Here is a 491,470-nt window from a genome sequence, read left to right on the forward strand (position 1 = left end):
GAAAGTGGAGAGTGAAAAAGTTGGCTTAAAGCTCAACACTCAGAAAACGAAGATTATGGCATCCGGTCCCACCACTTCATGGGAAATAGATGGGGAAACAGTGGAAACAGTGTCAGACTTTATTTTGGGGGGCTCCAAAATCACTGCAGATGGTGACTGCAGCCATGAAATTAAAAGACACTTACTCCTTGGAAGGAAAGTTAAGACCAACCTAGATAACATATTCAAAAGCAGAGAGATTACTTTGCCAACAAAGGTTTGTCTAGTCAAGGCTATGGTTTTTCCAATGGTCATGTGTGGATGTGAGAGTTGGTCTATAAAGAAAGCTGAGTGCCAAAGAATTGATGCTTTTAAACTGTGGTGTTGGAGAAGACTCTTGAGAGTCCCTTGGACTGCAAGGAGATCCAACCAGTCCATTCTGAAGGAGATCAGCCCTGGGATTTCTTTGGAGGGAATGAGCCTGAAGCTGAAACTCCAGTACTTTGGCCACCTCATGTGAAGAGTTGACTCATTGGAAAAGACTCTGATGCTGGGAGGGATTTGGGGCAGGAGGAGAAGGGGACGACAGAGGATGAGATGGCTGGAAGGCATCATTGACTCAATGGACGTGAGTCTGAATGAAGTCCGGGAGTTGGTGATGGACAGGGAGGCCTGGCGTGCTGCGATTCATGGGGTTGGGAAGAGTCGGACATGACAGAGTGACTGAACTGAACTGAACTGATACATAACATATATACACACATGCACAACTTGTATAGGAAAATTGTTGTCAGTCTTGACTCTTATTTTTTCCATGTCAAATAAATTCAGTGTCCTTCGTTATATTCTTTAATCATTTTTGTCAATCAGTAATTCACTAAAATTTGTATTTGGAAATACTTAATTCTGATAAAAAATTTTTTTCAGAGAAATTTATTTCATAGATGAGTTGAAATTTGACCCTAGCTCAATGTTATGAAAACTACATCTGCTTCATCTTCAACATATCTTAATTTTTCTACCTTTTAAATTTTGCTTAATATTGCTAGCACTTCCATTCCATCTGCTACTGAAAATTGATACTTTCAGGTTTTCAAAATGGTGCTTTGGTTTTATCTTCCCTTCTTTCTATTTTCCCCAACCTTCCATCTGTATCTCATTATTGTTCAGTCACTCAGTCATGTCTGACTCTTTGCAACCCCATGGACTTCATCCAACATGCCAGACTTCTCTGTCCTTCACCATCTCCCAGCGCTTGCTCAAATTCATGTCCATGGAGTTGGTGATACCAGCGAACCATCTCATCCTCTGTCATCCCCTTCTCCTCCTGCCTTCAATCTTTCCCAGCATCAGGGTCTTTTCAAATGAGTCAGCTCTTGGGATCAGGTGGCTAAAGTATTGGCACTTCAGCATCAGTCCTTCCAGTGAATATTCAGGATTGACTTCTTTTAGGATTGACTGGTTTGATCTCCTTGCAGTCCAAGGGACTCTCAATAGTCTTCTCCAACATCACAGTTCAAAAAGCATCAATTCTTCCATGCTCAGCCTTCTTTATGGTCCAATTCTCATATCCATATGTGACTACTGGAAAAACCATAGCATAGCTTTGACTAGATGGACAGTTGTCAGCAAAGTAATCTCTCTGCTTTTTAGTATGCTGTCTAGGTTGGTCATAACTTTCCTTCCAAGGAGCAAGCGACTTTTAATTTCATGGCTGCAGTCACCATCTGCAGTGATTTTGGAGCCCAAGAAGAGAAAGTCTCTCACTGTTTCTATTGTTTTCCCATCTATTTTCCATGAAGTAATGGGACCAGATGCCATGATCTTTGTTTCTTAAATGTTGAGTTTTAAGCCAGCTTTTTCACTCTCCTCTTTCACCTTCATCAAGAGGCTTTTTAGTTCCTCTTCACTTTCTGCCAGAAGGGTGGTGTCATCTGCATATCTGAGGTTATTGATATTTCTCCTGGCCATCTTGACTCCAGCTTGTGGTTCATCCAGCCTGGCATTTCACATGATGTATTCTGCATATAAGTTATATAAGCAGGGTGACAGTATACAGCCTTGACATACTCCTTTCCCAATTTGGAACCAGTCAATTGTTCCATGTCAGGTTCTAACTGTTGCTTTTGACCAGCATACAGATTTCTCAGGAGGCAGGTCAGGTGGTCTGGTATTCCTGTCTCTTTAATAATTTCCCACAGTTTGTTGTGATCCACACAGTCAAAGGTTTCAGAGTAGTCAATGAAGCAGAAGTAGATATTTTTCTGGAATCTTCTTGTATCTCATTATTAAATCTTAAATGAAATCTTCCCTCTCTCTAAATTCCTTCCCAAGCTTCATCCTGAGCCCAGTTTCCTGCATTTCTGTAATGTAATTTACATTCTTGCTCATTCTCTAGTCTCTGGGATTGCTTATCTCTGAGGTGGGATTGCTTATCTCTGAGGTGGGATTTAGTCCTTTAATCCAATCTGTTTATCCCTTTTGTTAGCAAAATTCCTAGTCAATCCCTATGTGGTTTGCATCTCAAAGATAGCTTTCAGATCCTCTGATTCTTAGGAATTAAGCATGAGGCATTTGACTTGACTCTCAGTTGACATAACAAAGTGGCACCAGCCTCAGCTCCTTAATGTTAAGCCTGTTCCACAGAGCCCTGCCTTCAATGGTTATATCTACCCCAAATCCCTGGTGTGAGCTAAGTGCCTCTCTTATAGCTCTTTAAGCACTGGGACCAAGATACCTGGGTTGGAAATCTTGGATTTGGAATCCTGGATCCACTACTCACTAGACACTCACTAGGCGTGGAACCCTAGGCAAGATTAGCACCTCCTGATATGAAATTGCTGTGAAGTCTCCTTAGCATGAAGTTCTTAGAACAGTGCCTGGCATTTGAAGACACTAATCAAATATTAGCTATCATTGCATTTGAAGGATAGATGAATTAGAAACACCTCAGTATTTTATTTCAGTTGCATCCTCCAGTTTTTCTTTAGAGCACCCTCATGCCTCTCCTTCAACTCTGATACGATTAAACTCATGTCTGTTGTCACCTTAATATATTGTAACACATCTGCTCATAGAAATCTCGCTATGTATACCACTCTTCCTCTTATCACTTTCTTAGTCCTCATTTAAAAATATATTTGTATGTGTGTATATATGTGTATGTATATCATTGCATTATTTTTAACATACTACTCTCCTAAAATCATTTTATCTTTGGTCTTTTGTCTCCTCAGTTAGATTTTAAGCTCTCTATCCACTCATCTGTCCTGTACAGTACAGGACTCTATCCCAAATAATAGCATAAGAATCCATTTTTAAAACTCTTCCTTGCTCTGTGCCATGTATTACTACATGGAATACAACAATCTTTATGTTGGCCCATAAGATGAACATTATTACCCCCGCATTGATGAATAAACTGAAGCACAGAGACATTAAGTAATTTTCTCAAGAAGGATTTGTATCTGAGATTCTCATGCCGGCAGTCATTTCTTTTCCTCTAGAGGATTCAACCAAGGTACTTAGAAAGCATTCCTAGACTAAAAGAGTAATTAATCTGAATGCTTTCAATGAAGTAGCATGATTTTCTTTGATATGAAGTCTGGAGAATTTAATTTTAAAAGTTTATGTACTAATAGAAATATGAGTTTTAGAGTCTGAATGTCTTAAGGTGAATTCCTGGCTCCAGTACTTTCTGATTCATAAGCTTAAGATAGTAATCTAATCTCAGCAAGTCACAGTTAATTTCTACAACAAGGTACTATTAATATCATAGTATTTTTAATTTATCTTATTGAGGTATGATTGATTTATAATGTTATCTTAATTTCTGCTGTAAAATAAAATGTTTCAGCTATATAAAGTATATGTATATACATGCATATAGTTTTCCATATTCTTTCCCATTATGGTTTATAACAGGCAGTTGAATATAGTACCCTGTGCTCTACAATAGAATCTTGCTGTCTTTATAATGCTTTGTGGGGAATAAATGGACCAATGTTTTAAAACACAAAGCATGGTGCTTAGTTCTTTAAGTCCCAAGTCATGTGTGAAAAAACAGAAAAAAAAAAAACCTCCATGAAGAATTTACAGGATTGATGTTTGAAATGAATACTAAAATATAAATAAGTAGTACTTGGAGGGCCAGGATGGTAGGATGTGGGAAGCAGAGATAGGATAGAGGTCAGGGGATGGGGCAGAAGCTTGGGGAGAATTTAACAAAATTGATTCTACTTCAGAAACCTAGCTTTGTTTCTGTATTAAAAAAAATTAACATACTTTATCATTTGTTTAAATATTCTCCAGGAAACCTAGTGATTCATTTATAATTTTGGTTATAGAAATACTCTGTTTGGTTTATATTATTTATTTTACTCAGTAAACATGAATCATTCATCTCAAAGAGGCAACCAGTTTCACTATTCAGACAAGTTCTTCCACTTCCTGAAAGTACATATTATTGAGTTTTGATTTCAATAAAATGGGTCATACTGAAGAAAAAGAGATGAAAATAGCAAATTAAAAGTCATGGGGAAGCAAAGAAGCAAGACCAGGAATGACTGTGGCTCAGATCATGAACTCCTTATTGCCAAATTCAGCCTTAAATTGAAGAAAGTAGGAAAAAGCACTAGACCATTCAGTTCAGTTCAATTCAGTTGGTCAGTCATGTCCGACTCTTTGCGACCCCATGAATCGCAGCACACCAGGCCTCCCTGTCCCTCACCAACTCCTGGAGTTCACTGAGACTCACGTCCATCGAGTTAGTGATGCCATCCAGCCATCTCATCCTCTGTCATCTCCTTCTCCTCCTGCCCCCAATCCCTCCCAGCATCAGAGTCTTTTCCAACGAGTCAACTCTTCACATGACCATTCAGGTATCACCTAAAGCAAGTCCCTTATGACTATACAGTGGAAGTGACAAGTAGATTCAAGGGATTAGATCTGATAGAGTGTCTGAAGAACTATGGACAAAGGTTCATGACATTGCACAGGAGGCAGTGATCAAGACCATCCTCAAGAAAAAGAAATGCAAAAAAGGCAAAATGGTTTCTGAGGATGCCTTACAAACAGCTATGAAAAGAAGAGAAGTGAAAGGCAAAGGAAAAAAGGAAGGATATACCCATTTGAATGCAGAGGTCCAAAGAATAGCAAGGAGAGATAAGAAAGATTTCCTCAGAGATCAATGCAAAGAAATCAAGGAAAACAATAGAATGGGAAAGACTAGAGATCTCTTCAAGAAAATTAGAGATACCAAGAGAACATTTCAAACAAAGATGGACACAATAGAGGACAGAAATGGTATGAAACTAACAGAAGCAGAAGATATTAAGAAAAGGTAGCAAGAATACACAGAAGAACTATACAAAAAAAGATCTTCATGACCCAGATAATGACAATGGTATGATCACTCAGCTAGAGCCAGACATCCTGGAATTCGAAGTCAAGTGGGCCTTAGGAAGCATCACTATGAAAAAGCTAGTGGAGGTGATGGAATTCCAGTCGAGCTATTTCAAATTCTAAAATGCTAAAAGATGATGCTGTGAAAGTGCAAGCAAATTGGGAAAACTCAGCAGTGGCCACAGGACTGGGAAAGGTCAGTTTTCATTCCAATCACAAAGAAAGGCAATGCCAAAGAATGCTCAAACTACTGCACAATTGTACTCATTGCACACACTAGTAAAGTAACACTTAAAATTCTCCAAGCCAGGCTTCATCAGTACATGAACCATGAACTTCCAGATGTTCAGGCTGAATTTAGAAAAGGCAGAGAAACAAGAGATAAAATTGCCAACATCTATTGGATCATTGAAAAATCAAGAGAGTTCCAGAAAAACATCTACTTCTGCTTCATTAACTACCCCCAAGCCTTTGACTGTGTGGATCACCACAAACTGTGGAAACTTCTTAAACAGATAAGAATACCAGACCACCTGACCTGCCTCCTGAGAAATCTGTATGCAGGTCAGGAAGCAACAGTTAGTATGGACATGGAAAAACAGACTGGTTCCAAATTGGGAAAGGAGTATGTCAAGGATGTATATTGTTAACCTGCTTATTTAGCTTATATACAGAGTATATCATGAGAAATGCTGGGCTGGAAGAAGCACAAGCTGGAATCAAGATTGCTGGGAGAAATATCAATAACCTCAGATATGCAGATGACACCACCCTTATGGCAGAAAGTGAAGAGGAACTAAAAAGCCTCTTGATGAAAGTGAAAGTGGAGAGTGAAAAAGTTGGCTTAAAGCTCAACATTCAGAAAACGAAGATCATGGCATCCGGTCCCACCACTTCATGGGAAATAGATGGGGAAACAGTGAAAACAGTGTCAGACTTTATTTTGGGGGGCTCCAAAATCACTGCAGATGGTGACTGCAGCCATGAAATTAAAAGACGCTTACTCCTTGGAAGCAAAGTTATGACCAACCTAGATAGCTTATTCAAAAGCAGAGACATAACTTTGCCAACAAAGATCCGTCTAGTCAAGGCTATGGTTTTTCCTGTGGTCATGTATGGATGCGAGAGCTGGACTGTGAAGAAGGCTGAGTGCCAAAGAATTGATGCTTTTGAACTGTGGTGTTGGAGAAGACTCTTGAGAGTCCCTTGGACTGCAAGGAGATCCAACCAGTCCATTCTGAAGGAGATCAGCCCTGGGATTTCTTTGGAAGGAATGATGCTAAAGCTGAAACTCCAGTACTTTGGCCACCTCATGTGAAGAGTTGACTCATTGGAAAAGACTCTGATGCTGGGAGGGATTGGGGGCAGGAGGAGAAGGGGACGACAGAGCATGAGATGGCTGGATGGCATCATTGACTCAATGGACATGAGTCTGAGTGAAGTCCGGGAGTTGGTGATGGACAGGGAGGCCTGGCGTGCTGCGACTCATGGGGTCGCAAAGAGTTGGACACGACTGAGCGACTGATCTGATCTGATCTAAAATCACTGCAGATGGTGACAGCAGCCATGAAATTAAAAGATGCTTGCTCCTTGGACAAAGACCTGTGACCAACCTAGATAGCATATGAAAAAGCAGAGACATTACTTTGCAAACAAAGATCCATCTAGTCAAGGCTATGCTTTTTCCAATAGTCATGTATGAATGTGAGAGTTGAACTATAAAGAAAACTGAGCAGTGAAGAATTGATGCTTTTGAACCATGATTTTGGAGACTATTGAGAGTCCCTTGTACAGCAACAAGATCCAACGAGTTCATCCTAAAGGATATCAGTCCTAAATATTCGTTGGAAAGACTGATGCTGAAGCTGAAACTCCAATACTTTGTCCACCTGATGTGAAGAGCTGACTCATTTGAAAAGACCCTGATGCTGGAAAAGATCCAAGGCAGGAGGAGAATGGGACAACAGAGGATGAGATGGTTGGATGACATCACTGACTCAATGGATGTGAGTTTGAATAAACTCAGGAAATTGGTGATGGACATGGAGGCCTGGTGTGCTGCAGTCCGTGGGGTCACAAAGGGTAGGACACGACTGAGTGACTGAACTGAACTGATCTGAAGCAAATATAAACGTACTTCTAGATATTTTCCTATGACGTTTTTCTTACTAAATTCATCCTAATGTTATGAGTCACTAACGTTGTAAAATACTAGAAAACAAATTTCAAAAACATGTAATCTCATAATTTTTTTCCTCTTATTTAGTTTCTTGCTTTTTTCTAAGAATAATACACATTGGAGAAGGATGGCATGATTAGATAATCAAAAAAAAAAAAAACCAGTATCACTGCAGTGTCTTCCTCTGCAGTGAGGCAAATGAACTTTTGCATGTTTGCAGTTAAAAAGACTTTGTATATGAGTAAAGTGCATAATAAACTGACTGATACAGAAACGTTTAACATGTGTTTTATTTCACTCAATAGCAAGATTATTACTTACATATCTTTCACAACATAGAACTTTGGCTTCACAGATTTGTGTCATCATATCCTGCATCCTCACTTTTCTAAGAGTCCTGAGCATTTACAAATAGAAAAAAGAAATTACTTTTGATAAGTGCAATATGCTGCTCAAAAAACCACAATGTTTGACACATGTTGTGGGTCATATAAAGTTACTATTAAATCTTGCTCTTATCAAAATATTGATACTGCCTCACCAAACAAACATGAACTTATTACCAATGAAGGGAAATTTCTTTTTTTTTTTTTAACCCAAAGTAGCAACACATTATTCTTAAAGATTGCACTAAAGGTTTTAGTATTTTTATCTCCTTTCATCATAGTGCAATATATTTTTTCATGTGGATAAGACTGATAAGAATGTACTATCTCTTTGTTGTAATACTCAGGAAAAGGGTATTTTGATAGTTTGCAATATTCTGAAAGTATAGTACAGATGTCAATTTACATTAAAATGTGTACTGATAAAAGTTGTAGAAAACCAATCTGAATGTATATTGATCTAATGTATATTAGAAATGTTCTTTTTATTTTAAAATAGGGATGCTTAAAATCTAATTTTCTAATATCTACTTGTTTTCCTTTGATTCTCTCCTTAAAATTCAATATGGATAACAATCTGATCAACTGAGTGTGCCTTCATTGAATGCATTCATGTGTATATGTATGTATATATATATATATATATATATGTATATATATGTATGCATGCTTGCGTGGATCTATGAATTTGACAAATGTCATATAAATGTTAGTACAGTGCCTGACATATAGGAATGGTATGATAGTTTTAAACAGCTAAATTTTGATCTTTTTGATGTGTGGAACGGCATCTAATAATGTTTATATAAAGTAAAAATCATTCAATAGGAAAATTGTCATTTTAAAAGGTCCGAAAATTTCTAATTGGTTGACAACATTACTTAAAGTAGAAATACTGAGGACAAAAATTCTAGCCTAAACAATGAAATATAGCCTAATAGATATTTCATATGAAACATAATGCAATATATTTTTATTCTATTTTTTTCTTTTATTTTTTGTGTTGCTTGCTAATCTACCTCATACATATACTCAGTTCAGTTCAGTCGCTCAGTTGTATCCGAGTCTTTGTGACCCCATGGACCACAGCATGCCAGGCCTCTCTGCCCATCACCAACTCTTGGAGTTTACCCAAATGCATGTCAATTGAGTCGGTGATGCCATCCAACCATCTCATCCTCTGTCATCCCCTTCTTCTCCTGCCTTCAATCATTCCCAGCATCAGGGTCTTTTCAAATGAATCAGCTGTTCGCATCAGGTGGCCGAAGTATAGGACTTTCAGCTTCAATATCAGTCCTTCCAATGAACACCCAAGACTGATCTCCTTAAGAATGGACTGGTTGGATCTCCTTGCAGTCCAAGGGACTCTCAAGAGTCTTCTCCAATACCACAGTTCAAAAGCATCCGTTCTTCTGTGCTCAGCTTTCTTTATATTCCAACTCTCAGATCCATACATGAATACTGGAAAAACCATAGCCTTGACTAGATGGACCTTTGTTTGCAAAGTAATGTCTCTGCTTTTTTATATGCTGTCTAGGTTGGTCATAACTTTCCGTCCAAGGAGTAAGTGTCTTTTAATTTCATGGCTGCATTTACCATCTGCAGTGATTTTGGAGCCCCAAAATAATAAAGTCAGCAACTGTTTCCACTGTTTCCCCATCTATTTTCCATGAAGTGATGGGACCAGATGCCATGATCTTAGTTTTCTGAATGTTGAGATTTAAGCCAACTTTTCACTCTGTTTCACTTTCATTGAGGGGCTCTTTAGTTCTTCTTCACTTTCTGCCATAAGAGTCATGTCATATGCATATCTGAGTTTATGGATATTTCTCCCCTCAATCTTGATCTCAGCTTGTGCTTCATCCAGCCCAGCGTTTCTCATGATGTACTCTGCGTAGAAGTTAAATAAGCAGGGTGACAATATACAGCCTTGACGTACTCCTTTTCCTATGTGGAACCAGTCTGTTGTTCCATGTCCATACTAACTGTTGTTTCCTGACCTGCATACAGATTTCTCAGGAGACAGGTCAGGTGGTCTGGTATCCCTATCTCTTTAAGAAGTTTCCACAGTTTGTGGTGATCCACACAGTCAAAGGCTTAGGGGTAGTCAATGAAGCAGAAGTAAATGTTTTTCTGGAACTCTCTTGCTTTTTCAATGATCCAATAGATGTTGGCAATTTTATCTCTGGTTCCTCTTTTAAACCCAGCTTGAACATCTGGAAGTTCATAGTTCACATATTGCTGAAGCCTGGCTTGGAGAATTTTGAGCATTACTTTACTAGGGTGTGCAATGAGTGCAATTGTGCAATAGTTTGAGCATTCTTTGACATTGCCTTTCTTTGGGATAGGAATGAACACTGACCTTTTCCAATCCTGTGGCCACTGCTAAGTTTTCCAAATTTGCTGGCATATTGAGTGCAGCACTTTCACAGCATCATCTTTTAGGATTTGAAATAGCTCGACTGGAATTCCATCACCTCCACTAGCTTTGTTCGTAGTGATGCTTTCTAAGGCCCTCTTGACTTCACATTCCAGGATATCTGGCTCTAGGTCAGTGATCACACCATCGTGATTATCTGGGTCATGAAGATATTTTTTGTATAGTTCTTCTGTGTATTCTTGCCACCTCTTCTTAATATCTTCTGCTTCTGTTAGGTCCATACCATTTCTGTCCTTTTTTTGTAGCCATCTTTGCATGAAATGTTCCCTTGGTATCTCTAATTTTCTTGAAGAGATCTCTAGTCTTTCCCATTCTATTGTTTTCCTCGATTTCTTTGCACTGATCACCAAGGAAGGCTTTCTTATCTCTCCTTGCTTTTCTTTGGACCTCTGCATTCAAATGGGTATATCTTTCCTTTTCTCCTTTGTTTTCCACTTTTCTTTTCACAGCTGTTTGTAAGGTGTCCTCAGACAGCCATTTTGCTTTTTTTGCATTTTTTTTTCTTGAGGATGGTCTTGATCCTTGTCTCCTGTACAGTGTCAGGAACCTCCATCCGTATTTCATCAGGCACTCTGTTTATCAGATCTAGTCCCTTAAATCTACTTCTCACTTCCACTGTATAATCATAAGGGATTTGATTTAGGTCATACCTGAATAGTCTAGTGCTTTTCCTTATTTTCTTCAATTTAAGCCTGAATTTGGCAATAAAGAGTTCATGATCTGAGCCACAGTCAGGTTCCAGTCTGGTGTTTGCTAACTGCAAACACAAATCTGCAAAGAACATAATCTGATTGGCTGCAAAGAACATAATCTGATTTCAGTTTTGGCCATCTGGTGATGTCCATGTGTAGAGTCTTCTCTTGTGTTGTTGGAATAGGATGTTTGCTATGACCAGTGCCTTCTCTTTGCAAAACTCTATTAGCCTTTGCCCTGCTTCATTCTGTACTCCAAGGCCAAATTTGTCTGTTACTCCAGGTGTTTCTTGACTTCCTACTTTTGCATTCCAGTACTCAAAAATGAAAAGGACATCTTTTGGGGGTGTTAGTTTTAGAAGGTCTTGTAGCACTTCATTGAACCTACATTCAACTTCTTCAGCACTACTGGTTGGGGCATAGACTTGGATCACGGTGATATTAAATGGTTTGCCTTGGAAATGAACAGAGATCATTCTGTCATTTTTGAGATTGCAATCAAATACTGCATTTTGGACTCTTTTGTGGACTATGATGACTACTCCATTCCTTCTAAGGGATTCCTTTAGTAGATATAATGGTTATCAGAGTTAAATTCACCCATTCCAGTCCATTTTAGTTTGCTGATTCCTAAAATGTCAATGTTTACTCTTGTCATCTCCTGTTTGACCACTTCCCATTTACCTTGATTCATGGACCTAACATTCCATATTCCAATATAATATTTCTCTTTACAGCATCAGACCTTGCTTCTATCACCAGTCACATCCACAACTGGGTGCTATTTTTGCTTTGGCTCCATCCCTTCATTCTTTCTGGAGATATTTCTCTACTGATCTCCAGTAGCATATTGGGCATCTACCGACCTGGGGAGTTCATCTTTCAGTGTTCTATCTTTTTGCCTTTTCATACTGTTCATGGGGTTCTTAAGGCAAGAATACTGAAGTGGTTTACCATTCCCTTCTCCAGTGGACCATATTTTGTCAGAACTCTCCATCATGACCTGTCCATCTTGGGTGGCCCTATATGACATGGCTTATTTTCATTGAGTTAGACAATGCTGTGGTCCATGTGATTGGTTAGTTTTTTGTGATTTTGATTTTAATCTGTCTGCCCTCTGATGCCCTTTCTCAGTGCCTACCATCTTACTGGGGTTTCTCTTACCTTGGACATGGAGTATCTCTTCACGGCTGCTCTAGCAAAGAGCAGCTGCTCCTCCTTACCTTGGACGTGTGGTATCTCCTCTTGGTCGCTTTCCGCTCCAGCACCACACAGCCACCATTCGCCATACGTGTACTAGATAAACATAAAATTGTCTGTTGTGAATAGAGAGACTTTATAAAGCCTAACATTCAGATAATAGATGCCTTATTCTTTAGGCACTTTGGTATTATTTAAAGATGAATTTAATGGTCAAGGCAAACAAAATATGCATTTATCTAGCATATGATTTCCTCTCACAGATTAATGCTATTTAGGCATTCATCTATCTTAACCCCTGTATTACTATAAGTCAGATTTATAACTCATAGTACCTTTCAACCCATAAACCTCTCTTATTACTGCCACTTCATTGTCTTATCCCTTGTCCTATGCCCTATTTCACAAAGGGCCAAAAATTGTTAGGAATGAAGTACTTCAAATCAATGTTTCCAATTTCATAAAGGCACCTGCTTCAAGTCTTTTACATTCCCTTTTTTTGTTAAGTCAACCATGATATTTTATTTAATTGACACTTTTGTACAGTCAGTGACATTCTTAAAAATACTTTTATTGTTTGATGCATATTTTTGACTTTTTTTTTTTTTTTTGCATTTTAAGTCGTAACTCTTGACTTCTTTTCTTTTCATGGAGTCATTGGAACAGGAACGAAACTCACAGTATTTGATATATTGGTTCACTGGAGATTTAATTTTCTATGGGTCTCTGCTTTTACATTTGGTTAAGGTTTGAGAGCTCAAAGTATTATTCCTGACAACATGCTAAATGTTTGAGGTGTGGATGTATAATGAAATAAAGCAATAAATGTCTTGTGCCCATATTTATTTTGTAGATGAATCTGCTTTGAAAAATCTGGCACCCAGTAGTCCAATATCATTTAACTGGTAACCTTTTATTTTTTAAAAGAGTGTGGCATCTCTATAGCCAGGTATAAGCCCCAGCAGAATCTTGGTGACAGAAGGAGAGTTGTTCCTTATCCTCTCATGCTATAAGGTCATTTCAAGGAATCTGGCTCTCAAGAGCCACACTTCTAAGAAAGCTAGGCAGTACCAATGAGCAGAAACAGGATCTGATATTTTCTACAATATCTGTTTTTATTTTCAAGAAGAAGTGTTCCTCAAGAATTAAGGAAATACTGTGGCATGTGGCTTTAAGATGTGATGAATAGGAAGCAAGAGTTCATGCCCTGGCCTTAGACTTATTCATATGCAGTTTTTGATGATATCCTGACATCCCGGAGAGATGTGGGTAAACTTGATGTAACCAATGAAAGGAATCTCTGTTCAATGAAGGTTAACTTAAGAACCACGGAAATGTGGAGAATCAAGGAATGTATTCACCTTGCACCATAGGTACTTCAGAATTACTGTAAAAGTGTAATAGGAGAGCCATATTGTGAAGGGAATGAGCAAATCAAGGAAGGTAGGGGAATTTCAGAGTTCTCTTTATTTCCAAAACCCTATACTTTCCTGGCCCAAATCTTTAGCATCTGTTAAAGTGGATAGATTTCCAAAAAGTGATTTAAGCCTGTCCAACTCTCAAAGCAGGTGTTTGAATATTTTATAAGACTTCTGTTTGCCTGGCATTCAATAGGGAGGAAGGAAAGAAAGAATAAAGGAAGAAAGAGAGGGAGGGAAGGAGGAAGGAAGGAGGGAATGAAGAAAGGGTAAACTAAGGAATAAAAACGGTCTTCAGTGAGATCCTCTAATGAAAGAATTAAATCCAGACACCATGTTTCGCTATAGTTTTGCTGTGGACCCACCATCTTTTTATCTCTGTCTTCTCTTGATCATTTTTCCTATCAAGGTAAAGTTTTCCAAAAAAGAAAAATAACAAAAAACAATGGTGGTTTCCTTTAAGCATTTCCTTTTATCTGCTCCTACATTGAGGATACATAAGGGATATTAAGTTCATCTTTAGAGCACTTTTATTTTTTTTACTTGCTCTTCCCTACAGAACTGATGTTAGAAATTAGGGGAATTATAACATCTTCTAGTTATGTTATATGATCAGTTTGGCAAAACTCTACTTTAATCGTTCTGAACTCAATTATTCATATCTATACCATTTTTATCCATTCATACCTACTCAGACTGCTTCATATTCAGAATCATATCTTGCTTTCCTGTGTTCATTTTCTCATTAGGAGTTTTATCTATATATTCAACAAAAATGTCTTGAGGGTTTAAAGTTTTATTGTGTGACCACACTTGTCCAGCTCCTGGGACTACAGCAATGAGCCAGATACCCCTGCTGTGGGATACTGAATAGATTGATCCAGTGGAACAGAGTGATTCAAGACGTAAATATTCAATTGCTATGAAATCTTTTCAATAACTCACCTAAATCATTAGACAGTTAATCACATGTGCTGTGCTTTCTTTAGAGCACCATAAGTAGGCAATTCAGAGAAATAATCCTAAGCCATTTTCCTGAAATAGAAAAAAAAAAAAAGATTTTTATAAACTTCTAAACTTTGCTTCTAATACAAATGAATTTTAGTCTGTTTGCGTTTCATTTTTCAACTAAGTAAAATGTCTGCAATGTTAATTGGGCCATTTTTCAGTTGTCAGCCTGTTAGTTTTTTCAAATTTGAATTCTGTTCTCAGCATTCATTTTTCATATCATTTAATATTACAGAGTGCACCCTTTTAAACTGTGTGCCCTACATACAAAAGCACCTAGCATAAATAATACCTGAAACCAGGAGTGATGCTAAATTCTTTAACTAACAGGACTGAACCCTATGAAAGCAATATGTAAGCCAATGAAAACAAGTTTGTTTTGGCTACTACTGAATTAAAGAAACAACTTTTTAAAGTATAAACATTATCCATATCATCAGCAGTAGAAACAGATAACAATTTTTAAATTAATGTGTCCCCTTGGCCTGAATTTTACTGGATTAAGTGGCATTTAAGAAAAAAAAGATACATTTAGTATCCCTTTAACACTATTTCACAACGGCTAACAGATTTTAAACTATCAAGCAACCCAAAGAAAAAGCATTACAACTATGAAGGACTCAAAAGCAATTTGGTGAAATGTTATTTGAAGTCTCTGAGGCTGCTAAAGGCCAAACATGGAAGTTTATTTTCCATTTTTACTGACTGTAGTTTTATCCAGACCAATGGTCCTTTCATTTCATGATATTTTCTCAATCCATTGCTCTAAGTTCTCAGCTCTCACCACAATCAGGATGAGATGGGGAAAAGCAGAGCTACAGCTATCACCATGAGATCCTATCAGCCGTGGCCTCGATTGACACCACTACTTTCCAAGCTGCTATAAATGTGTTAAGCTCCCTTTGACCTTTTTCCTCATCTCAGTGAGCTACAAAGGAGAAACTTTCACTAAACTGTTATTTTTCTCCTAAGATCCATAACTTGTAAAGCCTTGAAACTGAGATACCCTTATCATAAGAGAATACAGTCACAGCCTAGTGCCTCCAGAAGCTTCCAGGAGATTCCAAGTTGCTGCTTCTACATGTTTTTGGAGTAACACTGCTCTCCTTAGCAATTATTTCTTACCAGAAATTACATTCTGGCTAGTGAATTTTATCTAACATAAATTCATGGCTCCACTGCCTTTATCTCTCTGAATACGGAGTATATTGAAAGTAATTGGGGTGAGGAGAGTTTCTTTCTTTTCTTCTTTTATGTTCAGTTTTTTTTTTACTATACTTTGTTGTACTTTGTGGATATACTACCTCATATTGTTTCATTTATGTTGTCTCTCTAGGTGAACTATACATTCCTCAAACCAGTCAAGAGGTTTCCTAGTTTGTAAAACCTCCTTCCATGCTCAATACTGAACAAAATGTGGTAAATGTCAGCTACCTAAAATAGGCAGTTAATTAATTAATGACCACTTGCTTCAAAGGAAGTAAAATTTATAATCATTATCTATAAATTTAATTTCCCAAATAGTAAGATAATTTTTAATAAATCCATTAATACTTTCAAGGTAAAAATTTAGTTTACATCCTTCTGTGGTATATAATCTACTTATGGTGTCATACATAATATATGTATGCACTATACTTATTAATGTATATACATAAAAATATATGTCCAAATACACACTTATATTTTAGTGTGCTACCACAAAGTTGTGAAATCATAAGGCATGAAATGAGCCATGTAGTCTCTAAATTGTAAATGTAGAGTAGTGTGTGTTTTGTCATAGGGCCATTTTTTATATAGGCTTCTATCCAATCTTACATTTCAAAGAATTATTAGAAACCTTAACCCTGAAAAAGTCTGTGGGAATACAGTTGCAAAGCCAATGAAATTAACAATTTGATCTAAGCATCTAGGTCATGGTTTAACTTTCTAAGCATAGTATAAACTAGCAGGAATCTTTGTTTATTTTCCCTCGAGGGCAAGTCTCTTTGACCTGTTTTGTTTGCTCCTGTAATCCAAACAATTAGAATAATGCTTGGTGCATATTAGAAGCTTAATAAATATTTGTTGAGCAAATGACTGAGTGACTTATGATTGTGTACAAGAGGGCAAAATGTGAGTTTATATTGGTGAAATTAACTAGATGAAGGGGGAAGGGATGTAGAGCTTAGCAAAAAGAGAGAACTGTATGTTCAAAGGCCCTGATGCAGAAGATAATGGCCCATTACTGAAAATCCTCAGAGTAGCTGGAATATAGAACATGGGAAAAGTGGTTTGAGATAGCCATGGAGATAGAAATGGACTATATATTTTTTAAACTTTTTATTTTTCATTGGGATATAGCTGATTAATAATGTTGTCATAATTCCAGGTTAACAGCTAAGGGACTCAGTCATACATATACATGTAACCATTCTCCCCTAAATTCCTCTCCCATCCAGGCTGCCTCATAACATTAAACAGAGTTCCATGTGCTATACAGCAAGTCCTTGTTAGTTACATATTCTAAATAAAGTGGTGTGTAAATAGACTATATTATAAAAATCATTTTAGGCCATGATAAGAATGGTGGGTTTTTTCTTTTTTTTTAATTGTTTATTTTAATTGGAGGCTAATTACTTTACAATATTGTGGTGATTTTTGCTGTATATCGACATGACTCAGCCATAGGTGTACATGTATTCCACCATCCTGAAACCTCCTCCCACCACCCTCCCCACCCCATCCCTCTGGGTTGTCCCAGAATACCAGCTTTGAGTACCCTGCTTCATGCTTCAAACTTGCACTGGTCATCTATTTTACATATGGTAATATACATGTTTCAGTGCTATTCTCTCATATTTTCCCACCCTCTAGCATTGCTGGATTTAAGGCAGGGTGGAGTTATGATTTGCATTTTGAGGAAATTATGCTTGTGGAGTTGAGAAAGGTTAAGAGTTCGGCATGAGTGAAAACAGGGAGCCCATTTTTAGTAGGCTGTGTAGTACTCCAGGTAAGAGATGATGAGGGCTGCCCTAGATGGTAATGATGTAAAGGAAAGAAACTTCTCTTACTTGCATAAGGTCACAAAGTGTGTGCATGCATGCTCAGTCACTTCAGTCATGTTCAATTCTTTGAGACCCTATGGACTGTAGACTGCTAGGCTCCTCTGTCTGTGGGGTTCTCCAGGCAAGAATACTGGAGTGGGTTGCCATGCACTCCTCCAGAGGATTTTCCCAACCCAAGGATCGAACCCAGGTCTCTCCCATTGTAGGCGGATTCTTTATCATCTGTGCTACCAGGGAAGTCCAAGAATACTGGAGTGGGTAGACTATCCCTTCTCCAGGGGATCTTCCTGACCCAGGGATCAAACCAGGGTCTCCTATATTGCAGATGGATTCTTTACCAACTGAGCTACCGGGGAAGCCCAACTTCACAGAGTACTGTGCACTTTCTCCATACCATTTATCAATGATTGTAATTGCCCATTTGTTTGTGTGACTATTGAGTAATATCTGCCCATACAGTCTCTGATCTCTATGTCTAGTTTGATTCTCCATCCTACACTAGCTTTTAACTCAACACCTGGCATGTAGTAACTGCTCAAAAAATATTTATTGACTGAATGAATGAAAGCACATTCAAAATTAAAACTGTCTTTTCACCATATATCAAAGTAAAGAGAAACTTGTTAAACAATCTGTGTGAAACAACTTTGGAATTTTTAAAGAAATCTCTAAGTACCATAAAAAACTTAAAATGTATGGGAATTCTAGGGCTTATTGTGGTTTTTTTTTAGCGTTTCTAAAAGATGATTGGCTGAGATAGTTCCACTTTGAGTAGCCCCCTAGCTTATGAGGCAATTTATTCCATTGCCAAAGAACTGCACTTTGAAGTAATTCTTATGATAAAACAAAAACCTATATTCTTTTCACTCCCATTATTAATCCTAGTTCTGAATTCTGGAACATCATAGGAAAATCTAGTCCTTTTATTATTTTAGGAATTCTTTAAGTATTTAAATCCTGGAGAAGGCAATGGCACCCCACTCCAGTACTCTTGCCTGGAAAATCCCATGGATGGAGGAGCCTGGTAGGTTGCAGTCCATGGGGTCGCGAAGAGTCGGACACGACTGAGCGACTTCACTTTCACTTTTCACTTTCATGAATTGGAGAAGGAAATGGCAACCCACTCCAGTGTTCTTGCCTGGAGAATCCCAGGGACGGGTGATGCTGGTGGGCTGCCATCTATGCGGTCGCACAGAGTCGGACACGACTGAAGTGACTTAGCAGCAGCAGTAACTTCTCCCCTGGAGAAGGAAATGGCAACCCACTCCAGTATCCTTACCTGGAGAATCCCATGGGCGGAGGAGCCTGATAGGCTATAGTCCACAGGGTCGCAAAGAGTCGGACACGACTGAATGACTTTTTACTTTACTTTTACTTTAAGTATTTAAAGGTAGCTCTGTTGAGTCTACTCTTTCAAGGTTAAACAATCTCAGTTGCTGGTGGCTCAGCAGTAAAGAATCCACCTGTGATGTAGGAGCCGTAGGAGATATGGTTTCAACCCCTGGTTCTGGAAGATCCCCTGGAGGAGGGCATGGCAACCCACCCCAGCATTCTTGCCTAGAGAATCCTATGAGCAGAAGAGCCTGGCGTGCTACCATCCATAGGGTCGCAAAGAGTTGGATGAAGCGGAAACAACTGAGCAAGCATGCATGTACAGCATGCTTTCTAGACTTTTTATAATCCTAAATGCCTCCTTTTGGAGGCATTCTAGTTTGCTACTGATCCTAAAATGCATGCCTTCACTTGGAGAGTACTACATCATGTACCTGCGTATGTATGTAGTTTTTAAATTTATGAGGCTAAGAGTCAACACAATACTGCAATTTTGATATCACCAGCCCAGCATGTAGTGGGTTTACAGCTTTCTATGATATGAACATTGTCTTTAAATTATTTTAAAAACTTAATTGACTGAGGAAAAGTCACATGCCTAAGCTGAGTTCTCCTCATTCAGATCTCATGCTTCTGCCTACATGATTATTTCCCATTACATGTGAACCTTGAGATTTTCATAGTAAAAACATTATGATCAAAAATATAAATGATCCTTGCCATAATACACTTACATTGATTACAAAACAATAATTATCAGCATGTTCTAATTTCAAGCAGAATTCAAAGCAATTATTTAAACTCAAACACTTTTTAATAAAAGGCTGGTTTTCACATAGAAGCATAGATAATGCTGCACATGGAAGTCAAGTGCTCTTTGTATAAAATGTGGCTCATCCAAGGAATGCACATGTTTTCTAAAAGATAGTTCCAAACTGTGAAACTTTTCCAATTTTAATTAGGATAATAATACCTACCACATTAATATGGCTATTTTCTCACATCTAATAAGTCTGTCAGTAAAAATCTAAAAATATATTTAAGCACATGAAACAAAATCATGTCCAATTATTAAGGGCAGCTATAATTTTAATCTGTTTGTTCAATCTAGATCAAATAATATTTTAGCCATTATAGCTGATAAACTGAAGTCTAAATACTACAGGATTATTGAGTAAGCTATTAATTATGGAGTCTAGCTGAATCAGAATCCATTATAAGCTATAGTAGCTTTTATTAAATGTAATCACTGCTATAAATATTAACACTGTCATTATAATTATAATGGAAAATGTCAAGAAATTTCTAATTTTGAAATGTATTGTTTTGCATCTTGTCTTATTGGATCTTCTAATAATAGATAAAATAGGACCTGTAAGAATTTTTTAAAAGAAATTGTATGGATATAAACAGAAAAATTGAATGTGCATAAGAAAAATGTATATCATAATATATCAAAAACTAACAGCTATTTTACAATCATTTTTCTATATGTAAGTAATATATTATCTTAACAAGAAATTTGACATCTATGGTATATATTATATAATATAATAATTATTAATGATTACTATTACATCTATATGCTATTTAATAATAGTATGCAATAATCACATGCTGTATATAAACACACATACACACACATATACATATGTTTTCATAAGTACGTAGATTTTTGAACTGGATCACATTTAGATAACAATAGTCTCCCCTTATTCTTGGGGAATAAGTGTCAAGACCCCCAGTGGATGCCTGAAACCACAGAAAGTATTAAACCCTATGTATGCTACTTTTTCCTAGACACATATACCTATAATAAAGTTTAATTTACAAATTAGGCACAGTAGGAGATTAACAATATTAATGAAATAGAATAATTATAACAATATACTGTAATAAAAGTTATATGACTGTAGTCTCTCTCTCAAAATACCTTATGATACAGATTTTAAGATTTTTTTTCATGTGAACCATTTTTTAAAATAATTTTTATTTATTTAATTTTGCTTGTGCTGGGTCTTTGTTGCTGTGCGGGCTTTTCTCCAATTGCAGAGAGTGGGGGCTACTCTTGGTTGCGGTGAGCAGGCTTCTCATTGCAGTGGCTTCTCTTGTGGAGCCACACGGGCGTCAGTAGTTGCGGTACCTGGGCTCAGTGGTTGCAGCACAACCCAGGAGGTGTGATTTCTGGGTTCTAGAGCACAGCCTCAGTGGTTATGGTTCATTGGGCTTTGTTGCTCCACGGCGTGTGGGATTTTCCTGGACCAGTGATCGAACCTGTGTCTCCTACATTGGCAGACCAATTCTTTACCTCTGAGCCACAAGGAAAGCCACTTGTGGTACAAATTTAATGCCTTTTATTACCTTTGCTAAGCACTTACCACACACTGTGGCTATAACTTGTGCAGTTTGAGACGCAACAACAAAACTGGCACAGAGTTCTTTTTACTTCTCTGCAATTTCATGGATAGAAGATTCCTTCTTACCATAGATTTTAGCAACCTCAGCAAGCTTCCTTTCCTTACTAAGTTGACAACTTTCACCTTTTCACTTACAGGCTTATGGCTTCACTTACGGCTTCTCTGACACATCTGAACTGCCAGTATCATTACTCTTGCACTCTGGGAGCATTATTAAGTAAACTAACAGTTACTTGAACACAAGCACTGTGATACCAAGACTGTCCATCTGATGACCACGATGGCTGCTAAGTGAGTTATAGACAGAATACACAGGACAAACAGGGTTCATGTCATGAGATTTCATTGTGCTACTCAGAAAAACATGCAAGGTAAAACATATGAATTGCTTATTTCTGGAAACCTCCATTTAATATTTTTCTGGTGGGTTGACTGCAGGTGAATGAAACCTCAGAAAGTGACACTGTGAATAAGAAGGAAATACTGTAACTGTACTTAGTTATTTTTCTATAGGCTGAGCAGTTATCAGATTTTTAGTAAATAAATGCTAATTGTAACTAAGTTCAGATTCATATTCACAACAGATTCTTTTTACAAAACAAGTTTGTTTGGTAGAGCAATTGTTAGTTTGTACAATAAATAAATCTCAGCTCAAAAAATTAAATAATACCATCTGGACAGTTACCTAAAAGCTGGACCAGATGGTCACTTCAGGTTTTATTCATTTGTATTAACCTTTATTTTTTATTGTAATTTCTGTTAGTTGAATAAATTTCCTTTTATTACAGATAAGAAGCATCCTATAAATAAATCAGAACCAGTCCAATGATCTTTGAACTTTTGCTTCAATATTTAGATACTATGAATTCTGAAAGACTGTATTATTCCTTCACACAATTTTACAATTTTTCAGTTCAGCTCAGTTCAGTCGCTCAGTCGTGTCCAACTTTTTGCGACCCCATGAATCGCAGCACGCCAGGCTTCCTTGTGCATCACCATCTCCCGGAGTTCACCCAGACTCATGTCCATCGAGTCGGTGATGCCATCCAGCCATCTCACCCTCTGTCGTCCCCGTCTCCTCCTGCCCCCAATCCCTCCCAGCATCAGAGTCTTTTCCAATGAGTCAGCTCTTCACATGAGGTGGCCAAAGTACTGGAGTTTCAGCTTTAGCATCATTCCTTCCAAGAACACCCAGGGCTTTAAGTAGTTGTAATTTATATTTTCTAACATGTTGTAATTATTGATGCATTTTTTTAAAAGTCTTGTTTCATTTTAAAATGTAACAAGTGGGTTTTGCACAGCAAAGGAAACCACAAACAAAACCAAAAAACCCTCAGAATAGGAGAAAATAGTTGCAGATGAAGCAACCAACAAGGAATTAATCTCCAAAATAAACTAACATCTCATGCAGCTCAATATAAAAAATAATAAATAAATAACCCAATCACAAAATGACTCCTCTGCTGTGGAATTCTCCAGCCAAGTATATTGGAGTGGGTAACCATTTCCTTCTCCAGGGGATCTTCTCAACCCAGGGATTGAACCTAGGTCTCCAGCATTGCAAGCAGATTCTTTACTGCCTAAGCTACCAGAGGAGCCCATTCAAACATGGGGGAAGAGCTAAATAGATATCTCTTCAAAGATGATGTAGAGATGGCCAACAAGCACATGAAAAGATGCTCAACATCACTCATTACCAGAGAAATACAAATCAAAATTACAATGAGGTATCACCTCACATCAGTCAGAATGGCCATCGTCCAAAAATCTACAAACAATAAATGCTGGAGAGGGTGCGGAGAAGAAGGAACCCTCCTACACTGTGATTGGAATGTAAAGAGATACAACCACTATGGAAAACAGTATGGAGGTTCCTCCAAAAACTCAACAGAGAACTAACACAGGCCCTAGTAATCCCACTCCTGAGTATATACTCAAAGAAAGCCATAATTCAAAAATATACATGCACCCCAGTGTTCATTGCAACACTATTTACAAAAGCCAGGACATGTATGTAACCTGAATGTCCATCAACAGAGGAATGGATAAAGAAGATGTGGTACATGTATACCGTGGAATATTACTCAGCCATAAAAAGCAACAAAATAGAACCATTTGCAGACACATGGGTGGACCTAGAAACTATCATGAAGAGTGAAGTGAGTCAGAAAGACAAAAGCAAATACCATATAATACTGCTTTTATGTGGAATCTAGAAAAATTGTACAGATGAACTTATTTGCAAAGGCAAAACAGAGACACAGGTGTAAACACATAGGCATACGAACAGGGGATGAGGGATGGGATGAATTGAGATTGAGACTGACATATATACACCACTACACGTCAAATAGACAACTAATGAGAACCTACTGTATAGCACAGGGAATGCTACTAAATGTTCTGTGGTGACCTAAATGGAAAGAAAATTCAAGAGAGGATAACCGATTCACCTTGCTGAACAGCAGAAACTAACACAACACTGTAAAGCAGCTGTATTCCAATAAAAAATGAATAAAAAATAAGATGTAACAAGTGGAATCTAAATATCATAGCAACCTTATCCTTGCTATCATTCATATTTTAAAAATACATACACAATTTTCAACAGTCAGAAATTTAACATCATGAACTTTCTCTTGAACTCATATATCCATTCTAATTACCCAGACAACTTTATTAATATGTAATATTATTAAGTTTTGTCTTTTATAGATCCTCTATCATAATTTTCAATTAGGAAATACTTATGTAAATTGAAATATAATTTTAAAAAATTTCTTTTGACTGCAAGGTTCTCAAGTCCTAAAAATTTCTTTTGGATTGAGTTAGAACTATTTGTAATACAAACTTGAGTAATACAACTTGAATATATTACATGTTTTATGATAGTTACTATAAATAGAGAGCAAAATTTTATTAGAATGAATCTCTTAATGAGATGAATGTAGTTTTATTCCCCCAATTAATTTGCATATCTAGGGATGAATATTATTTATGGCTATAATAAGATAGAGTTCACGACTAGTTTTATTCTATTTGATCTATCATTGAATAGCAATCAGTTAGGTACTTTTGAATTTTGTTGAAAGCAGAGGATTAGAAACCATGTGATTTGCTAATGAATTTCCTGCAGTTAATAGATTAGTTTACTTCATCAGGACAAATACCAAAATTTGTAATGGTCATTTGACTTAGTGCTAAAAGTGGGCCTTCTACACTAAATTCCACAGTGGCTGCAACACAGGATGAAAGAGAAGTGGGATTTTCTTTTCTGAAGTAAGAGAAGGACAGTTGTGAAGGGGGATATGCAGCCAAGTTAGATACACTGTGTATGCTTAATCAAGCTAATTTTCTCTGTGTGTGTGCGTGTTATTGTTTTCTAACTGAATATGCCAAAGCCTTTGACTGTGTGGGTCACAATAAACTGTGGAAAATTCTGAAAGAGATGGGATACCAGACCACCTGACCTGTGGTGGTCTGGTAATCTGTATGCAGAAATCTGTATGCAGGTCAGGAAGCAACGGTTAGGACTGGACATGGAACAACAGACTGGTTCCAAATAGGAAAAGGAGTACGTCAAGGCTGTATATTGTCAAGGCTGCTTATTTAACTTATATGCAGAGTACATCATGAGAAACGCTGAGCTGGATGAAGCACAAGCTGGGATCAAGATTTCTGGGAGAAATATCAATAACCTCAGATACGCAGATGACACCACCCTTATAGCAGAAAGAGAAGAAGAACTAAAGAGCCTCTTGATGAAAGTGAAAGTGGAGAGTCAAAAGCTCAACATTCAGAAAACTAAGATCATGGCATCTGGTCCCATCACTTCATGGCAAATAGATGGGGAAACAGTGACAGACTTTATTTTTTGGGCTCTAAAATCACTGCAAATGGTGACTACAGCCATGAAATAAAAAGACGCTTACTCTTTGGAAGAAAAGTTATGACCAACCTAGACAGCTTATTAAAAAGCAGAGACATTACTTTGCCAACAAAGGTCCATCTAGTCAAGCCTATGGTTTTTCCAGTATTCATGTATGGATGTGAGAGTTGGTCTATAAAGAAAGCTGAGCACCAAAGAATTGATGCTTTTGAACTGTGGTGTTGGAGAAGACTCTTGAGAGTCCCTTGGACTGCAAGGAGATCCAACCAGTCCATCCTAACGGAGATCAGTCCTGAATATTCATTGGAAGGACTGATGTTAAAGCTGAAACTCCAATACTCTGGCCATCTGATGTGAAGAGCTGACTCATTTGAAAAGACCCTGATGCTGGGAAAGATTGAGGCCAGGAAGAGAAGGGGATGACAGAGGATGACGTGGTTGGATGGTATCACCAACTCAATGGACATGAGTTTGAGTGAACTCTGGGAATTAGTGATGGACACAGAGGCCTGGCATGCTGCAGTCCATGGGGTCGCAAAGAGTAGGACACAAGTGTGAACTGAACTAAACTGAAGGAAGTTTGAAGACCTCTGATCTAGTCCAGTGTTCCACTAGCAAAATAGTCCATTTTAAGATGACCTTGAGAGGTATTAATAGCCATTGGTAGCCTTCCATGTCCTCATTACCTCAATTCAACTTTAAATGTCCAAGATACCCTCAGGTTGGGGAAGAGGAAAGAGTATGGAGAAGGTGATTTTATTCCAGTCACTGATGCCAAACTTTTAATCCAACTGTGCTGAATTTCTAATTCCTCTTAATTGTTCTGGACCATAAGTGGGTCCAAGCACAATATCACACCGTCTTAAGGATTCCCTGCCTCAAATGATTTTAATCAGAATTAGCATCCTGGAAAAGCAGTCTGTACTTTTATGAGGAAACTCTTCAAATATACTCAGCACTCAGTATCAGAAGGATCCATTTCTGCAGTCACTGAAGGTTCAACAACATTTGTTGGCTTGACTTTGTTTTACAAATAACACCAATCATAATTTCTCCCTTTAGTTATTGCATAGCTCACATTTTATCATCTTGTCTAAACATATATCAGAAAAAAACTGACCTTCTATCTGTGTCACTCCCTTGAGATAATCTAGACAATTATCCTAAAATAAAATGGTGTTACTTTTAAATATAAAGTTTTCTTAAGATTCATGCTGAACACTAGTGAATTTTAACTTGCAAACATATAAGCTCACAACTCATTGAATCTACAATTTTTCCATGGATTGATACAGGCTTACCAAATGAAATATATAGGATTTACATATCTCATTTTTTTTTTTAGAAAATACTATAACCTTTGCCAGTTTTTCAGCCTTATGTCATCTTTGCCACTTATACTGATTTACCAGCTATCATGAGAGTTATATATGAGAGTTTTTATATAAATATATATATATGTACATGTGTATACATGAATTCTCTGCTCTAGGGTTTGTCTTTACATAAACAATGCTAATGTAAGATATCTATGTATTTATCTTCTGTCTTGGTTTTAATTTCTTTTAAAATAAATAATACTCACTTTATTTCATTGACTTCCCTGGTGGCTCAGATGACAAAGCGTCTGTCTACAATGTGGGAGACCTGGGTTCAATCCCTGGGTCGGGAAGTTCCCTGGAGAAGGAAATGGCAACCCACTCCAGTACTCTTGCCTAGAAAATCCCATGGATGGAGGAGCTTGGTGTCCATGGGGTTGCAAAGAGTCAGACATGACTGAACAACTTCACTTCACTTTATTTCATTTGACAGGAAATGAGGAAGCAAAATAATAATTTTATTAAGTGCTGCATCTCTACACTAATGATAATGCTATAATTTTTGTTTTAATCAATTTGAGCAAAAGTATATTTCAATATGGCATTTTAAGTATTGGGCATCATCCACTTAAGCTGACATTCAAGCATGGATTATTAATGTGTGGGCTGTAACACCCCATTCATATGAGCATTGAAGCCACTGGTGTGTATTCTGTTCAATGTACTCTAGTGAGGTTGTTATTGTCTGAGTACATAATTTCCCTGAGGGTAGTTCTCACATTCTAATATAGTCATTATCATAACAAGTGCACCAGGATTTTTTTGTCCCTCTCTTAGCTTGTAGATTGGTTGTCAAAGCACTACTCTAAAATGTTCTTCTCCAAATGACATGTTTCTTTAATAATGTTTACAAAATGAAGCAAGAATTTAACTTTAGTAGTTGTTTGAAATGAATGGAAATATCGAATCATTGTCAATGTCCCAATATTTAATAATTATAAATATTTAATGATTCAGGAAAGACTGAGTGAATGGAGAATTTCAAATTCCAGGTTCTTTAAAAGTAACACTTTTCCATTTAGTCATTCAGATAGTAACTGGGTGCCTAGTGCATGTCAGGGATTGTAAGAGGCACTATGGAATCTGTAGGGTGTAAGAAAGATTCATGACTTTAAGACACTTTCATTTAGTTGGAGAACAGAGAGAGGTCTGGTGGTGGTGATGAAAGAAATAAACAGGAAAATGTGAAGAGTGAAGATGGAGGTGGGCACCCTCTTTAGTATTTGATTACCGGTGACCTCAGACACTGGAGGGTAGGAAGTTGCAGTAATGAAATGGGTGTTCCCTGACAAGCCTGAAACATCTTTGATCTACAAGATTGTCACCCTTGGAACTGACTCAGTCTAATTTTAGAATCTGTCCTGCCCTGTACTTTAAAACTATTGTTGTTGGTCAGTTGCTAAGTCATCCAGCTCTTTGAGACCCAATGAACTGCAGCACACCAAGCTTCCCTGTCCTTCACCATCTCCTGGAGTTTGCTCAAATTCATGTCTGTTGAGTCAATGATGCCATTCAACCACCTCATCCTCTTTTATGCCCTTCTCCTAGTGCCTTCAATCTTCCCCAGCATCAGGGTCTTTTCCAAAATGAGTCAATTCTTCATATCAGGTGACCAAAGTACTAAAGTTTCAATTTCAGCATCGTCTTTCCAATGAATAGTCAGGATTGATTTCCATTAGGATTGACTGATTTAATCTCCTTGCAGTCCAAGGGACTCTCAGGAGTCTTCTCCAGCACCACATTTCAAAAGCATCAATTCTTTGGTGCTCAGCTTTCTTTTGGTCCAACTCTCACATCCATACACGACTACTGGAAAAACTATAGCTTTGACTAGATGGATCTTGGAGAAGGCAATGGCACCCCTCTCCAGTACTCCTGCCTGGAAGATCCCATGGATGGAGGAGCCTGGTAGGCTGCAGTCCATGGGGTCGCTGAGGGTCGGACACGACTGAGCGACTTCACTTTGACTTTTCACTTTCATGCATTGGAGAAGGAAATGGCAACCCACTCCAGTGTTCTTGCCTGGAGAATCCCAGGGATGGCGGAGCCTGGTGGGCTGCTGTCTATGGGGTCACACAGAGTCGGACACGACTGAAGTGACTTAGCAGCAGCAGCAGATGGATCTTTATCAGCAAAGTAATGTCTCTGATTTTTAATATGATGTCTAGGTTTGTCATAGCTTTTCTTCCAGGGAGCAAGCATCTTTTAATTTCATGGCTGCAGTCACCATCCACAGTGATTTTGGAGCCTAAGAAAATAAAGTCTGTCACTGTTTCCATTTTTTTCCCCATCTATTTGTCATGAAGTGATAGGACTGGATGCCATGATATTAGTTTTTTTCTTTTTGAATATTTAGGGTTATTTTATTTATTTTTTTATTGAAGGATAATTGCTTTACCGAATTTTGTTGTTTTCTGTCAAAGCTCAACCTGAATAAGCCATAAGTATACATCTATTCCCTCCCTTTTGAATTTCCCTCCCATCTCCTTCCCCATCCCACCCCTCTAGGTTAATACAGAGCCCCTGTTTGAGTTTCTTAGCCATTAGGCAAATTCCCATTGGCTATCTATTTTACATATGGTAATATAAGTTTCCATGTTACTCTTTCCATACATCTCACCCTCCCTTCCCCTCTCCCCATGTCCACAACTCTATTTTCTATGTCTGTTTCTCCATTGCTGCCCTGTAAGTAAATTCTTCAGTACTGTTTTTCTAGATTCTGTATATATGCATTAAAATATGATATTTATCTTTCTCTTTACAACTTACTTTGTATAATAGATTCTAGGTTCATCCATCTCATTAGAACTGACTCAAAGGCATTCTTTTTTATGGCTCAGTAATATTCCATTGTGTACATGTACCACTACTTCTTTATCCATTCATCTGTTGATGGACGTCTAGGTTGCTTCCATGTTCTAGCTATTCTAAATAGTGCTGCAATGAACAATGGGATACATGTCTCTTTTTCAATTTTGGTTTCCTCAGAATATATGCTTAGGAGTGGGACTGCTGGGTCATATGGTGGTTTTATTCCTAGTTTTTTAATGAATCTCCATACCGTCTTCCATAGTGGCTGTATCAGTTTACATTCCCACCAACAGTGCAAGAGTGTTCCCTTTTCTCCACCCCCTCTCCAGCATTTATTGTTTGTAGACATTTTGATGATGGCCATTCTGACCAGTGTGAAGTGATATCTCATTGTAGTTTTGATTTGCATTTCTCTAATAATGAGTGACGCTGAGCATCTTCTCATGTGTTTTCTAGCCATCTATATGTCTTCTTTGGAGAAATGTCTGTTTAGATCTTTTCCCCATATTTTGATTGGGTTTTTTGTTTTTCTGGTATTGAGTTGTGTGAGCTGCTTGTGTATTTTGGAAATTAACCCTTTGTCAGTTATTTCATTTGCTATTATTTTCTCCCATTCTGAGGGTCGTCTTTTCACCTTGCCTATAGTTTCCTTTGTTGTGCAAGTTTTTAAGTTTAATCAGGTCCCACTTATTTACTTTTGTTTTTATTTCCATTACTCTAGGAGGTGGGTCATAGAGGATCTTGCTTTGACTTATGTCATCAAGTGTTCTGCCTTTCTTTTCCTCAAAGAATTTTATAGTTTCTGGTCTTATATTTAGGTCTTTAATCCATTTTGAGTTTATCTTTGTGTATGGTGGAAGTGTTCTAATTTCATTCTTTTACATGTAGCTGTCCAGTTTTCCCAACACCATTATTGAAGAGGCTGTCTTTGCCCCATTGTATATTCTGGCCTCCTTTGTCAAATAGATGGTACCCATAGGTGCATGGGTTTAATTCTGGGCTTTTTATCTTGTTCCATTGGTCTATGTTTCTTTTTTTGTGCCAGTACCATACTGTCTTGATGACTGTAGCTTTGTAGTATAATCTGAAGTCAGGAAGGTTGATTCCTCCAGCTCCACTCTTCTTTCTCAAGACTGCTTTGGCTATTTCAGGTCTTTTGTGTTTCCATATGAATTGTGGGATTAATTCCTTAATTTCTCTTTCTGATTTTTCATTGTTAGCACATAGAAATGCAAGTGATCTCTATGTATTGATTTTGTATCCTTAGCAACAATGCTAAATTCACTGATTAGCTCTAGTAATTTCCTGATACTAGTCTTTAGGGTTTTCTATGTACAGTATCATGTCATCTGCAAACAGTGAGAGCTTTACTCCTTCTTTTCTGATATGGATTCCTTTTATTTCTTTGTCTTCTTTGATTGCTGTAGCTACGATTTCCAGAACTATGTTGAATAATAATGGGGAAATTGGACACCCTTATCTTGTTCCTGATCTTAGGGGGAATGCTTTCAGTTTTTCACCATTGAGAATAATGTTTGCTGTAGGTTTATCATATATGACCTTTACTATGTTGAGATAGGTTCCTTCTATGCCCATTTTTTTCAAGAGTTTCATCATAAATGGATGCTGCATTTTGTCAAAGGCTTTTTCTGCATCTATTGAGATTATCATATGGTTTTCATCTTTCAGTTTGTTACTATGGTGTATCACATTGATTGATTTGCATATATTGAAAAATGCTTGTGTCCCTGGAAAAAAATCCAACTTGATCATGGTGTATGGGCTTTTTAATGTGTTGTGAATTCTGTTTGCTTAAATTTTGTTGAGGATTTTTGCATCTATGTTCATCAGTGATATTAGCCTGTAGCTTTCTTTTTTTGTGTTGTCTTCGTGTGGTTTTGATATCTGGGTGATGGTGGCCTCACAGAATGAGTTTGGAAATGTTCCTTCCTCTGCAACGTTTTGAAAACATTTTAGAAGGGTAGGCATTAGCTCTTCTCTAAATGTTTAATAGACTTCTCCTGTGAAGCTATCTCGTCCTGGGCTTTTGTTTTTTGGGAGATTTTTGATCACAGTCAATTTCAGTGCTTGTAATGGGGTTGTTCATAATTTCTACTTCTTCCTGGTTCAGTCTTGGAAGATTGAATTTTTCTAAGAATCTGTACATTTCATCCATGTTATCCGTTTATTGGACTTCCCTGGTGGCTCAGACAGTAAAGCGTCTGTCTACAATGCGGGAGACCTGGGTTCAATCCCTGGGTTGGGAAAATTCCCTGGAGAAGGAAACGGCAACCAACTCCAGTTCTCTTGCTTAGAAAATCCCATGGACGGAGGAGCCTGGTGTCCATGGGGTTGCAAAGAGTCTTATTGCCATGTAGTTGTTAATAATAGTCTCTTATAATCCTTTGTATTTCTTCATTGTCTGTTGTAACCTCTCCTTTTTCATTTCTAATTTTGTTAATTTGATTCTTCTCTCTTTTATTCTTGATGTGTCTGGCTAAAGGTTTGTCAATTTTGTTTCTCTTCTCAAAGAACCAGCTTTTAGTTTTATTAATCTTTACTATTGTTTCTTTCATTTCTTTTTCATTTATTTCTGCTTGTATCTTTATGATTTCTTTCCTTCTACTAATCTGGAGATTTTTTGTTGTTGTTGTTGTTCTTCTTATTCCAGTTGTTTTAGGTGTAAAGTTAGGTTGTCTATTCGATGTTTTCCTTGTTTCTTGAGGTAGGATTGTATTGCTATAAACTTCCACTTAGAATTGCTTTTGCTGCTTTCCATAGGTTTTGAGTTGTCGTGTTTTCATTGTCATTTGTTTCTAGAAATTTTTTATTTCCCTCTTGATTTCTTCAGTACCCTGTTGGTTATTTAGAAACGTGTTGTTTAATCTCCATGTGTTTGTGTTTCTTACAGTTTTTTTTTCTTGTAATTGATATCTAGTCTTATAGCATTGTGGTTGGAGAAGATGCTTGACATGATTTCAATTTTCTTAAATTTACTGAGCTTTGATTCGTGACCCAAGATGTGGTCTATCCTGGAGAATGTTCCAGTTGCACCTGAGAAGTTGTATTCATCTGCATTTGGATGGAATATCCTGAAGATATCAATGAGATCCATCTCATCTGATGTATCATTTAAGACTTGTGTTTCCTTATTAATTTTCTGTTTTGGTGATCTGTCCATTGATGTGAGTAGGGTGTTAAAGTCTCCTACTATTATTGTCAGTTTCTCCTTTTATGTCTCTTAATGTTTGCCTTATGTATTGAGGTGCTCCTATGTTTGGTGCATAAATATTTACAATTGTTATGTCTTCCTCTTGGATTGATCCCTTGATCATTATGTAGTGTCCTTTCTTATCTCTTGTAATATTCTTTATTTTAAGGTCTATTTTGTCTGATATGAGGAGTGCTACTCCAGCTTTCTTGTGCTTCCCATCTGCATGGAATATATTTTTTCATCCTCTCACTTTCAGTCTAAATGTGTCTTTAGATCTGAAGTGGGTTTCTTGTAGACAGCATATATATGGGTCTTGTTTTTGTATCCATTCAGCCAGTCTGTGGCTTTTGCTCAGAGCATTTAATTTGTTTATATTTAAAGTAATTATTGATATATTTGTTCCTATTGCCATTTTCTTAATTGTTTAGGGTTGATTTTGTAGATCTTTTTCCTTCTCTTGTATTTCTTGACTATATAAGTCCCTTTAACATTTGTTGTGAAGTTGGTTTGGTGGTACTGAATTCTCCTAAATTTTGCTTGTCAGAAAAGCTTTTTATTTCTCCATCAATTTTGAATGAGATCCTTGCTGGATACAGTAATTTTTGTTGTAGATATTTCCCTTTCATTACTTTGAATATATCCTGCCATTCCCTTCAGGCCTGCAGGGTTTCTGCTGAAAGATCAGTTGTTAAACATATGGGGTTTCCCTTGTATGTTACTTGTTGCTTTTCCCTTGCTGCTTTTATATTCTTTCTTTGTGTTTAGTCTCTATTAGTTTGATTGGTATGTGTCTTGGTGTGTTTCTCCTTGGGTTTATCCTGTGTGGGACTTTTTGTGCCTCTTGGACTTGCTTGACTAGTTGCTTTTCCATGTTGGGGAAATTTTCAACTATAATCTCTTCAAAATTTTTCTCATACCCTTTTTTTTGTCTTCTTCTTCTGGGACCCCTATAATTCGAATGTTGGTGCATTTGATATTGTCCCAGAGGTCCCTAAGACTTTGAGTCCCTAAGACTCAGTTCTTTTCATTCTTTTTACTTTATTCTGCTCTTCAGAAGTTATTTCCACCATTTTATCTTCCAGGTCACTGAGTCGATCTGTTTCGGATATTCTGCTGTTGGTTCCTTCCAGAGTGTTTTTAGTTTCAGTAATTGTGTTGTTTGTCTCTTTACATTTATTCTTTAATTCTTCTAGATCTTTGTTAATTGATTATTGCATGTTCTCCATTTCGTTTTCAAGATTTTTGATAAAGTTTACTATCTTTATTCTGAATTTTCTTTTTCAGGTAGTTGGCCTATTTCCTTTGCATTTGTTTGGGCTCCTGTGTTTCTAATTTGTTCCTTCATTTGTGTTGTATTTCCCTGCATTTTCATTATATATTTTTTTAAACTTGTTTTGTTTGAGGTCTTTTCCCATGTGTTAAGGTTGAATTCTTTCTTCCTTTTGCTTTCTGCCCTCCTAAGGTCGGTCCAATAGTTTGTGTAAGTTTTGTATAGGGTGAGATTTGTGCTGGGTTGCTTGCTTGTTTGTTTTTCCTCTGATAGGCAAGGCTGATTGAGGTGGTAATCCGGTCTGCTGATGATTGGGTTTGTAATTTTGTTTTGTTTGTTGTTTAGGTGAGGTGTCCAGCACACAGTGCTACTGGTGGTTGGGTGATGCTGGTGCATTCAAGTGGTTTCCTTAGGGTGAGTTCTTACTATCTGATACTCCCTAGGGTCAGTTCTCTGGTAGTCTAGGTCATGGAGTCAGTGATCCTGCTCCAAAGGCTCAGGGCTTGATCTCTGTTTAGAAACAAAGATTCCACAAGTGGTTTGTTATGGCATTAAATGAGATTAAAACAAATACCCCAAAACAAGAAACCAAAGATGAACTCCAGACAAATGACTGTTACAAAATCAGGCCAATAATAATTACAATAATGGAATATACACATAACATATACGTATACACCCATAAGCAAAGTCAAAACAGTCCAAATAAAATAAAGTACAGTAGATTCACCCAGGAAACAAAGGAAGTCAAAAATTATATTTACCAGTTAAGAACAAAACCAACTAAAACACAAACTGGAAAACAAAACTAAAGCAAGGTGCCAAGTGGGGAATAAAGCAATGAAAACAAAATCAACAAATATGCTGAGAGGAAAGGAAAGAAAGAAAAGAAAGAAAAAATAGATATGCAAAGTTAAATAGAGGTAAATGAAGAAGATTTACATACATTAAAGATTAACTGCAAGGGGAAAAGAACAGTAGAAAAGGCAAACAAAGGAATAAATATACAAATATATATAATAGGTTTAAAAAATTAAAAACTAAAATTATAAAAAAAGAGAAAAGAAAAAAAAGGAGGAAGAAAGGAAAAATAAAAAAGGAAAACTCCACAAAACTGCAAGAGCCCAATGTAAAGGCAGAGGTTTATAATAACAATAAAAAGTTTGACTGAATATACACATATACATATATACACATAAGCAAAATAAAAACAGTCGAGCAAAAATAAAGTACAATAGATTGATCCAGCAAACAAAGGAAACCAAAAATTGTATCTACCAGTTAAGATCAAAACTAACTAAAGTACAAACTGGAAAACAAAACTAAAGCAAGGTGCCAACTGGGGAAGAAAGCAATGAAAACAAAACTAACAAATATGTTGAGAGTAAAGGAAAGAAAGTAAAGAAAGAATAGATATGCAAAGTTAAATAGAGGTAGATAAAGAAGATTTATATATTAAAGTTTAATTGCAAGGGGGAAAGAACTGTGGGGAAAGCAAACAAGGGAATAAATATAGAAAAAATAATAATAGGTTTAAAAATTAAAATTAAAGAAAAAAAGAAAACTCCACAGAACTGTAAAAGCCCAGAAGCCCAATGTAGAGGCACAGGTTTATAACAGCAATAAAAATGTGACTGAGGAAAAAAAAAAAGCTCAAAAACTTAATTAGATTTAATAGTGCCAATTAAATCATCAACTACAACAGAGCAGGGAAATAAAGGAAAAAAAAAGAATCTATCAGTATAGTTAGTACAGTCGCTCAGTCATGTCCGACTCTTTGTGACCCCATGAATCGCAGCATGCCAGGCCTCCCTGTGATCACTAGCTCCTGGAGTTCACTCAAACTCATGTCCATTGAGTCGTTGATGCCATCTAACCATCTCATCCTCTGTCGTCCCATTCTCCTCCTGCCCAGCATCAGGGTCTTTTCAGTGAGTCAACTCTTCGTATGAGGTTGCCAAAGTATTGGAGTTTCAACTTCAGCATCAGTTCTTCCAATGAACACCCAGGACTGATCTCCTTTAGGATGGACTGGTTGGATCTCCTTGCAGTCCAAGGGACTCTCGAAAGTCTTCTCCAACACCACAGTTCAAAAGCATCAGTTCTTCTGCACTCAGCTTTCTTCACAGTCCAACTCTGACATCCATACATGACCACAGGAAAAACCAGAGCTTTGACTAGACAGACCTTTGTTGGCAAAGTAATGTCTCTGCTTTTTAATATGCTGTCTAGGTTGGTCATAACTTTCCTTCCAAGGAGTGTCTTTTAATTTCATGGCCGCAGTCACCATCTGCAGGGATTTTGGAGCCCCCCAAAATAAAGTCTGACACTGTTTCCACTGTTTCCCCATCTATTTCCCATGAAGTGATGGGACCGGATGCCATGATCTTCGTTTTCTGAATGTTGAGCTTTAAGCCAACTTTTTCACTCTCCTCTTTAACTTTCATCAAAAGGCTTTTTAGTTCCTCTTCACTTTCTACCATAAGGGTGGTGTCATCTGCATATCTGAGGTTATTGGTATTTCTCCCGGCAATCTTGATTCCAGCTTGTGCTTCCTCCCAGCCCAGCATTTCTCATGATGTACTCTGCATATAAGTTAAATAAGCAAGGTGACAATATACAGCCTTGACGTACTCCTTTTCCTATTTGGAACCAGTCTGTTGTTCCATGTCCAGTTCTAACTGATGCTTCCTGACCTTCATATAGATTTCTCAAGAGGCAGATCAGGTGGTCTGGTATTCCCATCTCTTTCAGAATTTTCCACAGTTTATTTTGATCCACACAGTCAAAGGCTTTGACATAGTCAATAAAGCAGAAATAGATGTTTTTCTGGAACTCTCTTGCTTTTTCCATGATTCAGCAGATGTTGGCAATTTGATCTCTGGTTCCTCTGCCTTTTCTAAAACCATCTTGAACATCTGGAAGTTCATAATTCACGTATTGCTGAAGCCTGGCTTGGAGAATTTTGAGCATTACTTTACTAGCATGTGCTGCTGCTGCTGCTGCTAAGTCGCTTCAGTCGTGTCTGACTCTGTGCTACCCCATAGATCTACCAGGCTCCCCCGTCCTGGGAATCTCCAGGCAAGAACGCTGGAGTGGGTTGCCATTTCCTTCTCCAATGCATGAAAGTGAAAAGTGAAAGTGAAGTCACCCAGTCATGTCCTACTCTTAGCGACCCCATGGACTGCAGCCCACCTGGCTCCTCCATCCATGGGATTTTCCAGGAATGTGAAGCCAAGTGGGCCTTAGAAAGCATCACTATGAACAAAGAGTACTGGAGTGGGGTGCCATTTCCTTCAATGAGTGCAATTATGTGGTAGTCTGAGCATTCTTTGGCATTACCTTTCTTTGGGATTGGAATGAAAACTGACCTTTTCCAGTCCAGTGGCCACTGCTGAGTTTTCCAAATTTGCTGGCATATTGAGTGCAGCACTTTCACAGCATCATCTTTCAGGATTTGAAATAGCTCAACTGGAATTCCATCACCTCCACTAGCTTTGTTCGTAGTGATGCTTTCTAAGGCCCACTTGGCTTCACATTCCAGATGTCTGGCTCTACGTGAGTGATCACACCATCGTGATTATCTTGGTCGTGAAGATCTTTTTTGTACAGTTCTTCTGCGTATTCTTGCCACCTCTTCTTAATATCTTCTGCTTCTGTTAGGTTCATACCATTTCTGTCCTTTATCGAGCCCATCTTTGCATGAAATGTTCCCTTGGTATCTCTGATTTTCTTGAGGAGATCTCTAGTCTTTCCCATTCTGTTATTTTCCTCTATTTCTTTGCACTGATCGCTGAGGAAGGCTTTCTTATCTCTCCTTGCTATTCTTTGGAACTCTGCATTCAAATGGGAGTAGCCATCATGGTCAACAAAAGAGTCTGAAATGCAGTACTTGGATGCAATCTCAAAAACGACAGAATGATCTCTGTTCATTTCCAAGGCAAACCATTCAATATTACAGTAATCCATGCCTATGCCCCAACCAGTAACGCTGAAGAAGCTGAAGTTGAATGGTTCTATAAAGACCTACAAGACCTTTTAGAACTAACACCCAAAAAAGATGTCCTTTTCATTATAGGAGACTGGAATGCAAAAGTAAGAAGACAAGAAACACCTGGAATAACAAGCAAATTTGGTCTTGGAGTATGGAATGAAACAGGGCAAAGGCTAATAGAGTTTTGCCAAGAGTACGCACTAGTCATAGCAATCACCCTCTTGCAACAACACAAGAGAAGACTCTACACATGGACATCACCAGATGGTCAACAGCAAAATCAGTTTGATTATATTCTTTGCAGCCAAAGATGGAGAAGCTCTATACAGTCAGCAAAAACAAGACTGGGAGCTGACTGTGGTTCAAATCAGGCTTAAATTGAAGAAAGTAGTGAAAACCATTAGACCATTCAGGTATGACCTAAATCAAATCCCTTATGATTATACAGTGGAAGTGAGAAATAGATTTAAGGGACTAGATCTGATAGAGTGCCTGATGAACTATGGAATGAGGTTCGTGACATTGTACAGGAGACAGGGATGAAGACAATCCCCATGGAAAAGAATCTATAGAACAAGTCAAAACATAAGAATAATAAATGCTTTTCTTGAGTCACTGCTGTCAGAGTCCTTGCCCTCGCTGGGAGTCAGAGTCCACCTCGCCTCCCTAGGATGACCTCCAACACTGTGCTGATCTATGGACCAGCTGTTGGGGCAGCTCAGATTCTAATCTGGTCCTACTCCTGTGTGTTCTTGCCTCCAATGTCCACAGCTATCAGAACTAGTGTGTTTTCTTTTGTGGGACCTCTCAATGTCCTTTTATGTATTCCATAGAGAGTCTACCGAGTTGATCATGTGGACTTAATCTGCAGCTTTTACAGCTGGTGGGAAGGTTTTGAGTTTTCTTCCTTAGCCACACTGTCCCTGGGTTTCAATTGTGGTTTTATTTCCACCTCTACATGTGGGCCGTCCACTGAGGATTCCTTCTTAGGCTGCCCTGGAGGACTTGGGTTTGCCCCTGTGAGGGCCAGATGTGGAGGTGGTGCAGCTGATTGGATTGCAGGGGTTCTGGCTGCACCAGGTACTCAGGGGAGTTGTCAGCTAAGGCAGCAGGAAATATAGTGTTCTAGGAGGGTATGGCAACCAGTATTGGCCAATACGCTCCAGTATTCTTGCCTGGAGAAACCCCCTGACAGAGAAGCCTGGCAGGCCACAGTCTACAGGGCTGCAAATAGTTGGACACGACTGAAGTGAACCCTGCATGTATAGACGTGAGATTCTTTTTTGCCTGTGGCAGCTCTGCCCCAGTGAGAGTTGAGCATGAAGGTGGCATAGCTGCTTGGCTTGCGGGGACCCTGGCGGTGCAAAGTGTGCAGGGACACAGATTGCCTCCATCCCAGGAGTTATGGCCCCATCAGAGTCTTTTTTCAAGCCTCTTATAACTGGCAATCAGAAGGCCTCTGGTCAGTCTTTCTCTGTAGCTCTGCCCATTCAGGCACTTGGAGGGCTCCCTTGCCTGGGGTCCTTCTCTGTTGTTTTGGTGCATCAGGCACATAGAGGGGCCCCTCTGGCTGGGGTCCTACTCTGTAGATCGGTGCATTAGGCACTTAAAGGGGCACCCTGGGTGGGGTCCTTGTCTATTATTCAGTGTGTCAGGGGTTTGATAGGCCAGCCTCTCTCTTGTTTTGCTGCCAATGCTAGCGTGTGGGAAGAGAGAGGCTGTGGTGATGGCTCCACCCCTACATGTGACTCAGCAGTATGGCCTTGCTTCCGTGGCTGCCCAGCTTTCCTCCACAGGCATTTCCCACCACAGTCTCCTTCTTCACATCCCCTTGATCTGCCTCTCCATAGTCTACAGCAGCCCTCACTCTGGGATTGCTCCACAATCCCTAAACTCCAGCTCCCAGCTTCTGTGCCTTCCAAGGGACCTGCATCCCTGCCCGGGGTATGTATGGCTATGGCAAGGACTGTTTGATTCTCATTCAATTTAGGCTGCCATAGATCAGCTGTTTCACTCTCAGCCTTAAATGTTTCTCCTCTGACTCAGTTGCCCAAATGTGGGGATTGGACCCCTGCTTCAGTTCCCCCACCCACTGAGGGCAGGTCCAGTCCTACTAACACTCCTGTTTTTCCCCCTAGTCCCTTCATTGTACTGAATTTTGTGTAGTTCTGTATATTCTTTTCTGCTGGTCAAGTATTCCTGTCTGCTCTCAACTGCTGCTCTGCATGCACTTGTGTGTCTGAATGTGTATTCCTAATGTATCCATGGAGAGAGGTGTACTCTACATCCACCTTCTCCTCTGCCATCTTGTTTTCCCCTGAATGTTGAATTTTAAGCCAGCTTTTTCACTAGCTCCTCTTCACTTTATGCTATTAGGCTGGTATCATTTGCATACGTGAGGCTGTTGATATCTTGATTCCAGCTTGCAATTCATCCAGCATGGCATTTCACATGGTGTACTCTGCATATAAGTTAACTATATCTTCTCCATTTCTTTCTATGTTTCCTTCTGTCCCTTTTTTTCTGCCAAATTCTCATTTTTATTTTATTCCTCAGTTATATGAGAAACATAGAAGTCCTATAACTCCAGTTTTATTTTGGGAGATTATGAAAATGGGAAGATTAGCAAAAGTCAGAATGTACAATCCAGCTAGCCCTGGCTAGTATGATATGGAAAATCTCCATGGGCAAGGAAGGAGCCCCACACCAGAACTGTAGTTTTTATACGGAAGAGGCAGGAGAGTAGAAAGGATAGAGTTAGTACCAATCCAGATCTGATCTGATAAAGCAGATGACACAAATAAACTGGGTGAGCTGGAGCACATGATCCCACTGTTACTATGTGTGCAGGACTCAAATGCATGGATGTTGAGGTTAGTATATTTCTAAGCTAGCATACAAATCAAGTGCTGTAGTATTTGGGGGCGGGGGGCAGACTCTGCTCTGCTGTGCTGGCATCTGGTGATACAAAGTTCAAAACCATGGAAGCCTCAATGTCTTCACACTAAAAACATAGGCATAGATATGCAAACAAAGAATATGCCCAGGGAAGGGAGAAATTCCCCACCCTACCCTCCCTCTTTTGAATGAGTCAGTGATTATTTCAGAAACAACAAATAAGCTGATGTGGCAGATGAGCAGTAACTTGATGGGAAACTGAATAATGAGTGGACATTAACCAGTTCTGTTCATGTGAGTTAAGGACTTCCCTGGTGGCACTAGTGGTAAAGACCCTGCTTGCTAATGCAGGAGACTTAAGAGATGTGGGTTTGAGCCCTTGGTGGGTAAGATCCCCTGGAGAAGGAAATGGCAACCCACTCCAGTATTCTTGCGTGGAGAATCCCGTGGATAGAGGAGCCTGGTGGGCTACAGTCCATAGCATTGCAAAGAGTCAGGCACAACTGAAGTGATTTTGCATGCATGCGTGCATGTGAGTTTGAGAAAGTGCCTTAGGAAGTAAATCAGGAAATTATGCAGCATTGAGCTAAATAGATATTCTGAAGGAGACTGAGATCACACATTTCTTAAAACTCCACAGCATGGCCACTGCCTGAGGAAAGCATAATTTGGGATGGAGTTTTGTACTGATTTAGCGGGTATAAAGAAATTGAAGTGAAGCTTTGACCTTGAATTGAAAGAGATGTCCAAGTGTCCCAGCGCAGGTCAGGAGAAAAGATGTTGTCCAGTGAAACCACCTACAACCCAGGGAAGCATGAAGTTAAAGGAGATGGTTACAAAGATGAAGTCTCACCACCCGGAAGGGATAGAAAACTACAATTTTGAAACATGAGTGTTTATCTACTCTTTGTATTATATTTTGTACTGTCTTTTAATATAACAGAAGTACTATTGAAAATATCATATTGTCTTAACTTTTTTGAGGGAGATAGGTTGCTGTTCAGGCTCAGGTCAAAATGTAAGTGAGAGTTAAGATGGCAGCATAAGCAAACACTTTGTAATGAAATAGACTCTAGCTATATGTGAGAGCTGGGAGTCGGGGGAGTGAAAGATTCAGCAGCAGGTGTTCAGAAATGTCCCCAAAACATCACTCGGACTTCAGCTCTTGAATTTGACAGTGTCTTTATAGAGGACTGGTTAAACTTGGGTATCTTTACCCTTCTGTGAGGTTAGACATATCAGGGGGTTGGAGAGGCAGCTGGTTCTAAGATGTTAGGAGAGGCTGCTGTTTCATCAACTCCTACCCAGATGGGCCCACAAGTAAATTACCAACTGGAGGATGCTGATTCCAGTATAAAGACATTTCCTCCCCACCCTGCTTAGTGAGACAAGCAAGGACTTCTATATTTATGCAATCATTTATTCCTTTATGCATTTCATAAATATTTATCGACTACCTGCTAAGCTCTGTGTTTTCTGCCAATGGCCAGAGAAAGGCAGTGCCCCTGTGATGGTGCTATAGGCAAAAGTCAAGTCCTGCAGAGAGTTCAGACTCCAAACAATTGCAGGAGGAGGAGCTGCTGCAGCTCTGGGCTACTTCAGCATGCAGACGAACAGAGTGCCCTGCAAGACCTGTTGCTGTATGCTTCTGCATCTGCTCAACTTCAGACAAGCCTGCAGATAGGAAATGGCTCCATCATTCAAGACGTCACTAAGAGATGTGGAAAAGATTTCGCCAGCCTCTGAAGTCTGGGCAGGGACACTGAAGGAGAAAAAAGACAGTAAAATAATAAGGAAAAGAAAAAGAGTAACTTTCCAGAAGAGAAAAGAGTAAACTAAAAGAGAGAGAGCAAAGTGATATGACCTAAAAGAAAAGGCATTGAACTTAGTACAAAAATTTCTCGTGTCCTTACTATATTCCATGCATCATATTAGGTCATTTGATATCCATGCACAATGTGAAGCTTGATGGCAACTTTATTTATTCATGCCCTATTTAAAGATAAATAAGCCAAAGTTTATTTTGTTGGGTTAAGTAACACATCAAATCATATCAAAAGTGGAACTGATAACAGTAATTTCCTATTCTAGGATCTTTCCAAGATGACCAGAAAACAGAAGACATGGTTAATTGGTGCTGATTTTATTATTAAAATATCTTGATTTGGATAAGTAAATTTGACATTTTGAAGCTCAGTTTCCTTGTCTAGAAAATTATCTTCCCTAGGGTCAAATTCTAATCATGATAGAAAAATAAGTCATCCTTTGGCTCTTTATATAATAGGAGATAGATGGAGAGAAAAAGGGGGGGGGCACATGAAAAGAGAAAGGCTAAGAGAGCAGAAAAATAGGTGGTGGAAGGACCCAGCATAAAAATTAAAAATTCTAGAAGGAAATTGGGAGTTGTCGATTGCAGGAGTAAAATGGTGAATATATAATGGTGTGTGTGAGAGAGAGATCTACTGAAGCATTACCTGTAAATAATGGGAAATTGGTGATAGAGTGGTATTTAGCCTGGGTCTCAAGAGAAAGAACTGGTTGACTAGCCCCAATATATACATGCACACACACTCCCCCACCACCACCACCACATATTATTAACACAACAATTATTAACCTTGAAAATCAGGACAAGTTGCCTCACAAGGCAAACACAAAATGCAGAGACCACGTTAGCCCCATGTGGCTCAGCTGGTAAAGAATCCGCCTGCAATGCAGGAGAGCTGGGTTCGATCCCTGGGTTGGGAAGATCCCCTGGAGAAGGGAAAGGCTACCCAATCCAGTATTCTGGCCTGGAAAATTCCATGGACTGTATAGTCCATAGGGTCAGGAAGAGTCGGACACGACGAATGACTTTCACTTTCACTTTCATTGTTAGCCAAGTGGCATTTGGCCTGGAGGACAGACGTACCCTGAGCGACTAACACTTTCACTTTCAAGGGAACACAGGCAACTCCTTTTGTGTGTATGACAAGTTAGATTTTCTATATCCCAGCACTGTCACGAACTCTGGATTCAATCTTTTCTCTCTTTACATACACAGTCCCCTCCAGGAAACAGGTGAGCCCAGAACTGGGCTAGAAGGGCTCTTGCATCCACTGCTTCATCAAACAAGAATTTCAAACACAATCTTTCCCATTGCCTACTCAACCAATTCTGTCAGTCTCTTCTCTTTAGATATTCCACATTCATCTGATTACAACACTGTCTAGATAAAGAAAGAACATTATCCTCCCACCCTCCCACAAACTGGAAACGTTGATGCTTCCAAGGGAATACAGTGTCTTCCCTGGTAGCTCAGCTGGTAAAGAATTCATCTGCAATGCAGGAGACCCTGGTTTAATTCCTGGGTTGGGAAGATTGCCTGGAGAAGGGATAGACTACCCACTATTGTATTCCTGGGCTTCCCTGATGGCTCAGATAGTAAAAAAATCTGCCTGCAATGTGGGAGACCTAGGTTCGATCCCTGGATTGGGAAGATCCCCTGGAGGAGGGGATGGCAACCTACTCCAGTATTCTTACCTGGAGAATCCCCATGGACAGAGGAGCCTGGCAGGCTAACAGTTCATGGGGTAGCAAAGAATCAGACATGACTCAACAACTAAGCACAGCACAGCACAAGGGAACACAATCAACTCCTTTTGTGTGTAGCAAAGGTTGTTTACCCTCTGACAGAAACCAGGGTAACCTTCTGGGACTTCTACCTTGCATCTTGCACTTCTCTGCTGCTGCTGCTGCTAAGTCACTTCAGTCATGTCCGACTCTGTGTGACCCCATAGATGGCAGCCCACCAGGCTCCCCCGTCCCTGGAATTCTCCAGGCAAGAACACTGGAGTGGGTTGCCATTTCCTTCTCCAACGCATGAAAGTGAAAAGTGAAAGTGAAGTTGCTCAGTCTTGTCCGACTCTTCTCGACCCCACGGACTGCAGCCTACCAGGCTCCTCCATCCATGGGATTTTCCAGGCAAGAGTACTGGAGTGGGGTGCCAGTGCCTTCTCCACTTCTCTGGATTCAATAATTACCTGAAAGTCATAATGGTTTAAATGCTCAGACATCTGCATAGACTTTTTCTTCTTTTCTTTAGTTTAACAAGATCTTAGATTTTAGCATGCATACGAAATACTGGGTAAATTTGTACACACAAAACCTTTACCACACTTTGTAATTTGATATAAAGGATTTTTCAGAGGTCAATTTAGTAATTACCAAAAGGGAATTATTTTAACTGGGCTTCCCAGGTGTCATAGTGGTAAAGAATCTGCCTGCCAGTGGAGGAGATGCGAGAGACTTGGGTTTGATCCCTGGGTCAGGAAGTTGCCCTGGAGTAGGAAGTGGAAACTTGCTCCAGTATTCCTACCAGGAAAATTCCATAGACAGAGGAGCCTGGCAAGCTAGAGTCAATGGGGTCACAAAGAATTAGACACGACTGAGCACACAAGCACAATTATTTTAATTACTCTGAATCTCAAATCTTACTTCAATGGCTCCACGAATAAGACTTGTAGATGTGGTTACTGACATTATAAAGTTATATATGTTTGACCCATTTTATTGTGACCTATATATATGGAAAACTATCCAAAATAATAATGATTATCTTTGAATAACCATGTGGGACCTGCCATTTAATGCCACCATGAGGCATGAAGAGTCTGACAAGCTGCACTCCATGGGGCCACCGAGAGTCAGACATGACTGAACCACTGAACACACACACACAGCGTTAATGTAATATTTGAACTAATCAGAAGTTTTAAAATGAGTCAATTTTAGGATATTGTTGGGAGGTTCAGGCTTTAAAAATTATGACATAAAATGCAAAGAAATGCAACCAGACAGGTTTCTACTTGAGCAAGTGTTCATTTTTCACTCTGCAGTTCAAATCAGTGTCTACCTGACATTTATGTATCTTTAAGCTTCAAATCAGTGCTGCACAGTGAGGGCTAGGTGGGAGGCTATCAGAATCACCCAGGAAGCCTTTTCAAACTCCACCAGCCCTCCTCCTCCTGCAGTCCCTCCTTCCCCTGAGATTCTGCCTAAGATGTGTCTCTGAACTTGAGAAAAACCATCTGTTCACTTACAAATAGACATTTTTATCTCCAAAAGGGCAGGTTTCTGCGCATGAGCTTCTAACATGTATCTGGTGGGGGTAGGGGGTGCTGAAACATACATCAATGACAACATCTTTCAGTTGAATGCTGACATGTTAAAAAATGGACACGTCTATGTTTTCTGAGTGATATATTCAGTTGGTGAGCCCCTGGTACTAATGAGATGAAAATTGCTACTTTAAATTCTCATATAGGTCAGTAAGCTTCATTCTGGGAATGTTTCATGAATTCAGGTTTCATTCTGTGAGATTTTGTTTCATAAATGCAAGCATTTGTGGAATGAAGTAAGAGTGTGGCAGACTCAGCTCAAATTAACCACTACTATTAGAAAGGCATGGTGAGTGAGAAACATCAACTTTATATCATAAGCAGTGTTAAAAGCCATTTTTATTACACACACATTTCCCATAGCTTAAATTCCTTAAAATGTGACAACCGTGTCACAATCCCTGGAGTGAATTTTTTTTTTCCCTTTAAAAAACATGGTGAGGCTTGGGTAGATATTGTTCTATTCTCCACAGAACTGACCTTTGAGGCCTCCTTTGCTGCAAGCGTTATCTTGACTTTGTGAACATAAGGTACCAAGATAAACACATACGCTGCTCACATTTTTATGTTGTAATCACATAATTGAATCATTTTATTCTAGCATGCTTTTGCCAAAATTTTGAAATATGGAATGTGTTGAGTTTTTTAAACTAAATATTCATAAATTATGTTTTTAATTTTCATATTTGGAAGTAAAATTATTCATATGAATGGAGATAACATTAGAGTACTTATGGAATCAAAACATTCAAAATATTACAATACATTTGATATAACATATTTTATATTGGTGAAATGACTAAAAGATTGTGAAACCTCTTCAACAAATTGTAAGTCTTTACTAAAATTTCAGTGATAGTATTTAAAATATATGTGTGTGTGTGCTCAATTGTGTCCAATTCTTTGCGACCCTAGGGACTATAGCCCACCAGGATTTTCTGTCCATGGGATTTTTCAAGCAGGAATATTGGAGTGGGTTGCCATTTCCTCCTCCAGGGGATCTTCCCAACCCAGGGATTGAAATTGCAGCTCCTGTGTCTCCTGCATTACAGACAGGTTCTTTACTGTTGAGCCATTTCGGAAGTCCATTTTAAATATAGCTAACACTTAATGTTTATTCAAATGTTTATTCAAACCCATGTATGGTTAGCAGTTTTTATGTGAATTAATGTATTCAACCCTTATAACAGTACTATAAAGTAGATACTTTTAGTATCCCAATTTACCAACAAGAATGCTGATGAAAAACAGGAATTTTTCTAATGTCACAAGGTTAGTGAGGGGCAGAACAGGGATTGGAACTCAGACACTTTCACTGCAGAGCCTATTCTCTGAAACACTTGATGACTATCAAGTCTCCTGGTTCTCTGGGACTCATCCTTGGGTTAAGTCCTACTAGCTCTGCAAAATACAATGATTTGCACCTATGCCCATGGCCTCTCACAGTGGTTATTGTAGAAGTTACCATGGCTTTCAAATCATTGCTACCCTATGTGTCTTTTTTCATTAAGGACATTCTAGATGCCTCTCTGACACAAAATTGTCTTTGAAATACTAAATAGTAATAGTTTCTCTTTTTTCCCATTGAGGTACAACATGTTGATATAAGATGATCTTGCCGTCTCCTCTTCTTAATCCATAGGGTTTCTATCTTCTTCTCCTTCATATGTAGACACCATGAAAAAAAAAGACACAAGAAGAAAGACCTGACATCCTGGCTCTTCCTTACTCTTTTTGCTATATGATCTGAAAATAGACTAGGTAAGATTTGAATTTCTAGTTTTGTTTTTTTTTTTACTTCCCCATATTATATCCTCTAAATAAACCAGCAAGTTTGATAGCCTCAATCTTATATAGTAGTAGCATCTTCTCTACACTACAGAAGCTGATTTAAAAATCAATTGTTTGGTTACAGACATAGAAATGTCTCGGTGTTCAGGTGCTCAGAAACTAAATATGAATTGTTTCCCATATGAATTTCTGCTCTATCCAAAGGTATGCCTATTTCCTGCACCTTCCTCCTCTTCCTCAGATTAATGAGTGCCTTGAGATGACAGGAAGGACTATTCTGTTCATGAAAAGGCAAAACAGAAGAGTTCTTTAACATATAAATAAAACTATTAGCCTTTATTATACGTAAACCAACAAGTTAGCTGTTGTTAAAGAGTCCAAAGGTGTTTGAGACCCAAACTTGAATCATACAGGCCATGTAAATTAGTGAAAGAAAACTATATGTTTGTTGGGATATCAGTAGAAGGTAATACAAATACATGTGGACATCAGAGAAGGGCTGGGTACTTCCAACTGTAGCGCTTGGGGGAAGCTTGATGCTTGCAGTAGCATCTGAGCTAGAATTTGAACAGTTGGTCTCTTTGTGAGGAAGGAAATTTCAAGTAGTGGAAGGTCATCAGAAAATGCAGACTTGAATTTGCCAGCTTATGGGCTGTGACCAGACAAGAGGCTCAATTCCTAGGGTAATGAAAGTTGGCCACAGCAAGGCTATGGAGGCAGAAGTACGGTTACCATACCAGGCTCCAGATGCTAACACCCATCCTCAAATATTTTTCAATATTTTGAAATTTTTCTTCATTGAAATATTCTTCAAATTCAATTGAAATCTTCTAAATATTCCTGAGAAATTTTAGTGTTCTCAGATATTTAAATGGATTTTATTCAAGTTACTTGGCCTATCTCCTATAATCACAAATTTGCTCAATAGATTCCTCCTAATTTATAAATGGGTCTCCCCAGGTGGCACTAGTGGTAAAGAACCTGCCTGCCAGTGCAGGAGACATAAGAGATGTGGGTTCGATCTCTGGGTCAGGAAGATCCCCTGGATCCCTGGAGGAGGACATGGCAACCCATTCCAGTATTCTTGCCTGGAGAATCCCATGGACAGAGGAGCCTAGCAGGCTATGGTCCAGAGCGTCACAAAGAGTCGGACACAACTGAAGTGACTTAGCACGCATGCAATCTATAACCAGCACACTTTGTAGCCTTCAGTTGGAGTGGTCAATAAAATGAAAAGTAAGTCATTGCCTGTAAAATGCCTCCTTGTATTTTGAAGACTTTTCCACAGACAAAAGAAAATCTATAAAGAACGAGGTCCCTTTTGATCTCACTATTATAAAAAATGTAAGGAGTAATTTACCTTTGGGAATAATAATCATCAAAAGATCTTTCTTGTCCAAACAAGAAATAAAATAGCAAATACAAAAAAAAAAAGCATATATTAAATTAAAATGCACACAAATTATTCTATAATTTATGCATTGTTAGATTTTTCTTTCATTATGTAATCCCTCTTAGGGTCTTCTGATAGGCATTGGGTAGATGATGATGATTCAAATATTATTACATTGGGAAAAATTCTTCTTGAGAAGTTCAGAATCTAGAGAAGGACTGCATGTAAATAAACAAGCAAATAATTGCAAGACCTTTATTCTTAAGAGTGCTTCATTTATAATATTCTCATAAATCTTAATGCTGGCTTGCCCACTGAATTCTAGTTTACACCACCAGGCTGGTCTCGGCCAGCGGGGCCATCTGGTGGCCCACGTGGGTAATCACATGGTCTGAATGGTCTGAATCTTGGTTGCTTCCTCACTATTCATCTCAGTCTTGTAAATTTCTGTTTCACATAGTTCTGTTTAAAATGCTTCTGGAAAATTCTTACTTGAATTATTTTAGTGCTTATTTCTTTCCCTGAATTTCTTTTTGTCCTCAATTTATCAGAAAAAAAGTATTCCTTCTTTACTCCTTGTAATATAATCTGTTAGCCAAAAAACGATGATCAGCATGAGGCTAGTTAGAACTAATGCAACTACTTAAAGAATATGAAATGCTCCTATCTCCAATTGAAACTAAACATGAAGTTCAACGAGTAGCTTCATTGAAGACTGTGGTTGGAAATGGCACGAAATGAACTTAGAAATTTCTTTTTGTCCTCATTTTCTTTATTTATACCATGAAAACAAGGATCAAATGTTTTGCTTTTTGTCTGATTTAATCAGAAATGATTAAAAAAAAAATTTGGTAGAGAGATTTCCCTGGTGGCCCAGTGGTTAAGAATCCACCTGCCAATGCTAGGGTCAGAGGTTTGATCCCTGGTCCAGGAACTAAGATCCCACATGCCATGGGGCAACTCAGCCTGCACCATGACTAACGAAGCCCACATGCTCTGGAGTCCACGATCCACAACAAGAGGGGTGAGGGCCATGAGCAACTAGAGGAGCCCTGCTCACCACAACTAGAGAAAGCCTGTGTGCAGCCTGAAGGACCCAAGTACTGCAACAAAGACCCAGGGCAGCCAAAAGTAATGTAAAATATTTTTAAAAGATTAAAAAAAAATTTTGGTAGAATTACACATGCTGTAATATCATTGTTTTCCATATATGAAGCATGATGAACATGATTTTGATTTTGTGGGCTGAATTCTAGACCACAATTTATAGTATGTTTCTATAAAATAAAGCACAAGAAATTTATATCAATGAAACCATAAATAAATTCAGGAAAAAACTGACAGTAAAAATCTCTAGTACATAATAACTGATTTAGGTTGTATATTTTTAAAGTTTTTTTATAATTGTTATTCATTTATTCTTTAAATGTCTACTGACTACTTTTTATGTGCCAGGCTCAGTATTAGGGACTATGAATAAAATCTTGTTATATAATCAAAATGTTAGTGAATCATTACAATATTTCTTGAACAAACCACCTCAAGCCCCAATGAGCACAAGTAGTCTTAAGAAATTAATGTGTCCCTCTCACCCTTTAAATCTTATTTCTAATTCTTTAATGCCTTTAATTAAATTGAGGATAGTTTACTATTGCAAGTGGCTTTTGGGGATTACATAGTTTATTCTTAATTATACCATGAATATTTAATGATACAAAGTTGTCATCCTGTGTTCTGGAATTAGTAACCCACCATCCCAACTGAACATCCCCTCTTCTGTCTGTTACTTGTTATGTTCAGGCTTTCACTGCTTTCCATTTTAATGACTGGAAAAGACTCCATGACTCTTCCCACTTAAATTCATTTTGCACATTAATGCAAGATGTGATCATGCTAGCATCTCATCAGTGCCCAAAGCCCTTTAAAAGATCTTTTAAAATAAAAATCAATTCTGATTGGTTTATAGAAAATTTAGGTGTTTACATAAATATAATATTCCTAGAATCCCACATACAAAGGAGCAGACTTCTAATACTTTAGCTGTGCTATTAAGAGAAAAATGATCCTTCCACAGCAACTTTTTCTATTAAAACTGTTCATGTAATCAAGGTAATTTTTTTTTTGATAAATCAGACTGCTTTGGTAATTTTGGTTTAAGAATGCTTCTGGGTTCTCTGTTTTATAAATGTGGAATATAATGCATAATGTAATTTTTAAATATGTCTTATATGTGCTTTCTTATGAAGAGACCAGTTGACCTGAACTTCCTAAAGTTTTCCCATCAGTTTACTGATCAGATAAGGTAGTATTATTTGCACAGTGTTCAAGATGATGGAAAATATAAAATTGTATTTAACTAATCCTGACTCTTTGCGACCCCATGGACTGTAGTTCCAGACTCCTTGGTCCATGGAATTTTTCCAGACAAGAATACTGGTGTGGGTTGTCATTTCCTACTCCAAGAGATCTTTACAACCCAGGGATCAAACTCATATCTCTTATGTCTCCTGCATTGGCAAGTGGGATCTTTACTACTAGCGCCACCTAGGAAGCCCTGTAATGGCATAGGCATAATGTGGAATAGACCACCTAGCAATCTACAAAAATCAGTCCTACCTTACTGTTCAAATTTACCTTGCTGTATTTGCCTGCCTCCAGACAAGAGGCTCAGCTGGTAAAGAATCCACCTGCAGTTTGGGAGACCTGGGTTCAATCAATCCCTGGGTTGGGAAGATCCCCTGGAGAAGAGAAAGGCTACACACTGCAGTATTCTGGCCCCGAGAATTCCATGGACTACAGTTCACGGGGTTACAAAGAGTCAGACACAAATGAATGACTTTCTCTTTCTTTCAGACAAACTAAAGTTCAGATCCCAATTTAAGTACACCAGTTACTTGCCTCCTCTAATCCTTGACTTCTTTAACCACGCTTATAGCAATGGCAACCCACTCCAGTACTCTTGCCTGGAAAATCCCATGGATGGAGGAGCCTGGAAGGCTGTAGTCCATGGGGTCGCTGAGGGTCGGGCACGACTGAGCGACTTCACTTTCACTTTTCACTTTCATGCATTGGAGAAGGAAATGGCAACCCACTCCAGTGTTCTTGCCTGGAGAATCCCAGGGACGGGGGAGCCTGGTGGGCTGCTGTCTATGGGGTTGCACAGAGTCAGACACGACTGAAGTGACTTAGCAGCAGCATAGTAAAGATATTAATAATACCTACTTCATATTGTAATTTGTAACAAAATATATAACAAAATATGTAACAAAATATAAAAGATTTCATATTGTAATTTGTAACAAAATATATAAGATGTCAGACTAATGTGTTCAAAAATGTTAAGTGTAAGAATTTTTAAAATTATAATTAGTAAAATAAATAAATAAATAATTAAAAAATTTAAAAAAGTAAAATAAAATTATAATTAGTAATTATATTAAGCACAATGCTTTCTGGACTCCAAACAAAGCTGGTCCATATTTGACATCCATGCTGTACTCTTCTTTCCTCTTCTTGCCCCAGCTGTTTCTTCTGCCTGAGATGCTATCCTTTCCAACTTCACAAACATAAATGCTATTTATCCTTCAAGGCCCAGGCCCAATGTGCTCTCATTTAATGCACTAGTCATTTCAATCTGAAGTCCTCTTTCCTCTCACCTATCATAGCTATGTTTCTGTACCTCTTCCGCTGTACTTCTTAGAGTCACCCTATTTTGTTCTCTATTCTGTCTTATTTTCTACTAGCTTATTAGCCCAACAGAGGGGATTACCATCTGATTTATCTTTAACTTAATGTGAGGACATGATTTCTCCCACTATGTTTATCAGGCACCTCTTGCTGTGATAATGCTGCATAAAAAAATCACTTGAGAAGTTGGGGTGAAATCTACAAGCTTTTGATTTTTTTTTTTTTAAAGTCTTGCTTATGGGTGATTGGGCCTGCCACATGTTAGGTAAACTAGGCTGGACTCAGGTCCCGAGCTGCAGGTCCCGAGCTGCAGGCTATAGCTCACTTCATGGGTCTCTCATTCACTTTGAGTGGTGGCTACCTGGGGAATGTTCTTCCCATGACTCGTGGCAGGAGTGCATCAAAATGAGTAGAAGTATGCAATAGAAGGAACTGGCACTCTGTAGCACCTGCCCACATTCATTGGGAAAAGCCAGTCCCGTGGCTAAGCTGCCACCAGTGAGGTAGAGAAGTCCATCCCACTGTGGTGGGTGGGACTTCAAAGGCAAAAGCAAGCCTGTTAATAGACAAGGAGCAAAAATCTGAACAGTGCAGTCTAGCACACTATCTTTACTCCAGAACTCCTTTTTAAAGAACAGGAGTTCCTTGTAATGGACTTTGGGAAAGGGGGCCTAAGATAATGAGGAATGAACAAGTTTTTAGGACAGTAAAAGTATGGATTTGCATTTTACAAGGTCATTCTGGAGTGTCTGGAGAGCTGGGTTGGAATATGAGAACAGACTAGCTACTAAGGAAATAACTAGGAGAGACCATTAGGAACATGCCTGTGGGATTGGAGATAATTAGGTGGGTCTCCAGGAGGTATCAGTAGCAGATTTGGGTGGATTTTAGTAATGGGATGTGTGATGTGGCAAAAGTGAGGATGCTACTGAGAACAGCTCCAGGGTTTCACTGAGAAGGTGCGGCTCATGTATGGAGAGCCACATCACTGATGCCATTCCTTAGATGATTATTCAAATTAAGTACTATGGACAATACAGAATATATCATAATAATGTCCTAAGTACAGACACATTGCAAAGCACTTTCATACACGTTTCATCTTCGGGGCACTTTATGTGTTCATATTGTTTCTATTTTTTATAACAAAGAAATTCAAGTCCAAAGAAATTGCAGGAAATCTGAACAAATAACTTGGATAAATGGAGACTTAAATCTATACTTCCTGGTTCAGAATCTTGCCACCACTCCATAAAGTATCCTATTTCTCACTTTCTTTTCTCTCTTCTCAATCTTTTATGTTATGGTTCCTTTTTTTTTAATTTGCTTTGTTTCTTCTTTTTTTCAAAATATTATCTCTGTGCCCCAACTATAAAGCCCTTGAGGAGAAGATGTTATCTCAGGACTACCTGCTTTCCAAATTTTCAATAAATACTCTCTAGTGGGGACTGAAGAATGCAGTCTGTCCCATCCTTTTATTTACCAGTATGATAGAAAACACTTCCTCTCTTTTACTCAACTATAGACAGAAGAGTGCCTTTCCATGTACTCACAATTCTCTAGATACACTGTCATCTTCTGTCTTCACGTATTTCTCTGTGTCTTCCTCTCATCCCTCCTCTTCAATAGAATTGTGACCTACATAGATGATCCAGCCAACATGCACAACACCCCTTTCTTTGTCCCCTACATATGACTGCTTTAGGAGCGCCATTGAGAAAATGAAAACTCATTGAGCTGAGCACTTCCAGGAATGTGATTTAGAAGGCGACTATGCCGGCTGCATCCACTAAGGCCTGCCGTTCCTTCTTCTTCCTGCCTGGAAAGTGCACCATGATGGCTGGAGGTGGACAGCCCATCGAGAAACTGTGAGCATGCACAGCACATATTATGAAACATGAAGCCAAGTCATGAAAAGGACATAACTAAGCAGCTTTTAGTCCAAAGTGACCCTGATGGCCCACTCCCAGATTTCTTATTGTTCAAGATAAATAAACCATTGGTGTTCAGGTTAGCAGTGTTGATACACAAGTGCTTAAGTTGTCCCTCTGGTTAATTTTCTTCTCAGATTCCTTAAGATTTTCTCATATCTTTATATTTCCACCACATTTCGGTATTTATTGTGAAATCCTTTTGTTACTCATCTATATTACCTGTTAGACTGTAAACCCTTGGTACACAAGGATCATTACTTATGAATTTTTTTTTATCAGAGATCCTGGAATCATGGTGCCTCAGTATAGCAGGGGCTGAGTGAAAGTTTTCTGAATTAAATTGAGTTGAACTTTAATTGGATTGCATTGAGCTGAATGGAACTGAATTGAATAGTACTCAATTCTCCCAGTCAATTAATGCAAAAAGCAATCTACTAGAAGCTGTTCTTCAGCCCCCCTTAATTAATGCTCTTCATTTGGTACAATGATGTGTCATGGCACAAAACTCAAGCCTGGAGAAGAACTCGTTCTCCCCTTCCACACCACAGAATAGGCAGGGCAATTTTGTCTGTCCTACATCCATTCTCTTGGCACATTCTCTTTCATATTAATATTCCTTCTCAGTACATTGATTTTCCTCTTGGGGAACCCCTTCTCCCCACTGTCATTCCAAGTTCCCAGGTCCTAGAAATTAGCACATGATCTAGATCTTGCCATTAAGTATGTTCTAATCACTTGGCCATAATGATTAGCTCAGGTTTGGCTATATGTCCCAAAATAGGCCAGGGTCATGATTCTGGGAGTTTGTCAGCTAGATGGGAATGAGAGTGCTCTTTGTGTTGAGACTGATAATGTTAAAGACAATATAGACCTGGGACTGCCACCTCCCAGTATGGACACTGTGGGCTTTTGAATGAAGCTAAAACAGAGGAGAGCAGAACCAAGAGACTGGGGGATGCTAGGGAAGGTCTAAGTCCTGTGAGTGGTGGTGTTTAAATTATTCGATGCAGAACATGATCCCTGAAATCAGATTTGGAAAAATTACTTAACTCCTCTGTTTCCTCCTGTATAAAATGGAGATAATAACAGTACTTTAACTGAACCCTCATTTTGAGGATTCAATGAGATAGATTATGTAAAGAACTTAGAACAGTGACTGGCACACTGTGTGTGACAAATGTTAGCCATTGTTAATGTAGATATTTTCTTCTATGTCTTGTAAGTTATGTTAAGCAATAAATTATCTTTTTTGCTTAAGGTGGTTTCAGTTGGGTTTCTATCACTTGCAGCCTAAAAGGTCTTGTCTAATACAATTAGTATAAAGCATAAACCCCCAGAGTGTATGGGCTTACAGTAGGTCAAATTCTCTTCGATGGCTGAGGCAGAGAGGGGCACTGAACCAATTGAATCTGGACCACCTGTCTCACCTCAATGGATGTCTATCAGTGGTGTTTCCTGAGGCCTACGAACTCCCAATTCACAGTGAGTTTCCTCCTCACTATCCTATTGATGAGCTCACTAAAATCCTCCTTCTTCTGTGTTTGCGTTAATATCTCTGATATGATTCATTTTAAAAAACATATAAAAATACAAAAAACAGAGACCCAAACATATAAGGTGAAATGAAAGAGAATATTTTTGTAATTAAAATACATTTTCACTGTTTTTTATGTCATAAGCCTTAAGCTGGAAGCTTTCTCCATACTAGTTTACAGTAAATAATATTATAACTAAGCAGCCTACATGCTAAATAGCATACTTTTCTCGGTGTAGATTTCTGGAGGGATATGCGGGGGATTTGCATGCTTAATTCCCATTAGCACCTGTCACTGGGATTTATTATCCCAGAGTTAATTCTCCACTCACTGCAGCCAAGAAAAAGGAAGCCCTTGTACATGGATTTAAATGACGCTTTTTATTTTTCAAAATGAGATGAATTTCATGTCTGTTCCTTAAACACCTGTGGTATTCCAATCCTGAAAAACTCATATTTAAATTCATTTTTGTGAGAATTTGCCCCAGTTTGATTTATTCAACAGCTGGAAAACCCTATTAATAATTTGAAAATTTGTCTTGGGGTAAAAAAAAAAAGTTTTAATCGAGGACATAGTTTTAAGATCCATTAGCTCTCATTCATCCACTCAATATTCAAGAAATGTTTATTGACCACCTATTATGTACTAGGCAGTTTTCTAGGCACGGGGTATAGATCAGTGAAAGTGTTAAGAAAAAATTCCTCCCCTTGAGGAGCATATATTCTATTGGAGACTACCCAACAGACACACATATGTAATACATATATATCTATGTATACTTAAACACAGGCATATATGTTTTATAAAATAAGTATATGGAAAATCAAAACAGGTAAATAAATCAAGGGTGATGTGGTAGGTGCTATTTTAGGTAAGTTGGTCAAAGAAGGAATCTCTAAGTGGTGTCATTTGAGCCCAGATCTAAGTAAATGAGTAGTTAGCAGTCTAGCCCAGATGCCTACATGCAACACTTGCATCATCTTTTCCATGAAGAAAAAACTAGGCAGGATGTTGATACACAAGGCAAGTTCCTTGGGCAATTATAGATTATAGGAAAGTCACCTGCTTGGAAAAGCTGACAGATTTACTGGTACGTTTCCTGTCCTTGTCCTTGTGCACCAGCTCTTCCTTCTCCTTCTCACCTCACCTCTATGTACCATTTCTCAAACAATTCTCCTGCTCTCTGTAGATTTAATTTCAGTATTGAACTACTTTTCCCCTTCTTACCTCTTACACTTTCTTTCAAATAATTAATTTTATGCAGAGTCTGTCACTGGGCACTTCAGTGACCCGAATATAATTATGTGACAGTTTAATTCTATTTAACCAACTAGACTTGGGAATTCTCCCTTATTGAGCCCTTTTTGGCAATCAATCAATCAAGACTGATTGAGCATCAACTATATATTGGGTTCTATATTAGGAGCGAGGGATGAAATGGTGAACAAGGCAAAGTATCCACCTTACAAAGAGTTAAATTATAGTTAGAAAAGATAGACAATAAAATTGCAAATGAATAAATACACTTTGAAAGTGAAGTCACTCAGTCGTGTCTGACTCTTTGCGACCCCGTGGACTGTAGCCCACCAGGCTCTTCCATCCAATGGGATTCTCCAGGCAAGAATACTGGAATGGGTTGCCATTTCCTTCTCCAGGGGATCTTCCCAACCCAGGGATCAAACCCAGGTCTCCTGCATTGCAGACAGAGGCTTTAACCTCTGAGGATTGTTAATATAATAAGGATATATGGGGGCTTCTTAGTATTTAAGCTGCTGTTCTTCTTGGAAAAATTATAGACAAATATGAAATATAATCATAACCCTTTCTGTTGATGACATCCCCAAAATACAGTTTGTGAGTGGCCTATCTGAACTTTCCAACATGGTAGCCCCTAGTCATGTGGCAATTAAAAAAATTCCCACTAGTTACCTTGCAAGTTCTCACCAGCCACATGTGTCTAATGACTACCATTTTGAAAAGCACAGACATAAACACATTTCTCATTGCAGAATGTTCTGTTGGACAGCACTGGTCTAGATAACATGCAGCTGATGAGAATCGTTCCTCAAAGGTAAGAACAATAGCTAACAATTTTATGTGTCAGGCACTTCACAGATGTTTAACTCATTTATCTCTCACAAGATCCTAGAAGATAGTTACTGCTAATAGACCCATTTTGCAGATTAAAAAACTGAGGCATTAGGCTTTATTTTTCAATATCTTCTGGCTAGTAAATAAGAAACGGTAAGAATTAAACTCAGGCAGTCTGACACAGGCACCTCTGATCTTCTTACCAAAATATCTTGGTAAGAGGAAGCTGAAGAGAGTAAAGAGGTGGTTTTAATATGGCAGTCTGTGCCTCCACAGAAATAAGAAATGACCAATTTGTCAATGTCTTTGCCAAGAATGACCTTTTCAGACCTACCAGACTTATCCAAGACAGGCCTTATGGGCTAGAGGTTTAGATGGGGGTTAACTCTGAAACCATCTAAATGAAATATTTCACAGATGAAGAAACTGAGACATGCAGTTTACCTGACCTGTCCAGGATAACAGAATGAGTTAGGACCACAGCCAGATCAGACCACAAGCTTTCTGCTTGTGTGTGTGTTTTCACATTGACCCCTTGGCAACAAGAGCTTAAAATTTGCCCAACGTATTATTTAGTATTAGAAATGTAATAATCTTGGGAAGTGGTTTTCTTCTTCCTGGAAGGTCAGTTTGCCAATGTGTATTGAACTTTTAATCCATCCACTTTCCTTTTATCCAGCCTTTCCTTATTTTATCCACCCGTTCTTATATTTCCCCTTCATCATTACAACAGGGATCCACGACCTAGCTACCCAGGCAGTTCTTTCCTGAGTAAAAACTTAACAAAAATTCATTGCAGTTTGAGTCCTTACACACACCGTTAGGAATATGGAAGACATGTCACAGGTTCCACCATCACTTTAAGTGAGTATCTACAAATTCTCTTGGGCACTGATTCTGGGAGTTTTTCCGGTATCATCTCACCACGCTTTACATACTCAACCTTGCCAGCGCCCAAGCCGCACGAAAATAAATCTCTGCTGAAGAAGGAGTTTTCCTTGAGCTTTTAGTTACTGTTCCACTACAGAGAAGCCCAGAGCATAACGCAGTCTGAGTTGCCTTGGCGTTGACGACCCCAAGCGAACTGGGGCACTGCAAAAGCTTCCTGCCTTCTTCCCCGGCACGCAGGACTTCAGCTCTGGCTCGAACCCGGCTTACTCAGTTTCGAGACCTGAAGTGGTACGGCGAGTCCAGCCCGGGGTAGTAGGGCTCCGGCGGCGGCCCCGCGGTGTAGCTGGCAGGCGGCAGGCTGGGCTCCACTGGACGCGGCCGAGCGGCTGGTGCGCGCCCGCGGCGCTGTCGGAGTCCAGGTCTGGCGCACCGCGGGAGGCAGGCGCGCTCCCACTTTCCTGAGCCGCGGCTTTCCTCAGGTCCCTCTCTTCTCAGCTTCCGCAGATTAACCCACCGCCGCTCTCCACCTCCGGCTTTGGGCGCGCTGTTCCCTCACTCCCCGCTTACATAACGCGAGCGGGCGCGCTCCCGCCGCCTCTTACCCCTCAATCGACTTGGGTTGGGCCCTCCTCGCCTCCGCGGCCAGCGCCTCCGCGCCCCTGTGCGCCCCGCGCTAGGAGGTGACCCTCTCTGGCCACCCAGCAGCAGCGGCAGCGGCGGCAGCCGGGAAGTCTCTCCGCCCGCAGGAGAACCTTGCAATTGGAGCCGCGAGCGCCTCACTGTGCGCAACTCCCTCCCTCCGCTGCCCCCTCCTCTCGCTGTTTCTTCCTCTCCCTCCGCCCCCCCCCCCCCGCCCCCCGCGTGCCTGTGTGTGTTCGGCACAGGCGAGGGGACCCAGGGAGCAGTCCAGGCTCGGCGCGCGGCGGAGCTGCGGCTGCTCCTGCTGCCGAGGGAAGCGACGAGGTGGCCGCCTTGCGCCTCCGCGGACTTCCCAAGTGGGGGCAGAGCAGCCTCTCGCGAAGCCGCTGGTTTGGAAGGCGCTGGGAAAGAGGGACCTGCAAACTCCTCCTCGGCGTCTTCTCCCCACCCTCTTTTGGCCCCTGCCCTAGGAGAAAGTGGAGTGTGGAGCTCGGTGATCATTATTTCTTCAGACAGCTTCGCGGTGCCCCGACTCGGCGCAGCCCAGTGGGGCTCTCGGCTGTTGGCGCGCCTCTGTGTGTGTGGTTCCCCCCGGCACACTTCGGTCGACGATGAGGAAAGGTCTGCGGGCGACAGCGGCCCGCTGCGGACTGGGACTGGGATACGTGCTGCAGATGCTCGTGCTACCTGCCCTGGCGCTGCTCAGCGCCAGCGGCACCGGCTCGGCCGCCCAAGGTAAGGGGGTCCGCCGGCTCCGCGGCCGCCTCTCTTCGGTTCTCGGGCTTCCCTCCTCCTTTCTCTCCTTCTCCCCAGTTCTCCTGACTTCCTTACTTCGCCTCGTTTCCCTCAACTGGAAATCACTTTAAATTCTACTTTTCCAACTAATCAGGAAGCTTTGGTCATGATTATTTTTAATCTGTCATCCGAGATGGGCACAGCGGGGCCAGGGACGCACGGAGTGTGGACACGCATCTACCCCTGGGCATGTGGGAGCCTGGGGTGTCTTTTGCACTTTCTGTCCGACACTCACACGTCGTCGTACATTGCGCACACCGAGGTTTGGAGGGACTCTGGGTGCGGGCGGCGGCGTGGCCTGCCGCGGATGCTCTCTGATGCGCAGAGGCTCCCCGCGCTGTGCCACGTCTGGGTTTGCGGGATCTTCAGTGAGTCTCTGAAGACGCCAGATCCAAGGGCACTCAGCTAAGATAACGTGTCCCTTGCGGCCGGAGACCCTCCGACGCCGGTGCCCCTCGGCGGCTGCCCTGGGCGCAGTAGAGATTCGCGGGGCACCAGGACGGCGTCCCAGCCCCCGACAGGCCCGGGGTGTGCACGCCTCCCCGCTCTCGTACCCTCTCCGGGTCGCCCTGCTTGTCGGCGACGGAGAAACTTAAAACCTCTCAGCTCTGAGGAAACGGACTGGTCGTTCAAACTAAATCCGAAACTCCCCGGGGGTAACCCGGCCACTTTATAACTGACATTTTAATGCGTCTGAGCTTTAAAAAATAAGTGCCGGGGTCCTGGGCACACCCGGGATCTAGAGGAGCTCAGCCAGGAGTTAAGGGTGGGTAAGGGCGGAGGGGAGGCACAGAGGCTGACCGCCGTTTTCTTCTTGCGCTCGGAGTTTGAGGTGATGGAGGCAAATCCCTGCCTTCCGAGCCCTTCCAAGCGGAGTGGAAGAGACTGAAAGGAGAAAGCCAAGACTCCCCTCTCCGGGGTCTCTCTCGGGTCCTCTGACCCCCCCTCCACCTCCTGGCCTAGCCGAGCGCCCCCCTGGGTCTTGCCGCCCAGTTTTGTGGTGGTCGGTGGCTCCGCGCTGGCAGCTCAGCTTTTCTCTGGGATGAGGGTGGGGGTGGAGGAAGCTTCCGCAGCGTTCGGAGGTAATCCAGGCATCCTATCATCTCGGTTACACTCTTTCCAAATTTGGAAAGCAGAGGAGGTGCGGCGAGAGCCTCAACTCCCTGGGAGATGCTCAGACACTCCGGAGGTTAGCGACAGCATTCCCGCAGATCTGCGGAGGAGCTGGGGGCGAGGGCGTGGGAGGTGGAGGCGGGCGCCCGGCGCAGGCTGGTGTGGCCCGGGTGGGGCGCTAAGTGATTAGTTAGGCTTTGTGAATTAGCCATAGCTACTTCGGGGAGTAAATTTTCCTGCTGCCTAGCTAAGTAGCCACGCTCATAAATCCTTCTCTTCTAGCCAGATGCCTACCATCCCCGAGGTTTTGCTCTGGTTTTCTTATTCATATTTCTAAAGCTCGTCTGTCTGTCTATTTTACAAAGGAATCCCCATTGAGAATCATAAACTTATTGTAGGTTTCTTGAAATTGGAAGAAGTTCTCAGGACGGCAGCTGAGGGTACTTAGAGGGGGCGTTTGCAAGTTGAAGTGAGCAACCTGATGAATTGTTGTGGAATCAGCCTCGTGACTCCCTGTGGAATTCGCCTGCTGTTATTGGGCGCACAAAGGACTAAGCTATAGGGTGGGGGTGGAGGTGGGGACGGAAGGGGGACCAGGCAGTGAGAGAACTGTTTGGGAAAAGGACAAGTTAAAGTCCCCAAAGATGCCAAATGGGAGATATAGGATCCCTGCCGAGAGCTTACTACAGCCAAATTAAAAAGACTGGGTAGGAAAAAAGATCAATAAAGATAATCAAACAGAAGATTGTAAGTGGATTAATATTGAAAGAAGAGGGGAGAAGCGATTAAAAGAAAAGATGCCCAGGATAGACTGAGCGTTTGCCTCTTACACTTTTTTTCATTTCATAGACCAGGCAAGCCAAAGATTGGGGATTTAACAAACTCTTCTGATCTTAAGTGGAACAATTAAATGTATTCTTTTGGGTTTGTGCATTTCACTGCTGTTTTTCTCTGTTTATTATTTTTCTTTCAGTTCCTGGTGGACAGACTGAATCTTGTCTTTGAGAGACACACTATTCCACCCTTTTAATCTTTGGCTTCCTCTGTATTTCAGGATACCAGATATTCCTGTTAGGTGTCAGAAATGTAGAAAGCACCAAACTCTACTTTCTGTTACCATCACTATCACTCTAATCCATTCTTCCAGCCTGTTTTCTGTTGAACTACTATTAAATACACTTTCTTCTCAGAAACACACTCCTATAATGGTTTGATAAGGAAGTCAGACCTTTCTTTCCTTCTAATTTTTTTCTATTTTTTCTCCTCTCTCTTTGGACTAGATCACTAGGGAAATAAAAGATGCTGTTGCTCCCTCAAGGTATGATTTCCTTATGCTGAGGGCTTAAAGATGGAGATAAACGACTTTTTATGAATGGAACTATGTATGCAATTAAGATGAGAAAGTTAATATAAGCACTTTACAATGTGGATAAGATTTTTTATTCTGTTGTTAGAAAGATACTAGAATATTGGAAGTTTTGGGAAATACGTGTCTTCAGAGACAGCCAAGAAAATAACAGATGTTTAAGATAAAAAGGCAGAATGGATATTATTTGTGAGTGTACTCATTTTGTAACTGTGGTTTGAAAAAAGGCAGCAGTCATTTTAAACAGGTCCTTGGGAGAGTCTTTAGGCTTTAAGCAACAACTTTCTCCTTTCTGGCTATGTTCTAATTGTTTCATTCAAGATTTCTGGGAACTCCTAGCTCCAGGGAATTTGTGGTGTTTCTGACTTTCAAGAATGAAAGATTTCACCAGGAAAAGGCTGTGTGTGTGTGTGTGTGTGTGTGTGGTTTGCCTCAAAATTAGTGTCCTCTTGAAATGCATTTTATTCCTGGATTACACAGCATTGATATTCTGCTTATCTAGCACCAACTAGTGTTATGAGTGTTAACACCACCAAAGTCAGAACAAAAAATTACTGGACTCTAATTATATTGGGATAATTCTGTATTATTGTAAGATAACTTGTAATGCTTTTAAACAATATACTTCTTCTAAGAAAAAGAGGAAAAATTACTTTCATGCATTTATGCATATTGATGTGGTACAAACAGACAACTGGCATGGAAGACTGACTTTCATGACATGTATACTATATAGTTTTTCTGTTTCAGGAGCAGAGTAAATTCTTAAGTTTGCATTTGGAATTTGTAGTAAGGAAAAGTAAGCAAGTTTACCTTTGTTTAGAACAATAATTTCATGTCTTCTAGCTTAGGGGATTCTTAAAAGGCTTCAGAGAGCAAACTTTTCAAGTACTTGCAAAGCTTGAGGAGCCATTAAATTGTTAACATTTACTGACTTCCTGGCCTTCTGTGTTCTGGATCCCGGGGATTCCATGTTCAACAAGAAAGGGCCGTAGAGCGTCTCCTGTTGTAGTCTGGTTGTCACAATCAGAATTCATACTAGATCCTTGTTAAGCAACCCTCCTAAGGACATGGAAGAGGCATCCAGGTCTCCTAGCCAACCCTTTTAGCATATTTAGAATTATTGTTGAGACTTAAAAATAACTGTTCTCTAATATATGCTAGGTTCTCCAATTAGTGCAAACAGCCACAGGGCCCTAACTGCCTTTAGCACTTTTCTGATTTAGGTCATGGCTTTGCTGGAGCAGCAGAGGGAGTCACTCTCAGAAGAAACATTAAAACTACGGGAGGCAGCCACTTCAAGACGATGATGGGGAAGCATGCGGGGATGGGGCTTGAGCCAGAATTCTTGCCTTGCTCTTTTAGCCTATGTCTTCTTTTTTAGTTTGACTTTTGCATCTGTGGCAGTTAGGAACAAACCTGTTAACATCGCCTCAAATTAGAAATCCATGAGCTGTTTGCATAGTGTATGGTAGTAGAAGTACAGTTCTGAACAATTATTATGTCCCATACTGTGTGCTGTTTGTTAGGGAGTTGAGAAGACAGTTTCACCCTTCGAGGAAGACAGAACCATAGAATTATGATTTGCATTCTGAAATATAACAGTGGACATAGGTATAGTACTTTCTGGATTCATGTATCCTGTGTTAGTAGTAAACAGGACAAGCTAGGGTTGCAGTGTTAAGCGCAGGAGTTTGGTTGGAAGTGGTTTGGTCTTAAAGCTATTTGCATTGCAACTGTCTTATTAGATCTTACTTAGGTTTAACATATCATTGGTCTGGCTTTGGGGAGGCACAGGTTAGAGGCTGTGAGTGGTGTGTGCCCATTCTGCCTATTAGTTTAGTGGTTACAACTGCCTCATAATACTGCCGCCTCCACCTCCTAGCTGTGTGGCTGCTGGTGAGTTATTTAGATTCTCTGTGCCTCAGTTTCCTCAGATGTAAAATGGGGATAAGGTAAACTATAACTCAGATGAGGGCTGTATGAATTAACACATCAAAAGTATGAGCAACAATATTCTTTGGTTTCTAACTCTGTAAACCACAGACAAAGAAATCTAGAAGTTAAAGAAATTAAAGTTCAATAATTTTGAACCGAGAGTAGGGTTTGCTGCGTGCGGACACTGCTTCCCCCAAAGTCACGAATGGAGTTGTCTAAGGAAATGCTCCAAAATGTCCCGCTGCAGAGTCCTGAGCATGGCACGGTTCTTTGAACAGCCTGTGGGAAGCTGTCTCTTTTCATAGCCACATTTATTCCTTTCCACACAATCCGGGAAATTAACCTAATACCAGTTCTAAAAATGCCATGTTAAGTCACAGCCTGTTGAGCCCTGGCTCCACTCTTTGACTTTCTATCTTTACAATGAATATTGAAAAATAACCTTGCATATAAATCTATTAACACTTTTATTTAATAAATACTTTTATTTAAAAAATTACATGTAAGTTCCAGATTTTCAGATAACTGTTTTGAGAAAACCAGCCTGTTGAGTAAATGTGGATAGTTTTTTTTTAAAAAAAAAAATGGACACAAGTGTATATCTAAAAATCATAATGGAATACATGATAAAACAACACAAATATACAGAAAAACAAGGGAAAGCAAATCACCAAGACTTTAATACATTCAAGTTGTATTTGCAATAGAAAGTTTCAGCATCATAATGTAGAACAACATGGGTAATCTAGATAATACGTATTTTGAAAGTGCTACACTTAATTACTTCTATTTGTTTAATGGTTAATGCCATTTTTTCATGTTTAGTTTTTTTTTTCCCCCATGTCATGTGGATTGAGGGATCAGTTCTCCAGCCAGCAATCAAACCTAAGGGCCCAGCAGTGAGAGCTCCAAGTCCTAACCACTGGACAGCCAGGGAATTCCCTCATGCTTGTAGTAAATGCTGTTTTCTGGCAAAAGTTTAAGATAAAACTAGACATTTTTGGGAGTTTTGTGTTATTTAGAGTTAAATCTTTCTCTTAAAGTATTTTCATTGCGCTTTTACTTTTGGATTGCCTGGTCTGCAGTTAGAGAGTCCTAAATTTCTCACTCTTTTTCTCTTTTAACCTAACTCCTTAAAGCTATGTATGGGCTCTTCTTTGACAGAGATGGCTTATGGATTTGTAGAAGAGAGCTCCATGAATATGAGACCTTGGGTATTGTTCCAGTATCACTTAGTTCAAGGATGTTTAAAATAGAAGCTATGAGAAACTCAACGCTATTCTTTATGTGACATTTTTTAAGTATAGTAAGTTTGCCTTGAGCAATATTTAAAAAACTGTTTCTTTTTTTCTAGTTTTTAAAAAGGAATCCAATAATTGCATAATTTATAGTTTCTCTTATTTTAAATATTTATGACCTCCAAATTTGTAGAGATTTTAATAACAAAAATTGTATAGTATTCATGAGCTAACAAGCTCAAAAACAGTAAACTTTTTTACATTCTCTACCTGATTAGAACTCTTAGAAGAATTTCTGCCTTTTCATGAAAACCTAATACATATACTATGTTGTAAATATTTGGACTCTTTATGAACATAATATTAAAAATATTATCATAATTTTACAATTGAAATGAGTTCAGGTTTAAAGTTGTAATGTGGTTTCTCATTTTGAGAGTTCCTGCCCCCTAAAAGTTGCTCCCTTAGGATTATATAATGAGGTTTTGAAAGCCACAGAAGAATGTCTCCAGATCTGATACTTAAAACATATCTAGTCATTCACACATAGTGTTAAAGTTACTGTGACATTAATTAAATTGAAGTTATAATTTGAAAAGTGAGCTGAAGCTTTCAAAGTGCCAAATATGCTGGTATTTGTCCTTATGTCAGTATACCTTTTTATTAGCAATGGGTAGTGGTTCAAAAGTGCTTTAAGTAGTGAAAGTATAAGCTTAACATCTGAAAACTCCAGTGTTCGGGGAATACCCTTTTCTAATTAAATAAGCATGTCTCATCGTAGTGTGGTAGTGGAATGAGAGAGAGAGGAGACAGGTGAGACTTCATTTTATTGATGTGCTTCTTAGAGTTCTTACTTAAAATATGAGGGCTCCAAATAATCATCTGTTAACAGATGATATTGATTAATCAAATTTCATTTCAGAGTTACCAGTCTTATTTATTTTAAAATGTTGTGAGGATAAGGGTTTTGTCTTCATTAATCATTGTCATTTGGATCCTGTGGCTAGATTCATTTCTTGGCAATTATGAGAGCCATAAAAATGCCTCATGTAGATGAACGTGTATTATCTATTCTTCTAACTAAGAATGTGAAACAACAGAAACTCCCTCAGCACATTAAACAAGTTTATTTAAGAATGCTAACATTTTTCAATTTTAGTCAATGTCTTAATTGATTATTTAATCATGGACTGACTGAACTCAAATGTTATTGTTTTTTTTCCTCTGTTCAGAATAAAAATCTTGTATATGAATATTCATTTCCAGTAAAAACACATTAATGCTTGCCCACTAAAATACATCTGTAGCCCAGTTATAAGGGTAAACATGTCCTTAAGTGGAAATGTGGGTGTTTTCAAAATTCATGAAAATTAGTGTGCATAATAATATAAAATATGAAAGAGCAATGTAGAAGTAAAGTAGACCATTTGTACAGAAAATAACTATTTTAAGATAATCCATAATGTACATTCTCTTAGACAATAGTATAGTGCACTATGATAGGCATGTGGTATAATAATATCCACTTATAAATTACAAGCATAGTGAAATACATCCAGGTATCAGGCAAAAGTGAAGGGGAGCAGTTTGGGACTATTCTAGTCTCTGAATTTGCAAGTTTGTTTTTTGCACTCAAATTGAGTATTTTAGATGATTCCGTTACCTTTTTGGAATTTCAAAAACCTTAAAAAAAATCTTTCAAAATCTGAATCAGAGACTACTCTTAAACAAATGGTATTCTCTGACATTTTCAGGAACTAAAAGTGACGGTCAGTGAAGAAAGCATTGTTGTTGTTTTATCATATGTGATTATCACAAACCTGTGTTGTCTCTAATCCAAACCAAATAGCCAGATTACTACCACAATAAAAACTTTGATTGGAAAGACAGAGTAAATGATGGCAATTTCACTTTGAGCGTGATGTCTGTGTGAAATATGTTGACATTTGAATTCAGCTTTTGCTAAGGGAAAATGATTCATTTTATCTTCCATTGAATAAAGAGTTTGATAAATATACACATTGTAGCCACCCAATGGAAGTAGGCAAGTTTGGCAAATCTTGGAGTCATTCTAGAGAAAACAGTAATTACCTTACCTGTCATTTTCTTTAGCAACTTTCCTTCTTTCTTCTGTATCTCCATAAGATCATGAGAGAGCACAAACTTTTAAATGTGTTGGGGATCAAATTCAAGGATTGAAAGAGCCTAAGACATTTTCCTCCTAGCCTGTTACAAACGTCACCCACAGAGCATGCAGCTTGGTGGAAAACAGAAGCCTGTTTCAGAAACTGCTCTCAGAAGCTGAGGAAAAACAGGCATGCTCAAATGATTTATTGTTTGTGCTATCCGGAATAGAGACCTAAGATCAGTATTTCATTATAATATTATTCAATGGCACTCTGACTTGAAACCTTTATATAAATAGAGTCTTGATACACATCTATTTCAATGAGCATAGCAAAAGAGTTTATAAAGTATTTAAAAGATGTATTTTTTTATACATCACATTTGGATTTTACTTAGACTTGTTTGAGCAGGATGTACTTGTTTGAGAAATCTAGACTTAAATCAAAGTGATATATTGATACATGGAATCCTTCAAAGTTCTCTATAAAATGCATTTATATTTCCTCAGCTACTCTGTTAAATAGTATCATTAATAATACCAACATTGTATGTTAAATCTCACCTGTACATCAGAAATTGAATATCATTCTTAGGATATATAGGAGTTATTAGGGACAATTGTCTCAGAAAAGAATTTGCTTAAATGAAGTTTTATCTTTAATATAAATAACAGCACATTTATAGAAAATGTTACCAATATCTTTCTCTTATATATTAATCAAAATATATATTTATTTTTGTTTATGTTTACATATAAACAAAAATTAACTACATACATGTTTTAACTATATATATTGTGTATATATATAAATTATATATATATATATATATATTTAAAAGGCATACTGGAGAAAATTAGAGTTTACATACTATAACCTGGTGAAAAAATGTAGAAGAAGGATGACTAGAAAAAATTTTAACAATAGATTTGTTTTCCAAGTAGGGATGGGGTTAATCAGTTTATTAACTTTATTAAAGACAATGATCACATGAAAGATACACATGTCATTTTTTATAGAATGAAATATCTATGGAATTATTTCCCAGGAGGGCATTTCCTGGAAGACTCTAAGTGGTATGAAGAGTTATCTGTGAGCGCATGCACGCGCGCACACACACACACACACACACACACACTTATGTTTGCACAATTTGTGTGTGTAACTCTTTGTTTTAGGAGAATTCATTGTCACATAATCTTGGCAATATCCCCCCAAAGCAAACAAAACCTATCAAATAAATGAAAACAAACTTACTAAAAAAGAAATGATATGTAGTCATTGAATAGGGGTTTCATCCCTGGTTTCTAACTGAAAAATTACATTCTTTTCTGCAAAAAGTGCCTCGTTGTCGACTAGTAGTTAAGTTGTCTATGGCAGTGCACAGTAGAGCTGCCTCTGCTTCATTTGTGCAGTGGCTTATCTGATAGAAGCAGTTTTCTCTTGTCCGGCAAGTGACAGAAACTGGGGGATCTCCACGTGCACTGGCTTGTTTAAAACATGTGGAGAAGAAATACCATATTTTCCTACACATGTGAATGCCAAGTCACTTTAGTCATGTCCAACTCTTTGCGACCCTCTGGCCTGTAGCCTGCAAGCTCCTCTGTCCATGAGGATTCTCCAGGCAAGAATACTGGAGTGGGTCACCATGCCCTCCTCCAGGGGATCTTCCCCACCCAGGAATCAAACTGTGTTCCTTACATCTCCTGCATTGGCAGGTAGGTCTTCACCACTGGTGCCACCTGGGAAGCCCATTTTCCTATACAGTAGACTATAATTTTTAGACCAAAAGAGAAGGCCAACTCTCCTCTGTGCATGAGTAAAATGTTTCATTCACATGTGGGATCCCCTCTTCAACAGAGACAATGTTTGCCTGGTAAGCACCTTGCCTGAGGTGACCTCTTATGATTGGGCAGATTGAAGGCAGTCAGTTGTGTTGTTTTTCAACTGGTGATATGTTTCAACTTCTTAATAAAATGGAATTATGTTTCCAGGCGGGATGTTTATAATTTTCTTGGACTCCATCAGATGCCATACAGGTGTTTTTATTTCCATATTTCTCCATTATATCCACTGATACATTTATTTAAATGAACAAAGATAAAATTAGTTGAGGGGGAAAGAGTTGTTACTACTGAAAGAATATAAAAAATTTAATTCTACATAGAGGGATAATATGATTTCCTGCTTGTTTTTAATATTATATTAAATGCAGGTTAATACATATTTACATGACACATCAATATGTAAATATATGTTAATTATTGCCATATGTTTCCACATCACTTGGCATTTCTGAACTAGGATTTTAAAAGATGCAAATAAATTCTAGCACACAGGGAATTGTTTCCTATGTTCTCTATCTTACATATCATATGTTCATGGATGACATAGTGTTTTCATAAGAAAAATATGTAATATTCTGTTATGAACAGCAAAGTAATAATAATAATGTCCCACAAAGTTTTGCGATTGCACGTCTAAATGCTAATGAGCGGTTGCCTGTTTAATGCTGAATTGCAAGGTTAAAAAGAGGGTCTTAAAGATAACAGCAGATTCCACAGTCCTTGAGTTTGTTTTGCATTCAGTGACAGTCACTAAATTAGGGAAAGGAATGTTCAAACAACACACTTGAGGAAAAGTGATTTTTATAGAAAGGAGCCATTTCTGCTAATAGCCAGTAACTGCACGTAACCCTGCTGACATTAAAAGTCCATTAGCTAAGCTCAGTTTAAATAGCAGCTGATGCAGTGTCAGCTAAATGTACACTGGAATTTTTTCATATAATGCAGTAATAGCAGTTCTGTAATTTTTTTCTAAAACTACATACATTAAGTAAAACAAATGTCATCTGATAGTAGTTGCAGGGCTGCTAATAAGCAGGCAGAGATTTGTGATGAAACAAAAGTAACAGTCTATATAACAAGAAGATAATAAATGGTAGTGATGGTTTTAAAAGGAAGCCTTTGAGAAAAATCATATGGAGAAGCTTAAGCTGACATCCAGAAAGAGTTGTTTCCATAGAACCACGTATTAATGTGCACTACTTTGAGATATTCATTTAAAGTGGAGTGATTTTTTTACCATTAGCCTCAGTGTTTAGTATTTCAGTGTATTTTGAAACAACAGGAAGCCCCCTCCTTGGACACTGTTATATGAATAAATAGCAAGGGAGTCGGGGGAGGGGGTAAAAGGGGATTGAAAAAAGAACACAAGTGAAAAAAGAGATGTACCTTCAGATGTGTTAATATCTTTAAGGAGATTACTATGGTAATATTTTTAAGCAATCTGATTTATTAATGCTGTCTACAATGAAATCAAAGGTTGAAATATTTATATTATCCCCCCTCTCCTGTTTTTCCATTTTTTGAATATTTTCCAATCTCCATTTTAATCATCTGAAAGACAGGAAGTTTTACTGGAAATTTTTAATAGGATCCAAAGATTTTTAACAAGTTATCTTAAAGAATTCTCTAGGACAGTGTTCTGTAACTGTGAGGCCATTGTGGAAACAGTGAGGGTCACTTTGTAATCTAATGGGTGAGTTGGGAACAGGGCAGTAATTAATCAGGGGCTGTCGTGCTCACACCACTGTAAAGTATTACGAGAACCTTCATGCTGACCACCCCTCCCATTATCAGACCATTAGTAAAAAACCCTATACAGGCAACAATGGGGAGGCCTGCCTAAGCTTATGACCCTAATCACTTGGGTATAAGCTTTGTGCATATTTTCAGAATGGTCACTAGAATTCTCATCACATTTCTGAGTACTCAGAATTATTTATCTTTGTAATCTAAGAATTTATTTATGTCTAACCTGAGATATCTTACACACACATAACCTGAGATATTACATCTTTTGTTTATTTTTGTTTTAAAGTTAACTCAGTTTTCTTTATATGATTAAAAAATACCTCACATAACTCTGCGTGGCTTGAAAGGGGGAAAAAGAAAAGAAAAGGAAGAAAAAGAAGAAAGGACTACTATTTAACCATAATGGGGTGACAGAGATCTCCCTTTTATGTTCACAGCTTTTCATATAAGCGTTTCATAATAAAATCAAGAAGTTCTCTTTGGTGCTGGTAACTGTTTTAATTCAGTTCAGGCCACCGTAAAGACTTATTTTGAATGAATTGGAAGCTTCTATGTATAGAGTTTATGCAATTAAATTCCTAACCAAAATCCCACTTACTAACATATTGCATGAGGGACTTGATGAATAATCTCATCTTTAGTATGTAACTCAAACATTAATAACAGATGGAAATATGCCTAAGTTCAACCAGTAGGCTTTGATTTTTAATTCTAAGCTGACTTGAGTTTTTTCAGACTAAAACATCTGTTAAAAGTGACTGTTTTCTGTATTTTTTTCTTTTCTGTTGCATAAATCTATCGCAAGATGAAAAGAGAATGTCAGAGTATTTGGCCACATGATAAATTTGTACATATCTATAAACTAGTATTATGAAATTGAATTATGTTGAGAATTATAAGATGATGCTCAACTGAATGAAATAGGACAGTTATTACATTAGAGTTTGGAATAGTTTTTAGAAAAAAAATTACCCTGCAATGTTAATATACTGTTGCTTTCTTGGAAGTTTTACAATGTGTGTGTTTTTTATTGATGAAGAATTACATTTTGAAAAATTTTGAGTGAACATAATGTATAGTATGGCTTGGGTTAAGTTGAATTTGTTCATTTACACTTGGAAAACTTTTCTTAAAATAATATTTAATAATGTCTATTGTTTAGTGTGATTATCATGTCTGTGTTTAGAATAGTGAATGGTTTCGATCACTGCTTTTTTGCTTTTTAATATTTCTTTCTTTTGACACTTAAGGAATTAAAACATATTAGATATATGCATGTACATGTTGGTCTGATAATTTCCTGGTATAGGAAGTTAATCAAAATTCATTGAAAAAAAATAATGTTTACAATCAAGAGTGTTCTTGGCAACTATGCTAGGGAAATACTAAATACTTATGCAGTCTTTATATAAATAAGTCTCTTGGTAAAAGTGAATAAACTGAGCTTAGCTCTAAGCCTGAATATTGCATACAAATCTAAGATACCTTAGCTTCATCCCACATTTGTAAGAAGAATGTAAGAGTCAGAATAGTATTTACATCACAGAATTACGAAGATTAACAGGGTTGTAAAAAGGGAAGAATTGAGGACACAGTGCCTGGCACATGTTACATGCTTGATGCACATTAGAGATTGTTGTTGCTGTTGTATCATCATTACGTACGTCTTGGCACTAGTATGAGGATCATTGAATATATCACAGGAATGAAAAGATTGCACTCAATTGGGGGTACTACCAGGTGGAAAAATATCATTTAAACCAACAAAAGTATGTTGTCGAAGATGAAATCCTTAAAAAGAATTTGGTAGATTTAAAAATCACATTTTAAAATATCCTAAGTTGTCAGATTTTAATTGTACATTAAAACTCTTTGGAAACTCAACACATGTGTGTTTGGGTTTTATGGACATGTTTTAGTTGATTTTTCTTCCTATGCTAGATTCTGAATGTAGAATATATTCCACTAAAACTAGTATCTATTAAATGTTAATGAAATAATCAGTTTATATTTTTCTCTTCTATACATTAGCTATACTTGTAAAGACAAGTATAAGTAAAAAGACTGGAAAAAACAATTGGAAAAATCTTTAGTTTTTGCTAACATTTAAATTCTTTGAGAAGGAAATGGCACCCCACTCCAGTACTCTTGCCTGGAAAATCCCATTGACAGAAGAGCCTGGCAGGCTGCAGTCCATGGAATCACAAAGGAGTTGAACATGACTTAGCAACTAAACAACAAAATTCTTTCTAGAAGACTAGAAACAGCCTTCTTCACTTATAGCAGAAATTTACTGATACAAAGCAAAGCATTTACTGATCCTAGGGTAGAAGCAAAATTTATTAAACTGAAGTTTCCAAGCAAGGCCAAAGTTCTTTTATGTGTGAGGGGCATGTTATAATATAGGCAAAAAGGTAAATTAAGATACATAAACTGTTATGTATTTTATAATTGACACTTGCATGTAATAAAGTATTTTTTTCTAATGGATTAGTTCATGAACAAACTATAGCTGAAGTCTTATAGTTTCTCAGACATATATGTTAATTATGTATATATGATGGGAAAAGGAAAAAAGTACAGATCATAATTTTACTTGAAAAAAGTTTTCTAGTGTACATTTATAAAATGGAAGTACTGTTGCTTAAGTTATAACTTTATTTTGAAAAAATGGACATAAAAATGCTTTTAACTATAAACAACATTCAGTACTATATTTTTTAATTCACTGTAATATTAAATAATCTGTTCAATCTTTAATTTGCTGCTGCTAAGTCGCTTCAGTCGTGTCCGAATCTGTGCGACCCCATAGACGGCAGCCCACCAGGCTCCCCCATCCCTGGGATTCTCCAGGCAAGAACACTGGAGTGGGTTGCCATTGCCTTCTCCATTGTGTGAAAGTAAAAAGTGAAAGTGAAGTCGCTCAGTTGCATCCGACTTGTAGCGACCCCATGGACTGCAGCCCACCAGGCTCCTCCATCCATGGGATTTTCTAGGCAAGAGTACTGGAGTGGCTTGCCTACTGTGACATTAAATAATCTTGTTTGTTCTTTTTAAAAATATCCTTTTAAATGTGTTATTGTAAAATTAAAAGAAAGCATAAAAAGCTTTTTCCTCAAAATGTGTCAACTTGACAGGAAGGCTGTAACCCAAAGCACTTATGACCAAAAATAATGCAATTATGGATATTTAGCAAACAATGTAATAGATGCGTTGACCAAGTAAATAAGGATAACACCACTAAAATGATACTCACATAGGAAACACTTTGTAAAGCCCACTGAACACTGATTCTGTTGCCATTTTATTTGTCTAAAAGGCAAAGTTTAAGGCACGTAGTTTTTACTCCAACCCTCCCCGACCACAGCCCCCTCACTTCCCAAGTCCAGCATCGTAGGAAACATCCCACTTTTAAAAGAGAAAATTAATAAGAAGCCTAGAATCAACAGCGTGGTTTAGTTCCTACATGATTATGAAAACTTATCTTTATAGCATCTTATTCCACTTAAAAAACCCAACAGAAGCAGCCTAGACTGTTTTAATGATTGATTAAACTGCTCATTTGGGTTTTTCTGTTGTATATAACATTTGGTTTGCAGTGGGTTTTCTTTGAAGATTTCCAGGGGGAAAACCACAACCATTAAAAAGATGAGACTGTATTTATAACCCCTTCTTCTAGGGTATTCCTGTATTTTTGTTTGGTTACTTTTTAAATAAAGACAAGCTTCTCAGAACTTTAATTTTCTGAACATGAAATGGTCTTAGGCAGTTCTAGTGTGTTATTACTTAGGTCTTGTTTTTTAAAATTGATATGAAAAATATTTATTTTGTGCCAGAATGCATTTTTATGTATTATTTTGTCAGGAAGTAGGGGCAGTTTAGAAAGCCAAATTGTTGAAGCAAACAAAAAATTAATTTATTTCAGAGTCTCATATATGTTAGATGTTTGTAAGCACTTACATTCAATCTCTTAATGATGTTAAATCATGAAAGATGACATGTATTACTGAAACATTTTGAATATGTCTGTTTCTCCCAACTGGATCACTAAAGAAGTTTTTTCCTGCTTCCCATCCTGCCTCACTCTCCTTTATTCTCCACACAGAAGCTAGGCATATCCTACATACATCATCAGTAAAGCTCTTTTTCCTAAAACCTTTGATGGCTTTACATTGCTTCTATAATCAGACCTAAACTTAGCATGGTTGACATAGATATTTGTTCTTAAACCTCTAATTCCATTCCTGGTATTCCTCTGTGGTTATGGTTTCCTCTGAGCATGCACCTTTCCCAAAGCTGGCACTAGTGTTCCAGTGCAGCCCTAGAAGGGGACATCCTTCAGATATGTTTAACAAGCTGGCATTGAGTGCGTATGGCAGCTTGTACTCTTCCCTTTGCTGTGAATGAGTGTTCGCTCCTCAGGTTTCATCCCATTCTTCTAGCTGACTTCTGTTCCATTTTGATATCTTAGTTTAGATCTTCATTTCTCTATCAGTTCAGTTCAGTTCAGTTGCTCAGTTGTGTCCAACTCTGCGACCCCATGAATTGCAGCACGCCAGGCCTCCCTGTCCATCACCAACTCCCGGAGTTCACTCAAACTCACATCCATCGAGTCGGTGATGCCATCCAGCCATCTCATCCTCTGTCGTCCCCTTCTCCTCCTGCCCCCAATCCCTCCCAGCATCAGAGTCTTTTCAATGAATCAACTCTTTGCATGAAGTAGCCAACGTACTGGAGTTTCAGCTTTAACATCATTCCTTCCAGAGAAATCCCAGGGCTGATCTCCTTCAGAATGGACTGGTTGGATCTCCTTGCAGTCCAAGGGACTCTCAAGAGTCTTATCCAACACCACAGTTCAAAAGCATCAATTCTTTGGCACTCAGCCTTCTTCACAGGCCAACTCTCATATCCATACATGACCACTGGAAAAATGATAGCCTTGACTAGATGGACCTTTGTTGGCAAAGCAATGTCTCTGCTTTTCAATACGCTGTCTAGGTTGGGCGTAACTTTCCTTCCAAGGAGTAAGCGTCTTTTAATTTCATGGCTGCAGTCACCATCTGCAGTGATTTGGGAGTGATTCTGGAATAAAGTCTGACACTGTTTCCACTGTTTCCCCATCTATTTCCCATGAAGTGATAGGACCAGATGCCATGATCTTAGTTTTCTGAATGTTGAGTCAACTTTTTCACTCTCCTCTTTCACTTTCATCAAGAGGCTTTTTAGTTCCTCATCACTTTCTGCCATAGAGCTGCCTTTTACACCCAACTGTAACACTCTTTCCTTTTCACTGTGTCCCCAGCTAGCATGTCAGCAGGAAGAGGGCAGGAAGCATGTTCACTGTGGTATCTCTAGCATGTAAACAGGAGCTTCATATATGCAGTGGGCATACAATATAGATCTTTTGAATGATGTTGGGTTTGAATGTTGGATTTGAATCTTTTGAATGATGAATCTTTTGAATGATGCATTTATCCAAATGCGTAACACATCTTAGATGGGCTTTTGGTGAGTACTTACTATGGTGGAGTTAACAGGAACTTTCCTTATTCCCTTTGTCACCGACCTGGAGGCTCCTGTACACAGTAAGATGAATATGAAGTTGAAGGTAGAAAGGACAGTCTCAGGAGTGAAGATTCACCCTCTCTCAGATTCTGCCTAAAAGGCCAATCTCCTTATCCTTACTTCAGAAATCCATTCCTGACTTCAGATAGTCCGCCCTTTAATTTGGTGCTATTAAGTAATGAAGAATTTGGATTCTCATATAGTCAAAGGAAATAAACCTGACAATTGATGGGTAAGCAATGTGAGCACAGCTAGACTCTTGGCCAGTTTGGTCAATTTGCCTAAACATAGCATGGGGAGTTAAAGAGACCTGCAAATGGAACCAGCACTCTAACAACCCTCAGAGAACCTGATTATTCAATTATAGAATTCTACCATATGGAATATTATTAAAATAGATTTTCTACTGGGTGATGAAATTGTTTTATATTAGGATTATTGTTGGGTCACAAATTGCTCTATAGATTATTTCTTCTTATTTCTGTCTACTACAAAGTAAATAAGGCTCTTGCAGGGTATGTGTCTTAGTCTGTTAGGGCTACTATAACAAAATAACACAAACTGGATGACTTATGAACATCAGAAATTTGTCTCTCACAGCTCTGGAGGCTGGGAGTCCAAGACCAAGACACCAGCATGGTTATGTATGTAAGGATCCACTTTTCTGATTCCCAGAGAGCAATCTTCTGTCTGTGTCCTCACCTGGCAGTATGGCAAAGGATCTGTGCAGGTCTTCTTTATAAGAACACTAACCCCATTCATGAAAGCTCCACCCTCACAACCCAAGTATCACCCAAAGGCCTCACCTCCTAATACTATCGTCTTTGGGGGTTAGGACTCAAAGTATGTATTTGTGTAAGAACAAACATTCAACTTGATGGTATGATCCCATGAGTATGAGGTGAGAGGGTGAGGAAAGAGGGCAGAGTAGTCCAGAGTCAAGAAAATTAAATCTGTTTGGGAGTGCATATTCAACCAGTTATCTTCCTGTAATTGACTACTGTTTGAAAGTTCTTTTGCTAGGACCACAGTCTATTTTCTTTGGGCAGGATATTTTGTTTTTTAGACTAGGAAATCATATAGTGAAATGTATCATTATAAAGCATTATTGAACCAGATATTCTCACAGGCACTTTTAAGGTGACCAAAATATGTTATGGATTATGCTACACTGCCGGCAAAGAGGAAATTATAACAAGTAACTACTTCTTTTTTGTTAAGACTTCAGTAAACACAGACCCAACTTGCCCTGAGTAATTACCACAGAGAGCTATGCAATGGTCTTTAACTGGTAGTTGTTTGTAATCAAGCAGCTTGAATCTTGCCTTGACATAAAGCAGAGGAAGTGGTTAGGAGACAGACCTGTAATTATCAGCAGCAGGTGCCCATAATGGAATGCCAGAGAGATGTTTAGAGAGGCAAATATTACTTTAGGAAAGCTTTCAGGACTGTCAATTTAGACCAAAAGATGTCTAAATAAAAACTGGCTTGAGAGCAATATTAAAAGAATGTGTCTTTGGAAACAAAAGAAAGTGTAATAAATTCCTTTTATGCAAATTAACCTCTTCTTCCATATGCCTAAGTATTATCAAGATATGAAGCCTGAAAGATTGGGCTCCGTGTTCAGAAAAGGAGTAATTTAACAACTTTAGACACTTTTGGTTATTAAAAGGTTTATGGTTTAAACAAAAGCTCTGCTCTTTATTTTAATAAGTATCACATGAATAAATCAAATGAAAAATTAGCTTTTCTAAAATGAATTTTCATGGCTTCAAATGACACTGGATCATAGATTCCATAATCATACATGACCAAAATTTTTAATTTTATAAGTTAATAATCTTCTCAATTTAAAGAATCTTCTAATTTGAAGAATAAAAACAAAAGAAACTCTGTATTAAATGAGAACCAAACCTTTAATATAGGAGTTCTTGGTGGCTCAGATGGTAGAGTCTGCCTGCAGTGCAGGAGACACAGGTTCGATCCCTGGGTTGGGAGGATCCCCTGGAGAAGGAAATGGCAACCCATTCCAGTACTCTTGCTTGGAGAATCCCATGGACGGAGGAGCCTGGCAGTCTACAGTCCATGGGGTCACAAAGAGTCGGACATGACTCAGAGACTTCACTAAACCTTTAATATACATTTTACTAGTTTACTATATATTAATTTATTAGACATTTGTCAATTGTACAGAATTTCACCCTTCAGTGATAACATTTTTCAATTTTTACTCTTTTCTAAAAGAAATAAAATATTATCATCCTTTCTGAGTGGTACTCAGAAGGAATAATTATCCATATAATAAACTATATACAATAAAAATGTAATCAAGTTATAAAAGAAATATTAAATGCAGATTTATAATGCCAGTTCCTCTTTAAGAAGTGCACCTAGCTAAGTTGTTTTGATAGTGTCCTATTATTTCAATATTTTTCTTTCATCTTAAACTGTAAAGACTGTGGTTTATATTAACTTACAGGAAATTCTATTAATACTGTATGAGGCATTGACAGACTAAAGAAAACCAACAAAACATAACTGCCTGAGTAGTTTTTTATGTTTTTAAATAGGGAATTTTCTTTTCCTTTCTTCTTTTTCAAGTAAACATTCATTTTGGTTGTCTTTATGTTGTGGGAGTGAATGAACCACATGGGCTTGAACACCTTCTAAAGGAGGGAGGAGTCGTGATATGTCTGTAAGACCTCATTCATTCTCAGATGTGCTTAGCTTGTGTTTTGGGGAATAGTTGTTTTCCTGCCTAAAGCTAGCCATATATTTATCACTGTGAAAACAAGGGAGAAATCAGTCATATATTTATCACTATGAAAATAAGTGGAGAAGTCAGTCATCCACTGCTCTTGCCAAAAATGCCTTTAGCTCCCACAGTAGTTGTATGTCAAGATCTTGCCCTACTTAAAAGAAAGACATAAGATTTATTCTGGAAATTTACCAGGACAGACTAGCCCTCGAAATGTGGAGGAAAAGATCTCTGTAGCTAAATTAAAATAAACTTAAGTCACACTTGATACATTATGCTTAAGATAGCTCCATCTAAAAATATATATGTAAGTTGTAGAGGGCCTTAGTCTTTTGTTCAAAGTGGACCCAAATATGGGAGATTCAAGAATTACCTAAAAACGGATAGATAAAACCAAGGAGAATAATAGTTTTATGATTTGAAGTTTATCTGCATATTTTGACTTATTTGGAGTTCTTTTCCTTCAGATTGTGGAGTAAATTAAACCAAGCTGGACACAGGGCTCATAGTTTATATGGAGATAACGAAGCATCCAAGTATTATACTTAACTGCATTCTCACTAATTAAATTTAGAATTGACATGGAGGAGAAAGATGTGGTTAGAGCTGGTGAAACATAGAATATATTTCTGTTTTAACATGTAGTATATTCTCTCAAGTGATAGTCTCATTTAACCTTTTTTTAAAGGTTAACCTTTTTTTCTAGTACAGCTGAGATCAATTTAATTTAGGAAGTATTAATTGCAGTATCCCATAGAGATAAATGAGATAGACTAGAATAAGATGCCGTACCCATCATTAAGAAACTTAAAAATCTTGTTTGGAAGATAAAATAATTGCAGGTAAAACATACAAAACTACAAGGTGGCAAATTGACAGAATAAATAAAACTATTTTGAAGGAGATAAAAGGAGAGATAAACATGATTTGGTGCTAGGACTTTCTGCTGGGAGAAACTCTCAGCCCATTTTGAGAAAGGAATAAGGCAACAAATCTCATTCCCTTTTACAAGTACTGCTTCCACTTAACTTGGCAGCGGCTGGAAATGTTTTGTTATAGTTGTGCAAGGTTGTGTTCTCTCTTCATCTCTTCCCATTTTCTCCCCCTTTCGATTCTGAGAGCAAGTCTTCCCTCAGGCTTTCTCCTATTAACAGCACTCGTCTCTGCCTGAAAGTGAGAAGTTACAGAGACCTGGTTTCTGATTTCTTGAGTCCTGAGTCGCTGTTGCCTTTGCTGTCGCAGGTTCATTTCTTCAGTGCAAATCGAGTCTCCAATCCAAATTTAGCTGTTTTATTACATACTCTGTAGCTAAGGTACTGTAGGCCAGACGTGACTGCATCCACAGCAACAGAGTTTGAGTGTGTCAAGTTGTGCAGGTTTGTTGTCTCTTTGTAAATAGAGTTGTACATGTTTTAAAACTTGTTTGGATATTGAGTAATGGTCTCCTTGGTGCTCCGATGTTTATAAAACGATGTCAGTGCTTGAAGGTAGAGGATTGCTATCGTAGATACTTGCCCTTCTCTATAAAGGATATACAAAAGGGAGGAAGACCATTTGCATGAATCTCAAGGGTGAGCAAATGGATAAAGTTAAGCATATGCAACCTGTAGAACTACTTCAAAGTCAATCGTAGCACTTTCTATACTTAACTAAAATTCTTCAGGTAAATTTAAATTGAAAGGGCCAGAGGGGTCTATGTGAACAGTTATGAAATTTAGACTTAACGTTTTATTTTATTTTTATTTTTTTAGACTTAACGTTTTAAATGTAAGAATGGTTTGCCTAACATCTTCCACAAATGTTTGGAAATATAGGTAGATGGATGGTTAGATAGATAAATTGATAGATATTAATCTTAGATAGTATAATAACTTTTAGAACTCTAATAATGTTCTTACTCTTTAGATCTCCACTTTTACTTTTCTTATGCTTTTTTTCTTGTCATTTGGAGAAACTAAGAATGTTGCTAGGGTAAACAGTATATGGGATGCCAATGAATATTTCTGAAGCTCTGGTATTTTCCAGTTTTAGAATTTTGAAAATGAAAATGTGGGAAGAATGTAGGAGAAGAGTGTAAAGTGACTTTTCAGTTTGGTGTTGCAATCAAGCATGAGGTAGGGCTTTATTAAGTTTCTGAAATAACTGCATTAAAAATACATATAAAGAAATTTTGTTTTAGACTAATAAGAAAAGCACCTCATATCCTTTCAAATGAAGGCCTCATAATTCTTAATGAATGCTATTTTTCTCATCTGACCCACTAATTATAAGACTGTGAAACAGGCAATTCATTTTTCCTAAAACATATGATAATAACAATCATAAAACCAATTACAAATGCTTTCCTATGTTAAATGATGTATATATAAATATATACTGATAGCTCTATAGAATACCGACTTCAGGACTATAAACAAAGATACAGAGGATAAGAGCTACTCCAATATTTCAAAAGTCCTAGGGTTGCAGAGCTCACCAAACAAGAAGCTGGAGTTTTTCACTACTTTAACAATATTAATTCAATTTGGTAACACTGATCAGAAGCCCTAATTTGTAGTATATTTCTGTGATTGAAAGTGAGTTAATCTATTATTTTTCAATAAACATAATTTATTAAGTAGTAAGTACAAAACAATGCCAAAATCAGGGGAAAATATGAAGAGTCATAAGTAGTGTAAAATTTGAAAAATTTTGTTTTTAATATGTGTGTTTATCCTTAGTTGCTAAAATATTTGGAATTGAAATTGACCTCATTACATGAGTTCAGTCTGTTTTGTCATAAAAATTTATTTGAACTTATTCGTAGAGTTTTTATACTGAATTTTAAATATTGTCATCTGACTTGAAACTTTATCCTAAAAAGCTATGATGCCAGATGTGCATTAAAGACATGTTTTGATTCCTATTATTTTTTTCTTCAGTGCTACAATTTCTTTTAATAAAACTACAATTGAATTCTCAGCTACTTTCATTTGCAAGGGAATTAATGCAAATACTTTTTTCTTCAGGATCTTTATTGTTAATCTGTAATGTTGGTAGTATATAACTATATGTAGGATCATTTTCCAATCCAGATGATTAGTTTCAGAGACCCCAACACATGACAAAATTGACTTGTGAGAATATTTTTTAAACTTTGGAAAATGAGAGGCCCATTTAGGGTCCAGATTCAACTTTTAAAAAAACTTGACTTAATTATACAATTTTTGGAATATAGTTATTTTGTGGAGATTACTTAACTTGTTTGGGCTTTAATTTTGACTTTAAGATACAAATTTAAGAAACTTCATAGATATTGCAAGAAATGCATTTGTTCTTGTATTACATGCTAATTTAGTTTTTTTGAGCTATTTCTGACCATTCTTCATGAAAAACTTTTATTTTCATTATTGAACTAACCTAAATGTAAGTATATCTTAACTAAAATTTGTATAGAAGTATATTCACTTATATTTTATATTATAAACTCTTTTAGTGAGCATTTTCTTAATCAGGTATAATTTTATCATTGAACCTATATGTCTGTTAATCTATAGCATGTTGAATAGAAGACTAGATTCATTACAATGACACAGAGGTAGGGAGACCACATAATTATTGACTAAATTAGGTCATTTCTGTGAATGAATGGGAAAGCTATTAAGTGTTATTTCTGGAAGCATAAACTGGAATTGTCCTGGTTTAGCAGGATGAATAATCAACTTACCAGGACACTGCAAGATCCTGAAATACCTTCTAAATTGCTAGGTTAGAAAGTTAGTTTATATTTATAGTGGTTTTAGAATTAAATATAGTTTACTTCAAATTTTTGAACTGATTTCCCCTTTTTGATGTTGAAGAGAATAATTGATTAATCAGACTAGCTACTTTCTTGTCTGTCTCAGATGATTGAGTGTGCTTTACCTGTGCACCTTCACTCTCTCAGGAAACCTATTTGAATGACTTACTAAATGTATTATCAGGGATAAAACAACTTGTTTTCAGTAGCAGATTGTATTTTAAAAAGTGTTAAAATCAAGATTTGTTTCAAAAGACCTAGAATATTCAGACTTAGAATATTCTCGGCCAGGGTTGGTCTTGCCCCTTTTTCTCATTCTTATTAGTTGTCATTCTACTGCTTAGAATTGTCATTAAATGGGCATATGATTTGAGAGGCTCTGTCAGCACATGAGGCCTCCTAGGTGGTGCAGTGGGTGAAGAACCCACCTGCCAATGCAGGAAGTGCAAGAGATCTGGGTTCCCCCTGGAGGAGGAAATGGCAGTGCTCTCCAGTAGTCTTGCATGGAGAATTCCATGGATAGAGGAGCTTGACAAGCTACATTCCATAGGGCCCAAAGAGTCCTAAATGACTGAACATGCATGCATGGCATGAGCACATTCAGTTTGGGCAGCTCCATAGATACTCAGCAACAGAACATAAAGCAGAGAAAACTCTAACAGTAACCTCCTCTAAGTTGGTTTATTTCCCTTTGTTAATGTCTACTTCAGAGTATATTGAAATTCAACTGAAAGAACCAAAATGGATTTTTGAACTGAAAAGAAGAAATATTTCCAAACAACTATCTTGGACAGAGGCGTGATATATTTGCCATGTATTGTGCCTGTTTTAGAAAGAAATAGTCTTAGTTCATTAACATGAGAATTGCATAAGGTTGTTTTTTTGTTTTTTTTTTTAACAGTACTTATCTTGAATGAAAATTTTGGTGAAACATATTTGAGCTACATGGGGTTCACATCTTTTTATTTTGTGAAATTTACCAAAGTCATTTTATTAAAATTTTCTGGAATGAAAAATGCATACAAATAATAATTAAGTATTCAACCATCAAGTTTCAAAGGTAGCTCTGCAAAGTTTTAAGAGGATGAAGTTGGAATTTCACCCAAGAAAAATTATAAAACTGATGTAATTACTTTAGTACTTGAGCATTCACTGGTATTTGAGGAAGAAGAATAAATGTGGGGAAACAATTAGTTATATTTACTCAGTTAGAACTAATGCATGAGGCCAACAACACAAGGGAGGGCATTCTCAAAATTGCTACTATTACATGTATTATACTTCCTTTTGGCATTTGAGCTTCCACATGTATTCCATCAAGTCTGTGTGCAATGCATCTTCTTTTGACAGGGGCATGTGGAGGGGGAGGGCTTTCCTCTAATTCAGCCAGGCTTCAGTGACCCACTAATTTGACATCATTTAAAAAAAAAAGAACACTTGAGAAGCTGAAATGCAGATGGGGAACTGACTTGCCTTGTGTTCGGAAGCTTGACCTACCCAGAACAGTTATTTTACAGATGAGGAAACAGAAGCCCATAGAGCTCAGAGTTCACACAGGTGTTAATGCAGACGGAAGGTACAACACCTGTCCACCAGTTCTTGCTTCCAGCTGCTTTCTACTGTGCATCACTGCACCTGCAGCTGCCCCCACGAAGATTTATATTTCATGCCTCTGAGTCTTATTCTTCCTTGGCTAATCCAGCGGTCACAAGCTCCAGTGCCTACTGGGACCAGTGAGGTTCTGTGAGTAAGTGCGCTGAGTGGAGGATGACAGATACTGCTGGGGACCATGGCAAATCAAGAGAGCACAGGTCCTGCCCAACATGGAAGGCTCCAGTCCTTACCGCAGGAGTGTGGGCCTGCTATGGCCTCCAGATTTTCAAGAAAAGCCAGAAATGTCCATTTTTATTTGAAACTTCTCAGGCAAACTTGCAATCCCTTGGACATCTGCCTTCTGCTTGAAGGTTGCAGCCTCCACTTTAGTGCATGCTTCTCATCTCCCTGAAGCAGCAATCATAATTGGTGCCGTTGTTTTAAACATCCAAGGTGCCATTTGTGCATTATGTCTTGGTACCCTCTCACCATCCCAGGAAAATATTGAAGATGAGGAAACTGAGGCTCCAGCTAAAGACAAGGCTAGCCTACCCTTGTCTGATTCACAGCTGTAATTTTACTCTCACACTCTACAGCCAAACTTATGGTTCACCACCACTGGTTGAATTAAACCTACTGGTGAATCTGTAGGGTTTTCCAAAGTCTTATTTCAATTCAGCTTTTCAGACATGTTTTGAATTTTGTTGTTCAGTTACTCAGTCATGTCCGACTGTTTGCAATCCAATGGACTGCAGCATGCTGGGCTTCCCTGTCCTTCACTATCTCCCAGAGTGTGCTCAAACTCATGTCCATTGAGTCGATGATGCCATCCAACCATCTCATCCTCTGTCGCTCCCTGCCCTTCTCCTTGTGCCCTCAATATTTCCCAGCATCAGAGTCTTTGTTTTGAATTATTCCTATCTAAAAAGCATTTTGTACCCTGAAGATGAAGAATAACGTTGCATAAAACATGACATTTGGCCTGGTAAACAAGCTACATTTCTATACTAATAATTATTTTAAACATAGAAAGTGATATTAAATCACATCTATGGTGTAATGTTTCTAGCTGGCTATTCTGTTGAGTCCTAGATGGGATGACATATATTTCTTATTTTTCTTTTGAAAAAAATAAATTATTTGTATACATGCAATAGAGATGAAATTCAGGCTTTAAAAAATCTTATTAGGTTATTGATACTTTTGACATTTATTCCTAAAGGTAACATTGTTTCAATTTGATTTACTATGTATTTGGAACTGGAACTCTAATTGACTCTAAGTTCAATTTGATTTTTTTATTGACATCATTTTAAAAGCAATTACAAAAATTATTTTGCTTTTAATTATTTTGATCTTTCAACTTTGAGTACAGTACTGTCACTGTCAATTTAGTGGAACTAGTAGAATCATTTAACAATTAGTGTCTAATATTTGTATTATTATTTTCTTTCTCCCTCTCTCTTTCTCTCTCTCTGTCTCAGTATGGCCATGCATTCTTTCACAATGTATATCCCTAATTAATTGCACAGCCACATTTCATTTCAACTACAGTCAAAACTTTTTATCTGTCCTGACATCTGTTTCTGCTACATGCAGAGATAATCAGTTATATCAGAAGAGAGGTGACAGGAGGTCTCTAAGGAATGGGCACTGCAGTGGATGCTGTTGGTTCCTCGTCCTGATCTTCTTTACTGGCCCAGTGCACGCATCCCTCAGCTGCTGTGATCTTGGCGGCCAAAGGCTCACAGCTGTCCCTTTTCTCTGAAGAATTGCCATTGGCTGATCCAGGACCTGCCTGGCCTTCTAGGTTTTTTCAAGGTGGGAAAAACACTGTGGGCAGTTTATGCTCCCTGTCCATGAGGCTGAAGCCTGGCTGTAGCTGAGAGCGGATTTTTTTGCTTAGCTCTTCCTCTACCCTATTCTTCGCCCTCACTCCATGACTCCCTCGAGTGTCCTTCAGTGAATCAAAGGCACAGGAAACTCTGCATCAGACTCTTCTTTGAGGGAACTCAGGTAAAGAAGACATGAGAGTACCCATTAAGTGTTGTTGAAATACACTGTCATTTGCTAGAAAATGTGCCTACAAGTGAGAGACACTTTAATTTCTTGTGCTTTCTTCTTGTCCCTTGTGTTGCTCAAAATCAGAAAGTATACAAGACTTTGGGGTATTTGAATAGAACAACAATGAGAACGCATGGTTTGAAACACAAGCTCTTCTGTCCTGCAGTCTCTAATGTAGATACAGATCCACTATCAGGAGAAAAAGAAAGAAAACGTTAACATGGAAATAGTGAAGTGATTTTAACAATTCTGCTGGGGATTTCAAGAGCCCTTTGTTTTGAAGGTTAATGGTGATAACAGAATCCGCTGTGATTTGGGAGGTTGACTCTCAACTCTGAACCTTAAGTGATTAACTGAAAATGCAGTCTCCAAAAGCAAAAAAAAAAAAAAAAAAAAGATTTACAGTTGCTTTTTTTATTTTGGTAGGTAGTCTTTCATGTTAAAAACTTACTAGTAATGATGAAGTTGTAAAAATCTTAATATCTTTCTCTCACTCATTCTATTTCCCCTTATTTCTACCCCATTCTACCACTCTCACCCACCCCCATCTCTTATACACATCTTTCTCTCTTTCATGCCTTCTTTCAGAATGCCTTTCATCTAGCTTAGCCTTTGCCTTCTTGTGTGTGTGCTCAGATGCTCAGGCATGTCTGATTCTTTTCGACCCCGTGGACTGTAGCCCACCAGGCTCCTCTGTACGTGGGGTTTTCCAGCAAGAATACTGAAGTGTGTTGCCATTTCCTATTCCAGGGGATCTTCCTGACCTAAGGATAAAACCTGCATCTCTTATGTCTCCTGCATCAGCAGGCGGATTCTTTACCACTAGCGTCACTTGGGAAGACCTAGATTTGCCTGCTGCTGCTGCTGCTGCTAAGTAGCTTCAGTCGTGTCCGACTCTGTGCGACCCCATAGACGGCAGCCCACCAGGCTCCCCCATCCCTGGGATTCTCTAGGCAAGAATACTGGGGTGGGTTGCCATTTCCTTCTCCAATGCATGGAAGTGAAAAGTGAAAGTGAAGTCACTCAGTCGAGTCCAACTCTTAGCGACCCCGTGGACTGCAGCCTACCAGGCTCCTCCATCCTCCATCTTGCCTGGGATTTTCCAGGCAAGAGTACTGGAGTAGGGTGCCATTGCCTTCTCCAAGATTTGCCTATTTGGTAACTTAAAAAAAATGTTACCATGGCACTTTTTAAATGATTATTTAAGTCTCTGGTCATTTGTAAGGTACCAACATATGAATAACTGAGGGGTTTTAGTTTTTCTTTCTTTTATAAAAAAGGTATTTTCCAAACATTGTTTTACATGTAATTTAATATCTGAAAATCAAATATTGTAACTATACCTTAATAAAATGCTTAAATAATATCTTTGTTCACATGCATTTGTTCAGCCAGAGACCATTTGTAGCTTATCTGGGAAAATTGAATATGATTTAGTATGTAATATTAAATTATTTCAGAAATAAATTACTGGAAGAAATTTGGTCATTTTTTCCCTAGGAAAAAATGCACATTTCTGACATTTATTTTCAGTTTGATATTCATTAAGTTGAATTACATAATTTGTAACTGCCAGTTTTCTCATTCACCATGCCAAGACCAAATTGAATGATAAAATTAAAAAGAAAATTATGTTTACTTCTACATGATTTTACTCATTTTGGTTTCCCTTGCATTCTATGATATATAAAGATGGGTAGGAACTTTTAAAACAATTATTTCTCTCTAGAGTTTGCATTTTTAATCAAGTTTTTTGGGGAAATTTATGAAGATCTATGTACCTTTCTCACATTTTTCCCATGGATATTTCTACTTAGGATACCAAAACAAAAAGGGGAATCATTGCTAAAAAATTACCAAAAAAGGTGATTTACTTTTTAAATTTTTTCTGAATATAGTTTTTTAAATGTAGCTTCCTCAGTGAGCCAAAAAACATCAGCTTCCTATTGTTCTATTTTTAGTCATTTATCCAGAAATATTGAATATCTCTTTAGATCAAGCTATTCCTATCAGAGTTCAGGTATAAACTTCTATCATGTTTTCACTACTCTAGATTTTGGAGTTTGGTATAGTAACTATTTGGTTGGTGCAAAAGTAATTACTGTTTCAGATTGAATTTTAAATCATCATCAGATCAGATCAGATCAGATCAGTCGCTCAGTCGTGTCCGACTCTTTGCGACCCCATGAATTGCAGCACACCAGGCCTCCCTGTCCATCACCAACTCCCAGAGTTCACTCAGACTCACGTCCATCGAGTCAGTGATGCCATCCAGCCATCTCATCCTCTGTTGTCCCCTTCTCCTCTTGCCCCCAATCCCTCCCAGCATCAGAGTCTTTTCCAATGAGTCAACTCTTCGCATGAGGTGGCCAAAGTACTGGAGTTTCAGCTTTAGCATCATTCCTTCCAAAGAAATCCCAGGGCTGATGATGTCCTTCAGAATGGACTGGTTGGATCTCCTTGCAGTCCAAGGGACTCTCAAGAGTCTTCTCCAACACCACAGTTAAAAAGCATCAATTCTTCGGCTCTCAGCCTTCTTCACAGTCCAACCCTCACATCCATATGTGACCACAGGAAAAACCATAGCCTTGACTAGACGGACCTTTGTTGGCAAAGTAATTTCTCTGCTTTCATAACTAGGCTCAAACACATCTTTATTTATCAAAATAGGAATCATTACAATCAACACATTTTTGCCAATGAAAAATATATTTGTTTATTCCTGTAGCATAAACATCTGTGCTTCGGAATTCGATGAACTCTTGGAAAGCATTTTCTGCCTCTTGCTGGTTGTGGCAGCTTTGTCCCTGCAGAAAGTTGTCGAGATACTTGAAGTGGTAGTCGGTTTGGCAAGAGGGCAGGTGAATATGGCAGATGAACAGCCCGATCTGTTCAACTTCTGAAGCACTGGTTGTGCTACGTGCAGTTGGGTGTGTCGCAGAGAGGAATTGGGCCCTCTTCTGTTGGTTGACCAGGGCTGGCTGTCGGAGTCTCAGTTTTTATGGGCAGCTCATCGATTTGCTGAGCATATTTCTCAAATATGATGGTCTCACTGGGATCCAGAAAGCTATAGTGGATCAGTCTGGCAGCAAACCACCAAACAGTGACCAAGACCCTTTTCTTGGTGCAAGTTTGGCTTTGGGAAGTGAGCTTCTTCTCAGTTGAACCACTGAGCTGGTCATCGCCGATTGTCCTATTCAATCCACTTTTTAATCTCACATCACAATCCAATTGAAAAATGGTTCATTTTTGTTGCATAGAATAAGAGAAGATGACACTTCAGAATGACAACTCTTTAATTTGTCAGCTCATGAGGCACCCACTTGTTGAGCTTATTCACCTTTCCAATTTGCTTCAAATGCCAAAGGAGCATAGAATGGTGGACACTGAGTTCTTGGGCAACTTCTTGTGTTGTTGTAAGAGGATCAGCTTCGATAATGGCCCTCAATTGGTTGTTGTCAACTTCCAATGCAATTGGTTGTTTCAACTTCCAATGACCAGCCTCCAGGCTGGTCAAGGCTCTGTCTCAAGGTTCATCCTCAAGGCTCTGTCTCCTTTGCAAAAATTCTCAAACCACAATTAACGACCGCACTGTACATTCATTAGCAGTTCCTTGGCCAAATGTGTCGTTAATGTTGTGATTACCTCTGCTGTTTTACAACAAAATTTGAACTCGAAAAGAAAATCACTCAAATTTGCTTTTTGTCTAATATCATTTCTACAGTCTAAAATACTATCTAAAATACATAATCTAAAATAAATAGCAAGTAATAATTCATTAACCAAAAAAACATAAAGCAAGAAATGTGCATTAAAATTATGTATAACCACATTTATTTAAGAATATATTCCAATATCAAGGTTCAGTAATACAAAACTGTAATAACTTTTGCACCAATATAATAACACATCCAGAACAAATACAGTGAATCAATTAATTATAAAAATGAAAAAGATAAATGTTGAATTAGGTTTAAACCTTTCTCGAAATAACAACGATCTTTTTTCTTGAGTTAATTGTAGTATCTTAAAACAATGATACAACAAAGTATCAATACACCTACAAATGTATTTCATATCCTATATGTAGAAATGGTGCCATCTCTGAAGAGATCTAGATCTCTTTCTAGGTTCAGTATCTAGAGACTTGGGAAGCTCTGTGACTTTGGGCAAGTCATTTTACCTTTCTGGAGGCATCAGTTTCTTTATTTCAGTGTTTGGGGGGATTGATAGAGATCCCTATATACTTCAGCATGTCTGAAAGGCTAAGAATCCATCTTGGCATTGATAATAGAATAGTTTTTAATGATTCCTAGTGGTTCAGGCTGAGTCAGGCATAACTGAGCGACTTCTCTTTCACTTTTCACTTTCATGCATTGGAGAAGGAAATGGCAACCCACTCCAGTGTTCTTGCCTGGAGAATCCCAGGGACGGGGGAGCCTGGTGGGCTGCCGTCTATGGGGTCACACAGAGTCGGACACGACTGAAGTGACTTAGCAGCAGCAGCAGCAGTGGTTCAGGCACTAGTGATGCCTAGGTTAATGACTCTGCTGGGAGTAGCGCTCCTTCATTATGAAGTCAGCACCTTCCAAAGCTCTTTATAAGTAAGTTATATTAAAGATGCAGATATTAGGAGCTATTCAAGGCAAAAACACCTTCAGTTATGTTTGCAATTTAGGTTTGAAGGTAAAGTAGGACAGACAGTGAAAGAAGTGGGAAATTCATAAAAGTCTCCTCTTTCTGTTTCCTTATGCATTCTGAAAAATTAAGACACTTATTGAATGATCCCTCAATTAATTCCATCACTTGTATTGATATAGGAAAATGTTTGCTGTGAGACGATTAGGCAGGTAGGTTGATTGTGTCAATACTTTACTCCATGGAGAAGGAAATGGCAACCCACTCCAGTACTCTTGCCTGGAGAATCCCTTGGACAGAGGAGCCTGGCGGGCTACAGTCCATGGGGTTGCAGAGTCGGATACGACTGAGCAACTGACACACACACAAAATTGAAGAGATATCTGATGGTACACTTTATCCACTCTTCCAGCTCCTGCAGGAAGCAGGATGGGGCAGGCAGCGCCTGAGACGCAGAATGGCTCGCCAACCCCCATCCCTTCTGGAAGTCGTGGGGTCTCAGTGCCTGCAACAGCTGGCCTTGGGCAAATAAAAGACTAAGTTGTTTACTAAAAAAAAAAACACAAAAACCTTTACTCCAGTGAATTCCAGTCAAAATATTGCCTCAATCAGCATTTGGTGAAGAAAAGGATTAAAAAAGAAACAAAATGTATGTGTGTGGGTGTGGGTGTATATGTTTAAGGGGGTTTGTATTTATGTTTGCTTTTCTGAAGTTTTCTGAACTAGTAAGTGAAGCAGCGCTTTGGGTCATTGTGTGTAAGTAATGGTGATAGTACCAGTGATGAAATAATCTTAAGTCTATTTTATGGTCTATAAAAGAGAGAAATCATTTAATAACTCTGGAATGACAGGGTGGTATGGTGGCCTGAAGGGAGATCTCTAGTTTCTCCCTCCAAATGGACTCTTACTTCTCTAGGGGATACAAACCATGCTGGCCTTGCTCTAAAGCCAAGCACCAGTCCCACATCTCCATGGGTTCGGGTGTCAATTACTGCTCTCCTAGAATGGTTTTTTTTTTTTTTTTTTGGTTAACTAGCTGCTTGCAGCTTAACAGTGTACCCAAGCATCATCATAAAATTCTCTTTAACTCCTGTTTCTCTGCATCTTTGAAGCCACATTTCCCAAATGTTGATTTAACCTTGAAGCTACATTTCCCAAAGTGTGTAACCCTTAGAAACAGGAGTTAATTCTCTAGCCAGATTTCTCTCTTTCTTTCTTTCTCTTTCACTCTTGTTCAGCTTCAAAATGATTTCAAATGAGATACTTTGGGAGATAATACTCTAAACCAGTCTCTCTAATTCTCTATTACTAACACACCCAAGTCAATATATTTTGTTTGTTGCAAATATATATTTAAATATTACATTATATTTCTCATTAGAGCCTCATCTATGCCTCCTTTAAAAATTACATAAGTTTGTTTATAAGGTCTTATACCTTACGAAAAACAACTTCATAAAAAGGATTGTCATATTTTAATCCGCTTAATTATTCTTTGAATTCAGTCACTAAGTAAACTCTACACAAAATAGATGTTATTTAATTGCTTTCTTATAAATGAAATAAAAATATAATCCTTATAGATTAAATGGCTGGAAAGCAGTTTTTAAAGTGAGATGGTTCTTCTGCATACTGAAAATGACAAGAGTGTTTTCAAGGTGAGCTACTACAGCTGTAGCTATTTTCTAGGCCTTCTTCCATATTTATATACATGCCATAAAACTTCATATGCTTTTCCCTATAAATGTCCATATTTCAGGTCAATATTTTAAAATATTTTAACTATATTTTGTAGCATAATTACTAAATAGGTTTTTCTGTGTATGTTATAGTTTAAAGAGCTTCAGTCTTATCATTGTATACTGAGTCTGCAGTGACTGCTTCTTTAGGTTAGTCAGTTAACAGATGAATGAAGTGTTGCTGGAAGAAAGAGAACAAAGTTCATCTTCTTGTTCAGTGTAAATATGGGATGCTGGGTAGTCGGTGATTTATTTGCAGTGAGAAAATGGGCCTTGCTTTTTCAGACACCATCACCAGTGACACGTAGGCCAAACATAAAGGAGCTTGTGTGGCCGTGGTTCTGGAGTGGGGCAAGGCCGTCTCCAGTGCTTTATCAGTTCTTGGACAAGGACTTCAGAGTTATGTTGAGTAACACATTCACTATCTCAGTCTCTTCTCCTCATTAAGGAAAAAAAAAAAAAAACCTCTGCCATAATGTGATCCATGATTAGAGTTAATGCAGTCTCTAACATCTCCCAGATGTTTCAACGTCACTCACATCACTTGCAGAGTTTATAAATGTGATTTGTCTATGAGGTTTTTCTTTTTTGGACCAAACATTATCTTTCTGCTTGAGAGGGAAAAAGCTAAATTAGGGACAATGAGTTACTTAACATCATTTACAGTATGTTTAGAAACAGTGCTAAAATGCTGAGTATGTAATCAATGGCACATTCTCATAAAGAATGTATTTGCACTCCCTAACAGCGATGTGATCACGCTGAAATGACCAGATGTCTCTTCTTAATGGTATACCTTTTTCTATACTGTGCCTCAATGCCAACTTTCTATGACTATGAATGACCATAATATACTTTTCTAGTATAGGGATAGAAATAGCAGAATCCCAACCTGGGAGAATATATCTTTGTGATATTGAGTTAGTAGTTTAATGTTTAAAATTGTTGTCTTGGTCATGGTATTTTTAGGAACACTTTACCACAGTTATTCTTTTTCATTTTGTTTCAAGTTTCTGTGTTTTTCAGTTTCATTGTGTGTGTGTGTGTGTGTATGGGTGCATGCCCACATGTGTGTTTATAATACAGATGGAACACCTTCTTTTGCCTTTTTATTGTGTGAGCTACGCATCCTATATCAGGTAGTCATATATTTATATGTAGTGAGTATGACTCAAACATAAGATCATTGGAGCTTAGAAACCCCCTAATTCGTAGATTAAAGCATACATCAGCAACAAATGAGGAAGGTGCAACTTTCAAAGAAGTAAGAATTATATTTGGAGAAAGCAAAAATTTTCTGAGTTAGAATAAGATACTAGTATCTTCATTTGAATAACACCTTAATATTTTTTATCATTATTAGTTGTTTTATCTAACTTTTCAATTTATAAAACAATGTCTATATGTTATTACATTTAACCTTCATAATTAATCTTTGAGTCAGGAAAAAATAGGTATTACCCCCCAATTTACAGAAGAGGAAACTGATTAGTGAGTGACTGAGCCATGTACATATCCTTTCCCTTCTTAACCCTCTTTCATTGCTTCGTGGGGCCTATAAACCTCCCTGCTGGGAACTTCAGTCCTCTTTTCGTAGTGCTCTCCATGTGGGTGTGCCATGGGAAACACAGTACCTTGGCACTCACTCTGGGTCCTCTAGGGCATATAGGAAGTGTCATTTCAAGAAGAGATTTTAAAATGCATGGTTGAAATGAAGCCTTCTGTTGCTTGGCTCTCCAAGAGATAAACACCAGATGCAGACATTGATGTAGCAATGATTATCCAGGCTGATGAGCATGTTATTTTGATTGCAAGGACAGTGGACTTAGAGGCAGTGCTTGGGAAGGCTTTGGGAGCAGTAGGAGATTTTGCAAATCCATCACTCCTTCCACTCCAAAGGGTCATGTGCCCACTTCTGACAAGGCAACTGACCACGACTGCATGTTCACACAGACTTGTCCCCAAGTTTTCACTGTCCACCAACTTGCCAAAAAGGCACTTGATCTTCGTAATCAGAAAATTTGGCCCAACTTACAGAAGTTTAGTTTACTAAAAGTATGACCATGTGTGTTTTTACTCTTCAGCACATATTCAGTGTTGACTGTTTTGGTTGAAAGAGTAAATGCTGTTCCAAACCATGAAATATTCTGTCCTTATCAGTACTGTTTTCACTTGCTCAAGAGTTAGAACCTCCAGTCCAGAATTTACATTCAAGAATATTCCATGAGGAGCTAGATTTTGGGGTCAGTTTGAGATATCACACTTTATTCAAGTATCAAATATTTCTTATTTGAATTATATTTTATTCTAATCCAAATAAAGTGATTGACTATAGCAATAATTTTTAAGGGCTAGGATTGAATAGATAAACATTATTACTATGGTATTGAGAAAAAATAATGAAGATTTTTCTGCATAGGTGATCCAGACCAAAATCACAGTTAGAGTTACTTAATTTGTTATTTAAGTCATCCTGTGTAGGCACAGTTTATAAGTTATAATAAACATTTAATTTGTGCACACATGTATACACTTCTAGAATTAATATATGTATACATGCATAGTGCCACATCATTTAAAAATTGTTTGGTTACATTTTGCATCTATATACACTCAAACTGCCCAGTTTTACTTGCCTGAAGCCACCATATGGCCCTAGAATAGGAAAACGTGACCTCCAAAAGTATAAAATTTGGTGAAATTTACTATTTTTTGGTAAAAATTGCTGTTTTTGGAGATGCGCTGTTTTTTGTAAAATCCTGTTAGACATGTAAGGTGTTTTTTCCCTTAGATCTATGTTGAACATCTGTTGACTATTGGTTATGCATAGTAGATGATTAGAGTTACTTAACTGCATTATTCATGGTTCACATTTATTTCTTTCTCTATCATAAAGGAAAATTTTTGATGTTTTTAATTATCCATTTTATTCAGCTAACTAAAACTTTGGCTCACGGAGGAAAACCTAAGAGGCTAAGCACAAATACCTTATTCTAAGGGCAAACTATGGAATCCTCTTCAAATTCTGTCATTGGGATTTCAATCAGAATATAGGCTATGCGGTTTCATTGTGTCATTGTCACTTACCAGCTATTTAAATTTGGGCAGATCCTTAATATTCTGATATTGTTTGTCCATCTGTAAAATAGAAACCATAATACGCTAAGACCCTTGTGATAACTTATTGAGAAGACATTTATTAAAGGAGCATGTTCCACGAATGTACTATAATCAGGAATTGGATTACAATCAGTAAAGTAATTCCATGTATACCGGTAAATATATATTGCATAAGAGAGATATTCTTGATGCTTGAACTATTCTTAATTTCCCATGTTACTTCTATAGAGTAGTTGACTTCTTTCTTTCATCTGTATAGAAATAGTCCTCTTAGTCTTTCCATACAAATTGAGAAATGCCTCAAGAAGTTGTTTGAGCAATATTGTCTATATGTAAGAATTATTTGCTTCAGAAACAAGAAATGGGATACATTTAAAAGAGCATGTAATTAGAATTGGAGAAATATAAAAAACTAATTGTGTGTTCATATAGTTACTCATTTGGTAAGTATTTACTGAATCTGCTGTTGTCTGGCACTTTTCTCTTATCTAAAGTTTCCGTGTAAATAATGCTGATCTGTGGTTTCTGCCTCATGGTAATGTAAGGGATAAACAGTAAAGAATGATACATAAAATTGTTTAATTGCAATTGTGATAAATGCCTTGAAGGAAAATGTACAGTGAATTAATGAAACATGATAACTGTGGAGACTGCCTAGGAAGACTTTTGAGAAGAGGTCTTTTGACCCCTGGAAGAGTCCTAAGAATTAACCCAGCATGAAGGGAATTCCAGTTCACTGCAAGGACCAGTAGAACTACTCTAAAGTTCTAGAAATTAGTCAAAACATACTAAGGTCACATAGTTTTTAAAGCCTGAATTTATTTTATGTTTGTGCTTAATTCAGATAATATATTTTTTAGAAAATTTAGGTGCACAAACTGCATATAGCTGTTTAAATATGAACGCACATTTTGTTAGTTGAGTTACTCCTTAACTAATCAGGCTAATCTAAAACAGATTTGATCTTGAGTTATTACATGCTATCCGTAATTTTTGAATGATTTTTCCTGTCTACATAACTTCTGGTGAACGAGACTGTGGAAAAATGAGAAAAGGGGTACTGAGACTGGCAAAACTGGTTAATCTCAGAAAGCTGCTTGGAGAAACAAGAGGTTTGTCATGATGATTGGCAGTACCTGAGCGTCCAAGAAAAACATACTGAGGTTTGGATTTTCAAACTCCCAGAATATTCAAAGGGGATTTGCCAAGTTGTTCTAAAGTCATGGCCTTATTCAGCCTCCCACATTGCCTGTTACTCTTTTAAATTTGGTATGATCTATTTAATGTATTCAGCTGTAGAAAAAAGATAATTGAGATGAACATTTCAATACCATTTGGTTCATCTGTCTTGATAAACACATGATTAACTTTTTGAAGAAATTAATATGAATTAATATTAACATTTCAGTATGATGAGCCTGCTTCAAAGGAGAAGGATAAGTAGGACTGAAGAATAGTAAGGCTGGCAGATCTTTATGTTTCTAAAAGATTTCAGCCTATATCCTGAGATGCTATTATAGAAAGGGAAGTTTGTGAGAGAAAATTGCTCCCTGATGCACTTGGATCATAATGTATTTGTTTCTCTAACCATTACTTCTTATCACATTATGAATGGAGCCACCACTTAGCACACCAGGTCTGTGTGTGCCTGGCATTCTGAACCTTAATCTGACTAATGCCCCCATTGTAAGATGTAAATAGATTACAAAAAAAATTCAATATTTTCGCCTTTCTCCCACCAGCGCAGCCCACATTAGTTGTTTCCTGCCACATAATTGCATTACGTGCCGGGATGTGATCCATGGTTAATGGCAGTCACAGTCAACTGTCACTTTGCTTTTAGCCTTGGCCATTCAGTGTGATTTACTTATTTAGCACCATGACAAGAACTAGGTTTGTCAAACCAGTTGTGGTGGCATGACACCAACCTCTACCAAGAAAATAGATTTTTTATGTTTTCCAGAGGGACACCTTTGCCGGTGAGTAAAACACATATACATACGGCCTCTATAAGGTAGATTAATTAATTTGTGAAGGCTTTTTATGTCCTTGAAAATACTGACTAGTTTTCTTGGTCAACACTTCCGAGAAATGATTTTTATTGCCTGAAAAGTTAATTTGTGTTTTAATCTAATTTATAAGAACAAAAACAAAATTGCTTTTAGGTAGTAGTGATAGATACCTGAGCAGTCGCCTATGCAGCTGGCATGAAAAAGTTAAAAGTCTAGTGTATATAGATAGTCATTAGCAAGTATAATTTCAGGTAGAGAAACTTTAAACACTATTGAAATGTGAAAAATGATTAATTTTAGGAGATTTTATTTTTATGTATAAGCAAATGTCAATTTAAATGTACTTGAATCATCAGGTTATTTATATGAAAATTTCCTCCCTGAGGTGACTCGAATACTGGAAGATTTTTGAGGAGGAAAAGTGATGTTCTCTTATTGCTTTATTTTATGTCTGGACTGTTCATGCCCAGTTTCCCTCACTGTGTTGTCAAGGGGAAGAGGATTAGACAGTTGCTAGCTGTGAATGAGAAATTCTCCATGCTTGGTTGAAAATTGTCCATCCAATTTCTCTGTCAAAAGCTTAGGAAGAACTTCCTGATTCCAATACGGTTTTCATACTTTCATCATGATATTTTTTTGTGCATGTGAAAAGCAAAACTAATGATTTTTCATACTTTAGTCTTATTTTTCACATTTTCCTTCATCAAGCTCAAGCTTGACTCTCTACTTTAAATCTTAAAATGGTCCTTTCTCACCAATTAATGAAGACACAATTCCTTGTAGTCATGGAACATGCTAGGTCCTTCATATTCTGGTCCTGCCTCCTGCCCTCTTTTCCAGCCCCATTTGTATTTCAATATTCTATTGGATCGCTACGCTCTTTAACCACTTGGTGCCAATTCCTGGCATCTTCCTTCCTTATTGTCTAACGAATATTCGTCACTTATCTGTCAAGTTTCTTCCCAAACAGGAAGAACTTGACAAAGCAATCTCATTCCCTCACATCTTCCAGACAATGCTCAGAATGTTACCTCCAGCCATCCCTGCCCAGCTACTCAGAAGAAAACTCCCATTATTTCCCTTCCACAGTCATAGTACCTATTCCTGTTTTTCTCGATTTTTCCATTGCATGGTTCTGAATCCCTGTCTTTCTTTCACACTTGACAAAAAACCCTTCAAAGGGAGGGACCAGGTACCATTTGATCAGTTTATGTCTTGTGCATCTAATGAAGACAATACAGGTTCTCTCTCTAGAATGTAGACAAGAGAACAGATCTGCTGTACGTGGAGCTTACCTAGGAGTTCTGTACATATCTTGTGAAGGAATGAACCAGTGAAAATATTAAGAGAGGAAACCACTTGCTAAACAAATGTAGATCGTTGTCTGAAGTAAAAGTGTTAGTTGCTCAGTCATGTCCCATTCTTTGCGACCCCGTGGTCTGTAGCCCGCCAGGCTTCTCCATCCATGGGATTCTCCAGGTAAGAATACTGGAGTGGGTTTCCATTTCCTTCTCCAAGGGATCTTCCCAAACCAGGGATCGAACCCAGGTCTCCCGCATTACAGGCAGATTGTTGTCTAGTGGTTAAATATTTCTCAATCAGCTTTTACATTTTGGGCTTTTTTCTCCCAGGATAATTCAATTAAGTTGAATATCTAACACATCACCAGCTCTGTGTGCCATGTTTTTGTCATGTGGAGAGAGGCAGATTCCATTTTCCTTAGTTATTTGGCAAAGCTTGTCTGAAATTCTAGCATGCCATGAAAGTGCTGAGGTTTGAAAACACTCTGAACCTGAGATGAACAAGAATTAATAGCAATCTCTTGTTAGAGAAAACACACATATGTGAACACAATTGAAAAAAAAAGATATTATATTACTAACCTCTCCTTTGTGGTTCTTGGGTTTGGCTTCTTCCCTGGAACTCAGCTCCTGCTAATTAAACAAGGTCATCAGTGACTATCTGCCTTCAATTATCAAGAGTTGTGAGGAGTTTCTCTTGGATGAACCACAAAATTATTAGCTTTTATATCATTCAAAGAGTTTCCCAGATATTCTTTCTGTCTTTCTGAACCAGTATCCCCAGGGTATCAGTGTTCTTTTATATTCAACAGAAATTATGAAATCATTCCTCCCATTTCTTGGGACGTTGGACTTGAATTGTCTCTGACAACAGCTCAATCTCTTTTCTCTCTGTATATCTGTTTTTTTTTTTTTCCTGACTACCTAATAAAATAAGGGACAAACTTAGGAAAATGCTGAGGCAGACTTTGTATAGGGTTGTACAACATTCTATGCTCTATAAGTAAGCTTAATACCAAAAGCTGCTCTCTTCAGTTTTGGCGATGTCCACATTGCTCTACTAGTAACATTCCTCTACTAATACTAATAATTCTACTAATAAGGGCTTCCCAGGTGGTGCTAGAGGTAAAGAACCTACTAGTCAGTGTAGGAGAAGCAAGAGACCTGGGTTTGACCCCTAAGTCAGGAAGATCCCCTGGAGGAAGGCATGGCAACCTGCTCCAGTCTTCTTGCCTGGAGAGTCCCATGGAAAGAGGAGCCTGGTGGGCTGTGGTCCATAGGATTGCAAATAATTGGACATGACCTAAGTGACTTAGGTGGCATGACCTAGCACACACACATGCACACGTTACTCAACTTATCTGCTAAATCTGAATTTTCATTTTGCTATAACACACTCTATATATATGATACAATTTTAAAAGTAAGATATTGTGAAGGGATAAAAAACACTGAATGTATTAAAACTATTTTTCAAATATATGTGCATATGTATATATGAAGAGAGAGAGATGCAAAGATAGAGAGAGCCATACTTGATTGCTTTAATTCTGGATTCCCAGTGTCTGGCACACAGTAAGCACTGAAAAAATAATTGTTGAATGAAAGAACAAAGAAATAAGGAAAAAAGAATGAGCATTAGTTATAACTAGTTATTTTAAAGAGCTGTTTCAATTTGCTTATTTATAACTGAGATCAGAGTGTTGCTTGCCCTCTAGTGGTCTGTTTTAATGCATTAAGAAAATAAAACTAACTTGGCCTTTAAAGATAAACATTTACTTGATAATATAAAATATTTATAGATGGATAGTAAGATAATTTTAATTTTTAATAAGTATATGTCTAATAAAATTGCCTTTTGATTGTTAAAATTTTTTGCAGTGAAACATGTCAGGGAGAATTTGGGAAACCCAAAGAAAAGACTTTTCCATTTAGAAAGTTGCAGATATTTTATGTGAGAGATTGATGTCTTAAACCTGATACTATTATATTTTAGCTATTTTCCCCAAATTTTTTGTGCCCCCCAAAATACAGATGGAATTCAAATTGTGTTTCTTGTCTTGCAAGAATCAAGTATTGCCCAGGTGGAAAACAAAATCTAGCAGAGTATTGTAATTATAGACATGAAATGCAAACAGACTCTTCTTGTGGAATATTTTGATACAGACAGTTAGGAAACTACTGGCAATTTAGACACAAGTGTGGCTGATTAATATTTACTTAGTTTTTAAAATGTTATTTCCATTGTTCATGTTTGGTTGCTGCTGCTGCTGCTGCTGCGAAGTTACTTCAGTCGTGTCTGACTCTGTGCGACCCCATAGACGGCAACCCACCAGGCTCCCCCGTCCCTGAGATTCTCCAGGCAAGAACACTGGAGTGGGTTGCCATTTCCTTCTCCAATGCATGAAAGTGAAAAGTGAAAGTGAAGTCGCTCAGTCGTGTCCAACTCTTAGCGACCCCATGGACTGCAGCCTACCAGGCTCCTCCGTCCATGGGATTTTCCAGGCAAGAGTACTGGAGTGGGGTGCCATTGCCTTCTCCGCATGTTTGGTTACTGTTACACAAATAATTACTTGGATAAAAATGGCCTTCTATTCAACATCAAGTATAATTAATGAGAATAAAATTAAATGAAAATTCATAAAAACTTAAGAATATTTTTCTCTTAACAGCTCTAATTGTCTAATAATTGTATTTACATGATTGCAGTTATTTTTAATTGAATTAATAACAAGGTATATACATTTTTAGTGAGCAGCAATGTTTGAATCAGTTATTTAAAAGAGAATATCAATCCAGATTTCATTAAACCTCTTTCTTCTCTTTGCTTCAGTTTATAGCTTATATAATGGAAATAAAGATGGATTTTTTTTCTAGATACAAGGCAGGACCTGGAAATTAGGGTGAAGGCTAATGTCTCCAAAAAGCATAGAATTATCGACTAAGAGTCTGTATGAAATCAATCCATGAATAAGGAAGCTTAAAATAAAACTTTAATAAATATCGGATTATATTTCTTTGACTGCCATCAGATACAGCAAAATAATTACACTGAAAATTGTGGTCAGGTATTTTTATGGTTACTAAAAGAAAGTTTAAAAAATTTTTTTTCTGGACTTCCCAAATTTTTAACTGATATAGTAACACAAGTCAGTAGTATACTTCATTAAATGTTATTAAACATATTTTAGTGCACCATATGTTATGTTGAAGCTTTTACTTGATCGAAAATTATGTTTCACATTCTCAATTCTCTAGGATTTACCTGAACTCACTTTTTTTTTATGAACTCACTTTTGAAGTTTAGAATTATAGTGAGAAATTATGAATTCAACACATTTCAAAAATTTAAAGATTTACAGTTCATTTCTTTACTCTGGAATGTTCATGTCCTGAGATCTAATTGTTTTTAGAAGGAAAAACTGTTTCATCTTCAAATAAAATTTTTGATACTGTGTTTAATAAAAGCTGTTTACTGTAGGACTTCACAGATTGTTATTAGCACAGTAATATTAAGTAATGTGCATTATTAAACTCCAAGATGGGTTACACAGCTCTGTTCAGGTATGAGGAACCCCCTTTTTAACAAATTTTGGGCCGCAAGAAATGCTTACCTGATGCACTCTCTTTGGAAACAAACAAGACTTAAGTAGGACATTAAAGAAAGAGCAATAAAGATGGACACAAAAACAAACATTAAGTGAAATGAGAAACATCAGTGAGTAACAGCAAGAATGAAAACATAATTTGCAAGTGTATTTTTTATTACTTCACTCTGGACAAGAGGATTCTTATTAGCAAATACTGTTCATTGAATCTGGGCCACTAACAGGGCCCGGACTGTCCAGGTCTTGATGCCAGCTTAAGGGATTTGGGCTTTATCACATTGTGTACAGGAAAATGTTAAAAGTTTTAATGACGAAATTGATAATAGTAACAGTGTGTGCATGTATGCTCAGCTGCTCAGCTCACTAGGCTCCTCTGTCCATGGGATTCTCCAGGCAAGAATACTGGAGTTGGTGATGGACAGGGAAGCCTGGTGTGCCGCAGTCCACAGGGTTGCAAAGAGTCAGACACGACTGAGCGAATGAACTGAATTAAACTGAACTTCAGGGAATCTTCCCAACCCAGGAATGGAACCCAAGTCTCCTGGCATTGGCTGCTGCTGCTGCTGCTAAGTCGCTTCAGTCATGTCCAACTCTGTGCAACCCCGGAGACGGCAGCCCACCAGGCTCCCCTGTACCTGGGATTCTCCAGGCAAGAACACTGGAGTGGGTTGCCATTTCCTTCTCCAACGCATGAAAGCGAAAAGTGAAAGCGAAGTCGCCCAGTCATGTCTGACTCTAGCGACCCCATGGACTAGAGCCTACCAGGCTCCTCCGTCCATGGATTTTCCAGGCAAGAGTACTGGAGTGGTGTGCCATTGGCAGGCAGATTCTTTATCCTCGTGCCACCTGGGAAGCCCCAGTAATAACAGTAGACATCATCTATTGAACAGTTGTCTTAAGAACTTTTCTAATTGCTTTGCTTGTATTAACCCATCTATTTCTCCCAACAACCTTAAGTAGTAGGTAGGAAATAAGGCAACAAAGTATCAGGTAACTTTTACAAGATTAATAAAAGTGTGAAAGCTGAAGCTGGCATGCATGCATTCCCAAGCAGTGTGCTTTCAGAATCTTTGCCTTTAAACTCTATTCCATGTGTAAATATGTACAATTACACTGTATAAGGAGTGTAAAGCACTGTATAAGGAGATAAACAGAAATCATATGTAGGATAGATCCAAGTGGAAGTAGACTGACAGAAAAATTCTTTGGTCAGGAGATTCTTGCAGTAAACCCAGTGAAAGATCCTAGTGTTTTTCACTAATGTGATAAGGCATGCGTGCGTGCGTGCTAAGTTGCTTCAGTCATGGTACTGGGAATGAAAAAGGAGTGAACTTTAGAGATTCTAAGAAGAAATCATTAATGCTGAACATCTTGACTTAATTGATGGCTTCACATTGATCCAGGGAAATAGAGGAGCTCCCTCCATCAGTTATAGCTGACTGTGGCCTTTTGAGCAAAACTGAGGAATTTATGCAGTAGAAATCATCATAGGGGAAAATGATGCATCTGAATTTTAAAGCTCTTTAGTTGGAGATGATGTCAGCGAACTAGAATCATGTGACTGTATATCAGGAGGGGGAAATGGCTATACACAGAGAACTGGAGTCATCAGTACCATTTTGAGGAGTGAGATCAGGAGGTATGAGGATTTTTTTAAGGCCAAGTATGAGATAAGAGCTGAGTTTAGAAAAAGGGCTCTTGGGATCTACTCAGTGTGACAAGTCTGTGGAAGAAGAAAAATCAGAGAAAGAAACTAAGAATGTGTAGTAAACAATGGTTAACATCACTAAAAAGATAAAGTGATGACTTCCACCATTGTTAAAGAGGAAAGAGAGAGAAAGAGAGACAGAGAGAGCTGGAATGAGGAAAGAAGGTTTATCAGATCAGATCAGATCAGTCGCTCAGTCGTGTCTGACTCTTTGTGACCCCATGAATAGCAGCATGCCAGGCCTCCCTGTCCATCGCCAACTCCCAGAGTTCACTCAAACTCATGTCCATCGAGTCAGTGATGCCATCCAGCCATCCCACCCTCTGTCATCCCCTTCTCCTTCTGCCCCCAATCCCTCCCAGCATCAGAGTCTTTTCCAATGAGTCAACTCTTCACATGAGGTGGCCAAAGTATGGGAGTTTCAGCTTTAGCATCATTCCTTCCAAAGAACATCCAGGACTGGTCTCCTTTAGGATGGACTGGTTGGATCTCCTTGCAGTCCAAGGGACTCTCAAGAGTCTTCTCCAACAACACAGTTCAAAAACATCAATTCTTCGGCGCTCAGCTTTCTTCACAGTCCAACTCTCACATCCATACATGACCACTGGAAAAACCATAACCTTGACTAGACAGACCTTTGTTGGCAAAGTAATGTCTCTGCTTTTCAATATGCTATCTAGGTTGGTCATAACTTTTCTTCCAAGGAGTAAGTGTCTTTTAATTTCATGGCTGCAGTCACCATCTGCAGTGATGATTATAGGGTTAAGCTATTTCATTGATTGGTCTGTTTGGCTGTCATTAGAAAGAACTTAGTCACTCCAGAGTTACCAGCTGTCAGTTACCTATCCTAATTATCTAATGGTGTATCATTAGCTCATTTTCTTCAGTCATAAACAGATCATCACTTTCCTTCTATCTGTCAGTTAATTTATTCAGTATGATATTATATTAGAGAAGAAATGAAATGTGTTCTGTCTTTTTGGTATATTCGGTAGTCTCAAATTCATGAGAGTTAAAAAAGCTGAAAACTGAAAAACGCAGCACATTTGTTGGCTTCTTACATTGCTATTGAATTCCTAATCTGTACCTCAAAATAAAATTGGTTAGAATGCAATTTCTAGTCATTTAGTGTATATGTGTGTGTTGTGTATTGTTGTTTTTCAGTCACTAGGTTGTGTCCAACTCTTTTGCAACCGTATGAACTGTAGCCCTCAAGACTTCTCTGCCCATGGGATTTCCCAGGTAGGCATACTGGAGTGGGTTGCCATTTCCTTCTCCAGGGGATCTTCCTGGCTCAGGGATGAAACCTGCATCTCCTGAATTGCAGGCGGATTTTCTTACCACTGAGCCACGCTGTGTTGTATATACACCTATGTAAAAGACCATTTATTGTTTATGTCACTCACACCTTGCTTGGATTATGTTTAGTAAACACATTGAAATCTTGTACTCAAAATCCAGGAATGAAGGCATTAGAGGTGGCTCAGCTGGTAAAGAATCCACTTGCCAATGCAAGAGACGCAAGAGACCGCAGGTTTGATCTCTGGGTTGGAAAGATCCCCTGGAGAAGGAAATGGCAACCTGCTTCAGTATTTTTACTTGGAAAATTCCATGAAGAGAGGAGCCTGGTGGGCTACAGTCCATGGGGTCCCAAATAGTTGGATGACTGAGCACGCATGAACACATTGAATATGTATACTCAGAATCCAAAAATAAAGGTATTAGAATAGTAATAATAGTAATAATGAAAGAAATTGAGATGTATCCTGGATATTACCACTACTATATATGTAAACAATAATTTTACTCTATTTCATTCTTCTTGTTGATACAGTGCAAATATTTAAAAAAACAAGTTGATAATGTAGTTTCTGATTAATTTTTCCCAGATTTACCATCTGGGCAAGTCAACTGCATAGTCATTTTGCTAGGTCTTCTTTCCAATTAGCCTTTACTCAACATGCTGGATTTTTCTTTTTTAGAGGAAAGTAACACGTAATGTTTTATTACATCAAAGACCACTCAAAATAGCAACTTTAAAATGTGTGAATGACAGGTTAAATTACTACTGAGTATTATGGTTAACATGACTATCACCTAGAGGCAAAACGCATCATGCAATGTTGGTGGTTTGGTGACATATTTTGAGTGGAATGTGCTATACTATTGGGCATTAGAAAATGTAGTAATTTATGATCATTGCTGAATCTGAGGCAGATAAAAGCGACAACTAAGGACAAATACTTTCATGGCACTATTGCTCTGAACTTACTGCTCCAGAGTTGAGTATGCTGCAACTAGCTAATGATTTTGCTTCTAAATTATTTTTGGTTATTTGTAGATAACAGAATGTTTTCTACTCTGTCTACATTTCTTGGGAAGACCATAAAATTAATTTAGCGAATTTTTAAGATTAAGATGCATTTATAATGAAAATAAAAATTAGATGAGTGAAGTGAATAAATGAAGCACAATTTTCATCCTCTTCTTTTCGCCAGATATTAAGAGAAGGGATCCAGGTCACCACATATCCTAGTCTTCTGGTAGTACTCTGAAGAAAAAAGCACTTTAGAGTGACTCTTCAGCCTTGAAATGAGTTCAGTCCTGTGTTCTTTGAATCTGTTTTTAGCCTCCCTCAGAGACAGAGATAAAATCAAAGTTGTGACCTTAACGCTTCCTCTTTTCAGAAGACTTCTTACACTTTTCTCACTTCTTACAGAAACTATGGCATTGCTTTTTCAACATCCCCTATATTTCAAATAGAGGAGCAGCAATTTTGCCATTAGATATAAGGTCATATGGACACATACCTTTTTCCTCAGGAATATAGTAAGTAATAAATTCATTTGGATATCATGAAAGTTTCTAGAACACAAACACAATGTATTCCCATAACATAAATTTGACATGTGTTGAGGAAGAACTTTTCATAATAATGATCAAACCAATTTGCTTTACTTGCTCAAAATATTATGTCACCTAATGACAGAACAAAAAAAGTGTTTATAGGACATACTGCATAATTAGGAAGTGAATTCCTAAGATATATGGCTAATACAGCAGGATTTGAATAGCACCGATTCTAAAGCTGAATCATGGTCTTTGATGAGAGTGGCCTGAAACAATGCAGGCTTTGAGAGCCTTGCAAAATCTCAATTAAGTTGCTGAAATGTTTCCACAGTTTATTTTTCTAGGATCTTTTCCATGACTGCTTGCTCATAAAGACCTGGTTGTGGAAGGAAATTGGGCAGGAACTCTTGAATTGGCCTCTTGTTTGCCTAGTTCTATTGACCTGTACCAGGGTGGTAACACTTTGGGGGCCTTAAGTTGTTCATTTGCTACTGTTCTTAATCGATAAATTACAATAAGTTGTTCTTTGTTAATGAATAATTAAAATCAAGTTCTAATAATGGACCTACTGAAGCAGGGGAGCAAAATTCTGAAATCAAGAAGTGAATATTTGTCGATTTTTCTCTGTGAGTCCCTGCCTTATTTAGCATAGTTATTTTCATTTTTTTTTTTTGAAAAGAGGCTATCAGGAATATTTGAATAAGCTAATACTCTGAGCTCTATACTGTTGAGTTTGAATAATTCATAAATAATAAAAATCTTTTACTGAAAGTAATTGTGAAAAATTGAAAATTAAATAATATTGTAAGAAAAGATCATCAAAATTATAAAATGGACCCCCAAACTTAAACTGAAATATATGACATCATGAAGCAAAGATATTAGTCAATGACTCACGTAAGTGAGGGTATCACGCATATATATGCCTATATAATATCTTTGCAAAATATATTTTTTTAAATTTTGGCACAAAGGTTAACTTTTCATTCACTGTTCTATTATGTTAGCATCTGTTTTGAAACCACAGCTGGATTTTGTTACTCTGTGTGTAGACATGAATTAATGTGTGTTTTTCTCCCATTAAAAACTTTTTTCTACTCATCTTCAAATAATAGATGAAATCAGTAATGAAATACTCCTAAATTTTTCAGCACTCTGGTCATGATTATGATTCCTGTTATTTTTTTTGAGGGTACTATTAAAGAAGTTAGGTCCACAAAGATGTGATTCATGGAACATATGTATACGTCCTTTATATATATTTGCCACAGACATGGGGTCAGGAGGAAGTGAGAGGTGCCCAAAAGGAACAACTGGGAATTTAAAGACAGAAGGTTAAAGAAATGCTTAAAGTTTTCAGTTTATTTTGTGCTATATTTAGAACTGAATAGTGGGGAAATGTGCTCAGAGAGGAATTGTGTTTGCAGTAAGAAAGGGGAAGAAGCCCTAGTGTAGAAAGGCACAGTGTAGACCCTACTGTAGAAGAAAGAATGGTGAACCTTTTCCAGGATCTGACAACTGGGGAGTGGCTTCTTATATTATCATACACTGAATGTTTATTATTGTATAGAAATTTTCAGTGGGATTTCAAGAACAGAAGTCTTGGCTTTACCATTAATCTTGCGAATGGATTTAAGATAAAATTGTATATTATAAAACCTGTAGGAAATAAAATTTCAGGATTCTTAGTGATATTAGATAGTGGTGATTGATTAATGACATTAATTTGAAGTTCCTGTTAGGTTGATATGAAGTGATAATTAGGGGCTGAGGTGAAAGAGAAGAAAATGCCATAGGTTTGAAATTCAAATTGCTTTGTTATGTTAAGGATCAGTTCAGTTCAGTTCAGTCGCTCTTTCGTGTCTGATTCTTTGCGACCCCATGAATCGCAGCACGCCAGGCCTCCCTGTCCATCACCAACTCTCGGAGTTCACTCAGATTCACATCCATTGAGTCAGTGATGCCATCCAGCCATCTCATCCTCTGTCATCCCCTTCTCCTCCTGCCCCCTAAGGATACTAGTGAAAAATTTCCACTGAATATAAGCAAAATGAAATTGGATAGGATGGAAGCAGTGTTCAGTGTCAAACTATAATAAAGAATTTAGAGGAGTAGGGGCTGCTGCTGCTGCTAAGTCACTTCAGTCGTGTCCGACTCTGCGACCCCATAGACGGCAGCCCACCAGGCTCCCCCGTCCCTGGGATTCTCTGGGCAAGAATACTGGAGTGGGTTGCCATTTCCTTCTCCAGGGGCAGGCATGCTATTTTATGCTTTTTTAAAGAGTCAGCTAGGTGGTTTTGCATATTCTTCAAGTAAAAAGAGCAGAAATAAAATAAAAACATGTAAATAATATGGTTTCTATTCTATTAGTGTTTCTTAATACATTTTCTGAAGTTTTTATTTCATTTCACTTTTGTTTTTCAGTAACTTTCAGAAGGTTTGTGTCCTGATGGCAGCCAACCAATATTAGAAAAATAAACTGAATTTATTGCATTGAGAGAAGAGTTATGTCAAGTGACTCTAACAGACAATGCATTATAATGAGAATCTAAGTGAATGCCAACCTGTTAATGTTCAGAAAGAGAAAAGTTAGATGTATTATCCAATAATTACAGATTTGAAGATAATGGAAGACATATGACTTAAACTTTTTTTCCACAATAGGAAGTTAAGATGTGGAATACATTTGGGGAATATTAATAAAGGTCAAAAGAATTTTTTATGAAGAAAGAATGTAAAACCAGTTAGAATCCAGCAAAACATCACTTGAAAAACCAGGAATAGGAGATGTGTGGAGTCTTGGCAAGCTGGAAGTTTTAATGATTTGGTAATATTTTATAACTCTATAATATATAAAATAATCTGGGCTGAAATTTATGCTTTACCCTAAAAGAAAGTTATGGAGGGATGATTTTATTAAGCATTTAATATAATGAAAATATCTACTTTCATTGTTAATAATGGTAAAAATGCTGATGCCTGTATACTGAAGGTTGTTCACAGGCAGCCAAGACTGTGGTGAACTTTAGGGGCTGTCATGTAATTATGTCATATAACTGTTTGCAATTATGTATAAGTCAAAAACATTTTTATGTGAAAATTATTTTTGTTAAATGTCTAACAAAGTTTCTGATCCCAAGTTTTTAGTAGGTGACCAGGGTTGAATCAAATCCACTGTAATATAACAACCAACCAAGCTAGGAAATATTACATGTCAGTAGAAGATCAAGCATAAATGCTCATTAACTTGTGTCAAAATTAGTGATGAAGTTTGAATACACCACCATGGTAAGAATTTGAAAATATGATTATACTTCAACCTAATGAACCACAGTTTTTGAATTAAAAAAAAAAAAAGACCAGTTCTTAGGAACCCTAATTTGCCAACAGAGGAGTAGGATTCATTTGTAGTTTTTTTTGTTTTTTTTTTACTTTTTTTTTTAACTGAAGGAAATAGATTTCCTATTTCCTCTTACTGTAACGTTTATCTGTGGCTGCATCACCACAGGCTTCCAATCAAGAAATAAACATTTCAACATTTCCAACATAAGAGGAAAGGAGCTTTGTTAAACATACATATATTTCAAAAACTGGTTTATGTGGAAGAGGTCATTCATCACTGTGAGAATATTTTCAAAGGCGGTATCAGATGTGAAATTCAAAACTGCCTCAAAGCTGAATCCTGAAAAGGGAATTGTAATAGACAAAAGAGTCCTTGGTTTTAATCATGTTCCTAGGATTCTGATTTTCCTTTTTAATATTTGTACAAGTTATAGGTTGGTGTTTTAGAAGCTATTGCTCCTCAAAATTATTTTATTTCAGATATATATGTATGTATTAACAAGAGTCAAAGAAGTTATTAATTTAACAACAGTGATTGAGATTTCTATAATCTTTAGTATGTATTGATATTAATATTTGATTGGCTGGAAATAACCATTCAGCTATGAAAGAGTTCATTAAGATAACCAGGAACAAAAAGTATGTTGCAAGTGGGGATAGTTAGACTAGATAGATAGATAGATAGAAAGCAAACTCCTTTCGACTTGTCTAAAATAGTAAAATTATATGTAAACACTGTATTTATAGAATGGTTGCTGACAATAAAAGCCCTATATAATGATCTGGTTCTAACAATCCTGAACCAATGAAGTTTGCCTCAAGCTAGTTCTTTTAAAGGACACAGGCACATATAGAATAGAGAACTAGCTACATATATACCTTTAAGAAGTAAAATTTAATTGTACTGTCATCTATTTCAGTATTTCAAACACAAAGCACTTTCCAAGAACTAAACTAAGTAGGTTAATTTGTCCCTCTGTGTCAAGCAGAATTAAAATCACATCTCTTTTAATGTCCATGAATAAGGTGTTTCATCTCTAACACAAATTACCCAAATTCTACAAGTAATCATTAACATATAGGAAACACCATTATCCTGGGAGTTTATTTGCTAATAGTCATTCAGTTCTATTTGTAATAGCTATTAATATTAAACAGCTGGAAAATTTATGTTTGCATGTTACAGCACTTAGCTTGCCCAAGGAAAAGAATATACCATACTTGTATGTAAACCCATTCAAGGTGATATCAGTGGGACTGAATTTTCCATCCTTAAATAACCAATACATGAAAACTACTCTCTGATATTTCAAAGCAGAAAGTGCTAAATACTATTAGTGAAAAGAACTTTCTGCCTGACTGCATTAATTTCCTATTCATTTCATTAAAGGGAAAGTTTTGATAGGGCTTATAAATTACATGTTCCTAGCAGACTAATAGCTTGAGGAAAAACATATAATGGCTCTCCTTAATCAAAATAAGAGCAACTTGTTGTTTATCCAGCTGAGGAACCTAGGATCAAGGGTACTCATTTTATTATTTCTGTGGCAAATCAAAACTAATCCATAGAAACATGAACCAAGGAAACAAGTGTAGAAAATTAGGAAAAAACACTAAGGTGGCTATGAAAGACATAGTTTCTTGGGAACTCAACTATTCATTAACCAACTTATTTATTTAGGACTTGCTGTGAGCCAGTTATTGGCCTATAAGTACTAGGGCTATCATAGTGAGCAAAACATTTATAGTCCCTGTCCTTATGAAATCTATTGTCTGGGAGGACACTGAATGGATAGGAAGAGGATTGTAGAGGCTCTTGACTCCTTTGAAACTGGAGAGCCTCTCAATAATATTCCGTGTGGCATAACAAAGTGCTAAGAATGAAACCATAATGGAAATTAAATTTATTTTCTATTAAAAAGAAAATATTACTGCACTTTTGTAAACTAGGAGTTAAGGGATTAGTTGCTCCAAAAGCAAACTAAACCTCCAAATTTTATATCATTTATATTGTCTCCAGGTCAATTGGCTTCACAGCCTAAACTCTAAAGTGTTCCAGTTACTAATGAGTCAGACACTAAAGGTGTATTAAATATTCGAAAGATGGAGGGATTCATCCTCATGTGCATTCTGTTTTCTGACATCCAGGGCTGCACTTAATGGCCTGGGAGGTAGCCAGTTAACCTTTCTGAAACACAGCCCTGTCTGGTCATGTTAATCACAGTGAACGACTGTCCTTTCAGTCCTGCTTTTTCCTCCCTAGCGTCTTCAACTTCCATATGTGCACATAAATCCCAGCTTCTAACTGGACATCACTGTAAACTCACTTTAACGGCTTAGGCAAAGTTGTCTGTGAGTGAGGACACGGAGTGTGTGGAATGTGTTTAGTCTCTTTACACTTGAAGGAGTTTAGGCTTCCTGTGATTGACTGCTGCGCTCGTCTCTCCATCTGTCCACCTCTTCACTCCTCTGGCTCAGATCAATGTCAGTAGTTAAATGAATCTGTTGTATGAATGCGTCTGTTGACCTGGCCTTCCTCATTGATTGCATAAACTAGTGCACAGGAGTAAGGTTTCTAGAGAAGAGAACTGGCCTGCCACCTGCCCTTGCCACCACTCCCTGAGATCATGGGGGTTTCCCACAGAGGTTACTTGTGCAGAAGCAGGACCTGGGAACACTCAATTAACCACAAGGAAGCTGAAAACCACATCCAGCCTTTATCCATACCAGTGAGATTCATTTATTAATATAAAGGGAAGACAACAGTCGAGGGGTTTGTTGGCCTTCAAAACATTCCTATAAGGGACACTGACCAGATCCTCAGTTGCCTAATGGTATCAATCTGACTTTTTAATCTACATCCATTATATCCAGATAAGATGGTTGGATGGGATGGCTGATTCAATGGACATGACTTTGGGCAAACTCTGGGAGATGGTGAGGGACAGGGAGACCTGGCATGCAACAGTCCATGGGATCACAGAGTTGGACACGACTTGGCAACTGAACAACAACAAATTATATCCAGAATATACCTCCCACCTTGAACTCTGAGATTCACTGGAATTTGTGTTTTTTTACAAGTTGAGATATGCAGATGACACCACCCTTATGGCAGAAAGTGAAGAAGAACTAAACAGCCTCTTGATGAAAGTGAAAGAGGAGAGTGAAAAAGTTGGCTTAAAGCTCAACATTCAGAAAACTAAGATCATGGCTTCCGGTCCCATAGCTTCATGGCAAATAGATGGAGAAACAGTGTCAGACTTTATTTTTCTGGGCTCCAAAATCACTGCAGACGGTGATTGCAGCCATGAAATTAAAAGACACTTACTCCTTGGAAGGAAAGTTATGACGAACCTAGACAGCGTATTAAAAAGCAGAGACATTACTTTGCCATTTGTTGTTTGTCTAGTCAAGGCTATGGTTTTTCCAGTGGTCATGTATGGATGTGAGAGTTGGACTATAAAGAAAGCTGAGGGCCGAAGAATTGATGCTTTTGAACTGTGGTGTTGGAGAAGACTCTTGAGAGTCCCTTGGACTGCAAGGAGATCCAGCCAGTCCATCCTAACGGAGATCAGTCCTGGGTGTTCATTAGAAGGACTGATGTTGATGCTGAAACTCCAATACTTTGGCCACCTGATACAAAGAGCTGACTCATTGGAAAAGACCCTGATGCTGGGAAAGATTGAGGGCAGGAGGAGAAGGGGACAACAGAGGATGAGGTGGTTGGATGGGATCACTGACTCGATGGACATGGGTTTGGGTGGACTTTGGGAGTTGGTGATGGACAGGGAGGCCTGGTGTGCTGCAGTTCATGGGGTTGTGAAGAGTCGGACACGACTGAGCGACTGAACTGGACTGAACTGAAAAGTTGAAAATAACATAGTGAATGGGATTTGACCTAGAATAAGAAGTATGTTTTGAAACTGTATGTTTGAAAATATTTTCCTCACTTAAGCTCATTTCACCTCATTTCATCCTTGATAAACTTATTTCTTCCTCTGTTTCCATCAGGGGAATGAGATTTTGTTAGCAAAGCACTCTACCAATAAAGAATGCTGTAAACTTGCATTTTTCCTTCTCTAAGCATAGAGAAGTGCTTATTTTTATTTGAAAAAAAAAATAGATTTATGTCAGTAAAATAACAGTATCAGCAATTAAAGTAGCATTTCTCTGTGTTTTGCCCTACCTGAGTTTTCATGAAGTTTTACATTTCACTTCATATAAATAAACTCCAAAATAAAGTATTTAAATGTAAAATCTGAACTTGATAATAATACGTGATCCCCCAAAAAGATATATTTCCCAATAAGAAAATACTGTGGAAGAAATAAAGCATTGTAACAGGGATTTTCCACAGATTTTTTTTTTAATTGTGAATATGTAGAGACTGGCTCAAAGTTTGAGCTACAACCAATCTTTGGAGAAAAAAAATCCTACAATAAGTGATAGTATTAGCTCACACCTATATACACATTTAAATTTTTAGAGCATTTTGACAAATAACATCTCATTTGATAGCTTTAGAGAAAACAGAATGCTTTTCTTCTTATGTAATACTTGTCAAGAGTCAGCAGAAACTGTGTTTTAAATGCAGCTACTCTTGTCCTTGTGGGCTATAGTCCATGGGATCACAAAGAGTTGAACACAACTGACTGGACACCTGCACCCACTCTTGTCCTTATGACTCCCTGAATGATCTTTCTTTCTGCCAAAATAACTACTGTAATATATTTCTGATTTGAGGTTAGAAAATAAGAAATTTGAGATTATAATAAATAGTAGGAAAAAATGTGCATCAGTTCACTTCAGTCACTCAGTCGTGTCCGACTCTTTGCGACCCCATGAATCGCAGCACGCCAGGCCTCCCTGTCCATCACCAGCTCCTGGAGTTCACTCACACTCACGTCTATCGAGTCAGTGATGCCATCCATGGGATTATCTGAAAATGCTTATGAGGGAGTATATAAAAATGTAAGTCACAATAAAATACATATCTTTAGAAAGACTGGGGCAAAACATGTAAGATGAAAGTAGTTTCTGTATTATGATTTCTTTCCTTTGGTATACTTTCTAAACTTTCCTTAATATTGTTATAATTATATTGTTCATAGGTTTTAGTCTTTAAATAGTAAGTGAATCAAATGGTTGAGGGAGTAATGAGTGTGTGGAGAATATTAACTATTATTTGTGTCACCTGTGTGCCTTTTGTACCTTGAGTTTACATTTACTACATTAAGCCTTACAATTTGTTTACACCCCTAGGAAACCATTAGTGATTTCCACATGAGTGTAGCCTCCAGGATCCAGCATGGCTCAGAGTGTTCATTAAATATACCCCAGATGAATGACTGTTGAATAAACAAGGGTCTTTCTTAAAGCTCATTAATAATACAAAGTTAGTGGAATAAGCATAGAATTAATGAATATAATCTCTCATAAATGCCTTATATTACATATGTCAATATGTGTTTATATTTCAAAATAAGTATAAATATATATTTCTTATTGTCCTTGTTCTCAATACTGTTGTCATCTAGTGCCCAATATTTATGTCATTTGATCAAATTAAGGTTATCCTATATATGAATAATGTCTCTATTTTAAACCTGTGCTGTGTTATGATTAGTCATTCAGTCATGTCTGATTCTTTGTGACCCCATGGACTGTAGCCCACCAGGCTCCTCTGTCAATGGAGATTCTACAGACAAGACTACTGGAGTGGGTTGCCATGCCCTCCTCCAGAGGATCTTCCCAACCCAGGGTTCAAACCCAGGTGTCCCACATTACAGGTGGATTTTTTTTTTTTTTGAATTTGAATTGGAGGCTAATTAATTGTAGTGGTTTTTGCCATACACTGACATGAATCAGCCATGGGTGTACATGTGTTCTCCATCCTGAACCCCCCTCCCACCACCCTCCCCATTCCATCAATCAGGGTCATCCCAGTGCACCAGCCCTGAGGGCCCAGTCTCATGCATCAAACCTGCACTGGCGATCTATTTCACATATGGTAATATAGATGACCAACCTAGATAGCATATTAAAAAGCAGAGACATTACAAAGGTTCGTCTAGTGAAGGCTATGGTTTTTCCATTGGTCATGTATGGATGTGAGAGTTGGACTATAAAGAAAGCTGAGTGCCAAAGAATTGATGCTTTTGAACTGTGGTGCTGGAGAAGACTCTTGAGAGTCCCTTGGACTGCAAGGAAATCCAACCAGTCCATCCTAAAGGAGATCAGTCCTGGGTGATCATTGGAAGAACTGATGCTGGAGCTGAAACTCCAATACTTTGGCCACCTCATGCGAAGAGTTGACTCATTGGAAAAGACCCTGATGCTGGGAGGGATTGGGGGCAGGAGGAGAAGGGGACGACAGAGGATGAGATGGCTGGATGGCATCACCGACTCACTGGACATCAGTTTGGGTTAACTCCGGGAGTTGGTGATGGACAGGGAGGACTGGCGTGCTGTGATTCATGGGGTCGCAAAGAGTCGGACATGACTGAGCAACTGAACTGAACTTAATATATATGTTTCAATGGTATATGTTTCAAATCATATGTTTCATATTCATATATGTTTCAAATCATCCCACCCTCACCTTCTCCCACAGAGTCCAAAAGTCTGTTCTTTACATCTGTGTCTCTTTTGCTTTCTCCCATATAGGTTCATCGTTACCATCTTTTTAAATTTCATATATATGTATTAATATACTGTATTGTTGTTTTTCTTTCTGACTTTCTTCACTCTGTATAATAGGCTCCAGTTTCATCCACCTCATTAGAACTGATTTAAATGCATTCTTTTTAATAGCTGAGTAATATTCCATTGTGTATATGTACCATAGCTTTCTTATCCATTTGTCTGCCGATGGACATCTAGGTTGCTTCCATGTCCTAACTATTGTAAACAGTGCTGCAATGAAGATTGGGGTACACGTGTCTCTTTCAATTCTGGTTTCCTCTGTGTATATGCCCAGCAATGGGATTGCTGGGTCATATGGGAGTTCTATTTCCAGTTTTTTAACAATCTCCACACTGTTCTCCATAGTGGCTGTATTAGTTTGCATTTGCACCAACAGTGTAAGAGGGTTTCCTTTTCTCTGCACCCTCTCCAGCATTTATTGTTTGTAGATTTTTGATAGCCACCATTCTGACCAGCGTGAGATGGTACCTCATTGTGCTTTTAATTTGCATTTCTCTGATAATGAATGATGTTGAGCATCTTTTTATGTGTTTGTTAGCCATCTGTATGTCTTCTTTGTAGAAATGTCTATTTAGTTCTTTGGCCCATTTTTTTCATTGGGTCGTTTATTTTTCTGGAATTGAGATGCAAGAGCTGCTTGTATATTTTTGAGATTAATTCTTTGTCAGTTGCTTTGTTTGCTATTATTTCTCCCATTCTGAAGGCTGTCTTTTATCTTGCTTATAGTTTCCTTCATTGTGCAAAAGCTTTTAAGTCTAATTAGGTCCCATTTGTTTATTTTTGCTTTTATTTCCATTACTCTGGGAGGTGGGTCATAGAGGATCCTGCTGTGATTTATGTCGAAGAGTGTTTTGCCTGTGTTCTCCTCTAGGAGTTTTATAGTTTCTGATCTTACATTTAGATCTTTAATCCATTTTGAGTTTATTTTTGCATATGGTGTTAAAAAGTGTTCTAGTTTCGTTCTTTTACAAGTGGTTGACCAGTTTTCCCAGCACCACTTGTTAAAGTAATTGTCTTATCTCCATTGTATATTCTTGCCTCCTTTGTCAAAGATAAGGTGTCCATAGGTGCATGGATTTATCTGTGGTCTTTCAATTTTGTTCCATTGATCAATATTTCTGTCTTTGTGCCAGTACCATACTGTCTTAATGACTGTAGCTTTGTATAGTCTGAATTCAGGCACGTTGATTCCTCCAGTTCCATTCTTCTTTCTCAAGATTGCTTTGGCTATTTGACGTTTTTTGTATTTCCATGCAAATTGTGAAATTATTTGTTCTAGTACTCTGAAAAATACCATTGGTAGCTTGATAGGGATTGCATTGAATCTAAAGATTGCTTTGGGTAATATACTCATTTTCACTATATTGATTCTTCCAATCCATGAACATGGTATATTTCTCCATCTTTTTGTGTCATCTTTGATTTCTTTCCTCAGTGTTGTATAGTTTTCTATACAAAGATCTTTTGTTTCTTTAGGTAGATTTATTCCTAAGTATTTTATTCTTTTCATTGCAATGGTGAATGAAATTGTTTCCTTAATTTCTGTTTTCTCATTGTTAGTGTATAGGAATGCAAGGGATTTCTGTGTGTTAATTTTATATCCTGCAACTTTACTATATTACATTTGATTAGCTCTAGTAATTTTCTGGTGGTGTCTTTAGGGTTTTCTATGTAGAGGATCATGTCATCTGCAAACAGTGAGAGTTTTACTTCTTCTTTTCCAATCTGGATTCCTTTTATTTCTTTTTCTTCTCTGATTGCTGTGGCTAAAACTTCCAAAACTATGTTGAATAGTAGTGGTGAGAGTTGGTACCCTTGTCTTGTTCCTGACTTTAGGAGAAATGCTTTCAATTTTTCACCATTGAGGAGAATGTTTCCTGTGGTTTTATCACATATGGCTTTTATTATGTTGAGGTATATTCCTTCTATGCCTGCTTTCTGGAGGGATTTTATCATAAATGGATGTTGAATTTTGTCAAAGGCTTTCTCTGCATCTATTGAGATAGTCATATGGTTTCTATCTTCCAATTTGTTAATGTGGTGTACCACTTTGATTGATATGCAAATATTGAAGAATCCTTGCATCCCTGGGATAAAGCCCACTTGGTCATAATGTATGATCTTTTTAATATGTTGTTGGATCCGTTTGCCAGAATTTTGTTAAGGATTTTTGCATCTATGTTCATCAGTGATATTGGCCTGTAGTTTTCTTTTTTTGTGGCTTCTTTGTCTGGTTTTGGTATTAGGGTGATGATGGCCTCATAGAATGAGTTTGGAAGTTTACCTTCCTCTGCAATTTTCTGGAAGAGTTTTATTAGGATAGGTGTTAGTTCTTCTCTAAATTTTTGGTAGAATTCATCTGTGAAGCCATCTGGTCCTGGGCTTTTGTTTGTTGGAAGATTTTGATTACAGTTTCGATTTTCATGCTTGTGATGGGTCTGTTAAGATTTTCTGTTTCTTCCTGGTTCAGTTTTGGAAGATTATACTTTTCTAAGAATTTGTCCATTTTTTCCAAGTTGTCCATTTTACAGGCATATCGTTGGTGATAGTAGTCTCTTATGATCCTTTGTATTTCTGTGTTTTCTGTTGTGATTTCTCCATTTTCATTTCTAATTTTGTTGATTTGATTATTCTCCCTTTTTTTCTTGATGAATCCAGCTAATGGTTTGTCTATTTTATTTATCTTCGCAAAAAACCACCCTTTAGTTTTGTTGATTTTTGCTATAGTCTCCTTTGTTTCTTTTTCATTTATTTCTGCCCTAATTTTTATGATTTCTTCCCTTCTACTAGCCCTGGGGTTCTTCATTTCTTTTTCTAGTTGCTTTAGGTGTAAAGTTATTTGATTTTTCTCTTGTTTTTTGAGGTAAGCTTGTGTTGCTATGAACCTTCCCCTTAGCACTGCTTTTACTGACTCCCATAGGTTTTGGGGTGTCGTGTTTTCATTTTCATTCATTTCTATGCATATTTTGATTTATTTTTTGATTTCTTCTGTAATTTGTTGGTTATTCAGAAGCGTGTGGTTTAGCCTCCATATGTTTGCATTTTTAATAGTTTTATTCCTGTAGTTGACATCTAACCTTACCACATTATGATCAGAAAAGATCCTTGAAATTATTTCAAGTTTTTTAATTTACCAAGGCTAGATTTATGACCCAGGATGTGATTTATCCTGGAGAATGTTCCATGTGCACTTGAGAAAAAGGTGAAATTCATTGTTTGGGGGTGAAATGTTGCAGGTGGATTTTTTACCAGCTTAGCTACCAGGGAAACCTAGGGTGAGCTAAAAGTGATTCTTTGTTAGTAGCACACTTGAAAATATTTTAGGTTAAAACTTACAAGTGGGCTGAAACTGTAGAGTGTATAGTTTCCTAATTAAAGTAAAAAACAACCTATAATTATTTCTAGTTCTGTATTCTTCAATATTTAACATACCACAATATCAGATGTGGTATAGTTCAAAATGCAGTCAGTACTTTCATTTTCTTATCAGATATTATTATACCTTTTCTTGGCCCATCTGGGTCATTCACTAGCTTGAAAGAGAAAAGAGAAAAGTGAATAGACACATTTGGTTAAATCCTAATTTTTGAGGCTCACTAAATGTCTCCTTTGAAAACCAGGAAATGCTAATGCATGGAAGCAGTGTGCAGACACAGTCAACAAAAGAAACCACTCTGCTAAGTTGATAAATAAGGATTTATGCAAACTAATTTGTATATAAAATGGCCAATGTTTTTTTCCTCCAGAATGGTATAATATCTGAGGCCTTGGATTTTCAGTTTTCTTGTGGTAGTTTTCCATTAAAAAGTTTTATTCAAGTAACTTTTATTGAGTTGCTCCTATGTGCAAGATGAATGGGATAGTGTACGTAAGATACCTTGGAAAGTGCAAAGTCTATACAAATAAAAAGTGTTGCTATTAATATTATGTCCCTGAGTAATTTCTAATTTCTCCATGTGAGAAGAGGGTTGCCTACAATCTTGATTCTTTGTCATCCATTTGAACTTCGATGGTCCTTACATTTGGGCTTCCCTGATAGCTCATTTGGTAAAGAATCCACCTGCAATGGAGGAGACCCAGATTCGATTCCTCTGTCAGGAAGATCCCCTGGAAAAGGGATAGGCTACCCACTCCAGTGTTCCTGGGCTTCCCTTGTGGCTCAGCTGGTAAAGAATCTGCCTGCAATGCTGGAGACCTGGGCTCAATCCCTGGGTTGGTAAGATCCCCTGGAGAAGGGAAAGGCTACCCACTCCAGTATTCTGTCCTAGAGAATTCCATGAACTGTATGTAGTTCAAGGGGTCACAAAGAGTCAGACACGATTGAGCAGCTTTCACTTTTAATCCTGACTTTTAAGCTTGTTATTTTTGGCCCGTTATGTTGTTTCTACCATAACCGACAGATTCCCACTAGACTCATAATTTAAAAATGAAGATGACTGATTTGGTCACAAAAGAATATGAGCTTTAAGGTCAGAACTCTAGATTTTAAGTCTTGGATGTGCAATTTAATAACTGTTCGGATGTGGGCATCCATTTTATTTGCTGGATTCTTAGTTCCCTGTCCATAAAATATGATTTATAACCTACATCTTAATTTGTGTGTGCTTCTGTGTTAAGTCACTTTAGTCGTGTCTGACTCTTTGCGACCTTATGGACTGGAATGCACCACGCTCCTCTGTACATAGGATTCTCCTGGCAAGAACTCTGTAGTGGATTGCCATGCCCTCCTCCAGGGGATATTCCAGATCCAGGGATTGAAAACACATCTCTTATGTCTCTAATTTGCTTATTGATATTGTTGTGAAAGTATATATAGTGAGTACAATATCTTATGGAAAAACCCAAATGAACTCTCTGGCCAACCTGATATATGTGAAGCTAATGTGATCTTGATGATAAGTACATATCAATTATTATCTTTTTTATTATAAATATGTGACTCTCAACTCCATATAATATCCACCCTTTTCCTCAGAGATACTTTCAATGCAAAAAAAAAAAAAAGTCAGTGCTTAATTTGATCTTGAAATGAGAAACTCTTTCCTTCTGGTGTTAGAGACAACAGTTTTTGTCAATTTCAGAGCAACCTCTATACATCAGCAGAACTTGACACCTATACTGATAAAATTCGTCTGTCTTGAAACTGACCAAAGCTGCAGGTAATATCCAAAAGGACTATCCTATTGTTAAGAACATTTGCAATAGAGGGGATGGGAAATGTGTTAGAGTCTTCATTTCATTTGGGGTTGGAAAATACACATTATGTTGAAAGAGAAAACTAGACAGCAATTATTTTTTCTTTTCAGTTTAATGACTAGTTGATTTCCATTAGAAATAATTAGAAATGTCCCTATAAATGATATGAACAAGTTTATGTAAGTGGGTCACTTTTGTTCCATGTGGAGAAATATCCTGTACAAATCTAAGTTCCAAATATCTCTGTACATGGTAACCATATGTGTTAATATAAAATATTCTAATTTATAATGAAATCAACTTCTCCTTAATCTTTTTCAAATTTAAAGAAAGGTAATAGTTACTTCTGGATACAAAGATTAGTAAAGACAGTTATAATAGGTACTGACTTAAAAATTGTGTCAGTTCTGCACTTTAAGAGCTTGTGAATACACTTTATGAACATCTTTATTTTAAAATTGGATTTCAAAATGTTTTAACTTTAGCTAAGATTTAGTTTAATGAGTTTTCATTTTAACATTATCTTTTTGAAACAGAAGATGCCACTCTTTCATTCATCAAATTTGCTTTTTCTCATCTAAATTTTTACATTTACAACTTTGAGAATTCCACCTAATGCGGGAAAGCATTCTAAACAGAGATACATTCCATGCACTTTATTTGATAAAAGCATTGAATTCACTTAACTACAAAGTTGGAGGTATGGGAAATAGCAACAAGATATGGAAAAGATCTCTAAGGCCCAAAGCAAAGTATGGGACCTTTTTGGTCTAATTTTTAACAGCTGATCAATAGTAACTTTTTTTTTTTTTCAGTTTCTGAAATCTCTGAATGAATTATGAATTCCTATTATTATTATTATGCCAGTTGAATATCTGAACATGCAGACCCACCTTGACACTACTATTAAATTATAAATGATTTACTCTTTTATAAATGTGAATGGATTTAAATAACGTTTGATTTGTGCTTGTACATTCTCCAAATAGTACCACTCTTTAAGCCTGTATGGTCATTTAAGCTCTATTCAGTCAATCATATTTTTTTTTAGTTTTTATTCACTGATCATATGAGTGATTTTTATTTCTTGCACTTTTCAATCTTGGGAACATTTTTTTAAGAACCTTAGAGTAAGTCAAGATAACTGACTCCTACAGTTTCAATATCTCCTTACTGAATTTTGATATCATAGTTTTGGTTTAATCATAAAATACACCATATATTTGGCATCTTTGGCAGATTCCATTCTTTAAAACTTAAAAAAGTAGCATTGTCATTGAAATAAAATATTAATTGGGAATGGTATGCATTGGAGAAGGAAATGGCAACCCACTTCAGTGTTCTTGCCTGGAGAATCCCAGGGACAGGGGAGCCTGTGGGCTGCCGTCTATGGGGTCGCACAGAGTCGGATATGACTGGAGTGACTTAGCAGCAGCAGCAGTGGAGATTTTCTGTCATTTGCTTTTAGATTGTTTATTAATAAGATTAGCCTTTAGGTTGGAATATTGTTGATTAGCCAGACATCTTTGAGTTAAAAAATGAATGGTTTGCAAGATCTCTGAAACAAGCAGGAATATGCAGTGTTTTGTCAAAATTTTAAAAATTCCTAACCCAGCTACTAGATGCCTTAAAAATATGTACAACTTTTGCATATAGTACAAGATTGGAAATGAGTATCTTAGCACAACTGAAAGAGTTCAAAGAAAGATTTATTGAAAATAAAATAGCGTGTTTATTATTTTAACCATTTGGTAAAAACAGTTTTTTTCACAGATTAAAAAAATTGTTCAAGTTTAATAAAATTCACCATCTATTGTTTTCTTCCACTGACTAAACAGGACATTGTTGGGTATGTATAGCAAAACCAATACAATATTGTAAAGTAATTAACCTCCAATTAAAATAAATGAATTTATATTTAGAAAAATAAAATAAAGCTATACTTCATCAGAAAAAAAAGACATTTAAAAAACCCTTTTTATGTTTTTTAAATTTTTATTGGAGAAGCTGATTTACAATGTTGTATTAATTTCAGGTGCACAGCAAAGTGAATCCCTCTTTTTTAAAAAAAGTATACACACTAGAACCTTAATTTGAAATGTAGTATTTAAGTTTGTCTCTAACTTACATTTCCTGCTACCTTTCCAATCATGAAGTTCTGTATAGTTACTAGATTGTTGTACTCAGTTTTCCAAAGAGGTTTGCAAATTCCATCTTCGAAGCTCTATCCTTACTCTTGGTTTGGAATTATTTGCACCTTCTTTACATTCCACTATGGTCTCAGATTCTAGCTCTGGGAACAACTCCTCACTGCAAATCCCAGCCCATGGTCACTTCACATTTATCTGAACTTATATTACACTTATTATCTTTGTTCTAGTTTGAGATTAAGATTATAGTACCATATATTAAGGGCTTCCCAGGTGGCACTAATGGTAAAGAACCTGGCTGTCAGTGCAGGAGACGTAACAGACTCAAGTTTGATCCTTGGGTTGGGAAGATCCTCTGGAGGAGGACAGGGCAACCCACTCCAGTATTCTTGCCTAGAGAATCCCTATGGACAGAGGAACCTGGAGGGCTCTTTGTAGCCCATAGGGTCGCAAAAATTTGGACATGACTGAAGTGACTGAACACACATCATATATTACTGCAGGTTACCTCTAAAGTTGATCCCAAGTATATCATCATCAGTTCAGTTCAGTTCAGTCGTTCAGCCGTGTCCGACTCTTTGCAACCCCATGAATCGCAGCACGCCAGGCTTCCCTTCCATCACCAACTCCCGGAGTTCACTCAGACTCACGTCCATCGAGTCAGTGATGCTATCCAGCCATCTCATCCTCTGTCATCCCCTTCTCCTCCTGCCCCCAATCCCTCCCAGCATCAGAGTCTTTTCCAATGAGTTAACTCTTTACATGAGGTGGCCAAAGTACTGAAGTTTCAGCTTTAGCATAATTTCTTCCAAAGAACACCCAGGACTGATCTCCTTCAGAATGGACTGGTTGGATCTCCTTGCAGTCTATGGGAATCTCAAGAGTCTTCTCTAACACCGCAGTTCAAAAGCATCAATTCTTTGGTGCTCAGCTTCCTTCACAGTCCAACTCTCACATCCATACATGACTACTAGAAAAACCATAGCCTTGACTAGACGGACTTTTGTTGGCAAAATAATGTCTCTGCTTTTCAATATGCTATCTAGGTTGGACATAACTTTCCTTCCAAGGAGTAAGCGTCTTTTAATTTCATGGCTGCAGTCACCATCTGCAGTGATTTGGGAGCCCCCCAAAATAAAGTCTGACACTGCTTCCACTGTTTCCCCATCTATTTCCCATGAAGTGATGGGACTGGATGCCATGATCTTCGTTTTCTGAATGTTGAGCTTTAAGCCAACTTTTTCACTCTCCTCTTTCACTTCCATCAAGAGGCTTTTGAGTTCCTCTTCACTTTCTGCCATAAGGGTGGTGTCATCTGCATGTCTGAGGTTATTGATATTTCTCCCGGCAATCTTGATTCCAGCTTGTGCTTCTTCCAGTCCAGCGTTTCTGATGATGTACTCTGCATAGAAGTTAAATAAGCAGGGTGACAATGTACAGCCTTGATGTACTCATTTTCCTATTTGGAACCAGTCTGTTGTTCCATGTCCAGTTCTAACTGTTGCTTCCTGACCTGCATATAGGTTTCTTAAGAGGAATGCAAAGGCTAATAAATATCATCATATGTACTTGTAAATTCTCTCCAACATATATCCCAACATATAAAAGCAGTTTAATATTTGTGAGCTATTCTCTAGCTGAAAAGAGTACTATCAATCAGTCAAAATCAGAATTATTTATCAATGTAAAAGAAATTAAGCTGTTTACTATTAAATATATGTCTAGCTATTGGAATATTACCTATTGGAATCCTTGGACAGTTATTTTAATATGGAAATGAGAATGAGGTAAAATAAACCTAAAAATCTTATCCAAGTTAGTTGAAAAGTTTGTTCTAAGTTAAACATTGCATTTGTAGAAGTTGACTCCACTAATTTCATTAGGTGGTGAATTTTTCTTAGAACAATAGTAAACCTCACTGCAGGCCTTCCACTAGTAAATTCAACTCCATTAATGATGAAGTTGAGTGTGTGTGTGTGTGTGTGATAACATGGATGAAAGATTAAATTTGTTTTTCCTACCTTGAATAAAATATACTTTTGAATCTTAAACAGGGTTAAAAATGTTGAATGTGCAAGGTTGTCTAAAGACAAAATCTTTAAGCTATCTGGTATGCATTTTGAGAGTGAGTATCAAAAAAAAAAAAAAAAAGCAGATAATTCAGGTTTCTAATATTGGAAGAGGAAGGCTCAGTAACTATGGATTTTTTCTCCTAAATTGATTACCTATTATTTTTAACAAGAAGCAGAAACCAATTTTTAAATTTTACAACAGTTTCAGTCTTTAAAAAAAAATTAACAATAAATGGTAGAAGCATGATAGAAGCAAACATACATAAAGGTGTGTTCAGTGGTATTTCTGTATCACAACTTGACAATAAACAGAATAAAAGGTCTCAGAAATAGAATTAATTTTTCCTGAGTTGCTCAGTTTTTCACATGTAAGTCTTCAAAAGGGCTACCTTGATAGCTCAGTTGGTAAAGAATCTGCCTGCAAAGCAGGAGACCCTGGTTTGATTCCTGGGTCAGGAAGGTCTGCTGGAGAAGGGATAGGCTACCCACTTCAGTATTCCTGCCTCCCTTGTGCTCAGCCAGTAAAGAATCTGCCTGCAATGCAGGAGACCTGGGTAGATCCCTGGGTTGGGAAGATCCCCTGGAGAAGGGAAAGGCTACCCACTCTAGTACTCTGGCCTGGAGAATTCCATGTAGTGTATATTCCATGGGGTCACAAAGAGTCAGACACAACTGAGTGACTTTCACTTTTAAGCCATTCAAAATGGTCATTAAATTCATTAAATCTTTGGCCTTTCTGCTGAAACTCTGAATAATTTTTCCTTACCTGTGTGGAACTATGACCACTTCTGTTAAACACTGATCCTTTTCATGTTTAAAATGGCAATGCAATACTAAACTGCATTTGTGCCTGTGATTATTTTGTCAGTCTCCGGGTGGCTCAGTAGTAAAGAATATGCCTACAGTGTGGGAGCTGCAGGAGACGTGGGTTCTATCCCTGGGTCGGGAAGATCCCCTGGAGGAGGGCACAGCAACCCACTCCAGTATTCTTGCCTGGAGAATACCATGGACAGAGGACCCCGGCAGGGCATGGTCCAAAGGGTCACAAAGAGACAGACACTCCTGAAGCTACTTAGCACGGCACCAGTTAAATATTACTAAAGTCATGTTTTTCCTTGTTTCATGCAAAAAAAAAAAAATACACACACACACTGTTTTGGGTAGTCATTGAAAACTTTTATTTGCCAATATTATAACCTTAGAAAGGTAGCAATGTGTGCATTCACTCTTATTTTTGTGTTACTACCTGCCTGTTTATTTGTTCATTTGGCAGCTATGTATTAAGTTCCTACACTATCCCATTAACTAAGCATTGGGGATTTAGATAAACCTAGTCACTGCCATAAGGATCCTTTTATTTAGTGGGAAAAACAGGAAATAAATAATAATTACAAAAATAAAGTATATTCTATAATTGATCTAGCATGTGAAATGATACCTGTCTGGGTATATAATAATTCAATAGTTGTATGATTTAAAGCATTTTATATTTATAGAATATTTTATCTTTTAAAGTGTTTTGTTGTTTATCCTTTAGCACAAATTAAAAACATCTGAGACTGCCTCTCAGCTGTTCTTTTAATCAATATGACTAATGGATACATGTATTCAGAAACAAAATTTTCCCTTTAGCAGAAGATTATTGAGAGATAACTACTGAATGGTAATTTTCTTTTCCATTTATATTTGTGGTTATGCTGACATTTCAGTAAGGTTTTATTGAAGCAATAAGGTCACTCAGTAAAATGCAGATGATGAATCTAATAATAGTGTTAATTATGCTTTATTTCATACATATAGACATGCAGAATCTGAGTCATAGCTAGAATGTTAATTACTTTATAAGGATTAGAATAAATTAAGGTAGGGGCTCCATCTATGTATTAAAAGTTCACAATGGGATCAGCAATTCAGATAAGGAATAAAATGTGGTTGAATGCTTATTTCGCTATGAACTTTAGGCTGTTTATTGGCAGAAATATCTTGAAAAGTTCAAAACATTAGTATTGTCACATTTTAACAGCTTTTTCCCTCTGAGTTACTTCTGTAAAGACTTGTGGTAAATTTGACCATTGCAAACCCCTTCCATCTTCTTGAAATACTACTTTTGACTACTGTAAAATCATATTTTCCTTCCATGTTTCCCTCCACCTCCCAGATCTATCTTTTTCAGTCTCCTTTTCTGACTGTCATCAGTGTTGAAGTCTCAGAGCTCCATCCTGAGTCCCTCTCAAGCCTCTATGTATTAGGGCTTCATCATGTATTGTTTCAATTGTGTGCCATGATTTTGATGACCTTTTTTAGTTAATCTCATTTATTCCCATGGATTGAAATTTCAACTTCATCATGATGTCTCCTAAATTCAAAATTTCAGTCCTGACCTTCCTCCTGAAATCCAGAATCGTATAGTCAACACCATATTTGACATCTCCACCTAGAATATCAATGGGCTTCCCTAGTGGCTCAGACAGTAAAGAGTCTGCCTGCATTTTGGGAGACCTGGGTTCAATCCCTGGGTTGGGAAGATCCCCTGGAGAAGGGAACAGCTACCCACTCCAGTATTCTGGCCTGGAGAATTCCATGGACAGGAGCCTGGCAGGCTATAGTTCATGCAGTCTCAAAGAGTCAGACATGACTGAGCGACTTTCACTTTCACCTGAATACCCTGTCCATGACAGAATTCTTGCTTTCTTTCCCTTTACTCCTTACCCCAGAACTCATTTTCTGCATCCCGTCTCCACTCCTCATTTTCTCACCATGTACTTCACCTTCTCTCACTGAGCTCCATTGCCTTCATTCTGTTCCTACAAATGCTACTGTACTTCCCACATAGGGCCTTTGGTTCTGCTTGCAATGGCCTGTCTCCAGAAATCGACCTCTGCTTTCGTAACAGGCATCACTATCACATCACTCTAGTGTAACTTCTTAGATCTTGAAAAGTGTATTTCTTATTTATTCCCTTTCTCCTTCCCTTCCTTCCTCCCTTTCTCCCTCACTCCATTACCTTATTCCTTTCTTGAATTCTCTCATTTTTATAACATTGTTCTACCCTCATCCCCTTTGTGCATAACACAGTTTAATGTAGCAAAGAATAAATAAATACCTGCCAAATGGCATGGTTTAGTCAAATTCTCATTTTTCTAACTGATCTTCTGAGGATACCTCAGAATGGTGGAGGGCATGCATGGCCATGTGAGAGTGAGCTGCTACTTCACCTAATGTTATCATTATCTAAAGTTATCTAAATATTTGAAATATTCTGTGCTAACAACTCTTGCTTCCTCTTGAGACTGTGAATAGAATTATTTCCAGATGGTCCAGAAGTTTCAGCATATTGCTACAGTTAACAAAAAGCTTTTGTAAATGTTATATTAACCACTAAGGGGCATGTGCTACCATTAATTTGTGTTATGAATTCCTGTTAATGGCAGAATTTGCCTGTACATGCATTTTTCTCCTAAAATCGTGTATAATGATTAGAGTACTGGTTGCAGAAAATTATAGATAACAAAAGACTGACACCACAGTACTTAAAAACATGTTAGATGTGCCTTTTAGTAAAGAACTAAATTTTCAGATGTTATGGAAGTACTTCACTGTTTGAGTTTAAGAAAAATTTCTTTTAAAAATCTGCTAAAATAAAGCTAAGGAGACTTTGGTTATTGTTGTTAAGTGAAAGAAAGAGTCGCTCAGTCATATCTGACTCTGTGACCCCATGGACTGTAGCCCACCAGGCTCCTCTATTCATAGAGTTCTGTAGGCAACAATACTGGAGTGGGTAGCCATTCCCTTCTCCAGGGGACTCTGTGACCCCATGGACTATAGTCTGCCAGGCTCCTCTGTACATGGAATTCTCCAGGCGAGAATGCTAAAGTGGGTAGCCATTCTCTTCTTCAGGGTATTTTCCTGACCGAGGGATTGAACCCAGGTCTCCTGCATTGCAGGTATTTTTGGTACCATTGGAGCCACATGCTAAGGTGATACCTGGGTTATTGTTGTTAAGGAGTGTATAAAATGTATTCATTTATCTTTTTCTTTTCTTGTGTTTATATCAAGTAAATCAATGGAAAATTCTCTTTGGAACATTATATTTCTCTTTGTTACTATGAATAAATTAGCAGTATATTGCATTCAATAGTACAGTGTTTTTTTGAAGTTCCTTAATGTGAATATAAATAAAGAAATAAGCTTAACATCAATATCCCTGCCCTTTACTTAGTTATTTCCAGAACATTTCCAGGATAGAACATTTAAAAAGTCATTTGGGCTCACTGTAGTTTGACTGAAGTAAGCTAAAGATTGCTTTATTGACTGGACCAGTGTATTAATCGAAGAAGGAAGAAAGGTTATCACACAGTATCTGGAAAATTTTTAAAAAGTGGAGTGGGATTTCCTAAAATTTTCTTCTACCTACTTATAAATAGTTGATTTAAATGAAAAAGACAACTCTAAAATTATTAGGAAGAAAGAGAACCAATAATGAATTCAAGGTCATAAAGTAAACTTCTTATTTCTTTACAAGAACCTAGGGCTATAGCTTCTTTTGCTGCTTGCCAGCTTATATATGGTTACCAGGGAAACTTCCTGTTCTAAATTATGCTGCGTGAAACTTACATGTATTCTCTTAATTTAGATCCCATATTTAGATTCCATTTAAAATAACTAGGATGTGGTAGGAGGGAATTCTCTAATATATCATTTAACATTTGTAGTTTCTTTTTTAAAATGAAAAACTAAGATGGCACATATTTATAATAGTATAAATCAATACATAGCACTTTTAAACATCTCATAAATCAGGCCTGTCTGGTTTCTTTGTCTAAATAGAATAAATTAGGCAAAAAGCAATGTTTTACTTAGAGTGATTTTATGTATGAATATTAAAAAGTATACCACAGAGTGTAGTATTCATAAGGCATTTCCGTTTTGTATTTCTTGTGGCAAAATATGTGCTAGAGATTAGTGGGTGTACTTTCAAATGGGAATAAATACTTGTAGAGTTTTAGAGAATCTAGTACTTCAGTCTTTCATGGAAACCTTGTATTCAGGTATCTCTGTTCATTGACTTCTTTGTTCATTCAACAAGCACATACCTGTTAACTATCAGGTACATTGCAATGTGCTAAGCACAGAGGATTCCAAATCAAATATTTTACCTACTCTCAACAAGACTAGAGAAAAAGGTGGCAATAAGTCAGTCATCTTGGTGTGCTGTGATAAATTCTGTAAACGGGAAATGCACTGGGGGCAGAGTCAGGGTGGAGGAACATTCAGACCAGTTCTTCTGGACCTGGGAGGAGACATAGATTAAAGACTTCTTAAATCAAGGAGTAACTCAGATGATCTGATTTGCATTTGAGAATAACTCTGATGGCAATGTGAAGGCTGATGGGGATTCATCCAGATTAGAGATAAGAACACAGTATGCTGGGAGACCACCTTGTTATTCAAGTTTGGAAAGATAAGAACCTGAATGAAGGCATTTGCAGTAGGAATATCAAGAAGGGATGCCAAAGAGTGTTGATGTGGCAATGATTTGGAGTCAAAGGATGTTAGAGAGGAAAAAAAAAATACATTATTTTATATAGGTATTGTATAGGTTAGGAAAAGATGGCCTAGAAAATGATGCTTACATGTAGTCTAAAACTTAGATGAAACAGCTATTGTCACTGTTGAACATGCTCTATTTTCAGGAACATTTTTTACACTGGGTTAAAATAATAAAAACTTTCTGTAATGGTTATAAATTGTGAAATTATATATTTAATTTTCCTTCATGTATATGTGACATTTTGAACTTGAACAAATAAAAAACTAAAAAGATAAAAACTGATTTTTTTTTTAAAAATCAAAGCTGATTAAATCAGATAAAAATATTTCAGCAAAAGGTTGCCCCTTAAGAAACCTGGTATTTTTCAGAGAAATATATTTTAGAGTTCATTTCTGACATAAATTTATAAAATCAGTTAATGTCATCTAACATTTCCTTAACTATAATGATATTGTTAATGGAAAAGATATTAGAAGGTTGTATAATTAAATGCATATTTGAACCTGTGGTTATTCTGTTCCTAGTATTACTCATAAAAGCATAAAAGTGACCATCTGGGTAAAGCAGGAATGTAGTTTTGGAACCCTACCTGATAGCCTTGACCCTTTAAACTCATAGCTGAGATTTAATGTCAAAATAAGTTATAGAAAAACATGACAACAAAACATCTCCTTTTCTATTCCCCTTTTAAAAATGACTAAAACTCAAGATGTATTGCATATCTAACCGCTATTAATTTAGGAACATTTCATAATCATCAATATGATAACCAGTTCATATCAGTTCACAAGTACTTAAAAACTGTAGTTTTTTAGTACTTATGAAATACACAGAGAAAACATGCGTATTCCACTGACTTGTGGAGGAAGGAATCTATATTATATAGTGTTATGGCTGTTAATTTGCTTTGGGACCACATGTGAAGTTCATTTTATACTGGTTTCTTACTTACTGTGTTTTTCAAAATACTATAAAATGGATATTTAGGGCTATAGGCATTGATATTAGAAAGTTCCATAATTTATTTGATGACGATTTAGAAAATCTCATGGACGGAGGAGCCTGGTAGGCTGCAGTCCATGGGGTCGCTAAGAGTCTGATATGACTGAGCAACTTCACTTTCACTTTTCACTTTTGTGCACTGGAGAAGGAAATGAAAACCCACTCCAGTGTTCTTGCCTGGAGAATCCCAGGGACGGGGGAGCCTCGTGTGCTGCTGTCTATGGAGTCACACAGAGTCGGACACGACTGAAGTGACTTGGCAGTAGCAGTAAGTAACTAACATAGATTTTCACATATCTTTTTTTTTTTTTTTAACATTTTTGCTAAATATTTTGTAAAGTAGCTTGTGCTATTTTACCTTTAGGCACAATTTTGAACATAATTCACTTAGTATCACTATAATAGACATTGTCATATTCTGTCTCAGCATAAGATACGTAGTGATTCCTAAGACAGTTTAGTGCAATGAATTTTTTGAAATTATGTCTTTTTATAAATAATTGTTATCAGAACATGTAATTAATAACATACTATGTTCCATTAAATGGAAATTTATGTAATTTTTTCGAAATATATGCTTATATTAGAGAAAGGAAGGCAGAATATAAATGTCAGCTATTCTTCACTGCATTTATTTTGAGACCACTGCAAGGAGATCCAACCAGTCCATCCTAAAGGAAATCAGTCCTGAATATTCATTGGAAGGACTGATGTTGAAGCTGAAACTCCAGTACTTCAGCCACCTGATGTGAAGAGCTGACTTATTTGAAAAGATCCTGTTGCTGGGAAAGATTGGAGGCAGGAGAAGGGGATGATAGAGGATGAGATGGTTGGATGGCATCACTAACTCAATGGAGATGAGTTTGAGTAGACTCCAGGAGTTGGTGATGGACAGGGAGGCCTGGCGTGTTGCAGTCCATGGGGTCGAAAAGAGTCGGACACGACTGAGTGACTGAACTGAGCTGAACTGAATAGGAAATTATGTTCTATCAGCTGAAAGAGATTATATATGCTTGGATGAATTATATCTGTCATTCACGAAGTAGTTTATAACTACAGACAAAAGTTTAGGAAGTGTTTTCAGGTTTAAAAATAATTTCTTATTAAGATAACATGAATTTGTCAAACGGTTTGGGTTTACCTTCAAAGTTTATCTAGAATCTCACCTCCAATCCTTTCACCTTGATCTAAGCTATTATCATGAGAATGAGTCATTGTATTGGCCTCCTAACTAATTAGTTGATTGCAGCAGAACAGACCAGGCTTTTGCAGGCACTGATTCTTAACTCTCCAAACCTCAGTGGCTTAACACCAAAAGTAATTCATATATCTTACTGACAAAGGTCTGCTTTATTTTGACAAGATGAAGATGCTAGAGGCGACTTCTCACAGTCACTCAAGGATCCAGGCTGAGGGAAGCTGTGCCATTCCATGTGGCCAGCTGAAACAGTAGGGGAAAAGACTAGATAATTCTGGAGTCACAGCATAAAAGTGACACAGGTCACTACTGCTCATCTGGACATCAGTCCTGTTGCCCCACTAACTACAGAGAGGCTGAGAAACACACTTTTTATATGCCCAAGCAGCAAAAGGGGACCGGGAACTCTCAAGCACTCTTAATGTCTTCCACACTAGTTTAGATGATCAAACCCTCCTTGCTACAAGATAATTTCAATAGAATAGTAAAGTCATCATTTTAATTATCAGATCATGTCACTCTTCTCTTTGAAATCATATTGAATGGCTCCCTATTTAACTCAGAAGGAAAACCAATGTCCTTACTATGAACCACAAAGTCTAACATAGACCCTCCTGAGTGGCTCACTCCCTTCCTTCTTTTAAGTCTCCTTGTTGAGGGGCCCTTCTTTATTACCCTGCTTTATTTTTCTCCATGGCATTTACCACTCTTTGACAAACTGTGGTTATTGGTTTTGCCTGTTTATTGTTTGTCTCTTCCTACTAGAATGCAAGCTACAGAGGGCAAGGACTTTCTTTAATTCACCCTTTTAACACCAATGCCGGGTGGTGCCTGACATGTTAGAACATGAATGAATGGAGGAATGAATGAATAGGATGTCCCTAAGAACTGTGTTGAAAATCTCCTTGCCTCTGTATAGTTAACTTGTTTGTCATATATTATTCTTTAAGAAACATGTTTTATTTTTCCCTTACTTCCTTTTTTCCCCTTATTTCTGAAGGTATCACTAAAATTTATCATACAAAGACATGTACCATGCTAAATGGGATCCAGGTTGAAAACAGTAAAAATGAGAGATTAAAGGCAAACCTGGGGTACCTGTATAGAAAGATTATATCAAAGGGAGAGAATCTGCAGGTCAAGGGAGGTCTGATTTGGTGTGATTTTTTTAATGTAGCTTCTGAACCATGTAGGATTAGTAATAGAATATAAGAACCATAAATGAATCTTTTTCTTAGTTTTATTTAATTTATATTAGAATGAGACTGTATCTGATTGTTGAAGTGAGAAGAGCTTATCACTGCCATTTTTATAGTAAAATCATAATCTACCAAATTAAATAATTGTTTAAGATTTTAAGTAAGCAGATGCTTACTAATGTAACAAGCAGAGAAAAATATACTTTCCTATACACATACACATTTACATAGGTAGAATTAAGGAATGGGTATTTATAAGATAAAGAGTTTAGAGGTAATAGGAAAAGTGCTGATTTAACGTTGACAGTTGCAAAATGAAAAATGTTAATATCCTTTTTAGTTCACTTGACAGGAGATGACCTGTCAAAGAAGGGAAGAAGAAGGGAGTTTGGGTGAATTATTTACTAGTGTGAGACTGATGATGTATTATGCCTGAATGGAATTTGAGTTCTTTGCCAGTGGACAGTCTAATATACCAGAACCAAACCCAGGCGTTGACTATTAGCAGGAGGTCTTGAAAACAGGGTAGTGATGGGCTGGTGCTTATAAAGGGCTGGCTTTGGGAACTGCTGGAACCCCCTGCTGCTATTCCTGTGAATTCCATTGTGGTCATCTTAAAATGCTTTTATTTTTTCCTCCATCTGAAGCATGACAAGCAGGCTGTGTGCAATGGCAGAAAAATGACAAGAGGTGATCCGTGAGAAAATTCTGTCAGATTCCATCATATATACATGTAAATGGCAGCATTTATTGCCTATTTCTGAGGACATGGCAACTAGTAGTTGCTACTTTGTTTCCTAAAATAACAAGTGTCTCAGAAATAGTAAACTGATATCCCATTGTGTGTCAGAGTTCTCCAGAGAAACAACCAATATTTTTTTTTTAAGATTTTTTAATAAGGAATTGGATCACATGATTATGGAGGTGGAGAAGTCCCCAGACCCGCAGCCAGCAAGACTCAGGGGAGCTGATAGTAAGGTCCCAGTCTAAATGTGAAAGCTTGAGAAGCAGGAGAGTCATTGGTAAATGTTCCAATTCAAGTCTGAGGGTAAAGGCAGGAGAAGACTGATATCCTCAGCTCCAAGGTAGGCAGAGAGAGCTGATTATTCCTTACTCAGCCTTTCTGTTCTCTTCCGCCTTCAAAGCACTGGCTAAGGCCCACTGACACTGGGAAGGCAATCTGCTTTACTCAGTCTGTCTCTGCTATGCATGCTAAGTTGCTTCCGTCTTGTCTGACTCCGTGTGAACCTATGGACTGCAGCCTGCCAGGCTCTTCTGTCCATGGGATTCTCCAGGCAAGAATACTGGAGTGGGTTGCCAGTTCCTCCTCCAGGGGATCTTCTCTTGTGTCTCCTGAATTGGCAGGTGGGTTCTTTACCACCAGCACCACCTGGGAAGCTACCTCCACTGACTCAGGTGTTAATTTCATCCAGAAACACCTTCACAGACACACCCAGAATAACATTTAGCCAAATATCTGGGCGCTCTTTCTCCCAGTCTGTTAACACATAAAATTAACCATCACATCTATGAAAAGTAAATTACTTTTTGGCAGGAAAGGAAGATTTCTGGGTGGAAAATACATTCACATTCTTGGATCTCTTATTAACTAAGCTATTCCTTAGAATAAGAGAACTATTACCTCAGTTAAATACAGTTCATCAATAACCATTGGTTACTGTAGTTGTTACATTCTGAACCTCCATATTGTTTCAAATATACCTTTAGGTAACTAAGTGGGGAAATACTATCAACTCAAATGGTAACATAGGTTTTATCCTCTGCTGTGGTTTAACTACAAGATCTCAATCCTGGCTGCATATTAGTACTCTCTGGAGGAGCTTTGCAATCCCACAGACTGTAGCCCAGGAGGCTTTTCTGTCCATGGAATTCTCCAGGCAAGAATACTGGAGTGGATTGCCATTCCCTTCTCCAGAGGAACTTCCCAACCCAGGGACTGAACCCTAGTCTCCTGCCTCACAGGCAGATTCTTTACCATTTGGGCTACAGGGAAGTCTTAACACAAAGGAGCTTTTAGGACTTCCCTGGTGGCTCAGAAGGTAAACAATCTGCCTCCAATACAGGAGACCAGGGTTCAATTCCTGGGTCAGGAAGATCCCCTGGAGAAGGGAATGACAACCCATTCCAGTATTCTTGCCTGGAGAATTTCATGGACAGAGGAGACTGGTGGGCTACAGTCCACGGGATCACAAAGAGCTGGACACTACTGAGCAACTAACGCTTTCACAGGAGAGCTGTAGGGCTTCCCAGGTGGCACTAGTGTTAAGAACCTGCCTGCCTGCCAATGCTAGAGATTCAAGAGATGTGAGTTCTATCCCTGGGTCGGGAAGATCCTCTGGATGAGGGAGGGCATGGCCACCCACTCCAGTATTCTTGCCTGGAGAACTCCATGGACAGAGGAGCCTAGCGGGCTAGAGTCCACGACATCACAAAAGGGTTGCACATGACTTAGCAACTAAAGAACAACATCCATGGGAGCCTTTTGAAATACTCAGCCTTGGTCTGCCATCCTGTTTTGCCGAAAGTTTTCATTTTCATCTCAGGTTCAAAGGATTTGTTAACAAAATAAGCCACTCATTATATACAAATAAATAATATAGATATTTATTAGAGAATTGTCTAGCTTACTTTCAACATACTAACATTAAAAGAAAAGAGAAATAGAGCAGAGAATACATCACCAAATTGGGTTTTGACCAACACCCAGACTTAAACAATGGCAAGCCACTCCAGTACTCTTGCCTAGAAAATCCTATGGATGCAGGAGCCTGGTAGGCTGCATTCCATGGGGTCCGAGTCGGTTGCGACTGAGTGACTTCACTTTCACTTTTCACTTTCATGCAATGGAGAAGGAAATGGCAACCCACTCCAGTGTTCTCGCCTGAAGAATCCCAGGGACGGCAGAGCCTGGTGGGCTGCTGTCTATGGGGTCGCACAGAGTTGGACATGACTGAAGGGACTTAGCAGCAGCAGCAGCAGGGAAGTCCTGTGGCACAGCATATCTGGAGTCCCAATTGGGAAAAGGGTCCCAGGAAGTGAGTGTGCTCTGTGGGTGAGACTTCAAAGATTGGAGTTCCAGGTTCCTGTTTATAATCCCAGGATGGATGCAAACTGATAGCATCATCAATCTGTGACCAAATTGCAGGCCTGGTTTCATGTTAATGCTGTTTGTTTTGTCTTGTAAAACTTGGAATGTTGCTAAGCCTGGGGCTTGGTTGGCCAGGCCCCCTTCAAGGGCTCAACAATCACAAGATTTCTCCCCCATCTTATCTGTAGTGCTGAAAGATTTGCACTCACAGCAGGCAGTCACTCACAGTCAGGGCAGTGTCCAGGAAGGTTAGAAGCAATGTCAGAGGCCTGCCTGCTCTATCCTGCTCTGTTAATTTCCCTAACACATCCAGACATCCAGAACAATTGGATTCATTGAGGTAGGGCCTGGCATCAGTGTTTCCTAAAAGTCCCCCAGGTGATTCCAGTGGGCAGCCAGACTTGAAATCCTGATTCCATAAACCAAAGTTGATGATGTAGCTCTTTCTTATGAATCCCCTCCTGCTTAAAAAGTGTCCTGTGCTGTGTGTGTCCGGTAGTCTAGAGTTCCTTCTTCACCTCCTTAGATTCTATCTGCTCTTTGTCAAATAAATGCCAGTTCCTGGGCCCTCAGCTAGCTATGTTGGCAAATACTTCAAAGTTTCTCACCTCTATTTTTGTTTCATAAAGTCTGTCAGTGGCTGATTATTTTCTAAACCCTCCCCAGGCCATGATGGTTAGACAATCCAGGGAACCTCTAAATTTAGCATCTTCAAGTCCAAATTGGGCTTGTGTTTCGTCCCTGCTGAAAGAAGATTAAAATTCTAGTGTTCCAATATTAGGAAGCAGAGAATAGTTTCCTTGTGGAGTTTGCTCCAGCCCCGTGGAACTGCATTTGAAAAACAAGCCTGAGGAGTACCACTGTAAAAACCTGAATTTCTCCATCCCATGCCTTTCCCATATTACAGAATGCAAAACATATCTCTTGCTTCTGGTATGATCTTTCATCATACACTCAGGAATCTATCCTGTAGTCTAGAATTCCATATCACATAAACTCACAGAGGAGCAGTGACAAGTTTTTTAACCAAAAGACAGAGACACATGACATGAAAGAATATACTTATATAGATGATGGCAGAGACTATGTGAAATCAAGAATGACCTGGAAAACTGCATTAATGTAAGTAGGCATACGAATAGACATAAGAATAAAGCTGCTACTTATTTGCGTTACTCTGATGAAATACCACAGACTGGGTAGTGGGAAAACAGCAGAAATTTATTTCTCATGGTTCTGGAGCCCAGAAGTGTCAAGGCACCAGTGCAGTCAAGTAAGCGCCATCTTCCTGGCTCATAGCCAGCACCTCTCACTGTGTCCTTCTTGGTAGAAGCAGCTTGGGGTCTCTCTGGATCCTCTTTTGTAAGGTATTAGTCCCATTCATGAGGGTTCCAGCACCTTCCGAATGCTCCACCTACTAATACTGTCACCTGGGGCATTAAGATTTCAGGAAGGGGACACACAGTCAGAATGTAGCAAGCATAAGACAGTTCCTAAAGGTAGATGTTCAAATATAATCCTAGATTCAGGACTTAATGGACCATTGTGTCTGTTACTGATAGAACTAAATAATAAAACAATAAAATAACAGATGAATTAAAGAAAAGGCACTTGTGCCAGTTTAAATGAACTGAGCTGCTTGTGGGAGCATATACATCAGTTTAATTTACAATAAGGGTGTGGAATAGAAACAACCACCCAGACAGTGGAAGGATCATTAGTGTCAACAATATTGTCAGTAAAGATGATGGGAGGGATATATAGTGAAATGTGAAACAGTCCTAAACCACTGAAATACATGCATATCATTCACTGATGATGGAAAACAAACGTCAGGTTGTTGGGTAGTCGCTAAGTCACGTCCAGCTCTTTTATGACCCCATGAACTGTAACCTGCTAAGCTCCTCTGTCAATGAAATTTCCCAAACAAGAATACTGGAGTGGATAGCCATTGCCTTTCCCAGAGGTCTCCCAACTCAGGAATTGAACCTATGTCTCCTGCCTTGGCAGATTATTAAAAGAGGAGAGGTTAGTGAGTGAGTGATCTTGGGGAAAGTGATAGGGACAAACAAAAAGAATGACAATCTCTAAGTCTTGTTCTGTGTGTCAGGAAGACTGGTGACAAAGGCACAGGGAAGGCCCAGCCTTGGGCAAGAGTTGGCAAAGGGTATTACAGAAAAGAAGAAACACTAATTGAGAAAAAACGCCAGGGTGGAAGGAGCTTTGGGAGCAAAAACCAAAAGGTAGAGGAGAGTGAAGTATGAAGAGGGAATGGTATAAGGACTGTAGAAATATTTGAAGTTGAGTACTGGGTTTGGAAATTGACAATAGTTACCAGTTTGGGAAACTCAGCAGTGGCCACAGGGCTGGAAAAGGTCAGTTTTCACTCCAAACCCAAAGAAAGGCAATGCCAAAGAATGCTCAAACTACCGCACAATTGCACTCATCTCACACACTGGTAAAGTAATGCTCAAAATTCTCCAAGCCAGGCTTCAGCAATACATGAACCATGAACTTCCAGATGTTCAAGCTGGTTTTAGAAAAGGCAAAGGAGCCAGAGATCAAATTGCCAACATCTGCTGGATCATGGAAAAAGCAAGAGAGTTCCAGAAAAACATCTATTTCTGCTTTATTGACTATGCCAAAGCCTTTGACTGTGTGGATCACAATACTGTGGAAAATTCTGAAAGAGATGGGAATACCAGACCACCTGACCTGCCTCTTGAGAAACCGATATGCGGGTGAGGAAGCAACAGTTAGAACTGGACATGGAACAACAGACTGGATCCAAATAGGAAAAGGAGTACGTCAAGGCTGTATATTGTCACCCTGCTTATTTAACTTATATGCAGAGTACATCATGAGAAACGCTGGGCTGGAGGAAGCATAGGCTGGAATCAAGATTGCCAGGAGAAACTTCGGATATGCAGATAACACCACCTATGGCAGAAAGTGAAGAGGAACTCAAAAGCCTCTTGATGAAAGTGAAAGAGGAGAGTGAAAAAGTTGGCTTAAAGCTCAACATTCAGAAAACGAAGATCATGGCATCTGGTCCCATCACTTCATGGGAAATAGATGGGGAAACAGTGGAAACAGTGTCAGACTTTATTTTTATGGGCTCCAAAATCACTGCAGATGGTGATTGCAGCCATGAAATTAAAAGACACTTACTCCTTGGAAGGAAAGTTATGACCAACCTAGACAGCATATTAAAAAGCAGAGACATTATTTTGCCCACAAAGGTCCATCTAGTCAAGGCTGTGATTTTTCCAGAGGTCATGTATGGATGTGAAAGTTGGACTATGAAGAAAGCTAAGTGCCAAAGAATTGATGCTTTTGAACTGTGGTGTTGGAGAAGACTCTTGAGAGTCTCTTGGACTGCAAGCAGATCCAATTAGTCCATGCTAAAGGAGATCAGTGCTGGGTGTTCATTGGAAGAACTGATGCTGAAGCTGAAACTCCAATACTTTGGCCACCTCATGCGACGAGTTGACTCATTGGAAAAGACCCTGATGCTGGGAGGGATTAGGGGCAGGAGGAGAAGGGGATGACAGAGGATGAGTAGGCTGGGTGGCATCACCAACTCAATGCACATGAGTTTGGGTGGACTCCAGGAGTCGGTGATGGACAGGGAGGCCTGGTGTGCTGGGATTCCTGGGGTTGCAAAGAGTCGGACATGACTGAGCGACTGAACTGAACTGAACTGAACTGTGTTTGGACAGTGGTAGAACTTAAAAATCTAGTCTAGTAACCATAACATCAACATCAACAATAATAACAGTTAAAATGTATTGAGCACTATGTGCCATGCACCATTCTCAGCCTTTCACACATATTAACTCATTTAAATGGGGGCTTCCCTTGTAGCTCAGTCAGTAAAGAATCAGCCTGCAATTCAGGAATCTGCCTGCAATGCAGGAGACCTGGGATGGATTCCTGGGTGAGGGTTTTAAATAGCGTATCAGCATATAAACAAGGTACTGTTATTGGTGCAGGTTGCATAATTTGTGCAAGGTCACGTGACTAGTGAACACAAGAGCTGCAATTCCAGCTCCAAAGCCTGTGCTCTGAAGCTGGAGAATGTGTGCTGAAATATAACAGCTGAAGGCAGTTGTGTCTGGATGGCAGTTTTTTCACAAAAATCATGCTGCTCACAAAGACAGCATTATTCTAAATTTAGGAACATTCTAATGTAACATATGCTTGATGAAAAAAAGGCTGGATTGTGGTCTGCCCTCTGGGGAGGTTGTCTGATGAATGTGGAAGGACCAGGGCAGCAGCATCCAAAGGAGTTTTGGTTAGAAGGTGGTGAGCCCTGCCAGCGGAGACTCTGTCTCTCTTGGGGACACACCTCAGACAATGCTCTTAGCTTGGCTCCACCAGCTTCAGTTTCTCAGACATTTTGCCTTTTTTCATTCCACATTAATCCCTCCTTACACTGACATATTCTTTTCTGGGTTATGTTAATATCACCACTTAAGTCTTTGACCTGGGGATCAGGAGTCTCTTTAATTTTGCAATTTTCTTTCTTGTGATCTATTTTGTATTGATCATGATAGTTTTAACTCTCACAGTGCAATCTTATTTCCAAATTAGTAGTCTGCCTGTGTAGGTAACATAAAAAGGATAACAAACTCACTGGGCTAAAAAGGCTTCTCCAGAGGGTGCCTAATCTATATCACAGCCAGTTGGCAAAATTGTTCTCCAATGTCTTAGAAATATGGCTCTCTGTATCCTTATATATACATCTGTTCCTTCCCCAAATCTATGAGCAGTCTGATTTAATCATCCTAATGGTTAGCTTTAGACATTTTTATGCAAGTTAAAATTCATATTCCTTTTTACTTGCTTTCTCTCTTATACCTTATGTGTGCACAGGCACACTGACACACAGGGTCACAAACTAGTAATCTCACAGACTGTTGTAATTCGGTCTTTGTTGTTGTTGCTGTTCAGCAGCTGTGTCCGACTCTTTGCAACTCCATGGATTGCATCACGCCAGACTTCTCTGTCCTTGACTATCTTCCAGAGTTTGCTCAAACTCATGTCCATTGAGTCAGTAATAGCACCCAATCATCTCATCCTCTGTCGCCCCCTTCTCCTACCTGAGATCTTTCCCAGCATCAAGGTCTTTTCTAATGAGTTGACTCTTTGCATCAGGTGGCCAGAGTTTTGGAGCTTCAGTTTCAGCATCAGTCCTTCCAATGAATATTCAGAGTTGATTTCCTTTAGGATTGACTGGTGTGATCTCCTTGCTGTCTGGATGTATCCAAATAAATGAATTTGATGTTAGATTGCTTTTTCTCATACAGGCTACAGAAACGAGCACAGTCTCTGGAGGCAGGTAGACGAGGATAAAGAGACTCTGTGTGACTCTGTAGAGTTACTTCATTGCTTCCAGACTTGATTTCTTTCCTGTAAACTAGGGATAAGAGTAGTATACACATCAGAGGGTTACGGTGATTTTTTTTTAAGTATGGGAAAATTCTTATTGCTATAATATGCATTATTTAATATTAACCAACTATATTTTTCACATATCATTTCCACCATTTAATATGTGATCTTAGACATATGACAACATTTAAGATCTTCAGTTCTACAACTTTTTTTTCTTTGGAGTATAATTGACTAGTTGATTTACAATGTTGTGTTAGTTTCAAATGTACAGCAAAATGATTCAGTTATACAAACACACATATTCATTCTTTTTAAAATTCTTTTCTCATATGTGTGCTGTGCTGTGCTTAATTGCTCAGTTGTGTCCAACTGTCTGCGACTCCATGGACTGTAGCCTGCCAGACTCCTCTATCCATGGGAATTCTCCAGGCAAGAATACTGGAGTGGGTTGCCATGCCCTTCTCCAGGGTATCTTCCCAACCCAGGAATTGAACCCAGGTCTTCTGCATTACAGGTGGATTCTTTACCATCTGTGCCACCAGGGAAGTTCCTTTTCTTATATAGGTTATCACAGAATATTGAGTAGAGTTCCCTGTGCTATACGGTAGGTCCTTATTGGTTATCTGTCTTATATATAGTGTAATTTTTACTAGTAGAGTCATATGTCTTTTCTTTTCTTGAAAACAATACTATTAAAAAAAAAAAAAAAGTGGGCAGGGGGACTCTTCCCAAACAGTATTAACCATATAGGTGATCACATTGGTTTGATCTGATCTGAACAAAATACCACCCCAAACCAATACGTATTGGGATTTTTTTTTTCCATATACACACACATAAATGTTTTAAGCTCCCAGATTAGTAACAAATGATAGTTTGCTTTCACTGGACATTCAATCTTGTCATGAGACACAAGTTAATATAGGTAAAACAATGAATAAGTAAACCATTAATAAATCTTAATGACAAATTGCAATTCAAGTCTCACTCTTATTTTATGAAGGAGGACAAGAGATACTTGCCCAAATTTCCACATCTAGGAAGGGCCATGCACTTGGCATTTGGTCCTGGTTCTGAATTCCAGGATCTTCCCATTACATCAGCTGTTTTTCAGCCTGTGCAATTTTTATGTCACGAAGGACTTTTTGGTGTATTTTTGTTTTGTTTTGTATTGTTTTGATTAATGTGAGATGTATGGCCTTTCGTAGCATGACTAAATTATAGGATTTTAGAAACTATATCCAAATGTGAATTTTTAAAATTTAGGAAAGGGTGTAGAGGTTAGGGCTATGTTCTCTGACAAAACTAATGGACACCCAAACTCTAAAAAGTTATATTATTTTTCATTTGGTTATGTGAGATTTTATGTAATTTGTGCAATGTTTTATCTGTAAGCTACCATCATTTTCTGGGGCAAAGAAAATAACTCACTGTCTGTCATCTCCAAACCACCATTCCTTTTACAACTGCAAAATACCCTGTGGAGATGGTATATGCCAGGCCTTTTTAAGACTTTACAAAGACTGGAGACCAACTGCTTTCAAACAGAAATATTTACTGAGAAGCTAATCCGTATATCAGAGATCTGAAGAAAGAGAGCATGACTAACAGCTGAAAATAGGGCTCATTACTGGAGAAACTGCAATGAGCCCAGGGGGAAGTTCTCTAATTCTAGAAAGGATGTGTTTAAAAGGAAAGGCCAAGAAATGGAGTGAAATTGAATGATATATTTGAAGTAGGAAGTTGGACAAACTGACTTCGGTTAGTGAATATTAATAGAATTGAATAAAATAGCCCTGTTAGGTTATTACAATGCATCACTGCATCATAGAGTCTTTTAATCAGAAGTATTTGTTTATCTGACTGGGAATCTTGGCCTATCCTCAGTAGTGTGCAGGGGAACAGAGTATGTGCTTGGCATAATTACATGAACTTAGAAAACTACTTTATTCCTCTGAGAAATTTAGTGGGGACCTTCTTGTTATCATTAGTGATCATGGTGTCTATTCAAGGAATGAATAAGCTGGTAATAGTTTTTATTCAGGGTCAAGCAGGGGGAGAATTAAAACAATTAATGAAAATTAATCATATGAAAAATTAATGCTCGTCATAGAGGTTTCCTAGGAGCAAGTTGTACTTGCTGCTTTTGTTTTTGAATATTCTGAATGTGATAGAAAGAAAGTGAAGAGAAAGGGCCCAGCATGTAAGCTTTCATACAGCCGTAGGATTTTTAATATATGCCATCGTTTTGTTCTCTCTGCAGCTCTCCAAATTAAGTGTCATTATTACTTCCTCTGTATAGACTGGGAGATGGAGCAAAGAAGGAATGGCTAAAGCAAGACCCAGAATGGGTCTCTGATTCATATTCCATGTTCTCACATATTCTCTTCAATTATGGATTTTTCACAGGGTCCCTGGAGTTTCTTAAGTCAGTTTTCAGAGCACAGAGTATAAAGACACCTCCTAATTTAAAATTAGATTTTGCCTTTATCTTCAGGAAAACAGAGACATTTGACCTCAGCTACGAGTGAACAGAGCAGGAGGTAGAACCCTAGGATGACTCCCAGATGGAGCTGCTTATTAGAGTACAGAGCAGGCTGTGGTGAAGACAAAGAGGTGGAAACGCCTTTACCAGGAATGTGCTGCGTGATAGAGATAAACCAACATTTATTAAAGCAAGGCACTGTAAAACAAACACAAAACATTCAAAAACAGAGAAAACGAAATCTGTGGTGTTGGTGTTTAGAACAGCGATTAGTTGGACACATAGAACTTGAAGACAGCAGGAGGGCAACTTCTGGGATTCTGGTAAAATCCTTTTTCTTGCTCTGGTGCTAGGTGGGCAAGTAGGTTCATTTTATAACATTTAATGAGCTCTACATTATAATCCATGTATTTTCCTAAGTGTTTTAAAATTATTCATTATTTTTATTTTATGCTTTTGTTTGTATGTAATTATGTATTGTCTGGGCTTGCCTGGTGGCTCAGATGGTAAAGAATCTGCCTGCAATGCGGGAGACCTGGGTTCGATCCCTGGGTTGGGAAGATCCCCTGGAGGAGGGCATGGCAACCCACTCCAGTATTTTTGCTTGGAGAATCCCCATGGACAGAGGAGTCTGGCAGCCTGGCAGGCTACAGTCCATGGGGTCACAAAGAGCTGGACAAGACTGAGCAAATAAGCACAGCACAGCATGTATTGTCTGGTTCTTAAGGTGTTGGTTTCTATCCAGTTGTTACGTGTCTTTTTAAACTATATATATAACCAAAAAAGAAGTGTGAGCATATATAGATGTGTACATATGTGAAGCCCAGTTTAACTGCATCTCAACTGTGTGACAGAGGGCCAGTCACAGAAGGTATATCAACTCTGAGGAATGGAAACAGATTTTTTTTTTTTTTGCACAATATAAACATAAGGGGAAAAATAATAACACTAATGCTTTCTGAGTGAAAGGTAAACATTAATTATAGAACCATTGAAGGAAGAATTTATCACTGAAGGTTTAGGTGATATAAGTAAGCAATTTGATTATATGAGATATCAGTGTCTTCAACACAGAAAACATTGAAGGCTGAGGAAAAAAATGTGTTCTGTGATTGCAGCCTATCAAGGTTGAAAACCCCTGTGATCTTTGTGAGGGAGCTAGACCTTGAAAAGAAACAGATTCTCAGTTGGGAGCTATTATTCTAACAAATGTTTCCCTTCCAGAATTCTGTCCTTCTGAAACACTGTATTGACCTCACCCTCTCACAATTTAAATCATTAATGGCTACTGTCTCCCCCATGTAGACGTCTACAATGCAACTGATACTAGATTTGGAATATGCCACAGAAGAGTGGAGGTCTTAATATTTCTGGAGTAACTTCAGCAGAGGTCACTAAGTTTGAAAATCTGCCTGTATGTGACCATCTCTAAGACTTCGTCTTTTGATAAATTTCTTCAAAATGAATACTTAAGAACAGGTCACCTCAATTTAACATAAATTTGTACCTGAATCAGAAGAAAATGAAAGAAAATTAAACCATTGTTAAAGACATGAATTCTAAATGAAATGTGCTTTTATCATGAAATCTAAAGATAAATGCAAGGACATACCCCAGCAAAAAAAAAAAGGGAAGGACACAACACATATTTAATAAAGCACAAAGAAGCAGCAAGCTCTCAAGAGAGAAAAAGGGAATATTTTGCTCAGCTCTTCAGTGAGAACTTGAATATTCACTGGTGAACTTCCCGTTCATAGATGTTAAAATGAAACAGGACCCCGGCTACCAGGGATGAGGATAGGGCAGAAGTCTCAGGCAAGCGTGTCATTCTTACAAACATGTTTCAGATATACGCAGTACTGTAGGTCCCTGATCACAAGTTTCAAGGAGAAATTTTAAGGCAAAGTATAAGGAGAAAGTCAAAACCAAAAAAAGAGGCTTCATCGTTAATTACCGGATGAGTCTATCATCCTCTATATTTTGAGGAACATAATAGGAGTTAACTTCCAAATGCTCTGTACCATTGGCAGCAAAATATAAGATATTTGAGTAACAGTCTGGTTATTAACCAATTTATGATCCTTTTATTTCAGTGAAGCATAAGGGACATGATAAGAACTTGCTATAAATAAACGGCTTTGTTGAATAGGAGCATTTTTTTTTTTTTTAGATTTTAAAAGAATAGAATGGGCCAAATATCCTTGTAAATTACATTAATGAGATAAATTGCTACTTTTAATAGAGGCTCTGTGCTCTATGCTGTGCCTTATGCAGATTTGCCAGTTAATAAGCCTGAACGGTGTTTCTGTTGGTGGAAAAGGAATCTGTAACGATTGTCAGATTATCTGTTTGGCGTGCCTGGCTGCTGTCTGGAATGGCACTTTGCTAATGTGCTATTACTCAGTGTCATTAACCCACACAATGATTGAAAGGTGGATTTACATGTGTACCATGGGGCTCGGCACAGGAACATGCTGCAGTGAAATGATCCTACAAAGGATATGATGAACCATTCATTCTGGATTTCCATTCTTTAGTCTTCATATCCTCGCTTCAGAAACATATGATATTGAAATACGTGGAGAATAACGAGACCAAACTCCTACCTAAAAGACACCACTTTTCCTTGCCTCAATGTCTGAAAAGTTACATAGTTGAAGAATGAGTAGTCATCTATCTCTCATGATTTCCATTTAGAAGAATCTTGGCAAAAAAGTCAGATAAATACTGTGGAACTTTTGGAGTTTATTTCATACAAAAATATTTTGGAAAAAAAAAAAGACTATTTTTGAAATCTTAGACAGAAAAGTAGAACTTGTGATGAAAATGTGAAATGAGCAACCTCTTACTCCTTTATCACTGGAATTTAACTTACACTTCTGTGGATTAATTAAAATATTTTAGAATGGAAAATATTCTTCTTTAAATAACATCTGTGATACACTATTACAGCAAAGCCATAAAATGGAAGCTACCAAATATTTTCCATTTCCATCTTCTTAATGAGTTTTGTTTGATATTCCTTCAGCAGGTATTTTAATTTACACCAATGCTTTTAATTGCTGTAAATTTTGAATAGATTTGTAAATAGGTTGTGCCCTTATTAAGGAAATAAACAGAAACTATACAAAATATGCTCTGACTGTAATAACCATTATCTGCTGGGCTAGATTTTGTTTAGATTTAATAGTGATGCTTGAGGCTTTTACTTACTTATGTTTATAACATAATATATTTATATTATTTTTATCAATTCAAGTTCAAACCAAAATCAACACTCTCAAGGAAAAATCCCCCTTTTCTGCTTTTAATTCCAGCCTCTTCACCTCTGGCTTACTGTGTCCCTCTCTCATTCTTGGCCTTCAGAAATAGAGTTTTAAGTTTCAGCCATTTTTCCTATGTTTAAATTTGAGAAGTTGTATGAAAACTATATCTAAATTTCCCAAGTTGACTTCATTTTGCTTGGATAATTGTTTCCATCTTTATATCTTTCTTTGACAAGGATAAAAAAATTTAAGTGTTTACTTACATTCACCATACATAGCAAGAACTTTTTCAGCACCATTAATCTATCTTGCTGGGAGATGAAATATTTCATACTTTTTTCTTTTTTAAAAAATCAAGGCAGCTTTTACAATTTAAAAAGAATAATTAGTAATTTCTGCTTAGCTAAGCAAGTAGACCATAAGGGTTATTTGGTCTTGCTAGAAATGGGTTTTCTCTATCACCTCCTTAAAATATTTATCAAACCAGAATGTTGCTTGTTTTCCTGCTCTGGTTATAGATGTTTGTTAAATATAAAATTTGATAAATATCTGACCCATCTCAAAACCTATTATGAAATAGCCTCACTTCGTTTTGAGAACTCACTTTGTTCATGTCTATAATTTATTGCCATCACATAAGCTGCAGTTTTTTTCCTGGCCCTTCTCTCTGCCCTTTATCATCCACCGTCTTTTTCTCACACTCACACTAGAGCTACTCAAGGAGAGTTCCCCCTTCCAGGGCAGCATCTAAGTCAAAGGTGCAGTCCCCATCGTTTGTGATGTTGTGATGTCCTTATGGTGTGTTCCGTCCTCTGCTGACCAAATAGTCCAAGTTACACTTTAATGGATCCATGTTAAATTGCCCTTTTATCCCCCCCTTTAAAATACTGACCCTTCCTCAGAGGCCTTCGTAGGAAATACTTTATAAACAATACTTTATAGAGGGAATATTTGGACACAGGACTTCATTTAACTGTCGCATAATTTTGTGGCTTTTTCAGACTTAGCTTTAGGATCTATGCAGCGTTATTTGTCAACTATGGGATATGTTGTTACAGAATAATGAATGTAATGAACATTGGGGTACATGTGTCTTTTACAACTGTGATTTTTCTCAAGACATGAAAGCAACCTAGATGTCCATCAACAATGAATGGATAAAGTTGTTCATATATAAAATGGAATATTACTCTGCCATAAAAGGAACAAATTCAAGTCCGTTCTAGTGAAGTGGATGAACCTAGAGCCTGTTATATGGCCTGACAGGATCTGTCATGAGGCAGTAGTCAAGCTTGTTGGCAGGGGCCAGGGTCCTCTGAAAGCCTGACTATGACTGGAGGGTCTTCCTCCAAGTTGGCTCACTTATGTGGCTGATGGCAGGAGGCTTCAGTTGCTCATCATGGTTTGAATATCCTCATGACATGCCAGCTGGCTTCCACTGAGCAAGTGATCTAACAGAGAGCAAGAGGACAAGCAGGAAGCACCATGCCTCCCATGACCGACTCTCTAGAATTGTTCTTGTTCACATCCACATCCTTCCCTCCGTTACAAGGGAGTCACTAGACCCAATTCCCACCCAACTGGAATGCAGATAGGCTCTAACCCATGAAGGGAATAGCATCAAAGAAATTGTGGACATATCTTAAAATCATCATGTTTATTAAGAAAGAAAATATCTCTAGTTGCTGAAATTATCACTATAATTAGATTTATGAATGGCTTTTAAAAATACAATAGTATGAATTTCCTTTGAGATGGGATTATTTTTACCTTATTCACCCTTGTATCCATAGTTCAACTCAAGCATAGAAGCTGGTAGATAGTACTAGGTGCTAAATATATGTTTCCTAAACATCTAAATTTTTACTGCCTACATTGGGTTCTTCTTGCTCAGCTTTCAATAATGTTACATAAGGGAAAATGGAATTAAATTCTGAAGATGAATTTTAAAAGTTACAAATATCTAAATTTATCTCTTTATTATCATCCCACATATGTGAAGTTTATTGTAGCGTATATATTGGATGTCTGTTATTAGATATCTTATCTATTGCCTGATACCTTTATGAAATTTTAAGCTTCATAAATACCAAGATGTTTGCTTATTTTAAGGCAGTATTCCCAGCACTAAAACATTGTTCTGTATATTAGCATGTGTGCGTTCTTGTGTGCTCAGTCACTCAGTCATTTCTGACTCTGCAACCCAATGGACTGTAGCCCACCAGGCTCCTCTGTCCATGGGAATTCTCCAGGCAAGAATACTGGAGTGGGTTGCCATTTCCTAAAGGCGATCTTCCTGACCCAGGGATCGAAACTGAGTCTCTTGCATCTCCTGCATTAGCAGGCAGATTCTTTACCTCTGCACCATCTAGGAATGTTTATTAAGTGATTTAATTAAAACATTCACTAAGTTAAGGATGTCAGAAAGTTAAATTTTAATTTTCGTGGATTCAGTTTAGATATAGGCTTAAAGCTCAACATTCAGAAAATGAAGATCATGGCATCTGGTCCCATTACTTCATGGGAAATAGATGGGGAAACAGTGGAAACAGTGTCAGACTTTATTTTGGGGGGCTCCAAAATCACTGCAGATGGTGATTGCAGCCATGAAATTAAAAGACGCTTACTCCTTGGAAGAAAAGTTATGACCAACCTAGATAGCATATTCAAAAGCAGAGACATTACTTTGCCAACAAAAGTCCGTCTAGTCAAGGCTATGGTTTTTCCAGTGGTCATGTATGGATGCGAGAGTTGGACTGTGAAGAAAGCTGAGCGCCGAAGAATTGATGCTTTTGAACTGTGGTGTTGGAGAAGACTCTTGAGAGTCCCTTGGACTGCAAGGAGATCCAACCAGTCCATAAGGAGATCAGCCCTGGGATTTCTTTGGAAGGAATGATGCTAAAGCTGAAACTCCAGTACTTTGGCCACCTCATGCGAAGAGTTGATTCCCTGAAAATACTCTGATGCTGGGAGGGATTGGGGGCAGGAGGAGAAGGGGACAACAGAGGATGAGATGGCTGGATGGCATCACTGACTCGATGATCATGAGTCTGAGTGAACTCTGGGAGTTTGTGATGGACAGGGAGGCCTGGCGTGCTGCGATTCATGGGGTCGCAAAGAGTCAGACACGACTGAGTGACTGATCTGATCTGATCTGATGCTTATTTGAAGATCTTCAAAATATCTCTTCTCTCTGGGCTTAAGTTTTCAGTGTTCAAGAGTAGTTCATACCTAAAACTTTATTGTTGAAACACACTTATAGCTATTGTCCAGGTATGAGCCTTTGGGGATGACTCAGTTTATTTGATTAAGTTGCTGGCACTTTGGAAACTACAGGGTGAGATATGGGGAAGTCAAGTTTTAAGGTCAAGGTATGGTAAAGACAGGGGCCTCCCAGGTAAAGAACCTGCCTGCCAATATAGGCAGGAGATATAAGAGACGGGTTCGATCCCTGGGTTGGGAAGATCCCCTGTAGAAGAGAATGGCAACCCATTCTAGTATTCTTGCCTGTAGAATTCCATAGACAGGGGAGCCTGGTAGGCTACAGTCTATAGGCTTGCAGAGTCTGACATGACTGAAATGACTTAGCATGTTGGGTAAAGAGAAACCCTGAAAACTGGTGAAGACTAAATACACATTCAGGTCCTGAGCAAGGGTGAAGAGAAGAGGAAGCTCATGGGGGAAACTGTTCATCTGTAGTTCTGGCCCTGAAATTAGAAAGAAAATAAAATGTACTGGGTGTTTTCTACTAATTTTCACCCATCCCACATGTTACCGAAAATAATGGCTCAAATTAACTTCAAAGAACCACCAAGACTGTTCAGAAAGGATGAGAGTGAGAAAAAGACTATTTGGCTTCCTTTGACATGGATGAAAAGACAAATACCTAAAAAGGAGCTAGAACTTTTTTTGTGCACCTCACAGTATAGCATAGTGTACCACAAAATTCCATACTTTCAGAGGGACTTTATTGACTGTGTATTCTTTTTTTGTCTACGTATTGTAATCTCATTTTATTACGTTAGAGAATTCGGATAATTGTCTATTTTAAAGTGTATTAGTGTAACAGTTTCCACAGTTAAACCTCTTCATGCCTTCATTTTCAGGGAGATGGAAGTTAGAGGCTGCAATATGGCTTGAAAATCTATCCCCCGACAGGGATGGATAATATAGGGAGTCTATTTAAAGTAATTCACCCTCTGCCCCTCATGGGTATTCCTGTCTTTGTGGCCATTTGTTTTAAATTTTTTATTCTTTACTTAACATGGCCTGCAACTGACCTGTACAGTTTCATTTGGGACTCTGGGCCCTGATAGTAGCATGTCAGGCAGTCATGTGGTTCTCACCATCACTGGGGATGCATGTTCAGCCTGGATCATCTCTCTGTGAAAAGCTCCAAAAGGATTTCTATTTCATTATTTAACACTTGATTATGCTTTTTCACTTGTACATCAAAACTCTTCATTTATTTTGCCCAAAGTTATAACATAGTGCTTAGCACCATTCAGAACACTAGTAAATGTTCTAAGTTCTGAAAATTATTCATTCATTTTTAAATTGTTATTATTATTTTAGTTTCACAATTTATAAGAATAGGTGGGAAGGTACTCCTTAGTAGGTTTAGGTTGAAGCAAAAGTCTTATTTGGAATTTTCTTCATGATCATGATAAGAAAATAAAGACTGATTTGTAAGAGAAATTCAAACAAATAATTCACATGTCATTTCAATTACAAAATGATATGAATTTATTTACATTTAAGAAATGCATCTATGACATTTGAAAGTATTATTTATGAAATTATACCCCATATTAATTTATACTTTCTGTGGATTATGGGCTTCCCCAGTGGCTCAGCTGGTAAAGAACCCGCCTGCTAATGCAGGAGACACAAAAGACACAGGTTTGATCCCTGGGTCTGGAAGATCCCCCAGAGGAGGAAATGGCAACCCACTCCAGTGTCTGTGCCAGGAAAACTCCATGGACAGAGGAGCCTGTGGGCTACAGTCCATGGAGTTGCAAAGAGTTGGACATGATACACATGTGATTATGTTCATAAGTTTAAGAATTTAAAACAGCACTATTTTAGATCCTCTTACTTTTTTAGCTTAAAAAATGCCTTTCATATACCACACAGGGTACTGTCAAAAAGCAATTCCTATGACCTGAAAAGAAACTTTGCTAATCAGACTCTCCTTAATGATGCTCGATACTTGTCTTTTAACTGTCTTTGACTAATTCTCATGTCTTAAAGAAAGATGGAATGGCTCACGAATGCTAAGATTAAAATGCCAGATACAGCACATGAATCAATTGTAAATGACAAAAACGAACAGTAACAATTTCATTTCCGTAGGAACCAATTCATTACTCTGCAGCCTGCCAATGATGTTCTAACTCCTCCCAGCAGGCCAACTTAGACTTCACCAAGTATTTTCCTTAAAAGCAAGCCCAAACAGAGCTTTTTAGATGAGCCTTATGCTACAGTTCACTACCAATAGTTTCCACACCCAATAAAATGGGTCAATAAAATGAGATGTTTCTTTTCATGTGGTAAAAATGAAACTTGCGAATAATAAAGGATGTTGTTCTCTATGTAAGCTCATATTTTCAGCTTATATAAAAGTATTTACATGGATCAGATCAGATCAGATCAGATCAGTCGCTCAGTCATGTCCTACTCTTTGCGACCCCATGAATCGCAGCACGCCAGGCCTCCCTGTCCATCACCAACTCCTGGAGTTCACTCAGACTCATGTCCATCGAGTCAGTGATGCCATCCAGCCATCTCATCTCTGTCGTCCCCTTCTCCTCTTGCCCCAGTCCCTCCCAGCATCAGAGTCTTTTCCAATTAGTCAACTCTTCGCATGAGGTGGCCAAGTACTGGAGTTTCAGCCTCAGCATCATTCCCTCCAAAGAAATCCCAGGGCTGATCTCCTTCAGAATGGACTGGTTGGATCTCCTTGCAGTCCAAGGGACTCTCAAGAGTCTTCTCCAACACCACAGTTCAAAAGCATCAATTCTTCAGCGCTCAGCCTTCTTCACAATCCAACTCTCACATCCATACATGACCACAGGAAAAACCATTGCCTTGACTAGACGAACAACAAATGGCAAAGTAATGTCTCTGCTTTTGAATATGCTATCTAGGTTGGTCATAACTTTCCTTCCAAGGAGTAAGCGTCTTTTAATTTCATGGCTGCAGTCACCATCTGCAGTGATTTTGGAGCCCAGAAAAATAAAGTCTGACACTGTTTCCACTGTTTCCCCATCTATTTCCCATGAAGTGATGGGACCGGATGCCATGATCTTCGTTTTCTGAATGTTGAGCTTTAAGCCAACTTTTTCACTCTCCTCTTTCACTTTCATCAAGAGGCTTTTGAGTTCCTCTTCACTTTCTGCCATAAGGGTGGTGTCATCTGCATATCTGAGGTGATTGATATTTCTCCTGGCAATCTTGATTCCAGCTTGTGTTTCTTTCAGTCCAGCGTTTCTCATGATGTACTCTGCATAGAAGTTAAATAAGCAGGGTGACAATATACAGCCTTGACATACTCCTTTTCCTATTTGGAATCAGTCTATTGTTCCATGTCCAGTTCTAACTGTTGCTTCCTGACCTGCATACAGATTTCTCAAGAGGCAGGTCAGGTGGTCTGGTATTCCCATCTCTTTCAGAATTTTCCAGTTTATTTTGATCCACACAGTCAAAGGCTTTGGCATAGTCAATAAAGCAGAAATGGATGTTTTTCTGGAATTCTCTTGCTTTTTCCATGATCCAGCAGATGTTGGCAATTTGATCTCTGGTTCCTCTGCCTTTTCTAAAACCAGCTTGAACATCAGGAAGTTCACGGTTCACTTATTGTTGAAGCCTGGCTTGGAGAATTTTAAGCATTACATACTTCCTGAGAGTGCTTGTCTATAGTAATCATCAGCAATCATTTTATTGAATGCTTCTTTATTTAACTGGATATAAATAATTTAATAATGTAGTTGTAGAATTTAAAAATACTTAGGAGAGAAACCTCCAGTTTATTTACATATTTCTTTCCCTTCCTAGACTGTCCCAAGAGGGCAGGACCTGCTTCCTATTCATCTTTATACAGGAAGTACCCAACACTGTGGTTTGAAAATAAGGAGTCAGTGTAGGCCTGTTGATTAAATGATTGAATGGTTAATGGATGTAAATGTTGTTATAAGGCATATGCTGAAACTTATATTTGTAGTGATAGGAGAATTCTAAAATCACACGTTTTCTTAAACCCCATCACCCTTTATCTCTGTCTCACAAGTCGTGTAAGTCACATGGAATATTCATAGTTTTGACTTGGAGGATTTTGCAGTACTAGGGTTCCCTAGGCTTCCAGCCCTGTCCTCTGCTCCATTTTCCATTTTCCTGTTTTCCATTCGAATGGGTTTGGGCTTCCCAGGTGGGGCTAATGGTAAAGAGCATGCCTGCCAAAGCAGGAGACTTAAGAGATGAAGGTTGAATCCCTTGGTTGGAAAGATCCCTTCGAGGAGGGCATGGCAATCCATTCTTACCTGGAGAATCCCACGGACAGAGGAGACTGGCAGGCTACAGTCCACAGGGTTGTAAAGAGTTGGACTCGACTGAAACGACTTAGCATGCATGCCTGCTTGTGCATCCTTCTGTCCATGGTTTATTACCTGAATTTCAGCCTCCGCTCATACCTCATCCTGTGTCCACCACGCGTTGCACAGTTGGACTTCTTGCCCTTTGAATTAGAAGAGGCTTGTGTCTTCCTAAGCTGAGACCTCTCCTGCCTCTACTACTTCCTGAGAATCCTTTCTTTTAGCAGCAGCAGCTTCTTGTCCTCCCTAGTAACCACTGCTGTTATACATTTAGCTGCTTCACTATCCCATGACCACTTGTCCTGGGACAGAGGTTGCAGTTGAATCCTGCAGCCTGGTTGCCACTCCAATCATTGACTATTCATCAGCCCTTTATTTAACCCTCTGTGTTACTGGAAGCCTGGTTTTTCACCAACATAAAAGCCTAGGGTTTAGCAGGTGGGGAGCCACAGCATGTTGGAGGGTGGCGGCTGGAGGTCTACCTGCCCAGACAGAAACAAATCAAATGATCATTGGAGATATTCCCAAGTTTCCTTGTTTAAAAGGCAGACAGATCGAAAACACTGTCACCCTCTAAGATTTGAAGACTAGCAGAGCAGCCTCAAGGCCGTCACCCCTTTATGACCCCTAAATGTTCACCGACTGTGTGTTATTTCACGTTCAAGTGCTTGAATGCATGTGGTGATTTTCTAGTATGTGTTTGACTATCTACCTTAATCAAGTAATCTGGAGAATCAAAGAGCACACTTACATATACATTTAAATTTCTCGAATACATTTATCAATAAGAGAAAGGTTATTCATTAATTATTTGAATACATTTGAAGAAAATCAGCTACATAGGTCATTTTTAAATTTGTCACCTAAACCCAGGATATTTGTTAGTAATTTTTTTTTTTTTGGAAAGATCTAAAACATTACAGACTTACTTACTTACTTAATCTAGAAAGCTTTATTTGACTTTCCCTTAAGATAGGTATTTCCTGTATGTTTCCGTATTACAAGAACTTATCTTTGACTAGGAATTACTCCTGAGGATTTCATTTTAATGTTTAAAGCTAACTTGACTATATTATCCACTAAAATGCTTTTAGGCTGATAAGGGCCTTTATAGGGAAAGAGAGGGTCCTGTTTATGTTTTAATTCCTGATACCTAATCTAGTACCAAGAACATATTTATCACTCAAATATTTCTTGAATTTATAAGTAAATCCATAGTGTACATTATGCCATTATCTTGTGACTGGTTTGAGTTTTAATTTTTTGGTATCTAAATTTATTTGTAACTATTTACTGTGTATCCACTTAGGTATAATCTGTTTACATATGCATATGTCAAACAGAATGTATTTATATAGAGAGAGGGAGGGAAATGAGCAAGTATTAAGGAAATATTTTGCTCATTCAATAACAGTTAAAAAGCAGCATTAGCTCTTTTTTAATGTGGTTGTATTTTATGGTAATACAGCATATCATTTTCTTTCTACTTCCTCACCTAAAAACCTCCAAGGATCTATCATGTTGATTGAGGAAAGGATTGTGGGAATCAGTAAACAAGTAAAAAGTCAATAAGTAATTCCAAGTTCCAATCATACAACCGCAGGATAAAAATGAGAAAATCAAAAGGGGTAAAGAAATGTTTCCTCTTATTTGGTTAAATACCCACACATAAGAGAATATCTTGGGTGGGGAAGCAGCCTGACTTTGCCGGCAGTATTAGGAGCACCATCAGTAATATCACCTGCATCAACTCTGTTGGAGTTCCTCCTGTGTGGTCAGCGCTGGGTCTGACAGAGGATTAGAGAAACACCTGGTTTGAGCTGTGCAACTGCATGCTCAAGGTGGACTTGCCAATGAAAGTCCCAGAGTTGTTGTTGTTGTTTTCACTAGAAAAATCCTAAATGACTTGGCTGACCAGGAAATAATGAGGATGTATCATTTTTTATACTACCATTAATCTCATTTTATCACCTTGAGATATTTCTAAGGTAAAACCAAAATTTTATTTATGTGAATACTTGATTCTCTTCTGGATGTTATTTTGCATGAGCCAACAATAATTTATAATTTTACTTAGGAGAGTATTTTCATACTGACATTTGATTATAATGTGTTCATAATACAGTATTTTAATCACCAAGACCACAACAATTTATTTCCCTGATTTTCTCTTCTGACATGTATTTGACTCATTCCTGCCCTCTGCTCCATATTGGAAAAGGACTATGTCACATCTTAATTTCACAGGAAGATCAGTCTAATAATATGTAAGTTATTATAAAATTCATGCCTTACATTGTCTTTGGAGGAAAAGGTATTTTGCTTTAAGAAGTCTTCTCTTCAAGTCTATGTGAAAAACTAAACAGAGGACCAGTTTACATCTTCAGAGTACTTAACGAAATAGAATAGTTGTCATTGTCAATAATTTAAAATTAATACTAAGGAATATTTTCTATAATAAGAAAATGTGATTTTTCAGAATGTTATATGCTGAAATATCAGAAAGTATCTGAAATATTTTAAACCATCTTGTGTGCCTATGTAGAAATTATTACTCTGTTTATAATTTTTGTAAATAATAAGATTTTTGTATACATGTAGTGGGAGAAGGCACTGGCACCCCACTCCAGTACTCTTGCCTGGAAAATCCATGGACAGAGGAGCCTGGTAGGCTGCAGTCCATGGGGTCGCTAAGAGTCGGACACGACTGAACAACTTCACTTTCACTTTTCACTTTCATGCATTGGAGAAAGAAATGGCAATCCACTCCAATGTTCTTGCCTGGAGAATCCCAGGGATGGGGGAGCCTGGTGGGCTGCCATCTATGGGGTCGCACAGAGTCAGACACGACTGAAGCGACTTAGCAGCAGCAGCAGCAGCAGCATACATATAGTAGATAGAATTCTAAGATGGCCTACAAGATTTCCTCCCTCTATTATACACACCCTTGTAGAAACCGCTCTCACTGAGTGTGGACAGACCTATGAAAATGATGGGATGTCTCTTCCATGATTATGTCATATTGTTTGGCAAAAGGGATTTTGTGTCTGTAATTAAGATCTGTAAACAGTTGGCATTGGCTTAGATAAAAGAGAAATAAGCAGATTGCTAACTATCTAGGTTATTCCTAGAAAATAAGGAAGAAAAGTTATTATTATGTTATTTAAATTGATATATAAAATATATTTAGATATGTTTACAAATTATATTTATATACTATATATAAAGTATGATAGTATAATATATAAATAATTAAAATTATTTTAAATTTAATATATGCATGTGTGTAAATGAATAGAACTGTTCAAAGAGCAAGTTTATTACAAGGAAATATGAAAAACACACTTTATTCTTCATTTCCTCCCAGAAGAGTTATAGTTTTGATTCCATGTATCCAAACAATTTCAGAAGCAGGCTTGTAAGATGGTAGTTTCCCACAGAGAGTCCTCCTGGGGGCCTTTGTGGTTACTTGTTACTCTTACCCCTTTTAAAAAATGCAGTTTTCTTGTATTTGATCCAAAGAAAAATTCATTTTCACAAAGAAAAAGGAATCTTAATCTAGTACCTGTGAGTATATATTTTGACTCATTGGCTATTCTGAAAAATAACCCGTTACTCTTTAAAATAATTGCCAAGTTGTTTAATGTTATTTGAATTATATTTCATACAAATGCCTAATCCATGAGTAAGTAATTAGAATGTTACACATGTAGAAAATTGTTGAAAAATACTTAGATATTTCTAAGATTGCTAGTTGCTCACAAAGTTGAGAGCAATGCTGTTACCAACTCACCACACTATATTGCAATAAATGTGTGCTCAGTCATGTCCAACTCTTTGTGTACTCCTGCCAGTCCCCTCTGCCCCTGCAATTTTTCAGGCAAGAATATTGGAGCGGAGTGCCATTTCCTTCTCCAGGGATCTTCCCAACCCAGGTGTCTAAACCGCATATCTTACCTCTCCTGCATTGTCAGCAGATCCTTTCCTGGTGCCACCTGGGTATCACAGTAAATGATTGCTGTTCTACAGAAGCAGTTTTTTAGGGGAGTTCTTTTAGACCATCCTGGGATCACATGATCCACCACTGTTGCAATGTGATGTGAGTTAATGCCACATTAAGGTCCCTTCGTTTATTTCTGAAGGAATCGGAGCCCACATTAACTGCTCTGCCTCTAATTCTGTTATCCTTGATGACTCTGTGGGCAGAGTCATTCACAAGGTTGTTAGAATATTTTCATCTTGTAAAGAACTATATCAAATCCATTGTATTGAACTAAGTTGTAATTATAGTCTATTTGTATACATTTATTGTATTCTGTCCATTTACAATGTGACTTATGGGTCTGATATATTCTTAGTCAATGATATGTGCATAGTCATTATTGAACCAGAGCAGACAGTGGCAGGTCTGGAGCCAGCATAGTCTGATACCTTAATGGGCCTTTAGGGAGTTTTAATACACTGATTACTGGAATGATACGGCATCAGTCTACTGAATGACTTTGTACATTTTGATGTTTTTTTTAATATTCAAGGTACACACCAAAGTCAGTTCTTAGAAGGAACATAAAGTAACTATTACAATGCCATATGAAAGGATTAAAGTGAATTCTAGGTGTATTTACTAAATATAGGAACTAGGGATTTGAGAGTTGGAAGGAAAAGGAAAAACACTGCACAATTGTAGTATCTTTGTCTCTAGTGGAAGATACTTTTCGAATGGAACACAGGGTTCCTTTTAACCGTATGTTTTTTCTTAAAGTAGACGTAGCGAGTAAATAACCTAGAAAAAATCTTAGGTGACTAGCTGAGCTTAAATGAAAAGATTGCTAGGAATGTCCACATACCTTTTCTGGAATTATGAGATAAGAGAAGTGGGAAATCTTTTTAGAGCAAGCCAAAGAAAATTATAATTTTAGAGTTCATTCATTCTTTTATTTATATATTAGTGAATAAAGACTTGTAGTAAAAGTCAAACTGATGGTTATAAATTTTTGCCATACCATTTAAATTTGGGGACCACTGTGAACTTCAGTGTTCTATTAAATAATAGTAATAATAGTACTCATTGAGTCATTATGAGAATTAAAGATTAACATGTATAAAGCTAGAGTAAGTACTCAATAAAATTTAATCAGTATTATTTATTGAAACCAAATATTTTGTGAGTACTAATTACCTGTGTGACAGTGAAAGTGAAACTGAAATTGCCCAGTCATGTCCAACTCTTTGCCACCCCATGGACTGTAGGCTACCAGGATCCTCCATCCATGGGATTTTCCAGGCAAGAGTACTGAAGTGGGTTGCCATTTCCTTCTCCAGGGGATCTTCCTGACCCAGGAATGGAACCTGGGTCTCCTGCATTGTAGGCAGACACTTTACTGTCTGAGCCACCAGGGAAGTCCAAGAAGATCTATTTTCATAATCAACCTACTCTGAAAAAATAAGGGTAATTTTGAAATGCTTTAGAAGAGATCTCATTGAAGTCTTTTCCTTCAGTTTTCTCTGGAAGAGGGCTTGAGAGGGAAAAAAGGAAAGAAAATTTTTATAAGTTTAGTAAAAAAAAGAAAAAGATGGAAAAAGCAAATTAAAATTACATGCTAGCTTTTGTGAAAAACAAACAAACAGATGTATAAGGAAGATGATAAAAATTCTATTCTTTGTTTTTCACCTGACTGAAAAAACATTCAGCAAAAAGCTGTTGGTAAAAAGATATGATACAGACAGTTTTTAACCAATCTTTTTTAATCTCAGTGATCCCTGTTTCATGGCTAACATAGAGGTAAAAATATAGTATTTAATGTAATAATTTCTATTTAAATATTATTGTAATGTTTAGTTTAACACTACAAAGAAAGCTGTTCGCATTTCTGGGTTGAGCAGGACAGACCTCTGGGAATGGGCTGGCAGGGTTCTTGGTACAGAGTCTCCTCAGGCAGAAATTAAGGTGTCAGCCTGGCCTGTTCTGCAGTCCCTTCTAGGGTGTAAATCCTTGTGGTTGTTGGCAGAATTCAGTTCTGTAAGACTGATGTCCCTGTCTTCTTGCTGACAGTTAGTTCTTAAAAAATGAATCTCTCTTTTTCTCTCTCCCCTTCTCACTCACTGTCAGTCTCAATCTCTTTCTCTCCAAAGTCTGTGACTGAGGATTCAGAATTAAATAGATAAAAGTTTCAGTTTGACCCTAGTACCACAGTTGCTGAAATATTAACAGCATTAAGTGTGCAAATAGAAAATGTGAATGCAGACCAGGAGTCTTTAGCTGGGTACTCTTGTCATGTTGGTTCCTTGGGGTTCCTTTCCCAGACAAATGAAAAGTGACAAAGATGGGAAGAGTATTTGATATGGTCACTACAATTCTTTGACAGCACAATTTGGCAAAGGGACAAAGAGGGCAAAGCAAGTCACTTTCTTTTCACGTTTGTTTATTTCAGGAAACAAATTTTTAAAAGAGTATCACACAAAGCAGTGTTCTATATGGAATATGATTCCCTTCTGTACTTTTTAAAACATATTTGTTTACAATCAATGAAATGAATAGGTGTGAAAATAGGAAATAGCAAAAAGGAGTGCATTCCTAATGTTTCTGAATTCAAGTTTAATGAACTTAAGAACAGTACTGAACAGTGTGACATAGAGTATTTTTTAAATATGTGCATACACATGTAGGTGAAGAGATTTACTTGAGCAGATTTTCTCTTCTTGATTTTGTGATTTTAACCTCTCTTTGATAGTTGGTGGTCTGTTCCATTTGTCAATAGTATACTCTAATGTTTCATTGCCGTATTATAATTGTGATCATCATATGTACAGCAATTGAAATTGAGGAAAAAGGACATCTCTATATAAGGGAGGCTATGTGTTGTGAAGTGAAGTGAAAGTCACTCAGTAGTGTCTGACTCTTTGTGACCCCATGGACTATACAGTCCATGGAATTCTCCAGGCCAGAATACTGGAGTGGGTAGCCTCTCCCTTCTCCAGGGTATCTTCTCAACCCAGGGATCGAATCCAGGTCTCCCACAATGCAAGCGGATTCTTTACCAGCTGAGCCACAAGAGAAGCCCAAGAATACTGGAGTGGGTAGCCTATCCCTTCTGCAGTGGATCTTCCTGACCCAGGAATCAAACCAGGGTCTCCTGCATTGCAGGCAGATTCTTTACCAAATGAGCTATGAGGGAAGCTCCCCTGTATGTTGTTAACCTGGGACAAATCCTCTAACTTTCACCTACAAGCCTCATGGGACAGTCGTTATTTTAGCAAATAAATTAGCATCTAGAGCCTCGCTCTCACACTTATGGTTTCAGACACAGGTGGATTTAGCCCTCTCCCCTGGGTACACTGAGGTATCAAACCAAAATTCCAATTTAAAATGGAAAACATAACCATTATATGGAATGGAATACTCCCATGAACCATGGTAGTGCATTCTCTCCCTGTAGTCTAGACACAAGGATATTTAAATGAAAGTCCAGATATTCCAATCTAGTAAGAACTAACATCTCAAGGACAAGATTATCAACGTCTGTATGACAAAAGCATTTTCTCTCTGTAGGCAAAAGAACATGAAGAAGTAAGTAATAAAGGTTGTTTGCAATCAGGTCAAGGAGAATTAGACGAATCATACAATTCTGGGCCATTGTGGATGGCTACCAAATGCAGTAGAGAAGGTCCTGCTAGTGGGAACGGAGCAATACAGCCCCTCATCTATCTTCAGCTTAGACATGACTTTGCTAATGGGAAGAAATTCTTGAAGTTTATTGCCTAAAGGTCATATTCTCCTGAACAGAGTTTGAAAGATACTTTGAATACTAACCTTGGTGACTCCCCTTTTATTATGATCCCATGGATGATTAATGATCCTCTGCCTCCTCCAGGGATTAAAACACTATTTTTAATACATATGTACATTTTGCATAGCCCTTTCTTGTTCCATTATGTTTCCACTTTATAGTTTAACTTTAAGGGCAATATAATTTCTTATTATTTTCAAGTTTGGGGAGATATCTCATTCTGGTCTGCAAACATTAGCAAATATAATATTTCTTAACGTCCTTTCCATGGTCTTGTGAAATTAGGAATGTCCAGCAGATATCTGGATACTAATATATTCAAACCATTAGAAAAATGAGTTTTACAGATATGGAAAATATATGTGTATAATATATGTGTATAGTATATGTGTGTGTGTGTGTGTGTATATATATATATATATACCACAACTTCAATCAGAAAATGATTGATTTTAAGTCCACTGCTATGTTCAAGAACACCTAGATAATGTTCTACTAGGTTAGAAAGTGAATAGGCTATGTCTGCAGCTAATTATATATTACTTCTAATTCACCTCTTCCTCAGTACACCATTTTCCCTCCTCCACAAATCCCACTTGCTTGTTTTCTTGCAAAGCTGCCAAGAAACTGTGAACAAATTTAACGTCTGAATAACTGCTTGCTCTCTCAATGACCTTGAAAAATTACTTGCATCATTAAAAATTCATAGAAGAGAAAGTTTTTGAGAAGACTGACATATGTAATCATCATACCTCCTGTTATGCTCCTGTACTATTATAGTCTTATGAACTTTAAAATTATCTCAAAGAAATTAACTTTGCTCTAGTTACCCAATTATATCAAAGCTTTCTGATTTTTTTTTTCAAAGAGCATAGCACTATTTCCTGCTAGAGTGTAAGAAATGAAAAACAGAAGATTGATGCATCCTGTAAATTTTTGTGATATTTCACAATGACTGTTTCAAACAGTGCCACAAAATTGCAAAGGAAGTATTTTGATTGTCTTTTTCATTGAGGTGAGACTCACATAGAAGAAATTTAACCATTTTAAACTGTATAATTCAGTGGCACTTAGTACATTCGTAGTGTGTTTTCTTCAGTTTCAGGACTTTTTCATAGCTCTAGAAGAAGCCCTTGTAATCACTCTCTAGGACTCCCATCTCCCTTCTGCTGGCAACCACTAGCGTGCTGTCTCTGTGAATTTGCCTATTCTGGATTTCAGTGGTTCTAATTGTAAATAAGTATACATTTTAGATTCTGTTAATGCATTGATTTTATTCCCGTTTTCCTTGAGGAAAGAGATATGGAGGGTGAGGATATAAAATCCTAAGAATAAGTTATGAAAACTCTGACAGGATGGTAAAATGTCATCAGCAGCATTCCGATACTCCTCCCATAGCAAGTACCACACTGTATTGTAAGAATCTCCTGACTTGTCTATTTCTCTTCAAGACTAAAATCATCGGACTTTTTTCTCTAAGCCCTACTGCTTGATATAGTGCTTTCACACATGTAAGTGCTTGCTGTTCAGTGAAGGGAATGGGAGGCAAGAAGATGTGGAGCTATTGACAATATTGTGGCCTAAATAAATATCCCGAATCCTTCTTTTTTCTTTTCTTTGCTCTTCTTTTCTTCTCTTTCCTTTCTTTTTTTCTTTTTTTTTTAATTCTTTTTCCTCTGTGGGTGTGTTGTTTTGTTTTTGAGATCCGACTTTCCTGATGTTACTTTGAAGAATATTGACTTGGTCCCAAAATGTATTTATAGAATTAAAATCGGCCTTACCTTCACTTATCCAACATTTGGCTTTATTAGCATATCGGTCATAATTATGATCATGCGTATTATGTAAAAGAGCTACATTTAATTATCTGAGCAACATGATCTGATTTCGTTCTCTTTCCTTTCTCTTGGAGTTCTTTCCTTTTGGCACAACCTTTGTCTTCCAACTCCAGTCCCACCCCCTTGCCCAAGGCATCAGTACTCAGTCCAGTGGGGTCGATCAATCAACACTCAACTCAGTACTAGAGTGAGAGACTTACAGTTAGGACAGTGCCTATGGAAAAGGGAGAGAACCTAGATCTAAATCACTTCCTCCTATATACTCTCCATAACATATGGTTTTTATTTTGCATGGGACAATGGAAACATGATCATTTAAAAACCCAGTGTCAATCCCGTTCGTTTCCTACAAGGCAGCTAGTCTTAAGTAGAGAAACTGCCACCACAGAGAGTGGTGGGTATCATTTCAGCGGTGGCTAAGATAAATGTGTTCTTTTACCTTACCTTTTTTCTCACTTTGTGTTTGAGGATAACTCCGCTAATGCTAGCAGATCTGTTCATTGTGTCTGAAGAAAGTCAGTGGGGAATAATAGCCTTTGCCATAACTCTTTCAACATCAGTGTCTATGAGCTCTTATTCTGTGTTGGTGTAGACAAACTGCTCCTTCACAGGCAGGGTATCAGGAATATATTTTAATCTTCTGCTTCCAAGGTTCTATGAAGACAGTGCTGTACATCTGATTTATGAGCAAGCATAGGTTGTTGTTGATTTCACTGAATTCCTAAGGAAATTGTTTTCTGCTCATTTTGTCTTTCCTCTGGGTAACACATCACATTATCTTGTTTGGGGGTGTCTGCTTCTCACTGCTCAGCACCATTAGCATACATCTGGGCCACCTTTGTGTGGAACTGTCCCCTGGTGAAACCCTCAGTGTTCTGGGATGGAGAAAGACTGCAATTTACGGAGTCCATTATCACCTCTGGACGTGTAGAATGATAATGGAAGTGACAGAGGTGCAGCTGAAAATTGGCTCTTAATATTTTATGTGCTCAAGCAAAGGATTGGAAATCTCATGCTGCTCTTGAGGGAAAATGAAGTATGTGGGATTTTTTTTTTTTTTTTTTTTCCTATTAGAAAGTTATATGCAAAGGGTTGACTACAGGGTTTCGAGAAAAGTATTACAACACATTTGTTTTGTGTTAACCAACACTTCTCACTGGAAGTTTAGAGAGAAAAAAATACTTCTTCATGAAAAATTAAAATATGGAAACAAAGTATATGCAGCAAAGTTTTAGAACTGATAATTCTAAAATAATGTACCATGTACAGTATCACTTTGTTTTAAATGATGGGATATGTCTAAGAATTAACAAATGTTTGCCTAAAAAGGTTATGTTTAAATTTTTGGATTCTTATTTCACATTTCTCCCCTAACATATTTTTCTTCTGACTTACAATTTAGAATAATGTTTCAAGAGCTATCATTGGCACAATGAGTTTGAAAACAGAAATTCTATCAGAATTTTTAAGTGTTTTAAGACAAATAAGATGGAAAATAAATACAGCTTTTGAAATAGTCATATTAATAATTTGACATGTATCTTAGTATATTACAGTGCTTATAATAACACTAAAGAGATGCTTGTTGAAATCATTTTTATTGAAAAATATAGTTTCTGGCTTGACTAAGATGAGATACAATAGAGTGCCCTTTTCATAAGTATTTTATTACATGTCATTCATCTTATTTCAGACAAAACAAAAGTAGCACAGTAATATATTTTCTTAATAATGAAAGACTGAATGTTATTGAAATATAGCCAATGTTAAGTCCTGTCTGTATTTCCTGGATGTATATTTATCATATCAAGAATTTCTAATTTTTCTACTTTACCACTAGAGTACACATTAGTGGCATTACTATATTGCTGTTGCCTGATGATTAATATGTCCAGATCTTAGTTGTTAAGGCATTTGCAGATGATGGAATAAGCCTGGTGGAGTTTTTCTTCAGTTGCTTTTCAGAAACAACAATTTACTTTCTCCTGTATGTTTCTGTCATTGTTTCTTTTCTGGATATGAATATCACTTTTAACTGAGAGTAGGGAAAGTTTCAAGTTGCTGTGGTGGATTTCAAGCATCATTTAAATCAGCAACGTCTGCCTTTTGAATAAGATTGCTTAGATCTGATTATTTAGGTGTGTCTTTTGATTTAGTGGCCACTGACAAGATCAAAGTAACAAGACTCAATATTGAGACTTGAGGAGAATTCTAAATACTGCAAACACCCTGTCAGTGATGCTCAACAAACTACTTGAATTATAAATTTCTCATATTTTTGACACAAAACCCTCATAATATTATAAAGTAATTATTCTCCAATTAAAATAATTTTTAAAGTCTTTATATTTTATAGAATCATTATTAGTTAATATCAATAAGTTTTATCACTGCAAATTTATTGAGCATATATGCCAAGCAAAACTTTAGGCACTTTTATATATATTCTGTATATGACATTTGTCTTTTGGGGCTTCCAAGTTTATGAGGGAAAAGATGATTGCCTTGTTCACTGTTGCTGCTGCTGCTGCTAAGTCGCTTCAGCCGTGTCCGACTCTGTGCGACCCCAGAGACAGCAGCCCACCAGGCTCCCCTGTCCCTGGGATTCTCCAGGCAAGAACACTGGAGTGGGTTGCCATTTCCTTCTCCAATGCATGAAAGTGAAAAGTGAAAGTGAAGTCACTTAGTCGTGTCCAACTCTTCGTGATCCAATGCACTGCAGCCCACCAGCCTCCTCCATCCATGGGATTTTCCAGGCAAGAGTACTGGAGTGGGGTGCCATTGCCTTCTCCATGTTCACTGTTAGCCCTGGAGATAATTTAGTTCCTGGAAATTAACAGAAACTCAACAAATATTTGTTGAATGAGAAAAAGCATTACTTTTAAAAATTCTAGCCATGATAAAAAGATAGCTGTGTAAATATTTTAAGGGGTGTGCCATGCTATGCTTAGTTGCTCATTCGTGCCTGACTCTTTTCGACCCCACAGACTGTAGTCAGCCAGGCTCCTCTGTCCCTGGGGATTCTCCAGGCCAGAATACTGGAATGATTGCTATGCCCTCCTCCAGGGCATCTTCCCAACCCAGAGATATAACCCAGGTCTCCCACATTACAGGCGGATTCTTTACCATCTGAGTCAACAGGGAAGCCATTTTAAGGGATGGCTTTGTTAAAAATCTGGAGTTCTGATATTGATGACTGAGCATTGGTCCTCTCTTTGCTTTTGGGCACCTAGAATGTAAACAAGTAGAATTCCAGAGATTAAAACTTCTTCATAGAATTGGGGCTCAGTTTGTTTGTTTTTCAGCAAAGAGCCAGATAGCTGAGAAAATAAGAGAAGCGAAGGGCAAAGGAAAAAAGGAAAGATATACCCATCTGAATGCAGAGTTTCAAAGAATAGCAAGGAGAGATAAGAAAGCCTTTCTAAGTGATCAATGCAAAAAAAAACGAGGAAGACAATAGAATGGGAAAGATTAGAGGTCTCTTCAAGAAAATTAGAGATACCAAGGGAACATTTCATGCAAAGATAGGCACAATAAAGGACAGAAATGGTATGGACCTAACAAAAGAAAAGGTATTAAGAAGACGTGGCAAGAATACACAGAAGAACTATACAAAGCAGATCTTCATGACCCAGAGAACCATGATGGTGTGATCACTCACCTAGTGCCAGACATCCTGGCCTGTGAAGTCAAGTGGGCCTCAGGAAGCATCGCTACGAACAAAGCTAGTGCAGGTGATGGAATTATAGCTGAGCTATTTCAGATCCTAAAAGATGATGCTGTGAAAGTGCTGCACTCAATATGCCAGCAAATTTGGAAAACTCAGCAGTGGCCACAGGACTGGAAAAGGTCAGTTTTCATTCCAATCTCAAAGAAAGGCAATTCCAAAGAATGCTCAAATTACTGCACAATTACACATCTCACACGCTAGCAAAGTAATGCTCAAAATTCTCCAAGTCCGGCTTCAACAGTACATGAACCGTGAACTTCCAGATGTTCAAGCTGGATTTAGAAAAGGTAGAAGAACCAGAGATCAAATTGCCAACATCCATTGGATCATTGAAAAAGCAAGAGAGTTCCAGAAGAACGTATACTTCTGCTTTATTCACTACGCCAAAACCTTTGACTGTGTGGATCACAACAAACTATGGAAACTTGTTAAAGAGATGGAAATACCAGACCACCTGACCTGCCTCTTGAGAAATCTGTATGTAGGTCAAGAAGCAACAGTTAGAACTGAACATGGAATAACGGACATGGAACAATTGGTAAAGGAGTATGTCAAGGCTGTATATTGTCACCCTGCTTATTTAACTTATATGCAGAGTACATTATGTGAAATGCCAGGCTGGATGAAGCATAAGCTGGAATCAAGATTGCCTGGAGAAATATCGATAACCTCGAAGAGCAGATGATACCACACTTATGGCACAAAGCTAAGAGGAACTGAAGAGCCTCTTGATGAAAGTGAAAGAGGAGAGTGAAAAAGCACTCTTAAAACTCCACATTCAGAAAAACTAAGATCATGGCATCCAATCCCATCACTTCATGGCAAATAGAAGAGAAAACAATGGAAACAGTGAGTGACTTTATTTTCTTGGGCTCCCAAATCACTGCAGATGGTGACTGCAGCCAAGAAATTAAAAGATGCTTGCTCCCTGGAAGAAAAGCTATGACAAAGCTAGACAGCATATTAAAAGGCAGAGATGTTACTTTGCCAACAACTGTCCATCTAGTCAAAGCTACGGTTTTTCCAGTAGTCATGTATGGATGTGAGAGTTGGATCATAAAGAAAGCTGAGTGCCGAAGAATTGATGCTTTTGAACTGTGATGTTGGAGAAGACTCTTGAGAGTCCCTTGCACTGCAGGGAGATCAAACCAGTTAATCCTAAAGGAAATCAATCCTGAATATTCACTTGAAGGACTGATGTGGAAGCTGAAACTCCAATAATTTGGCCACCTGATGCGAAGAACTGACTCATTGGAAAAGACCCTGATGCTGGGAAAGATTGAAAGTGGGAGGAGAAGGGGATGACAGAGGATGGGATGGTTGGATGGCATCACAAACTCATGTTTGAGCAACTGCGGCAGTTGGTGATAGACAGGGTAGCCTGGTGTACTGCAGTCCAGGGTTGCAAAGAGTTGACCAGGACTTAGCAAGTGAACTGAACTGAGTGAGCCAGGTTGGGCTTCCTTGGTGGCTCAGTGGTAAAGAATCTGCCTGCCAATTCAGAAGATGCTGGTTCGATCCCTGGGTCGGGAAGATCCTCTGAGGAAGGAAATGGCAACCCACTCTAGTATTCTTGCCTGGGAAATCCCATGGACAGAGGAGCCTGGTAGTTCACGGGGTCACAAAAGAATCCAACACAACTTAGTGACTAAACAAGAACAAATAAGCCAAGTAGCAGTGGTCTTAAAAAAAAAAAGAGAGAAACAAAATCCGATTTACTTATGTCTCTGTGACTATGCTGGGTCTTTGTTGTTGTATGCATGGTTTCTCTAGTTGCATTGAGCAGGGTCTACTCTGCAGCTGTGGTGCACAGGCTCTCATTGCGGTGGCTTCTCTTGTGGAGCACAGATTCCAGCCACATGAGCTTCAGTAGTTGTGGCTCATGGGCTCTAGAGTGCAAGATCAATAGTTGTGGTGCACCGGCTTAGTTGCCCCAAGGCATGTGAAATCTTCCTGAACCAGGAATCAAACCTATGTCTCCTGCATTGGCAGGTGGATTCGTAACCACTGGACCACCAGGGTAGTCCTCAGTGGTCTTTCTTAAACCAGATATAGTTGTTCCCTCTTCGTCTTGCAAGGTGTCAAACAAAATGTCAATATTTAAAGTGTCTTTTTTTACTTTTTTAAATAATTGAATCATATGATGATAAAATATTCATCTCAGAGGAGTGTTATCTGTTGCTGACAGCTTTTCTATGTAAAAATGTATTTCCCAGGTATTATTATATTACCATACCTCTGTGTTAAAAGTCTGCAGGCATTATTGTAGTAGTTGTGATTTAATTTATCAAATGAATATATATATATATATATATAAAATTCCACTACTTCACACTTTCTCACACTGCTGAACATTATGAACAGTTGTAACAAGAACACAACCATTGCCACAATTTTCTCTCAGCCCCACCCTGAGTCAGAGCTGCTTTGTGTACTGTACATCTCGTAAAACCCAGCCAGGAAAGCAGGAAAAGGAGACTTTTTTATATTTAAAAAATATCTATCTTTAAGTTGCTCCATTGTGTGCTATCATTAGCATTTATTTTACTTATATGTGTATATAATATATATGTAAATTACATATATATTCCACAGATGAGGAAAGTAAGGCCCAGCTAGACTGTATGGTTTTTGCCCCTCGTGATGAGATTTTCAAGGGTCTCTTGTGGGGCTAAAACCCTCACTCAGAATTCTTTTGCAGAAATTATAGTACAGTGTCCGGAAATCAGGCTTAGGTGTCCTTTTGTGTGTGAGAGAAAGTCCTGACAATAGGAGAAATCACACTCTAAATGAGATATTAGCTAGAAAATTGAGAATGGAAGTGATTGTTTCTTCTACTGGCAACGTAACTCCTTCTCATTTTCATTTTGATCAAAGTTGTATCCATCCTATGGGCCAGCTCCCAAGCCCCCTCTTCCTGGAAGAATACTCCTTTTCTACAAATTCCTTTTCCTCTATTATAATATTCTTCATAAGCTACCACGTGGTAACCTTTTGTTTTCTATCATTATGTCTTAATGAATCTACAGTTAAGCAGGCCTGAATTTTAATCTCAGATCTGCCACTTTAAATAAATTGCATGTCACCTGGCAAGTTGCTGAATTTTCTAGTGTAACTTTCCTGGTTTATAAATTAGGTCACTTGCCTCATGGTCAACTTTTCAAGCTTAAAATATGTAAATAGCTTTGCAAAATGTGCGACATAAAATAAATGCTCAATAAATGGTAGCTATTATTTTTGGCTTTGGTGTCTCATTAGAGTTTAGTACAGATATTCTTCTGTCTATAAATCTAACACAGTAGTTGGGTATTGACTTTTTAAAGAATATCTATGTAATCTCCAACTATTCAGCTATTACTGGACAATCTAGATTCAGGTCTAAGCAAGTGTTTCTGGATAAAATGTAACATTTTCACAATACTATGCAGGAACTCTTATCTTGATCTCATCGTTCAAGATACTATGAATAAATTTTAAAATAACTTTTATATAGAGTTAATTCTTGATTGGGGTCAAAGAAAGGTATGAACACAAATAATAGCAAGCCTCTCCCAGTCTACTGAACTGTGCATAGGGAATGAGAGAGCAATGCAGTGAGGACCACCTGGTGAATGGATCATCAAGTACAGCAGTGGTGCCTGACGTGCCTCCCTAAATATGTCAATAGACATATTTAATGCTCCACTATTTACAAACCAGTAAATGAGCTGATTTTTAAATCAAGATATCATTTACATAGACTGAAAGTCACACTTTTTAGTTTACAGTTCTATGAGGTTTGACAAACACATTCAGTTATGCACCCACCACAGTTGTGTGTGCTCAGTCATATCTGGCTCCTAGAGACCTCATGGACTATAGCCTGCCAAGCTCCTCTGCTGTTCATGGTATTTTCCAGGCAAGAATACTGGAGTGGATCACCATTTCCTACTCCACAGTTGTATAGTCAACACAATCAAGATATAGAACATTTATCACTGTCAGTGAATTTGGAATTAGGCAGACTTAGTTTAATTCCTGGATCTACCACTTTCAGGCTGTTGGTCATTGAACATTTCTCTCACATCCAAAATATGACTTCATGTCCACTTCCTAGGACTTCCCAGGTGACACAGTGGTAAAGAATCCTCTTGCCAATGCAGGAGAAGCCAAGAGATGCAGGTTCGATACCTGGGTCAGGAAGATCCACTGGAGAAGGGAATGGCTACCCACTCCAGTATTCTTGCCTGGAAAATCCCATGGACAGAGGAGCATGGTGGGCTACAGTCCATGGGGTCGCAAAGAGTCAGATGTGACTGAGCACACATGTCCACTTTGCACCAATTCCTTTCCTTACTCTCGGCTTTTGGAAACACTTAGCTGTTTCCTGTTCCTATAATTTTGCCTTTTATAAAATGTCATACAGATATAATCATGTAATAGCGTCTTCTTCTGATTCCTTTCATTCAGCATCATTATTTGAGACTCACCCAAATTTTTGTATATGTCAATATTTTAATTCCTTTGATTCCTAAGTAGTATTTAATTGGACAGATGTATCATGGTTTGTTTATTTATTCACCAGTTGAAGGTTGCCTATAGTTTTTAGTAATTATAAGTAAAAAAACTATAAGCATTTGTGGACAGGTTTTTGTATGAACCTAAGTTTTCATTTCTCTCAGGTAAATACCTGGAAGTGGATTGCTGGGTCACATGGTAACTGTTTTGAACTACTATTTAGAGTGATTTTTTTAAAAAATATAATGAAAGACATGACATTCTGATTTTTAATTGAACAATTATAGATTTATAATAATATTAAGCATCTTGTGAGATTTTCTTAGTTATCTAGACCATCGCTTATTGAGTACTGAGTGATTATTATATATAAGAATTTGCATTACGTGATCTTTCAGAGCATTATCATATGGAGTGCTAATTTTTCCTAAATGGGTCCAGACCACTATGGATTCTCATCTTCTATTTTGTAGATTTTTTTCCTTCTATCTTTGCTTTCACTTTGCCCCCTGGCTACTTCTTCCTGCACTCTGCCCTTCGTATTTACTGTGTTTTCTCCGCTGCTTAATAGTAAATTAGACTAAATAACTTGTTAAATTGTTGGTTGCTTAAGAACAGATCAGAGAAGGCAATGGCACCCCACTCCAGCACTCTTGCCTGGAAAATCCCATGGACGGAGGAGCCTGGTAGGCTGCAGTCCATGGGGTCGCTAAGAGTCGGACACGAATGAACGACTTGCCTTTCACTTTTCACTTTCATGCATTGGAGAAGGAAATGGCAACCCACTCCAGTGTTCTTGCCTGGAGAATCCCAGGGACGGGGGAGCCTGGCGGGCTGCCGACTATGGGATCGCACAGCGTCGGACACAACTGAAGCAACTTAGCAGCAGCAGCTAAGAACAAATAGATGGTGAATGAGGGCGTCTTTCAGTCACTCTTGAGAAGATATGTATCCTTTTTTCATTTCAGATACTTTTCATAAAATCTTATTTTGTAAAAACCAACCTCTTCTTTGCAAGTTCTTTGTCATTTTCCAGAAACTTTGTATTCTTGATAAGTAACTCTTGATGGTACCATCCTAGTGATAACATAAATTCACATTCCAGTTGTGCCCTCTCTTCCGCTCTAGTAGTGAATACCCATCCTGCTAAAGGTAACTTAAGACTTCCTTAGCATTATCAAAAGCATTATCTTATTGAATTTGCATACTTGATGTTCTAAGTCTATGATAGCATGATATTAAAAAACAAACAAACCCTACATTCTGGCTGTTGCTGTCACAGGGTGATAGAAAAAAGCCCTATCTGATTCCAGACACCTAAACTACAATCAGCTACATCTCCCTCCCTTTTTCATAATTACTCACCTGAAAGAGAAAAAGAAGATTCATCTCTTTAATTAATGTATATAAGAAAAGAAAGAAGGGAGGACAGATGGAATTCAGGAGTAAAATGTAAAAATGAAAATGATATGGACTGCCCTGGTGGTCCGTGATTAAGAAACCACCTGCCAATGCAGGGGACAGGAGTTCAATCCCTGGTCTGGGGAGATTCCACATGACATGCTACAGTGCAGCTAAGCCCAAGCACAACTACTGTACTGAGCCCACCCCCCCTAGAACCCGTGCTCTGCAACAGAGAGGCCTCCGTAATGACAAGCCCGCACACCACGACTAAGAGTAGCCCCTGCTGGCCCCAGTTAGAGGAATTCTGGGTGCAGCAACAAAGACCCAGGGCAGCCAAAACTTTTAAAAATTTACAAAATGAATGAAAATAATATATACTTATAAGTAAGGAAGGAACAAATAGACCTTGGTTAATTTAGTTTGCAGAGCATCCCCTACAGTTTGATATGTATTTGATATATGAATTGTCTCTAAACTCTCTCCTTTGCAAAAATAGAAAAGCAAAAGGCAACTAATAAGGAAAATAAGTTGAGTGAAGTGACAGCTTTGTCATTTTTTAAATTGGATTTGCTCTCTACTTCCCTTCTGGAATGACGCCCCCAAGGCTCTGCCTCCACCGCTGTCAGTGTAGTTCCCGCCAACGTTATTAAACCCTGCCAATCCTGCCTTGAGAGTTCCATTAGAATAATTCCACCAAGAGTGGCTATTTATATACTTCTTGGTACATTTCTAAATATAATGGAAGACTGTTTGAATATAGTATTTCAGTTAATTTTTTAATGGAAGCAAAATTTTAGATTTGCACAATGGTGATGATCCCCCTATGACACATAAATCTCAGAGCTAGACCAGAGGCACTGAGTACCAGTAGGCACTGGAGGAAAGAATTATTAATCCATTGCTCTAATCCAAGGACTCTTCTCCTTAAATCTGCCTGCCTGCCTGCTCAATCACTTCAGTTGTGTCTGACTCTTTACGACCCTATGGACTATAGCCACCAGCCTCCTCTGTCCATGGGATTCTCTAGGCAAGAATACTGGAGTGGGTTGCAATGTCCTCCTCCAGGGGATCTTCCTGATCCAGGGATTGAGCCCCCATATCCTGCATTGTAAGTTGATTTTTACCACTGAGCCACTGGGGAGGCCCTCTCCTTAAATCTATGATACTTTCAATGTCCCTTGGCTAGTCATACAAGTTCCTAAATGACTTCACAAGGCAATCCATTCCTGTACATATTTTCAGACAAGCAGGTTCCCCCATTTCATAAATGGAATTGCTGAGGCCCAAAGTTGTTTTCTCAAGATCTCATAGTGAATAAAGGAAGATGAAGTTAATGAGGAGCAGGTCTCCATTTAACCAGTGCTGTTTTCACTGTAAAACTCCATATTAATAAGGGTAACCCCAGTTCTGTTGCTTGTCTGTTCATTTTCAATATAATGTATAGAGAGATTTTTGTGCTTTCAAACCTTCAGTAGACTATCAGTATATACAGAGATGTACTATTTTAATAACCATCTCTATGACAGTAAACTAAGGAATTTATTCTGCAATATTTTAAAAGGGTGTGGAGTGTTAATAAATTAATATGAGTGTGTATATATATATATATATATATATAAATACATTCATGATTTAACTAAAATTTTTCTAAACTTGGTTTGAGTTTATCTTTAATAAAAGATAGAGTATTTGTATCATAAATGAAGAAACAGTTCAAATCCTGTTAGCATTTAGATTTTAAATTCAATAATCCCCCAGAAACCCCAATAAAGAACAATATTTTAAAACAAGAGCAAATATGTAGCCTAAATAAACTTTGCTATATTCCCTTAAAATTGGTAAAATTCTATTCAGAAACATCAATTTTCACATTGTAGCTCTGGAAAGTATAAACTTAGAGTAAAATAGCAAAAGGGAATATTGATAAAAACCAAATTTTCAGTTAGTTCCCAAAGGAGGAATTACTTATTAAATTCTCAAAGCTTGTAGATTCCACCTGTACTGGGTAGGGGAAAGATGACCAGCCAATTGCTTTGACTGTTCATATAATGAAGTGAAGTGAAGTGAAAGTCACTCAGTCAACTCTTTGCAACCCTATGGACTATACAGTCCATGGTATTCTCCAGGCCAGAATACTGGAGTAGGTAGCTGTTACCTTCTCCAGGGGATCTTCCCAACCCAGGGATCAAACCCAGGTCTCCCACATTGCAGGCAGATTCTTTACCAGCTGAGCCGCCAGAGAAGCCCCAGATATAATACCTAAGTATACTGAGCTATCAGGGAAGTCTTTCATATAATACCTAAGTATATTTAGGTTAGCAGACAACATTGGATCATTCAAAGGAATCTTTTGAGAGTTAGTAAGCCTTAAGGAAAGAGTAATTCAAACACTAATTCATACTGTAGTAGAAAAAATAGGTAGCTTATTGCCCTAGTGCAACCTTTAATTATATATTGAAAAATAACAATGGAAATAAGCAAAGGCTTCTGAGGTCCTCTCTGATCTTTCAGTGGCTCCTGCCTGACTGTGTCCCATCTAATCTGGTAGGTACCATTCTTCTCTTGCTTTGTCACACTGGTGTCCTGATGTCTCTTGGCCTATCCAAGCTGATTCTCAGTTCAAGCCTCCTGCATTAATTGTTCCCTATCCTGGGGATATTCTCAGAGCAAAATGCTTCCTTAATTCTTATCTTCTGGTCCTTTCCTGACCAGTCCTATTGAAATATAACCAGCTTTCCACTTACTTTCTCTCCAGTTATCGTATTTCTTTAGATGTTTCCTCCAACTCCAACTAGACTGTAAGCTCTTTGAGGGCAAGGGCTATCTTGTTCATCATTATGTCCCCTAAACCTAGGAAACACCTGCCTGAGCGATTAGTATCATAAGTAGTACAAGGAAAAGCTATCTGTAGTATATATTTACATGAATTTGTGCTTGGGACTTCTAAAATAAAAGGACACATCTGCACATATTACTAATTATTTATAATATATTTGCTAATTATTCTTTGTAGGAAAACTATTATTTTACCTCACCAGATTTTTCTGAGTACAAATGTTAGAAGCAGAAGAGAACATACCTGGGTTAAAAAAAAAAAAAAAAAAAAAACAAATAGTAGGGCCCTTCAAGACTTTGTATTGTAATTTGGTCTCTCTCTCTCCACCTCCGTTGTATGGTCAAGGTAAATGGGATGTGAAAAGGGGACATAGTGAACTGGGTCACGTGTTTGATAGACTATACAAGCCCTTCTCCAAACTGGGCTTCTAGATGGAAGTCATTTGAACATCTTTTCCACTGATCTAAGCTGTCTTTCTTTCCTCTGTGCTGGATTAGCCATTGATTTACCTGCCTGGCATCTCTTGGTCTTGGTAGTTTCCTATAGTATTTGGCTTCACGTAAGTGACTTATTCTGAACCAGTGCTTAAGAGCCCAGGCTCCCAAAACAAACTGTCTGGTTTGAGTCCTGCCTGTACCATTTACTAGATAAAATATCCTAGTTAAGTAAGTTATACAACTGTGTTTCAGTTAATTCCCCCATAAAACAGTGGTAGAAACACTTTTTTTCCCCCTCTGAGAATTAAACAAAACAATATATGTACATAAAACAGAGTCATTGTATGTATTTTTTAGAAGGGCTCTAAAACATTTGTTTGTAGAATTATTTGGATAAATAAAAATTGAGTACTAACATGTTAAATAATACCTAGCTAAAGTAATTTAGAAATTTCTTTATTAGTTAAATATTGATTTAAGAAAAAAGCACCCTGGACAGACTTCTTACCACTAACCGAAGAGTTCTCTTTCACTGTTAATTAAATGTAAAACAATTTCAGTATTATCTTTTGAAAGATACAGTTTTAAATTTACTGCAAGGAGAGTAATAAATTAATTTGAAGTCCATTATGAATGATTTTTCATGTATGTCTCCCATTAGCAGTGCCATTACTTCCTTTCATTAAACTAGGTAATGAGGAGATAGACATATTTAGACTTCAGGAAATGGATAGAAACAAGATGTAAAAATGAAAGTCTCCTGGCTTTAAACTGCAGTTAGCCCTTTGTATTCATTTTTGAACCAGTGTTTCCAACACCCTTGAATTTAAGCAATCTCATGAAGGAATGGGACTTCCGTCGTGGCTCAGAGGATAAAGCTTCCGCCTACAATGCAGGAGACCGGGGTTCAATCCCTGGATCGGGATGATCCCCTGGAGAAGGCAATGAAAACCCACTCTAGTACTCTTGCCTGGAAAATCCCATGGACGGAGGAGCCTGGTAGGCTACAGTCCGTGGGGTTGCAAAGAGTCAGACACAACTGAGCCACTTTACTTCACTTCACACTAAATGAAGGAATGCTTTTGTGTCAAAAACTAAATTTGGATATTAGGAATTCTAAACTATAATGTTATACAAAGTCTATAATATGGCTGACTAAGTCTATAATATGGAGTATTTTTAATGTTTTTGTTCCTGTCCTTTTTAAAGTCAGTTGAGTGTGGCTTAAGTTTAATATTTGTGAAGTCCTTTTATATTCTTCAGTTGCGTGACTCTATATAAAGGCAAAATATCATTGTTAATTCTCAGGAGTGTTATTAATAATCACTTAATGTTTATAAAATATGTTGAAGATAAAAATTGTGGTATAACCACTCTATGTATGTTTTGTTAATTAAAGAAAACCATGTTAGAGCTAAGTTTGCTGATGACACTTTTTGAATTTCATTTCCCTGAATTCCTTTCAAAAGTTCAGTGAGGCATGCATGCCAGGCTATTCAAGCACTCCAGGAATTTCTCTCTCTCTCTCTTTTTTTTTTTCTTGGAGTTTTTTCTTTTCTTTAGTGTCAGGTCTCAGCAGTTTTCACTTTCTCTTCTTAACCATTACCATTAAAAACGTCTAGAAACTAATATGTAACATTTTAACATTGTATGCAAATGAGATTAGCTGTATATGCACTGTTGCGTTTTTACTATAAAGAAATATGAAGGGTTTTCTACTCAGACTTTATTTTTTAATTAAAATCATACCAATATTTGAAATAATTATGAGAGTACTGAGACTCTAACATCCTCCCTTGATGGTAAATGATGTGAATGATTACTATAGCCTGCTAGGCTCCTCTGTCCATGGGATTCTCCAGACAAGAATAATGGAATGGGTTTTCATTTCCTTCTCTGAATGATTATTATTGAACGTTATGAATAAGTGGTCTGTTTTGTTTGAACTCCTCACATGTAGAGAGAAACACTTTTTTTAGATGTGATTAAGTTCATTTGGGCTCTTTCTTTTTTTTATTTTCACTCTTTTCTCTAGTATTAGTGACTAGGAGAAGAAAAGCCAGCAAACATAGATAAGTGATCTCCCACTGAAAATAAGCTGTTACCTGATTGTCTCCATTTATCCCATCACATATATTTCTGGCATCTTTATCCATGTCGAACAACAGTGAGCCTGTGATGTTTAAATGTCAAACAGACACACAGATAAAAGTAGCTGAAGGTAGCTGCCTTGCCAAACAAAGAATAGAAGTGGCAGAAATGCCAGTAAAAAGCAGAAGCAGCAACAGTTGGCCAAATCTGTGGCCCCATAGAGCTGGGAAGACAGGGAAAAAATGCAAATGAGAGAAAACACAGTCAGTACTATGGTTGTGGATGTTTTGGGTTTATCCTTTCTTCCTGAACCCTAGTCTCTCCCGTTCTAATATTTCAGGCTCTGATAAGGAGCTGGTGAAGGAGAAGTGCTATGAGATTACAAGTCAAAGACTGACATTCCATTTCCTAGTGCTTGTGGGGTCACTACACACTCTGACATATGGGTTTATGTTTCCCACCCAATTAGCCAGTCAAAATGGGCATGTTCATTGTTTTAAGAAAATCCAAGTTGACATTAACATCTCCTAAATTTATTTGACCTCAGAATACTTTTTTTTTCCCCTGAAACACCATTAACATCCCACTTCTAGAGCTAGTGTTCCATAGAATGCACTTGAGGGGGATAATGCTTTAAATACTCAGAAACGGTTTAATTACATTTTCAGCATACCACACTAACGAGGAAGTATGTGATATGGTTTTGGAAAGTTTCCTTCAAAAAAAATTCAGATAAAAATGCTTTGCTTCTAAAAGCATTTCTCTTGCATCTATCATAAGCTTATCTATGACTCTAACCATATTAGATAACTAAGGGGATGCTTGTTTTAAATAAACTTTGTCTTAAAACATAAAAAGGAAAAGAGGAAAGAAAGAAAACAAAAACTCACATAACATTCTTTTTTTGTAAGTAATTCAGACTTTTCTTCTTGAGTTTATGGTTTGAATGGCCTGTGAACACTTCCTCATGTCATCCATGCCAGCCGTGCCTATAAATCTTTTACATTCTAGAAGCTTAAGATGTTTCATTATTTATCTGTATTTGTTGAGGTCAGCCTTGATGAAGAAGACTGTTTGTAATGAACTGCTTACTGCAAGGCCCTATAAAAGAAAAGTAAGTTGAGCTTGGCCTGTAAACTTGGATATCCACAAGAGATGTAGTTTTTCTTACTACATGACAGGGCAGAAGGAGACTGAAATTACTGATGGGAGTTTTTGAGAATTTAGGAATTAAAAGCAAAGCTATCTTGTGTCATCTTCACTTGGGGAGGAAGAAAGAAATTTACCATATAGGGAAGAACTGGTACTACATAACTGTAGGTCACTTCTGGAAAACAGTATTTTCAGAAGCTAGAACTACCATTTGCAAATTTTTGAAATAAATCAATCAATAAAAGCAGCTGTTTAGGAAGCTCCACATGTGATAAACATTTTCCATTCCAGCTCATCTCAGATAATATGGGTCTAAATTCCTCAGTGCAAAATGCAGGTAATAGACACCTATCTCAAGGATGTTTTCATATAATTGTATTTTTGCTCTCATTAGTTATGAGAAAAGTTAAAAATATTTTTCACAAATTATCTTTTTGTTTTGAGGAATACATTTTGCTTCATACTGTGCTTTTTAATATGTTTTGTGATCATTTCATTTACAGATATTTTAAAAAACAGACTTACATTATTGGATTGTTAACTAAGAGGGTACTTGTTCTCCAACAATCATCTTGACTCCAAAGCCACCAGAATTCATTCGGCTAATCTGCACTGATATGTGGCTTGGAGGAGCTTTGTTTTAATCAAGGAAGGAGAGGTATGGCTTTGATTTTTCACTTATATTAGTTTAAAGTGGTCATGGAATCTCCCAAGTTTAGGTTTAGGGCCATCTGTGTACGAAATGACTTGATAAAAATAGAGCAAGCCTTGGCAGAACACATTTTTTTTTTTTTTTAGTTATGTTGGTAGACTTCAAACCTCTGATCAATTAAACAGTGCCAGTGTCTGTAAATGCAGTTTATTTGTGGTGATTTATTTTACCATGGGTTTTGTTGTGGTGATAAAAAAAGAAAATCCACACAATTATTAATGAATTTAGAAGCATAAATGTGCACAGCTTACCTATAGCTCTGCCTTTATTTCTACATCTAAATAAATTCCAGCTAAATTGTTAAATTAATCATACTGAAGCCCGAGGCTCTGATAAGGATCCTGCCACTCAATTTTATTTCTTCTGATGCTTCAAACAATTTAGCAAACTTTTCTTTGTTGGGCTTTTGCTTTTATGACACAATCAGATGACATTACATGAGACCTTATCTTGATGCGGTATCATTCCAGTGATTGGTTCCAGTTAATCCAACTTTTTTGCTAAACTGCATATTTCAGGAGAGCTAACTATAGTTCTACATCAGACTGACCCTTATTATTTCTTCTGCTCACTACAAATATGGTGATTTCTGTGATAATCAAAAATGTTCAATATTTTATTTTCTTGCTTTATCATCTCTATTTATGAGAGGACTATATTCTTTATTTTATTAAAGATTATTTGGCATGTTTTCAAACTTATAGAGCTTTTCCTTTGTGTTATAGGTTCTCAATACACAAAATAAAGAGAGGCTTTTATTTCTCACTTATATAATACTTTTATGAATCTTCAATAAATAAAACTTTGAACTTAATAATTAAAATCTTTTTCATTTCTTGAATCCATAAGAATTTTAGATTATACAAAAAGAACTATGGTCATAAAATACCACCAGTTCAAGCATTCAGGGCCATCTAAATATGAATCTTTAATAATATTTTTAATAAAATATAATGACTGTATTAGAACTGACATGATATACTCATGTAAATTTCACAATTAGAGCTGCATAATTTATTCACATCAATATTAGACCTATATTTGATGTTCAGCCATGCTTTTATTCACTTTAAAATGGTTTCTGTTCTGCTTAATTGGTTTGGATTTGCTCTGTCAGGTTTTTTTTTTTCCTTTATTTCCTTAGTGAGAAAGTTGCAGACCTGCTGTTTTATATTAAGTCTTTTTTTTTTTTCAAAGGAGAAAGAGGCAAGCAAAAATCCAAGTCCTATTAAAAGAAGTTTATTCAAAGTTTATGAGCACTTCAAAAAATGCTTCTGTCTTCATTGAGGCATTATGAAAATCCCACGATACATCCTTCTAGATAATAGACAACAGAAAATACATAAGCCTTGAAATTCAGTTATAGGTCATTATTTCTAAGACCATAATATTGACTATTTCTAGTAAAAGAGTATAGAAAACAAAGACAACTCCCCTTATACTCATCGTTGTTGGTTTGCTACTTCTGTATTTCTACTAGCTATAAACCAGTTAGCATTATTCTAGCATGGTATATATTGGTAAAATATTCTGTTATCCTAGTAGCTTAAAAGTATTCACTTAATTCTGAGTTCATTAATTCTTAAGAGTTAACTAGCATAAACAACCTAGAGCCTTTCGTCATGAGTGACCAGTCTTCACACTTTGAGCAAGATGACTGCTTCAAAAAGTGCCCAAATAAAACTATCCATAGCTGTTTCTATTGTTACTTATTTTTTCAATATTCAGTGTAATATTTGCACATTAACTGCTGTTACAATTTTCCTTTAATTTCATATTTATGGATTTTTTTCCCCCACTTTCTTATACTGAGGAATATGTTGTAGCTTCAAAAGAGTTTTGGAGTTCACGTCCAAGAAAATAATTCCTGGACTTTTTGAAGATATTATTATGTAATAGAGGAGTATTTTCTCAATTTCAGAGAAATAGACTATGGGTTATTATTTTTAATCCACTAGATAATGATTGCTACAACTAATTTTCTCCTTGGATTTTTACCATTAAATAAATTATAATGTCTTAAATCCCTAGTTATTACCAAACATGCAAATGGATAATCATGGAAAATTATTAGAATAAAATTGTTTTAAGTTAAATTTGCATTTAATATCTTAAGGTACTTTTAAACTATGTGGAGGGTCTTCATAAAAATCACACACAAGTAGCAATGAGAAAGTGTACAATTGGTTCTGGCTAAAATGCAACATGTATGTTCCTAAAACTCACTCTTCTTTGTAAAATCATGAAATTAAAAATCACAAGCACTTAATAGGAAAAGTGGGGTTGGGTGTTAAAACTCAAAATCTGAATTAGAGGCACACACATACAAAGACAGAAACCTAGTAAAAATGGTAGCATAGTTTTACACATGTAAATGGTTTAAAAACACATAAATGCTACAAGAAATATGGACTTTATTTTGAAAGAGATCTGAAGTTTGCTTATAGAATAGTAGCAGCTAGAGAGTTATTGTGAAGAGGCAGAAGGAAGGTTAGGTTTCACAGGTGACGCTAGAGTTAAAGAATCTGCCTGCCAATGCAGAATGCAGGAATGCAAGAGACATGGGTCCACTCTCTGGGTCAGGAAGATCCCCTAGCATCCCAGTCCAGTATTCTTGTCTGGAGAATCCCATGGACAGAGGAGCCTGGTGGGCTACGCAGTCCATGGGGCCACAAAGAGTTGGACACGCCTGAGTGACTGAGCACACACACACAGAAGGAAAGTTATCTGCAACCTGGTTGGAAGCTTTAACACCAGATGTGGTTGGGTGTGGGTCTTAACACTTATGGTGAACTGAAGTAGCTGGTACATGTTTGTGGGGTGTTTTGTGTGTGGGCAGGGGCCACAGGCCCCCATTTTGTGCATTCTTATGTAATCAGGTCAGTTGGCTGTAGTTTTTTTGTGACTCTCTGTTGTTCGTCACAAGCAAAATAATGTATAATAAAATGACATATTTGCATCATGCCCAAATTATTTCCTGTTGGGAGTTTACATTTTCAGAACAAGAGTTACATACATTTGAAAGCTAGGCACACTAACTTTCTAATTGAAGATGATGAACTTTATGGTAAAAAGAGGTGACTGTTCAATATTGTCAAAAATACAAGTACAATCAATATGCTGCACTTTGACTTTCCCTCTACTGTTATGCAAAATTGAACTTCAACTTTTCTATCCAGCTTGACTCATTCATTCAAATTTGTTTTGCACTGAGAAATAACATCTTACCTGGAAGAGATATCAGAATTGGGAAGACCTCTGAATATTCAAGTAATATTTAAAATATTTTTCTTTGTCTGCCCTCTTGTACTCTGTCTCTGGAATTTGTGCTGCCACACCAGTCAGTACAAGTAAACATGGAATTCACTGTTCATTTCATGAATGAATGAACTTAAAAGACTAAGTTAAAGTATGGGAAATGCAGATTTTATTCAACCTATCTTGTTTCTGCAAGAGCAAGAATGTCCTGTGTTGTGTTTCTGTACTCTGAGGGAAGTTAACAAATATTGGAAGGAATGGGCTTTGAAGACTTCAGTGCTCCTGTGGCCCTTGCAGTGTGCTTTCATATTGTGGAGCTAGACTCCAGTGCACGGAGTAGAAAAATAATAAGTTCTTTGAGCTGAAACTTCATAGTCACTGTGGGATATTCAAGAAGGAGACCAATGGGGAGAAAGATAATATAGTCATAGCTTTGAACTTGTCCTGGATTTTACTAGCCAGAAGTCAAGTGAAAGTCACACTGACACCTTATTATTACTAGCTCTTTCTCGTGTAGGGAAAAGTACTCCACAGTCCATGTTGATAAAAGTGAAAGGGAGTTCGTACTTAAGAGAGAAGGTGGTCTTAAATTCAGTGTGTAAAGAAGGGTAGTAAGTCTAAACTCTACTCCAAGCCTCAGCGTGGAGAATACTTTTAATGGCAAGTCTTTGCTCCATATCTGACCCAAGTTAGATATCCCTCCAAGCATGCCCACTTTTCAGGCTGTAGTGTATTTCTCTGTTTCCTGTGTCCTGTTGTGGAACCAGGATAGAAACTTTTTTGTCCCATTCCCTATTAATTGTCCCTATTATTAATTGTTTAGTTAATTGGGGCAGAGTAGGTGTTTAGTAAACATATATGAGTAAATGAATGTGCATTGGAACGCAAAACCTTAGTGCTTAGAGAAAGAAAAGATAAACGTACAAATTGGCTGAGAAATAGTATGGCTCATTATTATAGAGTGAATAAATAGTGCTCAAGAAAGAAATGATCAAAGAGATTATAATCCATTGAATTAATAGTTATCTGCTTTATGCCTACTATGTTTCACCTTGTTAGATGACATAGTAATTAGAAATATCTAGTCCCTGCAGTCATGGAGCTTCTAGTCTAGTGAAGCGCAGATATTAAATAAAGAAAACTTAAACAAATGTGCAATTCAAATTTTGATAAGAGCAAGTACAGAGCATAACTGGGAAGACATAATCTACATGAGCATGCAGTAAGGGCATTTTAAAGGAGATGATATTTAAGAGTGGCAATTGAAGAAGGAGGTCAGGCAAAACAAAGAAGGATTAACCTGTGTGTGGGCTGTGGAGATGATAAGAGCTCAGCGTGTGTGAGAAAAAGAAAGAAGCTTGGTGCAAATGGAGATGAGTGAGCTAGAAATGATGGTCTAGGGATGTGGTTAAGAGAAATAGCCTGGAGCCAGATCATACTTGGTGTAGAAGGTTTGAATTTTAATCAGGATGAGTTGCATGTGTTTGTCAAAATATATTGAGTTTTAGTTTAAGATTAACAGATACATGTGACTATACATAAGATAAACAACAAGGACCTACTGTATGGCACAGGGAACTATATTCAATATCAATATTGGTAATATATTGCCACTATATTATTATAATAATTCTTATGATAGGTAATATAATAATATTACCTATTATACCTAATAATAACCTATAATTATTAGGAAGGAATATATTAGGAAAATATTAGGAAGGAATCTGAAAATATATACATACATGCACATGTTATATAACTATATACATATATAACTGAATCATTTTTCTGTACCCCTGAAACTAACACAACATTGTAAATCAACGATACTTCAATTTAAAAAAAGAACTTTCACTCAGAAAGGAAACAGTGAATTTTGTCTTAGTACATATTATACAAAAAGCTAAGCAATGTTGAACTATGGTTAATGATTCACATTCTAAAATATTTAGGGGAAAGTATACTAGAGTCAGGGCTTCCCCTGTGGCTCAATAGTAAAGAATCCACCTGCAATGCAGGAGATATAGGTTCAATCCCTGGGTGGGGAAGATCCCCTGGAGAAGGGCATGGCAACCCACTCCAGTATTCTTGCCTGGAGAATCTCATGGACAAAGGAGCCTGGAGGGCTATGGACCATTGGGTCACAAAGAGTCAGACATGACTGTAGCAACTGAGCAGGCATGTATGCATGCATACTAGAGTCTGAGCTTCCCAGCTGGTGCTAGTGGTAAAGAACCCACCTGCCATAAGAAGAGGTGTGGGTTCAATCCTGGGTCAGGAAGATTCCCCTGGAGGAGGGCGTGGCAGCTCACTCCAGTATTTTTGTATGGAGAATCCCATGGACAGAGGAGCCTGATGGGCTACAGTCCATAGGGTGGCACAGAGTCAGACATGACTGAGGTGATTTAGCACGTATGCAGGCATACTAGAATCTGTAATTTATTTTGAAATGCATCCAAAATATAAGATTGATAGAGGAATGGATAGATGTATAGAAAGATGTAAAGTTACTAGTAAAATCTATGTGGTGGATACACAGATATTTACTATAAAATTTCTTCAACTTTGCTGAATGTTTGCGTCAATATGCATACTAAAATGTTGGGAAAAGTAAGTGAATGCTCGATTATGACAATAAGAAAAGACATACAAATCACAAAATCTTACAACCAAAAGGAAGGGATTATTTTAGCATATGACCACTTGACTCTTCTCCTATGAGTTTTTATGGAATTGGTACCTTTTTCAGAGTAATAAGCATATCCTAGAGCTTTAAAAAACATTTCAAATTATTTGTATACTTTATGTCACTTAAAACTATCAAATCTTTGATGTGGAATTTCTTTGAGTAAGAATTAATATAAAGATAAATGTGTTAGACTAAGAACTCATGAATCCAAAACTGTCCACCAGCACCTATCAGTATAGTAGAAAGGAAATGAACACCCTTGAGTCTGGTAGTGTGACCAACTATTGCAAAAGATTCGACTAGTTTTTTTTTTTTTTTTTTCCCCAGTTTTGTGGTTGACTTAAATGATATAAAAGAAAGAATAATGTTTCTTTGAAAGTGTGCCCAGGTTTCTTGGTGTGATTAGGAGTTTGCTTCTAACCTTTCTGTAAGAATTTAAGTAGCATAATTCCAAGCCCGTGGCTCAGAGATCGGTCTTCTCCTTGATTCCTTACTCATTGTGAGCATTTCACTGATGAATTAGTGCATCACAGAATCACATCAGAAACCTGGTGCTTCATCTCTGTGTGTTTTCAATAAAAACATTTCCCTTTTACTGGTGTTTCTTCTTATTGACCCTTTAAGGTCAGAAGACAGCGTTTCTTTATTAAATCGGTAAATCAGGGTATTTAATTGGCTCTAGAAACTTCAGAGTGATCTTGGCCTATTCCAGCCCCAAACAGGATTCTGACCAACCACTGTGAATTCTGCTTTTCCAAGAAGGTAGGGGGTAAGAGATTATAACAGGCTCTGTGTAAGTAGTCAGTTACTTATTGCCTTCAAAGTGCTGATTTTTTGGTGTAGGCAAAATGCCAAAATCAATGTTTTTGCCACATATAAAGAAATAGTTTAGCATATAGAAAACTATGTGGTTATTTCCCTTTTTTTTCTGAAAAACCATCAGACTTTTAAAAGTAAAATCTGTGGTAAGTTTTACAGAGGAACTTATTTTTATTCTCTGTGTCACAGAGAAAATAATTAGATGATTGTTGGCATTAACAACTGCGCTAAGATCAATTATACTGCAGGAACGATGAAAGCAGACTTTCATAATGAGAGCAAATGGCCTAGAGTCTACAAGAAATTGCTGAGAATCTTCTTAGGGTGGTACCATTGCTAATTAAAAGCTGAGGAAAATACCAAAATTGTCCAGGAAACACAAATACTCATTGCAGCACCAACCTTGAGGGTCATTCCAATTTCTAAACGATCTTCATTGGAATTTGGGTTTTAAAAAATGTCTCCAGAGCTGCCTAATCTCATTTGTACTCATTTCCTTTTATATCTTTTTTTCATTTGACTCCCTTGGTTTTCTGTTCTTGTGCTTGACATCATTATTACTTGATATGGAGCACTGAGAAGTGAGAGAAGCAAGTTGTTCAGAAATCATGCCTGTGGCAAATATTTTAGACTGGAGAATATAGCCTCATTTATCATCATCATTATCACTAAAAAGCTATAGGTCAGAAGTGTCTTAAGTCCCCTGTGTTTCAGCATTGTCTGCTAAATTGGGGTTAATTAAAATGTCCCTTTTAAGTGTTACCTCTCTTGAATACACACACACACATACACACAGACATTTTTGTTCCAATCTACTTTAAAGTCATTTTCTATATGTTGCTGGAAAGAATGAAATTGACATGTATAGGGTATTATTTCATTTTCCTCCACTGAAAAAGGAAGAAAACCATCTAGAGAATTGTTAGTTTCAGAAGTGTAAATGGTTCTAACCTCCTGTAAAGGCTAGATTCTATTTTTAAAATAATACGCTTTTGACCCATTACCCTTATTCTCTTATATTTTAAAACAGCAGAAGTCTCTTCAATCTGTGCCTTTACTTCTCCAAAGCATGTAGCCACTGAAATGAGGATGGATAAGTATTATCTGGAAAGTTTCTTTATAAAGTGTGGCTTTCTTAGCTCCATTCCCAGAGGTTTTGATTCAATAGCACAATAGGGGAACCCAGAATGCTTTGTTTTAACAAGCCTCTGAGGAGATTCTGATGCACCTGATTTTTGGACACATTTTGAAAACCTCTGCTTCATACCATAACTCTAGAGTGTTATGGGGGTGAATGAGGGGTGCCATAAACTGCACAGGAGGGGAACATAAATTGACATGATAATAGCACTGGATTCAAGCTGAGTACTGAAGGCTGAGTGAGAGTTACCTGCAGATGGGATTAATGATAGTGAGAAGGTGAGGACATTTTAGGGAGAAATAAATTCAAGTGCAAAGACATAGGGGCTAGAGAGAAATCAGTGTTTTCTGGAGTCCACCAGTAGATCTATCTGGATGAAGTGTATTGTGTGAGTGGTTGAGGAGGTATCATATAAAGATGAGGTTGAAGAACTGAACTGAGATCAGACCACAAGATCAGAGTTCTTGTAGCCAGCCCCAAAATTTAGGGCAATATCCTGCCAGCCATCACAACTCCTGGAGGCTGGGTGCCCTTGCCACCATTCCTGTGCTTGGTCATGTTCTGAGGCTCCACATAATCTTGGGTCTAGGCTTCCCGGGTGGCTTAGTGGTTAAAGAATCCACCTGCAATACAGGAGATACAGATTCAATCCCTGGATTGGAAAGATCCCCTGGAGAAGGAAATGGCAACCCACTCCAGTATTCTTGCCTTGAGAATTCCATGGACAGTGGAGCCTGGCAGGCTATTGTCCATGAGGTCACAAAGAGTTGGACACAACTGAACAACTTATATACGTACACACACAATTTTGGGTCTATCACCATGTTAGGAAGACAGTCGTTTTTAATATAGTTATTGTACTGCAACTTCTAAGGGTGGAAACCCTACAGAAGTAAGTCATGATGTATGTAACATGCGAGAAGAATAGCTTTTTAAATTACTTGGAGATAACATATCTAATAATTCAGAATCTCTCTTTATTAATTTTGTCTTGTAAATATTAGGAAATGAACAAAAGCACTGTGATAAAACAATTTCTTGTGACAAGAAGAAAGGAAAAAATTGGTCTAAAATTCTTCCATTTAGGTCTGATGGCCTGATTTTTTAAGTGCATGTCTTTCCTACGCAGTAATGTAAAGTAAATCAGATGTTTTAAAATATTTTCTTTTGAATACATTTTATCATGAAATTTAAAAAAGTGAATATCATCATCCTGCTCCACAAGTTAAGATACAGGCTAACCTTCAGACTGCAGAAATTTCCTGTTTTGTTCAGTTCTTTTGGCCATTAGTTTTTCAGTAAGTGACCCATGCCTGTTTTCTCTTCCTGGTCATGGATATGTGTGTATTTATGTGTCACGACTTGCCAGTCAAGAAATGGCAAGTAAATATGCACTAAATGTGAGAAATGTAAGACACCTACCTTGAACTTACACTTGATGTGTTAACTCCACTGCTGTAATGTGACTTCTTGGTCCTTCTCTGATCACGTCAGTGTACAAACACCTTTAAATGGAAAGCTAAGAGTCTGCCAAGAAGTCACTTTCTTCCCCCTCTCCTATTTCTCCATTTAACTTTGAAATTAGGAGGATTTGATTTTCTTGATCTGCCAAGTAGCTGTCAACTCCAAACAACTAGGTCTATTTCCTAGTGTTTGATTTCTTGATCTGGACTAAGACTTCAACAAGAAAATGTCTACCAATCTTACTAGGTATTAGGGGAAGAAAAACTAAAGTTACGAGTTTTTTGATAGAATGCATATACAACCTGTAGTCTGTATGATTAGACAAAAAAAGTCAATTTTTTTTCCCTGAGATCACTCTTATTTAAAGGAAGATGCAAAGTGTTTCTTCAAACAGAAATCAAGTTCTTAAGACAGTCCTTAAAGACAGTTTTCAGACCTGTCATTTAGATGCTACTTTTAAAGTGCCACCCAATGAACTGGAAAAGGCTTTCATTAGCAAATTTACTTACATTGGCCTACCATAGTGAAAGACTTGTTTAGGGTGGATTCTGCTTTCTCAGATTGCCCTCTTTAAATAAACAGAGCAAGGGAAGAAAGCTTTTAGATGTATAACACGAAGCCGTTACAAAAAGCCGAAAGTCAACCCATGAAAAGAAAGGAGCTGTTTAGTGCGTTTCCAGTTAAGGATCTGGGTGGTGCTGGAGAGAGAATGGAAGATAATAGACTCCTAGTGACGGGGCTGTCAAGAGACAGAAAACTGTAGCAGCTTTGTGGGAAAATAGAACTGCTGGCTTTGCCCACTTGACCTTTAGTCTGAATAGATGGGCTTAAGAAGATCACAAAGGGCTTTGCAAAAAAAGTGGTCTGCTCAGTTCTTTTGATTTCTGAAACTCTTCTTTTATTCAGGGAAGTTCTAAGTTTGTTTCTTGGCATTCTTGAAAAGATTCCCTGAAATCTCTATTACCATAGTATAGATATGAAGGCATTTTTGGGTCTATCATTTAAAGACACAATTTTGGGTCTATCACACCTTTAAATGAAGGCATTGCTGAGCATATGGCCATCATGTTTCCTATGCATCAGTGAGATGGAGTGTGTCTATGGGGAAGGGTTACTGAACAGGGCTCTGTACACTCCACGTTATCACTCCTATCAAAGGCATTCATTGGTTCTCCTTCTGTTTCTGGGTAAATGCATTATCTTCTTTAAATCAGAAACACAAACACCATTTGAAGGCACAATGTATATCAAATACATATATACTGCTATATAGATCAGCTTATAGATTATTAATAATTGCCAGTATTTTCGGAAAACGGGGCTTGACAGTAGTGGTTCATGTGAAAGAAATCTGGGAGATTTTAGTTAAGTACCAGTTGAATTTATGCAAAGGTTATGATTTGATAGCCAGCAAATCTATTTAATCTCAGTTGCATTTATGGAATTATAATTTCCTGCCTTAGGAAACATGGACACTGATAGTGCACTTAAAAGAATTGTGTCCAGAGTACTGAGTAGAGTTCCCTGTGCTATTCAGTAGGTCTTGTTAGTTACCTGTTTTATATATAGTAGTGACTATGTGCCATTCCCAGTCTCCCTATTTATCCCTTCCCTCCCATACCCTCCCTGGTAATCATAAGTTTGTTTTCTACGTCTGTTAACTCTACTTATGTTTTGTACATAAGTTCATTTGTACCCTGTTTTTAAATTCCACATAAAAGAGATATCATATGATGTTTGTCTTTGTCTGACTTACTTCTCTGTATGACAATATCTGGGTCCATCCCTGTTGCTTTTTTATGGCTCAGAAATATTCCATTGTATAATTTGTACTCACTTTTCTGTACACCTGAAACTAACAGAACATTGTTAATCAACTAGACTCCAATAAAAATTTTTAAAAATTGTGTCCAGTTTGAACATTCCACTTTCAAATAAAAGTGGCAAATTTGTGAACATACAGAAGAGATTACTTTCCAAACATCTTTGAAAAAATAAGGAACTGACCATATTTAACAGAGATGATTTGTGATTTGGATAGAAGAGAAGTGATAGGCAAGATCATAGATTTCAAATATCTGAAGGCTTACTGTATAGAAGAATACCATTTGTAGGGTTTCAGAAATTTATAACTTCTCTAACAGTATAAATGTATGCCAGAATAAAAGACAGACGGGTTAAAGAGAAAACACAGAAAATATTGAGAAACCATAAAAATTACACAAGAAAATTGAAGCAAATGTCTAATCTCTTTTGGAGTTGAGTTAGGTAAACTAATGAAGAAACTATAAAGAAAGTACTGATAGTTATGAGTAGGAGTATCTGAATTATAAGTTCTTAAAAGTTATAGGTAAAATGTTTTAAACATAAAGAAGTTGAAATACTTATAAAAAAAATCATGTTCACCAAGAATAGTTAATGGCATGAATAAATGTTCACATTTATACTATTGAGTAAAAAGAAAGTTTAATTCTTAGAAAGTTGAAATATGTATATTAAAATAACTGCTAAGATATTATCTTTAATGGATTTCTCTGAGTGATTAAATTGTAAGGTTTTAAAATTTATTTTCAGTATTCCGGTATTTTCCAAAACTTTACATAGCAATCCTTTTGTCTTTATATTTATAGAAAGATATCTACAAAGCAAAGGATACAAAAAACAAAAGAAACGAATTAATAATTAAGCCTTAAGGATATATATCAGATCAGATCAGATCAGTCGCTCAGTCGTGTCCGACTCTTTGCGACCCCATGAATCGCAGCACGCCAGGCCTCCCTGTCCATCACCAACTCCCGGAGTTCACTCAGACTCACGTCCATCAAGTCAGTGATGCCATCCAGCCATCTCATCCTCTGTTGTCTCCTTCTCCTCCTGCCCCCAATCCCTCCCAGCATCAGAATCTTTTCCAATGAATCAACTCTTCGCATGAGGTGGCCAAAGTACTGGAGTTTCAGCTTTAGCATCATTCCTTCCAAAGAAATCCCAGGGCTGATCTCCTTCAGAATGGACTGGTTGGATCTCCTTGCAGTCCAAGGGACTCTCAAGAGTCTTCTCCAACACCACAGTTCAAAAGCATCTATTCTTCGGTGCTCAGCCTTCTTCACAGTCCAACTCTCACATTCATACATGACCATAGGAAAAACCATCGCCTTGACTAAACGAACCTTTGTTGGCAAAGTAATGTCTTTGCTTTTGTATATGCTATCTAGGTTGGTCATAACTTTCCTTCCAAGGAGTAAGCGTCTTTTAATTTCATGGCTGCAGTCACCATCTGCAGTGATTTTGGAGCCCAGAAAAATAAAGTCTGACACTGTTTCCACTGTTTCCCCATCTATTTCCCATAGTTAAGGTTAATAAAAAGATAGCAAATAAATATTTAACAGTGTCTCTTGTCCTATGGGCTATGCCCATCATTAGTTGAATCCATGTATGCAAATCATTTTGTTATTTTTAAACATTTTTTAATTGGTGGAAAATTGCTTTACAAGGTTGTATTGGTTTCTGCCATGCAACAATGCAAATCAGCTATAATAATACATATATCCCTTACTTCTTGAGCCTCCCACCCTGCTCCCATCGCAACCCTCTAGGTGATCACAGAACACTGGGTTGAGCTCTCTGTGCTATCCATCTGCTTCCCACTAGCTCACTATTTTACATATGATAGTGTGTACATGTCTATCCTACTTTCTCAATTTGCCCTACCCTCTCCTTCCCTCTCTGCGTCCAGTGAGAAGGATGAATCTAGAGCCTGTTCTACAGAGTGAACTAAGAAAGAAAAAAAAAAGCAAATATTGTATATTAACACATATATATGGAATCTAGAAAAATAGTACTGATAAACCTATTTGCAGGGCAGGAATGGAGACACATACATAGAGAACTACAGACTTGTGAAGGCACTTCTAGTTTCTGTACATCTCTACCTCAGTTTCCTCATCTGTAAACTAAAAGGGTTATTATACTTGTAAGGTTGCTGAGAGGATTGAATAATATCTATAAAGCACTCAGCAGAGTTCCTATTACATATGAGCAATTATATTACCTATTCTTCTTACATTAAAGATATATATCTCTATATGGTAAGTTTTATATTATAATTAAGTGAAGGAATGTCAAGAGTTATTCCTATTTGTTTATTTTAATTTCTTGGTACCTTAAGTCTCTCACCAGGTTTTTCATCCATTAATAAGATTTACTAAGAATTTTATGAATCAAAGAGAGCAAAATTAGTCTAGTATATAGCCCTTATGCAATAGCGGCTTCCCAGGTGGCGCTAGAGGTAAAGAATGTGCCTGCCTGCCAACACAGGAGACATAAGAGACAGAGGTTCAATCCCTGGATCGGGAAGATCCCTGGGAGGAGGGCACAGCAACCTACTGCAGTACTCTTGCCTATGAGAATGCCGTGGACAGAGGAGCCTGACAGGCTACACAGTCCATGGGGTTGCAAAGAGTTGGACAGGACTGAGGCAACTTTACACACGTGCTCTCGCATATTGCCCGCATGGGGAAAAGCAAAAGGTGGCAGCTTTTTAATGTGTGAATCGATAGTGTCCTTTTTATTTAGTGTTTAACGCTTATGGAGATTGACTAATTTTGTTGTATAATTATCCATGTTGAGAGCTTCTAGCTTAGAACCAGAGCATAGCTCTATTCATTCTAGAAACGATAATAACTCTATTGAAATGCTTGTTTCACGGCCATTTGTGGCTTCCTTCAACTTTGGAAGATTATGGCGGTGTCAGGGAATGTTTACGTTAGAGTTAACTAGAGCCTGGATCTTCATCACACAAATGCAGATGTTCACTTGCCCCAGAACTTCTCTCTCAGGCACAGAGGAATGGGCACAGAGTCTGTACATTTAAAAGAAAAGACTGAGATTACTTTTGGCTTTGGAAGTCTACTCTCTATTTTAAAGAACATTTCTCCTTAAGTGTTTTTTCTTTTTTTAAAATTTAAATTTATTTATTTTAATTGGAGGCTAATTACTTTACAATATTGTATTGGTTTTGCCATACATCAACATGAATCTGCCATAGGTATACACCGTGTTCCCCATCCTGAACCCCCCTCCCACCTCCCTCCCTGTACCATCCCTCTGGGTCATCCCAGTGCACCAGCCCCAAGCATCCTGTATCCTGCATCGAACCTGGACCTTTTATGTATGATTTATCTTCCACAAATTCCAAACATATTTAATTTTTTTTAATTTTATTTTTTAACTTTACAATATTGTATTGGTTTTGCCATATATCAAAAGGAATCCGCCACAGGTATACATGTGTTCCCCATCCTGAACCCTCCTCCCTCCTCCCTCCCCGTACCATCCCTCTGCGTCGTCCCAGTGCACCAGCCCCAAGCATCCAGTATCGTGCATCAAACCTGGACTGGCGACTCATTTCGTATATGATATTATACATGTTTCAATGCCATTCTCCCAAATCATCCACCCTCTCCCTCTCCCACAGAGTCCAAAAGACTGTTCTATACATATTTTAAATATTGAAAGCTAAGACAGAAAATGTGTAGAAAAGAACAATATCAAAATGTTCTTTTCTGTCTTGAGAATGTGTTTTCTTAGGAAAGCTTTTTCAGATCTTATAATGGCCCATGGATGCAGTCTCTGACCTGCAATTTCATGACTTCATAATTCCATGGTGTTACTTATAGCTGTTTAAAAACTTTTTTTTTTCAAATTTGGCTCATCCAGTCTTAGTTGAGGATCTTCCATCTATGTTGTGGCATGTGGATCTTTAGTTATAGCACCTGTATATGCTAAGTCACTTCAGTCGTGTCCAACTCTTTGCAACCCTATAGTCCACTAGGCTCCTCTGTCCATGTCATTCTCCAGGCAAGAATACTGGAGTGTGTTGCCATGCCCTCTTCCAGGGGATCTCCCTGATCCAGAGATTGAACCCTTGTCTCAGACATCTCCTACGTTGGCACGCAGATTCTTTACCACTAGCTCCACCTTTATACAAATTCTTAATTGCAGCATTTGGGATCTAGTTCCCTGACCAGGGATTGAACCAGGGCCCCCTGCATTAAGAGTGCAGAATCTTAGCCACTGGACCACCAGGGAAGTCCCTGACGAATGACAAAGTCACTCAGTTGTGTCTGCCTCTTTGCAACCCCATGGACTGGAGCTCTCCAAGCTCCTCTGTCCATGGATTTCTCCAGGCAAGAATCGTGGAGTGGGTAACCATTCCCTTCTCCAGGCAATCTTCCCGACCCAGGGATCAAATCCAGGTCTCCCGTATTGCAGGCAGTTTCTTTACCACCTGAACCACCAGGGAAGCACAGGAAGTTCCTAGCTATTTAAAAATTTAAAGTACAGCTGCGTTGGGAAAGGTGATCAGAGAGCACCTTGCTTCCTCCTGCCATATAAAAGCAGCCACTGGGATAAGGTGTCAGTGAATACAGGTGGAGGTGGTGCCATGTATTCTGGGTAGCATGGCCAAATCATGATTGTCTTTAGTGTCACAAAGGCCCAAAATGCAGTTTTGTTTCCTCAAACTTCCAGAGCGCTACTCCTATTGGGATGCTCATGTGATATTCGGCTCAGGAAGTTCTCTTCCAGCAGAAGATGTAATCCTTTCATATAGAAAGTATCATCATTACAATAGGGTTTGTTGAAGGATTTCTCTGAATTAGTAAAGGTATTCCCTGGAGGCAGCAGGAGACATCTCACTATTGACCCCAGACCACCACTTTATGTATATCTAAATATGATGTTTCTGAGATTTAAAAATCAACAAATTTATAGTTCTGAAACAGTGGATTGATATTTTTATCTTACATGCATGATGCCTATAGTCATCCTTGGGATTCCATTTTTAAGAATCCTATTCTCAGCAACTTCCCTCATAGTTGTTGTTTTGTTTTATATCTTGAAGAGGAAATACTCCTAAGCATGCATGTGAGTACAAACACACATATAAGTATAGCAGAGTCATCCGCTGGCAGCCATTATCTGTAAAACGAATTAAAGAAAATAGTATATTAACATGCACATCATGAAGCAAACTCCATTCTCTCTAGAGTATTCTCTCATTGAGATACAAGGACTTTATCTTTGGCACAGTGGGTCTGAACTAATTGAGATGTCATTAAAAAAAGAAATCAGTTAAAAAGGTTAGAGGAGAGGGATGTTGTTGTGAAATTGTCAATTTGCAAGAATACATTTTTTAGTAAAAATACAGCCCTCAGTGGCAGATCTAATCAGTGGCAGAAACGGGGGAGGGATGAGGGAGAGATAACAGAGAAAAATAATGTCTTAAAGAGAAAAAAAAAAAAACGAGTAAGACCCTAATTCAAATGGGAAGCACTCTCATTTTAGAAAATGTTTCCTTAACAGATTGTTCTAGCCCTCTGCCTGAAGGTTTTTGATTAAATTAATGATGGTACTCATAAGCTCCGCTAGTGTTGCTGTTTCCAGAAGGATATTTTCTACAGCCTTCTCTACTTCCTATCTGAAGTCTCAGGTATGACAATAGAATTGCTAATTGAAGCCAGAACAAGCCAAGAAGATGAACTTATTATTACTATGCAAATACAGAGAACCCAGGAAATTAATATTCCATGTGAGCCTACCTAAACGAGTAATGTTTCCACTATGGGCTTCGTGTCACTCAGCTGGGAAGCTGTTGCCGCAGCTTGTTGTCGTCAGTGAGGTCTTGAACTTCGCTTTTTTGTCGCGTGTTGCCTGCTGTCTTGGGACCAGTCAGCACGTCTGACATGTTGTGTTCGGTTGGCCCTTGCTGTTACCACAGATCTTCCACCAGTGCAAACAGATGAACTTGTTATGAGCCGTAGGACACTATCAACTTGATTTCCTGTCTTGGTAGTAAAGTATTAGAGGAAAAAGGCAGGCAAGTTATGGATAATAGAGAAGGGGGAAAGTATTTCAGAAAAAATGAATCATAAAATTCATAACAAGGGATATGTTAGGGGCTCTTCTGGGTAGCATAATTATCTGACTGAGAACTTTGGAAAACACAATAAAAAGGATGTTACTTTGAAGGCATGAAATAGTTACATTGAATTATTCATAAACATTCATTTTGCTAAACACCATTATATTACATATTCTGACAAAAACTGTTAACAATGAACATTGTGTGTTGCATGAAAGAGTGTAGTAGAAATGAGTGAGAAGTAAGTTTGCTTTGAACTTTCTGATTCTTGTTTTAGATGAAATATCAAATAATAGTAGGCTTCTTAAGAGCAGAAATCAAAAGAAAAATCTTTTTTTATCTCCTATAGTGCCTAAAATAATATGAAATATTTAGATAGATGTCCAATAAATATGTTGAATTTATTTTTATTTCCCGAATCTTGCTGAAAAATAAATTCCAGAAATGGAGGAAGGAGATGAATGACAGAGAAAAGTGGTCTTGCTGAGGTGTCCACTGTTCTGTCACTCTGTCTGCAAAGCTGTTGATTCAGATATTAACCTTCACAGTTGGTAGGTGTTTCTTTACCTTTATCGAGAATACAGTCACAAATGGTATTTGACAGAAAAGAGACTTCTAGGGAAACTAGAGTTTGTTTTGGAAAGTCTGTTCCAAAAAGGTCCAGTGGAAGTTTTGAGGATGCGGGTTAATTGGTTTAGACAGAAATGAGTGGAAAGTCCATGTCTAATAACTGAGAAAGGGAAAAGCATTCCTTATATTTGCCCAGATGGGGTAGAAAGGCTGAAATAGAACATAATAGAGATTGAAGATAATTAGATCTTTCAGAGAACTGACCCCAAATCTCAGCATCTAATATGTGGTAGACCTGGAATTCTGAAATGGCCTTGGTTTGCTAATCTCAAGTATTAATCATATGATTTATAGAATTTGACCAAAGTAGCTTTTTTTCTTTCGGAGAAGGCAATGGTACCCCACTCCAGTACTCTTGCCTGGAAAATCCCATGGGTGGAGGAGCCTGGTAGGCTGCAGTCCATGGGGTCGCGAAGAGTCGGACACGACTGAGCGACTTCACTTTCAGTCTTCACTTTCATGCATTGGAGAAGGAAATGGCAACCCACTCCAGTGTTCTTGCCTGGAGAATCCCAGGGACGGGGGAGCCTGGTGGGCTGCTGTCTATGGGGTCACACAGAGTCAGACACGGCTGATGTGACTTAGCAAGCAAGCAAGCTTTTTTTCTTTATTGGAGAACTCTCTTTGTTTAGACTCTTTTTAAAATGTAATCCAGATTATGTATGTTTCTCTGTTTTGGCCTTTCTCTGAGTCTCATCTATCTTTTCCATGTTACTCATGGTATCAGTGTATAGATGCTACCATGAAAGAGTATGTTTTCTACTATGTTTGCAGAATCTCTCTGTTGAAACCAATTTTTGTTGCATTTTTTTATTATTGCAGCTTATTGTAATAAAACCTGAAAAAAGATTCCCATTTTAAAGAAAGGAAAATACAATGAACAAATAAATGAATTTAAACCAATTCATAGATCTAAAAAATAAATTATATATTTTAGTATGCTGCTACTGCTGCTAAGTCACTTTAGTCGTGTCCGACCCTCAGCGACCCCATGGACTGCAGCCTACCAGGCTCCTCCGTTCTTGGGATTTTCCCATATGCATCAATAAAAAATATTTGCATTAAGTTTTGCTAAGAAATAGCTATCAATCCCCTTTTGAAAAATGAAAGTGTGCAGGGGCTAGGTAGATAAAACAAATTAAATTTGTTGACTCTCTAGACTTGGAAAATATTGATTTTTTTGTTTATGTGTCCTCTTTGACACAAATATATCTGACATTTTCAGTGAAATTGCTTACAAAATAGACAAAATCTGCCTGTATTTTATGTCAGACATTCCCAATGAATGTAGCAAAGAAGAATAGCTGGAATTGAAACCTAAAGATACTGTCTTGGTACTTGTTCAGTGCATTTTCATCATATTTTAGAGTGTAGAGAGTTATAATACTTTTCAGATAAGACTAATTTAACTTGAACCATCTTTTTTCAGACACACAAATATGGACTAATATATATACTACTACTACTACTAAGTCACTTCAGTGGTGTCCGACTCTGTGTGACCCCATAGACGGCAGCCCACCAGGCTCCTTCGTCCATGGGATTTTCCAGGCAAGAGTACTGGAGTGGGGTGCCATTGCTTCCTAGAGCATTGTTTTCATATTTGATTCTTTGTATTTATTCTCAGTCCCTCTCAAATAGAAATGTTGAAAATGCCATTTCTTCATAAAAAGACCATCAGAATTATGGAAATATTGTGTTGCGCATCACGTTCTTTTTATTATTTATCTTGTAACCAAGGTCATGCTACCCATTTCTAAAAGAACTTATGGAACTATCCTGAGCTTGTATTTTAAAGGTTACATTCTAGAGGGCAAGAATCTTTTATTTTAGGTATTTTATATTATCTAGTATATCCATAATAGCATCATGAGTAATTAGTAATATATAAATTTTCAACATGTACCAGAAAACTAACACTCCAGAAATGAATTCCCTGGTGCCGAGCTCTGAAAGAAGAAACGCCGAGGGTCTTTATGGTGGTGAGGTGGTGACTACATTACCACATTACTGCAACATTCTGTCTTCAGTACAGCTCAATAAATATCCGTTTACTTTAATTGAGTGGGCATAAATAGCATTTACCAGAAATCCTTTGCTGGCAGCCAGCTGCATTAGGCTGTGGAAAACCATAGAATATTCTCCCTGGAGTTGAAGGGAACACAACCTCTTTTTAGTGTCCACCCCTGCTCACAGAGGAGACTCAAGTTGTAAGATCAATTATGATTTCATTCTGATCACTAGTAATTGGTTCACTATAAAACAGATTTTGTATTATCATAAAGAATCTATGAGCAAACAGGCAAATAGAGAAAAATACTAGGTTTTCAGAAAATTGAGTTTTTAATGGTTTTCACGGTGTTAAGAATTACTTTCTCTAGATATGTTTACATAATAGCAAGGTTACTTTGTCATCTGAATTTCCCTGATATAAAATTGGGTGGGCTAGAGGGAATATTTGGAAACCAACAACAAGAAGAAAGCATGCGTGTGTGCCCAGTTGCTCAGTCGTGTCTGACTCTTTGTGACTCTGTGGGCTGTAGCCCGCCAGGCTCCTCTTGTCCATGGGATTTTCCAGGCAAGACTACTGTAGTGGGCTGCCATTTCCTTCTCCATGGATGTAATTTACTGTGTTGTCATCAATCATTTATCACAAACTTGATATCTTAATGTTTCAGGCTGTCAGAATATTGACTTTAAGGAAGTCTATATTTTTGTTTACATTATCTCGATTCCAAGTATCTATGAGAAAAAAATTAAGGGATGTCAAAAATATCAAAGATTATTATGTCTCATCTAATGAGATGGATCCTCTTGAAACAAACTAAAATCAGTGATACAGAAAGTGAGCAGAGAAAAAACATTCTGAAGTCCAGGAAGGTGGGCATGAGGAATGGTAGCAGTTCAGGGAGGAGAGAAGTAAGTCCAAGATAGTTGCCTGGTGTTGGCTTCTCTTTGTCATGAAAAAAGAGACTGTACTGCAGTGGTTTTTTTTTTTTTTTTTTTTATCTTTCTAAAGGAAGTTATATTGGCTCTTGCTAGCACTGGAAGTTTTACTTTTTCTCCAAAGTTTTACCTTTTCTCTTTATAGATGTTCAGGAGTCAGAGCCATGGGCATCTGGTGCTTGTTCAATAAACAATATTCATGTTGTTATAGTGGAAGACAGGCCTCGGGTTACTACTTATACTTCCCATCCCCATCTGGCATCTCTGTGCAGATGGACATTTTAGATTACAGCATGATTACTTGCAATACATTTTTCTTTCATTCTTTCTTTCTTAATTTTGTCTTTCTTAAAATTCCTAAGTAAGTTTATTCTAAAAATGGCTTAAAAATTACATAAATTTCTTCTCATGTCCAAAAACTATCAGTAAATCAAAACAAAAACTTGTCATGGCACTTCTTATCATATTCATATAGTTTTAGAATTGCATTCTGAAAGAGAACAATAACCTCAGACTAGTGTTTCAAAGGAGGACACAGTTTCCTGTTGATACATGTAATCATTCACTCTGGCTAGACTAAGACTCTGAAGCTATCAGAGTCCACGATCATGGGTGAGTGGGTGGGGTCCTCACTGCTCCTTCACCTGAGTAGAGCAACTGTCCACCAGGTGAGTTTGGAGGATGCAGCCCATTGAGAAAATGGTTCCCCAGGGACTCTTTGCCCACTCCCAAGCTCCCACTTCTCCACATTAAAGAAAGAGTAAGAGTAATCTAATCACTTCACATGATCACTAAATATCTTAATTTATCAGTAAGTCATTTTCTTTGAGAGAAGCAGCAGTCAGAGGCCGCCTGGTGCTTTCGAGGGAGAGGTGGCCTGTAAGGAGTATAACAGGAAAGGAAGCAGAGGAAGACCAACTGCAGTTGCTTCAACTCCATCTAAGAACTGACAAGAAAGCAAGCAGATAAGTCCATTTTATGAAATTCCACAGTTTGAAAGCATTCTGAGAAGTTTGGAGGAGATGGATTTAAGTCAAATAAAGTGAAAGTGAAAGTGAAGTCGCTCAGTCGTGCCCGACTCTTTGCGACCCCATGGATAGTAGCCTGCACCGAGCTCCTCAGTCCTTGGGATTTTCCAGGCAAGAGTGCTGGAATGGATTGCCATTTCCTTCTCCAGGAGATCTTCCCGACCCAGGAATCGAACCCAGGTCTCCCGCATTGCAGGCAGACACTTTACCATCTGAACCACTGGGGAAGCCCAAGTCAAATAAAGTGAAATACTAAAGAAGACTATATAAACAGAAGGTTACTTAACAGAAGACTGCAACTGTCTTGAGAAGTAAACCTAAAAATATAAATATACTCATAAAGCATTTAGCTAAATTCATGGATAAACGCTACTTATTTATTCAGGGAGTGTTTAGGTGTGTGTCCCTAATCTCTTGCAAGTGACATTATGGGAAAGAAAACAGGTATCACTTATCTCAAAATGCCATTATATCAGAGGTGTTTGCATAAAATTGATAGAGCATTCTTGGAGTTTAAAGAACTGTCTCTTGTGCTTTGCATTTCGTATATAGTTGTCTTAATTGTGCTTAATAACAGATTGAGGAAGAGGAAATAACTATGACAAAACAACAGATAACAGGTACATTTTTATTTGGATTTGGCATAATGCCAGAGACATACACTCCAGGCCCTGTGTGCTCCTTCACCTACTCATTCCCTTTGTGCCTACCCCCATTTCCTTCCTGCTTTGGCATTCCTTCATGAATAATCAGCGTTTGAATGATGAAATACAACTATGAAATGTTATGTCAATTACACAGACTTTATATGATGCTAATTAGCTTAGGAACTGAAGATGCTTACCTCATTTTTCCTCTAAATTAGTTTTAATCAATCTGAACTACATCCCAAGGAAACATTTTCAAGGAGAATTACAAAATGGTCATCATGAGGATGATTTTTCCTGCTCACTAAATGTGAAAATCATGATGCAACAAGTGCATGATGTCAAACACTGGAGTTATTAATAATGAAAATATAGGTCAAAGAGCTCTGTAGTAGAGGGAGGCACATTTAAAACAAATGATTGAACTTAATGCACATTCAGTACTTACAGTGCTAATTTATGTAAAAAGATGTATTAAATCTCCACCTGGCAAAATCGTTTTCATATACAATTCATTTTTCTGTGTGCCATTAGAGCTGTAGTTTCTTAGACTACAAAGGTCCTAAGGGGCCCCATTCTGAAATATATAAAAATAAAATATTCTGGAGCAAGTGGAGCCTGGAGATTCATCAGCCCAGACTTAAGAGTGGGTAATGGCACCCCACTCCAGTACTCTCGCCTGGAGAATCCCATGGATGGAGGAGCCTGGTAGGCTACAGTCCATGGGGTTGCTAAGAGTTGGACACGACTGAGTGACTTCACTTTCACTTTTCACTTTCATGCATTGGAGAAGGAAATGGCAACCCACTCCAGTATTCTTGCCTGGAGAATCCCATGGATGGAGGAGCCTGGTAGGCTACGTCCATGGGGTTGCTAAGAGTTGGACACGACTGAGTGACTTCACTTTCACTTTTCACTTTCATGCATTGGAGAAGGAAATGGCAACCCACTCCAGTATTCTTGCCTGGAGAATCCCAGGGACGGAGGAGCCTGTTGGGCTGCCGTCTGTGGGGTCGCACAGAGTCGGACATGACTGACGCGACTTAGCAGCAGCAGCAGCAGCAAGCATGTGGTTGGGGTCATCAGACAGAGCTGAGTTCAATTCTTGTGTCTAGCACTTAACTTACCTCGGACAGTTCCTTGACCTCAGTTTCTCACCAGTGAGAAAATTTCAGACTCTTCCTCATAGGGCTATTTAAAGAAATAAGTGAGACAATAGACTTAACACCTCTTGAATTCCTGGAACAGGAGTTTGAGCTATCACAAGCACTCATCTAGTTCTAATCTATGTGCAACTTCATGGAGTATTTACTTTGTGCAGGATAGGCATTCTGCTGGATCTTTTCAAACAGCTTTAAAAGCTGTTTATTAAACACGCTATAAATGCTTATTTTTCCAAGAAGCACAAGCCATTTAATTATGTCATATGTTTTGTCCTGCTGCCCTGAGACTTGGAGATGATGTACAGACATTTTGATAATGATCTCATAGAAGTTTTAGAAATGAAAGCTTATATCTGTAATACTGATAAAAATAGTTAAGTGAACTGGACCTAATTGTTCCAATTTCCCGATAAATCCAGTTTATCTTGAATCAAATTATATCTCTTCTTAATTTTCATACATTAGTTTTCTTTTTATCCCTAAAGCCAGGGAATCAAGGTAGCACTTACACATGACATCAGAGATTTTGTGTCATATCCACATCCTTATTGCCTCTTTTTGTTTGTTTAAATCACTGTCACCAGAACAGGGTCTGGCTATGTTCTACTTGGTGTTTCACTTAGTTCTTAAAGATAATACAGTTCAAAGATGTACTGAAGAATGAACTTCACTTAAATTAAACTGATTCTCTAGGGAAGCTACAGTGCATACCACCATTTCAGGTGCTTCCTCACTCTAAAAACTCATATTTAGCCAGTAATCTTTCAAAACCCTTAGTGCCAGTGCCCATAGAAACACTGACAGTGGGTTCCCTTGCCTCTGGTGATAAGGCTCATCCATGAAATAAGTGCTTAAAATTTCTTCCCTACATTGACTTAAATCTCTCTAACTTCCATTAACCATTCTTTTTCTAACTTTCATTCTATTTCTGACCTCTGGACATTCATAGATAAATTTATTACAAAGTCCCCTTTCTCTCACTTATTTGCTCCTATGTTCGTCTTATGCCCAATTCCATCAATGTTTTTACCTCCTCTGATGAAGTTTAAAGTTGGGGTTGGAAGACATAGGAACATTATTATCTTTCAGTTATTGCCAGAGTAACAAGCAACAATTTTGAGTGATTTTCAAAGCATTTGAAAAGTGATCTCAAAGGAAGTGCCTTTTTTCAGAATGATGAGTTCACACTTCAGTGGCCTTTTAATACCTGCATGTCCTGAAGTCAGGGCTTCCCAAGTGGCCTTGGTGGTAAAGAACCCACCTGCCAGTACAGGAGACAAGAGACTGGGGTTCAGTCCCTGGGTTGGGAAGATGCCCTGGAAGAGGGCATGGCAATCCATTCCAGTATTCTTGCCTGGAAAATCCTATGGACCGAGGAGCCTAGCAGGCTACGATCCAGAGGGTCGCAAGGAGTCAGACACAACTGAAGTGATTTAGCACTCACACACATCCTGAACGGAAACAGTAAGTTCTGTTTATCCCATACTTTCTAATGACTCATCAGGCACACTTTTCAAGGCTTTTAATCATTAAGGTTGTTTAGGAAATGAATTCTGATACGTGTAATAAGCCTTATTTTAAAAATCATCATTGCTTTCTTGAAGATGAGGCACTGAACTTATTAAAACCACACAATTAACCTAATGAATAATGTGTAAGTAGTGCCCAGGGACTGGAAAAGTGACTGACACATAAAAGAACCTCAATAAACATCAACTCAGTCAGTGAATAATCATTTTAGTATATTCATTCTATTTTTCATTGGCTTGCTTTTTTGTTTATTTTTCTTAGAAATCTGTGTTTTGGGGCAGACTCCAGGTGTTTGCTATGAGGTATATGTATTCCCAGCCCAATCTGAGATTTGGTTTTAGAAAGTCAGTCAGATTAGGGCTAGGAAGCTATAATCACCAAAACAATTCTGGTGATTTCTTTTGCCAAGTAATTTGAGGATCATTGTCATAATGTGTTTGGAAACTTGAACTAAAAATTTGTGAATAGAAGTAAGAAATAAAGTGAAAGTGTTAGTCGCTTAGTCGTGTCCAACTCTTCTGCGACCCCATGGACTGTAGCTGGCCAGACTGCTGTTGTCTGTGGAATTCTCCAAGTAAAAATACTGGTAGGTGGCCATTCTCTACTCCAGGGGATTTTCCCAGCCCAGGGGTTGAATTTAGGTCTCCTTCATTGCAGGTGAATTATTTACCATCTGAGCCACCAGGGAAGCCCTCTAAGAAGTAGGGTATATGTAAAAATAGGCTAGACTGAGACAAATATTTGTGGCTAATGAAACTTTTGCATGGCTAGTATTTTAAAAAATTACTTACTTGGTATTTTCACATTTATGCTTCTGATACTCCCTTGAAGAGTTTAAAGGGTCTGTAACAGCTCAGGCTAAAGTATCAAAAAGAGAAGAAAAATCTTTAGTTGTGGTGGCCAGGGCTCCAACGGATTTATAATGTAATCAAGGGAGAGGCTTAAGTTTATATGAATTTAATATGATGAGTAAATATTATTGTACTGAAGATTTGCACTTTATTTTATTTTATTTTATTTCCCACTTGTAAAAGAAAGGTCACAGTGATCTCCAAAATTCTTTTCTTTATATTTTCAGCATAATTATCCAGATTATTTTTTCTCCTTCACTGCACTATATAACTTTCTTGAAGGAAACATATTTAAGTTCAAAGGCATTATTTACTGAGCCTAAAAAAATTACCTAGAAATACTAGGTTATGTGTTTCTGCCTGCCTGATTATAAAAGGCAAAACAAGTCGAAGCACCTTAGTTGCTAAGTATTTTCTTTATACTCTGCTTTTTGCCATCATATGCCAGTAAGTGTGGGTAACACTACTCCTTGCCTGAAAGAATTCAAATCGTTGCTGATGGTCTTCATAGCAAGGCCAGCTGAGTTCCATACTTGGCTTGTGTCTTCAGAAACTCATAAGTGATCATGGAGGTGCTAGAGCACAGTTAGCTTTCCAGGAAGGGTAGAGTTGGTACAACCTTCAACCTTTTATTTCATTTTATAATTTTATCTGTCCTTTTTTTTTTTTTTTTTTTTGTGGAAGCATGGGTGGTAACTTTCCCTTTCAAGAAAAAGCCTATATTCTGGAGGAAAAAAATGGAAACTGAAACATGGGAAATTTGAAGCATTTATAGAGAATGAATAAAAGAATCCCTCCTTAGTTTCATAATTTTTACCAACCATATGAGTGACTCAAATTAACTTTATGTTCTATTTAAGGTGATACATTGATCTGATTGTAAAAAAAAAAACAAACATTTTTGTCTGTGTGTAGTGAAGTGAAGTCACTCAGTCATGTCCAGCTCTTTGTGACCCCATGAACTGTAGCCTCCCAGGCTCCTCCATCCATGGGATTTTCCAGGCAAGAGGACTGGAGTGGGTTGCCATTTCCTTCTCCTGGGAATCTTCCCAATCCAGAGATAAAACCCAGGTCTCCCTCATTGCAGGAAGATTCTTTCTTTACCATCTAAATCACAAGGGAAGCTATTTGTCTATGTGTCTCCACTATGTAATAAGGTCCAGAAAAGTTTGACAGGGTTTTGGGGTCTGAGTGCAAATTAAGAAACAGCTTTGCTCTGAAGGTGAGGACTCATCTTTCCCATTTGCAGGCTGTGTCTCTTGTTTTAAAAGAAAAACTGGAAAGCCATCCTGCACCTCACTGAAGACCTATCCATCTGCAGAGTTTGCTGTGAAGAGCTGTGTGGTCTGCTGACTCAGTAATGGGACATGTATGATCCCTGGCTTCCTTGCCTGTCACACAGTCTCACAGACTTTGAGGGAAAGTTTTCAACACTGTTTTAATGCAGAAATTATTATTGTGATAAGAACAAAAATGAGGTATGTGACAGTGCTGCCAAATGCTTTTTCCAATCTGTGTAGCTCTAAAACCTTCATTTCCACTACTGGGAAAATGAATTCAGTTAATTATTCTGAATTGTATCATCTTCAGTAAAGTACAAAGGTAATAAGTCTCTCCAAACCAATGTGGAATAATCAAAATATTTCAATGTTAGATCCTATTTGAATGATGAGGCTGATGAATGGTAATTCTGGAAAGGAGAGTAGTCCTCTGTGGGAAAGTGTTGGAGGCCAGGCTCTACCATGAGTGGCCTTGAGAAGACAGGGCTGAGGAGATAGGCAGAGAAATAGAGATCATTGCTCTTTTCTAGTTGGCATCTCTGGAGAGCACACGAAAAAGCCCACTTGGGTCGCAACAGTGGTGTTACGGGAGACGCTGGAAGCAGAAGAGAGGCCATACCAGAAACTGAGCATTTGTATCTCAGGTGCATTAAAGTAACAGCTCCAAAAAAATCAAGGAAGCATAAGACCAGGAGGCTGGAGTATGGAAAGAGCATTGGATGTGTTTGGAGAACCGAGTTTCATGAAAAGGGAAAGTGGGTTTATTAAGTTCACCTGGGATTCTTCATTCTTTGTTTTCCAAGATTTGTTATACCTTCAGAAGAAAAGAAAAAGGAAAACAACATCCTCTTAACTTTTGTTCAATTCCATCAGTGAAAGAAGTGAGGGAGAATCCTGGCTTTGTAGATGGAAAGCAAGAGCTGATGCTGAGGAATGTACTGAAGCTGATAGACTACTTTTCCTTTTCTCCTCTGCTCCCTGTGCAGTGTGGCCTTACCCTTTTGCTGTTTGCCCTTTCTCTTACCACCTGTCTTACACTCTCAGTCCTCTCTGGTGACAGTGGGTACCTAAAACCTTCTCAAGGTTAGGAGTTGGCGACTTTCTGTACTAATTCTCACAAGAGTATTTATACTGTAATTGTCTTCCAGGAATAAGACAATAAATCATTTATGGAGTAAATCATGAATGGTAGATTTTCAAGCATCAGTATAATTTTGGGGGAGATATTTAACTTTTTGCTGCTTCCCATTTTATACCAAATACAGTGACTTTCAACTCAATGTACTCTTTTAAAAAATATTGATTGATTGATTGATTTACTTGACTCTGCTAAGTCTTAGTAGCAGCATGTGGACTCTTAGTTGTGGCATGTGGGATCTAGTTCCCTGACCAGGGATCAAACCCGGGGCCCCTGTATTGGGAACATGGAATCCTAGCCACTGGACCCCCAGGTAAGTCCAGTGTACTCTTAATATATTGATTTATCTAATAAACATTACCAAGTGTCTGCTAATATACAGCAGGCAAAACTCTTCATACTTGAAAAACAACCATAAGATAAACAATGGTTCTTTCAAGGAGCTTCTAGTCTAGAAAAGGAGGAAAGGGCTGCCATAAAACTACAATGAAGTGTGAAAAAAGAAAAGAAAAGAAAAGCAGATCCAACAGGAAGCCCTGATGGGACAATTGTAGCCACAGAATGTGTTCAGAGAAGGCTTCATGGAAAAGAAAATATCAGAGTTGCAATTTGTGTAGTGATATGAACCCAGTGAACAGAATTGAAGAAGGGAGTTTTGAGAATGGGGAGATGTATGAACATAAAAAGGCTTAGGGACTTCCCTAGTGGTCTAGTAGTTAAGACTGTGCTCCTAAAGCAGTAGGCATGATTTTGATCCCTAGTCAGAGAATTAAGATCCTGCATGACAAAAAAAAAAAAGGTCTTAATGAGCATACTGCTTTGCAGGTCATTAGGCCTGAGTCAAACGTGAGCTACTGGGGGAGGTAAGGGTAAGAACATAGGCAGGAGGGGACCTGTTGGGGGAGAGTAATGACTAGTTTGGGATCCATGATTGCCCCTGCTGAAAGCCATCAGAAAAGTTCCAACTTAATCACCAGCTCTATTCTCCTATACATCACTTAGTCACTTATGAGGATTTAAAACTTTTGAATACAGGGAAGAGATACAGATTCAATTTAATTTCAGCTTTTTCATTTGCCCAATTTCCTTCAATGTAAAACAAGCTTATACTGTGTTTTGTGAATTATTTAAAATATATGTACTTTTCCTCTTGTGTGTAGATTTATGAGTGGATGTGAGGGAGCCTGATGTTAAACATATGTGTACATTCATTTTTGAAAATCAGGAAACTGGAGAGTTACTATTTCCTGTAGGAACTTCTAACAGAAACCCAGAAAAGTAATACGATGTGCCAGAAAGCTCAAGGGAATATATAAAAGTCAATTGCAAGGCAGAGAACCCTGGCTACCCAAAGGAAGATAACTTTCTCTTTAAAATTCTGTCCTCTGTGTCCCTAATCAGATAGGCTCAGTGACTGACTCAGGACCATTTATGGACACCCAAGTTTCTTTTGCCCCCTATACTAGAAACATAAATCTTGTTTCTCTAATAAAGACATGTAAGGCAGAAAGTTATGATAGCATCCTCAATATCTTAAAGTTAGATGTGTCAAGACACTGGAAGACATCCATCTTCCCTGTCCTGGCTACTCTCTGGTTTGTCCTGAGGGGCTGTGGCATGTGTTTTCCTTGAAATTTTCAATAAAAAATCAGAAAATAATTTCTTTTGGATCATCAGCTCTCCCAGCTGAACTCCTTCGAGGTTGACGTGTAGAGACAATTAAACGGAGCATTTGCTCAGTTTACATGGACATTGTTATTGCAGCATTTGTCCCTTTCCTGACAAATTGCATTATGCCTCTGCCCTCTGAACCATTAGCAGGTCCAGAGGGAATCAGGTGGTGAGGAGGAGGGGCCACTCTCACACTTGTCAACCCCAAGGCAGAGCCAGGCTGAACCGATCTCCCTTTGATTCTTTACGCTGGTGACTGGAGTGGGGGCTGTTTGTGTGGGACACATATTTGAATGCTGTCATTTGCCTCTGAGCAGAAGGCCATCATGTCTTCAGTGTTCAGAGTGAATGCAGTACCCCCAGATTTGTTCAATAATTGCCCTGATTTCTGCCTGGGGCTTGACTTTCTTCTGTCTAAATGTTGCGTCCCCTAACACGCTCCCCCATTACTAACAAAGTGCCTCTTTCATTTGCTCTGGGCGGTAGATGCATCAGCTGCCTGGGCTTCAGTTCTGAGGCTGATTCAGCGTCACAGACTTCCCTTTGTGAGCATCTTGCCTCTCTTCCCTCCTCTCTCCCCTCCTCCAGGAACTGAAAAAAATAATAGGGGATTTCAGTTAACGCTCAAACATCTGTTGACTTCTAAAGGAGTGGAGTTTGTAATGAATGCACAAAAGTAAGAGAAGACAGGTAGCCCCTTGAATGAAATCTGTTCCTCTTCTCTTTTTTGTTTTAAGCTGTGACCTACTGTGGGAGGCCACGTATTTGGAGTGGTACCCAGGACAGTATAACCCAGTGGATTACGATGGTTTTTAGGCACTTGCAGATGATTGTTGAGAGGTGCGTTAGTACCTCTTCCAGTGTGGTCTAGGGTATGATGGTCCCAACTTCTCTGAGAATCTGTTTGTCATCTGCAAAGTAGAGGCAATAATACCCATCTTACAGACCAGGAACAAATACAACATGAATGTAAGGTACTAATATGATGTGCTAAGCACCCCAAAATTATCAACAGGCACCATTTCCATTGCCATGGTTGTTTTTCTACTTATGCTATGACCATGCACTCTCTATGAGGATAGAGTTAGGAGTCAGCTGGGAGAACTGGGGGCAGGGGGAAACTTCTCTATGAAGTCCACAGAGCTTGGTGAAGCCCATCCTTTGCCCCAGGTCAGTTCTGGTTGCACACAACAACCTCTGCCCTTGTGGGCCACACCCTCTAGTGGCAGGTGAGGGATAGATCATAGTGGGCTCCAGAACAAGTCAGTAGGTAAAGGGAATGCTTGTTAATGTGATGAGTGCTATGAAGAGTAAAGGGGGCTGAACTAGTGCATGGAGTGGGTGCTTGAGTTAGTTTGGCTGGTCAAGGAGAGCCTCTCTGAGAGCATGGTGTAAAGCTCCCCAACTTGATACATATAGAATCCCTTTCAACATCAAAAAACTTGACAACCTCCACAAAATAAGTAGTGGTACTTTCAATTTTCATCAGTTTGAGAGTACACAGAAATAAAAGGCTATTGGGAATTCAGTTAAAAAAAAAAAAAAACCCTTATACACAAATGTGTATTTTATTTATTAGTGCAAGATCCATGTATATTTGAAAAGTACATATATGTATAGGAAATGTTATTGGTTCTTCTGAAGATAATGCCAGGTTTGCATTTGGACCTGAGGATTTGAACACTAAAATTATTCTGAGTCACTTAGGTTACTTGAGGCCAGTATGTTGGAATCACTGACAGAATGAAAAAAAGATTTGGGTGGAGGAGATAGGAGAACTGAGCCCTATTTCCTGCTTTTTCAAAAACTATGATGCATGTGTGGTAAGTCACTTCAGTTGTGTCCGACTCTTTGCAACCCTATGGACTGTAGCCCTCCAGGCTCCTCTGTCCATGAGATTCTCCAGGCAAGAATACTGAACTGGGTTGTCATGCCCTCTTCCAGGGGATCTTCCCAACCCAGTAATTGAACCCATGTCTCGTGTCTCCTGCATTGGCAGGTGGATTCTTTACCACTAGTACCACCTTGGAAGCCCCTTTCAAAAACTAAACAAAGAGCAAAAAAGCCAGTTAACTTTTTTGAGTCTGTTTCCTCATTATTGGAATGAGGATAGTAGCATCTGCCATTTAACCTCCTAATGATTGTGTGAGGTTAAACTAATCTGACAGATAGGAAAATTCTTGCAAAGCATTTGAAATTATGTGAATATACAAGTATTAGCAATGACCTCCAATAAGACATTCTAATAATCTAGAATGCAGTTCAATTGTTAAAAAAAACTAATTTGTCAAACTACCTACTTCATCTGCCTTTGCGTGGATTAAGGTCCCAAGAAACTATACTGGCATCAACTGCTTTAGCCTGTGTCCGTTTCTCTAAATGATGTGGATGTGGGTCAAGTCAGGGGCTCCAAAGGGTAAATAGATTACTATCCTCAACCGTATAATCTTTGGGGAGGTTGTACTATGTAGGCTACTTAAATGCTGCAGAAGTGACATATTTGAAGTAGCTAGAAATGTCTCTTTCTTTTTCTCTCTCTCTATGTGTGTGTGCTAAGTCACCTCAGTCGTGTCCAACTCTTTGCAACCCTATGGACTGTAGCCCATCAGGCTCCTCTGTCCATGGGATTCTCCAGGCAAGAATACTTGAGTGGGTTGCCATGCCCTCCTCCAGGGGATCCTGACCCTCAGATTGAACCTGTATCTCCTGTAGCTGCTGCATTGCAGGCAGATTCTTTACTGCTGAGCCTCCAGGAAAGCAACTCTCTATGTATAGATAGATATTTCTAGAAATTAACAATTTATTTAGCAATACATGTATTTAACAATAATTTAACAAGGTAGAAGTATTTATTTTAATTTACATATTAATAAATGTGTAATATATTTTTATTAATATTATGATTGTCAAGCATAACATTTTCAGACATCAAATAATTCCTTACTTATCCCTTTCAAAGGGTTTCCCTTGTGGCTCAGTGGTAAAGAATTCACCTGCCAAGCAGAAGACGCCAGTTTGATTCCTGGGTCAGGAAGATCCCCCTGGAGAAGGAAATGGCAACCTACTCCAATATCTTGCCTGGGAGATCCCAGGGACAGAGGAGCCTGGCGGGCTACAGTCTATGGGATCACTAAGAGGCACGACTAAAGCGACTAAACAATAACAACATCCCTTTCAAATTTCAGAGATAACCACTTTTGTTTCTTCTATTTTTTTGCATATCTGTTCCTAGATAAACAGTTGATTCTATTGTTTCTTAACTTTTTTAGACATCCATGATTGACTTTCAACTATTGCAAACTGCAATTTATCTCTATTATAACTCCATTTTCCAACCCACATGCTCCCCTCTCCTATCTCCCCCATCTGGTAGTATAATACTTTTTTGCTGCATGACTGTATAGATCATCATATTTATTTATTTTCTTGTACAATGTCTTGTTTTTAATGAAATAGTAATTGCTTTTTTGCACCTCTCTGTGTTTTTTCTTTCTCTGTGTGTGTCCCTGTCTTTGTTCCCCCTGCACCTTAGATTTCTAAGTACTAATATTAATGTATTCCCAATGCTTCCACCAAATTCTAAAATTCTTCCCAGCAAGGCCAAAGCATAATGTAATCTATGCACTGTTCCTTGGAAACAATAGTTTAGGAACCCTCTTGCCTCTGTCCCAGATGCATGGCTCTTGGTGCCCCTCCAGGCTTGTTGCACAGCTGTCCACCTAAGATTCTCTTTCCTGTTGCCCCAGAAGTATCCTCTGCTTTTATTGGACATTCTGTCTCTTGAGATACCTCATTTCTTCTTGTCTGGTTTGCTCTTTAGTGTTGGTAAAATACATCTGTTAGCTTTTTCTTAAGAGTAAACATGTGAAAGAGAAAAATTAAATTTTAGTGTCCTTTGTATGTGTGAAAACATCTTTATTCTCTTCAGATAGTCAATTGGTACAATGCTGTATATAGATTTCTAGATAAAAACTTTATTATCTAAAACCTTAGCTTTTAATGGGCTTCCCTGGTGGCTTAGCTGTTAAAGAATCTGCCTGCAGTGTGGGAGACCTGGGTTTGAATCCTAGGTTGGGAAAATCCCCTGGAGAAGGGAATGGCTACACACTCCACTATTCTGGCCTGGAGAATTCCATGGACTGTATAGTCTGTGGGGTCACTAAGAATTGGACACGACTGAGTGACTTTCACTTCACTTTAGCTTGTAATAATTCATCATCTTAATCCTTTTTTTGTCTTACAACCTTCATCTGCTATATGTCTACTTTTCCATTCTCTTTTTGTGTGTGTGTTTGTAGCTTTTATGTTTTATCTTTGGAATTAGGCATTTTAGGAGTGAGGTGCAGCCATTCACTTATAACCAGTAAGTTGTATCTATTTCATGAAACACCTAAAACATGCCCATTTAGTGTCATATTTGTTGAATTTGCCATCGAAAACCATTGAATTATTTTGATTTTAAAAACAAATATTTGTATTTTTGAATGTTTTTTAATTAAATTGCTGAAAATATAGTTTGGAGTGGACTGGCTTTAAAAAGTGTTTTAAGAATTATTTCTAGTTAACAATTTTAACCACTAAAATTTAGATGTTACTTTCATTCTCCAGGAGCATATCACTTTATTTATTTCTCTTTGCTTGAGTTGCTTTATAAATTATACTCAGAAATTTAAACATGAAAATAAGGAATGAATATACTTTCTTCATGAAATAGGGTGGCTTAAAGGACTAAAAGAAGTCAAGCTTATGATCTATTTTTTGTTGTATAACCTATTTTTTTGCCACATTCTGATAAATTTGGACTGTGAACCAAGTCTGCCCTAGTTGCATCACATATCAGCCATGCCTAAACCACAGTTGTCAGGTTTCATTTTAGAGAAATGAGATCACGCCTGGCCCTAATGGAATCAAACAATAACTTTTGAGATGATTTCAAGGTCTTTGAAAAGCCTGCCACGGTACCTGCAGATCATGACATTATCTCCAAGAAGCTCATGCTATTTGATGCAGCCTGTTAACTTGAAGACAGGCAACTTCTCACCCAACTTAACACTGATATAGATGATGTATTCCTACAGATAGTTTGCAGAGTGTTGGAAAGCAGTGAAATAGAACTAGTAAATTATTAATTTGGGAGTGGTGTTAGAGGTCAAGATATTGGGAAGTGAAGTAATCTTGGAATCATATCTTGATCTAACATGCAAATAGAGTTGTTTCTGTTTTTTAGAACTCATTAAGACAAGAGCTTCTATCTTTTTCTACTTGGCTGACATCTCCTTACATTTGCAAATGTCTATATTTTTTTTGCTTTTGGCTAAATTCTATTTTTAAAAAAAGAGTCTGTCCTAGACCCCAGGCTTATGGCAAGCAGAGTGTTTTACTAAATGATGAAGCATTGGTTTGTGTTCACTTTACATATATGGTAGCCTTCTATTGATGGCAGTTGATACTGTTTCCATTTAATGTGATTATATATGAAGTTTTATAACATTATAACATGAAGTTTTTGCTTAATGAAGTGATTTCAACGTAAAAAAATTACAAATAATGCTTTAAGGCAAGTGAATATATCAGAAATTGTGAACATTCAACTAAGATTTAGTTCACAGGATGAGGGTAGGAGGCTTGGACTTTGGTTCTGTCTATAGCAAATGTATGACATGGGCTTCCCTGGTGGCTCAGACAGTAAAGAATCTGCCTGCAATGTGGGAGACCCAGGTTCAATCCCTAGGTTGGGAAGATCCCCTGGAAAAGGCAATGGCAACCCACTTTAGTGTTCTTGCCTAGAGAATTCCATGGACAGAGGAGCCTGGTCACATAGAGTCAGACATGACTAAGTGACTGACACTTTCACTTTCATAGCAAATGTATGACATGAGTAGGTCATCTAACTTCATCTAAAATGAGGCATCAGACCAGATTTCTTATTTTTAAGCCCCTCATATTTCTTAAATTTTCTGAATTAAAATTTTTTTTTTCTGACCCTTAATGTGTTTATTGGTTGTTTTTAGTTTGATGCATCTGGGGAGGAGTGAAAAATATGAAGAAGCTGATGATAACCATCAACAGCATTCCACTAAGGAACAGAGGAATGATAAAAGAACAAACTAGATTTATTTGTTCATAGAATTTTAGAGCTGGTAGCACCCTTAGCAAACATAAAGACTAACTTCCCCAGCCAACATTTGTTTAATAAATGAGAAAACTGAAGTATCTCAGAAAATTGATGAAACTCATTATCATACAGCTTTGTAGTTAGAAGCGAAAACCAACCTGGAACCTTGGACTTTGGCCTAGAACCCTTGGTTCATTTTCTACCTCTTCATATGACATCATTATGGTATTCTGATATGATTTTCTCAAACTTGTCAACCTTAAGAACTGTAGGTCATGCCAGGATGCTGAATTTTTTACATCCAGTACAATCAGAAATGAAGCAAAGCTCAGCCAAGTGGGCATTTAAAGAATTGTGTGCTCTGCTTCATCCATACCAGCACTTGATAAAAATACCTCAAGACTACTGATTTTTTCCTAACATATTTGTAAGTGCATGCCTGTGTGCTAAGCTTCTTCAGTCGTGTCTGACTCTTTGCAACCCTATGGATAGTAGCCCATTAGGCTTCTCTGTCCATGGGAATTCTCCAGGCAAGAATATTGGAGTGGATTGCCATGCTCTGCTCCAGGTGTTCTTCCCAACCCAGGAATCAAACTCACGTCTCTTATGTCTTCCACATTGTCAGGTGGGTTTTTTTAACCACTAGTACCCCCTGGGAAGCCCTATATTTTAGGATAGTTTTGTTCAAAAATACTCTGTTTCCCTTCAGTGGTTAGATCTAAATGAAATATAAGGGGATGTAATGAGACTCCCTTCCAGGAGAACATATGAAAATGAGCAGATGTTGTAAATTACTTAGTTGGTAATATGAAATAAGTTATTCCCAAGGAAAAACAGAGGAGGAGAATGTGTATGCACTTTTTTATATTTTCCTCCCAGTCCGTTAGGTCTATTGACTCTTCATCAATTTAATTACTGTGTCATCTGTGTCTAATGTACTTGCCGCAGAGGAGGCTAAGTAGTTTCCTTCCCCAAGGTAGCTTTCTGTTGCTAGAAAGAGGTCCATCTATGAGCCATGCTGGCTGCTTTAGAAATATGCTCCTATTGATCACAAGAAAGAACTTTAAAAATTGACTCGAGAAACACTACTGAGGAAACATACCAGCATTTCCTTCTTTAGTCATGACCTAAAGCAAATCCATAGAACAGTGCAGTGGCATAGAAACTGAGGGAGATGGAAAGAGATGAACTTGAGCTACAGGAAAGAAACTTGTGAAATAGCAATTGATCGGCAGCTGACAATGAGTATGGAAAATATGTATTTGTTTTTATTTCCTCAATAAAAGTGTTATATTTAAAATATTTATATTGACTCCCAAAGGGGAGCTCTACTACATTTGAAATGTAGTAGAAATAAAACAATAATATCTATTAGGAAATATTTATTGAAAACTATTGACGTCCCTGTGTAGAAGCTTTCCATAGCTTCCCCCTGCCTGTCAAATTAAAGGCCTTCTCTTCAGCTTCTTCTCTTCATGAGCTTCTTCCCAAGTGCAAACCCAGCCAAGCTGACATGTTTCAGAACATACTCCCAGTTGCTCTACCAACACATTTTTGCTCAGGTTGTTTCCTTAAATGTTCTCTTCCCTGCCGACTCCCTAGCTCTTACTTTTGAAATGTCATTAATACTGACAGGCTTCTTTAAAGACCTTACTCTAAGAAGCCTTACCTCCCAACTAGATGCAATTTTTGCTCCTTTTTTAAATTTTAATACCTGCTGCATTTACTCCTGCATTCCACTTATTAATTATTGGTGTCCTTGTCTAATTCTTTCTCTCTGCCTCTAAGACTGTGAAGTTCTTAACCTCCTGAGCATAGAAGTAATTTATACTCATAAGGTTGAAAAGTTATCTTAAATACCTTACACCGTATTTTTTAAAATTGCCATTTAATACATGAAAAGGTAAGTAACCCCAGATTTAGATCACTCTTAGGATCACAGAAGAAATGTCCCAAGGACATTTAGCTTAGTTTATAACATGAGGGGGAAAAAAAAAAGAAGCAATGTATTTGGACTAAGGCACTTTAGAGAAATTGCTGCCAAAAAAATCAGGATTTCTAGAAAGGTTTAGCTAAGTGTAGGTCATAATCTAGAGATGTAGCCTGAACTAAAGTGGAGTAGGGGAAAGTATAGGGTACCACCATGAAATAGATAGTAAATATGTGTTATAATATATTTATATACTAATAGAGGGTTTTATAGTTTATAGGTTATTTTTGTGTGTATATTATCTTTGTCCTCAATAACACCCTGTAACACTTAAGTACTATAACCCTTTAAGGCCATCTGGGATTATCTGTTTATTCCTCTCCCCTTTGGTCATCAAAAACAGGGAGAGGCAATTATGTGCATTTTTATTCCCCTTGAGGCTAAGCAGTTCTTCAAGAAATAAACAAATGGAGATTGATTATGCCTATTATACAAAATAAGTCCCTGAGAGAAGTGTGCTTGATCACAGAGCCCAGATTTAAACATAGGTCTTCTTTGTCCATGTCCAGAGCTCTTTCTTGCATGTCAAGGCCTCTGTGTGCCAAGAAAGCAAGGCCAGGTTAGAAGAGAGAAATATGAAAATGCAGAGCTGATGAATGCTACACAGAGGGTAGGAGTCATTTGAAAATTATATCCAACAGAGTGAAACGTAAGTGATATCTTTAAGTTGAATAATAGTATTAAGCATTCTGAAAAAATGCTAGGAGGTAGAGGTGGAATTAATTGAGCATGTTGCATTAGTAGTATTACATTTCACAAAATGAATAAAACTACAAATAATACATTTTTTAGAAACAGTTTTTAGGGAAAAACTAGATAATTGGTACCTGAAATTGCATAAAGATGGGAGAAAAACTATTTCTCAAATATCTCTACTAATGACTGTTGTCCACGTCTTCCAAAACCAGCAAAAGGCACCACCACTTTCAAGATGCTATCCTTGACATGCTTCATCATTCTCTGATATCCCTGACTTTCAGTTAAAAATCACTATTTCTTGAATGTCAACTATGCATCTAGAGAATATACAAGTGAAAGCAAAATTGTTCCTGGCCTCTTATGAGAAGTCCTCATATCAGAGAGTTTTGCATGCTCAGGTCTAATTAGCCTCATCTCTTTTGGGCCCTTGGCCACTTGTTCTGCCCCAGATACCAGCACGGGCTCCACCCCAGCCTGTCATGGATGAGAACTAGAGTAAAACTACCTGAAGAGACACTGAAAGTACATGCTGAATTCTTTGTATTGCTATCCAGTCTGGTTTTTTTTTTCCCCATAGATTTTCTTTCTTTTTATTTTGTATTCTTGGTTGCACTGGGTCTTCATTGCTGCACAGGCTTTCTCTAGATGTGATGAGCAAGGGTTACTCTTCATTTCGGTGCTCAGGCTTCCTAGTGCCATGGTTTCTGTTGTTGAGCACAGGCTGTAGGTGTGAGGGCTTCAGTAGTTGCAGCTTGCAGAATCTAGAGCACAGTCTCAGTAAGTTATGCAGATGGGTTTAGTTGCTCCGCAGCATGCAGAATCTTCCCAGACCAGGGATTTAGCCCGTGTCTCCTGCATTGGCAGCCAGATTCTTATCAACTGTGCCACTAGGGAAGTCCTATCCAGTTTGTTCTATACTATTGGATAATGTGTTTTCTGCAACAGCTTTAAAACTCCTCCCAAAGAGTACACTCTAACTTATGCACACTGTAGTACCCTCAATTTTTATCAAGTTAAAGCTTCCCAATCAGAACATATATTGAAAAGAAAAATACATCTAAGATTATATCTCAAAGGAAAAAAAAATATTTCTTTTAATGAGAAATAAAAAAGGAAAACACTCTATCATCCAAAACTCAGTTGATAAAGTCAGAAAGAAAAAAGAAGAAAGAAGATATTTGATGTTAATTTGGATGTAATGCAGTTGTATTAGTTTCTGCTACAGTAAAAAATACTACAAAGCTGGCAGTTTAAAATAACACACATCTACTGTCTCAGTTTCTGCAGGCAAGAAGTCTAGATGTGCTCAGTGTCTGCCAGGCTACAGCACAGTTGTCAGCCAAGAGTGAGCTCTCATTGAGGCTCAGTGGGGTGGGGAGAAAGATCCACGTCTTGGTTCCCACAGGGTGTTGGAATAAATCCTTTCCTTATGCCTATTGGACCAAGAGCCATATTTCTTTCCTGGCTGTAGGTGAGGTCTGCACTCAGTTACCACCATCTGCCCACCACTCTTTGCCACATGCCCCTCTCAGACCATGACAGCCTACTTCTTCAAAGCCAACACAGGGAGCCCCTATCTTCTCAGACAGAACCTTTCATAATGTAATCTAATCACAAGAAAGGCATCTCATCAGCTTTGCTTATTCTGCTGGTCAGAAGCAAGTCACAGGTTTCTCCTGCATTCAAGGAAAGGGAATTATACAACGATTTAAATCACTGGTATTAGTTTAGGATATGCCCACTGCAATAGTTTTGTCCCCTTCAATGTGCATGTGTCAAAGATTGGTACCATTTTCTTTAGAAATTTTAGGAACAAAATTCAATGATAGAGATGTTAACCATTATTTTAAGAAATATATAAGTGAATATATGCAGGCATTTTGCTAGGTTAAGGATAAACAATGAAGACAGTCCGTTTGGTTGGGGAACATATACTTTAATGGGGATGACTTATTATTACAAGCAAACAAACAAAAATCCTATTAATCTCTATAATTATAGTTTCTTATAAGGGCTGAGAAGGAAAAGAACAGGTTCTCAGAAAGAGATTAATGAAGGAAACCCACTTGGATGGGCTTCCCTGGGGGCTCAGACTGCAGAGAAACGGCTTGCGATGCAGGAGACCTGGTTCGATCCCTGGGTCAGGAACATCCTCTGGAGAAAGAAATGGCAACCCATTTCAGTATTGTTGCCTGGAAAATCCCATGGACAGAGGAGCTTGGCAATCTACAGTCCACAAGGTCTCAAAGAATCGGACACAACTGAGAGAGGGTATTATGGGAGAGAATAAAAAGCAATAAGCACCCTAGGTTTGGTGATGATGGCATACTTCCTTAAAGAAATGTCATCTGACCACCTAAAGAATGCCTAGAGGTTATTCAAGAAGAAGGAAAGGGAACTTGAGGTAGGAAGAACCATCATGCAAAAGCTTTGAGGAGGAAAGACAAAGCCCATCTGAGAGACTGAAAAAGATCAGGGTAACTGGAGGAGATGCAGTGTGGATAGATGAAGACAGGGAGGTGGGAATGGGCTATAGCCCTTGATAAGGATTTTACATTTATCCTGAGTACACTGGGAATCTATTGAAGGGTTTTCATCGGGGAAATAACATGATCCAATTTGAAAACATTAATGGAGAACAAATATTTTGCACTTTTTTTTTCATCCTTAATAACTAGCGATTCTTGCCTGTTGCATGCAATACAATGTCTTTTTGTGAAGTTGTTGACAAGGTTTCCTGGTAGTCTCTAGGGAAGGCCCTACTTTAAGTAATTGCTATTTAATCATGTCTTGTTTAACATTTTTAGAATACTTCTTTTTGGCATGATCATTTCTGTGTCTGGGGATTTTTTTTTATTTTGTTTTGATTGCATTTGTGTTTTAGGGGCATAACACTGCAGGTGACATACTTCTATTCATGTTTGTTATCCTGATTATGTTGAAGATGTTAGAAAGACTTGTGATATAAACGGCATGTTTAAAGTAAATTGACCTTATTTTGGAAGATTTCCATGGAGAAACACAGAAGCTAAGTTCTTTATTTTTCCAGTATTATTCAGGGAATTCAGGGAGTGAAATATGCTTTCCATTTCCTCTTACTTACTTACTTAGTTACTTGATAAACTGTATTTTTCCTGTGATTTTTATGTAATTAGTTCTAAAGCTGCATTTATATCTGAACGCCTTCTGTAGCAACCTCATTCCCACATAGAATTCACTGTTGGCAGAAAAAGGACATGCTGCTGAAGTTTTTTTTGCTACCAATTAAATAGTGAAAACCATTCCACTGAGAAAGCACAGACTAAACTTTATCTCATTAAGACAAAATCCAGATGCCTTGTTTACTTGTGGTTGAAAATCAATGCCCTATTGTCTTCTAGACATACATAATTTGCAACAGAAACGAGGAATAGGAGGTATGCATTCATTGCTCTGTCTAAAATAGTAATTAAAATGCAAGTTTTTTTTATTTTCAGATAGATAGTTTTAGCAAATCAGCAATGGTTTAGAATGATATAAACACTCAGTAGGGAGAATCCTTTACTATGATAGAACTGTACTTACTCTTGTGCCTAGGCTGACACTCAAATAATTGTTGAATGAGTGATTGGATGAAGTTAGACTTCTGACTTGCAGCTGTTATTCTCACTAATTTGGTAGACAGTTTACAGAATCTGGGAGCCAGAATTGGGCAGGATTGGTATCACAATCAAGGTAATCTTGGTTGCAACTCTGGTAAAATTCAGGACAGATTCAATTACTCAGCAGTACAGAATACCTTTCATTAAAATTCTAAAGAGATAATTTCTTCTGATTACCCAAGTCATCTTGATGACCTAAGTAAATAGTTTTGATTATAACCATGGAAACCTTTGTTTCAATTTGCTTATTGTTAGAGATATAAATTTTCTTCCTGCCTTTTGGGAGCAAGACTGTATGTTATCTACCATAGCATTTTACATAGGAAGCAAAAAAAGCTACATTTGGCTAGTTCATTTTGGGAAATTGTGTCCCAAGTGTGCAATAAAGATGCCAATTTTATGAACAGATTGTAGAACTAGACACATTGAATTATGAAGATGGAGCAGAATGCAGACAATTAATAATACTACTACTCTAAAATACAGATGAGAATTTCAAAGAAGTGTTTTTGATAGTTTTCTCAGTGTTGTGTGAGGAGAAGATCTATACGCTCTACCTTGCACAGCTAATTTAAACGTGGTTAATTCCCTGAAGTCCATGTCTAAAAGTTTGAAGGGGAGTAGAGACTCATACGTTATTTCTTCAGTAGATGGACATTTGTCCAAAGAACTGAATTTTATAGATGTTACACATTGTGTACACATCATGTACATTCATGTTCTGGGCATCCGACGACATAAATAGACTACAGACTAAAGCTATCAAAAGAACTACTTAAGTTTCTACTTGTAGAATATGCTGCTGTCAACTGTACGTTTTTCTATTTTGGCAGAATATATTTTGTGTTTATTTGAAAACTAATTGTTAGTGAAATGTCTAATGAAAACTCAGGAGGAATATAAAGACAATAAGTTCTTTGTCTAGACCACAATTAGCTACATTGTTTAGGTACCTGTTTCCTTACTACCTTTATCTAATATTATTTAAAAATCATTAATGGAATGAGATTAACAGAAAAGCAAACGTTAAGTTCTCATATCCATACTTGTAGAATCCGCACATTTTCTCTTCCTCCCGCTGCTTCTCTGGCGCCCAGCCTCCTGGCTTCTCTGTCTGAATGCACTGAACCCATGGACTCTGCCATAGATCCTAGTGCATAGTACACAGGAGTTTGGTGAATGTCAGTGTCTTGAAGTTCTTTGCACCTCTGCTCCTTTATCTGTAAAACAGGCATAATTACAATACTTACCTCACAAAGTATTTATGAAGATTAAATGAGCTAAATATAAACTAAATTAGTTAAATATTACATGTGAAACACTCAAGTTTGGCACACAGTATCATCATCATTCAGTTCAGTTCAGTTAAGTTGCTCAGTCGTGTCTGACTCTTTGCGACCCCATGAACTGCAGCACACCAGGCCTCCCTGTCCATCACCATCTACCGGAATTCACTCACTCATTCCATCGAGTTGGTGATGCCATCCAGCCATCTCATCCTTTGTCGTCCCCTTTTCTTCCTGCCCCCAATCCCTCCCAGCATCAGAGTCTTTTCCAATGAGTCAGCTATTCGCACGAGGTGGCCAAAGTACTGGAGTTTCAGCTTCAGCATCATTCCTTCCAAAGAACACCCAGGGCTGATCTCCTTTAGTATGGACTGGTTGGATCTCCTTGCAGTCCAAGGGACTCTCAAGAGTCTTCTCCAACACCACAGTTCAAAAACATCAATTCTTGGTGCTCAGCTTTCTTCACAGTCCAACTGTCACATCCATACATGACTACTGGAAAAACCATAGCCTTGACTAGATGGACCTTTGTTGGCAAAGTAATGTCTCTGCTTTTGAATATGCTTTCTAGGTTGGTCATAACTTTTCTTCCAAGGAGTAAGTGTCTTTTAGTTTCATGGCTAAAGTGACCATCTGCAGTGATTTTGGAGCACAAAAAAATAAAGTCTGACACTGTTTCCACTGTTTCCCCATCTATTTCCCGTGAAGTGATGGGACCAGATGCCATGATCTTCGTTTTCTGAATGTTGAGCTTTAAGCCAACTTTTTCACTCTCCTCTTTCACTTTCTTCAAGAGGCTTTTTAGTTCCTCTTCACTTTCTGCCATAAGGGTGGTGTCATCTGCATATCTGAGGTTATTGATTACCCTTCTACAAATTTAAATGCCCATTAAAAGTAGAGGGTAGAGGTGTTTTCATTCTTTGAGAAAAGAAAACACAGGTCATCACTCTTTCTCATCTCGTAAATTTAGAAAATATTCCAAGTACCCTTGGAATCATATATCCAACACTTTTACAAGTGAGTGGAGCTCCTGAGAGCTGGACTATCTACAAGATCACACAGCTAGTTAATGAGCACCAGATCCTGAATCCAAGTGTTCTGATACATGTAGGGTTAGCACTCGTTTTCTGCTCAGCAGAATCTCTTCCTTTCTTTGTAGATTCCTAAAGGCACAAACTCTCAGAGTCATATCCTGTGGTCTATCTCAAGCTGAAATGCCTTGCCCTATTTATCAGTTACCTGTTTATAGACGTCTGATTCGGAAACTCACAAAGGCTGATTCAGAAAAATACAGAAACTGCTTTGGGATGAAGTCAGAGTAACTGTGCTGCTCTGAAAGCTGCCCACATGCTCATTCCAGGTCAGTGAGATGTAGAGACAGGGCCCGTTTCACCAGTGTGCCAACAGAAGTGTTGTTGGTCCCTAGAAGGGCCCCATGGAGAAGGCAATGGCACCCCACTCCAGTGCTCTTGCCTGGAAAATCCCATGGATGGAGGAGCCTTGGTAGGCTGCAGTCCATGGGGTCGCAAAGAGTCGGACACGACTGAGCAACTTCACTTTCACTTCTCACTTTCCTGCATTGGAGAAGGAAATGGCAACCCACTCCAGTGTTCTTGCCTGGAGAATCCCAGGGACGGGGGAGCCTGGTGGGCTGCTGTCTATAGGGTCGCACAGAGTAGGACACGACTGAAGTGACTTAGCAGCGTTAGCAGCAGCAGAAGGGCCCCAGGCTTAGTTTAATGCTCTGTGGGCTATCTTGAAATTCTTAGTATTTTTCAAATAAGGAATCCCACATTTTCATGATCACTTAGCCTTACAAATTATTTGCCCAGTCCTCTGATAAAGTGGTGGATCTTTGTGGTAAGTACCTTGGTACTCTGAAACTTTAGATCTACTTTGCATGGAAGGAACTAAGATGCAAAACTCAGGACTGTTAAATCCCTCAATTAGTACTTTTGTTAAAGTGGCATGCTGTACAATGTTCAAAAAGAGGGTTCTTTAGCTTTGGTATGGCATTTAAAAAGAGAAAAACTGCTCTGTGACAGCTGTATCCTTTGACAGGTCATGAAGGAAACTAAAACTTAGAACAATACAGATTTAACCTGGACTAATTCCTCTTGATCTCTACTTAAAGGGGCTTTGTTCTGATTTTTAAAAAATAAAAAAACATAGTTTAACATAAAAAAATAAAATGAATAGTGTTTTATTAGAACCTGTGCAGAAGAAAAATTGCTTTACTGTGATGATAACCAGCATTTTAACCATTAACTGAATTAATGACTGTATTGGAAAAGTAAGACAATAACTTAAAAAATCATATAAGTATATTGCTAAAAGGCAAGTAACTTTGTATCTAATTAGCAGTTGGTTAGGTTTTCAATGTAGACGACTCAGAGCTCAAACTACTAGTCTACAGTACAAGGGGCTACATTTACACTGATGTGAAGAGAGGCTTGGCCAAATGACCTGCCCACCACGGAGGGCTCCTCCAAACCGTTCAGCTTCTGGGCAGTGGAGGAGGGCTGGGGAAACAAACTGGTGGGAAATGGGGGGCTCACCGTGAATCTTTGCCCTTTGAATTAATTCTAGTTGACCTACTTGAGCAATGATTGAGGAATTTTTGATTCACTTTGCCCCCATCTATCCCCTGGTGAGCATGGGCTTTTTATTTTTTAATGAAACCATTTTCACAGCCTGTTGTTTTAGGTGTCAGCAATAGCAGAGATTGAGGTAATTTTTGTTGTTGTTGTTCTTTTTCCCTTTTTTTCTTTTTTTTATCAATTTTCTAGTGCTGTTTATGCTGCTGAATTTCTTTGAACAAGCATCTTTCTGCAGAGCATATTTTCTGGCAAACAGCTGGATAACACTAATAAAGGATAAAAATAATCCCAGATAATAACAGATGAGAAAAAAATACATAGCAAATACCTTTTTAGAATTATAACGGTATATTTTTATCATCCCTTTTGGTTTATGTAGAGAATCTGTTGGGAAATACTTGTCCAAGTATTGAACTTTTCTAGTCCAACTCATAGCCTATCTCTGGAGATCAATGGAAAAATATAACTTTATATTTTTTACTATTAAGGTGAACACAGTTTATTTACTCCAGTTTTCATCCTTTGGCAGTCAGAGTAAGTAAAGATCAATCCTTGTTCTACCAAGAGGAGTTTTCCAATTAGAAGCATTTTATTCATAGTACTAGGAGAACTGGCTGTGCAGTTAGGTACTCCTAGGTTGTGAGATTTCATTACTGCCTTTCAAAAGTTGCTTTAGTAGGATTGAAGGCACCTTCAAAAATTATTCATAATGCTTCCAGAGTGGACAGAATTCTCAGTTAGATGGTTAGAAAGCACCTGGGTACAAAAGTCAAGCTCAGCTAACTCTTAAAATAAAACAAATGTAGTAGAAATACTGCAGAGAATAGCAGATTTATTTCACTGTGTCAGTATGAGCTTCAGGCCATCAAAGTACTGCTAAGGGCAGTGCATTAACAATACCCAGTACAGGTTTGCAGATAAGATGTCCTTAGCCACCCAGACATACATATTCACTTATTTTTCTATTTCTTAATAAAGCTATGAGATAATAGGTTTTCAAAAGTGAGTACCATTATCATAACTTTAATCTTATTTACATTCAAAACTGTCCTCTAGGGTTGATGCTTACAGGAGAGACATTATAGTAAGCTATCTTTAAAAAAAGATCATATAGAAATTGCTTTTGAATTCTGTTTTTTGAAGCATCTATAATTTGTGGAATACCTGGTTATACAAAATTAGAAAATGAACATTTTAGGTTTTTAATTTCAAATGAATAAATCATCATGGGAAGACAGTATCAGCATGCTAAATATTCTCTGTATAAACTTAGTAAAATGACATTCATGTCCATATATCAGGTTGGGGTAGGCAATAATATTTCGTTAGACCACAGAAATAATATTTAGAATCAATGAAAATTTTAAATATTTGAAAATGTTAATGGGGCCTAGTGGAACTTCCTAGTCAAGTCTAGAGTGTCAATTGGAGTAAATGAAATTCAGAAAATACTCCAGAAGAACTTTAAGATATAAGACCTTTCCTGTGGAGTTACCACCAGCCCACATAGTTGCCATAAGCATTTTAAAAGAAGAGTTTTTTGCTTCCTGTCTTGACATCCCTCCTTGATCCCTCCAACAGTGTTTCACAGTCAGAGAGGATGTTCAGGTCACAAAAATTCCATCTTGGAAAATTCAAATTACTTACATTCACTCAACATTTTGTTTTATTCTTTGACCTTCTTAAAATAATAACTCCTAATATATTGGTGTGGGGGAGGTAACAGGGCAGTCAACAGGCATGACTGTTCGATTCCTTCTGATCCATCTAATTCCTCCATCTGTTCTCCTCCCACCTTGCATTTTATCACGAAGTGACACATAATAGAAGAGTGGTATAATAAATCTAAGCCTGTGACTTAGCTGTGTTTCCCCAAGGGTAGAGATCCCTTCTGTTTCTTTTCTCTTTGGTTTCCAGGTTAAAGAGTGCATTTGTGGACATCTAACACCGTGCATGCTGATCTGAAGGAATTTCCCCAGGGGAATGTGAGATGTATATATCTTATTTATAGTCTCCTGGGAGATTTTTACTTTTAGATAGTCATAGTTAAATCAATATGGCCTTAGTCCTTCCTGCAATACAGGCAGATTCTTTACCAGTGAGCCACTGGGGAAGCCCAGCCTCAGTCCTTCCAAACCAGTAATATATATTTAGCTAAAGTGGTGTATAAAAATCTGATGAATTGAAATTCTCTAATTTTCTCTCTTGTGACATTTTTAATCACTTTGCAACAATAAGATTTTTATGGTAAAATAATGCATTAGAAAGTTGTTTAGGTAATTCAAATTCTTTAAAAATAGCTCTGTCAATTGTTTAAATTTCGCCAAAATCTGTACCATTTTTAGACTAATTGGCTTCCCTGGTGGCTCAGAGGTTAAAGCGTCTGCCTGAAATGCTGGAGACTTGGGTTCAATCCCTGGGGCAGGAAGATCCCCTGGAGAAGGAAATGGCAACCCACTCCGGTATTCTTGCCTGGAGAATCCCATGGACAGAGGAGCCTGGTAGGCTATAGTCCATGGGGTTGCAAAGAGTCGGACACGACTGAGCGATTTCACTTCTTCTTCTTCTTCAGACTAATTAATGACTAATCATTTTATTGGAATGTTTTCTTCTCACATAAAAATTGTATCAATTATATACTTACTTTCTACTCACAGAAAATTTTAGAAATAACTGTCTGCATACATGAGTGGTCCACTGCTTCAGTCCTCTCCGACTCTTTGTGATCCTATGGCCTGAAGCCCGCCAGGCTCCTCTATGCAATGGACTCTCCAGGCAAGAATACTGGAGTGTGTTGCCAAGAAATAACTGTATAATTACTCAATAATGAACCAGGTTTCTGGTGGGGGTGAGGAGGTCCTTGGTTGAAAATTGAGTAAAATTTTAGGCAATTTAGTTCCCCTTGTCTCAAAGATATAATTCTATAAAAAAATTCATTAATTTTGCAAGGTACATTAAAAAATATTATGAGTACCTGTTGAAAAGTGCTGTTTTTTTTCATGGAAAGAACATAACTCATATTATAGTTTACCAAACATGGTAGATGAAAAAGTTAAGAGGTTTCTCATCATTAAAATGGTTAGGACACTACCTACCAAATAGTTTTAAATTTGTATTTAATAGAATTCTTACTGAGTTCTAGGAATTTACATAGAAGATAAGTGGTGTTGACAGTGAAAGAAAAGGAAAGAGTGAGAGATATATTGGAGAGAAAAAAAATGACAGTTCTCTGACTGTCTCACTCATCTCTTAGAAAAATGATTTAATATATGAAAATTGCTTAGCATAATTTATGCAATTGTCAGAAAATGACAATCAGTATAATATACTAGAAAATGATTTAGACTAGTTGTAGTCCTGGCCTCCCCGTTTTGTAAAATGTGTCAATTGGACAACATTTATCCATTTCGTGACTCAGATTTCTCCTCTGTCATTTCAGTCAGTTCGTGTCCCAACTCTTTGTGACCCCATGGACTGCAGCACGCCAGGCTTCCCTGTCCATCACCAACTCCCAGAACTTGCTCAAACTCATGTTAGTGATGCCATCCAACCATCAAATCCTCCGTCATCCCTTTCTCCTCCTGCTTTCAATCTTTCCTAGCATCAGGGTCTTTTCCAAGGAGTCAGTTCTTCGCATCAGGTGGCCAAAGTATTGGAGTGTCAGCTTCAGCATCAGTCCTTCCAATGGATATTCAGGACTGATCTCCTTTAGGATGGACTGGTTTGATCTCTTTGTAGTCCAAGGGACTCTCAAGAGTCTTCTCTAACACTGCAATTCAAAAGCATCAATTCTTCAACGCTCAGCTTTCTTTATAGTCCAACTCTCACATCCATACATGACCACTGGAAAAACCATTGCTTTGACTAGATGGACCTTTGTTGGCAAAGTAATGTCTCTGCTTTTTAATATGCTGTCTAGGTTTGGTCTCCTCTATGAAAGGGATTAAAAATCCTGTCATACATTGTTGTGGATTAAATATGGAAGGTGCTCTGAAAAATGGAAAGCATTCTGTAAGAGTCAGCTTTTTAGAATCCATTTAGAATCACCTACTTTTAGAGCTAGAAGGAACCTTTGGGGGTGATGAGCCTCCTCATCCCCATTTGGGAAATGAGAGAACCTGCCAGGGAAATAGTGATCTTTGCTCCATGTCACACAAAACTTGAACCTCAGTTCACACTTGACTCCCTGTGTCATCTCATTTTTTAATTGTATATCTGTTGTTTGTTTTGTTTTATTGTATCTACTTTTAGAATGTAACACAAAGAATAGAATGCCATCAAAGTTATTAGGAAGTGTAGGGTTGTATCTTATCTCTTTTGAAAATGTAGAAGCCAAGAGTGAGAATTTATAGATTTTTTACAGTGGCATTCTTCCTGGTTTAGAAGCTCTAGGGAGTGTGCCTGTTTTATGTTATCTTAGAAATGTATCTTACCTGGCTAGTTTCCAGCTAAGATTTTTACCAAATTCTGGCTTTAACCCACCAGTGGTGTTGGAGCTTCCCAGGGAGCTCAAACAATAAAGAATCTGCCTGCAATGCTGGAGCCTGGGGTTCAATCCCTGGGTTGGGAAGATGCCCTGGAGAAGATCCCCTGGAGAAGGGCATGGCAACCCACTCCAGAATTTTTGCCTGGAGAATCCCATGGATAGAGGAGCCTGGTGAGCTACAATCCATGGAGTCACAAAGAGTCAGACACAACTGAGTGACTAACACACACAGTGTTGGAGCAGGGCTTCCTAGGTGGCACTAGAGGAAAGAGCCTGCCTGCAAATGCAGGAGACATAAGAGACATGGGTGCGATCCCTGGGTTGGGAAGATCCCCTGGAGAAGGACATGGCAACCCACTCCAGTATTCTTGCCTGAATCCCATGGACAGAGGAACCTGGTGAGCTACAGTCCATAGGATTGCAAAGAGTCAGACACGACTGAAGCTACTTAGCGCTCAGCACAGCACAATGGTGGAGCAATGGAATGAACCAGACACCTCCAAGTCTCCCAATTTCCCTTTTGTTTGGGGTGATTTATCTCCTAGAATTCTTTAAAGTAGAATTCTTTATTCTACTTAATAAAGAATGTGAGTGATGCCTCTTACTGTCCAATAACAAGAATGGAAATTATGATTGAGAAGAAAATGTCGCATTTTCATAACTGTTGGGGCACACTTTTAAAGTATTTTTGAGACAAGCAGTGTACTTTCAACTTTACTGTCTAGAACAGCTCTATCTAGTAGAACTATAATGCACCCTGAACATGTAATTTAACATTTTCTTGTTGTCATTGTAAAAAAATATATGGAAGTAGTGTTAAAATTAAACTTAACATTATTTTAACTCAGTATATCTAAAATGTACTTTTAGATATATTTTACATCATCCTTTTATATCATCTCAACATGTAATCATTATTTTAAAACTATTAATGAGATATTTTACATTCTCTTTTTTAACTAAGTTTTTGAAGTCCACTGTTTATTTCATACTCACAACACATCTTAATTCAGATGCTAAATTTTCATTGGAAGTACCTGATCTGTATTTAATTTCATAAAATTTGCATTATAAAAATAACTTTGCACACCCTAACTATTCCGAAGATACTCTAAAAAAAATCCTTTTACTGGATTAAATATCAGTTTAGCTTGTCAGTTATATTAGCCAGATTTTTAATGCTCAATAGCCACATATAGGATAACACAGAAGCCTGTGCAATGCTCTTATTTTAGCTTATCCCTATTTAGGTGAGAGAAAAAGAGAGTCAAAAATCCACCTATCCATCTACTTTATTTTATTTCGTTGACTAATGCTTTATTTTGTTATGGGCAAACACCTTCTCCATACTTTTATAGTAAATACTTAGATTTTGCTTTTCATACTGACTAGTAAAACAAGATTTTCCTTTTCATACTGACCAGTAAAACATGCATTATGAGAGCTGATGGGAAGATAAATGTTGTGAAATTGCCTTAACTGTGATTGTTAGTGCTTGAATTGACCAGATTTCCTCTCCAACAGCTTTGAATGCTTTGTGGGTTTGTATAACTGTGTGCCCTGCTTCATAAATACTTTCAAAGTAACCTGCTTTGTTTCACTTGATTGCTCTAGTATGGTTAAGGACCAATGTTTTGGAATAATAACAGGCCTACCAAATTGCCAACTGGGAGATCCATGGAATATGCTTAGGGCAGCTTTTTGCAGCATTTCTTGTACCTGGCAAATCATTTTATAAAAAATGTTTAGCTTCACAATAGATTCTTAACTAGCAGATTCTAGAAAATACTTTTTATATAATATATAGGCTTATCAGTTACCATTACTTTCTGAAAAATTCAGGTTCTGAAGCCATGTAGAGAGATGGCATAACAAAGTAATCTAAAGCATAGCTCGTGAGTCAGGCTGGCTGTGTTTGTATCATGATTCCACTATGTATAAAATATATAAATTTGTGCAAAGTTACTTCACCTTTCTAGGCCTTAGTTTCTCCTTCTAGAATGGAAATCAGAATTGGATTTACTTAATAGGGTTGTTAGAGAACCAAATGAGAATATATCCTCCACCTGTGCTTGGCACAAAGTAAGTGCTCAGAATATGAATTTTTATTATACAAAACTGCTGCAACTATAGGTATTGTCACACTTTAAACCCATTTCCAAAGATTAAAAAGAGGAATAGTATATGCTGTATGTAGCTATGGTGAAGAAAAGTCAAAGAGTATAAACCCTGAAGAGTGGAATATCAAAGTGAGGAGTTTCCAGTTTCATTTTTTTTTCTTTTGAATTAGTGTGTAAGTTCTTCCCCAAGACGCAAAAGGAACTGTTCATCCCTTTCATTGTGAAAATTTTGCTTTTCTTACCTGTTCCTAGATGACTAGTTTGCATATGTTTTGAAATAAGACTTTATAAACAAATTCTCAAAAATGATTCTATGAATAATAGATCAGGCTTTTAATCAAGATAAGGTTTTATGTTCTGAAATTATAGCAAAGATAAACATCACGAAGTACATTTACTAGTTTTATGTATTGCCAGATTGGTAAATTACTGTACTTTTTTTGCTGTCCTATTGTTGTTGTTGTTGGTTGTATTTTAATTTACATCATTCTTCATGTTCCTCAACTCCTATTTCTCATAACTCTTTTCTGTATTATTATTATTAATGGGGCATGTGTTATGTTTATAGTGTTTGCATAAAAATAGATCATCTCTGTTAGGTAGTTTTCAATGTTAAAAGCAAATGTGCTTACTCATTGACTATGAAAAATATCCTTCTGGAACAAATATAGAACCATCCATCTCTTAAACAGAATTCTTATGGGCTTTGCTTATCTACCTAACTACCTTGAAAACATAGCTTAGAAATCATTCCCACACTTTTGGGGAGCAGTCAGTCATTTAAGTAGTTCTACTAAACAGCAAAATCCTTGAGATAATCAGGTTGTTACAAGTAAAAATATTTTAGGAAGGGGGTCTTTGTTACCTTAAGTGAAAACCGACACTGAACCAATGTTTAAGAAGCATTATCATGGGCAGAAAAAATCTAACTTTGCTCTTTGACAGGGTTAGTTACAAAAGTTCATAGTCAGGTCAGCAAAGGAAGAAACAAGGTTTTAGGATATATTTGGCATTTAAAAAAAATATTGAGTTGTAAATTTTGTATGTGCATGGAGTTTCAGGTCACTTTCTTTTTCTTTACATTTTAAAGGTGGAACTAAGTCAGAAAGTGACACAAAATTAGAAATGTCAGGGTATTTAATTAGATGAAGGTGAAAGAGAAGAGTGTAAAAAGCTGGCTTAAAGCTCAATATGGCAAAGAGATGGGGGAAAATGGAAACAGTGGCAGATTTTATTTTTCTGGGCTCAAAAATCACTGCGGACAGTGACTGCCGCCATGAAATTAAAAGACACTTGCTCCTTGGAAGAAAAGCTATGATAAACCTAGATAGCATATTAAAAATCTAAGACATCACTTTGCCAACAAAGGTCCATATTGTCAAAGCTGTGGTTTTTCCAGTAGTCATGTATGGATGTGAGAGGTGGACCATAAAGAAGGCTGAGCACCAAAGAATTGATGCTTTCAAACTGTGGTGCTGGAGAAGACTCTTGAGAGTCCCTTGTACAGCAAGGTGATCAAACCAGTGAATCCTAAAGGAAATCGATCCTGGATGCTCTTTGTAAGGACTGATGCTGAATCTGAAGCTCCAATACTTTGGCCACCTGATGCAAGCAGCTGACTCATTGGAAAAGACTGAAGACAAAAAAGAGAAGGGGCAGCAGAGGTTGAGATGGTTGGATGGCATCACCAACTCAATGGGCATGAGTTTGAGCAAACTCTGGGAGAGGGAGGCCTGGCATGCTGCAGTTCATGAGGTCCCAAAACACTGGATGTGACTTAGCAACTGAACAACAACAACAAATGGCTATTTCTCTTTAAAGATTCTGAATTTGAACAAATAGAGCATGGTGTCACATAAACCATGAATGCATTTTTAAAAAAAATATTATTTCTTTATGAGTTAGAATACATATGTTTTCTTCCATATATTGATTAATATTCTTTAGGTTTAACATTTTATTTATGTAAGGGAGGAGTGAAAGAGTAGTAAGTGTATCTAGAAAACCAGAGTTTAGATCAAACATTATTGTAATTGTCCAAACCTTAGTAATATAATTTGCATTTCATTGACATCTTGTGTACTTTTTTAATCTTGGATTACAATCCTTATGAATGTCCATTAAAATCCACAAGAAGATCTTCATGGAGAGAAACCATCACCACCAGAGAGACTGAGAGATTGTGTGCATCTCAAGGTATAAACAGGCATTAGAAAGAGAAGGACAGAGAGTTTCACATAGAAACAGTGGAATGATCAAAGGTATTCATGTCCAACTTATGCAACTGTGCTGTGTGCTCAGAAGAAATATTTGAGTGCATCAAATGATGAGTGCTTTAGTGAGGAAGGAGATAAGACTGAAAACATATGGAAACAGGAGTGCTTGGCCAGCAGTACATGCAGAAACTGTATTTGGGCATAACAGTAGTGTCAAAAGAGAACAGTTAGAAATTGGATTTAATAATACAAGAATCAGCAAGGGGGGATGAAGAAACAGATAAAGAAAAGAAAAATTACAGGGATGGACACTGCAAGTTATGATGGATGGTTAGAAATAAGATAAGTTTCACAATGGGTATCAGTAATAATAGTGGCACCATTAACAGACTCTTTACATAGAGAGGATGTTAGATGTCTTTTCAAGAGGACTGAGGCTTTTGATGTTTTAGCTTTGTTTAAACCTGATTCAGCCCTTGACCAACTCTTTGGCTTGGGGTTTTGCAGCAATTGTCATCCTAATAGAACCTGATTTTTCTCAGATCATTTCTAAAATATGGGCAAAGAAAAGAATTCTGGACAGAGCTCAAGTAGATACTAAATTAAAAAAAAGAAGACTGTCATGATGTTTTTCTTAAATATGTTTAATTTGAGATCCCAGGAGGATCTCCAGATAGCTGTCTACTGGAGTTGGTTGTTATCATGGGACCAGACCTTCAGCCCCTGACCAGCATTGGAGATAAAGATTCGATAGCCATTAGAAAAAATAATAATTTTGTTGTAAGAATATAAGAATTTACAAGTTTATAAGCACTTTTTTTTTCTTCCTTCTCATGTAAAAACATCTACTTGATAGCAATAGAAACTTCTGTCATTTTTAATTGCAGAACCCTGGAATAATACACTATGCTATTAAAATTCTTCTTTCTGTGTTCTGTGAAGTATCACTGAAAATCATTTGGCTTTGGTTCTTGTGTAATGATGATAAAAATGAATTTTAATGAGAATATAAATTTTTTACAAGAACAAAATGAAATTGAGCAGTACAACATTATATATTCTTCTAGCTTCCTGCAAATTGTAACCTACCACTTTTTATAGGTATGAGCAACTCAATATATCTACACAATACAGAAAAAATCATGAGCAGCACAGTTTGTTTTCATAGCATGCTTGAAATAAAATGAACTCTTGTGTGCATGAAAAATTTTCTTTCTTTTACAAAGAGAGTTTACAAAGCCCTGAGTGAATGAAAAATGTAAACAGGGACCCATAATTGTTCTAGTGACTGAAAACATTTCATTTCACTCTGAGGGATCTCCCATCGCCACTTCCAATGGGCTACAGACCTCCCTCTGGGTATAAATGCAGTGTGAGGGAATTCGTAGCCCTTCTCCCTTCTTTAAACTCTGTTCTTTTCTTGCATTCTTTGTCTAAATTACAGATCTTTTATATTTTCTTCCTCATCTTCTCCAAGGCCACTGGTTTGGTATGAGCCTCCGAAATCTCTCACCAGATTTGCAGTATCTTTCTGCCTACTCATCCCTTTTGCTGTCTTTTACCCCTTCCAGTCTTTCTTCCACACAGCAACCAAAGTAATCTATTTTTAAATGGGAATCTGGACCTGTCAGTATCCCCGGGAAAATTCTTTATTGGCCTCTTACCAGGATGCCGTTCAAATTTCTTGATTCCACTGCCAAGCCCTTATCTACTCTCCAGGCTTTATCCCTGCTCCTGCACATGAGCCTGTGTTCCAACTCTGCCAGACTTCCTGTGCCACTTCACAGCGGCTCTGTTTCCTTACTTCTGTAACATGGAGACTGTGTAGAGTGTTCTCTACCCACTTGCTGATGTAACAAGGTCATCTTTCAAGATACTGCTAAAACATGATCTCCTCTGACCTCCTCCCTTGTAGACACAATTTGTTCCTTTTAGTTTATACTTCTATTATTCCTGTAATTATAATTATTTTTCAATCTCTCTCTCCTTTTAACTGTGAATTCTTTAAAGACTCTCCATAAGCACTTTGTATACATGAGCCCAAGCACAGGACTTGGTACATAATAGTTAATAAATCTTTCCCTCATGAGTTGATTTAAGAAAGTAGGCAAAAATGGGCTTAATGTTGGAAAAATATTCAGTTCTCTTGTTAACCTTACCATTGACAAGCTTTCACATAAAACTTGTTGGAAAATATGTGTATATATCCACATAACATCTATGTTGTTTAGTTACCAAATTGTGTCCAACTCTTTTGTAATCCCATGGACTGTAGCATGCCAGGCTCCTCTGTCCATGGGATTTCCCAGGCAAGAATACTGGAGTGGCTTGCCATTTTCTTCTCCAGGGGATCTTCCCAACCCAGAGTCTGAACCCGTGTCTCCTACAATGGTAGGCAACTTCTTTACCACTGAGCCCCCAAAGATGCCCATATTGAATCTATAATTATCAGTTCAGTTCAGTTCAGTCGCTCAGTCGTGTCTGACTCTTTGCGACCCCATGAATCGCAGCACGCCAGGCCTCCCTGTCCATCACCAACTCCCAGAGTTCACTCAGACTCACGTCCATCGAGTCAGTGATGCCATCCAGCCATCTCATCCTCTGTCGTCTCCTTCTCCTCCTGCTCCCAACCCCTCCCAGCATCAGAGTCTTTTCCAATGAGTCAACTCTTCACATGAGGTGGCCAAAGTACTGGAGTTTCAGCTTTAGCATCAGTCCTTCCAAAGAAATCCCAGGGCTGATCTCCTTCAGAATGGACTGGTTGGATCTCCTTGCAGTCCAAGGACTCTCAAGAGTCTTCTCCAACACTACAGTTCAAAAGCATCTGTTCTTTAGCACTCAACTTTCTTCACAGTCCAATTCTCACATCCTTACATGACCACTGGAAAAACCATAGTCTTGACTAGACGGACCTTTGTTGGCAAAGTAATGTCTCTGCTTTTCAATATGCTATCTAGATTGGTCATAACTTTCCTTCCAAGGAGTAAGCATCTTTTAATTTCATGGCTGAAGTCACCATCTGCAGTGATTTTGGAGCCCAAAAAATAAAGTCTGACACTGTTTCCACTGTTTCCCCATCTCTTTCCCATGAAGTGATGGGACCAGATGCCATGATCTTCATCTTCTGAATGTTAATTATATATAATAAAAGGGCTTCCCTGGTGGCTCAGTGGTAAAGAATCCATCTGCAATGCAGGAGCCGCAGGATATGCTGGATCTACCCCTGAGTGGGGAAGATCCCCTGGAAGAGGGTATGGCAACCGACTCCAGTATTCTTGCCTGGAGAATCCCATGGACAGAGGAGACTGTACATGGAGAATCCCATGTACAGAAGTTGTACATGGCAGTGTACAACCCATAAGGTTGCAAAAAGTCAGACACAAACGAAGCAACTTAGCATACACACACATATACAATAAAATATTTGAGTTTGAAATATACTGATTTAGTTATTACTTTCTTTTAGAGTAAATCATTTTTTCAACACACTACTGCTAATTTATTACATGACACTTTACAAAATGCTATTTATAAAAGTGTCTAGTGTCCTATGTTTGGATAAAATCTAGTGCTCTTTTTAAAATGAAAGATGAAAAAGACAAATTTGAGCATCCTGATGTGAAGAGGAAACCTGTGGTCTTATTGAAAATTAAGATGAAAAGGTCACATGTACAGTTATTTGCCAGTGTATGAGAATGTCCATGTCTCAGCTTATTAAAAACTGGGCAGTTTATATTGAAGTTAGTTGTCATGCTTCAATTAAGTTAGCAAATATGAACGTCAATATTGTCACAGATGCAATATTAGAACTGATGTTTAGTCCTACCTAGAATGCAGTGAATGATTAAATTTAGTCCAGTACTCAACTCCCTCATATTGAATAAGGAGTAAATAGTTTGTTTTCCTTATCACATAAATCTCTTTGGTGTGCTGTTGTTTAGTGTTTATATAAATAAGTAGTTAGAAAAAGGTAAACAGACTCAGCATTAATTAGTGTTGAATCAGTAAAGTGATAATTGAGTCTTCATATCCAAAACAGAAATATTGAGGATGACTATTACGGGAATAGTTATTTTTTTATATATATATATATAATTGAAGGATAATTGCTTTACAATATTGCTTTAGTTTCTGCCATACACCAACATGAATATTGGTGGGAATGTAAATTGATACAGCCACTATGGAAGACAGTATGTAGATTCATTAAAAAGCTAGGAATAAAACTACCATACAATCCAGCAATACCACTTCTATGCATATATCCTGAGGAAACCAAAATTGAAAAAAAAGAAAAAGGGAATAATTTTTAAGAGGAGAAAACATTAAATTACCCGAAAAGATTTTAACATCCCACTATTTTTAAGCGTTTAACAGCAACAGTAAAGAGAATCCATACTTATAGTTTACAGTACTTATTCTTTTATAGCTTTATCATTTTGAAAAAGATATCTAACTAAAAGTAAATAAGTATATATATATATAGCATGCATTTTAGCGGGGAAGAAGAGAAAATAAGAATGTGTTGAAGATTTAGCTTCTTTTTCTTCATCTTCTTGTTATTTTCATACTTGCCTTCTGCTTTTATATTGCATTAAGCTTCACCAACCTTGTTTACTGTTTACTCCAGGATGCTTCCTGTATAGAGCCTCTGTTATCATATCCTGCTAACAACACAGTAAATGGAAATTTGGGAAAAGCCACAGTAGGAACTGCTGAGTATCAGCAGTAAGTTAATCAGATTTAGATACCCCAAAACTAACACAGCCCACAAGACTGATAGCCAAATGCTACAGCAAATTGTTTCTTAGCAGGAAATCTACAGTACTAGTGTAATTTGAACAATGGAGCATTTGACAGCTAACTCATCAAAAGCAGGGCACCCTAAGGAAGTTGCTCACTTCTAGTTTTACATTTAGCCAACCATTGATAAAACAGTGGCTAATAGGACAATCAATTTAGAATCAAATGATGGCAAGGCTACTCATCCCATTGCCAAAAGGAGATACAAGCACTAGTATATTATTCTGCCTAGGGACTGTATAATATATACTCACCCAAATTGGAAGATGGGTCACCTATGCCTTATGAATTCCTTTTGAGTGCCAGTTTGATCATATATTAATGAGCACGATTAAAAGCTAAGCTATTATCTGTTCCCAAAAGATTGACTTAGGCAAAACGACACAGGATAATTCCAAGTTTTCTTATGCAGTGTACTAGAAGTAATCAAATAAGTCAGATGATGTTTGTGACTTCAAAGAAATCTTTGAAGAATATGTCCATTATGTTTCTATATGGAAGTTTGTCTTATATAGTTGGCCAGAAAGTGTTAAAATATTTAAAGTGAATAAAGATGCTTCCGATTCCCAAATGTGTGGAAGCACTTCTTTCACTCTGAGCTTTCCATGTTTTATATTAAGCAAAATACACAGAATTATTATACATGCCCCATAGTTATCACTGCAGACAGTGACTGCAGCCATGAAATTAAAAGACTTTTTCTCCTTGAAAGAAAAGCTATAATAAACCTAGATAGCATATTAAAAAGTGAAGACTTCACTTTGCCAACAAAGGTCCTTATTGTCAAAGCTGTGATTTTTTCCAGTAGTCATGTACCAATGTGAGAGATGGACCATAACGAAGGCTGAGCACCAGAGAATTGATGCTTTCGAACTGTGGTGCTGGATAAGACCTTGAGAGTCCCTTATACAGCAAGGAGATCAAACTAGTGAATCATAAAGGAAACCAACCCTGAATACTCATTGGAAGGATGGATGCTGAAGCTGAAGCTCCAGTACTTTGGCTACCTGATGTGAAAAGCCAACTCATTGGAAAAGACCCTGATTCTGGGACAGATTGAGGGCAGGAGAAGGGGGCGACAGAGAATAAGATGGTTGGATGGCATCCTGACTCAATGGACACGAGTTTGAGCAAACTCTGGGAGATGGTGAAGGACAGGGAAGTCTGGCATGCTGCAGTCCTTGGGGTCACTAAGAGTCAGATATGACTCTTGACAAAACAACAGTTATCATGTATGCTTTTCTGCTTTAAAAAGAACTTCAGGTTTAAGATCCCCACTGTATATTCCAACTTTCTATAAGGAAAGTTCAGAGTAGAGTCAGGAAAGAGAGCAAAGCTGTGACAGGAAGAAAACCAGTGGTGGCTGTGAAATCAAACCCATTGTCATTTCTGCCAGGCAGTATAACTGAGAGGTGTACTACTCACTATAATAGGTGTACTAACCATGACAGTGACCCCCTGCCATCGAAAGTAGAACAATAACAAACAGGTGTTTGGAGAAATTTTAAAAAATTCTTCTCTTATAACTGCAGGTCTCATGAAATACCTATACAGATCAAAAATAACCAATCAAATTTAGTTTTTAAATTGAGATGTTCTATAACTGTATTTCACAATAAACTGTGGAAAATTCTGAAAGAGATGGGAATACCAGACCACCTGACCTGCCTCTTAAGAAATCTGTATGCAGGTCAGGAAGCAACAGTTAGAACTGGACATGGAACAACAGACTGGTTCCAAATAGGAAAAGGAGTATGTCAAGGCTGTTTATTGTCACTCTGCTTATTTAACTTCTATGCAGAGTACATGGTGAGAAACGTTGGGCTGGAAGAAGCATAAGCTGGAATCAAGATTGCCGGGAGAAATATCAAAAACCTTAGATATGCAGATGACACCACCCTTATGGCAGAAAGTGAAGAAGAACTAAAAAGCTTCTTGATAAAAGTGAAAGAGGAGAGTGAAAAAGTTGGCTTAAAGCTCAACATTCAGAAAACTAAGATCATGGCATCTGGTCCCATCACTTCATGGGAAATAGATGGGGAAACAGTGGAAACAGTGTCAGACTTCATTTTTCTGGGCTCCAAAATCACTGCAGGTGGTGATTCCAGACATGAAATTAAAAGACTCTTACTCCTTGGAAGGAAAGTTATGACCAACCTAGATAGCATATTCAAAAGCAGAGACATTACTCTGTGAACAAAGGTCCATCTAGTCAAGGCTATGGTTTTTCTAGTGGTCATGTATGGACGTGAGAGTTGGACTGTGAAGAAGGCTGAGAGCCAAAGAATTGATGCTTTTGAACTGTGGTGTTGGAGAAGACTCTTGACAGTCCCTTGCACTGCAAGGAGATCCAACCAGTCCATTCTAGAGATCAGTCCTGGGTGTTCATTGGAAGGACTGATGCTAAAGCTGAAACTCCAGTACTTTGGCCACCTCATGCGAAGAGTTGACTCATTGGCAAGGACTGATGCTGGGAGGGATTGGGGGCAGGAGGAGAAGGGGATGACAGAGGATGAGATGGCTGGATGGCATCACTGACTCGATGGACAAGGGTTTGGGTGAACTCAGGGAGTTGGTGATGGACAGGGAGGCCTGGCGTGCTGCGATTCATGGGGTTGCAAGGAGTCAGACACGACTGAGCGACTGAACTGTACTGAATTGATAACTGTATTTCAAACCCGGAAAGAAGAAAAGGATATAATGTATATTGTTCTTCATTCTAATGTGTATTACATGTTGAATAATAATATTTAGATTTCTTTGGTTAAATTAAAATATTTTTAATTTAATTTTATTTTTAACTTTACAATATTGTATTGGTTTTGCCATATATAAACATGAATCTGCCACAGGTATACACGTGTTCCCCATCCAGAACCCAGCCCCTGTGTTTAAGGCTGCAATTTTGAATTGACTAGGAAACATAGAGACCAGATCCTCACCCAGCTTTGCCTGGGTCCCCTGAGCTTGTGGGTGGATCTTTTACCAACCCTGGGGTATAGGCTTTGTTCTTTTCTTCTAGTAACGCTCTTACAGACCAGATGCCCCTACACACCCCACAGATATACACTCATATTCCATGGTTATATCAACAGCCAATCACTATTAAACTGATAGCATACTAGCAAGACCCGATCATCTGAATATCTTAGCAGTTTTGTAAATTTGTAGCTTTCATTTAATGCTTTAGCAGGATTTTGGGGGTTTATGCTTTGTTTGGTTTTAATATCTAGGCACATATGTTGCCATTTAGGTAGTTGGTTAAGTGTATATGTGGGTTTTCCTGGCGGCTCAGTTGTAAAGAACTGCCTGCCAATACAGGAGATGTGGGTTTGATCCCTGGGTCCAGAAGATCCCCTGGAATAGGAAATGGCAACCCATTCCAGGATTCTTGCATGGGAAATCCCATGGGCAGGGGAGTTTGGCGGAGCTACAGTCCATGAGGTCACAGGAGAGTTGGACATTACTTAGCAACTAAACAACAACAAATGTATATGCAGTATTTTTCACAATTTTTCCAAGTCTCCATTATTGATAGTAGCATACTTAAACCTTAGAAGTAAAGTATCAAATAATTAAGTTGTACAATTTAATTTGATATTCTCATATTTGAGCTTTAGACAGATTCTTAAAAATGTAATTATTTTTTGCTAAAGTTAATGCTGTCCATGTTTACTAATATCATAGGCAGGGATATATGGTGGTGGTAATTTTTTTTTTTCTGGTCGGGGAGGAGTGTTAAGAATGGCATGTTTATTTGAAATAAGATAAAATAAGAAGACATAAGAAGAGAAATAGTTGCTCCTTACTCTTCCATTTTCTTCTAGCAACATGGCACCCATGCAGGCATATTTTTCTTTTACAACATATCTGATATAAACTTCAAGCCACTCAGCACCTTCATGAATAATTTCACAGAAATATATAATCAACACATACCATGATGTAGCTCTTCAAAGTGGCTCTCTTAGCAGCACTATTTTGTTCAATAATGATGAGTATTCATATTCAGAAGCAAAGCATATATCTCATTCTGTTCTTATAAGAAATTCAAGTTGTGCCTTGTTAGAGAATAGTGCAGAAAAAAATGTTAAAAACACATGATTCGAAAATTAAAAGCTCATTAAGAATCTATTTATAAGCAATGATGATATTAGATATTAGGATTTAAACATGTTAAAATCCTAATAGTCTTCTTTTTGTTTTTTTGTGTGTGTACTGGGTTAAATCTTCTCTTGTATAAATTACATACATAACAAATATTCATTACAATGGAGACTTAAAATTGGCAGAGGAAAACTGAACAAAATATGAACTTTTACATTTCACTTGTCACATGGTCCTTGGGAGATAGATCTTTTCTTTAATGAGGTTAAGTTAATTAAAGTGGGCTTAGTGCTATTAGTTACATGCAAACTCTGAAGCTAGATGCTTAATCATAGAAATCAGAAATGATCATTTAATGAATTCTGAAATAAGTAGTGTGATTTTACTCTAGGATATACACAAAAGGGAGTTGTTTGTCACATAGAAAGAAAGGTGAGAAAAAACAGCATCAGAAGTCTAGAGATTTAGTCTGCAGGTTTTTTATTAATGGCTACTTTTTAAAAGTTATCGTAAAGATAGTTACATAAGGAACATGAAGAACTTAGACATCAAGTAAAACAGTAATTTGTAATTATAATTATTTTCGTGGTTTTCGGTGTTCTTTATAATGTATTTTATATATATATATTCCACCAATTTAAGCATGTTAATGAGTCATAAAATACAAATTGATAGCCTTGATTTCGTTTTAAATAAACATAAATTTTCCCATTATTTCAATTATTAAAATCTGAGTAATTCTAAGAACATATTTAAAAGACTTGGAAAGAATCTAGATATGCAGCCATAGCTCAAGTGAAAATTGGTCCATGAGAAAATGGGACAGAATGCTTCCTTTTTATTGAAGAGAATTAAGTCAATATGGAGGGCATGAAAATAAAGTAAGGAACAAAGAGAATTGTCAAATCAGAAACTTTAAAGAGCAAATTTCAGAACGCTTCCTAATGGAGGAGGGGCAGAGTGCTACATGCAGCAAATGCTGTGATAATACATTTTTTTGTCATCAAACCACAGGTCTTTCAGGGAGTACTCACGGCTCCTTTACTGCTAGTGGCCCATCTACCGACCCTTCCCTAGGAGTAACTGACAGGACTAACGAGGACATGAGGCAGGCTACCATCTTGACACCTCCTTACCTTCTGACTGTGCTCTCTGAGATTTCTTATCATACCTCAGAAGTGCCAAGTCCTTGTCACTCTGTTGGCTGCTGAGCACTGATCTACCGCCGTGTGACACTAAATCATGTGAAACTAAATCCAAAATTCCACAAGGAATGGGGTCAGCCTATCGGTGAAAATAATAGCCCATTTGAGCGCTTCTTCTTTTCTCTGACCGGAAGGCAAGCTCTCCTGAGTCCACTGGGGATATTTCCTAAAAACACTTTGAAAGCTCACACATGTGTGCTATGATTTTTTTTTTTTTTTGAAAGCAGGATACTCTGCTTGGGGAATAGGAAAGCCTCTGCAACAGTGAAAAATGGTAGAAATAGGAGAGATCCATGAGCATGTTCAGAGAGCTGTTTCCATAAATTTAATGTTTATGCTTACTAAAGCTTAGATAATTGCTCATTAAAGACTTCGTCGAGTGTATAAAAATAGGGCTTGCTACATGGTAGTCACTGTATGCCCTGAACCTATTTTAGCAAATTTTCTGATAGCGCCCAGCATGCATCTGTGACTGAGACAAAAATCAATGCTTATGGATTTAGCAGTGTAATCCTATCACTTGTTCTGTGAGATATGATTTGAAATGTAAAGTACGTTAAGTCTTAAGTGAACTTGGAGGCATGGAGTCTCTGGGGTGTTTCTTAGTATCCTATTTATTATTGATCAGGCTATTTCTTTATTGTCTCTCTTCTCCTGGCCCCAGTTATCCTTCTTCCCCTTTTCACCAATAGCTTTTAAATTATGTGTACCAGAACCAATAAACTACCCTCAGTATGAGTATTTACTTCCTGCTTTCAAAACAATAATTTCTAAAGTTTTCAAAGCAAGAACATTATCATGTGACTAACTGGGTTAAGTCTTAAAACAAAAATAATAGTTAAAATGTTAGGTGAAGTTTCTAAGTTTTACCAAGAAATTTTAGTGCTTTCTCTAGAAGCATAACACAAAGTAAATCAACTACTTTTAAGTAACCTTAAATAATCCTAAATTACTGCGTTTTGTATTTACAGGAAGTTCTTAACACAAAATTTGAGAAATTGTTGAGAAAAAGATTTTAAAAATTAAATGCTTATGGTCAAATTTACTGTGAAAGAATAAATACAGATTAAAATAGTCATAGCTAGCTGGAGTCATTCATTCATTCAAGAAATACCTACAGGAGACCTATGATATTCCAGCCACTGACAGGAAGTTTTTCAAAGTCTCCAGTTGTTATATTCTAGTGATTCCTCATAAGCCGTATACTGGAAGCTATTATTAACTAGAATTTATAAAAGTCATGTTTGTAATGTGTAAAAAGTTTGGCTTTCTTTTAGCTTCCTGAAATGATCATCTGCAATAGCCTTCAGGTATCATAAAAATTGTTACACTTACATAGGCTTTTATCAGCCTGATTTGAGATAAAATTCTGCCCAGTTTAATAAAATGTTCCTCCCATTAGTAGATTGTATCTCTATCTAAGTATCTGACTTTTAGTCCCTGTTCTGAAAGTGGGTTATATTTTCCACTTACTGTATTCTTTTGATATGAATGATTCATTTGTAAACTAATCTTCATTCTAAAGGCTGTAATTTTTATTTTTGTTGGCATATTCTTAATTTGGGGAACTGCATGAACTGCCAATGAAAGTTAGACCACTGTCTACATAAACTACTAAATCTTGAGTTTAACTAGGTGGCTTTTGTAGACAAAAGAAAGGAAAGAATAAAAGTATATAGGTTTCCGTGTAAGGTAAGACATGAGTGAAAATCATTCAGAACACTTCTGTCCAGACTGTATGTGTGAAAGTAATTATGGAGAAAACACCTGTCCCATAGGTGTGAGTTTTTCTTGCTTGGATGCATGTGTATATATTTAAAGCTTGACACTTACTTAGAAGGAATCCTGAATTCAATTGGACAGTATCTGCTTATACATGCAGTCTGAGTCTTTTAAAAGTTATTTTGTCTCTAAAAGAGCAAATCCACAGAATGACCTTCAGCTACTATTAATCCATCTAAATGTAGGGCATGAATGCAGAACACATCTGCCATCTGTCAGCTGAGAATTCCCCTGCCACTACCCCACCCCTACTCCCCACAAAGTCCTCTTGGGGCTACAATAACTTAGGGAGAGGTCCTTCTTGGCTGGCAAGGAAAGAGTGCATTTAGACTAATCATTAAAACCCATTACCTAACAAAGTGCATGTTCTTAAGGAATATAGTGATACTTGCCAATGAATTAATCAGCAAAATAGACTATGAGAAGGTGAGATTAACAGTCTCAGAAAAGATCAGAATCCATGAGATGCCAAAGCACTTTCTAGTGGCCATAAATCTTAGCCCAATTAGAGAGATTTTTCTCTTAGCATTTAGAATTCTATCTGGATTTGGTCTCTTTGTTTCTCCACACTGTATTTTATATCTGAGGCTGGAACAACGACCATGAGCTTCCTGGTGCTTGATAGGGAGAATCATTTATTTGAATAATTGATCATTCAATTAGTAGAGCAAATGTTGAACAGTTGGACAGCTCTTTTTATCAGTGTTGATGGGAAGTAATTGGCGGTAGTTCGTTATAAAGCAGAAAATTGAAGTGTAATTTTAAAATAAGAATATTAAGTACAACCACCCCTCACAACAAAGCCTTCTTATCTGCTCTTTTTGTCACAGCTGTTTGATTTTCTTTTCCCTCAGTGTTATTACATTCCAAAATATAATCAAACAAGTGATTGCATTCCCTGAATATTATTGAATAGTGATTTGCTTATGCAAAGTGGGTCTAATATTAAGTAATTCTGTAGAGTTGAGACCTATGAGTAAAGAATGATTTTAGCACTTTCATTGGGTTTAAAATACCAGAGAAAAGGCAGACAACCAAAAATGTTGTCTAGGGGCCCTGGGGATACCCTTGGGCTGTGCTGACTCTCAGCTGAATTTGGAGGAAGAAACTGTATTTTCAAGAAAATTGCATATATTTTAAATGGTCATATTTGAATTTTTAACAGTAAAACAATAGGTGGATGTATAATGTGTTATGGATAATAATATTACTTTGTCTTGAAAGTAATTTGAAAATACTTAATCAAGGAAAAGCCTATATAATTTCATCCTACACTTTTTTGGTGTTAAGTTTAATCTAATGTCAAAGACTATAATTTGATTTAGGATGATAAGTCATAACTCAGTTATCATAATAAAAAATTTTTATTGTTAAAAAGAGAAAGCTTCTAAAAGTATAAATTAATGCTACTTCTTAAGCTAACCCTATTTTAAACCAACAAATATTGATAAACCAGCATATCTACTTGTTCATACAGAACATGTAATATTTAAAAGCAATCTATTTCCTTCTAGTTTCTAATATATAAACTGCTTCTTAGAGAAGAAACTGAATTACCTTATAGTTCAACAATGCAAGATATAGAGTTAGGATCTTTCACTGAACAAAGTATGTGCATATATTTGTCCGTGTATGTGTGTGTGTGTATATATATATATGCACATATGTATATGAGATTTATGTCAAGGGCAAAATTTTTAGAAGATATCTATGTATATTCATATATATGTGAATATATATATATTTCCATTATTTTAAAAGCATTTTATATAAGAAATATTAAGCAATGTAATAATTATACATTATAGTATAAATTAATATAATATTAAATAATGTTCAATAGTGAGCACTCATTTTATTCCTGTACCTAAAGGGACTTCATTAAGAGTTTTACCATTGAAAACATTGCTTTTCATTTAATTATTTTTTTTCTTTTTTGGCCATGCCATGTGGAATGTGGGATCTCAGTTTCCCAACCAGTGATCAAACCTATTCCCCTTGCAGTGGAAGTATGGTCTTAACCACTGGACTGCTAGGGAAGTTCCTGCTTTTAGTTTTAAAAATAAGCACTTTGATATTAGAAAATTATCCTTCTAATCTTATTTTCAATGGTTTTATTAAGGGTAAATGTTGAAAGTTATCAAACACTTCATCGGCTTTAATCATATATTTTCATTGCTGTTTGATTAGCATGTTGCATTAACATATTTTCTTTATAATAATCACCTTTGTATTTCTACTGTTGTTTCTTCCTCACTGCAGAAAGAATATCTATACATTTCTTGATGTTTTTTTTTTAATATTCCTTTTTTTTCACCTTTTTGGGAATGTGGAAAATTTATTTTTCTATAAAGTTAAAGAATCTTAAGGTATCTTGATAATGTTTTTTCTTGTTATTTTTAACTGCTTTTAAAATGTTTTCTTCAATTATGTCCTTCATAACCAATTTTAATCACCTTCATATTTATTCTGAATCCTTTTTATTTACTCTATCAGTATTCTCTCACTTTTTTCTTAGTTTAACTTTTTATTTATTCATCTACTTCTTATCCAAGTATTTACTGAGAGTCAGCTGTGACAAGCCACTATGCAAAGTGGATGAAGGAAAGATGCATAGGATAAAGTGCTCAATTCCCAGTTACTGTTAAGTATTTTTAGTGTATATTACTCTAATCTATGTTGTTCTCCATGTCAGTTCTACTACTTACTACTTGAGGTGCTTTGATTTAAGTGGGCTTCACTCTTGGCTCAGCTGGTAAAGAATCTGCCTGCAATGCGGGAGACCTGAGTTCAATCCCTGGGTTGGGAAGATCCCCTGGAGAAGGAAGTATTCTGACCTGGAGAATTGGGTTGCAGAGTCTAACCTATTATATCATTGTACTTCAGCTCCTATGACATTTTAAACTTCCTTATACCATGCAATTAATAATGTGATTTCTTTCTAAACTCTGTATTCACCTTCTATGACCTATGCATTATGTTTGATTTCCATACTTTTCTGCTTCCTTCTTTTCCTATTGTACAGAAAGTTTCTGACTGGCATAGGACCATACATCTTCATACCTGGCTGAGAGAGCCTGCTGACCTGGAACTCCCTCTCTAGAGTCTCCATTCTGGCCCTCCTCCAGCTATGCCTCTCCTTACCCACCTCCCCTTCTAGATTCAGTACCTTGGACTCCAGAATGCTCTGCTCAAATGGCTCTGGATTGATTTCAGGGATGGCCATATAGGTGCCTGCAAGGCCACTCCTGGTAACAAGGGGATCTGTTGGTGGAAAGATAATAATCCGCTCTTCCCATGGCCCATGGAATTCACCATGGAACTCAGAGCACTTAGAGAATGATAATTTAAGACTTAGCCATATAATAAATCCCTGAAAGGGATATATTTGCCAGGATCAGAAACATCAAGTATTTTATTTATTAGTTTGTTAGCTTGATATATAACCTTTAACTATTAAACATATGATACTCAGGCTTCCATTTATACACTTGCACTGACTCTTGCAAAGGTTAGGAGCACGTCTGTGTTGAAATATCACTTTCCTTTTTTTTCTTGGATTATTTTCCCAATTCATTGACATCTGTATTTGAAGGACATTGCTTTGACATCACTTTCTTCTTTTCTCAACATCAAATTGCTTCTCAAACCAAGATGAAACAATGTATTTACTCTTACCTTTTATCTTATTCTGTTCAGTTCAGTTCAGTCACTCAGTCCTGTCGGACACTTTGTGACCCCATGAACCGCAGCATGCCAGGCCTCCCTGTCCATCACCAACTCCCGGAGTTCACCCAAACTCATGTCCATTGAGTTGGTGATGCCATCTAACCATCTCATCCTCTGTCGTCCCCTTCTCCTCCTGCCTTCAGTCTTTCCCAACATCAGGGTCTTTTCAAACGAGTCAGCTCTTCGCATCAGGTGGCCAAAATATTTTATCTTGAAGCTTAACATACTTCAAGGAACAAAGAGGAGGCAGTAGAAGTGAGTATTCCCTTGTCTTCCCATATTTGTAGGAAGAGACAGTGTCTTTCATTCTCTATCCCACAGTCCAACAGCTAAGCCATTGATTTCCTGTGAATTGGAGATTCATTCACTTACTCATAGTCTTCCGATGGTACCTACTATGTGCCAGCCACTGTGCTGGTGCTGAGGATACAACAGTGACTCAGACACTCTCAGGACATTTGAGAGGAGGAATTAGATGAAAATCATATTAACAGATCAATATGTATCATAGTGTTGAGTGAAGATAAAGGCCATGAAGAAGAATGAAGTAGTAAATAAGGACATATAAAAGAGTCATGGAATCTTTCTCTGGGGTTAGTGATAGTGGGGACGAATCCTGAATGAGTTGAGAGAGCAGAGTACAAGGAGAAATATCCCAACTGGCAGAAACAAATGCATTCCTGAGTTAGGAGACTGGCAGGTGTCAGAGGGACACCAGAAAAACCCAGAGGCTGGAACTGAGTTGAGGAAGGAGAGAGTGGTAGGAAGAATGAGAAGCTAGTGTCAAATTGTATAGGTGAAGGGCATTCTAAGGCCTGGAGAAATGAAGTCATCGGGAGTCTTTACTGGCATGTATTCATTTATGTTTTAAAAACATCACTTTAATGTTGGGGGATAGTGGTGTTTAGGAGTTTCAAGTCAAAGTAGAGCTGCAAGGAGGCTCCTGTAGTAGTTACAAGACAAAGATCGTGGTGGCTTGTACTTTGCTGGTAGCGTAGGATGCTGCAAGAAATGAATTTCCAGATATCTGGTTTGCAGAACAAAGCTCTTAATCCTAGCTACAAGGTTAGTTGACAGAATCTTGATACCTATTTTTTTTTCCTTACTCTTCCCTCCCATGTGGTAATATATTAAAAGCTTCCTGAGGGCCTCAAGTCTGGTACCATCTCTTACACTCAACTGTACAGAAGTCTAGACTGTACTCTTGTTACAGTTGCATTCTCTGAGCATGATAGAAGGATTTGGGGGTACTTAGAGGCAGAGCAAAAGTTTCCTCTGTGTTCACAGACCACCAACTGCACATTAGTTCTAGCTTTAAGTCCTTTGTTGTATATCTATTTTTAATTAATTTTTACTGTGTATAGCTATCTTTGAATGTGGAATACTGACTTTTAATAAAAATGTAGTCTTACCCAAAAGAAGTTGAAGGTATTGAAAATCAGGATGTTTAATCTTAAATGTTTTTGTCTATTTATTAATTTTTTAGACTAAAAAGGTAAGAGGAAAGATTAAGAAATCTCTTTGGAATCAGTGGTGCCTGATAGAGCAAATATTTCCTATTTAAAAGTCAGTTTTGTGTATGTGGTTGGAGAGGGAGGACTAGATAGAGTGTCTGAAATATCATAGAGACCATTATATCTGCACTTGTGTCTGTGGGTTCACCTACTTTGGGCCTCAGATAAAAATACATGGATACCAAATATTTAGAAAGCAGCTGTTCTTCTAAATGTATTAAGCAATTTACCTTAGGTAATGTAGCCTATAAAATTTTAATTTGGGATTAAGTAAACCATATCCTTCACCATGTCTATTGCACCTTGATATCAAAAGATGAAATATGGGCATATTTAGTGGATTTCTTCTCAGAATGCTCCACTGGAGAAGGGTCAATTGTTTCCTAATGAACGTCATCAATAGCAGTTCTTCTTCAGAAGCTCAAGGAAATTAGCATTAAACAACAGGCATGGGTGTCTTGGGTGTTGCACAATTATGTGATAGGAGTGTTACATATGGTTTAAGGAGGCATTGCATTGAAGAGATAATTGATAGGAAACTGTCATTTTCTGGCAGCGGTGCTAGCTGCATTATAATTTAGAAATCAGAGGGATGGACATCTTAAAAGCCTTTACTAAGAAATGCAGAACATGGTCTTTATAAATAAATTGCAAAGTTAAATAAGGTTTATTGCATTTTAATGTTTATTTGGACAGGACATATGTTATACTGGGTAAAATCTGAATTAAATACCCTTTGGACTTATTGCTTCTCAAGTGTCTGTATGCTCTGTGCTATAACGTTTTGAGCTTGCTTCCTTCTATAAACAGCTGTTTGCTTAACAAACACTGACGCAGCTGGTGTGTTCCCAGTGCTTATACATATTAACTTATTTAATCTACATAACAATGCTTTGAAGATTGTAATAAAATTATCCTGATTTCTCAAATGAAAATATATGGAACAGAGAGGTTAATCTACTTGCCCAAATTCACACAGGTATTAACTGGTGAGCTCAGGCAATGTGAGACATGACTCTTAAGGGACAGAATATGCTGCATCTTCCTTATTCGTTAATTGAAGGGTTTGCCCTTCTACAGTTGTAATCTTGGGCTTCACAGGTGGGTCAATGGTAACAAACTTGCTTGCCAATGCAGATGGGTCGAGAAGATCCCTGGAGAAGGAAATGGCAGCTAATTCCAGTATTCTTGCCTGGGAAAACCCATGGACAGAGGAACCTGGTGGGCTAGAGTCCATGGGGTTACAAAAGAGTCGGACACCACTTATCAACTAAACAACGACAATTTCTAATCTCAATTCCATCTGCTTTCACCAAAAATAACAACAAAACCCTAAAATGTTTTTATTTTCTTTCTTATAACTATAAGCTCTGCAAATGTTGAAACACAATAGCAAGTCTGCCTGATGCAAAGAGTGTTTGCATCCGTTTAAAAAGCAGGCTGAATTTCTCATTTTTACATTTCTTACTTATTCTTTGACACTATTTCTGCAAGATAAAACCAATGGGGAAAAAAAAAAAAAGTCTACCAACTGGCACTGTGGTGAGAAGCCTGTTGTAGCAGGAAAAACCTGCTTACCCAAAGCGTTCCTGAAAACAGACAGGCTTTCAATTCACTTATGAAGCTGCTTGTTTTTCCCAGTTAAAAGAGGGAAATAGGTCATAAATATTGAGCCAAGAAAGTTTATCTGTTTCCTGTAACATTTTAATAAATAAAAAGTGAAAAGAAAATCAGTGCTTGACTATTTTCTAATGCCAACTCTGTTTTATTTCATTGTCTAATTAACATTTGACATACCATGCAGAGTCTTAGAGCACAAGGAACTCAGAGTGGCTGGAAGCAAATTCCATTGCTGTGATTTTGTTAGATCTCTTAAGCTAACCTCTGATGGACAAAGATGGTTGCAGAAACACTGAGGGATATTTTAATGCTCTAGGAATCTTGTTTACATAGATGGCATTTGTCCTTTTAAGTATATCCAAAATTAATGTCATCTATTCTAAAAGTATCAAATGATAATTAGCCTCCAAAGTTCCTGTTATTGGCTGAATATACAGGTCATTCAATCTTTCCTAGTCATTTCTCCCTAAAGAGTGAATACAGGTTTAGTAAATTACAGCTTGTCTCACTTTGTCTTTGTTCTTTCTCAACTAAAATAGCCTTTAAAAAAAATCATTTAAGAAGAGATTGTACTTTATTTTAATTTTTGAGATTATATAATGCATACCAATTGTATTGTTAGGAGATTTTGTTCTTGTATTCATTAACAAAATATCCCAGAGAGGAAGCTACTATTAATGCACATAAAGGAAAAGATTAAACAAAACACCCAAAATACCCAAAAGGTAGACTCTCTAAAAATATATAAACTAGAATGTATTGAAGTTAGAAAACACAAATAAATTTTTTAAGTGTTTTAATACAATTAAATATTGGTTCCGCTTGATAAACCCATGTCTTATTTTCCTCAGTTTATGTCCCATCTACAGTTCTGTTTAAACAATCAATTTTCTAAACATATACTAAACTTCCACTGTATGTAGGGCTGGACAGATGGGAGCATACATTGTGCAGTTCAATAATGGAGACAACAAAGCATAATCCAAGTTAGACTGGATTATGTGCTATGGAAGCAGGGGATGTGTTGATTAATGGCACCTAAGAAATAAATAAAACCCTAAAAAAATAAGATCATATTAGATCTATGAGTTTAAGGAGAAGCAAGATTTTGCCAGCTATAGGATGGGTAGCTAGAAAAGCGATAAGGGCATCTTGAAAACAGAAGATACAAGGAACAATGCCATTCAGGGAATTTTTTCATTGAACAGGTAAGTGTTGAATACTCACTATGTTTTTAAAGCTGTTCTAGTCATTTGCAATGATAAATATATAGATGAACAAAAATCCCTGTTCAGTGGAACCTGAATTCTAGTGAGATAAAAATTAACAGTAAATAATAGAGAAATAAGTAAAATATTGATAGATTGGAAGGTGATATGCTGTACGAGGAAAAAAAGTAGAGCAGAGTAAGACAAATTGAGAGTGCTAGATGAGAGACAAGGATTGTAATTATAATAAATGAAGATTAAAGATAAGAATCAGGGGTCAGGAATTAAGGATTAAGGCCAAGAATAGAAGTCCTATAAGATCAGAGTAGGGTGGGGTGAAGTCAAATGAGGCTTGAAAAGTGGATGAGGGCCATTTTATAAAAGACTTTGAATGTAAATACAAGATGATTGACTTTAATGCCAAAGATAAACGGGGAACAAGAAAGGATATTGGAGAAAGTTAGTAATATAGCTAAATATAGTAAATAGCTCAGTCGTGTCCAACTCTTTGTGACTCCCATGGACTATGCAATCTGTGGAATTCTCTAGGCCAGAATACTGGAGCAGTTAGCCTTCCCTTCTCCAGGGGATCTTACCAACCCAGGGATCAAACCCAGGTCTCCCACATTACAGGTGGATTCTTTACCAGATGACCGCAAGGGAAGCATTAAATTGCATTATTAAAGCAAACAAAAAACCACAGGCATTGTAGTATTTTGATTCCAGCAAGACAAACAGATAGGCACTTCTGTCAGTAATTCAGGAGAAGCTGGGGAGGATTCAGCTAAAAGCTGGTGGGAAAGGAAAATGGAGTGAAATGTGCAAACATGCCAGGGGTTGCTGCTGCTGTTGTTCAGTTGCTACGTCCTGTCCAGCTCTTTGCGACCTCATGGACTACATCATGCCAGACTTCCCTGTCCTTCACTGTCTCCTGGAGTCTGCTCATGTCAGGGGCCAATGGACAGAACTTGAAGATGGAGTGATGGTGAGGAGTAAGGGAAAGGGAAGAATTAAACTTGATACCCATGTTTCTAACTTTGTTGACCTAAGAGAAAGGTATATTTAATTAATTACATTTGAGCTAAGGAACACAGGAAGAGGGTCAGACTGGTGGTCATTATATAAAACTTGGGTAAATATAAATTACCTTGTTCATGGCTTTTTACATCCTCCCTTCTCTCCACCTTGAACAGGTTGAATCTGGAGATGTGAGTTGCATATTTATGTGAAGATGTCCAAAAAGAAGGCAATTTGCACTTGACACATAGAAGTTTAGAGATCTAGATTGGTGAGTTATGGACTAAAGTCAGGGAAGGGAATACAAGTATGCAGGGAAAGAAATCAACTTTAAGGAAGGAAACCATCTTTAGCCAATCACAGGAATTGAAATGTTAACTCAAATTTCAAGTCTTTGATTTGATTAAAAATTTTTCCTAACAACTTTTCAACAGTTTTCCTTGGTAACTCTATAATATACAGTCTGTAATATGCTATTGAGGTGAAGTCGCTCAGTTGTGTCCGATTCTTTGCGACCCCACAGACTGTAGCCTACCAGGCTGTTCCATCCATGGGATTTTCCAGGCAAGAGTACTGGAGTGGGTTGCCATTGCTTCTCCAGAGGATCTTCCCGACCCAAGGATCGAACCCAGGTCTCCCGCATTGTAGGCAGACGCTTTACCATTTGAGCCACCAGGGAAGTCGTACTTTGCTATTAAATATACATATAATCACTCATTATCCACCAAGTATCCCTTCCACAGGAGAAGGCAATGGCAACCCACTCCAGTACTCTTGCCTGGAAAATCCCATGGACAGAGGAGCCTGGTAGGCTGTAGTCCATAGGGTCACTAAGAGTCAGACATGACTGAGGGACTTCACTTTCACTTTTCACTTTCATGCATTGGAGAAGGAAATGGCAACCCACTCCAGTGTTCTTGCCTGGAGAATCCCAGGGACAGGGGAGCCTTGTGGGCTGCCGTCTATGGGGTTGCACAGAGTCGGACACGACTGAAGTGACTTAGCAGCAGCAGCATCCCTTCCACAATTTAGAACATTTAACATTCTCCCATCATAAACCCTCTTTTTTTCCCATATTATCCATGTTGGTTCAAATCAGCAATTGAGGTAAAGAAAAAAAAAGTTTAAACTTTGTCTTAATTTAATAATCTTAAACAAAGCTGGCTTATTTATTTTCCTTTAATGCCCTCTCCTTGCTGGGAGAAATATCAATAACCTCAGATATGCAGATGACACCACCCTTATGGCAGAAAGTGAAGAGGAACTAAAAAGCCTCTTGATGAAAGTGAAAGGGGGGGGGAAAGAAAGTGAAAGGGGAGAGTGAAAAAATTGGCTTAAAGCTCAACATTCAGAAAACAAAGATCATGGCATCTGGTCCCATCACTTCACGGGAAAGAGATGGGGAAACAGTGGAAACAGTGTCAGACTTTCTTTCTGGGGACTCCCAAATCACTGCAGATGGTGATTGCAGCCATGGAATTAAAAGACGCTTACTCCTTGGAAGGAAAGTTATGACCAACCTAGATAGCATATTGAAAAGCAGAGACATTACTTTGCCCACAAAGGTCCGTCTGGTGAAGGCTATGGTTTTTCCAGTGGTCATGTATGGATGTGAGAGTTGGACTCTGTGAAGAAAGCTGAGTGCTGTAGAATTGATGCTTTTGAACTGTGGTGTTGGAGAAGACTCTTGGACTGCAAGGAGATCCAACCAGTCCATTCTAAAGGAGATCAGTCCTGTGGGTTCATTGGAAGGACTGATGCTAAAGCTGAAACTCCAGTACTTTGGCCACCTCATGCAAAGAGTTGAGTCACTGGAAAAGACTCTGATGCTGGAAGGGATTGGGGGCAAGAGGAGAAGGGGATGACAGAGGATGAAGTGGCTGGATAGCATCACCAACTCGATGGACACGAGTTTGAGTAAACTCTGGGAGTTGGTGCTGGACAGGGAGGCCTGGCGTGCTGCAATTCATGGGGTCGCAAAGAGTCAGACATGACTGAGTGACTGAACTGAACTGAACTGAACTAATGCCCTCTCAGGCTACCTAAAGGGGGTATAACAGAGAAATGTATATACACATAGAGACATACATATAGAATTATGAACTAGTAAGAGAGTTAGGAGATCCAACCAGTCCATTCTGAAGGAGATCAGCCCTGGGATTTCATTGGAAGGAATGATGCTAAAGCTGAAACTCCAGTACTTTGGCCACCTCATGCGAAGAGTTGACTCACTGGAAAAGACTCTGATGCTGGGAGGGATTGGGGGCAGGAGGAGAAGGGGACGACAGAGGATGAGATGGCTGGATGGCATCACTGACTTGATGGATGTGAGTCTGAGTGAACTCTGGGAGTTGGTGATGGACAGGGAGGCCTGGTGTGCTGCGATTCATGGGGTCACAAAGAGTCGGACATGACTGAGCGACTGAAGTGAACTGAACTGAAGAAAGTTATGACATTTCCTTTAGAAGCCATAAACTTGAATAATTCAGCATTTAGACAGAAAATTATTCACTGAACAGTCTTTCAACTTGTTATCAGCCAAAAGACTGAAGAGATCTCATGGTTAATGTCAGCCATGTGCTATCTCTTGCCTGACTGATCTAAAGATTGTTCTGTTGCATAATTAGAGTAACTGAAATGTGAATTGGTCAAAATTAGTGTTAAAGGTTGGAGAGTTATGAGCAAAAAGTTTGTAGTTTTGTTAAGTGTCACTAAAATATAGACATATTGTACTCTGTATTACTAAAAGCATGGGTAATTTCATGATAGGTTCATTTCGTATTTATCTATACAGTATTTAGATCATTAGGTAAACAAAGGGTAATGCCAAGGACTTAAGAGATTAGAGACTTCTGTTTATTGATAAACAGTTACTGTGAACATTATTCCATCCAAAAATTTTAGCTCACTTAAATCAACCCTAAGCTTAATCGACATGCTATATTTCAAGCAATTTTAAAAATCATATTATCACCAGGCTTGAAAAAGAAACCTCAGTACTCATTTACTCATAATTACTGTAATAATGCTAGTATGTAATAGTCACCCAACCTTATCTCAGGTGCTTTTTTCAACATAAAGATTCAATCTGTTAGCTTAGTAGAAATGGGTGATAGAAATTATAACATTTACTTATAGAAGTAAGGATATTACAAGCCTCAGTCAGCCTTGGAATCATATTTTTGATTCTTCATCATACTGATTCTGGAAAGGAAGACTAAGAAACATACTTTTGTCTATCCTAAGAGAGGTTTGACATTATTTTCTATTACCAAGAAACAACTGCTTGAGGGCTTCTGCAGCCTAGATTAATACTCTGTCCAGTGGTAACTACTAGTAACATATCTTTAAAATTTCATATTTAGCATTTCGTAACTCTTTCACGGTAGCAGTGTAGCTTAATGGAAAACCCCAGGCTCTACAGTCAGGCAGACCAGCATCCAATTTTCCGTACATACAAGTTACATGACCTTAGGGAACCTGATCTCACTCTTGGTTTCCTCACTATTCATGAAGCTCATACTTGAGCTGATTATTGTAAGGATTAAGAAGGCTGGGTACTTAAGTACTGAGTACTGTGTCTACATACAGTAGGTTCTCAACAAATGTAATATTAATTCAAAATCTTAGAAATTCTTTCTGAGACAGTAGCATCAATTAAATATGACCATAATGACAAAGGAAGAATATCAAACTGTTTAATGATATCAGCCATATATTATTCAAGCCATAAATTAATTGACAAATGTTAGGCATAGTCCCCTGAGTATATTCCTTCTTTTCCTGTCCATCTCTACTAGCCTTTGTTAAATTTTTATTAGAAAAATAAATGTGTTAAAATCCCATGCCTTTCACATTCTATTCCCAAGGATATGCCTCTTCTATTTATAAGTGAGATTTTGGGTAAATAATTCTGAGAGAAAAAGGCAGATATTATGTAATTAATATCCCAGCCTGCCTCTTCTGGAAATTTACTGAAATTAGTAATTAGAAAAATAATTATTTCTTAAAACTAGAGAGTGTGTTGTTATATGCATTTGAAATACACACAGGTACTCACACGGGGTGCTATAGTCAGTGTTTACATAAACTGCCATTCAACTTCTTGTCTTCCACCAAGATTAACCTTTAAAAAGGTGAATTCCATTAGCTATTTTCTGTTTCAGTCTTACAGGCAACCTTATCAGCCCTTTAAAAGGAAGTCCGAAAGTTGATGGACCTCCAGCAGGCCTTCTGTGTAACTCTGGCCTTTTATGTTTCCTGCTGAAAGTCTGTGCTTGTAAATGGTGTTATTAAATGGTATATTTTTAATGAGGTTTGACTATTTCGTTTCCTAAGGGTTCCCTTCATGGGATTCTTGGAGGCAAATTACCACAGTGTTACAAGTCAGGGTAGAAATCTGCACCTTGTTATCTGGGCCATGCAAGAGTGTGTTGTGCTAAAGCCCCCAAGCTACAGTCAAATTCATTCCAAGGACTAAATGCTGAGAGTCTGTGGTGTGGAAGGAAACTTTCTATTTTCATGATAGGGTCCAGGAAACTTCACAAAAGGCAGTGAGCATCGGATGGGATGTTGGCAACTCGGCAAAATCTGCAAGCACCCTGGGTCGCTTTGCATTGAGAGCTTGGTGGCAGTGCTCTGTGCTCAGATGGCGTGCTCAGCCCACACATGCGTGACTCGCTTATCAAAGAAGGCCCCCAAACCGGATGTGCATGATGAGACCACTTTCAGAGGTTTTCCAAGCTGAAGTTCCCAGATGCCAGTTCTTCGGTATGTGTATAAACAACCTGAGCAACACAGACTGGAACAATCTCTAAACAGCTTGGTTATTTGTGTTATGTTAGTCACTCAGTTCTGCCCAATTCTTTGTGACCTCATGGACTGTTGCCCACCGGGTTCCTCTGTCCATGTGATTCTCCAGGCAGGAATACTGGAGTGGGTTGCCATTCCCTTCTCCAGGGATCTTCCCAACTCAGGGATTGAAACTGGGTCTCCTGGATTGCAGGCACATTCTTTACTGAGCCACTAGGGAACCCAAGCATCTTGGTATAACACCATTAAAGCTATTTCCCCCTCTTTCCCAACCAATGAGAGTGTAGTAGAGTGGGCAGCAGAAGTCCTTTCTTGACAACCTCAGGACCTTGCTACACAGATCTCCTGATAACCAGATAGGCAATGTAAAGACTGAGGCTGAAATAAAACTATAGCTTTCCTTCTAGACTGCCTGCCTGTTAAGGAATGCATGACCACTTTGAACAGAGTATTATTTTTAATTACATGGAGTTTTAAAAAACCCAGTGATTATTTCATTCACATAATCATTCGCAGAGTGATCTTCTCATGATGCCTTTGTCCTACTGTGATAAAAATGTAAAGCTGAGTGCGATAATTGCACGGAGTCATCAATGGGTGGTAACAGTTTGCTACAAAACTCCTAAAGAATGAAAAGTACGCATCAAACCACCAAAAATAAGTGAGCAGAAAAAGGTTAACAGAACAAAACAGCAATTAGCTGAAAATGAGGACAGATCAGCCTTCCTTTTCATGTAGACCCTAGAGTCCACCCTAACTTTGCTTGAGAAAGCCAGCAACAGGAAACCAGGTCATAAAGCCCCATGTGGCCTAGAATATGCATCGTTTACTTGGCATCATATTGGTGAAGAGTCCTGGGAGTATCAGAAATAACATGCCCAGAATAAACCGAAAACCAAGCAGTGCAACCTCAGGAGTAACTCTGTGATGCAAGCAAATGCAAGCTCTCTCTGAAGACAGTTCTGTCCAGTAAAAATATAATGCAACCACATAGGACACATTACATCTCTAGTCGCTGTGTTAAAAAATAAACCAATAAAATTAACTTTAATAATATAGTCTACTGGATCCAAAATATTGATTATTTTAACATGTATTCAATCTTAAAGCATTATCAATGAGGCATTTTTTATCTTTCGTGTGTGTGTTTGTGTGCATGTGTATGTGTGCTGAATCTTTGAAATCCATTGCGTATTTTATACTTATACCACTTCTCAGTTTGGACTAGCCATATTTCAGGGCCCACCAGCCACAGTGACTAGTTCAACTCTAGACTAACTTTTTCTTATTGATAAAACAGATTTGAAATGGATGCTCACTAGCTCTATTCTAACCTTAATACTGTGTTCTGTATTTTCTTGTAGATAGCAGATAGACCAATGGCAAAATTGTTCTGGAAACTACAAAATGATTAAATAATCTTGGAAACTTTTTTTTTTTTTTTTTAATTTGGCATACAGCTGACATCTCAGTCATGTCCAACTCTTTGCGACCCCATGGACTGTAACCCGCCAGGCTCCTCTGTCAATGGAATTTTCCAGGCAAGAAATACTGAACTAGGTTGTCATTTCCTTCTCCAGGGGATCTTCCTGACCCAAGGATCAAACCTACATCTCTTGGTCTCTTGAGTCTCCTGCATTGGCAGGTGGACTCTTTACCACTTGTACTACCTGGGAAGCCTCGGCTTACAAAAGAGCTTTATTCACATTTACCATTTCTACTCCTTTTCTTCCTCTAAACTGCCATCCTTCTTCCTTTGTCCTACTTTGCCTACTGATCCTTTTGAAACTTGTTTAATTTGTTTTGTTGCTGCTATCTAATACTTAACCCGAGCTACACTGAATGATTGAGGACTCAAAACATTGCTAGTAGGACTGGAATTGAATTATGCATTTTATTTCATTTTCATTAATTTAAATGTAAAACTGGTACTGGGCTTCCCAGGTGGACTGGTGCTAAAGAACTAACCTGCCACTCCAGGGGACATAAGAAGTGAAGGTTTGATCCCCGGGTTGGGAATATCCACTGCTGAAGGAAATATCCACTGCTGAAGGATTCCTGCCTGGAAAATCCCATAGACAGAGGAGTCTGGTGGGCTATAGTCCTTAAGGTCACAGTCAGACGTGACTGAAGTGACTTGGATGTAAACTGATATTGAAATCAGTTATTAGAAAATATTTAAAGTATGTTTGGAATATTTTGGGGTGTGTGAATCTCTTATAGTTATCGAACTATAAACTTTATGAAAACCAAATTTCTAGTGAAGATTTAGCTCTCAAATTGAGATCACTAGGATTATAAATATAATACACACTAAATTGCATAGTCAAGGAGAAGAATGTAAAATGTCAATAAATTTTTGAGTATATGTTAACAGTTACAATATTTTTGATATATTGAGTTAAATAAAATATTAGTAAAACTAAGTTCATTTTTTGTTTTGTAATATGACTACTGGAAAATTTTAAATTGCCTACATGATTTGCATTCTGTTTGTATTTGTATAAGTTCTGACTTAGGTTCTTATACTTACTGAGTTTTAGGAAAGTCTCAAACATGTGGTTTGAAGAGTTAGGACTGAGAGTAGAACACATTCCTAAAATCTATAAATCATAACTGCTTAACAGGTGGCCCCTTGAAAAAGTCAAAGGGCTTAATAAAGTGCATCATAAATAAACATTAGCAGTCATCAGAGCTGGCCTAGCTTTCAACATACTGCCCTGTGAGATGTTATTGCCTCTTTTGTTCCTGGGTCTTTTTTTTTAATGTCGTATTTTTAAGGTCAATTAATAATTTTTACCAATTCCATAAAGTGACCTGAAAGCATAGTAGTAAGTCTGTATTTTATTAAAGTGTTTTGAAATTAACAGTCAGAAAAAAGATACTGTAATAACACAAGTTTTTACTCAGATTCTATGGGTAGAGGGAAAAACGGAGACATATTATGTTATTGGATTTGCTTTTCCAAATACCTCAGTGTTCAATTGAACTACTCAGTTGTGATGTATTATAATTTCATACATCACAGATAACTAGATTTAATGTTATTTTAGACGTCAAAATGTTTTTAAATCATGAAAGAGGTATTCATACACAAGGCTGAATGGGCTGTCAGCACACCAGAGGCTAATTTAAACTGTGTCTGGGTTATTTTCTTGGGCTCTAATGCTTCTGTGAAAGCATCTATTCAGTGTACCATATCTGTCTTTCATCAGAATGAATTTGTCAGCCATTTCTAGGGAAGATAATATAAAATAATTTTCTGAATGTACTATTTGTATTCCATTGCTAACACCAGTCTACAAACATCTCCTTAGATAGAAGATGGTCAATTCAAAAAGAATTCTTAAATGCCTACTGTGAGCTAAGTATGGTAGGCCATGTAAATACCAAGTATGGTATTTCCTTGAAACAACTAAAAGCTACATGAATCATTCAAATGAATCTATGTGAAAAGTTTAAACATCAGAACAAAGATAATATTAGTGTAATACTTAAAATGTTTAAATATTTGAATATAATCAGGAAAGCATAATTAATCTTAGTATATTCCAGTTTTCTTGGAGTAACCATAAGATTTATGAGGAATGGAAATCCATATTTTAGAGGATAAGTGTAAATATTTAATATGCAAAATGTTTAGACTATTTAAATTCAAAGAAAGTGGCTTAAATTGTTGTTCAGTTGCTAAGTCGTGTCCAACTCTTTGCCACCCTGTAGACTGCAGCACACCAGGATTCCCTGTCCTTGACCATCTTCCAGAATTTGCTCAAACTCATGTTCATAGAATAGCTGATGCTATCCAACCATCTCATTCCCTGTTGTCCCCTTCTCCTGCCCTCAATTTTTCCCAGCATCAGGATCTTTTCCAGTGAGTTGGCTCTCCGCATCAGATGGCATAAAGCATAGTGTTAAAAAGGACTGAAGAAGTGAGAAGGTCCAAACTTGAGGTCCGAGCTACCATTGATCAGAAGTATGACTTGGGGATCTGTTAGTAAGAATATCATTACATTAAAATGGGGATTAATTAAAACCCCTCCCTGCCTGATCTCACAGGTCTCAATGAAGATACTCTTTTTGAACATTAAGAGACTAATCAAATGCAAGGTATTATTATCAACCTAACTTCTTAAATTCCTTTGAAGGAATTTAATACGGCTCTGCTTCCTTTAGCTGCTTGTAGACCTGATATCATTACAAACTGTGTGTGTGTGTGTGTGTGTGCACGCACTCAGTGATGTCCAACTCTTTGGAAGTTATACTTGGGCACAAATAGAAATGTTTTGGCATAAACTACCTCACAAAGAAAAGTTATTATTTTAAAATGACAAGCTCATTGTTCAGCTCTGCTGTTAAATGTGACCAAAATAAACTTAACAATTAAAAAATACAAAGTTAAGTTTGACTGGCGTAATCAGAAGATCATGGGGGGGCTTTAATATGGAACTGTAGTTGACCCTTGAACAACATAGGAGTAACATGCATAAGCCCTCCATACAGTTGAAAAACCAAAGTAGAATTTATAGTTGGCCCTCTGTATCCGAGGTTCCTCTGATCCATGGATTCAAACAACGATAGATCATGCAGTGCTGTAGTATTTGCCTTTGAAAATAGCCTACATATAAGTGGCTTGCGTGTCTTAACACTAAGTCGCTTCAATCGTGTCTGACTCTTTGTGACCCTGTGGATGGTGGCATGCCAGGCTCCTCTGTCCATGGGATTCTCCAGGCAAGAATCCTGGAGTGCGTTACCATGCCCTCCTCCAGGGGCTCTTCCGGACCCAGGGACTGAACCCACATCTTATGTGTCCTGCATTGGAGGCAGTTTCTTTACCACTGGTGCCACCTGCCCGTAAGTGGACTAACACAGTTCAAGCTGTTGTTGTTCAGGAGTCAATTATACTTTACAAATTAATTTCCAATGAGGTTTCCAGCTAGCATTTTATTTTAACAAAGGTCCTACCAGTAATAGCTTCTTGTTATCTTTTATAATGAACAGTATGTCTAGCTTAAATTTTTATTTAAATGAGAGATTTTAGACTCTAGAGCAATTTCTCAAGACTTAGAAGAATCCAGGAAGATGACTAGAATTTTACCTTTGTTGTCTCTGTTATTGTTGAACACTCCAGGCAGTTTAGATTTCTTAAGAAGTTTAAGATAAAAGGATATGGTGATTCATCCATCTCTTAATTTGAGTAAAATATAATTTGTAAGTTGATTAGTATTTTCAACATCACATGTATTTTATTAACATAAAATTAATGCTTATCTTGCCTTCATTTCTTAGAAAACTCAAACTTGTACCTTTCTCTTTTGAAAAGTAGGTAATTTCATGCCGTTTTATTGACAAGAACAGTGGGTTTACATTATATTTGTTCCATGATATTCTAAAGAACCAAATTTAGTTTTTCTTCAAATGAAAGAAAGACATAGATTATTGCTGATAATTTGGATATTAAATAACTACTTCTCAGGAAATTCCTTAGAGTGAAGAAATCCTGGGGGCTTGGTACACAACAGTTAAATCCTGAATTAGAACGCAGATACTGTCCTACAGATGAGTGCCATTGCCAGAGTTCAGATCTCTAGAGATTACTAGTATCCCAGAAGGCTCGGGTCTTGTTATTTCACTTACATTTTATGTTGTTTATTCTCAATAATTTCTCATATGCATTGGTATTTAAACATATGTGGTTTTAACTTGTTAGAAAGTGATCTGTGTTTGAAAAGACCACCTGACATTTCAGCACATATCTGGTATTGATAAAACCAGTTTTAAATATGGCATGAGTTATTAGAAGTAGCATTTTTGTGGCATATTCTGTTTGAAATATAATCTTCAAACAGCATTATGAAATAAAATTTTCAATAAGGATGTGCTTGTAAAAGCAAAGTGGAGTACTATTTCTGTTAGAAAATTAAAAGAATAAATTATGATGTTTTATTTTGTTTATACTGAACTGTGCTCGATAAAGAATTTGGCACTGCTTAGAAAAATACATAAACTGCAATGAACAAGATAAATCGTAGAGGAAGTTGCTAAGGCAGGAATATCATCAAGGCTATGATGATAACGAATTGATGATGATGATGACATGTTTATTCAATATGTACTCAAGGCCAGGCACTTTTCATGTAGAAACTCATTTAATCCTCACTGTAACCTTAGCTAGTCAGAACTTCTTACAGCTAAAAAAAAGACATTAAGGTGCATGTTCTAAGTCACAGAGTTAAAAAGGCAGAACCCATGTTGGAAACTTGCCACTTGGCCTTCAAGCTTGGATTCCAAGTCACTGAGTTCCACTGACTTCTCTGTAAACCCAGCATATGGTTTACCCACAGGGCTTCCCTGGTGTCTCAGCTGGTAAAGAATCCACCTGCAATGCAGGGGACCTGGGTTCGATCCCTGGGTTGGGAAGATCCCTTGGAGAAGGGAAAGGCTAACCATTCCAGTATTCTGGCCTGGAGAATTACATGGACTGTATAGTCCATGGGGTCACAAAGAGCTGGACACGACTGAACAACTTTCACTTCACCACAAATTTGGCTCTAAGACTTTTAGCAGCTACACCAAAGCTGCAAATATAATTATAGTGTCAATAGGAATAATATATCAATCAGCCTGGGGAATTAATTAAAAGTCAAAACACTTTATAGATGTATTTGAAACTACCTCACTGTACCATGTATGGAATCATACCAAGAGTCAAATTATGTGCACCCCCATGTCAGTAATGGATTATAGCTCTTGAAAGCAACCACACCTCTAAACAGCAGATATTAGTACAAGCCAAGTGAGCACAATTGTATTTTGCTAGCGCAGCTGAGAGTCAGACCTTTCAGCCTCCAAACCAATGGTATTTTGCAGCATGCAGACAAGAGGACACTTTAGAAAATTTCACATCCTGGGTAAGATGGCAGCAAATTGGACTAGGAATGGATGATGGAAATAGGTAATTCTGAACATGCAGCCAAGCTAGTGGCCAATCTTACCATGTTGATAAACACATATGTGAATGTATACGGATTTGTCATCTCGATATTTTATCCAAAGATAAATTTTGACCAGCATGGTTTAAATGCTGGGTTGCAATTTCTTCCTCCAAAAGAGTAAGATGTCCCATCTAAGAAAAGCAGTCCACCCAAGCCCAGGGGCTGGAGCTGTTTTTCTCTGTAAACTAGAGGTGCTCTAGTCTCGGTTTGACTCCAGGAGTGAGGCGTCAGGCAAGCTCACCTAGGGTTTCAAGGGGAACTGTGGCTGTTATTCCACCAGAAAAGAAAAGCAGCAGCATTGCCCTGAAGCTCTCAGTGTATTTTTTTTTTTTTTTCTGGTAACTAAACAATGAACTACCTTGGCATTGCTTCAGAAGAGGCATTATATCAAAGAACTTTTCTCTCTCTCTTTTGTGACTGAGAACAAGAGAGAAGCAAAGCCTCTTTTATACAGTGCATATTAATCACTATCAAAACACACAGCTGTTGCATTAATTTGGGTACTAATTTACTTACAGTTTGATTTTGCCACTTAAAATGAAGTATTATCACTGAGGCAACAGTGTGAAAGTATGTTGTTGTAAATGACCTTTGAGTCATAAAAGCTCCACTTGTTTTGCCAAATAATTAATCTGATGTTCAATGAATCTCCCACTGCCCAAAGACCTCTGTACTCCTGAAATGCGACGTTTAATGTTTGCAGATGCTTGATTTAGTGGTGCTTCTGGCAGCTGATCACTAACAAATGATAGCACAGCCAAGGAAGACCAGTGAGATTTGTGTCTGGTCTGTGTAATGGTAAACCTGTGGTGCCAGCTGTCTGCTAGAAGCTCTCCTTAAAAACTCTTAAAAACGCAAATATAGCGGGCAATAATCAGTTCATTTAAAAAATGAGACCACCAAGAACCATTATAGAAATTGAAAATAGTTGATAGTGCAAGTGTTTAGCTGGCTCAGCCTACCAGCCGAGAGAGGTGTAGTTGAGTTTGGTTTCCATGTATGACTCCAGTAACACACAACACAACACAAGTCACTGAGTCGTGTCCGACTCTTTGCAGCACCATGGACTTTAGCCTGCCAGGCTCCTCTGTCCATGGGATTTTCCAGGCAAGAATACTGGAGTGGGTTGCCATTTCCTACTCCAGGGGATCTTCCCCACCCAGGGATCAAACTTGCTTCTCCTTCATCTCCTGCGTCGGTGGACAAATTCTTTACCACGAGCACCACCCGGGAAGCCCATGACTCCAGGGGATGACACTTACAGAAGCTGTTGTGTGAATGGTGTCCCCTAGAGTTGTGTAATACAGTCAGTCAGTTCAGTTCAGTCACTCAGTCGTGTCCAACTCTTTGCAACCCCATAAATCGCAGCACGCCAGGCCTCCCTGTCCATCACCAACTCCCGGAGTTCACTCAGACTCATGTCCATTGAGTTGGTGATGCCATCCAGCCATCTCATCCTCTGTCATCCCCTTCTCCTCCTGCCCCCAATCCCTCCCAGCATCAGAGTCTTTTCCAGTGAGTCAACTCTTCGCATGAGGTGGCCAAAGTACTGGAGTTTCAGCTTTAGCATCATTCCTTCCAAAGAAATCCCAGGGCTGATCTCCTTCAGAATGGACTGGTTGGATCTCCTTGCAGTCCAAGGGACTGTCAAGAGTCTTCTCCAGCACCACAGTTCAAAAGCATCAATTCTTCAGTGCTCAGCTTTCTTCACAATCCAACTCTCACATCCATGACCATTGGAAAAACCATAGCCTTGACTAGACGGACCTTTGTGGGCAAAATAATGTCTCTGGTTTTCAATATGCTATCTAGGTTGGTCATAACTTTTCTTCCAAGGAGTAAGCGTCTTTTAATTTCATGGCTGCAGTCACCATCTGCAGTAGTTCTACATATTATATTGTCCATGGTTTTTACCATTTTAACAGTATTCTATAATTATTTAACACTTGTTTGTGTCCCTACTTGCCTATTAACCCTTAGGTTAGTTTTCTTTCTTATTCCTAATATTGTCAAGCCCTGGTAAAGTCCCATGGCATAGAAACTTTTTTAAAAGTTTATACAGTTAATTGAACAAAAATGCAAATGTATTTTATAAAACCAAGGATTGTAGCTTTTAAACAAATAAAAACTTTCCAAAAACGTTATTCATATCAGTATATCATTATATAGCTCAGCCTTCACACTGTAACAGTGAGGAATTTTTAGGATGCAAGTAAAAGAAGATCAAATCAAACAAGTCTAAGTCAAAAGAAAAAAAATGAATTTAGTGTTTCACATTAAAAAAAAAAAAATCCCAGAATAGACCCATCTAACTTCAGTGGCAATCAAGTCCACTGACCTGAGTGATAATCTCAACATATTCTCTCTACAGCTCTCTGCTCTGCCTTTCTCTGTGTTGGCTCCATTCAAGCTGGCTCTTTCTATCTCACATCAAGATGGTCACTAACACCCAGTCCTTTCAGGAACCATTTTGTTTCCAGGACAACAAAATCCCATATTTCATTTTGATGGTACTATCTTGGGTTACATGCTCACCTCACACCAGTAATTGTGGTCATAGGACCAGAATGCTCTGATTGGCTGGAGGAGTCCTGTATAGCCTGAGAGTGTAGGAGACATTTCTGTCACAAAACAAGAGGAAATGGAAGATGAGCAAAGAAAAACTATATGTTTTCACTATATCTTCCATTAACAGGTGATGAAACTAAGGTTCAGAAGGGATCAATGTCTTGGCGATGTAAGTCTTCTGACACTGAGTCCAATGTGTCTTGCACATTTTCTGTCATTCATTCAGCCATTCCTGTGAAGATTCAGGTTTGTAGGTAATTAACAGTAGGGGTGTTTTTAGACCTACAACATGGTATTCTGAGATACTGAAGAGTCACAAGTTGTAAATGGGTAAATTGATAATGGGAATCATGAAAATATTTTTTGAGTCTTTGGTTTAGTAGGATTCAACCTGATTTCCCAATTTATGGAAAAAGATAGCTTGATTTTCCTTGACAGATCATACAAGTGAAAACTGTCCCTGTAGTATTTTCAGTGATGTCAACAGAAACAAGTTCAGATAGCTTCCTTGTTTCCCTCCTATCCTAACCATTGAAAGGACTTGATTTGCTTTGGTTTGGATGTGGTTCTCATTTTGGTGGAAGTGAAGTGGCACATTAGCCTGAGGGATTTGTGTGTGTTTGAAAGAGGCACAGACATTCGAACCGCCCACAGCTGCCCTGCATAGGAGACATCTTCATAAATACTGCATGATTCTGCATCCACATTTGCACAGAGCGGCACAACCTTGATAACCACATTTTATTCTAGTTCAGTTTTTGTTGACTTTCTGCTTCACTTTTTGCAGCAGTCTGTCTGGAAGGGATGAGAAGGATAATGATTTCACAAGAACTTGAGTTGAACCCGTACAGAGGAAGAGGGAGTTAGGGGGAGGGTCTGCCCTGAAATCAACCTGCTTATTTAAGTAGATTTGAAGAAAAACAGAGCATGAAAACAACAAATCAGCCTGACTTATCTAGGAGGAGTGGATAAAATAGTCCCTGCTGGAGGAAACGTGTAACCCAATCCAGTACTTTATCACATCTTCCTGAAACCTTGAAATAGGTCTATGAATTTATATTGTTTCCGAAAGCCCTGTGAGCCGTGCTATCTTACCCTGCCCCACTGTGAACCCTGAAATCAATCCATTGCTCTCTCAAACTTTGGGAAAATGATATGCCTCTAATGTCAATGAACTAGCTGCGTTCACAGAATGGCTTTTCACTCCCTGAGTTTACTGAAGTGGAAGACAGAAAGGGTATGACTTTCTGAAAATAACCACATGTGCTCAAAGACCTAGATTTTCTAGGCATGAGTGCATTTCTGATAAAAAATACCTCCTTAGTGTGAAGAAACCTGGTTATTCCTCCTCTCCACAAATCGTTTGCATCCTTTATATTTGTAAAGATTGTCAACTCCTATTTCTCTTTTGGAGATTTGATAAAACAGAGGCCTTGGTAAAAGGAAAATGGATACCGTTAAAGGAAATCTACCTCCTGTAATAAAATAAGAGCTCTGTTTTAGATGCCTCTGCCTTTTTACAAATCTCCCTCCTCTGCCTCAGTTAACATTAGTTCATAGTCGTTATTTATATTATATATATTCTGGAGAGGCCCTTCGTAGATGGGGAGAATGCAAGTTAAGATTTCTGGCTCAAGAATAATAGCTAAAAGCTGTGGAATTTTGCATTTGAGTTGCACTACATGTCTTAGAATATTTTCTTTATAATCTTTTTACAAATTGTCTTAGCTTACTGTTACTTATTTCACAATCATTTTAACAGTGCTCATATCTTATTCTATAGGGTAAACAACTTTCAAATTTCTTACACATATTCGATACTGCCCTGTTTCTCTGTTCCTGTCAGCGTTGTGGATAACGATTTGCTATCTTTTTCCTTTATAGTTCATAACAGCTTTTACAGGTAATTTAAAGCAGTTAAATATAGAAGTATAAAAAAATAAGTAGATTTGAATAAGTTAGAAAGTAAACCAAATAATAAAACAATAAGAACATATCATTGTGATATGTGATATGTAGCAGATAAGTATTATAAAATTATGTATTGAAAAACTTAGCATCTGTATATCTCATTTTGACCTGTAACTAATAAATAGATGTTGGTATTTGCTGGAGAAACTCCACAGAGCTGATTATTCATCAGGTGATTCTCTAAGACTATATACTGTCAGTTAAAGAAAATTTCTGCCACTTATTAGTTGTGTGAATCTTGGGTGAGTTAATTGGCTTTTCTGTGCCTTTGTTTTTCCATCTTTACAGGAGAGATAACTACATTATCCATGGTGCTGTTGTGCGAATTAAGTGAGGCAATAAATCCAAAGTACTTAGGGGGTGTCCAGAATTTGTAAGTTCTTTATAAGTGCTTATTATCCTTTTATTGTATCTATATTGTTTCTAAGAGTAGTGCTATAAGAGAATTATGGACATTGATTTGCTAAGTTGTAAGTTTCACACTGTGGGAGGCAGCACCACTTACACAGCACTCAGACTTATTAAGCTGGAAGTACCTGCATTCATTTCCTAGCTCTTCCATTAAAGGGTTGGATAGTCTTAGGAAACATGCTCAAACTTTCAAAACCTAGGTTTTTGTCTATGGAAAATATAACGACTTCACTATAAAAAGTCACATGACACAGGGTAGCTAAAAATGGAGACAGCAATGTAATGTTATTAAATAATGTAGGAAATGGTTTCATGAAGAAAACTTCCTTCACCTCTTCTTGGAAAGTCTCTGGCTTTAAGGAAGTGATGGTAGAGCCCGTCGTTAAATCACATTCAGTCTTTTGCCCTCGAACTGAGTAGCCTGTATCAACAATGGATGGTACATGCTTGATCTCTATATTGTAAAACAAAATTAAAGTAATATTTTCTGCTTATTTATAAAACACAGGAATAGATTTAAAGTGATTCACAACTTGGCAAGTTTTAATTTTATTTCAGCAGAGAAAATAATTGAGCAGTGCCATGTTCCCAGTCTTAATCTCTTTTTTTATTTGATCTTCACTTTGTCTTCTAAATAGATAACAAACCAATACAATATTGTAAAGGTAAATAAAATAAAATTTTAAAAAAATGCTGCTTAATTCTGCAGTCCAGTATGATTTCCAAAACAAACTTATTGGAAATTGAAAATAAGTTCAACTATACCGTGGTTAATCTTTTTTCTGTTTTTATTGATGAATTTAATTATTGACCCTCAGTAAACTACTTCTAAGTATAATAATACAGTTTTTAAAGTTTGTCTTAAAGTAAGACCAGAGTCTTTGGAACTTTTTGTTTACTTGTAAATGTCTAGAAATGAGGCATTTGTCATATATCAAAATACAGTCTTTCTCTGAAACATCAAGTTATATTTAGGTTTTGAAAGATTTCTTATTTTATAAAAATAGCTCACCTCTTTCAACTTTGTGTAAAGATATCAGGCTGGGCTAAAGTGACAAAGAATGCCTTAAGGGGAACTTTGAATGAATAACTTTGAAGGAAAACTATTTTCACCAAAGACTTGTCCAAATTTAATTAGTTACGGGAGTTAAAGGCAGGGAGAAAAGGCCAGGAGCCTAAAGGGATTTCAGGAGTAAAGTGTCAAGGAGAAGTGAGGTCTCACATGGCGAAGGAAGTGTTGCTCCTTTAAGGTTTAATAATTTTGTGACCTAGTGTCAAGTGTTTTGATTTCCAGTGGCAGGAGAGGTGAAATGAGAAAAATTAACCAACACTTTATCTTGCTGGAGGTGATTCCTACCCTTACCATCTTCTTTGGTATAATGGATATATTATATTTTAAGCAGTAAATTTTGAAAGAATGTCACTTGCTCCATCAAAAAAGATAAAAAGTGGATATATTGGTGTATGATCAGTACCCTCACTTAGTAAGCAGAATTTATGAAATATGACTTTGAATCACATGCCACGTGTAAACTATGATTTTGAAAAAGACAGATACAGATCTAGAATTCAAATATCAAAGCTGAAGATAATAATGACATTAACAAAGATTGTGATGCTTGTTTGTTTTTGTTGTACAACATCTGCAGAAAGTTTAGTGTCATGCAAATACCACCAAAGCCTTAAATTGCATTTTTTTTTCTTTTTTTTTACATTGGCTGTCAGGTTATACTAAACTTAGTAGGCAACATGTACTGCATGATCCCACTTGTATTTTTAATGCCATATATGCATCCATATGAGTCTTCCCAGATGGCTCAGTGGGTAAAGAATCTGCCTGTAATACAGGAGACACAGGAGACACAGATTCAATCCCTGAGTCAGGAAGATCCCCTGATGGAGGGCATGGCAACCTACTCCAGTATTCTTGTCCCATGGACAGAGGGGCCTGGCGGGCTACAGTCCATATGTTCACAAAGAGTTGGACGTGACAGAAGCAACTGAGCATGCTGGCATGTATCCACATACATTTACACACACACACACACACACCTGCCAAAGTAAATGCACAGAGAAATATTCTGAATAAAACACACTAGTGTCAATAGTAGGTAGGTCCAGGGAGTGGGATGGAGCTTAGGAGTGACTTTCCCGTTTTGTTATTTGTTTATTATAGAATTTTGTCAACTAAAATCTGTTAAGTATTGTAACTTTGTAATTAAGAAAAAATAAAATAACAGCATTAATAAGTCATAGGCATGAAGTAACTCAAAAATAAGAAGACAGCAAGTAAACTTAATTAGAAGAGGGGATTGAAGCAGTGCCATGGAGTTTACATAATCAAAAAATATGTATCAGAGCCATGAAATTTCAATATTAGCCTGGGAGGTCGTTTCTTGCATTTAATAGCTGTGCAATCTCAGGCAAGTCCCTCAAAGTAGTTGGGCCTCCATTTCCTCTTCTGGAAAATAGGCCAGCTCTCAAATTTTATGTGGGTATTGAATTATGCAACAAATTACTTCTCTGTAACCACAAGCATCACACACCATGTTTTCCCTAACTAAGCTGAAAGGTGGTAATATGAGGTAAATTCAGCTTATTGGGGGTCATGTTTTGCTGAATAATGAAAGTTTCCAGCAAAATCTGTTATGATTTCATATTCTGTTTAGAAATGCTAATATAATGATGTGGAATAGAAGGTATTCAGAGAAGGCAATGGCACCCCACTCCAGTACTCTTGCCTGGAAAATCCCAGGGACAGAGGAGCCTGGAAGGCTACGGTCCATGAGGTCGCTAAGAGTTGGACACGACTGAGTGACTTCACTTTCACTTTTCACTTTCATGCATCGGAGAAGGAAATGGCAACCCACTCCAGTGTTCTTGCCTGGAGAATCCCAGGGACAGTGGATCCTGATGGGCTGCCGTCTATGGGGTTGCACAGAGTCAGACATGACTGAAGTGACTTAGTATGCTTAGCATAGAAGGTATTGAGAAAGAAAAGTTCATGAGCAAGCCAAATCAGTAACAAGGGTCTTGTAGTAATTTCAGGAAAATGGTAGGACCTCAACTTGAGTTCTGGTGATGCAAAGGGGAATAAGGGTTGATGGTGAGTGAGAAAATTTAGAGCTGATTTTATGCACTATGCATGTAGATGGGGCTTCCGTGGTAGCTCAGCTGGTAAAGAATGTCTCCAATGCCAGAGACCCCAGTTCGATTCTTGCGACGGGAAGATCCACTGGAGAAGGGATAGGCTACCCACTTCAATATTCTTGGGCTTCTGTTATGGCTCAGTTGGTAAAGAATCTGCCTGCAATACAGGAGACCTGGGTTTAATCCCTGGTTTGGGAAGATCCCCTGGAGAAGGGAACAGCTACCCACTCCAGTATTCTGGCCTGGAAAATTCCATGGACTGTGTAGTCCATTAAGCCACAAAAAGTTGCACACTGCCGAGTGACTTTCTCTTATTTATCCATATAGATGAGTTCAACTCAATGGAGAAATGGGACATCATGCTCTTCACTTGAGGCTATTACAGTCAGAAATAAGGGGTTGAGTCAAAAGAAGAAGTTAGTTTTAGAGGGAAGGTAAGTTTAATGTTCCCTGGAGAAGGGCATGGCAACCCACTCTAGTATTCTTGCCTGGAGAATCCCGTGGACGGAGGAGCCTGGCTGGCTACAGTCCATGGGGTCACAAAGAGTCGGACACGACTGAAGCGACTTAGCTTAAATTTAATGTTGATGCTGAGGTTAGAGAATGAAACTTCTGATCTCATAAAGCTTGGGTTCTGTGGGAAGGGCAAAGAAAATAAGCAACTAACTTGGTAAACTAATTTGAGATTGTGATAGGAGATAATGAAACAAGGAAAAATATTTGTATTCTATTAAAAGTTCATCACTAAAGGGAGGTTGCCTATAAGCATAATTATACATAATGGCCCATTTCCAGGAACTCTTCATCCTTCCAGATAAGGAGCATTAAGCTAAAATACCTTTGTTTATCTCACAGGAAACATCCTGACCAGGCCCAACTGTGGACAACTGCAGGAAGGAAGTAATTAATATTTACCTTCCAGAGGCTATGTGTTAGCCTCCCATACCTGAATTCTAACTCAGGCAAGATGGTTGTTTGGAACACAAGTCCACTATCTTCTTGGGTGGCTTCTTTCCAAATAAAGTCACTATTTCTTGTACTAACAACTGATCTCTCGATTCATTGGTCTGTTGTACGGCAAGCAATTCAAGCTTGGACTTGGTAACAACAACAAAAAAAAATCAAATAGAGATTGGGTAGTCAAGAATCCGTCTTTGCCCAGGACACATTTTGAGCTGAATCCTAAGTGGCAAGAAGGAAGTAAAAGATCTTTCCTAGAGAAAGGAAGAGCAAGTGCAGATGACCTCAAGTGGGACTGTTCAGAGATATAAACACCAGTCTGCTTGTCTCGAGCATGACAAGGAAAGGACAGGAGGCTTGGAAAGCAGACATAGAGACTGGCAGCAGTCAGATCAGGCGGGTCCTTGTCAGCCTTGTTAAAGAATCTGATTTCATTCTCAGTCAATGCAAAGGCATTGAAGGGTTTTAAGAAGCAGAGGGGGTGGAGCAGAAGGTTGTATGTGTGACATGATCTGATAATTGTAGCCAGAGTTGTGGATGAGATGCCCAAGGGAGAGACTAAAGGAGGGAACCTTAGAAAGTATCTCTCTGTATTCAAGCAGGAAAGAACGAAGAGAAAGGTCACAGAGGTAGGGTGGGAAGCAATCCAGGGCTAATGCACAGTCCCCCAGAGAGGAGGGAGTGGTGCAATGAAGTCAAGTGTTAACTGAGGCCAAGGAGTTGCAGAGAGACTATAATCAGATGTAGCATGTTATTTCCCACTCACAAAATGTTATAAATTCAACTTTGATTAGTGAGGGGATGTATTTAGTCCAAAGCTATGCACACCTCATGATATATGATATTTATAGTTGCTTAGAGGATAGACATATTTTTTTATACAGGAACTGGATGTGTACTTATAAACACTAAAGAACCACCTTTCAAATATGTATACTTCTGTTATATTTTGTGCAAGGATTTCTTCTCATGTAATTCCTATATATTTCTGTCTTATAGAACTTCTTTAGGAACAGTTCAAATGAGAAGGAAAAAAAAAGCTGAAGTTCTTGACAGGCACTGGACTACATGTCAGTAATGCGGAAATGAATAAGATAAAAACTCTTCCTAACCCTTGAACTTGCCTTCTAGTGAGGAAGAACTATAAACAAGAAGAAGAGTAGAGAGCAATGGGTGGTGATAGGTGATATCAGGGGGTTATGTCCAATATTTGAAGCAGGGTGGCCTTCCAAAGAAGGGGTGTTTTATACCTGAAGAATGAGTAGGAGTTATGACATGAGATGGTGATAAAGTGTGGGAAGTGTAATGGCCAGCTTTATGTGTCAGCCTGGCTAGGCTGCAGTCCCCTTGTTCAATCAAATAGTAACCTAGGTGTTGCTAGTGAAGTCTTAGTGCTGCTTATTTGGCTCTCAATGGATGGAATCAAGAACACACTTTTTATCTAGGATAATTTCTCTTACTCAAGGAAGCTAATTTGGGGCTTAATCACATCCAGAAAATATCTTCACAGCAACACCTAGACTAGTGTTTGATTGAATAATTGGGGAGTGTATTCTTGGCATCTTGACTTGTAAAATAGACTGTCACTAAAGAGTTTAACAGGAATGAAATAAATATGTGCTATATGAATATAATGTTAAATTTTCAAATCTTTATTGGATTCTTTTAAACTGTAAGTCATTATTTTAGTTAAAATATAAGGATTAACTTAAGATTTATGTTGTCTTATTTATCTATTGATAATTGTTTAGTTTCTATAATATTTTTCTGAGCGATCTTGCTTTATTCATTAGATTCCTGAAGTTCAAAATAATAGAATAGGATTTATAACTCTTAACTATTAATGGAGAGTAAGAACGCAGTAGAACTTATCCTGGGGGGGAGGGGTAGAACTTTTTCTTAATTCACTATATAAATCTTTACGTGTTGTGTGTTAGTCGCTCTGTCGTGTCCAACTCTTTGTAACCCAGGGACTATAGCCCGCCAGGCTTCTCTGCCCATGGAATTCTCCAGGCCAGAATACTGGAGTGGGTAGCCATTCCCAACCCAGGGATCAAACTTGGGCCTCCTGCATTGCAGGAGGATTCTTTGCCATCTGAACCACCAGGGAAGCCCATTAAGTTTCTAATTGTGTTAGCAAACCTTTCTGACATCCTAAAATTAATAAGCACATTAAAGTGAAAGTCAGTATTAATGAATTATAAACATGTTATTTATATAACCAGACTAATTGGCCAATTTTTATTATAAATTCAGATTATCGTAAACTTAGTATCTTTTATTTCACTATCTCATTTTATAAGAAAAAAAGATTTCTTTGAGAGATAAAATGCAGCTTGACTATAGCAGCTAGGACAGCCCTAGTATAGAGAAGATAACCCACAAATATTTTTTGAGCAAATTTTGAGAAATATAGTAAACTATCTTAAAGTCAGAGATCACACAGATGAATGAATTAGGACAATAGACTATAAGAGAAAAATGAGATATGACTAGTCAGAATGCAATAAATACTGTATAGCTATAAGTAATGTTATCTTTGAACACAGGTGTTAGTGAAGACATCACGTAAGGCTTTATGGAGTCAGTAGCATTGATTTGGGAAGGTTTAATGTAGTGAAGAAACCGATGCTGGTTATTCTAGGCAGAAGCTGTAGGTTGCACGTGGAATTATCTAATTTCCCCTTTTCTTAATTTAAATACAAACTCAAAAACACATTAAAAAATAGAAATCCTCCGTAATCTAGCATGTGAAAAATCCACTCCAAATAGAGGGAAAAAATTCCCCCTAAAGCTCTCTGATTCTTCTCCCCAAGAAGTATTTACTGTTAATATTTTTGAGCTTTGGCTTCTAGGCTTTGCCTTACACTTTTTCTTGTGATTTATTAATGCAGCCATCTACACACACACACACACACACACACTGCTCTTTCTGCCCTCTCTCCTTTCATTCCTTCTTTTCTGTCTTCTTTAACAAGAGTTGCATCACTCTATACAGATTGGCTGAAATCTTGTTTTATTTGCCTAGTGAATAATGGACACCCTTTTAATTTAATACATACAAATTTGCCTCCTTATTTTTATTGATGAAATAGTGTTCTCCTGGATGGATATATCATTAATAATTATCTGATCATTCCTTAGTTTGTTGTTAAGTTGTTCTCAGACTCATTTAAATAGTTAATTTCAGCTGTATTTTGTTGCAATGTATCATTTATTTGTTTAAATAAACAATGCTGCAGTGAACATCTTTGTATACATTTATATTCTGATGCCCTTATGTCTGAAACAGGGATTTGAAGAAGTGGGATAACCTATTTGGGTGTATACATAGATTTAGTTTTTATTTGTATTTTCAAATACTCTCTACTGTGATACCAATTTACACTATAGCCAGTATGTGCAAATACACATTTCCTCAAAACCTCATCAATCATTCAGTATATTTTAGTTAATGTGATAAGCAAAAAGAAACTTACCATCATGCTTTACATTGCATTGATTAAATTATTTGAAGAAGGAAGCAAACTTTTCTAAGATGGTGTATAGAACACATGGCAAAGTAGAGACTGTAGGCAGGAAAACACTTAGGATTTTATGTTAGCAAAAGTCAGAAATAATAAAGGCTTAAACGGGGGCAGAAGGAGGTGCCTCTCTTTCACAGCTAAGTGCATGTCAAATAGCATGCTGACTTCATGTCACTATTAATAATGTATGGGGATTATTTGGAAATTATTTCCTTAAACATAGAAAAAAAGTTTTTTTCTTTTAGAGTTAGAAATCATGCAGTACTTTCAAATTGTCCAATACACTTAAGGCATTATATATTCCACTACTTAAATTTAAATGATGTATCCATTAATATGTTACTTGTAATATAAGCCATAGTCTTTGTCTTTCAAAGGATATTTTAATCAAAATATTAAAAATAAGCTGAAGTCTCATTCAAATAGTTAATTCCAGTTGCCTTTTGTTGTAATATATCATGAATTATTTCTCTGATGGATGGGCAGCCAAATGCAGATAAATTAGCTTTGCAGTCATTCATTTTAAATTGCTCTTGAATCATTTGGAAGTAAATTCCATTTCAAAAGACTATGCTCCAGGTCTCAGACAAAGAGATAATAGTCCTATATTTTATGATATAAGCAGTAATAGCTTAAGTCTTATGATTTAGAAATATAGAAACTTGTGTATTAAGTTCATGAAAATTAAAGCTTAATATATAGCAATAAAACCAGAAACCTACAGCTTCCTAGATTGATGTTCGTAGCATAATATTTTCCTGTCAAAAATTAGGTGGAATGAAAGTCTATAAAAATAATAATGGTGCAAAGCTTTCTCTTCTTGTATATAAATGAAAATACAAAAGGCTATATGAGATAACAGAAAAGGAATACTGAGATTTACCTGATATTGAAATGAAACTGTTAATATCATTGTTGAATAATGGTATAAAGTGGAAAATTATATCATGTGTTAGGGAGGGTAAAATGAAAAATAATGTTAAATCTGAATCAAAAAGGCAGTATATCTTTAAGTTAATACTGAACTCAACAAACAGAATAAAACCAAATTTGGAAATTTTTCTTTGTTCATTTGAATGAACTACATGTAGAAAAATTATTTAGCTATTTAATTAAGTCAATTTGTCCAAATAGTGTAATGTGGACAGTAGCATCTGGAATGTGCCTTTATATATAATGACAGGATAACTGTAGTGCGTTGTCAGAAATAGCTTCACAGTCTGAAGTTGCTATTCACAAATCGAGTTCCCATTATCTCCCTGAAGACTTCAGGAGGCGCTTTGGATATTTATATTAAGAAATAAAGTGGTAAGAGGATGCACTCACTGCTCTAGCTGGCAGAAAAATCAAATTGTTCTTTTATAGCTTCAACTTTTGCAGCATGACCTTAATACTACTATCAAAAAACTGGCTTATTTGTGCAGTAAAATGAATTGCATGCTAGGAAATGATCTCAGTAAACAGCCTACCAGTTCAAGGTAGAATCTCAAACCTTGTTTATTATTCTCACGTACCTCTAGTGCCCTAAGAATGTTAACCTTGGTGTGGCAGGAATTTTATTTGTTTTGGATCAGGCCTTTGGATGGGCACTGAAGTACATCGAAGGGAAAGCCAGCAACAGATACAATCACACACTTCCCCTTGAACACCACTGCAGACACACTTGCTTAGAGAATTGATCGGCAGCTGAGTTTCTCAGTCTGAAAAGCCATGTTTTCTTCTAGAAAAAATCTGATCACTATAAGAAGCTGGGAAATACCAGATAAGTTCTAAAGTGGATATCCACTAAGTATATCTAATTTTAATTCTCAGACTTCACATGATGTGAAACACTCAACTAAACGATGTTTATAGAGAGGGCCACCTTCATGGTCTGTGACCTGTGCTCTCACACAGCACCTATGCTTTGTTTAATACCCTACTGTAAGCGTCTCTGAAGTCTTAATACATTTTTATACAAGGGATCCCCAAATTGTCATTCTGCACTGGGCCACACAAATTTGATAGCCAATCCAGTCTGTAGATTTTACTATTTTTATGACACCTTATATTTGTAAATGAATTTGAGGCACTGTAAAGAGAAGACTCCTGAGAGTCCCTTGGACTGCAAGGAGATCCAACCAGTCCATTCTAAAGGAGATCAGTCCTGGGTGTTCTTTGGAAGGACTGATGCTAAAGTTGAAATTCCAGTACTCTGGCCACCTCATGCGAAGAGTTGATTCATTGGAAAAGATCCAGACGCTGGGAGGGACTGAGGGCAGGAAGAAAAGGGGATGACAGGGGAAGAGATGGCTGGATGGCATCACCGACTCGATGGACATGGGTTTGAGTGAACCCCGGGAGTTGGTGATGGACAGGGAGGCCTGGTGTGCTGCGATTCATGGGGTCGCAAAGAGTCAGACATGACTGAGAAACTGAACTGAACTGAACTGAACTGAAACTCTAAAATACCTTGTGGATCTGTTAAGAATGCTCAAAGTCACATTAGTGTGAGCCTTTTGTTGACCTTCTGTAAGTGCCTGATACTATGCTAGACTTATGGAAAATAAAAACACAAACAGTAGACCCTGTCTTCAAAAAACTTTCATACTAGTGTTAAGAATTTGTTATATATTTCTGGCTTTGAAAATTGGGAATAGTTGGATAACTCTGGTTGCCAAAATTGGAAAGCAGATTTCTCCATATGTGAGAAGCAAATTTATAGTGTGAAGAGCTAAATGTTCATGAAAAGGTATTTGTAGGTGAACACTTGCAGATGATATTTTTTTCCTTATTGCACATGGTATTTGGAGATGATCACTTTTTCCTTGTTAAATGCATATAGATGTAAGCATACTGGATATTTAAATACTCAGCCATTTTTCTTTAGAAATCTTGATTGAAGAGAATTGACTTGCTTGATTTTTTTTTAATTACTCTAGTAAAAATAGAAGATAAAATTTCATTAAAAGGCAATTTATGTAATACCACTATATCTGGAAATCAATGCTGACACTTGCCATTTTTTGTCTAGAGCAAAGAAAGTTTTCTCTTAGCATGCTTAACCTAATGGTGGGAGAGCTGTTTTCTGGGCCATTTTCCACAGTTGGGCATGGTACCCAGGCCATCTGTTGTAAATGATCAAAGAAAGGGTTTCTCAACAGCAAGCCCACTGATAATCAGTACAGTTGTACTTTGTATTATCTGTTTCACTATGTATATCTTACTGACTCAGGGTCTTGAAAATTACCTTTATAAATGTCATTCTTACACCCGAATTAAGTACCAGAAGTGATGTGCCATATTGCCTGATGTGAATTAATCTAGGGCATGGACTTAAATACACTGTATCTGTAGCACAAGAAATATTAATAAACTAATATGCTGTGATTGGTTAAGGCATCTCTCTAGATCAAATTTAAGAATGGGTTCATACATAGACTAGAATGATGTATTAAAGAAACACTGGAGTTATGATGAAAACATTTTAAATGATAGAAATAATTTCTTAAAAAGTTAGATATTGTTATTTAACAGACACCTTGAAAAATTAATAATTTATGAAGCCTCAGACTCATAGAATTATTTCTCTTTCCTTGTAGTGATCATCTATGTTTTAAAATTCAAAATTTAGGAAATTCAAAATTAGTTTGTTCATACATTTTCTAAATGCATCAAATCATTACTGTTTTTTCCCTGCACTTAACAGAGCCCTGTTTGCCTTGAAAGCATATGTGTGACTTTTTCTTGGACTAGTCCATTAAGGTTCCCAGTGGTTTGCAACAAAATAATCAAATGAATTTTTTTTGAAATGACTAAAGCAGCTCATATCATTTTATCCACATTTGAACTTGACTGAAGTCAGAGATGAAGTGAAGAATGAAGAGATATATGTATTGGCTAGGCAGGGTAATCAATTCTTAGTCCTTTTCTATCTTTCTGTGGGAGAAGGCAATGGCACCCCACTCCAGTACTCTTGCCTGGAAAATCCCATGGACGGAGGATCCTGGAAGGCTGAAGTCCATGGGGTCACTGAGGGTCGGACACGACTGAGCGACTTCACTTTCACTTTTCACTTTCATGCATTGGAGAAGGAATGGCAACCCACTCTAGTGTCTTTGCCTGGAGAATCCCAGGGAAGGGGGAGCCTGGTCGGCTGCCATCTATGGGGTCGCAGAGTTGGAGACGACTGAAGTGACTTAGCTTAGCTTAGCTTATCTTTCTGTAGGATGTAAACATGTAACTACGTTTGCTACATTACTGAATAAGGTAAGGTGGTATATAATCACCTGGTATCTTACAATCATCATTCCTTCTAAAGGAGCAAGTCTCATCTTCTAGAACAATGACTGAAAAAAAGGCTTTTTTACATTTTGCTTACTTGAATAAATATATTGTTATGGAATACATATACATGTTATAGTATAAATGTACACAAATAGTTAAAAAGTTGAGTTACCCTCTGCCTTTGTGAGTAATAATTGAAAACAACAGTAACATTTTACAGAATTTGAGTCTTATATTTTGTGGCACTTTATTGATTATTGGCATGGTCCATCATTACATGTACCAGTAACTGCTTCAGAAGAGAAAAACAACAAAAAATGGAATAAGGCCTTCAAGACATCAGCTTCGCGCTGATGGGTCTGTCAGTACCTCGGTTCCCTGTTCGTTTGCCTTTCTGAACTGTTTATTTAGGCACTCTTGAGTGTTCCTGCACATTGACTACATTAGCTGAAGTTGATGGAAATGAGGTTATTCTGTAGTAAGCTGACAGTCTGGGTCCTTGATGTCCAACAATTGAAAAACCAGAAATGATGCCCTGTTAGAAGAAAGTATATTAAGGAAGTAAAGTGAGAAAACAAGTTAGAGACGGAAAACGTTGTTTCCATTGCAGGGTCAGTCGTTTGTAATTGAGTGGTTTTGAAAGCTAGTTTTGTCTATGATGCAGGTAAAGCCAGTTTTGACTGCAGAACAAATTAGTAGAGACTAGATGTCCTTACTAATTGACTGTGATCACATGACCCAGATGGAAAAGTCCCAGGCCAAGTTTCTTAGTGGACAAATGTCCCCTTTACCAATGGCTGTCTCCTCAGCCAGGGAAACAACTGAATAAGCCAGGAAATGACTTCCACGATAATGTCTTAGCAATCAGTGTTTAACTACCAACACCATAATCAATATTTGCTGCTGAATATATGCGCTTTTTTTTTTTGAGCAAACCTAGGAAGATGGTGTGGAGAAGGCAATGGTACCCCACTCCAGTACTCTTGCCTGGAAAATCCCATGGACGGAGGAGCCTGGTAGGCTGTAGTCCATGGGGTCGCTAAGAGTTGGACACAACTGAGCAACTTCACTTTCACTTTTCACTTTCATGCATTGGAGAAGGAAATGGCAACCCACTCCAGTGTTCTTGCCTGGAGAATCCCAGGGACGGGGGAGCCTGGTGGGCTGCCGTCTATGGGATCACACAGGGTCAGACACGACTGAAGTGACTTAGCAGTAGCAGTAGCAAGAAGATAGTGAAGGACAGGGAAGCCTGGTATGCTGCAGTTCATGGGGTCGTAAAGAGTGGGACATGACCTAGCGACTGAACAACGGCAATACATACTTTTAAAGAACTTGTAAAAACTTTTAATTTTGGCCTCAGAGTTTTAACTTACATATTAGCCTACGGTGCTTAGTCAATGTAGGAAGTTAATAATAGTTTTGTTCTCCACTATCCTTCATAAGAAGAAAATTATCAGGGCTAACTGAAATGTAGTGTATTAGATTCCTTTGTCTTTTGTGAAGTATAATAATAGGGTTTCTAAAGGCACTTTTATTAGTTTCTGTTTTTTATTTGGAATCATGCAGAAACCAAGTTAAAGGAAAATATACCTCAAATTGTGTAAGTATCTGTAACGGTCTTGGGGTTTTGTTTATTCAGTGGTATTGGAACAGCAAGGTAGGAGCAATATGTTTGATAAATTTCAATGTATAAAAAAATGAGGCTTTTGTTCTTCATGTTAATACTCTAATATTATTAATATTCTAATGAGAATAAGTGTGACTAATCATATAACTTATGGTATTTGAGATACAGTTTCCAAATAAGACTAAACAGCATTTCTAAACTCTAGGTTTTACTGCAGAACTATTCATATTAACACTATTGGTTGACTTGATGTTATCATGTATATTTCCAGTGTTGAGAATAATTCTGAGTCGATAATAATTTATAAATAATAACTATAAATTAATAATTCAATAAATATTTTTGGTTAAGTGAATGAATATATCATGAAGTGGCATCTTTTGAAAATAATGACAGACTTCAATCTGAACTTAAAGATCTTTAACTCATATTTCTAGTATTTCTTTTAAGCTCCTTGCATAGGATTCAAGGCTTACCTAACAGCCAGATGGCTCAAGTGGAAAAGAATCTACCTGCCATCACAGGAGACATGGGTTTGATCCCTGGATCGGGAGGATCCCCTGAAGGAGGAAATGTCAACCCACTCCAGTATTCTTGCCTGGATAATCCCATGGACAGAGGAGCTTGGCTACAGACTATGGGGTCATAAGGAGTGGTGTACAACTTAGCGATTGAATACACACACACACACACACACTTTATACTTTTCAAATAAGTTTTACTGATGAAGTTGCTCTTGGTTTTGTCAGCTCTCAAGGGTAACACTGTGTAGTGGGAGGGGTAGTGCTATGTTGGGAAGATCACAGTTTGTGAGGGAAACAAACCTCGGTTTTGATCTCAGTTCTGCAAGTTATTACTTGTGTTCTCAGGGCAAGATAATTATCACCCTAGATATTGTATTTTGTCATGTGTAAAAATAAGAATAATCATCTAAATCCTTAAACAACTAGTCACTAGACCTAACATATTGCCTGTTTAATAACAGGCACTCAAATTACTTAATTAGATGATTTATGAATCATTATTGTTATCAAGCCAGGTTTGTTTTGCCCAATATACAGCAAGCCAAAATGCAGAGCTGCCTAGGTTTTCAGGGAAAAGGGCAGCTAAGTATGGGTATCAAGGAGCAAGTCTCAGAACCACCTCTCCGAAGGCAAGGGTTCAGAGTATTTATGCGTGCGTGCTAAGTTGCTTCAGTTGTGTCCAACTCTTTGCGACCCTATGGACTGTAGCCCACCAGGCTCTTCTGTCCTTGGGATTTCCCAGGCAAGAGTACTGGAGTGGGTTGTCATGCCCTTCTCCAGGGGATCTTTCTGACCCAAGGATCAAACCTTTGTCTCCAGCATCTCCTGCATTGGCAGGCGGGTTCTTTACCACCCACTAGCGCCATCTAGAGGTATCTATGAAGTAAAGAATAAAGAAGCAGGGTTGTCTAAGGCATGGGGAGTGTGGGGAGCTCAGGGAAAGGGGACTGGAAAAAGGTGCAGTTAATTGTTCTACACAGGTGTAAGTCAGCTCAGGCCTTGGTTTATTCAAAAATGAAGGCACTTATCAGGATCTGAGGGTGGAGTTTTCAGCCCTTAGATGTCAAAATGTCATCCAGAGGACACTAGCACATGCCCAGTTGAAGGGCTGATGTTCCTATACCGTTCGACTCAAGCTAGACACAGCTGATTGCAAGTTCCTAGAAAATGATTCCTAAACATCTTATTGTTTAGGTGTGATGCGAAGTACATGCAAGCCTTCTGTATACCTTGATTAAAGAAGGCAGGTGAAATGGATATGACTAATGATTGCCCACAGTTTTATTAATTTTGAACAAATAGCAAGTGAAAGGCAAATGGCTACAAAGTTCTAAACATTTTTCATTTTCTCGTTTTCCCAGATGATGACTTTTTTCATGAACTCCCAGAAACCTTTCCATCTGACCCACCTGAACCTCTGCCACATTTCCTTATTGAGCCTGAAGAAGCTTATATTGTGAAGAATAAGCCTGTGAACCTGTATTGTAAAGCCAGCCCTGCCACCCAGATCTACTTCAAGTGCAATAGTGAATGGGTTCATCAGAAGGACCACATAGTAGATGAGAGAGTAGATGAAACTTCTGGTGAGTTTTCCATTGCATTTGCACTGCTGTTTAGGATTCACTTACTACTTTGATGTGTTGTCATATTGTTCCTTCAGTTATTGAAATTGAAAGTACAATGATTATCCTTTGGTAAAAAAGTCTAAGGCCTTTTGGTTAAGATTTGGTGATATCATTCCCTGTATTGCAAAGTAAAATGTGATGAATAAATCTTGACTTGATTCCTGTTGAACCCCATAGAATTAAGGTATGGTTTATACTTAAGAGGGCTTCCTTGGTGGTCCAGATGGTAAAGAATCTGCCTGCAATGCGGGAGCCCTTGGTTCGATCCCTGGTTTGGGAAGATATCCTGGAGACTGGAATGGCTACACACTTTGTTATTCTGGCCTGGAGAATTCTATAGACAGAGGAACCTGTGGCCTACAGTCCATGGGGTCACAAAGAGTCAGACACAACTGAGTGACTTTCACTTATACTTTATACTTAAGAAGATAAATAATGAGCATGAATAGACTGAATCATGGTAAGTAAATACCTTAGTGAAAGATGCCTTTGAATTTCACTTGTGTTTTCAAGTCTGGTTGTCAGGCCTAAATATCCTGGAATTGAGGAATGTTTTCAATTAAAGATAAATTGTACTTGTTTACCAACCCACTCCAGTATTCTTGCCTGGAGAATCCCATGGACAGAGGAGCCTGGTGGACTGCTGCCCATAGGGTCACACAGAGTTGGACAGGACTGAAGCTCCTTAGCAGCAGCAGCAGTACTTGTTTACATGATTGTCAAGTATTAATTCCCATGCATCAGTTCAGTTCAGTTCAGTCGCTCAGTCGTGTCCGACTCTTCGCGACCCCATGAATCACAGCACACCAGACCTCCCTGTCCATCACCAACTCCCAGAGTTCACTCAGACTCACGTGCATCGAGTCAGTGATGCCATCCAGCCATCTCATCCTCTGTCGTCCCCTTCTCCTCCTGCCCCCAATCCCTCCCAGCATCAGAGTCTTTTCCAATGAGTCAACTCTTCACATGAGGTGGCCAAAATACTGGAGTTTGAGCTTTAGCATCAGTCCTTCCAAAGAAATCCCAGGGCTGATCTCCTTCAGAAAGGACTGGTTGGATCTCCATGCAGTCTAAGGGACTCTCAAGAGTCTTCTCCAGCACCACAGTTAAAAAGCATCAATTCTTCGGTGCTCAGCCTTCTTCACAGTCCAACTCTCACATCCATACATAACCACTGGAAAAACCATAGCCTTGACTAGACGGACCTTTGTTGGCAAAGTAATGTCTCTGCTTTTGAATATGCTATCTAGGTTGGTCATAACTTTCCTTCCAAGGAGTAAGCGTCTTTTAATTTCATGGCTGAAGTCACCATCTGCAGTGATTTTGGAGCCCCCAAAAATAAAGTCTGACACTGTTTACACTGTCCCCCCATCTATTTCCCATGACGTGATGGGACCAGATGCCATGATCTTCATTTTCTGAATGTTGAGCTTTAAGCCAACTTTTTCACTCTCCACTTTCACTTTCATCAAGAGGCTTTTTAGTTCCTTGTCACTTTCTGCCATAAGGGTGGTGTCATCTGCATATCTGAGGTTATTGATATTTCTCCCGGCAATCTTGATTCCAGCTTGTGTTTCTTCCCATGCATAGTTTCCCCTTATATATTCTTAAACAATTTGTAAACACTGTAGATTCAAAATACTTGTATCTTTAACTTACATCTGAAGATGAATCCTAATTACGTAGCTCTTTGCTGAAGTTAAATTCAGAGTGACTGAGAAAAGTGATATTGTGGGTTCCACAAAGAAAACTAGTGAGTGTAGCCCCCATCTGGGTAGATCTTGATTAGAGTATATTTGCCTCTTACATTGTTAAAAATCCTGACTTTATTGCTTTGTAAATATCATTCTTAATAGCAAAATACTAAAGCCAAAGAGAGGATGGAGTAGACCTTAATAAACTGTAAGATTTACATTGGCTATAAAGGTAACTTTCTTGATAGAAATTTCTTATTCCACAATAGGTAACTTAAGAGAGTTGTAGAAACCCCTAGAGTTATTTCAAACTAGAAAATATATATGTATTTCTACAGTGGTTCAAGAGTTTTTGCTCTCCAGTAGGGATAATAACAATCTGAATTTTCACATTCCTTCCAGATTTGTGATTTTTTTAATAATATTAAGACATACATTTTAATAATTAAGACTTTGTTGATCAATATTTCCAAACTAAATTGTGACAAATATGATAAAAGTGGAAGTATTTAAGTATCTTAATTTTCTTTCATAAATATCTCTATGTAACAAAATGAATACATGTTTTCAAAATTCAATTGTAATTAATTCGTATTTGTATCCAAAGGTTGGTTAATGAGGGGCAAGCAGTGACCAGCATTTGAAGGAAATCTTCGTTCAGTGTCTCTAACAATTAAGAGCTATTAGATGATTGAACATAGACCATGAGAAGCCTGAGAAGAGGCATCTTTAAAAAGAAGAAAAAGCTTGTGAGACATATACTTATATAACACAAATGGTCTTAGAAAATTAGGTGGCAGCTCCACATAATTGTCAGTTTGCAAGTCAGTATGCTCACTGCATGTAAGCTGATGACTGTAGAAATAACTGGGTATCCAGCTATATAGTCTCTTCCTTCAGGGAATTGGTCTATTACACCTCTTGGTCTAATTACTCAGTAAATAGCTCCACCAGATGTCTTCAAAATCTCAAGTGAATTGAGTTTTATTTGTTTCAGCCCATTTATTTGTAAAGATTTCAAACACACACATTTTAATAGTAAGAGGAAAAATAAAATCACAAAACTAAAATGAGAGTCATAAACATACTTAGGCTTTTCTTTACTAGATTAATGAATATGCTTTTATACGAAGATTATAAATAAAAACAAAATTGCTCTGATACTGAACACGTCTAGCAGCCTCATGCTCTCTTGGTTGTGTATGTGTTTATGTATATTTTTTTAAAAGGCAGTTCCTTTTCATAAAGCATTATATTTTTATCTCCACAGAAAATTAATTAATATTGCCTATACCAATGATTAGAAATACATCTTAAAGCAACTATAAATGAAAATACATGGTATGTTTTCATTCAAATTCAGGATGAGATAGATTAGAGCCAAGGAAAGATTTGGCAGCCTTAATACTTGCATAGTCTTCATATTTGGAATGGAATGCTTTTTTGTTGTTTTTCCTTTTCATCCAAAACTATACAGGATAGCTAGCATCCAGGAGAATGCGTTACTTTTATATATAGGAAAAAGAGAGAGAGACCCACAGATACTAGTATCTTTTGATATTGTTCTTAACATGATTTATGTGTGCATGCTCAGTTGTGTCCTGCTCTCTGTGACCGCGTGGACTGTAGCTTGCCAAGTTCATCTGTCCATGGGATTTCCAAGGCAAGAATACTGGAGTGGGTTGCCATTTCCTCTTCCAGAGGATCCCCATTCAAGGATCAAGCCCAAGTCTCTTGCTTCTCCTGCTTGGTAGGTGAATTCTTTACCACTGAGCCCCCTGGGTGGTCATTTGGTGTTGTTCTTAACATACTAGCCAATGCAATTAGATAAGATAAATAACTAAATAGTTGAAAATGATCATTTGGACAAATATGATTTTGTAGATCTGGAAAACTTTTGCAGTTTCAAAGGAAAAATTGAAAACCATTAAGAAAATATAGAAAAGTGGCTGATAAAAGATATACATAACCCATCAACTTTTCTAAGTACAGTCAATTCAAATTATATTGAACTAAAATATATCATTTATAATAACAATGCAAAAATGTAGATACAAAACTATTAAAAATTTGGAGAATTTTAGAAAGAGTTTAAAATCCACTCAGAGACAAAAAATAATAATAATAATAATACAATGACTTGAATCAAGTGGAAAGACACGTCTTGTTCCTAGATAAAAAGACAATAGTTTTAAATGTTTGCTATTTATAAATGAATCCATAAAGTCATCAGCATTGTGTGAAAGATAATTTGTGAAAAGAGCTGGAAAAATTCTGAAATAGTAGCACAATAAAGAGATATCAGCTCTTTTTAACTGCGTCATAAGGCTAAAGAAATTTGATTTTAGCAGAGAATGAGACACACAGATTAATGGACACAAAATAGAAATCAGGAAATAAACATCTAAGGCATTTTATACTGTGATGGTGATAATTTCTAAATGCACAAGGTAGGAAGTTGGAAAAGTAAAATATAAATAATAAGTAAATAAATAAATAAAGCTTGAGTTCTAGCTCATTCTTTAGAATAAAATAAATTCTAGATGTTAGGGTTAACATCATTATCATTGTTGTCATTGCAGTCATCACCATCATCACTAGGAGAAAATTCTAGCAATTTATTTATTGGTTGTTTGGTTTCAGTGGTGATCAAAGCTTTTCTAATGAAGACAAAATCCAGAAGCCTTATATGAAAGCATTATTTTAGAAAAAATAAACCATTATTAAATTTACATAAAGCAAGAAAACCATAAAAACCAAGGGAGAGATATATACTAATCTAAGGGTTAATTTAATTAATATACTACTAGCTCTTAAAATCGGAGAAGGCAATGGCACCCCACTCTAGTACTCTTGCCTGGAAAATCCCATGGATGGAGGAGCCTGGTAGGCTGCAGTCCATGGGGTCCCTAAGAGTTGGACACGACTGAGCGACTTCACTTTCACTTTTCACTTTCATGCATTGGAGAAGGAAATGGCAACCCACTCCAGTGGTCTTGCCTGGAGAATCCCAGGGACGGGGGAGCCTGGTGGGCTGCCATCTATGGGGTCGCACACAGAGTCGGACATGACTGAAGCGACTTAGCAGCAGAATAGCAGCTCTTAAAATATTTTTAAGGAAATGATATGTATACCAATAAAATTGAGCCGAGTTTAAAGTCGGAGATGGAGGAAAAGAAGTGTAAGTGGTAAAGGCACATCTAAGAAAATGTTGTCACGATCAGAACAGTTGTTAGTGTACAGTGTGGATAACGGAGTGGGACAGGGATATTTCATACTTTGTTGATGAGGTTGCAAACTGACATAACCTTTTAGAAGACCAATTTGAAAATATCTGTCAACATCTAAATGTATATACCCTTTTACTCAGTAAATACAAATTGAGAAACTATCTAAAAATAAAATTCCTGATGAGCACAAAGGCTTGTATTCAGATTTGTCCATTGCGCCCTTGTTGAGGTTAGTATATCAAGGGCATCCATCTCTAGGATGGAATACTGCATTGCTTTGTAAAACAATGAGATTTGTACACATGTGAAGTGGTAGAAAATTCTATCAGATAAAATTTGAAGTGAAAACCAAAATATACAACATTGCATGCAATATATGTCTTTCTTGTGTAAAAAGAGGATGCACATGTATTTGTCTACGCGTTAGGATTTTCTGGAGAAACATACAAGCAGTTGACATCTCAGAATTTGGCCCAGTAAGAGATTTTTTTTTTTATTGTTTGATTTTCATTCAATCCTCTGAATGTGTTATCTTCATGATAGATAATGAAATCTGAATTTAAAAGGCCCAAACTGCTTTATTGCACTCTTTCCCTGTTATCATAAATCTGCAACCTATATACTACTGGGAGTAGAGACATTTGTAGTCCTCCTTATATTAGAGCTCTTTGTTTTTCATCGCTTTGCTCTTTCAGAACATTGAATGAAATTGAATTGCATGCTTCAAACTTGAGGGGTTTTCCTCTGAAGTTAGTTTCATCTGCAACTTTGGTGCCCAGCATTTTAATATAGTTTGAGTATTGTTTTGTTATGTGCCTTAGTGATTATTCATATTAGAATGCATTGAATTAATGGATATTAGAATACATAGAATTAATGTAAGAATACATTGTCTTGAAATATATTAGATATCCGAGAAATTTTCTAGGCATTTAAAAAATCAAACTGATTCTCAGATGGCAGGACAGAGAGAAGTCATTGCAAACAAATTTGTTTTTTGTAGGTATCTCCTCCTTAGGATGGCTTCCCTGGTAGCTCAGTGGTAAAGAACCTGCCTGCCAAGGAAGGAGACGTGGGTTTTGGTCTCTGGGTCAGGCAGATCCCCTGGAGAAGGAAATGGAAACCCACTCACTATTCTTGCCTGGAGAATCCCATGGACAGAGAAGCCTGATGGGCTGCAGTCCATGGGGTTGCAAAAGAATTGGACACTACTTAGTGACTCAACAACGGCAACAACTACCTTGGGATAATGATATCTGAAATCAAATACATTGGAAATCAGATGTATTGCCTTGTAACTAAGAAAAGCCAACTGTATTCAGTGAGATCTCCACCAGAGGTACATTTTAATTGAAAAACTACAAAATAATTTTTTAAAAAAAGCAAAAGTTTCTCTCCAACTGAAATTCTTTCTTTGAAATTACTAAAATATTAAATATGCCGAATTGCTCTGAAATATTAAGTAAATGGTTATATATATTCACTGAGCAAAACTATTCCATAGATAATAAAATGCCCTGATTAAAGATCATTCATTACTGTTACTGTTTGCTTTTCCATCATTTAAATCACATTTCATTTCTTGCAAGTACGTAATAAAAGAAACAGAAAAGTGGAAAGCAGAATGTATTAGGCGATTTAGAAATTTTGAATGTTGAGAAGCTCTTGATAATACAATAATAAGCATCCATGTTCCTTCAGGATTCCAAAGAATCTTGATCTGCTCAAAATTTTATGGTTACATTTTTATGAAAAGCTCAGGCTTGTCTGCTTGGTTTTTATTTACTTGAAACCTTTTCAATCCTTGTTTCCATGGTACCTAAGATTCACCATTGGAAAGTAAACATTTCCCCTCTATGAAGAAGCAAGGGAGTTTAGAAAACCTCCATTGGTTTGAAAATTTAGTAAGCTCTAGGTTTTCCCTTTTCATCTATAATTATTCTCTCATTAGCAGAATATTATCAATAGGACCAACATGACAGCAATGCAAAGAATTTCAAGCTTTATACTGAATTCCATGAGTTATGTCTTTAGTCATCACAGCAATCATTTTTTTTAAATTTTTAAACTTTACATAATTGTATTAGTTTTGCCAAATATCAAAATGAATCCGCCACAGGTATACATGTGTTCCCCATCCTGAACCCTCCTCCCTCCTCCCTCCCCATACCATCCCTCTGGGTCGTCCCAGTGCACTAGCCCCAAGCATCCAATATCGTGCATCGAACCTGGACTGGCATCTCGTTTCTTACATGGTATTTTACATGTTTCAATGCCATTCTCCCAAATCTTCCCACCCTCTCCCTCTCCCACAGAGTCCATAAGACTGTTCTATACATCAGTGTCTCTTTTGCTGTCTCGTACACAGGATTATTGTTACCATCTTTCTAAATTCCATATATATGCGTTAGTATACTGTATTGGTGTTTTTCCTTCTGGCTTACTTCAGTCTGTATAATAGGCTCCAGTTTCATCCACCTCATTAGAACTGATTCAAATGTATTCTTTTTAATGGCTGAGTAATACTCCATTGTGTATATGTACCTTAGCTTTCTTATCCATTCATCTGCTGATGGACATCTAAGTTGCTTCCATGTCCTGGCTATTATAAACAGTGCTGCGATGAACAATGGGGTACACGTGTCTCTTTCCCTTCTGGTTTCCTCAGTGAGTATGCCCAGCAGTGGGATTGCTGGATCATAAGCAATCTTATGATATAACTTTGGGATTCTCCTTTTGCATATGAGAAAACTGAGGCTCAGCAGGATAAAGAAACAAATTTGCCCAGTTGTATAGCTAAGAGGTGAAAGTCAAGATATGAACTAGGTTCAGTTCAGTTCAGTTGCTCAGTTACGTCTGACTCTTTGCAACCCCATTAACGCAGCACGCCAGGCTTCCCTGTCCATCACAAACTCCCAGAGATCACCCAAACTCATGTGCATCAAATCAGTGATGCCATCCAGCCATCTCATCCTCTGTTGTCCCCTTTTCCTCCTTCCCCCAATCCCTCCAAGCATCAGGGTCTTTTCCAATGAGTCAACTCTTCGCATCAGGTGGCCAAAGTATTGGAGTTTCAGCCTCAGCATCAGTCCTTCCAATGAACACCCAGGACTGGTCTCCCTTAGGATGGACTGGTTGGATCTCCTTGTAGTCCAAGGGACTCTCAAGGGTCTTCTCCAACAACACAGTTCAAAAGCATCAATTCCTCAGTGCTCAGCTTTCTTCACAGTCCAACTCTCACATCCATACATGACTACTGGAAAAACCATAGCCTTGACTAGACAGACCTTTGTTGGCAAAGTAATATATCTGCTTTTTAATATGCTAACTAGGTTGGTCATAACTTTCCTTCCAAGGAGTAAGCGTCTTTTAATTTCATGGCTGCAGTCACCATCTGCAGTGATTTGGGAGCCCAAAAAAAGAAAGTCTGACACTGCTTTCACTGTTTCCCCATCTATTTCCCATGAAGTGATGAGACCAGATGCCATGATCTTAGTTTTCTGAATGTTGAGTTTTAAGCCAACATTTTCACTCTCCTCTTTCACTTTCATGAAGAGGTTTTTTAGTTCCTCTTCACTTTCTACCATAAGGGTCGTGTCATCAGCATATCTGAGGTTATTGATATTTCTCCCGGCAATCTTGATTCCAGCTTGTGCTTCTTCCAGCCCAGTGTTTCTCATGATGTACTCTGCATAGAAGTTAAATAAGCAGGGTGACAATATACAGCCTTGACGTACTCCTTTTCCTATTTGGAACCAGTCTGTTGTTCCATGTCTAGTTCTAACTGTTGGCTTCCTCACCTGCATACAGATTTTTCAAGAGGCAGATCAGGTGGTCTGGTATTCCCATCTCTTTCAGAATTTTTTCACAGTTTATTGTGATCCACACAGTCAAAGGCTTTGGCAGAGTCAATAAAGCAGAAATAGATGTTTTTCTGGAACTCTCTTGCTTTTTCAATGACCCAGCAGATGTTGGCAATTTGATCTCTGGTTCCTCTACCTTTTCTAAATCCAGCTTGACCATCAGGAAGTTCATAGTTCACGTACTGCTGAAGCCTGGCTTGGAGAATTTTGAACATTACTTTACTAGCGTGTGAGACGAGTGCAATTGTTCAGTAGTTTGAGCATTCTTTGGCGTTGCCTTTCTTTGAGATTGGAATGAAAACTGACCTTTTCCAGTCCTGTGGCCACTGCTGAGTTTTCCAAATTTGCTGGCATAGGGAGTGCAGCACTTTAATAGCATCATCTTTCAGGATTTGAAATAGCTCAACTGGAATTCCATCACCTCCACTATCTTTGTTCATAGTGATGCTATCTAAGGCCCACTTGACTTCACATTCCAGGATGTCTGGCTCTAGGTGAGTGATCACACCATCTTGATTATCTGGGTCATGAAGATCTTTTTTGTACAGTTCTTCTATGTATTCTTGCCACCTCTTCTTAATATCTTCTGCTTCTGTTAGGTCCATACCATTTCTGTCCTTTATCGAGCCCATCTTTGCATGAAATGTTCCCTTGGTATCTCTAAGTTTCTTGAAGAGATCTCTAGTCTTTCCCATTCTGTTGTTTTCCTCTATTTCTTTGCATGGATCGCTGAGGAAGGCTTTCTTATCTCTCCTTGCTATTCTTTGGAACTCTACATTCAAATGGGAATATCTTTCCTTTTCTCCTTTGCTTTTTGCTTGTCTTCTTTTCACAGCTATTTGTAAGGGCTCCCCAGGCAGCCATTTTGCTTTTTTGCATTTCTTTTCCATGGGGATGGTCTTGATCCCTGTCTCCTGTACAATGTCACAAACCTCTGTCCATAGTTCATCAGGCACTCTATCAGATCTAGTCCCTTAAATTTATTTCTCACTTCCACTGTATAATCATAAGGGATTTGATTTAGGTCATACCTGAATGGTCTAGTGGTTTTCCCTACTTTCTTCAATTGAAGTATGAATTTGGCAATAAGGAGTTCATGATCTGAGCCACAGTCAGTTCCCGGTCTTTTTTTTCTGACTGTATAGAGCTTCTCCATCTTTGGCTGCAAAGAATATAATCAGTCAGATTTCAGTGTTGACCATCTGGTGATGTCCATGTGTAGAGTCCTCTCTTGTGTTGTTGGAAGCCTTTGCCCTGCTTCATTCTGTATTCCAAGGCCAAATTTGCCTGTTACTCCAGGTGTTTCTTCACTTCCTACTTTTGCATTCCAGTCCCCTATAATGAAAAGGACATCTTTTCTGGGTGTTAGTTCTAAAAGTTCTCGTAGGTCTTCATAGAACCATTCAACTTCAACTTCTTCAGCGTTACTGGTTGGGGCATAGGCTTGGATCACCGTGATATTGAATGGTTTGTCTTGGAAATGAACAGAGATTATTCTTTCATTTTTGAGATTGCATCCAAGTACTGCATTTTGGACTCTTTTGTTGACCATGATGGCTACTCCATTTCTTCTAAGGGATTCCTGTCCACAGTAGTAGATATAATGGTCATCTGAGTTAAAGTTACCTATTCCAGCCCATTTTAGTTCACTGATTCCTAGAACGTTGATGTTCACTCTTGCCGTCTCCTGTTTGACCACCTCCAATTTGCCTTGATTCATGGACCTAACATTCCAGGTTCCTATGCAATATTGCTCTTTACAGACTCGGACCTTGCTTCTATCACCAGTCGTATCCACAACTGGGTATTGTTTTTGCTTTGGCTCCATCCCTTCATTCTTTCTGGAGTTATTTCTCCACTGATCTCCTGTAGCATATTGGGCACCTACCGACCTGGGGAGTTCCTCTTTCAGTATCCTATCATTTTGCCTTTTCATACTGTTCATGGGGTTCTCAAGGCAAGAATACTTAAGTGGTTTGCCATTCCCTTCTCCAGTGGACCACATTCTGTCAGACCTTTCCACCATGACCGTCCGTCTTGGGTGGCCCCACACAGCATGGCTTAGTTTCATTGAGTTAGACAAGGCTGTGGTCCATGTGATCAGATTAGCTAGTTTTCTGTGATTATGGTTTCAGTGTGTCTGCCCTCTGATGCCCTCTCGCAACACCTACTGTCTTACTTGGGTTTTTCTTAATTTGGACATGGGGTATCTCTTCATGGCTGCTCCAGCAGAGCACAGCCTCTGCTCCTTACCTTGGACGAGGTTGCCCCTCCTGACCTCGAACATGCAGTAGCTCCTGTCGGCCCTCCTGTGCCTGGGCAGCTGCTGCTCCTTGGACATGGGGTTGCTCCTCTCAGCCTGATATGAACTCAATTCAGTTCAGTTCAATTGCTCAGTCGTGTCCAACTCTTTGCAACCCCATGAGTCGCAGCATGCCAGGCCTCCCTGTCCATCACCAACTCCCAGAGTTCACTCAGACTCACGTCCATTGAGTCGGTGATGCCATCCAGCCATCTCATCCTCTGTCGTCCCCCTCTCCTCCTGCCCCCAACCCCTCCCAGCATCAGAGTCTTCACCAATGAGTCAACATCAGGTCTCTTTAATTCCAAAATTTTTGCTCTTGGCCCTGTACTCAGTGCCTCCCTGAATACTTCTGCAGCTTTGTACACAGAACTAAGTTAAAGGAAAAAAAAAGATCTATGTAAAACAATTATCCATTTTCTCAGGAAAGAAAATCTGGTTCTCAGTATCAGCTAAACATTTGTCTTTCTTGCTTTTCATCTCCCTTCTTGTTTGTGTCAACTTTTTCATATGTGGCCCTTTGTGGTTCTTTAGTATTCAAGATGGTGCTTAGGATTTGATTATTTTTATTTGTGAAGGTGTTTAACATTTGGCCAAATAGCAAAAAATAGAAAGAATTTCAGTTGGTGAGCAAAAGATGAGCCCCTTTTTTTAACAGGAAAAAAAAAAGTTGATAAAGAGAAACTACACATGGACACAAATTTAAGTGAATTACCTTTACTCAAAATACAGCTTTCAGAAAACATACTGTGCTCACTCAGGTCCCGCAAGAGTGGCACAGCTGAGAATTCTTTCTCCTTTTTTATGCTTATTTTAGTTACCTCTTTTTTGCATTCCATCAGCAAAAACAGAAATCTCAACTTCACCCCTCACTCCAGCAGCCAAAGTGATCATTACAAAGCAGTTCATTCCTCCTCAGAATTCTCCCCAAAATATCCTTCTGGTTTTAATTCTTGCTGCTACTCTCCTAGTAGAGTCTTTAATTGTATACATCTTAGATTATTTAGATAGCCTCCTACACCTTCTTGGTGTTAGCCTTTTTCCTCAGCAATCCATTCCCAAGCTAGTTATAGGCCTAAAGAATAGGCCCAAGTGTTTATCTCATTTCATTTTTGTACATGTATGTCTTTCCTTTGTCCATGGATAAAGCATATCCTCCTTGCTCCTGTATTCAAAAGCTTTAGTACAGTCTGTTCCTAATCAAACTTCATAGCCTTATTTTAATAGTTTCTCCCCCACCACATGCCCTGTCTTCTAGGTCAGTTTGGTTTTTCCTCTTAAACTGTGTTCAGTAAACCACTAGTGTCTTGTAAGTGCCATTTGAGAAAAAGAAAACAAAAATAAACAAAAAGCTTGCAGTCAAATAATTTAGGAAACACTGCAATAATCATATTCCCCTTTTGGAGAAAATATAAAGAATATTTGCATGTAGAAGTCCCAGTAAAGCTCCGAAGTGGAAAAACATTTTCTAACCTCATATTATTTGGTAGCTTAACTCTTTTTCTCAGAATCTCTGTTAAAATATCTCTGTTAAATCTCTGTTAAAATGAAAAGGGACTTCCCTGGTGGTCCAGTGGTTAAGAATCCACCATGCAATGCACAGGATGTGGGTTCAATCCTTGGTTGGGGAACTAAGATCCCACATGCCACAGAGCAACTAAGCCCGCGCTCCAACTGAGCCTACGCCTCACAACTAGAGAGTCCGTGTGCTGCAAGGAAAGCTCCTGCATGATGCAACTAAGACCTGACACAGCAAACTAAAATAAATACATAAGTGTTTTTTAAAATATCAAAGAACTTAATGTCAGACTAGGGCATGATTTAGAAAATGCAGCTCATACATTTTCAAAGGGAAATTATGTAGAATTTGTTTATAATTTTATTAAATCAGTCCAAACATTCTACATGTTTGTGCCTTAGGATTGTAGAAGCTTTATTTCAGTGAGAGTAAATTCAATGAATTACTGGCATGCTTCTCAATAAGTCATACTAAAGTGAATGTAGTCAGATTTATGTTATCATGACTTAATGGTCCTACTTATATTATATGGAACTTTAGGAAATAAGTCTGGTCACCTCCTGGCCTACTCCTAATTTTGAATATTTGAAATGGACAGTTACCACTTTTCCTTCCCCAAATTCTCTGTCCTCTTCAGTCTAAACATTATGAGCTGAAGAGTAAGCTCCATGAATTCAGGGGTTATGTCTATCTTTTTTGCTATTCTAGTTCCATGCTTAACTTTGTTAGGTACTTAATAGGTGCTCAATACCCGGAGAAGACAATGGCACCCCACTCCAGTACTCTTGCCTGGAAAATCCCATGGATGGAAGAGCCTGGTAGGCTGCAGTCCATGGGGTCGCTGAGGGTCGGACACGACTGAGCGACTTCACTTTCACTTTTCACTTTCATGCATTGGAGAAGGAAATGGCAACCCACTCCAGTGTTCTTGCCTGGAGAATCCCAGGGACAGGGGAGCCTGGTGGGCTGCCATCTATGGGGTCGCACAGAGTCGGACATGACTGAAGCGACTTGGCAGCAGCAGCAGCAGGTGCTCAATAAATACCTGTTGTGTGAAATAGTCTTTCTTTATACCGTACTTTGGGCTTCCCAGGTGGCACTGCTGCTGCTAAGTCGCATCAGTCGTGTCCGACTCTGTGCAACCCCATTGACAGCAGCCCACCAGGCTCCTCCATCCCTGGGACTCTCCAGGCAAGAACACTGGAGTGGGTTCCAGGTGGCACTAGTGGTTAAGAAATCACCTGCCAATGCTGTAGTCCTAAGGGATGTGGGTTTGATCCCTAGGTCAGGGAGATACCCTGGAGGGGAAATGGCAACCCACTCCGGTATTCTTGCCTGGAGAATCCCATAGAGACCCTGGCGGGCTATAGCCCATGGGGTTGCAAAACGTCAGAGACAACTGAAGCACCTTACATAACCGGTACTTTTCCACCATACCGTAATGGGTACGGTACCCATTCCACCTCTGTTAAAGTCCTACTCATTTTTAAAGAAGTATCTCTAAAGTAATATCATAGATGAGTGTTTCTATAAAACCCCAAGTCATAGCATACACATGTCCACACTTCACTTATTTTTGCTTCCATTTGCATTATACTCATAAATGTAAATGTATATTAGGGTAAACCATATAAAGTTATCAATATTCATTTAGAGGTACAAAATAGCAGTTTCTTATAATTCAATATCATATATTACTTATGATATATTTATATACTCACATAAATATGAATATGTATATATATAATCTCTGTTTTTACAGTTGGATTAGAATGGTATGGTAGGGCCTATTTTGTAAAGCTTTGTCTTTTATAAAGTTTATAATACATGGCATTAACATAGAAGATGACAAATAAAAGCTTGTTCTGTGGGATTGTAGCCATTAATCTTACTAAATTTGGGTAACTGAAATGTAGTGAGACATACTGATGATGTTTTTATTTGAAATACTTCATGAATAGACAATCTGAGACATGCATAAAGCATAATCTTCGGTAACAGTAGTGTGATTACTCTTATATATGGAATATGACTTTATATATGTAGTGTGATTATTCATGTATGCAGTGTGACTACTCTTATATGTAATGTGACTTTACACATTAAATACACACATCAAATCAATTGTTATTCTCTGTATAAAATAATTATTCTAAACTTAATTCTCATATGCTGGGAAAGATTGAAGGCAGGAGAAGAAGAGGGTGATAGAGGATGAGATGGTTGGTTGGATGGCATCACTGACTCAGTGGACATGAGTTTGAGCAAGCTTTGGGAGTTGGTGATGGACAGGGAAGCCTGGGGTGCTGCAGTCCATGGACTCAGAGTCAGACACAACTGAGTGATTGACCTGACTGAACTGAGTTCTCATTAACAGAGTGAATATTTTCTAAAGGAAGTTAGGTGGACTTTGTTTAAATTTTGGTAAATGATGCATGTAATTTGGACGCCCTATTTGAATTTTATTCCAAATTTTTAAATTCTATTCAGTGGAAATATTGCCTTTACAAGAATAGAGCTTTAAAATTTTTAATATGTTTGTCAATGAAGATAAATGATTCTAAAATATGAATCAATTGTTTGTTATTTGATTTCCTTCTCAGAGGTCCTTCTCTTAACACTGGAAACTAACAATTTTTCTTTTTGGTATGAGACCAGCCCCAAAATAAAAATAGAAAATTGGCAAGAATCCATGTAGTACATTGAGGCTTTTCCACCGAGTCAGTCTGATAACTTGGCGAGAAAGTAGTTACCAGTTAGTGATAACAGAGTAGTAATTATCCCCAAATATATAGTTTCTCTTATTCTTCTTTTGTTACTGATCACAATAGATTTATCTTAATTTCACATTGACATTGTCTTTAAACACCTGGATTCATGTGGCCAACATAATCCCAGCTGCACTTACAAAAGTTGGTTGATCAGAGTTCCAGAACTTGGATTTTGTTGCTTCATTTTGTTCTAGCATGAAAATAGTCTTGGCTGAGTGGATCATGGAAAAAGCAAGAGAGTTCCAGAAAAACATCTGTTTCTGCTTTATTGACTATGCCAAAGCCTTTGACTGTGTGAATCACAATAAATGTGAAAAAATTCTGAAAGAGATGGGAATACCAGACCACCTGACCTGCCTCTTGAGAAACCTGTATGCAGGTGAGGAAGCAAGTTAGAACTGGACATGGAACAACAGACTGGTTCCAAATAGGAAAAGGAGTACGTCAAGGCTGTATATTGTCACCCTGCTTATTTAACTTCTATGCAGAGTACATCATGAGGAACGCTGGGCTGGAAGAAGCACAAGCTGGAATCAAGATTGCCAGGAGAAATATCAGTAACCCCATATATGCAGATGATACCACCCTTATGGCAGAAAGTGAAGAGGAACTAAAAATCCTCTTGATGAAAGTGAAAGAGGAGAGTGAAAAAGTTGGCTTAAACTTCAACATTCAGAAAACGAAGATCATGGCATCTGACCCCATGACTTCATGGGAAATAGATGGGGAAACAGTGGAAACAGTGTCAGACTTTATTTTTTGGGGCTCCAAAATCACTGCAGATGGTGATTGCAGCCATGAAATTAAAAGACGCTTACTCCTTGGAAGGTGTATGACCAACCTAGATAGCATATTCAAAACAGAGACATTACTTTGCCAACAAAGGTCCATCTAGTCAAGGCTATGGTTTTTCCAGTGGTCATGTATGGATGTGAGAGTTGGACTGTGAAGAAAGCTGAGCACCGAAGAATTGATGCTTTCAAACTGTGGTGTTGGAGAAGACCCTTGAGAGTCCCTTGGACTGCAAGGAGATCCAACCAGTCCATTCTAAAGGAGATCAGCCCTGGGATTTCTTTGGAAGGAATGATGCTGAAGCTGAAACTCCAGTACTTTGGCCACCTCATGCAAAGAGTCAACTCATTGGAAAAGACTCTGATGCTGGGAGGGATTGGGGGCAGGAGGAGAAGGGGAGGACAGAGGATGAGATGGCTGGATGGCATCACCGACTCGATGGACGTGAGTCTGAGCGACCTCTGAGAGTTGGTGATGGACAGGGAAGCCTGGCGTGCTGCGATTCATGGGGTCGCAAAGAGTCAGACATGACTGAGCGACTGAACTGAACTGAACTGAGTGATTTGGGCTCTCGCTGTATATGAACCTGGCTTTTGTTTCCATTCTTTTCCTAACTTACAAACAAAAGTGAGTACTTGAAAAATTTGGGGCTACACGTTTAGATTCCTTTGTTTCTAATGTCATTGTCATGAAGTTTTTATTGTTGTGTGTTTCATTATTCCAGGATTTGCAAAAATCAGTATTATAGATTCTGCACATACTGCAAAATGTCCTGACTATACTATATTTATAGAACTATATAATTTTAATTTAGTTTTATCCCATGGGGAAGATTTTTCACATTTGAGTTACATACTGTATAGAAAAAAGTAACACCAGTATTTTTAAAACCAATACAGCCCAGAACATGATTACAAAGGAAAAGCAAAAACATATCACACCTTTCAATGCAGTTTTAGCTAGCTGTATTTCACTAGAGGAAAACAGAAATTTTCTAAAATTACATGCAGTTAGAGTTTTAATGAATCCAAAGCATTTCTCTCCTGCCAATTAATACTTAGGGCAAGGTTACTTGTAATGCATTACTCCTTTTTCTTGCTACAACTAAGATGAAAGCATTGATTAATATAGTGTAATCAAGAATATGCATATAAGTAGATATATAAGTACAAACATATGCATATGTGTCTGAGTGTGTTTGCGTATATGCCTTTGTAAATTTTCAGAAGATCGAAAGCTACCCACCCCTAGGCTCACATAGAAACTGCAATAAGAAACAAGAGTCCAAGGACCATTCTTCACTAGATTACTTGCAACTCAAATAGGGCATTTCAGGAGCAAAACTAGTGATTGTGTTGCTATAGCAATTCTGCCATGTTCCCGGCAACCATGTATATGCCATAGCTTAGAGTTTTAATATGCCCACTTCAAAGTCAGAATAGCACAAGTGTTAAAAGCCATAATGTATTTTTAATCTAACCTTTGGCTAATATATGTGAAGATTTTAAAAAGTTTCTTGTTCCTTACTTTAATGGGAAGGAACATAATTAACAAGAATTCTGGGTTGTAATATGAAATGGATTTATCGTCTTAAGAAAGTTTAAGAAACGATTTCAGCTTAAAAAGAGGGTTAATTTCCTAAATAGCGTGGCTTTCTCTCAAAATTTAGCTGTCCTTTTTTGGTGTCTGTATCTATTGTGCTAAATATAAATAAACCTGGTTCATAATTATGCAATAACGACCCAGGTTGTTGTCCTTATTCTGTGATGTCACAAATTGTTATCTGTTCTATTTGAGGCTCTGAATCTATCACTAAACCTTCCTATCTGATATTGTCCCAATAATTGGCTCAGAATTTTCTTTCTCCTCACCCCAAATCTTTGGGGCATTTTATTTTATTTTATTTTATTTTTATTTTAAATAATTTTTAATTGGAGTACAGTTGATTTACAATGTTATGTTAGTTTCTGCTATACAGCAAAGTGAATCAGTTATACATATATATGGGGCATTTTAAAAAACAGAATAGAGATTTTTTTTTTGTTTAAAATGCTACAATAACAATGAATAGTGTGTGCATACTCACTCACTCAGTGAGCTCACTCACTCATTCACTCATCCTATGGACTGTACCCCAATAGGCTCCTCTGTGCATGGATTCTCCAAGCAAGAATACTAGAGTGGGTTGCCGTTTCCTTCTCCTGGGGATCTTCCAGACCCAGGGATTGAACCCAAGTGTTTTAGGACTCTTGCATTGCAGGCAGATTATTTACCACTGAGCCACCAATTACCTAATGCTAAAACTTGAGGAGAGAGGCCTTTACTTGCTCTGGAGTCTTTATAGACTTCTCACTCAAATACCATCAATCCAGAGTCATCCCTTAGAGATTTTCAGAGTCCCCTTGGGGATACCTGTTGAAATAACTACTCTTGCCAATTCCTCTGAAAAGTACTATTTGGTTATACAAAACCAGCATGTATAACATGAGAACTACAATTAGCAAAATATTAGAACCTGGCAAAAAAATGCAAGCACAGCACACAGAAGTGTAATATCTAACTTTGAAAAACAGTTCAGATTAGGGAAGTCTTGGACTCATTCCTAATTTCATTGAGAGTTCAATCTGATTTTAAAAATCTGTTTTGAAAGAAATCTCCAAGAATGTGACAGCAAGAGCAACAAGGACCTATTAGGGCAGTTGGCTGTCAACTTGGGCTGCATTTGACAATCACCAGTGGGGGATTTTGGAAAATACCTATATCCTGGCCTCACCCCCAGAGAGAATGGTTTAATTGGAAACAGGACATAGCTTTTTCTTTACTTGTTCTAAGCTCAGTAGTAATGCTAATATACAACCAGGCTTGAAAACTGGACATGATAAAACAGGCTTGTAAAAATGCAGCATAGAGGAGGTACATAGACTTTCTATTCGAAAACCATGACCCAGATACTTGGTGTTGTAACTAGAGATAAAACTAAGACCTGATGCACTGAAGGAGATCACAGTCTAGAGAGGACAAAATAGAAGAGGGTAAAGAGAGAGTGAAAAAGATTATGCTTTACCATTTGCTTGGGTTCTCCTTTCATTATGAGAATAAATTCGTGAAACCCCTTGGTATTTCCCTGGTATAGAGTTACATGTTAGAAAGCCCCTGCTTTCTTCAATATCCTTTCGCCTGTCTCTGCCTATTAAACTTCTCAGGCTGAGAGATAGCAGCCTCCTGAGGGAAGAGGGGGAACTCTAGGGCTTGAGTGAATTAAAATTTAGCTGGAAAAACCCAGGGGAATGGTCTGTACAAGGCAATTCCAGGAATGGCAGGGAATGAATGACATGCCTCTTTTTATAGCTACCACCTTGATGATCCCAGACAATGATGCCCTCTGTATGAAATGATGTTAGTGACTAAAAGCCTACCTCCCCACACCCATTCCATGGGGCATTTGTGAAACCAGAAAAACACCACATGGCAGACAGCTTTTCCTCACCTTTTTGCTCCATTAGATTCTTGAGTCTAGTCTTTGAATGTAGAGACAGAGAGTGAATGCCCTTAGTCATTGTATTAGTTTCCTAGGGCTGCCACAATAAATTAGTATGAAATTCATAGCTTAAGACGTAGAAATGTAAAAGTGTTAGTCTCTCAGACCCGTTGTGTCTGACTCTTTCAACCCCATGGACTGTAGCCCACCAGGCTCTGTCCATGGGATTCTCCAGGCAAGAATACTGGAGTGGATAGCCATTCCCTTCTCCAGGGGATCTTCCAGACCCAAGGATTGAACCCAGGTCTCCTGCATTGCAGGCAGATTCTTTACCATCTGAGTCACCAGGGAAGTTCAGAAATGTATTCTTTTACAATTTTGGAAACTAGGAGTCTGAAATCAAGCAAAGCCATACTCCCTCTGGGGACTCTAGAGGAAAATCTATTCCTTGTCTCTTCCAGCTCCTGCTGGGGGCCTTGGCAATCCTGGGGTTATGGCTCCATCGTTTAATCTCTGCCTCTGTCTTCACATCACTTTCTCTTTGTCTTCTCTGTATGTCTCTTATAAAGGCATTTATCACTAGATTTAGGGCACACCTGGATAATTTATGGTATCAAAATCCTTAATTTAGTTATATCTGCAAAGACCCTCTTACCAAATAAAGTAACATTCACTTGTTCTGGGGATTCATATGTGGACATAACTTTGTTAGGGGCCACCATTTACTATAGTCACCAAACATCTGTCAAGAAAAAATCACTTTATGTGACATTTCCAAAGAGCAGCAGACCTTAACAGACAGAACACCAAGGAAATATATAGATGGCAAGTAAGCATATGAAAAGCTGCTCCATGTCGTATGTCATCAGGGAAATGCAAATTGAAACAATGAGATGCCACTATGAATCTATTCAAATGGCCAAATTTCAGAACACTGCAACACCAATGAACATGCACTCTTATTTATTTATGGTTGTAAAGAAAAATGGTATAGCCACTTGGAAGACAATTTAGCAGTTGTTTTACAAAACAAAACATACTCTTACCATATGCTATAGCCATCACACTCCTTGGTATGTACCTAAAGGAGTTGAAGACTTATGTCCACACAAAAACATGGATGTTCATAGTAACTTTATTCATAATTGCCAAGACTTGGAAGCAACCCAGATGTCCTTCAGTAGGTGAATGGATAAATAAACTTTAGTCCATCCAGACAATAGAATATTATTCAGTGTTAATAAAAAAAGAAAAGCTTTCATGTCATGAAAAGATATGGAGGAATTTTAAATGCATATTACTAGGTGAAAGAAATCAATCTGGGCACTTCCCTGGTGGTCCAATGGCTAAGACTAAATGCTCCCAGTGCAGGGGAAAGTGAAACCGAAGTCTCTCAGTTGTGGCCAACTCTTTGCAACCCCATGGACTGTAGCCTGCCCTACTCCTCTGTCCATGGGATTTTTCAGGCAAGAATACTGTAGTGGGTTACCATTTCCTTCCCCAGGGGATCTTCCCAAGCCAGGGATTGAACCCAGGTCTCCTGCATTGCAGGCAGACTCCTTGCCATCTGAGCCATCAGGGAAGGGGGCCCAGGTTCACAGTCTGGTCAGGGAGCTAGATCTCACATGCCACTACCAAGAGTTTGCATGCTGCAACTAAAGGTCTCTCGTGCTGCAAAGATGGAAAATTCAAAGTGCCACAACTAAGACCTAGAGCAGACAAATAAATACATTTTTTTTTGTATTTTTGTATTTTATTAGAAAATACAATTTTCTAATAAAATTAGAAAAAGAAGTTAATCTGAAAATGCTTCATGTAAGATGTCAACTATTTAACATTGGGAAAAAGGACAACTATGGAGACAGTGGGGCTTCCCAGGTGGCACCTAGTGGTAAAGAACCCACCTGCCAATGCAGGTTAGATGGAAGAGACGGGGGTTCAATCCTTGGGTCAGGAAAATCCCCTGGAGGAGGGCACGGCAACCCACTCCATCATTCTTGTCTGGAGAATCCTGTGGACTGAAGAGTCTGGCAGGCTGCAGTCCATAGCATTGCACAGAGTTGGACAAGACTGAAGCAACTTAGCACACACGTGGAGACAGTTAAAAAACAAAATTAGTGGTTGTCAGGGGAGGGAAGGATGAATAGGTGGAGCACAGGATTTTTAGGTCAGTGGAACTACTCTGTATTACACTATAACAATGGATACATATTAATACATTTGTCCAAATCCATGGAATATACAACACCAAGAGTGAACCTTAATATGAACTATGGACTTTGGGTGATGGTATGTCAGTGTAGGCTCATCGGTTGTAAAAAAAAAAAAAACAAGAATGTACTACTCTGGTGAGGAGTGTTGATAATAGGGAAGGCTATGCATGTGTGGGAGCAGGACGTATATGAGAAATTTCTGTACCTTTCTTTCAATTTTGCAGGGGACCTAAAACTGCTCTATAAAATTGTATTAGTCTATTAAATCCCGTGACCAAAAAAGGCCATGATAGTGGAGACATGAGTAGGGGTGGTGGGGGCTGAAAGAGAAGGCACTTACCTGGCTGTCTTCCCTCATTTAGTCAATGTTTCTGAGTCAACTGTACATGTAACTGGCAATGAAAGCATTTCCTCATGTTCTTTACCAGCTTTCTGAAGCTTCCCCCAATCTGCTCCGTTGTGTTGTGGGCCAGATGCGGGGAAAGAGATGCACAACCAGGCTCCTGCATCCTCACTTTCCTTGTGCCTCAGCATCCTTGCCAGCCTCTGTGCTCTAACAGTTGGCCTGTCTCACGGAGACCTAAAAATTCTCAGAGCCATGTTTCTCATGAAAGTTCTTTCCCCGTGGAGTTGCCAAAACTAAATCAAAATAGCCAACACAACCAAAAGAGTTGCACTTGATAATCCTCTACACACACACACACACATACACACACACACACACACTTTTGCTTGGCCCAGCAACACAAATGGGAATGTAAACACGTTGTTAATGTAGTCACTCTCAGTTGGCTTCCCAGATGGCTTAAGTTCAATAGATTTTTCCCCCTGATTTCCTCAGCTTCTCCTAGCAAGTGCTAAACAGCCATTATGCCTTTTCCTGCACATTGAGATTCATCTGCAGCTACTAAACTGCTTCCAAAGTGCTTCAATTTTGCATGAGTGCTTAGTTGGGGACTGGGAGACATTACCCAGTGCTGAAGGCCCAGATCATTAGAAAGAGCATGTAAATCCTCTGAACCAGAAATAAAAAGTGCAGAGATTTCCTTTGTGAAGTCCCAACTGCAGCTTTATGTAAAACATGAACCTTTGGCAAGATTTTTTGTGTTTCCTTTTACTTTCTCAATGTTAATTTTGTGCCCCCCCCCCCTTTTTTTTAACTTTGGCATATGTGTTCTCATTTTTTTAAACACAAATTTACTTCATAGTCAGGAACATGTGCTGTCATTATTTCTCTTCTTAGGATACCAGAGCCCTCTTCACTTTTAATAATGATGGAACTTCAAAGTACTGCTAAGGGCTCACCCACATGATAGATTTTTAAAACTAACCTGAAACCAGCTTTGAGGGGTGGGTTGAGATTTATGAGATATGTGCTGGGGACATCAATCTATAATCTATGTTATTTAAGTATAGATGTAGGAAGTGTACAGATACTGGGCTATGGAGAGAGGTCGGGGCAAGACTCAAAAGGGAATTATGAAAAGATTAATGAGAAAGAGGTGATTGTGTTCCTCTCATTTTTCAATAGGTGCATCCCCTATATATTATTACCTAAAGGTCTTATTTGTGTTTTTCAAAGTGGACATATCTTTATCTGTACTTGATCTATGTTTCCATCTCTGCTGTCCTCCCAGCCTGCTTGTCAGACCATCTCACCACAGATTAGAAGCGAGCATGTGGTCAGCTGGAGCAGTGCCTATGAGAGGGCGGCAGAGTAGGATTGGGACGCTGAGAGTCCTGCAGTTCTGCCTGCTGGGGGGCTGGGCCCCTGACCTAAGCCTGTGGAGTTGTGACAGGAGCATTTATTATGGGAAGGTTCACTCTCTACCCTCATTCGGTATTTCTTTTGCAGTAGAATTTGGTGAACAGTTATGAGAACATTTTCCTTTTTTCTCAATAGTATATCCATCCAAGAGTAATAAACCAGGCTCCTTTTACATGACTGCTCTGTAACTATTTCTCTTTTTCCATAATAGCTCAGTCTATCTTTCCTTTAAGATTCCGATGAGATACATTTATGATGAGATACAGCAGTTCACTATTTATCTCTCCACATATTTCCAAGGACATTTATTAACCACTGATTTATTCAACGCTGCATTTGCCAGTGGAATCTGACAAAAATGTGACTAAATGGGCTTATAATAGTGTATGAAGGAAGTGCATTCCAACTTGGAAGTAAGAAGAAAGTACTAGATGAATGATACGCATGTAAATAAGCGTAGTGCCGTAAGGTGCATATGTATACTGTCTATATAACATGCACACTTTATGCTGAAGCCCAGTTTTGTTTGTCAGCATGTTGTATGTGTTCTTTAGACTGAATGGTCCTGTCCATTAATTTAATTTTACTAAAAACATACCTAATCATGAAAATGTTATCATCTTTATTAGTGTTATCATCACAGAATATTGTTTATTGTGATTCCACACTTTTTGTCACTGAGCTGCACGTGTTAAATAGCCAGCATTCCTGTTCTTCCACAGAGATTGTTTATCCACTAGCTTATGTAGCCTTTGAAGGGAATACATTTATAAGAGAAAGGAAAAAGAACAAAACTTTGCCTGGAGATATGAACAGACACATGATTGAAGCTGTTTGTTCAGTTGGCAGTATTATACAGTTACATAAATATCTCAGGGAATCAGAGCTTATGGTGGGAAGCAGTCATGTTTCCTTCTTTCTTTTTCTTTGTGGTGCTAGTGCAGAATGGACATGAAGACATTACAAATTATACATAGCATTCAGAATCAGGCATTATTCTTACATTATTTTAAGTTTTACTTTCCCTATCTCTTGTGAAAACATCAAAATAAGATGTTGGACTGTAAAAAAATTTGTGACAGTCACTAAACATTATAACCTAGATTTTCACATCAGTTTCAACAGTTTTTAGAAATAGTACTTTGAAAACCTGCAAGCATACCATTTGAAAACATTTTTGTTACATAATAAGCAAATTATACTCTTTTATAGCATTTGGGGCATAATATTAAAATCACATTCAGATATATGAGAAAAAATTAATAGAAATTCTTCTCTATGTATATAACAAGATGTTGCCAAATATTTTTAAAAATTTAATTATTTGGAGCTAAGCACTGAATCATGGTTTAAAAAAACAAAGTATTGTGAAATTTATAAGTATTTTGTTCACTCATTTATCCAATACTCATATATTAAAACCTACTGTGTGCCAGGCATATTATTATCTGTATCATTTAAGTCTGTATTATACTAGGCTACAGAGGGTATGGCAACCCACTCCAGTATTCTTGCCTGGAGAAACCCATGGACAGGAGCCTGATGAGCTATGGTCCATAGCGTCAGAAAGAGTCAGACACAACTGAAGCAACTTAGCATGCACACAGAGTAACAATTATACCTTTCCAACGATACAGTTAAAAACTCAAACACGATTGAACAGTCTGCATAACAGTCCCAGGAAAATGCCCTTGGTTGTAGGGCAGCACTGTACACTTTGGTCAGGCTTGGACCTAAACTCCTTCCCTCTTGTGGCTCTGCTGTTCTCTGAGGCTTCCTCTTCTGCATCCTCCCCTCAGAAAGGGAAAGACAGCAAAGAGGACATTCACCAGCTTCTTCAATATCTTGGCCAAGAAGATGTACACGTTCCTTCCACTCACATTATATTGACCATAACTTTTAAAAGTAAGCTAGAAAATGTGGTCTCACTGTGTTCTTCGGAAGATATGAGGAGCCATCAGTCTTTGCCAAAGTCTTCCTACAAAATACTTTGTTTTAAAATTTTTTTTTGATCTAGTAAGAGTCTGGTGAAATACACTGAGAAAGGACAATCTAAGAAAATGAGAAATTTAATGCCCTTTGTAAAGTTATGATGATAGCCAGTTCAGTTCAGTTCAGTTGCTCACTCATGACTAACTCTTTAGATCCCATGGACTACGACACACCATGCCTCCCTCTCCATCACCAACTCCTAGAGTTTACTCAAACTCATGTCCATTGAGTTGGTGATGCCATCCAACCATTTCATCCTCTGTTGTACCCTACTCCTTCCGCCTTCAATCTTTCCCAGAATCAGGGTCTTTTCCGATGGGTCAGTTCTTCGCCTCAGGTGGCCAAAGTATTGGAGTTTCAGTTTCTGCATCAGTCCTTTCAATGAATATTCAGGATTTATTTCCTTTAGGACTGAGTGGTTTGATCTCCTTGCAGTCCAAGGGACTCTCAAGAGTCTTCTCCAACACCACAGTTCAAAAGCATCGATTCTTCAGCTCTCAGCTTTCTTTATACTCCAACTCTCACATCCATACATGACTACTGGAAAAACTATAGCTTTGAATAGATGGACGTTTGTTGGCAAAGCAATGTCTCTGCTTTTTAGTATACTGTCTAGGTTGGTCATAACTTTTCTTCCAAAGAGTAAGCGTCTTTTAATTGAATGGCTGCAGTCACCATCTGCAGTGATTTTGGAGCCCCCTAAAAATAAAGTCTCTCACTGTTTCCATTGTTTCCATCTATTTGCCATGAAGTGATGGGACCAGATGCCATGATCTTCGTTTTCTAAATATTGAGCTTTAAGCCAATTTTTTCACTCTCCTCTTTCACTTTCATCAAGAGGCTCTTTAGTTCTTCTTCGGTTTCTGCCATAAGGGTGGTATCATCTGCATATCTGAAATTATTGATATATCTCCTGGCAATCTGATTCCAGCTTCTGCTTCTTCCAGCCCAGCATTTAGCATGATTTTCTCTGCATAAAAGTTAAATAAGCAGGGTGACAATATACAGCCTTGACGTACTCCTTTTCCTATTTGGAACCAGTCTGTTGTTCCATGACCAGTTCTAACTTTGCTTTCTGACCCGCATACAGATTTCTCAAGAGGCAGGTCAGGTGGTCTGGTATTCCCATCTCTTTCAGAATTTTCCACAGTTTATTGTGATCCACACAGTCAAAGGCTTTGGCAATGTCAATAAAGCGAAATAGATGTTTTTTATGGAACTCTCTTGCTTTTTCAATGACTCAGCAGATGTTGGCAGTTTGATCTCTGGTTCCTCTACCTTTTCTAAATCCAGCTTGAACATCTGGAAGTTTACAGTTCTCATACTTTTGAACCCTGACTTGGAGAATTTTGAGCATTACTTTGCTAGCATGTGAGATGAGTGCAATTGTGCGGTAGTTTGAGCATTCTTTGGCATTGCCTTTCTTTGGGATTGGAATTAAAACTGACCTTTTCCAGCCCTGTGCCACTGCTGAGTTTTCCAAATTTGCTGGCATATTGAGTGCAGCACTTTCACAGTATCATCTTTTAGGATTTGAGATAGCTCAACTGGAATTCCATCACCTCCACTAGCTTTGCTTGTAGTGATGTTTCCTAAGGCCCACTTGACTTTGCATTCCAGGATGTCTGGCTCTAGGTGAGTGATTACACCATCGGAATTATCTGGGTTATGAAGATCTTTTTTTGTATAGTTCTTTTGTGTATTCTTGCCACCTCTTCTTAACATCTTCTGCTTCTGTTAGGTCCATACCATTTTTGTCCTTTATTGAGCCCATCTTTGCATGAAATGTTCCCTTGGTATCTCTAACTTTTTTGAAGAAAATTGTTTCTAAGGCAAACCATTCAATATCACAATAATCCAAGTCTATGCCCCAACCAGTAATGCTGAAGAAGCTGAAGTTGAACAGTTCTATGAAGACCTTCTAGAACTAACACCCCCAAAAAGATGTCCTTTTCATCATAGGGGATTGGAATGCAAACATAGGATGTCAAGAAATACCTGGCAATTTGGCAATACAAGGCAAATTTTTCCTTGGAGTACAGAATGAAGCAGGGCAGAGGCTAGCAGAGTTTTGCCAAGAGAACACACTGATCATAGCAAACACCCTCTTCCAACAACACAAGATACAGCTCTACACATGGACATCATTAGATGGGCAATATTGAAATCAGATTGATCATATTCTTTGCAGCCAAAGATGGAGAAACTCTATACATTCAGCAGAAACGAGACCAGGAGCTGACTGTGGCTCAGATCATGAACTCCTTATTGCCAAATTCAGACTTAAATTGAAGAAAGTAGGGAAAACCACTAGATCATTCAGGTATGACCTAAATCAAATCCCTTATGACTATACAGTGGAAGTGAGAACAGATTCAAGGGATTAGATCTGATAGACAGAGTGCCTGAAGAACTATGGACAGATGCTCCTGACATTATACAGGAGGCAGGGATCAACACCATCCCCAAGAAAAAGAAATGCAACATGGTTATCTGATGATACTTTACAAATAGCTGTGAAAAGAAGAGAAGCCAAAGGCAAAGGAGAAAAGGAAAGATATACCCATTTGAATGCAGAGTTCCAAAGAATAGCAGGGAGAGATAAGAAACCCTTCCTTAGTGATGATAGCCAAGAAAAGTAAAAGTGAGGTCACTCAGTCCTGTCTGACTCTTTGTGACCCCATGGACTGCCACCTTGCTTATTTAACTTATAACAGAGTACATCATGAGAAATGCTGGGCTAGATGAAGCACAACCTGGAATCAAGATTGCCAGGAGAAATATCAATAAACCTCAGATATGCAGATGACATCACCCTTACGGCAGAAAGTGAAGAACTAAAGAGCCTCTTGAAGAAAGTGAAAGAGGAGAGTGAAAAAATTGGCTTAAAGCTCAACATTCAGAAAACTAATATCATGGCATCACTTCATGGCAAATAGGTAAACAGTGGAAACAGTGAGAGACTATTTTTGGGGGCTTCAAAATCACTGCAGATGGTGACTGCAGCCATGAAATTAAAAGATGCTTACTCCTTGGAAGAAAAGTTATGACCAACCTAGACAGCATATTAAAAAGCAGAGACATTACTTTGCCAACAAAGGTCCATCTAGTCAAGGCTATGGTTTTTCCAGTAGTCATTTATGGATATGAGAGTTGGACTATAAAGAAAGCTAAGTGCCAAAGAATTGATGCTTTAGAACTGTGGTGTTAGAGAAGACTCTTGAGAGTCCCTTGGACTGCAAGGAGATCCAACCAGTCCATCTTAAAGGAGATCAGTCCTGTGTGTTCATTGGAAGGACTGATGCAGAAGCTGAAACTCCAATACTTTGGGCACCTGATGCAAAGAGCTGACTCATTTGAAAAGACCCTGATGCTGGGAAAGATTGAAGACAGGAGGAGAAGAGGTTGACAGAGGATGAGATTGTTGGATGGCATCACCAACTCAATGCACATGAGTTTGAGTAAACTCTGAGAGTTGGTGATAGACAGGGAGGCCTGGTGTGTTGCAGTCCCTGGGATCACAAAGAGTCAGACACAACTGAGCGACTGAACTGGACTGTAGCCTACCAGGCTCCTCCGTCCATGGGATTTTCAAGGCAAGAGTGCTGGAGTGAGTTGCCATTTCCTTCTCCAGGGGATCTTCCCAACCCGGGGATCTTCCCAACCCAGGTATCAAACCCAGGATGATAGCCAAGTAAGGACTAAAAATCAGGTCTTTTGCCTTTAGGTCTAGTATTCTATATTTTCTATATTTAGCTCTTTCTGTCAATAAAGACTTTCATACCATAGAAAACAATGATCCAAATTTCATTTGACTTGATAACTATTTCAATATCACTGTGATTTCTTAAAAATTTCTTAAAAAGTTAAAGAAAAATTTCTTTTAAATTCAATTTCTTGTTTTCCTGTTGAAGGAGCTCTATCAATTATATTGTAGAAGGACATTTAATACACATTTCCTATTCTTTTCTTCCTGGGCACAGATGAATACTACCAGTCCTGCATTCTTGCCATGCAACTTGGCCAAGTGAATCTTCTTTTCCATGGGCTATGAGTGAGTTATGTGAACTTCCAAGCCAAGCATTTTAAGAGCAGGTGTGAGCTCTCTGTGCTGTCTTCTCCTTGTTTGGGGACCCTGGTAGCCATGGCTGAAACGACATAGGTTGCAGATAGATGCAGCCTGGATTACTAAGAAAGCTGAGATAAAATAGCTGCCATGCAGACTTCTGTGATGGAAAATAGATTTTAATTTTGTAAAGCCTCTAAAATGAGAGGCATTGTTTAGTACACAGCATGACATAAACTATTTAGCTTCTAAAATTACGTTAGGTTAGTCTTGTATTAAGGGCTTACTCTGCTAAGAGTTTTACATGTATCACCTTATATAATCATTAAAATAACCCACTGAGTTAGGAATTTTAATTCACTCTTTCTCATTGAGGTAAGTGTTATTTAGTGAGGTAGAGGGATTTTCTGAAAGTCATACATCTGGTCACTGGAGGAACTAGAATTTGAACCAAGTACTTTACCAAAGATTATACCCTCAATTAAGTTAATTGCCAAGGATTTATTAAACTTAAGGTTTTACTGGCCTACCTGTAACAGTATTGTCCTCTAGAATTCTAGGTTTGGTAAACCTTTGGATTATAAAAGTTCCAATAAACCTTTGGTTTATCAGAAACTAAGTCTATGCAACTTAGCAGCAGAAGATCAAAGAGACAGTCTCTATAGAAAAAAAAAAAGGAAAAAAGTTAAAGTGCTTTATGCTTATTTTCATTATTGTATTAAATCATCTCTTCCTTTGGAATAGCAAAAGAAATATTTGAGGCAAGGATCTCAGAATATATAGAAATATTTTGGAACTATCAGAACAAATAGTTATTTCCCAGTTAGAATTAAAAAGTTAAAATTGAAAATTGGTGTTTCAGCCAAAGTTGAATACATACTACTAGCTTGGAAATATGAAATGCTAGTATTTTTCATCTCTACTTAGAATTTCACAAGTTAGATTTTTTTCCTCCTTTTTGTAAATTTATTCCTTCTCACATACTTGATTTTTTTTTTTTTTTTTTAAGGATAAGAAAAAGGGATCTCATTGGCGCATGCATGTGTTCTCAGTCGTTTCTGTCATGTTAGACTCTTTGTGACCCCGTGGACTGTAACCCGCCAGGCTTCTCTGTTCATGGGATTCTCCAGGCAAGAATACTGGAGTGAATTGCCATGCCCTCCTCCAGGGGATCTTCCCGACCCCGGGATCGAACCCACGTCTCCTACAGTGGCAGGTTGATTCTTTACCCACTGAGCCACCTGGGAAGCCCATCTCGTTGGCACTTGATCTGTATTTACTCAGCTCTTACTGGAGGCTCAACAACTTTGGAGGCTCTAAAAAGCATTACAGTAACTCCACTTTTGTTCCCCATTGTTAGTGCAATTACCAAAGGACGTTCAAAATTTAAATCATAGTTGTGTCTGAGTATGTCTTTCTGGCTAGGATAGGAGGTACAACTGCCACCATGACTGAAAGTTCCTTTCCTCTAAGATATAAGGGGACACAATCACATATCTTTTAAATAAGTATATCATAGTGTCCTAGGGGAAATATTATTTCATTAATTCAACAAATAATTATTGCCTACCTACAATGTGTGCCAAGGATTATTCTAGATCACAGCAACATCAGATAGCAAACAAAAATTTGTACCCTGATGGAATTCACATACCAGTTGGAAAGTGAGAAGATGTAATTAAGTTCATCAATTTTAAGTCTTCTCTAAACAGTGAGTGTTTGCTTATTCTGCCCCAAAGTAGTCAGAACTAGCCTAGTTAGTTATTTCCATTTGGTTGCTTAGTGTCCTTGTTTTACCTGGTGGTTGGATACGGACGTAAGTAATGCCCAATGGGTGAGCTATGCAAGTTCCTTGGTTACAGAAACCAGTAGACTTTTCACTTACCCATCAGGGTAGCTCCCCTCTATCTGTGCTCTGATGTAATAGGGACCTTGGGGGTGAGTAAAGTCCTAGGTGACTGGGCTGAAGGACAGGAAACTTAAAGGCTAATCACTCGAACTTGTTCCTGCTGTTCAGATTCCGTTTCTAAATAATCATAGCCACATCTACATTGTCCTGGACAGTTGACGTCCCCACCCAGACTGAACTCTCCCAGCTCTGTTGAAAATTTCCCAAAGCAGCCATGTCTTTCTCATATGGGTTTATAACTAACACAATTTCCAGTTAGGGTGTTCTCCCCCTCTCTTAAGACTGTGTTAGTACTTGCAATGATAATTTTGTTAATAAAACAGAGTTTTATTCCCAGTTGTTATTCTTTTATACTTTAAAAGAATTTTTGAAGTAAGCCAGAAGGAAAAACACCAATACAGTATACTAACACATATATATGGAATTTAGAAAGATGATAACAATAACCCTGTGTACGAGACAGCAAAAGAGACACTGATGTATGGAACAGTCTTATGGACTCTGTGGGAGAGGGAGAGGGTGAGAAGATTTGGAAGAATGGCATTGAAACATGTAAAATATCATGTATGAAACGAGATGCCAGTCCAGGTTCGATGCACAATACTGGATGCTTGGGGCTAGTGCACTGGGACGACCCAGAGGGATGGTATGGGGAGGGAGGAGGAGGGTTCAGGATGGGGAGCACATATATACCTGTAATGGATTCATTTTGATATTTGGCAAAACTAATACAATTATGTAAAGTTTAAAAATAAAATAAAATTAAAAAAAAAAGAATTTTATTGATTTCAAGAACTTTTGTAGCCGTTAGTCCATTTCTTTTCTCACCACCCAATAAAACAAATAAATTCTTAACTTCATTTTACAAGTTAGGAAACCAAGGGTTGATGAATTTAAGATTTTCCAAAAGTCAAATAGTAAATACTGAGCAGGAATTTATTCTCTTAACTAAATAAATCACTAAGTGGCTGTGTATTAGACAAGTATTTTTAAAAATGTCTTAAAGGGCTTCCCAGATGGCACTAGTTGTAAAGAACCAATTCAGGAGACTTGAGATACAAGTTTGATCCTTGGGTTGGGAAGATCCCCTGGAGGAGGAAAATGGCAATACACTCCAGGATTCTTGCCTCAAAAATTACATGGACAGAGGAGCTATAGTTCACGGAGTCGCAGAGTCAAGACACAACTGAAGCGACTCAGCATAGACAAGTATTTGTCTAACCCTCCAGTTGTAATAACAATTGTCCTGCATGAGTTGAATTTTTCCCAAAAAGTGAGCAATTTTAATTTGATTTTAAAGTTTTTTTTTTTAAAGAAAATAAATGCACTGCTTTTAAAATAAATAAGTAGCTGTCCCCAATAACCTACATGTGAACTATTATAAGTGGCGGTCTCTCCAGAGGTGAAAGCACTTGATGCTTGTTTCTAAATCATTTGGGATAAGAAAACAAATAAAAGCCTGACAGTAGGACTGATTATTATTCTGAATAATTGTACCTGATTTTTATTGTCAGGCTGTTTTCAGAGGGTCACCAAGAATATTGCTTTTAACACATGATTAATGACTTCATGTAAGATCATAGTTCTGAAAACAAATTTTGTAATGATAATTAAAATTATGAAAACTCAATTTAAATAAATCAGATTAGTTTTCTTTATTAGTAAAGCCATATTAATCTCTCTAAAGCAGATGTCATTTTTAAAATGTCATTCGCCACTGTACAATTTTTACAAGCTCCTTCTCCATAAAACAGTCTTCTCTAGCTGCCATACATGGCTCTCCAGGAACCTCTCTTCTGGTCTTATTTCTTACTTAATTCATGTAAACTATTCTGCATTGTGATCTCCATGTTTTTTCTCCTCTGCCATTTGGCTTCTTGCTGTTCTCTCCTCTTCAAGTCTCTTTGATTCATCTCTAAATTTTTAAACCCAAACGATGCTTCAATATCAAATTCAAATATTCTATTCCCCAGGTTTTCCCTGATCTCTCCTTCTAAAACGGTTTCATTGTAGCTTTCTTTATGGGGTTTTTGGAACTTTCCAAACAGTGGATTACTTTTATTCTATATACCAACATCTGGAGAATGCTAAGCAAAACCACATTGAAAGCCATGCTGAAATGGGTTCTTTGTTTACATTGACTATAGGGTTCTATGGCTTAATAAATTAGGGGGAATGTTAAGTAAGTAAGTGTTAGTTGCTCAGTGGTGTCCAACTCTTTGTTTTCCCATGAGTTGTAGCCAGCCAGGCTCCTCTGTCCATGGAATTCTCCAGGCAAGAGTACTGGATTGGGTTGCCATTCCCTTCTTCAGGGTATCTTCCTCACCCAGGGATCAAACCTGGGTCTCTTCTCTTCTTGCAGGCAGATTCTTTACCATCTGAGCCACCAGGGAAGCCTGAGGAGAATGTTGGCAGTCCAAATTAAACCCACTTCTTTATGGCAGAACTCCTTATCAATGCCTTTTGTATACTAATAGCATTCCAAGTTTCTAAGAGAATGTTGTATTAAGCAGAAATTCCCAAACTTATTTGAGCAGAAACCACTTTTTCTAGGCACAGTTGAGGAATATTGTTGTAGTGAAAGGAATTGGGACTTTGGATTCAGACAACTGTGGTTCTGAATCCTGATTTCAGTAGTTATTGGCTGTGTAAACAGTTGTTAAAATTCCCACCTCCATACCTTACCCATATTATAGTTTTAACAATATTAATCCCAAGAATTATTATGCAGATTAACTGAGACCCATGGTAGATGCTCATTAAATACTAGTTACCTTTAGTGTTCTGAGTTACAATTAAATTTACTTATTCCTAGGATTGAACACTACTTGGATTATAGCTATAGCATACAAATCATTAATTCATTTAACATACATTAACTAGACAAATATTTGTGCCAATTACTATCCTGATGGATATACAATGCATTTGAGAGAGTCCCTTTACTCAGTAAACTACTGATTTTATCTCTCATATTAGACAGAAGCAGAATCCATAACCATTTCATCTCCATGCCCATCTTGGAAGCTACTATGCATAAATCAGATGCTGAAGACCAATCTCCACAGTAGAAAGTAACCCATAGGAGGACAGAGTCCTTATGGATCTTCTTTACCACTGTGTCCTTAGCATATAATAGAGTCACAACAAATACCTATCGCATGAAGGACTGGATGAAAATATAATAATTTATAACTCCACAGTTAACTAATCTCCAATAACTCGTTATTATTCCCCACCATTATTGACAGAAATCTTTTTCTAAAAAATTTGTTAAAATTACCTCCATTGAAATTACTGATGAACTGCCTGAAATTGGGACAGAAAGGAATGCATGTAGTTAGATTTAGATAATTATTAACAATTCTGCTTTTAAAGAAAAATGTTGAATATATATATATTCAAATATATATAAAGTTTGATGTTTTAGGGAAAATATTTAGATGAGGAATGTATTTGCTATCTCAGTGGAATGTGCTTTGTGCTGTATCATGTTCTTACACAACTGCTTCTTTATAGTCTAAAAAACATTGACATATAAGAAGAGGTTAATTAGAGAAAGCATTTTAGTTCAGAGTTTCAATAGGTCTTTCATCACCAAAGTTAGGAATAAGAATTAAATGATGGGCCAAAACTGGTAGGATTAACTTCTGCCAGCTCATTTATACAGCTCTATAAGTAAGGTAAAATATTTTATATACCCACCACTCCAATTATCCTTCATACTTGCAGCCCTAATTTGATGGTGGTGAGAAGTCAAATCAAAAGTAGAAGCACTGAACTTCCCTGGTGGTCCAGAGGTTAAGAATCTGTCTGCCAGTGTAGGGGACATGGGTTCAATCCGTGGTCCAGGAAGATTCCACATATGGCAAGACAGCTAAGCCCGTGCACCACAGATATTGAGCCCTTGAGCTCTATCCTCCATGCTCTGCAACAAGAGAAGCCATCAAAGCCTGAGAAGCGATGAAGACTCAACACAACCAAAAATAAAATAAATTAATTCACAACATTTTTTTTAAAGGTAGGAGCACTGGTTCTCCTTACAAGGATGTTATGACATCTGAACCTGACACTCCTGCAAAGAAAAGGGCAAAACAGTGTTAGCACTGTTGGTGTAAGTCATCTGTCACTCTCTTTTAATAGCATCTTGTAACTAAAATTTGAAGTTTCAGAAAGGAAGGTTGCATTTATCTGTGGTTGACATATATTAGGTTGATGCAAACGGACTTACAGTTTTGGACCATAATTTTAAATCATTACAACCTAGGCTTAAGCACATATTTATTAATAAAAATAGGAACCATTAGAGTCAACTCATTTTTGCCAGTGAGAAATAAGTTTATTCCTGTCGTGTAAAAATCCATGCCCCAGGTTTAGATGAACTTTTGAAAAGCATTTTCGGCCTCCTGCTGGTTATAGAAGCATTTTCCCTGCACAAAGTTGTCGAGATGCTTGAAAATATGGTAGTCAGTTTGGGAAAGGTCAGGTGAATATGACAAATAAGGCAAAACGTTGTAGCCCAATTCATTCAACTTTTGAAGTGTTGGTTGTGCAACGTGTGGGTGGGTATTGTTGGAGAGAAGAATTGGGCCCTTTCTGTTGACCAGTGCCATCGGCAGGAATTGCAGTTTTCAGTGCATATCAATTTCCTGAGCATACTTCTTAAATATACTGGTTTCTCTGGAATTCAGAAAGCTATAATGCTGTGGAAAATTCTTCAAGAGATGGGAATACCAGACCACCTGACCTGCCTCTTGAGAAATTTGTATACAGGTCAGGAAGCAACAGTTAGAACTGGACATGGAACAACAGACTGGTTCCAAATAGGAAAAGGAGTACGTCAAGGCTGTATATTGTCACCCTGTTTATGTAACTTATATGCAGAGTACATCATGAGAAACGCTGGACTGGAAGAACACAAGCTGGAATCAAGATTGCCGGGAGAAATATCAATAACCTCAGATATGCAGATGACACCACCCTTATGGCAGAAAGTGAAGAGGAACTCAAAAGCCTCTTGATGAAGGTGAAAGTGGAGAGTGAAAAAGTTGGCTTAAAGCTCAACATTCAGAAAACGAAGATCATGGCATCTGGTCCCATCACTTCATGGGAAATAGATGGGGAAACAGTGGAAACAGTGTCAGACTTTATTTTTCTGGGCTCCAAAATCACTACAGATGGTGACTGCAGCCATGAAATTAAAAGACACTTACTCCTTGGAAGGAAAGTTATGACCAACCTAGATAGCATATTGGAAAGAAGAGACATTACTTTGCCAACAAAGGTTCGTCTAGTCAAGGCTATGGTTTTTCCTGTGGTCATGTATGGATGTGAGAGTTGGACTGTGAAGAAGGCTGAGTGCCGAAGAATTGATGCTTTTGAACTGTGGTGTTGGAGAAGACTCTTGAGAGTCCCTTGGACTACAAGGAGATCCAACCAGTCCATTCTGAAGGAGATCAGCCCTGGGATTTCTTTGGAAGGAATGATGCTAAAGCTGAAACTCCAGTACTTTGGCCACCTCATGCGAAGAGTTGACTCATTGGAAAAGACTCTGATACTGGGAGGGATTGGGGGCAGGAGGAGAAGGGGACGACAGAGGATGAGATGGCTGGATGGCATCACTGACTCGATGGATGTGAGTCTGAGTGAACTCTGGGAGTTGGTGATGGACAGGGAGGCCTGGCGTGCTGCGATTCATGGGGTCACAAAGAGTCGGACACGACTGAGCGACTGATCTGATCTGATCTGATAATGGATCAGATGGACAGCAGACCACCAAAAAGTGACCATGCCCTTTTCTTGGTGCAAGTTTGGTTTGGGAGGTGCTTTGGAACTTCATCTTGCTCCAAGCACTGAGCTGATCACTGCCAGTGTCATATAAAATCTACCTTTTTTCACATGTCATAATCTGATGGGAGAAATGGTTCATTATTGTTGCATGGAATAAGAGAAGACAACGATTCAAAATGAAAATTTTTTTGACTTGTGGTCAACTCATGAGGCATTCACTTATCAAGCTTTTTCCCCTTTCCAGTTTTCTTCAAATGCTAAATGACCTCAACATGGTCGATGTTGGGTTCTTCGGCAACTTCTTGTGTAGTTGTAAGAGGATCAGCTTTGATCATTGATCATTGATCATTTGATCATTTGATCATTAGTTGGTCATTGTTAACTCCTAATGGCCAGTCACTCCACTTCTCATCTTCAAGGCTCTCATCTCCTTTGAGAAACTTCTGGAACCACCAGTGCACTGTATGTTCGTTAGCAGTTCTGGACAAATGCATTGTCAATTTTACGAGTTGTCTCCGCTGCTTCATGAACCATTGTGAACAATAAGAAAATCACTTGAATTTGTTTTTGTCTAACATCATTTTCTAAAATAAATATAAAATACACAGTTTAATGTTATTAGCAAAAAAACATAAAGTGAAAAATGCACATTAAAATGATATATAACATAACCATATTTATTTAAGAATGTATTCCAATATCAAATGGCAAAGTTCAACAATGCAAAACTGCAATTACTTTTGCACCAACCTAATAGCTTTCTAGAACTACTAGACATCTCCCCACTTCCAGACACATAATCCAATGCATATTTTTTTCTCAGCTCTAGATAAAACAAAAATATAACGAACTAAAACACAGACCATTATTGGACACAGAATGCCACACAGAACCAAATGACTAGAAATTATCACATACAAGGGAATCAAGTCAAACTATTACATAAAAGAACAAAATTCTTCCAAGAAAATCTCTTGAACCTCTCGGTGTCAGCCATGTTATTCCTTAACTTTCAGGAAAATTCATCCGTATCACAAAGACAGTAAATATAAGTTTAACAAAAATATTCATAATAAATCTAATACACTCAGATCAGATCAGATCAGTCGCTCAGTCATGTCCGACTCTTTGCGACCCCATGAATCGCAGCACGCCAGGCCTCCCTGTCCATCAACAACTCCCGGAGTTCACCCAGACTCATGTCCATCGAGTCAGTGATGCCATCCAGCCATCTCATCCTCTGTTGTCCCTTTCTCCTCCTGCCCTCAATCCCTCCCAGTATCAGAGTCTTTTCCAATGAGTCAACTCTTCGCATGAGGTGGCCAAAGTACTGGAGTTTCAGCTTTAGCATCATTCCTTCCGAAGAAATCCCGGGGCTGATCTCCTTCAGAATGGACTGGTTGGATCTCCTTGCAGTCCATGGACTCTCAAGAATCTTCTCCAACACCACAGTTCAAAAGCATCAATTCTTCGGCACTCAGCCTTCTTCACAGTCCAACTCTCACATCCATACATGACCACAGGAAAAACCATAGCCTTGACTAGATGGACCTTTGTTGGCAAAGTAATGTGTGGGCTTTTGAATGTGCTATCTAGGTTGGTCATAACTTTCCTTCCAAGGAGTAAGTGTCTTTTAATTTCATGGCTGCAGTCACCATCTGTAGTGATTTTGGAGCCCAGAAAAATAAAGTCTGACACTGTTTCCACTGTTTCCCCATCTATTTCCCATGAAGTGATGGGACCAGATGCCATGATCTTCGTTTTCTGAATGTTGAGCTTTAAGCCAACTTTTTCACTCTCCACTTTCACCTTCATCAAGAGGCTTTTTAGTTCCTCTTCACTTTCTGCCATAAGGGTGGTGTCATCTGCATATCTGAGGTTATTGATATTTCTCCCGGCAATCTTGATTCCAGCTTGTGCTTCTTCCAGCCCAGCATTTCTCATGATGTACTCTGCATATAAGTTACATAAACAGGGTGACAATATACAGCCTTGACGTACTCCTTTTCCTATTTGGAACCAGTCTGTTGTTCCATGTCCAGTTCTAACTGTTGCTTCCTGACCTGCATACAAATTTCTCAAGAGGCAGGTCAGGTGGTCTGGTATTCCCATCTCTTTCAGACTCTAATACCTTAGTAAGTTGCAATTCCCAATTACACAAAGTAATTTTAGTTACTTAGGTGGCCTGTTCATATATTATATATTAAAAATTCAAGGGAAACATTTCAGAGAGAAGTTGGTAAATTATGCATTTACAGTGTCTGCTGTTCCTGATGTACTTTGAAGATTGTCAAATGACTTTGTGTAACAAAGAGCAATGTTGTAATTATAAAGTTCTGCCTTCCAAGATATCATATTTATTATTTTAGTGAGAGTTATAAGTTACTAAAATAATTTTCAGTTTTTATGGTATGACATCCTTTTAAATAAAAGGATTCTGTGTGATTAAATTTATATTAAGACATCTCAAACTGTTATGTTTCATATTTTAGATATTGGTGAAAATTAATAGGATTGAGCTCTAAGAGAAAGCATGAAAAAGAGAAAACATGTTAATTCAATAAAATGTTGTAGTATATTCCAGAACATCCTTACCTGCAGCTTTGTACATTTCCAAGTACTATGTGAATATATTCCGATGAGATTTGGTAGAGTGACCTCTGTAGCTCTTCTCCCCATAGGGAGAGTACTGGGAGAAATAGAACTGCCAGGTCTACACAACAAAGTGTCTCAAAACTTCCCTTTGCATGTGAAAGATCAAGTGATTGGGACGAATGAAAAATACAACTGGGGCACACAAAACACCTCAGACTAACATGAGGTGAAGATGCTTTTTAGTGAAACATACATGGGGTATTAAATGATGCAGATTTGATGAACATATTTTAAAAAGATGATGCATAACTTGAGTATCACCTAATAAACATGATAAATAAATAGCATAAGCTTGGATGTGATACTTGATCCATCTTTACATTTCTGGAACTTAACAGTTAATTTTTGACATTAGTAAATTTTTACTACTTGTTGAAAGCACTACAGATTATATTTCTGGGGAAATGTGGATATGCTTTAAATAATTTTACAGCAGCATTAATCACAAACTTTGATCACTTGATAATAATCTCTAGGAAAACACTGTTAGTGATGTCAACACTATTAGAAGTTAAAATTATGCTAAAGATAAGAAATAATTGTCAAGTACCAGATTTTATTGCTCTATTCGTGTATAGCCTCATAAAGATCCAATCAGAGGGTTGCATTTATATCTGAATTTCTAAGGTCAGTTGAAACTCCCTATTAACAAGTACATATTCATGCTCATTAGAAGACTTCTTGGTATAATATGCTAATTACTTTTCTACACTCTGGCTCCCAAACCACAATGATTCCTGTTATAAAAGCAAATCACTGCAAACTTCAAACAGCATGCATCCTTGAGATGCCACTATTAAAGGATGAACAGTGATGGGAAATCTTTGATGTTATCAGACGGGATGGAAAATACACATTTGTATTTGAGTAAATCCTGTAGACCGAAGCATTTCTCCCCACCCTTAAATAACCTGAAACCAATTTCAAGTTGCCAAATGCTCTTCAAAGCAACCTGCCTTGGAAGTAACGCTGATGGCATTTCAAATTTCAAGGCAGCTTGCTTTTTCCATCTCACGACTTCAAGCAGATTTGAAATTTCATTTTCAAAGAGAAAGGACATTACCTACTTTTACCCAAACCACTAGTCTCTGGTTTGATGAACAAAATGTCATAGGTAATGAACTTAGCTATGATAATAAAAAGATGATATGTGACCCAGTAACTCAGAGTCTGAATAATGCAGCTAATTCTAGACAATTCTAAAATGTAAGTATTTAGATACTTAATATTTCAGTTTTTTCTTTTCTGGTGGTGCTGACCAAAAGTTGGAATATAAGCTTTGGGCCTGTGGCAGGGCCAGTGTACCCAACTGTAATTAATCCATCTCCTGCTGAATGGAGCATCTGTGAAGCTGAAGACAAAAATCAGTGTGTGCTTGACTCCTGGGCCCATGGGGATCCTGGACCACACAATTCAGAACATTCATACTGTGAATAATCCCTGTAGTAGGAGGGTAGGTCTGTGGCTTCATAAAAGGATTTAGATTTGTGGTTAATAGAAACATCCATGAGCCTCTTTGGGCAAAAGGATACAGTAGCCCTCATGAAGTTTCCCTAGCTTTTAATTAGGTTTCCTTTCATTGCTTTAAGTAAAAGGGAGGAGTGAAACCTGAAGTTATCATCTTGGGACACAAAATATTTGTATGCGGTTTTAATATCCTGAGCCTGTTTTGCTGCCGCTCTCTACATTTTGGAAAGAGCCATTATAGTCCTAAGGAACTACACACTGCAGGTTTATCAGCCCTTTGGTGACTGTAAATTTACTGCAGCAACCTTTAGAGGAAGTGTTTCTTTTCCAGTAACTGACTTTCTGCATGAACAGAAAAGGTACAAACAAATAAAACAGGCAAGAGTATTAAATACCAGAGTGGAGTTAAAAAGGTGGCGGGAAAGGAGAGAAGACGGCTCCATCTTTGCACCAGTTTCTAGACATCAGAAAAATGAGAATAATTACAATGAGACAAGAAAATGAAAGGCATAAGCAAGGACCAGGAAAGAGGAAGGAAAGTAGTGCTATTTGTTGAAGTTGGTTTTTCACTGTGGAGGCTGGACATTGGCTAAAATAATATAGTAATCTTTTCAAAGATTGGGATATGCCAGTTACTTGAAAATTCTTTTTAAGCTGATCACTATTTAAACATAAAAGCTTTACTAATTTCCAAAATTTTAAGGTAACATTAAATATATTTAATACATATTTTAAAATAGAGTCACTCCGTTAGGACCTTGCCCTGCCTTGGGCTTATAAAACCCACCTTCCTGGGCTTCATTCCAGTTCAGGGACTCATGAGTTGGACTTAAAGACTTAGTTTTTTCTGTGACTCAACTCTCATCCACTTGTGATGGGAAGAATTATCTATCCTCTAATGAGTCAGCATCTGCTGCTGTTGGGGGATTGTTAATTTCCCTGAGTGTTTTTATCCATAAGAGAATGTCCTAGATTTTAGGGTAAGTACAGAAACACTCTTTTTTAGAATCTCCAGATGACAGCTCTTTCATGTTACTTATACCAAGAAGTCATGATCAAACATTTTAAGAAATCATGACTTTTATGAGCTACTTAAACTCTGTGTCCTATACCTGTCACTGTATCATGTGTCATTTCATTTATGCATTTATATATGCATGCCTTTTTTATTCTCATCTGATTATGTCATCTTCTTAAAACACTCGACTCTCAGAAAGAAATCCCAAATCCTAAACATGGTGTACAACAGTGGTTCTCAAACTATAGCATGCATCAGAATTCTTGGAGGACTTGTTAAAATATTGCTGGGCTGGACTCTCAATCGTTCTTTTTCGCTGAGTCTGGAGTAGAACCCAGGAATTTGCATTTTCATCAAGTTCCAGGTGATGTTGATACAGCTGTTCTGTGGGCCATACTTTGAGAACTGCAGGTTCACAAGAATGTATATAAATCGGTCATTTTCTTGTCTCTGGGTTCACTTCATGCTGGCATTCTCTGTGTGCAGTGCTCAGGTGTCTTCTCCTGGGTTCCCAGTCTCCTCCTTCCCTTTCTTCTTCTTACCATGTGTCCTGTGCCTCTCCCCATATGATTTAATCAGTCTAACTCATGCAGGATCCTTCATACTAAGTTGAGTCTCCTTGTTATTTACTCTCATTACTTCAATACTTCTTTGCAGCATTGAACACAATTGTAATTAAATAATAAATTTATACATTTATTATAATTCAAGTTAATATGTGCCCTTCTCACAAAAATAAAGCTTCATTAAGGATAAGGCCCCAGTGCAATATTTTCTGCATAATTGATGCTTGATAGATATTTCGTCCATGAATGAATGAATGAACAAACAATACAAACTAACATAATTAATTTTTCTTACTGTGCTCATACATGATGCTCATACATAATTTATGCCCCTGCTCCCTAACGGGTGTCCCTTCCAGTTCTCTCAAAGACACTCCAGGCTAGCAGGGTGTGCAAGAGAAGTGGCAGTTGCCCAAATACATTGCCCATATATGTTTAATTTCATTTTTCTTGCTCAATGCAAAGAGGCATATTTCAGGATGAATCTCTGAACTAGACTTTGGTATCACAAGATAAATACCCCTAAAATGATAATCCCAGACTCAAGTTCAATTATTTTAGGATTATATAATGCTGTGAAATAAATTTCAATTATTTGAGCATTTTAACTGGAATTCACTTTATTTTTAATAGGATTTTGGTTACATTGTTATTAAAGAGAAACATTTGGGCTTTCAAAAATTCATGAAAACTTTAAAGTCATTCATTCTCTGGCTAGAACAGCAGAGGTTTGTTAACTAAGGCTAATATTTCTTTCAATAAAAAACAATGTGCCAAATAAAGCCATTTAAAATGACTTAGTTTTTTTAAAAATCACTGTATATTTATAAAGTACTAGATCATATAATAATAAACCTAAATATATATACTTGTGTATATAAATATACATGTTAATGATTTATATACCTATGATTATTATTTTATGTCATTCTCTCTCATTTTATGTAAAGAGTTAATGAAGATCATAGCATCTGATCCCATCTCTTCATGGGAAATAGATGGGGAAACAGTGGAAACAGTGTCAGACTTTATTTTTGGGGGCTCCAAAATCACTGCAGATGGTGACTGCAGCCATGAAATTAAAAGATGCTTATTCCTTGGAAGGAAAGTTATGTCCAACCTAGATAGCATATTCAAAAGCAGAGACATTACTTTGCCAACAAAGGTCCGTCTAGTCAAGGCTATGGTTTTTCCAGTGGTCATGTATGGATGTGAGAGTTGGACTGTGAAGAAGGCTGAGCGCCGAAGAATTGATGCTTTTGAACTGTGGTGTTGGAGAAGACTCTTGAGAGTCCCTTGGACTGCAAGGAGATCCAACCAGTCCATTCTGAAGGAGATCAGCCCTGGGATTTCTTTGGAAGGAATGATGCTAAAGCTGAAACTCCAGTACTTTGGCCACCTCATGCGAAGAGTTGACTCATTGGAAAAGACTCTGATGCTGGGAGGGATTGGGGGCAAGAGGAGAAGGGGACGACAGAGGATGAGATGGCTGGATGGCATCACCGACTCGATGGATGTGAGTCTGAGTGAAGTCCGGGAGTTGTTGATGGACAGGGAGGCCTGGCGTGCTGCAATTCATGGGGTCGCAAAGAGTTGGACACGACTGAGTGACTGAACTGAACTGAACTGATACTGTAAAGCTGTGTACAGCACATGGGTATCTTACACACAACCTGTATAATTAAGATAGAATCCTTAGAAGACTTTAAATTCAAGTTCATGTTTGAATACACAGAGAAAGATACCTTGGTGGTGGGTGAATATTAGGTAATAAGGGGAAAGGATTTTTGTGGATAGATCTAATTCACTTTCATCTTCTGATGAATCCAGAAGATTTCAAATAGCAAATAAGAGAATGAGACAGCTGTGAATCAAGTAACTGGAGCTAGAATAAAGTCAGAGGAGATGAGAGGCAATATGTGATTTATAGGTCCACAGCATTAAGAAGGATCACTGGGGAAAAAATTAGGTATAATGTTTTGTATTTTGTTAGTACAAGTCTTCTCCTGACTTAAATCTTCCTTTGCCTTGGCAGGTCTCATTGTCCGGGAAGTGAGCATTGAGATTTCACGCCAGCAAGTGGAAGAACTCTTTGGGCCTGAAGATTACTGGTGCCAGTGTGTAGCCTGGAGCTCGGCAGGCACCACCAAGAGCCGGAAAGCCTACGTGCGCATTGCGTGTAAGTCACTATGCAGGGGCATTGTGGGTTCCAGAAGCTAATGGAATATGGGAAAACTTGACCACACCTGCTCTGGTGTCGAAGAACCCTGGTTGAAAACTGCTCCCAGACTTCTGCATTTGAGCTACACTTTCTCCTTAAGTCATCAGAATATCATTTCATTTTTTGTTTCGAGGCACTGAGTAATTTTCCTTTAGGGATGTGAAAGAATTAGTGCTACTTTCAAAAGTCTGGGTGTTCTTTTTTAATCTAATAGTAATTAGGCTATAGGAAAACAACTACATTCCTTTAATGAGTTTATTCTGCCAATTTGTTAGGACAGTGTTGACTAGTTTTGCTATTAGAAATAGAAATTACCCGGCAAAGCTTCTCTATTTATTTTAGAACTGTTTTAATGCATCAAAACACACCAGTTTTCCAAACTGTATTAATTTCTAGAGTATTTCAGGAAGATATTTCTAGTATACTTTCAGGGAGAGGTTAAAAGGGTTCCATAATCAGTAAATGTGGGAAATACTTTTTTGGACAAAGTTAAAGAAGTTCCTTCATTGCAAAACTTTCCAGATCCTTTAATATGCTAATGGGCATATTATCCCCAAGGAGGAGATGTTGCCTGCAGCTCTTTCTGCAGACCCTTTTCTCAGTGAGTACTATTCACACCTTGAACAGCATGGATGCTGCTTTAATGTCTGAAGTTTCCATACTGAGAAATTTTCTCAAGTGTGAGACCACTGAAAACCATGTAAATCGTACTATCTGAATTCCTTGGCATGTCTGTTCCAGCATGTATATGAAGTTGCTTCAGTTGTGTCTGATTCTGTGAGATCCCATGGACCGTAGCCCACCAGACTCCTCATCCATGGGATTCTCCAGGCAAGAATACTGGAGTGAGTCACCATGCCCTCCTCCAGGGGATCTTCCCAACCTAGGGATCGAACTCTCGTCTCTTGTATCTACAGTATTGGCATGCAGGTTCTTTACCACTAGAGCCAACTGGGAAGCCCCTTGCATGCCTGTAGTTTACTAAATTTCAGTTTGCATTGATGTCAGTGTCACTTTCCTCTAATATGTCACTGTGTGCATGCCTGCTCAGTCATGTCATATGGTCAGTCAAGCATGCTCAGACTGTAGCCCACCAGGATCCTCTGTCCATGGGATATCCCAGGCAAGAATATTGGAATGGGTTCCCATTTTCTCTTCCAGGGGATCTTCCTGACCTAGGAATCAAACCCCCATCTCTTGCATCTCCTGCACTGGCAGGCAGATTCAGATTCTTGACCGCTGAGCCACTGGGAAGTCACCAAGTTCAAGCAGTTTTGGCTCCGATGCGTCTCACAATTCCTGTTCTTGCCTGTACTTTCCCTTCTGTTTGATCTAGATCCCAGCCATTACAATCACTTACCAGTTAGTCTCCATGATTCTAGTCTTTTACCTTTTCTAGCCCTTCCTCCCTATTACCACAAATGCAAGATTCTGGAAGATTCCTAAAACTCAGGTCTTACCTCAGTTCACCTCCATCCCTGCTTAAAATTTTATAGTGGCTTCTGAGATAAAGTGAAAATTTCCTACAATAGTATATATCACTGTATTTGTTTACTAGAGCTGCTGTAACAAAATTCTACCAACTGGTGGCTTAAACAAGAGAAATTTATTTTCTCACAGATCTGGAAGCTGGAGTCCAAGATCAAGGTGCTGGCAATATTGGTTTCTGCTGAAGCTCCTCTCCTTGGCTTATAGATGGTTATCTTCTCCATGTCTTCACATGATCTTCCTTCTGTAACTGTCTGGATCCAAATTTCTCTTCTTATAAGGATGCCAGTCATGTTAGGTTAAGGCTACCCAAATGACCTCATTTTAACTTAATCACCTCTTTAAAGGTCATATCTCCAAATACTTTCTGAGGTATACTGGGCCCTAGGATGTCAACTTGTAAATTTTGAAGGGGGGATGCATTTCAGCCCATAACAACCACATGTCATTGTTTCCGTAATGTAACCTAAGTTTCCAGCTCTGACCACAAAGAATGTTTCCTATCTACTCACACTAGATTAGAAATACTTCCATTTCTTTGTTTCCAGCTGTTATTCATCCTGAAGCACTTTACCTTTCTCTTACTTCCTTTCATTCTTTGTAAAAATTCATTTATTCAACAAATATTTACTAAGCATTTACTCTCTTACTGAGATAATTTTAGGTATTTGGTATGGAGCCAGAATCAAAACACGTAATGATCCCTGCCCTCAAGAGGCTTGTTTCTGCTAAACAAGTTGTTGTTGTTTAGTCGCTAAGTTGTGTCTGACGTTTTGGGACCCCATGGACTGTAGCCCACCAGGCTCCTCTGTCCATAGGATTCTCCAGGCAAAAATACTGGAATGGGTTAGCATTCCCTTCTCCAGGGATCTTCCTGACCCAGGGATTGAACCCACATGTCCTGCATTGCAGGCATATACTTATTCTTTACGGCTGAACCACCAGGGAAGCTAGAGCACACTCTTAATGAAGTAAGTAATCAGTAACAGAGCAGATGGTAAGTGTTATGAAGAAAGACAGTGGGGGAAGGGGGTATGCTGTGCTGGGGATTGTGGTCAGAGAAGGCCTGCAGAAGAAGTTGGCAGTTGAAGCAACCTGAAGAAGGGGGAGAGGGGGAGACAGGGAGAGGGGACAGCGAGTGGCATAAATACAAATGCCCTGAAGCAGGAATGTTTACTGGTGCCAGGAAGATTGAATTGGCCACAGTGGCTGGAAGAGGGTGAGGGAGAGGAGTCTCCTAGATGAGTTGAGAAAGGTAAGGACAGGAAGGGCAGTGTGGATATGGTCTAGGCCCTGTGGGTGTAGCATCTTTGGTTCTCAGTATGAAATGGGAACTTTGGAATGTTTTCTGCAGAGGAGTTCATGCCCTGACTTCCATTTTAGAAGAACACCTGACTGCTCTGTTGAGAAAAGATCGTGAGAAGCAAAAGTAGATGCAAGGGAGACCAGTTATGAGGCGGCAGCTGTGAGAGATGTTAGGACAGCCTAGATTAGAAGCTGTGGCACTGGTGAGACCTAGATTCCAGATTTATTTAAAGGCAGAGGTAGTGGGTTTTTTTTTTTTTTTTTTTTTGAGAAAGAGAGAGGTTGGATGTGGAATGTGAGAGAAAGAATGATTCAGAAGACCTGAACTTGAAGGATTTTTCAGTTGTCTTTAGTGAAGTCATTTTTGCCTCATCAGTCTCCAGAATGATAGGGGTTCCTTTCTCAAACCTTTCAGACAAGTGCATCTGTCCTCTTAATGTAGGGCTTGTCTCCTTTGAATTATGTTCATTTGTTGTAATGTCTGTGTTTCAGGCCAATGAGTTCCTTGAGATCCATTTTGCTTAATTCAGCTTTGCTTAACTGTATATCTTCAGTGTTCAGCACAATGCCTAGAACATCAAAGATGTTTAATAAATTTTGTTCAGTTAAGACCATTATAACCATCATTGCTCTCTATTAATCATTCCTCTCTGAGCATGTCTAAAGGGATTTTTCTCTTTGTCTTAGTGGGTTCTCTATGAAGTAGACTCTGAGATGGAGACATGCATGCAGGTAATATATTAACGAGTATTCTCTGGAACAGTATCTGTGGAGGAATAGACTTGCGCAGAGGGAGAAATTGAACTGCAGTTCAGGTACAACAAAAGATGATGCCATAGGGGACACTGGAGTTAGGATGGCCCTCCAGAGTTGTCCCACCATGAGGCACAGGAGTGAGTGGCCCTTTATCCCTAACATTGACTAGTCAGTGGATGTGGTCTTTTCTGTTCTGTTCTGTTCACCCTCACCAACTTGTATGACCTGGGTCAATTCAGCTCATCTCAACTGAGGGCAATTTCTGGAGGGAGAGTCTGGGAGCCTTCACCATCAACACTCCCAGCAGAGGGGATCAGTCCTGAAAGTGGATGTCATCCACTACAGTCATCTATCGCAAATCTTTTAGATTTCATTTTATTAATTATGAAGTAAAAAGATACTTTCAAACATGTTAAAAATAAACAAATGAACTGCTTTGGTCAAATAATTAAATGAACTCAAGTTAGCTTTAGTTATAATCAAAAGAGGCACAATGATATAAAACTATCTTTCATTGCTATATGTTCATTAATATCAAGTATAATAGATATTTAAAATTGCCAATTTACAATTTATAACAAATTTACTTGCTTAAAAGCTGAAGTTTAATTAATCTATTTATTAATAATACAAACCCTTCTTCTAGTAAGACATTGATTTGCCATAGCACCTTTTCATCTTCATGTATTAAGACTGAAGAGCAATTTGCTTGTACTTCCATAATTAACTGAACTCATGTGTTAGTAGTCAAGGAACAACATCCAATGTATAAAGATTTACTCATACAGATTTACCTCCTGATGAAAAGAAAAGTTAAATTTCAAATTCTCCTTGTCAGAGTTGATCCCTACCAAGCATGCCCTCACTAATGGTACAGGAAGGTTGCAGATTCTCTGGTTTGTTCTGTTTCAAGTCAGCCGGGGTGCTTTGCCCAGGAATATGTGACAGATGGCTGTCACATCCACTGCAATTAAAGTTTAAATTTTTTTCAGGTAAAGACAGCCATGATGCTAGAGATAATTAAGTTCACTTACCCCTCATCTAATTTGATCTATATTCACTATGTGTGAATAGTGTACACTATGTGTTCTATACTATAAATAGTGTATATTTATGTGTGTATATGGATGTGAGTATATACACATATATATGTGTGTACTAAAAAGGGGGCCGTAGTTCCTCCATGAAAAAGCTCTATTTTAAGAAGTTTATAAAGTAGAAATGAATATTAGCCATTCTCTTATTTATTTGTTTGCTTATGTGTATTTTGGAGAAGGCAATGGCACCCCACTCCAGTACTTTTGCCTGGAAAATCCCATGGATGGAGGAGCCTGGTAGGCTTCAGTCTATGGGGTCGCTAAGAGTCAGACACGACTGAGTGACTTCACTTTCACTTTTCACTTTCATGCATTGGAGAAGGAAATGGCAACCCGCTCCAGTGTCCTTGCCTGGAGAATCCCAGGGACGGGGGAGCCTGGTGGGCTGCCGTCTCTGGGGTCGCACAGAGTCGGACGCGACCGAAGCGACCTAGCAGCAGCAGTTATGTATATTTTGTATATTCAAACTATATAAAATACAAAAATGATGTTGTGAGACAATCAGAGCAGAGGGAAAATAGGAAATAGGGAAAAGTTAGGATTTGGCCAGAAATGAGCTGAGGACACAATGTGCCTGCTCTGGAATCACGCATGTTTACCAGATGGCAGTGTCCGGCGGCCTTAGTGGGTGCCACAGCTTCCTCTGGAGAGCAAGGGGTTTCTTCTGAGGGAACTCATATGGGCACCGTAATGACTGTCTAAGTAGAACCCTGTGGTGATGCAGCTGCCCGTTTCATTGGGTTTTTTCTTCCAGTGTCCCTTGCTATAGTCAATGACAAAGTTCTGAATGTTCAAGGGAGGAAAATGTAATTCAGGCAGAATGTCAGCAAACCCTGTGTCTCTTCAGGAAATGTCTTGGCTGCTGTTGCTGATGTTGTGATCATTGATGATGTTGTGGTTGCTGTTGTCAGGGGATGGTGGGCATTACGTGAAAAGCAGAGCAAAGTGGAGTGGTTGGAGCAAATGCTTAGGGCCAGGTTGACCTATATATTCAAATCCTAGTTCCATCACTTACTACTGTGACCTTAGTCAAGCAATGTAACCCCTCTGAGACTTAGTTCCATCAACCATGAAATGAAAATGATAGGGTTATTTCAAGATTAAACTGGGATAAAGTTGTAAAGCATATGGCATAGTGCCAGACACAAAGCAAATGCTCAGTGAATGATAATAGTGTTCATAAAAACAGAGATAATGATTCAAACAACTTTATTTGTGCATTCTGAAATTTAGTAGTACCAAGTTAACTTTGAAAACTAAGGAGTTTTTCCTTCTTTCACCACTTCCTGTACATCCTGAGCTGTCAGTCCTAGAAGTTGAAGTTGTCTGCCAATTCAAGTATAATTAGACTGTCATTTTGTCCCTACGCCTGAGGATGGAGGAGCCCTCTGCATCTCCACCCTTCTTCTCAATTCAGGAGTTACAGTGGATCTATGTGCACAGATAATCCATCTTCCCTGGGATGTCAGGATAGTTCCTAGGGAGTTTCTCTTTCTTCTGTGTACAAACCTATAAATAACAGCCACCATCACAAAGGGCACTGACTACAAATTGGAATAAGGCAGTTCCTGGGAAGAATGAAAGGGGAACAGGGAAGACTTCTCTGCCCTACTCTCATAGTTCACTTCTCCTTTTCCCTGAGATCTGAGCTACCTTGTGAGCCACCTGTGGGTGTCAAACAGGCTGTGTTTACATCTGTAATTCTGTAGTGCCTAACACACTGTCCAGAACAAGGAAGTATGAGGAAATATGATGCCAGCCACCTGTCATTTCAGTTTTTCCAGTAGCCATCATTAAAAAAGTAAAAAGCAAACATAAAAGAGGCCAAATTAATATTAATAATATATTAGTTCAGTTTCATGCATTGGAGAAGGAAATTGCAACCCACTCCAGTGTTCTTTCCTGGAGAATCCCAGGGACGGGGGAGCCTGGTGGGCTGCCATCTATGGGGTCGCACAGAGTCGGACACGGCTAAAGCGACTTAGCAGCAGTACTTAGCAGTCAGTTCAGTTCAGTTCAGTCACTCAGTCGTGTCCTACTCTTCGTGACCCCATGAATCGTAGCACGCCAGACCTCCCTGACCATCAACAACTCCCGGAGTTCAACCAGACTCACATCCATCGAGTCAGTGATGCCATCCAGCCATCTCATCCTCTGTCGTCCCCTTCCCCTCCTGCCCCCAATCCCTCCCAGCATCAGAGTCTTTTCCAATGAGTCAGCTCTTTGCATGAGGTGGCCAAAGTACTGGAGTTTCAGCTTCAGCATCATTCCCTCCAAAGAAATCCCAGGGCTGATCTCCTTCAGAATGGACTGGTTGGATCTCCTTGCAGTCCAAGGGACTCTCAAGAGTCTTCTCCAACACCACAGTTCAAAAGCATCAATTCTTCAGCGCTCAGCCTTCTTCACAGTCCAACTCTCACATCCATACATGACCACAGGAAAAACCATAGCCTTGACTAGATGGACCTTTGTTGGCAAAGTAATGTCTCTGCTTTTGAATATGCTATCTAGGCTGGTCATAACTTACCTTCCAAGGAGTAAGCGTCTTTTAATTTCATGGCTGCAGTCACCATCTGCAGTGATTTTGGAGCCCAGAAAAATAAAGTCTGACACTGTTTCCACTGTTGCCCCATCTATTTCCCATGAAGTGATGGGACCGGATGCCATGATCTTTGTTTTCTGAATGTTGAGCTTTAAGCCAACTTTTTCACGCTCCTCTTTCACTTTCATCAAGACACTCTTTAGTTCCTTTTCACTTTCTTCCATAAGGGTGGTGTCATCTGCATATCTGAGGTGATTGATATTTCTCCTGGCAATCTTGATTCCAGCTTGTGCTTCTTCCAGTCCAGCGTTTCTCATGATGTACCCTGCATATAAGTTAAATAAACAGGGTGACAATATACAGCCTTGACGTTCTCCTTTTCCTATTTGGAGCCAGTCTGTTGTTCCATGTCCAGTTCCAACTTTTGCTTCCTGACCTGCATACAAATTTCTCAAGAGGCAGGTCAGGTGGTCTGGTATTCCCATCTCTTTCAGAATTTTCCACAGTTTATTGTGATCCACACAGTCAAAGGCTTTGGCATAGTCAATAAAGCAGAAATAGATGTTTTTCTGGAACTCTCTTGCTTTTTCGATGATCCAGTGGATGTTGGCAATTTGATATGGTTCTTCTGCCTTTTCTAAAACCAGCTTGAACATCAGGAAGTTCACAGTTCACATATTGCTAAAGCCTGGCTTGGAGAATTTTGAGCATTACTTTACTAGCATGTGAGATGATTGCAGTTTTGCGGTAGTTTGAGCATTCTTTGGCATTGCCTTTCTTTGGGATTGGAATGAAAACTGACTTTGCCAGTCCTGTGGCCACGGCTGACTTCTCCAAATTTGCTGGCATATTGAGTGCAGCACTTTCACAGCATCATCTTTCAGGATTTGAAATAGCTCAACTGGAATGCCATCACCTCCACTAGCTTTGTTTGTAGTGATGCTTTCTAAGGCCCACTTGACTTCACATTCCAGGATTTCTGGCTCTAGGTCAGTGATCACACCATCGTGATTATCTGGGTCGTGAAGATCTTTTTTGTACAGTTCTTCTGTGTATTCTTGCCATCTCTTCTTAATATCTTCTGCTTCTGTTAGTTCCATACCATTTCTGTCCTTTATCGAGCCCATCTTTGCATGAAATGTTCCCTCGGTATCTCTGATGTTCTTGAAGAGATCTCTACTCTTTCCCATTCTGTTGTTTTCCTCTATTTCTTTGCATTGATCGCTGAAGAAGGCTTTCTTATCTCTTCTTGCTATTCTTTGGAACTCTGCATTCAGATGCTTATATCTTTCCTTTTCTCCTTTGCTTTTCGCTTCTCTTCTTTTCACAGCTATTTGTAAGGCCTGCCCAGACAGCCATTTTGCTTTTTTGCATTTCTTTTCCATGGGGATGGTCTTGATCCCTGTCTCCTGTACAATGTCAGGAACCTCATTCCATCACTCTATCTATCAGATCTAGGCCCTTAAATCTATTTAAGTTATTATTTAAGTTAAATCTATTTAAGTTAAATCTATTTAAGTTAAATTATTTAAGTTAAATCTATTTAAGTTAATATGTTAGTTAGTCCACTTTATTTAAACTATCATTTCAATAAAATACCCAATATAAACAAGTATTCATGACAAGTTTTGCATTCTTTTTTTCATACTAATTTTTGCACTACCTCTTAGTTAGGACTAGCCACAGGTCAATTGCTCCATAGCCACATGTGTCTCACGTTGGATAGATGGGCTTTGGAATTCTAATAATAGAGGAACTGTTTCAATCACTTTTTCACCTCACATAGTTACTCTGTGTGTGTGTGTGTGTGTGTGTGTGTGGTGAAACACTAGAATCTATTCTGTTAGCAAATTTTAATTATGCAGTATCATATTATTAACAATAGTAACCATAGTGTACAAAAATATCCCCAGAACTTAATCATCTTGTAACTGAAAGTTTGTACTCTTTGACTAACTTTGGATGGTTCATTCAATTCTTGCACCAGTGCTGGCATGACAGGTGTTATTATCCTCATTTTACAGATGAGGAAATGAAGGACAAGAGAAATTTGAAAACCTGCCCAACAGATTTCCCTGGGGTCAGTGCCTAATGCTTGGTGCTGATGATGCTGGGGACCCAGGTTTGATCCCTCGTCAGGGAACTAAAGGAGCCTACATGCTACAGCTAAACACTTCACATACTGCAACTAAAAGATCATGCTGCAATGAAGATCTTTGCATGCTGCAAGTAAAACCCGGTGCAGTCAAATTAAATAAATATTTTTTAAAAAATAATAAAAAACCTGCCTGAGTTCAAAGTTCATATATGGAGAAGCAGGTCAGATCAGCAGAGAAGTCCATGCCTTGACGCAACACATTGGATACAAATAAGAGAGGAGGTGACAATTGATTTTTGTGTCAGTTGGCAATTAAAAAAAAATCGTATTTTCCACATGGATAATGTTATAGGCTCATTATTATTTATAATGCAGAAATGTAAGAAGGCTTTGGGTTCCCACTTCTCTCCTGTTACTTGGTCTGTTCCAACCACACCAGTTTCTTTTCTTAGAGAATATAATACGCTAATGCCAATAGCTCTTCCTTCACACCTGGAGCATTCTCCTCTACTCTACCTGCGGAAGAAAGGAACAGTGGCTCACTTCCTTCTTTCATTCAGATTTCTAACAAGACAGCAGCTCTTTAAAAACCAGGTATTTGGAATGATTTAGATTATACCATGACAGAATCTGGCAGCCTAATGCCAAGTGTCTTGGTAGAGCTCAGCAAGCGCAAGTTTGCCAGCACGCCAGAGTAAATGGCCTGATTACTAACATGCATTTCCGAGCTGTGGTTTGATCCCTTGTATGGCTGTTTAAGTCCTGGTGGCTCAGTAGTAAAGAAGCTGCCTGCCAACGCAGGAGACATAGGTTCGATCCCTGGGTTGGAAAGATCTCCTGGAGAAGGAAATGGCAACACACACCAGTATTCTTGCCTGGGAAATCCCGTGAACAGAGGAGCCTGGCAGGCTGTAGCCCACGGGGTCACAAAATAGCCAGACACAACTTAGTAACGAGACAACAAGCCCATTATAAGTTACAGAGGCCAGATTTTGAATTAGATGAGATTAATTACCCAATTTAGACATTTTTAGATCAGATAAATTTTTAACAATAAATATCTCATTTCATATAAATGTCAACTGTTGTACTATTTAGTTCATCATGTGATTTCTGTTTCAAGATTAAAAACCACAACACATTCCAGATTGCATTAGTCTATATTTTTCTAAACGTATTTGCTTTTGTATATAGACAGAAGTTTTCAAGATCAGTGGAGGCCCCACAAATCCATATGCATTTATAGCTCATTTTGTTCTGAGAAGTAGACATCTAATTGATAGAACACTGTCTCATAAGTTATATTTGGGGGGAAGTCTATGGGCTATGTGCTAGAGGAAGGGCTGGTAACCCACTGGACCAAAGTATGCCACTAAAGTGATGTTTTATGCTGTATGAAATGGGAAGTTTATGGCTAAACTGCTTATTTGCAAAAAAGCTTGTCTGTAATCATTGTGTTCTTTTTTGTACTCTGAGAAAAGAGCCTTAACTTTTTGACATATTGGTTTCCTCATGCATAAAGTTGGCATGTTTCTGATTATTTATCCCTAAGACATACCTTAAAAAATATTGTGATGACATATAATCTTTTTTTTTCTGAAACTAAAGATGCAATGTGAATAGAAGAGTGGCTTATATGGGATTTTTTTTCTTCCTCTTCTCTGTAATGGATGTTATTGGAGTTCCAGCTCTAAACTATTTATTTAAAAAAAAAAAAAAAACCCTTTAGCAAAACTACCTGAATACAAATATGTTTGTTTTATAAATGCCCCCAAAACCAAGAAATAAAGAAGAATGGCTGAAAGTGTACTTCCTTTTGCAGGGATTTAGGATTCATTTAGGATTCTGTTTAAATGACTGTGTGCGGTAAAGGATAGACATGCCTTGGCAAAACTAAAACATTGCCACGACAATCCTTCTGCTGATTTGCTCAAAGATCATTCTAACCTCTGTCTCTGTCTATAATTATTATGTTCTGAAAGTGTTAGTGGTAAATTCATAAGACTGGTCAAAAACATTAGTTTTTTTAAAAGTAAAAGGAAATTACAAAACAATAACAGGAACAAAGTCAAAATCTTGCATCTTTTTTCTTTCAAAATATCCTGTGACCTAATAACCAACATTTAGGGTATGCTTACTGTATACCCAATTCTGTTATAAGCCCCTTATGCATGTTAACTCTTGTGATGCTTCCAACAATCCTATGAGGTAGATTCTGTTATCTTTACTTTGCAAATAGTGAAACAGAAGCATGGAAATGAAATATTAGATAACTTACCCAAGCCACTTGTTTAGGAAATGGTAAATCTGAATTATAAACTTTTCTTTTTACAGTACAATTTACTGTATAGGTTTACAGAAATGTGATAGTTCACTTTGCAGTCTAACCATAGAGGAAACTTCATGTTTCTGTTGGTTTGTGGTTTCTTGTTTTGTTTTATCTTTATAATATTTAAGAAGAAAAAGCGAGTAAAAAAAGAAAACTTACAACATTTTTATATACTGTGTCCCTTCCATTTAAAAACCACAAGAATTGCTGAATATAACATTTTTTCATGATTTTTTTTTTTTAATTCCAGCAAAGATATTCTATTTCTGGAAAAGAAAACCATGGCAAACTTTTTAGGGTTCTATAGCATTGTCAGGAATTTTTACTGTTAATAAATGCTCAAAGCTCAGAAGACTAATCTAGTTTTCCCAAAATATGCTATAGTGGTTGGTTCATGATAGTTGTTTTCTGTTAACAGCCAGATTTGGTGATTTAAGTATAAGTTATACTCTACTATGACAACATGAAAGTGAAAAGTGAAGTAGCTCAGTTGTGTCCGACTCTTTGCAACCCCACGGACTGTAGCCTTCCAGGCTCCTCTGTCCATGGGATTTTCCAGGAAAGAGTACTGGAATGGGTTGCCATTCCCTTCTCCAGGGGATCTTCCCAACCCAGGCATCGAACCCGGGTTGCCCACATTGCAGGCAGACTCTTTACCATCTGAGCCACCAAGGAATTATCCCCTTTTATATTATTGGAATAAAGACACATTTTTCCCTCTAAGAACACAAGTCGTATTAGCATATGTGACCATGGAATTATTTTGTTTGCTAGAGCAACAATTTGAAAGTACATTAAAATGAAATTTTTGAAACTAAATATAGGGTTTGTGTCCCACAGAACCTGCATTCCTATATGACATCACAGAGTTGAGTAATAAACAAAAAGTGAATTGGTTTTGTACCTATGTCTCTATTACAGTTTGGGAAACCAAAGACAGCCCAGGTTGGTGATAAGGTTTTAAGGCAAAAATAATTCTTTTGCCTAACTTTAAGTTCCCTGCATGTCCCCTAGATGCATGTGAAATTTCAGTGTCCGCCAGACAATGTCAGCCATCAGCCTGAACAAAATTAAGTGCCACTGACCCTGGAAGACATCAACAGGAACTCACTGTCTTAAGAGCCACAGTGTAGAAGCAGATGCGCTTGGTCCCCGCAGCCTCCCAGGCTCCTCTCTCCCTCTGCCTACATAGTCTAGCACAGTGCTGCGCACATAGTGGTTGTTCCACAGATAATCAATCAGTCAATCAATCTGTGGTTCCCAGACTTTAGTGCCGTGTGTCAGATATACCTGGGGGCCAGTGAAAATTGTGGATTCCTGGATCCCAACTAGGAATGAAATCTGCACTTTTTTTCAAGCACAGCATGGTAATCCCTGAGTTTCCCTTTGGGACACATAACTTTCAGTCATTAGTCTCCCACATTCATAATTATTTTGTCTCATTTGTTTAAGTTTATTTTGGCTAACAATGATAATGCCTAAAGTTGATACAGCTACTAAAATGTACTAATACTACAGGGAGTACTGTTTATATTCAAGGCATGATTCTAGAGTTTTATATAGGCTTCTTCATATATCAACCTGTAAAAGAGTCACTATTATCATGCTCATTTTTTTAGCTGAAGAAATTAAAGTAAGAGAAGGTTAAGCAGTATGCTTAAGGCTACACAGCTAGTCAGGTGGTGGAATCAGGATCTGAAACAAAGTTTGTCCAAGCTGAAGATCTTGCTCTTGACTGCAATGATATCCTGCTTTGCAGGATATTTCAGATCTTTTTCACAGTGACCTACAATAAAAAATATATTTATATCATGATCTACTAAATAAACATATACCCATCTCCTCACACATACAAATACACAGAGGTGTGTGTGTATGTATATGTGTGTGTACATATGTGCATACTTAATAATACATCAAGGTTATTGTCTTTCCAGTAGTCATGTATGGATGTGAGAGTTGGACCATAAAGCAGGTAGAGTGATAAAGAATTGATATTTTCAAACTGTGGTGCTATAGAAGACTCTTGAGAGTCCCTTGGATAGCAAGGACATCAAACCAGTCTATCTTAAAAGAAATCAATTCTGAATACTCATTGGAAGGATTGATGCTGAAGCTGAAGCTCCAATACTTTGGCCACCTGATGCAAAAAGCTGAGTCACTGGAAAAGACCTTGATGCTGGAAAAGACTGAGGGCAAGAGGAGAAGGGGGTGGGGGCGAACAGAGGATGAGATGGTTGGATGGCATCACCAACTTAATGGATATGAACTTGAGCAAACTCTGGGAGATAGTGTGGGACAGGGAGGTCTGGCCTGCTGCAGTCCATGGGGTCGCAGAGTTGGATAGGACTTGATGACTGAATGACAATAATACTATGTATGATATACTTGACATTTTCTGTTTATTCAATTTCATATTTTAATGCTGGTGTTCAGTCCTCCAAGTTGAATTCATAGTACTCTAAGGACAAATTCCATAAGAAAGATATGGAATGTTAGATACTATGGTTTTTAGACCAAATGAGTCAAGTGTGTAAGAGAATGACATGCTGAAATTTACTCAGATGAGAAATCATGTTTCATACCAGACTCTCTAATAGTAATAGAAATAGTTGTGATAATTTATTACATGTGTTTTATACTTCATAATCTTCCAAACCCTTTTCAGATTCAGTATTTCTTTTAATATTCTCAAAACCCTGTGAGATCTAATATTTGGAAACCCTATGAGATCTAAATCAAAAAACAACCAACATTAATAAGGTAATAATATGTTGTTTCTGTCTTATTATTCAATGGAATTTAAAGATTTTAATTTCCATTAGAATAATCTGTTGTAGTAAGTTCATCAGAGAATTCTTGACTTCATAATATCAGTCTGTCACATTGTCAAGAAACTGTCTTTTGAAAAATATTTTATTCTAATAAATCTTTCTGCATATTTAAGTAGCATTGCTAAGAGAATAAACATTTCTAACAAATGTAAATTATTGTTTTCAAACTTGGAGTGAGAACATGATTATTTTCATTTTCAAAGACAATAGTATCAGCCTACCAACTTAGACAGCATAGGGACATCTTTTGCTGGTATTTTCTCCAGGTTTCCTTTCAGATCAGTGGAGCTCACAGGTACTTGGATAGTAATATAACCTGTTACAGTAAAAGCTCCCACCTGTCCAGCCTCAACGTTCCCATTTAGGCCACGCTCACCCTTTCCAGGCAAAGATGCTCATGGGTTGTCATTGCAGAAGAGACCTGACTGGGGACCCTTTCATAAATATGTGCTTTGGCATGATAGACTTTCTTGCATGCTGTTTTGGGTAGGTGTTTCCCTCCCACCTCTCCACAAAGCAAGAAAATTAGTTTTGTCAGTAATTCTCAATGCATTCATAATTTTCCATGTGTTTATAATTCTCAATACTTTTATCATTTTCAAAGCTGCAATATTCATCTGCTCTTGTGATGTATATTATATTGCTTTGTTGTATTTGTACAAAGAATTTTCTGATGTTTTTAATTTGGAATCTTCTGAAACCCATCCATCGCCCCATTTTCTCTTACACCTGTATATTGAAGTGTACAGAAGTTCCAGGAAGATTGTCCTAAGAGGAGGATTTATAAGCTATTCTTTTCAAAGATGCATCATCTTCTAAATTGTTGAAAAACAGCTTCTTCTATTATTTCTCTTGGACACTGATAATTGATATAAATCCTTAAAGATCTTATCTCACAAAGGCCAGGCTGTTTCCCCTAAAATGCATATTTAAAATGTTAGTCTACTCAGTTATAGGCTCTCAAGACAAAAGAGACCTTCAAAAGCATCCAGTTATTTACTTCCATTTTGCAAATGAGGAAGTGTCTTCACACTCCCAGGTAGCCTTCTTTTCTACCTGTGTGGGTGCGCATGTGCTCAGTGACTCAGTCGTGCCTTACTCTTGGTGACCCCATAGACTATAACCCACAAGGCTCCTCTGTCCATGAAATTTTACAGGCAGAAATACTGGAGCAAGTTGCCATTTCCTGCTCCAGGGGATCTTTCCGAGCCAGGGATTGAACCTATGTCTCCTGCATTGCAGGCGGATTCTTGTCAAAAAGCAGAGTTCATGTTTATAGAATGCCTTGAAATTAGTGGGCTTCACATCATAAATAATTTATAATCACTGTATTATATTGCAAAAAAACTCACTGACAGCATCAGAATTCTACCATAAAAAATGAGACGCTGTGTACAGCCACACATGTACTTTCTTTGATTACTGTGTAAATGGTAAATAGAAATCCATATAGTTTCAGGTCTGATTCTACATTTGCTAATTGGATTTCACTGTCTGGATTTAGTAAGCCAATATTCATGTTAAGTAAACATCTCTCTGAATACATGCTTACAACAAAGGTGATTTTTCTTTTAATTGATGGAATCAATGACTAAATCAGAGATAAGCTGAGTTGACTTTGCAAAAGTAATCTAGGTTTTAATGAAAGGATTTTATACTTATTTCGGTAGTAGCCTTAGAACTAATGGAAAGAAAACAGAAGTGTAGAATCCTAAAGGTCTTCCAAGGGCATAAATTCATCTTTTTCCTGACAGAAATGCCCACATTATTCGAAAACACTCTGTTTTACATCTAATTCCTAGCTGACAAGTGTCCGTTTTTCCTGCTTACTCATTCGTCACCCTCGTGTTCTCTCTGCCTGCAAGGCATCCGGCCTGCCTTCTATCACATCTCTCCAAATGATGAAGGATATGTTTAAAATGTTACTCACACTGCTTGCAGAGTACTTTGGAGGCATATGAAAGGAGCAGCTGCCATGCTGGACAGCACAATATATTCTATGTTCTTTATACAACCTGAAAGCTAGAAAAGAGATTTTGGCCCAGAATTAAAAGGATTTTTCAAGAAGAAGTATTACAGTGTGAGGGCTTACCTATGAATCATTTTAGAAATCAGATAAAATTTACATACAGTTTAAAATCAAATAACATCAAAACAATATAATTATATGGTATTCAGTGATGGTTCAGTTAAACCTGTCTTTTGAAGTACAGGCCTCTGATGTGTGGTCACCATTCTCAATTAGGAAACAGCAATTTTCATAAGATGTGCCTTCCATTGGCAGGAATTTGAAAACAGTTGCAAAAACTATATACCAAATCCTAAGAAGAATTATAGCCTGCTACATTCAAACCCATCATCCCTTAACGGTGCTGCTGACTTTTGTCAAAATGAAATTTGTAAAAGAGCAGTAGTTATTATTATAGTCATTCTCCCAATTTCTGTGCACCCCCAGCACAGCTGGGTTTCTAGTCCCCCTTCACTCCTAAATTTTTCAAACTTCTCCTTTTACGTTCTTTGCTGCATTTGTCCTGTTGGCCTCCAGACTTCTTAACTTGGCTCCTCTGACAGTTGCCTCTTGGTTTTTCTCCTGTGTCTTGTTCACACCGTAACATTTTTGCAGACAGCTTTTCCTCTGAAATGTTGGTGTCCTCTTTTTTTTTTTTTTTCCCTGCTCTGGTATGTCATCTATTTCTAGTGCTTCAGCTATCTCCTAGACAGTGAAGCACAGATCTTCTACCTGGCCTTCTTTTTCCAAACTTCAGACCTGTGGTCCTTAAGGTGATTTTCCTGTCAGGGGACATTTGGCATTATCTGGAGGCATTTATGTTGTCCTGGCTTGGAGAGCTCTACTGTTATTTGCTGGATGGAGTCCAGGGATGCTGCTAAGAAACTTACTAGGCAGAATGCAGCCTCACAACAGGATTATCCAGTCCTGAATGTCAATCATGCTGAGATTAGAAATCATGATCTGGATCTACCGGATTTTTCCATTTCCAAATAGAGGGGGAAAATGTGGAAACGGTGACAGATTTTATTTTCTTGGGCTCCAAAATCACTGCAGATGGTGACTGCAACCAAAAAATTAAAAGACATTTGTTCCTTGGAAGAAAAGCTATGATAAATCTCAACAGCATATTAAAAAGCAGAGACATCACTTTGCAGACAAAGGTCTACATAGTCAAAGCTATGGGTTTTCCGGTAGGCATGTGTGGATGTGAGACCTGGATCATAAAGAAGGCTGAGTTTGAAAAATTGATACTTTTGAACTGTGGTGTTGGAGAAGACTCTTGAGAGTCCCTTGGACAGCAAGGAGATCAAACCAGTCAATCCTGGTTTGGAAATCAACCCTGAAAATTCATTTGGAAGACTGATGTGAAGCTGAAGCTCCAATACTTAGGCCACCTGATGCAAAGAGCTGACTCACTGAAAAAGACCCTCATGCTGGGAAAGATTGAGGGCAACAGGAAAAGTGGGTAACAAAGGATGAGATGGTTGGATGGCATCACTGACTCAATGGACATGAGTTTGAGCGAATTCTGAGAGATAGTGAAGGACTGGAAAGCCTGGTGTGCTGAAGTTCCTGGGGTCACAAAGAGTTGGACACGACTTGGTGACTGAACAACAATAACAACAAACTTAACATGTACCAAAATAAGTTTGCTATCTTTCTCACCACTTTCCTGCCCATGGTGGTATGATTTCATATAATGATGGTATAAACTTAATAATTGCAATAGCTGAGAATAGAATTATCCTTTCTTCTTTGCACTCTCCAGATACTTAGGTATTCTGGAACAAATGATCTGTTCATTACTAGAATCTGCTTTCTCTTCTTCCTGTCCACTGTCAGTAGCTGAGTTCAGTTCCCCATCATCCCTCCTGATTTATTCAAATAGGTCTCTAACTACCTTCTGCTTCTTTAGCATCACCTCAGTCACACTGAGAGCAATATGACAGCTGGTTTCCTTCCACTGCTTAAAAGCCTTTGAGAGTTTGCTATTCCTTAGCATAGCAGGAGGAGAAGGCAATGGCACCCCACTCCAGTACTCTTGCCTGGGAAATCCCATGGACGGAGGAGCCTGGTAGGCTACAGTCCGTGGGGTCGCGAAGAGTCGGACATGACTGAGCAACTTCACTTTCACTTTTCATTTTCATGCACTGGAGAAAGAAATGGCAACCCACTCCAGTATTCTTGTCTGGAGAATCCCAGGGATGGGAGCCTGGTGGGCCGGCATCTATGGGGTTGCACAGAGTCAGACACGACTGATGTGACTTAGCAGCAGCAGCATAGCAGGAAGGCTTTTCATGAATAGATCTCAGCTTACCTTTCTAGTCTTGATTGTAAATCTTACATATCTTCATCCTCAGTACCTAATAAAATATCTATCATAAGGAGATAATTGATAAATATAAAGGAATTTGTTTTGACTCTTTGGAGATATACGTGCCTCACTCTTTCTAATTCTCCATCCTTATTTTGTGATATGCTGTTTAATTGAACAGCGAGTGAGTCTATATATTATTTGATTTGAGAATTAATTCTAGTCTTTATGTCTTTACCCTACCATGCATCAGATGGGAGGTTTTCAGAATCATTTTTCACAAACAAGATATACCTTATAAGAATATTTTATCCTAGGACTTCCCTGGTGGCCCAGTGATTAAGAATCTGCCTGCCATTGCAGGGGACATGGGTTCAATCCCTGGTCTGGGAGTATCACACATGCTGTGGGAAGCCCATATGGCTCAACTACTGAGCCCACGCTCTAGAGCCTTCAAGCCACAACTACTGAGCCAGCGCACCCTAGAGCCTGTGTTCCACAAGAGAAACCACCTCGGGAGAAGTCCTCACAGCATCCCCACTCGAGGCAACTAGAGAAAGCCCCTGGGCAGCAGTGAAGACCCAACCCAGGCAAAAAAGGAAAAAAAGAACATTTTTATCCCATGAAACTTACTCAGTGCTGCTGTTGCTTTTATTAATATTTTGACAAAATTTTTTATATTAATGCAGATTTAAAACAAAGAGAAGCTACCATATGAGAAAAGAAAGAGTAGAAATTTTCTGATGTTGCTGTTGAAAGGATACAAATCAAGAGATATGAAGGGATGTGTGGGATAAAAAAATATGTATCAGATCAACAGCCGGCAGGTTCTAATGCAGCATCAATTATTTTGCTGTGAGGCTTTGAGTAATTTGAGACATGCGTTTCTTATATGTAAAATAAGAACATGGCTTAGATAACTTTCATGTTCTAATAACTCTGGATTTAAGTATTTGTTTCTACAGTCTACTCAATTTCTTGATAATAAAATTGGAAATGCCTTTCTGGCAGAAATTTTGCATGATTTATAGAGTCTCTTATCTTACCTCAGACTCACATAGATCCAATAATCTTTTCAGAACCCCTAAACTCTTGAAGGTTTTCTTCTGCCAAGAAATTCACCCAAATAGCAAATAATATGACATGAATTTTTTTCTCACTGCATTTTTCCAGATGGTGCTTTCTTATAGCTCTTGAAAGGCTTAGAGATACACCTCTAGAGTCTTTGGATTTCTACCCATTAGTTCAGTAGGCTGAAATGGTGCTTTTATATTTTTAAGTCATTACTGGGGACATGGGATGAAAAGACAGAGGCTTTAGCTTTTTAATAAAATCTACTGGGTAAAATTTCAATAAATTTTTATTGAGTAGTACATGGATGAAATTTTTTTAACTTTGCCTAAAAAAATGCTGCTTTAAAGCTCTATAACTGACTCATTTATTTTTTAGCTTTGGTGTTTAAAATGATAAAACTGATTTCTAACATTTTTGTGTCTGTCAATAGCAGTTTTTAAGATTGTACTGCATATTGCTATAGCAACTATAACTATATAAATAAGTAATTAGATTCTTATTACATTTGAGCAGAAATAACTAATCTTCTAATTGGAGAATGGTGACATAATTACATATTGAGATATTTCTGGACCCATCCCAATAGTTACTCTTTTCTCTCTCTTATGTTTGAGATACTTCAAGAAGCTATATTTATTTCTCTAGGACTCCAGCATTCTGTTTTCATTCTGAAATAGAAACTTGCTTTTGAGTTATTTATCGAAAGATCTCAGAGTTGTTGCAACTTCAGTAGTATCTATTGTAAAGAAAGAAAAAATATTAATATACATAAGGGACTCTGTATGAATAAGAATCATAACAATGGGATTCCTTTGATTAAAAATGTGATTGTTTTGTTGATTATTAAGAAATACTAGCAAACTATAATTAATGAGTGTCACTAATTGTTAGAATGAGAATCTCCAAAGCATTCCAGTGAAGATTAAAGTAGGAACAGCTAGTAATCTCTAAATTTCATAATTTCCACTACATAGAATATAATCAGTCACATTATGGCACAGTACTAACATGATTAAAAACTGCAAAGAAACAAAATAATAAACTGCAAATTTATTATTGTATTTTCTAGAAATGAATAAATGTTAATTAGTTTTGTCTTGTATTTTATTATTTGTGCTTTCCAGATCTGCGAAAAACATTTGAGCAGGAACCTCTGGGAAAGGAAGTATCCTTGGAACAGGAGGTCTTGCTCCAGTGCCGACCACCTGAAGGGATCCCAGTGGCTGAGGTGAGAAGAAAAATTCTTTGCATTTAGCAACTGGCACTTAGTTATTCTAACAGAGGCCTAATCCATGGCTAATGGTGCAATGAATTAGGGTATGGCATGATGAATGGTTGGTAATGGAGTCCTAACTGCTTGCTACTGGCAAAATAGATTGATTGGGAACTGATTAATGACTTGGAGTCAATTAGAATGCCCCACTGGACAAAGCCACAGGCAGCTTGGTTTAATTTTGTCATTCTCTTTTAAGAAATCAGAAACACTGTTTTATTTTATCTGGCACTAATCATAAAGAAAGATGGGCTGACTTAATAATGTGCCATCAATTTTATTATTGTTCTTGATACTATGCAAAAAATGTAAGATAGGTGTACATGTGTGTGTATGTGTGACAGCCTGTGAGCTCCACATACATGTTTTCTGCTCTGTGATGTAATCAAGGACATACCTAAAAGCCATAGCCACACACCATGAATAAAAACATGTTTGAGGAATGTCAAGTAGTTTCACCCTATAAGTTTTCCATTAGCTCTTAATTTTCATTTTCTGGTTTTGGTGAAACAAAGCCTATTGAAAGTTCATGAAATATTATAAATCAGATTTATACCATGATTTTTTATTAGCACCAGACAATACAATGCCCTTTGAAAATGCCTGTCCATGGGGGATAGGCCTCCATGACCACAAGAGTATTCTATGCTCTCCTTGAGACACCATTTAGAGCACACTGCTGAGGAAAATCATCTAATAACATGTCTTTTATTTCATTTCAACTAATTCCAAACTCTGAAAAATGTTACCCTGTTAGGATTATCAGAAGACATTCTAATATACATCAAACACTATTGTCCTGGCAGATCTAGTATCCTACAAACACGAGAAAGCTTTAATTTGATAAGTAACATAACTGCCAACTTGCTGGTGGTCCTTGTTAGCCTCTAAACTACACTGAGTTCTTTGGAATTTTTACTCTTTATTGCATATATGGAAAGAAGCATTTTTTAAATTGCTATAATTTGGGGCTGTATATGGGTCAGCTGATTTTTTGTAAAAATAAGCCTGCAATTTTTCCTGTCTATGAAATTATAAAATAATATTACTAAGACTTACTACATTGTCCAAAATTTTTTAATATTTAATCAATGCACTTATCAGATTTTCATAGTTTTTATGTCCTTTGAAAATTCAGGCAAAAGTGAGAGTCAGCACAGTTAGTGTGTCCCATAACAACAAAATTAAACATCTGATAGCTCTTTCTAAAATAATAATAATAATAAATTAATTAGAAATTTAGGCAGGGCCCTTAAAAATGACTCCATTTTCTGTCACTACCATTCACATCTCCAGTCTGTCAATGCAAGACTCTGAGTGGCACTTTTAATGAAATTTTCTTTTCTTTTACTTTGAAAGAAGAGAGTTGGCTTTTGTCTTGTACCTGACATCCCATGGCACTTTCTAGCACTGTATCAGAGACTATGCATGATTACTTCTGCTTTATCCAACCACACCAAAACCTTATCTTCTACCAATGACTCACAGGATGATTTATTGTGATTAGAAAGGAAAAAGCTCTTCTCTATGCAACATTTCATTTCACTTATGAAATAAGTATATCTTTCTCCTTAATCATATCTGTCTTAATCTAAAATTTTAATGCAAACCTCCTCCATTAAATTGCCTTAAAGACCAAAACATATCCTGAGTAACACGAGTGTCCACAGACTCTTTTTGACTCAGTGTTTCTTAAAGTGAGCAGATCCCTGCAGAGATTTTCAGTTAGGAGATTCTAGTAACTTCTTGGAGAAGGCAATGGCACCCCACTCCACTACTCTTGCCTGGAAAATCCCACGGACGGAGGAGCCTGGTAGGCTGCAGTCCATGGGGTCGCTAAGACACGACTGAGCTACTTCTTTCACTTTTCACTTTCATGCATTGGAGAAGGAAATGGCAACCCACTCCAGTGTTCTTGCCTGGAGAATCCCAGGGACGGGGGAGCCTGATGGGCTGCCATCTATGGGGTCACACAGAGTCGGACACGACTGAAATGACTTAGCAGCAGCAGCAGCAGTAACTTCTTAATTTTTTTTAGTTTTCTCAGCAAAGTAGTTCACTTTGTCAAGGAGTAAAGATTCATGACTGCAAACTAATTGGCTGTGAATTTTATCTGTATCATCACTGGGGAAGAGACCAATTAACACTTGGCAAGCTCAAAAATCATATACCATTTGACATTCAAAGAACTATATTTAATGTGATTTTTTTTCAAGTCAGGAGAGAGATCAAAAACACTTGCTTGAGAGCAGGCTAATAAACTCCTGTGTAGATTATTTCCAACACCCTTAGAATCACCAAGATGAGAAATCTAATGTATACCTTAACTTGACACATTGCAACTGTCATTTGCTCAAGAGGAGCAGAAAAAAGAGAAAGGGATGAAATATAACGTGATGAATTAAGGGATTATAAAATTATTTTAATTTAATGATATATATATATATTCATTATCTACTATTTTATTTGTTTGAGGAATTTAAAAGCACAAAAATAGAATGAAATGAAATACTGATCTTAAAGGGAAACCAGAAGGTAAAACTCTCATGTGTTACCATAAACAAAATCAGTTTTTAAGGTATCAAGCCATACTGGCAAGGATTCTTGCTTCTTTTGTGTTCTAGGCAAATGATTTTGAAAAACTCAGATACTACATGCTCAACAAATACATGATTTATTGATGCAATTTATCTTTGTTTAGTAAGTATATGTCTAGCACCATCGAACAGGTAGTCAAGTTCATTATTTGTAAAATATCAAGAGGCAATAATTTCCTTCCCACATAAGTCAGTAGGTTTCCAAAGAGCTCTACTAATCTTAAGTTACAGGAGCATCACCTTTGGTGCAAATAATGGCACAGGGATTTCTGTGGTAATAAATTACATTTAATTTTCTTCTCTATTTTGGCTTTAATTTTTGCTACATAGTGTTAAACTAATTTCCATTCAGAACTCTAGGCTTAACCCCATGTCACCATTTCTGACTGTTGGACTTCAAGCAAGGTATTTCAATTCCTATACCTAAGTTTCCTTAATTAAATTACAAACTGAAGATAATAATAGTGTCTCTCCAGAACGTAGTTGAAAATTAAATGAGATGATATATGCAAACAAATCACTTAGAACATGTAGAAGAACTCAAGAAACATTACTATTGTTATTAATATATTATTCCTCTTGATTCAGAGAAGACTGAACTCAGCCTCTGGAATTCACAGTAGTCACTGGCACACTGGGCCTCTGATTGGCACTGTAGGGTATGCAGCGATGAGGCTTCTGTCCAATGAAGAATCACAGAGATTCCCTCCTGTGTCTTCTAACCAGTTATTTTGATTAAAATCCACAAATGCTACAAATGAAGATAAATTTTGAGCTTTAAAATAAGGAAACTCCCTTATTTATGTAACATATTTACTCTAAAAATGACTTGTTACTGTGGAAATCTGCACCAAGTCCTGATGTGCTGCTGTTCTTACTCTGATTTTTAAAGTTATCTGTTTAGTCATCATGGGCCTAGAACACTGGACCAGACTTTGTGTTTCCTCCAAAAGAAGGAATTTGGAGTGGGATTACTGTTGGACGTTCTCCTTTTCCAAGCAAAAGGAAAGAGAAAGTCTCAGAGGAGGAAGAGACCAGCTCAGGATTCCCTGTACTCCACCTCTCCAGGTGGTGACAGTCTGGACAAAAAACTCCTCTCAGTACTCACTGGTTAAGAAAAAAAAACATGTTGCAGGTACCTCAGAGATGAAGCACAAGAGTTTCAGAGCTCTAGTCTTGGCTGTTCCTTCCTCTGGCCTCCTCCTTGCCAGGCCCTCTCTTCATTTTCTTTATTTAAATATTTATCAGCCACACAGCTTCCTTAGCACAGGGCTACTAGCATCTGGCAGAGAAGGCAATGGCAACCCACTCCAGTACTCTTACCTGGGAAATCCCAGGGACGGAGAAGCCTGGTGGGCTCAGTCCATGGGGTTGTGAAGAGTCAGACACGACTGAGTGACTTCACTTTCACTTTTCACTTTCATGCACTGGAGAAGGAAATGGCAACCCACTCCAGTACTCTTGCCTGGGAAATCCCAGGGACGGAGAAGCCTGGTGGGCGCAGTCTATGGGGTTGTGAAGAGTCAGACACGACTGAGCGACTTCACTTTCACTTTTCACTTTCATGCACTGGAGAAGGAAATGGCAACCCACTCCAGTACTCTTGCCTGGGAAATCCCAGGGACTGGAGCCTGGTGGGCCACCGTCTATGGGGTTGCACAGAGTCAGACACAACTGATGTGACTTAGCAGCAGCAACTAGCATCTGGGGGCCTTCTGCAGTATCAAAGGTGCAAACCCTTTTGTTGCTGCATCATAGTATGGTCCAGGGATCCCCAGAAGCAAGCACCTTGGGGTGAGGGGTACCTAGCTATTAATCAGCAGATACAGAACTATTTCAGTATTTCATACCTGGTATGAATGAAGCAGTAAAGCTGCCTGAATGTCAGCCCCTACGTTTTCTGACTTTTTATAGCTCCAACTATTTATTATCTCTGTCAAAATATGTGTGTTTACTCCTTTGCCTGCTTGACTAGATTGGATGAAATAAGAAGAAAAGGGATTTTTGTTCATGTTTATCTCTAACACAAGCAGACTGTAGGTTACCTAGTAGATTCTCTGAGTGCATTGAATTAAATGAAATAATAAAGAGTCCCTGTTGGATGTGACAGAGAAGCTGCACCTCAGGAAATGGAACTTTCCAGAAACAGGATGTTTGTCACCACGGAAGCTGTGTGCTGAGAGAACTCAGTGCAGGTGGAGTAAGGGAGTCGGTCAGTCAGAAGGGTTCTAACCCACTGGACCATTTGGATCACTCCAAAAGGCCACTGGGAGTCATGGGACAGGTTAATAGTAATTATATTAAAATTAAAAGTAGACTCTGTGAAAGAAAGAAAATAAATCCCACAAATAATCTGAAATGGTATTGCTCAGTATTTTTAATAACTCTTTTGCAAGGATCAAGCCAAAAATATAAAGCTTTTCTTCCATTTCTGGGGAGGCATTTGCCTTCCTTTAGCAGAAATATCTCATCTCCCCAAAGAAACCAGAAAATTAATATGCCTGAACGGGTGCTGGGTTGCTCCAGTGGCATAATAGCAGAACTCTGTGAAATGAATCCCTCCTTGCTCATTTTGGTTTATGCCTGGAAAATGTTGCTGTCATATGGTGAGCCAGAAATATACTCAGAGATGCTTTATTTCATCAGATTCTCTCTTTTGGAGAGTACTGGGATCAAAAACATCAATGGATATGACATTTGTTGGCATGACACAAGGAGCAAAACTGAATTTTTCACTAAAATAAACCTGTGATTTGTTTCACCTTAAACAAGGGGATAATTGCTCCTCTAATTATAATTGAACTATTTCTCACAGGAGTCAAATTGGAGGAACAGGGCACCATGTTCAACTTATTGACCCAATTGTGCTTAAAAAGTGTCTTCTTATTTATCAACATTTGCATGTCTAATTAGCAAGTGGGAAAATATGGGGTGAAGTGTATAAGAATAGATTATTTGGCAGTCTTGCTCAACAGGAAATAGAATTTTTAAGCTGATAATGCCAGGGAGGAAAGCGGCTGGCAGCCGGAGGCTTCACCAAATATATAGCATCAGGTGGCTGTCCATCTAATTGATTATTAATATGACCACTGAACACTTCGTTTCATGAGAGACCTGCATGTTTCACTGCCATTCCCTCATAATCAGAACTTTGTGTTGATGCATTTCCATGCAGGTACATTGTCTCCCAAGCTGTGCTTTATATTCTTTGTGGTCAAAAGAGGTTTAGAGAGAAGAGTTTGAATACTAATTTGCAGGGAGACGTTGCTGTCAGTGCCCAGTGATATCTATTGGAATTTTCTCCTAGCATGTGTATAACAAGAAGGGTCTTGCCCTACAAACAAGTTTGCTGCAAGTATCAGGTTCCTTGACTGGTAGCCAGCTTGCAAGCTTTACATTGGTCCAGTCAACAGTTGTCAACATTGTCTGTTTATTTTGGTTACTTCATATGATTTTCTGTCAATATGTGCATCTAATAGTTATGCATAGAGATCACCATAAATAGATAACTGGTTTGCAGATAATTCTGTAAATCAATTTAAAAATATAATAAAGTGAACCAATATCAACATCACTTTTTAAAACACAGGAATAAATAATAAACTTTCTTTGGTTTATAATAGATTTGTGGCATGACTTCTGCACACATACAGTGGTTCCTTTGAGCCTATAGTACAAAATCCAGTTTTTATTTTTACTCACTAAATCATTTATTCAAGAAATATTTATTGTCCTCTCACCATGTACTAGACACTCTTCTATTTGAAGGCGATACATGGCAAAGTCCCTAAATGGTAATAAAACACTAAAAACAAGGGGAAAAAAGCACAGGATATAATCAGATAATTGTAAGTTAAAGGAAATACGACAAGGGCATATCTGAGAAGGCTGATGGTTGTTGGGGATCAGGAGTCACTTAAAGTTCAAGGAGAATCTATCTGATGAAATAACATTTGAGCTGAGATCTGAATGACAAGAAAGAGCCAGACTTAAAAAGATCTGGGTCAGGAAGCTCCAGGCAGGGGAGGAGAATACCTCAGAATGTGGTTACAGATTAAAAAGGAGGCCAGTGTCTCTGAGACAGTGAGCCAGGAGGAGGGCAGGAAGCCCTTCAGTCAGAGAGTTAGGATGCGCCTGGGGACTGAAACACGGTAATGGGAAGGGATTTTGTTTCTGAATATATGCAGTCATTGGAGATTTTAACTGAGGAATTGACACGACCTGATACATTTTACTTCTAAGCTCATTCTTGCTGCTGTAGGGAATGTAGATTTTAGAAGTGTGAGAATGGAAGCAGAGACACCATTCAGGAGATCTTGCCGTACTTCATGCAACAGAAGATAGTTGTTGGTCTTAGGGCAGAAGAGATAAGAGAAAGGTGGAGAAACAAAGGATATATTTTAATTCCTTTGGGAATAGAAATTCTGAACATGGATTTTAAATTTTATTTTATTAAATGAATAAAATCTAGAAAGAATTTGGTTCTTCAGAAGAAAGTGAAATCTTCTGTGCTAAAAAGAGCAAACAATAGAGCTTTTCTTAGATAACCTAAAATCTGTGGTCAGTAGACTTCAGCTGTTTTCAAATACAATCTGTCTCTCAGTGGTGCTTCAGCAATAGGCAGTAACCTATCTTGAGTCCATGATCCCAGGGCAGGAGGGTCTTTTATTTCTACAGTCCTTATTTCATGAAAAAAAAAAAAAAGTTTTTCCTTAGATAAATTCTTTGGCTTTGAAATTTCTTTCAATGATTCTTCATATGCCTAGAGGCACTATTTATTGTAAACTCACTGTGGAAGAAAAGTGGTAGTCGCAGAGAGCGAAAAAGCAGTGTTTTTTAGAAGTGATCAGTTTTAGCAAGAGACCAAACACTTTTAGTTGGTAAATGCTGAGTTACTTAATCTGAAAGTTTATAGTAAAGACTGGTTAGAAGCTATCTCGCGACTAATCAATTATAGGTCTTTTGCCCTGAAAAAGTTAGCATTTTAAGGACATTTCAGTGTCATTTTGCTCCCTTGTAAGATATTATCAGAGTCATGCTATTTTGGGCTCTTTTGGTGATTGTCACTATTGATTAATTTATCAGCATGCTTTTTATCTCCTAATAGTAGAATTTAAGGTTTAGAAAAAATTTTCAGATTTCAAGACAAGTTCACATCTAAAATGTGGTTCACACACATTCATCTCTCAAAAGCAATGAGTCAGGTGCCTGTGTGCCTGCATGCTCAATTTCATCCCACTCTGTGCAACCCCATGGACTGTAGTTTGCCAGACTCTGTCCATGGAATTTTCCAGGCAGAAATACTGGAGTGGATTGCCATTTCCTGCTCCAAGGGAGCTCCCCCACCCAGGGATTGAAACCACGTCTCCTGCATCAGCAGGCAGATACTTTACTATTGAGCCACCTGGGAAGCCAATGAGCTAGACATGTGTCCAATTAAAGGAGTGTTTCTGCAGCAGGAAAATAGGACCCCTTTCTTAGCAAATTCCTTCTGTTTGCAGAAGCTACAAAATGTCAGTCGTTTCTGTTACTAAACAAGTCCCTACGCCAGACCTGCAGTGAACCAATCACTGAGACACTGGGATTTGCAGCTAAGAGTTTACTCACAGAACAGCCAAGTAAGAAGATGAAGAACAAACTTTAGCTCCGCCTCCTTGAGGTCAAGCGGGTGGGATACTTAAGGGATAAGCAAGGTGGTCTTAGGTTGGGGAAAGGTGATTGGTGGAAGCGGCACAAGGGGTGGGAATGGGTATTCTGCGCAGGCTCATCTCTGTTAAATGCTAATACATATTCAAAATGAAGATGCCCAGTCTTACCTGAGGATGCAGTTTCCAGTCTTCCCTAGTCAACAGGCCACTCACCGCCTAAAACTGGTCACAGGTTCAGTTTTAGTGTCAGGGGTCCCAACCAGCCTTAGCCTCTCGCACTGGGCAGGAGCTGGCTTCAAGTTCCTTTGAAACAACTGGACTCCGTGGAAGCCGGGAAGCTATGTAAGTAAAAGAGGTGGGTAGGGGAAAGAAATACTAAAATACACTTTATCAGTGAAGGCAGTTTGTAAGCAAAGAGGTTTTGACAAGTTGATCCCCTTTCTGTTCTGTAAGACAAGCTCAAGAATTTCTGTTAGTTATCAGCTTCTGTTAAGTCTGTGGGGCATGGTTTTATTTGAACTTGGTTTTTAAAAATCTTCTGGCCTTTTTTTCTTTGTACAGTTATCTAAAGACCATGCTTGAAGACCAATACTTTTACAGCATAAAAGTACAAATACTTTCACAAAGCTACTGAAAGGTACAAAGTATATTGGACAGTGGTTAACACAGAAGTGAATGAATGTCTTGTTGCTATTGCCAATCTTGAGAAGCAAATAGCTGCATAAACAAAGTAGCCTTCCATTCTTGACTAGAGATAGTATCAGAACAATGTCTTCACATTGTTGGGAGACTTGGGAGACACGGAGAGTTTCTTTGTATACTCTTTTTTTTTTTTTTTTTAATGGCAGTTTGCTTCTTGTCTTTTAAGATACTTTTTACCCATAACTTTAATGGGTAAATAACATACATTTGCAGTCTATAATGAAGACTTTCTTGATTGGACATATGAAACACCTGTTGGCAGGGTGAGACCACCCCCACCCCCACCCCGCCCCAGATCATTCTGTGATTTCAAACTCTGGGGCAATGGAGCTAAATCCTACTTGGTGAAAGGCTGTTGCTGCTACTAAGTCACTTCAGTCGTGTCCGACTCTGTGACCCCATAGATGGCAGCCCACCAGGCTCCCCCATCCCTAGGATTCTCCAGGCAAGAACACTGGAGTGGGTTGCCATTTCCTTCTCCAGTGCATGAAAGTGGAGTGAAAGTGAAGTCGCTCAGTCGTGTCCGACTCTTAGCGACCCCATGGACTGCAGCCTACCAGGCTCCTCCATCCATGGGATTTCCCAGGCAAGAGTACTGGATGGGGTGCCATTTCCTTCTCCAGATGAATGTCTACAGAAGGCTTATTAGCTATCTTTTTAGCATTGTCAAGACTTTACTAGTCAAGGCTTTAGCCATAGGTTATCTGTACTGACTTGACCTGGGAGCTTCTTAACAAGGCAGAATCTCAAGCCCCATACAGGGCACTTAATTAGAATCTGCATTTTAGCAAAATGATCAGAACCATTCTTCAGTACCCGTTCTCAAAGACTAGGATGCACATTGGGATCATCTGGGAATCATTAGAAAATATTGATACTTATAGCCCATGCTAAAGACACTCATTTAATAGGTGTTTTGTGCAGGCTGAGTATCACTATTTTTAATAAGTTTTTAATAGCTCCCTTGGTGATTCTAAAATGCAACAAAATTTGAGAACCCCTGGTCTAAAGGGCAAGGTTAAAACAGACAAATAAGGAAAAGTTCAAACTTGTCACTTCTAAACCAGTCAGTAAAACTTGGCCAACTCCCAGCTTCTAGCTAATGCTTTTTCTAGAAGCGTGGCTTGGCTGAGTGTGCATTTGATAATTGCCGCATAATTGCTTTTCCCATTTGTATGATTAATATACCTGTGTTCAACAATTCTAGGCTGAATCTTCATTCTCTCAGGTGTACACATGCTTCTCTATCCTGTTGAGTCATTTTCAACCTCAGTGCTCTGACTTGAGGGACCCTTTAGCAGCGTAACCTTTTTGATTGATACGGATTTTTCTAGCTAATGCTTGCTGGACTCACTTTTCATATTGGGTGGCATGTGGCAGTTTCCCTTTGTTAATTAGAACAAATGTGCCAATTATGTTAATGTTTCTCCAGATACCAATCAAAGAATAATTAGACACAACACATCTGTCTTGCACAGGGGAGTAGAATAGAAAAGAAAACTGCAAGATGCATTGCTCTTTATTATTTACATATATGGATAAATAGTTCTTTAGCCAATCACATGGTTAGCAGTTCATATATCAGGAGGGCATAGGGTACCAATAGCTATTTGGGAGTCTGAGCACCTCTCCCTGTTAGCAATTTCCTGAGCAAAGTCTATTTCTAAAGGATCTCTGCAAAGAATTTAAGTGGTCTGTCTTTTCTTTCAAAATAAATAAATAAATAAATTTACATTTCTGTATCAGTAAAATGTAGGTATGTCATTTACCCTGAACTGTAGAAAGAAACAAATTCTTAAGTATTTACAACTCTCAAAAAGAATTCAATTTTATTGATATAAAAGAGCACACTGAAAGAAATCACAAAATTCAGCCTATAGGATTATATTGAAGGTGTTGTAAATATATGCAAATCACTATTGGATTTATAATCTGTTACAGTTTCTACTTATATGTTTCCATGTGTCTTAATTTTGGAGCTTTCCGATTAATGGAAAAATTGAATTTGCTTCTGTTGTTTTATTGACATTTACAGTCCATACTGGGCAGGGTTTTAGAGAGATGTGGTTGTAGCCTAATTATTTCATAATGTGAGTAATGCCTCTGCCCTTATGTTGTTTCTGGCAGAATGGAGATGAGACCTATGAAACAGACACATTAGCCTTCTTGAGGGTAGTCAAAATGTATCCTAACCACTTCTCAGATAAAGCTTTTGTTTAGAATTTAAAGTACATGCACTCTAGTAAAGTATGGCTTACATTCCTAACATTTGATAATATTAAACTATGTACTTTTGTCATCTAAGGTTAAAACATCATCCTTGTTTTTATAATGTCTATATTATTGTGGTTCCAAATATTATATTGTCACTATCATTCTTTTATAGACAGTTGGCCAGAAAAGAAGAATGAATTTCAGATTATAGATTCTTCTTACTGTGACACTTAGGAACAACTAAGAGAAGACTTTTAATATATTTGGAAATAGTTGAGTTTACTAATGCTAGTGCAAGGCATTTCTGTAAAGCCCCTAATACATGAATAATCTGGGATATATTCCTTTTGCCCAGGGGGTTGGAAGGGATAAGGCGACAAGGAAGTAGACGTAGGTGTTGTTTTACTTTTTATTATATCATTCTGCCCCAAAGGTTTATCTTTTATTTTTTAATAGTAAAACATGAACATAGTTAGGTTTTAAACAATTTTAGTAGTAAGCCAAAAAAAAGTAACTTAAGTAATTTTTAGAAAATAATTGTTGTGTAAATGGGTCCCCCACTTTATGTACTCTTAACATTGGGAGTTTTGAAGTCTGTCTTAGGTAACCTAGCTTTTATGATATTTCACTAGAAAGAGAAATGAATAAAGGTGAGAAAATGAGTGTAGGAAGCCAAGATTAAACATGGGGATTATTTACCCCATCTGGAATGTTAATCTACTTTCCTGTCTTTGCTGGTGATGTAAATAAAAAATTAAAGTGAGAAAATAGAGTATTTAGGGAAAAGATAATAGAGTTTTGAAAGATGAGGGTGCTTGAATGCTCCAGCAACTGCTCAGAAGAGGTTATGCAAGCCTGAGCCCTTGAAAAATGCTCTCCATGTTTTTCTGCACAACTTCTCTTCCCCTGACAGCACTTACAGAGCCAATAGTTCTGAATTTTATAAAATATCAGTAACAATAAAACTATAAAACCGTGCATGTAGAGTCATAAAAAAAAAGTTGATCCTTAAATCACACCACACACAGAAAGGGATGGCAGTTTTACACACCTTTTCTGGGAAAACACAATATGGGGTCAATATGCTCTAGTCCTAAAACTTAAAATCAAATTGGGACTCACTCATCATTAATAAAATCATGTTAGGGTTTTCAGAACTATGTGCCAGGCTGAAGGCATTAACAGGACTGAAAGGCCTGTTGGAGGAATTTCTAAACGGTTTCTCATTTTACCATGACAGCTGGGAAGCAGTCCTCTTACAGGATGGCTTGAAACGTGACGTACACTAGGGGGGACTGAGGTTGTAAATAAGGAGAAACTTCCTAATCAGGAGAGTTTTATGAATGAAGTCTCACAAACCAACACCGTTAGTCCTATGTAGTGCAAAACTGAAAGATTTCTGTTTTTTTGTTTTTGTTTTTCCCTGTTTGGTATTATGAGTATAGACATATGGTTGTTCAGTCACTCAGTCGTATGTATTTCTTAATAAAGACACTGAGGAACCCTGAAACATCAGCATTTAAAATACATTAGTGCAGATGGATGTAGTTCTGTTTGGGGTAAAGTTAGAGAAGAGGCAATTAAATTGCCTAATCTAAGTCTCTCCTAATTCTAAGTGCTTTACCTTCCATAGTTCATTAAATCCTCCCACAAGCCTGGTAGAAATGGTCTTTCCCATTGTACAGGTGAGGGTTGTGATTCTAGGAACTTACAACCTACCCGTGACTGCTGACTCAGCAAGTGGGAGGACCAAAACACAGCCAAGTCTGGCCAGGTCCAAAGCCCATGTTTTGTTCTATAGCAAAATGCTTGTATTGACTGCATGATTTTGAAATTTAATTCATTAAAATGGCACATCATATGTAGCCTTACTTGACCAGTTTTCATGAGCTAATCATATAATATCCAGACAAAAATTATTTTATGGGAAAAGTTCTTTGTTTTAATATAATTGTCTCCTTGAGGGCTTCCTGGGTGGCTCAGTGGCAAAGAATCTGCCTGCTAATGTAGGAGACGCAGGTTTGATTCCTGGGTCAGGAAGATCCCCTAGAGAAGGAAATGGCAACTCATTCCAGTATTCTTGCCTGGGAAACCCAAGAACAGAGGAACCTGGCAGGCTGTATAATCCATGGGGTTAAGTCATCTCATTGATTTTCCAAAAGTAGGGTACTCATATTTACCTGAGTTGTATGTTACTATTTATACACAATTCTTAAAATGGTTAGAATTTTAGAATGTAAAAGAGAAGTTAAACTCCACTTAAGATCCATTAATAAAGAATATCTCAGTGATTTTTAAATATTTAATGTTCAAGAACTTTTCCAAAATGTATTTCTTTTTTTTTTTTGTATCTTTTTTTTTTCAAAAAATTTTTTAAAATTTTATTTTATTTTTAAACTTTACAATATTGTATTAGTTTTTGCCAAATATCAAAATGAATCCACCACAGGTATACCTGTGTTCCCCATCCTGAACCCTCCTCCCTCCCCATACCCTCCCTCTGGGTCGTCCCAGTGCACCAGCCCCAGGCATCCAATATCATGCATCGAACCTGGACTGGCAACTCGTTTCATACATGTTGTTATACATGTTTCAATGCCATTCTCCCAAATCTCCCCACCCTCTCCCTCTCCCACAGAGTCCATAAGACTGATCTATACATCAGTGTCTCTTTTGCTGTCTCGTACACAGGGTTATTGTTACCATCTTTCTAAATTCCATATATATGCGTTAGTATACTATATTGGTGTTTTTCTTTCTGGCTTACTTCACTCTGTATAATAGGCTCCAGTTTCATCCATCTCATTAGAACTGATTCAAACGTATTCTTTTTAATAGCTGAGTAATACTAACTCCATCTCATTAGAACTGATTCAAATGTATTCTTTTTAATGGCTGAGTAATTCTAAAATTAAATTAATTGGTATATGCTGCTGCTGCTGCTGCTGCTGCTAGGTTGCTTCAGTTGTGTCTGACTCTGTGCAACCCCATCCCTGGGATTCTCCAGGCGAGAACACTGGAGTGGGTTACCATTTCCTTCTCCAGTGCATGAAAGTGAAGTTGCTCAGTCTTGTCCGACTCTTCACGACCCCATGGACTGCAGCCCACCAGGCTCCTCTGTCCATGGGATGTTCCAGGCAAGAGTACTGGAGTGGGGTGTCATCACCTTCTCTGTGGTATATACTATAGGTCATTTTTATCTATCATAGTACTGCTCTTACTTTTGTGATAGTTTATGATAAATAGAACTTACTTCCCTGTTGGCTCAGATAGTTAAGAATCTGTCTACAATGCAGGAAACCTGGATTCAATCCCTGGGTCAGGAATATCTCCTGGAGAAGGGAATGGCTGCCCACTCTAGTATTCTTGCCTGGAGAATTCCATGGACAGAGGAGCCTGGTGGGCTACAGTCCATGAGGTCACAAAGAGTCTGGCCCAACAGAGCAACTAACACTTTCACACTTTCAGTACTTAGAAGTCATATGAATCTTTCAGCCTCTAGGGTCAAAAAATGCATGTATTACTAAGACTCAATGGAATCCAACATTGTAATTGTGTGAAACTTCAGCAGTCATAATTATTCAACATTTTGCCTTATTTCTAGCACTGCAGTAGTGCTTGGTGCATAGATATTCATAGAGTGAACTAGTTTTGGGTAGATCTTACTGACTTTTATTTTCCTGTGCAATCATGTCTGTTTCTTATCTTTAAATGTAGCAGCATGTCTCAATTGAGGTTATTTTCAAAACCTTACTGCTTATGGTAATAGTTTTTTCATATGGATAAAGCTCACTCATTCATGTCTCTGTTCATATATTCATCCCTGCTTTCTTTCACCACACTTCATCGTGATGGCTTTACTTCTGTGTTTCAAACAACAGCTTTTGCAAGTGCTCTTCTCTGTACCTGGAACATTCTGGCTCAGGGTTGGCTCTTCCTAGGTATTCATGTCCTAGTGTGTAGTTACTTCTTAAGAGAAGCCGTGTCTGTTATCTAAAGCAAGGCTCAGCCAACTATACTGTACAGGCCAAATATGACCCACCTCCTGCCTGTGAAAATGAAGTTTTAGTGGAACACAGCCCTGCTCATTCATTTATGTATTGTCTGTGGTTTTTGTTGAGGGACCATATGGCCCCTAAAGCCTAAAATATTAAATATGTAGTCCTGTACAGAAAGTGTTTTCTGACCTGATCTAAAGCACTGTATAATGCTGATTTACTTTTTCTAGACTTTAGCACCACTGAAATTATCCAATATATTAATTTATTTATATGTTATTTTCTTTTCTCTTGAAAAATCACTTTTAACAGACTTTATATGGTTTATTGATGAATCCCAGGTACCAGGAATAGTGAGACCACATAGTAGATGTTCAACAAATATTAACTGAATAAATGATCAATATATTTTTTAACATCTCTGCTAGGACATTATGCTTGATAAATGAAGTGAAAGTGGCTCAGTCGTGTCCAACTCTTTGTAACCTCCATGGACTATACAGTCCATGGAATTCTCCAGGCCAGAATACTGGAGTGGGTAGCCTTTCCCTTCTCCAGGGGATCTTGCCAATTTAGGGATTGAACCCAGGTCTCCTGCATTGCAGACAGATTCTTTACCAGCTGTGCCATAAGGGAAGCCCATTATGCTTGATAGGGTGCCTACAAAATGTATTCCAAATGAATCATATTGTATGTATTATATATATTGATATATATACAAGATATATATTATAAATATATATTTTAAATATATATATGCAAAGTAAGACTCTCAAGAACTTTTGTGGTCGGTATCCACAAACTCTACATAAATTATTACAGTACAGTGATAAATGGTTTGAAAAGAGTGCCAGAGCTGCACATAAAAGGAAAACGCTGATTTTGCTTATGAGAGACTAGGAAGGCTTTAAAAAGGAAGCATCTTCTGAGGTGAATATTCAGGAAGGAATGGAATTATCTCAGCAGAAAAGGAGGAGAAAGGCATTCTGGGTAGAGCGCACAGACAGTACAAAGGTATGAGGTGGCCGTGTTCTGATGATCATGTCAGAGGCAAAAGCTGAGGAAACATTAGGAAGTTCGGTGTGCCCAGAGAGTAGGATTAAGTTTCCAAGGTAAAGCTATTACCATCCAGGGTCCTTGGACTCCTTAATCAATAGAAATTGGTAAGAAGCAGATGAGGAATTCAGACAAGGCTTTATGGGGCTTGGCCTGTAGCAAGAGGAAGTGAAAACAAGAAATTGGTGGCCTGCTTCCTTAAGTGGCATGAGGGTGAAGGCAGATCAGTAGGTCTTGCCAGAAGGGTGTCCTTGAGGGTCTGCCCACTCCCTTGGTGGTGCTGTGTGCAGAGATCATGCATGCACAGTACCCTGCTTTTGCTCCTAGTACCTCAGAAATGGCACTTGGTTATTAGCCTTTTTGTATCTTATTGTTCATAATTTGCTGCAGCTCAGGCATGACACGGCTGAGTGACTTCACTTTCACTTTTCACTTTCATTCATTGGAGAAGGAAATGGCAACCCACTCCAGTGTTCTTGCCTGGAGAATCCCAGGGACGGGGGAGCCTGGTGGGCTGCTGTCTGTGGGGTCGCACAGAGTCGGACACGACTGAAGTGACTTAGGAGGAGGAGCAGGCATGTACACAGTTATTTTTAGTCCCTGTTTCTTTGTATTTCTGTTGCTTAGAGAGACATTTGTTCAGGTGCAGGTACTCCAGTAAAGGATCCCAGATCCCAGCGTATCTCAAAGTTAGAGGAGGAACAGGGGCAGCTTGCAAAAGCTTTCATATGGCACACTGTGCAATTTGAGTTCTTAAACTGGATACAGTGATACATGAAGAACATTTTTACTGATGTTTTTTTAAGATTTACTTTTTAGAGAGAATTCTGTTGAAATTAAAATGGTATCACACTACTTAAGAAGAGTGGGGCTAGGGAAGAGAGCCAGGTTTGAGAAATATTTGAATAGTGTTGCCAAACCCAGGTTTAGCTGCTTACCGATCATAAGCCAGTAATTCAAGAGGCAAGTGTCAGTAGAAAGGAAAGATACTGAAATTAGAAAAGCTGGCATACTGAGAAGAACTTGTGTCCAGAAACAAACTCTGAAGATTCTGCTCAGCCATGACAGTTTTTTAAGGAATTATGGAGAAGAATCTCAGTGAATCATTGAGGCGGGAGTTTGGTTTCTGCATCATTCTCCATTGCATGCAGACTGGCTGGCTCTTTTCAGATGTTCTCTTGCCCCAAGGATCTGCCTGCAGGGTTACTAAGGGAGCTGTTAGGGGTAGAGAACTAGTCATTTCTTAACTGCTTAATCCCTCATTCTTTTTGTCTAGGAGAAGAATCAAGGGGCTAGATAGAGCATGTTATGCATTCAGGAGAGCATAAGTCAAGAGTTAGTTTCAATTTCTTAGTGATCTCATTCCTATAATTAAGTTCTTTTAAGGTTAGAAGGGAACAGAAATGGGCAAACAGGAAAGAGGCAAAAGACCTGCTTTCAATTCCCCACCATCGAACATCATCAAACATCATTTGAATTCTATGGAATTAGGGGTGAAGATCCATCTCCTGTAACTTTTTCATGCTGACATAGGGAGCCGTATTCAATATGGGTCTGTAGCATCTCTTTGCTGACAATTTTAGTTGTCCTCTTACATGTATGGGCAGAGTAGGCTACAGGTATTTTGATGCCCATTAAGATATAGATTATTATGTGCAATAATGTTAATCCCTTCCCTTAAGGTCAGTTCTTGGGATTGTGCTAGCCACAGATTCAGTACTGCTCAAGATGGAGCAGCTTGTGTCTACAGTCTGGTCATCATGAAGTTGGCTTTCCTTCCCCTCTGGTGGCAGTTACAGTATCTATAAAACAACTCAGGAATGTGCATCAGACACTGAGTCTGTGACTCTGTTGCCCTAATCATAAACTGCTTGGCTTTGTACTGGGGAGGGGATTGTAGGGTTCTGCTTAGTTCTAGTAGAATCTGTAACTTATGGAATGTTTTGAAGAGAGCTGTGAGAATTATTATAAACTTTGAGTTTAGAGATGGGAGGATAATGATTCAAGAAGACCAAGTTTATAGAGAGAGGACCTTTGTTAGGTGATATTGAGGTCAATTCAACACCTTAAACTGTTCATATTTGTTGAGTATGTACATAGAATTATCTGGAAAGTAATTGGAAATGTGAATTATCTAGAAAGTTATTGGAAATGTGAATGGAACATAACAGAACTTAAGACTGAAGTTAATGATTTTTGAGTTAGAGGCCATGAGAAGGAATCACCCAGTCAGTGCATTGAGGCTGATTGTTTGAAAACCTGGCTTCATTTTAGCATCGCCTGAGGAGCTTTAAAAACTCAGATGCCTCGGTCCTTTGTCAGCCCAGTTAAATCAGACCTGCAGGTAGGGCCCAGGCATGGGAAAGTCTTCACAGCTCTGCCACGTGATTGTGGGGAGTCTCAACAAAGTGGAGAACCGCTGCTGTAAAATTAAAAGAGGAGAAAATGAAAGAGATCCCTGGGGAGGACTGTGAAAATGCTAGGTGAAATGAAGGGACCAGTGAAAGGGGTCTGAGAAATAGCAGTCAAGTGGCAAGAATACATAAAAGAGTGAGAGAAAATGCCCTTGGACTGGGCAGTTGGGGAGGTCTTTGGTCACCTCTGAAAGTGAAGTGTGAGCTGTGAGTGTGAATGCAGACAGCAGTAAGTTGAAGACTGAATGGATGGGCAGGTAAATAGCTGGGGACTGAAGATTCTGCTCTTTCAAGCAGTTTAGCCAAGAAGGGAAGGAGAATGCAGAAGCATAGATGAGAAAGGATGGGCTTGTCACCGGTAGTTTTGTTGGTGGCTTATTTTGGGGATGGAGGAGATGTTCGTGTTTGTGGGTGACTTGATAGAAGAAAGGAAGAGCTTTGAGAGGACTTTACATCTTTTGGCCTATTTGTTCTGTTAAACACATACTTCATCTGCTGAGATTAAAGAAGATCACAAGAATATTGAGTAGTTTGTTGATTACCTAGGACCTGAAAAAGCCTCAAGAGGTGGAGGAAGTGGCCAATGAGTACAAATCCAGTGACAGATTCAGGAAGATGAAACTGAATCCTGTTTGCTAATAACACTTTTCGGCTAGCATAGGATGATTTTGTTTTCATTTGTCTTCCCTTGATTGAATGTTGAGCAATGTGAAGATCTCACATTGTGAAGATTGTTCTTTATAGAACTATATCACTTTGCTCAGCATCTTTTCCATAGATCATGTTGCCTAAGAAAATAACAAACCACAGTATTGTTAGATCTAACACAGCTGAACCTGGATATGTACAAATAGAAGGTGTCCTTAAGACAGAATTTGATGGAAAGTTGTTAGGTTAAAAAAAAGTGACCATTAAAACTATTTTTAAATATTTTATATTAGGTGGTATTCTTTCCTGTTTACTAAACTTAGATCTTAATTTATGAAAGTCATTTAAACTAGTAAAGATACTAAAAGTTAAGTTATATCAAATTTTAACTGGAGTAAAGTATTTACACTGTAGAAGAATAATATTCAGTTCAGTTCAGTCACTCAGTCGTGTCCAACTCTTTGCGACCCCATGAATCGCAGCACACCAGGCCTCCCTGTCCATCACCAGCTCCCAGAGTTCACTCAGACTCACGTCCATCGAGTCAGTGATGCCATCCAGTCATCTCATCCTCTGTCGTCCCCTTCTCCTCTTGCCCCCAATCCCTCCCAGCATAATATTAACACCAGCTTTAAGTCATAGGAATAAAAGTGAAAGTGAAGTCGCTCAGTCACGTCCAACTCTTTGCAACCCCATGGACTATTTATAGCCTACCAGGCTCCTCCGTCCATGGAATTTTCCAGGCAAGAGTACTGGAGTGGGTTACCATAGGAGTAATCAAAAGTGCTTTCATATATCATTTTTAACATCTCATGGGACCTTTATGAAGGAGGCAGGGCAGATATGAATATGTAGAGATTAAAAGGTTTAATGATATTAAGTGATTTGCCTAAAGTCAAACAATTAGTGGATGGGACAGGTGGGTCTTAACTCTAGTCCTTACAACTTGAAACTAAAGTGTCTTTTGGTAAGCTCTCATTGGCTTTATGTAAATGTGAAGCAATATGTGTAACTATGGAAGTACTCAGGAGAAATATGCAGAGTTCTGTTCACTAGTCCCCAACTCCCACTCCTATTATCCTGTTCCTTGGTCTTCCTGATTATCAGCCTCTCTCATTCTCCCCTGATAGATTTCCTTTCTTGATGACGGAATCACTATCCTCCCATACCCTAGAATAGTGAACTTCACATTTTTCTTAGCATATTTCTAAAAGATTTAAATAAAGATAAATCGATAGCTTACATATAGCTCACCAACAATTTTAAGTTAATATCTGAAATGTTCTTCATAAAATTAAATAGTAGGAAAGATATTATGTCTGGGTATATTATAAATATTTGACATCTTTAAATAAAGTGATTAGGTGTCTTAAGATGACCCAATGGAATGCAAACACCAAACACCATAATGATTTCTTAACCCAAATCATCCATTGATAAAATGAGAACAAGTTTTCTTTAATAGAAGGTAATATTTGGATTGATCTTTTTTCTCTTGGATTTTTTTTTTTTTATCCTGAAATAATACACCTGATGCACAAAAATTTTAGTTACCATTCCACACCTCTCTCTAATAAAAAATATGTGTGTAAGTTTTATATTTTGACAATAGAGATATGTGTTAAATTTCTTTTGGATTAAATTGTCAGTACATTCATCCTAATTAAATGATTTGTCTAAAGAATCCAAGTATCCTGCAGTTGTTGGTAAATAATTATTTAATATAGAGACTGAGTTTTTATTAGAGTTACGTCTTTAAACAGGAGAAATGATGTTGTCATCCTCCCCAGTTAGCTCATTTAGCTATGTTTGAATGTTACTTTCACTGAAATGAGACTGGATAACATCAATTTTATTTCTGTCATCTATAATAGATTCAAATACTGAGCTGCTTCTCATCCATGAATAAGTAAATAGGAACACATGGAGTTATATTGAACAACATCCCCCAACTCTATACATTTTCTGAATTATACACCAAAAATCATAGTGTTCTATCATCAACTTGAAACTAAAGTGTCTTTTGGTAAGGTCTTCTTGGCTGGCATATTAGCTCCTCCATCAATTTTGATGAAAACAAATAATTGTAAACCGGTGATTTTCAAGTGGAAAATAATTAAAGTATCTTACTCTGTCAACTTCCACACTTAGATTTCTAATAACTTACTTGCTTGGTACCCTTGGGTTTCTTACCCCCTCACAGTGTACCATGATAAGATTGGGATAAAGAGAGGCCTTTATTTTGAAAAGTAGAGGACAAGTTCTCAAGGCGAGTTCTTTTTAAGATGCATATGGGTGTTCAAGATATGAATATTTAATTCCGTAAATACTACTTGTTCATGTAGGTGCCCTTTAGAAAAGTTTGTATGCTGCTGGGTACTTGAATCACAGTTTGAAATCCTTACACCTTCAAACTATCTGAATTGAAAGAGTTTTCCCTAAAACATTTATATGCCTTGTTTTATAATACTTCATATGATTTAGTTTAAGATGTTATTTCTTCAGGTCATTTGCACGTGAAGAGGACCGTCTAATGTGGAATTAGAAACCATCCATACTTAAATACATTTTAAGTCACTGCCAAAAATTTGAGGGCCAGTTTTGGGGAGGAAGGAGGTTTTCCTGATGCCCTTGAAATCAAAGTACACCTAGTCCTAGTGTTAGTTCTGAAAGTAAATCCAAGTTAGTCCTTTCAGACAGGACAGAGTATGGGTGGTAACAGAGGATCCTATGTCTCTTTCTGACGGATCTCACTGCCTTCTGGAGGACATCAGCCAGAGCTAGCCCAAGTCCATGTCCTGGAGTAGCTAAGGTGTTCTTCAGTGTCTCAGCTTCTTCCAGCCACCAACATGTGATCTGGAGCTCACAAGTCTGTGGCACTATAGTTGCCTCCTCCCAGTTCTTTGCTTAGTAGATGAAAAAAGGCCCAGAACTCAAGGCAGTTGTTATTCAGATCTATGCTCACTCCACAAGCTTTGTAAGTCTGTGGCAGTTCTTATGTATGAACATCAATTCTCTCATGAGGAATAGAGGTTATGTCCATAATATACCCAGCTAGGTGTCTGAAATGCCTCCAACGTGGCCACCTGTCATGACCTTTTCACTCATGGCCAACATGCTGCCTCCCTTTCACCCCTGTCTCTGTCCTCAAAGTTTCAGCAGAGGGAAAACACTCTGCTTTTGAACTCTCCTTAAACCAGGTCACTGTTAGTTTGCAACTTCCTGGGGAGCTTCCTGGATGAAATCAGAAACTGGCCCTCACAGAGGGAGGTCAGAGACCTGAGGAGGAGGCAGACCACTCCAGATTGGTAGGTGGCAAGTTTAATAAGCAAGGAAACTTACGTACAAAACTTGTCTTGGATGACCACAGAAGGAATAGATTTCTGCATCTGCTTGCCAGCATCTTTTAAGAATTAATTTAGAGGCCTAAAATTATGCTCATTTTTTTATCTGCTTTTGGTATTTCTTAGTATTCACCTTGATTGTCATTTATCTCTCCTCTGCAGTTTGTTGGATTAGAATTTATGTCCCCAATTTTATAAGAAAATGATGAAGATTTCACATAACCCAATTAAATATTATGGTAGTCCTTTTCATCTTTAATAAATATTTTAGAAAACAAAACAAATATGGAGGCCCAAATATGGATTCTGTCACACGTACCATCAAGATGGTCTCAACATCACATTATTATCTCAAAACTGCATCCTTGGGCAGCTTCTAGTGCAAGAAAGGCAAGCAGAGTATACATTCTAAGGACAGGGGAGGCTGTGAAGGACCTTTAATTGCCCAGGTCCCACTCACAGGTCAAGCTGCTGCCCTGTCCTCTTGATTACATCCCCCAACAGTTATGACTTGCATTAGAGTCTACAGGGTGTCCTCTCCAACTCCAGGTTGAGCCTCTACTTGCCCCATTTGTTAATTTTGGGGTTTTGTTTTCTTGCCTTTGCCTTGGGAGACAGATCCAAAAAAATAGTGCTGTGTTTAATATCACAGTGTTCTGCCTGTTTTCTTCTTGTGTTTTATGGTTTCCAGTCTTACATTTTGGTCTTTAATCCATTTTGAGTGTTTTTTTCTGTGTAGCTTAAGAAAATTTTCCAATTTCAGTTTTTTACATGTAGCTGTCCATTTTTCCTAGCTGCTGGTGCTAAGTCACTTCAGTCATGTCCAACTCTGTGCAACCCCATAGACAGCAGCCCACCAGGCTTCCCTGTCCCTGGGATCCTCCAGGCAAGAATACAGGAGTGGGCTGCCATTACCTTCTCCAATGCATGCATGCATGCTAAGTCACTTCAGTCATGTCCGACTCTGTGCAACCCCATGGACAGCAGCCCACCAGGTTCCTCTGTCCACAGGATTCTCCAGGCAAGAATACTGGAGTGGGTTGCCATTTCATTCTCCCTTTTTCCTAGCAGCACTTACTGAAGATATTATCTGTACTCTATTGTATATTCTTGCCATAGATTAATTAACCATAGGTTTGTCCATTTATTTTCTTTATTCTGTTCCATTTTATCCATTTGTCTGTTTTTGTGCCATTCCCATACTGGGTTTTTAATATTCGGAGAAGGCAGTGGCACCCCACTCCAGTACTCTTGTCTGGAAAATCCCATGGACGGAGGTGCCTGGTAGGCTGCAGTCCATGGGGTCGCTGAGGGTCGGACACGACTGAGCGACTTCACTTTCACTTTTCACTTTCATGCCTTGGAGAAGGAAATGGCAACCCGCTCCAGTGTTCAACTTTTTGATATTGGAGTATAGTTGATTAGGGTTTCCCAGGGGCACTAGTGGTGAAGAACCCGCCTGCCAATGCAGGAGATGTAAGAGATGTGGGTTCGATCCCTGGGTGCGGGGACCCTTTGGAGAGGCCATGGCAACCCACTCCAGTAATCTTGCCTGGAGAATCCCACAGACAGAGGAGTCTGGTAGGCTATGGTCCATAGGGTCGCAAAGAGTTGGACATGACTAAAGTGACTTACCATGCAGGCATGCACAGTTGATTAACAATGTTGTGTTAGCTTCAGGAGTACAGCAAAGTGATTGTTATATGTATATATTAAATGTACTTATTCTATTTCAAATTTATTTTCCCATTTAGGTTACTACAACATATTGAGCAGAGTTCCCAGTACTGTACAGTAGGTCCTTGTTGGTTATCTATTTTAAATATACCAGTGTGCACAAGTCAGTTCCAAACTCCCAATCTATCCCTCCCCCTCCCCTTCCCTCCAGTAACCATAAGTTCATTCTCTAAGTCTGTGAGTCTATTTCTGTTTTGTAAATAAGTTCATTTGTATCATTTTTTATATATATAAGCCATACTATGATATTTATCTTACTCTGACTTTTCACTTACTCTGATAATCTCCAGGTCCATCCATGTGGCTTTAGATGGCATTATTTCTTTCTTTTTAATCAGTTCAGTCGCTCGGTCATGTGTGACTCTCTTCAGTCCATGAAATTCTTCAGGCCAAAATACTGGAGTGGGTAGCCTTTCCCAAGCCATGGATTGAACCCGGGTCTCCTGTACTGTGGGCGGATTCTTTACCAGCTGAGCCACCAGGGAAACCCAGGAACACTGGACTGGGTAGCCTATCCCTTCTCCAGGGGATCTTCCTGACCCAGGAATCAAACCGGTGTCTCATGTATTGCAGGGGGATTCTTTACCAGCTAAGCTACCAGTCTCTTGTAGCACCAGGGTCTTTTGTAGATGGTATGTATATATGGATCTTGTTTTTGTATCCATTCAACTGGTCTGTGTCTTTTGGTTGAAGCATTTAATCTATTTACAATTAAGATAATTATCAATATGGATCTTCCTGTGATCATGTTCTTCATTGTTTGGGGTTGTTTAATGTAGTTCTTTTTCTTTTCTGTTTTCTGCCTGGAGAAGTTCCTTCAGCATTTGTTGTAAAGCTGGTTCAGTGGTGCTTCGTTTTCTAAACTTGTGTTTGTCTGTAAAGCTTCTCCCTCCGCGCCCCTCCTCCCCCCCGCCCCCATCAAATATGAATGAGATCCTTGCTGGGTGGAGTAATCTCAGTTGTATGCATTTTCCTTTTATCACTTTAAATATATCCTGCCACTCCATTCTCACCTGCTGAGTTTCTGCAGAAAAATCAGCTGCTAACCTTAAGGGGGTTCCTTGTAGGGCATTTTTTGTGGATTTTCTCTTGCTACTTTTTTGTTTGTTTAGTTTGATTAATATGTTTCTCCTTGGGTATATCCTGTATGGGACTCTCTGCACTTTCTGAACTTGTTTGACTCTTTCCTTTCCCATGTTAGTGAAGTTCTTGACTAGAATTGCTTCAGATATTTTCTCTGGCCCTTTCTCTTCTTCTTCTGGAACCCCTATAATTCAAATGTTGCTGCATTTAATGTCATCCCAGAGGTCTCTGAGACTGTCACATTTAGTTTCATTTGTTTTCTTTATTCTGCTCTGCTTCAGTTGTTTCCACCATTCCGTCTTCCAGCTCACTATGTGTTGTTTTGCCTCGGTATTCTGCTATTGATTCTTTCTAGTGTATGCTTCCTTTCCGTTATTGTTTTGTTCATCCCTGATTGCTTGTTCTTTAGTTCTTCTAGGTCTTTGTTAAACATTTCTTATGTCTTCCCCATCTGTGCCTCCACTTTTCTGAGACCTTGCATCATCTTTCCGATCATTTCTGTGTATTCTTTTTCAGGTAGATTGCCACTTCACTTCATTGTTCTTCTGGAATTTTATCTTATTCCTCCATCTGGGACATACTCCTGTGCTGTCTCACTTTGTCTGACTTTCTGTGACTATAGTTTTTGTTCTGCAGGCTGTAGGTTGTCATTCTTGTTGCTTCTGCTCTCTGCCCCCTTGGTGTATGAAGTGAAGAGGCTTGTGCAGGCTTCCTGCTGGGTGTGACTGGTTCCTCTCCACTTGTGGGTTATGGTTAGGGTCTTATCTCTCTGGTATTCTGGGCTGTTGAGGAATGTATTTAGGGGACAAGCTGTGTGCTCAGAAAGACTCTGCAGCCTGTCTGCTAATGGGTGGGACTGTTCCCACCATGTCAGCAGTTTCCGTTTGGCTGAGGTGTCCCAGCACTGGAGCCTTCAAGCTGTTGGGTGGGGCAGGGTCCTGGTGAGAAAATGGTGACCTCCAGGAGAGCTCACAGCAGTGAGTACTTCCCATTAGTACCCCTGCCTGTATCTTTGACCCTGCGGTGAGCCAGAGCCGACCCTGCCTCTGCAGGAGAGCCTCCAGTAGTAGCAGCTAGGACTGGTCCAGTCTCTTATAAAGACAGTTTTGTGTTCGTTTTTTTTTCCTATGGGTCCGACTACGCTTGAGACCTTGTGTGAGCCCTCCAATAGTGGAGTTTCTGTTTCCCCCAGTTCTGTGAAATTCCTTTGATCAAACCCCACTGGCCTTCAAAGCCAGATTCTCTGGGGTCTCCTCCTCACATTGCCAGACCCCCAGACTGGGGAGCTTGACATGGGTCTCAGAACTCTCAGCTACTGTGGGAGAACTTCTGTGATGTAATTATTTTCCAGTTTGTCAGTCACCTACCCAGTGGGTATGATGATTGATTTTTATCATGATTGATCCCCGCCTAGTGGCTCATAGCTTCTTTGTCTTTGGATGTAGAGTATCTTTTTTTTTGGTAGGTTTGAGGTTTGTTTATTTTCAATGGTTATTTAGCAGTTGGTTGTAATTTTGGTGGTTTTCTTAGAAGGGAGTGACTTCAAGTCCTTCTACCATGCTATTTTGTCTCTGTCACTACTTTTCGATTGTTTTTGTAGTTCTCTGTTCTTCTCTTTTCTTTCAGTTTCTTCTCTCTTGATTTGAAGGGCTTCCCTAGTGGCTCAGATGGTAAAGAATCTGCCTGCAGTGCAGGAGACCCAGGGTTCTATCCCTGGGTCGGGAAGAGCCCCTGGAGAAAGAAATGGCAACCCACTCCAGTATTTTTGCCTGGGAAATCCCATGGACAGGGGAGCCTGGTGGGCTACATACAATCCATGGGGTTGCAGAGTCAGATACGACTGAGCAACTAACACGATTTTGTGATTTGATGATTTTCTTTACTGGTATATTGGTGTTCTTTATCTCTAGTTTGTGTGTATATTATAGGTTGGTTTGTGATAACCATGGGATCCATATATATTGACCTATAACTATATCTAACTTGTTTTAAACCAGTGATCATTTAAGTTCAAAACCATTGTAAAATACCTTTTTTTTTTTTTTTAACACTTCTTAACATGCTGTGTATTTCATGTCATATTATACATCTTTGTTTCTCTTCAGTGTTATGGTTATATTTGATTTAAAATGTTTTTCTTTTAATCCTTGTACTAGCTTATTTAAGTGCTTGATCCACAACCTTTACTATATATTTGCCTTTACTAGTTTGATTTTTCTTTTCCTTTAGATTCTTACTTATTATTGTAGTCTTTTCCACTGACCCTTTCACGTGTCTTTTAGGTAAGGTTTAGTGTGGATGAACCCCTTGGTTCTTGCTTTCTGAGAAGTTCTTTACCACTTCTTCAATTCTAAATTATAATCCTGTTTAATAGTGTATCCTCAGTTGGAAGCTTTCCCTTTCAGCACTTTAAATATATCACACCACACCCTTATGGCCTGCAAGTTTCTGCAGGAAAATAAGCTGATAACCTTCTGGAGGTTCCTTTTTATATACGATTTTCTATTTTTTCTCCTGCTTTGACTTTTGCCTTTTTAATTATGACATGTCTGGTGTGGGTCTGTTCGGGTTCATCTGTACTTAAATATCTGTTTCCTTCTTCAAGTTCAAGAAATGTTCGGCCACAGTTTCCTCAGCTGCATGTTTCATCCTTTTCTCTTGCTCCTCTCCTTCTGGGCCTCCTATAATGCGAATGATGGTACACTTAATGTTGTCTCAAAGGTCTGTTGAACTGCCATTTTGGAAATTTATTTTCTTTTTGCTGTTCTGATTGAATGACTTCCATTATAGCATCTTCTAGATCACTTATGTGTTCTTCTGCAGCACTTGTGTGCATGCTAAGTCACTCCAGACATGTCTGACTCTCTGCAACTCCATGGACTGTAGCCTGCCAGGTTCCTCTGTCTATGGGATTCTCCAGGCAACAATACTGGAGTGGGTTGCCATTTTCTTCTCCTGAGGATCTTCCCGATCCAGAGATCGAACCCGGGTCTCTTACATCTCCTGTATTGGTGGTTGGGTTCTTTACCGCTAGCGCCACCTGGGAAGTCCAATCACTTAGTCTGCTGTTAATTCCCTGTAGTGTGTTTTTCATTTTAGTTATTGTATTCCTCAGTTCTGACTGGTTCTTTTTTTTTTTTTTTTTTAATTTTTAAACTTTACTTAATTGTATTAGTTTTGCCAAATATCAAAATGAATCCACCACAGGTATACATGTGTTCCCCATCCTGAACCCTCCTCCCTCCTCCCTCCCCATACCATCCCTCTGGGTCGTCCCAGTGCACTAGCCCCAAGCATCCAGTATCATGCATCGAACCTGGACGGCATCTTGTTTCATACATGATATTTTACATGTTTCAATGCCATTCTCCCAAATCTTCCCACCCTCTTCCTCTCCCACAGAGTCCATAAGACTGTTCTATACATCAGTGTCTCTTTTGCTGTCTCGTACACAGGGTTATTGTTACCCTCTTTCTAAATTCCATATATATGCGTTAGTATACTGTATTGGTATTTTTCCTTCTGGCTTACTTCAGTCTGTATAATAGGCTCCAGTTTCATCCACCTCATTAGAACTGATTCAAATGTATTCTTTTTAATGGCTGAGTAATACTCCATTGTGTATATGTACCATAGCTTTCTTATCCACTCATCTGCTGATGGACATCTAGGTTGCTTCCATGTCCTGGCTATTATAAACAGTGCTGCGATGAACGGTTCTTTTTTATAGTTTCTAGTTCCTTCTTCAAATTCTCACTGCATTCATCTGTTATGCCCTCTAATTCAGTTAGCATTCTTATTATTAATGCTTTGAACTCTTTATCTGGCAAATTATTTGTCTCATTGTTTACTTTTTCAGGGTTTTCCTCTTCATTTGAAACAAATTTTTCTGCCTTATTTTGCTTAACCTTCTTTGTTTCTATGATATTAGGTGAAGCAATTACCTGTTCTGGTCTTAAAGCCGTGTGTAGGAGCATCCCTATACAATCTGTTTGTGCCAGGTGGCTTTGGTCAAAGAGTTGGCTCTGACATGAGCATGAGTCTCATCTTCCCTCAGGGAGTGCTGGCAGCTTTCACTTTTGTGGGAAGTGGTGCTGAGGTAGAGGTGCTAGAGCCAGCACCAAATGTGAGCTGGGCTTTATCCTCTGTTCAGTGTGGCCAGCACCAACCTCTCAGGGGCAGAGGTGGGTCCCAAGTTACTGGAACAGAAGCCCAGAGGGTCAGATCCAAGCTGGTTCCATCCCCTCTGTGTGTTTGCTGTTTCCCCTCCCAGCATCTGCACCCCCACCTCAGTAGGGAGCAGTGCTGGAGCCAGAGAAGTGGGGTGCTTGGTGCGGGGTGGGAGCTATGGTTGTTCCAGTCCCAAGCAGAACCCTGGACCACTCCCCATGTGCTGCCTTTGCAAGCACCAGCAATGGCTGTCCTTGCCCCATTCAGATGCATTCTCACTCTGTGTCAGCTCTGTCCTGCACAGCTGTGCCCTCTCCTTGGCCGCTGCAGCACTTCTCCTAGTGTGAAGCTGTGCTGTTGAGCAAGAGGGGCCAGAGCAGGTCCTGGGTTCAGACTGTGGCATATGCTGGGACAGACTCGGGAATCTGGCCCAGGCCCAGACAGTTTAAACCTGCTGCTTTTGCCTTGTCCCTAGGAGTAAGCAAGCATGTGCACACTCTTCACAAGGAGAGTTTAGGTTCCTTATGGCCCTCCTATTAGTCACGCTTGTTTCCCAACCTGGATCACAGGGCCAGGGCACCCAATATGTGGCTTGAACCACCCACTCCAGGGCAGGTATTTGTCCTTGTAATCTCCCTTTTCCTCTGTGTCCCCTCCTAGGGGCACAGGTCCCAACCTGATCGCTTCTCTTCCCTTCCTACTGGATCCTGTGAGGATCTTTCTTATATCCTAGGCAGTACAAGAGTCTTTCTGCCAGTCTCCAGTTTGTTTTCAGTGGGGATTGTTCCACAGGTAGGTATATTTTTGATGTGTTCCTGGGGGGAGATGAGCTCCACACTCTGCTGCGCCACCATTTTGATCTTTCCTCCTTTTTTGTTCTAAGATGAGCATCACTTCTGTGTTTTCTGTAGAATTGTTTGGAGTTTGTTCTATCTCCTTTAGAATATGCTTAGTATTAATAATAATTTAAGCATATTGACTATATGCCAAGCACTAAGTAATTTGTGTGGTAACACATTAGATCCTCAGAAACCTTATGGAATTAGTTCTAGAGTTATACTCATGTAGCAAATAAGATGGAGAAGGCAATGGCACCCCACTCCAGTACTTTTGCCTGGAAAATCCCGTGGACGGAGGAGCCTGGTGGGCTGCAGTCCATGGGGTCGCTAGAGTTGGACACGACTGAGCGACTTCACTTTCACTTTTCACTTTCATGCATTGGAAAAGGAAATGGCAACCCACTCCAGTGTTCTTGCCTGGAGAATCCCAGGGACGTGGAAGCCTCGTGGGCTGCCATCTATGGGGTCACACAGAGTCAGACACGACTGAAGCGACATAGCAGCAGCAGCAGCAAATAAGAGCCAAAGGGCACATTGACGAGAAGAAACTTGTCGAAGAGAGGCACAGACATGCGTTTGGAACCCAGGCAGTCTGGCCTGAAAATAACCCTCTTATCTGGAACTGTAGGAACTGCTTCTTACATAACAGTAAGATTTTCAATCACACACAAGGGGGTAATCAACACCAAACAGCAAAAACTGAATATGCAAATAGGATATCCTAACATTTCCTCATAATTATTTTTATTGCCTGTTAATAAAACCCCACATCTTTATAAACACTTGAATAAATTACTTCAAATATGCCCCCAAATGACTGAAAAGACTGTAGTTACTGAGCCACAAGGACAGAAACAGTGCTTTGCCTCACTGCAACCCTGACAAGTTATGGTTTATGGGCAAAGCCTTTTATTGTTTTCTGAACTTCAACCTATTTTTCTCTCTTCTTGAATGTTTTATACATAGCTAAAAATAACTTCTAGCTCAGAAAGACTTCTCCCTTATACAAATCAAATGATTTGCTATATGGAAGGGGTGGGAGGAAGCCAAGTCGCAGGGTGAAGTCAACAAGATGCTTGAAATGAACAAAATATGAACAGAATTCAGAGGTGAGACCCAAGTACTGACTCCTGATTAACCACGATTAATTTACAAATAAATTGCATTACAAAAATATAATTACTTACTACTCAAATACAATTTATTTCTAGTATCTTTTCATTACAAAAGATACTGTATTGTATCTTGGAATTTTATATACAGTTCCTATAAGGAGACTCATGTGAAATTACTTCAAATGGAAGAGTGTCACTTTATTTGATGGTATTGAGTTCTGGAGATAGTGCATGAAAAGAATATATTTTTAAATAAAAGGATATAATGTAAGGCTTTTATATTGATTTATCTTACTGATTCAGACAGCCCTTTACATGATAAACAGAATTATTGCCACACATTGTTTTCCCTTCCATACATGCTCTCCTCGAGCTTTTAGTTAACCAAAATGGGAATGGGTGTTGTTTTATCCTCTTTATCAGTATCCATGTTCCATTCTTAGTACTGTGATCTAAAAGAAATGAAATTAATGAGGGTTTTATTGTTGTTACTTTGTATTTCAAAACTTTAGAGAAAAGTAATCACTCTTTTCATGGAAATAACTGGAGAACTTTGATCATTTTAGTTGTATAGAATCATACAGTACCACCTGGATTCTTTGTAAGGTCAGGCAAATCAGCTCATCATTATCCTTTCAGCCCTTTAATCTTGTCTGCCTCCTTTATCCCTGCTCCATACACAGGTCCCCAGGCCAGAAGCAAGATGGTTTTGTCTTGCACCCTCTTTCCAGGTACAGTCCACTCTTCTCCCCTGTCCCTTGTCCCTTCAAATCACTTTCTGAATCCATTCTTTCCTCCCCAGTCCCTTTGCTCCTTCCTTAATTCATTCTTTGTGTTCTTTCACCAGGACTGTGACAGTCTTTTTATTTATTTAGTTTGTTTTGTTTGTTTGAAGCTTTTTGCCAATTTAATTAATCCTCCATCAACCCTATGATGTGGGTCCTATTATTTGCCCATTTTACAGATAAGAAGGAAAGGCCCAGAAAGGGCAAGCAAGATGCTGGAGGTTACCCTGCTAATAGTAGTGGAATTTTGGACTTTATTTAATTTTTATTGGTATATAGTTGGTTTACAATGTTGTGTGAATTTCAGGTGTACAGAAAAATGAATCAGTGATACATATAGCCACTGTTTTTCAGATTCTTTTCCCATATAGACCATTACAGAGTATTGAGTATAGTTTCCAGTGCTACACAGTAATTCAAAATGGATTAGAGACCTGAATATAACACAGTAATTCAAAATGGATTAGAGACCTGAATATAAGACCTGAATATAAGGACACTATAAAACTCTTAGAGGAAAATAGGTAGGTCATTCTTTGACATAAATTACAGTAAAATTTCTTTGATCCACTTCCTAGAGTAATGAAAATAACAAAAATAAATGGGATATAATTAAACTTAAAAGCTTTTGCACAGCAAAGGAAGCCATAAACAAAACAAAAAGACAACCCTCAGAATGGGAGAAAATATACAACAGTCAGAAAATGGGTAGAAGGCTAAATAGACATTCCTCCAAAGAAGACATACAGATGGCCAAGAAGCACTTGAAATGATGCTCAACATCACTAATTGTTGAAATGCAAGTCAAAACTACATTGAGGTATCACCTCACACCTGTCAGAATGACCATCATCAAAAAATCTACAAAAACTAAATGCTGGAGAGGTTGTGGAATAAAGGGAACCTTCATACACTATTGGTGGAAATGTAAGTCGGTATAGCCACTAGGGAGGTTCCTTACTGTCCCATAACAGTATAGAGGTTCCTTAAAAAAGCTAAAAATAGAAGTACCATATGACCCAGCAATCCCAATCCTAAACATATACCCAAAGAAAACCATAATTCCAAAAGACACATGCAACCAGCACTCACTGCAGCAGGACTTAACAATAGTCAGAACAGGAACAAACCCAAATGTTCATCAATGGAGGAATGGATGGAAAAGATGTGGTACATGTATACAATGGATTATTACTCAGCCATAAAAAAAAGAACAATACCATTTGCAGCAACATGGGTGACCTAGAGACTGTCATACTGAGTGAAGTAAGTCAGACACAGAAAGACAAACATGATATCACTTATATGTGGAATCTAAAAAAAAGGGTGCAAATGTACTTACATACAGAAGTAGAGTAACAGATGTAGAAAACAAACTTACAGTAACCAGGGGGTAAGGCGGGGAGGGATAAATAAGGGACGTTGGCATTGACACATGTACACTGCTACTTATAAAATAGACAATAGCCTTTTTAACTGGTTTGCATCTTCCATTGTGCCTCCCTAGTAATCCACATGCTCCCTAAAATAGTCATTCTTAAAGTGTCATTATGTTTCTTCTCTTTAAACCCTTCAGTAGATCACAGCATTAGAGTCCCTCAATATTTCCTGAAAGCAGTTTCTCCATCCTTACTGCACTCCCCCTGACCATGCAACTAAGTCCCCTGTCCACTGCTCAGACTCCCTGAAGCTTCCTCTTTCTGAAATGTTGTCTTCATTCTTCATCCCACACTTTCCTTCTTCCCAACAAGCTTAATTCCATCTTTGAGAAACTAGTTCAGATGTCTCCTCCTTAAATGTCCTCTTCTCGCATAATTTGAACCTCAATTTACTTCCACCCTTGCACATGACTGGGTGCTGTTGTATTGTAGTTATTTGCTTATAGGTTTGTCCTATGTAGAGAGTGCCACTCTCTTGATTTGTCCCTATATTGTCCAACACTTGACACGATGCCTAGCACATAGTAGGTACTCAATGTTTGTGGAATGGAATTGAAATAACAAGATGCCTAGCTTTTTGTTTACTGAAATAGAAGGTTCTTGAGAAGCTGTATTATAGGCTCAGGTATACTGGGATCACCTAGATTTTGTGACTAGTAGATGAAATTCTGTAGCACCTTAAAATTCACCAGCAGACATAGAGGTATAATGTGGGCTACAGGGAGTTTGATTTTAAAATCTGACTTAGTCAAAATGTATTGGCCACTGGACACTCTAGACCCATACTAGTAAATGGCAGTGAAGTATTTGGATGTCTCCTAGCATCATTTCAGAGGCCCTCTTCTATCTCATGGTTTCTCCAATGAGTCCACTTGGAGGCCAGGTTAGCCCTGAGGATTTGACCCTACACAGTGGAAATTTCTCCTTCATGCATCACAGCCTCATCGTGTCAGAGGGGCTTGCATAATTCAATGAAGCTATGAGCCAGGCGATGCAGGGCTACCCAAGGCAGATGGGGACAGATGTGTCATAGTGAAGAGTTCTGACAAAACGGGGTCCACTGGAGGAAGAACTTGCAACCCGCTCCAGTACTGTTGCCTGGAAAACCTCACGGACAGTATGAAAGTGCAAAACGTTATGACGCTGGAAGATCAGCCCCCAGGTTAGAAGTTGTCCAGTATGCTACTGGGGAAGAGTGGAGGGCAATTATTAATAGCTCCAGAAAGAATCAAGTGGCTGGGCCAAAGTGGAAACAGCGCTCAGTTGTCTGTGTGTCTGGTGGTGATAGTAAAGCCCAGTGCTGTGAAGGACAGTATTGCATAGCGACCTGGAATATTAGGTCCATGAATCAAGGTTAAATTGAATGTGGTCAAGCAGAAGATGTCAAGAGTGAACATCAACATCTTAGGAATCAGTGAACTAAAATGGACAGGAATGGATGAGTTTAATTCAGATGACTGTTATATCTACTGCTGTGGGCAAGAATCCCTTAGAAGAAATGGAGTAGCCCTCATAGTCAACAAAAGAGTCCAAAATGCAATATTTGGGTGCAATCTCAAAAATGACAGAATGATCTCGGTTCATTTCTGAGGCAAACTATTCAATATCACAGTAATCCAAGTCTATGCCCCAACCATTGATGCTGAAGAAGCTGAAGATGATCAGTTCTATGAAGACTTGCAAGACCATTTAGGATTAACAACAACAAATGATGTAATTTTCATCACAAGGGATTGGAATGAAAAAGTACAAAGTCAAAAGATACCTGGAATAATAGACAAGTTTGGCCTTAGAGTACAAAGTTAAGCAGGGCAGAGGCTCACAGAATTATGTCAGGAATATTCACTAGTCTTAGCAAACACCCTTTTCCAAGAGCCATTCTGCACATGGACATCACCAGATGGTCAATACTGAAATCAGATTGATTATGTTCTTTGCAACTGAAGATGGAGAAACTCTATCGAATCAGCAAAAATAAAACCTGGAGCCGACTGTGGCTTAAATGATGAGTTCCTTATTGCAAAATCCAGGCTTAAATTGAAGAAAGCAGGAAAAAACACTGCCTATTAACAAAAGTAGGCAATTCAGGTATGACCAAAATCAAATCCCTTATGATTATACAGTAGAGGTGATAGATAGATTCAAGGGATTAGATCTGGAATAGAGTGCCTGAAGAACTATGGATGGATGTTTATAATATTGTGTAGTAAGTAGGTAGTGACCAAAACCATCCCAAAGGAAAAATATGCAAGAAGGCAAAGTGGTTGTCTGAAGAGGCTTTACAAATAGCTCAGGAAAGAAGTGAAAAGCAAGGGAGAAAGGGAAAGATATACCTAACTGAAAGCAGAGTTCCAGAGACTAGCAAGGAGAAATAAGAAGGCCTTCTTAAGTGAACAATGCAAAGAAGTGGAGGAAGAGAATAGAATAGGCAAGACTAGAGATCTCTTCAAGAAAATCAGAGTTATCAAGGGAACATTGATATCCAAATCACTGGATGGTGACTACAGCCATGAAATTAAAAGATACTTGCACCTTGGAAGGAAAGCTATGACAAACCTAGGAAGCGTATTAAAAAGAGACATCATTTTGCCAACCAAGGTCCCTATCTATGTACTGATGTGAGAGTCGGTTCATTAAGAAGGCTGAGTACCGAAGAACTGATGCTTTTGAATTGTGCTGGAGAAGACTCTCGAGTCCTTTGGACAGGAAGAAGATCAAGGCAGTCAATCCGAAAGGAAATCAACTCTGAATATGCACTGCAAGGACTGATGCTGAAGCTCTGATACTTTGGCTACTAGATGCGAAGAGCAGACTCGCTGGAAAAGACCCTGATGCTAGGAAATATTGAAGGCAAAACGAAAAGGGGTGGCAAAGGAATAGATGGTTATATAACATCACCAACTCGATGGACATGGATTTAAGCAAACTCTGGTTGATAGCAGAGGACAGAGGAGCCAGGTGTGCTACAGTACATGGGGTCACAAAGAGTCAGTCATGGCTTAGCCACTGAAGAAGAAAAACAACAACACTGGAGATTGTTTTCTTGATCTCTAGCAGAACTTAGCTTGAAGGAATGTTTAAAATTACTCTCTGTATGTATATATACAAATATATGTATATTCATTGGTAATTTTGATAGCTAAAGTACCAACTCTATCAGTTCAGTCGTTCAGTTGTGTCCGACTCTTTGTGACCCTATGGACTGCAGCACGCCAGACCTCCCTATCCATTACCAACTCCCAGAGTTGACCCAAACTCATGTCCATTGAGTTGGTGACACCATCTAACCATCTCATCCTCTGTCGTCCCCTTCTCCTCCCACCTTCAATCTTTCCCAGCATCAGGGTCTTTTGCCATGAGTCAGTTATTCGCATCAGGTGGCCAAAGTATTGGAGTTTCAGCTTCAACATCTGTCCCACCAATGAACACCCAGGACTGATCTCCTTTAGGATGGACTGGTTAGATCTCCTTGCAGTCCAAGGGACTCTCAAGAGTCTTCTTCAACACCATAGTTCAAAAGCATCAATTCTTTGGCACTTAGCTTTCTCTTTAGTCCAACTCTCACATCCATACAGGACCACTGGAAAAAACATAGCCTTAACTAGACAGACCTTTGTTAGCAAAGTAACGTCTGGTTTTTAATATGCTGTCTAGGTTGGTCATAACTTTCCTTCCAAGGAGTAAGTGTCTTCTAGTTTCATGGCTGCAGTCACCATCTGCAATGATTTTGGAGCCCCCCAAAATAAAGTCTGCCACTGTTTCCACTGTTTCTCCATCTATTTGCCATGAAGTGATGGGACTGGATGTCATGATCTTACTTTTCTGAATGTTGAGCTTTAAGCCAACTTTTTCACTCTCTTCTTTCACTTTCAACAAGAGGCTGTTTAGTTCTTCACTTTTTGCCATAAGGGTGATATCATCTGCATATCTGAGGTTATTGATATTTCTCCCGGCAATCTTGATTCCAGCTTGTGCTTCATCCAGTCCAGCAATTTTCATGATGCACACTGCATGTAAGTTAAATAAGCAGGGGGACACTATACAGTCTTGACATACTCCTTTTCCTATTTGGAACCAGTCTGTTGTTCCATGTCCAGTTGTAACTGTTGCTTCCTGATCTGCATACAGATTTCTCAAGAGGCAGATCAGATGGTTTGGTATTCCCATCTCTTTCAGAATTTTCCACAGTTTGTTGTGATCCACACAGTCAAAGGCTTTGGCATAATCAATAAAGCAGAAACGGATGTTTTTCTGGAACTCTCTTGCATTTTAGATGATCCAAGGATGTTGGCAATTTGATCTCTGGTTCCTCTACCTTTTCTAAAACCAGCTTGAACATGTGGAAGTTCATAGTCCACGTATTGTTGAAGCCTGGTTTGGAGAATTTTGAGCATTACTTTACTAGCATGTGAGAAGAGTGCAATTGTGCAGTAGTTTGAACATTCTTTGGTATTGCTTTTCTTTGGGATTGGAATGAAAACTGACCTTTTCCAGTCCTGTGGCCATGGCTGAGTTTTCCAGATTTGCTGGCATATTGAGTGCAGCACTTTCACAGCATCATCTTTCAGGATTTGAAATAGCTCAACTGGAATTCCATCACCTCCACTAACTTTGTTCGTAGTGATGCTTTCTAAAGCCCACTTGACTTCACACTCCAGGATGTCTGGCTCTAGGTGAGTGATCACACCATTGTGATCATCTGGGTCATGCATATCTTTTTTTGTACAGTTCTTCTGTGTATTCTTGCCACCTCTTCTTAATATCTTCTTATGTTAGGTCCCTGTAATTTCTGTCCTTTATTGAGCCCATCTTTGCATGAAATGTTCTCTTTGTATCTCTGATCTTCTTGAAGAGATCTCTAGTCTTTCCCATTCTGTTGTTTTCCTCTATTTCTTTGCATTGATTGCTGAGGAAGGCTCTCATCTCTCCTTACTATTCTTTGGAACTCTGTATTCAAATGGGTGTATCTCCTTTTCTCCTTTGTTTTTTGCTTCTCTTCCTTTCACAGTTATTTGTAAGGCCTCCTCAGACAGCCATTTTCCTTTTTTCCATTTCTTTTTCTTGGGGATGGTCTTAATCCCTGTCTCCTATACAGTGTCACAAACCTCTGTCCATAGTTCATCAGGCACTCTGTCTATTAGATCTAATCCCTTAAATCTATTTCTCACTTACACTGTATAAACATAAGGGACTTGATTTAGGTCATACCTTATTGGTCTAGTAGTTTTCCTACTTTCTTCAATTTCAGTCTGAACTTGGCAAGACAGAGTTCATGATCTGAGCCATGGTCAGCTCCCAGTCTTGTTTTTGCTGACTGTATAGAGCTTCTCCATCTTTGACTGCAAAGAATATAATCAATCTGATTTTGGTGTTGACCATCTGGTGATGCCACGTGTAGGGTCTTCTTTTGTGTTGTTGGAAGAGGGTGTTTGCTATGACCAGTGTGTTCTCTTGGCAAAACTCTATAAGCTTTTGCCCTGCTTCATTCTCTACTCCAAGGCCAAATGTGCCTGTTACAGGTATTTCTTGACTTCCTATTTTGAATTCCAGTCCCCTATAATGAAAAGGATATCTTTTGGGAGGTGTTAGTTCTAAAAGATCTTGTAAGTCTTCGTAGAACCATTCACTTCAACTTCTTCAGCATTACTGGTTAAGGCATAGGTTTGAATTATGGTGATATTGAATGGTTTGTCTTGGAAACAAACAGATCATTGTGTCTTTTTGAGATTGCATCCAAGTACTGCATTTTGGACTCTTTTGTTGACTTTGATGGCTACTGCATTTCTAAGAAATTTTTTACCCACAGTAGTAGGTATAATGGTCATCTGAGTTAAATTCACCCATTCCAGTCCATCTTAGTTCACTGATTCCTAGAATGTTGATGTTCACTCTTGCCATCTCCTGTTTGACAACTTCCAATTTGCCTTGATTCATGGACCTAACATTCCATGTTCCTATGCAACATTGCTCTTTACAGCATCAGACCTTGCTTCCATCACCAGTCACATCAACAACTGGGTGTTGTTTTTGCTTTGGCTCCATCTCTTCATTCTTTCTGGAGTTATTTCTCCATTGATCTCCAGTAGCATAGTGGGCACCTACTGACCTGGGGAGTTCATCTTTAAGTGTCTTATCTTTTTGCCTTTTCATACTGTTCATGGGTTTCTTAAGGCAAGAATACTGAAGTGGTTTGCCATTCCCTTCTCCAGTGGACTACATTTTGTCAGAACTCTCCATCATTACCTGTCTGTCTTGGGTCGCCCTACATGACATGGCTCATAGTTTCATTGAGTTAGACAAGGCTGTGGTCCATGTGATAGAGATCTAAAAATGTGTATAACAGAGTTGACACTACTTCATGTCTTCTTTGCTCATGCATTTAAGAAATACTAATTAAGCACCTACTGTATGCTAGTTCTGGGCCATGGGAATATAGCAGTGACCAAAAAACTAAACCCAAGTCTGTTAAGCTTACATTCTGGTAGAGGAGACAAGTAATAAGTAAAATACAGATTTTATGAGATGAAGAAAATAAGAGTGTGAGAGTGGGGGCATAGGCAGAGGGAGATGTTGCAGTTTTAAAGGTTGATTATGAAGTGGCTCATTGAGCAGGTGACCTCTGAGGAAAGCCCTGAAGGAGAAAAGAGAGCAAACTTACTGGGAAAAGATTTTTCCAAGCAGGAATAATCAAATTCAACATCCCCAAGACAGGAGGGTCCTGATGTACATAAGAACCAGCGTCTAAAGAGGTGACAGAATGGAGAGAGGAAACTAGGTGATCTCAGAGAGTCTGGGGTCCTAGTATTGCAGGAGATCCTGTGGGTTCCTATAAGGACTTTGGTGTTGACACTGAGCAATATGGGGAGCCATTGGAAGGTTGGACATGAGGTATAGCATAATCTGACTTAGGGTTTAAAGACCTCTCTAACTGTGTTGAGGATAGATGTTAGGGCCAAGGGAAAAAGCAAAGATAAGACAGGAAGTTGTTGCACTCAATCCAGGAGACAAATGATGGTGACCTGCATGGAGAAGTGAGTGGTGCTGAAGGGATGAGAAGTGGTCAAATTCCAAATGCTTCTTTGGTGTGGCATAGGCAAAGGGAGAGGAAGAGAAGAGTCAAGTTCAAGTCTGAGGTTTTTGAGTTACTGGAAGGATGAGGTTGGCCTTAACTGTGACAGATAAGGTGGTGGGAGGAGCAGGTTTGGAGGGCAGTTGGGAAAGTTGTTATTAGACAACTGAGTGGGCTTGTAAGAAGACAGTTGGATGTATGAGTTTGGAGTTCAGGGACGAGGTCAACCTGGAGATAAATTTAGGAGTCTTCTGCGTGAGAATGGATGAGCTCACTGAGAAAGTGAATGTGGATGGAAAATAGAAAAAGGAAGAGGTCCATGGACAGAGCTACCCAGGGAGAGCAGACCTAAGCTCAGAGAAGCTGTGGACAGTGGGAAGAGATGGTACAAAAAGTAAGAAAGTGCCCTGTCTGGAGAAAGTAAGCACGGAGGAGGGAGAAACCCATGGGGTCAAATGCTGCTGCTGAGTCGAGTTAGTCAAGTACTAAAACCTCAGCAGTCCATCTAGCAAAGTGAAAGGAGTTAGTGCCTTTGAAAAGAGCACTTCTAACAGTGGAGGCGAGTGTGAATTAGAGTAGATCCTGTAGGAATGAAGAGGACACAGACTGGAGAAATGTGCAAACAAGGATTGCAAGGTGTTTCTTAAGATGAGCAGAGAAATGTGGGGGTAACTGAAGGCAGAAATGAGTAGCGATGGATTTTCTTGTAAGTTGTGAAAAATAATCACACGTCTGAATGCTGGTGGAAATGACTCTGTGTAGAGGGAAAATTAATGATGTAAGAGAGAAGAATTTCTGGGGCGTGGTCTTGAATAGGAGAATGGGAGTAGGATGCAAAGGACAATGAGAGGTGAGGCGGAGTAACAAGGGAGGAAGGTGGCTGCAGAGCAGAGGTGATAGGTGGGTAATGGAGCTTTGGGAGATCTTGGTCATTGATCAGCTGAAACTGAGGATAGAAGGGGAGGTGTTGTCTAAGCAGCGGAGAAGGCAATGGCACCCCACTCCAGTACTCCTGCCTGGAAAAGCCTATGGACAGAGGAGCCTGGAAGGCTGCAGTCCATAGGGTCGCTGAGGGTTGGACACGACTGAGCGACTTCACTTTCACTTTTCACTTTCATGCATTGGAGAAGGAAATGGCAACCCACTCCAGTATTCTTGCCTGGAGAATCCCAGGGACGGGGGAGCCTGGTGGACTGCCGTCTATGGGGTCACACAGAGTCGGACACGACTGAAGTGACTTAGCAGCAGTATCTAAGCAGAGAGGAGAAGGTGTGAAACAGGTGTCTAAGAGTGTGGGACAGTGAACAGAGGATGAAAATATAGTACAATATTTGGGGCAGAATTTAGGGCCCACTTGGGTTCTGCCATCACGAACTTATGATTAGGCCACCCAGCATGGCTTTGCACAGCCACATTCCTCTGTGAGGAGAAGAAGGTGGAGCAGGCAGTGCAGATCCAGGAGGCTGCTCACTGGACCCCCAGGCCCGGTGGTGCGTTGGGTTTGGGAAATCAAACATTCCCTATATAAGAAGACTCTAGAAGAAACAGCAGCATCATAAGGAGCTAGGATTTAGAGAAAGTTTAAGAAAGCAATCTGAAAGAGGTTGAAATTTTGGAGGACAATGATGCTATGTTCCAAGGAAGTGAGGAAGGATTGGGAGAGTTTTGGAGGATGGGTGATTGGGACGTGCTGAGCAAGACGGAGATTCTGTTGCAGGAGGTGAGTGATGGCCTGCACCAGACCCGAGCTTCTTGTAGAGATGAGGTCTCAGAACAAGGCGTTGTGAAAGGCTGGGAGTCCTGGGGCATAGGGGACTGGGAGGGGGACATTTTATCAAAAGCCAGAGTCCTTGGCTCTTTTCTTCATTCCCTCACTATTTTCTAGCTGTAGATCTCATTGTTTCTTCAGACATAGGCATACAGACTATCCCAGTGTGGAGAACAGATTGAGGCAGAGCTTCCCTGGTTAAAGCTGAAGGGGAGGAAGGCAGTATCCCTCAGAGGGCCCAGGAATGCTGCCACGTTTCTAGAGCTCCTCAGAGAACCTCATATCTCATGTAGTCATTGCTCATGCTGAAGAGAGACACTGAGGAAAATGCACAGCCATGCATAAGAGGGTAGAGATTACATACCCAATAATCACATAAGTCTTTTTAAATCCTTTGTCAACAGTGCTGATTGCTTTTTTTATTCCATGTAATAAACTTTTCAAATAAACAAGTGGTTTGCAATATCCCTTGGGATCTCTTCATGTCGTTTATGATCTGGATAGCATTGCTGTTTTTACCTATTATGCACATAGAAAAAACCCATAGTTTTGCACAATCTTGACTTAATCGATTGGGTTTCTTCAGAAGCAGAGCATGAAGCAGAGGTCTGAATGCAAAGGGTTGGTTATGGGAATGCTCCCAGGAGAGCCTAGTCAAAAGACAAAAGGAGAGACCCAGAAAATGTAAATTTAGGAGATGTGTTAAGGAGGTAGCTTCAGTGTGCAACCCTACAAGGGAGCTCTCGAGAGTGACAACTCAGATTCCAATCTGATTAGACAGAAGGAATATTTCCACACCTGTGAGACCATACCAAAGGAGGAGGTCTCAGGGGAAGCTGTGAGCCCTTAGGTACTTCCAGGCAAAACATCCAGGAGTCTGAGGGCTATTCTTCAGAGAAAAGTAGCAGGCACAGTTCAAGAAAATTGGAGATACCAAGGGAACATTTCATGCAAAGATGGGCTCAATAGAGGACAGAAATGATATGGACCTAACAGAAGCAGAAGATATTAAGAAGAGGTGGCAAGAATACAAGGAAGAACTATACAAAAAAGATCTTCATGACCCAGATGATCACAAGGGTGTGATCACTCACCTAAGCCAGACATCCTGGAATGTGAAGTCAAGTGGGCCTTAGGAAGCATCACTACGAACAAAGCTAGTGAAAGTGATGGAATCCCAGTTGAGCTATTTCAAATCCTAAAAGGTGATGCTGTGAAAGTGCTGCACTCAATATGCCAGCAAATTTGGAAAACTCAGCAGTGGCCACAGGACTGGAAAAGGTCAGTTTTCATTCCAATCCCAAAGAAAGGCAATGCCAAAGAATGCTCCAACTACCACACAATTGCGCTCCTCTCACATGCTGCTGCTGCTGCTGCTGCTAAGTCGCTTCAGTCGTGTCCGACTCTGTGCGACCCATAGATGGCAGTCACCAGGCTCCCCCGTCCCTGGGATTCTCCAAGCAAGAACACTGGAGTGGGTTGCCATTTCCTTTTCCAATCTCTCATATGCTAGTAATGCTCAAAATTCTCCAAGCCAGGCTTCAACAATACATGGACTGTGAACTTCCAGATGATCAAGCTGGTTTTAGAAAAGGTAGAGGAACCAAAGATCAAATTGCCAACATCCACTGGACCATCTAAAAAGCAAGAGAGTTCCAGAAAAACACCTATTTCTGCTTTATTGATTATGCCAAATCCTTTGACTGTGTGGATCACAACAAACTGTGGAATATTCTGAAAGAGATGAGAATACCATCTGACCTGCCTCTTGAGAAATCTGTATGCAGAATAGGAAGCAACAGTTAGAACTGGACATGGAACAATGGACTGGTTCCAAATAGGAAACGGAGTATGTCAAGACTGTATATTATCCCCCTACTTATTTAACTTACATGCAGAGTGCATCATAAAAAACGCTGGACTGGATGAAGCACAAGCTGGGATCAAGATTGCCGGGAGAAATATCAATAACCTTAGATATGCAGATGATATCACCCTATGGCAGAAAGTGAAGAACTACATAGCCTCTTGTTGAAAGTGAAAGAGGAGACTGAAAAAGTTGGCTTAAAGCTCAACATTCAGAAAACGAAGTTCATGGCATCTGGTCCCATCACTTCATGGGAAATAGATGTGGAAACAGTGGAAACAGTGGCAGACTTTATTTTTGGGGGCTCCAAAACCACTGCAGATGGTGACTGCAGCCATGAAATTAAAAGATACTTACTCCTTGGCAGGAAAGTTGTCTAACCAACCTGCTGCTGCTGCTGCTAAGTCACTTCAGTCGTGTCCCACCAGGCTCCTCTGTCCATGGGATTTTCTAGGCAAGAGTACTGGAGTGGGGTGCCATTGCCTTCTCCAGTGTAGGAAAGTGAAAAGTGAAAGTGAAGCCACTCAGTCCTGTCCGACTCTTCTCGACCCCATGGACTGCAGCCCACCAGGCTCCTCTGTCCATGGGATTTTCCAGGCAAGAGTACTGGAGTGGGGTGCCATTGCCTTCTCCACTAACCAACCTAGACAGCATATTAAAAAGCAGAGCCATTACTCTGCCAACAAAGGTCTGTCTAGTCGAGGCTATGGTTTTTCCAGTGGTCATGTATGGATGTGAGAGTTGAACTATAAAGAAAGCTGAGCACTGAAGAATTGATGCTTTTGAAATGCGGTGTTGGAGAAGACTCTTGAGAGTCCCTTGGACTGCAAGGAGATCCAACCAGTCCATCCTAAAGGAGATCAGTCCTGGGTATTCATTGGAGGGACTGATATTGAAGCTGATACTCCAATACTTTGGCTACCTGATATGAAGAGCTGACTCATTGGAAAAGACCCCAATACTGGGAAAGATTGAAGGCAGGAGAAGAAGGAGACAACAGAGGATGAGATGGTTGGATGGCATCACCAACTCAATGGACATGAGTTTGGGTAAACTCTGGGAGTTGGTGACGGACAGGGAGGCCTGGTGTGCTGTAGTCCACAGGGTCGCAGAGTTGGACACGACTGAGCCACTGAACTGAACTGAATTGATGCGTCTTTGAAAGACATACACACAGACACACACAACCCCCAGGAAGCCCAACAGTACCTAGATTTCTAAGTGGAAAACTTTCTTTTGAATGGCAAAGATAACCTGCATAGAGATTCAGAAGATATTAATGTCAGCTTTCAATTATCGGCATGCAGTTTTTTTTAAATATTTTGAATCTTGCTATCTTTTCCCTTGAACTTCTAGCAAGATTGTATTACCACACGTGATTGTGTGTGTGTGGCAAGTCACTTCAGTCATGTCTGACTCTGCAATCCTATGGACTGTAGCCAGGTTCCTCCATGGAATTCTCCGGGCAAGAATGCTGGAGTGGATTGCCATTTCTTCCTCCAGAGGATCTTCCCAACCCGGGGATTGAACCTTCGTCTCTTAAGTCTCCTGCATTGGCATGCAAATTCTTTACTACTAGCACCACCTGAAAAGCCCAGATTACAAAACACTTGGGGCCAAATTTTGAGAAAATCCAGGTTAAGCCAGTGTGTCTCTTACCAGCTATATCTAAGCACAGGATTGAATGTGCTGTCTTAAATAAGACAAAATGCATGTTTAAAACTCCACTATTTTAGATGGACTTCAGTCTTCTTTCACTTTCATTGGTTTAAATACCTTAAATGTAACTGTTGTTTCAAAACTTATTACAAATAGTCATTCTTATCTACATCCTCATATGTTTACTTCAAGGTGATTTCTGTTTTTCCCTTTAAATTGTGGCCTCTCTTCTAAGGATTAGAGAAGCATTATTTTAGAGTCCCAGTGTTACACGTAATTTGTGTAACATCCAGCCCACTGACAGATTTAGAGATTAATTTCCAGACCTCTTGTAGTGCTGGGGGAAGCTCCTTAAGATTTTGAAAATGGCAACATTGTTGACTCCCTACAAGTAAAGGTTACTTGTATCTATATCCACACTAATGCACAGGAAAGTTTAAGTGTGGTAAATATCAGTATGTTTTGCTTTATTGATAAACCTTTGAGGAAGAAAAGCAATTTATGGGACAAAAACAGTTTATCCTTCTTAAGGATGTATTTTACAGAATTTGCTTCCCTCCTTTCATTCTGTAAGGATAACATTGATGTTGCTAAACTGAGATGTACATAGGAAAAATAGTTGAGTAGTTTTGAATAGTCACGTCTTAGGTTCTCCAGAAGCAAACCATGAGAGCCAAAGATTTGATGCTATTTAAAGACAAAAGGAAAGATTTGACTATGACTTATATGCTCTTTAGATCATATTGAGAGTTGGTAGAAAACCTTTTTGTTCCCTCCTAAGTATTTTGGCTTAGATACATCTCTAAATATGTGTTTGCTACATTTTAAAGTAAGTGCATTTTCAGGGAAATTTAATCCATATGTTTCAACAAGACATAAATCATCCAAATGTTGTTTTATTTGAGCTGCATGATGTCTAGGACGCCTTTTGAGCTTTTTTGATAGTCCTTATATTCTTTTCTGAAAAGCAGCAGGTAAGTTGCCAAGAGTAAACAAATCAAATAGCAAAAGGTTTGAGTTCAGTTTGAAATGCTTCGCCCATTATTTTTGATTGGGTTCTGAACTTGGCAGTGCACATCACCTATTCCTGCCTGCAGGGCAAAGTGAAAACGATTTGAACCCTGTATTTCCCAATTGGGTCATTGACATTTGAGAATAATGTAGTACAGACAGAATCAGTATGTTTGGCAGGTGAGTGATACTTAACATGACCTCAGAAAGTTACTTCCTCAAGTTTGCAGATTTCATAGCATGGAACAGTGCTGTTCACGTTGCAGAACGAAAGTCAGGCCTGGCAGCCATCGAGGGATTCATACCAGGGATTTATCTGTTTCTCTTGTGCATCTTTAGGTGGAATGGTTGAAAAATGAAGACATCATCGATCCTGTTGAAGATCGGAATTTTTATATTACTATTGATCACAACCTCATCATCAAGCAGGCCCGCCTCTCAGATACTGCCAACTATACTTGTGTTGCCAAAAACATTGTCGCCAAGAGGAAAAGCACAACCGCAACTGTCATAGTCTATGGTGAGTGAACTTTGTGTGCCTCAATCTGGTTCAGGTCAAACTGCAGCCTCTCATTTTAGTGTTAGAATATCAAGTGAAGAGGGCCCTTCTCAGTCCCCATTGCAGCTCTCTTCCTGCTTCCCATATGGACAGTGAGGTTTCACTGCTTTTCTGATACTCATAGGAAACCTGGACTTGGAACTTCTAGCCCTTTGTCAGTTTATAGGACAGTAAAGGAAATCCACTGAGGGATCTAACACTGTAACAAGCATAAATGTCCTGAATTTCAAAATGAACTCAAGAATCCAGGAGGGTTCCCTGCTTCCCGAAGCCCTGCCCCGCCCTTCTCAGCCTGGACTACCAAGACCTAGAGGGAGTTCTGACATGAAGATACTTAAAGCAACCTTCTGCTCTTTCTGTGGGCCTCAGGAGAGCGATTGCAAGACCTCAGGTAAACTGGAGCTGACATGTTCTCCAAACACATCAGAGCAGCTTTAACTGCCTGGAACTTGCTTTACACTCCATCAAGGACATCCAGTGTGAAGACAAGGCCTGCCGTTGTCATACAGCCCTAGTCCTAACCCTGTAGCAAGCTGCAACATGATGACTTCTTCAGAGAGCTTCTCTTCCATTCTCTGGCCCTTTCTAATCCATCTCATCCCTAAGCCTAGCATTTCTCTAGAAGGACTAAATGATTCTGCACCCACTTGTGCCACTGCATGTGATGTTTTTATCTCCCTGTTTTAGCACTCAGAAGTTTTCTCATTTCACGAGTAGTTCCATCTGCCCAGTGAGGCTTTTAAGCTCCTTGGTGGACAAAGAGACAACTCTGTACATTTATGCTTCTTACAGTGTTAGATACACAGTAAATCTTTATATTCTTGGTGAGTTATTGTCTGAGAGGAAACTGAACAACCCTGAGAAATATTTTGAGGTTCTACCTCCACCAGAACGATAATGGCCACCACTTAGAAGGTAAGGGGGCTGTTCATGGCTCCTTTGGTGTTAAATGACACTTCAGGAGATTTGTCACTGCCAAGTACATGGCTCGTGGCACTTCCTGCAGGTCATACTACTTGGCTGGATGCATCCTCAGGCTGCAGGAGGTTACGAAAACAGAAACTACTGTGCCATTCAAAAGGCTGAATGTAGTGATGCTTTAATGCTGTCATTGTCATTACAGGACAGATGCATACTTCTTTTTAAAAAAAATCCTCTGAATACTCTGAAGTTCAATTTCCTTAAGTCACAGTGAAATGTTTCCCACTTTTTGTCTTTTTCTAGACTTTCTGAATGACTTAATAAACAGTGCTAGAAATGCAAAAAAATTAGGGTACATCACAGTTTGTACCAATTGTAAGTGATTAATGAGGGCAGACTCTTAAATAGATGTACTACATAGATGCAGCTCTTTTCCTATGTATAGCATGTTCTCATTATCCATAAGCACAGGCCAAACATTGTCTTTAGTAAGGATCAAACACAAGGAGCTAAAGCATTTTGAGTTTAGCAAACAGTGTGGCACTAGGGCTTGGGAGTCTTCTGTTCTAGGCCTAGTTCTGGCAGTAACTAGCCTACAGTCGGACACTTAAGCATTACAATACTCAGAGCACATACCTCCTTCCCCATAAAATAATGGAATAAATCTAGAATCTTCAAGACTGGTCTTCTTCTAAACGTTTATGATTATTAATTTCTCGTTAAAATCCTAGCAGAGCAGCACATGTATACTGTAACCCCAAATATCAGCTTGCCAGTATGTTGGTAAGAAATTTATACTGACAGTTCCACATTTGGAGTTTCGTCAAGGTGAGTGGGTTAAATTACTTTTGGAACACAAAACTCTGTCAAACGTCTGCATGAAAGAACATGTATTCTTATACAACAGAATAAGTTGTCCAAGGCTCATAGGTTGGGCTCACTAGAAGACCACAGAAAAACATATACATTTAACCAGTATTTCATTTTTGAGCCTGTTGTTAGTATCATTTTTAGACTGCAAGTATATATTAATTACAGAAAATTTGGGAAACAGAAAAACATCAAAGAAAAAACCTATAATCTTGTCATTTTGTCATCCAGAGATAGCTTTAAAAAAGATGGATATATATACTACTGATATTTTCTTAACATACATAAGATTTTAAAATAAGGGATCTAATTTTTTTTTTACTTAAAACATAATGTTGAAATATCCATGTATTATTAAATAGACTTCTACAGCATTATTTTTTAAAATGTGTTCTTTCATTTAAGTATAGTTGCATTACAGTGCTTTCCCTTTGGCAACCAGCAGTCTATTCTCTGTCCCTTATTCTGTGTCATATTTATTTTAGATTCAACCTATAAGTGATTTCATATGGTATTTGTCTTTTCTTTCTGACTTCACTTCACTTAGTATGATAATCTCTAGCTGCATCCATGTTGCTGCAAATGGCATTGTTTGTTCTTTTTACCACTTAGCAGTAGTCTACTGCATATGTATGCCTCATCTTTTTTACCCATTACCTATTGACAGGCGTTTGGGTTGTTTCCATGTCTTGGCTATTGTGAATGTGCTGCTGTGAACATAGGGGTGCACGCAGGCAGCATCATTTTTAATAGCGGCCTGGCAGCCAATCTCATGAACATAGTATATTTACCATTTTCCTATTGTTTAATGTCCAAATTGTTCTCATTTATTTATCTTTATACAAAAAAATAAAGGTAAATCTTCATACAAAAGTTCTTATCTTGATACAGGAAAAACATAATTCTCCACTGAAAAATAGCCTATGTCTCTATATATAACACATTCATGATTATTACCTATTGTGTAAGATCCTAGAGAAGGAGATGATGGGCATGTGATGTCCCTATATAGGTTTCTGTTATCTGAGTAGCACACTTCTTCACCATCAAGAAGTAGATGCATATACTGTTTGTAGCATGTTTTAACCAGCAGAAAATAATTTTTGTTAGAAATTGCTTAATTATAGTAATTTCATGGACTCATATATTGAGATATGAGAATATATCAGTATTTTCTAGAGTGAAATCTCTAGAGGTTAAAAATAAACATAGTGCTAGACAATAAGTTTTATAATCGCATCTATACTGACAAGTCCATCGAACATCATAAATAGTCTTTATACACAAAGTATGTGTCAATTGCAGTTACATCAGCTAATTGCTGATCCATTCAAATAAATATTTAGTTGTAAATCCAGCTATCAAGACTTTTTTTAAAAAATAGATTCGCTTATTAATGAAAATAAAAATTCTTGAAAGGTTATAAAGTTTATATATGCTAAAGATCAATAATCATCTATTATTAAGGAAAGGCTAAATGATTTTATCAGTTACCATGCCTCATAGCCACCTGCAGCCTTGGTACAAGGATATAAGCATATTATTTGAGATAAGTTGTCAAAAGTATCAATAATTTTTGGAGCTTTACTAGGTAGGGGGATGTTTTTTAAAACAACAGTGGCTAAGGAGAGGAGAACACAGTTCTATTTTCTGAGTAAGTAAATAGATATTGATAATTCATTTTATTTATCCCTGTGCTTAGATTTCAGTTTTGTAGTAATAAAATTTTGAATGAAATTACATCCAAGGTCTCTTCCAGCTTTGAGGTTTTTAATTTTTTTATGGTCACTTGGGATACAACATTCTTGTTTATGTTTGATATGTGATTTGTGCATCTCTGTGTGTATGCATGTACACTTAATTCATGTTTTATCATTTACTTCCAGTAAATGGTGGCTGGTCCACTTGGACAGAGTGGTCTGTGTGTAATAGCCGTTGCGGACGGGGGTATCAGAAGCGTACAAGGACCTGTACCAACCCAGCTCCGCTCAATGGTGGTGCCTTCTGTGAAGGGCAGAGTGTACAAAAGATAGCCTGTACCACGTTATGCCCAGGTAAATAAACCAGCATCCTCATTCCAAATGTATCCTCTCATTCTAGAAATATTTTAGGGTATATATACATAGGTTTATTCTAGACCTGAATGTGTGATAGATAGTATGTAAATCCATCATATCATCCAATGCCCACATTACTGGGAAATCACGACTTTTTCCCCAAAAGAGCACTTAACTTTAATAATTACATTAACATGCAAAATAGTATGAAAAACACACAGGAACATAATCCCTCTATATTACTCAACAAAACTGTTGGAGCCAAGTTTGCAGAATCTTATAATTCAAGGCATTTGAGCAGCATTGAAAGCCATACATTTAGGATAACAACATTGATATTCAGAAAGTCAAGGAAATTAATTGGAACTGAAATTTAGAAACTGTTTGAGGTAAAGTGCTCGATATTTGGTATCAGTTTATGGGCAAGGGCAAAAGTTTGCAGAATCTTATAATTCAAGGCATTTGAGCAGCATTGAAAGCCATACATTTAGGATAACAACCATTGATATTCAGAAAGTCAAGGAAATTAATTGGAACTGAAATTTAGAAACTGTTTGAGGTAAAGTACTCGATATTTGGTATCAGTTTATGGGCAAGGGCAAATAAAACATTTGGAATGAATTAAAAGGAAATCTAAGCTTTGTGACACATGAGCTGATAGATTTTGAAAATATGATGCAGTCACCTATTATCTATACATGTTCAGTTCAGTTGCTCAGTCCTGTCCAACTCTTTGTGACCCCATGGACTGCAGCATGCCAGGCTTCCCTGTGCATCACCCAACAGTCCATACATGAATACAGTAACATGTCTATATATGTCAGTCACCTCTTTTTGAGTTATTTGCAATTGTACCTATAACAGGATTGCATCCCTTTGCCTCTGAGCATCTTTCTGTGCTCTCTTATGTTGTCCCAAGCTCTTATCCTTTGGTAAATTGAAGTTAATATCTGCTGAAACCAAAACCTACTAAAATGTCTAATTATATAATATATTGAAAAATTAAGCTAAAATTATTATTAGTGTATTCCATTGGGGTAGTTATTGTCACTTTCATTATTTAGATACAAAGACTCCTCACTTGCCTTTATTTTGCCTAACTTTTGTCAGGTTCATTCTTAAGTGGAACCTTTCTCAGAGACAGGTTAGAGAAATGAACTGGAGAGAAAACCATAATCTAAATTTTGTCATTCCTATGCTAATTTTCCAAGTATCAAAACAGTATCCCACACTGAACCCTTATAAGAGCTGTTATTTATGGAACACATTTTGACACTTAGCTAGGCTAAGAATTTCAATATTTTTTATCTTGTACTCTTCTTTATTCTATCTACATACTGACTCCCACATTTAGAAATACACTAAGCGTTTAGTTGAGCTTGCATGGTGGCTCAGTGGTAAAGAATCCACCTGCCAAGACAGGAGACACCAGTTCAATCCCTGGGTCAGGAAGATCCCTGGGAGTAGGAAACCCACTCTAGTATTCTTCCCTGGAAAATTCCATGGACAGAGGAGCTTTGCAGGCCACAGTCCATGGAGTCGCAAAGAGTCTAATATGACTGAGCACGCATGCATACATACAAGCATTTAGTTAAAATAGAAATGTGTGTTTGTGTGTGTACTTTGGGATGGTCTAGGTCAAAGCAAACGTCTTTTCTCCAGATAGTTGGGGGTTATTTATGTAGCTAACTCTGTACAGTTGAAATATTAATACTTTCATCATTTTTTCATGTGGGCATATTTATATCTCTGTATATTGTGCATAATACATATATTTACACAGTAATTTAAATATGACATCACAGAGATTCTCCAAACTATGCAGACTATTAAAATTGGTCTAATTTCTAGCAAGATGTAGGTATAACATATTATGTACAGTGCATGTTCAATAATTGATGTTTGCCATTGTCTTGCATTTATCCCTGGATAATTATTTATGGATTTCAGGGAAAATGTTTAAAAAAAATAACTCTTATTTTGGTATTTTCTTCTTATTTATCTAAGAACCTTTAAAGAATGCATTTTAAAGTATCACCTTAGTGAAATTTACTATTTTCTCAAGTTAGGGTTTAAGTTGTGTGTGTGTTTTCTTTAAATAGAGTTATCTTAGCCCATTATCATTGAAATTTACTAACAAGTCAAGCACCAAAATTAAGAAGAAAGTGAGTCTATTCCAAATGACTGAATCACAGGAAAAAAATTAAGAATGTGCTTAAATATTATTTTTAAAATAAAAATAGAAATGTGTACATCATCAAATAAAATAATGGAATGAAATAATCAAATAATAAATGGAAAACAGTCTTTTCAAGATGGCATTGCAGAAGATCTTAGCAGAATTAAGCAGCATGGATAAAAACTTAAAAAGAGTGTATAAGATGTAGATGATAGAGTGGTAAAGAGAGAGAGAGATAGATAAATGGGAATGTAGATGAATATATGGATAGGATGGAGGTGGGTGGGTGGATAGATGAATGGAAGGATTTTTTTCCCCACTCTCCTGACCTCTTTTCCTTAACCCCACAGAAGTTTACTGGCACTAATCACATGCACTATTCATGGGAATATTGGATCCATAAGGAGGTCCCCTAATTTTCAGTCCAAAACCTAAAATAGAAAAAGGGACACTGCTAGGATTTACCTTTATATAACTCCTAGTGACAACTTTGATTTCTGTGTGTCCCATTAAACTTCCCGTGCATGGTCAGTGAAGAAACAGTCACAGACCTCTTGTAAGGAAAGTTTGCAGAATCCACAGAAAGTATGGAGAGCATGTGCTACTTCTAGCAGTTAAAATGAATGCAGCACTCCTTGGTGGGGCATTTTCTTCAGTGTTTGGTGTTTTGTTTCTACTTGAGCCCTGCCCCCTCTCTGCCTTCAGGAAGCTCCTTCTCTCTTTGACCTGTTGCTGTTTTTTGTTTTTGTTTTTTTTGTGTGTCAGTGGATGGCAGGTGGACCTCGTGGAGCAAGTGGTCTACCTGCGGGACCGAGTGCACTCACTGGCGCAGGAGGGAGTGCACGGCACCAGCCCCCAAGAATGGAGGCAAGGACTGCGATGGTCTTGTCCTGCAGTCCAAGAACTGCACGGATGGGCTGTGCATGCAGAGTAAGTCTGTTTGAGACACAGGGGAGGTGTGTCTTAACCATTGGATTTCTTTGAAGGAAAAAAAAAAAATCCCATGAATAACAACAAAAATGCAGTACTAGGGCTCTCAAAATTGAAAAAAAAAAAAAAAAGGATCTCCCAGAAACCAGAATGAATAATAACTGTGTCCAGTTAACAAATGACACACACAGTATTGCTTTCCCATGAGCAAAAAGTGATTTAGTCATTTCCCTAGAGGGTCTGTCATTCTTTTCAGGGCAGGGAATTGCTGCTCGGTTGTATTAGAGTGCACAAAAGGGCACCCTAAACTCAGAGAGTCACACGGCTTCCAAAAAGTAAGCTATTTACTTCTAATTCATGGCTGTTACTGAACCAATGTCCATGAAGTTTAGAATACATGTATAAGGACAAGAAACATTTCTCCTGGTAGATTTACCAGTTTTCAAGTGTTAAGTGGGAATATCTTCACAAGCTCTTGAAATTGCTGGGTTTGTATTAAAATTATTATATTTATCTAAAGGGAATCATGTTTATAAAACGTAAATTTTAAAATGGATGTAGAAGATTGGCTCAGGAATATAATAGATGCTATAAGCTAAGTATTCCACATTTTTTATGGCTTTGTTACTTAGATTTTCTTAATGAGATGGTGGTTTGATTTCCATACTTAAAATACTTTCCATACTTACTAAGGAGCCCTTAAATATATGAAATTAACCATCTTTTTTATGGGCATGAATTAAGGTACTAAAAATTGTTCTGAAATCACACCTGTACAGTTGAATAAATCAAACAATGTGCTGTCTTTGGATCTTGGGTAATGGTGGCCAAATGTTGACATTTCTTATAACACAGTACAAATTGCTTGTGGAATACAAGCAAGCAAATGTATTTGTGTGGAAGTATTTGTATTTTTCATTTAAGAATAAGATATTTTCAGCACATTTATGAAATTCTGTTTATCTTACAGGGACCTTTAAAAAGCAACTTTACTTAAAATACAGATAGATAGGTAATAGCCTTGCGGACACAGAATATAAACCTAATGGGCCTCTTATTTTTCTGTCCATGGTACGTGGTATCCTTTGAGAACAGGCTGCAGCTGAGTGTGAAGCATATTTTCTGGTTGTGATTTGAGAATGGCTACTGTGCCTCTCACTATTTGTACCAGAAACACAGAAGGAGAAGAATACAGCTATTTTACTAACTGTTTATCCAGAGATACAGAATTTGTTCCTCTAGGTGTTAGTTTGAGTTGAAGATTAAAATGAAAACATACCACACAAGTTGTTTTTAACATTTTTATAATTTAGTAGTATTCTTTTAGTGTAGAATGAATTAATTCATGTGATTGAAAAGTAACAATATTTGAAGTTTCTCTCTTGCTCACTCCCTTTCTCCCTTTCTCAGTATTATCCTTCAGCTTTGGGTGATTTAATGCCTTCTGCTTCCATTGTGCATATTTTCAAAGTCCCAAAGTGACTGATTTAACAAGGAGTATAATGCTACAAGATGGAACATTGGTCCTTTTATTAGTTACACACAATGACACATTCTAAATTATGACATATATCAAATACAAGCATGAAATACTCTTTTTGAAAAAATGTTATTCATTTACTTTTAGCTATGCTGATGCTGTGTGGGCTACTCTGTAGTTGTGTGCACAGCTTCTCATTGTGGTGACTTCTCCTGTTATGGAGCACAGGCTGTATGGCTTCATGGTTGTGGCACGTGGGACCAGTAGTTGCGGCTCCCAGGCTCTAGAGCACAGGCTCAGTAGTCGTGGCGCACGGGCTTAGCTGCCCTGTGCGATCTTCCAGGATCAGGGAGGGAACCCATGTCTCCTGCATTGACAGGCAGATTCTTTACCACTGAGCCACCAGAGAAGCACACAAGTATGAAATGTTCAAGTTAAGAATTTCATGAAATAGCATCCCTTTGAAAGTGAAAGTGTTAGTCATTCAGTTGTGTCCATCTCTTTGCGACCCCATGGACTGTCACCTGCCAGTTTCCTCTGTCCCTAGAATTCTCCAGGCAAGAATACTGGAGTGGTCAGACATTCCCTTCTTCAGGGGATCTTCCTGACCCAGGCATCAAACTCAGGTCTCCCCCATTGCAGGCAGATTCTTTACCGTCTGAGCCATCAGGGAAGCCCAGCATCCCCTTAGCACCTAGCTTATTTCTTACAGAATTAATACAGTTTGTTCTAATGATTGGCTATGATGGATGGCATGAGGTGTGTGTATGTGTAAATAAGGAAGGCGAATGAAGCTACAAAAGTGTTTATTTGTTGTTTATTTCTTGGTCAAGACTCCTAGCAGACTGGAGCATTTGGGTGTTTGAATTAAAATCAGTCAGTTAAAAAGCTGCTTCCTTTTATAAATCTGATTTGCTATAGTAACAGTCCCTACTAAGTCAATAAGCTCTTTCCTCCTCCCTCTTGTATCTACTGTAGTACAAAAGATAATTGTAGTTTGTGCTGTTATCGATTTCCTCAGGGTAAAAACCTCAGATACAGTTGTGCTGTATAATTATAGTATTTTATAGTGAAAGTTATAGTTTCTATTTATAGTAAGCTGGGTGTTTCTGGCATAGCAATGCTGACAAAGTCTTGCAAAAAAAAAAATGTCCTCATTTTGGAAAACAAATGGCTTCTAATAGTGAAAGTACCAAGCTTGTAAGAGGGACAAGTTCTGAATTAAGAAAAAGAATGGAGGGAAAAAAGATAGCTATAAAGCTGCAGTTAATAATTAGAAAATATCATTTAATGTTTGTTTACATTGAGACTTAGTGTCTTCAATGCATTGATAAATAGCTGTTTATAAGTATTGCAGTATTATCTCAAAGCTAACCTGCTTACCATTGAATTAGGGAGGCAGTGCAACCTCTGAATGTACTAAAAATTGTCTACAAGTGATTTGGATATAAATGTAGATACACTGCTAGAAAGGAAGAATTCAGAGTTCCTGATGGATGTCAGTAGAATTCAGAGTTACATAGATAATATAGTGTAGTATATTTTAAAAGCCAGATTGGTACTTAAGAGCAATACAGTGTGAAATATATAGAAAATATTACTGTCAATGTTTATTCATTAATTTGTTCAAAATAATCATATTTGGACACATTTCTTCCTTAGCCATTCCCCTCATTATAAGCACCTTTAACTGAAAACATCTAGAAATATTGGATAAAATGTTTAAACTTAAAAGACATATAAACACATTTGGAGTGTGTGTAAGAGAGAGAGGATATCAAGTTCAAAAGAAAGAGAAATCCTCAAGTAACAGAAATGAACTCAGATCTAAATAAGTATCTGTATAAGTAGACACCAGAATAGCCAAGAGGGGCATTAGGCATGGATGTAGGTCCTGGGGATTGAGAGTTAGGTTTTTGGTTCTGAGGCTGAGTAGAAAGCAAGGAACCTGAACAAAGCTGGGTCTCATAACTGGCTTCCCCCACCATGAAAAATAAGTCTAAATTTTTACCCATCAGCCCAGGAAAGCTACAGGAAAATTGATGGTACAGAAAAGACTAAGTCTTCATTTAAATAAAACCGCAGTCCTTTACTTAGTTCTGGATGTGAAGTCTAAGATACCATGCAGGGAGGAAAATGCAAAGTATGTGTAATTTGTATAAGTAGTAAAACTTCTGGAGTACCAGCAGAAGTGAACAGTAAGCCATTTTCAGGAGTTTTTTCCACAACCTAAGTGCATTGGTCTATAATAAAGATAACTTACTCCTGAAAATTAATTTATGATACAAGTTTTATATCACCCAAGGGAATAAATAGTTTGCTGCAAGGGGAAGTTGGCAACAATAAATAGGTGTGCCAGTACTTTAATAAATGGAGTCCTAGAACAATCTGAATGAGGCTGTAAAATAAATAACAATAAAAAGGTAAACTTTTTAAAAGGAATATAAACACAAGTGAAAGAATAGAATATTGTAAAAATGACAGAGATTTAGGAGAAAATCGAATGGAATGTGATCCATTGAGAGGTTAAAACTCAATGGAAGACTAAAAATCAGATCAGGTCAGAGACAGCTTTTGATAAAATTAAAGGGAAAATTAGTAAACTGGAATGTAGATCTCATGACACTTTTCAGAAGACATGGAGAAAGGATAAAGTGAGTGATTATATAAAAGGTAGGTTAAAACACAGACTTCCCAGATGTAAAGAATTCAGCTGCCAATGCAGGAGACACAAGAGCCTTAGGTTCAATCGCTGGGTCAGGAAGATACCCTGGAGGAGGAAATGGCAACCCACACCAGTACTCTTGCCTGGAAAAATCCATGGACAGAGGAGCCTGTTCATAGTATTGCAAAGAATCAGACACACCTGGGCACATGTGTGCGCACACACTCACACACACACACCTTAAAACACATGGAATATAGAATGAGAAAGTCCCACAGTTACTACTCAAAAGCCATCCAGACATAGTGGTCGATACTGAAGTATAACATAGGAAAGAAAGTGAAAGGCTCCAGTCGTGTCCGGCTCTTTGTGATCCCATAGACTTAACAGTGCATGGAATTCTCCAGGCCAAAATACCAGAGTGGGCAGCCTCTCTCTTCTCCAGGGGATCTTCCCAACCCAGGGATCAAACCCAGGCCTCCCACATTGCAGGTGGATTCTTTACCAGCTGAGCCAAGTATATATTATACATGAGGTATATCCTCTTTAGGGCTTCCCCAGTGGCACTAGTGATAAAGAACCTGCCGGCCAAAGAGACAAAGTTTCCATCCCTGGGTCAGGAAGATCCTCTGGATGAGGGCATGGCAACCCGTTCCAGTTTTCTTGCCTGAGGAATCCCATGGACAGAGGAGCCTGGTGGGCTACAGTTCAATAGGGTTGCAAAGAGTGGGACGCATCTGACGCAACTTAGCACACACACACATATCCTCATTGGTCTGAAAAAAGTAGTTCTTACACTGGAGACACTACTTCCAAATTAAGAACTTATAGGAACTGATGTTATTTTACTGCTGCTGCTGCTAAGTCACTTCAGTCGTGTCCGACTCTGTGCGACCCCACAGACAGCTCCCCCGTCCCTGGGATTCTCCAGGCAAGAACTCTGGAGTGGGTTGCCATTTCCTTCTCCAATGCATGAAAGTGAAAAGTGAAAGTGAAGTTGCTCAGTCGTGTCCAGAGATCAAATTGACAACATCAGGTGGATCATGGAAAATGCAAGAGAGTTCCAGAAAAACATCTATTTCTGCTTTATTGACTATGCTAAAGCCTTTGACTGTGTGGATCACAATAAACTGTGGAAAATTCTTCAAGAGATGGGAATACCAGACCACCTCACCTGCCTTTTGAGAATCCTGTATGCAGGTCAGGAGGCAACAGTTAGCACTGGACATGGAACAACAGACTGGTTCCAAATAGGAAAAGGAGTACATCAAGGCTGTATATTGTCACCCTACTTTATTAACTTATGTCAGGGAATATTTAACAGAAGGATTCCTACATGCTGTTTCTCATAAATCCTCTGTTCCTTATCAGTTTCTGGCAATAGAAACGAGTGGAACGGCACACAGCTCCCATGACTGAGGTTGTAGGATGGGACATTTATGAATCTCCTTCAGTAAACATTCTCCTTACGACAAAACTGCTTAGTCTCGATCCTCTTTCTTGAGATATGGATTGTCTCCTGACCTTATGACCGTTGTTAATCTCTTGTTCCCTTGGTAACAGTTGCTGTACGTTTGGTTTTCTGATCTATATCATTGTTGAAAGGAATTCCTTGTACAACAGCCTATATATACTCCCAGAAAGATCATTAAAGCACCTTTGCTCAGAGGTTGGGTCCCTGTGTCTTTCTTTCTTTCGTTCTCTCTCTTTTTCATTTTCTTATCGTTGACTCCGGACCACCAGGTTCCGGTCCATTAAAGGACCACAACAAACTTATATTCAGAGTACATCAAGAGAAACTCTGGGCTGGAGGAAGCACAAGCTGGAATTAAATTGCTGGGAGAAATATCAATAACCTCAGATATGCAGATGACACCACTATTATGGCAGAAAGTGAAGAGGAACTAAAGAGCCTCTTGATGAAAGTGAAAGGGGAGAGTGAAAAACTTGGCTAAAACTCAACATTCAGAAAACTGAGATCATGGCATCTGGTCCCATCACTTCATGGCAAATAGATGGGAAAACAGTGGAAACAGTGTCAGACTTTATTTTTCTGGGCTCCAAAACCACTGCAGATGGTGACTGCAGCCATGAAATTAAAAGACGCTTACTCCTTGGAAGGAAAGTTATGACCAACCTAGATAGCATATTCAAAAGCAGAGACATTACTTTGTCAATAAAAGCCCATCTAGTCAAAGCTGTGCTTTTGCTAGTAGTCATGTATGGATGTGAGAGTTGGACTATAAAGAAAGGTGAGCACCGAAGAATTGATGCTTTTGAACTGTGGTGTTGGAGAAGACTCTTGAGAGTCCCTTGGACTGCAAGGAGATCCAACCAGTCCATCCTAAAGGAGATCAGTCCTGGGTGTTCATTGGAAGGTCTGATGTTGAAGCTGAAACTCCAGTACTTTGGCCACCTGATGCGAAGAGCTGACTCATTTGAAAAGACCCTGATGCTGGGAAAGATTGAGGGCAGAAGGAGAAGGGGAGGACAGAGGATGAGTTGGTTGGATGGCATCACCGACTCAATGGACGTAGGTTTAGGTAGATTCCGGGAGTTGGTGACGGACAGGGAGGCCTGGCGTGCTGCAGTTCAGGGGATTGCAAAGAGTTGGACTCGACTGAGTGAATGAACTGAACTCTTTACCTATTGAGCCATTAGGGAAGCCCTTAGTTGTCTTTCTGTTATTTCTAAGACTAAATGAGGGGCTTCCCTCATAGCTCAGTTGGTAAAGAATCCACCTGCAATGCAGGAGACCCCAGTTTGATTCCTGGGTCGGGAAGATCCACTGGAGAAGAGATAGACTACCCGCTGCATTATTCTTGGGCTTCCCTTGTGGCTCAGCTGGTAAAGAGTCCGCCTGCAATGAGAGAGACCTGGGTTCGATCCCTGGGTTGGGAAGATCCCCTGGAGAAGGGAACACCTACCCACTCCAGTATTCTGGCTTGGAGAATGCCATGGACTGTATAGTCCATGGGGTCACAAACAGTCAGACACGAATGAGCGACTTTCACTAAGACTATATATATGAAAGTAGCTTCTGGTTTTAGCACATAGTTTTGAGACAGGATTTATATAAAATGGTTCTGGAGAGAGAGAACACTATAGACCCAGAAGAAAAGAGGTACAAAAAAAAAAAAAAAGGCACTTATGACAGTCTCCAAAAATGTTGAGCCAATAAGCATATTTACCATTTATATTGAAATACAGTTGTATCCTGGAGAAGGAAATGCTATCCACTCCAATATTGTTGCCTGGAGAATTCCATGGACAGAAGTGCCTGGCAGATTAAAGTCCATGGGGTCGCAAAGAGTCAGACACGATTGAGCGACAAACACTACACACAGTTGTATAACCTAGACCTGATAACTTAACTTTTATAACCTTTATAATGATTTGTAGTAAGACCTACTTTGTCAACTTGGCATAAAATGGTTTAATCCATGCTTACTTTTTCCTTTTGAAAATAGCAGTCAAGGGAATATATATGTGACTTGATCCAGAAATGGTGCTTTATATATATTTATGAATACACTCTATTAGATTATTACATTGCTGCAGCTATTTCTATAGACTTTGGTTTTTAATCCTGTTTGAAGATTGGAGTCCCACACTGGGATATGTGAGAGTTCACATCTGAATTTATAAATACTCCTTCTTGCTGAAGAAGGTTTATGCCACAGCAGACAAATTAGAAATTGCAATTTACAAACAAGAACTGCCTGGAATTGTGTCTGCATCAGTGAACTTCCTGACTTTGGAAAATTAAAATGTTATGCAGTCTGCAAATTTAGCACTTTCTACTCATTAAAAAATTTACATGTCACCCTGCTCTTCCATTAATTCTCACATACAGAGGAAGTGGCAGAACTCTATGTGTAAATTGTAGTGTGGACTCACTGCATACCAGGGCCCCCAGAACCCCAGGGGGATTTAATGTATTTACTGTGAGGAAATCATTTACTTTGCAAATAGTCTGTTCTTGACTTTAGCACGATATGTTTATAACCACCATGGTAGGCATTTGAGAAGGTGCAAGTCAGTATCCAGTGAAATTCTTGTCAACACAGCAGTTTGATAGGAAAGTATAATTGTGAGTGTCAGACAGTGAGTGCTTTTATCTGTAGTTTGGAAGATGTTGATGTCATAGCTGTGTTTGTATAGTCTTTGATATGCATAGTGTCCCAGCTGGCAAATAAATATTCAGTCTGTGGACTGGCTGCCCAATACACTGCTTTGCTGTCGCTGGTATAATGAATGTGGTTTACTTTTGTTTTTTTCTTTTCTGGTAAAACATTTTCCTGCTTCTGAAAGTAGGGATGTGGTTAGGAGCTTTAGCCCGCAGAAACCTGATGGAAACCTATGGCACCCTGAACAGATTGGTGTGAGAGGACAAGCGCAAGGTCTTCAGCTTCAAGGATGCAAGGGAAACTCGAAGGGGATGGAGAAAGTTACAACCTTTCACAACTGCAGCAAAGCACGGACTTCTTCAGGACTACAGAGGGGCAGGGCCTGTGCTTTTGAGTGTTTCTTTTTGCCTAAAATTCCAGCTAGGGTGATGGATGCTAGGAATCAGCCTCTTTACTTCAGGACTTTTCATTACTTTTTCTATCAGATGTCTTTAACTACTATGGATTGCATTATCACTGCCTTTGGATTTAATAACTTACCCTTTTTCTGAGGGTGCATATCGGATAGAAAATACCAATTGACAACTCTTGGGCAGCTGATTTAGGAGTCTGATTTTGCTCAACTGTTTAGTTGAATTTCGGATATTTATTCATCGCCTTCTGTGGGTCATGAGATAAGGCTTCTACATCTGAGATGTTCATTCCCTGCTATTCATTTCAGAGGGGCGTGGCTGTCAGCTTTAGGAACAGGGCTGTGGATCAGTTAGTGAAGCATGGCAGACGGTCCTGGGAAGACTGGAGCACAAATTACCACGGCAATTTAGATAACTGACATCAGCGATAAGCAAATGTTCTTTTCAATTTTTGTTGTCATGTCCTAGGATTTATGTATTCATTTATTTGGAGTTCCTTAAGCTCCTGTCAATAAATAAACCCTCAGAAGAGTGGTAAATTATAATAAATGACCATGAGTGTCTTTGACAGACCTGACCTTTGACATCATTAGTGCAGTCTTGATGGGGTGGCTAGATAAGAGCCAACCTAAAAGGGAAAAAAAAAAAAAAATCTGGACATGTTTATTTAGAATGGTCCTTGAGGTTTTTAATAAGAATATTTGCATCAGAAGAAATGAAATTGGAATGAGAGAAATCAGGTATGTTGGCTTAGTGTAAGGTCACTGGCAGAAAGAAAGACCCAGGTAACCAGATCGAGAAGAGCGTAAAATCCATGGAGAACAGAAATTCTTCTAATGCTCGGATGGTAAAAATGAGGACAAATCTTCTGAAGTGGTCTGTTGTACTTCAGATAGATAAATTTGCTAAAACGGATCAAAAGCTTAATGATTTAAAAAACTTGGACTTTTACACAACACAATGCTTTTATAAACTAGAATTGCTACGTCATATTCATAACTTATATACTGTTCCCCATGTGAGCTGTGAACTATATCTCAATAATTATTTAATCCTAACCATATCATAAAATCTGTTTATTAAGGTTGTAAATGCAGGTCCATTCTGAAATATAATGAGTAACCTTGAAGGCAAGCAGGAATACTTCTAAAGGTGTTCCTTTAAAACTCTACCTGTCTCCCTTTGGCTACAAATTTGATAACTAATCTAAAGAAACAGTTAATTCCGAGACATCTATTGATATATACTTTCCTTTTATGTCTTCCTTAAATCTGGCTCAATCGTTCACAAACTTTGGAGAATGTAAAAATTACTGTATCATATATCTGTATATTTCTATATGTTTAGTTTAAAGGAGTTACAGATATAATTTTATTCACTTTCTACTTAAGGCCCTGGTATTAGTTGCTTCTAAATCCAATCTACTGTGTTAGATGTGGCAAAACTGAAGCAAAATTGACCTGTGTTCAATTTAATAGAACTCAAAAAGTACGGAAAATAATCTTATAAACAAATTCTGACATTCCCCTAATAATAGTTCTAACCTGGAAAGGAAGAAACTGAGGCATAAAATTGAAACAGCCCACCCAGTGCCCACAGGTTAGTGTGAGAGACAATATATGAACCCAAATCTGTCTAATTTTGAAATAAGCCTTTCTCCATGTGGTCTCTTGGAGGCAGAAAGCAAGAAGTTGTCAGCTTTTATTGTTTTAAAATGTGATTTTCTTCTTATGTGTAGTGTTCCTCCAGTTTTTTATGTTTATTCCTTTTTTTCTGTTATCAAAAATGTTGGCATCATTTTTTCAGAGAGACAATGTTTCTCTTTTAAATATTTACATTTATGGTAGGTTCTATGCCAAATACAAAGTGATTATCATACATTAACACCTGCATTATGCTAGCACAGCTCTCCAGTTACCTTAGAGTAGAGATGTCCAAGTTTGGAGAATATCTTTGCTTATCCTACACTTTAAACAAAAGACACTGTTTGGATGTTGTTTTCTTTAAGGGTGAAAATCTCTGTTGTTCTAACTTGCTCATGACCATAACTGATAACATTTCAAATGGAGAGGTATTTTCTAGTCTAAATAATTAGCATTACTTCATTCAATAACTGAATTGCAAATTAAGCCATGAACATATCAAGCCCTTTTCTATTATTTCCTTGTCTATTCTTATTTAAATCTATTCATCAGACAGTACATATAAAAATGACAGGTATATAGCCTAAGAGCTGGAATCTGCCTCTGGCTTTAATGTTTCACCAACTTTGTGATGTTAAACAAGTCCCTTCATCAGTCTATGCTCTGACTCCTGGGTCTCTGAGTACAAAGGGGTTAGAAGAAGAAATTCAAATCAATGATCTATTTTAACTCTAACATCCTGGGGGTTTGCAAGTTAGTAAGGGCATAGACTTGGTTTTGAGCAATGTATACCTGGCTATTGATGCTCAGAACTTATAACATTTCTCACAGCGGCTTATTTGCTTGATAACTTTTCTATTAGAATACTATTTTTTAAAGTTTGTATTATCTTTTAAAAATTTAATCATAAAATCATGATCATTTTGACTGTTGTCTGTTATTCATATCTCTTGAAAATTTAAAAAGACTATAAATATCAATGCAGTTGGTGTTGATTGGGAAAATGAAGATTTATGTACTGTAGTTCCTGATGTTGTTCCCAGAAGATTTTCCAACTATAAACCCACTAAATAGGCTGTGTTCAGGCTTATTATTGCACAGTTATGAGCCATGTACTTAAGGATAACTTGATATTACTCACTGCTATATAAAACTGAGGAAAATTCATTTGCCTTTTTAAGACACTTGTGCATGGGCTCTCATTATATAACAGTTGGACATTAGCTGAAAAATATGGGTAAATCCCATCTGTAGTCTGAAGGATGACTTTGTGAAAATAAGAAAAAGTCATTCCTTCCTCAAGTCATTTAGCCACCATCCACCAGAACATTGTTATATTAGCAATCCAGATCCTCAGTCAACAGGACTGTGAATGGGGCCTACCAAAACTGAACAGTGCAAAACCTGCACGCTATCAGCATTTCTCACAGAAGGACAGAAACCCAATTTGCCTGTCAGAAACTTTCCTTCACTTTGAAATACCGCTTCCCATTTTGGGAACTGGTTTTCCTCCTCCGAAAAAAAGTTGAGCTAGATATTCTCTTGAATGAATGTTTTGAGTAGTTATGACCTAGCTTCCTAGCATAAGAAGCATTTCATTAACCATTTAAGAGCAGCCCACTACTGCTCTGTATTCCTTCTATCTGTCCATGGGAGGTGGTTTTGAAAGGTGTTGTCAATGGAGGTTCATTTTGTTCCAGTTAGTTCTTCTATGACTTGACTGTTCCTCCCATTGCAGGACATTCAGTGCCCTTGGCCCTCACTCACTAAATGCCAACAAACAACCGCCTAATCATTAAGACAAGCAAAAAACACCTCCTGTACCCTGCTTCCAGACACCCTCTTGACAAGTAGAACTACCACTGGTTGAGAAATCATTTTAGCATTAAGTTGCTCTCTGGTCTTGGGAATTTGTTTCTGAAACTTGCTACTAAAGCCTGGATTGGGAAGATCCCCTGGGGAAGGGCATGGCAACCCACTCCAGTATTCATGTTTGGAGACTCCCATGGATAGAGGAGCCTGGCAGGCTACAGGCCATAGGGTCACAAAGAGTCAGACATGACTGAAGCCACTTCATGCACTTGCACAATGCATGAACACTTTATAAATCTCATTTATCCTTTCCACAACTACATGGAAATGCATATTCATAGTCCCTTACACAGATTAGGAAGCTGAGGCTTAGAGGAATGAGGGGATTTGACCAAGCTCTCATAGTTAAGAAATTGACAGGACCAGGATTCCAGCTGAAGTCCACGAGACTAAAAAACTCAGTTTCACTGCTTTGGCCAACAGCCGAGGTGCTTTTTCAGCTGACCTGCCTTTCAAGTAGGAAGAAAGTTAACTGAAATCCCTAAACTTATGAACCAAGCTGTTGATAGTGACACTGAAAACAATTATTTTGTACTGTGTTCTACCAGAGATGCGATTTTTCATTATTGCTAGGACTGCTCTCAGCAGGATCACCTCATTAGCTGAAGAAAATGTTCCCTGTTGTTCCATGAGAGACGGATCAGATGGAGAAGTATAAAAACAAACTCTAGAAAGTGATTCGGTGTTCCTTTCGTTTAGGGGATAGAACAGTAATCCCCTTCTTTTCTGATACCCAGCTTCCTAAGTGATGTTTTACTTGTGGAGTTGCAGAAGTGTTTTGAAAAGGATGGAAAAAGTTTTACAGAGTTGCCTTTCAATATTCTTTATCAGTATTTCTGTAACAGTAAGTTGAGGTGTTGAACCATTAATGATTACACTTACTACTTGGCTGTTTTTAAATTTCCCATGTAGGAAAATAGCAGTTTGGCTAGATTGGTCTATATCGACTATGAGGAATAGCTAATACTGAGACTTTAATATTTTTTATTTTATCTTAGAACAACCTCAAATGCAAGCACATCATTAAATATATCAATATACCTATGGATAGACATCTTCCAGGCCATATTTTATAGCAACCATCCATAAAGTCCTGTCACTTCTCTCCCTTTGCTCTCCGTTATCTATAGAGAAACCAAAGTGATCTTTTCAAGATTAGGTTTGATGACAGGATTTGCATTTCATTTAGAATCAAATCGAAGCACCTCATCGTGGACCATCAGGCCTATAACATCTGGCTGCTGCTCTTCCCTCTGAGGCTCCCTCCGCCCTTTTTCCACTCACTGACATCTAACCATTTCCTTTATATATCAGGATTTTTGTATGTGCTGTCCCTCTTTATGGACCATGTTCTCCACAGATCTTTACCTGGCCAATTCTTTCTCGTTGTTCAAGCTTCAGTGTAAATTTTCTTACAGTAGAAATTCTTCCCTGATTCCCTCAATTAGTCATTCTTTTATCTCCAATCACATGGACTTTTCTCATCTTGTCTGTCACTGTCCCTCAATGCCTAGAATAGAACCCAGCATATAATAGGGTCAAGAGTATTTGTTAGGTGACTGAATGAATTCATGGACTCCAGTTCTGTGCCTGGAAATGTAAGTCTGAGGTAAATTGCCACAAGGCACAAAAGTATATATTGAGTGGCCAGATCTAATTAAACATGGGAAAGTAGAAACTAAAATGAAATTATCAGTTTTCTTGTTGTTATTCCTTGATCTACCTGTCAACAACAGGGGTTCTTGGTAAAAGCCAAGGGGAAGTAGGTAAAAGCCAAGGAAAACCTAGGGCTGCTTCACAGGGTGAACTTTCAGACTGCGTTCTCTCTTTCCAGACTGCGTTCTCTCTTTCCAGAGATAGGCTTCTCCTTTTTATAAGATACAGCTCTTCTGCTTATTCCAGTAGGCTCACACTATTCTTATCAAAAATTTCAGGGTAAACATCAAACTATCCCCAAATATCCTATTTTATACTTCTTTCCTGGCCCTCACATCTGCAAAAAACAAAAAAAAAACTCTTGACATCACCCAGCTTAAAATCATCTCCTACAACAGTGGTATCACTTATCTGGTCTCCTGTACTAGCTGTGGAATCATATTGTCTTAAGTCTTTGGGTTTCAAAAATAACCTTTTTTCCTGTGCTCATATATGTCCCAGATGTCCTTTTATTGAGTTCACAGAATACAAATGGAAAAAGGTTATTACCAGACAGAGTGTTTAAAGATGAAAATCAAACCTAATACATGGACTCCAACAACTGGAATAGGGAATATAATATTTATAAAACTGAGTAGGAGGTTGCAATCATTGCTCTAAAATAAAGCATTAAAAATTAATTCAGAGCAAACCTGTCTGTGCTACAGCAAAGCTCTCTTTCATTAAGGTAGCACTGCATGTTTCTCCTGAATTAGTTCCCCAAATAAGTAAATAGCTTATAAGAACTGTGTGTTCTGCAAACTACAGAAGGTCTACATGAGGCACAATTTAAAGTTACCTTCAGTGTTAAAGTATTACAGACAGACCTTTAATTTTGAACCAATTAATTGTAATTCTTGCAGTTTCTCTATATTTTTTTGCCCTTGAGTATTACTAGGAACACTTAATTTACATGGTTCTTATTCATCCTTATTTGATTAATTCAAATGATGCTGTATTATTTGGTTAATTCATGTTGCAGAATATTAAATATTAGGAATCTGTGGGTGCTAGTTATGTGACACTTTAAACTTTTCCATAGATTTTCATTTCAAAAAGTTTCATGTTCCCCATTTAAGAAATATTTCCCCACAGTCTTCTACTTCACATTATTGCTATTATTTATTATCATCATCAATCATCATCATCATCAGTTTCCTACCTTGGATTACACTAAAAAGAAAAAAAGGAAAACTGCTATTGTTTATCTCTGCATTCACTATTAGGATGAGGTCTTTATTTTTCCCAATTTACACTATTCCTCTGAAGCCCTAAAATAAACACCCTTATAATCTCTAGGCTCTATTGATTTTTTAATGATTTCAAATAAAAAGCATCCAGTTTCCATTGCATTGACAAACTGCTCAGCCCCTGGGCAAAACCTATTGGATTCCTATTAGATGGAGGGCCAACAACTGGAAGTCCAAAAAGTAGACTTGAGATGGAAGGAGGAGAGTTGGTCTGCTCAGCTCAGTAAATGGGTATTTAACCTTTGACCAATGACGACAGGCCTTCTTTAGTTCTATTAGACTGAAAGCAAGCTGTTATGATTAAATAAAAGGAAAAAAAAACCAAAAAACTGTTTAGAGCCTTACTGAGTATGTCCTGGGAATTAAGGCATATGGCAGGGATAAGGAAAAAAGATTTTCCTTATGCTAATGACCCTTGATGTCTGAAATAAATTAGATCCATTAGAGTTTATGCTCAATAAAAGAAAGACTTGAAGCACTCCAAAGTTAGTGAGTCGAGACCAGTTTTTGCTCTGAAATTCAATCTGCCTCCTTATTAATTCTTAGTGAGGCTCCAGAGCAGACAGGAGATGCAAAATCATAATTCTGTACTGAACCAGAATTTTAAAGGACCCAGGTTTCTTCTTTTATTTTATTTAAGCCATTTTTCATGCTTCTCATTTTGTTTCCCTCATTAATTTGATTTTGTTCCCATTTTTGTTTCATTTTTTGTTTCTTTTTCAAGGTTTCATTTATCCTATTTCAACTGAGCAGAGAACCCAGAATGAATATGGATTTTCTTGTAAGTTTGATGTTTGGTTTTTATGTTGCTGAATAATCATTTAACGTTATTGCCCCCAGTTCAAGTTTACCTTCCCTTGGATCACAGATGTGCACACAGGAAAGCGGCGCCTAATATATTCCAACATGAAAAACAAATTAGATTTTCACTGCTGAAAAGAAGAAAGGGTCATTTCAAGTCTCTGCCAGCTTTAAAATCTATCAGTCTAACATTCAAAGCTTAAGTCCCAGTAGCTGGCAAAACATATCATGAAATATGTGGATCTAAATAAAGGGCAGGTTTCAAATGCTAGAAAGTAAAGAGTTGAAAAAATGCAGATCCATTGAGTTAGAGATCATGCATGTTGAATAAGTAATTACAGCCTGGTAAAGCAAAACATTAAGGTTTTAGATACAGTATTCTGACCAGAGTTCAGAGCACTGCGGTAGGGCCTCACATGGAACCCAGCAGCGAAATGAAATCAGTACTCTGAGAGCAGTGCTCACAGTGCCTGAGGGTTTGGTACATCACTGGTTTCCTGAAAAGATCTGCCAGCATCAACTTGATTGATGCTTGAGCAGAGAATCTAGAAACTTTGGTAAAGACAATTATTTAAAAAGAATACAAATTCTTTCACATATAGTACATTTAAACAAAATCCTGAAAGAAATGGAGTGATTTCCCATAGGGAATGCTATTTTACTGTCAATGTGTTACAGATACATGGCATAAGACAAGTCATTTCACCATGTAAACCATGTGACTGTGAGTCTTAGGAGAGAGGAGTAGTTCCTTGACTTTAGGAGGCCAAGAGACCTGCAAACCTGAAAATTCTCTTCCTGCAAAATAAAAATGCCCTTGTATAAAGTTCAACATAAAAAGGCTTTTCTTGACCATCTGAAGCACCAGTTTAATCACCTTTCACAGTGAGCACACAGTTCTGGTTAATCTTGCTGGTCATTTTTGTGAGTCACAGAAAACTAAAAATAATAGAGACTTAAAGATGTCTAAAGGATTCAGGAAAGCTTTACTTTTGTTGGTTGAATTATCAACTTTTATCACCATTTGCCATTGGATCAGAGCGTGTTCTGTGCCACTAAGGCAACATACAACATTTATAGGAATTTTTTTCTTGCTCTACCCAGAGACAGACCTCCCAGCTGACCTCACACCGTGTTAATCGAATGCCTAATTGCCTTTTGGGGGTAGTCTGACCTTTCTGATCACTGAACCAGGCCGTTATCTTACTCAGTACAGCATAGAGCTATATTTTATTCCAGTAACGAGTGGCTCACATGTAAATCTCTGACAAGAACCCGTGAGAAGCTCAGTGTTCTCCGAGGTAATACTGAATCTGTAGCAAAAGCCTGGAGTTATCAGCATTAGCCTCTGCTCCCCAGACCTGGGTCTTCTGAAAGTATACCTTGCAAACCTTGTCTGCTCCCAGTGTTTGCCTTGCCTTGCCTTCCATCGTTCCCACCCACCCCTTCACTGATTTAGGGCGAAGTGAGAAGAGTGCTGTGGAAAGTAATTTTGTGACTGGGAATGATACTTAGAAAAATATTCTGGTGCAATAAATATACAGATTCAGTAAATGCCAGATGTTTCTAACAGAGTGTTTATGTTTGTTTTTAAAGAACTATCAGTGAATTCAAAGCTGCCTTCCAAACTTCTCCACCTGAAATTAGTAATAAAGTTTTTTTTTTTTTCTTTTTCCTATGGGTTGGGATGGTTTTAGCTCCAGTTTCCTTTTATGCCTTGTAGTAAATGGTGTGTTATGTTGCCCAATTTAAGATAGTGAGTGAATGATGCAGAGTGAGAAAAGAAAAAAATGCAAGATAATTTTCCATTGAAAGGCCACAGTTGTTTTAAATAGCTTTTGAAATAGATTTGAAATTAACCTATAAAAAAGGCAATAACTGTCTGAAAAAAATTATAGCAATACATACATGTACTGTGAGAAGTTTCTCTAACCACCGAATTCCATGTTTCCTTCTCCCCTTTAGCTGCTCCTGATTCAGATGATGTTGCTCTGTATGTCGGCATTGTGATAGCTGTGATAGTCTGCCTGGCCATTTCTGTAGTTGTGGCCCTCTTTGTGTATAGGAAGAATCATCGTGACTTTGAGTCTGATATTATTGACTCTTCTGCACTCAATGGAGGCTTTCAGCCTGTGAACATCAAGGCAGCAAGACAAGGTCAGTTGACATTGCATTTCATATGTGGATTTAAGCATGTAAGCAGCCTCCCTATATGTCTTCAAAATCAATAAAACTACATTAGCTAAAATATAAGCTCCATGAAGACAAAGATTTTCATTTGTTTTGTTGATTATGTTAATTTCTTCATATAACTCATTAGAGTTGACAAGGTACACAGATCTCTTTTTTTCCCCTTTTTAACAGGTTTCTCTGTCATACTTTTGAAGTTTTATTTGAGAAGAGTACAAAGATTGGTTGATAGATTTCTTACATTCCCTTTTTCTTCTCCTGTTAACAAGGCATCTTGTATTGGTCTGAATATAGTGGTCTACAGATGAACCCAAATCCCGTATAGATGACTACTACCTAGTCACGTAGTGAGGATCACAAGTGTCTGCAGATTCAGTCTGTTGAGTTAGCTAAGTACCATAGAAACAATGAGTAATCTTCAAGGCAAAATATAGAATGAACTTGTCTATTTATTTGTAGCCAATAATTAAACAGATTCCAGCTATCTAATTGCCATTTTCAGTAGAACCCTAGTGTCTGTCCATCTCTAATATTTGTTGAATTGCTTTGCTATTGGCTCAGAAAGTGTCAGGGAGAGTCTGACTAATATAAGTTGTCTGAATGAAGAATGCAAATGGGCGTCCTTTCTCTTCTGACTCAGATCTCCTGGCAGTACCCCCAGACCTCACATCAGCCGCGGCCATGTACAGGGGACCTGTTTATGCCTTGCATGATGTCTCAGACAAAATCCCAATGACCAACTCTCCAATTCTGGATCCACTGCCTAACCTGAAGATCAAAGTGTACAATACCTCAGGTGCTGTCACGCCCCAAGATGATCTCTCTGAGTTTGCATCAAAACTGTCCCCTCAGATGACCCAATCCTTGTTGGAGAATGAGGCCCTCAACCTGAAGAATCAGAGTCTAGCACGGCAGACAGACCCCTCCTGCACTGCGTTTGGCACCTTCAACTCCCTTGGGGGTCACCTCATTATCCCCAACTCAGGTAATTCCTCAAGGTGTTTATGTTGCAGAGGTAGATCTGGGAAACCTATCTTTATTATTTGTTTTCATTAGGCCTGAAAAGTTAAATGTATCCTATCTAATCCAAATCTATTGTTACTTTCAATGTAAAACAAATAGTACTTCAGTCAAGATCAGCAAAACTGTTTATCTTCCTCTAGCCAACTCTGAAAACACTTCCTCTAGAAATATTGCACTTACAACTTTCTGCCGAGGCATAACTTACGACTGCCATTGACCTTCTTTTTAATAGCCCTTCAGAGGCAGCATTAAGCCAAAAGCAAAAAGCCTTCACTGTTGTCATCACACTTTAAAAGGACAAATTAATTAGAAAACGTATCAGTTGGTTCAGTTCCAATTTCCTACAGGAAGCAGTACTTCAGAATACGAAATTAGATGATCAGAGGACATGATATTAGACATCAACTCTTCATTAATTCTTTTTTACACAGTCTTCAGGGTCAAGGTATTTCTAAGGTATGCACTCCACATAGCTTCATCATGTGTCTCTTTAAGGTAGGATTAAAGTAGTGCCTTTTAGTAGTATTCAGTTTTCAGTTCATTTAGTTATCTGCATGTAGAGAGTAAGCTCCATAAAGCTCTTAAATGGTGAACCAAAGTTAGTGACTCATAATGTTTGCTTAAAGTTTGGTGTTTATTCATCACTATGGAGCCATCAGTTATGAGAGGGTTAATGGACTCCCTGTGCATGTCCAGGCACTCTTTTGGGCCAGATAGAGTAGTCTGTGAACACAGAAAAAACCAGTTTGAACTAAGATCTATACATAGCATAAGAAGCGAATGTAGTGTGTAAACAGCCATAGAGCCAAGTAATATAGAGAACCGATTGAACTTGTCTTTGATTCTTCCTCTCATTCAGTCCCCCATTTCAACACCTCAGCAATTTTTCACCCCATGCCTTTTAAAAGTGTACTTTAATAAATTGAAATATTTAATGGAATATCATTTTTCCTTTTCTAAAATACATTTCACAGAGCTGAGATCACACATTACATAAAGTGCTTTTATTCCAATCTTTCTCATTCCATGCAATTGCATGCTTTTTAAAATCATGATTTTAAATATGTTGTAATAGTCTGCAAATGAATAGATCAGAATATACTCTACTGTTTTTTCCTTGTTTAAACATTGTATTATTTCCAAGACAGTTTTTTTTTTTCATGGCAGCCAGTGGATTATACCTCTCCTTTCCATTTCTACACTTGTCACTTTTTCACATATGAATTATTTTAAAGGCTTCTTAAGTAGAAAGGAGAGAGCCAGCATGTTTAAATATGTACTGGGCAATGGTGATGTACATGCATTATTTTATTTACAGTAATCTAATATGTCTCAGGCCTTATTCTTGTTACTTTGCATCCATAATTCTGTCTCATCCCCTTAACAAACATAAAGGTACATTTGATTGTTCCCATTGGAAAAAAAAAAAATACCGAGGCTTGAGTGCCTCATGTGTGGTCTTCCTCCTTTCATTGTGTGCCTCAGCAAACCATCCTGATGTCTGATGTGAGCATGACATTCTACTTCCTGCAGCACGACAAGGTGCACATTACGCCTCAACAGTTGCAACCAGCTATACAAAGGGCTTTGACTAACTATTCCTCTTTAACTCTGTCCTTTACTCTTGAGACCTTCCAATGTAGTCAAGCAATTTCCTTATGGTCCTGTGTTCATATGGCATATTCCATTTCCTTGCTAATTAGATAAGCTACTCAAAGACAAGAACACTGTCTTTTACTTCTTGGCATTCACAACCCATGAAAAACTCTACCCACAGTCAGGTTCCATAAAATGTTTTATAGAGTTGAGATCCGTTGCATTTATTAGAATAGAATTGTGGAGGCAAGTATCTTCAGGTTGCTGCCCACTTTGAATTACTATCTGTGATAATGCTACACGGGTACAAGCCCATGGTTCCTACGGTGTGGTCCACTGATCGCCAGCATTGGCGTCACCTTGAGACTTGTTAGAACTGCAGTTTCCACAGACCTTCTGAATCAGAAACTCTGAGGGTAGGATCCCATAATGTGCACTAGCAAAACCTTCAGGTAATTTTGCTGCAAACTAAAGTTACAAACCATTACTGTCAGCACAGTTGACTTAGAACAGAGCTCAACCCAACAGTCCTACAAAATGCACCAATTAACAACTAAGTAAAAACCTACTTGGCCTGCTGTGACTAAAACTAGCTCGGTTGCTGTTCACTTTCTAGAGTTACCTATGATGAAAGAAGTTCTTCACCAATTATTTGTTGCAGAAAAACACTGATGCTAACCAGATACTTCAGAAATAAATGTTTTTTGGTATTGTTGAGGTTAGCATTTCCCTGACTTTGAGTCTTGTGGGGATTTTTTTTTTTTTAATTAGAAACGATGCATCATTACAGCTGTTTGAAATTTTAAGAGCAGTTGTTGGTTTTCCCCTCATTTTACAAGGAAAACACCAGTGGAACCATCTGTCTAGTCCTTAAATAAAGCAAGAGTTTTTTAAAAAAATGACATCATTCCTTTAAGTGATTCCATAACAGTTCAGAGGGAGCTGTGGTAACAAATAAGGCCAATAAGGGAGGAAAGCCGGGTGGCTATGAATATTTACATGTCTTTAGAGAGAAAGCAGCAGGCTTATGGCGATGTGGCCACAAAATCTCCTCATTCCTCTCCACTTGCTTCAAAGGCATTCTGTGAAGTTTCCTTTTGATTCATAGGTCTTATGTGACTGCTTTTCTCTTTTGCTATTCAGGAGTAAGTTTGCTGATTCCCGCTGGGGCCATTCCCCAAGGGAGAGTCTACGAAATGTATGTGACTGTACACAGGAAAGAAAATATGAGGTAAATATGCTTTTTCTGGTGCACTTGACTTTATCAATGTCTGACTTGGGAGAATTGTATATTAGACAGAGTAAACTCAACATACATTTGTCTTGATTGCCCTGCTTCTGGCATTTCCTTTTCAACTAGACCCATAAAAGGTCAGTTTTTACCCCTCTTTATCTTTGGAGCTCCAGACACTTTTGCAGATCTTGAATATGGGCAGAAGGCCAGAGATATTTTCCCCAAGTGGACATGTGGCCATATTAGCTGAAAAGATTGCTGAAAGAGTGATCCGTAAATTGTGCAAAAGATACAAAGAGAAATTGGCTTCATGTGGCCTGGCTCAGGAATATAGCCTGTAGCCATTTTAGGTTCAAAGGTCACATAGAATTGAACAACCCCTTAATCCTTGACTTGCCATCCCAACCTCAGCCTAGCACTTTATTCTCACCTGGATTCTTTATTCTCACCTGCAGATTCTTCTTTGGGGGACTGTCTTGTAGTTTTTAAGTGTTATTGACCCACTTCTTATATTTAGCACCTATAAAATCTATGCTTGGGCTTTGCTAAATGGATCTAGGGTTGATTAAAACTAGGTTGAATCTAAGAGTGTTTTGAATATATCATAATCATAAAGATGAAGTTATTTTGAGTAAAAATAACAAGAGTTTCGAAGTCCTAAATTCAGTTTTCAGTTGGGCCTCTAACAAATTGTATCTGGTCATTCTTGATTCGTTCTCACATAAAATGCATGTGTTAAATAGCACTCTAGAGGCCTGACTGGTGAATGCTTCTGAAGTGCACTGAGATCTTAAAATAAGAGATGTTGTTGAAATGACAATCCTTACATGTAATTATCACTGTTTTTCCAAAGGGGAAAGGCGTTGGCTCAACTGCCCTGAGCTCTAGATGCAAAGTGAGAATGCCAAATGTAGAGCTAGCTTATCATTTGTTGTCGTTGTTCAGTTGCTAAGTCATGTCATCATAAGATATTATATCTTTTCTCTTCCCCTCTGTCATCCTCAGAAAAACATCTCTCTTTAGTCGTTGTCTTCAGTAGCCAAAAAGCTCTGTTACTATGCTCTTGAGTAAAGATTCGGTATTTATAACCTGTAGGACGCAGAACAGTGTTTTCCTCAGGTGATATACTTTCACCTACACAAACATGAGCCTGTCCAAGAAAATAATAAAATTCCATGGTCATTATTCATGTGCCTTCAATTTGAGCAACAGAAAATCACTAAAAGTCTTGTATTTGTGCACATCAAATATTCATTTTTCCATTCCCAATGTAAAGTAATATTCACAGTCCCTCCGAGTGCCCTTCTTTTGCAGCAGGAGAAATGAAGATTAGCAAACTGAGATCCCTTTATATTTTAGTTTTCTTCTTTCTTCTGTCTAGAATCAAGGTTAACACTAAGTATATCCATCCCTGAAGGCCTTTTGCCAACATGGATATTTGGTTTAAACAGAGATGAGTATTGGCTTGTGCTTTATTCTGAGAAAGTGTTTGTGGTCTGCTATTTTCCATGTGATCACCATAATCTATGGCTGAAGATCAAACCTTAAGAAGCTGCTGCAGGGTGTGCTGAAGCTGGAAGACGTGGGCACTCAGGTGCCTTGTGTGATTTTTCTTCCTGCAATTTAGTTAGCACCCTGACCAGGATAATTGTACTCTCTGGATGAAGGAGGGAGAAAGCAGGAAATTGACAAAGCTAGACAATTCTGCTTTAGGCTCTTCTGCCTTTAACTTTAAAGAAAAGGAAACTATAAATCACCTCTTACTATGCCTACCACTTGAAGTTAGGTGCAGAGGGAATTGCTCTATTAAATTTGGTGTGCCTCAATGAAGTTCTGTTTATGAAAGTGAAGCTAGAGGATCCTCAGGATCTCAAATGAAAATGTACACCAGAGACCATGCAGCAGGGAACAAACACAAGACAGCTCTCTCAAATAAATGAGACAGTCTTCTCCACTCATTTTTGTTGTGAAAGAGATGCGATTTTCTTGTGAAGTCACAATGACGAGTATGTTGTTTTAGTGTATAGTAAGAATACAAAACATAGCTACCGTAGAGTCAGCATACTGGTAATTTCATTTATTCCTCACTTCGTTTATTCCTCACTATTCTGCGAGTTATGATGAGCTCCACATTTAGAGATGAAAGGACTAGGGTTCATAGCCAGGGTTTCACAGTTAACAGCTGAGGGTCAGCAGAATTCACACCCAGGTCATCTCCTCACGAAGCTCTTCTGCTGACATGCCATCCCCACTCCATAGTATCCAGTGCACAAACAGAGCCTCTGCCCTCTTGTTACAGTGCCTTTTGGGGCACAGTGTCTGTCTATTGCTCACGTGATCTTAGAACTTCTTTCAGAGGAAATGCTGTGAGACAAGAGAAGACATGAATGTGACTTCAAGACATGTGTAGGAAATTTCTGATTACTTTGCTCCATCTTCCCTCTCTTTGATTGCCTTTATTGAATCCAAAACTGGGTGTTTTTCCAGCTGGATACCTTCCAGTGGGTCATCTGGTGATGTGAACTGTCTAAAGGGAGGTGTGAACTTAATTGCATGTGGCAAGTGAATGTGACAAGAGGGGGCCTTATCATTATGGAATATGCACTAAGAAAAAGCAGGGGATGGCAGATGAGCAGCCTAAATGAGCTGCAGACACAGGACAGGCTCTCTGCAACCGAAAGGGATCTGAGCTGCAAGCCTGCGCTCTACGGGACACACCCCTGCAGAGATTGCGAAGCCTCGTCCTGCCCTGCCCTGTGGATACACTTCCCACAGCTAACGGCACCAACATGGATCTTTTTGCCTTGCTTCCAGTAACAGTTTAAAAATGAGTCTGACTCAGCCTGAAATTTTGCCTTTTGTCATTTCTTATTAAAACACAATTTGAAGATATGAGCATTAATTTTCGCTTTCTTCCTATTGTGTACTTGTCTAGGAGTTTTCTCAAAAGGCCAAAAAAATCAATTTAGACATTCCAAGAATAAAGGTAAATAGACATTTTTTGGGTAAATGGTGGGGAACCATGGAAGATCCTTAAGCAGCCAAGTGCTACGTGAATAGCAGTGTTTTTAAAGATTGACAGTGACCGTGTGCAGGATGAACTAGGAAGGGAAACAGAAAGACTACTCCAAAGGCCGGGGCCCTGGTTGACCCACGGCAGAGATCAAAGTATGTGGGGGAGGGGCTAGGGAAGCAGCCAGGCCTGAGTCTGGAGAGTGGAAAGAAAAGTGTATTTCAGGACAAGTTTCACAGCTGGTTAAAAGTGTGGCAAAAGTTGCAGAACACAAAGAATATATTTAGGGTTCAAGCCCTGGGCACTGAGAAAATTGTGAGAGCAACAAGAGGTGATTGGAAGCAGCCACTGGTTCAAGGAGAGAAAAGACAAATTCTGATTCCTCTGCACGTGGTCTGTGTAAGAGGGGACTTGCAACTCTTGCTGGAGATGCACATGGACAGTCACCAGTGAGTGGATTCTTCAGGGGAAAAGTGCAGAGGCAGAAAAAAGAGGACTGCGGAAAGAACTTTGGGAAGTATTCATTTTAATATTTATTTATTTGGCTATGTCAGGTCTTAGTTGGTGGCAAGCAGGATCCTTCACTGTAGCCTACAGACTCTGGTTGTGGTGCAGACTTCAGAGTGCTAGGGCTCGGTAGTTGTGGCTCCGAGGCCTGTGGGATCTTAGTTCCCCAACCAGAGTCCCCTTCATTGCAATGTGCATTCTTAACTCTGGACTACCAGGGAAATCCTGGAAATATTCTTATTTAAGGTTTGGGTAGAAGGAGCAAAACTAAATAGATAAGGCAGGATAAGGATAAAGCACATAAGCAAGAGTTGGCATCTAGCAAGAAGCTTAATGTATAGTTGTTCATCAGTGAATATTTTTAATGAAAGAATGAATGATTGTAATTATAACAAGAAAAAATCAAAGGTAAAAAGAGTTTCAAAATGAAGTGATTGACAGAGGTATTACTAAAATTGAAGTGCAAAGAAAGAGAATGATAATTCAAGAAGGTATTGGATTTGTCAGATCTGTCAACTGTAGGACGTTGGTGGCATTTAGGATTTTTTTTTTTAAGGACGAAATCCCAGTTAGAAGTTTAGCATGTTAGTGATAAGGCAATTAAAACTATCATTATATTTACTGAATATAAATAATAAAGTAATACGTTAGGATAGTGGGCCAAAACGTATTATGTTTGTAATCATATTGCAGACCATTTTCATTTATTTTAATGTGGTGTTTGGAACTTTGTAAAATAGTAGTTGACGTTATTATTTCTCAGTGAAACTCAGTGATATTCTCTTTTAGGTCGAGTCCTAAATTTCTAGTTTGAAGGAACAGCTATAAAGAGACTGAAGGTAGCGTGGGCAGGGAGTAGAATCCAGGTATATTTAAATCTTATTCTCTGACTGTTCTTCACAGTTTTTATTTATTGAAGTTCTACTTCTAAAGAAATGATTCAAGGTGATTTATGCAAACAATCTTTCAATAGGAGGTAATTTTTTTTTTTAAATAAGTGGATGAAAAAAACAAAAAAAAAAGGAAAAAATAAGATTAGAAAAGATTAAAGTCAGGTAGGCAGTTAGAATATAAAATATTTGATGTAATTCCCAGCATATTTCTTGTTAATAGGTCATGAACTTATTGTTTCAAAGCTTTCAAGAGGGAAACATGGTAAGTTATAAGATCCATATGTCCAGAAGGGAAAAAGATGCCTGGAAGAAGCTCAGTTACTTCTCCTTTGGTTCCTCATAAAGAAAACATTTTTTTTTTTTTTCATACAGCAAGCAACATTTTTAAAATATGAAAATAGCGATGAGCTTCACAGGGCTACTTCTGTTGGTATCCCTCAATGCGAGTAGATAGTATAAAACCCAATTATAAATTCAATAAAATAATTCCTCAAGGATTCAGCAGTTCAATCTAGGGCACAACAGTTAGCTGTTCAGGCTTAATCCAGGGACAGATTTTGGCCTATCTAGGGAAATGGGGGCACGCCCTTCAGAGTGGCTTCCATAAATATTTTCTTTTGCTCAATTGATCTTTTGATAGCAAGTGAGTTAGATATTCCTTGTCAGATACCTAAAGTGCAAATATTTCAAGTTGTTAGTTATACATGAAACCGATTGCTTTAAAAGGCAGCTGAGCCTAAAGTGGAATTGTCATCCAGAGGGACCTGACAAAAGATGTGTGTGTTAATAGAAGGCGTCTCGTCTCCACACAGAGATAGGTGGGAGGAAGATGTTTTTTTTAAGAAGCAATTTTCAGCTTACTCTAGCAAACAGTTCATAGAAATTTCTCAAGGTCCTAAATCTGGATAAGCAACTCAAAATACACCACTGATGGGAAAGAAAACCAATGATCTGTGTTCAGATCCCAGTTTTGCCTATGACTACCTTTGTGGCTTTAGGCAAGTGTGTTAATTTCTTTAGATATCAGTTTCCTCTTTGGGAGAAAAAAAAGTACTATGAATACTTATCCTGCCTACCTTACAAGTGTGCCTTGGGCAGCCAATGCAATAGCTTTTATAAGAGTTTTGTAAATTGTGCTCTTCTGTGTAGAAGTTCTCCTCACTGATAACAGCAAGCAAAGGACAAGAAAATCTGACAGAAAACTAAAATTCCCATCTGAGGGCTTTGTCCTAGGGTGCTCAGAATCCATCCAGCATTTATCATGATAAGTGATCCTTGTTGGACTCTGAAAAGTTTTTAAAATTTAATCATTGGTAATTATTGGATTTCTACTTAATTGCTATTTCTGTAGCTAATTTTTGCTTTACGTTTATTTCCGTATCATCTGCAATTAATATTTATAGAAAGTGTGCTTAAACATCTTAGATAACACATGAAACATAATAGTAAAGCCCTTCTCTGCAAAAACATAAAACAGATTTTAAAAATTTATTTTCTACTATTTTTGTTTTATGTAGTTTAATATCCTCCCTTTATGTAAATAAAGGGAATGTGGATTTAAATGCTGTGACCTTTGGTTTCACACAGTTAAATCTTAACCTTTCCTAAGTGGCTTCTTCCATGTATACTTGGAAGTGTTTCCAATTTCAGTGCTGTTTCTTTCATCTTGAAAACCCCCAAAGATTCTTATCATTATTTCTTCTTTGTTTTTCATTCCCGGTTATGAATTCCTCATCACCACTTCCCTATTCATTACATTCTTGCATCTCACTGGGTTAATAAATTCTTTTGACACCTACTGCCCTTTCCTTCGCTTGCTATCCCTCCTCCAAGAATGGTGCCCATCAATATTGCATGCCAGGGGAGTGCAGGTCTGACAGCGCCCCAGCCCAGCAGGCAGTGGTCTCCCTTCTGTTCCAACTCAGTGATGAGAAGAACCCCTCCTCCTCCTCCGCCTCCACCTCCTCCTCAAGCACCGGCTGCTAACAGCAGACTGAGAGACAGCTGTTTCCAATCCCCAACTCTACTGCAAGGACCACTTGAAATGGATTTCACTTTAGTCTGCTTCCTTAAAAGTTTAATGTGCATTCTCAGGGTATACTTGTAACTAAAGGTTAAGCATAGTGTTCAGGAAAATGCAGCCATGACTTCCCCCCCCGCCCCAGTAAGAAAAGTAGAATTAAATAAGAATGTGGTTACTGCTTAAGGAAGAAAAGTGTAATATCAACTATGGCACAGTGAGAGCAGGACGTCACTCATGTCCTAAGAGAATGCATTTCAGACTGGAACAAAGGAGGGCAGAGTGGGTTCAGAGGAAATGAAAATAAAGGGAACAGTAATGAGTTCTCAAGCTGCCACCTACCTTGTGATTCCAAATACATGTATATCTCCAGGTTGATAACTTTAGATTTAATCAAACTTTATTGTTATTCAGTGAGAATGGAGATGATGTTAAAAGGCTAAAAAGAGAGATAACGTTTAACTTTTTTTTTTTTCCCCCTAAATAAGAGGAAAGGAAAGCTATAGGTTGAGGGATTCTAGTGAAATTTTAAAATCGGAAGCACAGATAGCCAAGTTTTATTAAAGGGAAATATGTTAAGTTTTAACTGAGTTCTTAGACCTGATGATAATAATCACTAAGAACTTAGGAATTTCTAAAATTTGACCTTACTTGTGACCTATCAAGGTGGCTGCCACAGTTTTGTAGATGCTGATAAAAGACACAAGACTCCTGAGTCAGACGACGTGCTCACAGCAACACCACTATCCAAAGTGTTACCATTTTTGTGCCAGTTTCCCAAGCCTCAGTTCTGAAAGGGTGATGTAAAGACAGACGACGTCTATACATTCAGTGGCTCCACTCCAGGCATAAACCGTTGTGTTTAGGGAGCCTGAGTGTTTTGTAATGGGAAGTGGACAGGTCTACCATTTACTCCAGAGGGAAGCACTGTATCGTCAAAGGTGATTGCTATACAGTTGTCTTGAAAAGACAACTGGGACCATGCAGAAACATGAGCGATTCAGGGAGCGTAGTCTTCCAACAGCAGGAAAAAGAAATAATAGTGGCTGCTATCATTCACTGAGTGTTAAGTGAGGGTGAGCCACAGATAAAAGCTAACTTCTAGGTTACATAGTATTGAATATATTAACCATAGATAAAGACTAGAGGAAAATCCAGTTCAAGTGGCTGATGCAATTTGTAAAGAAATTTGATATGACCCTTGTAATAATCCATGTGAATGAAATAGGAAGATATGAACTGGACAGTGTACATTTTTAATGGGTTTATATTTGACTAAACTGAATAACTCAAAGTATTGATGTCAGACTAGAGAGAGGTTTCAAGTAGTGTCCTTGAAAATGTCTCTGTCTTTGCCCTGTTCTTATATTACAATGTTATCAATGACTGGAATGAGAACGTAAATGGCAGTTACATCAAATTTATGGAAGATAAAAGGCTAGAAGAGGTAGCCAATATATGGAGGAAAAACATAGCATTAAGAAATAGATGACCTGAAAAATTTCCTAAAACAATTAAAGTAAAATTAGATGGCTAAATATAAATTTCTCTGTATAGGTTCAGAAGCCATTGCTATAACCACAGACAGCCTAAGAGCCTTTCATGTTAAGAGTACACAGAGTGGTCAGCTTTAACAAATTACTTAACCTTCTTAGGGCGTCATTGCCTCCTTCTATAAAGGACATGCTTAACCATATTATCTCTCTCTTCCCATCTAACTCAAGTCTGCTAAATAATATTTATAAATAATTGATTGAGAATAATCTAAAGCAACAATTTTGTGAGGCATTGATATAACTACGTGGTGATGGTACTTTAGTCTCCAAGTCATGTCTGACTCTTGCGACCCCATAGAGTGGAGCCCAGCAGGCTCCACTGTCATCCCAAAACAAAGAAAGCAGTAGTCTGCTATACTGTATATTTAAGTACAGTCAGCCCTCTATCCATGAGTTCTGTATCTACAGATTCAGCCAACTTTGGATCAATAATATTTGTAAAAAAAAAAAGGCATTTTTTCCAGGAAGTTCCAAAAAGCAAAACTTGAATTTTCAGTACACGGGCAACTATTTACATAGCACTTACATTGTATTAGGTATGATAAATAATCTAGAGATGATTTAAAGTATGTGAGAGGGTGTGCATAGGTTATATATCATTTTATGTAATTGTTATATAATTTTGGTTATAAATGGTTAAAGAAATTTTGTAGTAGTTATATAATTTTTATGTAATGGTTATATGCCATTTAATATAATACTGTGCCCTTTTATATAAGGAACTTGGACATCCAGGGATTTTGGTGTCTGCAGGGGGGTCCTTGGAACCACTCCTGCGTGGACACCAAGGGGAGACAGTCTTCCATTCATTTCACAATGCCTCACTCTAGTGAAGACAATGAAGCTGACAGACATGTCTCATAACAGAAAGATGGAATTATGGAGAGAGACCTGGAAACCATGCTTTTCTAGCTGAAGTTGCAAAAATTGAGGAAGTTTGGTCTGGAAGAAGGTTTTTAGAGATAAAAATCTCTAAATGTTTGAGAGGCTCTTTAATGTCAAAGTGGAGAGAAAGCAGGTCAGGAATATGTGGAGAGATGTGTCAGGAAGGCACATTGTATTCACTCCAACTAAGAATTTTTTGTAAATTTGAGTTGAGAATAGGTGAGGTGACCCCTCACTACCAACCAAGTCAGCATGTTGTTGGAGAAGCTCTGTGCTTGTTGACTTTGGGGGTCCTTACTGCTCTAAAATTCTGTGAGCCCGGGATTTCTTAAGTCAGGCTATTCTGACAGCACAGTTTTGAGTGTCGTTTTTGCAAAGGCATTGGTTTTAGTCCCAGCATGAGCCCTTGTTGGTTGTGAGGCTTGGGCAATCCACTCCAACACCTTGGAGCTCTGTCCTCACATACCAACTGACAGCTTGAGTTAATTTATTCATTACCTGTTAATTACATTCTTATTAGGGAAATAATAAGGCAATTTAAAAAGAAAAAAGAAACATAGAATTAAAGAATTTGTATCTTTGAAGTTCATTCCCACCCAAATTCTCAGAGTATGAATTATTATTGTTGTTCAGTGGCTCAGTTGTGTCCTTCTCTCTGCAATCCCATGGACTGTAGCCTGCCAGGCTTCTCTGGCCATGGGATTATCCAGGAAAGAATTCTGGAATGGCTTGCCATTTCCTTCTCCAGGGGATCTTCCTGACCCAGGGATTGAACCCTGGTCTTCTGCATCGCAGGCGGATTCTGTACCACTGAGCCACCATGTATGAAGTATACATGTAGAGAAATATCCATTTAAATTGCTATAGAAATACAGTTCTCTGTTCTTCCTTGGTCATATTTGAAAAAATGAATCTGGTATACTAGCCTGAATTATTTCTGAAAGTCATTTGGAAGAAGTTTAGCTCTAGGGTATCCTTATTCTAAAGTGATTTTTTTGAAGTGTTTTTCAAGTTAGGTCATAAAAACACAAAAGTATCTAAAACTCTATGAAACTACTGGCAAGTATTATCAGAAAGAAAATGCTTATGTAACTTCATAAGGACTCTGTTCCATCTCATTCCACCCTGAAAGTATCTGTACATGAATTTAGAGGAAATTACCAAAGGCAGACCTGTGTCTGAAGAAAAGGATCAAAGAGATGCAGACAGAGTCACTATTATCAGAAAGACCTCAAGTCTTACAAGATCAAAGTCTTGGTATGAAATGCATGTCTTCATACTTAATTCTGCCTCAACCCACCATCCACCCTCCAAAAGTAAAACCTCCAAGAGGAAACTATTTGTGCAACTGTAGATCTGAAATCTCAGTGAGTACATAGTACCTAAATACTAGAGAACTGTCACCATGCGATCTCTGCTCCCCTCCCAGGCCGCCCATGGAGGACTCTCAGACTCTCTTGACCCCTGTGGTGAGCTGTGGGCCTCCAGGAGCCCTGCTGACCCGCCCCGTCATCCTCACTATGCATCACTGTGCAGATCCCAGCACCGAGGACTGGAAGATACAGCTCAAGAACCAGGCAGCGCAGGGACAGTGGGAGGTGAGCCTCTGTGGGGATAAAGGTGCAGTTCATGCGGATAAGCACAGGCGATCATGGGAAGGCTTTTAGTTTTAAAGCAAAACATGGGTGGAATTTTAGCTTATTCTCAAAATGAGAGAGAGAAAGGGAAAGAGAGAGGGAGGGGGAGATGGGGAGACAGACAGTCAGACACTGGCTCCTGAGTGCTTTATCTACTGACTGGTAAGCACAAAGAAAATGATGACCAGTCATTAGCTAACTCATAGGGAAAGTGCACTTAAGAGTCTTACATAAATCCCTTTTGAATATACATACTATCTTGGGAAGGGAAATATATATATATATATGTAGTGTGTATATATATAGATATGAAAATGAAAGTGTTAGTCACTCAGTTGTGTCTCACTGTTTGTGATCCCAGAGACTGTAGCTGACCAGACCCCTCTGTCCATGGACAACTCGTCCAGGCAAGAATACTGGAGTGGGTAGCCATTCACTTTTCCAGGAGATCTTCCCAACCAGATTGAACCTGGATCTGCCACGTTGCAGGCAGATTTTTTACCATCTGAGTCACCAGGGAAGCCTGTGTGTGTGTGTGTGTGTGTGTTTTAATTTTCAGGTAGAGAAACATTGCACCTGGGTCAGAAAATGTTAGGACTTACTTGCCAACAAGTCCTGGAAATAGGTCTGAATTTAACCTGGGAAAGCAGGAAGTGTGTATCCTAAGCTCCAATGCAATGAAGACTGTGTATAGCACCTTGGCTGTCTGTAGCTGCAGCCATTGGAACTTCTTAAGGGCAGTGCCTTAAAAAGATCCTGCTCTTTCCATCAGAACCCTGCAGTTAAACCTGAAATTAAGTGCAAAAGGATTTGTTATATTTACCATGAAGATTCTATACCTAATACCTAAAAAAAAAAAGTGATTTGTGTAGTCTTTAAAAGAGAATTATCCAGTATGCATGTTGTATGTGGGCTTCCCTGGTGGCTCAGATGGTAAAGAATCCACCTGCAATGCGGAAGGTCTTGGCTCAGTCCCTAGGTTGGGAAGAACTTCTGGAGGAGGGCATGGCAACCCACTCCAGTATTCTTGGCATGGGAGAATCCCCATGGACAGAGGAGCCTGGCAGGCTACAGTCCATAAGGTTGCAAAGAGTCGGACATGACTGAGCAACTAAGCACAGTACACGACTCGTGTTGTATGTATTTTGTGATTACTTACAGTATTTTTCTTTTGGGAAAGAAAATTATAGAAAAAAAATTACATTAAGACTCAACTCCTAATATTTTAGGAAAAAATAATAGTAGAGATAGAAGCATAGCAGGGTATCCCTGGGATTATCTGGAATGTCTTCTCTATGGACATACTCTCATCTTGGTCATGTGAGCATCGCTTCTTGCAAGAGGACCTGGATTAAAGTCTAGGGCTATACTTAATGTTAGACTGGACTTGACCAGGTCTAACTTCAATTCTATGTAAGTTTAAATGATTTATCTCAGAAACATAAAAGTCTTAATCTCAAGGGATCCTACTTTGTTGGCATGATTCACCACCTATTACCATAATACCGTATTTCTGGATTTGAGTAATAATAATAACAATAGTAAGAGGAAAAGAAAAGAAAGAGTTATGAAGAGTAAAAGAGGGAAATCCTTATGAAAACACTGTAACTATATTTGTGACAGGAACAGGGAGCATCTTCGTCCTGTGCCATTTCTTCTAGGAGGCTTTCTGTAACACACCATCAGGAAATGACACTCAAGGCTTGTCCTTGCCCTGCTGGAGAAAGCAGCTTCTTTGCAGGTGTCCTTTTGGAGCTGAAATAAGCCTAGAGGTGCTGAGTACCTTTCTCTCCTTTTTAGTCCAGTTAGAGCTTCATCTTTAGGTATGGGTTCAGCTGAAGAAATGATTTCATGAATGCTATTAAAACACAAGCCATGGTGTAGCTCAGATGATGTTGCAAGGGCTAACTAATAAATAGCCATCTGAGGTGGCAACTTTCAAAGCTGTGACAAGCCCTGGGGACTCAATTTATGATGAAACGTTTGTTCGTGTTTTTGATAAATAACCATTTGCTCACCATGAGCCAGGCCCACATAGATACGGTAGGAAGCAAAGTAACCTGGTTGCTGCCTCTGCAGAGACTAAGTAGCCTAATGCAGAGCCTGGGCTGTGCCCTCACATGATTTCATTTCTCCCACATGAAATTCTCTTTTAAATTTGAATGAATTAAAAGTTGGACAATTTCAAAAAACAAAATCTCAACTTCCAACTTCTCTTGAAAAATTAAAGGCTGCGTCCTCCCTAACCCTGAACTCCTGCTGTACCTGGTACTTTTACTGTACTTTTACTGTAAGCATCTTTGGCATAGACATCTTTACTTCCACAAGCATTTTTGCCACATAACTAGTTTATCATAAGACAATTTTGGTGTAAAAGATAAAATAACCGGTGGACAGTTTGGTATGACAGTTTGGTCACCTCTTTGGTCAACCTCAAACCAAAGTTGACAGCTTGGTTTCATCTCTCCACTGACACATACTCACATTTTTATATTCCATAAATCTGAAAGAGGCCAAGGGCTGAAAAGGCACAGAGTTGAGCCCACTTTTCTCATAGAATTTTGGAGCATCTGTCATGGCACATGTGAGAATATAAACCAAGAACAAGCAATGGTGTAGAGACGTTTACAACATAATATAAAGCTCAATTATAAATATGCATCCTGGTATTTGGAAACATACTTCTCTTAATTATGAAGAAATTTTTGCAAAAGAAAAGCGAAATGCAAGGAGATGCATGAACAACCAAAAATATGTATAATACTAGGAATGAAAGATATTGAAGACAAGGGCATATGTATAACCCTCAAAATAAAAACAGGTTATTTGTACAGTATTGTCATGAATCCACACACATTTCAAATGTTTTAAAATATTTTTTATTTCAAAATAAAGTCTTTTTGTTATTCATGTTTTCATGTTTTATTATTTTTGTTAATGTGTCTTTTATTTTTTACTATTTCACCTTTTTTGGCAAAACGGCTTTACTAACCATTAATTACCAGGCAAAAATGCCTACAGCAAAAATGCTTACAGTTAAAGTACTGAGAGCCCATTCCTGCATGGCTGCGGTGACTAAAGGCAGGTGGACACTGAGCTCTGTAGACTGGCTTGCGCTCTGCTTCACCGCAGTCTCTGCCATTCCCTATTGTCTTCTGCCCTGTCTGCTTCACACAGTCCTGTTACCTCTCTGCCATGGAATTGTGACCCTTGTTTTATGGATTCTGTGCTTGGTCTTTCAGATGATTTCTGTGGCCGGAGTCATTTGGTTAAATCAAAACCTGGTTAATATAGTTATCAGTTCCGCTTGTTTTTATTTCTTGCTAAACATTAAAAATCTAAAAGAGTAGACTGCTTAAAGGCTTACATGAAAAATAACATGTGCCAAATGCATAGAGTTTGCCATACTGTGCTTTTAGCAAAGTCCATGAGCCCAGATTATGAGGTAAAGCAGTGTATCACTTTGGAAAAGTAATTGATAGGTGAGTTTGGGAGAACTCAGTAGAATGGTATTGCATAATTCTTTAATTTTCCTAATTATTTTTTAAAAATTCTTTTCAAACCCCTAGATTTTTAGGGGAAACACTACCATGCTGAAATCACATCAAACTAAAAGAGTACTTTTGGATTAAATTAGCAATTTAGAGATTAAAGCAAATGGTCAGAAACAGATAATCAACTCAAATATACTGAAGTTCAAAGGATAACATAAATTTCTTTTGGAATTTTAGGTAGACCCCAGAATGTAGATTCTTGAAAGATCAAAAAAGGCTAAATGAACCTCTTCTAAATAAAGCATGTTATCAGGCAAACTAAGTAAGGGAGAGAATGATGAAGAATGGAAATAAAAGTATAATAAAGTCAGGGAAAGAAAAAAGAGCAGGAAAAGGAATAATTAAAACTCAGGGGTAAAGGTCCTGCTCTTTGCACCTCCACTGGCCACCATCATGGCCATCAGAGGCTCAGCCACTGCCCCTCCTTCTTGTCCCGCAGGACGTGGTGGTGGTTGGCGAGGAGAACTTCACCACCCCGTGCTACATCCAGCTGGACGCAGAGGCCTGCCACCTCCTCTCTGAGAACCTCGGCACCTACGCCCTGGTCGGGCAGTCCACCACCAAAGCAGCTGCAAAGCGCCTGAAGCTGGCCATCTTCGGGCCACTCTGCTGCTCCTCACTGGAGTACAGCCTCCGAGTGTACTGCCTAGATGACACTCAGGATGCCCTGAAGGTAGGTGGCTCCAGCTTGGTCCGCGCACTTCGCACCTAGAGACGGGGTGTGTGTGTACGTGCACCAAGTGCATGAACACAAGTGTTTGGCCCCCAAAGATGCAGTTACAAGAACAAATTAGACGTTTCATCTGAGGCCCTGCTGGTAAATATGCCGTTTCCATTCTGTTGATGCCTCCCAAGGGCTACTTTTGTTTACCTTCCTTGATTTCTTTTAATGAAAAATTTAGAAGTGGCAGATTTTGGCAGTGAGACGCGTGGATGGTAAATAACCTGCTTCTATGTTTATCTCAGCTGTGTTCTTCCTACAAAAGGAGCTGGCATAATTGCTCACACTCTATGTTCCTCTTGTGTGCTACTTCATTATATGCTTTCCCATCCTTTTTATGAGGACTGTGTGGAAGACGGTTAGCATTTGACAACAGGCTTCTGCTTTATAGAATAAATGGGCTTAATTCCTGGTGCTATTACTGCCATTCATTTTCTCCCATTTGAAGCTTTAAAGCATATAGTGAGTGCCTCCAAAGACATTATGATCTAGAAGGAGACAGAAAAAAAGTATGCCAAGGACTTGGAGGCAAGTCAGAGTGTGATACATGCCATAGGTGAATGCAAAGTTTTATGGGAATTCAGGAGAAGGAGGCATCATATTATTTTGAGGAAATCTGAAAAGGAGCTAACATTTGAGATTGGCCCTAAAGGAAGCTAGGATTTGACCATCAATAATGGGGAAGAAACACGAGATTCTGGGTGAAGGGAACAGCATGAAGAAACAGTTCAGTTCAATTGCTCCGTCCTGTCCAACTCTTTGCGACCCCATGAATTGCAGCACACCAGGCCTCCCTGTCCATCACCAACTCCTGGAGTTCACCCAAACTCATGTCCATTGAGTCGGTGATGCCATCCATCCATCTCATCCTCTGTCGTCCGCTTCTCCTCCTGCCCCCAATCCCTCCCAGCATCAGAGTCTTTTCCAATGAGTCACCTCTTCACATGAGGTGGCCAAAGTACTAGAGTTTCAGCTTTAGCATAGTTCCTTCCAAAGAAATCCCAGGGCTGATCTCCTTCAGAATGGACTGGTTGGATCTCCTTGCAGTCCAAGGGACTCTCAAGAGTCTTCTCCAACACCACAGTTCAAAAGCATCAATTCTTCGGTGCTCAGCTTTCTTCATAGTCCAACTCTCATATCCATACATGACTACTGGAAAAACCATAGCCTTGACTAGACAGATCTTTGTTGGCAAAGTAATGTCTCTGATTTTGAATACGCTATCTGGGTTGGTCATAACTTTCCTTCCAAGGAGTAAACGTCTTTTAATTTCATGGCTGCAGTCACCATCTGCAGTGATTTGGGAGCCCAAAAAAAGAAAGTCTGACACTGTTTCCAGTGTTTCCCCATCTATTTCCCATGAAGTGATGGGACCAGATGCCATGATCTTCGTTTTCTGAATGTTGAGCTTTAAGCCAACTCTTTCATTCTCCTCTTTCACTTTCATCAAGAGGCTTTTGAGTTCCTCTTCACTTTCTGCTGTAGGGTGGTGTCATCTGCATGTCTGAGGTTATTGATATTTCTCCTGGCAATCTTGATTCCAGCTTGTGCTTCTTCCAGTCCAGCGTTTCTCATGATGTACTCTGCATATAAGTTAAATGAGCAGGGTGACAATATACAGCCTTGACATACTCCTTTTCCTATTTGGAACCAGTCTGTTGTTGCATGTCCAGTTCTAACTGTTGCTTCCTGACCTACATATAGGTTTCTCAAGAGGCAGGTCAGGTGGTCTGGTATTCCCATCTCTTTCAGAATTTTCCAGAGTTTATTGTGATCCACACAGTCAAAGGCTTTGGCATAGTCAATAAAGCAGAATATTCTTATGAAGAAACAGAGGGAACAGTAAATACAGACTCCATACAGCATCTCATTTCCAGAAAGCCTAGATTGATAGATAGGTGTCTTGTTCGGAGGGACCTTGAGGATCAGAGAGAGGCGTGGAGATTCCGTTTCTTTAGTTAATGAAGAATCATTGGAGAGATGTAAATAGAAGATAGACATGACTGTAAATATGTATTAGAAATACTAGTCTGACGTCAGTGGAAAGACAGAGTCAAGTTAAGAAAAGTGTGATAGAGCTGGGGTGAAGGCAGAGGAGTGAGAAGAAGGGAAACAGGTAGGAAAGGTCCTAATAAGTAACTCTTGCAGTCCCTGGAGACTAGGAACCCTGAAAGGGTGGAGCAGAAGGTCAGGTCTGCCTCTAAGTAATAGTAGCAGAGTCAGGGATGGGTAGCTCTGGAGTCATGATATGGTGACTTTGCCTTGGGTGTATTGAATTAGAGTACAGATTAGACACCAGGACCAAGATGCCCAGTGAACAGTTAGAAATATAGGTGTGACTCTCCCAGCCAAGAGCAGATCCTGAGAGTTTGAGGAACCAACCATACAGCATTGATATTTGTCATCCATGATGATTGGGAAGAATATCAAGGGAGAGTAGAGAGAGAAAACAAAGATAAGAAACATTACTGAGAATTTCCATTGTGCTGCGCAAGATTCTAAGTATCTTTTCTTATAGCTTTTTATTTATTTGGCTCTGCCAGGTCTTAGGTGCAGCATGCAGTCTTCAGTTGCAGCATGTGAACCCTTAGTTGTGGCGTGTGGGGTCTAGTCCCCTGACCAGGGATGGAAGCAGGGCCCCTGCAGTGGGAGCGCAGAGCCTTAGCCGGTGGGCCACCACGGAAGTCCCTACGTACCCACTGAATCTTCACAACAACCTGTGGGACCCCGCTGTCCCTATTCAGCTATGTACTCCAAGGCATAGAAAGGTTAAGTAAGTTGCTCTAGGTCACACAGCTATCAGGTGGAAATAGCAGCCTTCATGCCCGGGCAGCTGGTGGCCGTCTGGACTCTGCTTCTCAAGTGGGCTGCTCAGAGAGCCACACCCTAGAGCACAGGGACTGGGGGAGCCCTGCCGTTGCCAGGGAGACGTGGGGCAGCCAACAGAGGAGCTACAAGAGGAGGAACACCCAGAGGAGGAAGTGGAGAAGTGGGACAAAGATGCAACTAGAAAGCCCAGGGAAGAGAGACTTTTTCTGAAATTCAGGGTATTTCCTTCTGGAGTTTCCACCCAGAGAGTACTTCTGGGTCACGAAAACTGAGTGTTGCAGGTCGTGTCCATGAGGAGATGAACCACAGTTGGTCCCTGGATAAGTTTTTGATGGTTTAGCCTGTAGGAGTTCCTGATGTTAAATGATGTGAACACACAGCTCTTGTGTAAAGCTTGAGGTTATGTCTTTTACATTCTTTGTAAATGTGATACTTCCAAGGCGCAGTCAGGATAGAAATCATCCTAGGCATAAATCCTTCTTAGGAAAAACTGTTTGTAGGCAATCCACGGGGTCTGATTAAGGCAACTTTTTTTTTAGTAATTCAAAGAAAAATCATTGCAAAAAGCATCCATAGAAGATCTACATCGTATCTGAAATATCTGATACACACATTTTTACATTCATGCAAGTAGTTTTCATACTTGGGCAACTCTTGACCTTTCTTCTCGACAGACATACACAAGTCCTTGCCCAAAACAAAGTTAGATCTCATAAAATAATTTTTATTATGATAATTAGTGAGAAGAGATGCAAATGGTCAACACTGAGAGAGACTGACAAACAGGTTTAAGAAGTAAAAACAACCCAAGAGCAGTTTATATTATGGTCAGTGCTTTCCAAATAGACGTTTATAAATTCTCACCATCAGGGGATCCAGCACTTAGCCTGAAAGAAACATAAATAATGAATAAGGCTTTCTTGCACCTCATGGCCTTTAAACAACACAGAAATATCAAAATCCTAGTTATAGGTAACCCAGCACACCGAAGAGAGTCTTAGCTCCATCCTGCCAAAACTGCCTTATGCCCATGCTCGAAGTGGGCCCAATAACTCAGAAATGCCCTTCATTACCAAAATTCTGCCTTCTTGGCATGTTGCCTGCCCATGTTCCCCTCCAGCCTCCCTCCCATCTCCCTGATCCTCTCATCGCTGTTATCTGTAAATACCGTCTTTTGTGCCACCCCTCCAAATACCTCCTCCTTGAGATCCACCCCACTCCTCACCCATGCTCATCCCAAATCCCAAGTAGTAGTTCTCTATCCAGCACACACAGAAGTCAGTTGGGAGGCTTTTTTAAAAAAAGGACTTGTTTCAGTGTTCCAGCCCAAAGGTTCTGATCTGATCCGTGTAAATACTGGGTTTGGTTTTTGTTTGAGCACTGCCTGTGTTATTATACTGTGCAACTAAGGTTATAAACTACTAAACAATTTCCGAGGTCTTTCTGGCACTATAATTCTACTGAGGGCAAACTTTCCTATAACCTCAAATTAATTTCTTACCCATGCCTTCAGCTGCTCATATTACCTGGATCTGGATCTCCCAACTAATATGTGTCTCCCGAAGTCTCTACAGTAAGGACCACACCCCTAACTAACCAAGAGGCCAAGAGGAAAAGTTTCAGTACTTCTCATACCGCTGACTATTTCTGGGGTACTGATCTACTCCTGGGCTGGCTTTTCTGTTTATTATTCTTTATTCTGTTACTCCATGGTTCATTACCCAAGTCAGTTCCTCAGTACAGATTTCCATCCTGGCAGTACCTGCCTCGTGCTGTTTCTTTCCACTCCTTTTATTCCCTCATCCTCTTAAATTCAAAGGCATCTCATATTCATAGTTCCTTTGCCCAATTGTAGCCTGCTAACATTCCCATCATTCTGCACTGCCTACCCTCCACTGTAGGTGCTCTTCATCCACAGTGGGAACTGCAGTCTCCACCAGCCAAGATCGCCACCAGTGAAAGCATCCGACCTTGCATCTCTCTTCCAAGGTGCACGTAAGCTGCTTTCTGTTTTGAAGAAAGACCTGCCTCAACCTTCCCTGGTCTCCTGCTCCACAAACATTCATCTGCTCTTACCCATATCTCCAGGGAGCTCACTTCCACTCAGAAATTATTTGCCATCTAAAGCTGCTGCAGGTTTTTCTAATTTCCATGGCTACAGATGACCTCCACGGAACAAGCCCTCCAGTTCTGCTTCCAGCCTATTGAGTTTCTCTAAAAAAAATTATAAATTTCTGATCGAGTGTATTATACCCTCAAGACATCTGCCCTAAGCTATAGCTCTCCTGCTTCTGTGCAGTCCTTTTCTGTATCTCTCCTTCACTCCTGAGATTTCACACATTTCTTCCAAGCCTCTGCACCCAAATTCCTGATAGAACCACAGCTCCTTCATGGTTGCCGTGACCTAATGCCTGTGGTATCAGCCAAGGGACACTCCCTCAGCTGCTGTTCTTTACTTTTCAGACCTTTTCTTTCAACCTCTTCTCACCTAGTTTGAGCTCTGATGGAAAGCAACTCTACTTTCTTATTGGGGCTTTGATCCAACTTCTCCACCACCTATGTCTCCAGCTTAGCAAGCAATGCCTGGAAGTGGGTCTCCCCAGACTTGATATTTTCTTAGAGTTACTGCTGTGGACTGGGAAGTCTTTCTGAATTGCAGAAATCCTCAGAGGGTTGGACAAGGAGCTGAGAGGGGAGCCCAATGCATCACTCATTCTTGGGGGTCGGAACTACACAGTTTGGAGAGCTGTTAGAGAAAGACCAGCCCAGTGTTTGGATCTGAACATGCTGGGAATATTAATTCTCACTTTTTGTCACATTGTCCATGTGGATGGGGAAAAAGTAAAAGGACACACCACATCAGTCTGTCTCCGCAGCCCTGATGCATTCTTTCATCTTCCCACCCACCTCTTTGAATTTGGCAGCTTTTTATGACAATTTCCCTGAGTTGTGTTAAAACCTGGAAGCAAAACCAGTCACCTGAAACTTAAAAGCTGTACTTCGCAACATGGAAACATTAATATTGAATTAGAGTGTTGTCAGTGACTGTTGGAGTAAACGTCAAGGCTGCTGGGAGATGGTGGAATTCTTTTATGCACCCTTCAGATGGTGGTGTTTTTTTTTTTTGCCCTGTTCGTGTACTGGAAGGACAAGTGGGAGCCATGTGGGAGCTGAGTTCATGTCAAGATATGAAGGTGCTAAGAATTGGGAGAATAGTTTAGAACCAGTTCTGTTCTCAAATAGAGAGGTCACATCTATTGAAAGGATTGAGTTGGGTATGTCACAGCTTTTCTCTTTGACTTCTCTTCAGGTGATTAAAGCAACATTGGTATTTGCCTTTCATTTTTGCAAAGGCTTAAATCCTAATATAAATAGACCAGAAGTTAATAGAGAGCAAGGTTATATTGGGGTAAGTTTAAAAACACTACAGGGAGAAACATACATCAGTGTCAACGTAAGTAATTTCTGTCCCACTATCCTAGGAGTGCAATTCTGACTGTCCTTTCCTAATAAAGAGGTTTATTAAAAACTCTGAACCTAAAAGGGGAGTTATTTGCATATAGTATGGGCAGTCTCATGTATCATACATTCAATCATGTAAATTGAATTTCTGACAAATGTATACGTGATACTATCCAAACGATGTGTACCATGCTTTACGTACAGAGAAGGCAATGGCACCCCACTCCAGTACTCTTGCCTGGAGAATCCCATGGACAGGGGAGCCTGGTGGGCTGCGGTCCATGGGGTCACTAAGAGTTGGACACAACTGAGCAACTTCATTTTCACTTTTCACTTTCATGCATTGGAGAAGGAAACGGCAACCCACTCCAGTGTTCTTGCCTGCAGAATCCCAGGGACGGGGGAGCCTGATGGGCTGCTGTCTGTGGGGTCGCACAGAGTCAGACATGACTGAAGTGACTTAGCAGCAGCAGTAGCAGCAGCATGCTTTACGTAGTCATTTGTCATGGAATAGAGTTGTCTTTGTATTACTTAGGGTATGTAGTAATCACATACCCTAATCCAGGCTGTAACACGGTAACTCTGTGAAAGATCATATTATGTGAAAAAATAAGAGAAAGATGAAAGAAACACTGAAAATGAAAGCCAGAAATCTAGTTGGTAATTGTGTGACCCTGTTTCTTAGGTGCAGTCATAAGATAGTCAGAGGTAGCCGTTAAAGATTTTATTTCATCCTGCCACATGGTGCTTCCTCAATGATGCTCTGATGTCCCCTCCATGGCCAGATGTGACCCTGCTGAACCCAGGACACCTCACCCCTGCCTCTTCTGGGCCAACGAAGGCTGGCCTTCCATTGGGTTGGCCCCACTAGCCATATCTTTTCATTCACTTCCCTTAAACCACCTCAAAAAACTAGTGTGACCTACATTTCGTATTTTTAGGACCATGGTCTCTGAAATTAAATTAATATATTTGGACTTGTTGTTCAGTTGCTAAGGTGTGTCTGACTCTTTGCAACCCCAAGAACTGGCACATGCCAGACTTCGCTGTCCTTCACTCTCTCCTGGAGTGTGCTCTAACTCATGTCCATTGAGTCAGTGATACCATCCAACCATCTCTTCCTCTGTTTTCCTTGTCCTCTTGCCCTCAGTCGTTCCCACTGTCAGGATCTTTTCCAGTGAGTTAGCTCTTCACATCAGGTGGCCAAAGTATTGAAGCTTCAGCATCAGTCCTTCCAGAGAATATTCAGGACTAATTTTCTTTAGGATCAACTGGTTTGATCACCTTGCTGTCCAAGGGACTCTTAAGAGTCTTCTCCAGCACCACAACTCGAAAGCATGGGTTCTTCGGTGCTCAGTCTTCATTATGGTCCAACTCTTATATCCCTACATGATTACTGGAAAATCCATAGCTTTAACTATATGGACCTTAGTTGGCAAAGTGATGTTCCTTCCTTTTAATACGTGGTCTAGGTTTGTCGTGGCTATTCTTCCAAGGAGCAAGCATCTTTTAATTCCGTGGCTACAGTCACCATTCACATTGATTTTGGAGCCTAAGAAATTAAAATTTGCCACTGTATCCCCTTTACCCCCATCTACTTGCCGTGAAGTGATGGGACTGGATGCCATGATCTTAGTTTTCTGAATGTTGAGTTTAAAGCCAGCTTTTTACTCTTCTCTTTCACCCTCATCAAGAGGCTCTTTAGTTTCACTTTGCTTTCTGCCATTAGAGTGGTCTCATCTGCATATCTGAGGTTGTTGATATTCTTCCTGGGAATCTTGATTTCAGCTGGTGATTAATCCAGCCCAGCATTTCACACGATGTACTCTGCATAGAAGTTAAATAAGCAGGGTGACAATATACAGCCTTGATGCACTCCTTTCCTGATTTTGAATCAGTTTGTTGTTCCATGTCCTTTTCTAACTGTTGCCTCTTCGCCTGCTTATAACTTTCTCAGGAGACAGGCAAGGTGGGCTGATATTCTCATCTCTTTAAAAATTTTCCACAGTTTATTGTAATCCATACAAAGGCTTTAACATAGTAAATGAAGCAGAAGTAGATGTTTTTCTGGAATTCTCTAGCTTTTTCTATGATCCTACAGATGTTGGCAATTTGATCTCTGGTTCCTCTGCCTTTTCTAAATCCTGCTTACACATCTGGAAGTTCTTGGTTCATGTACTGTTGAAGCCTAGCTTGAGGGATATTGAGTATTTCCTTGCTAGCAGGAGAAATGACTGCAATTGTATGGCAGTTTGAGCATTCTTTGGCATTGCCTTTATTTGGGATTGGAATGAAAACTGATCTTATCCAGCTCTGTGACCACTGCTGAGTTTTCCAAATTTGCTGGCGTCTTGAGTATAACACTTTAACAGCATCATCTTTTAGAATTAGAAAAAGCTCAGCTGGAAATTCCATCACCTCCACTAGCTTTGTTCATAGTAATGCTTCCTATGTTCCACTTGACTTCACACTTGAGCATGTCTGGCTCTAGGTGAATGACCACACCATTGTGGTTATATGGATCATTTTTATAGTTCTTCTGTGTATTCTCGTCACCTCTTCTAAATCTCTTTTGCTTCTGTTAGGTCCTTGCCATTTCTGTCCTTTATTGTGCCCATATTTGCATGAAATGTCTTCCCTGGTGGCTCAGATGGTAAAGCATTTGCCTGCAATGTGGGAGACCCAGGTTTGATCCCTGGGTCGGAAAGCTCCTCTGGAGAAGGAAATGACAACGCACTCCAGTACTTTTGCCTGGAAAATTCCATGGACAGAGAAGGCTGGTAGGCTGCAGTCCATGGGGTTGCAAAGAGTCGGACATGACTGAGTGGCTTCACTGTCTTTCTTTTGCATGAAATGTTTCCTTGGTATCTCCCATTCTCTTGAAGAAACCTCTGGTGTTGCCCATTTTGTTGTTTTCCTCTATTTCTTTGCATTGTTCACTTAAGAAGGCTTTCTTATCTCTCCTTGGTATTTTCTTAGGTATATCATTCATTTCGTTAGGTATATCTTTCCCTTTTTCCTGTGCCTTTTGCTGCTTTTCTTTTCTCAGCTATTAGTAAGGCCTCCTCATACAACTACTTTGCCTTCTTGCATGTCTTTTTCTTGGAGATGGTTTTGGTCACCACCTCCTGTACAAAGCTACAAACCTCCATCCATAGTTCTTCAGGCATTCCATCCACCAGATCTCACCCCTTGAATCTATTGGTCACCTCCACTGTATAAGGGAGTTGATTTTAGTCATACCTCAATGGTCTAGTGGTGTTCCCTGCTTTCTTCAACATAAGCCTGTATTTTGCAATAAGGGGTTGATAATTTGAGCCATAGTCAGCTCCAGGTCTTATTTCTACTGACTATATAGAGTTTCTCCATCTTTGGGAGCAAAAACATCAGACTGCTTTCAGTATTGACCATGTGCTGATGTCCATGTGTAGAGTCATCTCTTGTATTGTTGGAAGATGGTTTTGCTATGACCAGAACATTCTCTCAGCAAAACTCTGTGAGCCTTTGCCCTGTTTCATTTTGTACTCCAAGGCCAAATTTACCTGTTACTCCAGGTATCTCTTGACTGCCTACTTTTGCATTCTAATCCTCTATTATGAAAAGGTCATCTTTTTAGGGTGTTAGTTCTAGAAGGTGATATATGTCTTCATAGAACCATTCAACTTCAGCTTCTTAGGTATTAGTGGTTGGGGCACAGACTTGGATTACTATGATATTGAATGGTTTGCTGGGAAACGAACCAAGATCATGCTGTCATTGTTTGAGATTGCACCCAAGTACTACATTCTGGACTTTTGTTGACTGTGAGGGCTACTCCATTTCTTCTAAGGGATTCTTGCCCACAGTAGTAGATATAATGGTCACCTGAATTAAATTTGCCCATTCTCATCCATTTTAGTTCAGGGATTCCTAACATGTTGATGTTCACTCTTGCCAACTCCTACTTGACCACATCCAATTTACCTTGATTCAGGGCCCTAACATTCCAGGTTTCTATGCAATATTGTTTTTTTTTTAATCAGATCAGATCAGATCAGATCAGTCGCTCAGTCATGTCTGACTCTTTGCGACCCCATGAATCTCAGCATGCCAGGCCTCCCTGTCCATCACCAACTCCCAGAGTTCACTCAGACTCATGTCCATTGAGTCAGTGATGCCATCCAGCCATCTCATCCTCTGTCGTCCCCTTCTCCTCTTGCCCTCAATCCCTCCCAGTATCAGAGTCTTTTCCAATGAGTCAACTCTTCGCATGAGGTGGCCAAAGTACTGGAGTTTCAGCTTTAGCATCATTCCTTCCAAAGAAATCCCAGGGCTGATCTCCTTCAGAATGGACTGGTTGGATCTCCTTGCAGTCCAAGGGACTCTCAAGAGTCTTTTCCAACACCACAGTTCAAAAGCATCAGTTCTTCGGCGCTCAGCCTTCTTCACAGTCCAACTCTCACATCCATACATGACCACAGGAAAAACCATAGCCTTGACTAGACGGACCTTTGTTGGCAAAGTAATGTCTCTGCTTTTGAATATGCTATCTAGGTTGGTCATAACTTTCCTTCCAAGGAATAAGTGTCTTTTAATTTCATGGCTGCAGTCACCATCTGCAGTGATTTTGGAGCCCAAAAAAATAAAGTCTGACACTGTTTCCACTGGTTCCCCATCTATTCCCCATGAAGTGATGGGACCGGATGCCATGATCTTCGTTTTCTGAATGTTGAGCTTTAAGCCAACTTTTTCACTCTCCACTTTCACTTTTATCAAGAGGCTTTTTAGTTCTTCACTTTCTGCCATAAGGGTGGTGTCATCTGCATGTCTGAGGTTATTGATATTTCTCCTGGCAATCTTGATTCCAGCTTGTGTTTCTTCCAGTCCAGCGTTTCTCATGATGTACTCTGCATATAAGTTAAATAAACAGGGTGACAATATACAACCTTGACGTACTCCTTTTCCTATTTGGAACCAGTCTGTTGTTCCATGTCCAGTTCTAACTGTTGCTTCCTGACCTGCATACGAATTTCTCAAGAGGCAGATCAGGTGGTCTGGTATTCCCATCTCTTTTAGAATTTTCCAGTTTACTGTGATCCACACAGTCAAAGGCTTTGGCATAGTCAATAAAGCAGAAATAGATGTTTTTTTGGAACTCTCTTGCTTTTTCCATGATCCAGTGGATGTTGGCAATTTGATATCTAGTTCCTCTACCTTTTCTAAAACCAGCTTGAAATCTGGAAGTTCACGGTTCACATATTGCTGAAGCCTGGCTTGGAGAATTTTGAGCATTACTTTACTAGCGTGTGAGATGAGTGCAATTGTGCAGTAGTTTGAGCATTCTTTGGCATTGCCTTTGTTTGGGATTGGAATGAAAACTGACCTTTTCCAGTCCTGTGGCTAGTGCTGAGTTTTCCAAATTTGCTGGCATATTGAGTGCAGCACTTTCACAGCATCATCTTTCAGGATTTGGAATAGCTCAACTGGAATTCTATAACCTCCACTAGCTTTGTTCATAGTGATGCTTTCTAAGGCCCACTTGACTTCACATTCCAGGATGTCTGGCTCTAGGTCAGTGATCACATCATTGTGATTATCTGGGTCATGAAGATCTTTTTTGTACAGTTCTTCTGTGTATTCTTGCCACCTCTTCTTAATATCTTCTGCTTCTGTTAGGTGCATACCATTTCTGTCCTTTATTGAGCCCATCCATGAATCAAGGCAAATTGGAAGTGGTCAAACAAGAGATGGCAAGAGTGTCAACATTCTAGGAATCAGCGAACTGAAATGGACTGGAATGGGTGAATTTAACTCAGATGACCATTATATCTACTACTGTGGGCAGGAATCCCTCAGAAGAAATGGAGTAGCAATCATGGTCAACAAAAGAGTTTTTTTTTTAATAGCATTGGCCATTACTTTCACCAGCAGGCACATCATTTTTTCTGGAACTATTTCTCTGCTCTTCCCCAGTTGCATATTGGACACCTACCGACCTGGGGAGTTTATCTTCCAATGTCATATCTTTTGCCTTTTGATACTATTCATAGGGTTCTTGAGGCAAGAATACTGAAGTGGTTTGCCATTGCCTTCTCCAGTGGACCACGTTCTGTCAGAACTCTCTGCCATAACCCATCCGTCTTGGGTGGCACTGCATGGCATGGCTTATAGCCTCATTGATCACAAGGCTGTGATCCATGTGATCCTTTTGGTTAGCTTTCTGTGGTTTTCGTTCTGGAGGCTGTGGGATTGTAGTTCTTGCTTCTTTTGTCTGCTCTCTGATGCATGAGGATAAGAGGCTTGTACAAGCTTCCTGATGGGAGGGACTGGCTGTGGGGAAAACTGGGTCTTGCTCTGATGGGCCGGGCCATGCTTGGTAAATCTTTAATTTTCCAATTCGTACATGTAATACATGCATTAGATAATGACAACAAATGTGTTTTCTCTGCTTGGTGTGTGGAAGGAAGTGTAGGGTCAAAGGAAAGTTTAAGTCAGGCCGACTGACTTGATTGGTCCCATCGCTCATCACCTGGTCACTGACTTTGATCTCTTGGGTATGTCACTTGGTCTGTATCAGGGACACTTAAGGGATTCAAGGAGACCAAAGTTATTAAATTTGCTGGCACAAAATAGTCACTCAGTAATGTTAAGCGTCCCTAGGTGGGCATTTAAATTATAATGGCATTTTGAAGACAATGGCTCAGAGAAGATCTTAACTGTAATTGTGATCTAATTGTGTGTGAGTGTCAGGTTTCGTAGCAGGGTGGCTGGTCAGCTACTTAAGGACCAGTTTCCTTTTGGTGTCTCCAAGTTATGCCATCTTTTTATCTTCTCATGACACTTGGCCCTGGCCCTATCATATATTTCTGAAATGACCTGCAAAGTTGAATTTATGTTGGAGAGAAGGGGAGGAAAGAGAGAAGAGGAAGTATAAGTTGTGGAAGATGGAATACTGGCTCCTCCAAGACATCTGCACACAAGGTTCAGAACCTGTGAAGATGTTACCTTACATGGCAGAGGGAGACTTTATAAGTATTGTTGTAAGTACAGACCTAGAGATGGAGAGATTAGCCTAAATTATCAGGACAGGTCTGATGTAATTACTGAGTGGCTAAAAGTGGGGAACCTTTCCCAGCTATGGTCAGAGGGAGACAGGACCATGGAAGAAGGAGCAGAGATATGCCATTGCTGGCTTTGAAGGAGGAGGAAGGGGACCATAAGCCAAAAAATGTGGGCAACTCTAGAAGATGGAAAAGACAGGAAAGCAAATTCTTTCATAGAGCTTCCAGAAATGCAAGCAGCCTTACCACCACATTGATTTTAATGCAGTGGTACCTGCCTCAGACTTCCAGCCCACAGAAATGTAAGGAAACAAATTTGTGTTATTTAAGTCACTAGTGAAAGTGTTAGTTGCTCAGTCATGTCCAACTCTTTGCCACCCCATGTGTTCCCACCAGCCTCCTCTGTCCATGGAATTCTCTAGGCAAGAATACTGGAGTGGGTAGCCATGCCCTCCTCCGAGGGATCTTCCCAACCCAGGGATCAGACCCGGGTCTCCTACATTGCAGGTGGACTCTTTACTGTCTGAGGCACCAGGGAAGCCCTTAGACACTAAGCTTATAGTAATTTCTTATTGCAGAGAACAAGAAACTACCTAGAAGTTAAAAAACAAATGTTCAGGGGTGCAAAGAAATACAAGAAGGCTCCAGAAGTTCTAGAACAACCTAAAAAGTCCTATCCCTAATACATAGATGTGTGAGACCAACTTTTCCTTAGAAATAAGCCCAGAGGTAGATAAGCAACATGGCCACTTCCCTGAGTGCTGCCCTGCGGCATTTTCTTTAAGGGTGTCACAAACCGGCCTGACTGGGCAGCTGGAAGCGGCAGCTCAGACCAGGCATCCGTGGCAACAGCAGCTGCGGGAGCAGCAGGCAGAGCCCAGAAATGAGGAGACTTGACGGGAAGTGTGTGCATGTGGTCAACCGAGTCCAACCTTGTTATTATTAGGGATGAGGCATGGCAGACAGACTCGGGGGGGAGCACAGAGCTCCCCAGCGTGCACACAGACAGAGCAGCAGTGCCGCTGGGTGTGACAGTGACCCGAGGCAGGCGGGGGAGGCCGGCTGACAGTCAGATGTTCCCTCTGCCGGCTCTGCAGCCAGAGGAGAAGGCAGCCCATGGGGAGCTGAGCTTGGTGTCGCTAGAAAGCTGGCAGGGCACGGGGGAGGGGGACAGCCTTCTGCTTTGGAAGACCCCAGGCCCGAGGCTGGAAGGCAGAGGAGATAGCCTCGAGCAAAGAGAGAGAGTCCTCCTCCCTGGATGACAGGGGTCATTTCCAGCACAGGATAAAAGAGTGAATAGGACCAAGGTGAGCTGCATAAAAGCTGGTGAGAGATGGGATTTTTTAAAACACCAGGCAGCACAGTACTTGAGGGCTTGTCTTTTGAGCTTCAATGTATGTGAGGCTCTGAACACCTGCTGGTTTGTTCGTGGTGCCTGGGGAGCCCTGAGTCCATTTTGGTAGAAGCCTGGGCGTGGGTCTCCTGCTGCACAGCTCAGTCTTCCATGCTCGGTCTAGCGCCCTCCCTGCAGAGAGTGTGCAGTGAGAGTCCCTCTCCACGGAGTCATAGAGCCAAACCAAACCAAACTGAAGCCTCCTGGCATGCAAGGCTGGCTGCTGCTCCATTTGCCACCCTTTGTGCTCTTGACCTGCATGGAAATCTTAGTAATATCCCCACGAGAGCTATGTCCACCTGCCCAGGTGCCAGGCATTGCCCCCAGGCCCCTTGGCAGCAGTGACTACAGCCAGTTCAGGCCTCTGCACTTCCATCTAGAATAAAGAATGTGTGGACCACTCACATCCAGACAGTACCAAGAAAGAAGCAAGACAAAAAGAAGCAAAGCCTTGATCTAACCTCCTCCAACCTTCTTTTCCAGAAGAGATTTTAATGTGTTATGTGGGATTTACGTTGCATCATGTGTTTCTTCCTTCCTGTGCTGTGTGCTCAGTCACTTAGTCGTCTCCGACTCTTTGCAATCCCATAGACTGTAGCCCACCAGGCTTCTCAGTCCATGGGATTTTTCAGGCAAGGATATTGGAGTGGGCTGCCATTTCCTCCTCCAGGGAATCTTCATGACCCAGGGATTGAACCTTCATCTCTTGCATTGGCAGGCAGATTCTTTACAACTGAGCCACTTGGGAAGCCCATAAAGATTTCTAAGAAAAGGAGAGGAGAGATAGGAGGATCACTGGAGAGAAAACAGGGAGAGAGAGAGAAGCTAAAGGCTGGGTAACCCACAAATTGGATTGGATTCCTGAGAAACTGGAGGTTAAAACAGGCGCCTTCAAGGAAGGAGGCTCAGCTTAAAGCAGTGGTGTGAGAGAGGAGGCTACACCTTGAGCAGGACGGGGATCTGAGCACAGGTGTTGGGAAGACAAGAGTGAGCGCTGGGTGTGAGGGCAAAGCCAGGGTCCCAGCTCCTCACACAGTTCCTGGTCCAAAGTCACCACTTTGCCCTAAGATCGAGACTTACCACATTCCTGAGCGTGTACTTCCAGGTGAGGGTAGGCAGCGGTATCCCGGAGGCTCTCGTGTGCACTGGCTGTGAGGCTGATGTTTGGCCCACTGCAAAGGACCCACAGGAGGAGGAGGAGGGACTGCAGCAGCAGGGAGGCAGGCAGGTCCAGCCCAGGAGTGAGGCAGAGTGAAGAGCTGTGGCCTTAAGGACATCGAGGTTAGGAGTTGTAGGACTCCTCCCCCACACCTTCATGGGGGCAGATCCTATCTGCAAAGAGCCAGGGAGAGCTGGTTACAGGCCAGAGGGGCTCCCTTCATACGCACAGACCTTTAAAACAGCTTGGATTTATTGTGGCTCTTAAGTGGCCCAGAATAATGGCTTAGCATGGATAATGTCTTGGTTTAATTGGTATTGTGAAAGCCGATAGTTTCTAGCGTGGAATCCCTTGTCTCTGCCTTTCGAACAATCCCTCCCAGGCTCCCTGAATCAATACAGCCGTCACGTGGGGCTGGCGAGGAGCCTGCTTTGGGACGGCCACCACACTGGGAAGCAGCTGTCCCACGGGACTGCCCAGATCCCTGGGTTCCGGCTCCCTGCAGCACGGGGTTCATGTGAGTGTTCCTGTAGAAGGACGGGCTAGAGACTTTCTGTTGCCAACTGACCCCTGCGAGAGTCTCTCCTGGTTAAGTTGGAGGGGTGGAGACGGAACTGACAAAGGCGAGCAGAAAGTGACCCCTTTTACAGAAGCAGAGCCCCAACAAGGCCCTGAGGTGGGGATGCTGCTAGAATGGAGGACGGCCTTTGCAGAGGAAGGTGACATTTATATCTCTAAGAAAAACGAGCCTAGATGATCCTAATTCCCATTACGGCATTTCTTTCCAAGGTCACGATATTTCTCTTAAGTCTTCCTAAATCTTTTGACCTTAAACATATTTCGCTCCTGTCCTTTTTTAAGGTGTGTGGAATATCCTAACCTTTGGGACCCCAAAGCAGCCTGGACCTGGAAGAAGCTGTCTTAGAATTTAGCACACTGTGTTGGGGTTACATGTCTATATGTCGGTCTTCCTCCAGCCAAGGTTCGTGAGTGTGGTTTGCGGCCGGGACAGAGGCTCACTTGTCTGTGTGTCCCAGAGCCTGGCATGGTTCCTGGCAGGCATACTGAATGAGTGCTCCCAGGAAGGATTGAATGCTCCTCATTCATACGAAGAGGAAAGCATGCTCCTCTAAAACTGTATCTTATTGATTCACATATCTTGTTACTTTTATGGTCTCTTACTTCTCCGTTATCATACATATAATAACCAAAATGATTTCATGCGGAAGGAATTCAGAGAATCAAGCTTTTTAAAATATAAATTGTATTCGTATTAAATAGGATCAGATAAAAAAATATCTGAAACTCTGACAGTTAAACCATAACAGTATGGAACAAAACCCTGATTAGCCTATCCACTGGGCTTGCCTCTTCTGTTTTCTGACATAACATTTATATATGGGAATTGCTGTAGGTGGCAAATCATTTCTGTCTCATGTGTAGCTTTAGACGATTTTATTTTTCAAGGAGCTGTTTTATAAATTGATTATATCTTTAATTCACACTTTAATACTTTTCATTTGCACTTTGGTTATTTTCTTCTCCTTTATTTTGTGTTTTTTTGAAGTTGCACAACCTGGGTATGATGATACCAGTTGCTACTTTTCAGAAAGTGAAAGTGAAGGTCACTCAGTCGTGTCCAGCTCTTTGTGACACCATGGACTATATGGTCCATGGAATTCTCCAGGCCAGAATACTGGAGTGGGTAGCTGTTTCTTCTCCAGCCAAAAAAATGTCAACTTTAAGTTTGGTAAGGATTCATCTTACTGAATCATCTACTCCTGGGCTGATTTCTCCCAGAGTACTGGTGGAGGGACAGCTGCCCCCACCAGCAGTCTCCAAAATGGGCTTCTCAGCCCCAGGCCAGTGAGACTTTGGGCACAAAAATAGACAATATGGGGACTTCTGTGTCTATTCATCTCAGCTCATCCTTTTAACTTTAGATATATTTTACAACATATTAACATACTGATGTATTAACATAAGTATTATATATAATTTGTAAAGAAACATAAAATGCATGCTTAATGTTTTGACTGATGGTGTATGCAGTCAAAGATGTTCAGAAACCTTGCTCCAAACATGGATGTGTCCTGGTGGGCAGTTCACCTCTCACCAGGGCTCCTGTTCAACTGAACAGGGCAGAATAGGCAGGTTCCTCTCAGTTCTGGGTAGCAGCTTTGTGTCACTCCTGGTTAGTGGAGAGGTGGAGAAATTAACAGTGTGGAGAGAGTGTGTTCTCTGGCACCATATTCTTTAAAATGGCAATTTACCTAGTGCTTCTTCTCAAAAGAGGGCTTGAGCCAAGCCAGTCTCTCCTCACTGGGAGAGCGCTTTACCTTGAGATTCAAGGTCAATGCTGAACAAGCCAAGGACTGAGCTTTGTCCTTGGGCTGCCTCCTACTCAGACCCTGCAGTCACAATGTGGTGCTGTATTAGATTTATTGACCTCAAGGTCATGACCAATAGGCAGTCTAGGTTTTTTTTTTTACCAGTGGTCCTCCCTGCCAAGAAAGCTGATCATGTTCTCCATCTCCTCTGACAGTCCGTGTGGATTGTAGGAATGGGGTGTGGATTATACATTGTTGGGTACAATTACCTCCTGGAATACAATGCATCTTCTTCTAGACATCCCAGGGAGATAATTTGGACATAATGAAGATCTATAGTAATCAGATAATTACTATCGATTGCTCTTTAGATGTCTTGATGAGGTAATTAGGGTGTACTGGAAAGAAGCTAAAACTGATTGATTGGCATGACCGTAATCTCAAAGATTTCTAATTATGTTGCTTTTCTTCTAATGGCTTATAAACAAACATCATTTTAGCTTTAGAATTTGTCAGGTGCCAGGTTCACTGGGAACGTCAGCCTTCTCTATTATGCTAACTAGACACCGAACATGATCAACATAAGCTCATTATGCCTTCCTGCTGAAGCAGAAGAAACTGCAGTTAACTCTCACTTTTCTTATGCATCTTCATTTCCACATGGCCAGATTCCTGTTGAGGAATGGCGTGTGAAGTGTGGTGGGAGGGTGTTCCGTGGGGAGTGTGTGTGACTCTGGACTGAGCCAATCTGGAGCCCTACAGGGGACCCTTCGAGCCTGCCGCACAGCAGAGCCAGGGCACAGTGACACAGGCAGTCTGTCGGGGGGCTGCCTGCTCAGGCTCCTGTCACAAGTAATAGCTGCTCATCAGCCACCAAGGTTGAGTATGTTCAACACTGATGCTCTCAAGCAGCTAGCCCCCCGCCCATCTGTATCAATGTGCTATTACTTCATCTCTTCCATTACACACTAATTAGAGGAGTCCCTGCCTGAGACCACATTCCACATTCCCCTAACATTCCCTGCTGTAACATACCTTATAGCACCTTTCAGCAGCTTGCGTTGTGCAGGATAGTGACCTGACTCAAAGATGATGGATGTTAAGGACCACTAAAGGAGCAGTTGGAGATGAGCTGTTTGCATCTAATCAATGATGTGGGTAAGCTCTGCACTTACTGGACTGTAGTTTCCACTGTGACCATCTATCTGTGCAGGAATAGGCTCCCTATATGTGTGTGTGCCATGGGGCCTGACTGATTTCCTGAATTATCAAACTCCAGCTTTCAGATGAAATCTCACCAATGAAGAAAATCGGATTTTGTTTTTATATTGCTATAAAATTATTACCTGAACCCAGAAAAAAGGCCATAAATGCCTATGTATTTGCGCTACTAAAACAGTTAAAGCTTGAGGGGAACAAAATGCACAGGGATGGTTCTGGCGCAGAAGAGACTCAGGATATTTTATTCACTGATAACTTATGGTTTGCTGATGTTTGGATAATTGCAGCTGTAGTTGGAAGTGCTTCATTTACGTCCATTAATGAGCTTGAGGAGTGGAAGTAGATATAGAATTTATGTTGATGTTACATATTTATGGCATAAGAAAAGTTACATAGCAAATTTTTTAATCAGCCATGGGTCTTGAAAAATGAGGTGACTTTTTAAAAAAACTTAATCTGAGTGACTATTTAGATCAATATTTGGTGCTGGAAAATCCTCCTGATCTGTATACTTTTCTCTAATAGAATATTTAATGAGCCTGTTTTAATTTTTTGATACTTAGGAATTGTGTAATGGATAATTTTAAACAGAAATTGTCTTTCTGTAGGTAAGGAAGCTAAAAAAAGATAGGAAAGTGTGCCCAAAACACATTCCAGATTTTTACTTGTTGGCTGGTGTTAACCAATCCAAGATGTGGTTTGTTTTCTAGTTATTTGCCCTTTTCCCTGAAAGTTCATTGAAAATCTACTTTCTTATCTGTTTATATTTCTGTCTGTTTTTTCTTTTATTGGGAGTTCTCCCCATCTGGGGCCCTGATCGTTATTTCCCTGTATTTGATTAAATATCCCATTTGTCTGTTGGGAAGTGCAGACTGTACTGAGTGTGCTGCACAGTGTGCTGTGGCTTGCTGACAGTCCATGGTCCATAGAGACCAGTCACATGCAAACTGGCCAGAGCCTCTGTTGGAGGGCCTCCAGGCTGGAGGATGAGGTCCTGGGGACAGAATGAGGAAGATGCCACGGAGTGATGCCCGTCCGTCATTTGCTTTTGGTTTGGGGCATGTCATTGCAGGAAGTTTTGCAGCTCGAGCGACAGATGGGAGGACAGCTCCTAGAAGAACCTAAGGCTCTTCACTTTAAAGGCAGCACCCACAACCTGCGCCTATCCATTCACGATATTGCCCATTCCCTCTGGAAGAGCAAGTTACTGGCCAAATATCAGGTAAGGTTACCAAGATGAACTGAAGGCTTGAAGACATCTCCAAGAAAGAGAACTGGAATGATTTAGACAGAAGATATTCCATTCCTTGAAAGTAATCTTAACTTGGGTACTCCTCCAAAATAGTTTGGGGTTATTTAGGATTTTTGAAAAATCCTCTAGATGTACTAGAGGAAATGCTCTTTTCTCAATTCTTTCAGGTAAGTGTACTATCATTGTTTTACTTTCAATAAATAAGACTTCAAGTCCATCATTTCTATTTATTTCCAGAGTAACGTTAACACTGAGTTGATAAACTAGCCTCAAAAGCATTCATAGGAGAAAGAGAACATTGGTATCCCACATGACACAGATTAGGCTTCAGGCTGGCTAAGAGAGTGCCTTTACGTTAAAAACTTAGAGGAAACATCATCTTGGAAACTTGGAATAGCAAATAAAAATAAAACCTGGCCAGGATTTTATTAAATACTAGCATCAGAATACTGGTCCCCTCTGTATATAGCCGTATGAGGGGAAAGTAAGACTTTCTAGAGGTTTCTCACCTCCGCCTCCATCAGCCAGCCTGGGCTCTCAGGAGGCTGCAATGGGCTCCCTAGTCTCAGACCCAGTCCTGGGAGTCACAGACACACTTAGATAAGCAGCACACCCTTGTCTACATGCGTGCACATCCCGTCCCCCATCCGGGGCTGCATCTGCACTGGCTGTGATTTCCTGATGGAAGTCCATGAACACACTAGAAGGGATAAAGGGAAGATTTGCAGCTGCATCCTTACTCTCAGATGTCTGGTACTTCCATATAAATTGTGGGGGAAAAGCCTACTAGTTCACTAACAGTCTTGAGCTTTGATGGGGGCACATGCCAGACTCTTCTGTGTAAGTCAGTCCTTGATTGAGAGACTGGCTTTGACTTGCTCATTAAATCTATTCCTTCCTTTTCCTCTCTTCTCTGATTTTGCAACTGCCATAAATCTTCCCCCTTAATGAACAGTTTTTTTTTTTTGCAACTGTAAAGGAAAATACTGTTTTAATAATAATAATGATACTTCAAGCTAACTGGCTGAGTTCTCACCATCTGCCAGACTCTCATGTACTTTGATGAATGTCATTTAACCCCCTTCATGCAGGTTTTTCTTTTGCTTATGCACAGGCTTTCGCAGATGAGGAAACAGAAAAGGTTAAGCAGCTTGCCCCGAATCACCAAGTAAACAAGGGGAAGGCATCTCATTTGTATTTAATTTGGCTCCAAGCCTCTGCTCTTAACCAACATGGTCTCCCATTGTGTGTCAACCTTTTTTTCTTTTATTGAAAAAAAGATTCTAGGATGGGCTCTGTGAGGTGATCTAGATTCATAGGAAAGGATGCCTGTTAGAGGCTTGGTGATTTTTAGGCCAAGAGCTTTCATGTGGCAGCTAATCAAGCCTCCAGTTTGCAACTTGTAGTGAATCCTGGCTTTCCTCGTCCTGTGGAGGGCATGGGCATGAAAGGGAACTGGGTCAGTGCATCACCCTTTAGACTTCTTTGCTTTCCTCCATGGTACCCTGGCAGGGAGTTCTTTTCATGGGCAGTGATTGGAGGGGAGTGGGTTTTATTTGGGGAATTGTCTAAACCTTAAAAAAAAAAAAAAAAAACACAATGGATTTTTTATAAATGACAGAAGTGGCAGGCTGGTTAGGTGTATGGGTTCTGGGGCCAAGTCCCTGGCTTTGGACCTCAGCTCTGCCACTTACTAGCTATGGGACTTTGGGTGAGTTATGTAAACATCTCTGGTCCTCAGTCTTTCCATCTGAAAAGGGAGTTGGAATATATTCATGCACAGACCCACAGTGAGGAGTAAAGAAGGCACCGCAATTCACATGTGTGGTACTGAGAGCACCGGGTCCCTCATTTGTGGTTCCCCCTTTTCTGTGCTTCAGGAAATTCCATTCTACCATGTCTGGAGTGGGTCTCAGAGAAACCTCCACTGCACGTTCACTCTGGAAAGATTCAGCCTGAACACAGTGGAGCTGGTCTGCAAACTGTGTGTGCGGCAAGTGGAGGGAGAAGGGCAGATCTTCCAGCTGAACTGCACCGTGTCTGAGGTAAGAGGCGCCCGCGGTGCTCACAAGCGAGAGGCACAAAGCATCTCAGTGCGACCTGGGGGAGTCCTGGGGGGCCGGCTCGTTCACAAGACAGTGCTTTTAATGAACACAGGGAGGTACCGATACACAAAAGTGCAGTAGAGGCTCCTTTTCAAAAAACAAGACTTTTCTAGTTCGTGACATGCATTTAAGGACTTCTTACACACATCTGAACTTCAGCCATAAGGATTAACTCGTGTGCACAAACAGTAACTTTCCCAAAGCACCCCCACTGTCCCTGTTCCCCTGGATCCACTGACGCTCTTCCTGTCGGTTCTGCTGCTTTCTTCCGGATGCACCTGCCTTTGCCCAGCTGTGCGCCGCCCACCGCCTCCTTTCCTTTCTTCTCCATGTTGAAAGGAGAAAGCTCTGGGTGTGCTTGCTGTCTTATACCTCACCCTCCAAACAGAAGAAGAGATGCCCCTCTCCCCAGTGTGACAGAGTCCAGAAACACAAGGTAAACCTAGGCATCTCCTCCAGCGGCCCTCTCTCCATCTTTCCTCGCTGCGATCCTCACGCGCTTCAGGTGGGACTTTTTAGAATGTCTGTATCTCAGAAATAACAATCATTGCTGCTATTTAAAACTTCCCTGGGTGGAAAGAAGGGGTGCTCATGACCTTCCTGGTTACCTGGGACCTCAGGGTTTGGAGTTAGGACAGTGGAAACCCTTCAGGCCGAAGGCACGAGAGAGGACCAGACGAAAGGAAGGGGCAGCCCCTTCTGGGGCCTGCAGAACGGGGCTTGGTGCTGCTTCGTGAGCCACAGCACGGAACTGCTATCTTTTAGAACTACGGTATCTGATTTAAAAGACCCCTCTCCCTTGCCGGCTCATGTGCGGTGACGAACAACATGTCACCTCGTGTTCGGGGTGTCTCTCTCTCTGTGTCATATTCAAGGACGGTCTTCCTTAGCAAACCGAGGGGGGAAGCGCATTGGCCCCGCCGCATCCTCCTTTCCCACAGCCCTCTGAGCTGCGGTCATCATTTCCTCCCGCAGTTTCATGAGACTTTTGACTCATAAACAACTTCAGTCACAGACCTTGGTGACATTCATAAGGCATGATCTCGGTGTCAGGGCGCCATGGCAACCGCCCAGCCTTCTGACAGGCCGGCCTATCGCCTGGGCCCAGAGCACCACTCCTGCTGGCTCGGGAGGGTGTTTTCACTTTCCAGGCCCAGCAGGTCTGCAAAGTTCAATAACCACCCAGCTCCAGGGACAACAAAGGCTGCGGAATTTTGGAGCGGGGTGAGGAGGTCTGCGCCTTTGATGCTTGCTTTCTGTTCAGCCTGAGCATCGGCTGTGTGATGAAAAGGTGGATCAGCCGCAAATGAAAGGGCGCCGTGCAGGGCTCTACTCCCGCTGAGGAGACAGTGTCGCCTAGTGTGATCACAGTTTAAGGACTTTCTTTCTTGTGCCAACAGAGAGGAAAGATGGTTTCTTTTGCAACCCGGTGGTTGTCAGCTCCGAGAGGCCCACCCTTCAAGTCCCCTCAGAGGCCTGTGACAGACAAGCACAGTGAACAGGGGTGGGGGAGTGTGTGTGCAGAAAGGCCCCAAGTCAGGTGACTTTGGGGATTAGGGGGCGCACGGCTGCTTTTCCTTCTGGGTCACTGAGTCCCACCGCTGCTGTTAGCATCTGAATGCTGTGCAAGCGGGCTGGTACTGACGTTGGGAGCCAGCCTGTACACTGGGAAACAATTGGCTCTGGAGTGCCCTAAGCCCTGGATCCTCATCAAAAGCTCGAGGTGGGGTCCCCTGTGACTGACAAGCCATAACCAACCAGAGAAAGGGCTCCATGGGTGGTGTCTGTCTGCTGGATGGGGCTCCCCCCTAGGGTCACATGACAAGTTGGCGGGTGGGCTGGGGTTGCAGTTCCAGTGTCCCATCTCCCAAGAAGGAGCTGACTTTCTAGGACTGTGCCGCTCCCCCCGTGCTCCTTTCTAAAGCCACTCAGCCCTCGGGCCTCTCCAGCCAGGTGGAGGACCTGCTGACCCCCAGGGAGACCCAGCTGTCCTGGACATAGACCAAGGTGATGACAGGAGCTGGATGGTTGTTCCTCTCTGGGTGCCTCAGCCAGAGATTCCTTCCTTACCTAGAGATAAAGTTTAAGAATGAAAATGCCTGGCAGGGTATGGGGATGAATGAGTGTCAAAATGTAAATGATGGTAAGAGGGTTCTTAGAGGAACCAGGGAAGTAAGAAAGGGGAAGGTGCCCACCAAGAGAGAAAAAAGTAAAAGAGGAATTTCAGTCTTTTCAGGACTTTTAACTATAAAAACAAAGACATTATAACTGTTGACCCACAGCACTTCTGTGTACACCGAGAACAGTGTCAGCATCCAAAGCTTCACTCTGCTACAGCCATCCTATTTACCTCTTCTGTTTTATATAATCTGTTCAAAAGGACGCTTGGGGAAATCTAGTTTTTCTAAGTGACTTCCCGAAGAGTCAGAATACAGGAGTGGAAAGTTACTTCTCCTGTGGACTGTTGAAATGTAGGCCATAGCAGCTGTTTGGTTAATGGTGAAAAATCATATGTTTAAGAGAATCGTAACGTCAAAGGCAGATGGTACCAATATCATAAACAATTATTGTAATAAGCGTTATGTGAGAGTAAACTCTACTTTCACCTGGAAGTAAAGGAAGAAATAATAGCAACAGAAATTAGTAGGTGAAATTTAAATGTAAATGTATGTATTTTCTTTTATCTCCAAGGCTGTTGTCAGCCATCTGATAAGAGAGACAAGATGATGCCCTTTGGGGCTTCTTATTTTGTCCACGCAGAAATACATAGGATGGCGATGCAGGGTTTGAAGGCCCACGTAAAGTGCTGACGGTTCCTTATTCACCAGGAGAAGGGGAACCGGGCGGATGTGCACACACCTTCCTGAGAGCCGTGCCTCCCTCTCCTTGCCCTTCACCTTCAGTACTGAACAGTGAGAAGGGCCTTGCCTTTAGCCACAGTTAGTTAGAAGCTCTGTGGAGTGGGTTTCATCCTCTGTCTGTATCAAGAAACATTTTCTCTCATTTCAACAAATATGAATTGAAGAGCTTCCGTATGCAAGGCACTGTCCTGAGCATCATAGGAGTTCTGGGGATGACAAAAACATTCTCATCTCCAAGCAGTTGGGGAAGTCAGAGGAAGTCCTCTGTAAGTACAGCCAAGATTCACAGGGCAGACTGGGTGGAGATCCCAAGCTGTGGGATGCACTATAGGAGGGCTCCCAACAGATAGCTTGGGGTGTTTGCTCAGGAAACATGCTTTCTGGTCTAGGCTTTGAAGGGGTTGGCCTGACAGAGGTTCAGGGAAAGAGCAGAAGAGCTAGCAAAAGTGAGGTCACAGTGTTCGTTGTTGCAGTTGTGTCCGACTCTTTGCGACCCCATGGACTGTAACCTGCCAGACTCCTCTGTTCATGGAATTCTCCAGGCAAGAATACTGGAGTGAGGTACCCTGACCCTGGGAAAAATTGAAGGCAGGAGGAGAAGTGGGGGACAGAGATGTTTGGACAGCATCATGTCTCAATGGACATGAGTTTGAGCAAGCTCCAGGAGAGAGTGAGGACAGGGAAGCCTGGATTGCTGCAGTCCATGGGGTTGCAAAGAGTCGGACAAGACTGAGCGACTGAACAACAAACACCCTTAAGAAAGGCACTTGGACGAGTGAATGGACCAGTCTGAGGAGAGAGAGTCATGAGAAAGGCAGGGTCAGGTTGCTGGGTGGAGGGAGCACCTGGGGCCTCCAGACCAGCACACCGCCTTACTGCAGGGTTAGGACTTGGGGATGGGTATGGCAGGAAAGCCATTTGATACTTACCAAGAGAAGGCAGATTACCAAATTCAGACTTAGAAAGTAGGGAAAACCACTAGACAATTCAGGTATGACCTAAATCAAATCCCTTATGATTATACAGTGGAAGTGAGAAATAGATTTAAGGGCCTAGATCTGATAGATAGAGTGCCTGATGAACTATGGAATGAGGTTCGTGACACTGTACAGGAGACAGGGATCAAGACCATCCCCATGGAAAAGAAATGCAAAAAAGCAAAATAGCTGTCTGAGGAGGCCTTACAAATAGCTGTGAAAAGAAGAGAAGCGAAAAGCAAAGCAAAGGAGAAAAGGAAAGACATAAGCATCTGAATGCAGAGTTCCAAAGAATAGCAAGAAGAGATAAGAAAGCCTTCCTCAGGGATCAATGCAAAGAAATAGAGGAAAACAACAGAATAGGAAAGACTAGAGATCTCTTCAAGAAAATTAGAGATACCAAGGGAACATTTCATGCAAAGATGGGCTCGATAAAGGACAGAAATGGTATGGACCTAACAGAAGCAGAAGATATTAAGAAGAGGTGGCAAGAATACACAGAACTGTACAAAAAAGATCTTCATGACCCAGATAATCACAATGATGTGATCACTGACCTAGAGCCAGACATCCTGGAATGTGAAGTCAAGTGGGCTTTAGAAAGCATCACTACGAACAAAGCTAGTGGAGGTGATGGAATTCCAGTTGAGCTATTTCAAATCCTGAAAGCTGATGCTGTGAAAGTGCTGCACTCAATATGCCAGCAAATTTGGAAAAGTCAGCACTGGCCACAGGACTGGAAAAGGTCAGTTTTCATTCCAATCCCAAACAAAGGCAATGCCAAAGAATGCTCAAACTACTGCACAATTGCACTCATCTCACACGCTAGTAAAGTAATGCTCAAAATTCTCCAAGCCAGGCTTCTGCAATACGTGAACCGTGAACTTCCAGATGTTCAAGCTGGTTTTAGAAAAGGTACAGGAACCAGATATCAAATTGCCAACATCCGCTGGATCATGGAAAAAGCAAGAGAGTTCCAAAAAAACATCTATTTCTGCTTTATTGACTATGCCAAAGCCTTTAACTGTGTGGATCACAATAAACTGTGGAAAATTCTAAAAGAGATGGGAATACCAGACCACCTGATCTGCCTCTTGAGAAATGCAGGTCAGGAAGCAACAGTTAGAACTGGACATGGAACAACAGACTGGTTCCAAATAGGAAAAGGAGTATGTCAAGGCTGTATATTGTCACCCTGCTTATTTAACTTATATGCAGAGTACATCATGAGAAACGCTGGACTGGAAGAAGCACAAGCTGGAATCTAGATTGCTGGGAGAAATATCAATCACCTCAGATATGCAGATGACACCACCCTTATGGCAGAAAGTGAAGAGGAACTCAAAAGCCTCTTGATGAAAGTGAAAGAGGAGAGTGAAAAAGTTGGCTTAAAGCTCAACATTCAGAAAACGAAGATCATGGCATCCGGTCCCATCACTTCATGGGAAATAGCTGGGGAAACAGTGAACACAGTGTCAGACTTTATTTTTTGGGCTCCAAAACCAGTGCAGATGGTGACTGCAGCCATGAAATTAAAAGACGCTTACTCCTTGGAAGGAAAGTTATGAGCAACCTAGATAGCATATTGAAAAGCAGAGACATTACTTTTTGCCAACAAAGGTCCGTCTAGTCAAGGTTATGGTTTTTCCTGTGGTCATGTATGGATGTGAGAGTTGGACTGTGAAGAAGGCTGAGCACAGAAGAATTGGTGCTTTTGAACTGTGGTGTTGGAGAAGACTCTTGAGGGTCCCTTGGACTGCAAGGAGATCCAACCAGTCCATTCTGAAGGAGATCAGCCCTGGGATTTCTTTGGAAGGAATGATGCTAAAGCTGAAACTCCAGTACTTTGGCCACCTCATGCGAAGAGTTGACTCATTGGAAAAGACTCTGATGCTGGGAGGGATTGGGGGCAGGAGGAGAAGGGGACGCCAGAGGATGAGATGGCTGGATGGCATCACTGACTCAATGGACATGAGTCTGAGTGAACTCCGGGAGTTGGTGATGGACAGGGAGGCCTGGCGTGCTGTGATTCATGGGGTTGCAAAGAGTCGGACACGACTGAGTGACTGAACTGAACTGAACTGAAGAGAAGGCAGGAAAATGTCAGTGCTGGGCTTTAGGGAGATGAGTGTGGCAGAAGGGAGATCATAGGTAAGAAGCAGGGAGCTGGTGTGGCCACCAATGAGAACATCTGAGGCTGTGAGTCAGCACTCCATGGCCAGCCAGGGACAGTTCGGCTGGGTTTCCACCTAGACCCCATTGTCATGGTCCAGACAAGACATACGGAGGACCCAAAGTGGGCCGTAGCCCTAAGGTCTAAGTTCTCTACACCTCTGCCCCAACCTCTATTTATACCTAATAGAAGTGTTGGCCACTTGTGTGTGAACATTCCTACCATAAATCCACTGAAAAGCACCAACGTGTGCCTTCGCCCTCTCTTCTGGTCCCCTTGGTTTAAGTACTATGCCTTCAAGGTCCCCTGAAAACAGCTCTGTGCCCGGTGCAGGGAATGATCTTCAGGATTCAGGGACTCCAGCTCCCATTTGTTGCCTCTGTTTCACACCAGTCCCCTGAGTCCGGGTATGTATTGGAGGTTAACATAAAGGAGCCAGTACAATCCTCGGAGACTGAGTTTGCCAAGCTCTGGGTTTGAGGCCAAAGACTGTGATCATAGTCAACACTGTTGTGTGTTCTACGTTAAAAAAAATTTTTTTTTTTTGGTTCTAACATGCCCTCCAAAGGCCCTGACAGACCCCGTGTGGTGCGATGCACAAGCCTCACAGTGAGTCCTGGCTGCTGATGCAGGGCCACGGAGCAGGCCACCCCAGGATGCACCCTGGGGCCCCACAGTGCAGGAGCAGCAGGGTTTGGGAGGTTCTGCATGGCAGGGGCACTGACCTCTGGGTGGAGCACCTCGCCAGACCCTGAGACTTCCTGATGGCTGGAGCTGCATGTGGGTGCTTTATCCTCCAGCAGCTAATTATCTTCACCTCAGTTACCTGCTTGGAAAAAAGAGAGAGATGACATTTAAAGTAGATTAAGTGGATTTTCTTTTATTACTTTAATAGTTCCCAGGCAACATTTGCTTTTGCTTTTCCAACCAGCAGAAGTGATCAGAAAATGATTAGAGTTTCTCCTGCAGATGAAATTCCGATTTTGCATTTATGCTGTTTTATGAGCTGAAACTATCTTAAAAGCCAGTCTATGGTTTTCTCTACTAAAATTAGATTTTTTTTTAAGTTAAGGGTGTATAGCAATTGGAGGATTCTGTTAGCAGTTTGCCCTAAGGCAGTATACTGCGTTCACCATTTTCTTTTAAAAGATTAGTCTTAATTTGATATCATTTAGAGGAGAGCTATGTTCCATTTCATTCAAAAGCAGAATCAAGCCATCTTCTACAGAGGTCAGAGGGAGAAGTTCCTCGAGCATTTGCCCAGGGCATTCCCCTTAGGGTCAGACAGTCTCTAGAATCTCTAGACATTCCCTGGCTCATCCTGGAGAAATTCTAGTAGAAAAGCTGTTACTGAGTTACACACGAGGTCTCCGGCTAGCCCAGTCCTGAAGGAAGACCCATAAATCCCAGGCTGTGCAAAGTCAGCTCACAACATACTTCTTCCTCTAAGCCAGGTTATAGAGAATCACAACTTGCAGCCAGAAAGAAGTCATTCTCAGTAAGGAGAATAATAGCACCCATTCTCCTCTTATCTTTTCAAACGAGGCATTATGTTGACTGGTCAATAAGGATTGCTTTTGTCTTCAGAAATAATGCTGTGTTGTTGCCCTGCCTGAACCACAGGAACCTACTGGCATGGATCTGCCGCTTCTGGACCCAGCGAGCACCATCACCACCATGACGGGCCCCAGCGCTTTCAGCATCCCGCCCCCGATCCGGCAGAAGCTCTGTAGCAGCCTGGATGCCCCGCAGACCAGGGGTCACGACTGGAGGATGCTGGCCCATAAGCTCAACCTGGACAGGTGGGTATGACCAGGCTTCAAGCCTGGTTCCTGTCAGACACAGGGCTTCAGGACTGATAACTGTTAGAGCAACATTCTTTTTTGTCTTTCCATCTGCACATTTACTTGCTTTTCATTCTGCCAACATGTATTAAGTTCCTACCTTGTCTCTTGCACCATGGTGTTGCAGATACATGGTTGAGAGACATCCTGGGCTTCTCTGACTTTTCTAAGCATCGAGTTTTATGATCTACTTCGCAAGGCTGATGGGCTAAATCCCCCTAAATGATATAGCCATTCACTAATTATTGTTCCTCACCTACTGTTGAAGCAGGACCTAATGCTGGATGGGTAATTAACATGCTAAACACAGCAGTGCTGTTATGAAGAGACCTCAGGAGCCTCTTCTCTTTAGAACTTTGCCATCACTACCAAGCAAAACCCCAGGCCTGACCTGTCAAAGATGATCAGAGGCTGGGCTGGAAAGAAAACATAAGCCTCTTGATTTCCTGTTCAGGATGTGACCCATAGACATCTTGTCTCTTAAATTATCTTACTCAGAGTTGAGGTTAACAAAGTTAAGTATCACGTCTCCTGTCTGGGGCTGACCTAATTAAACATGAGCTAGTTATTCAGGACAGCTCACTGCAAGCCCCAGTTTCTCAAGGGGGACCAGGATACTTATAGAAATGCAGAAACAAAAAGGTTTCGTCAACACCGAAAAGAAAACAGACCCATAAATCACACCGTTCAGCCCTTTTTCCCATTACCAATTACAGGTACTTGAATTACTTTGCCACCAAATCAAGTCCAACTGGTGTCATCCTGGATCTCTGGGAAGCACAGAACTTCCCAGATGGAAACCTGAGCGTGCTGGCAGCTGTCTTAGAGGAAATGGGAAGACATGAAACAGTAGTGTCATTAGCAGAAGGGCAGTACTGACCCAGGCTGGGGCTGAAGTGCAGGAGGAGAGCCCAGGGGCTCACAGCTGAGGAGGAACCCCGTCTGGACCAGTGAGCTCCACAGAGAAGACTGCAGCGGGAGAGAGAAGGCAGACACAGCCACCGATGTCCACGCCCACTCTGCTCGGACACCGCCACAGGAGTTCAGGACAGTTGTACAAATGTGTATCTTGAATTTAGAAATCAACCTAATTTTCCTCTTCGTTGGGCTGTATGCTGTGTGGTACAGGATCTTACAGTTTCCTAGGAAACGCTTTTTATTGCTATCCAGATATATGGATAAACTTTCTTAACACACCCAATTTCTACAAACGTTGTTTACATCAAATTGGACAGGGATGCAGACACTGTCCATGGCTCGTTCTATTTTTGTTTAAATCATTTGAAGTTGAAGCTGTGGACGGTTTGCTGTGTCTCTTTCAGATTAGTAATTTACAGAGAAATCACAAGAGTTTTCCTACAAATTGTGTGCATCAAGTGTCTCAGATAACCCTCCCATCAGTGTTCTCTTTCTAGAACTTGTAGAACCAGTGTTACTGTTTGTATCAGGGAAGTGGAGAATCTAAGCATAAAGGAGAAATAGATAAGACTTCTTATTCCTTGAGGGCACTGTCTCATGCCCTCGGGAATAAAGCTGTATCATCACAGGGAAGACATTGATTCATGTTCAACAACACAAGAGTTTCTTCACAACTTGTGTGTTGGTAATATGCAACTTGAAGTGTTTTGGTTTTTTTAAAAGGTATTATCATCATCATCATTATTATTATTGATGAGTATTTACAAGTATTCTAGTAAAAGGATTTACTTTTACCTTGTTTTTGTTAGCAGTACTGTTAGTATTTAGGTATCGACCTGACCTGGGCACCTTCTCATAACAAGGTGGATGTGGTCACCAGTTTAATTAAGCAGGCATCCCTTGCTTCCTTGACATTTTTATCTTTCTCCACTCATTCTGCCTGAGAAGGTGGTAAATGCGTACCGACTTTGTCAGTCTGTCCTTTGAGCTTGCTCAGGCAGGGGCTTTGTCCCCCAAGTATTGTCACGGGACATGCTCTCGCTTCAAGCTCACGCAGTGTTGTGGTCATGCAGCCCCACATGTCTTTGCTGGGTCCTCTGTCTACCATGGAGGCAGTGTGATCGAAGGAACAGCCTCTGAGCTGGAGATCAGGAAACCAGTTCTCATTCTGGGTTTGTCATTGTCATCTGTGCTCCCTGGGGAGAGTCATTTACCCTCACTGGACCTCAGGTTTCCTCACCTGTAAAATGAAGGGGTGGATTAGATCGGCTCAAGGTCCTAAAACGTTCGACTTCCCACTGTGATGCCTCCAGCCTCCTTCATCAGTCTGAAGACCACAATGGACGCTGACCTGGATCATTTAACGATTCAACCTGTCTTTCGCCCAGGCTACATTATGCCTTCCAAATAGTTCTGACTTGGAAGGTAATTATTCTGACCTGTAACATATTTGTTATGCTTTCAAGTCCCGTCTTCGCGTCATTGCATCATGCTGTTCACCCAGAGATGGCATCCCCTTATCACTCTCTTTCCTCTCTTGGGACCAGTTGCCTTCCTGACTAGTTGCAAATTATGTTCTATTATTGTCTTGGTCAAAAATTTTTTAATTAAAAAAATTTTTTAACTGAAAAATAGTCAGTCAACGGACTACTTTGTGTAAACGATGATATTTCTTTAGGACCATACAGGCTCTTCGTTTTAACACAGGGGCTCAATTCTTTCAGCGGGTGGGGGGGTAAAGAGTCAACAGTCCAGGAGCCAAACCGAGACTGAACAAGCACCCCTGCATATGAATCGGCACTTTCAAAGCACGGCTGTGGTTTACCTTGGGGCTAGAGGTATCCAAGTTACTGAATGGATTTGAATTAGAAATAATCTTACCCTTTTCCCCTTCTTTCCATATGCATTTCCTCACCTGTTTGGGTAATTTGTTGATATTCCCAGGTTCTTCTATCCTCATCACTGAGAAACTGTTGATACCTTGGTAGGGAGCCTTTTCTTATCTTCTGTTTTAGATACATGAAGATTATTCCATCATCTGTCTCTCTCAGACCACACCCTGTACCGTACATAAAAATACATGACACTTGCTGTGAAAGGTAAGATTGCACTAATAAACAAGTTCAGTGTATCATGCTTATACCAATATATCTTTGACCAAAAGATAGTAAAATTGTACTCTACATTAAAAAAAAAAAAAAAAATTTTTAAAAAGGGGGAAGCAGAAAAAGAGCTATGGTGCATTGCTGCATCTTAAAATGACTTCTCAAGATCACTCACCATTGCTGGTTTGGGGGGCTGTCATCTCTGGAAGGCAAGAATTAGAAATCTGATGCCTAATGAAAAATAGAAAGGAGCAAATATGTAGTAGCCAGATAATTTCAAAACTAACTTTTAAAAAGTCATCAACACAGAACTACAGAAGGCAGCAGGAGTTGTATTTTCAAAGCCACTGGCTTCACTTGAAGTGCATCCTGGTATTTGGTTCTGCATCTTAGCGCCAGAAAGGGGAAAGGCGGTTAACTCCTTACAAGTGAGGTACTTGTCTGTCATAGACCCCCATCATGTTCCCTGTCAGGGGAGCAAACTTCCATATGTATAGCACGCCATTTACATCAAATAATGTACACAGCAAATTCTGATTTCCTTCTTTTGGGGAGTCAAGTAATAGCTGTTAAATTGCTCTCAAACTCAGAAGGCCTAGGCTCAACAGTTCAGTATATAGGGAGCAACTTCACGAGCCATCCTGTAACACGCCCTCCCTTTCATTCCTAGGGCTTCGCTGTAGGTTGAGAGCAAAAACCAGTTTACTTCATCTGGAAGGGGGAAAAAAAAAAAATCTCTCACTTGTGCATGGTGCCATCTAGTGGTAGATAACACTACCTGCCCCAAGTTTAATAGGAAATCTCAGGAGGAGTTTTTGACAGTGGGAATGGATGCCTGTAGCATGTATAGCATCTTTATGACCGACATGCAGAAATTTTCACATCAGACAAGACATTTCTTATTCTCACTTTTTTTTTCCGCTTAAATTACCCACATCAAAACTTACATGTCATTATGGGCCTGGTTGCTTCCCTGGTGGCTCAGATGGTAAGACAGTCTGCTTTCAATGCATGAAACCCGGGTTCGATCCCTGGGTTGGGAAGATCCCCTGGAGAAGGAAATGGCACCCCACTCCAGTACTCTTCCCTGGAAAATCCCATGGACAGAGGAGCCTCGTAGGCTACAGTCCATGGGGTCGCAAACAGTCGGACACGACTGAGCGACTTCGCATTTCATGAGCCTAGTACGTTTGTTTCTGACTCCATACGCATCTCAAATTGGTGTCACAGAAATAATAGAAACACATAAAAATCTGTACAAAACAGCTTTTGAAGATTTGTCATTATTATTTATATTTTTCACTAGGCTTCATGTGTTTTAAAACTTACTTTTAGTTCTCTGATATTTATTTTTGAAGACATAGATCAGATCAGTCACTCAGTCATGTCCGACTCTTTGCAACCCCATGAATCGCAGCACGCCAGGCCTCCCTGTCCAGCACCAACTCCCGGAGTTCACTGAGACTCACGTCCATCGAGTCAGTGATGCCATCCAGCCATCTCATCCTGTGTCGTCCCCTTCTCCTCCTGCCCTCAATCCCTCCCAGCATCAGAGTCTTTTCCAATGAGTCAACTCTTCGCACGAGGTGGCCAAAGTACCGTAATTTCAGCTTTAGCATCATTCCTTCCAAAGAAATCCCAGGGCTGATCTCCTTTAGAATGGACTGGTTGGTTCTCCTTGCAGTTCAAGGGACTCTCAAGAGTCTTCTCCAACACCACAGTTCAAAAGCATCAATTCTTCGCGCTCAGCCTTCTTCACAGTCCAACTCTCACATCCATACATGACCACAGGAAAAACCAGAGCCTTGACTAGACATAAGCAGCATCCAATTGGAAATAAGTTTTATATATGCAAATACTACATCTAATGAAGTGAAAACTGTTGTGGTTGTTAATCAAGGAGAAGAAACTAGCTTCCTTCTGAATTTGGGGATCTAAAGGCAGATGTTTCATCCTGTTTTCATTTTCCTCTCACTAAATCACATTTCCTTAATGTGCTCTGGAAGGAATAGAAGTTAGATTCAGAATATTGATAACTGGGCACAAGGCGTCAGCAAACTGTAACACCAAGGTGCTCACAGCCAAGAGCCTTTCATAAACAGCATGAACAGCAGTGTGGACACGCACCTCAGTTACCCAGGAGAACTCCATCTTCATGGAAGCAATGTAAGCTCTTCCAAGGCAAGTCAGTGTTTGGGGTGAGATGTCCTTTGGTATACTGAATAACCATTAGCCATCTTGGGCTTCCCAGGTGGCTCAGTGGTAAAGAATCTACCTACCAAGCAGGAGATGCAGGTTCGATCCCTGGGTTGGAAAGATCCCCAGGAGAAGGAAATGGCAACCCACTGTAGGATTCTTGCCTGGGAAATCCCATGGACAGAGGAGCCTGGCAGGCTGCAGTCCATGCGGTTACAGTCAGACACAACTTAACAACTAAACTACAACAACAATGGGTATTAGTAATTTAATGCTATCATAGGCCCAATCAGAAAGAACTGAATGAAATGGCAGATAAAAGACACCTATGACAAAGGACAATAATTGAAAAAATGAATTACCCTGATAATATTTAGACAACATGTAGCTCCAACCCTTTATACTGATACATACCACTATTTTGTGGGGCTACCCTGGTGGCTCAAATGGTAAAGAATCTGCCTGCAATGTAGGAGACCTGGGTTCAATCCCTGGGTTGGGACGATCCCCTGGAGAAGGAAATGGCTACCCACTCCAGTATTCTTGCCTGAAGAATTCCATGGACAGAGGAGCCAGGCGGGCTACAGTTCATGGGGTCACAAAGAGTCAGACATGACTAAGCAACTAATACTTTCACTATTATTTTGTAGATTTTAATCTCCCAACTTTCAGATAGTAGAACCATTCGTTAGGAAGAAGTCATGGAGACTGAGTTCAGGACACTCTGGAAACTATACAGTCAGTAACACTTTTTAGGGGTGTAAGCAAGATATTTTAAACATTGCAAGAGTAGAATTGAGATTTTATTTACCTTCTTCTGGAGAGGCACAGACAAGGCTCTGGCTCATGTATCTTGAGGTGTGTCTCTGCTGGGAACACAGCAGTGCGCTCCTGGTCCACATCTGCCTCTGTCTCTCTCATGGATGTTTGAGGCAGGAAGCAGTAGTTGATCACCATCTGCTCAGGGTTCACTGCCTTTGCCACTACAAGGTCTGTACGTGAGGTCAAGTGCATAAAAATACTGACCTTCCAGAGAGTATAAAATAGGTAGAAAAAGTTTCCTTATCTAGTCTTCAGACTTCAGGTTGAACAGGAGCTATGGGTCTTGCTGACTTCTGGACAAGTTATCAATCTTGCACAGAGACCCCAGTCCAAGTCTGAGACCAATGACAGGATGGATGCCTGTGGACACAGCCAAGTGAAACTGGGTTTGATCCATCTGCTTTGAGAGCAGAGGCGCTTTTGTGAGTCAGAATGCCATCATGCCATCCCTCAAAATCAATTATTTGTAAAGATGATAATGGTCAATGAGCATTAGAATTTATGGAACCAATAAGGAAAATATTTTTATGACTGATTATCTCAAGGTAATAAAACGTTGTTTTATACCTTTTGAGTGCCTCACAGGACCAACGATTACACTTTGCCTTTTTGGTTTTGTGTATTTTTTTAAACTTTACTGAGCTAATGTTGGCTGAAATCCTTAGAACTTTGCCTCTGTGCAATCAAGTGCTATTTCTTTACCCTAAGAAATCTATTTGTATAATCTCTGGCTGTAATGATTATTTTGAAAAAGTTCCTTTGCATCTCAAATGATTTTTTTATGGAATAAGACATAAGGGGAATAAATACATTGTAAGCATTAATAATTTAAGCCTGTGTCTATACAGGTTAAGCCAATGGAGTCATAAATATTTCCATAATTCATGCCTGAAACCAATTTGTGAAAATAGGGAGATGGCCTTATATGTCACTGGGTGTGTTTGCTCTACATACCAACAATTAACTTCCTGATACTTTAGTCTTATCAGCCCTGTGATTGCCCCATTTTTGGAAATCCTGCTCTAAAAATCTGTCTTCAGAAGAGTTCATGGCTCTCAGCTTTTTCAGTGGCCCTGTCACCTGCCTGAATTGATCTACAGGTGGAATATTAATGGGCTCATGCACCCAGACATAACATACACGCCTGGCTATATTTCAGCATGGTCAAGGAAAGTGCTGCCAGGACAGACAGACAGGAACTCCATAAATGCACTGCCAAACAAAACCAACCAATACAGAAGCTATTTCCCAGCCAGCCATATACTTCAGACTTTTACTTACTACAGAGAACTGTCCGGAGATGATCTGGGATTCTGCAGAGTGTCAGGAGTCTTGACCCACCAGCTGCTGAGAAGGGAAAAAGGAAGGTGGCCTGAGATAAGGTCAGCTGCCCACGAGACAAAGCATCTGCTACGGTGTACATCAGCCTCCACACCTGCCATTTCAGACTGTGCCTCAGCAAAAGTCTAAGCTGCTGAAGCTGTAACACTTCAGGGTCTTTTAGCCAATATGTTTAAGTCCTATGTGCCAATCTTAAATTCCAAAGTCTCCTGGACTTGGCAGTATCAGAGCAGCTACTGAAGATGATGGCACCAGCCAGGGTGGAATAACCCTCGGTACTGAGTTCAGAAGGTGAATCCCGGGCAATTATTGCTGATCAGCAGCCTAAGCATTGATAAACCCTGACCTCTGAAGGTCAGCACTGTCGTGAGGCAACATCCAAGAACTGTGACCTGAAACATGTCCCAGATACCAAACCTGATTGAGCAAAAGAGCAAGAAATCCACAGCCAGCGCAAAACACCTCACCCTTTTATAGTTAGGTGACGCCTATAAATGAGGGTGAATAAATTCTAACACATACTCCTCCTGGCCTTGAAAAAGCAGGAGGACAGCAGTCAGAACAAGCTGAGGTGCGACCTGCATCCTCCCCTTTGGTAGTGTGACCCTCACCCTCCCAACAGGATGCATTCAGCCCCGTTGCAGGGAAGAGCATCCCTACATGTGTGTATGTGTGTGTGCTGTGTATCACGGTGATGTACGTGTTCACTGAGTTTATGTTAACCTGTCACACACTGATGACCTTCTCTTCATTCTTTCTAAAGAAGACAACCAATGTTTATCAGAGAAAACTCCCCAGCGGTCTGTGCGATAGAGACGTGTCACCCACCTGCTAGTCCCGGGGGACAGTTCAACTGCGGAAACGGCACAGTAAGGTTTTGTGCTGTGTTATCCTTCTTTTCTCAAACACAATGACACCACCTTAGCTTTTCAGATATGGAACACTTCTTTGGCTGTTTCAGAGTTCCCTCTTGCTGTATCTTCTATGCAATTCCTTTTCTAGAAACCCCCTGCAGAGGCGGGCTCTCTGGGGTCCCATCCGAGTTGCCATGCACTGGAAGCGAG

At 38.8% G+C, this 491,470-nt stretch overlaps 1 protein-coding gene, 1 long non-coding RNA gene and 1 other non-coding gene across 4 annotated transcripts; 1 reads left to right on the forward strand and 2 right to left on the reverse strand.

Annotated features, from left to right (window-relative positions):
• The first annotated feature begins 60,335 nt into the window (after positions 1-60,335).
• On the forward strand, positions 60,336-485,574 carry UNC5C (unc-5 netrin receptor C). 2 transcript variants are annotated; one of them, XM_005207736.3, is made up of 17 exons: positions 60,336-60,811; positions 294,223-294,444; positions 339,615-339,758; positions 360,773-360,876; positions 408,424-408,604; positions 412,321-412,488; positions 415,436-415,600; positions 431,473-431,529; positions 433,515-433,706; positions 434,380-434,724; positions 437,502-437,589; positions 447,896-448,064; positions 452,097-452,330; positions 472,885-473,034; positions 474,945-475,109; positions 482,804-482,982; positions 483,741-485,574. In XM_005207736.3, exons 1-17 carry the CDS (start codon positions 60,688-60,690, stop codon positions 483,901-483,903), a joined length of 2,850 nt encoding a protein of 949 aa, XP_005207793.1. In that variant the 5' UTR covers positions 60,336-60,687; the 3' UTR covers positions 483,904-485,574. The 2 variants fall into 2 exon arrangements, with proteins under 2 accessions (XP_005207793.1, XP_002688180.1); XM_002688134.5 differs by lacking the exon at positions 431,473-431,529.
• TRNAK-CUU (transfer RNA lysine (anticodon CUU)) lies at positions 201,122-201,194 on the reverse strand. Its single transcript has one exon. It is a non-coding gene; the product is annotated as a tRNA-Lys (tRNA).
• On the reverse strand, positions 482,041-486,207 carry LOC132345563 (uncharacterized). The gene is made up of 2 exons (XR_009495013.1): positions 485,858-486,207; positions 482,041-485,182 (listed from the first exon to the last, which is right to left on the reverse strand). It is a non-coding gene; the product is annotated as an uncharacterized lncRNA (long non-coding RNA).
• Positions 486,208-491,470: the final 5,263 nt, after the last annotated feature.

The sequence above is a fragment of the Bos taurus genome, chromosome 6, assembly GCF_002263795.3.
Source record: "Bos taurus isolate L1 Dominette 01449 registration number 42190680 breed Hereford chromosome 6, ARS-UCD2.0, whole genome shotgun sequence".
NCBI classification, from domain to species: Eukaryota; Metazoa; Chordata; class Mammalia; order Artiodactyla; family Bovidae; genus Bos; species Bos taurus.

Coding starts and splice junctions, on each gene's coding strand:
- UNC5C (XM_005207736.3), top strand. CDS start 60,688: ATGAGGAAAGGTCTGCGGGCGACAGCGGCCCGCTGCGGACTGGGACTG. Junction 412,489..415,435: donor CTGTACCACGTTATGCCCAG/GTAAATAAACCA, acceptor TTTGTGTGTCAG/TGGATGGCAGGTGGACCTCG. Junction 452,331..472,884: donor ACACTCAGGATGCCCTGAAG/GTAGGTGGCTCC, acceptor ATGTCATTGCAG/GAAGTTTTGCAGCTCGAGCG.